Source organism: Lissotriton helveticus, chromosome 8, assembly GCF_964261635.1.
Source record: "Lissotriton helveticus chromosome 8, aLisHel1.1, whole genome shotgun sequence".
Classification (NCBI taxonomy): domain Eukaryota; kingdom Metazoa; phylum Chordata; class Amphibia; order Caudata; family Salamandridae; genus Lissotriton; species Lissotriton helveticus.
In genome coordinates, this window is record NC_136069.1 from 409,060,366 (window position 1) to 409,637,081 (window position 576,716).

The 576,716-nt window shown below is 45.7% G+C and overlaps 1 protein-coding gene across 1 annotated transcript; it reads left to right on the forward strand.

The window, feature by feature from the left end:
• Window positions 1-646: 646 nt before the first annotated feature.
• On the forward strand, window positions 647-465,148 carry COG6 (component of oligomeric golgi complex 6). The gene is made up of 19 exons (XM_078657244.1): window positions 647-916; window positions 22,291-22,434; window positions 32,721-32,792; window positions 53,068-53,126; window positions 111,224-111,335; window positions 121,696-121,778; window positions 131,471-131,541; window positions 132,972-133,065; window positions 181,855-181,983; window positions 194,884-194,975; window positions 214,652-214,716; window positions 255,032-255,123; window positions 302,532-302,649; window positions 359,569-359,700; window positions 394,223-394,390; window positions 404,960-405,067; window positions 416,348-416,401; window positions 435,026-435,105; window positions 464,903-465,148. The coding sequence occupies exons 1-19, from the start codon at window positions 788-790 to the stop codon at window positions 465,048-465,050; spliced, it is 1,950 nt and encodes a 649-aa protein (XP_078513370.1). The 5' UTR covers window positions 647-787; the 3' UTR covers window positions 465,051-465,148.
• The last annotated feature ends 111,568 nt before the right edge of the window (window positions 465,149-576,716 follow it).

The following is a 576,716-nucleotide window of genomic DNA, read 5'->3' on the forward strand; positions in this document are numbered from 1 at the left end:
TTCTGTTTATATCTCTTCCTTGTGTGACTTTATAACTTGTAAATTTGCATTTTTTTCTGTTTGTATCTTTTATGTAACGCATGTAATCCTAAATCCTTATGTATCGCAACTGGTTCTTATGTAGAGCGGTCTGACACATTCGGGTAATGTTCGCGCCTTTATAAAATCGTATTAAATAAAATAAAATACTTGTCTACTTCCAGGTCAGGGGAGACAGAGCAATGCAGGCAATAAAATACTCCAGGCACAGCCGAGGACTTATCGCTTCCTAAAGAGAGAGCCTTCAGTATGATCAAACAGTCCATCCACACTAGTGACTCCCGTCATTTTCAGTAATTTCGAAGACAGTTGGGCACACATGAGCAACCTTGCTATTTGTAGTTTCGTTTACGGCGAATATTTAAATATAAAACATTTTTAAATACCATATAGCTATTAAAGAATACATATTTTTACAATGTTATAGGTATTGCCTGTGTTTAATTTCTGAATATTTCTCGAAAACATTTCTAGAGAACGTCTACTTTCGTGAAGTAAAATACTAAACTTTGCATTCTAACATGGCCGTTTAGTTTACAGGCAAGGGCGTGGCTTTGCAACCAGACAGTGACGTGCCCCCAGTCCAAGACCAACCAGAGGCGGAACAGCTGACGTGGAGGCGAACTACTGTGCTGGTTGGATATGATGCCGGAAGTATGACCAGTGGGCTAGTTTTCTTATTGTAAACTGGAGATGGTTTAATGCACTCTTAATTCCAGCTGTCATTGCTGATTAAACTGCTTTGGAGATGTCCGAGACTGTCCTGTCATCGGCAGAAGCCCCAGGTGGCGTGGGTAGCAGCTCTTCCTCGCAGGGTAGCAACCCCCTTTCAAGAAAACTAAACAAGATCCTGGAAACCCGGCTGGATAATGACAAGGTAAATGCTTGTATTTCAGTTCAGTATTAAAAAAACACTAACACTAAACATGCGCGCACGCTTGGGATGCTATGGTAGATTTGGGCTGAAATGCTGTTTTATGTGCGCAGCAGCAGCCTTTCCCTCACTCGCCTAAATATGTAGGCTGGTCCTCGGACACGTGGATTGTGCTTGTTATGTTTGGGAACTGACACTTCGGTATCCGTAGACAGACCTCCACCTTACCTGCCGTCTTACTCGCATTACATCTCCTTCTCATGGTGACTAATCTTTCCACATTACGAGATAGTATTCAATGTAAGAGTTTAACCCTCAACGATTGGCTTCTTCTCTAAGTATTTTAGTATTGGAGATAAACTTTCGTAAATGAGGTCAACTTCCTTCCTTAATTGCCGCGCAAGCTTCCTCAATTCTTATCATATTACATGTAAACCAGGGTTTTTTTGTGACACCAATTTTTAACTATTAAAAAAATATATAATTCTGTTATTTTGTTTGCAATAGTTTTTTGTTGGAACATCATTGCGTACGACTAGATGAAAATTATCTATATTCAGTAATCTTAATGCAATAATATTTTAATATTCATAATTTCATTGATATTCAAATAAAATTCCACATGACAGCTGCAGAGTGCCTGTGCAGTTTGTCTGATTGGTTAGGTACTCTTGAATTATGAGTTGGGTATCAACTGCTATTCCGACAGCAAGTAAGTAGATTGACAGGGGTGTACTGGTGTCTCCTCTATATTGCTGAAATGAGTGATTTGAGTTTTATTTGAACAGGAAACCTGTCATGCCCTTTTCTCTCATCAGAAAGGGAGTAAGAATGTGTCTCTTTCCGAGGAGAAACACCTTTAGTGGGTTTTTCGGGAAGAAGTCAGACAGTGCTTTATTTGGGTGGTTCGAAAGTTCACCTTGCTCGCCTCGCCTGTGTTGTATTTGAAGATTGAGTTGTTGGTCCAGTTTATGCCTATGTATTTTATAGTTCTCCCATTATGCGAGATATCCTCCACAGCTCAAGCCTAATAAGTTTCATGGTGGCAGAGCTGTACACAAAAAAGTAAGAACACTCTTCTTTACTCCATTATTCTCTTCTCTGAACTGGGGGAAAGGTTGTTCGCAGCTAGGCAAGCATTATATACCCTTTCCCCTATAGTGAAGAGGTTGTAATGTTAATAAATATTTAGGTGTATGAAATACCACATGTAGATTTAGTTTTTCAAATGAACTATGGCGTAGGAAAAGATGGAGAGAGTAAGTTAATTATCACTTATATTCATGTTCAGCACTTCCTATACCATCCCCAAAGAGCACTGGGTGTCTGTACCTCTTGCGGAGTGTGCCTTCTCTTGTCATCAGATAGCTGGCTAAATAACTCTACTAATTAGCAGGGCCGTTTCTAGGTGTTTTGCCGCCCTAGGCGAGAATTGAAAAATGCCACCCCCTCCCTTTACCATCACTCTCTCCCCCTGTTATCCAGGCTAGAAGCAGTGGCGTAACGAACCTTGAGGGGGGCCCCCCAGCAGGGTAAGTGAAGAGGCCCCCTCCGGGCTCAATCTAGAGCTCCCCAGTAGAAGTGCGGTGCTGACGGGGGCCCCCTGGAGGGTGAGGCCCACCCCCCGGACCGCGGGGGCTGCAGGGGCCTGTGTTACGCCCCTGGCTAGAAGAAAAACACATCAAACATTAAATACCAGTGAAATTCACAACAAAATAAACACTGAAAACTGGACAGGCTGATGGAGGGCTCAGCTTGTGCTCTGACTCTCAACCAGACCTGCATTACCTCTCCTCATTAATTCCTGACACCTCTCACCCAAGACTGAATTGCAAATGGCTGGAGTGGCTTAGTGGGTGAAAAAAAGGATGAATTTGGATGATGCACCAATTAGTTACCAGTGTCTGAATTTAATAGAAAGATCCCAGCGTGTCTTTTTTGTTTTTCCATGTGAGATGTTCTAAGTATGATGGGTATTCCCAGACCTAGAACTTGTGCTCAGGTTGCAGTACGACTTAAGCTGCTTCTCATTGAGGAAGGAGGCCCTTTAAGGCCGACACCAGTTTGGGGTTACTTGTGTTCTCATATAGGTGGAATCTGACCTATTAGTTCAGACTGGACTGCTCCTATTAGAACAGGACTATGTATGTTTTGAATATGTTTGGCCTCAATCTGTAAGGGCATTTTGGGCTATTTGATCAATTGGGTTGAAACTCATATTTGTTTCCAGCGGCTGAGAATAATTCCAACATTTCATTCATAAACTTTTTCGTTAATGATGGTTTATAGGCGCTGTCCAGAAATTGTATATCAACCCCCGTGCCTCGGTCATGGTTAATGGCAACCTCACCAAAGAACTGACAATTACAAGAGGCACTAGGCAGGGATGTCCCTGTTCCCCGTTGCTATTCGCAATCTACATAGATCCTTTTATCCGACGATTGGAAGGCAACGGGGACATAGTTCCCATCTCAACCCCAGGATATCTAACAAAAACACTAGCTTATGCCGATGACATCGCCATAGTGACTGCAGATCCAAATTTGGCCATGTCTATTATTGAAACAGAGGCACAAACATATGGGAAACTCGCAGGCTATGCTTTGAACCAAGGAAAGACACAAATTATATTAAATAACAAGTGTGACCTGAGAGACCCCCGGGTAATAGATAAAGCTACTTATCTAGGGGTAACTATTACATCTAAATTGGAAAATCTAGTGGACTTAAATCTAAAGCCTTTAGTAGATACAATGCAAAAAGACCTCCGCCGTATTGATAATTTACATCTATCACTGATCGGTCGGGTAAACGCACTAAAAATGGTCTACTTCCCAAAAATCCTGTACATGTTTAGAGCTATAAATCTGGAAATTTCAGATCATTGGTTTAAAACAATGGAGCGTGTTTTCTCAAGCTTTCTTTGGTCTTACACCCGACCTCGACGTGCTTATAAATCTTTGACGCTCCCAAAAGAAAGAGGAGGACTCGCCCTCCCGAATTTAAAGGTATACTATTGGGCAACAGTCTTGCTATATAGCCAAGAGCTTCTTTATCTTGATGGGATAGAAATACCACTGGGCAACAGCAGCCCGTCTATTTACCAATTAATCCTGGGTCACAAAAGTACGAGCTATCTATGGAGACACCTTTTTGACAGTTACCACAAAAAAGTCAGGCTAAAAACACTCCTAGGATCTTTCAAAGTATGGAAAGCAGTGAGAAAACTACTTGGTATAGGACGTATATCTTTCTACTCCCCTCTTCAAAATAACGCTGTCCTACCTGGAATATTTAGCGGGACATGCATGAACAGATGGAAGACTGCGGGAATTACCCACATAGGATGTATGATCTCCTCAGGAGGGTTATACTCCTTTGAGGATTTACGAGAAAAATTTCACCTGGAATGGAGAGACTTCTTCAAGTATATCCAAATAAGAGACTTTATATCGCAACATAACAGAGAAAATAAACTATCTTGTGAAATTGATATTGCTAATATTTTAAGTAACCCCCGGAAAAAAAATCAGGATTGGGGGGATGTATGCTCTTTTACTATCTCACTTTCCGGACGATTTACAGAAAATTACACAAAAGTGGCAGAACAAACTCAATATCACATCAGAAGAATTTAAACTTGTATATGATTACTCACAATCTGTTCTAATGTCAACAAAATTACAGACTCAGTTTTACAATATATGCTTTTTTATGTACTATACCCCGGATAAAATAGCCAAATGGGGGAGTGGGAGAGGCACATGTTGTTTTAGATGCAATTTACCAAGTGCTGATTGTCTACATATATTCTCTGCGTGTGCATGCTTAACATCTTTGAAATCAAGTATTGAACGCTTTCTATCACTGGTTTTAAATGCAGCAATCACCCTCCCCGATGAAACAGTTATGTTGGGTATAACGAATCTGGCTAATCCAATAATTGGGCACAAATTAATTTTTGTAGCAATGGCTGTTTTAAGAATCTGCATAGCCTCTGCCTGGCTTTACCCCATTGCCCCATCATTCCAACAATGGTTTGCAAGACTGCTAGCCATATATAACCTAGAGATGGCCATATACAAGACAAAAGTCAGGAAGCGACGGATAAAAGGGCTCCAAATTTGGCTTCCTCTAAGGGAATGGTCTCTGCGTCAAAATAGCACTTAGCTACACTACAGCTTATATATCAGACAATCGAAGCATCTTTATATTTAAATCATGTGTAAATAACTTGGTATACTTTATTTGAAGAGAATAATCCCTTATTAGGTCTCGCGTCAGCGAAAGACCTTATGTCGCCCGTTTTCGGGAATGTGGACAGGAAAGGGTGCACGAGCGCAGAGCAGCTCAGTTTTCACCTCGTGAGCGCGCACGGCGCCGTGCCCCTCTCCTGTCCACATTCCCTTGCGCAAACACTCACTCACGCATGCGCACATACACACACTGCATACACACACACACGCGCACACGCAGTTACACTTACACAGACACGCAGGCACCCAGACAGGCAACCCCCTCCTCCTCCCCCACAGTCACACACGCATACACACAGACTCCAAGACACACGCACGCTCATACACATACACAGCCCGCCGCCACGCGCGCGCCCACACATGCCCCCCGCCCTCGCAGGCCAGCCACAAAGCGAAGCCCCACTCACCGGCAGCAGGACTCTTCCTCCATTCTTCGGCACCGGGGCGCAGGGTAGGCTCCTGCCTGCTCCGGTGCTGCAACCAATCGCGGCTCTTCCGTGGGAGGCGGGGTAGGCTCCCGCCCTCCTACTGCCTGTTTCCGGTTGTCGCGCCGGCCTGCCTGACTTCCTGATCGCAGGCCGGCAGAGTGACGGCGGTGATTTGCGGTATTTATTTATTTAGTTATTTATGCATTTTTATATAGCGCGGACTTTACCCGAAGGCGGTATTTATTTATTTATGTATTTATGCATTTTTATATAGCGCGGACTTTACCCGAAGGCGGTATTTATTTATTGTTATTGTGTGTGTGTGGGGAGGGGGTAACCAGATGCAGTGAACTGTTAAAATAAAGGCATCTTTGTGTACATTTTAACACGTACTATTGTACCTGAAAAATGTGTGCTAACTCCCCAAAAAGAGATAGGCTCATTGTTTTTTAAAAATCTATCAGGCTAGCTTGTGATATGTTCGATTGAATGATAAATGCAGGGTCGATAGTTAAAGATTTCTGTTTCTGTATTCTAATGGAAAGTGGGTGCGGTCTCTAAGAGAGACTTTTAGTCCATGTGTTTTTTACAACTTTGCATTGCAGATATGTATATATGAACCAAATAAAGCCATAATTTGAAATGATCTGGTTGTCATTTACGGAATGATATGACATATCTACACATGCTGTTTGTGCTTTTCTTAAAAGGGAAAATAATTTTGCAGTACGTATGAACACATGCAGTGTGTGTGGTAACCTGATAGCTCTGTCTTTTCCCCTGAAATGGGGCACTTTTCTCTCGTTTATGCACAATCTGACGAGGCTTTATAACCAGCGTTCTTTCTGTTTAATACGTTTTATATTTTCTTTCATACTTCTTAGCTCTGTGTTTGTTTAATTCAAGAGGTCTTAATACCAGCAATCCGCATTTTAACAAAAGCTGCAACTCGATGTCAACTACCGTGGTTTTATTGCATACCATCACGTGCAGCCCAATATTTCTGCATGAGTCCGATATCCCTTAATTTGCCTGTTCGCTGTGCACGCACCTGTGCCATTTCTTGCATGTAATTTTATTGTGCCACTATAGCTCTACTGTGTCACCATTGCAAACATTCCAACTTATAGATAGATAAAATGATAGAGACAAAAAGAAAGCTGTGTTTTATGTTTTGACCCTGTACTTATATGTGCACAGGTTTGTGTAGTCCATTTCTTCTTGGACTGTGTTGGTGGTATCGGAGTGAATCTTAAACCACCACACACTGAGTGATGTACCCGTCACTGTTTACTATTTCACTTCAACAACTTGAAAACAGGAGACAGCACCAGTGTGTTGCTGCTAGCTTTGTAGTCATTTGGTCCTGTTTGGGGTTTCCGTGGCATGAGTTGAACCTTGCGGCATTGGCAGCATGGTGTTTGGCGATGCACAAGGATGCAAACGATCAGACAGGTACGATGAGTGCAGTTCGTTAACGTTATTTCGTAGCATGCCGACTATGCATTTTATGACATTTGCTTCATTCTATCACAGACTGCCTTAGTTCGAAGTAAGGCAGTGAATGGGTGAACACACCATTTGGCAGCTTGTGAGCCTCTCTCCGCACTCATGCTGGTTTGCTTGCAACCGTTATCAGACTTCAAAGTAATCCGTTCCCCCGTCCCCCGTTGCTCGCTGAAGGCTGTCATGCCCAAGATCACACCGACTGTCACTCAGACCTGGCTTCTCCCACTTTGGCTAGGTGAAAAACAATGTTTATATTGGGCGTCCTGGTTTGTACATTCCCAAAATAGTCGAGCGTTGTTGCAGTAAACATTCAAAAAAAGGTTCGGTTTGGGCTCTTTAATAACAACGCCCACCCTTTACTACATTTTCCAGCACACCTGTGTGGTTTCTGTGACAGTTTTAAATAAAATGTGTTGGTCATATCACGGGTACAGCTGTGCTCCTTGCATTCCCTCCTCCCTTTTAGCCCATCCCTTTCAGCAGCAGCTGGCAGGCACCGTAAGGGGCAGAGCAGCGCACACATTTAAACTTTGTTTATTCACTCTCTCTTACCTAACACAGCATAGCACATAACACCCAAGTCTGACACCACATCACACACAGCAGAGCACATCACACTCAGCAGAGCACATCACACTCAAGCCTGACACCACATCACACACAGCAGAGCACATCACACTCATGCCTGACACCATATCACACACAGCAGAGCACATCACACTCATGCCTGACATCCCATCACACACAGCAGAGCACATCACACTCAGGTCTGACACCACATCACACAAAGCAGAGCACATCACACTCAGGTCTGATATGACATCACACCACACACAACCAACACCACACACACACACCACTACAAACACAACCCCACACACACAACCACCCACACAACCCCACACATCACCACACACACACCCACACAACCACACAGACCCACCCACACAACCACACACACAAAACCACACACAACCACACACACACAACCACACCCAACCACACACTCAACAACACCCTCACTCTATCTATCTTTCGCCCTCACTCTATCGCCCTCACTCTATCTATCGCCCTCACTCTATCTCCCTCACTCTATTTGTCTATCTAACGCACTCACTCTATCTATCGCCATCACTCTATCTATTGATCGCCCTCACTGTCTATCGCCCTCCCTCTATCTATCGCCCTCCCTCTATCTATCGCCCTCCCACTATCTATCCCACTCACTCTATCCATCGCACTCACTCTATCCATCGCACTCACTCTATCCATCGCACTCACTCTATCCATCTCACTCACTCTATCCATCGCACTCACTCTATCCATCGCATCACCACAGCATCACTTAGCCCCACCACAACATCACTCAGTGCCACCAAAGCATCAATCTGTGCAACAATTCAACAAAAACAGGTTCAAATATGTTCTCTCAATATTTCAAGCTTTATTACAAATGTCATAAAAAGATGTTAATATTTCACTTCTCTTCTTGGATTTTCATCACAATAAAACACACTGAACATAATCTTCACAAAAGTGATTTACAAAAGTTTAAGCTATTGCCATTATAAATTACAATAACTTTTATGTAAGTATTAATTATTAAAACAAATAAAAGCCATTGTTATTTGTAATATCAATACATCTAAGTCATGTAAATACAACACATATTGCATTACAAATGCTATAGGTGTCACATTTGCGAAAGTTAAAACTATTGGCATTGTAAATGACAAAGCTATTAATTTAGCGATTTTCAAAGCCAACACATTAATACAACAATTGTCATTTACCATACCAATAGCTCAAACTTTCCTAATGCGAGACCTATTGCATTGCAAATGCTTGTTGTTTTTTAGGTCTCGCGTCAGCGAAAGACCTTATGTCGCCCGTTTTCGGGAATGTGGACAGGAAAGGGTGCACGAGCGCAGAGCAGCTCCGTTTTCACCTCGTGAGCGCGCACGGTGCCGTGCCCCTCTCCTGTCCACATTCCCTTGCGCAAACACTCACTCACGCATGCGCACATACACACACTGCATACACACACACACGCGCACACGCACTTACACTTACACAGACACGCAGGCACCCAGACAGGCAACCCCCTCCTCCTCCCCCACAGTCACACACGCATACACACAGACTCCAAGACACACGCACGCTCACACACATACACAGCCCGCCGCCACCCGCGCGCCCACACATGCCCCCCCCCCGCCCTCGCAGGCCAGCCACAAAGCGAAGCCCCACTCACCGGCAGCAGGACTCTTCCTCCATTCTTCGGCACCGGGGCGCAGGGTAGGCTCCTGCCTGCTCCGGTGCTGCAACCAATCGCGGCTCTTCCGTGGGAGGCGGGGTAGGCTCCCGCCCTCCTACTTCCTGTTTCCTGTTGTAGCGCCGGCCTGCCTGACTTCCTGGTCGCAGGGCGGCAGAGTGACGGCGGTGATTTGCGGTATTTATTTATTTAGTTTTTTTTGCATTTTTATATAGCGCGGACTTTACCCGAAGGCGGTATTTATTTATTTATGTATTTTTATATAGCGCGGACTTTACCCGAAGGCGTCAGGCGCGGCTCTTAGGTTTCGCTCAAATCTCCATAACTCTCTAGCTGCGTCCTCGCGTCCTCCTTTCCCTGAAGTAAGGGCCGCAGACAGCTAGGAGCAGAACGAAAACATCATCCCAGAGCCTGCGGCAGGCACGGCCTTCCAGCCCCTGTGCTGGATGCCAGCGGATGGCTCCGCGTCATTGCAATCCAGGGGTCGGCGCCCAGTACCGGCCAGCCAGCCTCGGTGTGAGTAGTGCTTTATGTGCATTATTGCGTCTCAGAGCTGCTATGGTTCTCTTTAAAGGGTTTGGACAGGGCGTTGTTGACGGGCGGAGATAGTTGAAAGAGAGATAGACAAGCCAGGACCCGAATTAAAGGCAACAGTTGGACCCTCTCCCCTTGCTTAGGAAGTCCCACAATCTGTTTTTTTTTTCCTCCTCCGCTGAGCCATGAGCCGCTCCTCCCTGCGTTGGCTGTGGGCTGGGGACAGAGAACGGCGGCGGTACTGTCTACTGTTCTCTAGTCTAGAGCATGTGAGATTGCGAGGGGAGCAGAGAGACTGCTAAAATGAAGGGAACTAAAGACCGAGCGGTGAAGAGCTGCCGTAGCCTGCCCAAAGTTCCCTTGCTCGAGCCATTAAATCAGCGTGGGGTCCGCTGCATCCCCACGCAAAGCATCTCTCAAGTTCCCTGAGAGAGCAAGCAGCGCTAGAAGGGCAGGAGGTGTCTGCGGCTTTCCTCGGGCGCGCTGCCAGCTGGCACACAGTTGGGCTGTCCTTGATAAACTGTAGTGATGAGAAGTGTTAATTGCTGCAACTTATTGTATATCTGTGTCAAAAACCAACGATTGAAGGTTAAACCGATTGATCTCATCTCTGCAACACTAGTCTTTGAGGATTGTAATGTATTGGGGAATGCAAGGGCAGGTGAATGCAAACTTCTTGTGGTTAATGAGACTAGGTAAGAGATTTCGTAGTCTGCAGAAGAGTGCAGTAGCTCACTGGAACAAATCATTAAAAAGTTAATGTGGTTGTTTGTCTTTAAATGTTCAATTTTATCAGAATTGATCTGAGCACATTTAATAAAGGCTTGCAAGATTTTTTCAAGTGTTGATTTACATATTATTACGGAAGAAAATAAGAATACATATTTATGAATAGAGATTATTTTATGTGCAAGTCTTTTTTGTTGAGTTCTACCCAATTGCAAACATGTACGTGGCATCCTGAGTAATCACTCTGATTGGTTGGATTTAGGAAGTGGAGAGATTGCTAAATACATTCCTGTCAGCGAGTACGTTGGCGACTGCCAACTGACTCAGGGATGAGGAACATTAGATCACTTTCCTCACCGATTTTCTCTTTTTTATTTTATGTTCAAGTCTCTGTTTTTCTTTTCACGCTTTTTGTTTATTTTCCATTATAAAACTACATAGTTTATTTATTTGAAGTTGTTTAAAAACACTGCCTGGTGCTGCGTAGCTACCTCAGAGCGATGTGGGAAAAGGAAAGTAGAGCAGTTATACAGGTGAGATGAACATTTTGGAATGGGTATCCTTGAACTTCAATTTCGTAGTATAATCATCAAAAAGGATCCTCCACTTGTCGAAAGGAGCTAGCATCAGCAATATATGTCAATTACAGCGAAGCCAATGTGGGTCCACAAGGACCACAGAGAGGATGGTGTCCAAACCATAAGAGGTTTAATGGCAATTTAGTGAAAGTTACAATTCAGTCAATAATCAACAAATTTGTACATTTATTAAATAGGTATTCATAGTCAAATGATCTGGCAATCTGAATTAGTATATTATCAAGAAAAAGAAGCAAAAAATAACAACATAAAGTAGGCAGACTATTAGGTAGACATGTTCCATACCGGGATATCTATTCTAAATAAGTATTGAAAGGGGAATAGAGAATTTATAAGAAGAAGGTGTCATCATCAAATGAGCCAAGTTTAGGGATAGCCACGGGTGCTCAAGCATGAAGCTCAACAACCCAGGCAGAGGAATCAGCAGAGACAAGGTGAGATCTCTCTCAGCGAAGTCAGGACAGGGTCTGCTGAACTATACCATAAAAACATATAATTAATACGTGAAGGAAAACTCTAGAAGCTTCACCTCATCAGTTCCCACCAAATGGCCTAATCATCTACTGTCATTCTCTGGGGACAGGTACACTCCCTAGTTTCCCCGCGCTGGACAAAAAAACACACATCTGTGCGACCTTGGATGTATCGCTGGCCCAGTCAGCACCACCACAGCACCACTCAGCACCACCACAGCACCACTCAGCACCACCACCACATTATCACTCAGCGTCACCACAGCACCACTCAGCATCACCACAGCATCACCACAGCATCACCACAGCATCACCACAGCATCACCTCAGCATCACCTCAGCACCACCTCAGCACCACCTCAGCACCACCTCAGCACCACCTCAGCACCACCTCAGCACCACCTCAGCACCACCTCAGCATCACTCAGCATCACTCAGCATCACTCAGCATCACTCAGCATCACTCAGCATCACCACAGCATCACTCAGCACCACCACAGCATCACTCAGCACCACCACAGCATCACTCAGCACCACCACAGCATCACTCAGCACCACCACAGCATCACTCAGCACCACCACAGCATCACTCAGCACCACCACAGCATCACTCAGCGCCACCACAGCATCACTCAGCGCCACCACAGCATCACTCAGCGCCACCACAGCATCACTCAGCGCCACCACAGCATCACTCAGCGCCACCACAGCATCACTCAGCGCCACCCCAGCACCACTCAGCATCACCACATCATCAATCAGCACCACCACATTATCAATCAGCAGCACCACATTATCAATCAGCACCACCACATTATCAATCAGCACCACCACATTATCACTCAGCAACAGCACAGCACCACCACAGCATCACTTTAAGTATTTAAGTATTTAAAAAAAATATAAGCCATTGTTATTTGTAATATCAATACATCTAAGTCACGTAAATCCGAAACATGTTGCATTACAAATGCTATAGGTGTCACAATTGCGAAAGTTATAACTATTGGCATTGTAAATGACAAAGCTATTAATTTAGCTCTTTTCAAAACCAACACATAAATAAAAAAATTGTCATTTACAAGACCAATAGCTCAAACTTTCATAATGCGAGACCTATTGCATTGCAAATGCTTGTTTTCCCTTGTTTCTCTTATGAATTATCAGCTTTCCTTTCTTTTTTCCTTGCACAGAAATACTGTTTTTCTTATCATTTCCTAAAGTCATATCAATATTGCCTGTCCTGGAGGGGGCGAGGGGGGATACAAAAATGTATGTTTGTATTAAAAAACCCAAATATTTTGACCACGTCTCTCCGAACCTCAAATTGCTTAACTAGCTCCCATACAAAGCCAGAATACAACTCAAATTGGCCTGTGCCACACACAAAGCGTTATACTCTAACTCTCCAGTGTACCTCGCCCAGAAAACCATGGTTTCCGGAGGAGATATGCACTCCCGGTCTGCCAGAGCTGTATTTGGGGCCGCACCAAGAATCTGGACCTCACTGCCACCCAACGTCAGAAGAATACCTTGCTTGTCTAGATTCAAAAAGGAAGCGAAGACTTTCCTAATGGGCAAATTCCTTCCTTAACACTCTCAGCTCAGCTCAGCTGCCTAGCGAAATGCTCTCTTCTTGACCTCTTCCAGTGTATGCCAATCTGGATTTCTTTGATGTAGCCTATGCAATGTCTTGTCTCATGGTTGTTGATGTTTCCTTTTACTTCAGTCGTTCCTCACTGTCCCTTTATGGGGCAGAGTCTGGTGCTGTGCAATCTGTCTCTGTTCCAGCTAATGTTTGTTTTTCTCCCTTAAGTTGTACTCATGTTGCCTATTCCTTCTCATTGCAATATTCTGTTTATTACGGCAAATTGTTCACATGATTTATTTTTGTAAACATCTTGTTTAGCTCTGTAAAGCGCTCTGATACCCTAACAGGTCACGTTTGTGCTCTATAAAAATCTAAATAAATAAATTAAGTGCTTGCTGCTAATATTGGTGTGTGACATGTATGTAATATTCTTTAGGTCCGAGGACTAGTGGCTGAGGACAGTACTATTGATTGGGGAGGTAAGTATAGGGGAGGTCCCTACCCTTCCAGCATGTTTTGGTACTACCCATGGGTGATGTGGGTAGGGCAATAAATGGAGAAGGGGCGTGAGCTACGGGGCCCGGGGCTACTACCAGAAACCTTAACACTGTGTTTGAGTTGTGCATTTATTCTAGGCCCGGGGTCTAACCTCCACCAGGTCTGATGCCAACCTCACACAGGCGACAAGGCGGTGAGAGCCCATGCTGCTATGATGGAATAGCTCACTCCCCCGGCGTGGTGGCCGCTTTGCTTCTTTCACCATATAGCCCGCAGTGCTTGTGCTGCGGAGAAAGGACTGCTGCGATTGCTGCGGTGCTCATGCGCCTGACGTTCTACACCGTCCTCCTGGATGGTGCCCATTCGGGCCTACAGTCGAATGCCTGCAGTGGCTACTCCCTGAACAGCCCTCAGTGCTGGTGCCTTCTATGACTCTTTCCCTCAGCGGGCACAGCGGCCGCTGGACTTTCTCACCATACAGCCTGCGGTTGCCCTAGAGAATTTTCCTACCTCACCTGCTATCAGCAGCACAGGTGCCTCAAGGTCAGCTACAACCCATCACAGTCACATTGCGGCAGACAGTGGTTGTATAGCCCTGAGCCAGACCACACAGCATCTAATCTCACTTTGCCTTGGCAGGAGGGTTGCCATAGAACCTTTCATCATCATTTGGGGCACCATCCACGCAGGCGCCCAAATGAATAGATTGGGTGAAATGCCTGGAACTGTACTTCAAAGCCACTGAAGTGAAGGTGGAGAGGAAAAGAGCACTCCTACTTCACTTGAGAGTAAAAGGAATCCACAGGATATGCAAGATGCTCATTGAGGTAATACCCAAAAAATACAACACCCTAGTTGCAGTCCTCAATGCCCTCTTAGGACCCATGGCCAATCAGGACTATGAACGGTTTATATTCAGGCAAGCACATCAGGAGGCAGATGAATCTTTTGACAGCTTCAACAGCAGGGTGTGGGAGCTGGCCAGCACCTGCGGGTTTGAGGATGAACAAGAGGAAATTCAAGGCCAAATCATCCAAAGGTGCGCCTTGACGAAACTGAGGGAGAACATTGTGCAAGTCTCTGGGTAGCTCCTACAAGACATCCTCACAGTGAGGAGGTCAAAAGAGCTTTCGAACGTGAGGGCATCATGCATGGAGGCAGCGCTACACAGGTCAGTCAAAGCAGAGCTGGTAATGTTATCCAACTGAAGAAGTCCCAGGATAAGCTCACAAGAGCTCCAGAGGCTGCCAGAACATGTAGTTACTGTGGAGGACGTCCCCACAAGTTGACTGAATGACCCGCCTAAGGGAAGAAGTGCTCAGCGTGTGGCAAATACAACCACTTCACCAAGGTGTGCATATCATCAAGAGGAAAAAGGGTCCATATGGATCAGACAACATGGGTATGACACCATGGATCACACCCTGCATACATGGTTGGCACTGGCGCAGAGTACGCAGACTCCTGCACCAATGTTGCATGCGAGTAGGGACTGAATCCAAAGTAGCCCCCATTGACACTGGAGCCTCAACCAATATCATGGCTGAAGGGGTATATTATTAACGGCCTAAACACCCTTCTTTGACTCCCACCAAGATCAGAGTTTTGCATGTGTCAAACCAAACCATTACCCATGCTAGGAAGATTTGACATTAAGATTTCCCGGGGCAGCACATGGGTCACCACCTATGTCTACGTTGCCCGAGGGAGACCGGCATGCTTCTGAGCTGCAGTACAGCAGAAGCTCTGGAGCTAGTGAAATTCAGAGTAACTCTCTTGCATCCTATCAGAACTCTTTCGCATCCTTACGGAGCTCTTAAACATGTTTGACCGAATAGGATGCATGAAAAAAAAAAGTTATCTGGTTACACATAAACAAGTCCGAACAGCCAGTAGCCCTACACCACCGGTGGGTAGCGTTCCATCTATGGCCCGAAGTGGAGGCCAAACTGGGCAAACCTGAAAAAGCGGGAACCCTTGAAAAGGTCATATACTCAGCCCCGGTGTCCACTCCGATTGTGGTAATGAAGAAGCAGAAGCAGCTACTGTTTTAGTATGTTAAATTACACTACTGTCGTGGGTGCTTGAGTCTCAGAGGCTGTACATGGAAGACACCACTTTGTAACAACACGCCAAATTAGTGCGATGCTCTTAAAAAGAGGAGATAGCACCCTGCTTCCCCCAAACTAATCAATCCGAAGATTGAACAAACAATTTTACCAAATTCAAGGCTCACGACAACAATAATCAGATTACAGTTAGCAAAATTAATGAAAGATGCTGGGATTCTTGTTCCTCTTTGTGTTCTTTATTCTCTTTTAGCCAATTGCCAACGCGTTTCGTCGCAGCGGGAAAGTACCCCTTACGACTTCCTCAGGGCTGTTAAACGTCAAATCAGTTCACAAAAGATCCTCCTAAAACCGTGTACGATTTTGGAGGAAACCAATCCTTTGATTCTCATAAGCAAATATTTGAAAGTGTGTGATCAGGGCTTCCATGAAAAGTACCCAGTGGTATAATTATCAAGGATATTCCCTCAAGGTCCACTCTCGCCATGTATGCGAGATCAATGCAGTAAATTACAACTCTCTTCAGGTCCCGACCGTTATGTTAATATAAAGGTCTCCTCATGTAAGCCTTCTCCGGCCCAAATACAGGTCTGATTTTTTTGTTTGAATATCTTTTATTAATTGTTTTGTTTAGTTACGTTCAATTCGTACACATACATGAAATAGTTCCATAATATTGGCATAGTATCATCAGTACACATCTTACCAATCGTATAGGCACAATGTTGGTTACAAGTAAAAGATGTTAGAATAAGAGCAAAGCAATGTACAAATCTTGACTAGGCCATTAGCTCTTATTGCGTACTGAACAAATGATAAATTGCAAATCAACAACAGCAGTTTGCTGAAAATACCAAACGGTTTCCAACCTTACATCAAGGGAATGAGTAGGTAGGGGTATCAGCTATATATTTCCTGTGGTATCGTGTAATAGTAGTTGTGGCATATATGTAGCAGGTATTCAAATCTTTTGCTTGAAACTGGAAACCATGAACAACAACCTGGGATTGTGAGGTTGAAAGACTAGGTGAAGGCGAACTAGGAATGTGTGGTTCAATCAGGACAGTCAGGAACGGGCGTGTGTAGTACCGTGGCTGTAGAGAGGGCGGATGGATGTGAAACGCAGTGGGCTTAATAAGGAAGTGGGGGGGTGGGGGGAAGGCAAGAAGGTCGATCACGAGGTCCAGTCTGGAGCGTACAGGGGTGCGAGACCGATATGTAGCCAGTGGTGGGAGGGAGAGGGGGAGTGGAGGGGGAAGGGGGGAGGGAGGAGGAAAGGGATGGGAGAAAAGGTAGGGATGTCTGGGTTAGCTGACTACTGCACACCCGGATCTAGATAATGCCTTTCTGCAGGCACACTTGGTGATAAGCGGCCAAGGTGTTGTCCCAGTCTTGCGCTATGGGGAACTTGCGCAGTCCAGCTGTCTCTTCCCTATGTAGTAATACGCTTTCCGCCCTCGCCCAGTTATCAAATGAGGTACGCCAATGTGTGGGTTGCGGGGGTGCACTATTTTTCCAGCGCTTGGTGATGAGGCGCTTCGCAGTTATCAGCCTCAGGTCCCAGAATCTAGCCTTTACCTTGGTCTGCTTCGTTCTCTTGAACAGGCCCAGCAAGCAAGCCTCCCAGGTGTGGGGCAAACTACCCCCAGTTGCCGCCGCCAAAGAGGTCGAAATCAGCGTCCAGTAATTTCTCAGGAGAGGGCACTGCCAGAGCATGTGGAGTAGTTGCGCTTCTACAAGTCCGCATCTGGGGCACGCTGAGGAGTCTAGGCCAAAGTATCGATTGATTTTGTCCGGGGACAAGTACGAGCGATGCACTATGTAATACTGTATGATTTTGAATCGTGAGTTGCGCGGAATATTAGTCGACCCGGCCAGTACCACCGCCCATTCTTTATCGGTCCAGGCGCTGCCTCTGTCTGTAGCCCATTTGTCTCGTAGGCGTTGTGGCGAAAATTGTGTGTGTGTGTGTGTAGTGCTTGGGCAAGCCAGTGTATTATGTGAGAGCCGTTTCCCATCACATGCAAGTATTGAATTAGTAAGTGGGGAGGTAGTTCCACTGCGAGGTCGCCCCAAGCCCGTGTCAATAGACGAAGCAGTGCCGCGTGTGTCAGAAATTGTCCAGGTGATATTCCCGTGTTAGCTGCCAGGGACTCAAACGGAAGTAAAGTGCCGTCTGCAAAGAGGTCACCCAATGTTTCCAAGTCAGCATTTGTCCAACTGTCCAGTGCTGCCTCCGTAAGCATGCCGCCCTCCCAAGGTGTTCCCAGCAACGGTAGATTGGGGGCATATGGCGTGACAGAGCACGTAAGTTTTAGGCTCCTCATATAACACCACCTCGCCACCCCAAGGTGCAACTGGTCTGGAAAGCGTTTCCTAGTCAGGGGTGAAATAGCGCATGTATCTGAGCCACCGTCATGACGGTGTCGTCCGAAGTCGTGTCGCCGAGGTTCTTACCGCTCAGCCAGTAGGCAACCCACTGCAGCTGCACTGCCAGATAGTAGAGCTCCTGGTTTGGGACAGTTAACCCCCCTGACTCCGTTGCCGCATATAGCGTTTTAAGCGCAACTCTGGGGCGCCCTGTATTCCAGATCAGCCGCCTAGTCAGTGTTTCTAGTTCTCGGAAAGTTTTAGTCGGGATATACACTGGCAAGTTAGCATAAAACTACAGGAGTTTCGGCAGCATAATCATCTTGGTAAGGGTAATCCGACCCGGGACAGTTAACGGAAGGGTGTTCCAAAAGGCCACCTGCGCTGTGAGTGATGAAATGGCTCTCGTGAGGTTACCCTCTAGCAAGTCAGCGGGGTCTCGATAAATCACATCCCCAGATAACGAAAGACGGTCGGATACCAGACAAAGTTTTCACCCATCACTATAATATCATGTTCCGGCGTGTCTGCGGCGAAAGAATACACTCCTGATTTTGCCCAATTAACCCGAAGGCCCGTGGAAAGCAAGTCAGGTCTCTGACATAGATCAGTAGATCATCCGCGTATAGCGACACCGAGTAAATCTCATCAGCCAAAGGGATGCCCCAATCTGCACCAGAGGCACGGAGTAGTGTCGCCAAGGGCTCCATCATTAGAGCAAAAAGTAAGGGGGAGAGAGGGCACCCTTGCCTAGCGCCTCTGTGTATTTGGACCAAGTCTGATAGGAGCCTGCCTGTGCGCACCCGTACCACGGGGCCTTGGTAGAGGATTTTCACCATCTGTAGGTAAGCCTCACCCAAGTCAAATTTCTTTAGCACGGGCATCAGGTACGTCCACTCCACGGAGTCAAATGCTTTCTCCAGGTCGAGAACCAAACACCCGAGCGAGGCCACTTGGACGTGGCTAGGCTTTGTATTCTAAAGAGGCGTCTGATGTTATAGGACGTACTCCGGGTTGGTACGAAACCGTTTTGGTCAGGGTGTACCAGGCTAGGCACCAAGGGAGCCAACCTCTGAGCGAGGGTAGACGCCAGGATCTTGTAATCCGTGTTAAGGAGTGCAAGTGGCCTGTATGACCCTAGATTGAGTCCATCTCTGCCCGGCTTCAAGAGGGATATTACGTGCGCCTCATTCAGTGTTGGGGGGAGAGCAGAGTCATCCATCGCTGCCTTATACATCCGTAATAGTTCGGGTATGAGGATAGCAGAGTAGGCCCTATAGAACTCCGCAGGCAACCCGTCTGGCCCTGGGGTCTTGCCATTGGAGAGGGGAAAAAATTACCCTCCTGAGCTCTTCTGCCGCAAGTGGCACACCCAGTTCCTCCCGTTGTGTATTAGTGACGATTGGTAGGGGAAGCGTTGACAGGTATTCCGAGATTTCATCCTCAGTGACCTGCAACCGGGAGCGGTAAATGCCCGCGTAGTGGTTCGTGAAGGCCTCGTGTATGGCTCTCTGCGTATAGACTGTGGAGTCGTGAGTGGTACTTATTGCTAGAACTGGCGCCGTTTGAGTGTCCCGTCGTATTAACCAAGATAATAGTTTGCCCGGTTTGTCCCCAGTTTGATGTGTGCGTGCCGAATGGGCAGCGTAATTCAGGTTTTTTAATCTGTCCAAAAGGCGAACGTGCTGTTTTCGGGCCGCCATTAATCTCGTGTCGTCGCCCTCAGCTGCTTCTCGTTCGCCATCCAGTAGGGCAGATTCTACACACGTCAAGTCTCTTTCCACCTGGCGTCGCATTCCCGCTTGCATGCCCAAACAGTCGCCCCTCGTGACTACCTTGAATGCATCCCACTCTATTTGCGGGGTAGTTGCAGTGCCAGTATTGTCCTCGAAATATCGCAGAATGCAATGTGAGAGCGCCTCCCTATATGTGTCATCTAATAAAACATCTGGTTGAAGTCGCCACGTAGGCGCCGGCGGATGGGGGCGCTCCAGAGGCAAAGTCTATGGTGTGCGGGTTGAGGTCAGAGTGAGTGCGCCCCAAATATTCGGTATCAGTAACATGGGGGAGTAAGTCGCTCATGAGCATAAATCTGTCTAGCCTAACGTGTGAGGCATGGGCACCCGAGTAATACGAATAAATTCTCATATTAGGGTTTCGGGTACGCCAAACATCATGCAGGTCCCACTGTGTTGCCCAGCCTGTAAGTGCCCTCTGTGCTCCACTCGTCGGTGCAGTGGCTAAGGGGGGGAACGAGCGATCGAGCGCAACATCTAGCACACAGTTAAAATCGCCTCCGATTAAAAGCGGGACACCCGGCCATGACGCCATCACCGACGACAATCGTGAAAAAAACCGCCCGTGCTCCGAGTTAGGTGCGTAAATGGAAACCATAGTCACCTGCTGTCCATCTAACTTGCCCTGTAAAAGCACATATCTGCCCTCAATATCTATTTTGCTGTGAGCTAGTGCAAAGGGGACCCCAGGGCGAATCCAGATTAAGGCTCCTCGCGAGAATGCCGAGTATCCCGTGGCGTAAAGTTGTCCCCTCCTCCTGCGGCGCAATGTGCCCACCTCTAGGTCTGTCAAATGGGTCTCCTGCAACAATGCAATGTGTATTTGGTGTCACTTAAGATATGAATAAACCTGGTAACGGCGTGAAGGTGTATGCATACCACGCACGTTCCAAGTACAGAATTTAACCATAGTCATCATGTGTCCGTTCCTCTATAGCCCCCCTCGTATTCATATGTAAGCATGTAGTGCATAATAGAAATTCCTGCCTTTATATTTACCTTTTTACTGGCACTAAAAAATGGAGAAAAAAAAAGATCTTGGTGAAAAAGGGCTTTGAAGAAGACCTCATTTGAAAAGCATGATGCTTGCAGCTCAATAAGTCACACAGCTAGCAGTTTCATTCTTTACAGCACAAATCTTATTAGATATTACCTCTATTATGCTTAAGTATATCAGGAGTCTTGTGGCATTCAAAAATTAAAAAGCATGTTCTGCTTAAGAAGTAATGTTTTTTAATTTTTTTGACACAATGGGCCAGATGTACAAACATTAGGAATACTGAATACTGATTTCCAAGTTGCGAATTTCTCTGAATCGCAATTAGGAAATCGGTATTCCTAATGTATGAAACGCATTGAGTTTCATTTACGAATTCCTTGCGGGTCACAAATCGACCTACGTCATGAATTTTAATGAGGTTGGTCGTAGTTAGTAATCACAGCCATCACTGGGAGGGTGGCCTGCCGAATTCAGCAGAACACAATGTCTGTGAATGGGTTTTAGTAAAGCAATCTTTTTTTTTTCTTTTAAATGCAGCCATTTTTCCTTAAACACAAACGGGATGCATTTAAAACGGGAAAAAAATGAAACCTTGAAGTTTAATCTTTTAAGAGTAGGCAGTGGTCCCACGAACGACTGCCTGCTCTTAAAAAATATTATTATTTACATTCTCAAAGGGGATGGGGGTCCCTAAGTGAACCCTTCCCCTTTGCAAATGGGTTACCACCAGTTTTAAACTGTGGTAAAGTATTACTGTTTTGTGACCACAATTCGGTTGAAAAACAGTAATACATACCATATGGATTTGGCATTTGGAATCCAAATCCAAATTCTGTATCCCAAATGCAAAATTCAATTCAGTAGCATGTTACCGAATCGCATTTTGTACATTTGAAAAAGCATTTTTTCAGTTTCAAATGGCCCCATTTTGTGAATTGTGACGTTTGTGATTGGAAAATGCTTAGTACATCTGGCCCAATGTTCCTAAAATGATAGGCGGATTACTCATTTGCAAACATTTTTACAAACTGGAATCCATAGAATTAGATTTTTAGGAACCATGGACTAAACAGCCGGTAAATGATAGTTATGTTCGTCTAAAATGGTCCTAGCTTTTTATGTAATCATTTTGTCAAGTATCCTGGTTCTGAGAAACCTTGAGGTTTGTGGAGATTGTTTCTATTTATATTGTGTGTATAATTTGTCTCTCGTGGAATCTCATGTTTCTGTTCTTTTTGTTTTTTCGATAGGAAATGTTGGAAGCTCTCAAAGCACTGTCATCTTTTTTCACTGAAAACAGTTTACGTTCCAGGAGGAATCTGCGTGGAGACATTGAGCGTCGCAGTTTGTCAATCAATGAAGAATTTGTGGGCATTTTCAAAGACGTGAAAGAGGTAGCTGTATCTCATGTTTTCAGTTCTGGACATTATTTTTCTTCACATTTTGTGGTACTGTAGATTAAGCCCATTGTAAAGGGAAATAATTAATATTCTCTCTTGCCTGTTCTTTTCATTTATGTTTTATGGGACATTTTACCCTTATTTGAATCTTTGTTGGTGTCTTGTTTATTGGAGATTGTTGAATGTGTTTAGCCTGAGTGAATAAACACGTTTTACCACTTTGCCCTTTATTCAATCGTAATGCTATATTCCCTTTTCTGTGAAACCCATTTTAAATGCTATATTAGCTGAGCCATATCTTAACGTTAAGCCCTTGAGGTTTGAGCTGCCAAATATGTTTTTATGTGAATGCTCTTGTTTCTTTAAAATTCTAATTAAACATTTTACAAATTCAATTGTTAAAAGGCACACATTTAGCTATCTGTGTCGTCAAGGCCTTGACTTCTAATTAAATCCTTGGATTTTAAAGGGGAAGAAAAGTAAACCTGTCTCAAAATACTCTCTTAATAATATATTATTCACCTGATATACTGGAACCAGTCACAGCCAGAAATCTTCTTCCTTCTCTCACCAAGGTAAATTTAATTGCTTCTATTGTTAATGTATTATGAGTACAGAGTTTCCGCTCTTGCCCAAGTTAGCACAGGCCCTGTCTTTTGTGAAACCTTTTGTTATTTTATAGGGGGCTTAGAGACTGCCTATTGCTGACCATTGGTTGGTTTTATTGTCACTCTCATTTGCTTGCTTCTTATTCATCAGCTTACATAGGCTTCCTTCCTTTTCATCTGTTTGTCCCTTCGCTGAAACATGAGCACATTATTCGTCTCCTTTCACTGCTCGCTTTTCTAGGTACTACTTTTTTATTTTTGTTTAGGCACCGTATGAGCGAGCGCATGTGGTTTTCAGCTTTCTTGCCCTTCTCCCAACCTCTGTATTCCTCCCCAGTCCCATCCATTATCTGTGTGCTTGCCACATCATCCCCCCACCCACTATTGGGTATCTGCCCCAAGCCCCTTCTGATTAACCCCCATTGTCCATCTGCTTGTTCCTAGACCATCCTGACCATTGACTGTCTGCTTGCCCCTACCTTTTCCTGACCACCCTGTGTTGTCCGTCTGTTCGTATTGAGCCCCCCACCCACTCTCTATTGTCTGTGTACTTGCACCTCTCCATTGTCTGTGGGCTTGCTCTACCCTCCCAGCAACTCTCCCTTGTCCATTTGCCATCCACTTTCTCTTGTCTGTGTGCTTGCCACGCCCCAACCCACTCCCCCTTGTCCTTGTGCCTGCCCAGCACTCCCCCGTCTCTCCCATGTCCGTGTGCCACCCGCTCTCCCTGGTCCATGTACCTGACCCTCCCTCCCATCAGCTCTCCAGAGTGCTTGTGCCGGCCCGCCCTCCCACTTGCTCTCCTTGTCTGTGTGCCTGCCCTTCCCCCCTGCTCTCCCTTGTCCGTGTCCCTGCCCAACCCATCCACTCCCCCTTGCTGGTGTTCTTGCCCCTCCCTCCCACCCTCTCCTGCTTATTGGTGTGCTTGATCCTCCCTCCCACCCGCTCCATCTTGTTGGTCTGCTTGACCCCCCTCCCACCCGCTCCCCTTTGTTGGTGTGCTTGCCCCTCCCTCCCACCCGCTTCCTCTTGTTGGTATGCTTGCCCCTCCCTGCCACCCGCTCCCCCTTGTTGGTGTTCTTGCCCCACCCCCTCAACCGCTACCCCTTGTTGGTGTGCTTGCTCCTCCCTCCCACGCAAAGAAGAATGAGGAGACTGCAATAGGAACTTCAGTGTCAGGGGATAGAACACCATCTCCTCAACTCTGTTGTGTGGAATTTCTTCTTCACTTCCTTGAACAACCTGTATAGTCACTTCATCAGTGTAGTATAGTTTGGGAATATCATTATACTATGTGTTACATATCGAATCATGCCTTTTCCTTTAGTGTTTTGAAGATTTTGCCTCAATCCTTGTAATTTAGGACACTGGCAATCAAGGGTCGAGGTGGGGCCCCTAATGGCAGCATTACTGGTTCTGGAGATTCATACTTCTAACAGATGTAATTATCCAAGGCAAAGTAAGTTTTTATCATGACTGCTTGTACAAAGTGTTGACAAGGCTTTGTCAAGAGAGCTTCCTTGCCGAAATTTGTTCTAAACCGTATGTGTACTTCCCCAAAGTTTGCATCTCAGGAGCTTGCTGTGGCTTGTATTAAGAATGTTACAATCACTTTGGGCTCCTATGCTGTCATATTCCAGGTTTCCTGAAGAGCTATGATAGAGCAAAGAATGAAAAATGTAATAAACTCAAGGTCACCTAGCTTATTTGTCATCCTGTCAATAGTCCAGGTAATCAAGGACCAGGATTTGGTGGATATTTCTTTCATCCATGAATTCTGGGCTGACCGTGCCAGTCTGAAGTTGTTACTTATTGCGTCCATTTGTTGGATCTGTGACTGGTTGCAAGGCCCCAGACAGAGGTACTATATGAACATCAGAAGTGCACGCTTCCTGCACACACAAGAATTAGTACCACAAAGACATCAGCGATGCAAGCGTCCCTTAGACAAACACGCACCCACAAACACAAAGTGGCCGATTCCGATTCGGTAAAATCCCTTACAAATAGCCGTATGGAGCATATTTCCCATACAAATCGTACCCTTAAACGTCCCCGTACATACGATGAAGTACGATTCGGATCCAAAACAGATCTCCGTACAAACCGTACGAAAGACCATACGACTTAAAAATCCATACGACTCGCATTCGGAACATGCAGTACGCGACGTCCGTATGGATCGAAGCAGCATTTTCTGACCCAGCAAGTACGATTTATCTCGTCAACACGCCGTACGACTCTTTTTCTACGGGAGCTCAAAATGTCCGGAAAAGCAGATTTCGACTCGACCCGTGTACAAAACAGACCCCCCCGGGTATGGTGTGTACACCCCATGATTGCAGGGGTATGGTGCGTAGGATTACGGTGCGTAGGATTACGGTGCGTGGGGGTACGGTGCGTGGGGGTACGGTGCGTAGGGGTATGGTGCGTAGGGGTATGGTGCGTAGGGGTATGGTGCGTAGGGGTATGGTGCGTAGGGGTATGGTGCGTAGGGGTACGGTGCGTACACCCCATGATTGCAGGGGTATGGTGCGTACACCCCATGATTGCAGCGGTACGGTGCGTATGTGATTGTGTGGCTCTCCGTACGAATCGCTCATACGCGACGTTTTCCGTACGAATCGCGTTCTCATTCCCCGGTCGGGTCTTGTTGGGTCGTACAGCATGTTTACGATTCGTACGGTTCACTGTGAGGGTCCGTGTCAAACTGATTTTCCCTTGCTTTTCGTACGGTTCGCAGCAATTCGGTCGTATATTTTTCAAACAAATCGTACTACGCGATTCGGATGGAATTGTACGAGTCGTATGGAAAGGGCTATGGATTCGATTCGGTCGTACGATTGGTTTACCGAATTGGAATCGGCCCCAAAGTGTTTTCAAAGTGTGTTGGTGAGTTTTCATCATTCGTGGGTGGTGTATGTGTTGTCTCGGTGTGACCATGGAAGCCAGTACGTCTTACTCTGTCTGAACATATATGTGCCCTTCTACATGCATGTCCTATACAGAAGTCAAACCTATTAAATTTTACATTACTTTTTAAGGCATGGCAGTACTTGTTCTTAAGGACATTAAGTGATTTCTAAACAGCCCTACTGGGCCTTCAGAGGTGCATGCGCGCCGCTGTACCCCTGCCATGCCTATCCGTCTAGGGAAGTCTGACATGTGCCTGAGTTTGTCTGAGCTCTGTCTGCCTACCAGTAGTGTTCCTGAGACGGTACAGACTTTTCCCAAGTTTTACTGGATTATCATATGTACCCACAGCAGGTGTCTGATTCTACCCCAGCCCTCCTGATCTTTCAATAACACACCTTATGTGACCAAATCTGGCAGCACTCTGTCATTTACAAAGTGAAGTTTGCATGCAACTGAGTGTACGCCAGCCCTACATCCGCAACCTATGTCCTACACACCTCTGAGAGATGTAACTAGCTTGTGACTGGCCCTTCTTCAGCCCTATCTGCTTCGAGACTGAACATGTAACATGTAACTGACTCTTCCACATATCTGCCAGCCTTTCAAACACATGCCTGAGATGTAATAGTCTGACTCATTGATTCTGCCCTTTAGGATGTAAGTGTGATGTGCTCTTCGTCAGTCCTACTTTCCGTTCTGTGGTGAATCTGACTGCCAAAGTTTCAGTGGCCATTACAAGTTCTGCCTGCCGTTTCCAGCTCTGCTTCAGCCATACTTGCCTTTCAGAGGGGCACTGGCATCTGATTGAGATTATTACCCATGCTATACCAGCTTGGCAGATCTGCCTCTCACACATGAATGAATACATCTCAGCTGTATTGCCATTCAGACTGTAAATGCAATCAGAATTTCCTCGATGCAGAACATTATGCATGCATAAATTGGCCGAAAATGTGCATTGGCCATTTAGCGTTTTGTTTCTTTACCAGGAAAATAGTTTCCAAATGGAGAAACCACCTCTTTCCGTATGGTATGGTGGTGCTCCCTCTCTGTACAACTCTGGTAACAAATTAACACCTGCACCTGCGCAGGGCTGACATGATGTTTTGCCTGCCCCTTGGTGCCAGACGGAGGACTCTGATATGACATAACCTACTGCTCTGAAACCAGCCTGTGGCTTGGTTCAATCAGAGCAGACAGAGCAGTGAGAGGTCAACAGCTCTGTTCAGCATTAACTTCTCTGCAAAATAGTATCGCATTCCTAAGTATCGGCGAATATTTGGCCCACCATTACCTTGCTCATCGTACATCATTTCAACATTTATAGTCAGAAAAAAAAATTATCACATTTTTCCAGATTTCGCCTGCAGTTTTGTAAAAAATTGCTGCATTTTTACAAAACTGCCGATTTCACTATTTTTTTGTCAATCGCAAAATCTTAGAGGGTCTGACTAGTGCTTTATTAAACTTACAGAGGAGCTAAAAAGATCTGAGATACATAGAACCGAGCCATCCAGTTTGAAGGCAAATATGATCAAAATCTGGGTCATAACACAAAACAGTCATCCCGGAAGTCCCTCAGTAACTGAATTGGGAGGTATAGGCTCCAAGTAAAGCCCTCTATAGTCTGCCCACCTCTTCAATATTCTAGGATGTTTCTGAGGGCACTCCCTCGCCTTGAAAACAGGTACTTCCAGACCCATAGAGAAATCTAGACCCTTCTTCCATATTGCGACATACGGTAGAGACGCATCCTTTCACGCCCTGGCAATATCCCGTTTAGCTAATGTGAGGCCAAGAAACAAGTGACACTTTTATCGGTTGCCACCCAATCCCTCAGTATTGTGGAGCATAGTCAAACGTGGCAAAGTGAGATATCCCATCCTAGGACCTCCGAAAGACAAGTGGTCACCCCCCTCCAAAACCTCAGTAAAGTCATACACTGCCATACCGTATGTATGAAGGTGCCCTCAGCGACCCCACAGTGCAGGCAGTGAGGGGAGGCCACAAGCACTGCTCACCAAAGCCTATGTCTCGTGAAGTAGACCCGATAAAGTTATTTAAATTGAATATGTCTCATGCGCACCATAGTCGCCGCGCGGGGACTCCACTGCCTCCACCCAATCGTCCTCATTTAAGGGGCCTAGAACCAGCTGCCACGCGTCCAGAGTTTTATTTAGTGTAGTAGGGCTATTAGTCAGAAGTGTGCAATAGATTTTAGTTATTTTGTGATCTCCCATAAAGACTTTAGCTTCTACGGGATTGAATTCAGGTATATCTGCCTGTTGTGCTAAATATGGGGGGAGAAAGCTTGACGAAATTGGAGGTATTTGTAGAATTGTGAAAGGGCATGGCATATTCTGTCTGGAGTTCCTGAAATGACTTTACATTCCAACCATGTATAACCGCCCCCACTGGGTCAATCCCAATAGACTCCCAACCCCGAAACCCGGACAGCTGCCCTAACTGTGGCAACAGGCAGTTGTGCCACAGAGTGGTTTCCTTGGTCAATTAACCCCACCATCCCATTGTGAAGCATAATACTTGTTTCCAGGTCATAAAAACCATCCTGTTCACAGGTGGCGGCCCTCTAAGCGTCGGGCCGGAATATAGGATCATATGTAGCGGTATGGCATCAATCAGCCAACGCTCGACTGCATACGCTGGTTCTCCTCTGTCTACGTACCACCAGTTGTTGAGGATGAGAAGATGTGAAGCTGCATGATAGGCCTAAATATCAGGTTTAGCCATGCCGCCACAGTAGGTAGACTGGAAGCAGGACCTTAAGGCCATTTGCACTGTGCCAAGCCCCCACCCCGAGGAACAGAGCCAGGATTGCATTTAGTTGCCAGACCTATGAGGGCCATATTGGGTATTGGTGATTCTGGAGACCGGGCAAAGAGACCATTTTAAATATGGCAGATCTACCAAACTGGGACCGAGGTAGGTACGACCACAAGCTCACCTGATACCCCGTCTGAGACCACAGTGGGGCAGATTCCTGTCCCATGAAATTGACTGAGAAAGCCAAGAGGAGCAACCCCAAATATTTGAAACCATTGGAACCTCCTACGACCATCCTCCCAATTGATCCTCTCCACTCAAGGGCCACAGAAAGGATTTACCCTGATTCATGTAGAGACCAGAAGTTTCGCCAAAAATGTGCATGATTCTGAGCAGGCGCGGGCCAGTTCTATTGGGCTGCGTGAGAAAGAACAGCATGGCATCTGCATAGAGCGCTATGCGGTCCAAGACATCCTTCGACCACTCGAAGCCATACATCTATTCTCACCCACGCCGCCAGCGGCTCCATGGCCAACGCAAAGAGGTAGAGGGAAAGGGGGCATCGCTGACGACTTCCCTGCCCAATAGCGAAGCTTCCTGAAATGGAGTCCGCCACGCGGACTGAAGCTGTGATGTCGGTATACAGAAGATGTATTAAAGTAAGAACGCGAGGGCCAATATTCAGGCGGCTAAGCAAAGCGAAGAGATTAGGCCAACTGAGCAAATCCAATGCCTTGTCGATATCCGCAAGGATGAGTGCAGCCGGTCCATCGAGTCAGTACACGCACCAATAGCATTGTGTGCACGACAAATATTATGCCGTGTGGCATGGCTGGGCATAAAGCCGGCCTGGTCAGGGTGGATCATGTCTGTTATATGTGGGACTAAGCGATTAGCAATTGCCTTAGCCAGGAGTTTGGCTTTGACGTTGAGGGAAGAAATCGGGCGGTATGAAGAGTAAAGTTCAGGCTGCCGGCTCGGCTTTAGGAAAATGACTATCTCTGCGTGTCTCCAGTCCGGAGGAAGGCAGCCATTGTCCACAGCGGCGTTAAGGGCCGCCAGATATGGTACCATCAATTGAGATTGGTATTTTTTGAGGAATTCTCAAGGGAATCTATTTGGGCCGTGTGCCTTGCCCAAGCTCATATACATTAAGGCTTTTTGCATTTCTTCAGCCGACATAGGAGCATCAAGTGCCTCGCTTACAGAGTCAGAGAGGGTCAGCGGGGGCAGGTCGGCGAGGAACCTATGAATAGTATTTTTGGGCAGGGTCTCCCATGGAGTATAGAGATCTGTAAAATAGTTAGCAAAGCTAGCTGCAACGTGTGAAGGGTCTGTGAGTATCTTCCCGTCTGGGCCATGTATACCTGGAGGGTCTGTGGGTGTATTGTCTGTTGACATAGGCGATGGAGTGAGGCGCTGGACTTGTCACCCCACTGGTAAATCCAGCTACGATTAGCAAGCCTGTAGATTCTAGCTTCATCCAGCAACTCACTGGCATGAGTTTGCTGTGTGTTAAGCAGCTGTCTGTGCGCAGTGCCTCCGTCCTCGTCTCTGCTTCTGCGCTCTAAGGCAGTCAGCCGGGCTTCAGTCTGTAATAGCTTCTCACTGCGCTGTCGATGTTGTGCAGCGCAAAATGCAATTTCCACTCCCCTAAGTGTATATTTCATGGCTTCCCATGTTATGGGAAACATAATTGATGATGGACGTATGTATATTTAGCCTATATTGCTTGTCTTGTAGCAACCATGACAAGAGCTGCCAGCGGAACGGGGAGCGTTTAGGGTCGAGGCATAGTTGAAGCGATACTGGTGAATGGTTTGACAGGCCCTGGGGCAGGATTTCAGTTGCCAGTAGTCTATGGGTGTGGAGTGCAGATATAAATATGTAATTTATGTGGGAGAATGACTCATGCACTCCAGAGAAGTATGTGTAGTTGTGTTCTGTGGGGTGTACTGTCCTGCCGGAGTCAACCCACCCCATCCCCTGAATCAAGGGCAGTAGTTTTGACTCTCACACAGGAGTTAATCGCCCACTCTGCACCATCTATCTCCAACTGGGCATAGTACATCATTCCAGTCAGGCCGGGTGGAATCTCAGTCCAGAGTGTTGTTAAATGCTGTACGCTGTTCCAAGCTGGGGGGGGGCGTATGCACTGCAGAGAACGAGGGGCTCACCATATAGTGTTCCGGTAATTACCATGAATCTGCCCTGTGGGTCAGACCACGTCCTGCAGTAGACAATTGGAACGCTATGGTGGATAAGGATCACTACACCACGGGAACCCCTAGTGAAACCAGAATTAAAGGTTTGAACAAATCCAAATCTTGCCAGGCAAGGTGTCTTAGTGCCCAGTAGATGGGTCTCTGGTAGGAGTAGGACTTCCGCTTTATAGCGTTTAGCCTGCCAGAGTACTGCTCCCCGTTTGATCTTGTAAAGGAGGCCACGGACATTCCAGCTAAGGATCCGAATTTGTCTGCTTCCGGATCCCATCAAGTTAGATGTCATGACTGGCAGTGGGGTATGTGAACGGATGCATGTACATGCATCCGTTCACGTATGTGAACTGATTATGCCACCAGAATTAAACCCCCCAACCCTCCCCACCTTCCCAATACCTCATAAACATTGAAGCATGATATGTCTCCCACCCCGAACGGGGAGTAGAAGCAACATTCAGCCAATGGATCCCCACTGGAAATCCCCTGCGCATAATAACGTTTAATAGCAGAGGAACGTATGTACAATTGTAGCCCGAGTGTTCTTGTCATCTGAATAGCAGAAGTTGTATGCTGATCACTGTGTTTCTGGCCCGCCTGAGAATTCTCCGACCAGGCACACACACACACTTCTTCAAGATGCCAGAGGAGGTGTTTCACTGGACAGACGAGGTTGGGATACTCAAGCCTCATACTCCTCCCAGAATTGATTCTGACTCCTCATCCGGAGGGCCCGGGCGTGGATCCCCTGGGGTGGTGGGCAAGCTCCACTTTGAAAACAACACTATTTGCATAAACATTCACTGAGCTTCAGGCCTTTCTGCCTTTAAGGCTTCCGGTGTGACTCCGAAATGGAAAGGGATTCTATGTACATACATATCCCTACAGCACTTTCCAGCTTTCATACAGCACACCCATGCTCATTTAAACTTGGAATAGGCATCACACATGACTTTATGAACGCTGTCTCGCTGTTTGTAATATTTTTATGTTGGCTAGGGGACACTATTTCAGGAGTGGGGGGATCCTATGTGAAAAACAAAACATGTTTTCAGGTTTGTGTGTCTCCTCTCTTCTTCCATTCAGCTATTCTCTGCATGTTTACCCAACCATGCTTAATTGAACGGGAAGAAAATGCATGTCTAAGAGAAAGGAATGTTTCATTTATGGTCAGTTGCTACTCTTAGTTCATAGTCTCTCTGTCATTGACTGACTGACTGACTGGCACACACACCTCACCACACCCACACACTACCACCTGCTCTAAATTCTTTCTCAAATCTGTCCTGACATTCTCAATGGTTGGTGTAATTTATTGAGATTGTTTTGGTGCACAGAAGATTGACAGGATATTGTGGGGATTAGTGCATCAAATGTTTTGTATAAGCGGCAATTACACAGCCATTTGCTTTTATCTAACAGCTCAGGTGAAGCAGTTTCTTCTTCTGCTACAGTGTGAAGCCATTTTCCACAAGCAACAATTGGAGAACGTCTAAGGTCAAAGACGTCCCCACAAAATAACTTTTAAGGACCTGTGAATGAATTATCATGATGCATTCAATGTAAGACCTTATGGTGCATAAACAGAAGTGTATGCAAAAATGTATTATGCAATTAGATGAAGGAAACAGCAGGATCACTGGCTGGTGTAATGGTATTTCCTCATCTAAGAGTTGCAGGTGGTCACCTACCCTAGTTGTGTTCTCAGTGCAAACAAATTCGTATTAATATCTTCCTCTTCTTCATTCACCAGGAACTGGAAAGCATACATGAAGACGTACAAGTGATGAGCACTTGTTGTGAGGACATGACCGGTCGGTTGAAGGTAGGAATTAGTATAATCCAGCCTTTTTCCCAGTTTATTTTTAAATTATAAAAATTGCAGAATCTCATTGCCAGTTGGTGAAGGAGAGTCCTGATTTTTTTTAAAGGAAAAAGGCAAATATTATGTGTCTCTCTTTTCGCTGATACACTCATCAGACAGAACATACATTAGATCACATCTATGTTAGGCATGATCTTATTAATATCTGCTCACGCTGGACCTGGGGAAAGTCATACGTTCAGGCCAACTGTGGTGGAGCGTGGCTTGAATACAGGGACCAGACTAGTCCAGCTGAAGACTTGCCTTCTGAAAGCCTGTATGAAGAGTTCATTTTGCAAACACGGGGGCCGCGAGAAGGTCACTGCCAGTGTGAAAAGTAGGTTGAATGTTGTTTGGTCGTCGCTGTCTCCCAAAGAGCCAGGCATCCCTGGAGCTTTGTGTTGGCTATCATTGCGGACTGTCGGTGCAAAGTGCAGGTCTGCCTTGCCGGTCGTCATGTACGATTGTTGTTGACTTGAAGAGCAAGTCCCGCTGGAGCTTCCCGTTAGCAGTCATTACAGGCTTTCGATACTCTGCTTAAAGTGGTCACGAGGAGCCCAACATTTCTGCATTTTCACCTTTTCTTCAGGAGTAATATGCACAGACGCTAGCCAAGGGTCCAGGACCTCAGGGAATCTCTCACTCTAGCAGAGGACAGCAGCAGGAATCAGGCAGGTCCAGTGACTGCTGGTCAGCCGTGCTGTTGCAGAGAGGCCCCTGAAAGCTTGGTTTGTGTACCTGTAGCACACACAGGAGGTCAGCCAACTGATCCTTGGAGTCACTTTGCATAGCCTAGGTTTGAGGCAAGTAGGTCAGCAGGTCAGTGCCTCTTCCTCAGACAGCAGGACAGTACTTCTTCTGAATCTTCAACAGGTTCAGGAATGTGCTGATGAGGGGTACTGAAGATGTCACATTTATACTAGGCCTGGGTGGTAAAATCTGTTCCGCTTGCGGAATATGCGGAATTTGGGTAATTTTGCGTTCCGCGGAGAATGTGGAATTGCCAAAAATTCCACGATCCGCGGCTTTGCAGAATTTTTTGCTTGTTCGCGCTTTGAAAATGCGTGTTCGCGAGATATATCTCCCCGAGCACGCAAACAGCGTTCGCAAACACGAAAAAAGCATTGCAAACGGATGGAACAAGCAATTCTGCGTGTTCACAGAACTTTTGCGTGCTCGTGGAGATTTTTTACCGTTTCGCGGAGCTTTGCGTAGTGCGACTACGCAAATTCCGCCCACCCCTAATTTATACATGGTGCAAGCCCCTGTGTGTGAAAATTCTTGGCCTACCCTCGAAACTGGTTCTGGTTAGTTCTTCCACTTCCTCTGGGTGTGGCCCCAAACTGTTCAGGGTGACAAAGGCATGGGCAGGGCTGGTGCCTGGTTCCTTTGTCTATTGTGCAAGCAGGGTCCTTTGAGGTTCAACCAGGGTAGAGTACAGCTCCTCCCATCCATCCTGTCAGGAAGACCCTCTCCACTTACACCTAGGCTTCCTTTATCTCACTGTCTGAAAGTAATATACAACCCACAACAGCAAAGCCATTCACAGTTAGGTGACCCAGGACACTGTCAGAAAGGCACAGTTGATTTGGACAGTAAAATGCCAACTTTCTAAAACTGGAATTTTCAAAATTGTTAATTAAAATCCCACTTTAGCATCAAAGATTTAAAATTAGAATTCGAATGTAAACGCCATATCTCTCTCTGCTCCCAATCTAAAGTTAGCACTTACTAAGTGTAAAAGATAACCCAGTGTTATTCTATGGGAGAGATACCCTTAAAGCAGTGAAAAACGATTTAGGAGTTTTCCACAGCCAGGACATGTAAAAGCTTTTTAAATGCCATTCACCCTGCCCCATGAGCCTTTAGAACCTACCGTAGTGGTGACTTCTAAGTATTAAAAAGGAAGACTTAGGCCTGGCAAAAGGTTTATGTTGCCAGATTTAAATGACTGTTAGAAAGTGCACTACAGGTTATAGTGGCAGCCTTGATTAATGTTTTAAAGGTTACTTTAGTGGGTGGCTCAATGCTACAGCCGCCTAGTTGCATTCAATTTACAGGCCCTAGGTACTTCTATTACCATATACTAGGGACTTATGAGTGGTACATTTAATTTAATCAGGCATAGGCTAATGTTACCATGTTTTCAAGGGAGATCACAAGCTCCTTACCACTAGTTAGCTGGTAATAAATGCACCAATCAGTCCTAAAGAACTAAAAATGGGTTCTGCAAAGGAAGTCTAACATCTGAGGTGACCCTGCATAAAAGACCGGGTCCGTCAGTCTTTATCTTGCAGGCCTCGTTTTTTGGAGACTAGTCCTTGCTCACACTCTAATGTTCTCTATCTGGGAGTACTCTTTGATGCAAATTTGTCTTTTGACGCTCACATCCAGAAACGTACTTCCACTTGTTTCTGTATCATAAAAATACTAACGATAATCTTCCACTCATTCCTGTAGCATACAGGGAACACTTGATCCAATTGCTGATTATAAGCAGATTGGATTACTGTAATATCATGTTTGTAGGACTTCCCTTTTACCTGATTCGTAGACCACAACTCATACAGAATGCAGCGGCTAGATTGGTATTGAGCATCCCCGAATATTCTAGCATCTGTGCAAATCTCAACGTACAGCATTGACTCCCTATTCAAAAGAGATGCCTGTTCCAGGCGCTCTGCTTCTGCCATAAGACAGTCCACTAGTCTACGTATAAGAATGATCAATCTTAGCATTTTAACTAGATATCACCCCTCAGACCTTTCTTGTACCTCCTACCTGGTCTCTGTTCTGAGCTGTCTCAGTGGTTACTGCTTAGACCTGGAATGGCCTGCTCCTGCACAGGGGCGCTTGAAAACAAGTAGAGAATTCTCCCCCTGTCACTATTACAAGCAGCTGGGAGACTTGAGGTGATGGAGTAATGCCAGTCTGAGGCTGTGAAGGTTGTGGAGGGGGCTCTCTGCTGCTCCTGAGAGGTCCCTTAGTGTCCTCCTCACACCATGGTGCTTCTGCCCTTCTGGGCTCCATGTGACCAATACTCAAATTAGTGCCCATAGTCATTGTGGTACACAACTTCACCCCGGGGCTATTTTCTTTTATCTAGGCAGCTTAGTGCCTCAACAAATTGCTTTGATCTTTTTTTCTTTAACCCTTTCCTTGCGCCCGTCGGCCAACGGCCGTCGCTAGCACTACCTCCGTAGTGCTGCGCACATCCGTTGGCCGGAGCAGCCCCGCCCACTCAATGGAACACCTCGCACCGTGGCGGAATTCCCGCCGCGGTTAAGGTGTTACATTTTGTCTTGTCCCCTTTCCCTTTCGATGCAGATGCCCGTACTCTCTGGAGCACCTGGGCTGTGGGGCGTTGACCCTCCCTGGGGAGTTCTCAAAGCTCAATGAGAGGAGTGCTGTGCATGCCTGGTCTCCCAGAGGGCCAACTTCTTTTCTGTTTTCTTTCTTTGATCCTCTGGCAGGCCAGCAGAGTAATCAATGTGGCTCAGCACAGGTATGAAAAGCCAGGAATCTAATTAGGAGCTGAGTCAGAGACATCGGACAAATCGCCTAATGCCAGAATGAGTGCAGATATGACAAAAGTGACATTGAATCTGCACTTGGTGCATCATGCAATTCTCCAGGCCTATCTGTGGCAAAGCAAATATAATTAATCCAAGTTCACGCTTTTTTCAGTGAAGCACTACAAACTAACATTATGAATTCCCACCCACATGGTAAAGTCTACAACAGGTCAGTACCAATACCTGAACAGTACCTTCTGCAACAGTCTGTCTGGGCGCAGTTATCAGGCTGAGCTGGACAGTAGTTCCACTCGGTCAGCCTTCTGGCCTGTGTACACAGTTGTGCTCGCGTGTTCACATGCAGTCAACTCAGAGCTCCTTAACGTATCTGCGCAGCAATGGACCTTGTTTCGAAAGCCGGGAACTGGCGGTTAGCACTCCCAATCCATTTAAAGAGAATATACTGTGGGTGAGAATCAGTGAAATTCACACACACTAAAAGTCCAAAAACCTGGTAGTCCAAAAGCAAAAAACTCAGGGAGTCCCTGGGGTCCAGGGAATTGGTCAGAACCCATCTCCCTACATTAACCATTCCCTAAATGCTGTTCTAGTGGGAGGTCCGGTTTATAGAGTAGTGGGGTTACGGGCAACGGGTCTGTGCTCTCCCCTCTTCTTTTTTGTATCAACAGGGAGGAACACAGGGTTAGGACAATTATTTAAAGGGGTCCAATGTATGTGTCCTAGAAAGACTATCAACAAAAAGAAATACAGAGTTCCCCGGTTGCAGTCAGCTAAAGGACTGTCATTGGTCTCTCTCTTGTCGGGTCAAACAGTAAAAAGGTGAGTGTAGTGAACCCTCTCTTGGAATTTTTGGGGTACCTCACACAAGTCGCCGGTTGGACTACACTTGTAATCCCACCCGGTGATCGTTCAGCGTCATCATCGGTACCCTGCCCCTGCGCCAGGCTGGCAGTGCAATGCCTGTCGGGCAACAATACTTGTTGCTCTTTGGCGGGGATCTTCTATTCCTTCGCCAAAGGGTGTGTGGATGTAAGGGGACCATGCAAGGAGGTAATATGTGAGTGTGCAAAAGTGAGCGTGGGTGAAATAAAAGGAGTCAGTGGAGTCCAAAAATTGGGATTTTAATGATATGGCTCACTGCTCTATTAAAAATACAAGGGGTATAGAGGCAGAACTATCAAGGTAGTAAGCCTCATTCAACCCTTGGTGAGTGGATGGTCAACATGTTTCTTGCTTATAGAGCAATTCGTCAGGACCAAGGGGTGCTCATATGATTTGCAAGGGCTCCCCCGTGATCAGGGGGCCCAGTATACGACCTGGTAGGTGTCGTATGGCAGTCCTTTCCTCAGGACCCTTCCCAGGACTAAATGGGAGAGAGAAGAGAGAAGTGTACTGTTAAGGAGAGACCAGAGAGACATCATGGACAAACGTGGAAACATTCGCGTTTTGTGACTGTCATAATATACAGTGGGTGAGCATGCCTTTGGTTTGCTCAAGGAAGATCGCATGCTTAGTGGTATCCAACAAAGTTGGTTGGAAGTTTGTCATGCAGTAAAAAACCTGTGAAAATCAAGGGCTATTACTGTGCTATCAGCATGCGCGATAGCTAGTGGAAATTGAGACAACATTTGTGGGGAGAAAAACAGACTTCAAACATGTCTTTGTGAAGTTTCAGAAAAGAACACTAGATGGAGTCAGTGTATGGGTAACTAACCCTTGGATTAAACCGTAACACCAGCCGCAATAATACAGTGATGGTAAAATTTAGAACAACCTTACCCGTTTGTTACACTACGGAGGCTTCCTCGAGCTGACCGGGTGGGGCCAGGACTTGGTGGAGACCACCTGTTAGGAGGAAGTATCCCCGCCATGTTATCGATTGGCGGTCAATGCGTCTCCCCATTCAACTGCTTAAAGCTTGGTCCCGCCGTGGCGCTCAGAAAGAGGCGCACGCGGGGGCGCAGAATGCACCTCTTTCTGAGCGCCACGGCGGGACCAAGCTTTAAGCAGTTGAATGGGGAGACGCATTGACCGCCAATCGATAACATGGCGGGGATACTTCCTCCTAACAGGTGGTCTCCACCAAGTCCTGGCCCCACCCGGTCAGCTCGAGGAAGCCTCCGTAGTGTAACAAACGGGTAAGGTTGTTCTAAATTTTACCATCACTGTATTATTGCGGCTGGTGTTACGGTTTAATCCAAGGGTTAGTTACCCATACACTGACTCCATCTAGTGTTCTTTTCTGAAACTTCACAAAGACATGTTTGAAGTCTGTTTTTCTCCCCACAAATGTTGTCTCAATTTCCACTAGCTATCGCGCATGCTGATAGCACAGTAATAGCCCTTGATTTTCACAGGTTTTTTACTGCATGACAAACTTCCAACCAACTTTGTTGGATACCACTAAGCATGCGATCTTCCTTGAGCAAACCAAAGGCATGCTCACCCACTGTATATTATGACAGTCACAAAACGCGAATGTTTCCACGTTTGTCCATGATGTCTCTCTGGTCTCTCCTTAACAGTACACTTCTCTCTTCTCTCTCCCATTTAGTCCTGGGAAGGGTCCTGAGGAAAGGACTGCCATACGACACCTACCAGGTCGTATACTGGGCCCCCTGATCACGGGGGAGCCCTTGCAAATCATATGAGCACCCCTTGGTCCTGACGAATTGCTCTATAAGCAAGAAACATGTTGACCATCCACTCACCAAGGGTTGAATGAGGCTTACTACCTTGATAGTTCTGCCTCTATACCCCTTGTATTTTTAATAGAGCAGTGAGCCATATCATTAAAATCCCAATTTTTGGACTCCACTGACTCCTTTTATTTCACCCACGCTCACTTTTGCACACTCACATATTACCTCCTTGCATGGTCCCCTTACATCCACACACCCTTTGGCGAAGGAATAGAAGATCCCCGCCAAAGAGCAACAAGTATTGTTGCCCGACAGGCATTGCACTGCCAGCCTGGCGCAGGGGCAGGGTACCGATGATGACGCTGAACGATCACCGGGTGGGATTACAAGTGTAGTCCAACCGGCGACTTGTGTGAGGTACCCCAAAAATTCCAAGAGAGGGTTCACTACACTCACCTTTTTACTGTTTGACCCGACAAGAGAGAGACCAATGACAGTCCTTTAGCTGACTGCAACCGGGGAACTCTGTATTTCTTTTTGTTGATACTCTCCCCTCTTCTAACAATTGTATTCCCATAGTGCAATGTTGTGTTAGTGGAGTTTAACAGCATACAGTCATTTTGTGGTCTGGACGAGGCTAACCCGTGTATGGGGATCCTTGAACGTGTCCCTCGTACCTGGACACAATGCTTACGGTTATGAGGTGTTGTGAGCTCTATTAATTGTTGCGGTTACATGGATTGAATGTAACGGCCAATGTGTCGGAAACCCAGACCACCATCGAAGATGGACTTAAACATTGTTTTTTGTTTATATTCTTGGTGATTTATTGTGCAGATGAATCCAAGTAACTTATGGTGGAGGCTCCCAGTGCTCTTCACTGCAAAAGGAATTAGGAAAGTCTGTGTCAAATATAAAAGGTGTGTGAGGAAGTTTGTCTTTATTATTACAATTATTCTTCTGGATATCTCCAACTTCACCCTAGCGGTAGAATACGGTCACCCCTTAAATACACATAACAAAAACCGTTCATGTCAAGCACACTACACAGGTAGAAAGAGCCATTGCCACATTTGACACAGGAAGTGAAAAGACCCATTGCCACATTTTACACATTTAGTGAAAAGACCCATTGCCCCATTCTACACAGGTAGTGAAAAGACTCATTGCCCCTTTCTGCACAGGTAGGGAAAAGACCCATTGCCACATTTTACACAGGTAGTGAAAAGACACATTGCCACATTTTAAACAGGTAGTGCAAAGACTCATTGCCCTATTCTACACAGGTAGTGAAAAGTCCCAGTGCCCCATTGTACACAGGCAATGTAAAGACCCATTTCTCTGCTCTACATAGGTTGTGTAAAGACCCATTGCCCCATACTACACAGGTAGTATGCTTGACGTAAACATTTTCTCAAGCGCATTGCTAAAGAAAATCCTTCTGGTGCAAACAGAAGGATTTTTACATTTTTAAAAAAATAACGAAGAGAGATCCCATCATGTCTTGAATTCGTTATTTTCTTTTTGTAACATGCTACGTGGACAGCGCGCTGACATCACAGTACAAAAGTGAAAGCAGACAATGTCATTTGATTTTCCGTTTTTCAAAAAATATTCAATAATACATTTATGGCAGGAATAATTGATGGCTTGTATATATTTAAAACAAACACGTATTTGAAAACACTTTAAAGGATATCAACATTTTACACAGGTAGTGAAAAGACCCATTGCCCCATTCTACACAGGTAGTATATATATATATATATATTCACTGAAAAAAACATAGGTTAGAGACCATATATAGTTAGCTGGACATTTTATTGACATAAAACCAATGAAATTCCATATATAGTTAGTTGCACTAACTATATATCGCGCACCCGCAATCCACTGCTGATGATGTCACATATTACATCATTCATGACATGGTCAGTGACATCACTGATGACATCACTGATGACATCTCAAATGACATCACTGATGACATCACTGATGACATCTCAAATGACATCACTGATGACATCATCTAGTGTCTGTGTGTTTTTGTAAAGTTTAAATATGTTTTACATATTGAAGAATGAGTGGATGTATGGAAGACTGAGTGTGTGTGTGGCTGGCTGGGAGGTGTGTGACTCTGTGCATATCAATGTGTACTTGTATCAGTGATTGTATAAGAGAGTAAGTATGTGTTAGTATATGTGTGAAAAGTATGGTGTTCTGTGTTTAACTGTATAGATGAGGAAATCGAAGTGTGATTGATTCTTCACAGGACTGACTAGGTGTATGAGTGCATATGATAGTGTTGTAATAATGAGTGACTGTATGTATGAGTGATTGTATGGGTGAATGAGTGAATGTGTGTGTAGACGTAGGAATCAGTGAGTGCGTATGTAGTAACTGGTATTGGTGTGTCATGATGTCATCAGTGATGTCATTTGAGATGTCATCAGTGATGTCATTTGAGATGTCATCAGTGATGTCATCAGTGATGTCACTGAAGTATGGTGTTCTGTGTTTAACTGTATAGATGAGGAAATGGAAGTGTGATTGATTCTTTACAGGACTGACTAGGTGTGTGAGTAACTCCATGGATGAGTGGCAGTGTGTGAGTGTCTGCATAGGTGTATGAGTGCATATGATAGTGTTGTAATAATGAGTGACTGTATGTATGAGTGATTGTATGGGTGAATGAGTGAATGTGTGTGTAGACGTAGGAATCAGTGAGTGCGTATGTAGTAACTGGTATTGGTGTGTCATGATGTCATCAGTGATGTCATTTGAGATGTCATTTGAGATGTCATCAGTGATGTCATCAGTGATGTCACTGACCATGTCATGAATGATGTAATATGTGACATCATCAGCAGTGGATTGCGGGTGCGCGATATATAGTTAGTGCAACTAACTATATATGGAATTTCATTGGTTTTATGTCAATAAAATGTCCAGCTAACTATATATGGTCTCTAACCTATGGTTTTTTCAGTGAATTTTCAAGGTTTTGTAAATGCAAATTCCTAACTATATATGGTCTATAACCTATGGTTTTTTCAGTGAATTTCATTGGTTTTTTAAAAGCTAATATCTATAGCTGTAAAATATATTCTTTATTACGTGACGTATCACGTAGCCACGTGAGACGCCTCATGACGCGTCGCGTAACCGTGACGTATCGGCTCTGCAGCGTAAACAAAACCCGTAACGTAAGCGTGCCGGAGCACGCTTACAGATATATATATTTTTTTTAAACCTTAATTAGACAAAATCCACACGTGCACATATCTTGAGGCCTTGCAAAGGCACATCAAACAAACAGTCCCTACAATTTTGCCAAGTTTGCTGGAAATCTATTCCCTTAATTTTTTTTTTACTGTTTCTCTTGGTTTTCCCCTTGTTACGCTTACCGGGACGCTACCCGGTACGTGAACCGGACGCTCCAAAAACACAAGATGGCGGACTCCCGCTACGCTGCCGGTTAGCTGCCCGGTTCGCGTACCGGGAAGCGCCTCTACCGCGAAAAATCGCGGGGGACTTTAATATCCCCCTCATCAATCCTAGGGGGTCAGGAGGGGTTTACCTTGCCCCCTTTCCTTCATTTCCCCCTTCTTTTTTCACCACATCTTGTCTCTCGAACCTACCGAGAGACAAGATGGCGGCCGCTCCGGACTGTTTACAATGTTGACAGCTACGCTGCCGGTGAGCTGCCCGGTGAGCTGCCCGGTTCGCGTACCGGGACGCGCCTCTACGGCGTAAAATCGCAAAAAAAAAATTTTTTTTTATTTTTTGCCCCGCGGGGCACTTCAATATCCCCCTCATCAATCCTAGGGGGTCAGGAGTGGTCTACCTTGCCCCCTTTCCTTCATTTCCCCCTTCGTTTTTCACCACATCTTGTCTCTCGATCGTACCGAGAGACAAGATGGCGGCCGCTCCGGACTGTTTAGAATGTTGACAGACACCGGAGAGCCAATCAGCTTCACTTCGCGAAGTTCCGTTACGCGTCAGGTACGCGAACCGGGGCGCTAACCGGAGCGCTGTCACAGATATATATATATTTTTTAAACGTTAATTTCTCAAAATCCACTGGAGCACATATATTGAGACATAGCAAAGGCACGTCGGGCAAACCATATCTACAATTTTGCCAAGTTTCATGTAAATCTATTCAGCCGTTCGAGCTAAAAGTGAGTCCAACCGCCCTATGGAAAAATGAATGGGAAAAACGCGTTTTGGGACCCCCCTTTTTTCTCGGCGCCCCCTTGACGAAACCCCCCCAAATTTTCAGGGGCTGCTCAGAAACAAAATGTGCCATTTTCCTGAAAATTTCAGCCAATTCCGTCCACAAACGCCAAAGTTATTAGACATAGAATTTTCAGAAATCCCATAGAGAAAAAATCCTAACTATATATACCCAATGGCTATCGCCAGTAGGTAATATACATATATAAACATATATACTCTGCATATCTATATAAATATAAATGCATGCATATATATGCATACATATGCATGTTATTTACATGAAAGTTTTAAAAACACTAATAAAAGCAAAGCTAAAAAGCCACCTCATTACAAACAGAATGGCTTTAACTTAAACGAGGGCGAGATCTATTGCATTTTCAATGCTTGTTTACTTTGGTTCTATCAAGAAGGCATTCAGATGTGTCACACATTTGCCATAAATTCTGAATGTTAGCACTCTAGTTGCTCATTAGATCACTGTAGTAAAGCTAGTGCTCACCAGGGAAGTCTGCTGCTAATCATGGTTTGCAGCCATTTTCCCGCATTTTTTATCCCGCAGACTTTCAGTCCGCATACCATTATCCCGCAAGGTCATTGACCTCGCATACCATTATCCCGCATTTTTTCAAAACGCATGTGCATTTATCGCGCATGCCTTTACAAAGAATTACGTTTTAAAGGCATGTATGGTAAATGCATTTGCGTTGTGAAAACCACGATGACGAGAGAGGTAAGTGGGTTTGTGTTAATTTTTTCGTGGGTTAGTGATTGTGTAGTGTAGTGTAGTGTTGTGTAGTGTAGTGTTGTGTTAGTGTAGTGTAGAGTTGTGGTGGTTGTTTAGTGTAGGGTCATGCTGGGGGTAGTGTTTTAGGGTTTAGGGTTGTGTTGTAGTGTTTGCGTAGTGTAGGGTCATGCCGGGGGTAGTGTTTTAGGGTTTAGGGTAGTGTTGTAGTGTTTGCGTAGTGTCGGGTCATGCTGGGGGTAGTGTTTTAGGGTTTAGGGTTGTGTTGTAGTGTTTGCGTAGTGTAAGGTCATGCTGGGGCTAGTGTTTTAGGGTTTAGGGTAGTGTTGTAGTGTTTGCGTAGTGTAGGGTCATGCTGGGCGTAGTGTTTTAGGGTTTAGGATAGTGTTGTAGTGTTTGCGTAGTGTAGGGTCATGCTGGGGGTAGTGTTTTAGGGTTTAGGGTAGTGTTGTAGTGTTTGCGTAGTGTAGGGTCATGCTGGGCGTAGTGTTTTAGGGTTTAGGATAGTGTTGTAGTGTTTGCGTAGTGTAGGGTCATGCTGGGGGTAGTGTTTTAGGGTTTTGGGTAGTGTTGTAGTGTTTGCGTAGTGTAGGGTCATGCTGGGGTGTAGTATTTTAGGGTTTAGGGTAGTGTTTGCGTAGTGTAGGGTCATGCTGGGGGTAGTGTTTTAGGGTTTTGGGTAGTGTTGTAGTGTTTGTGTAGTGTAGGGTCATGCTGGGGGTAGTGTTTTAGGGTTTTGGGTAGTGTTGTAGTGTTTGCGTAGTGTAGGGTCATGCTGGGGTGTAGTGTTTTAGGGTTTTGGGTAGTGTTGTAGTGTTTGCGTAGTGTAGGGTCATGCTGGGGTGTAGTGTTTTAGGGTTTTGGGTAGTGTTTGCGTAGTGTAGGGTCATGCTGGGGGTAGTGTTTTAGGGTTTTGGGTAGTGTTGTAGTGTTTGCGTAGTGTAGGGTCATGCTGGGGGTAGTGTTTTAGGGTTTTGGGTAGTGTTGTAGTGTTTGCGTAGTGTAGGGTCATGCTGGGGGGTAGTGTTTTAGGGTTTTGGGTAGTGTTGTAGTGTTTGCGTAGTGTAGGGTCATGCTGGGGGTAGTGTTTTAGGTAGTGTTGTAGTGTTTACGTAGTGTAGGGTCATGCTGGGGGTAGTGTTTTAGAGTTTAGGGTAGTGTTGTAGTGTTTGCGTAGTGTAGGGTCATGCTGGGGGTAGTGTTTTAGGGTTTAGGGTAGTGTTGTAGTGTTTGCGTAGTGTAGGGTCATGCTGGGGGTAGTGTGTTAGGGTTTAGGGTAGTGTTGTAGTGTTTGCGTAGTGTAGGGTCATGCTGGGGGTAGTGTTTTAGGGTTTAGGGTAGTGTTGTAGTGTTTGTGTAGTGTAGGGTCATGCTGGGGTGTAGTGTTTTAGGGTTTTGGGTAGTGTTGTAGTGTTTGCGTAGTGTAGGGTCATGCTGGGGGTAGTGTTTTAGGGTTTAGGGTAGTGTTGTAGTGTTTGCGTAGTGTAGGGTCATGCTGGGGTGTAGTGTTTTAGGGTTTTGGGTAGTGTTGTAGTGTTTGCGTAGTGTAGGGTCATGCTGGGGGTAGTGTTTTAGGGTTTAGGGTAGTGTTGTGTTTGCGTAGTGTAGGGTCATGCTGGGGGTAGTGTTTTAGGGTTTAGGGTTGTGTTGTAGTGTTTGCGTAGTGTAGGGTCATGCTGGGGGTAGTGTTTTAGGGTTTAGGGTTGTGTTGTAGTGTTTGCGTAGTGTAGGGTCATGCTGGGGGTAGTGTTTTAGGGTTTAGGGTAGTGTTGTAGTGTTTGCGTAGTGTAGGGTCATGCTGGGGTGTAGTGTTTTAGGGTTTTGGGTAGTGTTGTAGTGTTTGCGTAGTGTAGGGTCATGCTGGGGGTAGTGTTTTAGGGTTTAGGGTAGTGTTGTAGTGTTTGTGTAGTGTAGGGTCATGCTGGGGGTAGTGTTTTAGGGTTTAGGGTAGTGTTGTACTGTTTGTGTAGTGTAGGGTCATGCTGGGGGTAGTGTTTTAGGGTTTAGGGTAGTTTAGTTGTTTAGTGTATGCTAAAGGCATATTCGTTCTAAAAGTTTTCGTTATTTTATTTTGCTACCTAATAGTACATGCGGGATTTTTTTTGCGGACTGATGGTATGCGGGATTTCGTCATATATTCCCTAATCATACTTTCTATGGCAAAATGAACCCCCTCATTTTGTTCATTTTTAAATTAAATGTTTTAAGAGTTACCACTTTATTCCAATCAAGATGGCTTCAGGTGTGCCATACCTTTGTAATAAGTAGGACTGTCAGCACTCTAGTTGTTCTTTAGAACACTCTGGGACATTCTGTCATTGGGCTATAGTTGGGCTACATCTGGCTGATATTTGGGCTACATTTGTTTTTTTTGTCTCTGGTGGCCATCTTTGGGCTACATTGGGCTACATTGGGCTACATTGGGCTACATTTGGGCTCCAACATATATATAGCCCAATGTAGCCCAATATATATTTTTCAAAGTTAATTTTCGTAAAAACCACTGGAGCCTATATCTTGAGACATAGCAAAGGCACATCGGGCTACCAGTCCCTACAATTTTGCCAAGTTTGGTGTAAATCCATTCAGCCGTTCAGGCTAAAAGTGAGGCCAACCGCCCTATGGAAAATTGCATGGGAAAAACACGTTTTGGGACCCCCCTTTTTTCTCGGCCCCCCCTTGACGAAACCCCCCCAAATTTTCAGGGGCTGCTCAGAAACAAAATGTTCCATTTTCCTGAAAATTTCAGCCAATTCTGTCCTCAAACGCCATAGTTATTCGACATAGAATTTTCAAAAATCCCATAGGAAAAAAATCCTAACTATATATACCTACTGGCTATCGCCAGTAGGTAATATATATATATATATATATAATTCCTTTATTCGGTATTTCGTAATAGAAATCCATAAATGCATTTTGTACACATTATGTCGTAAAATAGAAAAAGGAAACAATATTTACAGTAAAAATTTGCGGTTAAAATTTTGGGAAAAAATGCTTGTAAAATAATTCAGTTCTCTTTACATTGAATACATTTCATTGTGTTATAAGCAGTTTTCTCACAGATTATTTCTCTGTTTAAAAATACATTTTAGGAAGTTAACCATGTGATAACAAGTAACTTCAGAATCCAAAAATTGAAGGCGCAGCATGGCAGGGCGACACTGTCTTAAGTTCCACGATTTCAGCAGTGGTACCAACCAAATTTTGTGATGGACATGATAGAACTTACAGAACAATACTGTATGTATAGTAGTCTGTACAGATGTATCATCGCAAGGACAAAGTCCTAACGTTTGTTCCCAGGTGTTTCTCATGGGAAAGGCTACTAACCGGTGGAAAAGGTTTAGTCTGAATCTGGTTAGTAAAAAACGATCAAAAATGCCAATTTCGAGCGTTAGGTAGGGCTGAATTGTAGGGACAAAATGGACCGTGATTGCATGATGGACAGAAGGTTTCCCTATTTCACTTGTGAGTCTTAGTCCATCTAAGTGGCTCAAGGCCATTTCTTTCAGCTCCTTCTTGGATATCTCACAGATCTTTTCTGGTGTAATATAGTATGCCTCCAGGCCTAAGTCTGTGAGAACATTTCTGATGTAGGTGAGCCATTTTAGTTTTCCCGAATGATCTAATGCCATTGAATCTGCCACAATCCCTTTGGTTAGCATGTTTTTATCTGAGGTCCATATGCGCCGCCACAATAGCAAGGGTTGAATTTTTGCCAGGTCCTCAATGTGCGGTATGCCTAGTTCAATATGGGATGCGTATGTGGAGATTCGCCTTGGTGCCACCAGAAGAAATCTTAAAAAGGAGTTTTCTGCCACCTGTAGAGCACTAACGTCCACATGCCCCCAAACCCCAGCCTCATACAGAGCTACTGTCTGGCATTTTGCGTTATAAATTTTCAGTAGTTCCACAGGCGACCGTTTGCCCAATTTTTGTGAAAAGGACATCAGAGCTGCTATTGTCCTCTTAAAGAAATGTTTCCTTGACTCAACTGCCGCTTTCCAATTTAGTTTTTCATCTATTGTGATGCCTAAGTAGGGATACTGGGCCATCAGTTCGAGATTTTGGTTGTTGAGGGATATGTCTCTAAGGCCTTTTTTCCCTTTACCTGCCACCATTATAAAGGTCTTCTTAATATTGATGTGGAGGTCAAGGGTGCCCATGAAGTCCGCATACCTGGTCAATGCCTTTTGTAGCTCGCGTGGAGTACGGGCTAGGATGACGGTGTCATCAGGCGTTGTTTCACTTGGGGGAGGTCTTGAGCCCCCCTCAGAAGCTCCATCTCCAAGCTATTTGTATATAGGGAGAATAAGAAGGGGGCCAAGACCCAACCCTGCCTGACTCCACGCTCTACTCCAAAGGATGCGGTCAACTCACCCCTAACACCGTAACGTACTCTTGCTGATGTCTTGGAGTATAGTTCCTTCAGGAAGTCTAAAAGTGGGGGGAGACACGCAGTCAAAGGCTGCGGACAAGTCCACGTACACCATATAGAGCTTGTCTTTTTTTGCATGGATATATTTTCCCACAATTATTGACAGATTTAAGGCCTGCTCCACTGTACCAAATCCTTCCCGAAGGCAAAATTGTAAGTCGGACAGTACCCCTCTATCCTCTGCCCACTGTTGGAGACGCTCAAGGATGACCCTACCGGCTACCTTACCCAATGAGTCCAACAAAGAGATGGGGCGATAGCAGGTAGGGTCCTGGCGGTCTCCTTTTTAAAAAATCGGGACCATAACAGACTTTGTCCAAGATTCCAGGAGCCCCTTTTTTGCTGATGCCACGCACACCCTGGTCAGTATGGGGGCTCAGAGGTCCGTATTATATTTAAAAATGTCCACCGGGACTCCGTCGGGGCCCGGAGCTTTTCCATTTTTACTTAGATTTAGAGCCTTGAGGACTTCGGATATGTCTAATTCTATTTGAATTGGGTAAACAACAGATGGGTGAGTTATTTCCTCGCTTCCTAAAGGCGTTTGTTTCCTAAACATTTTTGAGAAGTGAGAAATCCAAGCTCCTTCTTCTATGGCCACTTCTATTTTTGGGAGGTTATCGTCAGCTAAAAAGGGGGATTTTACTACTCTCCAGAATGCTTCGCTGTTTTTGTTTAGGGCACTTTTATGTAGTTCCTCCCACAAGGCCTGTTTTAATTCAGCCTTTCTTTGTTTTCGGGCAGACAAGTATTCTTTCCTGAGTCTGACAATTAGCTGTGGATCTCTATGTTCATTATTCAGGGCCACCTTGAGCTTGGAATGTGCCGAGGTGCAACTATGATTAAACCAACCTCTCTTATTTGATGTTTCTACCTTTGATTTTTTTGTTAAGAGACCCTTGATGACGGTTAGAATTTTAGAGAAGTTACTAAGACTTCCTCCTCTGTCGTGTTTAAATCAAGGCATTTTATGATATAAGGGTAGGCTAGTTTAATTACCGCTTCGGTAGTTTTCCCGGGATTTATCTTCCCCCATTTTAAAGTGTAACCATTTACCTGGACCAGATATAAATTGTTCTGGTTCAGAGCTTTAGCTATTGTTAACACAAGGGGTTGTTGATGTAGTAAGTTGAGTTCTATCCTGATAGCGGAATGATCGCTTAGTGTATTTAGTAGAACCTCAACATGCTTAGTCCTATTTAACAGCCCATCTGATATGAGTATGTAATCAACAGTAGACTGGTAGCCCCTCCCTACATATGTTGGTTCGAGCTTTCTTGTTTTTGGGTTCGAATTATTGGCTATTATGAGGCCCAAGTCTGACAAAAGTAATTCATGGCTATGCCCGATTTGGTATGACAAAAATGAGTAAGGGGGATATCCAGCTCATTAACCATTACACCACAATTTTTACTAAGGTAAGGACAGGGATGCAAGTTGAAATCCCCTCCCCATAGAAAAAAGACAACACCTTTCCCTCCTTTCGTCTGTCTAAAATTAGAGAGTTTTTCATTTAAGTTTAGTATTACTCTCAGGAATTCTGCTTCTTCCAGGTTGTTGTAGAAGTTAATAAGTAGGACAGTCTCATTGTTGGGTAGGGAAAGGGAAAGAAGCTGGAAATTTGCATCCAGTTCAAGAGTGGTTATTTTTATTTGTTGAATGGTATTCGCTATGTAGATAGTTAATCCCCCCCTTAGCTCTGCCCATGCTCCCAGCCAGGGCTGGGGAAAAGAACGTCCTAAAACCCAGAAGATGTAGTTCCGTTGGTGACCATGTCTCCTGGAGACATACAATTTGGTGTCTGTCTAGGAAACTTATGGCGGAGCCGTCCTCAATCTTTGGACGGAGACCGGCAATGTTCCAAGACACGAGACTCAAAGTTTGGGGATCCCTAGTTGGAATTTGAGTTATTTGTGGTCCAGTTTTACGCTCTAGTTCCCCTTTTTTGGGGCTAGGATGATTTTCAGCCTGTTATGGTCAATCCACTAACTCGAGGCCACTATATCTATTCGTCATAGGGATACCGCTCCAACCCTCCCAGGATAGTGGTTCTCTATGGGGATCCCTATGATATGGTCCTCCCCAGTCGTCCCTTTCTCTACCCCGATGTCGCGGACCAACTGTGTACCAGGGTCCATCGTGATGGTAACCGTTACGATGTCTCGGGGGGTAGAAGAAGGAAAGGCGCTTTGTTCCTATAGCGCCAGTAGAGGTCGGTGATCCCATGAACAAATGTGGTCAACCAATCTAGGGTCATCAAAGGTGACAAGAACGCAATCACCCTGTATTGTTTTTTTACCATGTCCTACCCAAGGGGCTCTTCTTACCATTAGGATCTTAGTTGAGCAATAGGGGGGAGGTGGGCGATTTGCACTGAACCAATGTTGGACCTTATTTAGCGACCAGGTTGCTTCATTAGTTTGGTCTCCCAATTCTGGTACGCCGGTCATTACAACTATGAAGGGGGTGGCCTCCGGTGGAAGATTGACAGAAAATCTCCATCAGGAGGTCCTCTGTCCCACCCTCTATTCGGCTGTGTAGCTGGTGTTTTTGGGGCCATGTTGTTATGTTCCGAATTAGTGTTGGAGCTATTAATCGGGGTGTTAGTTAGTGTATTTTCTAATGTCTTTTTTTTCGTCACTATAGGTTGGGCTGATTTGGCTACTGGGGGGATAGATTGTTTTTTTTAACAGTTGGGATTGCGGGTGGCTGATTACCTCCTCCTGTCTTTTGTGCCCCCTGATTTTGTTTGATTTTTATAGATGTTGTCAAATCAGCTAGTGCTTTTTCTATTAGTCCCAATCTCATTTCTAGTGGTGTAAATAGTTGCTTAAATAGGTCTCCAATTTTAATTAATAATTGGGCATTGGGATCGTAGTTGTCATCTGCCTCCTTGCCTGATGGAAGGTCAGTTATGATTTCCCCAGTATTAGAAGCCGGGGTGTCATGTGTCACTTGGTGAATAATCACAGTATGGAGTTCTTGGTCTCCTCTCAGTGGGGTAAGGGTTCGGGTATCTCCTGTCTTGTTAGGAACCTTGTGTAGTTTTTTAGATTTTTGGTTGTTTGGGGCTGTAGATTTTTTCTTTCTTATTGCACCCTCCCTCCTCCCTCTTGACTGTCTTATTTCTTCTGGGGTAGTTTGAATCACTAGATCTGGGGTCTTTTCTAAGTCCAAGGATAATTGTGAATCGGAGAGCTGTGAGACCGATAGATCAACCGTGGTTGGTAGGCTGTGCCTTTGGCCACAGGCTTCACTCAGTCTAGGGTCCCTAAGTTGGTCCGGTGTTCTTGCATCCGCCAGGTGTCCCAAAGATGATCTTTTTGCATTTGCTAAATCTTGGGACACTCTACGTTCTATCAGGGAGATACTCTGATCTATGAAAGTGTTCGCTCTAGTGATAAAGTTATCAATAGGACCAGTGATTTGCCCGTCCTTAGCTGCAGTTTTACTTCTGCTTCCTCGTGTAGACATGATGGGCGTTAGAATAGTGCCTAACTTGTAGCTTTAAAGGTGGGCGTATGGATATATAGGCAGAGTCTCGAGGTTGGTAAGAAGCAGTAGGGGGAGAGTATCTAGAATTTTTGAGATAGAACTAAATAGAACTAAATGATCATACTTTTTTAGGGGGGTCGCCCAGCCCAGTCTATAACGGTCTCTAACGGGCACAAACGGGCCCGCCCTTGGCCCGGGCTTCGCCCCGCGCTTCGTCCCGCGGGCGTCCCGCGGTGGCGTGCTGGGTGTGACTTAAATGAAGGTTGGAGGAGGTGTGCGTGGTGTTGAAGCGCACTGACCTGTGGTCCTCACAGTCCTGAGGAGCAGTTGTCGACACGGCAACAGTCCCGCCAATATGGCTGAAAGAGCACCAGTCCCGCTGTGTACAATCCAGTAAGGCAAAGTCAGCTCCGACGGGCAGTTAGGTTAGAATCAGACTACGAGCGGCTCCCGCTGAGCGGGGGCCGCGAGTCGCTTTATCAGGCAGCAGGCTGGGCAGGGAGGAGCTGCGGGAAGAGGCAGCAGGTGTGCGTGGTTTTGTAGCGCACTGACCTGTGGTCCTCGCAGTCCCGCAGTCCCGAGCAGCAGTTGAAGACACGGCAACAGTCCTGCCAATATGGCTGAAAGAACACCAGTCCTGCTGTGTACAATCCAGTAAGGCAAAGTCAGCTCCGACGGGCAGTTAGGTTAGAATCAGACTACGAGCGGCACGCAGGTAGTGAAAAGACCCATTGCCCCACATAGGTAGTGGAAAGACCCATTGCCCCATACTACACAGGTAGTATGCTTGACGTGAAGGTTTTCTCAAGCGCACGGCTAAAGAAAATCCTTCTGGTGCAAACACCAGGAGGATAAAAAATAATAAATAAATAAATAACGAAGAGAGCTTCCATCATGCTGTGTGGACAGCCCGCTGACATCACAGTACAAAAGTGAAAGCAGACAATGTCATTTGATTTTTCCGTTTTGCAAAAAATATTCAATAATACATTTATGGCAGGAATAATTGTTGGCTTGTATATAATTAACACAAACACGTATTTGAAAACACTTTTAACGGATATCAACATTTTTAAAACACTGGATGTTTTATACATGTTAAAACAAATGTAATGCTTTTGTTCTTCTCTTTTAGGCGGCAAAAGAGCAGACTCAAGATTTGATTGTAAAAACAACAAAGCTTCAAGCTGAAAAGTATGTGCATCCATTTCATTTCAGTCTTGTGTTTGCATTTCGCCTGTAATTTATACTAGACGTCATACTGTAAAATAACTCATAATGAAGTTACCTTACTACAGCTAGTAGTTGTTAGTGTGTAAAAGTGAATAAAAAAAATACTACATGGATAGTTTCTGTCAAAACAGCAAATGTATTGTTCTCCCAACAGAAAATAAGCTCTTATGCTATGCACTTGTTTTCCTCCCACCATCAGTTTTTCCTCCGTTATCTTCCGCAGAGTAATAGGTACCAAAATTCGATTTTGATAATATGCTAAACAAGCACCTCTCATCCTGAATTCTCCAGTTACCTCACTCCCTCATTGATTACAATAGATGGCCTCCTTTCCATATGTGTTGAAATATTCACTCCTCCACAATTTTTGTATTGTACTTTTGCAAATCCCCAAACTTGGTATACTGAGCAAACCGAAGCATACCTTCCATTATTTTGTCTGTAGTCAAAGGACAGGAGGAAGCATTGACATTTTTTGTCGGGTGGTGTGTGGAAAAGTTGGTTTGGGTATTTCCAGGACAACCAGAAGCTTCCGGGGCCCAACGTTATCAACCAGAGTATTTCACCAGTGGTGTCCTAAGAACTCCATACCATAGACAATCAAACTGGGGACTAAGGATCCCTTTTAGCATTAGACTCTCATGGTGGTGAGCCGGAGCAGGGCCATCAAAGGGGGGCGAAGGGGGAATTATGCCCAGGCCACGCGCCTTTCAGGCCCCTGAGCTCCTTCAGCAAAATGTATTGATAGATTTCTAATATAAACTTAGACTGTCATCTTCTACAATAATGAGACTCCTTATGTGGCCATACTACTAGATGGCACCTAGTGCCATGTTTTTTCTGAGTACATTTTGTTTTCACTACATAGAAATAGGTGCTTATGGCACCTGGCAAAAATGGATGAAGTTTCAGATAGCCCTGCATTAACGTTTGGCTCTAGGTCTTGCAAAACGTCTGACAAGTCTGAGGCTGTGCAAGGCTGATGGCTCAATACCATTTTATCACAAAGCTTATAGTTGGTAAGATGCCCCTAGGTGATCCCGCGGCACAGCAGAGTGTGCCGTGTTGTGTCTGTATACTTCAAACACGTTTTGCAGCTCCTCTTGTAAGTGTGTTAGGTTATCCTTAATGTTGGGAAATTGTTTCTGAATACTCCTTAGGTCATAGGGGATGCTGGTCTCATGGACCATAATTATACTCCCAACCTTGGGTAGATGAAGTGTATCTGCAAAGGTCTGGGCATACAAGAGAATTAGCATGTTCATAGTAAAGCAATGGTATTGGGGCTTGGAAACAAGTGATTTTGTTTTCTCAGGGCCATGTACTTGTCCAGTCTATGTGTAGCTTGTATGTATGGGTTTGTGAAATTTGCTAAACAAGGTCAAAGGCCATGCAGAGCTGCTTTCGGTAGGAAGTGAACTGGGTGCAGCACCTGGCTTAAGGCCACGCTCTTTGACCAGAGGTTGTGTTGCCAATAGGTCCGTAGAAGTGAAGGATGCTTACTCTGCCCAACACAGGACTATGCTTCTATGTTTGCCACTAGTCGTTTGGCTTTGACAATGCTTGTTTTGTTTTAACATGATTATTGCATACCTTTATTGTTGGGAAACCTACCAGGTTTTCACTAATCTTAAAAAAATAGTCTAAAATCCAAAAATATTTTTGGTCCCTGGAAGTATTATCACAGGAGACACTGACACTTAAGGGAACTTCTTCAAGACTGACTTATTGCCTCAAACATGTGACATTTTCTATTGGCTTGTGCGTTTTGAACAGACAACATTTTCTTGTCTTAAGCGGTCAATCGTTCAATCAATTTCTCTTTGTTCGATCATTTTCAAATAATCTTAAAAGAAAAATAAACTACATCAAATAACAATCAACCCAACAAATTTATGGGGCTCCAAAATACAATGATCCACAGATTCAAATCACTTTAGGGTAATGCTAAAAACAAATTACCTGCGAAGCCAAACGCCCGGACACGATAGCGGGATCTCTAAACGAGCCCTCAAGGGCACGCATTGAACGGGCCTCCTCCCGCTGCCATCTGGGGGTGCTGCCATTAAATACGCGGTACCCTCTTCACATGGGGACGCCCTCCACCTTTAGGGCCTGGAAAACATCGACTGCTGAGGTCGCGGCACCGCCATTCCAGGACTGCTACGTACTGGGCCAGAGGCTGCTGACTCACCCACATGGCTGCGTTGCTGGCGTCACAGGCTGGGTGTTCTCATAGGGTGACCAACCGTCTGTAGATTTCATGGACCGTCCATAATTTGGACCTCACGTCTGTTGTCCGTGAGGACCTCTTTTACAGACTCCTTTTGTCTGTAATTTTAGGTCTTGCAGCGAGCAGAACTGTTCCCCTGCGAGAGGCTTCAGCTCCCTGATGTAGCCGCCTCGCACTCATCCTCGGAGCACAAGAGCAGCCCCACCCTGCCCATTGTCATTCTGTCTGTGGCTGATGATTGTGACATACAGAATGACAATGGGCCAGTTTGGGCTGCGAACATCACCTTCCATTCCTGCTGAGTTCAAAGCTGTCCTCAGGATCTCAGAGTCCACTAAAGCCTTCTTATTATCTTGAAAGTTAAGCGGAGAGTGTGGCTGCATGCCCATTTGAAGCATTTAGAAACAAACAAACAGAGGCATTTCCACTTCAGTGGGCTTGGGGGCTCTCTTTGGTCAGCCTCTCCCCCCTGCCTCTCCTACTCCTGGAACTAGGCCTGCTTATGAAAATGAGAAATCATTGGCGTTCAAAAGCACATTTAAACTGTGAAGTAAATAAAACCCATAAGGGCTCAATTTGTAAAAATAAATAATTGTGCCAGAGCACTCATCAGGAGGCGTCTGCACCTTACACCCCACATTGCCCTGCCATACTGCTGATGATAGTAACAGCGCATCTACTACCCATCACACTCCTACAACTGTGAGAATTTGGATATTTCAGCCCCCCAAAGTTATAGGAATGGCTTGAGTGGCAGGTAATAGCCGGTTTTAGTGTATATTGAATGAATAATTAACTGTTGTTGAGGTAATCTCCAGGTTAACCAGACAGCACCACCTTGTGGCAGACTGTCACAAGCGCCGGTGTTGACAAGTGCGTAACCCAGCACTGAAAACCACTGGATCAAATTAAGCAATGCGTCAAGTACACTGACAGTTTCTTTAATAATTAATAATTGTGTTCCTGTTGCAGGTATATGGTCCAAAGTAGCACTGGGTTACAGGGTTAAGGTAGTTCATCAGTCTCTCCATATGGCTGTGATACCCCAATCCAAACAAGAAGACCCCCACCCCTTTACAACTCTTCATTTTTTAGGGGGCAAATGCATTTAGCACATTGGGCCTGATAACACAAATCACTCAGAGAATTATCGTGGGGGTTTGGAAGGAGGGAATGGCATTGCCCAATCACAAGTTATGTCTTCTATTAAAGCTTCAACAGTTCACCAGAGACCATGAAGGTGCTAGAAGAGGTTTATCGCTACCTGGACACAGGGAAGAAGTCTTCTTCTTCTGAGCCTCTTCTCGTTCTTCGATCCAATCATTTTACATTGATGTGTAGACATGGAGGTTTCATATTAACATTGTTTTATTGATTGTTCTCTAGTCTTTACCAACTGGTGAGAATGGATGCATCCATCCATATAATTTCACTCCCCATGACCTTTTATGTTCCCCAATTTTCGATCCTATCAGTAAATCTTGTTATTTGATGTAGGTGCGAAAAGGGGGCAATGTTGTTTCCAAAATTCAGGACCCTATCCCTGACAAATGCTGTAAGTTTTTTCATTGCATGTATCGATCAGACCCTGGACCACCATTTTGTATAGAAGGTGTGGTTGGGGACAGTGGCCTAGCTAGGCCTTAGGCCACCCATGGCAGCCCCTGCGTTTGCCGCCCGCAGCGGGCTGATAAAAGAGGGGGGGTGCTGGCGATTCAGGTAGCTGCAACGGCCGCCGGTAAGAGCGAGGGGAGCTGGGGCTGCCCCCCGAACCTCATGCTGCCTGGGGCAGTCTGCCCCCCCCCCCAGCTACGCCACTGGTTGGGGATGGTAAATTCTAGGCAGTCTGGAGGCTAGAAGCAAATGGGTAATGAGCTTTCCACCCAGTGAGGTCAAAGGGTATTCAGAATAGGATGACTGAATGTCCTTAAATTTCACGGCCTGTCCGTAATTTGGACCTCATGTCTGTTGTCCGTGAGGATCCCTTTCATGGAGGCCTTTGTCTGTAATTTTGGGATTGCGAGAGGCCTCAGGTCCCTGATGGGGCCGCCTCGCACTCATCCTCGGAGCACAAGAGCAGCCCCACCCTGCCCATTGCTATTCTGTCTGCCGGCTGATTGCCCCATACAGAATGACAATGGGCCAGATTGGGCTGTGACAGCATGTGGTGGACCTCCTCCTGCAGTGGTCTAGAGCAGGGCATTCTATTAGGGTTAGAAGGAAGCAATGTACAAAGCAAATGTACAAAAACACCCATGCTGCTCTGTGCCAGTTCATGAAAAGAAGCTGGAGAAATAAGTTAAAAAGAAGAGTCTATAGTTCTTACACAGTCTCATCATTTCAGAGCTGAAGCATTTGTAATATTATATACAACGAAGCCATAGTTGCTGATTGTTTTTATTTATTCTATGCAACTAACATCCATTGACAAAGCTTGAGTCATGGCTTGTTGTAGGTCTAATGTTACTGGATGCAATGATAGAAACAGCAAAATACGAGTCGGGCGGCACATTATGCTCCGCACGTATTTTTAGTTTGGGTGTTTTAAGCCACGCCCTTAATTACATCAGACACACCCCTTGGAGAGACCCCCAGTTTTGTCAGCTCACCTAAAGCGCTGGAAACAACCCCATGCCACAGTCTCCTCATGTCCTGGCACTGTGCATCATGCATAACTCATGACTTCCAAGTTGTCAGATTGCCTCAAGCAGGGTCATGGTGAACCCTCCCCCATTCCACCGTACCTCTTGTTTTAGGAACTACAGCAAGGGTGAAGTTCTTGATGGGCCTCTTCTGTCTGCAGCTCTGCAGACAGAGGCTCAGCTCATATTTAATGTGAAGGTAGGTGAGTAAGTGAAGGAATTGTTGAATGGGTGGGTGGATTAGTGAAAGAATGAATGAGTGAAAGGGTGAATGGGTGGATGGATGGATAATGAGAAGATGGATGAGTGAGTGGAAGGATGGTAAATAGATGGATGTATCGGTGGAAGGGTAGATGAATGGGTAAAAGGGTGGATGGATGAGTGAAAGGATATTTGGATGAGTGAAAGGATGGATGATGGGTGAGTGAATGGGTGGATGGATGAGAGAAATGATGGATGGATTGATGAATTGATAAGTGAAAGGGTGGGTGGATGGATGGATGAGTGAAAAGGTGAATATAAGGATGGATGAGTGAATGAAAGGGACGGTAGATGGAAAAAAGGATGGATAGATGATTGAAAGGGTGGATGGATGAGAGAAAGGATGGATGAGTGAAAGGATGGATGGATGAGTGAAATGATGTATGAGTGATAGGGTCAATGGATTGATTCATGAGTGGATGAGTAAATGGATGAGTGGGTAGATGGGTGAAGGGTGGATGGAAGGATGGGTGGCTAAGTGAAAGGGGAATGAAGAGAGAACGGGAGGATGGATGGATGGATGAGTAAAAGTATGGATGACTGATTAGCAGAATGGATGGGCGAATGGGTGCATTGATGAGTGAAAAGAAGAATGTAAAGATGGATGAGTGAAAGAATGTACACAAGTGAAAGGGAGGGTGGAGAGCTGGAAGAAAGGATGGCTGAGTGAAAGGCTGAATGGGTGGATGGATGTGTGACTGGGTGGATGGATGGATGAGTAAGTGAAAGGATGGCTGGATGGGTGAAAGGGTAAATGGTTGGATGGATGAGTGAATGGATGGATGGGCAGAAGAGTGGATGAATGATTGAAAGGATGGCTTGGGTGAAAGGGTAAATTGCTGGATGGATGAGTGAGTGAATGGATGGATGGGTGGAAGAGTGGATGGATGAGTGAAAGGATGGATTCGGTGAAAGGGTGGATGGATGATGGATGGATGAGTGAAATCATGGATGGAAGGATAGATGATGAATAGGTTTGCAAATGATTGAAAAGATTTATATGGATGAGTACACAGATGGAAGGACCGAATGAATGGTGAAACACTGAATGATGGACGCAAGAATTGATAGGTGACAGAATGTACATTTGAAATGTGGATATCAGGGGTTTGATGGAAGGATATTGGATAGATCCTTGGACAAGAGAGCTCTTCTGGGGAGGGTTGTGATGACTTACTTTGCCTTCTTGGTACCATAAGAGCTTTAGTTCAAGGTGGGAGGTATTTACATTTTCGGGCTACTCCCTTTCTTATGTGTTACTGTTCTGTATTTGCTGTGTGCTTACGAGTGGGATCTATACATCATGCATATGACATTTTGAGTGACACCCAACTGCTACTTGAATGTTACACTCGTAATTGTAAATGTTTGCATTTTTTGTTTTAGGTGTAACGTTTTAGGGAGAGCCTCAAAGTGCCATGAGCTGTACTTGAGATGTTTATTGTGTTTGTAGCAATAGACAAAGTGTCAAAAATAAACTATGTTAAAATTGTATTGACGGTGCCTTCTTTAAGAAAGCTGCAGGAAAAAGGTCCTTTGTGACTTCCGTCAGCTAGTTCAACTCTCAGCCAAGCCACCATAAGCAAACTCAGTTTCCATATTTTAAGTTCCACTTGCTGAAACACCCATAATGTGTTCCCTATAATGGTTCATCAAAGCAATCCTCCCTTTAGTTCACCTATGCGTACCGCTTCACATCTCACAATGGCAGTCAGATATGAGATGCTACTAATCAAGTCTATCTGAGTAGATCTTCCTGACCGCTTCTCTCAGCAAACTTGCCTGCGTAGGACCAGGAGTTGTAAACAAAATATCAGACTGGACAACACAGTGCAGTAACCTTGCTCAAAGCTACACGCATACCGAAAAACCATGAAGTGCACAATTGCCTCAACCTAATATAATCTTTTTTTGACTTGTACTTAAGTTGTTGTCTATTACATACTTTTATACTATCGTGCAACTTCCTCGGTCTGTAAAACCTGCGTTTTGTCCTAAAGTTTTGTCCTGAATTTTGACCCTTTGTCCTGAATTTTTACACTTATTGTCCTGAATTTGCACCCATGCCAGTCACCCTATGGTCCCACTGCTGCTGCACCCGCATCCCGGGGGCGGCAGTTGATGCTGTTTAGCCGCCTGGATCCTCCTGTAGCTAGTAGAAGACAGCAACGGCCCAGGCCCACGACCATCTGGCAACCTGCGCGGGGCCGATGGACTGGGGGCAGAGAAGGCCTGAAAAGGGCTGGACAGCTTCTTCAGCCCAGATGCAGCCTTCGAGGGCGCAGCACCCAAAGACTTTGCCAGCAGGCATCTGACCCGGCCCATTCAGCCGCAGAGGTGCTGCAGGGCTTCCGGCAGCCTACCAGGCCATCCACAGAGGCGGAGCTGGATGCTTGCTTCCTGCATCCTCCAGTTTTGCTGCTGTCTTCCTGCTGGAGTTGAGAGGGCACAAACTTTCTACCACGGGCCTGAGGGCCACCTCACTTTCCCCCCTCTGCCTCCCTACTCAGCTGACTAGGTATAGCAGAGCAATAGGACCCTTCTCCTCCCTACCTCCGATTGTAGTGCAGTGGATGCAGTGACCTGTCTTATTTTTTTGCACATGGGCTTGTTCGCCCACCCCCAAGACAATTGAGGAACCCTTGTAGCCACAAGGCGCACCTACAGAGCCTGTACATCGGAGTCTACCTGATCTACGCCCGGGGGGGCCACATCACTGCTGCTGACCATGGGGTGCGCCTGCCCCCCTTCTTCGAGACACGCTCAGAGGCCCTCTCCTGACTGCCCTACGTTGGTTTTCAGTACCATCATGCCTGCATCCCTCCCGGTCCAGGTCTTGATTGTCCGCTGGGGCCCTGCCCACCCCTCTCGCACCAGTATGGTGCTGCTTCTAGACCACTTCGGATCACCCTGCTCACCCGTCGAACATGTCAAAGTCTACCAGATAGCTCCTTTTCACAGAGGCGGTGACGGGAAGCAATCCAAGTCTGAGAAGCATGCAGATCCGTTGTCAGACTCCACGTAGGATGTCATCCTCTTTTAATGCCAGGTTGACTATGACTGAATCCCACCTAGCTCAGATCTTTGAGAAGACTGCGACCTCCATTGACTTCGAACAGGATCATTGGCAGCTTCGGCAGAAAATTCTGGAGTTGGAGGACCGTTCCCACAGGGAAAACGTAAGAAAATCTTAGGGGTGACAAAAAATCTGGAGGGCGGTAACATCATGAGCTTTCTGGCCTGCTTCCTGTCTGACCTGACCGGCCTGTCCTTCAGTCCTCCCCTGGATTTTCAAAGAGCCCACATGATCAGCCTACTTTGCCCTCCACCCCCAGGAAGGCCTGAGGCAGATCAATGTCTACTTCTTGTGTCAGAAGACCATACAAATGATTCAGGCAGCAAACAAGCATGGTTCTTTTCTTCATGTCCCAAGACTTTTCCCCACAGGCCAACCGTAGGTGCTGTCTTCAAATACGACCTTGCCTTCTGCAACTTGGCATTCTATATTGCCTTCTGGATCCAGCAGTCATGCTGATTACCCATGTCAACAAAACAATGGAATTCCTTGACCCTGTCAGCTGGAGGGGTACTGGAGGCAGTCATGTCTACCAACATGAACCAGGGTTCCCCTGCAGAGTCTTCTGACACCCCACCACCACTACCATTTAGGCCCTTGAACCCAGCGCCTAGAGAAGATCCCAGACTATTGTCGGGGGGCCCGAAGGCAATTCCTCCCCGTAACGACACAAACTCCCGGGCCCCCCTGAAGCCTGCTGCCCCCCCAGATGACACCTCACGCTCCTGAGTCCCTGTGGGTCAGATCAGTTTACTTTACACCTCGGCACACCACCTCCGCTACAACGTACACCCCGCCGATTGAGGGTCCTCGCATCCACCTCCTGGTTGTCCTCTGCTAATTCTCCTCTGCTTCGTTAGGGGTCCCACTTCTTCGGCCTTGCACATAGAAGCCCCCCCGCTCACAAACTACACCTACTATTCTTGGGGGTGGGGGGGCGGGGTTGCTGCTCCACAGGGTCCTGGCCATCCCTCCAGCCTGTTCAAAGTTAGTTGTCCACCTGTAGTACCTCTTTTCTCTATCTGCCCCCTCCCATTTCACAAATGCCTTTTGCTTAGTGCGCCGCCCTCTTTCGTTCCATCCTCCCTTTTAGATGGTTCAGTGACTAAATATCGAGGGACATAATATAGAATGCCCAAAATATTGACTCCAAAATATCGAAGTACAGAATATAGAATCCCTTTCTATAAGCAGGTAAGTACTAAAATATCGAATTCAAAATATAGATTGATAAAATATAGTTAACTAAAATATCGATTTTTTTAATGTATTAAAAATAATATAAAAGTAATTAAATATTAAAAACAATAAAATAAAACGTACTTAAAATAATGTAAAAAAGCCTAAAATGTAAAAATAATAAATGTAATGTAAAAAAAAGATTGTGTTGAATAGTGAGATGGTAAAAATTACTATTTCCACTCCAGTGAGTGCAACAGTAGGGAAAACGTTGGATAGCCTAGGGGTAAAAATTACTATTCCCACTCCAAAGAGTGCAACAGTAGGGAAAACGTTGGATAGCGGGAGGGTAAAAATGACTATTCCCACTCCAGTGAGTGCAACAGTAGGAAAAACGTTGGATAGCGTAGGGGTAAAAAATTACTATTCCCACTCTAGTGAGTGCGACAGTAGGGAAAGAGTTGAATAGCTGGAGGGTAAAAATACTATTCCCACTACAGTGAGTGCAACAGTAGGGAAAGTGATGGATAGGGGGAGGGGGTAAAATTACTATTCCCACTCCCGAGAGTGCAACAGTAGGGAAAGCGTTGGATAGCTTAGGGGTAGAAATTACTATTCCCACTCCTGAGAGTGCAACAGTAGGGAAAGTAATGATTTAATATTAAAAATAATTACCAATGAATAAAAATTAATTACCAACTACACAAATTAATTACCAATTAATAAAAATGAATTACCAATTAATAATTATCAATTAATTATTAATACATATAAAAATATTTACTTTATTACAATTAAATTACTTCCTACCCTATTCCCCTATAAACCCACAACCCGCTCCAAATAATAAAAAACGCAATTAACATAATTATCAATTAATCAATTAATTCAAATTAATTACCAATTAATAAAAATGTATTACCAATAAATACAAATTAATTACCAATTAATAATTATCAAGCAAGTAATTATCAATACATATAAATAAAAATAAATATTTACTTCATTACAATTAAATTACTACCCACCCTATTTCCCTTATTAACCCTAACCCGCTCCAAATAATAAATAATACAATTAACATAATTATCAATTATTCAATTAATAAAAAATAATTACCAATTAATAAAAATGTATTACCAGTTAATAAAAAATTATTACCAATTAATAATTATCAATCAATTCATTATCAATACATATAAATAAAAATTCATATTTAATTTACTATAATTGAATTACTTCCCACCCTATTCCCATATAAACCCACAACCCGCTATGGAATTAAATTACGCAAAAATTTAATTACATAACATTCATTTCTTTAAAAAAATTAAACATACATTACAAAAATAATACATCATTTTAACACGTATACTACCATACACAACACTAAAAAAAATCGATATTATGGAAATCGATATTTGAAATTCGATATTATGGAAATCGATATTTCCTACCCCAATTTCGATATTCTGACTAACTATATTTTGGTGATTCGATATTCTGTCCTATCTATATTTTGGAGTCGATATTCTGGCCTGTCTATATTTTGGATTCTATATTTTGGGCGTTCACCCTTTTAGACACCGCATATGGGAGTTCATATCCTCGCCCCATCACCTGACTGTGATTTCATTGAACTTTAATGGTCTCAAGCATTACATGAAACACCAGAAAATCTTTAGCTATTCCCGCTCCCTGCAGCTGAGCATTGCTCTTCTGCGCCAGACATACATATCGGATTATGAGAGTCAGAAGCTCCACCGGGACTGGGTGGGTCGAGAGTACCATACATGTAATATTAGTTGGGAGAGGGAAAGGCCCCAATCTGCCAATATCTGTCGCAAAGGTGGAGTTGCCATCTAATACTCTTCCGGCCAAGACCTTCTGGATTTGGAAAGACCTGAAAGACAGACAAATAATCGCCTGCATCAGTCCCATTTACACCTGCCTCCTGATTCAACACCCTATGTTGTCATTTTGGACTGTATTCCCATTTTACATACTGGAAGGAAAGAATCAGAGGAGGACTTGAGACAAAAAGTCTTGCATAGGTTCAGTTCTACTGCTGGGGAGGTGGCAGACCTTTCACAAGAGATCTTAACAGTGAGAAGAGTGTTGGCCATCACTCAGTTTTAACCAGCTAAGATTGGGTGGTTGTTAATTTTAGATCCCCTCGGGTGGTGAGGAACCTCTTAACTGCATTAAGACATCTGGCTGAATCTTCCTGCCGAGTGAGAGTGTCACCACTGTGTTATTTCTATACCCCCCAGGTCGTTGCATGGAGGAACACCTGTCAACTGCAAGGACTCTGTTATCCCGGCGGCCTGTCCGAACATCCCTTGGTTACCACTTAATAACTGCTTTTCTGTTTCAAACAACTTGGAAGAGAATGATTGACTGCCACTGACCCACATGCAATCTGGTCCTTCTTTGAATCCCACAATATCAAACCCTGGCACAGCCACAGTGGAGTTCTGGTCTCCACAGAGAATTTAGATAGCCCAGTGAGTCTAGGGTCATGTGCAAGTGTTGTTCCATTGTTACGTGAATCAGATTCACCTTTCACCGTGTGGTCTTGGAATATTTCTGGGTTACTCACAAAACTTGGTAACGAGGACTGATTACGTTTTGTTACAGATTTTGAGCTGATTTGCCTCCGGGAGTCTTGGAGCTTAAAGGACTTCCATATAAATGAATATTGTTCTTATTGAACTCCTGCAGTCTCTGCATCCTCAGGGAGGGTGATGGGTGGCTTGGCTGTCTTGATTTCTCCTAAATGTAATGAGGTGAACGTCAACTCCTAATCTCTTTCCCTTGGTACAAATTGCTACAGCTTTCTGGCATGCGCAGTGTGGATATCCAGAGTGTGAATTTCTATCACAATATATTTGATCAGCGAAACTCACAAGTTGCAGATATGTTGAATAAGCCGATTGTAAATGCAAGTACCTCTAGTTATCCACTGTGTAGCTTTTGGTAGGGGACTTTTATTTCCAAATGCAAGGAAAACCTGTTGATAGAGCTTCTGCTATCTTGAGATCCTTTTTGAGACACAACTAAAGTGAGGCTCTTTGTGAGTCCTGAGGGCGCAGCAAACAAATAGAGCAAACAAAACACTTTTTTGCTTTGCAGCCAAATTTGGCCAGAAGCCTGTTAGGGAAATGATAGCCCTGTATGAAGCCAAATGTCTTTCAGTCGCCACTTACGGGTCTACACTGTGGGGGTACTGCAACAGTTCCAAAGTCCAAGTTGTAGAAACCAGTTTACTTCAGTGGCGTAACAAAACTTGAGGGGGCCCCCCTGCAAAGCACATGGAGGCCCCCCCCCCGCGGCGCGGCCCACCATGCCTCCCCGGCGGCGCGGCCCACCATGTTCCACTTTGCCCTGCATATGCAGTGACAGAGATCTGCTGTCCCTTTCAGGCATTCATCCGTGCATTGCCGCCAGTCACAAGGGTCACTACTGCAACCTGCTTAATTAATCTTCATGACATGATGCAGGTCATTTTGAGACCCCCTATGACCGTACAACCTGCCTGGATGCGACTTATTAGTACATAGGTCACATTGCAAATTGCACGCTTGTTTGCAAACTAATCGGTGTGAAAATTGCACTTCTTCGTTTGAAAATAGTTGCTTCCACATCAAGTCCTAGAAAAGTGTTTCTCAAGCTGTGGGTTATGACCCACTAGTGGGTTGCAGACCGATTTTTTGTGGGTCATAAAAGTTCAAGCAATAAATTAAGAACCCTTTAAATTCTGAATTCACCTGGTCACATTTGCTGCGCTTCAAAGATAGAGGTCAAATGTCAGGCCTGGTCTTCTAACAAACTGTTGTTTATATTTTTTTAACATTTCAATCTGAATTTATAAAGCGCATAAAACCAATAAGCATCAACGCACTGTCACAGAAAAAGGCACCAGAGGGAAAGGGGATCAGCAGTATAGTTGCAGGAATAACATGGGGATTGGTGTTTACAAACTCCTCTCACTTTGTAGTAAGAGAAAAAAAAGTGATTTATGTGACAGTTTTCAGGAGTACGAGTGTGAAATGAAAGGCTATAGGCAGGATGTAATTTTGTGCAACACGCAGCAAAATGTAAATTGCCTGTAACAGGGCTTTAAGTGGGATGAAAAAACTGGGGGGGGGGGGGGGTGCCTCGAAGGTGCGTGGCTAATGTATTTAATGGCGTGGCTTAAAAACACCCAAGCTAAAAACCTGTGCTTAGCATAGTATGCCGCCCGACTGGTATTTTGCTGTTTCTATCATTGCATCCGGATATATAATACAATACAAGAAGTAACATTTCACATACAACAGACCAGGACTATTGGCTTTGCAAATGGTTGTTAGTTGCATAATATAAAAGTAGCATCAACTATGGGTTTGCCGTATACAGAATCGAAAACGCTTCCATTTTGAAATGATTAGACTGTGAAAGAACTAAAGGAGTCTCTTTGAAGGGTGGTGCCGCTGCCCGCTGCACAGATAATATTTTTTTCACCATGAGAGTGGACAAAAATAAAGAGCCCATTAGGGACAGTCTCAGCATCAGCTTTTTAGAACTACCGCCGGAGCTGAGCACAGGCAGGACTCGGCGACGGCCCACTTAGCCCTGGCTATCTCCGAGTTCGCACTAAAGGCAGCTTAAGCAGACATGATCTTTCCTCGCCTCATCTCCTTGGAGTGTTAGTACGCGCTGCGCTGCGCAGCTCTGCGCTGCGCAGCTCTGCGCTGCGCAGCTCTGCTGCCATGCATGATGTGCTTGCTATGTACTGTGAATGAGCAGCGGCCTCTGCCTTGCATCTAGGACAGGGGCACTGGATTTAAGCGGCCGTGGAGCTCCCAATTATTCGGCATGGATGACTAAATTGTGTTGCGAGAAAAGCCAAATTATGCGGCATGATACCGCAGATATTTTGGTAGTATTGCATCATTGTTTTGTAATTTGTAAACATAGTTATACTGTCTGCACCAAGATTTCACTCAATTTGTAACATTTTAACAACCAAATGCAGAAATAAATGAAAGAAGACCAGTTAAGCTTTGTGAATGGCCTTCCTCTGCGCACGAATACGTCGCAAAAGTGCTGTTAATGTAATTAATACAGATAGATTAGAAGACTGAAGATTCTTTCTTTTAACGTCTATATCATGGAATTCAATTCATCCTCAGTTTCAGACCACGTAGCCCGTGGTATGTACCGTAGCCTGCCCAGTGCCCACAACATTCAGTAAACACCAATTGCATTTTGCCTGGGGTTTCTTTCCTATGGACTCTCCCACACTGCATACACGCACGCACCCTAGTTTCCGGAGCCTCGGGGAAAACGGTTCCGTCCAGTCCCTGCCTACAATACATTTGGCTAAAACATGTTTTCCAGTCAAGTTACAGTACAAACACCTTATATTGCCTGCCCTCATCATATCAAAAGTATTACTCATTTTCTTGACTTGTACAGTAAGTGCAATTCGGAGGTGATGGCAAGAGGACCCCTGGAGCCTGGAGGCTGCGGCAGCAGCAGACCCGGTGACGGACTTACTTCGGAGTTCGCCGGTTTCGGAGACTGGAGGGTAGTCAGTCACATCACACACACACACTCGAGTGAGTCCTGAGGCTGAGCGTGGGCGGGCGGGCGGGCGGGCCTGGCTTTCCGCTTTTTGTCTTCGAAGTTCGACTTCGTTGTTCAGTTCTCTCTGTCTTCACTTTCACTTATTCACATCACACTATGGCTATGCGACGTGCGTGCGCGCCCCCTGCCCCCTGGCCCTGGCCACACCTCAGTCACACCTAACCTTAGTGCTTATTGGGCCGCCCGACAGTGTTGTACCCCTGGGCCCGGGGCCGGATGCCTGGCACCACACACACACCAGCAGCCCGCCCCCCACACGGCACGCGCATAGGAATGGAAAGTGAAACTGAAGGAAAGTCTACTCTGTCCCTGTCCGCCAGCCGCCATTTCATAGATTCGAGACCAGGCAGTGGAGTGGCGGGTCAACGGTCAAGACTGTGGACATGTAGTAAATGCATTGCATTGGTGCATTGCCACACTCACTCACTCAGACACACTCACACCCCGGCCGCCCCCCCCCGGACTTCAGTTGTTGCTCTCTCGGGTCCCCGCACACGGTGCACAATGCACAGCACCATTTCAGACTCGGGACGGCCCGACCGCCGGCCGGGGCCCCGCATTTGAAGACTCTGCTGCTCCAGTCCCCAGTCCCACTGCACTGTCCCACACTGTCCCGGCCGGGGCCCCCGCCCCGGCCGCCGCACCATTTTCAAACACTCGCAGGGGCCCGCCGGGGGCCGCGGCCCCCCCCCCATTTCAAAAGTCGCACTTCTGTGTCGCAGGGGCCCCCGGCCGGCCCGGGGCCCGCGCTGCGCAACATTTTAGCATTTTAGAGCCACACACACTTAGTGTATATTCTATGACGTGAGTGAGGAGGGGGGCCCGGCCGGGGCCCCCAGGAGCGCGGGGCCCCCCCCCGCACTGCGGGGGCTGCGGGGCCTGTGTTACGCCACTGGTTTACTTAGGAGGCTCCTGATGATCCTGCAAGGTTCTTCAACCTTCATTTGCCACTCCGAGGTGGGCTTGAGCTACATAGAAGCATATATAGGCCTGGATCCCCTGAGGGCAAAAATATGAACGACACCTGAATTAGAATTTTCTAAACACATTCTTTAGGACTGCCTTGAGAACGCTGGAAACATTTCCTGGTTGTTAAACACAGTCCTGGTGAATTGGGCCTTATGGGGTTCTTTGACGATCCCGCTCATATCCCACCTTCAGCCAAAGCCCAAATAAAGATAGCATATTCTGAAAGGGTGCTGTCTAACTGCCGACGACCATCTACCCAGCAACATTTCCTGAGTAATTATAACCTTGCTTCGTCAAGCCAAGAGATGCAATTTCATTTGTCTGTTATCTTAAACTCACACTATCGGTTTTTATTTAACTAGGTTTCACTTGGATACTGTACATTTTCTAGTCGCCTTACCAATTCAAGGTGGTAGGCTTGAAAATCTTCCTTCATGTCCCTATGATAATAACTTGAAACGATGCACGTTGCAATTTTTACTCCCTTGTGCACTGAGGTGATATAGCCCTAGCTCACACCAAGAAGGCTTTAGGTTTTTATACTCTCTTGAATCCCCTGAAATTTGTCTAGTTGTTGTGAGCTTTGTAAGAGAGGCACTTTCTATCAGGGAGCGTTATGGATAATTGTTGTTCCCTGGATGTTGATGAAACTGTTGTCTCATTTATGTAATTTTTTTAATTATATACAAAACCCTTGCGATAATACCTTGTAACAATGCACAATGCACTTTTTATTTTTCTGCATATTTTATTAAAACCTAAGATCAACATATTATTCCCCCCTCCTGAGATTGCATAGCTCCCTAGCCCATACCAAGAAAGCACTTGGTCTTTATAACCCCCCAAATTCTCTGAAACTTGTCAAGCTAAGGTGAGTTTGAGAAGAGCTGCATCTTCTATCAGGAAGAATTATGGATAATTGTTGTTCTTGGGATGGTCGCAGTTTTACTGATGTATCTTTTTGTGCGATGTACGAACCCTTGTATTTTTCTGCATGATTTTATGATTTTTATAAATCGAATAAAGTTTTATAACTGACTGGAGTGTGAGGGTATGCTAGAGAGTGTGAGGGAGTGAGCAACGTTGTGAGTGTAACTGTGAATGAGTAATAGTGAGTACAAAGCATATAAACCTTGTTAATGCCAAAAATGCCAGTACTGGCTTATTGCATACACTTTTTGGCATTAGGGGCATTCATGACACATGGGGGAACCCTTGACAAAATGCTGTTCCTGGCACAATGGAGGCAATTTTTTGACATATAGGGTCACCCAGAGCAAATGCTGAGTAATTGGGCTTCGGTTTTCATGTTCCCTGCACACCATAAAAGGACTTGAATATTTAATGAGAGCCCTTTCAGGGCCTGTGTCTTTCTGTAAATGTATTTGAACATTGTGCCTTAAATTCATCGTATGACCCAATTTGTTACTAAATGTTCTCGGAGAAGAACCCCCTGAGCCATTGTAGAGGAGATATGGGTCACTCGCTTCACTTTTTCGCTACAGATCAGTTCAAGTATTTCTCCCGCCACTTTCAAAGACCATGTCAGCTCCCTTACACTGGTGGTATCTGACACTGATGTTGTGTTGATATAATAACCATTCAGTTATTATCAAACTTCCTCAGTGTGCAATATTGTGGTGTCATCAGGTTCAAGGTCTTCTAACATTATTGTCTGAGAAGAGTTGGAGGTCAACGCTCATTTGATGTCACTTACTATTATGTCATTAAGGTCAAAGGGTGTTTGATCCATGCTTTCTGATAGTGTAAAATCCACCAGACAAACGGGCATTCTTCATTCAAAAATGAAATTTGCAAACGAAAAGCTCTGCTACTTCCAATTCAACTAATTAAGAATCACTATTGAGGCCAGAAAACCCCTTCTTTCCACGAGTTCCATTTATGCACACAAACGTCTTTGTGAATAAGGCCATTAGGCTGTGTGCGCCTACATATCAGACTCGCACTGGTAACTTATGAATGAGTTCCTAGGTTTACGGGTGCAAATCAAAGTACATGATGTAAACCTTCATTGCTTCCTTGTTTGAAATAAATGCCTCAAGGGATAAGTCGGAGGTTTCATTGCGAAGGAGAGGGAACAAACCGCAGCCTACTCATTTTATCATATTTATTCGAGTCCTTCTTGTGATTACCAGCCGTGGCGAGGTTCCTTTCCATCAAAAGGAGTAATTTACTAATAATGAAAAAATCTGCTTTCTTCCACTTAATCTCTTGCTGACTTGCCGGGGACGTTTAATGAAAGTATGTTGAGCAGAGTTAGGCCTGTCTGTTTTTCATTGTTCAAGGTGCCTGGGTGATGGACCTGAGAACAGTCGGCTGTTGTGCGCTGTTCACAGGATACAATCACAACATGCATAACTTACCCTGCCCTGAAAGAGTGCGCATTGAAAAGTGCTGTCTCCCTGGTAACCAGTGGTTCTGGGGAACGAGCCCTGATTAGGTGCCCCCCGAGCAGAGGTGGGGCCGAGCTGCAGCATTTCTTCCCCTCTGCATAGGTGGCATGTTCCCATGGTCTATTAGTTTTTGTCTTTTTGTGCATGGTTTGACTTTTGAATGGTACTTTTGTCTCTTTTCTAGGAGCGGGCCTTTTCTCTCCATACCCCTCTCCTCCCTCCCCCAGCTCTCCACTACCTCTCTCGGGCTTTCAAGTGATTCAGCTTGGCCTTGGCCTTGTCACAGAATGTATCACAGGATGGGTACTGCCCAGTGCACAAAACATTCCTCCGCACATCTGTTTTCACTTCTCACAGGCATGTCCCGCCGCAAAGGCTGCTGGGTGAGCAAAGAGGGTGGTGTGGTGCTCACGGTCTCAGCCTTACGTAGGCCTGGACGTAGGCCAGAACTTGTCTTGTCTTATACACGTCCCTACGATTATTGTGATGAGGTTCACCCTATAAACCTGTGTGATAAAGGGACATTTCAGTAAAGCAGTGAGTGGGCTTTCTTTAGCTCTGCCACAAAAGTTGTGAGTATTCTTTAACTTTTAGAACTTTCCTGTTCGCTGCCTTATATCGGATGACAGTGTTAGTGGATGCTAGGCGGAATGTGGAGATTCTGTTATGGGTACAGGAGGGTCACATAAGAACTGTGAGCTCCCAGTTAGAATCGTATTTCTGTTATACAGCCCTGCCTGTTATTCGTTTGAAAGAAACGGTAGCAGTAAAGATATGCCTGCTGACATTACAATTCATTTGTGGTTTCAAGTTTTGGAAAAAAATTCAAAGTTTCTTACACAGAAACAAGAATTTTAAGTCAGTAGTTACTTGGCTCAAAATCAGCCAATTTTAAGATGGAGGCAATGTGTAAAGCATTTATGCAGCACTTCAAAGAATAATATGGTGAAACCACAAGACAAAATCTCACACCAATTTAGAAATATAGAGCAACATGTAATAAATGCTTGAGACCAAAACAACATAAATCCAATCAGTAAAACCAGAGATATGCAGTTTTAAAGATATAAGTGCAAAGAGTGCCTAAAGCACAAAATGCCAACTGGTTATCTGGTTGTGCCAAATTGGGGCAAAGTCACAAGTTTAGACCTACAGCGAGGGCCGAATGCAGGGACCAAGCTAGCCTCATTGAACAAAGTATCTAAAATCCTGGATGTTGAGCATTGCTAGATCCAGTTATGAAGGATGCATCTCACAGCAGCGGTTCTGTTTGACTGCGGCTTTGGTGCACATTCCTGCGCTCAGTGTGCGTTTTGCAACAGCAATTCTAGGGAGCAAGGTTCTGTGTTGAGGATGCATTGCGCAGCTGCAGTTCCGAGGAGCTGTGGAGCTGTGATGCAAGGTACTCCGTCGAGGAGGTATCAAGGAGCTGTGGGGTCCTGAGTCAGGGATGCTTTGCTCAGTGGTGGCTTTGATGCGGAGTTGTGAGGAGACACATTGCACTGCACTGCACTGCACTGCTTGGCTCACAGCTGCACTGGCAGAGCTCCTCCAGGCCTACTTCCAAGGGTCCAGGACTATGGTGGTTAGACCCACAGCAGACTGTGTCCAGGTGCGGGGTTCAAGGTGGTTGGAACTCTTTAAGACCCGAAGGCTCTGATCAGGAGGTCAGCAAGCTAGTCCTTGGAGTTACTCTAGTGGTCCTGGACACACGGCCAGAGGTTTACTGAAGAGTTGGGTCTGAGGGCCCACTATTTATCCTTTGTACCAGATTTGAAGTCAGAGAATTTTCTAAATGATTTCACCCCCAGAGGTGCTTGGAATTCCCTGCCTCCCTACTCTGGCCCCAGCTTGTACTGCCAAACCCTTTGTGAGTGTGCTGAGGCAGAGGCTTTATGATGTACATGTGTGGTAGGTCACAGCTTCTCTCCCATCAAGTCAGACATGGCCCATACTGACAGCACCTATTCCCCCTTTGGCTGGGAGCAATACACAAAGACCAACTGCTAATTACACCTAGTCATGTGATCCAGGACTCAGGCTGCAGGCACCAAATAGTTGGGACAAGAAAATGCCAACTTCCCAAAATACACTACAAAGAGGTTTCAGCACTCAAAAACATCAATAATACTTGGTCGTCTTAAATTCCACAAGTTGAAATCACAGTAAAGAAGAATTGTCCAAATCCGTAGTATATATTTTCAAATGCAGCTTTCACTTTATTTATTCACTCCACAATTCCATAAAGCATAGCCAACGTGTTTCGTCTACTGAGAGACTTCTTCAGGGCTTGGATATATGGCGCAAAAAATATCTCATTCCAAATTGCAGTGTTTCTATCCCAGAGAAGAGTACTTCTTTAAAATTTCAAATTTCCTCAGCAGCATGATAACCGCCCGTCACCAACGTCAGAAAGTAAAGTTAGGAAGTGTAATTTCTTGTGGGACTAGATCCTACATTGTAGGGAGCATAGAGGGAAGTACTCCCTGGTTTCTTGCACCTTTTTGTTATCTTGGGACACTTTTCAATTTGTTGTGTGCTGTCTTCAATAGCCTCTGCCCTCTGCTTGTGTATTTTTCAACTTCCCAAAATAGGCTTTTTGAAAATTGTAACTTAAAGTCTAACTTTACCATAAAAGATGGTGTTGAATTACAGTTCGACACCAACCTCAATATTTCTACCTGCTCCCAATTGAAAGTTATAACTTATCAAATGTAATAAGGTACCCCAATGTGATCCTTCATGAGAGGTAGGCCTTTCAGTAGCAAAAAACAAATGTAAGAGGCCACCTCCCCTCCCTTAGACTCGCGTTTCGTGGACTACAGTGCCGCCTTTGATGGGGTCGATCGAAATATTCTGTGGGCTAAATTGGCTAAGTGGGTATACCAAGGAAACTCCTTGCGGCCATCTTATCACTCTACACTGGCATGTGGGTGTGAGTTAAGCTCACTAGCACATGTGCTACTGCCAAGATCTTCACGAATAGAGGGCTAAAACAGGGTTGCGTGATCGCCCAAACCCTGTTTAATTTATACACCGCAGACCTGGGAGAAGCACTGTTGAAAACTAACATCTTTCCTCCAAAATTGGGCCACCTCAGACTGCCAATTATGCAGTATGTGGACGATCTCGTCTTATTGATCACACAAGAATTGGTATGAAAAGGGCATTAGAGACGCTACATAATTACAACATGGAAAACAATCTCACAGCTAATGCATCTAAGACAAAACTGATGGTTTTTGGCCACAAGTTAAAAAAACTACCAATGGCATGGCAGCTAGATCCTCTTAGGATAACTATGACCAACTATGACAATTTATAGATACCTGCAGACCGGTACTGCAGGTTAAAGCACTAGAGGCAAAAACTGCTAAGCTAACATATGGCTTGTGTAAATGACACCACAATCTTGTTAGTCACTCAACGAAGAGGATCCGACGAGTAATGCAAGCCAAGTTAATGTCTACACTCAGTTATGGCCACCTTGCCTTCCCTGGTTTGCTGACCAAAAAAAGTGGTGGGCCTATATACAATGGCATATAGAAAAGTCTTTAATCTCCCCCACACGACCAGGCGTTCACTGATCTGACTAGAGTTCAACATCACAGCTATGGACATTGAATGCAAAAAAGACATAGTCAAATTCCAACATAATGTGGTCAATGCATGCCCGGGCACACTCAGGGCCGCGCTACAGGTGGTCTTTACAGATAACAATAGTCGCTGGGCGAGTTATTTCTTGATGGCCAAAAAAAAACTGGGTCTATCTACTGAATTTTCAACAGACACATCATTAACAAAGTGCAGTCTAAAGATCCTGTTAAAAAAGTGCGGCAAGAATATGTCGAGGCAACAAGACCTTGAACCGATCAGATCAGTCCTGGGTGCAGAAGGCCTCATCAAGTCACATGAAACTAATGCATGCCAGCCCTATTTAAAAGCAGGTCTTGGAAGGCAAGCTCTACAAAATGCCATGAGGGTTAGGCTCTGAACTTTGCCAATACAAGACTATAGAGCCCACTGGAAAAACTGGCCGTCAAGAGGGTCCGGCTGTTGTCTGTGCCAACATTACCCAGAATCTGGGGAACATGTTATTTGCTGTTGCCCAGCTTTGTTGTCCCCAAAAAGCATGTATCTAAGAACTATGTTCATACAACACGGCGTAAGAACATGCAAGGAGGCCTTAAGGCACATTTACACCACCATTGTCCCGATGGAGCTGGCACTGATTGGGAAGTTTTATGCGGCTGCTGGAATGTTCTTACAATCGGCCAGAGAAGTGACAGTTCAATAAATCATGTTCAAAGGACTACTGGCAGTCGCAACTACTTGGCATAGTGCTTTTTAATACTAACTTGTACTAGGAACAATATGTCCTCCGCAACTTGCACTTCCCCCGCATGTTAAATCCCTACATGAGCGGTTTCTAAACGGTCTATTCATGGTACAAAGTCACCTATGTACACTCACTTTATTGCATCACTGCTTTTTAACTTCTTCTTGTTTTATTCTGATTTTATGCATCTTATTTTTAAACTTTCTCTAATTCGTATTTTCTTCTGTTTTTGTAAAGGATTTTAATTAATCATACAATAAAGTATTTCAGAGTATTTTTACTTCCAGGACATGTAAAAGTTAAAAGTACATGTCCAACTTCTTAAATACTCTGAATCCTGCAATGGGCTGTGAAGGGTCTGCCCCAGCGATGACATATGTATTAAAAATGAAGGTTAAGGCCGGTTTATTTTTCTAAGTCGAATTGGCAGTTTAACACTGCCCAAAGAGGCGGCAATGACAGGCCTTAGACATGTTTAATAGGCTACTTAAGTGGGACACTAAGTGCTGCAGGCCAACTAGTAGCATTTAATTTACCGGCCCTCTGTACATGTAGTACCACTTTACTTGGGACCTACAAGTAAATTAAATGTGCAACTGGGTGTAAGCCAATTCTACCATATCTAAAGTAGCGGGCACAAGCAATTTAGCACTGGTTAGCAGTGGTGAAGTATGCAGAGCTCTAAAAACCAACAAAAAAGAGTTTAAAAAAACGGAGGGTTATTGAAAAAAGTTTGGAGATGGCCCTGCAGTGAAAGCCATTTCCAACATCGCCCGTGTACCAGGAGACAAAAGGTTTTAGATGAAAATACAGCACCTTGCACGCACACTCTGTTGCCAGCCAAAGACTACCACATGTGCCATTGCATATCAGTAAACATCAGAATAGTTGTATTACATGTGTGTAATTGCATAAAGCTTTATTGCTTCTGTCATGGAGCTTCTTAGCTTAGTGTAGAACAGGTGGTCATCTCATGCAGGACAGTGAGTCTCTTAATATTTCAGTTTGTGAATGTCCTAAGCAGTGTATGGTGGGGGCGTAAGTTACAGTTAGTGCTGCTCACTATAACTGGTGAATTTCTATGTTTTTTTTTGTTTTTAGTTCAAAATGTTGATGTTGTCATTGACAAATTCACATCACTATAACGTTACTTTAACCTTTGTATTTTTAGTGAATTTCTAAGGTTTTCTTATAAACAAAAACGGATCTTTTTATTACACCTAACTATAACATTATTTTAACCTTTGTGTTTTTTTCGGTGAATTTCTAGGTGATTTTTACCGTAAATTAATACCATACGTAATGACACCCCCTGCCGTTCACAACGTTCGGCCTTGTGCGGCAGGGATGCAGCCAACCCCATTCTGCGCACGTCCTTCTGGTCTGGGCAGTGGGGCGTTGACCACAGCACCTGGCGTGGAGACTCCATTCCACAGGGTCTATTTCTTTTTTAAAGGGGAATGGGGCCATACTGCCCTCCTCCCAGAGCCTCCTTAGGCCTTGGAGACCCGATCCTTCAGGCATGTGTATTTTTTTAAAGAAGAGGGGACCACTCTGCCTCCCCGAATCATTATCGCCCGGGTCCACATATTTAAATGAAAGGGATGGGGCTGCTTGTCCACCCTCCCTGAGCCTTGTTAAGCCCCGGGACCCAATCCACCAAAGGCACTCTTTTGAATAAAGGGGATGGGGTGCTCATGTGGCCCCCCTCCCCGGGCTGATTTCGGCCTGGGATCCCATCTCCTGAGCAGTGGCGTCCAGCACGGCTCGCAGGTGGCGGGGAGAAGGGGGGGCGCGGAACACAATGTAAAATTTCAAAAGAATTAAACTTACCTTGCTGCCTGGTCCCGCGTCTCTACTCCTGCTCTCCTCCGTTTCGTACTCCAGGAAGCACAACCAGGCTCCCCTGACCAATCACAATGTTGCAATGCAGCATTGTGGTTGGTAAATGCCTAGGCTCCCATGACTAATCACAACACTGCAATGCAGCGTTGTGATCGGTCTGAGCGCCGTGGTTTGGTTTTCAGCCAGGGACTGGGGGCTTGGGCATGTTCTCCATGCAGGCTGTAATGCAACCTGCATGGAGAACAGGGAAAGTGTGCATGACTGTTTTAGGCGTCCTGAGCAGGCCGGCCAAACAGTCATTGCGCACGTCGGAGGGTTCTACCACTCAAGGACAAAATAAAATGATAATAACATTACGTTATTATCATTTTATTTTTCGTTTTCTCACTGCTTCAAGGCAGTGGGGCAATGCTCCTCTGACTTAGTGGAGGTGCCGCCTCTGTTCCTGGGACCTGGAGTTCTTTTGAGGGGAAGCCAATTTCCGCCCCAGGGACCCCATCCCCCCGGGCCCCGGCATTATTTTGGAGGGTTAGTAAGAACTAGACCTGGCCCCCTCCCCAGGCCGATTTTGGTTTCAGGGATCCCATCACCTGAACCTGGCATTATTTTGAGGGGGAGGGAGGCACATATTGCCCACCTCCATGGGCCGATTTCGGTCCTGGGTACCCCATCTGCCGAAGCCTGGTGTCATTTTTAGATGGAGAGGGGCATACGGGGCTCCAAGCAGTACATATGCAGGGGTCTGGAATTTATTAAAATATCTACTTGTCCATGGGGCAGGTTGCTTCATAAATCTACTTGTCCTGTAACAAAATCCACTTGTCCCTTTGGTGCCATGTTGTGCGGCGACAAATTATGGCAGCAATTTCATTATATAAGAGCTCTTATGTAGCATCTCTGATTATGCCAGGGCCTGACAATGGCAGATGTAAACCTTCTTCAAGAGTTGGGGAAAAAAGTGGTTGGAGGTAAAATAAACTTGCAAACACTCAGGTTTTCTCATGAGCAAATCTACACATGCATATTTGCTCATACTAAAATGCTGGTCACAAATATTTTCTAGGAGTACTATTTCTTGCCCTACTGCTGTAAATTCTTGTGAATTCACGAAAGCCATATAGCTGCCCTTAATGCAAGGACATATACCAAGGGTGCACTTTTGAAACTTTCTTTAATAATTGGGCACCTAATTTGGTCTGGCGTTAAATATGACCTTTTGTGTTTATTCAAATTCTCTCTCTGTATCGCTGGCTTCACGGTGAGTGACAGCATTCTGCTCTTTCACAAGGAGCATATCGGCACACAAAGTAGTTTTGTTTAGTGCCAGTAACTAATGTGGCAAGTGTGTGCTTTTTTGAGACCAAAAACAATTTTTGCTTTTGCCAATGTTTGTTATAATGGTGAGGATCCGGCAGCTCTCACATCAATAAGGCTTTACAAAAACCATGCCAAAACAAGTCACACATTGCCAAAACTAAAAAGCTAACCACCATTTCAGACCTACTGGCTTTGCCAATGCTTGTTTATTTTTGTTTCCCCAAATCTTATTGAAACTGGTTACACTGCTTTTCTAATATGAGTATTTTGGTGAAATGCTAGCATGCAGCAACACATTTTACTAAATGATGCTGCAAAGAAATGGTACCTGAAATTTTACAGTAGTTTAGAAAAAAATTGTTTTCCTACTTTCACTTTTTAGGAACATTTTATATTGAAAGCAAAGAATCATTAATCTTGCTTTCAAGCTACTGCAAATATTTGCATCTAATCAGAGAGCATTCTGGGAGCATTATTCATAGCCTCATATTGCTAAACTTTGAAACCGTGTGTCCACATTTTTATACTGGAACCACTGTCAGTAGTGCAGTCAGAACTTACATTTACTGAGAGCGCTCAGCCTAATAATAACAGCTCTCAATTAATGAACCATAAATACAAGTTTGAACAGCATTACCATATGCACACAAATATTAACTTAACTGCAGGCAGTGCCCTTCCCTGATCCTTAATGTGGTACTGCAAACTGGCAACCAAAGAGTTTGAGCTGCAGGGGGTTGGGCCTGCTTGTCCCAAGGACAAAATGCACATTAAAACTTGTTGCCCTTGACCCTAAACAATATGTCCTGGGCGTCGGGCTATAGGAATTTCACATCTCTGCATATGTTAATAGGGGAGGAGGGCCGCTCGGCTCCCCTTCCAGAGCCACCTTAGGCCATGGGGACCTCATCCCCCAGGGCCCTGTGTTTTAAGGAGAGGGGTCCAATGGTAGTTATAGTTAGGTCTACTTTTCCATAGAAAAAGAGTTTTTTTGGTTTACTAATAACTTTGGCCTTGTTTGACAAATTTTCACATAACTTTAAAAAACAAAGTTCATCTACCCCCGGCTCCTTCCTGGAAAGTCTGGGGATGATCCGTCAAGCGGGGACCAAGAGAAAAGGGGGGGGGTCCCAAAATGCAAAAACCCCATGCATTTTTCATAGACTTGTTTAAGATGGGCTACAGTAAAAACTGCTTAACAGAATTACACCAAATTGGATATGGTGTACATCAGTCCAGTACTTTTTGACAAATTTAGGTTATAAAATAATTATATACTTAGACAGTTGGGTCTGCAAGAGTCGCGAGAGACTCTTGTGGGAGCGCCAGTTTAACAACTGAGCTTTATGATTGGCCCAGAGAGCTTTATTTTGCTTGGGCCATCTCGTTCCCATGGGAGCCAGACCACCGCAAGCACTCTGATTGCCTGCCAGTAACCTGAGAGAAATGTTGCTGGCTGCCGTTACAGGACTCTGGGATTTAGTCTTCTGCCCTGAAGGTATAAATAAAGATATATCAGGTTAGGGTAGGGATACCCTGACACTCTAGGCCCCATATGGGGGACACAGAGGCCAAAAACCCGGGCCAGGGAAACCTGTGTTTGCTGTCGCCTGGTGGGAGCATTTTCAAAATTCCTGCTAAGAGGGAGCAAACACAAAGGGCCACATGTACGTATACGTATCTTTTTTCATGTCGCAAACGGCCTGATTTTCAGAATTGGGCCATTTGCGACCTGAAAATAAAATGTTCCTATGTACAAAGATCCATTTTACGATTCGGTAACCTATTATGGAATCACAAAATGGGTTAGTGATTCATTATGAGGAAGGTTCGTCCTTGGGGATCGAAATCGGCCAAGGGTTGGGGGGGGTCAGGCACGCCCCCCTACTCCTCAATATAATGCCAGGCTCCGGCAGATTGAGTTCCAGAGGCCAAAATCTGCCCATAGATAGGGGGCAATGCACACCTCACTCCCCCTAAAAATAAACAGTTTCTCTCTCCTTAAAAATAACACTGTGCCCCAGGGGATGGGGGTCATTGGGGCCGAAATCATCCTGGGGAGGAGGGCCCTCACCCCCCCTCTCCTTTATTTAAAAGAGTGGCCCTGGATGACGGGGTCCCCTGGGTTTACCAAGGCGTGGAGAGGTGGGCCACTTGTCCCCCTCCTCTTTATTTAAATAAGTGACCCAGGGGGCTGGTTTCCCCAGTGTTGATAACAGCTGGGAGAGGCGCGGCCCCTCTCCCTTAATAAAATACATAGTCCTGGGGATTAAGTCCCCAGGACCTAAAGAGGATCAAGAATGGAAGTTGTGTGGAACCCCTCCTCCCCTTTAAAAAAAAAAAAAAAAAAATCAAAAATACCCTGGTGGTGTGGCCACTGCTCCACACGCCCCCCCCCCCCACTGGTTGAAGATGGCGCGCAGCGTGGGGGTTGGCTGTATGTGGGGATTGTCTGTAGGGCCTGGTCGCAGGCACGGGTTGTATTTACATATTGTAATTAAGTATTAATATGTGTTAAAAACCCTAGAAGTTAACAGAAAAAAACGAAGGTCATAGTAACGTTATAATTACGGGAATTGTCATGTCATCAATAATGGTATTTGAGAGGTCATCAATGATGTCATAAATGATGTTATAGAACATGTCATGATTGATGTTATATGTAAGATCATAAGCAGTGCATGGCAGGGACGCAAGATAGATGTAATGCTGCTAACTATAACTGGTGAATTTTGCTTTTTTTGGTGTTCAAAATGTTAATACTGTCATTTACAAATTTACATAACTATAAACTAATTTTATCCTTTGTTTGTTCTGTATATAAATGTATATGTATTCACAAAAAACAAAGGTTAAAGTAACGTTAAGGTTAGTTGATTGTTTCAGTGAAACTCCAAAAAACTGAGAAATTCACCAGTTATAAATATATCTAGTAACAATAACTTGTGCCCTAAGGTAACTATTACTTGCTCCCCTGCTTTGCACAGTCTTGTCACGGCCCCCGTCCGTCATGCATCACGGTGGGCGTGTGCTGATGATGGCTGGGGGACGTCATGATCCCGCCCACTCTTAAAAACGGCCGCACAGGCGCAGAATCGCGGCCGCGCCCAAGGGGTTAAAAGAAAACCTTGTTCATGATTCTTTCTTTTTGTAAAGTTTTTATTATTATATTTTGTTGGTGAAAAATGTCAAAGTAATAAAAATAACAAAGATGTCTCTGACTCTTTCTTTTAACATTTTTTGGCCCAGAAAATGCAATCATTAAAGCAAACACAAGAGGATCTTGAATTTTAACTGAAGAGCATAAAGCTCCAGCTAGGAAAAAAAATATGGTAAGTTCCCTAGGGGTCATTGATTTAATGACCCAGGAGACTTACTTTTTAATGCTGCTGGACTCCTAGCAGCACATCACCCAACAGCATTAAAAAAAACTTGGTGGTGCCCCTTTAGCGGCACCACCAAGCTCCAAAACATACAAAAAAGCTATTGTAAAGCATTATGGGGCACTCCTTCAAAGAAGCAGTGAATTATAAATGAGCAACTCCTGCCACTCATGTATTATTCATTTTTAAAACTAAAAGTATTTACTGTGGGTCTCCTGGGCCCACCTGCGACACCCATATTTTATCTTTACACAGGTGGGGAGGCATATTTCCCCCCACGAGCTTTTCCCGGCCCCGGGACCCCATTTCCAGGGCCCTCTGTTTTTTTAAGGGACGGTGAGCGTGTGCCCCTCCCCCCCCCCCCCCTTGCAGGTACATTAGGGGTATGCCCGCACTCTCCCGGGTAGCGATGTAAAGTATTATACCAACACAGGGAGAGGGTCACACTGCCCCACTCCACTTCTAAAATAATTTTGGCCTCCGGGATGTGGTCCCCGGGGTCCATTCAGAGGCTTGGAGAGGGAGATGTGTGCTCCTTCCTCTTATTTTGAAAAAACTGGCCCTAAGGGATGGGGTTCCTGGGACCCAAAAGGGACTTTGGGAGGGGGATCCGCATGCCTCCTCACCTTTACTAAATATTTGCCCATAGGTATGGGGATCCCGGGGACCATCCGTGGCTCAGGATGGTGTCTGTGTGCCCCCTACCCTTTTTAGGTCTCGCTAGAGCCAGCGCATGCGCTGGTCTAGCAAGACATTTAGTAAGCGGGTTTTTCAAGTGCTACCACAGGCGGCTTTTGACAGCCACCAGCTTGCTATTACGCGCACAAGCTCTGCCTCTTGGCACGCTTGTTTTTTATTTCCTTTATGCTCTTCCTTTTAAGAAAGGTTTCCTTTTAACACTGTGCTTGAGTTAACATGGATTCAAATGCCTTCAAAGATATCTTTCTCTGCCTTTTCACCACAATGAGAAAAATTAGATATTCTATTGTGTTTTTAAATGAGTGGTAGGTGCGAGGGAGATTATTCAAGAAAGGCAAATCTTGTTCATGGTCCGGTTACAGAGAACCATGGGAATCAAGCACATGCTGCATTAGAGGCAACATCCTTTATTAAACAACATAGTAAGTCGTTTTTGTCCATTTCTCTTCAGCCTAATTTGGGGGGTCTGCAAATGGAGACCTGGCATACTTCTCATCAGGGGATTAAAATCCATTCAAGTCATTGGAGAATGTCCATCCTCTGTGCGCAAAAGCACGCCACACAATGCCCAGGTTTAGACTTTTTGCTCATAAATCAGTGAATTTCCCTAGTCAAATATGGTAATGCACTAGTCTAGTGTAAATGTGTTATTGATCACAGGACAGGCATCTCTGTACAGCTGCGAACTAAGCTAAGCAAAAACAAGCTGTCACAGGCAAAGTTAGTAATGGCCAATGAAACAATTTATAGGAGGAGGAGAGGAACTTTCAATTTTATGATCAGTGTGCAAATGGAACTTCCCAAAAAACTGGTTAGAAATTGTTTATCCACCAGCGCAGTAACAATGATGAAAATCCTACTCTTACCGATGAAAAACACCCACAGCATTGCCTGAAAGCAATCATGTCACAAAGTTTGAGATTTTTAAATCAAAAGTTGGCAAGATGCTATTTTCATTTACATCACAACGACTGTTTGACCTCAAGCTGTGAGACTGGAGAAATGTTGTAATTATTTGACAAAGAGTGTGGTCTATTTGGCAGAATGATACCAATCTAGCACAAAATGGAGTGAGGTGGAGGGGAGGTGTAATCAGATTACTAGAGTTTGTGTAAAAACATTATCAATAAACACAACTTCTTTGGACTCCACTCAAAAAAGTACACAAAGGTTTTGAAATGGAGTGTTAGCTGAGAGAAAAGAACAGCAATAGTAACAAGCATTGGCATAGCCAATAGGTCTCGCTTTTGGGACCTTATAAGTATTTAGCCATGCAGCAGTTGATGTTGTTGCACCAAGGAAATTGTGCTGCATAACTAAATACTTATAAGGTCCCACAAGTGAGACCTATTGGCTATGTCAATGCTTGTTGATTTATACACTGGAGGGGGGACCCTCAGGGCTCTTGTGTGGCTTGGGTAGGGAGCGGCATACCCGCCTCCCCGCCTCCCCTTAAATGTATTTTAAAAACCAAATATGGCAGGTATTAAAAAAATTATTATTAAATAGTTGCAATCCTGCAAGAGTCCCGTGGGGCCGCAACATTTAAAAAATAATGTGTTTTGGCCCTGGGGGTGTGGGGATCTTTCTGGACCTCCCACAGGGCCTAGAGAGACAGGGTATCCCTACGTCGCCTTTTTATATTTTTGTTTTTAGTTTTCATTTTTGTGAATGCTTTGGGCTTAACTGATAGTTTCATCCGAATTTCTCTCTTTAGTCAATTACACTTTCCCATTCACTAATTTTAATGGTTTAATTGCTAATGCTATAACTTTGTGCCCCTGGTTTTTGAAGCTTTCTCGTCTGCCCCCTCACCTTGATGCAACTTTGATATCACTATAGGTTATTCTGGGAGCCATCTTAACATCTGTGTGAACTGTCTGCTTACTCATTCATGACCTAGATTGTACCGTATTCGCTTCACCATTCAGGTGTGTGTCCGCTTAACTCCCTTCTCTCACCAATATTGTTCATCCTTCTCATCCTTCTCACTTCATTCAGACTTCCTCTGTCTCTCCAAACCCGTAAGCACTCTTGTTTTAATCACTAGCTTCTCCTGTGGAAGTATAATTTCTTCTGTGCAGCTGCCTGAAATCTTACTTTGGAATCCACCTATTTTTTCGATTATTCCACTACGGCAATATGAGAGACTCTAAATTTTTTCCATGGGCCACTCTAGTGGCTTCTTTGTATTGATGGTATTGTTTTGATACTTTGCGGAACATTTTGTTGGTAAAATGTATAATACATGTGCGAGATGTTTATGGTGATTACATACCCTCTATGAATAAGTGATTGATGTTGATTCCCTTGTCAATGCAGTTTAAAACCATTTGAATAAATATCTGGCTGTCCAATATGGTTTCCTTCCTTCCTATCCTGTCATCATAGGTACAGATTCTTCAGTGGGAGTAAGGTAGGGCTGATCATAGAAATACAATAAAGTGAAAATGTAAGTGACACCCCTACTCCTAAGTTCTATCCTTTGGCCAATACCTGCCCTCCTCATCTGCATGTCTTTCCACCAAATGCTTCTTTATGGGCACTAAAGGTTGCGCTCAGCTTTCTTACCTGGTGTGTGTTGTCTTCTGCCTTGAAGAGTAGGCTTGTGTTCTGTTGGCTGTCTGGTGGCTTTAGATGCACTTTGAGTTTATTCTGCACCATGGAACCTGGTTCCCGCGAGTTGTTAATAGGAGCTAATCTTCGATTTGGAGAGCCAGAGTCATTGTGAAGTTGGTTGATATATATTGTACGTCAGTGCATCTGACCTTATTTCCATACATTTGAGCCAGCCTAGTGGTGTCCAACATTTGGTCTCCTAAGTCTTGATCCATGTCAAACCATGGGTATCCGCATGGGTACATGTACACAATTAACCTAAATGTGATTTATGTACATACTCCGTGATTATCCTAAAAATCTGGCATCCGACTCACAAAGACAATGCTGAACACCTCTACTCAAGACAGTGGAATAAATGTGAGGCGTCTATTACTGTAAAGAGGCCTCTTTATCGTTCGCTATCAGTAGAGAGTCGCAAATTGTTAGTACTAGAAAAACCTAGAATCTCAATTGTCAGCAAGAAAATTTCAAAGGGGATATGATAGGGATTCACAGTCCACTTGCTCCTGCCAGATAGAAGTAACTGTAGATGGAAAACACCCTGGGCCACCTTTTCGTGTTTTGTAGACATGAAATATGCTTATGTGGTGGTAGATCACGTGAGAATACTGATGCCTAAAGTCTGGGCCATGCGAGTTCTGTGATGCTCTGGTGTGGTCTGTGTTGTTATGGGTTCCCAGCACTTATGACATAATCCCCCATCTGCCGCACGGTCTGTGGATTTCAAGAAAAAAATCTTTCTTTCTCATATAGATTCAAAAGTTGCCAGTGCTTTAAATGGGCCGGTTCTCACAGGTACTGAGTACCGCCCCTTCTTATTTTACCTCTCTGAGTACCGGCACTTCTCCACTGCCAAGGAGAGTACCGGTACTCATGAAAGATAAGGTTACTGATGCTAGTGCTGCTGAGCTCGAGGGTATCCGAGCGGAGCAGATCTGTAGGGCATTCTGATGGCCTAAGCGCCTCCCTAGCTCTTACCCGAGTCACTGCTGAGCCATTCAGCAGCGGCTCATTTGCGTTATGCAAGGGTTGCCCGGGTGTTGAAAATGTCCCCGTCCTGCTGTGTTTCATATAGCAGGGCCCATTCAGGCCCTAATTTGTCAATCATATTCACACTGTCCTTGCTGTGAAGTAACTCAGGAATAATCCCAAGTGAGCCTTTTTTGTGAGTATCGGTCTGCGTGTGTGTGCAGCTCAGACAGGAAGAGATTTGGGACACTCTCAGGAGGTTGTTTCATAGAAATACGTGGAATGCTTTTGTGTGTGCATGTCTGCTTGTTCCTGTGTGAATGTGTGTGCGTACTCTAGAATATATAGGTATTGTGCCAAATGCCATAAGAACATTATGATAGTAAAAAGCTGCAAATATTGCAAAACAAGGAAAGATTAACCTATTGTGTTTGGCCTTCATTTTGTGTCATGAGTTAACATTTTGGTTATATTGAAACATTACTCACATGTTTTGATATGTCCTGCAACTGGGGTAGAAATCATTATTAATGCTGCTATTCGAAAGTCTCTCTTGTTCTGAGGCACACTGAACGCTCCTTCTATTATGATTTGGGGCCTGTTCCCAGCGGATCTTCACACCACCCTCTATTAGCATATCCAGATGTTAATCTGCAGATATGGGAAGTTTGAAACTACCATCAAGGGAAATGTAAGAGCAAAATGAATACTCGATAGAAATGTCTATCACCATGTTTCGCCCCGCCCACTAATCACTCCCCTAGCTCAATTTAATAGGTACCTGCACCTATTTCTCCCCATTTAAAGCACTGGAAGTTGTTAAAACACTGATTATTGAGAGGAACACATCTCCCAAAACGTTACCCAGGTTAACTGGGCAGGCCACATTTCAGCTGTTTATTGCTGCGCTCAGACATTAAACAAGTGCGAGTTTTGCTCACACTGGGATATTCTATATTGCATATAATTTTGTTGAGTTGGTTCATGAACTGCTGACATAAGACGGAAACAGTGAGCAGCGATTTTGTCTCTCAGTTTCCTTGCCCTCTCCACTTTACGCATTAACGGAGAAATCCCGAGTTCTATGTATGCACTTTATACACTGTGAATGTAAAAAAAAGTTGCTCGTCTGTGCTGTGAGCCAGCTCACCTGTGCACGAGAAGGCCCTTCTCTTGATCTTAAGAGAGCACCTTTTTTTGTGGTCAATGGTCCAAACCTAATGATCAAAAATCAACTAAATGCATACTTGTAATCAATCTTTGTACAGTTTAGTGAGCCTTCCACCAATTTGGCTCTGCAGATTCAATCTGTTTAGTAGTTAATCTGGAAAAAATGGGAGAGATGCAACAACCTGACAAGAAACTTTTTGATGATACCAAGGAGTTTAATAGTTCACTCCAACATAGAACTCAATTCTGTACAATTATACTCCTATATTTACGGTACAAAGGAGCATGGTGCTTCTAATAGCGTGCAAAGAAGGAAAGTGTGGTGAGTAAGAAAGGGGTGTAGTGCTAGTAAAACTCATGACACAGAAGTGTAATAAAAACAATTTAAACTGATTCTGATGGAGCTGGTTTAAAGATTCCAGCCCTGTAGGCAAAAGGCCACTCCTTGTTAAGTTACTACTTTTGTTTACATTTATACAGTCCAAAGTAGCATGTATAATGAAATTAGGTGGAGGGTGGTCCAATTTGCGATTTGAAAGGCGTCGACGTTTCGACCCAACTAGAGGCTTGGGTGACTGGGGGCCTCAGCCTGCGCGTCTTCTTCAGGACGAAGGGGGTGCAGCCTTAATACCGTGGGTGTGACAAGGCCACATACCTAGGGGTAAATTAATACAGAGTTCAGGGACGTTGCATCGGTGGGAAACTACCATCGGTTAGTGATCCTGACTAATAAAGGGCTTACCCATGAGACTTCGTGGGAGGCCTGGTCCTCTAAGTGGTGCCTTGGGCGGTAACCGCTAACGTTGCAGGGTGGTCCTTATCTGTAAGTGATAAGGTCTGAGTTTTAAAATTATGAAAGCTGTTAAAAGGGGGGGGAGGGGTCCAAAGATGGGAAATAGTTGAGGACGACCGACTTACCTGGGTGAAGGGTAGCATGTGTCTCGGTCGTCTTCTACGTTAATCTACATGGTTCAGGAATGGCGGCTGTGGTGGTGAAAGGACCGTGTCTCGATCTTGTGCCCGCGTATGCTTTGTGCATATGATGCCGCTGCTGAGGGGGGGAAGAAAACCAGTAACAAAGACCACGTTTAAAGCAGAGCTGGGCTGCGCCGAATAAGGTAGGCTTGCCTTTGAAGTTGTTTTACCCCTAAGTAGGGTTTTAAGTGGGCCCGGTCTCACCGGTGCAGAGCACCGGCTGTTTTTTAAAGGGGCCTCTATCGGGCTCTGTTCTGTGCCCTGGCACAGGCGGTCTGTTTCTTCACGGACTGCAGTGACAGCAGGCACATCGATGTGTGCTGCTCACTTTTCACTTGTGGAGAAGTTACGGCATGACATCATGCCAGGTGAGCGTTTATGGGGAAGGGAAATCCTTTAAAGACAGTCATTTTCTCTCTGGATTTATCTTCTCTTTTTGAAACTCAGGAGCAGCAACATTGTCGTGATGTCACCAGGGCTTTAAGTGGAAGCTTTTTCAGTATTATATACAAGCCATAGTTGCTGCTTATTTATTTTATTCAAATAACAACCATTGACAAGGCCAATAGTCCTGACTTGTTGTAGGTATGATGTTACTTGGTATATCCTATATCTGGATGCAATGACAGAAACAGCAAAATGCAAGTCAGGCGGAACACTATGCTAAGCAAAAAAGCACAGATTTCTAGTTTACGTGTTTTTAAGCCACGCCCATACGTACATTGACCATGCCCCTTTGAGATACCCCCAATTTTTTCATCCCACTTAAAGCCCTGCCCCTAAGTACATTTCAGCTATGTGTAATATTGAATATGTTTTACATAATTTGTTTTTCCTAAGAAACTTTTGCATTTTGTACGGTGTTGGTATCCAAATTGTATCGACGTGTGTTAAAATGCCAACATAGTTAGATAAAACCACAGAATGTGCAACATAAAAGCTCTTTAATTGCACACATATTACGACCTTCCCTTGCCGCATAACCTAGCTAACTAGGCCGCATAATTTGTCCCGTGGTTGCTCTACAAGCCCAGTGGGAATATCAATAGTTTATCATTTTGATTTGAGTTTCACAGTTTTTAACTCGATTTGAACCAATTTTTGCTTCAAAAGGTACAGGGTTACGGGGTAGTGTGCTTCAGTGTAAACATCAGCGACACATTCTTCAAATTGATTAGGACATAGTTACAGTTGGGCACATATTATTCAGATCGTATTTTTCGCAATTCTCTGTTTTGGGTTAACTATCTTGTTTGAGAGAACTTTACTGCCACCTATTGACCACATAATGCAATTTCAGATCTTTTGCAGCACGATAATCTTTACCAGAGCGAACAAAATACTATTGAAAGTAGGGATCTGTGAAGGCGTCCAAATGAGCATGTTTTGTAATTTCTTTTATTTAGCTTTTAGTATTTCGTAAATATTTCCGACTAATCAAAAACTAAAAGTAACGATTTATTATTTGTAAATTGACAGCACATTTTGGCCACATATCAAATTACAAACATCCCTACACTTTTGAATTTAACTGCCACATCTGGGCTCCATTTGTTTTTGGAAATTGTTGTCTTTATGTTGCGTATTTAAATAAGTGGGTGAACCCACGAGTGGAGAGCTTGTTTCTTCATCCATTTTGTTTAATCCTTTTTTGAAACATAAGGTGGTGGGTGAATGGGTGTACAAAGAAACAGAGTCGGACTGGGTTAGAAAGTAACCAGGGCACCAAAATAAAAGTAGCTCTCATTAAGGAAAAGAAAGAAAGAAAAGAAACAGATAACTAAAGAAAGTGGTCCTCATTTCCAAATTAGGGAACTTTGGAAGTTGAAAAGACATGCTGTACAGGTGTTTTGCAAGTAATTGGAGACTGCATGTATGTGTGCTTGCTGTAAGCAACGCTTGTTGTAATACTAACTGTAAAACCGGCCCACCAGATCATAAGACGGGCCCACAACCAGAATTTTTTTTTAACTGCCCCACACACTTTACCTGTCAGACCAGTTCTTCTGGAACTGCCGAATTGCCCCATACGTCAGTCCGACCCTGCACAGAAACCACAATAAATGACTATAAAGCACCCGCCCACGACCAGCCGTTACCAAGTGTTGTCAATTAATTTTTTTTCCATGTTCCTCTCGGAACCAATTCGTACTTCTAGGCCACAACAGTGACGCAGATGAATGCTGGCATTTGCGGGGGAAGGCGAACTGACGAGAAGAGCATGCAGTGCTTAATTAGTACGAAACATAAGTGCCAGGGCCCTCGTCAGGAGGCCTCTGCCTCTTGCACTACCCATTGCCCCTGCCAGTGCTAATAAAAAAAACTAACACAATTACTAACCCTCAAACTCCTATAAGTGTCACAGTTCAGATTATTCCAGGCCCCCGAAACTAAATGAATGGCTTGACCGCAGCTATTAATCATTTTCATGTATATTTAATGAATAAACTGTTGTTATGCTCATCATGAGGGAGAACCAGACTGGTAACCTCTTAGCTGCAAAGTGACGTTTTCCGGAGCCCTGCAACCTTCTCCGTGACGCACCAATATCTCTTCCACAGAACACACCGAGTGAACTCCCACAAGTTATCCTACTATCTTAAAATTAACACTTTATATAACATTCAAAACAAATTTTATGTCGTCACCTCCTTGATAATTCCCCGTCTTTAGTTCAGTGACTTGGTTAAAACAATGGTCCTTATTTTAACCACTTCTCTCATGCCATGATTTTTATGTTGGGGACTTTCTTTATGCTGTGCCATTTATTTCGTCGGACCTTGAGCATTATCATGGCAGTGCCTGCTCGTTTGCTTTCCCCTCAGACCTACAGGCTTGCGTAATTTCCACTTATGCAGACAGTCGTGTTAACTCCACCTGCGAGAGGTTTTACCCAAGCCCCGTCTATTAACCGTTCCCCATTAGATCTAGTACATTTCTCAGTCGTGCTCCGAAGCATTTGTACTTTATCTTCATGGTTGTATGTAGTAGTGATTGCACTTCTTGAAACCTATAAAGCTCTGCTCACCAGGCTTCATCACTTTAAAGGCGTGAGCCCTGGTCCCAAAAATATGTTACTACATCTTTATAGTGTAGTATCCTCCCGCTGCTTGTCAGTCATTGGCTCATGTCTTGGTCTCTATTATCTCGGCCTCTTGTTCGTCAGCTTTTTTTATTGAGCCCTTCTAATGATTCCAAGATTTGCGCCTTGTATTTGTATTTGTATTTGGAATTTGAGCTTGTAAAGCGCACTGCTAACCGTCCGTAGGTTTCCTGGCGCTGTATAACTCTGGGGAACCCGTCCTGGCTTTCCCTGTGGGATGGTCCCTGCTGGGAGTCCCCAAGGTGGAGCCAGGCATCCCCGGAATTGATGGGGCCGTTGTGGAGATTAGGCAAGCTGATGCCCAGAGTTGCCGAGTGGAACCCCCTGATTAGAGTAAGCACCGAAGCGAGAATGATCAAGTCCGCTGACCCAAGTCCACGACCCTGCCGCGTCGGGAATTGAACCCTGGTCCTAGGCTGACTTCTGCTCTCAGGCCTGCCGCCTCTAACCAGTGAGCCACACTACTTGCCCTCAGTTCTCTGCATTTTTATTGAACTCTCACTGGAATTTCCTCTGCTTAGTGCTCTTCACCTTGATGCCAACAACTATGAGCTCTCCTTCTCTTCCCTTTCCTTCTACTCTTCCACCGTGGCCACACTGTTAACTTAAGGGCCACTGGCTCAACTCATCTACGTCTGCTCTCTCCCTGTGTGTGAACTCATGGGCCCTCTGTCACCAACAGTCAACAAGTGATAGAAATGACTAGAGATAGCTGGAATTCGTCAAGACGGGCAGATATGTTCACTGTTTTCAAAAGGGTTAAGTGATGGGACAGTGAATTAAGATTCTAGGAGACCCTGTCTAATTATGATAGACTTTGAAAAAAGCTGTCATGTGCAGGGTTCATCTTGATAACCAAAATATTTCAAATAAAGCCTTGATTAAATTATTAATACATTTGGTTAGCAGTGGTCCCTGCATTACAGTGGGTAGGCCACATGTGGTGGTTTGGACGTCATCAATTTGGAGAGAAGCCTATGATAAGATAGACGAAGACATGTTGCCTTAAATAGAAAAGTGGCATAAACGTGAATTAATAAGCAGATAAGTGCTTATTACTTCAAAATGAAATGCTTCAGATTTTTTTCTCAAACCCAGCAATAGGTTTATCAAAGGATGGATTTATTTTAGCCTATGTTTCATTTTTAGTTTTTTGATTGACGAGGGCCTGGCATCTCCTCCAACAATAACTTTTTTGCAAAAACCATAACAAAACAGGCAAACATTGATAAAGCTCAAACTCTGGCAACCAACACTAGACCTATTGGCTTTGCAAATGCTTGTTTTATGTTGAACCATTGTAAGTCACCAAGATTGAATAGAAATGAGCAATAAAGCAAATGCTTTACAGGCGTTTTCTCCATCATTTGCAGTCTGGCGAAAAGTTAAGCTGGCACTCCTTGGCATTAATACTTTCATCGTATTAGTTAGAGAACAACAGTGACTGTTTATTTTTTGTTGATGACTGGGGACAGAGAAGCACCTGTTTTAAAAGTTTAAATTGAGAATAAGCCTTATTTCATACCTGTCCCTCCATGGATTTGTGAATAAGTAAGTGATCAATCCAAAGTAGATTTCAAGTTGTGCACTGGTGGCACTGGACTGGAGTGGGACTATTGCCAACAGAGATGGTACTAAAGAGGAGTTCTGCTGTCTGCCACCAGCACCTCTCTCACCCTTAAGTTTAATTTAAGCCCACTGTCAGAAATTGGGTTATAAAACTGGGAGTGGAATGATACCTGCCAACATAATAAACACAATCTGGTTAGGTCGGATCACAATTCTGAGAGAATCTCTTCTCAACCCCTGGTAGCTACAGCCCAATCAGGAGGCAATCCCCAGAGAAGTCTGTGTTACTTTAAGGCAGTAACCTTTTTGACCCACAGCTCCTTTGACCTACTGGCCATTGCCTGCGGCTTCCCCACTATGTTACTTTTTTTTTGGAGGGTGTTTGCAGGAATGTAAGCCCAGCCTTAGGAGCACTTTCATTCATCTCTCTGGAAATAATTGGGATGAAGTTGATAAAGGTATTATAATCATATACGTAGGGTGTTTTGTATTACTAAGGCGGCGCCTCTAATAAAATATTCCTAGGTACACTTTTTTGCCCGTGTCTTTTTTAGGGAGCCCTCTCAAACTTTTTTCCCCACTTACAGTACTAGAACGCACTCCTATACATGTCGGCCCCATTGCCACAGTGCTTCTGCACTTGAAGAATACTTGCGTGTACTTCCATGTCAATCGTGCCAACACACCTGTCTCAGTAGGGTGACTCACATTATTTTTAACCAAATACAGCTTTACTTTAGCTGTCTCTTCCCTAAAATTGCCTCCAGTTCAATGCAAGCCAAATAAATTCCTCTGAAAAAAAATAATATATATATTGGCATTATGCCGCATATGGCGTTTTACTTCCCTACGCTCATGGAGAGAGCAGGCGTGTCTTGAAATGTGTGTGCACTGGAAGAAATGGGTACTGGAAGTTCCAATGGTTCAAGTACACATGTTAATACTTAATACCACTTAGTGTGATTAAAAGACAGGAAAACATTGCTTTCCTGATAACTTGCATTGGTGTAAAATGCATTTGAAAAAAAATGAAACTATCAACGAGTCTATCAAAATAAATCAGACGTCTTCCACTTATTTTGGGAGTGTTGAAACGTGGGGAAATCCAGTGAAAATGGATGTCATCTCCCTCGACATGCCATCAATTAAGCACCAATTTTCCAGTTTTAGGCATGTCACTTACAAATCATCGACATCATGCAGCGTTTAAGTGTAACTAGTTTAACTGAAGCCACCAAACCCTTCAACATTAAATGCATTAAAGTACTTGGTGCGCGGCTTCCCTGGGTAGTTTTGACGGCGCATCGGGGAGCCGTAGCACACAGATTAGGATCCACTGCTTTAAGGCTGTACCAATAATAAAAAAAAAATAAAAAAACCTCCAAATCAAATTAGAAACCTAAAGAACAATTTAATGAGCAAAAGACGCCAAGTTCATTAAAATTGGTTAATGCGTTGTGAGGCAAAAATCGCCTACAAAAAGGAAAGAGCCATTGAAAAACAACAGTTGATCGGGACCTAGACACAATTTCAGGCCAACCATGATGGAGCAGAGGTAGTTAGACGTCGGTTACCCCAAGTGGTTTTGACAGTCAAAGATTTTACCTTCGTACTTAGTCTAGAGCTGCTGAGACAGTTCCTTATGGTGAGATCTGCAAACCATATCTTCTTAGGTCAGGCCTTTGTAACCATATCTCCTTCCCGCAAGTCTTCTACAGGGGCCCGTCAAATGTGATCAGTTGTACCCTTTTGGAGTCAGGAGTCCTTCTATTTTTTGTGCCTATAAAGCAGGCAAACAGTAGGCCAACCACTTGAAACCTGGAGACCAGTATAAGTGTCTGGGTGTCAGCACAAGCCAGGAGTCCTTGAGTTCTTGATTAAATCCTCTTCTTCAAGTAGGAGTTAGGAGCCTTTTTTTCTTCCAAAGGGCCTTCTTCTTCAGGTGGAGTCGTCCCATTTCCATGAATGGTCTGAGGAGGTGGTTGTTGAGGTGCCAGAGTTATCCTGTGCTCTAGTCAGCGACTGGAGAAATCACCCCCGCTTTCCTAATTATTCTTTCATAGTACCAGCACCTCGTTTTGTAGCATTTTCTCTTTTTCTTACTTTAAAAATTAATCAGGAACTCATATTTCAAAATGGCAGTAACCTTTGGTTACCCGTCGTCCACCCTTCAGGTTTTTGCTACTCCCTTGTTTATATGAGTTCTGCTCCCACCTGACAGGGTCCAAGCTAGTTCCCTCCGCTACTGTAACTAAAGCCTAGCTGTCTAGGGTGGTCCCAGAAATTGATAGGAGAGACATTCCCTGGCATCTCCAAGTCAAAAGAGGTAGTGCTAAGGATTTCCATTGTTCTGCCAGTTCTTCCTGTCCACTTCTTGCTAAGAGGTCAGCAGCTAATACTCATCTGCTATTCTTTGACACAGAGGCAGGTTTTTGTCCTCCGCACCAGAGTTGTTAACTGTTCCATAAAAGGATGTTTATTCCAGCTCTGGAGGTGCGATGCATTGTAGAAATGGTTTTAATCCAGTTCTGGCTCAAGCAGTCTGAAGTTCATTTTTCTAAAGCTACTTTGACGCTTCACCATTAAGTTCAATTAAGTAGTATCTAAATTTCAAGCATTTTTTGTTATCTTATTCCATGGTAGAAAGAGGGGACATATACTTTAATCCCATCTAGGCCTGTTCATGGACAAGTCTATAAAGCCTGCACACTCAAATAGCTTTTGAGCTTTATTTTATTGTGTCATTGTGATAGCACACTAACGCCAGTAGGTAGTGTGCCTTATTTTTATATATGCGCACACTGCCCTGTGGGCTAACAAGACGCACTCTAGGTGTGAATGGTAAATATATAAAACTTGGCTTTTCCTGCATGCCATGTGTGCTTTTCCTCTCTCTCCCTGTGTCACTACAGAGCATTTAAACTGCAGCCCAGTCAGCGCACAGTGCTACTTCTGGTAGACATATATTTTTGTCATATTTGTTGGTGGTGGGAATGCACACTAAAGCCCACACATGACATAGGCGAGTTTGCTGCACCATTTACAATGCCCATACATAATTAAAAAGTTAAATATAGATTTAAATAATATACACAGTGAATTTGGCAAATTGGGCGAAAATAATTTTACCAATACTATTTTATAGCTGAAGCACAATTACAGTGTCACTGAGGAACAGTGCACAGAATCCTAAAACAAGCAAAATAGGGTCAATTAAAAAAAGGCAACAAATCTTGGGTGATTATGCAGAAAAGACAAATTTGCTAAACCCCCAGTGATGTAAAAAGTTACAAGGGTTCACGTAGCAATAACCCAGTTTTGTTTGGAATCCTTCCGCATTAAGGAGGGTCTATTTATGACCTGTGTTTGTCATGAACTTATGTCCAACCAATGAAGCAAAAAGGCCTGCAGACTGATATGAACTTTAAGTCACATTAACTTTGGGTAGCTCCTAATTCAAGAGGTTTAGGGCCTAATTACGACTTTGGTGGTGTGGAATCGGGTCAACAAGGCAGCACCCTGCTCTCAATCCACCAATGCCGCACTGACACTGCCTGCCAGATTATGAGTTTTCCTGTGTCTGGTGGGCGGTGCTTTGGCGGTCTCACTGTGGTGACCTTTAAATAGGCACCGCAGTAGGAGCGCCAAAGGCCGTTCCTGCACAGCATGTATTGTGAAGTCCATGCTGTACAGGAAAGGGGGTGAATGCACACAGGGGGGCACAACATGTTCCCCCATGCAGGCACCCCATGGCCCTGAGGAAAAAGGAGGCCCTGTAGGGCCCCCTTCGTTTCCTCATCTCCACAGTTTTCATGACTGCCTCACCGCCATGAAAACCGTGGTGGTGAGGAAACTCCTAATATACTCGGCGGTGCTGCAGCGGCACCACCAGCATATTAGGGCCTCTCACCGCTGTGCCGCGGGATCCATGATCCCCGGTGGTTGCGGCAGGCCTATGGCAGTCCCAAGGCCGTAATTGTAATATGGCGGGTATATCACCTGTCTGGCGGTCCAGGGACCTTCACTACGGGTTCGGCAGTCTGATGGACCGCCAAACTCGTAATCAACCCCTTAGCGAGGAAGAGAAATAGATTAAAGAAATAACCTGAGAATTATTACTGAGATTATCTTTTCCAGTGCCGTTTGGTTCCGCCTGCAGAAGGTCTTGCAGGGTGGGAATTTGACTCTGTTGAGGGCCATGAACAGACATGGTTCAGTATGCACCACAAGACCATCTTTACCCATTTAAAGTTGCAGGTCATGACTCAGTGCTTCTTAAAGGAAGAAAGGTTACCCAGATTGCATGAAGATGGTTGTCTTCTTTTACATAAATCCCAAACTGACTGTTTTCTTAGTGCACCAAGACTCATTTTAAAAGAAATAGAAGGTGGGGGATCCAATGATGATTTCTTCAAAAGAGGACCTGCATGTCCAGCTTAAACTATGAAGTGATTGTGTCAGATGTGAGGGTGTTAATTCCTAGTTTCTTCAAGCTCCAGTTTCTCTGAGAGGGAATTCTACACTGATTGACTGGGAAGCTGCAGAATTTAGATAAATATTAATGCAGTTAGAGTTCAAGACAATTTCTGTCTATAACACTAATTGTAGGTCAGATGTTAATGTCCCAAAAGGTTTCCATGCCATGATTGTTATCCACACGCCTTGAGGTCAGACAAAAAAATGAGGCTCATGCGTGAAAAAATAGTGCATATGTTGCCTTGTGAGTTTCCCACTTCTGAAGTTACATGACCAGCACTACATACCCATTCAGCCACTGGCCTATTTGCCCGTGCCAGGAGAATTACAAGGATGTCCTTGGCACAGTAATTGTAATTTATATAAGGTCAGTTTTACAGATATGTAAAACTTGTGTGTGCTTTTACACATTTCTAGTGTACATCCACATATTGGTAGAATTTGCTCATATAAGTAAACAAGCATTGAAAATACAATAGGTCTTTCCTTTGATTAAGTTAAAGCCATTTGATTTGCTAATGGTATTGTATAGCAAAGCAAACGGCTTTAACTTAATAAAAGGCGCGGCCTATTGCATTTTCATTGCTTGTTTTTTTACTGCTGTGCACGGGGGCGAGGGACCAGCCCATTTGCCAAGCATGCACAAGGACCTGTGACACCTCTGGTATTCATTTGTGAGGATCCAAGGGAAGCCTGTCCGCTGGAGAGTAGCTGTCATTGGTGTAGTAGCTGCATTGGCACCGGGTCCCAGAGCAGCGACGGCCAACTGAACCCTGATTATTGCCAGAGGGTTCACTTCCTTTCTTATACAAGGCTACGCCCCACTGCCTGTTCCACTGCTGCCTGCTCTTCTGGTTGCTGTGCTGTGTGGGTAGATATTGTCCTATAGCGGTCTCTGCTGTACATAAAGTGCGGGTTTTGTCAATGCTGGTATGTTACAGCCTTCGGCCGTCACAGCTCGCTTAGTGCTGTTGGCGAACATCCTGAGTGCTGGACGGTCACCCTCTCGACAGTGAGTCGGTCTGTTCATTTAGCAGATTGAGCACCCCCTTGATGGTCGTGCTGAAGAACTTTCCCCTCCCTGCTCAGAGGAGAGTTCACCTTGAAGAGGAGTCCACTCCAGTCCAAGGACTGCTGCAGGGTTGGATTGGGATTGAAAATCGGCCCGGGCACGCAAAAAAAAAATCTGCCCACATTTGCATAATTACTCCTCAAATCACTGCTTTGGCGTAATCTTATAAAAAAAAACTCTAGGACGGGTAAAAAAATGCAGGCTTTTTTTTTTTTTTGCAGAGTTTTATATAGCGCGAACTAGACCCGAACCGAATCAGGTATCAGAGCGCTTTACATAGCACCAGTTACGTTACATGAGGACGGACACACATTCATTTTAGGCACGAGGAGATTAAGTGATTTGCCCAGTATCACAGGAGGTTTTGGCGTCGTTACCAAGACTCAAACCCAGATCCCCAGGTCCGAGGTCGAGCGCCCTAGCCGTCAGGCCATCTCCTCTCTTGGTGAAACAAGTTAGGCCACTTCTACTGAGGCCCCCTGCCACCACTCTGTATGTGCAAAACCAACAGTTGATGGACAGAATGCAGAACAATGTCATACATTCACCCCAGTACAGTGATATGGGCCTAAATCCATCGTTTTTTTGCACTCCACACCACCCCAGTTCAGACATGCCATATACACTCAGTATGTGCACACATTAAATGTGCCGGACAGCGAGACAAAGGGTGACACCTCTTGCTAAACGGAGTTAATGCCAATAGAAAAGCCACTCAGACACCTACTGGGCCGCTGGCTGTATTCGAACAATAGAGACAGCGCCCTAATGGCCCCCCAGACTGCTCAAAAAAGAGGCCCACAGCAGCACCCGGACACCGGCCCCTCGGGCATTGCCCGAATGCCCGCGTTACCAATCCGACACTGGACTGCTGCACTCACTCAGCACATATGCAGGGACTCACTGGAAATATGCCGCAGGGGCGGAATGTGACCCGGGCTCGCGCTCTTCCCTGGAATCCTGCAGAGTAAACCCCGTCCAATGTGACCCCCGTGCTGGCAGCGGGACGTCCCCAGGTGCGCTCTCCTGAGCTCAATCAGCGCATGACTACTGAAAAACCAGATCATAGCTAGCCCTGTGACCTCAGAAGGGCACTGTAGAGAAAGCAAATGTGTCCCTTCCACCATGATGTCAGCTGGGGGTTTGAGGTCTTCTGTGGCATAATTTACCGGCAGGTCCTTCAACTTCACAGGGTCACAGAGCCCTGTTCTAGAAGTGTGTATTTTTTTAAGCTAACTCAGTAGGCAATGTTACATAGATTAAACACGTTTCTATGCATTTTACAACGCAAAATCATCTCGTCTGCCTAATTTCCTGTACCCCTTTACAGCGGTACAGGTAAACATTTTGGTTTATCATTGTGTGTGTCTTGGTTTCCCATATCAAGGTTGGCTCACAGCAGAATTATTCCACGCATTCAGGCTGCACCGCTGCCCAGATGCCCTTTATTGACAATTATAAAACAGACATGACTGGTACGACATTGCCAAGTGGTAGTGGCTAGAAGTCCAGGACTGGTTAGAATTGTGAGGCGTGTCAGCTAGGCCGCAGTGACTATCACTACGAGAACACACGTGCCATGCCTGTTGCTGATGGTATATGGTCTCCCATTTTACCGGGCAACAGGAGTTACCAGATAAATTGGCATTACAAGTGCTGCTCAAAAATGGCGCAATGTGCATGGTGGAAGGGGACCTGGATGGAGGAAAATCATGTGAGATTCTGGGAGCAGTCCCCGATTCGGATGTATGACGTTACGACGCGGTCTTTACACCGCACTACCATTACAACGCTGCTTTTACAACGCAAGTTGTTACCACAACTTGCGCTGTAGGGTGCTGGACTTAGGAATAGTAAGATTTACTATTCCAGCACCAGCCTACGTACAGTTGGGAAGGTGTTGGAATAGTAAATCTACTATTCCTTAGCCTAGAGCGCCCCCCCCCCCAGCGCAAGTCGTGGTAACGACTTGCATTGTAAAAGCAGCATTGTAATGGTAGTGCGGTGCAAAGACCGCGTCGTAATTGATGTCGCCCCCCCGATTCATGCAGCGTTATCCCCTCCCTCAGGATTGCTTTGCAATGGCTGCTAATACTAAACCTGGGCCTTCTGCACCGCAGTGTCTGACAGGAGCGCTGGAGATGAGGGTGCAGGAGGTGCTGCAGCAACCCGAGAACCTTTGGGGAGTTATGCTGAATAATCGATCATGAGGAGTCGATTGACTGATATGTTTTTCTTGCAACACTTTCTGTTTGTTCCAAGGCTGTGGGTCAAGTGTCAGCCAGCTTCTTATAAAAAAATGCTTCCAATTCTTCCAATACTTTTGAGCCCCCTGGCTACTAGATGAGCGAATTTTATTCAAGGACATTCTTGTCTGGTACAAGATATTGTGAAATGGAATTATGACAGTGTGGAGAACCGTTTCCACGTGCATGCAAAGTAAACCATTGGCTCAGGTTTGCATACTTCAAAATATATTAGCAGCGTGGGAAGTACAAGTGACACATATGGTATAATCAAATCACAGCAAGCAAAAACGGTGCCATTTAACCACCAGCAGACTCCTAGGGCAAGCTGCACAGATCTCAATGTGCAAACTCAATCCTTAAAAGTGACAGCATGCTTCATGCCCCATTGTACCTCATAAATGCTAAATCTGTCCATTAGTGTCCAGGGGAACAGCTACTTCTTATACTGTGTTTCATCTCCTTATTTAGCCAGGGGTATACATGAGTACCATTGTGTTTCTTTTCAGTTTGCCATCCAGGCCCTTTTATGCAGTTTCTTTGAGTGGGTTTTTTCAACTATGGTTTTCATTCATCTTTCATTCTGTTGACAACATTGATGGGTGCATGTGACAGGCGATTTAACTGATGACACGCCTGAACCATTGTGGAGGAGTGTGGCTCACTGATTAGAGCGGCAGACCCTGATGCAGAGGTCTGGCCCGGGACCAGGGTTCAATTCCCGACGCGGCAGGGTCCTGAGCCCAAAAATGTCCACGGACTCGATAATTCTCGCCTCGGTGCCTATTCTAATCATGGGGTCCTACGCTGCAACTCTGGGCAATAGTTGCTTAATCTCCACTACGGCGGCCCACCCGCTGCGGGATGCCTGGCTTTCACCCTGGGGATACCCAGTAGGGGTTAACTCACAGGGAAAAGCCAGGACGGGTTCCCAAAGCAAGCGCCTTGATGCCTTCGGGTGATACGTGCGCTATATAAATCGCAATACAATACAACCATTTAGGTGGCCCTCAGCTGCGATGTGAGCATCAACTGCTGGTTATAAAAATCCACCTTTGGAGTGCTTGAGTACTATGTTGTAATCATAACTTCAGGGATGAAGCACTTACCAAACTCAGTGCTTACTAATATATACCTAAAAATTGCCAAATTCTTTAGGGTGAATTAACGTAAATACCTTTGAAATCATGTCAACCACTAACAATTATGAGGTGACCAGAAGTACACAATTTTACAATTAATATAGACGCAGTTGAAAGTCAAGTATATTTGATAGCTCACACAGCTATTTTGTGAGATGAATATTCATGTGTCTTCGTTCACTCGGAAAGGGGATGTTTCGTAGGGTTAGTGAGTGGCAGAATGGGTGAAGCTCCGGAGTCTGCATCTGACTTCTAGTCACCTTGATGTGCGGGTATTCACCCTGACTAGGATTCTGTTGGGGCAGGGAGTACAGGTTCTGCTCAGTATTCACTTGATGCTGTAGGGGTCTGCCATGCAGTGACTTTACCTGTGTTTTGCAGTGTTAAGTTTAGGGTTGTCCGATTGCTTCGTGTCTGATGTGTAAACAAAAGCAATGGAATTGAGGTATTCCGTCCACGTGGATTAAGAATCTGGCAAACCTACTTATAGAGCATAGCATGGCATAGGGCACACTGATGCTTATTCCCACCGGCCTCTGGCACTGTGTTTCAGATGCTCGGCCTTTCCCCGCAGTTTTAAGTGGGCCAGCTCTGTGTAGCGCGGCAGCACCGAGGGGTTTTTATATCATTCCAGATCACAACTGTAGAGTATGCTGTTAAAGACTGGAGAGGGCTAGATAGCCCTGCCTGAGAAGCATCCAATAGAATTGTGTCATTTCTTTTTCACATTCCCCAATGGCAACTGTACAAAGGAAGAGAGGTAGAGAGTGGGAGAGATAGGAGAGAAAGCGAGAGAGAGAGAGAGAGAACAAGAATGTGGGAGAGAGGCCGGCCCCGAGAAGCAATCTTCCGTTGCACCGACTTGCGTGCCGCTCTAACTCCAAGAGGCAAGCAATAGCAATTTAGAGAAGAAAAGTTCATATGACCGTGGCAGTTCGTGTTCATAAACCACAGCTCCCCAGGTCTGTCATTAATACGCACTATCAGAAATTGTGGGAAATGATTAGGGCAGGCAACATCGCTGATGGACTTGCTGTGTAACGCACAACACCCTGCCACACCTGGTTTAGCAATATATTGTGAAAATCCACCACAAAATGCACCACAACACTACCGTTCTTCCAGACTCTCTCGCGCTAGGCTTTGATTTATTTGGTACATTTACTCTTTAAGTAACACTAGGATTATTCACTAGTTTCAGTCACCTCGTGCGGATGACCAGCAAACCCCATTCCAAAAATTGTTCCGACACCACTGGGATCTGTATTTTGGGGGTGGTGGTGTTGCCACTACGGAAGTTACAAGGACCGCCACGAAAAGCACCAGAGCTGTAGAACTTTCCTTTTTTTTTCTTCTAGAAATAGGTAACTGTGTGCTCCGTATCTGGCCACATGGCGGTGCTAGAGGAAAACTTTTTCTTTTTAAGTTGGCACTGCGCCGTTCCAACATTAGCACCTTTAGTATGACGCGTTTTTTAGGTCTCGGCAACGAGAACTATTGTCGCTGAGTAAGCTCGCAAAGGAGTACAGAGCGGTGCACGAGCCGACCAGGGTCTGTGGACGCGCACACACAAAGGCAGGCAGGCAGGCACACACCAGACACACACAGACAGACACACGCACGCACACACACACACACACCCACCCTCCCTCTCTGCCCACTCCCTCTCTGCCGCCCCCCCCCCCTCTACCCCCACTCACCGGGCTCTTTCCCTCTGCAGCGGGTCAGTCATGGCAGCAGGCAGACTCGGTGTCTTCTCGGCGATCTTCAGCTGATGTGCACGCTCACGCTGCGTCTCCTGCGCGCCCACCACGCTGTTTCGCGCCCGTTGATCCTCAGGTTGTGATTACTACTCCTTCTAACCCGGATTCTAAATTACTATTTCTTGGTTCTCTAACTCCACTCTGTTGATTCGTAACAAACTGATATTCAGCACATTTCACAGTCTCGCTTTTGCTTCTCATAAATACAATAAGATTATTTTAAGCAATGTCTACCCTTCTTTTGGTTCTGTGCCTATTATGCTTCGGACTATAGAGTTTTAGAAAGTGTGGTGGAAGATTCCATGATATCAGTGGTGTGCACAGTGCAGAGTGAGTGTGCAGAGTGCAGAGTAGTGAGTGCAGAGTGTGAGTGCAGAGTGTGAGTGCAGAGTGTGAGTGCAGAGTGTGAGTGCAGAGTGTGAGTGCAGAGTGTGAGTGCAGAGTAGTGAGTGCAGAGTAGTGAGTGCGCAGAGTGAGTGCGCAGAGGAGTGAGTGCGCAGAGGAGTGAGTGCGCAGAGTAGTGAGTGCGCAGAGTAGTGAGTGCGCAGAGTAGTGAGTGCGCAGAGTAGTGAGTGCGCAGAGTAGTGAGTGCAGAGTAGTGAGTGCAGAGTAGTGAGTGCAGAGTAGTGAGTGCAGAGTAGTGAGTTCAGAGTAGTGAGTGCAGAGTAGTGAGTAGTGAGTGCAGAGTAGTGAGTGTAGAGTAGTGAGTAGTGAGTGCAGAGTAGTGAGTAGTGAGTGCAGAGTAGTGAGTGCAGAGTAGTGAGTAGTGAGTGCAGAGTAGTGAGTAGTGAGTAGTGAGTGCAGAGTAGTGAGTAGTGAGTGCAGAGTAGTGAGTGCAGAGTAGTGAGTAGTGAGTGCAGAGTAGTGAGTAGTGAGTGCAGAGTAGTGAGTGCAGAGTAGTGAGTAGTGAGTGCAGAGTAGTGAGTAGTGAGTGCAGAGTAGTGAGTAGTGAGTGCAGAGTAGTGAGTAGTGAGTGCAGAGTAGTGAGTGCAGAGTAGTGAGTGCAGAATGCAGAGTAGTGAGTGCAGAGTAGTGAGTAGTGAGTGCAGAGTAGTGAGTAGTGAGTGCAGAGTAGTGAGTGCAGAGTGCAGAGTAGTGAGTAGTGAGTGCAGATTAGTGAGTAGTGAGTGCAGATTAGTGAGTAGTGAGTGCAGATTAGTGAGTAGTGAGTGCAGAGTAGTGAGTGCAGAGTAGTGAGTGCAGAGTAGTGAGTAGTGAGTGCAGAGTAGTGAGTGCAGAGTGCAGAGTAGTGAGTGCAGAGTGCAGAGTAGTGAGTGCAGAGTGCAGAGAAGTGAGTGCAGAGTGCAGAGAAGTGAGTGCAGAGAAGTGAGTGCAGAGAAGTGAGTGCAGAGAAGTGAGTGCAGAGAAGTGAGTGCAGAGAAGTGAGTGCAGAGAAGTGAGTGCAGAGTAGTGAGTGCAGAGTAGTGAGTGCAGAGTGCAGAGTAGTGAGTGCAGAGTGCAGAGTAGTGAGTGCAGAGTAGTGAGTGCAGAGTGCAGTGCAGGTATGTGCAGTGCAGGTATGTGCAGTGCAGGTGAGTGCAGTGCAGGTGAGTGCAGTGCAGGTGAGTGCAGTGCAGGTGAGTGCAGTGCAGGTGAGTGCAGTGCAGGTGAGTGCAGTGCAGTGGAAAGCAGTGCAGTGGAAACCAGTGGAGTGCAGGTGAGTGCAGTGCAGGTGAGTGCAGTGCAGGTGAGTGCAGTGCAGGTGAGTGCAGGTGAGTGCAGGTGAGTGCAGGTGAGTGCAGTGGAGTGCAGGTGAGTGCAGTGCAGGTGAATGCAGTGCAGGTGAATGCAGTGCAGGTGAGTGCAGTGCAGGTGAGTGCAGTGCAGGTGAGTGCAGTGCAGGTGAGTGCAGTGCAGTGCAGGTGAGTGCAGTGCAGGTGAGTGCAGTGCAGTGCAGGTGAGTGCAGTGCAGTGCAGGTGAGTGCAGTGCAGTGCAGGTGAGTGCAGTGCAGTGCAGGTGAGTGTAGTGCAGTGCAGGTGTGTGCAGTGCAGGTGTGTGCAGTGCAGGTGTGTGCAGTGCAGGTGTGTGCAGGTGAGTGCAGTGCAGTACAGGTGTGTGCAGTGCAGGTGTGTGCAGGTGAGTGCAGTGCAGGTGAGTGCAGTGCAGTGCAGGTGAGTGCAGTGCAGTGCAGGTGAGTGCAGTGCAGTGCAGGCGAGTGCAGTGCAGTGTAGGTGAGTGCAGTGCAGGTGAGTGCAGTGCAGTGGAGTGCAGGTGAGTGCAGTGCAGGTGAGTGCAGTGCAGTGCATGCGAGTGCAGTGCAGTGCAGGTGAGTGCAGTGCAGTGCAGGTGAGTGCAGTGCAGTGCAGGTGAGTGCAGTGCAGTGGAAAGCAGTGCAGTGGAAACCAGTGGAGTGCAGGTGAGTGCAGTGCAGGTGAGTGCAGTGCAGGTGAGTGCAGTGCAGGTGAGTGCAGTGCAGGTGAGTGCAGTGCAGGTGAGTGCAGTGCAGGTGAGTGCAGTGCAGTGCAGTGGAGTGCAGGTGAGTGCAGTGCAGGTGAGTGGAGTGCAGTGCAGTGGAGTGCAGGTGAGTGCAGTGCAGTGCAGTGGAGTGCAGGTGAGTGGAGTGCAGGTGAGTGGAGTGCAGGTGAGTGCAGTGCAGGTGAGTGCAGTGCATGCGAGTGCAGTGCAGTGCAGGTGAGTTCAGTGCAGTGCAGGTGAGTGCAGTGCAGTGCAGGTGAGTGCAGTGCAGTGCAGGTGAGTGCAGTGGAAAGCAGTGCAGTGGAAAGCAGTGGAGTGCAGGTGAGTGCAGTGCAGGTGAGTGCAGTGCAGGTGAGTGCAGTGGAGTGCAGGTGAGTGCAGGTGAGTGCAGTGCAGTGCAGTGCAGGTGAGTGGAGTGCAGTGCAGTGGAGTGCAGTGCAGTGGAGTGCAGGTGAGTGCAGTGCAGGTGAGTGCAGTGCAGGTGAGTGCAGTGCAGGTGAGTGCAGTGCAGGTGAGTGCAGTGCAGGTGAGTGCAGTGCAGTACAGGTGAGTGCAGTACAGGTGAGTGCAGTGCAGTACAGGTGAGTGCAGTGCAGGTGAGTGCAGTGCAGGTGAGTGCAGTGCAGGTGAGTGCAGTGCAGGTGAGTGCAGTGCAGGTGAGTGCAGTGCAGGTGTGTGCAGTGCAGGTGTGTGCAGGTGAGTGCAGTGCAGTGCAGGTGAGTGCAGTGCAGTGCAGGTGAGTGCAGTGCAGGTGAGTGCAGTGCAGTGCAGGTGAGTGCAGTGCAGGTGAGTGCAGTGCAGGTGAGTGCAGGTGAGTGCAGTGCATGCGAGTGCAGTGCAGTGCAGTGCAGTGCAATGCAGTGCAGTGTGCAGTGCAGGTGAGTGCAGTGCAGTGCAGGTGTGTGCAGTGCAGTGCAGGTGTGTGCAGTGCAGGTGTGTGCAGTGCAGGTGTGTGCAGTGCAGGTGAGTGCAGGTGTGTGCAGGTGAGTGCAGTGCAGTGCAGGTGAGTGCAGTGCAGGTGAGTGCAGTGCAGTGCAGGTGAGTGCAGTGCAGGTGAGTGCAGTGCAGGTGTGTGCAGTGCAGGTGTGTGCAGGTGAGTGCAGTGCAGTGCAGGTGAGTGCAGTGCAGTGCAGGTGAGTGCAGTGCAGGTGAGTGCAGTGCAGTGCAGGTGAGTGCAGTGCAGGTGAGTGCAGTGCAGGTGAGTGCAGTGCAGGTGAGTGCAGGTGAGTGCAGTGCATGCGAGTGCAGTGCAGTGCAGTGCAGTGCAATGCAGTGCAGTGCAGGTGAGTGCAGTGCAGGTGAGTGCAGTGCAGTGCAGGTGAGTGCAGTGCAGTGCAGGTGTGTGCAGTGCAGTGCAGGTGTGTGCAGTGCAGGTGTGTGCAGTGCAGGTGTGTGCAGTGCAGGTGAGTGCAGTGCAGTGCAGGTGAGTGCAGTGCAGGTGAGTGCAGTGCAGGTGTGTGCAGTGCAGGTGTGTGCAGGTGAGTGCAGTGCAGTGCAGGTGAGTGCAGTGCAGGTGAGTGCAGTGCAGGTGAGTGCAGTGCAGGTGAGTGCAGTGCAGGTGAGTGCAGTGCAGGTGAGTGCAGGTGAGTGCAGTGCATGCGAGTGCAGTGCAGTGCAATGCAGTGCAGTGCAGGTGAGTGCAGTGCAGGTGAGTGCAGTGCAGTGCAGGTGAGTGCAGTGCAGTGCAGGTGTGTGCAGTGCAGTGCAGGTGTGTGCAGTGCAGGTGTGTGCAGTGCAGGTGTGTGCAGTGCAGGTGAGTGCAGTGCAGTGCAGGTGAGTGCAGTGCAGGTGAGTGCAGTGCAGGTGAGTGCAGTGCAGGTGAGTGCAGGTGAGTGCAGTGCAGTGGAGTGCAGTGGAGTGCAGGTGAGTGCAGTGCAGGTGAGTGCAGTGCAGTGCAGGTGAGTGCAGTGCAGGTGAGTGCAGTGCAGGTGAGTGCAGTGCAGGTGAGTGCAGTGCAGGTGAGTGCAGTGCAGGTGAGTGCAGTGCAGTGCAGGTGAGTGCAGTGCAGGTGAGTGCAGTGCAGGTGAGTGCAGTGCAGGTGATTGCAGTGCAGTGCAGTGCAGGTGAGTGCAGTGCAGGCGAGTGCGTGCAGTGCAGGTGAGTGCAGTGCAGTGCAGGTGAGTGCAGTGCAGTGCAGTGCAGGTGAGTGCAGGTGAGTGCAGTGCAGGTGAGTGCAGTGCAGTGCAGGTGAGTGCAGTGCAGTGCAGGTGAGTGCAGTGCAGGTGAGTGCAGTGCAGGTGAGTGCAGTGCAGGTGAGTGCAGTGCAGTGCAAGTGAGTGCAGTGCAGGTGAGTGCAGTGCAGTGCAGGTGAGTGCAGTGCAGGTGAGTGCAGTGCAGTGCAGTGCAGGTGAGTGCAGTGCAGGCGAGTGCAGTGCAGTGCAGGCGAGTGCAGTGCAGTGCAGGTGAGTGCAGTGCAGTGCAGGTGAGTGCAGTTGAGTGCAGTGCAGTGCAGGTGAGTGCAGTGCAGTGCTGGTGAGTGCAGTTGAGTGCAGTGCAGGTGAGTGCAGTTGAGTGCAGAGTGGTGTGTATTGACAATGTAAATGACAATGCCATTTATTTATGATTTAAAGAAAAAAAAATGTCATGAGCAATGCCAATAGCTCTACCTTTAATGATGCCGAGACCATTGCATTGTAAATGCTTGTTTTTAGGAAGCACAGTGATGGCAGGTGTCAAAAGAGTTATATAGTTAGGTGACAACAGGAAAACCTTAATAATTAGGCCAGCTCTATGTTTCTGTGTGAAGTTGAACAGAAAAGGAGGTTGTGGAAGGGCAGAACTCAGCAGGAAATAAAACACAAATGAAACAGCAATGAAAGAAGGGAGTGCCTTACCAGGTAACAGTTATCGCTGCTTAATTTGTGCCGGTGTTTGCAAGCGTGGGCTCAGACAATCGCTGTTAGAGATCAGAATTTATATTTCAACATTACACTTTTACTCACATCAAGCGAGGGAAAGAAAGAGATAAGTAAAAACTAAGAGAAAAATTAGAAAGCAGAAATGAAAACGAAGCTGTAAGAGTGGAACACAGACAGGAAGCGTAGGCGGTGGGAGAAAGAGGCATGAGCGGCAATCAAGACCAAACAACCTTGCATTTGGCGGCGCCAGCAGTGGCCTTCCAAGAATAACTTTCGCCTGTTTACAATTATTTATTCTTTTTTATTTTATTTAATTTACAAATTGATCCCTGTGAGTCACATTATTGTCAGGTCTTTTTACTAAAAAAGAGTTCACACTGAAACTTATCAGAGCACTTGGAGGCACAGGCACCGAGAAAAGTACTGCTATAGTACAGAGAAAAGTGCGGATATAGCATCATTGGAGCCGCACGTACAGCCATTGGCTTCATTTTAAAAGAAAAAAGAAAAAAGAATTATCTTATTGCTGCAATGAAACACAAATGTGACAACAGGTCTGAGAACGGCAGGTGACAGGATGTGACAGAGACATGGGAGGAGCATTCATCTGTTGGGATTTGTCACCAGCAGACCAAGCATTAGGTGCATTTCAAGAAGTCGTTTAAAACGTAGTAGTGGGCCATTTCGTTCCAGGAAGAAATGCTGCAGTGTGAAGGGGCACGTTTTGTTTACGCCACAAAGAGATCAGGTGTTTATGGAGCTGGTCGGGGCAGCGTTTCCTGAATTAGCGGCTACGTGTGAATTTGAGGGTTTGGTAGGCCAAATGCCTGAAGGCCAATTAACGCGCTATACACACAGAACAAATGCAACAGACTGTCGATCAGCAAAAACCAAACTATAGGCAGGCAATTGCAATAATACAATGAGCTGAGCAGTCTATGGCCAGTGAAGAAGTATCTTCTGATGAGAGCCAAAATGAAGCACGTGGAATGTAAGGCAAGAGTAAATATACAATCAATCAAAATAACACGAGAAAGAGACATGAAATAGTGCTGTGGTTGTGACAGTATTATCACATAATAATAAAAGATATTCAGCAATAGTAAAGCTCGGCAAAGGGTTTAAAAGGAACGAGTACTAAGTATAAGTATACAAAATAAAAAACAATACAAGCACAGCCCGTCATGGGATTCGAATGGCTCTTTACAGGGCGGACAGAAGATGTGCACGCGGGGACTGTTTTTACTGGTGGCGAAAAAAAATCCCCCTGTGTATCAAGCCGTCAGTAAAGCATCACATCCCCTGGCGCACATCTTCTGTCTCGTTTGTCTCCCCTCGCGCACGCTGGAATCGTATCGATTCCAAAAGGCCTCTGCATGGCAGAGCAGCGCATGTGCTGCTTTCGCCAGCCCGAGACCTAATAAAAATGAGGGCAATTTGAAACTTTTTAAATCTCAATTAAGATGAGTGAAACCAAAGACAAGGTGCTCCCAAGGTAGCATGCTGATATGATAACAGTGGCAGGGTCAGTTGCTCGCCTTATTGTTTAACTTGTGTATATTTAAAATGGCATTGAAGACACACAACTGAAAGGGATCATAAAAAGACATTTGTTGCAAAAACACAAAACATTGAACTTTGATAATAAAACACATAATTGATATTCCCACATGTGTTGTTTTTCAGTCAGAGATTGGATATCCGAGCTCAAGTTGCAAATGCCTTCTTATCGAAGTTCCAGTTGACTTCGGATGAAATGAGCGTTCTTCGTGGCACAAGGGACGGTCCATTGACAGAGGTAAGTTTTTGCATATACATTTTATGTACACAGGCAATTTTTGTTGTAATGGTTTAGTGCCATAATTTGTGGCTGCAAGAAAGATCCAGAAATACTATGACATTTTTTCCACACTTTTTAAGCTCTCGACCTTGCCTTAGGAAGTAAAAATTATGCCCTCTAAGTTAGCACAGCCATTGTATCAGCTGCAATGGAACAGTGTGTAAACTCTGCTCCTTGGAGATTTCCAAACAGAACAAACCTCTAGGCCTGAATCATTGATCTGGCCTTGTCATATTTTGGGGAGCTATACCTGTGATTAGCAATACCTCTTCCAGTGAAGCAGACCGCTTTAGCATTGGAGGCTGGCTGTAGTTCATTAGCAAGTTTCAACTTTTCTAATGCCTGTCCGCAACCATTTTTTGTTTAGGTATTAATTAGAAAGTGTTGACAGACAAAAAAGAAAGGTAAATAGTGAGGTGTCTCCCATGTCAAGGCAAAGCAAAAAAACAGCAACAGCAAAAGTCTTACTTCATTTTAATGTTTTAGATGTAAAGTTTGTAAAAGTTAGTAGTCGCAACAAGTGTTTGAGCTAAATGATGATCACCACTGCCTGCAGTTATGTTGCGTGAGTACCAGCCAAGTTTTTCGAGAAGAGAATTTGTACTGTCTTATCTGTGAAAACCTTAGAAAGTCAATAAAAAACAAAAGTATCAAAATGACCTAAACTCAAAAGCAAAACAGAATAAACCTTATAGCAGTTAAACAGGAAGAGATATTATTTAAATAGCCCCAAACTGGTGTAAGTTCTTGTTCTAGCTTGATTGGTACACCGTAACTGTCAACGCAGAATATCGAAAAAGTCATGGATATCCTAGCTGACAACCTGCCTGACTTGAAGTGCAGTTTCAATTGCAAATTAGACTTGTCCTAAACCAGCCCAGAGCTGCATGTGTCCTCATGCTATCCTCTGTGTCCACACTTTACACTCTGGGAGGACACAAAATTCTCTTAAGGAGAGTTGTTCACACTGAATTTCCCCTGTCTTGGCTGTTACCTCTTTTTAGGTCGAGCCAGGACAGCGCTTGCACTGTCAGAACAATCTGTTATATGTACTTTATGGGGTTTGACTCCTCCCATCGCCTTGACATATTTTTTATTTCTTCATAATTTAGCTTTTCAATGTATATTATACATTTTTAGCATTAGAGGCCGATAACGATGGTCGTAGCCTTCCAGGCTGCATCGTAATCGGCCCCTCGGTTTACTTTCCAACCGCCGCATTACAGTGCAGTTGGAAACTGGCAGTTGGAAACTAAACCAGCCAGTCATTCCGGCTGGCTTCCGACAGGCTTAAGGAGCCCGCCTGCCAATCGGAACCAGCTTGTGATCCCAAAGGGCAGGTCTTTCTGCTCTTGGGTTAAGATGCATGGTTGCCTGTCCGACATGGAAACCATGTCGGAAAGCGTGTTTGGGGGCCTCAAGTAGGGCCGACTTGTGGGTGCGGCCTCCGGTTGGGGGCTGAGGGGGCTCCTCTGGTGCCCCCCTGTTGATCCCTGCACCTTGTGGCAGGCACCTTGAGGGGAAGAAGGCTGATTACTGGGTAAGCACCAGAGTGTCCAAAACTAGATATGGTGGGTTGACCAAAAGACTGAGGTCAAAAAGACCCCCAGAAAAGACAGCAGAGCACTCTGAAAAAGATGAAAAGAAGTAGGGTAGGCCCCCGAGACACCACACAAAGCAAAAATGAGTACCAGGGTAAGCACTTGGACCCAAGAACGCATGGTGCCTTAACTGCAACAAGACAAGGTACCTATCCAAGGGCCCCTGCTGTCCTTGAAAAAGTGGGCTCAAAAGGTGAGTTGGAGATTCCAGAGGGGGTAGACACTTCCACCACCTACTGGTGAGTGGAATCCCAGCCACTGCCCTGAGAGATACCTGTGCCAGTCACACTGTTGTGTATGACATGTTGGTACTCTCAAACCAGTATATCTAAGAGGAGACAAAAAGAGTTAGGGCTATTCCACGGGAGGTCACTATTATGCCCGTGGCTGTAGTGCCCCTAGAAATAGTAGCTGGGTTCCTTAGTTGGAAAAAGGTGGTAGTAAGTAAAGCTCTCCCCATCACTGTCTCCTTGGAAATGAGCACCCAGAGGTTAGTTTGAGACAAAATGAGGCATTGGTCCTGTGCCAGCCCTCACGCAATGATTCGGGGGGGGGGGTCGAACTTGCAGCTACTGCAAGTAAGCCCCAAAAGAAGAAGAAGTGTTGGAAAGGTGGACAGCTGTTAGCCACAGTTCCAGCAGTGGCAGCTCCTCCACTAAGGCAGAGGAGCATCGCCCCACTGCTGCAAAGCAGTGAAAGAAAGAGCAAATACAATGATAATAACTCAGGGTTATTATCATTGTATTTGTTCCTGCTGCACAGCTTTGCGGGGTGGGTGGGGCTGCTCTGCTCGGAGAGCAGGGCAGGAGTGGGCATGACTCTTTGGTGGCCCTTCTGGGCCGGCCAAAGAGCCATGCGCACTTTGCATGTTCTCCATGCAGGCTGCATTACAGCCTCATGGAGAGCATGCCCAGGCCCCCATTCCCTGGCTGAGCACCGCACCACAGCGCCAGACCAACCACAACGATGCATTGCAGCATTGTGATTGGCTATGGGGAGGGAGCCTGGCTGTTTTCTGTTCCGGCCCCATAGAGGAGAGACTGCGGCCACTTGGGAGAGAGCGGGAGAGCGGCGAGGAGGTATGTTTTTTCTTTTCCTTTTTTTTATATTCCAGTAATGTATGTGTACATTCCCAACAACCACTCAACCCCCCACGCCTGACCCGCCACTCTGTTTCAGGTAGTTTCCTTCCTGGGGACCAAGGAGTATGCACTAGACAGGAATTCTCAGGTATATTAGCTGTTGCTTCCTGTTTCATGAATCTCCCCTAAATTATGCAGAACGTGCAATTTGTTTGGACTGACATGTTATTGATTGCTCCAGGTCTGGTTATGAATTAGTATACAGATTTATTTCATGCAAGTATGTGTCCTGTAATTCAGCTGTCACTGAGAGTGCACCTACTGACTCTGCTGATAAATAAGGTGCTTGATTCTAGCCAATAAATCTTATGCCTTCAGGCCTGAAGTCTAAAAGCTTGATCTCTTGGGTGATCCCTCCGGAATGATGTGATGAATGTTATTCTTGCCTAGTGGCGATGTCTCACAACTGCTGCTTATTTTTGGAGGTGAAACCCGTTTCTAGAAGGGTGTTCTGTAAGGCAGATGTGCTTCTCCAGCCCAGTGAAGAAATCTTTGAATTTGCTCTGTCCTCGGCCAGGAACAGAGGCATGTGATTACTATTAAATGGTACTTGGCTGCTATTTCTGCTGTTCTGCATTTATCAGAACATAGTTCAGTATTCACAATACCCTCTGTGACTAGGTTTTTTAAAGAATTTGAAAATTCCTTTCTACCAGGAAACCTTTGTGCAAGCGCAATCGGATTTAAAAGTTAGTTCCTCTGTTTTAGCGGAGCTTTCACTTCAAACTCTTAACTCTAATTCTTTGAAGCTTGTGACATTGAAGATGCTTTTTAATTGTTTACGTCAGTTAGAAAGGTTGTAGAGCAGCGGGTTTTAAAGCTGGAACCACCATCCCTTGCCTTCTTACGAGACAAGATAATGTACATGTCAAATCTACCTTTGTTAAAAGTAGTTTCTGATGGATACATCTGCCAGTGGATTCCTCACCTTGTGAATATCCCCCTGCGTCAGCAACATTCGGAAATTCTTTTGTAGCTCTTCACGCTAATGTGGACGACGTCACAGAAGCGCGGCATCACGCGCGACTCCGCTGACGTCACTGACTCCATAATAGGACTCCGTCGGCGTGATGACATCAGTTCCCTTTTTTCCGTGTCATCGTCGCTAAAGGTTTCTCTAGGGATCCTCAGTAGCTCGTGGGTAACTCTGTTACTGTTGATTGTTTCTAGTGCTTTCTTGTTTCTTTGTTTCCTGTCGAGATGTCTTCGAAGAAAACTGGGTTCAAGCCGTGCGAAGAGTGCGGGAAGATGATGTCCATAACGGATCTGCAAGAAGACTGCGTACGGTGCCTTTCTTCTGACCATGATGTCCAAGGGTGTCCATGCTGTAAGAAGATGAACCCCAAGGCGCTGCGAGAAAGAGAGGCAAAGCTTCTTGTGGCGAAAATGAAAGGCAAGAAAGATGAGTTCGAAGTCCCGCTCGAAGCGGTCAAGGTCGCGTTCGAGGTCCTGCTCGAGGTCGTCTTCGGGGCATGCTTCACGATCCAAGAAGCAGCATAAGAAGAGGAAGCACGGGTCTCAACGTCATTCTGAGAGAGAGTCGGACCTGAAGTCGAAGTCTCCAGGTCGTAGACATCGGAAGGATTATGTGTCTCCTTCACCTGTTGTTCCGAATCCGGAAGGTGAGCCTTCGCCTGTGGAGTCTCCGGAGCATTCTCCGGCTCCGGCATCGATTCATTCTCCGGCGCCGACACACTCGCCACCTCTGGAGGAGGAAGAGGCTCCATTGCCAGAAGGTTCTGCGACTCCGGAGCATCAGCCAGAGGGTCTGGCTGACACAGTTCCTGCGCCTCGACAGGAGCAGCCTGCGGGTCAATACCTTCCATTTCCAGGCCCGGGGCAGGACCCTACGCATTATTTAAATGCAATGTATGGTGTCTTCTCGAGAGCCATGTAACCCTCTGGAGCACCGGCTGGTCCCATGGGTCCGATGGCCTTTAATCTGGGCGTCCCTCAGGCATATGCACTGGCGCCGTTTATGCCTTTTATGCCGACGCCGGCTCCGGCTTGGCATTTTCCGGCTCCGAGGTCATCGATGTCGGTTCCATCTTCACCGGCTCCGGTCCGACCTCGTGCGCTCCAAACTGATCCACCGGCTCAGAGTTCGATGCCGGCACCGGCTCCGTCGGAGTCGGTTGTGGCTCCGTCGACGCCGACCCAGAGGATGAGGTCTAGGTGGGAGGCTCAAAGGCTTTTGGAGGAGCGGAGATATAGAGTGGGGGAGGTGGAAGAAGGAGAGCTGCAAGACTCCGATGACTTCTTTGATGACCTTAAGGAAGCTAAAATGGTTTGAAGTTATCTCCAGAGCGGGAGCTTTCCTCAGCTCCTTACGTCCCTTCGAAGGATGTAACACCATATCACATTGTTATTAGAAAGGCAGCTGAACTTTTGGATTTGAATCTGCCCACTGCGGAGTTTAAGTCGAACATTTGGACCGAGGTACTCCATTCTCCCTCTTCAGTGGTGGAACCGATGCTGCCTTTTAATGAGGCAATTACAGACCCTGTCCTAGAAGTGTGGAAAAAGCCCTATTTATCACCTGCTGTATCAAGGGCTGTTGCTAGGAGATATAGGGTGGCTCCTGGAGATCCTGACTTCCTCTCAACACATCCGTCTCCAGAGAGTTTAGTTATTCAGGCAGCCTGTTCCAAGACATCAACTGTAGCTTTTCCACAGGTACCTGATGACAAGGAGTCTAAGAAGCTGGACCAATCAGCTAAGAAGGTAATCTCTTCGGCTAGCATGGCTCTCAAGTCCACAAAAGCCACGTGCCTTTTAGGACGCTATTTACACGCTTTGATGGACTCTGCAAAACAGTTGGTACCAAAGATACCAAAGGAGGACAGGCGAAACTTCAGTGAGGTTCTTACGGATACTCAGGCTGCTGCTCGCCAGGTGATCCAGAGCGGTTTGGATACAGCTGACTCTGTGGCAAGGGTTATGGGATCATCTGTTGCCACCAGGAGGACTGCTTGGTTGAAGTCTTCTGAATTTTCTCCTGATGTACAGGCTACTTTAATAGACCTTCCATTTGACGGTTCCCTCCTGTTTGGAAAGGTTCAAGGACAGTAAGGCGACAGCTAGGTCTTTGGGCCTTAAGACCAGAGGTACATCAGGTAAGAAATACAGAGGATTTGGGAGATCTTCCTTTAGCTCTTACAAGCAACCACAGCAGCAGCAACAGCAGCAGAATTCTCTATACAAATCGTACAGAGGTAGAAACAGAGGCCGCCCTAGAGGTCGTCAAGCCACCTCCTCCTCCTCCTCCTCCTCCTCTTCCTCTTCCCACCCCCCTCCAACCACAGCAAAGCAGCCCTAGATCCGCCATTTCGGATCATGTTGGTCCTGTAGGGGAGTCGGGTTACTCATTTTCTACGGGATTGGGAATCGGTCACATCGGACCTTTGGGTTCTCAATCTCGTAGAGAATGGGTATGCTCTTCCCTTTCGGGAGTTTCCCCCAAATTATCCTCCTTGCCAAGGACTTTGCATGAAGGACCGCCTGCTTCTCATGCAGGGGGAAGTCCTGGCTTTACTAAGAAAAGGTGCGATAGAGGTGGTTACGGAGCAGGAAAGGGGCCAGGGACGCTACTCCCGGTATTTTCTGATACCCAAGAAGACCATTGCATTGTAAATGCTTGTTGTAATACTGTGATGATGATATCCGATGTTTTTAACTATACATGTTATATTTAGAGTGTAACCCGAAGAGAGGAATTTAATAAACATCACCTTTTTTATTGAATTTTTATTGTATGTCTAGTAATTAGTGACACTTGCCCAAATGTTCTGAGTTGTTTATAGAATGTGTACATGTGACAACTCTGGTGAATAACACTTTAAAGAGTGTAGCATTGGAGCACTCTCCTTTAGACTTATTAGATAACTTTGATTACGTCACTAGAGGGTTTTATTTTTATTTTTGTCATTTGCCCCCTTCCCTGTCAATAAGCATAGGGGTATCTTCCTAATCTTTGCACATATTCTGATTATTTTAAAATTAATAAATATACATGTGCTTTAGGCCATGACACCTTCATATGCCAAAACAAATTGACCACATACATTGCTGAGTTCTGGAAAGAAATATGCAAGTGGTTGCTGGCGTTAGTGAGGATAAAGATCCAATAAACACTCAAGTCATGCCTGCTGGGGCTGAAGGCCTCTGAAATGACAAGCATTGGCATAGCCAATAGGTCTCGCCTTGGGGACCTTATACGTGTTTAGCCATGCAACGGTTGATGTTGTTTCACCAATGATATTGTGCTGCATAACTAAATACTTATAAGGTCCCAAAAGCGAGACCTATGGCTATGCCAATGCTTGTTTAAGCTATGCTATGAGAAATCAAATAATAAGCTTTCAGAAGGCACCATAGCTCGTTCAACATTGGAAAGGCATCATATGCCACTCTTCTGTGTTGCACCAATGAATTAGTCCGGCTGCAGCGTGTGCCCTTGTTCATACCTTAATGAAACACTAGATATGGAGATTAGTGCAGGATTGCAATGAAGACTACACCCAGTTAAAGATTGAGTTGTTAGAGCGCCTAAGCGAATCAAATAGCAATTAAAGTACTTTGGCAGAAACTATCCCTTTGTGCTACTCAAGGTTCTGAAGACCTTGAACTTTTGAGAGACGCTTGGCAGTGACTAACCTGTTGTATGTGGGGGTTTTTATGAGCTGAGAAAGAATTGGTGGTGAAATCATGGCAATGCACTGCTTAGTTGTAATTTATGTACAATGTTATAATCCACAGATTTACTTGGAAAATGTTGTCTATTAACATAATTTATATTGAATTGTTAATAGACTGCCTCCCATTTGTAAGGTTGGTAGGACTAGAGTAACTTGTGAAAGGTCTTCTGAGCTTGGGCGGAATCTGTCACGTTAGGCATAAGAAAAAGGGATAGAGTTAGGGCAGAGACAGCCACATCACAAGGGCCCTCATGCATCCGACTGACTCCCGTTCACCACAATTAAGTATGCAACCTTTTTGGCATATCAAAAGGCCTGTACCTCTATCTATTGTATATCCATATTTTAAGCAAAATGTTAAATGAGTAACTTGTAGGTCTCATAACTATAGGACCTGTAAGTCTAATGGTCGTTTGTTGCTTTCTTCATCCCTCTAGTACTTTGTTCTGTAAACTGGTTCTCCTTCTCTTCTCAAACCTACGTACAGATGTATTGCTTTGGATTTCTAAAGATGAGAAATTTGCAAGAGTAAATATACTTCAAATCACAAGTTAAATACCTTCCCTACATATTTTCTCATGTCTCATCTTCATTCATATCACGCATTGTTCTACCACATTTTCACTGTCTTAGAATTTGTTTGGATTGGTTTTTGAGCCTTCAGTAAACTGTTTTCTTTTGGCACTAGGCAGCAATATACTCCTCATTTTCCCTGGTGACACAAGCGTGACCAATGCTGTTCAGATCCTGCTACACACAGTCAATGGTCGTGGAGATTGTGCAATCTTTTGTCTCCCACTGTCCAGATATATGTATTTGTGAATGTTGCATGAGTGTGTATGAGGTCGAATGTTGGTGATTTAGTATGCATGACTTTTTGGTTTTGTTTTTTCATTCAGGGGACACTAATCCAAGAATGCTTTGTATTTAAATGTTATGTAATAACTTCGCCCATCTGTATGTACATGTTTATAATTATGCTTTTACATTAAAAAAAGAAAAATAAGTAAAAAGATTTTGATACACAACAAAGAAGCTAATTAAATAATGTTTATATTTAATTTTTTTTAATTTTGTTGTTGTTGTGATATAGTTAGTTAGCCCATGCTGAATTTAACTTCAGATTGTTGAAAGAAATATAGGTCACAAGGGAGTTTTTCTAGATTGTACAGTTGCCTTCCCCTCTTCTCCCAGACCTCAAATCATTTTGTGTAGAGGGGGTCCCCAACTTTTGCTTAAACATTTTCTAGGTTATTCAGATGCCTGTAGATATTTTTTTTATAAATCATTAATATGCTGGAAATCAGTTGTGCACGAGAAGTGTTAGTGAAACTAGAGGACTTGGAATTCCTCATTACAGTTTCCGACCATAATAATCCTGTTTTATTCGGTCCCTCTAAATTATCTCAAGCTCCTTTGAAGCTCTGTATTCACAGGCATGTTGATATCTGGTATCCAGAAGTTCAACCATATCAGTCATGTTCCCTGGCAACTCTAATGACTAAAAATAAAAGCAAGGCTATGCTTTAAAGTTGCTCTCCTAAGTTGCTTGAAGAGGAATCAATTCCTCTGCCACCCTCTACTTTGTAGTTAGAATTGTCCTCTATGGTGCACATATAGTTGAAGTTTGGAAATTCCAAATTTACAAATCTACTCCTAATTGCCTGGAATTTGGTACTGTGCTCTCTTCTGAAATATATGCACAAGTATTTCAATCTAGAGGTATTTCTCTTTTTACGAGCACTGTTGTTAGCTGTCAGTTTATTCAATGATTCTGATGCTTATGTTTTTGTGTGATTCATATTGTGCCTCTTTTTTATTGTGTGCTTTTATATTTTACGAAAAACCTCATTACAAGCGGCTGGTTTATTTAGTCCATTTGTCCTAGTAATGGGAGTTACAGGGCCTTTGGTAAAAACAGGTTTTTGTTTATTACACAGAGAATTTGGACACACACAGAGATTTTGGTTCCGTAACGGACACCTCAGTGTGAAAAACCAGTGCAAATCATAAGCAACTTGGCACGGAAAGATCAAGACCAAGTGGCCAATTATGAGTTTGGCTGTCCTGTGGCACCGCCACCGATACGTCCACAGGAGGTCCTCCAAGCCCATGGTACGCCCTCCCACCGGAGTCAGAGTGGAACCCAGGTCAGGCGATCGGTGCTGCAGCAGTCTCATGGCAGCGGCTGGGTTAGGCTCACAGAGAGCCTTCACATCAGACTGTCGCCGTGACAGCACCTGCAGAACATGCATGGTGTTGCTTCCACCATGTCATGCATGCCACACCGTACAGGCACGGGGGTGCTAATCCAGGGGGGCACAACAAGTGTCCCTCCCCCGCATTCAGCCCCAGGAGTGGCAGGGGGCCCTGTTAGGGCCCCATTAGTTGCCTCTCTGCCGCCCTTTTCATGGCGGGCTCACCGGGCTGTGGGCAGGCAACTCGTAATGTACTCGTCGGTGCCGCAGCGGCACCGCCATCATGTTGCTGCCCCTTTCCGCTACGCTACTGCCATCGGATCCTGGATCCCAGCAGCAGTCCTGTGGCGGTCCGACCGCCACACTCAAAATACTGTGGGCAGATCCACATTGGTGGCAGTGGTCGGACCTTCCCTGCGAGTACTCATAATGAGGCCCCAAGTCTCTTACATAGCTCAAATCTTGTAAATGCTATTATTTCCCCACCCCTAGATTGACTAGGACCTTTCCAAAATAACAGGAACACTCCATGTCAAGGCCTAACTTTTTTTCGTAAACAGTTAAGGTTTTAGATACAACTATAAGTAACACTGCAATTGCATAACATAATTGGATTTCGTTAGGGGTGTCACTTTCACAGGCCAATGGCGTTTTTATTGTATTCATGACTTCCTTTACAGAGTTTTTTTAAAGCTTTGGGAAGAGTGAAACAAATCCATAATGATGTCAAGGTGCTACTTCGTACAAACCAACAAACGGCAGGGTGAGTATGGAGATTAATATTTGATAGCAAAAGTGTATTTCCCGTGCAGTGTTATTAGTAGCTATTGGAGTACGATATTCTTTCCTAAATATTTAATTTACATACATTTATTTTTATTCTAATGCAGTACTAGTGTCGCTAAAACTTTTAAAAAGCATTGACAAAATCCATTGTTTTCTTTTGTTGTGTGGTGTGTAAATCGGGACACAGAAAATACATGCACAAATTCACACGTACAGTCAGGCTTGTTGACAAACAGACATCCATACGCACAGACCAACAGACATACAGATAGTCACAAACAAATGGCAATAAACACAGTCACCTAGACCGACCACCTATATAAACAGAAGCGGTAGATGCACATGCATACACGAGGAAACATGCATTTACAGTTGGGTGGCCAATGGATGACGGACGTTTGGCTGCATCATAAAAGATGGATGGATGCTGGATAGATAAGTGGTTGGATGGCTTGGATAGATGGATGCCAGATAAATAGGCATTCATCCATACAGTTTAGCAGACATTGAGGAATCCATACAAACAGACTCCTACACTTGCAGGCACTACTATACAGAGATCCCATAAATGCATACATTTACATGCAACATACATATAGTAATTCTTGAATAAACCACAAACATTCACAAGTAACTCATTTTTATGAAGGGACAAATGTATCTAGGTATCAAGAGATGGAGTACCTGCAAACATCCCTGCACACACAGAGCACTATACCTATAAAAATACCAGCACTAAGAACAAAAGACATTAAAGGCACACAAGCAAACAGACAGACAGACATGAAAGCACCCAAACGCAAGGACATAATATATACAGGCACTTGTGCACATGCATACAGACCAGTAGACAATATAGCATCCAAGCACACCATTGAACAAACCTACACACTCATGTGGTCATACAAGTAGCAGAAAAGACAGCCTCTCACCCATGTAAACCGACAAGTTGATTTATAGTCATAGATACATTCAAGACAAAAGGCATATGGCACACAGACCAACCTAGGAATTCCCATGTACACAGGAAAACATATGTTCGAGGCATGTGGGCTGCTGAATTCATATCTATAGCATAGATCGCCGCCTAGTGTTGGGTCCGGATGATTGCACATTTTTGTCCTGGAAGAGTCTTCGAAGTATCACGAGATAGGTGGCTCCTCCCCTGGACTACAGTGCGCATAGGCATCGACTCCATCCTCAGATTGTTTTTTTCCGCCATTGGGTTTGGATGTCTTTTCGTTATATCCAGTCGGAATCAACGTAAACTTTTCGAGGCCCTAAGGCCTTTTTCTATACGTCGGTATTGTTTGCGTTCGGTGCCCCGGTTCGGTTCCGACTCAGCCGAGTCGGATTTCTGGGAGTCCCGTGACTCTTGAGTGATCGAGGCCCAGTCGACGCAGCAAGACCCTCTACGACGCGACATGGAACGGAGCCCGTTCAAGAAGTGTCCTGTGTGTGGATCGAAGTACCCACACATCGACGTCCACCCGGTGTGCAACAAGTGCCTGTCGCCGGACCACAATGAAGCAAGCTGCATGGCTTGTTCAAAGTTTCGTTCGACGAAGACTCTTCGGCTTCGGCGCGTGGCGCGCATGGCGGCCCAACAGTCGGCCCCGGCACCGGTGGACATCTTCGACAATGAAGAATCAGACGACCGCGAGGTTCGACTGCTGATTTCACCTCCAACGGTAGACGTCGAATGCGGATACGACGCGGATGTCGAAGGCCTCGATGTTGAAGAAGTCGTCCAAAAGGTAGGAGACGATGATGAGGCCTATGGGGCCATGGAAGATAGCTCAGAGGAAGAGCTATGCCTCGTTCGAACATTAACCAAGGCTCCGGTCGAGGGATCGCCACTGGGCCTTACCCAAGACCCTATACCTGCGTCCACGGCCCCGTCTTCGGGCCCGGCTACGGACACTTCGGCGGAGCCGCCATTGTCGAAAACGAAACCGAAACTGAAACCATCGGTGTCGGCGACAACAACAAAAATGGCCGAGGCGCCATCGAAACCGAAGACGTCTGCTCCCCCATCGACGCAGTCTTCTTCCGAGGGGTCGAAGCGGTCGGCGCCGACAAAAGCTGTCGACCCGGTCAAGGTGACGAAAGGGGTCAAGGTCGTCGAGCCAAAGCTGAAGAAGGCCGCCGACTCGGAGCCCAGAAAGACCGTCGATCCGAAGCCAAAAAAGGCCATCGAGCCGACATCAAGCAAGGGCGTCGAACCGAAGACCGGGACCCCGACGCCAGTGGTCAAGGCCGCCGATCCGAAGCCGTCGCCGGCCGCGTCTACAGCCAAGGCCAAGGATCGTGGCGCGCCCAAGCACCATGCTCCGGCGCCTCGCTCCGAGAAGCAAAAGTCAACGGCGCTCGGGTCTTCCCCTGGGGGTGGATAGAGGTCGACTGTCGGGTTGACGAAGCCGTCCGCTTCCTTTACGAAGCAGGTCTCGGACTCCCTCAGGCGAATTAGAGACAAAGCTTCATCGTCGGATCCGAAGACGCCTTCCGCCTCGAAGACCGTCGGCTCGACGCCGCAAACTTCAACGCCGATCCTCTTCATGTTGCCGCCGAAGGCCTTTGCACCCCGTTCGGTGCCCAAAGACTCTGAGGTATCGAAGCCGACTCACCCGGCTGGGAGTATGCTGCCTCAACAACACTTGCTAGAGGAGCAGACAGAACATTTTATCGATGCCGACACCGGAAAGCTTACGCTTTACAAGAGGAAAGTCACGGCAACGCAGCCTTTGGAGTCGTATACCATTCCTCTAAAGCGCAAAAGGCCGGCTCCAGATTCCATGGTCTTGGTCGAACCACTTGTTCCACAGTCTCAAAGAATTGCGACACCCTCACCCACTTATTCTGAGGGAGAGGATGCAGGAGAGCAGGACGAGGAATATAACTTCCCGGCCACCACAGAGCCTGATGAGCAACAGGACTCCGGGATAGGGGCAGGTGACCAAGGGGATCAGCACACCGTCCATGACCCTCAGGTTTACAATGTTAAGACTTCTCCCACAGAGGATTCTGCGGCATTTAATGCCTTGATTGAAAGAGCAGCCAAGAACCACGATGTGGAGCTACATGCTGACCCTGTGAATGTGGACTTCCTATTTGACACTTTTTCAACAGCTGAAAAGACTGTCAAGGCTCTTCCTATGCTGAAGGGGGTCCGTAAACATGCTGCGGACATCTTTAAGGAGCCTACATGGTCCAGGGTGGTCAACCCTAGAATCGAGAAGAAATACAGAGCGGCACCTGGCAATCCTACCTATATCAAGGGCCAGTTGCCATTGGACTCTTTGGTGGTTTCCAATGCCCGCAAGAGGGCAAATTCGCAGACCACCGGTGATGCTCCTCCCCCGGACAAAGAGTCAAAAGTGCTGGAGGCATCTGGAAAGAGGGTGGCAGCTCAAGCGGCCAATATCTGGCATATCTCAAACACGCAGGCGCTCTTGGCACGTTACGACAGGGCACACTACGACACACTAGAGACCCTATTACAACATCTACCAGACCAATATAAAGAGGTAGGGGAGATGCTTATCCAAGAAGGGAAGCTCATCACTAACGCTTCCATTAAGTGCGCCCTAGACGTTGCGGACACTGCCGCCAGAGCAATAAATACCAGTGTAATGCTTAGAAGGCAAGCATGGCTTAGAATATCAGGTTTTAAACCAGAAATCCAAACCACCATCCTTAACCAGCCGGTGAACCCTGACAGGTTATTTGGTCCAGAGGTGGATACAACCCTGGAAAAGATCAAGAAAGATACGGAGACTGCCAAGTCCATGGGAGCTCTCTAATCCCAACAGTTTCGAGGAAACACTTTTCGTCGCTCAGGCAATCGAGGTGTTAACAGAGGACAGATGTCACAGCAGACACAGTTCAATAAAGGTGGGGCGCAATCCTCGTACACTAAGCAAAGTAGAGGAGGATATCGGGGCAACAGCACCAAGGGCAGAGGCAGAGGCAACAACAACTCCCGTTCCTCTGCCAACAACAAACAGTGACTCCCTGTCACTGCCCCCCGACCAGCCAACACCTGTCGGGGGGAGACTCCAGCAGTTCCTGCCAGTCTGGAAATCCATCACCACAGACAGGTGGGTCAGGAAACCTATCCAGTTCGGCTATTGTTTGGAGCTAACATCCACTCCACCCAACATACCACCAAGCACCGTCCTATGTCAGCAGAGCATTTGCACTTATTGCCGCAGGAGGTTCTTGTCATGCTGCAAAAAGGCGCAATAGAGCTCGTGCCAGTGGAGGAAGAAGGCACAGGGGTGTACTCCCTGTACTTCTTAATCCCAAAAAAGGACGGGTCCTTCAGACCTATTCTGGACCTGAGGCCCCTAAACCAGTACATTCTCTCAGAACACTTCCACATGCTAACACTGCAGCAGGTTCTCCCATTACTCAATCAGGGAGACTTCCTCGCAACCTTGGATCTCAAGGATGCATATTTTCACATCCCACTCCATCCATCACACAGGAAATACCTCAGGTTCACCATTCAGAATCGGCATTACCAATTCAAAGTCTTTCCTTTCGGGGTGACCACAGCCCCCAGAGTGTTCACGAAATGTCTGGCAACTGTGGCGGCGCACCTCAGGAGGCAAAACATCCACGTCTATCCTTATCTGGACGACTGGCTGGTTCAGGCAAAGTCAGCCCAGCAGTGCGCCGCCGACATGTCCCACACCATTCATCTCCTTCACGGTCTGGGCTTCTCGCTAAACTATCCGAAGTCGCACCTTCAGCCAGCACATGTGCGGCAGTATCTGGGTGCGACGATAGATACTCTAGCAGCCACGGCTCAGCCGAATTCAGTGAGGATCGACAACATCCAGTCGCTCATCCAAAAGTTCAGACCGCAACACTCACTTCCAGCGAGAGTGTTCATGCAGTTGATAGGCATGATGGCCTCCTGCATCTTCATAGTCCCGCACGCCAGGTTGCATATGCGTCCGCTCCAAGAATGCTTGGCACATCAGTGGACTCAGGCTCAAGGACAGTTGAACGACCTAGTGTCAGTGACCGGTCGGGCATACAATTCTCTGCATTGGTGGAATCCACACAACCTTTGCAAGGGCCGACCATTCCAAGAGCCTGTGCCACAGATTATCCTAACAACGGACGCATCTCTCCAGGGATGGGGAGCTCATGTGCTCCACTGCACGGTGCAGGGACTGTGGACGACACATCAACTACCTAGAACTGATGGCAATCTTCATGGCATTGAAGTCCTTCAAAGTACATCTGTGCAACAAGGTCGTGTTGATCCGGACGGACAACATGACAGCCATGTACTACATTCAGAAGCAGGGAGGTACACACTCTCCACAGTTGTCTCATCTGGCTCAGAGCATGTGGAAGTGGGCCATTCATAGGAACATCTTCCTCATGGCGGAACACCTCCCGGGCAAAGACAATCAGATGGCGGATCTGCTCAGCAGGTACAGCCACCAGATGCACGAGTGGGAGTTACATCCATCAGTACTCCGCCCGTACTTCCAGCAATGGGGTCATCCAGAGATACACCTGTTTGCCACAAGGGAAAACGCAAAATTGCCAAAGCTTTGCCGCCAGGTTCCCTCACCCACAGTCGCAGGGCAATGCGATATGGATGAACTGGTCAGGCAAATTTGCGTACGCTTTTCCCCCAGCACCTCTCATCCCGCTGGTGGCAAGAAAGCTAAAGCAGCACTCGATGACTCTCATCCTAGTTGCTCCATCGTGGGCACGCCAACCATGGTACACCACGTTTCTAGAACTCTCCGTGGTACCGCATCAAAGGCTGCGCCTCACACCCAGGCTCTTGACGCAGAACCATGGCGACATTCAGCATCCAGATCCGCAACAGCTCAATCTGGCGATCTGGCTCCTGAGGTCTTAGAATTTGGCTACCTTAATCTGCCTCCTGAATGCATGGACATCATCCGGGAGGCAAGAAAGCCCACTACCAGAGCTTGCTATGCAGCAAAATGGAAGCGGTTTGTCATTTACTGTACTGAACACAATATCAACCCGCTAGATGCATCCATTCCTAATATCATCTGCTATTTGTTACATCTTTACAAATGCAATCTAGCATATGCTTCCATTCGGATACACTTATCCGCCATAGCGGCTTATCTTCAAAACAGGCAGCATCTCTCTGTTTTCAGGGTGCCTGCCATTAAAGCTTTTCTAGAAGGACTAAAGCGGGTCATCCCTCCCAGGACCCCACCGGCTCCTGTGTGGAACCTCAATGTGGTCCTCACCAGATTGATGGGCCCACCTTTTGAGCCACTACATTCATGTGAGATTCAGTTCTTAACGTGGAAAGTGGCTTTTCTCATTGCCATCACGTCTCTCCGACGTGTTAGTGAGCTACAGGCTCTCACAGTACAAGAGCCATTTATCCAAATTCATTCTAACAGGGTGGTGCTACGCACTAACCCTAAGTTTCTTCCTAAAGTGGTGTCGCAGTTTCATGTTAATCAAACCATCGAACTGCCCGCATTCTTTCAGAACCCTGAAACGGTAGCAGAAAGAATGCTCCACACACTAAATGTCAAACGAGCGTTAATGTACTACATTGACAGAACTAAAGACTTTAGAAAAACACAACAGCTCCTTGTTGCCTTCTCAGCCCAGCACAAAGGCAACCCCATTTCCAAAGCAGGTATAGCCAGGTGGATCGTTAAGTGTATTCAGATTTGCTATCACAAGGCTAAGCGCGCTTTAACGGTCCCCCCTAGAGCCCACTCCACCCGCAAGTTTGGGGCCTCTATGGCTTTTCTTGGTAATATCCCTTTGGAAGATATTTGTAGAGCAGCCACATGGTCTACACCACATACCTTTACTAAACATTACTGTGTAGACGTGCACTCCAAGCAGCAGGCAGCTGTAGAGCAGGCTGTTCTTAAGACACTATTTCAGACTTCTGCAGCTGGCGCCTGCCGTTAATGGAGGGACTGCTATGTATTCTATGCTATAGATATGAATTCAGCAGCCCACAAGCCTCGAACTGAATATGCTACTTACCAGTATGCATCTGTTCTTGGCATGTAGGGCTGCTGACATTCATATCGCCCGCCCTCCTCCCCGGCGCCTGTTGCGGCTGCAGACATTTTACACTTACTATTAGCATGGCCATCGCTTACACGGTTACACTCCATCTTCGCCACAATGGCTAAAAACAATCTGAGGATGGAGTCGATGCCCATGCGCACTGTAGTCCAGGGGAGGAGCCACCTATCTCGTGATACTTCGAAGACTCTTCCAGGACAACAATGTGCAATCATCCGGACCCAACACTAGGCGGCGATCTATGCTATAGATATGAATGTCAGCAGCCCTACATGCCAAGAACAGATGCATACTGGTAAGTAGCATATTCAATACCGGGGTACCCCCGCCCCCAACACACTAGCATATCTGGACCTGCCTGTCTCCATTTGCAAACATGAACGTACTCTTAATTGGTGCTAAAGTACTAAATCTTTAGCTTCTCTACTGTGGAAATCAAGCGTGAGGTGCAGGAGGTGAAGTCGCAATACTCATTCAATATTTAACTTCTCGTTGAAGAATCCCCGTCTCTATTCCCATATAATCTTTGCTCTCTTTGAGTGATCGCCAGATGCTAACAATACAATTCATTCTGTATAACCATTCCACCCTTGGGCTTTTTTGCACATGTCAACAGATGTAGCAATGTACTTCAGAGCCTGCATCTCTAGTTCAAGTACATGACTCACCTTCAGTTATCACATCTCTTTGTGTGCACTGAGCACCTTGTATACCATCTTGCACATCGTCCAGCTGTAGCAACTGAAAACTGTAACTTTACCAGACTTTACATTCTACACATAAATATACTTGGTGTGCATACATGGACAACTTCACATATATTTGTTTTTCTGCTTCCAGAGGAATTCAGTGTTTGCGACTTACATTTTGCAACAGTTTGGGCATAAAAGCAAATGTGATACTCAAATTCTGATCCTTTGTTCAACTCAAACATTGCCATTAGCCTTTGTTTACATTTCCATGCAGATAGGTAATGTCAATCCAACATGTCATAGTAGTGGAGCATGAAAGAGATAACATCCACTTTTAAAATTGTGTTATTGCAATACAGCAATAAGTACTTTATTTATTTATTTGAACAAATCAAAGCATTTCACTAAATTTTTGACTCCAGTATGGTTTATATTAAAGCAGTACTCCTTTTTTTAAAAGCACCACCAGTGAACACAACAGATGCCCATTAGCACGGTGCAACAGCAGTAACTTAACATTCATGCATGACGCTTGTATACCTTTGCTGCTGCTCCAGCCACAGAGCTTACTGTTCCACAGTGCACACTGGAGTGGCTTCCTATATATTTAAGGCTCCCTGTTTTCGGTTTTTACGGATTTTTACAGATAAATACAAACAGAAAAACATTTATTTTCCTGCCTGTATTTATTTTTAAATGTGGATAAAAATGGAAATTGTTTTTTTTTTTTTTTTAGTTGTTGTAAATGCTGTCAATCACGACTGCCAGGTTGTTTTTTGAGGGGTTCTAAATTCTGTCAATCACGATTGCCAGGCCAATAGCTATGTCGATTGAAAGGTCCGGGGTTGAAAAAATAAAGCCATTTTAGTAAAGAGGCTTGATACTAAAATGTTAATGTTTTTTTATAAGTGCATATTTTATCATCTGAGTGTGTTTATATCACTGTAACCTTAAGGGCATGAGTGCATATTTATTGGTTAAATAAATGTAGAAATACACAAATTTTAGATTCATTTTTTCACAAAACCCAAAATAAATATGTATAAATACAAATAAAATAAGCAAAAAATAAAATGGATACATACAGACAGAAATGTATAAAAAATAAATACCATTAAACCGGGAGCCCTATATATATGTAAAAGGAGCTGGCATGAATGCCACAATTAAAAAACCTAAAAGCTCACAAAGTCCTAAAATAAAATGAGTTTAGCAAGAATTGGATAATCCTTCACCTGATACGAATTCCCATGCCTTTTAATATACTTGAGGTTGAAATTGTTCTACTCTCCACATATAGCTTGTTGTAAGTTTGTGCTCAAAAGCTCTATTTGTACTGTACTAGGCAGTATCCCTACATTTTAAAAAGGTCCATGGCTTCTGCTATTCTCACCAATTCCTATTATTGCCAGGTTAGCATCATTTTACTAATTTGACAATATCTCTTATTTGCGCATATTGCTATATGGATTATCAGGCGTTCTCAGTGTATCTCCATTTTAGTGTTAATGCACAACACACTCCTCTGCCCCACTAGCTAGGGTAGTTCGATGTAGCTACCTATATGTTTTAGCCCTAATTATGCGTAACATCTACACGCCTGTCTCTCACACCTCCTTCTCCATCAGTCTGTTGGGCACTGTATCCCAAATCAAAATAAGCACACCTCTCTGGTCACCGTGCACACAACCAAAATGCATGTCACTTGGAATCACAACAAAAAGAGCACAGCACCAACCACCAACCCCCTCTATAGTGCACCTTGCATTACAGCGCTCCACATAGGGGTATGATCACTACATAAATGTTAGACTGCAATACAGTACAATACTATGTTAAAGGTTATACATAGTTGTTGGCTATCCTGACGCTACTTTTGGTCTGTAATTTGTCATTTTCTGTTTAGTCTTGAAATAATGGAACAAATGGCTTTACTCCAGGAGACCTCTTATGAGAGGCTTTACAGATGGACTCAAAGTAAGTGAATGGGTACCTGTTTATTTAATGTATTTATTTGGCAAATGCCTAGACATATTCATTTTGTGAGTTTAAACTGTGTGCTATTCGCTCACAATGATGTTTGTGTTTTTATTTTTACATTAGTGTTCCAGGTAGGGGCATGCAATATGGTCCCAAAACCAGGAAGTTGAGAAGTGTACATGCCTGTTAACTCTACTCCCAGTGCACAATACCTTGTAAACTACCTAGTTTAATTCCAATATATATTAAAAATAGAAAATAGCATTTTGTCATTTGTATACATTTTTACATTTTCATTTGAAGAACTACTTGATGATGTAAATTGGCGATGATTTTTTGGGTGTGCTGAGTACTGAGATAAAGGCTTTCTGTAAAAGCACAGTCTTTGCAACTTTTCGAGCTAGATGTGACTGCTGTCAGGACCATGCCCAGTGTTTTTCCCTGTGAACATGACATTTGTTTTGACATTGAATTTGTTCTTCGATTGTTATAGCTGTAAGTCTGTGCACCGTATCTCCTGATGTTTGGCAGAACATTGCTCTAGCGTTGGCGTATTTCTGTCTTCCATCTTAATATTTTAAATTACTAGTTATAAAACCAAGTATGTGTGTTTTAATGCTTTTTTGAAAGCAGTACCGGTGCTAAAACACTAGTCCAGTAGGGCAGGAGGAGATGTATTTTTCTCTTTTTATTAAACATTATGGCAAGACCCTTTACTTTCTTGACTATCGAGAACACTAAAAGCGCAAAGTGTTAAACTTACTGTGAGCTTGTGTCTTAGTAAGATATTACTGTTTTTGCTTGGCAAAGTTTAGCATATCAGCATATAACATCCTCCTTTCGTGGCAACTGTTGCCTGTTTCTATTGTCCATTTTCTGTAGCACCCACTGCTCATCCAAGTCACACCCTCATAGGTTAGTCTAAACCCTTATTTATCTAGGGACCTTTTCATCCTCTGTCTCTACTAGTTTTGTAGATACATAAGAAATAGATAGTAAAGGATTCAATGCCGGGAGCTTCATTTTATGCATGAAATTACACAGCCTCAGAAGATAATCGGTACACAGATGAGAGAGAAGAACTGCTGTGGGCTTGTGCAGTCATCGTCCCAAGTGAAAGAACAAGGATTGCGGAATCACTCTGTGACTTTGCAATCCTTGTGGTTTCTCTTGGAGTCCTAGTCTGTACTCTGGCAGAGTTTGGTAGAAGTGACAGGATTGAGTAGCAAGCGATGAGAAGAAGACCATAGAAGAAGCTGTGCGACTTATTGTGTTTTGTGTTTCTTTAGTTGAGGAGGATTTTGAGGGAATATAAGTGGATGGCCAACTTTTATTTGTCAGAGCTCTAAATAAATTGCTACTGTTTCTACATGTAAATTCAGTTGTCAGGAATAATTGACTTGAGGTCCTCTGCCGCTTTCTTTCAGATGAATGCAGAACTCTGACTCAAGAATCCTGCGATATTTCTCCTGTTCTCACTCAAGCAATGGAAGCCTTGCAGGACCGCCCCGTTTTGTACAAGTCAGTAACGTTTAGTATGCTTCACATACCTTTGCCATACTACAATATGCCGTATGCAAAGCCAGTGACTGTATTAATCGAGAAATTGCATTTTTTGCTCTCATGAGGGGAACGTTTTTTCTCAGTATTCCATACATTAATGCCGCAATACAAACATAAAAATCAAATTTTATTCTTAAGAGGTGTATGAACAGGCAAAATCCAAGAAATACAAAATTAAGAGAACTTAATAGCAGATTTCTCTATGTCGAATAAAAACTACGTTTCGTTGTCAATAGACAATGTATTTTCTCTTTTTTTCCTTAACCTAAGTTAAAACATGTTGTTCGAGGCATATGAGCTGCAGATTGCACACTGTGCATAGATCGCCACCTAGTGTTGGGCCCGGATGTTTGCAGTTTGTTGTTGTCCTGAAAAGTTCTTTGGAAGTCACGAGATAGGTGACTCCTCCTCAGGTCCACATTGCGCATGGGCATCGGCTCCATCCCCAGATTGTTTTTTTCCGCCATCGGGCTCGGAAGTGTTTCCTACGCTCCAGTTTGGAACCGTTTTCCTTCGGCGTGCAATCTTCACCCAGTTTGACGGTATTGTTTCGATGGCACTACATCGACGCGATTCTCTACCACTTCGAAGTCTTCGATTCCGCTAGTCGACGAAGACCTTCGGGCCTACCTAGACCTTGCTTTCTGGCTCATGGAAATAACGCCATTCAAGAAGTGTCCTCAATGTGGGTCGAAGTTTCCCCACACCGACCTACATGAGGTGTGCAACCTTTGCCTCTCACCGGAGCACGAGGCCAAAGACTGTTCGGCGTGTGCCTCATTCCGCTCCAAGAAAACCATTTGGGACCGACGAGCTCGGAGAACTATGGCTCGCTCGTCAGCTTCGATCACCGATGACATCTTCGAAGAGGGCGTCGATGTGCCAGAACACCAGCACGCCGAAGAGAGTATTGGATCCTCAGATGCCGAAGACTCCAACGTCGAGGACATCACTCCAGCTCAACGGGTCGTAAGTAAGACCGTCGACCCCAACCCTTCCTCGACACCCTCAAAAAAGGCTTCGATCACACCCTCACCTTTGGGCCCAGGTGTACACGAGACACTGCTTCCCACGCCCCGCCTTCGGGCCCGGAGAAGCCCACTAAGCCTTCAGGCGGCTCAAGCTCGAGCCAGCCTATTCCCGGTGCCAGCAACATAACTACACCGAAAAAGAAGCCTTCTTCCTCTACTACGCCGACCGTTGCTCTAACACCTAAGCACACGGCGCCGAAGACTGGCAGCGGCTCATCGATGTCGAAACCTCACTCGGACAGACGTCGAAATCACATCCGAACCCAATGGCGGAAAAAACCAATCTGGGGATGGAGTCGATGCCCATGCGCACTGTAGTCCAGGGGAGGAGCCACCTATCTCGTGATACTTCGAAGACTCTTCCAGGACAACAATGTGCAATCATCCGGACCCAACACTAGGCGGCGATCTATGCTATAGATATGAATGTTAGCAGCCCTACATGCCAAGAACAGATGCATACTGGTAAGTAGCATATTCATTATTTGCCCTACCTACATGCCCTGACGAAGTCAATTGGTCACCAGACCAAGACGAAACACGTGTTGGCAGCGGCTATTGTTTATTCTCTTGGTGATGATTGGATCTATTTATGAAAGAAAAATAAAGGAAGATGAAATGAAGATATTCTGATTCCTTGGATTCAATAATTGGACTTTGACACTGATGAATTTATAGCTCAGGATATATCTTTGGTTTTCTCAGAGGTTTTTAAAGATCCTGTCAGGGCTAGGGTCCTCAATCCTCGCATTGAGAAAAAATATAAAGCTGCCCCTACAGATCCAGTTTATATTAAAAGTCCAGCACAATTAGATTCTCTAGTAGTGTCCAATGCACGTAAACGTGCTAATTCCCTGACATCAGGTGAGGCCTCACCACCAGACAAAGAATCTAAGCTCCTTGACGCCTCCGGCAAGGGAACAGCGGCACAAGTAGCTAACATCTGGCTCATTGCCAACACCCAAGCGTTGCTGGCAAGATACGACCGGGCATATTACGATGAACTAGAGTCCATAATGTAGCACCTCCCAGACAAATACAAAAACAGGGCTAATGAACTTATACAGGAAGGTAAAAATATCACTAATACTTCCATCCGTTGTGCCCTAGACGCTGCAGATACCGCCTCAAGGGCAATCAATACCAGCACCCTACTACGTAGACATGCCTGGCTACGTATTTCAGGTTTTAAACCTGAGGTACAAAACTCCATCCTTAATCAGCCATTTGATGAGACACATATATTTGGCCCAAATGTTGACGTGTCTTTAGAGAAAATGAAAAAAGACACAGATACAGCAAAATCTATGGGAGCCTTGCAGCAGCAAGCTCCCAGACGTTCCTTTCGTCGCTCATCATACAGAGGCAACACAAGAGGCTACTCCTCAGAAAGTCCCTCCACTTCCTACAAAACCCCTGGTCAGTCCACATTCACTAAGGGCTACCAGAGAGCGAGTTACAGGGGTAACAACAACAAAGGCAGAGGCAAAAATAACAACTCCCGCTCTTCCTCTACCCCTCCCCAATGATTTTCCTCCCCTTACCCCCCATCATTCCACTCCTGTGGGGGGAAGACTTCAACAATTCCTGCCTGCCTGGATCAACATCACATCAGACAGGTGGGTGCGACAAATTATTCAGTCAGGTTACTGTCTAGAACTAACATCTACCCCCAAACATGCCACCCAAACAGCGTCCAATGTCACAAGAACATCTATTACTGTTAAAGCAAGAAGTAGTATCCCTGCTAGAAAAAAGTGCAATAGAACCAGTTCCTCTGCACCAACAAAACAAGGGGGTTTACTCTCTATATTTTCTGATTCCAAAGAAGGACGGCTCTCTAAGGCCTTTTTTAGACCTCAGACCGCTAAATATATACATACATTTTCACATGGTCACACTCGAACAAGTCCTTCCGCTCCTGCTGCAAAACGACTTCCTGGCTACTCTAGATCTCAAGGACGCATACTTCCACATTCCCATTCACAAGGCTCACAGGAAATATCTCAGATTTGTAATAGACGGGCAGCACTATCAAATCAAAGTACTCCCATTCGGAGTTACAACAGCACAGCACCAAGAGTATTCACCAAGTGCTTAGCAGTAGTGGCAGCGCATTTACGAAGACAACACATCCATGTCTTCCCGTACCTCGACGACTGGCTCATAAAAGCGTGGAACACACTCATACCACCATCCAACTGCTCCACAACTTGGGGTTCACTATAAACCTCACCAAGTCTCATCTACAGCCATCCAAAGTACAACAGTACCTCGGTGCCACAATCAACACCTCAACAGCGCTAGCTTATCCCACTCCAGCAAGGATAGCCAGCATGCAAACTCTTCTAACAAAGGTTCAGCCACAACACTCCCTCCCAGCAAGAGTGTTCATGCAACTAATAGCGATGACGGCCTCTTGCATCTTCATAGTACCCCATGCACGACTTCAAATGCGTCCTCTCCAAGAATGCTTATCACGTCAATGGATCCAGGCTCAAGGTCACTTAACAGACCTAGTGTTGGTAGACGGTCGGACTCATCGCGCTCTGCAGTGGTGGAACACCAAAAACCTTTCCAACGGACGACCGTTCCTAGAGCCAGTTCCTCAGATAATCTTGACTGCGGACGCATCGCTCTCCGGCTGGGGAGCCCACCTACTGCAACACACCAGGCAAGGCAGGTATACACCACAACAAAAATTACTCCACATCAATAATCTGGAGTTACTAGCCATATTCCTAGCACTAAAAGCTATCCATAAGCAAGTAGCAAACAAAGCTGTGTTAGTCCGCACAGACAACATGACAGCAATGTACTACATACAGAAGCAGGGAGGCACACACTCCCTGTAACTCTCTCAACTAGCACAGGACATATGGAGGTGGGCTATACCTCAAAACATATTCCTCCTAGCCCAGCATGTTCCGAGAGTACAAAATACTGTAGCGGATCTGTTAAGTCGTCAAACGCAACAGACCCACGAGTGGGAACTTCATATGCAAGTTCTTCAACCATTCTTTCAGATGTGGGGACAACCTCAAATAGACTTATTTGCCACCCACGAAAACGCAAAATGCCCAAGCTTCTCCGCCAGATAGCCTCACCCACTGTCAAAAGGCAATGCGATATGGATGAATTGGTCAAACAGATTTGCGTACGCTTTTCCACCTCTACCACTCATGCCACTAGTAGTACACAAACTACAGCAGCATTCTCTGACCCTCATCCTAGTTGCTCCAACGTGGGCCAGACAACCGTGGTACACCACACTGCTACAACTATCTGTGGTACCGCACCAAAAACTGCACCTGTCTCCACACATCTTAACACAGAACCGTGGAGAGATCAGACACCCAGACCCAGCTCAGCTCAACCTTGCAATCTGGCTCCTGAAGTCCTAAAATTTGGATATTTGAACCTTCCTCCAGACTGCATGAATGTCATTAAAGAAGCTAGACGTCCAACCACTATGGCATGTTACGCGGCCAAGTGGAAACGATTCGTGATATATAGTCACAACAACAATATTGATCCCCTAAATGGGTCTATTCAACACATCATAGGATACTTACTGCATCTCCAAAGATGTAACTTAGCCTGTACGTCTATTAGACTGCTTCTTGCTGCAATAGCAGCATATCTGCAAAACAGACAACATTGATCTCTGTTCAGAGTGCCTGCCATTAAAGCCTTTATAGAAGGCCTTAAAAGAAAAATCCCTCCCAGAGTACCACCTTCGCCTGTGTGGAATTTAAACGTTGTTCTCACACCTCCCTTTGAACCTTAACACAGATGTGAATTACAATTTTTAACATGGAAAGTTGCTTTCCTAGTAGCTATTACTTCTCTGCGAAGAGTTAGTGAACTACAAGCACTAACCATCCAAGAACCCTTCTTGCAAATGCATCAAAATAAGGTAGTTCTACATACTAATCCAAAATTCCTGCCCAAAGTCATTTCTTCATTCCATCTCAATCAATCTGTGGAACTGCCCGTTTTCTTCTCGCAACCACAGTCAGTAGCAGAAAGAGCTCTTCACACATTAGATGTCAAAAGAGCATTGCTATACTACATAGAAAGAACTCAACCTTTTCGTAAGACAAAACAACTTTTTCTGTCTTTCTCACCAGCACACAAAGGTAATCCCATTTCAAAATCTGGGACAGCTAGATAGATTGTCAAATGCATACAGATTTGTTACCACAAAGCTGTGCCTCCTAAAGCCCATTCTACAAGAAAAATAGGGGCTTCAATGGCATTTTTAAGGAACATTCCCCTAGATGACATCTGCAGAGCAGCTTCATGGGCTACACCGCACACATTCACAAAACACTATTGTGTAGATGTGCAAACAAAACAACAAGCTAATGTGGGCCAGCTGTTCTCAAAACATTATTCCAAACTACTGCAACAGATAGGGGTGGTCGCCGCTAAGAGTGGGTACTGCTATACAATATATGCACAGTGTGCAATCTGCAGCTCATATGCCTCGAACGGAAAATGCTACTTACCAGTATGCATCTGCTCTTGGCATGTAGAGCTGCAGAGTTGCACACGCCCACCCGCTTCCTCGGCTACCCTTGTCTGATCCAGTATTATCTTAATTAGATACAAATTACATGAGCATCCTTCCTTTTCTTGCAAAGCTCCATCATTTCCCTAATGGCGAAACACAATCTGGGGATGGAGCCGATGCCTATGCGCAATTTGGTCCTGAAGAGGAGTCACCTATTTCGTGACTTCCAAAGAACTTTTCAGGATGACAACAAACTGCAAACATCCGGGCCCAACACTAGGTGGCGATCTATGCACAGTGTGCAACTCTGCAGCTCTACATGCCAAGAACAGATACATACTGGTAAGTAGCATTTTCCTTTAAAAACATGTAATTAAAAAGAACGAACGTGTGGTTCAGGTTTAGGAATGATGCTTGTAACCATTTCTGTGTTTTGTCTTCAGTGCCTGCCTTGAAATAGCAAATGCTGCACTACTTAAACAAATTGCTATTTGTGCTGTTTTTCACATGTAGGTGTTTTGAGTGTTTTCTTGAGACATTAGACGTGTCAGTTCTATGCTTGACTATTTTTCTGGTCTCTTCTGCATGGTCTCTTCTGCATGGAGTTTTACGAAGCAGAACATTCAATTTTAGAAGTGATGGTAAAGGAAATGAAAGCTACATTTTTCACCAACATTTACAACGTTATATTTCACAATATGTATTTCTGTTTAATAATTTTGTAAATACCTGACCTGTGGTGCGTTGCCACTTCCTAGCACTGATGGAAGCATAGGTGGTAGTTCTTTATGATATCTTGTGTCCTTCCTGCAAAATAGTGCAACAGAAGTTAAAGTTGGATGGATCATGTCGGCAGTCATTTTAGATCTGATCTTCATCGGGTAGTGAACCGCGTAGAGGATGGCACTTTCCTCTCATGTTGGGGGGAAAAGGATACTGTCCCCAGTATTTCATAACTGGTAGTGATATCTCTTACCCCTATTCCCTGGTGAAGATTGCAGCTTGGTTTTCGAGTTATGACTGGCATTAGGTTATCTGCAATGATGCTCATTGGGCCTCTGTGTTCTAGAGTTAGACTGGTTAGAATTGCCTTTAGGATCACAGGAATCAGGAGAGGTATTAGCTCATCAGTGTCGGTGGCTGTTAAATCTGTGGCCTTTTTGGAATGGGGTCTTTGGCCAATACATTCCCACCCTATATGGGTAATTAGCGATTATTGCTAGTTTGGTTTCCTTGGTCATGGCATGTTTGTGTGGCTGCCACTGTTATGTCCATTGACCGTGGTGACTTTTTCTAGAGGGAAATGGATGCTGGTTGTTGAGATTAATGACTTAGTCGTTTTTCGTCCCAGTAATTTTGTTTTATTTGTCTGTATTGTCATTTAGAAAAGAGGTTTGTTCTTTGTTTTGGTGAGTGATTGTTGGCTGTGGTTATGACGGTTGTTTTTTTTTTAATTCAAGTCACAATTGGCTCGATTACTTCCTTTTTTTCATGAGCCTTGTCGTCCTGTATGTAGTTCAGTTTCTCTATGTGACTTCGTAATGATACTTGATTCTCTCAGAACTCTTGTTCAATGCTCCACCTGTTCTCTGCCATGTTGTTTTTTATTTTTGTGTATAACTATTAACACCTAAGTATCTGCTGCTTACCCAAATAGTGATTGTGCCGCTTTTGCGCAAGTGTATATTTCTTATGGAAAGGTGTGCATCTCTCCATTTTAAGTCTACATCATCCTCATAAATTGACCTTTATCATCGTTGTGAGGTATTTGTGAAAAAGTGCTTTCCTAGCATCTGTGGTCTTTGTGACACAGGAGGTCTGTCAAAGTTATACCCAACGTTTTGATATGGTATTTTTACAAGTAGGTGTTCGTGGATTACTGGCTGAAACTACTTTCTTTGCTCTTTTTTGAGCACTTTTGAACTAGTTCAGATTTATTAATAAAGTGCATAGTTAATTAAAACCATTACACTTAAAAGCAACACATTAAAACAACAAAGGTGATACGATACAAAATTTGGCCTCTCAATTACAAAAAATAATAATTCATAAATAGCAAGTTTAGTTCCTCATGATACCAGTTATTGAATTGCTTACTCACTATCAAATATGCATCATTTAATTCTGTTATTGAATGTCAATATTCAAGTGAGTCACATGTCAATTTAGATGGAAGAGCGAGAGATTACTTTCTTCTTGAGTTGCTAACACCATTATGGGCTTTTATTTTCGTTTCAAATAGCTGTATATAACCTGCATGTTTAGTCAGGTGTAAGCTGGATCTAGGACTTGATTGAGTGCTTGTCTGTTATGTTGTGTGAATTTGTAGAACGCGGCTAAACACTTGTGAGAGTATCCAGGCGCTGCGTACAAGTTCCATCTATAGGTTCGAATGCTGGCCTGAATGAGAAGGCACCTCAGTAGTTTTCTTCTCTCAAAGAGTAAAATCTGACATAGACAGATAATATACAACATAGTATCTTTTCCTCTTCCACAAAGCCTACATTCCTCTCCATCCATTAATCTGTACCAAGGAGGCGACTGGTCCACAGATGGTTGAGCCCCAAGACGTAATTGCATAAATGCCACCTTTTATCTGAAATGGGTATCCATGATCAACGTAAGGCTGTGGCTTTTATCTGAAATGGGTATCCATGATCAACGTAAGGCTGTGGCTTTGAGAGATCATATGTCACTTGCCAGGCGTGGGCTTTATTTGCCAGGCTAGCCTTATCAACTTGTAACAAGATTGATCTAGTCATTGGATTGATAATTGTTTAAAATTCCTTTCATGTTGCATGGAAGTTCCATACGTTTTCTGCATGAAGGATTGGTTTGCATCATTGAGTAATTCATTCAGTCCAGCCTTCCAGTTTTGGCTATTTCTTTCCTGCCAGACCAGAGCCGATACTGTGTTGGTTTTGGCAAGGCAAAAGTTGAGGCACATCTTCAGAAAGACCTTTTTTTGTTCTCCAGCTATATTTCATATGGCCACACTCTAAACATAGCTGGGTCTCTGAGGTATACTTTGTGAAGTTTGAATATAAGCCGGTAGGCCTTTGCAGTTAATATGTCTAAAAATCTTGTCATTCTGCTTGTAATTTATTGTGGATGAAAATTACGCTGCCCTGATTTTTTTTACATGCCCCAGAATGGGGAAATGCAAAGTTTTTGATAGTCGCCAAAAACCAGTTGTTAAAGAGGCAGTTTTTGACTTCATAGCCTCGATATGCGGAATAGATGTACCTCTGGAATCGAAGAATACTCCCATGGACTTATACTGTGAGGTACATGCAACTCAGAGAACTCCAATAGTACAAGTGCTTCATGTTCTGAGTTTCTTTGTAAATTTGAGCACTTTAGGTTTCATAAGATTTGCTTCGTTTATTCAGTTCTGTGTAAGTTAAGAGACTGTTTAGGAGGTGCTGTAGGTCTACTAGTGTCAAACCGAGCAACAACAGTCATCAGCGTATAACATTTATCATCGCATAGCCACCAAGTTTTGGGGAGTGTGAATTTAATCAATTTAGATCATGTGACAAGCTGGAGATGAAAATATAAAACAGCAATGGGGCGAGGACACACTCTGCTTCAATCCTGTTTTCGTATAAAGTTGATGCAAACATTTTGTGCCTCACCGAACTTTACACAGAGCCAGGTGCCAGTGTGGAAGAGTTGGATTCCTTTCAGTAGGGTTCCTGGGTCCCAGCCTTTGCTAATTTCACTGAAGGATGGTATCGCAGAACCTGAAAGCTGCTTTAAAAACGACAAAACAGGAGTCAAGCGTATTTTTGGAGGCAAGGGCAGAGCGCATACAAATTGTAAGAGTGGCTAGATATGATAACTTGCCCTGTCCAGAACAAAAACCAGATTGATTCCAACGAATGAGGTCCAAAGAGTTTACCCATGCTGTTAGGTCTTGCAAGACCAAGCTTGCAAAGTATTTGGAGTCTAAATCTAATAGTGCTATCAATCAATAGTTTCCAGGATTGCTCCTGTCACCGCCTTTGAAGATAAGGTGTATTATGGATCCAAGCCATGAATCAGGAACTACCTAGTTCTGAAGGACTCCATTATATAGAATTGAGAAATTTCTTGCCCAGAATTCTGTTAGAACTGAAAAGTGCAGCGGACAGGCTACTGGGGCCATGGATGCTTCCTGCCTTACTCTTTCTTATGATGGTTTCCAAAGAGCTTGAATGTATAATGTTTGTCCCTAATAAACAATGATTGGATACGGATCCAGAATTGACCTTGCCTAAGAATGTAACCTGACTACATATGTGGCTCAGAATATCATGTTTGCCCCACTTCCCGCAGCAGCACCATTGGCTGTGATGGGTTTCCAGGAAATGGAAGCTGTGCTTTTGAGTACCACCATTATCCTTAATTGGATTTGTGATAGATCAATGCCTTCCCAGGAATTGCACCCAGGATTCCTCAGAAATATTTGTGTTATGGGAAGGGGCTTGAGTTGAAGTCTCCAGATATTATCATGTAGTGTGCTTTCTTCTCAGTCATTAGTTTGATTATCGTGTCTCCAGGAGCCTTTTAACCAGCACTTTTGTTTTAAGGTTCAGATGAATGTAGACAATTAGTAGCTGGAGGGGACTTTTTCCCCTCTGCTTCCAGTTCTCTAATTTAACATCCTTTAGCCAATTCTCTTTGAGATTGATTAGGCCAGCCTTAATATTGAGGAGTGCAGAAGAGTATATTGCGAGGCCTTCTTTTGGGCGTCCTTTAGGGCTTGTTCTATGAGGGGTGTTGCTGTATTCTAGCTACCCAATTAACTGGACTGACTGCTCCACTCATGTTTCTTGCAGCAGAATGATTTGAAATGTCCTCAGATACTGAATGACTTACTGGTCAAAGGCCTTTTGGGGAAACCCTATATATTCCAAGAGCATATGAGGGCTGCCGGAAGTTGTAGACTAACATTCAGGGTTCCAGGTGACCAGTCAGCTTTTTGAGCTGATGCTTTGTCTGCCCCTATTCATGAATATCAATTGCCTATCAGGATTTGGGGGAGCCAGGACCAATCGCTCTTTGCGATAGCAGGGGAGGGAGGCAAACTTGACATTGTCAGTTTTGCTGGAATTACGCCTAATCCTGCATAGCCCTTAAGCCTTGGTTCTTCTGATCGTACAATTTTGAACGTGTTAGCATTCGGTTATTTCATTGTGGAGCTTATATATGCTACATGTTGGGAATATTTTTAATTTAGTTATGGTATTTTATAGTGACACTGTACCTAAGAAGGTGCAAAGTGCACTTTCTGAGTAGCTAGAGAAATACAATGCAAGAGTTATTAAAAAAGTAAGATCATACAGAGGAAGATATCGAGGAAGACGGGGGTTAGTCAGGCAGCCTAGCAAGCGGTAATTTGAGGGGAAGGTGGCACAGATGGGTTATTAGTAGCTTTCTTAAGATGAGCAAATCAGGTTGAGTTCTGATGTTAGGAGTAAGGGAGTTCCAAAGGTTATGCTGAGGTCTAGAGACTGACTGTTTTAGGAAGTGTTCAAGGCTGGTGTTTGCAGGAGTAGTGAGTTCTTGCGCGTAAGTCCTTTCTGTCTCTGCCAGAAATGGTGAAAAGTGCTGCAAGGTAGGGATGGGTCTTGAGATGAATGGCTTTGTGAGTGAGACATCCAATTTTGAATTATATTCTAGGGTGGATGGGAAACCAATGGAATCCCTTCAGCACTGGGCTCATTTGATACCATTTTCTTGTTGTAGAGATCAGCTAAGCTGTAGCAGAGAAGACTGCATTGGTGGGGTTGAGAGAAGGCAGTGGAACACCTGCAAAAACTGTGTTGCTGTAGTCCAGGCAGGAGGCGATTAAGGTGATGGCCACAGCTCTCAGTTGGTCGGGGGTCAGAAGATGCTTTATTTTTTTCAGGGCATGACGGAAGTGCAAACTAAGGATCTTACGGTGGAGGATTGCTTTATCTATTCCTTGGCCCTGTAGGCTTTATAAAATTCTGAGGACTGTGATACTGGCTATTTTGGATACAACATTGTCTAACACTGGAAGGGTGGCACTGGTTAGAACCGTCTTAATCATTTGCTGCCACGTGGTGTCATTTCTCTTTCTGCTGTTTCTCCTGATTAACATGCTTTTTCTCGAACTATTTCTCCATTAACAAAACTGTGATTAATACCTATTTTGGTTGAAGCAGTGCAACAGTACAATCATCGTGATGAACGCTTGCAAAAGTCATTGTCAATCTGGATACCGTGCATAGGGAACACAATTCATGAGCTGTAAAAGAGGGGAAACAGTCGAAACAATGGGGGCAGAGCCACAGGTATTCCGACTACGCAAGCACGACCCCTCTCGCCTTAACCACGCGTATGCATGGTTAAGGCAGTGCGCGGTCTAGCTGCTGGCTGCAGCTCGGTGGAAGCAGGATGGCACCAGTAAGAGAGGACACGGTGAGGTAAGTGGGGCTGGGTTTGGTGGTGGTAGTTTGTATGGGTTAGGGGTAGTTTTCAGGGTTGGGAGGGTTGGGCCGTTTTCAGTGTGGGGGGATGGGTCGTTAACAGGGCAGGGGGGAGTCGAGGGTCGTTTTCAGGGCTGGGGAGGGGGGTCAGGGTAGTTTCCAGGGCTGGGAGAGGGTCAGTCGTTTTTTTAAATAGCGGGTTAGGGTATTAGGCCTAAGGGCAGTGGAAGGTGATGGGGTAGTTTTAGGGACAGTGAAGGGGTGGGGTCAGAGAGACGGTTGGGGTAGGGTATGTTAAGGGACAAGGTTTTAGGCCTCAGGACAGTGGGAGGAGGGTCGGGTATTTTTTAAACTAGGGGTTAGGGTTTTAGTCCTAAGGGCAGTGGAAGGGAGTGGGGTGGTTTTAAGGACAGTGCTGGGGGTGAGAGGGGGTCGGGTAGTGTATATTAAGGGTTAGAGACAGTGTGCGGGTGGGATGGGGTCTGGTATTTAGACCTCAGGGCGGGGGGACAGGTAGGGAGTTTGTAGCTTGGGGAGGTGGGTCGCGACCTTAACCGACGCATACCCGATTACCATTCATGCATTAACACGAAAATGCGTGGTAAAGGCATGCGTGATATAGGAATGTGTGGTTAAGACGCATTTGTGGTTCAGGCTGCGTGGTTTGGCCTTGGGTGCCTCTATCATTCAACTATAAAAGAGCATGAAGGCATTCAAGGGTCAGTTAACAAGGTTGGGACAGCAGGACTAGCCATATCTTGAGCAGAGATATCACAGTATTCCCATCAGCGGTTCCAAATATGTGCATGTCTACAGGGGGAACCTCTCATTTGATAAACAGGTGGCACCCAGCTATTCACACCCTTGTCGCCCCTGCACCCCTAGAGCTTGCCAATGTTGCGTTTGGCTATGAGGAAGTCCAGCTTTGCTAGTATTTCGGTTCCCTAGAAGGGTCCAGATCCTTTAACAAGCTAAGAATGAAAGACTTAGAGTTGAGATCAATGTAGAAAGTGTGTATTGTCAATAGTGTTCGGGTAATCTCCTCCCCGCTGTACCTGGTGTTCACCTCACTTCGGTAGTGCTTGGCAGAGGTTAACAATGACTGCCTCTGAGATGGGGCCTCATTGTCCCCGTTACACATTAGTTTCCTGGCCTCACTCCGTAAGCTCCATCCTTCTTTTGCTCTCTGGAGAGGTAAAGCGTGTTCTGCTTTCCTTCCATTTCCTTCTCTTACGACTTCCGCTCCCGCCAGGGCTCGTGCACCTTCTTGTGCTCACTCTCAGGCGGTTCTCTTCCTCGCCTTGCGGTTAATGTGCACTGTGCGTCTGGCGCTGTCTCTCCCCTGTTGTCTGTGTCTTTCGTGGCTGGCCTTGTAGGTGCTTCATTTGCTGTTGCCGCGGCGGACAGCCTTTGTATGGGGCTCTTCCTAGAATCCATCCAACCTTCTTCGTCACCAATCTTAACGTGAGTGTCTGTGTTATTGCTGTAAAGATCTATGAAGTAAGACACCTGATAGGTAGGGTGACCAACTGGCATTGGTGCAAATTCAGGACGGTGAGTGTAAAAATTCAGGACAAAGGGTCAAAATTCAGGACACAAATTCAGGACAGGAGGTCAAAATTCAGGACAAAACTTCAGGACAATAGGTACGTTTTACAGACACATCAGAGGTCGCGCAATAGTATATAAGTAAGCCCAGCCATTTCCAAACATATTCAACCATTTGCAAACCTATCCATCATGTATCCTTCCATCTATCATTTCACTCATCCATCCTTTCATCCATCCTTTCACTCATCCATCCATTATCCATCCATCCACCCTTTCACCCTATCCATCTGTACACTTATCCATCCACTCTTCATCACATCCATCCATTCACTCATCCATCCAGCCATTTACCCTTTCACCAATCCAGCCATCGTTTCACTTACTAATCCTTCCACCCATCCACTCTTTTAGACATCCATCCTCCCTTTCTCTCTCCATCGACCTTTTCACTTAGCCAACCTTCCTTCCATCATCCATCCATCCACCCATCCATCCATCTACTCATCCACTCCATTGACCCTATCACTCATCCATCTATCATTTCACTCCTTCACACATCTATTCATCCTTTTGTCCATCTACCCCCCTTTCACTGACTCATCCATCCATCCTTTTTTTTTTTTTAAGAGTTTTTTTATTATTGAGTAAACAAGTGACATATCAGCAATTTACCATCTTATATAAAAAGAAAATAAAACACCTTGGATACACTTCAATCGTCGTCGTCAAGCAACCAGGATTAAACAATACTCAATATTCTTATTCCCCCCCCCTAACTCCCCTACCTCCTCCCCCACTACCCCCCGTCAGTGTGCCCTCAAATCACCTTGTACAATGGAGCATCTACAAATCTGGGTCCACATAGGTCAACCTGTATCAATATAAAATAACATCACCATGAATCCCAAGAAAAGGTAATTCCCATCCGTTCGCTCACATGTGCCCCGACTCTCCTTTCTGAACTATCAATCTGACAGGGTGTAACGTGTAGTGCGTGGCTCCTCCCTATACATGCTTAAGTGTCCCCATCTGGGACATTCCCCTCAACGTTCCCGGTGGCCTCCACACCAGTGCTCTCTCCCTGATCTGCCCCAACCTGTACCACATCCTCGCCTTCCGGCTCCTCCGGTAACTGGAGCTCCGTCACCAATGCTCCCCAAGCCCTCGCAACTTCCAGCGCCTTATCATTAGAGGAGCGCCTAGCCAGCTGGAGTCGAAGTGTCGCCTCACTCCCAACCCACCGCTGGAAACTCGCCTTCCATCTCCCAAAACTAGGACCTGCCCTCGCCTTCCAATGCATGGTGAGCTCCCTCTTTGCCATAATTAAGCCCAAGTCATAAAATTTGCTTGTCACTTTAGTGGAAGGGGTGTGTGGAAACCACAACAGGAGGCAGGTTCCCATCTCAGCCTCCAACTCTCGCTCCGTCACACGATTCAAGCATGCCATCACATCCGCCCAATAAGAACCTAGCCCCACACAGGACCAAAACATGTGAACAAAATCAGCGTCTTCTGCCTGGCACCGAGGGCACAGCGACTGGGCCCCTCCGAAATACTGCTGAATCTTGACCGGGGTTAAGTAGGCCCTGTGGAGAGTGTAAAATTGGACCAATTGGAACCTAGCGTTGCGCGTGCCCTTCCAGGCCTGTCTCAGCCACTGTGGCCACGTCGTCTCCGGGATGGGCCTGCCAAGGTCCCCCTCCCATTTGCCTCTCAGGCGATCCAGAGGGGGAAGGTGTTCCGTGGACAGTCGCCGATATAAGCAGGTGATGGCCTTAACCGTACCCGCCGCCATAGTGAGGTATTGGCACCCCAACGATGCCGGGGGTTCCGACAATCCCATCTTCCAGTATTTCTGAATTCCCGCCACGAGGGCAGCATGCAGTAAATAGTCCCCTCTTGGTAGGTCAAAGGCTTCCCGCAAGGCCGGGAAAGGCAGCAAGACACCGTCCCTATATAAATCGCCCATCATGTGGAGCCCGCGCTCCTCCCACCCAGCCAATGCCGACCAATCTCCACGACTCATCCATCCTTACATCCACCCTTTCACTCATATGTCCATTCATTCACCCTTGCACTTATCAATCCATCCATCATTTCACTCATCCACCCACTCACCCATCATCCACCCAACCATCCACCATCCACCCACCCACTCATCCATCCTTTCACCCACCCACCCACCCACCATCCACCCACCCATCCACTCATCCATCCTTTCACCCACCCATCCACTCATCCATCCTTCACCCACCCACCATCCACCCACCCACCCACTCTCCATCAATCCATCCATCCATCCTTTCACCCACCCACTCATCATCCATCCATCCTGCCCCTCATCATCCATCCATCCTTTCCCTCATCATCTATCCATCCATCCTTCCACCCACCCACTCATCATCCATCCATCCATCCTTCTGTGGAAAAGTAAATTCTGCCATGTTCTGTGTCCCTACGCGTCCTCCATCATATGTTATCTGTGCATGATTAATATGCATATGTATTCCCCATGTTTGATTAAAGACACAATTACAGTTGTGTCCATCTCTAGTATGCCAGTTTCCAGTTCTCGTGAATACTACGAATATCAGGCCTATGTAAAGTTACGTTGCCACGTTTCTCAGTGTGCACGTTATTCCATTGTAAAGTCCCCGTTTCTAGGCCTCAAAAGGGCCTGGACACCAGATTCAGCTCCTGTCTCCTGAGCCTCGCTGAGGAGCGATACAGCCCCCACCTGTATCCCTGACCCTTCACTTACTTCCTGCCTTGCAGTGCCCGGTTCAGCCTGGCTCTGCCTCTGAGTCTGCCAAGAGTATGTTATGATTCCAGTTATCAGTTCAGTCCTCCTTCTCTGCATTCCTAAGCTACTGAACCGCATCAATAGTTTCCGTCATTGTCTAGCCTTTACGTCTCCATGTAAGAGAAATACTGTATTTAATGGTCATTCAATATTCTTCATCACGCAACATGTAGAATAATGCATGCTCCAGTCTTAGAGTCTGTTAGCCTTTACCCCGATAACTTTTGGATTCTATCAACATGTTCTCTAAACATCAGATACTAGATACTGTTTAGGTACATGTCGCCCTGACTCTCCAGACTTCAGTCTCTGCTCCTAGCACAGAGTTCGTAGCCCCCAGCTTCTCCTAGTAATACGTCATTGCCAGTTTGCGCGCACCATCAGGTTAGAGGTCCCGGCTCCTTAGGTAGCCCCCTCCATGTTTCCGCCCCATTCATGACATATTCTGTTACGTTTGCATCACATGTCTATGTATACGCCCTGTTACACCTACTTTCACCCTTATCTTTCGCGACTGCTACGCGTCACACCCTTTGCTCCACCCACTGCTCCGCCTATCGTATGTATTGTAATGCAACTGTTTTAGTATATATGATCGTGCACTGTTATTAAATGTTACGCCGATTCCGATCCTGCCCCCGGCAGCGCTGCCATCCTATTCCTGTGCAGGTTGTCCTGTTCCTGTCCTTTATGCTGTAATAAACCTGCAAAACTCCTACTACCTCGAATCTTGACTCTTATTTATTGAGCTATCTGTTATTCATTTATCCATTCAAAAATAGAGGTATTATTTATTTATTTACCACATAATGGCGCCCGAATAGGGACTTGCCATTTCCCCACGCGTCGGTGAAGCCACGCCGGCCCCCTGACCCTCTGCAGTCGTGACGGAACTCTTCTGCGCACCGGCAGATATTTCTGCTTTAAGTATCCCTCAGGCCCACGGAGGAGACGGAGGAGGCGGTCCAGCATCCAGACGAGACGGTGGAGGAACGCGGCGAGTCCCGACCAGAGCCCAAGCCGAGAGTCCAAGGTCCGAGGTATCCGGAGGCCCACCCGTAACTGAAGTCCGAAGTTCGTCCGTCCGGCGTCGAAGCAGTCCAGTACAGTCTGAGGCCTTCCGTTCTTACTGCCCGGTGAGTACCATTACTGGGGTAGTATCTAGACAGGGTCAATCTAATTGACTCTGGTCTGTGGGTTGGTGGTACACAGACCCACAAACGAAGTGTCCACTTCGGTGGATGCGGGTCCTGACGTGTCTCTTTATGAGACCGGTGAGTTTCGTACTGTTTCAGCAGTGCATCTAGTTTCTGTTCCAGTCAGTTCTGTTCTCGAGAAAATTCATGTATTCTGTGTTTCGTATTCCAGGTAGTATTCTGTTCGAACTGTTATTTTAAATGTTCTTCATGTACTTTAATGTCGTGGTATGAGTGTGAAGTAATTATCGTGTTTATTGTGTATTGTATTGTGTCCAGATTATAGTTCAGTCATGCCGCTCTTTTCAAAACTGCGTCAGTTAAAAACTAGAAAAGGTCTGCTAGAAGCAGCAGTTCCTGTCCCGCCTAGGGACAGTCCAGGTCATTTCATGTATCAGAAGCATGGCATAAGCGCCATATTATATCTAGATTTATGGGTAGAGTATACCAAACAGTTAGAGGAAAAGTATAGATGGCCCGTATCAGGCACATGGGATGCCGAGTGCATCATGCGAGTAGAAGAAGCATTATGGAAAAAGAAAGCCAGACAGTCACAGAAAGATGCCATCGAGTTATGGCGCAAAGAATCTCATAAAAGAACCGAAAAAGAAATCAGAAAGTCAGAACTAAGTAGAGAATCCTTGGAACGAGCCCAAGAAAAAGAATTAATCGAGATAGGTGAACGAGTTAAAGCCGAACAGTCAGACAGACAGAGGAATGCTCTTATTAAGGGTATGTATCCTCTTCTTGCCGAGGGCTTGCCAAAAGCGACCCCGGAGGCATCCAGTAACTTTCCGCCACCACTAGTTCCGACCAAGCTACGTCACAAACCGACCGCAGCTGATATTTTCATTTCGTCCTATTTGGACGACACAGTCCCAGAATATGCGAATCCCGCTCCGCCAGTCCCTGTAAATCAGGCACTTCCCGCTCCTCCAGACACCGGAGTACCTGTTACGGTACCCCCGGTCCAGCCCGCCATACAAGTCCAGCCTGCATTTCCATTTCCCACTCTGCCAGGACGAAGAGCATCAGTAGACGACTCTAGTTTAGGGGCCGCAGGAGGAGGTCCTCCTCAGACCCCGCCGCCACACAAGCGTTTAACGTTAGCCGAATTACATGTACAAGCGTCGCAGCGTACGCCCAGATATCAGTCTGTTGCAGAAATAAGAAAAGCCCTTAACGAATGTGGCTATGATCCAGTCCCAGGCGAGGATAATATGGTATTATATTCATTACGCGTAAGAAAGGTGACCGAGTATCTAGTCACCCTACCAGATATGAAAGAAGATCTAGACAGAATATATCGTTTCATCCGTACAGGGAATGATCCAGAAAGTATTAGTGACGTCATGTGCCAAAGAAAAGTTGAAGTCCAGCTCATGCTATTAAAGTTTCTGATTAATTGTTTAATACGAGAACAAGATTATCCGACCAAAGATCGAGCCGAAATGAAAGTCCTGACAAAGTGGAGTGATAATATAGCCGAGGGTAAGCATAAGACTATCAGTAGTATAGAGAGTATGTACAAGAAGATTCGTAAAGAAATAATAAGGTTACACGATCAACGTAAAGCAGCACAAGTAAGCGAGAAAGAAAATGACTCTTCTACAGAAGAGGTAGAGGACGAGAATCCCGACAGAATAGCGTATGTAGGAAAATCTAGATTCCCAGATCGCCATTTACGTCTAGAACACAAGCCAGTTTTTCACCATCCAGCACCAGAACAAGGTTCTCTAGAACAAGTATTTCAAGCTACCGACCACATTCTGAAATCACGAATCGGTTATAGCGAGTTAAGTACCATGCATGAACAAGAACTAGTCCGATCAGCAGTCCGATGGATTACTGATTCTACCACTTTTCCAGACGAAATAGTGGCACAAATGTTTCTGAAAATGCCCCCAGCCGAGCAGCGACTGGCGGGTATGTATATGATCCAGCACCTCATTACATTGTATGAGGGTCAACATTCTGATCCAGGTCCGTTACACGATGTCCTGAACGAGTTACTCCAGTATAAATGGAAAGGTTTAGGTACCGATTTAATTAGTGTCATTCTAGAACAGCGCCACAAATATAGTATGTTTTTGAACCCGCATTTTGTTCATGTCTCACCCCCAAAAAGTAAACCCTTTTACATAGACAGACAGAATCCGTTACGAGAAGTGCATCCAGTTAAGACAGAGGGTGGTGAGATGCAACGAGTGTTTGTTTACACCCCGATCACAAAGATGGAACTCTTAGAGATGAAAAAGTTAATTCCCTGTCATGATAAAGATCCAGCAGGGTTCCACCGAGAATTAAAAGACATGCTCCGTATGGGAGAATACACATATCCAGATATTATTAAAATGCTAAAAGTCCTGTTGCCCGCAGGGGTATATGAGAAACTCAAGGAAAAAGAATGGGAGGTGGGAGAGAAAAAGATCGATTGGGCAGTTCTAGAAGCTGAGGATAAGATACGAGTACCAGGTACCGGTCTTGGAGATAAATGTAAAGAATTACCTGAACTGTTAATACAAGTTTTGCCCAGACTATTAGCAACTAAAAAGGAAGACTGGGATGCAATCTCAGCCTGTAAACAGAAACAAGACGAAGACACTAGCGATTTTTACTCTAGATTTGAAAAATGTTTTATTATAAACAGTGGCCTCAAGACAAGTAGCGAGTCATACCCTCATCTTTTTGTTACTAAATTAGTCGAGAATTCAAGTCCACAAGTTAAGAATCGAGTTTTGAAAGTCGAAAGTACCTGGCAAGCTAATACCCCGTCCCAGATGTTACAGATGCTTCAATATCACCAGAATAGAATCAGAGAAGAGCAAGAACACGAGAGAAAACGTATGAAAGACACGAAAATGAAAGTACTAGTTGCACAATCTGTTCCACAAGACAGTCAGAAGAGGGGTCCGAATCAAGCCAGTCATCCTGCAGCTCCCGTTAAAGGGAACTGCAATTATTGTAAACAGCCAGGTCATTTTATAAACGAGTGTGTAGTTCTGAAACACAACATAGCTACCGGTAAGACAAAAGAAAGACCACGTCCGCCCAGACAAGAACAAGTTACACAGACTCCGCAGTCACAGAATGCACCACAGACAGTTACTGTACCGCAGCCCATCGCTGCAACACAGCATGTTACACAGCAGATGTATCAGTATGCACAGTCCGAGTATCCAGAGTATCAGCCATATTCATGAAACAGCCTAGAGAGGGAGGTAGGCTTGCCTCTCATCGAGATACCTGTAGATCAAGAAGGTCCCTATGTTCATAGTCAAGTACTAGGGAAAGACAGAAAGTTTCTGATTGATACAGGGGCAAGTAGGACCACTATAAGTCACGCCGAAGTTCCAGGGGCTCCGCTCTCAGGCTCTAGAAATGTTTCCCTTGGATTTTCAGGAAAACCTATTGTAAATGAAATTTCGAAGCCAGTTACTCTAGAAGTAGGTCCATTGTCCCGCACTACTGATCTGTTACTTACTAAGTCATGTCCAGAAAATCTATTAGGCATTAAAACACTGAAAGAATTAGGTGCAGTTATATGCTGTTCCCCAGAGGGAATACGATTGTTCCTACGTGACTTCAAGGGTCACTATGTATTACGAGATTTTGATCCGAGATTGTCCAATGTCCCGCAGCATCTATGGGCGCAAGGTCCAACTGATGTTGGTTATATGCAAATCACACCCCATCGTGTGACTCTTAAGCCAGGTGTAGTCCTGCCACGAATCAGACAGTACAGATTGCCACCTGAGGCTGTAGCAGCCTTATCCAAAATTATTGACGAGCTCATGGCTCAAGGAGTAGTTGTAGAAACTGACTCCAATGTATGTAATTCTCTGATCATTCCAGTCATGAAACGTACTGATCCAAATGCACCTCCAGTATATCGTTTAGTGATTGACCTTCGGGAACTTAATAAATGTATTATTCCCCAGTACCCAGTTGTCCCAGATATTTCTTCCCTATTGACAGCCATTGATTCCGAAGCCACATTTTTCACTGTCATAGACCTCAAGAACGCATTCTTCAGTGTCCCCATTCATCCAGACAGCCAGTTTCTTTTCGGATTTTGTTTAAATGGAAGGAGCTATATGTTCACACGCGCTCCTCAAGGTTTCACAGAAAGTCCTAGTATTTACAGTCAAGCACTCAAGAGACAACTAGACAACATTCACATGCCAACTGACACTGCCCTGCTCCAGTATGTCGATGATCTACTGATCACAGCCCGTTCGGAACGTGACTGCGAGCGAGCGTCACTTACAGTCTTGTATTTCCTTGCCGAGATGGGGCACAAGGTGTCCCCTTCGAAGCTTCAATTCTGTGTCCAGCAAGTGATCTACTTAGGACACTTACTGTCCAAGAGGGGTAGGCAGTTGACACCTGACCGTATCCAGTTAATAGCGAGTCTTCCTCAGCCCAAGACCCAGAAGGAGGTACGTGCTTTTATCGGCCTTACTTCTTATTGCAGACAATGGATTCCCCAGTATGCATTTCTAGCTAAACCACTGATACAGTTAACGACACAGGAGGCAGCCGTATCGACTGTCCTCCCTTGGACATCTGAACATACACTTAGTTTCAATGAGTTAAAGAAAGCCCCATGCCAAGCTCCAGTTCTAGCTACACCGAACTACAGTAAGTCTTTTACACTTTTCGTCACTGAACGTGAAGGTACAGCATTATCTGTTCTCACACAAGATCAAGCAGGACAATACAAGCCCTGTGCTTATTTTTCGAGCACATTAGATCCTGTAGCCCAGGCTCTGCCTGCGTGCCTCAAGTCAGTTGCAGCCACAGCACTAGCTATCAGACAAAGTGATTCCATAGTCTTAGGACACTCCCTGACAGTACAAGTTCCACACTCCGTGGAAGTTCTTTTAAACCGAACACAAACTCAGCACTTGACAATTGCACGTTTAACAGGTTATGAATTGACACTGTTTCAGCCACACATAGAAATCAGACGTTGCAACGTTTTAAATCCTGCTACACTGTTACCGTCAGTTAATCCAAATCCTGCCACACACGATTGTGTGGAAGTAGTTAACATCATGACCAAGCCAAGACAAGATCTGACAGATATTCTATTACCAGATCCCGACCTGACACTTTATGTGGATGGTTCATGCATGAGAACTAGTACAGGAGAACTAGTAGCTACGTATGCAGTGACTACTGACACTGAAGTTATTGAAACACACCGTATTGACACCCTGTCTGCTCAAGCAGCAGAGCTAGTTGCTCTGACTCAAGCCTGCATACACGCTAAGAACCGGAAAGTTAATGTTTACACAGATTCACGTTATGCATTTGGAGTCGTACACGACTTTGGAGTGCTCTGGCAGGAGAGAGGTTTCATGACTTCTCATGGAACCAAGATTCAGCATGGTCTCCTTATTCAAGCTCTGTTAGATGCTATACATTTACCGACATCCATTGCTATCATGAAATGCAAAGCACATACGAAAGTTACTGACATTATTTCCCAGGGTAATGATCTGGCAGATCGCACAGCCAAGCTTACAGCACAGACACCAGACATTCCAGTTAATAAGACACCGACATACACTCCAGATCTGACTACATGTATGACAGTTAAGGACCCTACTCAAGATGTCATAGATATCCAGTTACATGCTACTCCCGATGAAATCAAGAAATGGTCCAAACAAGGAGGGGTCCAGACAGATCAGGGATGGGTAACGAAGGGTAGAGCCACATGGTTTCTCCCCGACTCTATGGTTCAAGTCATTATCAATACCGCACATAGTCCAGCACATCTAGGAGAGAAAGCTATGTTAGACAGTATCCAGAACATTTGGTTCAACAAGCATTTACGAGCTGCAGCCAAGCAGAAAGTCCGTACCTGTATGATATGTTGTCAGTTTAATCCAGGTAAAAGTGTCCCGGTGGAACAAGGTGGATTCCAGCCCCCTGACCACCCTTTTGAAGTCCTCCAGATGGATTACATTCAGATGGAGCGATGTCGAGGTTTCAAGTATGTCCTTGTAGTTGTATGCGCTTTGTCCAGGTGGACAGAAGCATATCCAGTCCCAGATTACACAGCCGCGACCACTGCTAAGCAGTTGGTTCGTGAGTTCTTCCCCCGTTATGGACTCCCTAGAGTCGTGTATTCTGATAACGGCCAGCCATTCTCATCTGAGTTGATGAAGCACGTTTCCCTTCTGTTAGGGTACCAGTGGAAGTTCCATTGTGTACGCCATCCTGAAGCAGCTGGTCTCGTAGAGAGACATAATCAGACCCTGAAAATCCGCATTTCAAAAGTATGTCAAGAGAAAGGTGTAGACTGGCTAATAGCTCTGCCAGTTGCTTTGTTCTATATGCGCATGGTCGCACATTCCAGATCAGGTCTGTCCCCGTATGAGGTCGTTTTCGGCCGCCCCCCTAACATGTGGGGTACTCCTAGACCCCGAAGTATTACCGATGTTTCAAGTAATATGCTGACAGATTACCTAGCTTCCTTGATGTCTGCCCTCAACTCTTGTCGTTCACAGGTTGCCGCCGCATTTCCAGACAATACCGAGGTGGCACCGCATGAAATCGTTCCCGGATCCATGGTCCTAGTGCGAAATTTCGATCGCTCAAGTCCGCTGGAGCCTCGCTGGAAGGAGCCCCGACAGGTCCTCCTGGCCACCCGTACAGCCGTGAAGACACAAAGGCTGGGTGCATCTTTCGCACATCAAGAAGTTTTATGGATTGAAGCCAGTCTCAAAGAACATTTCCCAGGATTTAAAGGACTGCCAAAGTACCATTCTTAAGGACTGTCCCGCAAAAGACAATGTTACTGCACCCTCCCTGTTAGAGACCACTCCGCAACAGGAGTATAAGCTCAAATTAAGGTCTAGTAAAATAAGTCAGCCAGTTTGATTGTCTAAGTCCTCCCCTAGGTGAAACGGTTAGACCGGTTTCTGACATGTATAAAATAGACCCCCATAGTGAGAGAGTTAGTCGAAACTCAATCCGATGTATCGTTTTTCTAAGTTTCATATTATTTCTCAGCATTATGATTTCCTGCACCAGTTATGCATTTTACCTGTATTTTCCAGTTTCTCATGTAAATAAGTCCTCTAATGCTACAGTAGAGCACACGTTTAGTGATCTGCCTCCTCATGAACTCTCTTACCGCCTCGCTATGCGTAATAACTCTTTTATCCGCATGTTACATTATTCACACCAGACCAGCAATGCCACTAATTGTTGGGTGTGTGGTCGACTCCCCCCTTTCCAGACACCGAAGGGAGTTCTGCCACTTTTTCCTTATCCATTTTCACATAATGGTTCGTGTGGAGCATGGTCCACGTTAACGTCATCCTCAACAGATATGTCTTTTCTTAACAGTACATGTTTCCCAGACAAGCAAGGTCTTCCCCACAGAACAGGGTTAGATCTAGAGAATGAAGTTTACAACTTAGGTAATTATTCTTCGAATTTCATGGTCCTGAATGTTCAGTCTGATACTACTCCAGACTTACCTGCTATTTCAGTACTACCAGTCAAAGGCGAATTATGTGTTAGAAATAATGGTTCCGTACATGTAGGACACTGTGATTGTACTACTATTGTCAAGTATAGTGACAGTGGGAAATCTATTTTCAAAGCTTCACGTCATTCTTATTTTATTTGTGGTCAAACCGCATATGTTCGTCTGCCCCTCGATTGGGAGGGAACCTGTTACATTGCCTTCCTACTGCCACCAGTTTTCCTAGCCCCATCTGATTATCACAGAAACACACATCTAGTACACATTAGACATAGAAGGGAGATCGAGTCCCCGATTGTCGATTATACTGAAACTGCTCTAGAACAGTATACAGATTTCAATAGAGGTTTCTTCTTTTTTATAGGACCTATCCAGAATAGTAAGCTAATCCGTAGGTTAACCAGAACCCTTGAAGCTGTAGTTAATGAGACTGCCTCTGCTCTAGGTAACTTAACTGAAGAGCAATCTGCTATGAGATTTGTCGTTTTGCAAAATCGTCTCGTCCTTGACGTCATACTGGCCGATAGGGGCGGGGTCTGTAGAGTCATCGGATCTAGTTGCTGCATTTTCATTCCAAATAACGCGCCGTCTGTTTATTCAGCTATAACCAGACTCCATAAAATTGCCCATCTGTTACACCAAGATCCAGGCACCTGGACATGGTCCGGTTGGTTCTGGAATATAATTTCCGTCTGGGGATGGAAAGTATTGTCATTTCTGGGTATTGCAGTAGCGATCATATTCAGCTGCTGCCTCTGTATACAATGTGGCCCTGCGATTTGCGGCATTTGTGCTACCTCTTGTATTCCTAGTCCCAAGCCCCGTTCTAAAACCCGTTCCAAGAAAATTCGAGACGAGCAAATGATACTGTATGAAATGATAGATGGTATCATGAATATTGATGTTTCCTGATGGAAACGTAGTGACAAGGAGGGAATGTGGAAAAGTAAATTCTGCCATGTTCTGTGTCCCTACGCGTCCTCCATCATATGTTATCTGTGCATGATTAATATGCATATGTATTCCCCATGTTTGATTAAAGACACAATTACAGTTGTGTCCATCTCTAGTATGCCAGTTTCCAGTTCTCGTGAATACTACGAATATCAGGCCTATGTAAAGTTACGTTGCCACGTTTCTCAGTGTGCACGTTATTCCATTGTAAAGTCCCCGTTTCTAGGCCTCAAAAGGGCCTGGACACCAGATTCAGCTCCTGTCTCCTGAGCCTCGCTGAGGAGCGATACAGCCCCCACCTGTATCCCTGACCCTTCACTTACTTCCTGCCTTGCAGTGCCCGGTTCAGCCTGGCTCTGCCTCTGAGTCTGCCAAGAGTATGTTATGATTCCAGTTATCAGTTCAGTCCTCCTTCTCTGCATTCCTAAGCTACTGAACCGCATCAATAGTTTCCGTCATTGTCTAGCCTTTACGTCTCCATGTAAGAGAAATACTGTATTTAATGGTCATTCAATATTCTTCATCACGCAACATGTAGAATAATGCATGCTCCAGTCTTAGAGTCTGTTAGCCTTTACCCCGATAACTTTTGGATTCTATCAACATGTTCTCTAAACATCAGATACTAGATACTGTTTAGGTACATGTCGCCCTGACTCTCCAGACTTCAGTCTCTGCTCCTAGCACAGAGTTCGTAGCCCCCAGCTTCTCCTAGTAATACGTCATTGCCAGTTTGCGCGCACCATCAGGTTAGAGGTCCCGGCTCCTTAGGTAGCCCCCTCCATGTTTCCGCCCCATTCATGACATATTCTGTTACGTTTGCATCACATGTCTATGTATACGCCCTGTTACACCTACTTTCACCCTTATCTTTCGCGACTGCTACGCGTCACACCCTTTGCTCCACCCACTGCTCCGCCTATCGTATGTATTGTAATGCAACTGTTTTAGTATATATGATCGTGCACTGTTATTAAATGTTACGCCGATTCCGATCCTGCCCCCGGCAGCGCTGCCATCCTATTCCTGTGCAGGTTGTCCTGTTCCTGTCCTTTATGCTGTAATAAACCTGCAAAGCTCCTACTACCTCGAATCTTGACTCTTATTTATTGAGCTATCTGTTATTCATTTATCCATTCAAAAATAGAGGTATTATTTATTTATTTACCACACTTCTCCTCATCATCCATCCATCCTTCCCCTCATCATCCATCCATCCTTTCACCCACCCATCCATCCACCCTTCCCCTCCATCCACCCTTCCCCTCCATCCATCCCCTCCATCCATCCCCTCATCCATCCATCCTTCCCCTCATCCATCCATCCCCTCATCCATCCTTCCTTTCATCCATCATCCATCCTTCCCCTCATCCACCCATCCTTCCCCTCCATCCATCCATCCTTCCCCTCATCCATCCATCCTTCCCCTCATCCATCCTTCCTTTCATCCATCATCCATCCTTCCCCTCATCATCCATCCATCCATCCTTCCCCTCATCATCCATTCATCCATCCTTCCCCTCATCATCCATCCATCCTTTCACCAACCCCTCCATCCATCCATCCATCTTCCCCCTCATCATCCATCCTCCCCCTCATCATCCATTCATCCATCCTTCCCCTCATCATCCATCCATCCATCCTTCCCCTCAACATCCATCCATCCATCCTTCCCCTCATCATCCATCCAATCTTCCCCTCATCATCCATCCAATCTTCCCCTCATCATCCATCCATCCATTCATCCTTCCCCTCATCATCAATCAATCAATCAATCAAAGCATTTGTATAGCGCGCTACTCACCCGGAGGGTCTCAAGGCGCTTGGGGAGGGGGGGTCCGCTACTGCTCGAACAGCCAGGTCTTGAGCTGCTTCCTGAAGGCGAGGTGGTCCTGGGTCAGGCGGGGGTGGGTCGGGAGGGAGTTCCAGGTCTTGGCGGCGAGGTAGGAGAAGGACCTTCCCCCTGTGGTGACTCTTCGGATGCGGGGGACGGCGGCGAGAGCGTGGCCGGTCGATCGGAGCTGGCGTTTGGGAGCGTAGAAATTGAGGCAGCTGTTGAGGTATCCTGGTCCTTGGTTGTGCAGGGCTTTGTGTGCGTGGGTGAGGAGACGGAAGGTGATTCTCTTGTTGACCGGGAGCCAGTGCAGGTCTCGCAGGTGTCCGGAGATGTGGTTGCGACGGGGGATGTCCAGGATGAGCCTTGCTGAGGCGTTCTGGATCCGCTGGAGTCTCTTCTGGAGTTTGGCGGTGGTTCCGGCGTAGAGGGCGTTGCCGTAGTCCAGTCGGCTGGTGACGAGGGCCTGGGTGACCGTCTTCCTGGTCTCGGTGGGGATCCACCGGAAGATCTTGCGTAGCATGCGTAGGATGTTGAAGCATGACGAGGAGACGGCGTTGACTTGTCTGGTCATGGAGAGGGATGAGTCCAGGATGAAGCCCAGGTTGCGTGCGTGGTCTGTTGGTTTGGGTGCGCTGCCCAGGGCGGGGGCCACCAGGAGTCGTCCCAGGCGGAGGGTGAGGATCCCAGGATGAGGACTTCCGTCTTGTCCGAGTTCAGTTTCAGGCGGCTGTTCTTCATCCATTCGGCTACCTCCTTCATCCCTTCGTGTAGGTTGGCTCTGGCGGTGGCGGGGTCGTTGGTGAGGGAGAGGATCAGCTGGGTGTCGGCGTAGGAGATGATGTTGAGGTTGTGCTGTCGTGCGATGGCTGAGAGGGGACTCATGTAGACGTTGAAGAGGGTTGGGCTGAGCGAGGAGCCTTGAGGAACGCCGCAGATGACTTCGGTGGCTTCTGATCTGAACGGTGGGAGGCGGACTCTCTGTGTCCTTCCGGCGAGGAAGGAGATGGTCCACTGCAGCGCCTTCTCCCGGATTCCGACGTTGCTGAGGCGCTGTACTAGGGTACGGTGGCAGACGGTGTCGAAGGCCGCGGAGAGGTCGAGGAGGATGAGGGCCGCTGTTTCTCCGTTGTCGAGCAGGGCTCGGATGTCATCGGTGGCTGCGATCAGGGCGGTCTCGGTCCTGTGGTTGGTCCTGAAGCCAGACTGCGAGAGGTCGAGGGATCCGTTCGTCTCGAGGAAGGCGGCCAGCTGCTTGTTGACGGTCTTCTCGATGACTTTTGCGGGGAACGGGAGCAGCGAGATGGGTCGGTAGTTCTTGAGGTCGGAGGGGTCGGCTGATGGCTTCTTTAGTAGGGCGCTGAGTTCGGCGTGCTTCCAGCTCTCCGGGAAGGTAGCGGTGTCGAAGGAGGTGTTGATGATGTCCCGCAGGTGGGGTGCGATGACAGCGTCGGCCTTGTTGAAGACGTGGTGAGGGCAGGGGTCTGTCGGAGATCCGGAGTGGATGGTGTTCATCGTGCGCATGGTGTCTTCGGTGCTGATCGGGGTCCAGGCGCGGAGGGTGGTGGTGGGGGGCGGTGGTTCGGTCGTGGCGAGCGTCGGTTGAGTGCTGAAGCTGTTGTGTATGTCCGTGATCTTGTCGTGGAAGTATGAGGCGAGGGAGTTGCAGAGGTCTTGTGAAGGGGTGATGTCGTTGTTTCCGGCGTTGGGGTTGGAGAGCTCTTTGACGATGTTGAAGAGTTCCTTGCTGTTGTGTGCGTTGTTGTCCAGTCGTTCCTTGAATGCAGTTTTCTTGGTGGTGTGGATCAGTTGGTGGTGTTTTCGGGTGGCGAGCTTGAGGGTAGTCATGTTGTCCGATGTTGGTTCTCTGCGCCAGGCTTTCTCAAGGGCTCTGCAGTTCTTCTTCGAGTTCTTGAGTTCGTCTGTGAACCATGGGGCTTTTTTTCTGCCGGGTCTGTTAGGCGGGGTCCTTAGAGGGGCGAGGTCGTCTGCGCAGTCGCTGATCCACATCGTGAGGTTGGTGGCCGCTTGGCTGGGGTTCGCTGCGCTGGTGGGTGGGTTCCTGCTCAGGGAAGTTGCGAGTTGATCGGCTGTGATCTTGTTCCAGCTTCTGCGTGCAACCTGTTGCTGGTGGTGGTGGATCGTGGTCCTTTTGAAGCTGAAGTGGACGCAGCTGTGGTCCGTCCAGTGGAGTCCGGTGGCGTGGCTGAAGGCGATGTCCTTGCTGGAGGAGAAGACGGGGTCGAGAGTGTGTCCGGCGTAGTGGGTGGGGGTGGTCACCAGTTGCTTGAGTCCGAGGTTGGCGAGGTTGTCCAGCAGGGTGGTGGTGTTGCGGTCGTTGTTGTTCTCCAGGTGGAAGTTGAGGTCCCCGAGGAGGATGTAGTCAGCGGAGAGGAGGGCGTGCGGGCTGACGAAGTCGGCGATGTCCTCGCTGAATTGTGTGCGTGGTCCCGGGGGTCTGTAGATGAGGGTGCCTCTGAGGGTGGTCCTGGGGTTGATGTGGATCTGGAAGTGCAGGTGCTCGGCAGGTGCGAGGGTGTCGTCGGTGTTGGTCGTGATGCGGATGGAGTTCCTGTGGATGATGGCAATGCCTCCTCCGGTCTGGTTGACGCGGTCCCTCCGGATGATCTTGTAGCCGTCCGGGATGGCGATGGCGATATCGGGCGCTGAGGAGGCGTTCATCCAGGTTTCCGTGAGGAAGGCGACGTCTGGGGCTGTGGTGTCGAGCAGGTTCCAGAGCTCGACGGCGTGTCTGTGGACAGAGCGGGTATTGAGCAGGATGCAATTCAGGTGGCTGTTGCTGATGTTCGTCGAGGTCTTGGGCACTGCTGGAGTGGTGCAGGTCCGGATGCAGGCGAACTTGCAGGCGTTGCAGCAGAAGGGTCCGCGGGTGCGTCTCGGGGTGGCTCGGTAGCAGCCCGGGAGTCTGCCGGCGTTGAGTGCGTAGAGGTCGGTGGCGGCGTAGGTCCGGCGGGAGGGCTGGTGGCTGCGGGGGCCAGGGGTCCTGGCACTGGGCGCGGTCCAGGCGCGGACGGGCGCAGACGGGCTTACCTTTGGCGCACCTTCGGCGCTCAGTCGGTGCTCCCGCTGCGCGCGTCCGCTGCGCGGTCGCTCTGGGGGCGTCATAAGAAGGGTGCCGGTAGGGAGGGTCTGCGGGGAGGCGGGAGCGGGTTAGCCAATCGGCTGGCGGGGGGGCGGGGCCGCGGGCTGGCAGCGGCGGGAAAAACGGGTGCGGGCGGCCCTGCGGCGGCTGGGGCGCTGGAGGAGGGAGGAGGGAGCAGGCGGCGGCGGCGGCAGGTAGGCACAGGAGCAGGTAGGTGCTGGAGCGGGAGGCAGGAAGAGCGTGGGGGCGACCAGGCCGGTAGATCCATCCATCCTTTCACCCACCCCTCCATCCATCCATCCTCCCCGTCATCATCCATCCATCCATCCCCTCATCATCCATCCATCCATCCTTTCACCCACCCATCCATCCATCCTTCCCCTCATCCATCCTTCCTTTCATCCATCATCCATCCTTCCCCTCATCCACCCATCCTTCCCTCCATCCATTCATCTATCCATCCTTCCCCTCATCCATCCATCTTTCCCCTCATCCATCATCCAGCTACCCTTCCACCCATACATCCAACTATTTACATTTTCTCTCATCCATCCTTCCCCTCACTCATCAATCCATCCATTCTCTCATTATCCATTTATTCACTCTTTCATTCATCCATTTACCCTTTCACTAATTCATCCAGTCATCCACCCATCCCTTCACTTACTCACTCGCCCACCTTTCCATATTAATTTTGAGCTGAGCCCTTTTGAGAAGAGGCCCATCAAGAACTCCACCCTCGCTGCAGGAGCCATTCTAGGACTGGGACAGAAGCCACCCAGGGCGGAGACAGGATCGACCACAGGGGGTACAGGAGCCATCACAGGCGGGTGGGGGGGGGAGGGGGAGACAGGAGCCATCACAGGCGGGTGGGGGGGGGGGAGACAGGAGCCATCACAGGGGGGGACAGGAGCCATCACAGGCGGGGGCAGGGGGGACAGGTGCCATCACAGGAGGGGGAACAGGGTCCACCAGGGTGGGCACAGGGGTGGGAATGCAGTATTCTAGTATCATATTGGGCTCCTCGCCCCCTCCTGCACAAGACAACGAGAAGACAGGCTCTCTGTCCAAAATGCCATCCCCCACTGTGATGTATAGTACTTACAGGAGATACTCTAAGAGAACTGGTTTAACTGATTGTCCTCCATACTTTGTTAATCAGTGTGGGTGCGATTGTGCCTTTTCTTTATTTTATTACATTATAAACTGCATGTTTGAAGAACTGAGGTTTGCTTACAATTTAGTGACAGTAATTAAGCTCTGTGAAGAGAACCACGTGCTGCTTCGGTGTAATGGCAGAGTCTAGGATGTTTGGGGCCCTGGGCTGAGGGGAATGTGTGAGGCCCCCTCTAAATTGCAGAGACGTGACCATTCAGGGCTGTTTGCATCTGAATGGATGTCCCTGCTCCTGAACCTGCAGCCCCCCCCTCTCGCCTCTCAGTCACCATTGAGCACCTCTTAACAGCTCATCGAGGGCTGGAGGTGTGAGGGTTGCCACCCCGCTGTGCCTCTCCAATGCTGCCGGTTATCTGAGCTTTGGTGCAGCATCGGAGTCAAGAAGAGAGGTGGGGGCAAGCTGTGCTGGCTTTGGGGTGGGGCGACCGGTGCCCGGCTAAAATGACGGACAAATGGCGTCCGTTAAAGAATCCTTCACGGACAACGGACAGACGGCCAAAATTACGGACTGTCCGTGAAATTTACGGACGGTTGGTCACCCTACTGATAGGCACCTTATTTGAATATCTCGCCCTGTTGTGTATTCGGTATAGTGCCTTTCCCTTTTTTATGACGGAATACTTATATAATCGGCCCATGAACACGGGCGCAAATAGAGGAAACTGGGTCACGAGTGAGGGCATTAGCTCAGATATTTGTGGAACTGCCAAGCACTGAGCGAGCATTAATTAGATACAACTTTTTATTATGGAATGTGGTACTGGGCCACATCCTAAATAGTTAATTTTGTTGTTTAAAAACGTATACACAGTGCTTTAAATGGGCCGGTGCTCACAGGTACTGAGTACCAGCACTTCCAATTTTTTTAGCCCTCAGTGCCGGCACTTTTTTGTTGTCAGAGAGAGTACCGGTACCCTGATTGGTGGCATGGCAGGCTCAGGTTCTAGGTGATTAGATGATGAGCATAGAAGGAAGGGGAGGGAGGGATGTAAAAAGGTGAGGTGACATCTGAAGTTTGGTTTGGCCCTTTTTTTTCAGTTAAAAGTGCAAGATATTTGTTCAGTTGTTCAGTTCTGAAATCGGGGCTTAAAAATGGCATTGTAACACAAATTAGTGCGGAGTTCAAAATCTGCTGTATTTCTTGTTAACTTTCACTATCGTTTATAAATATATATGTATGTATACGGAAATACTTTTGCACTTTTTAAGTGATTGAATGATTTATGCTTTTCTTTACTGTTATATATTTCATATTATGTATCATCATGCCTTGCTCTTAGCCCCGCCCCTAGCCCCGCCCACTTGACACACCTCTAGCTCCTTTTAATGAGTACCTGCACTTATTTTTTTCCATCTAGAGCACTGCGTATACAGCTCTATAGTTTTGCTTGCCATCATGTCCTATTTCGAGCACAATAAAGTGCCAGCTCTTTCTTTGACATATTTACCATTGAACATTGCGCTTGTTAATTAAGCGGTTTTTTATTCTATTTTACCCATTACCACCGCCCCCCACGAAATATCTAATCCCATTTTTTACTTGTTGTTCTTTGCACATGATTAAACGTACCTTAAGCAGCAGTTCTTTATAATTTCGTCGCTTTTGCCACAGGGTGGCACTGTTTACCAGCTGGATTTATTTTACCAGATTGTGTACCTTGAACGTTAGAGATCACATTGCCGCGATTGTAATAGTGTAAAATTGAAGTAGAGCTGCATACCTCTGACAGGGCCGGGCTCATTTGCGTCTTTTTGCAGTTCATGGTTCAAAGGATACGAGTTTACAGCTTGGCCTATGTGGGGAGATGCAGGGCGAATTGTGTGATGACTGGTGATGTGTGTCATGGTGTGACGTCGGCGGCAGCTGCCGCGTAAGCGTGAGGTGCTCCAGCGCGTGAGTGAATGAAATCTCACCCTTGAGAACACGTTATAGGAGTGGTCGCTTCTTTCAACAAGCTAACTAAACGGGATGCTAACCATGAAGGACAGATGCACACCCAGGGGCCAAATTACAAACCACCAGAGTGACTAATCTGTGAACTCTGGTACCACTACGGGTTAAGTTGGAGTTCAAATCATTAGTCATCATCGCCCACCGTGCCCTTCATGGCCGGGGTCCCTAATAGTTACAGAAGCAGTTCTCCTTTTATGTCCCACTGAGACAATTTCGCCCCATCACTAACCTACCCTCTCTTGCGAAGATCACAGAAAGATGTGTAGCGAAACAACTCTCTTGTCATATCAAGGACAATGATCTTCTTGATAATTTTCAGTCTGGCTTCATCCAAAACTGCAGCACTGAAACAGCCCTGCTGCAAGTGATTGATGACGCACTGCGGATACTCGACTGGGGGGGGGTCTTGTCTTCTAATTCTTCTTGACCTTTCTGCAGCCTTTGACACTGTCAATCACAACACCCTCCTCAACACTCTCCAACAGAGAATGGGCATGGAGGGCACTGTGCTTAAATGGTTTGCTTCCTTCCTCTCTGATATATCCCAAATGATCAAAATAGCGAACAGTCTTTCATCTCCTTTGGCAGTAGGTCAAGTTGTTCCTCAAGGCTCTATACTGGCACCCACATTGTTCAATCTCTATTTAGAACCACTGGGAAATCTCCTTACTAAATCCGGGATCCACTATCATCTCTATGCAGATGACACTCAAATCTACCTCAAGGTTGCCTCCACGCACGATCTCTCCATCCTAAGCTCTACTCTGGACTCCATTCAAAACTGGATGTCAACTCATCAACTGATTCTGAATCCCTCCAAAACTGAATTCCTCCCCCTCTCCTCCTCGCTTTCCCCTCCCCCGGCTCAATCATGGATGGATCAGATGAATCTACTTAACAGTAAACCCATCATTGTCGACAGCGCAAAATCCCTTGGTGTCATATTCGACGAAAAACTCAATCTAATCTCCCACATCAATTCTATTGCAAAGTCTGCTCGATACCAACTGCGCCTTCTTTGGGGAATTTGTCGCTTCTTCCTGGAGCAAGACCTTAAAACACTGGTCCAATCGCTGGTCCTCTCCAGACTTGACTACTGCAACATTCTTCTTACTGGCCTCCCTAAATCCCATATGTCCCCCCTTAAATCTGTTCTCCATTCAGCGGCTCGTTTCATTTTTGGAGCCAAAAGAAGCGACCACATCACACCCATGTTATCCACCCTCCGCTGGCTTCCCATCGAGGCAAGATCTATCTACAAGACTGCCTGTATCACCCACAAAGCCTTGCATTCCTCCTCTCCTCACTACCTGGCGAATAAACTGAAACTCTCTGGAGGCTCTAGACCATCACGTAATGCAGAAAATGTACTGCTCGAACCTCCCACTTTCAAGAAGGAAAGATCGATGGCCCAATCCTTTTCAGGCAATGCAGTGAGAATCTGGAACTCACTTCCGCCTCAGCTCCGGACCACCACCTTCTCCCAGGCCTTAAACAACCTTTACAACGCAACTTTTACATCGTAGAGCCTTTACAACGCAACCATTACAACGCAAACTATTACAACGCATTGCTCTAGGGGGCGCTCTAGGATAGGGAATAGGTTCATTTACTATCCAATAACCTTCCCTAGTGTCCACGGGGACTGGAGTTGGAATAGTAAATTAAACTATTCACTATCCAGCACCCCAAAGCACTATGCGTTGTAATGGACTGCGTTGTAATACTTACGTTGTAAAGGCATAAAGGCCTGCGGTGTAAAAGCATGCGTTGTAGTGTCATACATCCCTTCAAAACTGACCTCAAGGTTTTCCTCCTTCAAAGACACTTCCAAATTTAATTTACGCCCTCTCTATTACCTGAAGGAAGACCTTCCATTACAGAAAATTCTATTCTCCATGACTATGGGAGTGCCTTCCCAGTTTGTTCTTGTGGTCTGAGTGTCTGCCAAGTATTGCAGCATGATCCTCCTACCTGTGTTACTCTTTTGAAGCTTGCACACGTCACTTTTCTCTTGTAACACACTGTTTGCTACCTCTTACATCTTGTTTGCTTTAGATACTTGCACAAGTGCCACCATTGCCTACGTAACGTTTGTTCTTGTGTTTGAGTGTCTGCCATTTATTGTAGTATTATCCTTCTACCTGTGTTTGGTACTCTTTTGTAAAATGCACACATCACTTTTCTCTTGTAACACACTGTTTGCTACCTCTCACATTTTGTTTGCTTTAGATACCTGCACAAGTGCCACCATTGCCTATGTAACGATTGTTCTTGTGTTTGAGTGTCCTCCATTTATTGCAGTATTATACCGCTACTTGTACTTTGTATACCTTTGTAACCTGCACACATGTCACTTTTTCCTCCTATAATGTACCGTTTGCTACCTCTTGTATATTGTTTGCTCACATTTGTCACTTTTGCCTCATGTAACTTAATGTTTGCTGTAGTAATTTGTTCACTTGTAAGTTTCTCCTCGTGTACCATTACTGTTCCTTTTGAGAAGCGCTCTGACACCTTCGGGTAAAGTCAGCGCTATATAAAAACGCATAAATAAATAAACAGGCTGGGCGGTTGCTCGCTCGCCGTGAAAGCGGCTCAGGCATGGAATGCCCTTCCTTTTGAGCTTCGCAGTACCCAAGATCCCCTGGCCTTTAAGAAAAAATTAAAAACCTATCTTTTTGTCTAGTGGTAATCAGTTGAGCCCTCTTGGATCACACCTGGACACTCCTTGGAGTAGCTGCGCGCTGTAAAATTAATTAACATAACATAACTACTTCACCCAAACTATGTGAGAAACAGCTGCTTACAAGTAGGGTATGCACTCCATGGATTCCACCCTCGGGTGAAAAAGCAGTAACCCACCAGAACGACCAGCTTCGACCTCTGTGGGGTGGAAGACCTGTGGAGCCCTCCCCTGGGAATCACCTGCAGCCCACACAGCGAGTGTGCGGAGCGTCTGGGACTGAGTAGAGATGCTGATATGGCGGCAATGCCGTGCAGTGAGTGATCAAAGGAAATATTTTCTGATGAGATGAGAGGGGAGCTTGAAGGGTGAGAGGATTTGGAGGAGAATAAGCGAACAGGGATCCTGGTCCGAAGCTTTCCAGGCACCGCAGGAAGTCCTCGACTGCTCTCCCTCCATCTAGTTGCCCCAGGAGTAGAAGTTTAGAGGGATCAGGGCATAGAAGGCAGAAACACATTTTATAAAATTGGTACAAGGGAGGAAAAGCGAAAAACAGTGGGTGTGAGGGGAGAGCAGGGGAAGGCCTGGGTCACATGAGTACAGAGCTGGGCTGTGTCTTGATCAAACCCGGAAGACCTTGTCAGACTCCTATCTGAGGGAAAACAGACAATACAAATCATCACAAAAGCATTCCCCGAGTGCTGCACACTAATCTCAGGACAGGTCAGGGCAGGATGTTGGCTGAGAGCAGGGGTCGCACCGAAGGTTCACCCCACCGGTAACCTGCCCACAGAGGGGGCAGGGAGAGAGAGAGAGATACTAGTTCAGTCTGAAGAAGTTTATAAGCTAAGATCTAACAGTAAAGTTTCGGTCTTACTCTATTAAGGATGATGTTTCGTACTATTATGAATTGAGTGGCAGTATGTCCTTTGGCTCCTAAACACACTTTTCCTGCCAACATAAAGTCTGTTCCTCTAACAGTATTTCTGTTGAGTATGAACGTGGGATTGAAGTCAGTTGTCTAAATCATGGCTTTGAAGGAACTATTTTCGGAGAGTGTTGACTGAACTTTGCTAATTCTTTATCTCCAGGTGTTCTACTGATCATCACTGTGTGGAAGACTAAATAAGAATCTCGCTAGTAGAGAGTACATAATGGCATCGTCACTTCCTCTGAGATAAAACTTTTATATTCCTTTGTTTAATATCTTGGGCAGTGGCAAGCTTAGGGGTTTAGGCCAGATTCCAGCTTTGCTTCTCCTACTCCTTGTTACTTTCCAGGCACTATGAGACTATGCGCTTTATCCAGACATGATTGTATGAGCAACTAACTTTTTTTATGTCTCCTCTCCAGACACAAGCTGGCTGATTGGAAATGACCTATCTTGAGTTTACTAAGAACGTAAAAACGCTTATAGCCCGCCTATTGCTTACCACTGGTTGCCTTTCTTGCCACTCATTTGCTGGCTTCTAATTCAATGGCTTTCCTTGTCCATCTTGTTCGGTATGCTGTTTGCCCCTCCCCTGGAGCAATGCTTCTTTACCATCCTTTGCATGGCTTACTTGTATCCTTCCACGGCTCCCTTTTAGGGAACACTTTTTGCTTAAACACATCATGAGACTGCAAGTGTTCTTCAGCTGTCTTCCCTTTGTGCTCCTTCCTCCACCCTCAAATATCCACTCTCTGTTTTGCTTCTCTCCCTTGTGCTGTAAGCTTTCTCTTGGGTGCTTCTCCACCCACCAACACCTCCCTCCCCAAGTTCTGTGTTGTTTTTAGGTCGGGCCTAGAGGCAGCGCGAATGTGCTGCTCGCTCTGCGAGGCATGTTGTTTTAGAGTATGCTCTTGAAGCCCTGCCCACTCTCCGCCCATATTTGTCATTGGCTTATGTCATTGCTCTTCGTAAATGCTGGCTTCTGATTTGTACATAGGCTTGTTAGTCCCTCCTTAGTACCACCTTGTCTTCATTTGTAACCTCCCATTAGGACTGGCCCTTTTACTTTGGTTGTTACACGGTCTGCTTTATAAGTTGGTGAACACTATTTTCTTTAATGCTGTTCCCCTATTCCACCCATGACATCGGAGCACCCACCTACTTTTTTTTTGTATTAGTAATATATTTTTATTCAAATGACAGCTTGGTCCGCTTTATAGCGCCTGGTCTTATTTAATTATTTAATATACAGCGCGGTCCTCATTCACCTTAGCGGGCGTGCCTATTTAATTACTAGCTCGGACCGCTTTCACTTTAGCGGCCGCGCTACAGAGCTTTTGGAATTTATTTTTGTAAAACTTTGGGTGAAAGCGCCATACGCACTTTCACTTTAATGATGGCCACGCCCTTTGTTTAGATGTTGCTCACAGTAACCTGAATATGCAAGCAGCGTCTAAAAAAAGGGTTGTGGCCACCATTATAGTGGTCTCCTATTTGTGAGAGTTTGAGCTCGTGGCATTAAAAAAACAATGCCTTTTATATATATATATGTTCCTTTTAAAAACACATAAATAAATGGCATTGTCATTTACAATGCCAATAGCTTAAACGTTCGCAAATGCGAGACCTATTGCATTGAAAATGATTGTTTCACTTGTGTAGTTCTCCTCTGCTCCCCCCCGCTCTCCCTTGTGTGATGCATTTTCTCCCCCCAACCCTGCATGTTGCCTCCCCCCACTCAAGCCTTAGTTGCCACCTACCCCCTTCAGTCTTTTCTAGAAATATTTTTTGGGGTGGTACAGAGAATCAGACAGCAAGTTGCTGCTGCCCCTCCGCCTTATTACGAAAGCGCTCTTATGTTATTTCTGTTTCTTTTTTTAAAAATTATTATGTCGTGGCAGATACATTAAAAAAAATGACACCAGCTGCATCATCGCACCTTATTTTATTGGCTTTTTTTAGCATGTTGTACAGCATCTAGCTCCTGTATGACGTGGTACATTGCCTTCTGGGAAGGGTGGCTGTTTTGGGGAAAACCGTGTAAAAATCATGAATATGGCTTCATGAAATCCTTTCCTTCAAAAATTAACATGCAGAGTCTTATCCATTTATAGTGTTGAGTGCTCAAGATAATTGGAAGTGTTTTTCAGTTGTTTACATATGAGCCTTTAACAATGTCGGGCAACCTTACAGGAAAAAGCGTCTTTAAAAAAAAAAAAAAGGTTTTTCTTGGTTCAGGCTGAAAAGGTTGTACAATTTCTTCAGATCATAGGTACACATTGTTTAACTATTTCCTGCTGACCTAGGTCAGTAAATGTGTGCTATACTTTGGAACTCAAGATTGAGTGGGTTTAAGTGCATTTTCTTGTATGTGCTTACAAGATTCTTAGTGCTCTTTCCCCTCTAATGTAGGTGTAGTAGTGCAGGCAGGAAGGCACATCACATTTTAGTTTCAATTTTTACAAGTACCTAGAATGTAGAGCACCCTATAAAATATTTTTGTAAAGAGCACTCAAATGCATTGCATTAAAAGGATATGTAGCATTCGAGGAACTGTACAAACTGATGATAAGGGGCTTTGCTAAATGAGACATGGGGGGAGAGTGCGGTGGGATGACGTGAGAGACCAGCCATGGCTACTGGGTTTATTTTCAAGAATGAGCACATTTTTAAGACCATTTGTATGACTGTTCTAATGGAAAAGGCAGAGTGTCCAAGAGGGCTCATGAAATACCTTTGGTAAACAGAAAGTGTACAAAACTCAGAATACTTGTTGTTTTCTTTGTTTTCGGATCATTTACCATTACTCTTCTAGCTCCAAAGCGTACTTGTAAAACAACATTGTTATAATTTAAGATTATATTATTGTGGTGCCCATGCTCTTCTCCACACTTAGAATCTCTCCTGTTACTACCAGACCTGATTCGCACTGAGTGAGCCTACCACAGTGTGATGAGCATCATAAGCACCATTACCAAGGTTCAGACTTTTGACCTCCAGGTTAGAAGTTGAACTATGGAGCAGGTTAACTAAACATGTCTGTTTTACATACTTGTTTTCTTGCAACATGGCCCAAGAAGAGTAGATGTAAATTACCTCATATAATTCCCTTTGTAGTGTGAAAACAACCTATTTTATTTTGCAGGGCAAATAATGCCAGACTGTCTTTACTTTTATTTCATTCTTCCTAATGTGTTGGTGGAGAATATGCATTACCAGTATTCTTTCATCTAAATCTGCAAGAGTGTAATCTTGGTGTGAAGTTGTGTTCTGTTAAGTTAAGTGTGCAAACCAAGTGTATTTAGTTACAGTAACAAGAGTGGTGGCCAATCAAGCAATTCCCATAAACTCAAATTGCTTATTACATTAAGATCTTAAACGCCCTGTTGAATGAATAATCGCTTTCTCCGTTCTTGAGTCCAGAGCCATGTCTTTTCAGAGATTTCCACCCAAAACTCTGTCCCGCCTTCCTTCTTGAGTGGTGATCCTGAATATATGCTGTGCGGTTACTGACCTTTTATGACTTCAGTGTTTAGTTGAGCCCTTTTCTCACTGATAATTGTGTAGTAGAATAAGTGCCTCAAATCCACATATGTTTCTGTTGTGAGTTAGTGAAGCTTATGCAGAGTATTTTTTAGTGCAGAGGAATTTGAAGGCCCTTGGAGCAGTTTGTGCTGAATGAAGCGTTTTGAAAATATTGTGATGGGTTTCATGTTTTATATAAATATGACCACATAATGCTTCTACAACCAATCTTTCAGGTTCAAGTGTGAGAAAACTGGAAGTAGCATGTAGTTGTTTTGCTAATAAGGCACTACCTACTCTTGCAACCACAAAAAAAGTTGAATTAGCCGAGTTGTTGATTGTTTGAATGCCGCTGTCTACAACTCTAGATGTCGAGACAATCAACATTTTGTAGAGCTGAGAAAAAGTGACATAATTTCGGTGTTTAGACTTTGACAGGTGTTCACCATCCATCTACTGATGATAAAAAAATATAAGGAGAAGCAAGATATTACAATCCTTTGGATAACCACTTACCCCAAAGTTAGTTAGAGTAATGGATTATCATCATGGTAGTTGTGGAATCCCATAAGCAGCAGGGATGGGATAGCATTAGGAAGGTGCATGAACATGTAGCTCATACCCTTGAGAGCACTCAGCAGTGGTGAACCCCACAAAATGTTTGCTTTCGGTGGGAGGGGTGACTGCTATGTTAACACTTGTTCTATTAGGAATGTTTGGAGCTGTCTCTGTGCAGGCAGGGGTCCACCAACGACTTTTTGTAGTGTGTTTAACTGCATATCATCCAAAGTGTGCATGACATTTGAAGGTTTGCAGATTCCCACCAGGACAGATTGCCCTCCATTTATTTTAGATATGTTTTCCTCCCTTACAAAGGGATAAGTAGGTGTGTTTGTTTATTAAATCTGCAAGCCACACTGCGTATGCTTTTTGATTTCTTGTAAAAAAAAATGCATTAATTTAATAAAATGTGCAGGTTTCTGAAAATGTAAGAAGAGTTGGAATTGAAATTTCTCTGTTCAGTGACACAAACATTTACTATTTGAAAGGGTCTCTTTGAAGATATTGAGTTTGGCATTTAATATAGGGACAGGCTGAGCAAGCAACGCCAGTGCTTACTTTTGTGGCCAGAGATGTTGCTGACTATTAGTTAATGAAAGATATTTTTCAGATGGGACTAATTTTACTTTCCATGAAGATCTTCATTGAGACATCAGGTGCTTTTTCCTTTCAGAAGAGGCTGATTAGGTTAATTGAAAGATGAACAAGCCCTGATCATCATGATGTGATAGTAAAACACAGTAGTGGCTATGTTTTCAAGTTTCTTTGATTCTAGTCAGTTAAGATTTAACGTACAGTGGATTTGCCATATTCAGGCAAATGAGCATGTAATAATGCTCTGCGTAGTCAATTGGTTCAATGCCAATGATATTGAGCATTTTGTGAGTTCCTCCACCAGCGTATGATCTCCTAAGAGGGTTCTTAGCTGGGTCGTTTGACACCGGGTCAATGTGTTTAGTGGATTGTGAAAGCTTGGGATAAAAAAAAAAATAACTGTATACCTGCTCGTTTATTTTAATCATCTTTATTGAGAAAGTGAATTGTGCTGTGTTTGATTTCTTGAATCTGATACAGTTCATGTTATCATAAGCGTTGTTCTGAAGAAGAATAGGTGGGTTGATCCAGTGGTAGGCACCACATTATGTTTTTAGGTCGAGCTGGCGTTGGAGCGCGAAGCGCTCCCGCCAGCGAGACTATAGTCACCTTCCTCCCTGTCAAGGGAGTAACAGCTGTGAACGAGCCCGATACAGACCTGGGCACGAGCCGACCCAGGTCTGTGAACGAGCTTCAAGTTTGAGCAGCTTGTGCACGTTTGTTGGACGTCAGGCGCTGCAAGCCCGCCAGACCAATTATCCCAGCATGAAACTCTACTTCCTGAGGCGCCACAAGACCAATTATCCCAGCAGGAGTCTCCACTTCCTCAGGCGCTGCAACAATTATCACAGCATGAGACCCACTTATCACAGCATGTCAACAGGCGCCCCAGGCTTTTGGAGCACTCAACTATAATTAATGTGCAGTTGAGTGCTCCAGCAGCGTGGGGCGGCTCTCTGCATGCTGTGATAATTATCACTTTGGGGCCTCATGCTGTGATAATTACGGCGGTATGCTCTATTTGCAGCACTGAACATTTTCAAAGAAGGCGAAGCAGTGACATTCATTGGAGACACTCACCCTCACGCCCTCACCCCTCACACACCTCCTCACCCTCACACACCTCCTCACCCTCACACACCTCCTCACTCTCACACCCTCACCTTCACACCCCCTCACACACACCCTCACATACCCTTACATACCCTTACCAGCACAGCAAAACACAACACAACACAGCACAGCACAGCACAGCAAAACACAACACAGCACAGCAAAACACAGCACAGCACAGCACAACAAAACACAACACAGCACAACAGAGCAAAACACAACACAGCACAGCACAGCACAGCAAAACACAGCACAGCAAAACACAACACAGCACAGCACAGCACAGCAAAACACAACACAGCACAGCACAACGCAGCACAGCACAGCAAAACACAGCACAACACAACACAGCACAGCAAAACACAACACAGCACAGCAAAACACAGCACAGCACAACACAACACAGCACAGCAAAACACAGCACAGCACAGCACAGCAAAACATAGCACAGGACAGCACAGCAAAACACAGCACAGCAAAACACAGCACAGCAAAACACAGCACAGCAAAACACAGCACAACACAGCACAGCACAGCACAGCAAAACACAGCACAGCACAGCAAAACACAGCACAACACAGCACAGCAAAGCAAAGCACAGCAAAACACAACACAGCACAGCACAGCAAAACACAACACAGCACAGCAAAGCACAGCACAGCAAAACACAGCACAGCAAAGCACAGCACAACACAGCACAGCAAAACACAACACAACACAACCCTCACGCCCTCACCCCCTCACCCCTCACACACCTCATCACCCTCACACACCTCCTCACCCTCACACCCTCACCTTCACACCCCCTCACACACACCCTCACATACCCTTACCAGCACAGCAAAACACAACACAGCACAGCAAAACACAACACAACACAGCACAGTACAGCAAAACACAGCACAGCACAGCACAACACAGCACAGCAAAACACAACACAGCACAGCACAGCAAAACACAACACAGCAGAGCAAAGCACAGCACAGCAAAACACAGCACAGCAAAACACAACACAGCACAACACAGCACAGCACAGCAAAACACAGCACAGCAAAACACAACACAGCACAGCAAAGCACAGCACAACACAACACAACACAGCACAGCAAAACACAACACAGCACAGCAAAACACAACACAACACAGCACAGCAAAACACAGCACAGCACAGCACAGGACAGCACAGCAAAGCACAGCACAGCAAAACACAGCACAGCACAGCACAGCAAAACACAGCACAGCACAACACAGCAAAACACAGCAAACCACAGCACAGCACAGCAAAACACAGCACAGCACAGCAAAGCACAGCACAGCAAAACACAGCACAGCAAAACAAAACACAGCACAGCAAAACAAAGCACAGCACAGCAAAACACAGCAAAACACAGCACAGCAAAGCACAGCACAGCAAAACACAACACAGCACAGCACAGCAAAACACAGCACAGCACAGCAAAACACAGCACAGCACAGCAAAACACAGCACAGCACAGCAAAACACAACACAGCACAGCACAGCAAAGCACAGCAAAACACAGCACAACCACAGCACAACCAAGCACAGCACAACCAAGCACAGCACAACCAAGCACAGCACAACCAAGCACAGCACAACCAACCAAGCACAGCACAACCAACCAAGCACAGCACAACCAACCAAGCACAGCACAACCAAGCACAGCACAACCAAGCACAGCACAACCAAGCACAGCACAACCAAGCACAGCACAACCAAGCACAGCACAACCAAGCACAGCATAACCAAGCACAGCATAACCAAGCACAGCATAACCAAGCACAGCATAACCAAGCATAGCATAACCAAGCACAACAAAAAATAGCATAACAAAAAATAGCATAACACAACACAACAAAACATAGCATAGCAAAACAAAGCATAGCACAACACAACACAACATAGCATAGCATAACAAAACATAGCATAACAAAACACAGCATAGCATAGCATAACAAAACACAACATAGCATAGCATAACAAAACACAACATAGCATAGCATAACAAAACACAACATAGCATAGGATAACAAAACAAAGCATAGGATAGCAAAACAAAACATGGCATAACAAAACATGGCATAACAAAACATGGCATAACAAAACATGGCATAACAAAACATGGCATAACAAAACATGGCATAGCAAAACATATAATAGCATAGCAAAACATAGCATATCAAACACAACAAAACATAGCATAGCAAAACAAAGCATAGCATAGCAAAAGATAGCATAGCATAACAAAGCATAACAAAGCATAGCATAACAAAACATAGCATAGCATAACATAACAAAACATAGCATAACATAGCATAGCATAACAAAACACAACATAGCATAGCATAACAAAACACAACATAGCATAGCATAACAAAACAAAGCATAGGATAGCAAAACAAAACATAGCCTAACAAAACATGGCATAACACAACATGGCATAACAAAACATAGCATAGCAAAACATATAATAGCATAGCAAAACATAGCATATCAAACACAACAAAACATAGCATAGCAAAACAAAGCATAGCAAAACAGAGCATAGCATAACAAAGCATAGCATAACAAAACATAGCAGAACAAAACATAGCATAACAAAACATAGCATAACAAAACATAGCATAGCAAAACAAAGCATAGCATAGCAAAACACAACACAACACAACATAGCATAGCATAACAAAGCATAGCATAACAAACACAACAAAGCATTGCATAGCATAACAAAACAAAGCATAGGATAGCAAAAAAACATAGCATAGCATAACAAAGTATAGAATAGCAAAACAAAACATTGCATAGCATAACAAAACATAACATAACAAAACATAGCATAGCATAACAAAACAAAACATATCATAGCCTAGCAAAACATAGCATACCAAACACAACAAAACATAGCATAACAAAACATAGAAAAACAAAGCATAACACACACAACCACGCACACACAACCACGCACACATAACCACAACCACACACACACCCACAACCACACACAACCACACACACAACTATCTATCTATCTATCGCCCTCACTCTATCTGTCTATCTATCGCCCTCACTCTATCTATCGGCCTCAGTCTATCTATCTAATCGCCCTCACTCTATCTGTCTATCTATCGGCCTCACTCTATCTAATCGCCCTCACTCTATCTATCTATCGCCTTCACTCTATCTTATCGCCCTCACTCTATCACCCTCACGCTATCTATCGCCCTCACTCTATCTATCGCCCTCACTATATCTATCTATCGCCCTAACTCTATCTATCTATCGCCCTCACTCTATCTATCTAATCGCCCTCACTCTATCTATCTATCAATCTATCTATCGCCCTCACTCTATCTATCGCCCTCACGCTATCTATCTATCGCCCTCACGCTATCTATCTATCGCCCTCACGCTATCTATCTATCGCCCTCACTCTATCTATCTTTCTATTGATCTATCGCCCTCATTCTATCTACTTATTTAGATACTGATCGCCATCACTCTATCTATCTGTCTAGCTATCTATTGCCCTCACTCCTATCTATCTATCTACCTATCTATCTCGCTCACTCAATCTCTCTATCGCCCTCCCTCCCTCTATCTATCTATCCCACTCACTCTATCTATCTATTCCACTCCTATCTATCGCATCACCACAGCATCACTAAGGGGCACAACAACATCACTATGCGCTACCACAACAACATCACTATGCGCTACCACAGGATCATTGAATGCCACAGCATCACTAGTCGCCACTACAACATCTCTCAGCCCCACCACAGCATCAATCTGTGCAACCATTTACCAACAACTGGGTCAAATATGATCTCTCAATGTTTCAAGCTTTATTACAAATGTCACAAAAAGAGGTTAGTATTTCACTTCTGTTCTTGGATTTTCGTCACAATAAAATACACTGAACATATTCTTCAGAAAAGTTATTTACAAAAGTTTAAGCTATTGCCATTATAAATTACAATAACTTTTATTTAAGTATTAATTATTAAAAAAATTCAAAGCCATTGTTATTTGTAATATCAATACATCTAAGTCACGTGAATACAACACATATTGCATTACAAATGCTATAGGTGTCACAAGTTATAACTATTGGCATTGTAAATGACAAAGCTATTTTTGCTATTTTCAAAACCAACACATGTATAACAAATGTGTCATTTACAATACCAATAGCTCAAACTTTCCTAATGCGAGACCTTATGCATTGCAAATGCTTGTTTTGATTGCTAACCTGCCTAGATCTCTCTCGTGAAGACCCTTGACGCTCCATGCAATGAATTGGACCAGAGTGGGCATTAATAAAGCCGTTAATGTTTTTGTTGTTATTTTCATTTAACAGAGTAAGTTGAACGAAACAAATTGTTTGGTGTATTAAATTGTGCAGTAACCTTTTGTTAAAAAGAGGAATAAGGGGAACATTTTCCGACCAAGTCAAAATGTCCCCCAGTGCATCTGCCCAGATTGAAAAGGTATACTCAACACCTGGGTTAATTGCATTAAGTCTGTGTCTTGTTATATGTAATTGAAAGCAGCATTCATAGTGGACACATTAGAGTAGTGCATTCTCTTTCTGTGCTTGCATGCAATGCAAAATATGTATTTGTTCTCTTATCTTAGCATTGTATCTTTTTTTTAGTAGTATGCGGTGTACTTGCTTCTCCCTGATCCAGTGACTCAACATTTGTAATTTTCTTACACACACATCACCTAATATGATAAAGTTAAAAAGATCTAGCTGCACTGTTGGTACAGGAAAATAATTGCACCACGTGAGGTCACCCCTGCAATCACTATGAAGGTTACATCAGCACAAAAGTACCAACTGTCCTTCAATGAAAATCTAACAGTCTATTTGAGCCTATGATTAAGTCTCCCATTATTTTGAGGCCATCTTCGAGCAATCATTGGAATGTAACAGGTGTAAGTACTGCTAGCCCCTTTACAGAATGACACTTGTATGACAGCTTTGCCAAATGCCTTCTAGCGTATACGTCTGGCTTTTTAGTGTACAAGCTAATGAGACGTCCACACAATTCAAGTAGGCATCGTTGTGATCTGTAAAACATCATCATTCTGTGATTAAAAATTCTTTCTAATATATTGCAAGCCTTTGACTTAAAAAAAAATATTCTATGCATCACCCATACTTTGTTTTAATAAAGAGCCTTATAAGGCGTATTGAATGTCAATTAACTAGTTTCTGTGTGCACCTTCTTATTTTTTCAGATATACCTTGGATGAGTTTGGAACAGCTAGAAGAAATGCAGTAGTTCGTGGCTTTATAGATGCCCTTACCCGGGGTGGCCCAGGAGGTACTCCTCGACCAATTGAAATGCACTCACATGATCCATTGAGGTAATGTTGGAATTTAGATGCATCCCTTCATTGTTTTTATTGTTCTTTGTTCTCTTTTTATGCATCAAGATTGCAAAAATAGCAACGTTAGGGAGGGCTGTCTATTGAGAAAGTATATAAAAATGTAATATTATATTACAGCTCAATCATATATAATTGCACATAATATCGAGATCAAACATAATAAATAGTCAATTCATCTGAATAATTATAGGCAGTCAGATTTCATCAGGTAGGAGTGAAGCCGAGATAATTCATTAAGAGGGCCTATTATGGGAAATTAATTCTTGCCACCCCTTAACATCCTTCACCCTATGTGTTTCAACATTGATCTTAAAAGTATTCCGAAGTGTTGTCCACCGCTGTTTACCCATGGGCGGAATGCAGCTAATCCAATGTCTTGCTATGCACAATTGAGCAAATGTAATGACAATCAAACAAACTCCACCTCTGAATCCTGAATGTTCTCATGCATACAGATCATTATTGTCAGTTCATTATCAGATTATGTAATAATAATTTGCGTTTCCATTGCCGAATGACAAAACGCTCACAAACCATTACAAATATATTTTGTTCCCAGCATCCTTTAAATCACACCTAGGACATTGAGAACAATTTCTCTGTTTCCATTCAAAGAGTTTTGCTGTTTATAACACAGCTTATTTATTCATTCAAAATGTCGAAATTGCAGATTCATTGCCATAAAGATATCATGTCCCAAATTAATGGAGTGAGACAGTACCTCCCCTGAGACCACTGTACTGAAATTATTCATCCATCTGATGGCCAGAGATCAGAAGCCATAACCCAGAATTGTCAAAAATAATTGATACAGAGTCTGGGATTTCTATCAACAAGTTATTTTCCGTCTTGTAGAACTAATCTTTCTAAAAGAAATCTCTAATTTGTACATACTTAACTGCTAGTTCTGGAGGGATTATGCTCTGCCTGATATGTCAATAAATAGGTCTTGGCATGGCACATGTGAGGAAACAATTCTTCATACAATTTTGCTGAGTTGTATAGCCAGAATCTTAGAATACATCTTTCACTCAGCATTGATCAAGGAAGTGGGTTGACACTGAACCTCTGTCCTCTTGTCTTCTCTTTCTTAAAAAACAGCACAATATTAATACAGTCCCATAAAGCAGGTAGTCATGCATCCACAGATATAGCATTAATTACTACCATATTATTAGTGCCAAAAGTCTTCTAAAAGTATTGAATTCTCCCCATTGACGTATCCACTGGGAAAGCACATTCATGGCCTTCAAAACCTAATTTAAAGTAACAGGAACATCTAATTCAGCACAAATCTCTGGACAAGCTTATGTTATGACTCAAGCTGTGCAGATAAACCGCTTGTGTCATCAGTATACCACTTTGATAAAATGATTGGAATTGTGCAAGTATCACCATTGGGTCAGACCCCAGCTGTCCATTGTAATCTTTAATTGATGTATTCTTTCCTAAAGTCTTACCCACTCTGATTTTACATGTGCTATATTTTATTCCTACCATTAGACTCTGTGTTTTTCATAAACATTCCGTTGCTGAGTATAATATGCAGCTGTAACCCTTTGACTGAATATTCTTTTATTCCGGAGTAAAGTATACCATATAGTTGCTTTCCTCATAGGGCTTTTCAGTATGTTCTGGCAAGTTTTGGGCTGTTGTTTGGTGCTAATACTCAGCATTGTTTAGCGGTATTATCGGCATCTGTGTTGGCAAGAACCACACTCTGCTAGTACTTTTTAAAATCTTGTAGCACTCTGCAATTTTAATATTTTTGCTATCTGGCAGATTGTTTCTCGTTTACTCACCCCACCTTACTTTGCTGTTTTGTACGGGCTAGCTTGCTCGACCCTGGCGGTACCCGAATGTTAATCGGGATTGCACTGCACCTGGGTTGGCGTACTTGTTGCTGTCAGGAAGTATAAATTGCACTATGGGGCGACCGCACAGCCAGTAAGTGTTGGGCTGTTGTTTGGTGCTAATACTCAGCATTGTTTAGCGGTATTATCGGCATCTGTGTTGGCAAGAACCACACTCTGCTAGTACTTTTTTAAATCTTGTAGCACTCTGCAATTTTAATATTTTTGCTATCTGGCACATTGTTTCTTGTTTACTCACCCCACTTTCCTTTGCTACTTTGTACGGGCTAGCTTGCTCGACGCTGGCGGTACCCGGATGTTAATCGGGACTGCACTGCACCTGTGTTGGCGTGCTAGTTGCTGTCAGGAAGTATAAATTGCACTATGGGGCAACCGCGCAGCGGGTGCGCTGAAGTCGCGCCAAAGGCAAGCCCGTCTGCGCCCAGGTCCAGGCCCCCTGGCTGTTTCCAGGTAACTACATACAGCCGACAGCAACTATTAGATTTTGACAATTGTGAGTGCAAGCCATTTGGTATTTGGCCCTTACAAAAGCCAGGCTGTACCAGCTGCGCATACATGTTTAATCCCAGGGTTGTCGATAGAGTCAATAGACCGGATCAAGCCCAAAACCAGGGGAACCCTTAGGACGGAATCACTGTCTGCTGTTCATAGAAGGGGTGACATAAAAGACACATCACATAACATCCTGACCTCCGATATATATGGGAAACTTATGCTGACGCAAGCTACATGGCAGCAATTTCAGTGCGTGTTAATAAACATACGGTCATTGGGGAAGCACAAATATGAAATTGAAGACCTGATCCAAAATATCTTGCCAGACATTCTCTTTTTAACAGAAACCTGGACGGACCTTGCTTCAGGACTGGATTGGAACAGTGCATTACCTCAGGGCTATGCGGTGAAGTTCCAGGATAGAGAGGTGAATAAAGGGAGGGGTGCGGGGGGGTGTAGCAATTGTATATTGGGACTTTTTTAAAGTGTACATTGAGGCTGTAACGGACCTACCAGCAGAAGCACTCCGTTTCTCTATTAAGGCGCACAACTTCTGAAAGCTCCAGGGAATTCTTATTTACTGTCCACCGGGGCCTAGAGCTGCTTTCTCCCAAGCCCTGATGACACATATGCAATCTTGTATGGATTCTGACTCTATGCTAATTCTTTGGGATTTTAATTATCACCTTGAGCTAGGTAACAACACCGATACCTGTAGATTATTAGACAACATGGCAGCCTTTGGTTTTAAAAAACAGGTTATGGATTCTACCCATCAGGTGGGCCACCCATTGGACGGCATTTTCTATAGTAATGATAACTTGAATATGACTAAGGTAACTGCTCTCCCCTGGTCAGGTCACAGAGCAGTGCATTTTAAGTTTAAAACTTATTTGGACGGGCGCTATGTGCAGAATGGCGTAGTGGGAAAAAAAATCAGAGGTTGGAATAAGGTCCTATTAAATGATTTAGAATCTGCATTAGGACCACCTCCGAGCTGGGTGGGCCAGACCAATGATACTGCGGTAGCAGACTTTAATCAATGGCTTCAGGCAGCCGCAGATACTGTGACCCCAGAGAAAGTGGTGACAAGTAAGAGACTTAAGCCCTCGGCGCCATGGTAAAAGTCCTGAAAGCCAGCTGCAGAAGAGCTGAACGACTCTGGAGGCAAAACTACAAGAAGGATAGTAAACGGATATACAATCAGGCCCTTATGCAGTATAAAGAGGCTATCGCTAGGGCAAAACAGCAGTTTTACGCGCAGAAGATCGAGAATGCCAGCAACTCTGCTAAAGAGTTGTTTAAGGTGATTACTTCTCTATCGAAACCCCAGCAAGAGGAGAAATTTCAGTCAGATCAAGAGATGTGTAACAACATGGCCAGACATTTTTAAAGTAAAGTCTACCGTATCTATGACGACCTCCAGAAGTCTCGCATAGTCTTGGATGAGGAAATACATATTGAGGTAGAACCCGTCCAGGCCAGTCTAGTTAGCTTCCTTGTTGTCACGAATGAGGAGGTTTTGAACACACTCGGTTCGATAAAATCAGGCGCATCTAGTGATCCAGTTCCCCCTAGAATTATGCATTTAGGGGCAAATAAAATTGCCGGCCAATTGACCCCTCTTATTAATAAGGTGCTTGAGTCAGGGAAGTACCCTACGGCCTGGAAGAAAGCGATAATTAGACCCTACTGACTAAACAAAGATTGCAGCGCTAGCGCTATACTTTCACCAGCGCTATACTCTCACTAGAATTACTACAAACACTTTATAGCGTTTTATTGATCTTTTTAGGATTTTTAAATATTTTCGAGCGTGATATTATTGATAATGTGCTTTACATGTGATATTGTGTGATATTGTGTTTTAAAAAACAATAGCTCTGCTCCTACTTGCATTTTGCTCGCTACTCCCCGGTCCACCACAGCTTCTGTGCTGATTGTCGTGGAGGGAGCTTTGGAGCGACACCACTTCCTGGTTCCTGGCTGTTCCATCCTGGCCAGCCATCTTGGAGAGGTCGGCGGACTAGTCTCCCCCTCGCCCTGACTATTTGAGGGCGGGAGTCTCACGCGCGCAATCATTGACTAAACGAAGATTGCAGCGCTAGCGCTATACTTTCACCAGCGCTATACTCTCACTAGAATTACTACAAACACTTTATATCGTTTTATTGATCTTTTTAGGATTTTTAAATATTTTCGAGCGTGATATTATTGATAATGTGCTTTACATGTGATATTGTGTGATATTGTGTTTTAAAAAACAATAGCTCTGCTCCTACTTGCATTTTGCTCGCTACTCCCCGGTCCACCACAGCTTCTGTGCTGATTGTCGTGGAGGGAGCTTTGGAGCGACACCACTTCCTGGTTCCTGGCTGTTCCATCCTGGCCAGCAATCTTGGAGAGGTCGGCGGACTAGTCTCCACCCTCACCTAATCTATAAGACCCCTCACTGACTAGCGCAGCGGTGACGCGCAGCGGTAGCGCCTAATACGCGCCGAAGAGGCGCCAAAGAGTAGCCAGTCTGCGCCAGTCCGCGGCACGGAGGCGGACGGGGCCGGACGGCTTTCGTATATACTCTCTACCTGTGCTAGTGGCATTATGTGTCGCAGTATACTCACGTATTCCAGCCCCGAGCTACGCTCCTTCCGCCCCCCGTGTGGTCACTGCCATCATGTATTCCCGGGAGGGCGGGCTCTGAAGAAAGGGTGTAGTACATGTGGCTGGCGCCTTCCTGTTCGGAAATATTTTACGCAGGTTAGCCCACCCATCCAGCATAAATGTTTACTACTGAATACCAGATCCCTACCCGGCCACGCTCTAGACATTTGGAATATGTTACAGGATTCTAAGATATCCTGTCTGTTCCTTACGGAAACTTGGCTGTCTGAATCTTCCTCTCCCGATTTGGCAAATGCCGTACCCTCCGCCTATAACATTCATAGGAAAGATAGGTCATCTGGCAGAGGTGGTAGAGTGGCTATTATAGTTAATAAGAATATTGTATGCCGTACTTTCTCAGTAGATAATATACAGGGCTGCGAAGCATTAGGCTTTACTCTCCAGCTCTCATCTTCCCAGACCTGTACTGGTATCCTGGTCTACAGACCACCAGGCTCGGTGGGGCTGTTTTTGGAAGAACTACAGGCAGCCCTATCAATACCATGCCTTAGGTCCAATCATTGCTTTCTATTAGGTGACTTAAATATCCACATGGACAATAGCTCGGATCCGGACACTCTAAAACTGTTAGATATTACTTCCGTGCTTGGCCTATCTCCTTATGTGGCAGGACCGTCTCATAATAAAGGCCACACGCTCGACCAGATTTTTTCTACTTTTCCTATCTGTGTTGACCCTCCCATGCCATGGTCAGATCATTTTCTCATCACTTTTTCCATCTCTGTCATGGTTTCATCACGGTCCAAACCAGTAGGGTCGTTAAAGCATCTCTCTAAATCTTTCCATCTTCTTACTAGAGAGATGCTATTAAATGTTTTAACTAACTTCCCGTGTCCCACCTCTGACAATGTAGAGGATTACATCGATCTCTTTCATAATTGGTTCACAGATCGTCTAGAGAGCTTGGTTCCGGCCAAGAAACAAAATTCTGCAGACAAGAGAACATCTGCCCCTTGGTTTACCCCTCATCTAAAAAAAGCACGACAAGATCTTAAGAAAGCAGAAAGAGCATGGAGGCGATCCTATGATCATACTGAGAGGCTAAATTTCAAGACGCTGACTCGAGCCTACCATAAATTAATTTGGGATGGTAAAAAATCCTATCTGGAATCTAGAATAAATGAAGCGGAGCATTCTTGCAAGGAAATTTTCAGGGTGGTTAAAGATTTCACCTCTCCCTCTGCCTATACTCCGACCCATGCTCACTCCGAAACTTGGTTGAAGGAATTAGCTGTCTACTTTGTACAGAAAATTACCTCTATTCAATCATCTCTCCAGGCCACTTTCCAGCAGCATACGACAAGTCTGGGGTGTCCCTTGCCAGATCATGGCCCCTTTCTGTCCAATTTTCCCCCATTAGATCATGAGAGTTCTCTTGCTATTCTGACAAGTCTTAAATCCGGATCTCCACAGGATCCTTGCCCTGCCAAGTGTCTAGCAAATATGGCACCTGTTCTTAATGACCTGATAAATCCTATCTTGAATCTGTCGCTCTCTTCCGGGGTAGTTCCCAAAGCTTGGAAGAGCGCCATGATCCTGCCACTCATTAAAAAACCAGCGCTCGACCCTTCAGTCCATGCAAATTACAGACCCATCTCCTTACTCCCTGCTCTGGCGAAAGTGACTGAGAGGTTTGCTCACAGATCTATTTCCAATTTTATCGAGGAAAGGGGTCTGTTGCATAGCACTCAATCTGGCTTCCGTGCAAATTTCAGCACGGAGACCGCGCTCCTTGAAGTCACAGATGCCATCAGGGAGGAGTTGGATGTTGGTAAAAAAGTGGTACTGATTATGCTGGATCTGTCGGCGGCGTTCGACACCGTTCCCCACGCACTTCTTCTTTCCAGACTCTGGGACTTTGGTCTGCGGGGAACGGTGTGGAATTGGCTCAAATCCTTCTTAGCCGACCGCCGGCAGACAATCTGGGCGCCACCCTTCTCCGCCGAAATGTCACCACTTGAAGTGGGGGTCCCTCAAGGTTCCATCCTGAGTCCCCTCCTTTTTAACATCTTTATGGCCCTCCTGGCGGTGACAGCGGAGTCTTTCGGCGCCCGGATTGTCAGCTATGCTGACGACACCCAGCTCCTCTTTGTAAGCAACAAGGAGGGCCAGTTTGATGGTGTTCAGGTCAACGGCTGTTTGAGTGCTGTTTTTGAGTGGTTTTGGCGCCATGGGCTGAAGTGCAACGCCGACAAGTCGGAGTTGCTCTTCTTTGGCTGTACATCTGAGCCTGATTGGAAAACCTGGTGGCCGCAAGATATGTCTCCTCCCACTAGCTCGTCTGTGAAAGCCAAAAATTTGGGAGTGGTGATTGACAACAAGCTATCTTTCGGACCACATATTTCATCTCTCACTGGGAAATGTTTCGGCATCCTGCGGATGCTTCGTAAATTTCTCCCCCTAGTTTCTATCCAGCACAGAAAAATTATTGTCCAGGCACTGATTTGCTCCAGGCTGGATTATGCAAATATTTTGTTTCTGGGACTTCCCAAATACCTGGTCAGGCGTCTGCAAATCGCCCAGAATTCTGCAGCCCGAGCCATCTTTGGTCTTCCAAGGAAAGCCAGAGCCACTGATCTTCTCGCCACATTGCATTGGCTCCCAGTTGCAAAAAGGATTCTATTTAAAACTTTGACCACGACTTTCAAGGCCCTGCATGGCATAGGCCCCAAATATATCTCCAGACGATTGTCTTGGTATACCCCTCCCAGATCTCTCAGATCCTCGTCCTTATCAAAAATGAGTGTTCCCATTATCAAGCGGGCAAGAGCAGGAGGACGGTCTTTTCGCTACTTAGCTCCTCATGCCTGGAATGATCTTCCAATCTCTTTAAGACAGACCTCTAGTCTTCTGTCTTTCCGAAAGGCCCTTAAGACTTGGCTCTTCCCTTAATCTTGATGCTGTTTTTGTGTTTGTACGCCCTTTTGGTGTTATGTTCTCCCCATCTTCGGTTGGGTGTCTTCGTTAAAGCGCCGGGATACTCCAATGGAGTGGCCGTGCGCTATAGAAGTATACAAATAACATAACATAACAACATAACAAGAAACCCACTTTGGATCTTTCGGAATTTAAGAACTATCGCCCTATAGCCGGTCTTCCGATGGCAGCTAAAGTGCTTGAAAAAACATTGAATAATACTCTTACAGAATACCTAGAAGCTAACAATCTGTTGGACTCGACCCAACATGGTTTTAGAACCCACCATTCCACAGAAACTGCCCTTACGGTAGCAACTGAAGAGATTCGGAAGACTGTCGACAGAGGAGGCAAGGCGATTCTTGTCTTGCTAGATCTGTCGGCAGCTTTCGACACAGTAAATCACTCGGTGCTAGTCCAACGGCTACAGAACATTGGTATCGGAGGCTTAGCCTTGTCCCTCCTGGCATCATTTTTAGAAAGGAAGAGAACAGAAACTGGTTTGGGAGGCAATGCAATCAGAGGGTTTCACTCTCCCCTGTGGCGTCCCGCAATGTTCAGCACTCTCGCCAACACTTTTTAACTTATACATCACTCCCCTGGCAAGACTTGTTAGGAAACATGGCTTTGTGATGGTATCCTACGCGGATGATTCGCAGCTAATCATCTCGTTGGCCAAACAACCCAAGGACACAGCAGCGAGATTTCATGGATGCCTTTTAGAGATCTTGACCTGGATGAACCAAGCCTATCTAAAGATTAATACAGATAAGACGGAAGTCATGGAATTTGGGGCAGGACAATCTCTGTGGAACTCTGCGTGGTGGCCGAAAAGTGCAGGGGAGTGCCCTAAGCCGGTGCCTAAAGTTAGAAATTTGGGGATAATTTTTGATACCCAGCTCAATTTTTCAGCGCAGGTAAACAGTATTACTTCTTCCTGTTTCTATCTTATAAAAAAATTCAGAAATGTTTTCCCTTTCATTGGCCAAGCTCTGCAAAAGACAGCGGTGGTGAGCCTTCTGCTGTCCAAAATGGACTATTGTAACGCCTTGCTTCTGGGAATTGACAAAGCCCAGAGTAACAAATTACAGTCTTTGCAGAATGCAGCTGCTAGGCTGCTGCTAAATATTCCCAAAGGTAGCTCTACGGCAAAGGGAGTTAGAGCCCTCCATTGGCTCCCTATACAGCAAAGAGCAGAGTTCAAGGCCTTATGCACTGTGCATAAAGCACTCTACGGGGGAGGAGCTAAGGATATGCAGGGACTTTTCAGGCCTTATATTCCAGCTAGTATGCTAAGATCTAGCAATGCCTGTCTTATGCAAGTAGATAAAATTCGGAGAGCAAGATGGGGTGGAAAAGCATTCTCCCACCGGGCAGCTAAATTATGGAATAAGCTGCCATCTACTCTTCGACTGCAGCCAAATCATCAAATTTTCAGGAAGATCTTAAAGCCTCTGCTGTTTCCACAGGCATAGTTTGACATCTGGACAACATCCCCTCACTTACATTAGCGCCAAGACGCTGTTTGCATTCGTGCGCTTTACAAATATGAATCCTATCCTATCCTTCATTATATATGTGGAACAGATATTTGAATTTAGGTATTCCCTTATATGTCACAAAATATCATCCTTATTTTCCACATCATTCAACACTTTCCTCCCATATGTCCATCCATCCGGCTTCTTTTTTAAATAAGGTAGTATTTAAGGGAATTTGATCAAGGGTAATTCTAGGAAAAATGTCTACCTTAGAATTTAGTATAATTTCATACGGAATTAGAAACATGTTGATACGTGAATACTGTTCACGTATATAACATAAAAATGTATAGCCGGGATCCTTACCCTTCTGTGCCCTCCAAACAACCACAAAACCAGTAACTACCATCCCTCAGAAGTGATAGCAGAACGTAGGCTGCAAGTAGCATCTGACGAAATGCTACGACAACCATCTACCTTGGTATCTTTTTTTCTTTAACGTCTGGTTATAGACTCTATCGTTAGAGAAGGTTACAACAATGCAGGACATCATACTGTTGCTTAGTAAATACTCTAAAATGAATTGTCAAACTAATAATGAACGTTCGGTGTAGTTCTTCTCAATCACATTATCTTGTCCACATTCAAGATAAATTAATATACTTGAAAAAAAGAGTACCAAAATTATAATCTTAAATTATATTATAATAACTATTTTCACATGAGCACACATTACCTCCGAGTGGATAAATCAATCAGAAGGGAAGAAGGATACAAAATAGATCATGTAAGTAAACAATGCTCATTTATTCAACACACAACATAATAATATTAATTTTAAGAACTTGCTTTTATATCACATTAAATATTAGATTTTTTCAGTTTCTAAGCAAGTATGTACACATTTCTATTCTCAGGTACAATTATTAATTGAGCTCATGTTTTTACACTGTTTATTTTCCCTTTCTCATTTCTGGCCGCCATTTCATCAATAGTAGGCATTTAGTACAAATGCGCAAAATATGTTTAGAGCTCATTTTGCTCTGAGTAAGTATTCTCTCCAAATATTGAGCTAATCTTTTCAGTTATGATGATTTTTAAACTTTTAAACCTGCAAAATGTTTCTGTCAAATGGATATGTTCCCTAATTCACTTGAACATTCACAGTACTAGAGCTTGTAAATCAGAGGACCGCGCCTTTTTTAAAACATATTTTCAGCATATTTTAACCATGTGAAGATAAAAACACAATTTCCTCAAGAGGATCTGACATTTCCGATCTTTTGTTTAAGCAGCAAAAGGCTAAGTACTGTAGAGTTCTATATTGAGCTGAAACTCTGTATTCCATTTTCATTGCAATCTGGTCCTACTTGTAATGCTGCATGATCCGAATTATTTTTACATGAAGATCTGGGGAGCTTAACTCCTAAATTTGAGAAATCTGTGTGTGAAATTATATGGGGTCTTTCATCCAATATTTTAATAGGTTTTTCAGCATTTGATGTCTTATTTTTTTCTATGCGCAGAGATTAAATGTGTTCCATAGATGTTTAAAATATTTCTTTCAATTCTTTCGCATTTCTATAATAACAAGAATGTTGTTATGTATCCAAGGGTTGCAATTCATCCTCTACCAATCATTTGAAAGAGAGGGTTATTCCATTTAGTTCACTCTGAGTATGTTATTTCCCATTTTTCTCGATTCTCTCCAAGCATACATTGTGTACAATTTTCAGGGTATTTTCTTTGTCTTATTTTCTAATCTAATTCATGTTCTGAGCCATGTACTAGGTATTCTGTTTGAAATGGAATACTGTTTTTCAGATACATCCGATTATGTTCCCTCTTTAGCTATGCTGTAGCTAAAATATACATAACATATATGTTCCTTAGAGATATTAATAATCAAATCCCCCACCCATTGACTTCAGACACTTTAGACTATAGAAATTTCAGGTTCTAATCTATCATCGATAGTAAGACATTTAATACTTTGTTCACTTTGCACTCTTTTCTTTTAAAACACAGGAACAGAACTTGAAATTAATTCTACACATTTTGAATCAGGTTCCTATTCATTGTAGTTATGTTAAGCAAGGTTGAATGAATAAATGAACAAATGTATGAAGCTAATTTGTAAAGCCAGTGCTACTCCAATGCAGTGTCCTGACTCTGCTCCACCTTAGTCTGCATACTGCTCACAATGAGCCCAAAAAGTGTGTTTTTAATTCTTTCCTGAGATGGGCCTTATCCTGGATGAAACAAATGAATTAAATTAGACCATCTTTCACAATCCATCTTTGCATTTCTATTATTTTTTTTATGAGGGAATTGCTCAGTGCAACACTGGAGCCGATGCAGCCTTTATTTATGATTTTAAGAATACCTTTAGAAAATTCTAGATTGAATTATGTCCCATACTTTTATGGTGTGTTCATTTACCAAAGCCTTTGTCCATTGCATAGGTCTGTCTGTAAATATAAATCCAAATGTGTAGGTGCCTGGTCCGAAGTGATTCTCGCCTATTTCTGAAGTTATGTATGTATTGCACAAGAACAATTTTCAAGTGGGTTTTAGGCGACTTTCAGCAAATAAATGACTGTGCCGCCTACCTTGGGAGGATGTGCTCTTCTCCAAAGGTCCTCTAACCTTATTCTAATCATATTTAAGCATTTGTCATGAATTCTATCTGTAGCTGTTGATCCCAAGTTGGCAAGTTAAATCTCCGGCCTGTCTATAATTTCTTTTTCTCCAGACGGATTTGTGGGTATAAGTAGTCCACTTTCATAAATTCCTGTTATCTTTCTTTTGTTTCGTTAAGTGCTTTATTTCTACATTGTTTATGAAGTGCAGTTTGTCAGCCATCGATATTATTTTAGAATAAGAGATAAAATATTCCCACTATATTGCTATTTAGTCAATATCTGAAGATCCTATTTCTTTATTGGAGTATCCTGGAATAAAATAGTTTGAATGTGTCTGTTTCAGGTAAGCACGCTTAACTTGTGCATATTGTCCATGCTATTATTTCTATCATTCCTGACAGGTGTTTATATGAAGCCTCTGTGCTTCACACACAGGCTATGGAATGTAAATGGTCACAGATTTCACATGAGGAAGGAAATGATGTTCTCTCTTGTCTTGTGTGCTAGAAAACATTTTGTTCTACATGGTACTCGGAAGATGAATGCTATAAAACTGCTCCATTTCGCAAAACAGCAATTATCATGAAAGAGAAAAAGCATGGAGTTTTATGACCACTCTAAACAGTAATTAACTGGTAAATGTATAAATAGTTAATACGCTTTGGAATGAGATTCATGCACAAAGAAAAGTTAACATCTCATGTTTTTTATTATTTGTAAGCATATGATGTTGTTTATTTAAGATGCAGTTCTTCTGAATGTCCTTTTGTTTTCTTAAACCAGATATGTGGGAGATATGCTAGCCTGGCTGCATCAAGCCACTGCTTCCGAGAAAGAACACCTGGAAGCCTTACTTAAACTTGTAACTATACAAGGTAACCCATGCTATAGTGATACATATTGCTTAAATAAATAAAATATAGTTACTTACTAACATAGTTAAACTTAAAATATTACTGTTCTTGTGCCAGATTTCTTAAATAAAAATGTTATTGTAGTTTTCCAGACTTAAGAAAAAAGATAAAACAATGACCAAAACAAATGATGCACCTTTAGCATAATCAAACTAATTTTAGATGCAACTGTATCTGCTACCTCTCCCCGGTTCTCCACTCTGTGGTTTAGATGGTTCCTTCTGGGATTTGAGCAATAAAACAATTATGGCTATGATGCAAATCGCCCATACCCCCTTAAGGTGTTTTCACTCAGTCTCTCACAGTTCAGTAGTTTTAGTTCCTATGCAGTTCATTTACCAAGTTCCTACCACCTGTTGAGGAACAGTCCTTTCAGGCAACCACCCGACATCGTATCACCACACCTGCCCCTTACTGTTTTTGGAAGGAGGTGCCCTCCATCTAGGGCCACCTGGCTGGCTCTGGGTATCCACCTAGCAGACACGGTTCAGCAGTCCTGATTCAGCATATCTCCTTTGGCCGTCTACTGTGATCCCCATAGGAGGCTTGATCTCGATCTCTGGGATGGCCAGTCTTCTTCCTGCGGTGTGGCTGGCTGATCACTTTCTGGCAGTCTCCTTCTGGGCAACACAGCGATGAGCAGGTTGGTCTTCCTCTGTGCAAAATTGCCAAGCAAAGGCCAACCCTCTGGGTAATATGGCCTTGCAGAGGCCGGTCTTCTGGGAACTACTACCATGGACAGCCTAGTCTTCTGGACAGTGCGCCACAGGTAGGCCGATTCAAACTCAAATAACAGTATTGACTGGTCTTCGGCTCTCTCTCAGGGCGAGTTGGCACAAATCCATGAAGAACAGCTTTCAGAGAGAGACTGTAGGCCCACAGGTAATTGGGTATACACAGGACTGGCTTTAGGGCAGTGCAACTGGTGCAACTACACCTGGTACTGACTATGGTGGGGGGAGGTGGGGTGCTGTGTTTAAAAACAAATTATGGGTTTAAAAGTATATGAGCTTCCTTGTGCATCCAGCAGTTTTCAGGCAATAATAAAAATGTGACGAATGTGAATAATTTTACTACTGGTGAGAGAGCGTAATTTTGTCTACTAGCCGTTTTTATTCATCGCAGAGTTGCACAGAATGATAATATGCTTGCTGCAAATACTGCGTTCCATGCAGATCACAAAACTGATTGTGAGTGAACTATGAGTAGCGCTTTAAAAAAAAAATGTACTTCAATGGGAGGCAATGGAGAGGTGAGGGACAATGTTGTAGAGTGGTAGTGAGGGAATTAGTGGAGAAGGAGATCATGGGGGAGTGCCAAAAACAGACTGTTGCACCAGGCGTATCCAGCGCTAAAGCCAGCCCTGGGTGTACAGCCGCTCTCTACAGACGTCCTCTTCTGGAAGTCCCTCCAGAACCAGGGACCTGCTACACCTAGCTCCTCCTGGACAGTCACTCCTCCTACATGCTTGGAAGGCTCCTTCTCTCTATCAGCAGGCAGGCTGGTTTCTAGACACTTCAGGATAGGTATACAGCTCTTCCAGCAATGGGTCAAACTTAGATTATGACCTTTCTCCTCTTGGCAGCTTGCAGTCTGGCAGACTTCAGCGCTGTTGGCACAGTATCCTTGTGGGTACTTTGCAGAACACTCCACTTCTTGGCTGTAAAATACTTGGGCCAGGAACAAGTGGGGTCCCAATTTTATGGAGGAAAAGCAGATGGAACATGTGTATCCACTATCTGCACTTTCACAAACGGTTTAGGTTGGTTCTCCTTTCAAGTGTCCTTTTCAGGTTACTCACTAGACACAGTCTATGTGTAGACCGATGCATTTCACAGCAGGGTTGTATCTAGTCTTGAGCACCCACAACATTGGCACACATCGGGTGAGGTTTCTGCACCATGCCATCATCAGCCAATTGTAAGTGTAATCGGGGAAATGCAAAATGCATGGCCTCACCTAAAGTGTCTCCTTCACCTTGCTCAATGAAGTCTGCAGTCCCACCCTTCACCCCTACCATCTACCAGAGGGCAGTTCAAGAAGTCTGAGCAGCAGCTCCTTGGTCAGCAGTAGGTGAGCCTAGTCTCCTCTTCCCTCCCTAAGTGTCTAGGTCTCCATGCTCCCTCCCATCCCTTACCCCAAGCTGCAGGAATTTCAGTAATACTCTTCACTGTGTGGGAAAACAACCACACCTCATTCTTACGCAAAAGGCCAGGCCAAGGGTATTCCAAAGGCCTCCGTTACTCTGGTGCGCTCATACACTTGGAATGTTAGCACTAGTGCAAAGAAGTTGAGCTTTACATGAGTGGGCTAGCAGGCCTTTATTCTAGTAACACAGATAAAAAGTCTGGCCACAACTGTGGATTCACAAAACACAATATGCTGCCACCACACTGTATGTGCTAAACCCATGACAAGGCCAGGCGTCCAATGTCATTCAATGGGGAAACATTTAGTGTGCTTCACCTGCTAACAGGGCATCTCCATGACTGTAGTCTTGTCAAAGAACATGTTAAGCCTCTGCCCTCAAACTAAATTAACTTGAGGACAGGGCTAAAATCAATAAACAGGACACTGGATATTCCCTTTTAGACAGTCGGGCAAGGAGAACAAGACTGTATGCAAAGCACGGGGCATTCCTGTCCTAACAATTACCTATCCTAGATACAAGCAAAAGAAATGCAGAGGCAAATCCATTGACTAAGAACCAAAACTCTGTAATGTCGTTGCTAAAAGCTGAACCCAACCTCTACTTTTCTGAAAATTCCTCAAAACAAGCTTATTGAAATAATAATGTGCTTAGAGTGCATGTACCCTGAGGAAATATCTCCCTCTCTAGTTTACAGACTTCAATCGATAGCCTGGTCCAAATCCAACAAGTAGCAGCTTTGTTAAGCTGGTCTATAATTGGAAATGAGGGAACTTTGTAATTTTATAAAACAACCTTCTTAACAATCACTTGTTTTAAATGTTTCTCTTGCAACATGATTTGCAGGGACGAAAGAAAGATAAAGGATGCCCTTGATTTCTGGTCTGTCTGGCGTTTTCCTAGTTTATAGTGCTTAGAAGTGGCCGTTTGGTGACAGACTAGTGCTACTGAAAACAGCTGTAAATAATTTTAAAAAGTCTGAATCTAAAGAAATACCCTTGATTGATAACTGGTACTACAGCTAAGGAACATGTTGTTCTTCCAACATACACAGCTCTGGAAACCCTCCCTTATATCAAAGCAAAGACGCTTCTGAGGTGTAGTTAGCTCTGGGATCAACAAGAAGATTTGATTATGCAACTCTTTCCAGACTGGCATCCCGTAACATCAAGTGGACTCACTGCAGAATGTGGAGAAGCAGGCAGCATGACATGCCCTGCAACACATAGAAACATGCAAAGACTTCAAGCCTGTCCTACATTCCATCCACCAGCTCCCTCTTCTGAGGATGTACCCGTTCACGATACTTTGTCTTCAAGATGGCTTGGGTGGGATTTCCCACACTACCTCTGAACAAAATTCACCTACCACCACATGCCATATAGCAGCCTACTCCTAAACAGGGCACTCTGCCTTCCAACTACAATAAACAGGTGCTTCTCTGCACCAACACTGAATCCCTGGAACAATCCAAATGTCATATATACCTGCATACCCCTTTGTCTTTGAGGAAACTGTGTAAAATCTTCAGCCTGGTCTGCTGGTAAAGATTACCCTGGGGCGTTAGGAGTGCCCTCTGTACTATGGACCCGTCTGCACCTGTTCGAGAGTTCAGTTCTGTCTGGTGTGCAATTCAAATCTGCTGATCTTCGTACCATTCCAAACCAAGTTTGAGCATTCGTTGACAATATTGTAGGTTCAAAGCAGAGCAAACATGTCTTTCTACTATATGGTAATGTTTTCTTAATACAAAGCATTTCTTTATAGTCCTTATATCTATGCCATTTGAATAAACTGTGTGTAACTATTTGCTTCAGTCCTTTTTGGTGGTTGTATACCAGGAGGCAGAGTCTAAACAAAGCAATTCCTGGTGGGAGCAAACGTTTTTAATATTGAGTTAATTTGTGATATAAGAAGGAGTGCTATTTCTTCATGTTAGTTGAGTCTGAAAGCTAAGAAGCTGTTAGATTCTTTCAGACACTTTTTTAAATCATCGAACCAATTGAATTGTTTTGATGGTGATCTCTACCAGTGAGAATACAATGGGGTGCACTGGAAAGGGTGAGTCTGAAAGACTCATCCCGCAAACATATAGGCCTTAAATGAGTCATAACTTCATATTAATACTGGTGAGGCTGGTGTAGTACGTTGCTGTTGTTTTGCTGAATCATCTCTTAAGTGAAATAAATGTTAGCTCAACAAACATTGGAGGAGTCTGTTTTTTGTTTACTAGGAAAGACGGTGACCTCATGACATATTAACTTTAAAATAGAATTTGAGACATATGGTGCATTTCTAAACCATATTGCAATTCACTAAGGTAGTCTGTATCTGATAGAGACATCTAGCAGCAGATTCCTTAACTTGGAATATCCCCAGGCGTCAGACTGGATCCGGAGAATCTTTTACAGCAGCATCTCTGCGCGCCGGTGAACGGTGCCACACAACCCCGCCCTGACGTCGTCCACATGCGTGACATTGTGACGTCAGCGAGGTCATATAAGTCCCTCCCAGCATTTTGGCGTCAGTTTCCTTCTTTTCCGCGTGCAACATGAATCCAGAGTGAGCGGTTCCTCTGGCCTGTTTTCAGGCCCTTTTTGGAAGCTTCGTGTTTGGAACAGTGTGCGATGTCTTTGGGATTTAAAACTTGTACTTCCCGTTCACGGCAAATGTCCGCGACAAACCCACATCTTATCTGTATGTGGTGTCTGGGCGAGCACCACGACTCCACGGACTGCGACGCCTGCCAACACCTCAAGCCGAAGTTCCGGCGGGAGCGCCGGATGAAGCTTCTTTCGGCACGGCTGTCCCGGTCGGAGTTGTCTCATCCCCCAGCCTCTTCAACGCCGGCAGGCCCCTCTACTTTCCAGTTCTGCCACCGATCGCCCTCTGGAGCCTGGAGCCGTCGTTCGCTTCCTATTGGTAAGTCACGGCGCATGTCGCCGAGGTCCTCGACCTCACTTTCATCTGTTGTCCGGGGCACTGGTTGCCGGGACATTCCGGACGTGCGCCCCCGACAGTCACCCCTCCTCTATCCGCTCTATCCGGGTACGGGGGAAACTCATACCCAAATGGAGGCCTATGCCGCTGCTCTGCAGGCCACCCTTGGGTCCTCTGTCATCCCTGGGGCGTCCTCGGGGACTCAGCTACTTGTGGGGTCCCCAACAGACTCGCCGGTGGGTTTGCCCCTGCGCCAAATGAGGCCTTGCCCTCCAGGGACGTCGGAGATGTGGTATCATCCGGGCACGTCCCGACTGGATCCCCCTCTACGATCCATATGGCGTTGTCAGGGTGCGGCCCGACTGGGTCCCTGCTATGACCCATTGCACCCCTGTGGCATCGCAGTTGGTTGCTGGTGCTCAAAGCCTTGCTTTGAGTACACCTCAGCCTTCTGGGCAGGCGGCTGCTTGTTTGGAGCCCGGGTCGTCACCATACCGGCGCCATAAACTCGCCTCCCCGGCTCTGCCTCCGCTTCTTTCTTCGGAGTTGTAGCCTGTTGTGGTTGAGGCTAAGTCGGCGCCGGTGCGGTGCCGGAGGCTTGCCTCCCTGTGCTCCGGCGCCATTTCCTTCTTTTGAAGGGGAGCTTGTTGTGGAATTGGCGCCGGAAGGGGCTCGATCGGCGCCAATCAACTTTAGTCAACTAGATCAACTTTAGTTGTTTCGACACTGCATCGACGCCGGGTTGTTGACTCTTCTCCGGAATTGTCTGGAGAGAGTTTGCTGTTGCCCTCACGCCCGGCGACGCCGGATGTATTCTTGCCTGCGCCCCCTTAGAATATGTGGACCCGGCAGGATCCCCGCCTCCTCAGAAGCCCCCCGGACCCAGCAGTCTCATCGCCTCCTCAAGAGCCCCATCAGGACCCCCATTCGTCGATGGTTCTCCCCTCCGTTGGGCATTGGTTGCAACCTCAGTGTCTTGTGAGGGTTAGCTTACAGCCTTCACCTACAGATGAGCCGCTTTCCCCTCCACGGAGGGGCTACTGAGGCTTGTGCGGCTTTTCTGAGAGTAGTCTCCTTGCCCACTCGTATTTTGAACATGCACCCCCTTCAGCACCCTTGTCGTGGACCCTCTACTTGATGTCCTTCACCGTGGGTCAGGGAATGTAGAGTCGCTTCTGCCCTTTGAAGCTTCTCTTTATGATGCCCTTTTGGGTGCCTGGGTTCGGCCAGCTTCCGGTGATCCGGTGGCTGACGTGCAGGGGTTTGTTTTGCAAAATGCCTTCCCTTCCTTGTCCCGGCTAATGCTTCCTCCCTCCCGGGAATCCAGATGGCTTGAGTCATGGGGTAGGAACATCTTTGCCTCCACTAGTGCTGCCCTACGGTCACTTAATAGAGTGTGTGTACTGGCTCGGGCTACCTCTGCCCTGTGGGATTCTACAGAGTCTCTGCTCTCTGCCACCACTGAAGGCACTCGTGTTGACCTCCTTCATCTTCTCTGGGATGGCCGTGACCTTGCTGAATTTACAATCCGCTCGGCCTTGGATACTGCTGATCCCTTAGGCCGGGCTATGGCTGGTTCAGTTGCCTTGTGGGGACATGCTTTTTTTTTGGGGGGGATTTTCAAAAACCTTTATTGTTCTCATCAATGTGTACACAGCTATTTAGCCAAAAACCCAGAGGCAGGTAGCTTGTTTACTGAGCGTTTTCCCGCCGAGGCGGATATATGTCGTACACTTGTGCAAGTTCTCAACATTTATATAGAACTAAATAACCAATAGAAACAACTGTTAGCGAGTAACACAGAATATCGAGCAATGCCCAGGATTAATGTATATTAACTCGTCTACCACCGTCCGTTATTCCTTATGTCTGGTCACACATTACAATCCACACACACACGCATATCAGCCCAACCTACTCTCCACCCCTCAGTCACTATCATTCCCTGTCGCCCCTGCCAGCCAGCCCACCAATGGTTGCCATATGTCTACCGGCCTAGATCGCTGCGGCATCATGTCCCAGCAGGCCGACAATTGGTCCTTGCAGTATATTGCTGATTTTACCCAGCTAGATATTTTCGGTGGATCCTTATGCTTCCAGTGTATTGCTATTTGCCGCTTAGCCAGCAACAAGAGAAGGGCTACCAAATGGAGGTCACAGTCTACAACTATGCTGATGACCTCCAACTAATTTTTAATTTTTCTTCCCCCACATCAGATGTCGCCAGCTTCCAGTCCGTCATGCTGTTTATCCGGGATTGGATGAATGCGAACCACCTTAAACTTAACCCGAATAAAACAGAGCTGGTTCTGACTGGGGGCAGCGGCAACCCTTGGTCTCCCTCCTTTTGGCCCCCTTCCCTTGGTCTCCCCCCCATCCCCTCGGACTCTGTCAAAACTCTTGGAATTACACTTAATCACCATCTCACACTTCACTCCCACATCAGTTCTGTTGTCTCCTCTTGTTTTTTTACCTTGCGTATTATTAGGAAAATATCCAGTTTTTTTCCCTCCCTGCACTCAAACTGATTCTAATGGCCATGGTCCTATCCAAGATCGATTATGGTAACATCATCTACAATGGTGCTCCTGCCTATGCACTTCAACGTCTTCAGCTGGTGCAGAACCAGGCAGCCCGATTGGTATATGGCCTACCTAAATTCCATCACTCCTCTCCTCTCCTTCTTTCCCTTCACTGGCTCCCCATCAAACAACGGGCCCTCTTCAAACTTGGATGTCTCACTTTCCAAGCTAGGGTGGGCACGGCTCCTGCCTTCATCAACTCGGGCATTACCAACTATTGCCCCCCTAGAGATCTTCGCTCATCCACAAAATCCCTATTAGTTATCCCCCGTTTTAATAAATCAAGGTCGGGAGGCCAGAAATTCTCGGTCTTGGCACCCACCTTTTGGAACACCCTCCCGTCCTCAGTCAGACACTCATCCTCCTACATGGAATTTCGTAAGGCCCTCAAAACCTTTCTGTTTCAGCAAGCTTTTAGTCCCTAGTCCTGTGTCTTTCCTACCCTGTATTCCCCCCAGCGCCAAGAAACTGCATAGTGAACGTGCGCTTTACAAATCCTTAAAAATTCAAATTCAAATTCAAAAATACCAGCCGCCTGGAAGCACTCAGCACCGTCATCACAAACCCCAGTAGTGCCACCAGCGGATCTGCGTCTATATGTGTATCCACTATCTGCCCTATGTTACGGAAGACTGTCTCCCAGAAGCCATGTATTGGTTCGCAAACCCAAGCGAGATGGAAGAACGTAGCCTCACGTTCGCCACACCTCCAACAGGACGCATCCGTCTGCAACCCCATTTTAAAAAGCTGTTTGGGTGTGCGGTATGTCCTATGTAAATAGTTAAAGTGTATGAGTCACAGTCTATAGTTGGGCGATAGGTGTTCAAGCTGTGTGCAGCAAAATGTCCATTGTTTTTCTGAGATACTAATGCCCGCCACTATCTCCCATTGTGACCGTGAGTCTATGTGTGGGACAGGTGTTGCGTTCTGCGTAGCCCTATAGATGCGTGTTATCAGTTTGTGTGAGGAGTTATTTGAGAGTATGTCCTCTAGAGCTGCCAACGAAGGTGGGGCCTCAGGGAACGTAGGGTATCTGCGTTTACAGGCCGCCCTCAGTTGATAGTATAATAGAAGCTCTGAGGCAGTCGGTTCAGACGATGGCACCTTGTCCTGAAGTGTAAGGAAAATGTCGTCTGGATACAAGTCACTTGCCACCTTTAGGCCACAGTCATGCGCCCTCTTCACTACCGCCGCGTCCGTCAATGGGCCTAGCAGTGGATTTCCCTCCAGCTGCATGCTCGGGGCATAGAATTCAGTTATACCCGCTCTATGAGCAATTTTCTCCCATGCCCAGCGCACCACCTCTACTATGTCAATGTCCTCCTGCGGTCGTTTGTATTTCTGGTATGCCGCTGTCTTTAGGGGGCAGGGTGACGCCACGTCAGTCTCTATTGCCACGTGAGGCTGGTAGGGCTTTGGGTGCTGCCAGTAATGTAAGTATTGGGCATGCGCACTGTACGCATAGAGCTCAAAATCCGGGGCTGCCAGGCCTCCCTGACTGAAGGGAAGTGTGAGAAGGCTCCAGGCAACTCTGGGTTGTCTGCCCGCCCAAACTAGTGTGATGACAGCAGATCTAAGGCGGTGAAGAAACGCCATTGTTAAGGGCAAGGGAATGTTTATAAATAAGTAAAGAAATTTGGGGACCACTACCATCTTTGTGATTGCTATGCGTCCCGTCAGAGACAGCGGCAGTTTTTTCCACTTTGTTTTCAAGCCATTCCATGGCCACTCCAAAATTTGATAGCCATATGTCCTGGATAGAGCGACTTATTTTAATTCCCAGGTATTTAAGCTCATCGGCAACCCAATCTATTGGGAATTCGGTGTGGCATTTAAGTGTACCATCTGTCAAGTGCAGCATCGTTGATTTCGACCAGTTTATATTTATGCCAGTGAGCCCACTGTATCGCACTACCTCCCTCATCAGGGGGTCAAAATTCTCTACCGGGTTCATCATGTATATGGTAACATCGTCTGCGTACATTGATATGAGCAGGCCTTGTGACGTGAAGCCAATGCTTCGCTTGGTATGGTGTTGCCTCATGCGCGCTGCGAGTGGTTCAGTCGCAATAGCAAACAGTAACGGCGACAGTGGGCACCCCTGTCTAGTCCCCCTAGTGATAGAGATAGGAGCGGATATCTGTCCATTCACCCGAACTCTGGCGGTCGGGTCATTATATAGTATGCCAATTCTCCTAGCAAACAGCAGGCTGAAGCCAATACGAGTAAAAAGTGTGAGCAGAAACTTCCACTCGAGAGAATCAAATGCCTTTGTCGCATCAAGCAGTGCGGCCGCGGCCTGCACCTTGGGGTCCAGATAGTGTAGGAGCCCAAACAGTACCCTCAGGTTATGCGAAGTAGATCTCTCCAACACGAAACCTGATTGATCAGAGAGTGCAATTTGCGGCAGCATATACTTAAGGCGATCCGCTAGCAACTTTGCATAGATTTTGGCATCTAAATTTATTAACGAGAGTGTGCGATATGAGTCCGGATCGGTGGGGTCCTTATCCGGCTTAAGTAGCGTGATTATCATTGCTTCGCGCATTGATTGCGGGAGTGTGCCTACTTCTAACGCTTCCTCAAAGACTCTATGAAGCTTAGGGACCAGGATATCAGCGTATTCTTTATAGAAATCCGCCGTCAGCCCATCAGGGCCTGGTTCTTTACCTGGCGGCAGGGACGATATTATCGCTCTTATGTCATCTTGTGTGAAGGGTAAATCGATATACTGTCTGGCCCCATCATTAAACCATGCTAAGGCTATGGTGTCTAGATAATCTGTTAGAACCGTGTCATCTGGCGTCACCCTGGAGGTGTACAGTGTCTGATAGTAAGTAGTCATGGAATCCAGTATGGCCTGGGGTTCTCTGACCATGTCTCCCTCTGCGTTCCTAAGTTCCAAGACATAATCCGTCCCTCTTGGCGGTCTCATCATGTTCGCCAGTGTGCGTCCAGCTCGATCACCTTCCCCATACTTCCAGCTTGACAGTCCTTAGCTAGGTATGCTACTTCCCTGTCCGCCTCTTCTTGGTATTGATTAAGTTTCATTCTGAAATCGGCACGCACTCTATCAGTTGGTGCTTCATGCAATGCAGATTCAATCTCAGCTAGTTCCACCTCTAATTTGCACAAGGTACCTCTTATTGATCGTAGTACCCCCGTTTTCAGTGACATGCAGTAGCCCCTCGTCACCACCTTGCAGGCCTCCCATAGGGCACCCGGGGAGTCCACTGTACCTTCATTGAGTTCGAAGTACTCTTCCAATTTGTCTCTCAATTCCTGCTTGAAGACCTGGTCCCGCAGTGCCCGGGAGGGGAATCTCCAGCTAAACGGTTGGACATATTGCGATGGCGTAGTCAATGTCAAACAAACCGGGGCATGGTCAGACAGCGACCGTGGCAAGTGTTTAACCTCAGTTGTTAAAATATGGATATCTCTAGATAGTAACCAATAATCTAGTCTAGACCAGGCAGCCCTGTGCGACGTTAAGCATGTACCCTCCCGAACTCCTGAATGTAACACCCTCCATGAATCTACTAACTGTGCCTCTGTTATGATATTGCCTAGCGCTCCAGCAGCCCTCGGGTGGTGTTCTCTGACCGTTCCTTGCCTGTCCAATGTGTCTGAGAGCAGAGCATTATAATCCCCTCCCCACATAATCGCGGCCGGGCCACGAGCCTGAATCTTATGCCATAAATCACAGAAAAAATCTGGGTTGTCGTCATTTGGGCCATAGACATTCACCAACATCATTTTCATGACCCCAACAGCAGTATGTACCTGCCGCCATCATCTCTAATCACCTCATATGTTTTCCACTGTAAGCCCCTTTTTATCAATATCGCCACCCCACGTGAGTAATTAGAGTATGTTGCATGGATAATCTCTCCCCATCTATTGTGTCTGAGTAGGTGCGTGGCAGTAGCAGTCAGGTGGGTTTCTTGCAGGAAGCATATATCTATCTCCTTCTGCAGAAGGAGAGCTTGCACCAGTCTGGCCTTCCGTCTATCATTCATACCTCTCACATTCCAGGTGAGACATTTTATGTGCTTCACGGCTTTAGGTGTAAGTGATACATTCCCCCCAGTAGATCATATTCATAAATCTTTGCACATGACCAGCCCAATGCATGTGGTGTGGCAGAACATAACTGTCCTCCAGTGCTCAGCGTTATCGACCAGTCATAATACAGGGCGTGATGTCGTCGCCGACCGTACAGTTTAATGTCCCAAGCAACTGGAGCGGCACATCTGCGTGCTTCTGTGTACATATCGCTTTGGAACAAACATATAGCATCAGAACACCCCGAACTTGTGGCATCCCAGTCCCCTCCTGCTCCAACCCCCTAATTAGGTTGTGCAAATCCCGCCCCGTTCACCCCTCCAATCACCAAGTCATTATCGCAAAACTCCCGTAGTGAACGAGTAATGGGAATCATCCCCTAGGGTACGTAGGTTGATCTACTACTGACCCTGTACTTTTGCCAGGGTGATCGAGCGCTGGCCTGAGTGTAAGCACTCCAGGACCCCCCACCCCTCTACACGCATACCTTTGCATAGCCTCTCCTGAGCACCTGGCGAACCTCCAGCATAATAGTCTGGCATTCTGTTCCTGGTCCAGCCATAGCAGTGCAGCTACAGAGCAATGTCCACGCCGCCTCCCGGCTGTCACTCTATGTCACTTAGCCGCTCCTGCGAGTCCGGTTCACCAGAGTGCGCCTGATTTTTTTGGTCTCTTGCCAGTTGTTTCGCATATTGCAAGGCTGCTTATGCAGCGACGAAGAAGGAGGGTCTACCTGGGCCCTGTACTCTGAGCTTCGCAGGATAGATTAGTGAGTACTTGGTTCCAATTTGTTGGAAGATCTTTTTTGCTGGTATGAACTCCTTGCAGCTTGGACCAGTATGGTAAAGTCCGGGTATATCCCGATGTGGTTGCCTTTTTACTGCAAATCCTTCTTATCTCGTGCCATGCACAGAATTGAATCTCGGTCTCTGTAGTTCAAGACACGTGCTATGATGGGTCTAGAGGAGCGCCTGGCTTGGGTTTGGGTCCCAATGTCCTGTGTGCCCGTTCCACCAGGAACATCTGCGACAGCCCCGATCCAAATAGTTCCTTCATCATTTCCTCGACAAATAGTTCCATGCTGGTAATATCTGTCGATTCCGCCACGCCCGTGACGCGGATGTTGTTGCGCCTCGAGCGCGCTTCCAAATCCTCGTTCTTTTGTTGGATCAGCGCCAGCACTTTGTCCATACCACGTACTTTCTTTTCCAGAGTAGTTTGACTCTCCTCCGTTTCAGTCACTCGTGTTTCCAGCACCCCGACTCTTCCCTCCTGTTTGTCCATTCTCCTGGTGATGCTGTCCATGCGAGCGGCCAGGTCGTCCATCTTGTTGTCTATGCCCTGTAAGCTCGTTTTCAGTTCCTGAAACATAGCTTTTATGTCCGCAGTCTCTGAGCCACCCTGATCTTCCTTGGACGCATCATCCTCTTGGTGCTCTTGGCCAGTCGTTTTCTGTTTGGATTTATCAAAGGTGAGTCTCGGCTGTCTCGTGTCCGGCTTGCCCATTATCATACACCAATGCAGCTTTCAGGCAAATGAGACAGTGCCTCCGCCTCGTATCACAAGGACCTTATCTGGACGCTAGTTTCTTCAAATTCAGCGCCTCTATTATTCGGCGATGGCGTCTAGAGCATCCAGCAGTCTACCGGGCTAGCAATCTATTTACCCGCACCGCACGGCACCTCCGCCGTGTCACACTTGCTCACTGAGTGGCCCTGGGGCAGCCTCTTCGTGTCAGGCAGATCCCAGCGCAGCAATTCGTGTTATTCCACACAGCCCCCTTTGATGCAAATCTCTAGCGCGCCTAAATGTACACACTGCGTCTCAGGTTTTCTCCTCACTCGCCAAGATGCAAGACAAAATGGATGTTCGCGCCTTTTTCCCAAGCGCCGCGCGTGTGTGGTCCCCGCCGCTGCGGGCCTTGTCTCAGCCTGCCCGGGTGCCACGTTATGCCAGTTTATCTCTGATATTGTAGCCCCAGCGTGTCAGCTGCAGATTGCTCGCGGTGTTCTGCTTTGGAAAGCTTGCTGTGTGTACGTCTACTCGGCCAAGATGGCCGCCTGATCTCCTTTCTCCCAGGAACCAGCCGTGTCCCGACCCACCAGCGCAGTTGCAGTTGTCCCAGCAGTGTAGGGCTATATAACCTACTTCGCCCACTGGCGTGGCCACAATTCGGGTCCCCAGCCAGCAACCGCTACGTTTCGCGGCTTGGTCTCTTACCGCGTAGCGACCTTGGCGCGTCCGGTTCCTAGGACCGCAGGGCAATGCAGGGCTGTCACTGCTGCTGTCCGGTGTGTGGAGCGCCGCATGCGCCTCTGATCGCCGATACCTGCGGCGGTGGGAGCAGTCCCGCTGGTCCAGGGCCGCGGGGAGCACCCGCGCGGGAGTTGCCCGATTCGCAGTGAAGCTCCGGGCAGCAGTCCCACATCAGTCCCCTGCTTCCGCAAATGCGTCAGGCCTCTTCACCGGTCGGGACACACCGACAATATTCACTCGTCCGGTCACGCTGCAGACCACAAATTTCCGCCAGGCAGACCCTATGACCCGTGCTCACTCGTGGAGTCAAGAGGTCCGAGTCCACACTCCAGAAACGCTGATAAATTACGGATTTATGGGCTCGATCAGCGGAGCTGCGGTTTCAGGCAGCCATTCCGCTCCGTAGCCAAGCCACGCCCCTTGTGGCGCCATGCTTGGTTGCGGGAAAGCGTCTTCCCGGAGAATATTCTGGAGCGACTAGTTGATTTACCCTTTGATGGGGTTTTGTTGTTTGATGCTCATGCCAAATCGGCTGTTCAGTGCCTCCTTGTGGGCTTTCGCCCTCCCCCTTAGGCCTGTATTCCTCAGGCGTTTGTTCTAGGGTGGAACCTTTTCATTTAGCATCCTTTAGATGTGTTATGTGTTTTAGGCTGGTAGTAAGCCTCAGGTCTTCTTTTCACATTGTATGGGGTAATTACCCTTTCATTTAGCATCCTTTGGATGCATTATGCTTTTTGAGCTGGTAGTTAGCCTACTGTGGCAGTGTTCTACAGATTGTAGTGTATGCTCCTCTGACTGTGGTTTGCCCTAAGAGGTGTTCCCGCTGTTGGGGTGTGCATACTCCATGTGGGGTACTTGTATGCTATTATATAGCGCTGCTTTATGTCTACTGGGCCTAAGAGATCACTTGGGCACTATGCGTCACCTGGTGCTCTTATCTGCTGTTGTACGGTGCTCAATGTTGTGCCTTGGCGTCATCTTCTATACGTCATGAGTCATCTTGCTTATTTGCCTCATTCTCCTCCTTGGGAGCTTTTCAGGGTGTTTATCACACTTTAATTGCGGCTACCGTCTGCATTAATGCACTAGGTGTGTTCCTGTACAACCATGTTTCATAGTCGTGGCTAGTTTACCTGTCTTTGATGTATTTATATATATATCCAATTACCGCTCCGGTGCTGTAACCCACCAAACAGAGAGACTGACTCTTACGGTGATTTCAATCACTGCAGGCTGCAGTAATGATTTGTTCTTCCATCAAAGTGCAAATAATATGGACAAATGACGCGTTTCGGCAAACACTGTAGCCTTGCTCACATACCGGCGTCGCTCAAAGGTCTGACTTAAATACTTAAAGTGTCAAAATCACGTGATTTTACAATTATTATTATTATACAATTTCTAAAGCGCGCTACCACCTAACAGGCATCTTGGCACTAGTAACTCCTAGACCATATCAACACAGGAGGGGGTTAATGCACAGACCTAGTTCTTAGGGAATAGCCAGGTTTTAAGGTTCTTTCTGAACGCAAGAAGATCCTTGTTTTGCCGCAGTTCAAGAGGTAAAGTGTTCCACAGCCTGGCTGCAGCCACCCCAAATGTTCTGCCCCCTGCTCTAACTTTGTTAAAGCGTGGTACTTTTATTGACATTCCTCTCGAAGAACGGAGCTCTCTGCCCGGAACATACCACTCAAACATTTGCTGAAAAGAGGTTGGTCCTTTTCCATGCAAGGCTTTGAATACTAGACACAGAGATTTAAATGTAACTCTCTGTGTCACGGGCAGCCAATGCCGCTCCGTCAGTGCTCCAGAGGCAGAGGTCCGCCTTGACCAGCCTAATACCAATTTAGCAGCGGCAAAATGTACCCGCTGTAGCCAGTCTAGCAGAAATTTAGGGGACCCGAGGAGTAGAGCATTACAATAGTCTACCCGACTAAGTATCGTACTACGTGCTATCAGGGCACGAGCTTGATGGGGTAAAAGAGGAAAAATCTTCCTCAGAGAGCGAATAATCCCCAGACAGCAGCTCACCACTTTCCCCACATGCACCTCCAAGGAGAGGTTGCAGTCAAATGTGACCCCTAGGTTACGGACTATTTTTACCGGCTGGCCGGGGTTGGGGAACTCTGGGGGCCACAGATTCATGGGCGGCCCTTCCCTGTTCTTATGCGTTTCGAAGTGCATCAGTTCAGTTTTAGCAATGTTAAACTGTAGGGAATTCTCCTTCAGCCATTGTGTCATATCTCCTAAACATCTATGAAACCCTTCTGCTGAGATGGACTGCTCTCCCTCCAGGGAGAGAATGAGTTGAGTATCATCAGCGTAATTGATGACTTTGATGTTATAGCGCTTGATGATCGTCAGCAGGGGTCTCAAATAGACATTGAAAAGAATGGGGCTGATGGCCGTGCCCTGAGGGACCCCATGTGAGACAGGAGTAAAGGCAGATTGGTAAGGAGGAAGGGATACTGCTTGCTGTCTCCCTGAGAGAAAGGAGTGAAACCATCTAAGGGCCACCCCCGTAACTCCCACCTCACTCAACCGTCTCAACAAGATCTTATGGTTGACCGTATCGAAGGCGGCAGACAGGTCCAGCAGAGTCAGCACTGCTGCCTGGCCCCTGTCTGCCCGCCTCCGAAGCTCATCCATTACGGTCACCAGTGCTGTCTCCGTACCATGGGCCGGTCTAAAACCGAACTGCTCCTCCTCCAGATGTTTGGCCTGTTCCAGGTGCGCGGACAGTGTGCCACTCACTACCCGTTCCACTACCTTGGCTGGGAAGGGGAGAAGAGATATAGGTCTAAAATTCTTCAGACATTCAGGATCAAGGGAGGCTTTTTTAAGAAGTGGCGTTACAAGCTCCTGCTTCCACTGACTGGGAACCGCCCCTTCTGCAAGAGACTGGTTACAGATCTTACACAGCAGTGGGAAAAGTTCTACCCCGAATTCCTTCCAGTTTTTGCAAGGCAATGGATCCAGGGGGGAGCCTGACACAATACTATCCGTTAACCTGCGGAAGTCCTCAATCTGGAGAGGGGGGAACTCAGAGAGAGCCTCCAAGGCAGCCTCCTTCGAGCTGTCATTCCCTGTCAGTTCACCCCTATCCTCAATAAGGGCCAGCTGTTCAATTGATACCATCGGAGGCTCTGATGTCTTTCCCAGCTCCTCAACAATAGAGGCAACTTTATCGTGGAAAAAGGTGGCAAGATTATCACAGAGCCTGGCAGAATGTCATTTGTACAGCACTCAGGGTTTGTCCCAAAGTACTATATTTCCTCCCTTGTCGGAATTGTTGATCACAATGGAATCACTATTCTTGAGTTTCTCCATCAGTTGGAAGTACCGCTGGGTAGTGGTGTTCTTGAATTTGTGTTTGTTTCTCGAGGTGTTTCGATGAAGCATTTTTAGTTCCTCAGTGATGCGCTCATGAAAAATATCCAGTGCATTACGGGGCATCAGTAAAAGTGGAAGGCTCTTTGAAAGGACTATTACCCAGGGCAGAGATAGAGATGCAAGGTCATCGACGAGTAAGGAATCCCCATCATCACTACGAGTGCTAACGACTTCGAGGGTTAAAGTTTTCACAATGCTTCTACCTTCGGCACCCAAATTGTACATAAGCAGTGCTTTCTTCTTTTTAGTGGTAAACGTGTTGCCATCAATGGCTTCTTAATAGCTTTCAAAAGTGTCCTTCCACTGCTGCCATATCATGGGAGGGGAACCTGGAGACTGTAGAAATGGTGGAGGGGCCGCTATATGATCCATAATCGAACACCAGGTGGGTGAGTTGCTGCCCACACACAGTAAGAGAGAGAGAGTTCTTAAAAGAGACAAATGAAGCAGACTTGTAAAATGCACGCTGTTGGTAAATAAAGATTAATGGAGTGTTTGGAATGTACCAGATAAACAAGAGTTGGCACTCTATTGAAGACTCACAGCACGCTATTTCTGAAGGTGCGCATCGAAAAAAGCTGAGTGGAAAGAGTAATTGAATTGAGTGCATCAACGTGCATAAAATGCCACAACTGTGCGTGTCTAAAAGGTACCTTGAGGAGCCGGAACTGGCTCCAAACATCAGAGCAGGATGAAGGAGGGCAACACAGGAACGCTGAAACGGCACCGCAGGCTCTACAGGGGTGCCAGGAAGGATCGCCGAAAGGAAACAGCATCCGATGGAAAAACAAAGTCGGGACACGGCAGGAAGGGCGTCGTAATCCTCAGGAGTCCACATGGAAACAGGAGAGCAGGACTGGTCAACTCGTCGTCAATGAAAAGAGGGACAAATCTGGTGTAAGTAAGTACCTCATTTATTCATGACCAGTCCTGACAGCTCCCAGGCAGCAACTGCCAGACTCCCCACGTTCTGTGTTCCACGCAGGGAACATGGTCGTGGAGAGATTCCAAATAAGAATACAAAAGAAGATCCCAACACAGGGCCACTCAAACCTCGGACTAGTCTCCTCGTCTTTCAGTCTTAGCTGTCGATCACGTCATACTGCTGACTCCCTGTAAAATAGCCCAGACAGGCAGCCGCCATGTTGGGTTCAGATGTTCCTTACAAAACCTACGGTACCTGTCGGTAAAGCCGTTTGACTGTATAACCTACATCATTACCACAGGGAAAAATTTGAACACTTTTTACCCATATTGACATCTTAGTTGCACCCCGGAGCGGACAAAAATAACACAGCAATCACGTCACTCAAATTTAACACTACCTAATCTAGCCATCGGAATGTCTGGCTGCATCAAGTTTATAAAATCAGTCAAACTTGATTAAGTGCACTGATTTGGCGCAATGCATAGGAGTAGGAAATTTATCATGACAGCTATAGAGTGGTGAAAGTAACAGGTTTCGAGGACCATTCTGCGGTCCATTAATAACCAGCATGGCGTGGGGCACCTGGACCGCAAGGTAAGAATCTGCCCGGACGTAGATGCAGTTTCAACTGCAAAGTGTTTTTAAGGAGAGAAATAATATTTTAGAAATCACAAACATGTTGCCAAATCATTTTCTATGGTGCTGAAAAAAAGAACGTTTTATATGAAATGATATTGAGGCTTCAATATATTTGCTCGCCATAGCGTTACTTAAAGCAGCATATATTGTAAGAGGTAGTGTTGACGGATTGCTCAATTCTTTACACCATTTCTGAGTGCTCTGTGTAGCACTGAAGCTACTGTGTATGGTGTTATGGAGATACTCCGGCCAGAGAGTTAGCATTGTGCTTTAGACTTCGCTGAGAACTACGTATCTTGAATGGTGGATATCTCTGCTGTATAACTTAAGGGTTGTGTATGTCATCTAAGGTGTAAGAGAGAGGTGTAGAATCTCTGCAACCTGTGGAAACACTCTCTCGGTCCCTACTACTTCCTAGCTTAGCTGTACTAAAGTTATGAGCAGCCGAAAGGTGAAATCTTAGGCGGACCTAGCATGATTCTAATCTGTTGTGTTTACACATAGAAGTCCAATTCTTTTTTTAACTTTTTTTTTACTTTTCGGCCAAGTGTGTGAAATATATCTTGTACAGTGGCAGACTAGTGTTTTTCTGTCTCACATACTTCTGGTCACATCAGTCTCAGCAAGGTACTTTATAAGTACTAAGTATAATGCAGTGCAATGATATACTTTATTTTCTTTACAGGCGTGGAAGAAAATATTCAGGAAGTAGTCGGGCATATCACTGAAGGTGTCTGTCGGCCGCTGAAGGTAGGACGTTATTTTTAAAATATCTTAAAATGTTTCTAATTTTGTTTACATTAATTTGCCAATTTTATCCTATGTAAGTAAGTAAGTAAGTAATATTTATTTGTATATGAATAATTAAAATCTTTACAAAAATATAAAACGCCATATGACAGTACAAATGATTTAACATACAGCAGTTACTATTGTCAATTCAAGGTTGTTATTAAGTCCCGATGAGTCTTTCAGGTGTGCTTGAATCTTTCCTTCATTAAATCAAAGAACTTCACAACCTGGCAATTCAGTTTAATATCACTGGAGGAAAAACACAGTTTGACTGCCTGCCTACAGGTCCGAACGGCATGTGATCTAAAAAAAGGTAGCAACAGCTTATGCCTCGGGTCCATTAGTCTCGGGCAAATGCATATCACATGGATGATGTCCTCCTTGCCAGATTTACACAGGCGACATAGAGCCGAGGCATGAGTTCTCTCCCATGGCGGCAGGTGCGGTAATATCGGGATAGCTCCAAGGCGCAGTTTCAGGAACTTTTCTTTGATTTTTATTTTCATCCCGATATTAAGATATGCCTGTGGCCGTATTTTACCGTAATCTCCCACCGTTATCCATCCATGCGCCCTGTTGGCTAGGTCTTTCTTATCTTCTATTGCCAAAATTATTTGGGCAGATTTTTTTGCCAACTTTATGAAGGACTGGTGATCTATGGCGGTTTCCCAAATATCGGATAAGCCTAGCACATCAAGAGATCCAAATAGGTAGTCCCTCGGCAGTGAAGTGCGACATCTAAGTAGGACTTCCCAGACGCTGGCATTTAAGGAGTCAGGATCTGCATCGCGAATCTTGCCCCAGTTAGTTACATATGCACTCCGTCTTTCTAGTGTTTGTTTGACCACCCCAAATTCTAAACGAATTTGTGCCGGAGACGCCTATTTGGGAAGATTGAAGATGGCCCTGTAACAATTGGCTATAACTGTGTCTAGCAATGCAGCGTCCTTCCCATGAAACGATTCACTCCCATACGTGAGCGTTGGTTAAAGTTTCGCTCGGAGGATTTCAAGGAAGGGTTTAAGGGTGAGGTCAGGGAGTTTAGTCTTTAGTGATTTCTTTGCAAGGTGGGTCATTGTTGCCTTCCCTCGGATAGACTGGAGCTGAGGCCTAGATGTGTTCTTAGAATCCAAAATGACGCCAAGGTACTTGTATGTGGTTACCCGTTCAAGCTTTACTCCGTTCAGGTACCAACAAGGGATCCTTTTCTTCCTGTAATTTACTGTCATGACCTTAGATTTGTTGAGGTTTATTTCTAGGGCATTCTTTACCGAGAAGGCATGGGTACAATTCAAAAGATGCTGAAGGCCTATTGGCGACCGGCTTATCAGCACTAAATCGTCCGCATATAACAGACTAGGGAGGGTGACTTTTCCTAGCTTGGGCGCATGATTGCGGCATTTGTCAAGTTCTTCCGGTAAGTCCGAAATAAACAGATTGAAAAGAATTGGCGCTAATAAGCACCCCTGCTTTAGTCCTTTAGTTGTCCTAATCTGCTTCGAGAGGTGCTGGCCAGTTCCAAGTTTAACTTTAACCCAGGTGTTAGAGTGGAGCAGTATTAGGACATCTAGGAGATGTTTCGGATTGCCCCAATTGAATAGTTTTTCCCAAAGTTTATTTCGGTCCACATGGTGGAAGGCCGCAGTGTAATCAATAAATGAGAGTAATAGCGGTAGCTTGGTGGTTTTTGCTTCGCCCATCAGTAAGGACAGGGCCATGATGTTGGTTGTTGTCCCTTGGCCTTTACGGAAACCTGTTTGATTGGGAGGGATAATGGCTTTTTCGGACGCCCACGCCGATGGTTCTTCCAGAATGAGACCGCTGAAATATTTTGCTTCTATATCAAGCAAAGCAATGAGACGGTAGCTGTTCGGATTACTCTTGCTCCCATGTTTGTATATTGGACTAATGATGGACCCATGCCAGGAGTCCGGAAGGGATAAAGTAAGTCTGGCCTCGTTAAAGACCTGACCCAAGGATGCACTCCAAAAGGCTACGTCAGATTTGTACAACATGGGGGGGATTCCATTCGGTCCCGGGGCCCCATTCGGTCGTCCCTTGGTGATTCGCCGCCCGATGTCTGCTGGGGTGTATTCCGTGAGCCCTGTCTCCATGTTCTTTATAGGTCTGCCTTCCCCTTCTAAATGTTCTGGTTGTGGTAAGGTCATACCCTTAAACTCCCCCAATCCACACATGCTTGTCCCGCTTTGATTGCTGGGGTTACCATCACGACCAAGCTTTGTGATTTCCATGCAGGGAGACTTTGTTATCGTATCTCCTATGTTGTCATTATTAAAGTGTGACAGTAAGTATTTGGTCCATACTTCCTCTGCTATGTGCGAATTTTGCCCCAGATGGTCAGGGTTCTGGATTCTTTTCACCATTTGGCAGAACCTAGAACTGTTTTTCTGCTTTCCTTCGTGGACAAGTTTCCCCCAACGTTCTTCATTCCTTTGTTTTTGACTTACCCATTTCAGCCGTTTGAGTTGCTTTTTTGCTTCCCTCAGCACTACTTGCAAACTAGGGTTTCCCTGATCCTTTCGTATCCACCTCAGAGTTTGATTAAGCAGGCGTTTTTGTGTTTTCATATCCAACCACATCTGTCTCGTGCTTGCGGGTCCCCTCACAAGGCAAGAATTGGTGGGCCTGGTACTACCTAGTTGTTCCCCGATGGTGATGATGAAGTCATGCCAGACATTCGCCAACTTAGATGAGCAATGAATTTGGTGGAAGAGAGTTTTCGCAATTGAACCAATAAGGTCGATGTTATCAAGACTACACCGTATCCGTTTTAAGTTTGCACTGACTTCTGTTTCTGGGCCAATGTAGCGTTCTTTTTTCTCTGCCGAATTGGATTTTATCTCAGCCACTAAGGGCAGGTGGTCGCTGAAATCACTCACGTCTATTTTAAATGAAGTTATCCAGCTGAACATTTCTAAGGACATGAACATGTAATCCAAATGCGAAGATTGTGTGCTAGAGTGGAAAGTGGCTGCCGGTGGATTGTCTTCAGCATAACGTCCGTTTAGGGCCCTTAAGTTATGGGTATTCAATTGCCAAAGAAGGTTTTTTGAGTGTTTCGTTAGGTTATTTTTTGTTCGACCTTGCGGCGGCACGCCCCATGCTGTGTCTAACTCATAAGAGAGGTCAGAGCCTTGCTCATTGCTGATGAGAAGCATGTTTAAGTCACCAGCCAGGATGAAGGTGTCTGAATCCCCGGAGTCCCTTATTTTTTGTAAAACGTGCTCCAGCTCTTCCACCGATTTTTGTTTCCATTTGGGGTGAATGTATGTGTTTATAATAATAACTTCCTGGTGCTGCTTTGTTAGAAGGAGTGAGAGCTTTACCACCTGTATGACACTTGGGGGGGTTATATGAAAGTCCAGAGCCCTAATTTCGCCTATTGTCGTTATAGAGGCGAATACCATCAATCCTCCTGAACCGCGGCCGAAGGTTGAAGTTTTGGTTGCTGGCGTACAGAGTGATGTAAATCCCTGTAGATCAAATACTTTATCTTCCCAAGTTTCTTGTATTAACAGGAGATCGAATGAGGTTAAATATTGTATGAGCTCCGGATCGTACTTTTTATTAACTAAGCCATTGATGTTTCTTGTGGCCCTCCGTACCACCATGAAGTTAACGGGCACTTGCCCATTCTGTCAAACATCAGCAGTCGTTGTCGCGATAGTACGCTGAATACATCTCCAATTAGGGTATGTCGATAACGACAAGTTCGTATCTTGATTGCGATATTGACCCCGTTGGGAACTTATAGTGTGTCGGTAACGTTGCCCCGATGAGCAGCTCCTAGCTCCCTTTAATATTGAAGTGGAGTTTTTTTTAAGCTGAGGTTGGATGGAGGGTAAACGCGGAGTTGGATAGCGGGGTTGCCTTTCCAGCTTCAAGGCAATTCCCCATTGCTGGAACATTGCCTCCTCTTCCAAGATTTTATTAGCTATCTCCGGCGAAATCCAGGTCGTTTTGGTAATATCAGGCTGATGGGTCGAGGTGTTGGATTCAAACCCTACTTGTAAAAGGTCTTTCGTGCTGATGTTTGCTAGATTTGTTGAAGAGTGCAGGAGTCTTAGTATGTTCCCCCTATTCAATGTGTCTTCATTCCATCTGGATATATATTCTGGGATAAACAGAATTGAGGTTGGAATGCTCTGACATAGCAGTTTTGTTGGAACCATCGATGGGCTCTTGATGGCCTGAGAAGTTTGATCAAGGGCATGGCTAGAGGATGATACACCTAAGGCAAATGAGCCCCCGCCTTGGTCATTGTCTAGCTTCGTATCCCAGAGGGCACTGTTTGTTTTCGGCTTGGGCTCAGGACAAATTTCCGAGGTCATAATCGTGGTACTGGTTGTTTTCGGCTTGGACTCCGAACATGTCTCCGAGGTCGTGACCGGAGGGGTGGCATTCCGCCTGTTTTTTGCGGCTTCTTCACCCGATTTAATTTTACTGTTGTCCGGAGTCTGGTCTGGCTGGATTATTTTAAATTGTAGAAGTTTCTGTTTGGTGCATTTTTTTGATGTCATCTTCTTTGCAAGATTATGTGTTGATTTTAAGCACTGTAATGGGGACTCTGTTGGCGCGCTGTCTCGGGCTTCGGGCGAGGGAGACCGATGGACACTGGGTGACGGGCTCCGGGCATCAGTGTCTGAAACCGCGGTGGAAGGTGATAATTCTTCTGTATTAAGCCTTGCCCCTATTAGGGTACGGTTCCTACCTTTCCTTTTGTTCTTTCTGCGGGACTTTGCGTTGGTTTGAGTCGGAGGTTCAGCTGTACTCGCGATAGTGATCGCTTTCTTTATTTCCGGTAGCTCAGTAGATGGAGCTTGGGGCGGCAAGGTAATGGCTAGGCTCGGGTCACTTGGCAACTTGATCTCTTGCCTTGAAGCAGTTACCGAAGGAACTGCAGGAGAGTCGGCGGTATGTTGCTTTAATGGTTGGAGGGCTGATGCTTTTAAGTCGCTTATCAGGTCCCCTGGCATAGATGGTAAAGATGATAATTTATGTAAGAGGGGATCATAAGGGGGGGTTGGATGGTAACCGAGTGATCTGCGAGGACTGCGTCTTGGCCCCTCCTTATGAGTCCATTTAGTTCCGAGATTTTCCAGTCAATCCCTGAAATTGACTCGGCCATTGACTGCAAGACGGTAAGCTGTAAGTCCATTTTTTGTGACTGAAAGTCCAGGGCAGTGGCCGACTGTTGCAAGGTGCTTAGGATTGTGGACCATAGGGTATCCGGGACTGAATTGCCTAAGTTAGTATCCCCTTCCGGTCTTGGGGAGGCATTGATCATCGGCTTCTCTTCGGGGGGTTTGGCATTGTAAGCCGCAACTAATTCCTCCCACTCTTGTACAGAAATAGAGGACATATCTTTGTTTATGGAATTATTTGTAGATTGGGAGTCATTAAACTGCATCAATGTGCGTTGTTGAGATGCTGTTGACACCGTTGGTCCAATGGTTGGAGTTAGTTGTTCGATGATTCTGCTCAGGTTGCCTTGGGATTTTTTTATGGGGGTCAAAGGAAGTCCTAGTGATTTGGGCAAGGGATGCCCACTTTCTTCTCTTATTAAAGCCATTGGTGGCTCCATTGGTGGCTCCGTACATGCAACTCGAATTTCCATACCAGTGATTGCGCAAGTTGGAGAACTGCTAACTCGATGGAGGCCAGGCGAGTCTTCTCTTCCCACTTCCCTATGAACCATGGCCTTAGTTTCCTGAGACCTCTCTTGGCTACTCAAGGAAGATAAACCGTGCTTCCTCGGTTGAGTCAAATTAGAGGTGGATAAGGTCTGCACACATATTGACTCAATTATTTCCGCTTCGTTTGCGGTACTCTGCTCAACCATATGGTTTTTCCTGACGGACCCGTTTCCCGGAAAGTTAGAGGTGGTAGTGTAAGTATGACTAGTTGTAGAATTAAGTATGCCATGTCCCCTGGGTTCGTTGGTGTTAATTGTGGTGGTATTGATGCGAGTATGGCTACCCATACTCGTGGAGTAGTGTGGCTCACTGGTTAGAGGCGGCAGACTCGGGAGCAGAAGTCATCCCGGGACCAGGGTTCAATTCCCGACGCGGCAGGGTCGTGGACTTGGGTCAGCGGACTCGATAATTCTCGCTTCGGTGCTTACTCTAATCAGGGATTTCACTCGGCAACTCTGGGCATTAGCTTGCCTAATCTCCACAACGGCCCCATCAATTCCGGGGATGCCTGGCTCCACCTTGGGGACTCCCAGCAGGGACCATCCCACAGGGAAAGCCAGGACGGGTTCCCCAGAGTTATACAGAGCCAGGAAACCTACAGACGGGTAGCAGTGCACTTTACAAGCTCAAATACATTTACATTTACAATTACCCCGCTGCTAGGTGAAGAAAAGTCATTTGAGCAGTTAAATGAGCTTGCTAGGCTCTGTGTTGTGTGGGTATCGACTGCTGCACCTTTTAGTAGTGGAGTTTGGAGGCCACTGATGTCCCCTGTCTTTGAAAATATGGCTGTCCCTGGGTCTTTAAGAAAGGAAAACTTTGTGTAGATCTTCGGCTGATACGAACATATCTTTTTCTTCTGTGGCATTCCGTCAATAGTTACCAGGTTTTCCGGGGCTACTTGTGATGGCTTTTGTGTGGGCCTTTGTAAGTTGTGGAGGACATTAGTTGGACAAGGCGGCAAGGGGGCCAAGGATGCCTGGTGGTTTCTTTTTTTGAAGTCAATTTGGGTTAGAGGCTGGTTGGGTGACAACATGTCCAGTGATTCAATTGGGGTTAGACGTTGGTTGGGTGACGGTATGTCCATGACTGCTAGCGTAGGGTCCTCTCCAGTGTTGTTGCACTCTTTGAGGTGGATAGCCTGGACGTGTCCTAAATTCGGTGAGGCGCTCAACTCTAGATTGCCCTGTTTCCTTTTCCTCGTTTTGGATTCGGCAGGTGGTTTAGGCTTTGGTTCAAGTCTGACTGTTCCTGATCTCATTGCTCTGCCTATTTGTTGTCCTTTGTTATACCCTCACAGGGATGCTGAAAAAGGGAACAATTTGTCCGTGGGCCCCCGCGCCCAGCACCACGCTACACCTGGCTGCAATAACCGCTAATATGGAATTGGTAGTTTGTCGGTCTTAGTGGCAGGTAGTTTATGTTGTTTGCGGGCTGGGTGGGCTGGCTGGGCTAGCTGGGATTATGTAGTCTAACCGCTCGCTATGTGTGCGGCGTACAGTTCAGATCCGTGGCTGTTCCTCTCCTTCAGCCCACTTATCTGCTTTGCTGCCCAGTCACTCCTCTTCCCAACCCAGATGATATCAGTGCTAGAAGTGAGAAGGACTTAATGGCTCCTCCCGTCTACCGATGATTCCTAGTCCGGGTTCAGGTATAGGGTTCAGGTGTTGTTTTCCAGCGTTCTCCCAGCGCTTGACTCAGCTGGGCTAGGTGCTCACACCTGGACGTGGCCTAGCTCTTTCTTGCTCCTTCCCCCCGAATGGAACTGCCTGATGATGAATTGTGAGATGTGGGTTTTGCCAGGTGCTGTTCCTCCAGCGCTGGTGTTGTTCTCCCAGCGCTCGGCTCACCAGAGCTCAGCGCTCACACCTTGCACCTTGCGCCGCTGAACTTCACCCCAACCCCTGATCTCAAAGTCTGTGGGCGGTCTTCGAGTGGCTGAGGCCGCGTTGAGACAGCGTTGAGGCAGTGTTGGGCGGCGTTGTTATCACAGCGCTCACGATACAGCGCTCACACCTGTCAACTACACCTCAGCGGGGGAGGCAGTGGGAGACCAGAAAAACCAAGATGACGGCACCCCCCCCTCTTCTTTGGCGGTGACTGTTTTGTCACAGCGCTTGTGGAAACTGGCAGCGCTCACACCGCCATCATGCCTTACTCCTCACTCGTTGCTTCTGCTCCTTGATTTTTTCCTTATGCACGCAGGGGCAAGGGCAGGGGCGGTGGGGGTAGTGAAAGCAAGCTGCTGACTCGGCGCTTGAGAGGCGCTTGAAGAGCACACCCACTCTTGCGCACTATGCTCACACCACACCATACGCCACACGCCTGTCTACCCAACTACCCGCACCTTCCCCGCCCGTGAGTTCCTACCTTGGAACCAACACGTTGATCCTATCGGGATCGTGCAGGCTGCGGCAGATCTCGTGATCTAATGCCTCGCTGATGCCTCACGCTGCGACGATTCCGACTGCTCCGAGATGCCGATTGTTCAATCCGCGGAGTTCTTAATGAGCGGCGGTAGGTAGGCAGATAGGCAACAGGTAGGCAGCAAGTAGGAGCGGGTGGAGCGGCGGTCTCCGCATCCGTCCCGCTTCGGCAAGATTGGCGTTCTGGCGTCTCTCTGACTCCAGACTCCGACACGTGTGCTCCCTCTAGCGGAAAACGTGTATTACAGTGGTTGCATTTACTTAATGCCAGAAACAGGTGACACCAGAAGACATGCTTTGTGTCAAAGTTGCAACAGCCACCGTGCAGGCATACTTCAATTTACCGCAGTTTATTATTAACTTCGATAATTAGTTAAATTATTTATGTCGCACGCCACCTTCTGTCAGAATGGTGGGAAATCCTGCAAGCATAAAGGGGGGACGAGGCTATGCTGCATAGCATACATTTGATTTAGAACGTGCTTACTAGCTTCCACTAACTCCAAACGTTTCTCACAAATCAAATGAATTAGAAATGATTTTGAGTAGGACGAATGCATCCCATCTTGGGTTCTTTTTTTGCTGTACTCTTTTTCTCTGCCAGATGTTTCATCTTTTTGCCCCTTTACTCGGTTGCATTCTGCGTGAATATTATGGTAAAGGCGGCTAGCTTTATGCAGCCCCTATGTACCCATGCATATCTTCGTCCAAAGCCCTATAATTAGCCCACATTATACCCTCAGTTGAGGTGAAGACAACATGAATGACTTTGGTTTAAGAGTCATACAACAAAGGGGATTTTTTTCTCCTAGTATGTTCGTTTTGTAGTTGGAAATATTACATTTGACGGTACTTTAGAAAGAAGTTTACGTTGTTAATCAGTAGCTCGTTGGGGACATCTTCTCGTAGACTCTTCACCTTAAAACTATCCTCCCAGGCGTCCGACTCGTCTAGAAATCCTTTTTTTCAAGAGTTGGCCATGTGGCGGCCGGCACAGGTAAACGCGGTGGGCGGGGCAGGGTGCGGGGGGGGGGAACCAAAAGACAATGAAAGAAGTGTTATTTATTTATTTAATTATATCTATTCCATCTGTTGACTTCCCGGCTCCCACACCGCCCACCCCGCCCCGCTTCACCGCGTTTACCTGTGCCGGCCGCCGCTATAGCTCTCTATTGCTGCCAGCTGCCGCCATGCAGCTTAAGACACGACTTCCCCTTTCTGGACATGGCAACACCAGTATATATAATAGGCTAAAACATTCTTGCTGATGTCATTTCCTATTTTTCAGATCTCTCCCTCTCTCACAGTGCTTTACTGACAAAAAATACTTTGCTATGAAAGCGGAAAGTGGAAATGGCTTCCACAAAGATTTCAGCACTCAAGCCAGGCCCGATTCTCGAGGGTGGGCCAGACCCTACCAAGATAGCTCTGTTGCCCCCCCCCCCCGCCCTCCCCCAGACTCGTTCACAAGAAAAAAAGCATCTTCTGTACTTTTTCCTAATGCAAAAATCACACCGCCCTGCAGACTCACAATAAAAGCCTAATTGTCTGACTTTCATCTATTATAGCAATTCCTTGGACATCTTAAGTGACTGGGGTGAGGTCACTGAGTGGGGCAGTGCTAGACCTGTCTGCCTTTGGGTAGTCCCTCCTAATTAATTATTTATTTTGTCCCCTTTTTGGCCCCTCAAACCTTGTTATCTTTTTATGTCCACTGGATTTTTGTGGTGTTGACCCAGGGGATTAGATGCTCTTTTTGCCCTCATAGTTTTTTTTCCCCTGAGGCCTAGGTGCCTTTTCTGACTAGAAAGTGCGAGATACACAAAATGGTGGCTATTAACTGTCATAACTGCCACCTTAGGAGAAAGACCCATAGGGTAGAATAGGGACCTACCAGAACCTTCTGGACCCTGCTGGACCCCTTGAAGTCAGCCTATATACGGCGGAATGCAGGGCAGCCATTTTGGGGTGATGACCAGTAAGTTGAGGAGTGTGGCAGAGGCTTGGGGAGGTGGGCGCGCAGGAGGTGGTTAGTTCCTGCTATAAGTGGACAATCACCGCGTGAGGACGTTCCCCCCTTAGCCTTGGACCGACCCTGTTATCTGGTTTATGGACTTTGTTCGCAAAAGCTCTTAATGCAAGTCGTGGAAGAGGCGACATCAGGTTACCTGCCCCCTCTCCTCTCCAAGGCAATACCTGCCGTCGGTGACTGGCCCACTACAATTTCCCCCTTACCGGCACTTGGGAGTGTATCTGGAGGTGTCCCTCTTAGCGAAAGTGTGCCTGGTAGTGGAGGAGGTGGCGCGATACGGCGCGGGACTGCTGTGGTGTTCCTTCAGCTAGAGGAAGAGGAGCGAAGTGCCTTTCCCAGGCCGGAAGACCCTGACAGGGCGAGAAGTGTCTGAGGTAGTGGCGCGAGTCCGCGCAGGCCCGCTGTGGAGTTTCGGGTAAGGAGAGAAGCGTCGGGGAAGGTGGCGCGATTCCGCGCAGGCCCGCTCTGAAGACCCGCCTGCTTGACGGAAGTAGAGCGGAGCGTCGACGGTGGGAGCGCAGACCTGAGGAAGAGTTCTGTTCGTCGGAAGGAAGAGGAGGGGCGGCAACAAGCGGAGCCACTGCTCTCTCGCGCCTGCCCAGTGGCGCGGAAGCCGGGAGATCAGAGGAGCCATCCGGAGGAACCTGCCTCGCCGTGATCTGAGTGAGGCTCCCCCTCGTTGACGGCTGGGGTTCTGCCTGGCCTGGCCTGGCCCACGAGGGAAGCGCTGCTAGGCGAAGACGGCTGTCGGCGAGTGCCGGTCAGCGGCAACAGAGTAGTGCTCGATTGCCCTCAAGTAAGGTGGGGGCTGGGGGGCTGTTGTGGGGCCGGGGAGTGTGAAAAACAACAGGCTCCAGGGGAGAGATCTTGATTTACCCCAACAAGTAAAAGAGGTTGTACCGGTCTGGAGAGACAGGGGAGTCCGAGACTGTGAGGTCATCAGGACTAGTGAGGAGGAGAATTAAGTAAAAGTAAAAGCGAGTGATTGAACTCGCTTCCTGCTAGAAAAGACGGGGTTGTTGTATAACCTTTTCCTTACAGGGGTGGGCGGAGGAAGAAAACTACAGCATGTCTTCTGGCCAACCTCTGAAATAATCTGATTAAGCTGAATGTGATCAGTAATTCTGTTTCAATTGAAAATCTTGTAAATACTCGCCTGTGCCTTGAAGAGCATTGATCTCTGTTTACCATTGTACTAGACCAGTTTAGGACAACAGGGTGTTCCCAGGGAGTAGTAATGTTATATTGTGAATTGATTGCTGAAGAATTATCCTATGTAAAAATGCAAATGGAAAATATCTGATTTGAGCAATAACTAAGTTGACACACAGGAAAAACAAGAGTAAATTATACTATTTTTATAAACAGCTCATATTTTCCTAAGCAAAGTGGTGTAGCGTCATTTTTGAGTGGATGGGTGCTGGATTACTAAAGGGTGTGATGCAAACTTAACACAGATACCTTTGAGTTAGGCCTTTCCACTTAGTGCCAAGCTACCCTATGTGACTTGGAAACCCCCAGGTCCAACATAATTGGTGTCTAGCGGTGGGATGAAAACTGTGTTTGCGTCTACTCTGAAGTAACAAAGCGTACTCCACAGGCCTACACCTCGAGTTTTCTCCTGGCGGACTTCCCAATTACTACTTTTGCTTTTCTAAATTTACTCCTGGTGGTGGGTGGAGGTAGCTTCAATTTGCCCCTTTTAAACCAATTCTTCCTGAGTGGTTGTTCTTACATATCTCATAAGCAAAATGGAATTTGCTCTGGAGGAACTGGAGACCTATACTACAGCCCAGCTTAGAGACTTTTGTCAGAAGATGGGAGTTTTTTTTAAGCGTGGTGCCAAGAAGGGGGAACTCCAGACCAGTTTGAGAGCGTGGGTGGCAGCACATGGAGAGGGAAAGGAGGAGGAAGAGGGGACGGACCGGGACACAGTCATAGGGGTAGATGGATTGTTCCAACCTGAGATGGGGAACCTACTACCAGGACCTAGGACCTGTTCAAGGGCAGGCAGCAGTGTCTCCGGAAGAAGCTTAACCGAAGCTGAACTAATGGACAGGAGGGAAAAGAGACAGCTGAAGTGGGAGTTAGCCAAGATGGAAAAGGAGAAAGAGGAACAGAGGATGGCTCACGAGTTTAAACTAAGGGAGCTAGAACTCAAGGCCCTACAGATAGGACCCTCTAATTGTCCAAATGGTGGCAGCAAAACAAAAGAACTGACCAGGGAATCCAGACCCTACCTACCTAAAGATATAGTTGCCAGTTACAGCTCAGGGGATGACATCGCCAAGTGGCTGGCTGCCTATGAGGTCTCCTTAAGAGCCCATGGGATCCAGGAAAAACACTGGGGGGGGGGGGGTTTATACAAATACATGCCTCCTACTGGACGGGATACACTATTGGCCCTAGAGCAGGATGAGCAGACATACTACCCCACCATGAAAGTGATGCTGATTAAAAAGTTTGGGCTGACCCCAGAGAAGTACAGGCAAAAGTTCAGGGGGAGTCACAAATTAAGTACCCAAAACTGGGTGGATTTCCTGGACTATGCAAGGAAGCCATTGGAGGGCTGGATACAAGGCAGCGAGGTGAGGGACTATGAGGGGTTATACGACCTTTTTCTCAAAGAGCATCTACTCGATAAATGTTTTCCCGAGCTGCGTCAACTCCTGGTGGACAGCAAGCTGACCAACCCCAGAAAGCTTGCAGAGGAGGCGGACATCTGGGCAAGTACCCGGGTGTCCTCAAAGGGGACTGGAGGGGATTCCAAAGGGCTGGACAGGGCGCCCCTCAGAAGAAGGAGGGGGGAGATAAAAAGCGGGAGATCTCAAAAGGTCCCCAAAACAGTTTCCAGGGAAAGGGAACAGGTTTCACCCCTAAGGCTAACCCGCCCAGAAACCCTCATCCTGGCCAAAGCCAGCAGCCAAGGGTTGTCCACTGCTTTGAGTGTGGTGGTGTTGGACATTATAAGGGAGATGTCAAGTGCCCAAAGAGACCACCCCCTCCCACCGGAGGAAAAGCCCCGGGAGTAGCTAGTGTAGCGCTCGGGGAGGAGTTGCCCTTAGATAAGGGGGTGAGGGGGCGGGTGTCACCTTAGTGTCCCTGGGAGATCGGGAGATAGTTCCTAAGATCCAGGTGCCCTCAAATACTGTAAAGTATGGGCAATGGATCACCATCAATGGCCAAAGAGGGGAGGCTCTGAGAGACACAGGAGCCAGTATGACTATGGTAAGGAGTCAACTGGTGTCTCCAGAGCAGGTGATTCCACATGAACTCCACCCCGCCGCGATGGCTGACGGCAGATTGGGCTACTATCCTGTGGCCGAGGTTCCATTTGAGTGGGAAGGGGTTGCAGGTTCACTTCGAGTTGCCGTAAGCCCTGCCGTGCCAGTCGATTGTCTGCTGGGGAATGACATAAAGCATAATGTCTGGAAGGAGGTGGAATACCTGACTCATTCGGAGATGCTGGGTACACCTGACTGGGCCTGTGCAAGCACAAGGTCTGCGACTACCCGGAGAGGGAGTTCGCCTGGGCTGGAGCCTGGAACAATGGCCCAGCCCGCTGCCAAGAAGGGACAGACCCGAAGACAGGAGAAGCCTGCTTCGGCTTCCACGCCCCATGAGACAGATCGGCCACCTGTGGTGGTGGACCAGGAGTCCGTGGAGGGGGAAGTAGTCTCCCTAGAGGACCTACCCATCCCTGCTGAGTGGCATGTGGAGGGAGGGCCTACCAGGGAGGAGTTCTGTAAGGGCCAGAAGGAGTGCCCTACCCTTGAGGGACTGAGGCGACAGGCCGAAGCACAGGCAGCAGGGAACGTTGCAGGGCACTATCACATTTACTGGGAGGACGGACTCCTCTACAGTGAACCCAAGGTACCTTTGCCCGGTTCATCACGGGCCTTGGTAGTCCCTCAACGTTACCGAGCCTTTCTTCTAGAATTGGCTCATGAGATTCCCTTGGCAGGACACTTAGGTCAGGACAAGACCTTTGCCCGGCTTGTCCCCCACTTTTACTGGCCTCAGATGAAAGTGGCATCTGACACATACTGTCGGACGTGTGTATCCTGTCAAGCCAGTGGGAAGAGAGGGGTGAAGCTGAAAGCTCCCCTGGAACCACTTCCTGTCGTTAGCACCCCCTTTGAAAGCGTGGGCATCGACATTGTGGGGCCATTGGATCCACCAACTACAGCTGGTCACAGGTTTATCCTGGTTCTGGTGGATCACGCCACGCGGTAACCAGAGGCAATTCCTCTGAGGACTGTCACTGCACCTGTGGTGGCTAGGGCCCTGATGGGGATCTTTACCCGAGTGGGTTTCCCCAAGGAGGTTGTGTCCGACAGGGGGACCAACTTCATGTCAGCGTACATGCGGGCTATGTGGAAGGAGTGTGGAGTTACCTACCGGTTTACTACTCCTTATCACCCCCAGGCCAATGGCCTGGTAGAAAGGTTCAACAAGACCTTGAAAGGCATGATAAGAAGTCTGCCTGAGAGCCTGCGGAGGAAATGGGATGTCCTCCTTCCCTGTCTGTTATTTTCTTACAGGGAAGTGCCACAGAAAGGAGTGGGCTTCAGCCCCTTCGCGCTTCTGTATGGGCACCCTGTACGGGGACCTCTCAGCCTGGTGAAGGACGGATGGGAAAAGTCTCCCAGGAAGCCTCCCCGGGATGTGGTGAGTTATATGCTGGCCTTCCGGAACCAAATGACAAAAGTGTGGAAGCAAGCTTCTGACAACTTGGAAGCCAGCCAAGCAGTGATGAAAGAGTGGTATGACCACAACACTCACCCTTTGGAGTTGGAGCCTGGCCAGAAAGTGTGGGTGATGGAACCTGGAGAGCTAGGTGCCCTCCAAGATCGCTGGACAGGCCCCTTTGAGGTGTTGGAGAAGAAGGGTAAGGCCACCTACCTGGTGGACCTTAAGACCCCTCGACAGCCCCTACGGGTGCTGCATGCCAATCGCCTCAAACCCCACTTTGAGAGGCCCGAGGTCATCTTGATGATGGTGACTGATGGTGCAGAGGAAGCAGAAAGCGAGCCTCTCCCTGATCTCTTTTCGTCTCAAGAAAAGGATGGGTCGGTGGAGGGAGTGATTCTCTCCCCATCCCTAACTCCTGAGCAGCGAGAGGACTGCCGCCAGGTATTGGAGCAGTACTCCTCGTTGTTCTCCCTTGTCCCAGGAAGAACCCACCTGTGTACCCATGATGTGGACACAGGAGACAGCCCACCAGTGAAGTCAAAGACCTACCGGCTGTCAGACAAGGTGAAGGCCAGCATCCACGGTGAGGTTACCAAGATGCTGGAGCTAGGAGTTATCGAACCTTCCAGTAGCCCCTGGTCCAGTCCGGTGGTTCTAGTACCAAAAGCTGCTCCACCGGGCACCACTCCAGAACTGAGGTTCTGTGTGGATTACCGGGGCCTGAACTCAGTGACCAAGACTGATGCTCATCCGATCCCTAGGGCGGATGAATTGATTGACCGGCTGGGAGATGCCCAATATCTGAGTACCTTTGACCTTACTTCAGGGTACTGGCAGATCTCCCTTACAGATGGAGCAAAAGAAAGGTCAGCTTTCTCCACGCCTGAGGGACACTTCCAGTTCTGCGTGATGCCCTTTGGGCTCAAGAACGCCCCTGCCACTTTTCAGCGGCTGGTGAACCAGGTCCTCTCTGGAATGGAGGCTTTCTCCGCTGCTTACCTGGATGACATTGCCGTCTTCAGCAGCAGTTGGGAGGAAATGAAATGAAATGAAAAATTATATTTATATAGCGCCGAACTACCCGGAGGCCTCGCAGCGCTTACATTGATTGCTAAAGCGGGCTACCAGGGAAGTTAACACATTTTTGTGTACAAGTTTGTTTTCAGCGCTTTCCTGAAAGCCATCCTGTTTGGGTTCCCTCTCAAGGCGGGGGGAAGGGAGTTCCAGAGCCTAGCAGCCGTGTGGGAAAAAGAGCGACCACCCCACCTTGCTTTGTTGATTTTTGTTGTGGTCGCAAGATGCAGTGAACCGGAGCGAAGGGCTCTGGGGGGGACAGAGGGCACAACTAAGGGGAACAGAATGGCAGGGCCCGTTCGATGGAAGGATTTGTGCACAATGCACATGGCCTTGAACTGAGCTCTGGCAGCAACTGGAAGCCAATGAAGATCTTTTAGGGCATGCTTGGCTGACTGCCAACGAGGGATGTTGTACAGTAGGCGAGCGGCACAGTTTTGTGTAACCTGGAGCCTATGGGTCACTGCTACCGGAGCTCCTAGGTATAACGCGTTTCCATAATCCAGGCGAGAGAGGATCAGGGCCTGGACCATGATTCTCCTCGCCTGGAGAGGGAGCAGAGGGAGCACTTTCCGGAGCATCTTCATAAGCCCCACACAAGTAGCAGCTGTTTTGGTAGCTTGAACCGAGAAGTCGAGCGCCTTGTCGAGCCAGATGCCCAGGCTCTTTATCTGGGGTTTGGGGGGGGGAGGGACGCCGAGGCAGGTGGGCCAAATAGAGGCTAAAGAAGTCGGCAGGAGAGTTGCATCCACCTAGCAACAGCCTCCAGACAGGGGCCTAAGGTGTTGGACGACCCTTCCGTGTGGTCAAGAGAGACCACCAGTTGGGTATCGTCCGCGTAGGTGACAATACGCACACCAAAGGGTTGGACTATCCCCGCTAGAGGTTGCATATAAACGTTAAAGAGCGTGGGGCTCAGGGAGGAGCCCTGAGGCACCCCGCAGCTAAGAGGATGTTTGGGTGAGGCTACCTCATCCTCAAACACCTGGAAGAAGCGCTCATCCAGGAAGGAGGACAGCCATTCCAGTGCCGCGCCCGACACACCCAGACCCATTAAACGATGTAATAAAGTGGTATGGTTAACTGTGTCGAGCGCGGCGCTGAGATCGAGTAAGATGATGGCTGCCTTTCCTCCCCGGTCCAGCACGGCTCGGGTTTCCTCCGTCACCGCAATAAGGGCAGTTTCGGTCCCGTGCTGGGGGCGGAACCCTGTCTGAGAGGCACAAAGCAGACCCGCTGATTCCAGGTAGTCTACTAAGATGGTGTTAACGTGCCTCTCAAGGAGTTTACTCATCCAGGGGAGTAAGGAGATTGGGCGGAAGTTGGCCAAATTGTTCTGGTCCAAGGAGGGCTTTTTTAATAGAGCCTTGACCATCGCACACTTCCAGGGGACAGGGACAGAGTTAGTGGTGATGGAGGCATTAAGAGCATTCAGGATGGGGGCGTGGCCACGGAGCCGCCGAGCATGGATGCCTGAGCCCTGAGCTCCAGGCCGATCTCGGGGATTATCCTGATTAAAGACCCCCCCGGCGGCGCCAACACCCGGGCTCGACAGCTGATAGCCACGGGTTGCCCTAGCGCCGAGCGGGACTGCGCTGGGTACCGCAGCAGTGGAGAATCGCGCCTTTCGGTGGGCTCCGCGAGAGCGCCAGCCGGCCATCTTGCCTGGGCCTGTGCGTGACGGCCGATCCCCGGCCTGGATTTCTGAGGGCCGCCGGAGCTTCTCTGTCGTGGGAGGCTGGCGGGCGGCGCTGACGGGCGCCTGAGTCCTGGGAGCGGACGGCGACGCCCTGGGGTCCTGCAGACCGGACCTGAAACGCCGGGCATCGGCGGTGTGGACGCCTGGACACCGGCGCAGCAGAAGGTTTGGAGCGGCTGCTGGGGGCGGAGGTGCCCGACGACGGAGGACGGCGCGGCGGCCGCCTGGCGCCTTGATCCTGTGGCTGCGTTAGTGGAGCGCCGCCGGCCTAGTGCCCGGGGGCACTGATTTGAAGGCGGGACTGTTGGACTCTGGCAGTGCTTTGACGGGACTAGTGGCCACAAACGTTGGGGGGGCCCTAGGATCACCTGGAGGAGCCCCCTTGTGTCCTGCGGCGGCCGGCGGCGCCGGCGACACTGTCCCTGCGGACTCCCTGGGACGACCAACTGGTGCCGAGGAGGGCCTGGGCCCGTTCTGCTCCCTTCACGGACCTTGCACAGCAGACTGCCAGCGGGGACGATTTTGGCGCAGTGAAGGATCCCTGGCGGCCTTCGTTGTTGGCAGCAGGGGCCTGGGGCGAAGGGCGCCGCATTGGAGATAGTGAGGCCGGGACCTGGCTGTGCTGGCTGGTTGCCCTCCCTTCTTTCCTTTCTCGTCACTGTGCTGGATCCTGTTGACCCGATAGGCTTATTGGTGGGCTACCGGATTTGGCCTTGCTGCGGACCAAGTTAGGGTGGTCTTGCGGGGTTGGTGGCGCCGTGATCACCGGCTGGCCGCCATGGGGAAGCCACGGAAGGGAGTGGGCGCCACGCAGCCGGACCAGGTGGAGGATTCGTCGGACCCCCTGGATCAGCAGCAAACAGCGGGTGATCGGACGGCGGGGTTACAGCAGCAACAGCTGGACCAGATTCTTCAGGCTATTGGGGACACGAGGGAGGCGCTGCGCCAGGACATCGCCCAGGTATCTACGAGCCTTGGCCTTCTGAAGGCGGACCATGGAAAGCTTGCGGACCGGGTCAAGGCCACAGAACTGGCGATAGAGACGCTGGAACCAGCCCAGAAGGCGTCAGACGTTGCCCTGGAGGACCTAACCCGTAGGGTGCAGCAGTTGGAACGGAGGGCGGCCGACGCAGAAGGGCGCAACAGACGCAACAACATCCGCGTGGTGGGCTTGCCCGAAAATATCGAGGGGGACGATATGGTTGCGTACCTGGAGAAATGGCTGCGGGACGTGGTGGTCACTGAGGGCTTGACGCCCTTCTACACTTTGGAGAGGGCTCACAGGGTCCCGGCGCGTCCCCTTGCCCCGGACCGACCCCCGAGGCCGGTGATAGCCCGGCTGCTCCACTTCAGGGACCGGGACCTTATATTGCGGCAGGCCAGACTGGCTGGCCCCTACAAGGTGGACAACGCCTCTGTGTCGATCTTCCCAGACTACTCCCAGGAGGTCCAACGCAGCCGTTATTCCTTTATCGCTGTCAAGAGAGCTCTCCGCGATGAAGGGGTTCAATACTCTCTGTTGTTTCCCGCCCGCCTGAAGGTGCTGGTGGACGGAGTGGCGACGTTCTGTGATTCCCCGGACGACGCCTGGCAGTGGTTGGAGCGATACAGAGCGGGCAAGGATGGCTCGGGTACCTGGACGGAGCGCGCTGAGACCCGGCCGAGACCGCGCAGGAGCAGGCGCAATCGGAGGAGAGAGCAGGGCAGGAGGTCACCTTCGGCTTCTCAAACTGCACAAGAAAGGAGAGATGCCCTGCAAGCGGTGTCGGACATTTCTGGAGTGGTGCCTCAGACTCAGGTGGCAGACTCGGGCTCGAGACAGGGCTCGGATGAGGCGGAACCAGGGGGATCAGATGAAGCTTCGGACAAGGACATAGGGGAGCGGCTTCGGATCACGCAGCAAACGGCGGATGGCCTACTGGATGAGTGACTGCGAGCCGCTGAGTAACTGACAGTAAGGGGATCTGCGGGCCCGGTGGGGTGAACACACTGAGGGCTCCAGGGGCCCTGTGCTTTGGGCGCTCAGAGGGGCAACTGTGCTCCACATCCTATGGAGGGTGATGGGCCCCGGGCCTGGTTGCTGTGGGGTGGTGCTGCCGGGGGTGGGGTGGGGAAGGATTGTTCATAGCCGGGATCGACACCTCTGGTGGGATGGGTTTTGGCTGTCCGGCGGGCTGGTGAGTGGACACCTCCTCGACCTCACGTACTTCGTGAGTCTCTGGTAATTACCAGAGTTTCCCTCGTATTCGGGGGTGGGGTTTGGATGGGTGACAACTGTTTGATGCCTGTTCTGGGGGTGGGCGGGAGGGGCGTTGGTTGGGGATGTTATGGGGCTGTTGAGTTTTTGGGTATTGTCAGTGTGCTGGTGAGACTGTGGGGGCTTGGACTACGCTATGTGCCATTGATGGCGGCTATATTGGAACTGAAGTGCATTACCTGGAATGTGCGGGGGCTTAACTCCATGAGGAAGAGGTATAAAGTACATGCATATTTAGTCCGGAGGGGGGTCCAGGTGGCTTTCTTGCAGGAGACGCATTTAACTTTGGCGGAGGGTCAAGCGCTGCTGCGGCGTTGGAGAGGGCAACTCTTCTATACTACTTATTCTGCGCATGCTAGGGGGGTACTCATTTGGGTGAGGGCGGGTGTCCCCTTTCAACCGTTGATCACTAGAGTGGATCAGGACGGGAGGTTTGTGGCAGTGTTGGGGAGGCTGGATGGCCGAGATGTGGCATTCTGTAGCGTATATGCCCCCAACTTTGATCAGGCAGCGTTCTTCTCCGTCTTGTCGAGCCGACTATCGGATGTGCTCGTGAGTACGGTGTACATGGGTGGGGATTTTAACTCGGTGACAGATGTTGAGTTGGACCGTTCTCATCCGCCGCTGGCTAGGTCGGTGGTGCGTAGAGTGGCCGCGGTCCGGAGAGACTGGCAGGACCGCTGGGGACTGCAGGATGCGTGGCGGACGTGCCATCCCACGGATAGGGATTATTCGTTCTATTCGGTACCGCATGATTTACATGTGCGTCTCGATACGTTCCTCTGCTCAAGTGGGGCCCAGGAGCATACGCATGATTGCGAGTACCTGGCGCGGACCATATCGGACCATAACCCTTGCCTGCTTACGGTCATCTGGACCAGGCAGCGACAACCGGTTCCTTCCTGGCGGCTGAATCCGTTGACGCTGGAGGACCCAATTTTTCACGCTGACTTGCAGAACTGCATTGAGCGTTACTTCCTTGAGAACTCGGGGACAGCGTCCACTCGAGCAATTGAGTGGGACGCCTTCAAGGTGGTGGTGCGAGGCGTGTGCCTCTCGTCCACGTCGGGGGTTCGCCGGACGCTGTTAGCCGATATCACGCGGGAGGAGAATGCACTGCGTCTGGCGGAGAGGAACAGTCACGAAGCGGGTAGTAATAAGGACGATGTGCTGGAGGCTCGGGAACGGGTGGCTGCCCAAGTGGAGAGGCTCCGCTGTCATGACTACCGGGAATACATGGTCCGGGCGCATGCGGAGCGGGATCGGGTCGGCACACTGCTGGCATGGCTGGCGACCCCTGCTGCCAGGGGCACGCCGATTCTGTCGTTAGCTACATCGACCGGGGGCGTGGTCCATTCGCAGCTGGAGATTAACACTCCGTTCCGGGAGTATTACGCGGAACTCTATCGGAGTCGGATGGCGGCTTGCCCTGCGGAGCTGGGCGCCTTCCTTGAGGAGGCCCAGCTGCCACGGCTAGAACCAGAGAAGGGAACTTCGCTTGGGGCGGCTATTACACAGGGGGAGATTAGGGCGGCGATTAAGCATATGGCCAGGAAGAAGACGCCGGGGGGGGATGGTCTCCCTGTGGAGTTTTACGCGGCGTATGTGGATTTGCTGGCACCTCGCCTCCACCAGGTGTATGAGGAGGCCTGGGAGCAGGGTAAACTACCGACGTCGGCGCGAGAGGCGATTGTCATCCCGCTATTGAAAAAGGGCGGCGTCCCTACGGCTAGAACGGCGTATCGGCCGTTGTCGATGCTCACGGTAGACTACAAGGTGTTGAGCAGGATATTAGCGACGAGGCTATCGGCTCATATGTGCTCGTTGGTTCACCCGGACCAGTCGGGCTTTATCCCCACTAGGAACACTTCGACGTGCATATGACGTCTGATAAGAATTATGGATGTAGAAGAGGAGGGCCCTGCGGGGGCGGCGGCGCTGTTGGTGGACATTGAAAAGGCCTTCGACAGCGTGGAATGGCCTTATTTGTACTGCGTGCTCCTCCGGTTCGGGTTAGGTGAGGGCTTTGTCCGCTGGACGAGGCTACTCTATGAGTCGGCCACTGCTAGGGTCCGAACGGGCCGCTCGATATCGGCGGCATGCGTGGTCGGGCGGGGCACCAGACAGGGTTGCTCCTTGTCCCCGCTCCTTTTCGCTTTGGCAATTGAGCCGCTGGCGGCTCGGGCCCGACAGGGTCGGTCCTTTGCCGGAGTACTATCCCGAGGCGACATGCATTATATCTCCCTGTATGCCGACGACATCTTGTTGTTCCTGGCGGATGTAGATGCGTCCGTGACGGGAGCACGTGCCTTGCTTCGAGAATTCGGGGACCTATCGGGCCTTCGGGTTAATTGGTCCAAGACCTGCCTCTTCCCCTTAACTGCCCGTTGTGCTCAACCAGCGGTGCTGGACGGTCTGCGCTGGGAACCGGATTGGCTGCAGTATATCGGAGTTCATATATATCACACCCATTCGCTACTGTACGAGGGGAATGTGGGAAGGGCCATGAGGGGCATTAGAGGTAGCATGAGGTTTTGGCATGTCCTCCCGTTATCTGTCGCGGGGCGGATAGCTTTGTTAAAAATGGTGGTCCTACCGAGATTACTCTATTTTTTCCGCACGTTGCCGGTGTGGATCCCATCCTCTTTCTTTCGCACTCTGAGGTCCGTGGTGATCGGCTTTATTTGGGGTACTGGCAGGCGGCGGGTAGCCCTGAATACTTTGCTCAGGTCCCGGGACGAGGGTGGTATGGCCGTGCCAGATTTTGAATGGTATTATTTGGCTGCTCAACTTCAATGGCTCACGCAGGCGGTGGCGCGAGAATTCAGAGGACCGGACGGCCCGCAGGGTCGGCTTGTGCAGCGCCATGTTCTGTCCTTTATTGTGCTCCAACAGGAACTTCGGCTGGAGCAGCTGACCCTTGAGGAGCGTACTCTTCGCAAGTGCTGGTTGCGCTGCCACAGACGGGGGGGGTGCCGAACACCTTATGCACCGGAGATACCACTGGGGATGTGTACTGCCATCCCGCACGGCGGAGATTGGTCGGCGCTTGCAGGCTGGGAGGACCTTGGGGTCCACATGCTGGGTGACCTATATCGGGACGGTGCCTTGATGCCGTTCGGTGCTCTACGAGAGACCTTCGGGCTCCCGAGGGGTGACTTCCTGTTACACGCGGCCTTGGTTGCCGGGATTCAGAGGCATTGGAGGATGGGGCTGGTGGAGCCGCCCACGTCACTGGGCTGCCAGTACGTAGTGATGGCGGCTGGCACGTATAAGGCCATCACATGCCTATACAGGAGACTATTCATAAAGGGGGTGGTGATGGACAGAGTATCTGAATTAAGCAGAACACTCCTACCCAGTCAAAAGATCAGGGCTTGATCCATCACCGTTTTTTAGCTCACTGCACCATCCCAGCTCAGAACCTGGCTACATGCAAATTAGTCTGACCCTGGCCCAGTGCATCATGGGAACAGGTCAGACCAAACTACCAAGCCAATTCTTTACTGGAAAGGAAACAAGCTTCCGGGGACCGGTTTCTGGCATTACAGCCGTCTTCGGCCCGGCTTGCTTGAATCCTGATGGTGCAGTGAGCAAGGGACTCATGTCTGAGCATACCCTTCCACTCCTATAGTGGCCAAAACGATTCATAAAGGGGGTGGTGATGGACAGAGTATCTGAATTAAGCAGAACACTCCTACCCAGTCAAAAGATCAGGGCTTGATCCATCACCGTTTTTTAGCTCACTGCACCATCCCAGCTCAGAACCTGGCTACATGCAAATTAGTCTGACCCTGGCCCAGTGCATCATGGGAACAGGTCAGACCAAACTACCAAGCCAATTCTTTACTGGAAAGGAAACAAGCTTCCGGGGACCGGTTTCTGGCATTACAGCCGTCTTCGGCCCGGCTTGCTTGAATCCTGATGGTGCAGTGAGCAAGGGACTCATGTCTGAGCATACCCTTCCACTCCTATAGTGGCCAAAACGATTCATAAAGGGGGTGGTGATGGACAGAGTATCTGAATTAAGCAGAACACTCCTACCCAGTCAAAAGATCAGGGCTTGATCCATCACCGTTTTTTAGCTCACTGCACCATCCCAGCTCAGAACCTGGCTACATGCAAATTAGTCTGACCCTGGCCCAGTGCATCATGGGAACAGGTCAGACCAAACTACCAAGCCAATTCTTTACTGGAAAGGAAACAAGCTTCCGGGGACCGGTTTCTGGCATTACAGCCGTCTTCGGCCCGGCTTGCTTGAATCCTGATGGTGCAGTGAGCAAGGGACTCATGTCTGAGCATACCTTTCCACTCCTATAGTGGCCAAAGCGATTTATAAAGGGGGTGGTGATGGACAGAGTATCTGAATTAAGCAGAACACTCCTACCCAGTCAAAAGATCAGGGCTTGATCCATCACCGTTTTTTAGCTCACTGCACCATCCCAGCTCAGAACCTGGCTACATGCAAATTAGTCTGACCCTGGCCCAGTGCATCATGGGAACAGGTCAGACCAAACTACCAAGCCAATTCTTTACTGGAAAGGAAACAAGCTTCCGGGGACCGGTTTCTGGCATTACAGCCAACTTCGGCCCGGCTTGCTTGAATCCTGATGGTGCAGTGAGCAAGGGACTCATGTCTGAGCATACCCTTCCACACGTATAGTGGCCAAAACGATTCATAAAGGGGGTGGTGATGGACAGAGTATCTGAATTAAGCAGAACACTCCTACCCAGTCAAAAGATCAGGGCTTGATCCATCACCGTTTTTTAGCTCACTGCACCATCCCAGCTCAGAACCTGGCTACATGCAAATTAGTCTGACCCTGGCCCAGTGCATCATGGGAACAGGTCAGACCAAACTACCAAGCCAATTCTTTACTGGAAAGGAAACAAGCTTCCGGGGACCGGTTTCTGGCATTACAGCCGTCTTCGGCCCGGCTTGCTTGAATCCTGATGGTGCAGTGAGCAAGGGACTCATGTCTGAGCATACCCTTCCACTCCTATAGTGGCCAAAACGATTCATAAAGGGGGTGGTGATGGACAGAGTATCTGAATTAAGCAGAACACTCCTACCCAGTCAAAAGATCAGGGCTTGATCCATCACCGTTTTTTAGCTCACTGCACCATCCCAGCTCAGAACCTGGCTACATGCAAATTAGTCTGACCCTGGCCCAGTGCATCATGGGAACAGGTCAGACCAAACTACCAAGCCAATTCTTTACTGGAAAGGAAACAAGCTTCCGGGGACCGGTTTCTGGCATTACAGCCGTCTTCGGCCCGGCTTGCTTGAATCCTGATGGTGCAGTGAGCAAGGGACTCATGTCTGAGCATACCCTTCCACTCCTATAGTGGCCAAAACGATTCATAAAGGGGGTGGTGATGGACAGAGTATCTGAATTAAGCAGAACACTCCTACCCAGTCAAAAGATCAGGGCTTGATCCATCACCGTTTTTTAGCTCACTGCACCATCCCAGCTCAGAACCTGGCTACATGCAAATTAGTCTGACCCTGGCCCAGTGCATCATGGGAACAGGTCAGACCAAACTACCAAGCCAATTCTTTACTGGAAAGGAAACAAGCTTCCGGGGACCGGTTTCTGGCATTACAGCCGTCTTCGGCCCGGCTTGCTTGAATCCTGATGGTGCAGTGAGCAAGGGACTCATGTCTGAGCATACCCTTCCACTCCTATAGTGGCCAAAACGATTCATAAAGGGGGTGGTGATGGACAGAGTATCTGAATTAAGCAGAACACTCCTACCCAGTCAAAAGATCAGGGCTTGATCCATCACCGTTTTTTAGCTCACTGCACCATCCCAGCTCAGAACCTGGCTACATGCAAATTAGTCTGACCCTGGCCCAGTGCATCATGGGAACAGGTCAGACCAAACTACCAAGCCAATTCTTTACTGGACTTAACTGGGTGAGAGTACTCTGCTTAATTCAGAGACTCTGTCCATCACCACCCCTTGTTGTAAATAATTTTGTCCACCCTAAGCGTGGAAGGGTATGCTCAGATGTGAGTCCCTTGCTCATTGCACCATCAGGATTCAAGCAAGCCGGGCCGAAGACGGCTGTAATGCCAGAAACCGGTCCCCGGAAGCTTGTTTCCTTCCCAGTGTAAGAATTGGCTTTTGTAGTCTGGTCTGCCCTGTTCCCATGATGCACTGGGCCAGGGACAGACTAATTTGCATACAGCCAGGTTCTGAAACTGGGATGGTGCAATGAGCTAAAAAATGGTGTTGGATCTAGCCCTGATCTCTTGACTGGGTGAGAGTACTCTGCTTAATTCAGAGACTCTGTCCATCACCACCCCTTGTTGTAAATAATTTTGTCCACCCTAAGCGTGGAAGGGTATGCTCAGATGTGAGTCCCTTGCTCATTGCACCATCAGGATTCAAGCAAGCCGGGCCGAAGACGGCTGTAATGCCAGAAACCGGTCCCCGGAAGCTTGTTTCCTTCCCAGTGTAAGAATTGGCTTTTGTAGTCTGGTCTGCCCTGTTCCCATGATGCACTGGGCCAGGGACAGACTAATTTGCATACAGCCAGGTTCTGAAACTGGGATGGTGCAATGAGCTAAAAAATGGTGTTGGATCTAGCCCTGATCTCTTGACTGGGTGAGAGTACTCTGCTTAATTCAGAGACTCTGTCCATCACCACCCCTTGTTGTAAATAATTTTGTCCACCCTAAGCGTGGAAGGGTATGCTCAGATGTGAGTCCCTTGCTCATTGCACCATCAGGATTCAAGCAAGCCGGGCCGAAGACGGCTGTAATGCCAGAAACCGGTCCCCGGAAGCTTGTTTCCTTCCCAGTGTAAGAATTGGCTTTTGTAGTCTGGTCTGCCCTGTTCCCATGATGCACTGGGCCAGGGACAGACTAATTTGCATACAGCCAGGTTCTGAAACTGGGATGGTGCAATGAGCTAAAAAATGGTGTTGGATCTAGCCCTGATCTCTTGACTGGGTGAGAGTACTCTGCTTAATTCAGAGACTCTGTCCATCACCACCCCTTGTTGTAAATAATTTTGTCCACCCTAAGCGTGGAAGGGTATGCTCAGATGTGAGTCCCTTGCTCATTGCACCATCAGGATTCAAGCAAGCCGGGCCGAAGACGGCTGTAATGCCAGAAACCGGTCCCCGGAAGCTTGTTTCCTTCCCAGTGTAAGAATTGGCTTTTGTAGTCTGGTCTGCCCTGTTCCCATGATGCACTGGGCCAGGGACAGACTAATTTGCATACAGCCAGGTTCTGAAACTGGGATGGTGCAATGAGCTAAAAAATGGTGTTGGATCTAGCCCTGATCTCTTGACTGGGTGAGAGTACTCTGCTTAATTCAGAGACTCTGTCCATCACCACCCCTTGTTGTAAATAATGTATACAGGAGACTGGCGCTGGCTGAACCCCCTCCCCTTGATGGGCTGCGGGAGCGCTGGGAGGCTGACCTTGGTCGGCAGATACCGGAGACGACTTGGCCCCAGCTAGTACGCAGGGCCTGGAAGGGCACCCGAAATGTCCGGTTCCAACTGGTTCAATATTATACACGCCATAGGGCATATTGGACACCTGCCAGGATCCATCGAATCTTTGGAGGTGCGCAGTCGCCCTGTCCGCGCTGCGCTGCGGGGGACGCTGACTTAGAACATATGTTCTGGTCATGCACAGGGCTTGGCACGTACTGGATGGATGTTTTCGCTTGCCTGAACGCGGTCACGGGTCGGCAGATTGATGCAGACGCGGGTGCATGCCTGCTGCTTTGGTTTCCCCATACTCCTGCCACTAAGGTCACTAGTAAATTTTATGATTTGGGGTTCATAATGGCCAAAAGGGAACTTACCCTACACTGGAAATCTAGAGGGGGACCTAACTTCCTGAGGTGGCGGAGATGTTTTCTGCAATGGGCCTCATCTGAGAGCACTCTCCGATTGCAATTAGCTAGGCGCGCAGCTAATGATACAGCGTTGGAGACAGCCAGGGCATGGAGCGCACTAGTGATAGATTTGCAGTCGCTAATGGAGGCTGATGATGGTGGGGAGACTGGCGAGCCGGCGAATAGAGAAGGGGACGCGGGACGGGGAGAGGCGGAAGCCGCAGGGGTGGAGGAAAGGAGTTAAACTAAGAGCCCGGAGGTGGGGAGAGGGCGGATTGAGGGGGATACCGAGCCCTGGGGTTGTAATGCTGAATTATACCTGGAACTCTGTGTGGGCGGTGAATGAAGGGGAGTGATACCTGCTGCTGCAATGTTGGACCAATCGAACCGTACTTAGGGATAAGAGGCACACTGACAAGGGGGGGGTGGGGGTAGAGAGGGAGGTGGGATGTTATATGTAGGATTTGTTGAAAGGGTATGTGCGTACAAGGCGGGGAGAAACGGAATAAGAGCGAGATGATGTGAGAATTGAAATTGTCTGTTTTGTGCACAAAATTAATAAAAACTGTTTAAAAAGAGCATTCAGGATAGCCGGGCGGATAACGTCCCAGGCCTTAGTGAGAATCCGCGGAGGTGCTGGATCGTTGGGAGATCCCGAGGTGACTTTAGGGATGATTTTATCGAGTGTAGTAGAGTCTAACAAAGGGAATTTGTCCAGCGTGCAAAGGGCAGTAGGAACAGTCTCATAGGAGATGGTAGATGCCCCAACATCATTACCCCCGGAAAATGAAGAGTAGATAGTCTGAATCTTCTGAAAGAAGTAAGAGGCCAGATTATCACAGCGGGATTGGGCGCCCGCTGATGACAGACGCTCTGGGGTGGGAGAAATTAAAGACTTAGCTATTTTAAAATTTTCTTTGGGAGAGTTAGCGGCTAAATTAATTTTAGAGTCGTAGAATAGAGCTTGTGCAGATTTTATTTCAAGTTTATAGAGCTTTATTGCGGCTCTGTAGTCGGCTTTGTTTGAGAGTGAGCGATCACTTCTCCAAGCTCTCTCCAATTTGCGACAGGATTGCTTCATGAGCCTAAGAGCAGGGGAGTACCAGGGAGCAACTTTAGATCTTTTTATCAGGTCGAGGGATTTCTTCGGGAGGACTTGGTCATGGGTACAGGTAATCCAATTGTCAAAATTGGCAGTAGCCGTAGTGGGATTGGTCCCCATCACAGGAGGATGTTTGTTAAGGGCGTGAATCCACTCATGAGATGGGAGCGAGGCCCATTTCCTTCCCCATTGTTTATTATGGCTCTGTAGGATATGGCGAGTGTTTAGGGACCACACAAAGGGTATTAAAAAATGATCAGTCCAGGGTAGGGGTATAGGTACCTCGACCGTGAGGTTATCTAGATTACTGAAAATATGATCAAGAAGATGTCCCCTAATGTGCGTCGAGTGGAACCCTTTCTGCCGTAGGTCAATAGCCAGGAGGTTCGAACGAAGACTATTGGCTACTGAGTCAGACGGGTCGTCTAAATGTAAATTCAGATCACCCAACACGGTGAAATTTGCCGAGGTCAGCACTAAATTGGCGGCTGTGTCTGTGATATTAGTGACAAAATTACTAAGAGTCCCAGGTGGTCAGTAAGCTAAAACCCCAGAGAAGGTGGTGGTGGGGGAGAATTTGAGAGTGAAATGTAGACTCTCGCAACCTAATGTTGTGGAGGGGGAGATGCGACACCCGTAGTTATCTCTATAGATGATAGCCAACCATCCACCTCTTCCAGTCTGGCGGTCCAGTCGTTTGATGGTGTAACCTGGGGGGGAGGCCCAGACTGATGCGGGGTCGGACTCAAGCTGAAGCCATGTCTCCGTTAAGAAGAGGGCCTCAGGTTTGTACTCCTCTACGAGCATAGCCAACTCAGTGCAGTGCTTCGGCAAGGACCGGCAGTTAAGAAGGAACATCCTCCATTTTAGCACGGAGGAGGATTTCCCTGGCACCGGGGGGCGCATACCCCAATTGCAAGATTCGCACCGAGCCACTTTATCCGTGGGTGCCATCGAGTGCGAACATCGCAAATTGGAGGTAGGGCGCAGGGCGTGCAAGAGAGCGGCACTATAGGACAGGCGGTTTCCTACCATGGCGCAGCACAGTCTGGGAGCTGGGAGCGTCTGGACGCAGACTGGCTTCTCTTTGGCGCCTCTTCGGTGCGTCTATGGCGCTCCCGCTGTGCGTCACCGCTGCGCGAAGTGGCAGGGATTAAGTAGATTAGGAGGGGGTGGGAGACTAGACCGTCACCCTAACAAGATGGCCGCCCGTCGTGGAACGACCAGGAAGTGCCAGCGCTATTCCTCCCTCCACAACAAACAGCAATGAAAGCTGCGGTGGACCGGGGAGTCAGCGCGCCAAATGGTAAAGTGCAAACAATTTTAAAATTACACGTTTTAAAAAAACAGGTTAAAAACCCCCTTTCAGTGATGCCGTAACACACAACACGCTCACGCCACAATATTTCCAATCAATATGAGGGTGCGCGTGAGGGCGAAGCTCTTTAGCAGTCAGGGAGGGGAGGGAGACTAGACCGTCACCCTAACAAGATGGCCGCCCGTCGTGGAACGACCAGGAAGTGCCAGCGCTATTCCTCCCTCCACAACAAACAGCAATGAAAGCTGCGGTGGACCGGGGAGTCAGCGCGCCAAATGGTAAAGTGCAAACAGTTTTAAAATTACACGTTTTAAAAGAACAGGTTAAAACCCCCCTTTCAGTGATGCCGTAACACACAACACGCTCACGCCACAATATTTCCAATCAATATGAGGGTGCGCGTGAGGGCGAAGCTCTTTAGTAGTCAGGGAGGAGAGGGAGACTAGACCGTCACCCTAACAAGATGGCCGCCCGTCGTGAAACGACCAGGAAGTGCCAGCGCTATTCCTCCCTCCACAACAAACAGCAATGAAAGCTGCGGTGGACCGGGGAGTCAGTGTGCCAAATGGTAAAGTGCAAACAGTTTTAAAATTACACGTTTTAAAAAAACAGGTTAAAAACCCCCTTCAGTGATGCCGTAACACACAACACGCTCACGCCACAATATTTCCAATCAATATGAGGGTGCGCGTGAGGGCGAAGCACTTTAGTAGTCAGGGAGGGGAGGGAGACTAGACCGTCACCCTAACAAGATGGCCGCCCGTCGTGGAATGACCAGGAAGTGCCAGCGCTATTCCTCCCTCCACAACAAACAGCAATGAAAGCTGCGGTGGACCGGGGAGTCAGCGTGCCAAATGGTAAAGTGCAAACAGTTTTAAAATTACACGTTTTAAAAAAACAGGTTAAAAACCCCCTTTCAGTGATGCCGTAACACACAACACGCTCACGCCACAATATTTCCAATCAATATGGACCATTTGCGTCACTTGCAAGCTGTTCTCCAGGCCCTGAAACAGGCTGGTTTGAGAATCAAAGCCAGCAAATGTCAGATTGGGCAGGGGTCGGTTGTGTACCTAGGCCACTTGGTTGGTAGGGGAACAGTGCAGCCCCTCCAGGCAAAGATTGAGGCCATCATGGCCTGGGAACCCCCCAAGACCCAGACTGAGGTCCGATCTTTCCTGGGCCTCACAGGTTACTACCGTCGCTTTGTGAAGGGGTATGGCACTATTGTAGCGCCCCTCACAGAGCTCACATCCTAGAAACAACCTCGACGGGTAGTCTTGGCAGAGGCTTGTCAGCAAGCCTTTATGAAATTGAAACAGGCAATGTGTGCAGCACCGGTCCTGAGGGCCCCAGACTTCTCCAAGGAGTTCATCGTCCAGACAGACGCATCCGAGCATGGCATTGGGGCAGTGTTATCTCAACTCAATGAAGAGGGTCTGGATCAGCCGGTAGTCTTCCTATCCAGGAGACTGCTTCCCCGGGAACAGAAGTGGAGTGCAATTGAGCGGGAAGCCTATGCGGTGGTGTGGGCTCTGAAGAGGTTGTGGCCATACCTGTTTGGCTCGCATTTCCTGGTTCAGACCGATCACCGACCCCTCCGTTGGCTGATGCAAATGAAGGGGGAAAATCCTAAGTTGTTGAGATGGTCTATCTCCCTACAGGGAATGGACTTCCGGGTGGAACATCGACCTGGAGTGGACCACGCCAATGCAGACGGTCTCTCTAGGTATTTCCGCCTTAGTGATGAGGACTCCCAAGGGGTTGGGTAGCTCTCCCCACTTTCAGCTGGGGGGGACGCGTGTTGACCTGTCTGCCTTTGGGTAGTCCGTCCTATTTAATTATTTATTTTGTCCCCTTTTTGGCCCCTCAAACCTTGTTATCTTTTTATGTCCTCTGGATTTTTGTGGTGTTGACCCAGGGGATTAGATGCTCTTTTTGCCCTCATAGTTTTTTTTCCCCTGAGGCCTAGGTGCCTTTTCTGACTAGAAAGTGCGAGATACACAAAATGGTGGCTATTAACTGTCATAACTGCCCCCTTAGGAGAAAGACCCATAGGGTAGAATAGGGACCTACCAGAACCTTCTGGACCCTGCTGGACCCCTTGAAGTCAGCCTATATAAGGCGGAATGCAGGGCAGCCATTTTGGGGTGATGACCAGTAAGTTGAGGAGTGAGGCAGAGGCTTGGGGAGGCGGGCGCGCTGGATCACCGCGTGAGGACGTTCCCCCCTTAGCCTTGGACCGACCCCTGTTATCTGGTTTATGGACTTTGTTCGCAAAAGCTCTTAGTGCAAGTCGTGGAAGAAGCGACATCAGGTTACCTGCCCCCTCTCCTCTCCAAGGCAATACCTGCCGTTGGTGACTGGCCCACTACAATTTCCCCCTTACCGGCACTTGGGAGTGTATCTGGAGGTGTCCCTCTTAGCGAAAGTGTGCCTGGTAGTGGAGGAGGTGGCGCGATACGGCGCGGGACTGCTGTGGTGTTCCTTCAGCTAGAGGAAGAGGAGCGAAGTGCCTTTCCCAGGCCGGAAGACCCTGACAGGGCGAGAAGTGTCTGAGGTAGTGGCGCGAGTCCGCGCAGGCCCGCTGTGGAGATCCGGGTAAGGAGAGAAGCGTCGGGGAAGGTGGCGCGATTCCGCGCAGGCCCTCTCTGAAGAGCCGCCTGCTTGACGGAAGTAGGACGGAGCGTCGACGGTGGAGCGCAGACCTGAGGAAGATTCTGTTCGTCGGAAGGAAGAGGAGGGGCGGCAACAAGCGGAGCCACTGCTCTCTCGCGCCTGCCCAGTGGCGCGGAAGCCGGGAGATCAGAGGAGCCGTCCGGAGGAACCTGCCTCGCCGTGATCTGAGTGAGGCTCCCCCCTCGTTGACGGCTGGGGTTCTGCCTGGCCTGGCCCACGAGGGAAGCGCTGCTAGGCGAAGACGACTGTCGGCGAGTGCCGGTTAGTGGCAACAGATTGGTGCTCGATTGCCCTCAAGTAAGGTGGGAGCTGGGGGGCTGTTGTGGGGCCGGGGAGTGTGAAAAACAACAGGCTCCAGGGGAGAGATCTTGATTTACCCCAACAAGTAAAAGAGGTTGTACCGGTCTGGAGAGACTGGGGAGTCCGAGACTGTGAGGTCATCAGGACTAATGAGGAGGAGAATTAAGTAAAAGTAAAATCGAGTGATTGAACTCGCTTCCTGCTAGAAAAGACGGGGTTGTTTTATAACCTTTTCCTTACAGGGGTGGGCGGAGGAAGAAAACTACAGCATGTCTTCTGGCCAACCTCTGAAATAATCTGATTAAGCTGAATGTGATCAGTAATTCTGTTTCAATTGAAAATCTTGTAAATACTCGCCTGTACCTTGAAGAGCATTGATCTTTGTTTACCATTGTACTAGACCAGTTTAGGAGAACAGGGTGTTCCCAGGGAGTAGTAATGTTATATTGTGAATTGATTGCTGAAGAATTATCCTATGTAAAAATGCAAATGGAAAATATCTGATTTGAGCAATAACTAAGTTGACACACAGGAAAAACAAGAGTAAATTATACTATTTTTATAAACGGCTCATATTTTCCTAAACAAAGTGGTGTAGCGTCATTTTTGAGTGGATGGGTGCTGGATTACTAAAGGGTGTGATGCAAACTTAACACAGATACCTTTGAGTTAGGCCTTTCCACTTAGTGCCAAGCTACCCTATGTGACTGGGAAACCCCCAGGTCCAACAGGCAGCTATTACTGTGCATGTGTAAATAGAAGAGGTACCTAACATCCCAACCCTACTATTTTGGGACGCAAGTTCCCGTTACACAGTAATTAACCGCATGCGTGCTAGCGGTTTTCCCGCTGCACGCTGCGATTTTGAAAATCGTGCGTTACGTGACAAGGTCAGCTCGTCATGCGCGCAGCGCAGGTAACGCCCATGACGAACTGACCTTGTCATGCGCGTCGAAGGGTTTAAGACATGAAAACAGTTTTATTGCAGAAACTGTGTGAAGGATTTTGCCATTGCAAATAAACTAAGTGAAAATAAACATACACTCAAGATGTACATCTCTTTTCTCCAGGGCCAGTGGAATTAGCTGAGTTGGGATATACCAAATTATGTGGCATGGTTCACTAAATTATGTGGCAAATTAAGCCAAATTACTCGGTGTAGTGTGACACATTTTGTAATAGTACAACTTTATTATTTTTACTCACTAACACTGTCTTGGAAAAGGCTACATCTTGTTAGTCTGAATCACACCAAGAAAGAGCTAGAGGTCTACGTGCCACACATACTATATAACATAACATATACCACACAACTGAAATGGCAGGAATTATCTCCCTGTATTTTATCAGGGATAAATGGACACTTATGTGCTACAGGTTAGTTACCATGAGAAAGCATGAAGATATTTGTCAGAAAGGCCTCACCCACTCTTTTGCATCATGCTTAATCATTGGCCAATCCTACCCCACCCGCCAATCCAACCACACCATGTTAAGATTATACCAACACAACCGTCTCAACCTCTTTGGGGAGGGAGCTCAGAAGATCACTGTTCTGGTCATCAAGGGGTTCCAGTTAATCCTTAAACAACCTAAATGTGAACCCAAATATGTACTTTATTACAGGGTACACTTGATTGGAATAAAATGTGAGGATGCTAGAGAGAGCTTATGTCTTGATTATCACATAAAAAGCATATTTGCCTACACGTTTCAGCCTCATTTTGATCCCTCATATAGGGTATCGGGCCATCGTCATGGCAGTTCAGGTACCCCTAAAGTCAGTCACTCATGGTACTAGTCTTACTCTAGGTAAAAGTAGGTCTTACCTGTCAGTCTACCATCTTCACCTGGGGATAAATAAAATATGAAAAACATGGTGTGCAGTTGATACTCTGTATTTTTACAGTTTTAAATAATTACTGAACAGTATCCATTTTATAAACATGCTCTGTTGTCGCAGACATTTAGAATGTTCTTCTGTATTGTACATGCAAGCACCTACTATGATACATCCGTGATATCACAATTTGCTCCAATTTATATGTAAAAAAAAAAACAGTGACACATGCACGGTTCGTACAGACACTTACCCTATATTATTCGGAGTTATGCCATGAGACACACATGGGAGGAACCTCTCCTTAAGTCACCCACTTGTGTGAGGTAAGAGGTACAAGTCACAGCTCATCACAGTCAAAGGTACAATGAATCTTGGGACATAACTCAACTGTTGGTCTATATAAATGATGCCATGTCCTACTTAACAATTCAAAACAGCTCAAATATGCTGTAGGTGTAATTCATTTTTTTTCCAGATACACAAGTCATAATGTATTGTCACTGTCTTTTGTCATGTTACGTCCTACTGAGAGGAGCCTTATATGTTAGAAGTTTATTGTGGGCATTTTTACATCAATCTGCCTATGGTTCATAAGCCAATGTATTCTCCTAGGCGGATATGCGTGTTTCATCATTAATTGCCAACTTTGGGTGTATTGGCGTGCCGATGTTTCGAGGGCACCAAGCCCCACTTCCCATCTTTCCCTACATTATACTACCTCAATGAAGGTCTTATCTATACCAGCGATTGTTTATGCCAGGTTATTTCATTGCGGCTATCTGGCCAATGCCTGTTCTTCTAAATCATTGTACAGGTTCTTGATCGTACAGCAGCTGAATCACTATCCCACAGAGGGGAATGCTTCCATACACCTAGTGTCAATCACTAATGATCTAGGCCAAAGTTTTAGGTGTTTAGCGCTTGTCAATCTTACTGGCCATTAGTTCCAACCCGAACTGCAGTCAAACCTTTAGCTCTCAAAGGGGAATGCGTCCATACACTCAGCGTCCCTCAACAATCATACTGGCCAAAATTTGAAGTATTACACAATGAGCAATCTCACTAAACATCGCATCTCTGGACACACCAGTATTCCGTATTATGTCATCAGAGAGGATCGTCATTTTTAGACCCCAAACGCCCGCTTCCCGCCTTTGTCAATATTCAGGTTCCGGCTGACAACCTATGGCAGCCACAGCTGCTCTTCCTTGCTGGTCCGTTCACCCAGTGGCAGCCTCTGTGTATGTCTTGATGGCAGCGGCCACTTCGGTGTCCTCAAGGCGGACAGCGTCATTGGACTTCAAGCCCTGTCGTAAGTGCTGCAAGCAGATGTCCCCACTGGAGTCACATGACAGCTGCATGTGATACTGGTTATGACTCCGACTCTTCATCATGCGGCTCATGCTTCCTGATGCACCAAGGGCAAAGCAACTTTCAGCCAAGGCCTTCAGGGACATGCCAAAGCATATTACTTCCCCTACAGGTGGGTCTCCAGATTAGGAACGTTCTCCCAAGGAGTCTTCCCACAGAAAACACACCAAAGGAACTTTAAATCCTTTTCTTCCTCGAGGAAATTATTTTGTTCCATAGAGTGTTCGGAGTCACGTCGCAGTTCCACAAATTCCAGCTCTTTCTTGTTATCCGAGCTGATTCTGAACCTTCAAAAAATCCATCCAGAATTCACTGGTCTGTCGGCCGAACCAGCGCAGATTGAAACATTCCTCCTGGTCATTTGGATATGTTTGTGACTAGTTTCAGTACCTTCTAAGCCACTACCCTATGGAAGACCTGATCTTTTAGGCTTCGATGCTCTGGTGGCGTCAACTCTCAGATAAGCAATTTAGCAGGGAGCACATTAGTGTGTAGAGTGTGGCGTGATTACGTTCCGCTACAAGTTGCGCTGGAAGGTCTCTTCTAGCTTTGGCCTACTACTGGCGAGGAATCCTTGTTGTTGCTGCTTTAAAAGAGGTCAAAGGGCTCCTCATGAAGGAATTTTTGCCTCTGTCCGGCCTCCCCATCTGATTCGGGGCCAGAGACGTAGATTGGTGGCACAGCTGCTGGGGTCACGAGAATGTTCGGCCAATATTTAAACTGTTAACTGTTGTTTTTGTTGAGGCTGTTTTGATTGCTTGTATTCTGCCTGATGTATAAACTGTAAAGCACTCTGATACCCTCAGTGGTCATGTTTGCGCTTTATAAAACTTTCAAAATAAATAAAAATAAATACATTAGCTTCTTTCTGGAATGAAAAAAACAAGTCTGATATGTTGCAGCGTGCCATTTCATAGCCTTACTGCTTAATTAGAAGATTCTTATTTCCTGCTCTCTTTATTTACTGTAGGTTACTGCTCCCATGGAAGAGCATGTATGTTTGCGTTCAGTTTTTTTCCTGTTATCGATTAGACACAGGATCTAGGGCATGCCTCTTTGAGTTAATGTGCAGGCTGTACTGGCTGCATCTTCATGCCTCATTTCTGAGGCACAATGGACAGTATTATTACTTTGGTGTGAAGGTTCTATTCTTGCCCCACATAGGTGATCCTCTCTCAATGAAAACGAAGATCAGCCAGTGGTATAAAATGGCTTGCATCTGCCTTGTTTCTTTTTCTAGGATCCAATTTTTACTCTTCACTCTGATCTTTTTCAATTCTAGACTTCATAGTCTACTGCCCTCACAGTGCAACTCTGTACTTTGCCCTGTACTGTGCTTAATTTGAGCAGGTGGTTTCTGTTGTGCGACACCAGCACTTAATTGTCAACACTGCCATTTATGACCATCTGCCACATGGTGGCACTGTTTGTCTAATTTTGACATAAGCACAACAACAGTTTAATAATTCAGTAAACATTCCAAACAAATAAATCCTGTCGTCCATACAATTTGAGTGGCCTAGAGTAGTCTGAATTGTCACATTTGTAGGAGTGTATTGGTTAGTACTTGTGTCGATACTGTAATTGGCCACGCTGGCAGGGGCAGTCGGTGGTGCAAGCATCGGCCTCTTGAGAAGGGCCCTGCACTTATGTTTTTTACAAATGAAGCTCCGCCTGTTTCAACAAGAGTTGCAGTCTCACTGCCCCCTATCCCCTGCTGATGTGCAGTTATTTAGCAGTTTTGATTCATGTACTGCAGGCTCCTGTGGCATGTCTACTCCACTGCCTCTCTCTTGGCCGCTGCACCTACTCTCTTGTCTTCTCAGTAACTCCACATCCAGCGTCCTACTCTGCGCTCCATGAACTTCAGCGATTAATGGATCATTCGGCATAACATAGTTTTCTGCATTTGATTATGTAGATGTCTTGATTATTTTACAGTCTTATTCGAGTTTTTTTTAAAATAAACTAATTACTCTCTGTTCTGCCTCTAGTGTATGATATGTATGTGAGTAAATGTCCCAGACCTATCTGACATGCTCTCCAGCAAAATACAAGCACAGTGTCTTGTATAAATAAGCTGGGTTTTTTATTTTGTCTCCTATCTGGGCAATGTATTGTATCTAGGTTGAAGTGTTGTAGGTCTCAGCTGGTGAATCTTGGCTTCTAAATAAATTCATAAATAGAATGTTTCTCTCTCCAGAACTCTGCAATTATTTATCATTTGAATTGATTTGTCCAATTGTAGTTGACAAGAGAAAAATGTAAATGTAAATTGATACTTGTATAGCGCACTACTCACCCGCAAGGGTCTCAAGGCGCTTGTACGAATACCGCTGTGGAACCCATCCTGGCTTTCCCTGTGAGGTGTCCACTCCTGGGCACCCCCAAGGTGGAGGCCAGGCATCCTTAGCGTTGTGGGGGCCATTGTGGAGATTAAGCAAGCTATTGCCCAGAGTTGCAGAGTGGGACTCCATGATTGGAATAGGCACCGAGGCGAGAATTATCAGGTCCGTGGAATTTTGAGCCCAAGACCCCCCCCTTGCCCTGGGGCTAGTGTCTAGAGGACCCTATGATGAAGCGTGCCACTAACTAGTGTTAGTGGGTGAGGGTTCTTTTAAAAACCAAGAAGCATTCCATACTCACCTGAGCGAGGGGTATAACAGGACGTAGGTAGCAGGCTCTCTCTTATTGTATGTCTAATTTGATTGAGAAGTGGGGCGAGCCTTCTCCCTTCTCACTTGCCCTATCTGTAGCTTCAGCATTAGCACTGCTCAAAGTCAATCAAAACAAATACTACAGTGAAGAATCGTAAACCGACACACAACTCTGACAATGACACTAAAAGTATGAGTAATTAAACTATTATTTGTCAGCAACTACAGCATCCATCAAACATTTGTATAATAATGACAGGACTAAATATACATAAACGGGGACAGGTGATTTGAATGAATAAAACAATTAAAACAAAGCCAAAAGCTTAGGTGAGATAACATATGAGGCTTGAAGGTGAAAACCAGGGTTCTGACACACAGCCCTCATGTGAGCGATTTGCGACCCGGTATGATCTGCAGTTCACGGATGCTTCGTGCTGCAAGTTCGCGCAGTGCTCTCGAGAGTTGGTAGCAGAATGGAAGATGGTGTCGATTGAGTAGCGGAGTAATTCCAAAGGAGTTAGAGGATCTTTTTTCTTCCGCGGTAAAAAGAGAAATGGGTGGCTAGAGACTATCAGAGTTGCCTCTGGGTTTTTAGTATGTTATCGTGACCAGGTGTCTGGGAGAACCTACGTTAAATGACATCACGCCACCTTGTGAAGCGTAAATGTCGGAATTTGTAAAGCGCACAGCTACCTCCACCGGAGGTGTCCCGGCGCTGTCCGTATACCGCTTAGGAACCCTTCCTGGCTTTCCTGGGAAGTGTCCACTCCTGGGCACCCCCCAGGTGCAGCCAGGCATCCCAGCGCTTTTGGGGCCGTTGTGGAGACTAAGCAAGCTATTGCCCAGAGTTGCAGCGTGGGACCCATGATCAGAACAGGCACTGAGGCGAGAATATCCAGTCAGGGGAATTAATGAGCCGGAGACCCGCCGTGGCGGGAATCGAACCCTGGTCCCTGGCCAGAGCTCTGCATCAAGGTCTGCCTGCTCTAACCTTTCAGCCACACTTCGTAGTGATAAGATAAACTCTTGTGAGCGTTTTATTAGATCTAATCTTTATTCTTGCAGATTACCAAAGTAGTTTGCTTAAACGAATCATTTTACACTGCATTTTCAGGGAAATAAGTTTGCCTCCTTTTTCACATGAATAAATAAACGATAAGGAGTTTAGAACCTGTGATATAGAAAATGTATTGTATTATTGGCTTTCTTTTTACGTTGTTCATTTTCTTTTTTCCAGGTTAGAATTGAGCAAGTAATCGTAGCTGAACCAGGTGCAGTTTTGCTGTATAAGGTTTCTAATCTCCTTAAATTCTATCACCACACAATCAGGTAAATTAAATGTTTTAACCATGCCCAATGTGCACCTCTCTGTAAAGTTTCGATTTTCATGATCCAATCGGTTTTTACGTCAAAAGGAAGTAATGTATTTTAAGAGGCTGTTTTTAACATGTTAAACTACAGCTATATCCCTTCAAAGCGAGACAATTTTAGGTTACCTTAAGTAGTTCAACAATTTAGCAAACCTTTTGGATTCTGCATCTATAACTATTCAGTGTCTGGAGATAAAACATTTTTTTTACTTCTAGTCTTATTGGAATGGAGCACTATTTAGATTTAACACTTTGAGGGATTTTTTTTAGACCAAGATAAAAGCAAGCATTGGGATTCCCTATAGGTCTCAGCTGTTTTGAACTATTGGCTTTGCCATTGCTTATATAAACAAAATTCAGCCTCCAGGTCCTAAAAACAGAGATTTAAAAAAACATAGTGTGGAGAGCATAATTGGTACTTGGGTCAGTACAACACAGAGAGCACCGGGAAGGTATATCAGTTGGAAGCAGCTCACATGGGAGCGATCAAGTGAAAGCAAAAGTAACAAGCATTTACAATGCAATGGTTTCGCCTTTGGAAAAGTTAGAGCTATTGGCATTGTAAATGACAAAATTTGTATTTATGTGTTGGTTTTGAAAACAGATAAATAAATGGCATTGTCATTTACATTGCCATTAGCTTAATCTCGGCAGTCACTCTGCACTCCCTAGTCACTCTGCACTCCCTACTCTGCACTCCCTACTCTGCACTCCCTACTCTGCACTCCCTACTCTGCACTCCCTACTCTGCACCCACACACCCAGAGCAACACACACACACCTAGGAGAGCAATCACAGCGAGGGGGCAGGGAAGCAAGCACAGTGAGGGGGCAGGGAAGCAAGCACAGTGAGGGGGCAGGGAAGAAAGCACAGCGAGGGGGCAGGTAACACCCATCAATCCTGAAACCCAACTTCAGAACAACAGTGCAAGCCTTGGGCCTTACCTTGTTAGGTAGAGGCAATGCTCTGCTTAACAGCATCCTGAACATCACACTGGCACTCCTGAAATACATCCTACACGCTGCTGCATCAACGTCCTGAAAAGCCTGGCCACATAATCCCAATATTGAAGGTACTATGCTGGCTCCCCTGCAGGTGTCCATCAACCTCAAGACCTGCTGCTAGTTTATAAGTCCATCAGAAATTACTTCTTTGCATACCTAACTGTAAAATTAGCCATCTTAGGTGGAAAGTGTTACACCAAGTGCCATGACATCACCAGATTGGAAGAGAAGAACTAGCTATGGAGAAGACGGAGAAGGTCTTGTCCATCTACCCACCTAGAACATGAAACATTCCCATCGACAACCTGTAGTTCAGAAAAATGCAGACAAAGCTTTCAATGAACACTACACAATACAACTTACATTCTACCTGCCTCACTTTAAACACAAGTACCACACACTACTGGATTGTAAATAAGGGCTCATGCCTACTGTTCAGCGCTCAAATGCTCCACAGCTAGTTTCTCATAAGTACTACTACATGCATACATACACGCATGATGCAATAGCAGGTCTGTAATCCGTCACGCTTGCAGAAATTGTCAACTTTTGCCACACTGAACATGGAAGACCTGTCTTTCACATGCAAAGGTGAGGCTGTAATAAATGGCCATGAATTAAACCATGCATTCGTCTATGGTAGGAAGGTGGGTATTTTTGTGTGCTGGAGGGTAGGATATGCGGATGCTGAGGGAGGCAGGCAGGATAGCATGAGAGGGTGCCAGCTACCTTGATGCAATTTACCAGGGGGGGTATCAGAGTGAGATGGGGAGAGGGAAAGACCAGGAATTTAAAATAGTTTCATGAAGAATAGTGGTGATAGGAGGCAGGTATGTTTTTTATTGAGGGAAATGGGCATCAGCGTGGTGGGTGTGCCGCTGATTATCGTATCTTAACACCTTTTGAAGTACAGTGCTTTGCTTAGCCAAGCTATATTTCTACATTGCTGTCCTAAGTCATTAAACAAAATCATCATTGATTTTTCTGTCCAGGTTTCCTTAAAGCATACAATTCTATATAGTTGATGTTTTCTGCAAATCCCGACAACCATATAAATATTACAAAAAGAAAGACATCCGCTTTTTTTTTGTTCGCAACAATTAATATTTAAAATGTTGCCATAGCGTACCTGTATCCGGTGCAGCCATCTTTCTGCTCTCTTGAACCATGCCCTCGAGGAAGTGTAGGTCGTGTAAAGTCCCGCTTCCATGCTTGGCTCTTGAATCTAGGATTTTCTAATTTATATTTTTGAACCCGCTTGAAGGTCGTCTGCCTACGTATTAATGATTGCAAGATTCTGCCCGGTGGAACTCGTGTTTCAGACTCATCACTTGGTCTCCACTGGAGCCCTGTATACGAAAACCTATGCGTTTAGGCCTTGACTCTCCTTGAGCATCAGTGGCACATTTCTGGCACTGGCTGATCTCTGTTGCCTGTTTCTGTGATTCACAGCTCGATTTTTTTCTTTTCTCAATAAATATTTTCAGCCTTTGAATTAGCATGCGGACATATCATCTTTAACAAGAGCATTATAAAGCAGCTCACAAAGGAAACTGCAATTATACCTGGATTGCAAACACTTCTGTTTCCATAGTGGAAACTGCAGAACACAAATACCTGCAGGTGTGTTACGTAAGAGCCCCACAATGTGAGATGTGAGATGTGCTTTGTCACAAAGCCTAGGAGCCCGTGACAAACTCTCTCCGTTCATTCCTACACCTGTCTTTGTCTGCCACAACAAAGGAGAGGCCATTCAAGCACCAGCACAGTCACAAGGTGTGCTGAAGCAGGCTACGATTGGAAGACACGTGAGCACTGCAGAATCCACACCTGCAGCCCGCGCTTTGTTTCTTTATGTCGCCCAAGCCAGGCCCCTCGTCACTAGAAATCAGTAATATGTTTCATGAAATGAGTGCAAGTGAGAGCGTTGTTGTCTAAAAAAAGCAGGTGCCACTTGGAGTTTCGGTTGCCCTGTTGCTTGTCGCGGGTCGCCATTAAAGCAGTGAGCCTGTGGCCTGCCCACAGTGAGACCGGCGTGTCCTTGCAGTCAGCGACCTTCAGTGCTGCTGACTGTGCTGTCCGAGCAGCCGGGCGGGGAGAGAATGAAAGCAGAGCTGTGAACATAAAGATGGGGTAAAGCGCCTTCTGTAGCAGCCAGTGAAGGCGCTGCCTCCTCACACACGGAGGGAGTGGGCTTAGCCTCACCCCCCTGGGCACAGAGGGTTCTGAGGCTATGCGAATCACCCACCAGCTGGGTGAAAGGCCATTGTCCCAGTTCACAGCTCCTCAACACATCACACATAACAATGTGACCTGAGGCCTGCCCCGGAGGAGGCGCTGCCCAGCACGGTGGGTGGAAACAGCTGACACAATGGAAATCAAGAGCACGTCCATTTCTACCCGGGGATGGCAACGGGGGGTGGGGGGGGGGGGCACCAATGTGGATATGAAGGGGGGGGTAATGGTGGTTGCCCAGTGCGGGGCGTGGGGGAGGCTTGGAGCTCGAGTGGGAGGCGGGGGCCTCTCGGGATGCGGGACAAAAAATATTCATGGCAAAATATAAAATGAAAGATGCAGGCAAAAACGCGGGGTACCGATGCCGCTTGACCAACCTGGCAAGCGTGCTCGACATGTGGTCAAGGGGTGGCCGGCCCTTTTTCACAGAGTAAACACAGCATATTTCCTTATTTCCCAACTCCATGCAGTGAAGTATTGCAGCCACTGCTCACACATGTGAGTAAGGAGAGCGGGCTGTGCAACCCTGAAGTCACCACCGCAGCCTGCTCTCCTGTGCGCTGGGAGAATGGGGGCCTGGAATCAGTGGGGGAGTCTGGGGGCGGTGCCATCAGCTCGGATTATCTGGCATTTCTCAGACCCTTTGAGGTGCCAGGGTGTGAGAAGAGGCGGCTTGCGCGTCCTGCGGGGGAGGGGGCTATTAACATAAATTCCACAGCATGCCCCACCGGAGAAAGACATGGAGGGGATTGGGGTTAATCAGATAAGACTCTTCCGGGGTCGTAAATGTTCTATAGATTCAATTACAAACACCAATATATACAGGGATCACGCAGCCAGCGCGAATTGTCATGGGCGCCACCTGCAGTCAGTCTAACTTTTTAGACAAGAACATCAACGCCTGGCTTTTAGTGTCCTTCGCATCTGGTGTTTCAGTCGCTGCCTCGGGCTGCAATGTACCATGACTGAAAAACCAGTGTTTGTGACACAGTGCTTTTTCACGGAGTTACAGCTGCAACGACTGCTGTTAGAGCCACCCTACTCCCCGAGCGAAAATATACTGCTTACCAACAACTCCGCACAAACTGTCTTGCGATGTGAACTCACGGACTCCGAGGGGCTTCGGGTCCCGGCTTCGCCTTCCACGAACGAGCTGCCGCCCATGCTCTTCAGTGCGGAGTGCGGTCCTCATGTGCACCGACCCCCTCACCCGGCTCTGTTTCTCTTTGGGGGTGGGGGGGTCTCATGGTTTCCTTCGCGCGAGCTTTCCAGCTTGAATGAACAAGCACCTACGGGCACACGGGGAGGGGAGGGCGGGTACGGACAGCGGGAGGGGGGGCGGGTACGGACAGAGGGAGGGAGGAACGGGCACTCACCTGGACTTCTTCCGGCGGCCGTGGTCGGCATGAAATGAGGAAAACAAACACCCAAAAAAAAAAAAAACTCCGCCCAATGACGATGCAAAAAGGGTGGAGAGGGAAAAAAATGTAGGAACGCCCACGAATCTGGTCCTGCGATGACGGACAGATCTCTGTTCCAATGGCTAGCCTCCATTTATGGAGCTAGCCAATGGAACAGAGGGCGGATTCAAGTCCCCCATACTGAAAACTAAAGATTTCTCCTGGGGGTGGAGCTAGGAGCTCCGTGCCCCAGGCGAAACCTAAAAAGTAGTTGCCGGATGTAGAGCTGTGGAAGAGTGCAAGTTATCCAATGAAAAGGATTGTAAAGATTCTATAGACCACAGGTGAGACAAACGGAAGAAGCTGAAGGAAAGCCATCAAATAAGCTGCAAGCAAATGAGACTGATAAGAAGCTAACCAATAGCAAGCAATGGGCGGACCCAGATCCCGCTGTAAACATTTGAAATTGTCCAAAATCAGTCTTCAACATCAGACCTCTAAAATATGTGGCTAGGCAAGACCTAAAAATGGGCCCCCTGGCCGACCTGTAAAAATTGGCATAATTTAGGTTTAGTGAGCCCGTAGGCCCCTTGTGCGCCAGTGCCACTGCACTTACCACACTATTTATTTATTTATTTATTTAAAATATTTTTATGGTTGTAAAACACAAACAACACACAAAGGGGGACTTATACAAATACAAAGCATTCCACATTCCGTGTCAAAAAAATCGGCAACAAAATTGCACCCAATCTATACTAATATAATAAAGAGAGAGCCCAAACCTTTGAGGCGGGTAATCTCAGGAACCACAGCACCAATCACAACACCCAACACAGCGTTGGAAAGGGCGGTTGCAGCAGAAGGACATAGGCTATGCATACACCCACCATATACATTTAAAAGTTAAAAGAACCATGCCAGCAAAGTAATCCCTTGTGGGTGTGCTTGCGTTGTGCTGTGGACGTGTGCTGGGGGCGTGACAAACGCTGGGGGCGTGTGGTACGTTCCGCCCTTCATGCAATGTCTCATATCGTGTGCTAATCCCACCCTGCTCCCTTTAAATACCCCTGCACCCCATAATCATAACCCACCCTTACTCCTTAAAATACCCCAATACCCTTCAACACTAACCCTTTCTTAACCCTATAAATATACCCTGTACCCCAAAACCCAAACCTATCCCTAAACCCTAAAAATACCCCTGTACTCCAAAACCCAAACCTAGCCCTGAACCCTTTAAATACCCCTGTACCTCAAAACCTAAACCTAGCCCTGAACCCTAAAAATACCACTGTCCCCCAAAACCCAAACCTACCCCTGAACCTTAAAATAACCCTGTGCCAAAAAACCCAAACCTAGCCTTGCACCCTTAAAATACCCCTGTACCCCAAAACCCAAACCTACCCCTGAACCCTAAAAATACCCCTGTACCACAAAACCCAAACCTAGCCCTGAACCCTAAAAATAACCCTGTAACCCAAAGCCCAAACCTACCCCTGAACCCTAAAATACCCCTGTACCCCAAAACCCAAACCTACCACTGAACTCTAAAAATACCCTATACCCCAAAACCCAAACCTAGCCCTAAACCCTAAAAATACCCCTGTACCCCAAAGCCCATACCTATCCCTAAACCCACCCCTGTACCCCATAACCCAAAACTATATCTGAACCCTTAAAATACCCAGACACCCCAAAACATATACCTCAGTACCCCAAAACATATACCCCTCTACCCATACTTACCTTATCCAAACATTTAAAGAAAAAACATGCTTTTACCATTCATGAATTTACAACGAATTTCGTTGTAAATGTATGCGTGGTAAAAGCATATAAAATGTAATGCCATGCGTTATAATGGCATTGCGGAGTCATGGTACTTTCGTAATGAAAGTATGCGGAGTGTTGGTATGCGGAAAGAAAGTTGCGGAATAATGGGTGTTTACCCTCCCCCGGTAAGTACATTGGTGGCACGGCGGCCCACATCTCCAGCAACATACTCATATTTTTTCACTACCCATTTGAAAAATGCACAGGTCTCTCTCACTGATGGCCAGCACCGAGATACACTTTTAGACACACCTCCCGCCACAAGTTCTAGAATTGCGAACTTTAGAGCTGGGGAGCTACGTTCGAATCTCGGCATCAGCTCAACATCCTGTGATTCCAGGCAAATCGCTTTGTGTCTTACCGTGCCTACCACAAATGAATGTGTTCTTCTGTAATGTAAATTGTGCTCATGCCATGTTGTCGAGTTCACGCTATATAATATTGCAAGGAAAAATAAAGTAGGGAAACTCGAGTTCACACACTACTAAACGCGCACTCTTAAGTGCATCAGCAGTGCACTGTGAATCGGAGCGTTTCACAGGCCTGTCACAGATAAGAAATGCTATCAAAACGAAATCCTACTAAACAATATACTACTGACCGGCAGCAATTCATACCCGGACAACGTCGGGACGGGCTGCTAGTGCTACAATATAGAAACCCTCTACATCCCGATGCCATGTCGTCTAAACCCCTAATCATCAGCATTCTGGTTATAAATCTGGCTCTGAATTTCTAACCAAGCCCCTTCCGTGTCCCCCTACCAAACCCCCAACTCCCATACCCCCACCCCTGCTGTTGGCGCCACTACCTCAGGAAAACAGTGTTGTGAACGTACTACTCACTTGTGTAATAGTTATATGGGTCACCACATCATCTATGTTAATAACCACCATAACCTTCCATGCTGCGGGGGTCCCCCTCTGCGCTATTTCCTCCCAGTCCCAGAAGTGCCATTTACGCCTTCTCCTCCCCCGCTGATGTTCCTGAATCTGAATCTGCATCTACGTCCAACATCCGGAGTTCCGCCACCAGGGCCTCCCATTCCCTTGCCGCCTCTAACGCTCTATCACTATGTGATCTATGCGCCTGTTGCATCCTGAGTGAGCTCTTGCTGCCCGCCCACAGTAGTAGCGCAGCTTTCCACCTAACTTAGCTAGGGCCGTCCTCTGCCTTCCAATGTGATGTTATTTCCCTCTTCGCCAAGATGAGCCCTAAGTCCAAGAAGTTACTAGTTATCTTGTTTTTACTAGTATGTGGGAACCAGTGTAAGAGGCACACCCCCTTGTCCAGTTCGAGCTGCCGCTTTGTTATCCTGCAGAGTGCCCCCGTCACCTCCACCCAGTATGTACTCCGCTGCGGTCAAGTTCACCGCATGTGGACCAAATCCGCTTCTTCAGTTCGGCATCGGGGGAAAATTGCCGTAGTGATGCGGAAATATTGATTAATTTTAGCTGGGGTAAGATATGCCCTATGTAACACGAAGAATTGGATCAACTGAAACCTGGCATTCCTAGTGCTTTTCCATGCCCTGCGAAGAATTTGCGACCAGGCTGCATCCGGGACATCCTTCCCTAAATCCGCCACCCTCTGCTCCCGCAATCTCTGCAACGGGGCAAGTCCTTCTCCCGACATTTGTTTGTACAAGCATGTAACCGCCTTATGCGTGCCCGCTGCCATCACTACGTATTGGCATGTTCCGTTCACTGGGGGTTCAGAGAGGCCAACACCCCAATATTTTTGCAGAGCAGCACTCAAAGCAGCATGCAATAGGAAGTGCCCACGCGGAAGCCCAAAAGACTCCTGTAGCGCACTATACAGCAACAGCGCTCCATCGGCATACAAGTCGCCCACCATCTGCAGGCCCAGCTCCTCCCAGTCCGCCAGGCCAGACCAGTCGCCGCCATGCGGTAGCGCTGTACACATGCCCAGCGGTATCTCGGGCGCATACGGTCGCAGCACCCCAATCCTCCTATGATAACGCTTCCAGCAATATCGCAGGGTACTCTCCGCCATGGACAAGTCAGCCATTCTCAGTTTCTGCTGCAATATGACAAAGGAGCCTCGGCACGTCAGGCATGACCTCTCTCACCGGTCCCCGAAACTCCAGCGCCACCGCCTGGGTGAGAACCTGGATAGTATAATTCAAAATCTCGAGTGGCAAGGCCCCCCTCCTCTCGCGACCTCATTAGGGTGTCTCCGGCCACTCTACGCCGACCCGTCCCCCAGACAAAGCCACTCACTGCCGATCGGAGTTGTCGGAAAAATGCTGCTGGTATCGGTATTGGTAAAGTCCTGAAGAAATATAGTAGACGAGGAAGCGCCACCATTTTCAGAAGCGCGACCCGTCCCATTACCGACAAAGGCAGAGACCCCCAGAACCGCATGCTGCCTCTCAAGCCCCTCATTGCTCTCCCAATATTACCTTCAAAGAGATCCGCCTGTGTATGATACACCCGTGTTCCTAAGTAAGGAAGGCACCGTAGTTCCCATGCCAGACCGGGTGGCAACGTCGGCGTGCTGCATATATTAGATACTGGGAAAACGCAAGTCTTGGCCCAGTTAACCCGGAGGCCCGAAATGTCCCCGAAATGTCCCCGAAACGATCAAGAAGAGTCCGTGCCCCGCTCAGGGCATCCCCGGCAACCTCCAAAAACATAAGGAGGTCATCCGGATAAAGCGAAATATGGTGTTCACGGCCTCTGAGCCGAAGGCCCCGGTATGCATCTCCCAGCCTCGCGCGTGCAGCTAACGGCTCTATCGCGAGGGCAAACAACAATGGGGAGAGCAGGCAGCCCTGTCTAGTGCCCCGCCCCACCGGATAGGAGGAAGAGACAGCTCTCCCCACCCGAACTCTAGCCGTAGCCGATGAATACAATATTTTAGCTCCTTGCTCCACCCCCCACTGATGGCCGGCTGCTGGTGATGCTGCTGCCGGCGTTCTGGACGGTGTGCAGGCTGGCTGGCGATCGAGTGCCGATTTGAGGCACTTTGGTGACTTTTGGAGGCGTCATTTTCGGCCGTTTTCGGACGTGTTTTAGCCACGATATGCAGCGTGATTACAGCGATGGCAGCCGCAGCAGGGAGGCAGTTTCCTGGTGGAGTCTCGATTTTCTGAGGCGGCAGTTCTACACACCTGTGCTCGACCTCAAGTTTTTCCCCCTGCATGCCTGGTTCTCCTGGTAGCTGGAAGAGTTGAGCAGGTGAGAGTGGAGGGAGACAAGAGAGCGAAGAGGGTGCAGCTGTTGATTTAATCGTCGGTTTGAAGCTGGTTGGGGACTCTAAACTGCAGTAAACTCTTTTTTGAGCCTTTAAAAAACCCCTGGACAGATACATTTCTGCACAGTTTACTTTATCCTTTGATATATTTACGGGCGACCATCCTGATACAGAACTCACCGGGAACTCTGGGATTTCGCTGGTCATAGCGCAGTCGGCGCTTGCTTCTCCACCGGATGTTGGTCCCCCCCGCCGCCGCGACCGGAACACCACGCGGCTGCCGAGCGGGGGGACTACAGCCCCCATAATCCGTTGCCTGTTTGCTCTGCCCCTCCCTCTCCACTGACGCTCCCGGAAGGCGCTGAAAAGGTCAGAGTCCCTTCCGCGTCGCGGGACGTGCGCGGGAGATGCCGGGCTAGAGGACCGAGGTGGACGGGACGGGCCAGAACCCTTGGCTTCATAACAAGAGGAGAAAGTAAAGAACCCTGGTTACTATATTCATTCCCACTCACGGTCCTCCCTATTGGATATTATCTTGTGAACCTTGACATTACTAGATCTTGCTGCTGTTCCGGCGTCCACTACTTTGAACCCAGTCTCACTATGATTCATAAGGGGGTTACCAATAATGCCCTCCCCAGAGGGGTTTGTTTAACGGGACACTCGACCACTACTTAGATAGGACAACACCGCCCATTCCTCGTGAAACTGAGAGACCTGAGCGATACCCGTCCTTAGATAGTCCATCTAACAAGCAATCTCCCCCACAGGCAGCCGACATAGTACAAAATCTATCACTACTGGAGGAATTAAATAGTCTATGTAAAACCAAGTATGCTCCACTGGAACCAAGAATTAAGCAAACTAGCGCACTGAACTGTCCTATAGCAAGCACAAGTCCCCAGATTAGCACATCATTTCACATAAATGATAGTCTGTTAGGTACCCCCCACTTACTACCTACAAAAGTTATCACCCAAAACATAGTGCTCCCTCAGGTCCCCTCTGTTAAAAGAAAGAAAAATGGGGTTAAACACCAGGGAAGTCAACCAAAACAACTAAAATTGTGCTCAAGCCCCACATTGGCCGTCACCACCACCTCCCCAGCCCCAGAGGTTGCTGGGAAATCAAACTCTTCTGCACCTTCTACCCAGGCAACCTTATTGGCCCAGATTGACCATCTGGTCAAATCCATATTATACCCGGTGATAGAAAAAATGAACAGTCTAGGGGATAGGCTTACGGGAATAGAGGAAATGATCAAGGCCAACATGACACTCTCAAAAAACATTGCAAGATCTAACCAACCCCAGTCTCTCGCTGCCATAGAAGTGCCTAAATCAACAATACAAAGCAATAATGTCCAAATTCAACCAGTAGCCTCACCCATGTCAGCTCCGAACATTCCTAGAGTAACCACTAACTCTACATTAGTACAGCGCACTGCCGCCAGGGTAGGGTTGAGCAAAGAACCTATATTCCATAAAGGGACAGCTGCTAACCATGGCAACATGCCAAGAATATTTAATCACATAAACCTACCACCGGAGGCTGCTCCGTTTGTGTGCGTTCTCTCTGGAGTGCCAGCACTCACAATCGGAAAAGTCGAACGACTTCGGGACCTAAAAAACAAGGTTACATACTGGTTAACAAAAAATAGACCCCTGTCCCCTAACTTGGACGGAAGAATAATGAGTGTTAGAAGGGTGGACTGGCTAGGATCCCTCCCAATAGACATTGTCGGCGACCTGGTGCTAGTAAAATTCAGGAATAAACACGTTGTCCCATATCTCCAAACTTGGCAGCCCCAAAAAGGAGATGGCCCTATATCCACCTGGGATCTACATGACTTTTACCCCAGCATGTTATACCTCAGCCTATTAAGATCAAATGCAAAGCGTAACCATCCTATGGGCAGAAGTGTCTGCGCTTTGAGCGGACGTAATATCTCCACTTTTAATCGATCTGAAACACTGTATAACAGTTATCTTTGACTTACACATGGAAAGTTCTTCAATAGATTCATTCTGTCTGTTATTAAATGCCTTAATTAAGGGACAATTAGTTGTAATGGTATTGTTTCTAAAGCTGACCCTGTAAAATGAACGTAATCATAAAGGAAATTGCACCCAAAGGTTGGGTTCATATTTTAACTTGTAGATATTCTGTGTTATTGTAATGTATGATTTTTATGACTGTTATGCTTTTATGATTTGAAACCTAAATTGAATAAAGCTTAAAGAATCGTAGTCCAGCCAATATACCCAGCCCCAAGCCCGAACGCCGCCATCACCGAGAACAGATAGGGCCATTCCAGGCTATCAAACACCTTAGCTATGTCGACCGAGAGAACCAATGCTCCATCGTTCCCCCCGCACCCCTCGTCCAGGATCCCAAGCAGCCTACGAACACTACTGGTGGTATTGCGCGTCGGGATAAAGCCCGCCTGGTCTGTATGCACCAGCCGCGTCATCAATGGAAGGAGCCTAGTAGCGGGCACTCGGCTCAGTATTTTGTAATTCGTAGTGAGCATGGAAAGAGGCCTATACGCAGCAGGGTCGGTTGGCGGTTTCCCAGGCTTAAGAAGCGGTACAAAAATGGCCTCCCTAGTCGACCCCGGTAACCTCCCCGTCTTCCGAGCCTCCCGGTACATCAACAATAATCTTGGAGCCAGCAGGTCAACGTACGTTGAATAAAATTCGATAGGCAAGCCGTCGCTCCCAGGCGTTTTGTTGCGCGTCAATTGCTTAATTGCGCAGCGGATCTCCGCCAGTGTAACCTCCTGCCCCAGACCCTCCGCCTCTTCCTCCTCTATTGTAGGGAACTCCAAATCCTCCAAGAAGGCCTGGGACCATGTCTCATCAGTTGGTAGGCGGTTGGTGTAGAGTTCCGCATAAAAAGAGCGGAACAACTCATTTATCCGCTGCTGATCATGCTCCACCCGACCAGCGGGGGAGGTCAGCGCCAGGATAGGTACCCACTGAGGGGTAGGGTTCGCAAGCCAAGCCAACAAGGTGCCCACCTTGTCCCGCTCCACATGCGCATGGGCTACGAATGCCTTATAATCAAAGCAGCGGAGCCGCTTAACTCCCACCGCCACCACCTCCTTTCGAGCCAGTACGTCCTCGCGTGTCCCAGTGCCATCGGAATGAGCTCTCTCAGCCTCACGTAGGGCCAGCTCAGCCTTCTCGATCTCTTGTATGAGCAGCTTCCTAACCCCCACCCATTTGGCGATACAAACTCCGCGGACCACCACCTTGAAGGCATCCCACTCCATGGCCGCCGTCGATGCTGTGCCCGCATTTTCGGCAAAGTAGTGTTCTACCCCCTCGCCAAGCTCCGCCCGGAATACCGGGTCTTCCAACATCTCGGGGCGCAACCTCCAGTGAGCGATTCTGGGCCGTTCCGCCGTCCAGCAGAAATTCACCAAAAGGGGATTATGGTCCGATATGGTGCGTGTCAAGTACTCTCTACTAAGCACCAGCGAGGCCAGGCCACCACTACAGAAGATAGTATCCAGCCGGACATGGAGGTAGTGCAAGGCCGAATAATAGGAGTAATCCCTGTCCGTCAGGTGCTGCACCCGCCAGATGTCGATAAGTCCCCAATTGTCTTGCCAATGGGCGCGCACCTCGGCCAGTTTATTAATTGGGGCTGAGGGCAGCAGAGGATGTGATCTATCTATGGTCACATCAGCAACAGAGTTGAAGTCTCCCCCATCAGGATCGGCACCGTGAGATAGTCGGCAAGGGCGGAGGATCAAGTCTCCAAGAAGGAAGCCTGCTCCACGTTAGGAGCATAAATGCTACAAAGGGTCACCTTGCGTCCATACAAACGGCCTCGTACCGCGACATAACGGCCTCCAGGGTCTACTAAGAGGTCCATCATTTGGAATGGAACTCCGGCTCTAACCCAAATCAACCTACGCTGCAGAGCCTGCCCCTCGGGTCTAGTAAGGTGTGTCTCTTGTAAGAAAGCGATCTGTATCCCCCTACGAACCAAATAGGAGTGGATCTTATACCTACGCTGCATAGAGTGCAATCCCCGAACATTCCAGGTTATACATTTTACGTCAGGAGCCGGACCCATAACAACATTGCAAAATCCCGCTCAAAGCAGCCACCTCCCCCAGCTGCCAAGCAGGGTCATCCACATTCAAAAAGGCAACAGGTGGCAATACCGACATAAAAAGTAGGCGCATCAGCAGACAACTACCCCAAACCAAACAAACCCCAACCCCAAATCGTCCCCCTTCACCCATCGCACTGCCCACCCCCCAAGAACAGGCACTAACGTAGTGAAACCCATCCAAACCACCCCAACTGCACACATCATGCAAAGTCAAGGCATACTAAACAATACCATCTGGTGGGGGCGTAGCTAGGGTCGAAGGCGCTACCTGCAACAAGTCCAAATACACCCTCCTTGCCCGCCCCCGAGTCCCCTAGGTCACCCTTCCTCCCAGATCCCCCCGAATCCCCGTGCAACCCCCCGCTGCCGCTACAATCCCAGGCACCCACAAGTAAAGCATCTAACCCTCCCGGGTGTCGACAATCTCATCTTTAGCTTAAACACGGAAAGTGGAGCCCTAACCTTTTTTCTTCTCTACCGCCCTCCTCAACCGATGCCAACCTTCGCGGCCACTCTGTCTGATCAGTTGATCAATCTTCTCACTTCTCATCCCAGATTCGCCCTCTTTGGCGACCTCAATTACTGGTTCAACGACATCAATGCCGGGCCCCACGCCTTGGAGCTTTTTGAGGCCCTCACCAGTCTGAACCTGTCCCAACAAATTTCTTCGCCCACACATATCAAGGGCTGCATTTTAGATCAACTTTGGACCCAAAACCTCATTTTTTCCCCTCCCTCCGTCTCACCTTGTACTTGGTCCGACCACTATTTAATAGACACCACCCTCACCATTAGTGGTTACTCCCCCATCCCACTGAAGGCCGGAGGTCTGTCTCGCAAATGGAATGCCCATGATGCTGAAGGACTCCTTGCGAACTTGTCAGACACTCGCCCTACCCTCGGGTCATGCACCAATGTGGATAAATTAGAAAATGACATCTCCCTCTGGCTGCAGTCAGCCAGCGATAAATTTGCCCCCCTCACTAAATTTACCCGACCAGACACCAAAACTCCCACAGATGGTTTTCTGATGACCTTAAAAAACTGAAATTAAAGGTACGTCAATCAGAAAGGGTATGGAGGCGTAATTACTCCGAACAAGCTAGATTACACTATATCTCAGTTCGCAGAGAGTATAAAACCGCCATACTCTCTGCCAAATCCTCCCATTTCTCGGATCGAATCTTCTCCTCAGACAATAACTCCAAAGAAATTTTCAAAATTATGAATGAATTGACATCTGACGACAGAACCCTCCCAGGCCAGACTCCCACCCAAGCAACTTGTGACGCCCTCAACCTTTTTTTCGTTGAAAAAATCAACAAAATCAAGGCATCGATTTCCATCACCCCCAGACCATCACTCCGGAAACTCTTTTTAACAACACTTCTACTTTCACTGAATTTCCCCCTATTAACCATACCTCCCTAGGACTGCTCGCTTCCCGGGTAAAATCAGGTTCCCCGAACGATGGCTGTTCACCCTCAGTCTTGCGAAGAGTATGCCACCGATTGCATTCTACCTCTCCTTAACAGCTCACTCAGCCCAGGTACCGTTCCGAGACCCTTCAAAGAAGCCATCCTTGTCCCGCTATTAAAAAAACCTGGCGCGGACCCAGCGGAACCTTCCAATTACCGCCCTATCTCGCTTCTGCCGTACTTTTCAAAACTCCTCGAAGCACATGTCACCAGATGCCTTTCCAATTTTATTGAGTCCTCTTGTTATCTAGAGCCCAATCAGGCTGGCTTCAGGCCCTCATTTTCCACCGAAACCGTCATCTTAGCTGTCCTCGACACGCTGAGAAGAAACGCCGACTCAGGAATCCCCCAGGCTCTTGTTCTTCTGGATCTCTCGGCCGCGTTCGACACGGTTGATCATAACATTCTGCTCAACCGTGTCGAACAGGCTGGCATCCTCGACTCTGCTCTCGGCTGGATCCGGTCCTTCTTGTCGAACAGATCCCAAGCCGTCCGTTTAGGCCCTTACACAGCCCCCAAGACCCCCACAACCTGTGGAGTCCCTCAGGGCTCCTCCCTATCACCTCTCCTGTTCAATCTGTACCTCTGCCCCCTACTCCATTCACTCCGCAATTGGGACATCACAGTCTTCAATTATGCGGACGATCTGCAGATCATTTTCCCACTCAACTCCCCCAATGCAATAGACAATTTTCACTCTGCTATGCTTCACATCCAAGATTGGATGAATTCCAACCAATTGAAGCTAAACCCCGGGAAAACTGAGCTCCTTCTCCCAGGCTCTAGCCTCTCCTCTTGGGGCACCCAGTTCTGGCCTCCCGAACTGGGACCCCCGCCGGCCCCTTCCACCTCTGTAAAAAGCCTTGGCGTAATAATTGACGCCGATCTCTCTCTCCGACCCCATATTAGCTCCGTGATCTCATCCTGCTCCTTTCAGCTCAGAAAGATCCGGAAGGTCAGCCATCTGCTTCCTACACCTGCCTTGACTCAGGTCATCATCTCCCTTGTGCTTTCCCGTCTGGATTTCTCCAACAGCATTTACCATGGACTCCCCAAAACCCTTCTCCACCGCCTCCAGGTGATCCAAAACCAGGCAGCCCGGATCATTTTTAAATCTCCAAAATGGCAATCTGCCAGACCTATGATACGCAAACTTCATTGGCTCCCAATTGAACAAACGGTGGCCTTCAAGCTAGGCTGTCTTACATACACAGCCCTCAATTGCCCCTGTCCTGCCTTCCTGACCTCCCTGATCACTCCCTACTGCCCAAACCACAACCTCCGTTCTACCCATCTCAAATCACTCACCACACCCAAAACCAGAACTAATAAATTCGGTGGACAAAGATTTGCCTTCTTGGCCCCGAAATTCTGGAACTCCCTTCCCTTAAATATCAAATCAAGCAGCTCCCTCCTTCATTTTAGGAAGTTGCTAAAAACCTTTCTCTTTCCCCCAATCTGCTAACCCTGCACCTAACCTCAGCTCTGGAATTAGATGTCTCACAGCGCCAGGAAACCCATGGTGTCAGCGCGCTCTACAAGTTTCATTTAATAATTAATAATAACACCCCCCACACGCAACCTTGCTATCTCGCTGCAACCCGCTATCAAATAATATAGACATCAACATTACAGTCCGAGGACGATATCCCTTCCCCTCATACAATCCCGCAGCTACTCATCCAGCAGACCATCAGCCGTCCCAGTGGTGGCTGGAGGCAGTCTCTGATCATCTGATATCGAGGATTCTCCCTCCGATTGGCCCTTTCCACTGCCCTGTTCGGACGCCTCCGATGTGGCCTGCTGCAGTTCACCAAAAATCGCCACCACTGCGTCCAGGGCACCCCTGCGTTCCATGGCCGTCTGCAAAGTCGATGGTTTCCGCAAGCTGTGCTTGCGGCACCGCTGACGTTGCGATCTGCGAGGTTGCGAATCCCCGGCCAGTTCACGCGCCTCCGCCTCCTGTCCATCTTTCCCCGCTCTGTAGGACTCCAGCCACTCCCAGGCCTCCTCCGGCGTATCGCAAAAGTGGGACTTGCCATCCAGTATTATACGTAATTTAGCCAGGAAGAATAGGGAATACTGGATCCCCTCCGCGCGCAGTTCCTTCTTCACGGCTTGGAACGACATGCGGCGCCGCTGCGTATCGAACGAGTAGTCTCGGAAACAAAGTGACATTGCTATTGTCCACGTGGAAGGGGCCATCGCTGCGGGCCCTTCGTAAAAGTAAGTCTCGATCTCTAAAGTGGAGCAACCATGCCACCACCAGGCGTGGGGGGCGGCCGTGCAGCGGCGGCCTAGCCGGAACCCGGTGCGCCTGCTCCAGGGTGTAGAAGCTCAAAAGGCCCTCAGGGGCCACGACTGTTCGAAGCCAATCCTCCAAGTACGCCACCATGTCCGATCCCTCAATTTTCTCCAGCAGCCCCACCACGCGGATGTTATTACGTCTATTCCTGCCTTCCGCCTCCTCAGCTCGCCGCTCCAACACCGTGACACGCTCCAATACCCCTGCCATGGAGGCAGTCAGCGCAGACTGCACAGGGCCGACCTCCTGAAGCGTGGTTTCAGTCTGCTTTATGCGGTCCACGAGTTTCGAGTGGTCTGCTCTCAGTAGGCCAAGTCCTGTGGTAACCTGCGCAATGTCCTTCTGAAGGGCAGCGGGAGTGTCCGTGATGGCCTCCAGTATTTTATCTAACCGCAGCTGAAGTCCTGAGTTCAGTGGTAGCTCCTGCTCCATCTTGGTCTCCTGGGGTGGGGATTCAGCGTCCGACGGAGCTGGGTTGCCCTCCCCCCGACCCCGAGGCTTTCCCATGGCCACAGCCAGCGATACGCTCTAGGTCCACACCACCGTTCTCCTGCCCCCTCTATTCAGCCCCGGTGGGCCTCACCTCTCACACGCCGTATGCAGGCGGCCCAGCCTCAAGACTGCAGGGCTCCCTCCCCACGGGCCAGCCACCGGTGCCCACATCAGAATCGCCCTCTCCGCTGCTCCCCTTTCACAGGCCTCTCACACAGCGGTCAGTCCGGGAGTGCCCCCAGCGTCTCCAGGGTATGGTGTATGCCAGCCCACCACCATCAGGGGATTCCACTTCCTCCAGGAAGGCCCACACCTCTCCTCAGGGCCGTCACTGCCTCCTCCGCCCGCAGACCCCGGTGCAGCAGCCACTCAGCGCACACACCCCGCCCGAGGCCGGCACAGAGACACCTCCAGCTCTCTCTGCACCTCACCTCCTGGATGTATCCACTCAGCATTAATGCCGTGCGGGGTGGGGACAGGGCAGCAGCACCTCCAACACCCTCCACTCACTGCTCCGCTCTATGTGGCCACTGCTCCGATGGAGCCTGGGGGGTTTCCCTCTGCCAGCACGCTCCCCCGGTACACAGCCCGTGCTGTCTGGCAAGGTCCGTGGGCTAACCCAGCTCAGCCGCCCGCTCAAGTGTTGCGGAGTAGGGCAGAGGCCGCCGGCAGTTCATCACCGGTCCAGTGCGCCAGGCCCTCCAGGGCGCTTCGCAGGGCAATCGCGGGGCGCTCCCCCCGAGCAGGAAAGGCGCAACGAGGGGGCCCCCAGGCATCCCGGCGCTCCGCAAGCCCGATATTCCCTGGCTCACCTCCACTGTCCGGGCCTCAACGCAGTAGCAGCTGGCCCCCGCGGCGTCGTCCCAGGGTCGTTGTCCCGAGAGCGCTCAGAGCAGGGGGGCCTCTCCCAGTGCCCCCGGCCACTCCCGGCCACTTCAGGCACGCACTGCTGGCGCTCCACCTCCGTCGATGGGTCGGCCGCCGATCTACGGCCCGCCCCAGGGCTTCTCCTCCTGTCTCCAGCTGGACGGCAGCCCGCGCCCCACCAGTCAGGGCTCACCCGGTCCTCTAATTGGGCACTGCGGCCCTCGCTCCGATCACAGTGGGCCCAGCGCTCCACCGCCGGCTGCCTTCTCCATCAGCGGGGCCCCAGCTACGATGCGTTGCGGTGCCGGCGCCATTTTAGGTCGCTGGTGCCCGGCGCCTCCGCTTCTTTCTGCGGCCAGTTCGGGCAGCGCTCGCCCCTCCGCAGTCAGGCCACGGCACCCCCTCTGCTCCAAGACGCCTCCCGTTGCAGCTAATCGAGCTCGGGTGGATCAGGAGGCGTCTGCAATAGGATAAATACCGGGGATCGGGCGCAGAGCTCCAAGCTCACACTGCCTGCCCCATCGGCTCCGAAGCCACACTATTGATAGTTACTCCTCCCTAATTAGTCAAACTTGCATGATACTTTTGCATCTGCGTTTCAGTATGAGGAGACATTTAACTTGAAACGGGAACATTGGGACCAACCTGCCAAGCCCATAGATTTTGAACTTACACCGCAACCTGCATTTATTCATGTTTGTAGGACAGTGGACACTCTAACACTCTGGAAAATCCTCTAAAACATAACATAAGAAAGAAAATGTCAGTAAAACATGCAAAACTGATCACGGCAATAATCATATTTTAGTAAACTGAAAGCGGTCATAGCTGTAAACAGCTCTAGAAAGGTATTCTGAAATTGTGTTAGATGAGTATGTAAAATATTTTTATAAAAATTGGGAGTGTATGCTTTAATCAACGACCCTTCTTTGCTGCTTCACAGTACAGATGTTTAGTTGAGATAGTATGTTTTTAGGCAGATAGTTCTTCATTCTAATCACTTTTTAAATTGGGTTTGTTTACTAAGAAATTAGCAAAAGGCACCAAAGTCAATTTGTGTCTCCAAACTTTGTCCTGAGTATCGGTGAAACATGCCCACTGCCTCGGGGCTCATATTTCAACCAAATATTCTGGACGTAGGCTTGTATGGCGGTCCGCGAATATGGATTCAACCTTGCTCAGAATCATTGCTGGAAATAGGGATATGATTAGCTTTTGTCTGTCAAATGACAGCGACCAGCCTCGTAACATCAATGTTTCTGCAAGCTGAACTTTAATGTTAGGGCTCTGCTTACTAGGCCAATTGGTAATAGAGCTGTGCACAATCCATCATGGTACAATGGGGTATGTAGAGCAGCAAACTCTAGGATTCGAAGGGAATTTAAACACTTACCCAGGAATAGAGAAACCATTAGAAACTGCAGAAATAAATATTATAAGACTCTTAAAAAGAGAGAGGCCGATTTAAAGACTGAATGGTGTGAAAAGTTGATGTATGCCTGTAAACTAAAAGACACACAGGCTTTTTGGAAGCTTGTCAATGCTAATCTTTCTCCAAATAGTTCACGGAACAGGGTTTGTTGGAATACTGGCCCTAATGAGTGGATAGATTACCTCAGTAAACCTAATTGCCCTAAGAATTGTATATGTGTCCCTTTGAGTGGAGATTCTTCTATCCTTCCTTTAGAAATGTCATTTCCCACAGAAGAGGGGCTTGAGGCCATAAACAACAATCCCTGCAAAAAGGACCAGGGCCGGACTGGCTACCGGGCGTTTTGGCATGCTGCCGAGCTTGGGGCTGATTCCGTTGATGGGGACCTGCGTGTGCTCAACGGATTTCATTTAGCTTTGTTTATTTCGAAGCACACGCAGGTCTCCGTCAATGAAATCCGCCCCCACCGCAGTGAAATCAGCCCCCAGCTCGGCAGCATGCCAAAACGCCTGGTAGCCAGTACGGCCCTGAAAAGGACCCTGGGCCTGATGGGGGTCACCATGAATTCATACAAGGAAAATCCTGTTCTCTGGGCCCCTTTACTAGGAAATATTATTAATTCTGCATGTAATGTTGGTATTCCACGTTCCAGACTTTCGTCAATAATTATACCCGTTATTAAAAAGTAGACCGTCCAGAAGCCTAAATGCTACCTTCCCATCGCTCTACTTGATGCCACAGCTAAGATCATTGGTAGAATTATTCTGGATAGGCAATTGCTTTGACCACAGAGAACAATACTATGTCCATGGCCCAATATGTGATCCAGAAAGGACTTGGAACAACTGAACAAAGCTTGAATTTGCACCTATTAGTGAATAAATATAAGTATGCAAAATGCAGTTTGCTGCATTTAGAATTCATGGATTTATCCAGCGCTTTCAACTCTGTTAATAGATCCAAACAGGGGGATATCTTATCAGCTATGGGACTGGGGAGGGGTGGTCCTTTCTAAGTTTGTTACATACTGACCTTGTTGTTTCCTTGAGATCTGAGGATGGTGGGGAATGTACTGTCCCCTTCCCCCTAAGAGGGGGAGGGGTGGCATGGAGGTCCATCAGGGATGTGTTTTGGTACCTATATCGATTTTGCTTTAGATAAATGAGCTATAATCTGTACTTGTGAAGAAGGGGTTGGCTGTTTTGGTCGCTAATAGGAAACCCATTCCTTCACTTCTATACACAGACAATGTGGTTTTGCTTGCTAGAACAGCGAATGCTCTAAGCTCATTGATTACCTATTTTGTTGTTTTACCAAATGAAACCTCAATCTGGAGACAAATAATTCCAAAGCTTTCATCATGGTCTGTGGTCCCAAAAAGTTTACAACCTGTTGTAGGACTATCTAGGATAGGATCATTGAAAAAGTAAAGCAGTTCCCCTATTTAGGGTTAATGTTTGATAATTTTTCTACTTGAGCCTCCTGGATTGCAAACAAGAAAAGTCGGCGCGTGCAAGCAGTTGGCTTGATCTTTTTCCTTGCTTCCTCCATAGGAAAGAAGCCAATAAGCCCCTTGTTATAGATGTACAAGAGAAAATGCATACCTATTCGAACCTATGGTCCAGGTGCATTGGGTTATTAGGATGAAGGTAGTTTTCAAGTCAAAGAGAACAGAGTGCTGTTGCATCCTGGGGGTCCCTCTAACATATTTGCACTTTGCTGTCCACCAAGAGCTGGGATTCGAGTACGTTGAAGACCTGATAATTTAGCACCCATCTGTTGGAAATGGCCCTTTTTGCAGGACTATCCCCAAACTTTTTGTTTCTTCCTCCTATTTTTTCCTGACCTGTAGGTTAGAGGACTCTGGGCACTTTACCACTGCTAATCATTGCTAAAGTGCATATGCTCTCTGTGTAAATTGTGTTATGGATTGGTGTCTTCATGATTGGATATTGGATTTACTTGTTAGTCCCTAGTAAAGTGCACTGAGTGTGCCAGCGCCTGTAAATTAAATGATACTAGTGGGCCTGCAGCACTGATTGTGCAACCAATGTGAGTATCCCTGAAAAGTTAACTCAGACCTGCCATTGTAGAGTCTGTGCGCAGTTGGTAACTGCCATGTCGACTTGGCCAGTACACACTTGCCAGTACCTAACCTTCCCTTTCCTTAAGTGTCAGGCACCCCTAAGGTAGGCCCAAGGTACCCATGTAGGCAGGGTGCAGTGAATGTGAAAGGTAGGACATGCCCTGGTGTGTGTAGAATGTCCTGATAGTGAATTACGGCCAATTTCGTTTTTCAATATTGCAAGGCTGTCTGTTCCCCATAGGACAAAATGGGGAGTTTGTTTATAACATTTTATAAACATAACTGGCCCAGGGAATTAGGTAGGGAAATAAAGTTTAGAATGCTTGAACTCAGAATCTAAAGATGCATCTTTTAGTGAAGGTGATTTTTACATTTTGTGTTTGAAAACACCACTTTTAGAAAGTAGGTATTTTCTTGCTCAGTCATCCCGTGTGCCTCTGTTGGAATGTGGATTGCCTGTCTGGGTTTTGGATGGCAGAAGGCTGGGGAGCAGGAGTGGCTGCAGATAGTCTAGGTGGGTGATGAAAGGGCTTAATAAATCTGGGCTGCAATTGGGAAAGAGGGAGGAGATTTCCTTGCACCTCAAAGGGCCTGGTCTGCCTCCTACAATGCAGTCTTCACCTCCTGCCAGGAAGTCACACCAAAGAAGGCAGAACTGGTTCTGGCTGGGCACAGACACTCTCTGCCTACGAGGTCTAAGGATATTGGGATATAAATATTGGGGCCCAGACCCCTGAACTCTAGATCTCTTTTGGACCAAGAAGATTGCCAAGCAGAAGAGCTGGAGAAGCTGTGAGGAGGAACTACCACTTTGCTGTGTGCTTTGCTGTGTTGGCCTGCAGTGGCTGCTTCTGTCTTGGGCAGTGAAAGGACTGGACTAGACTTTCTACAATCTACTTTTGTGACTTTCTCCAAGGACTTGAGGTAGAGTTTGCCCCCTGTTCAAGAAGTCTCAGGAACAGCAACGACTTCAAGCTCTTCTCCCCTCAGCAGTGTGTACTGTTTGTTTTGTTCTGCAACAGAAGAAAAAGCAACCCGACGAAGTCTACGATGCTGCTGCTGACTCCATGTCCTAAAGGCACCGCAGAGGGCACCGGCGCAATGCCGCACCTCGACCCTAGTCTCACCGATGTCGCCTGCCGACGCTGCCACAGTGCCGCTTCTAGCACCGCGACCTGTGGGCACCGCACCGCTTCGCTTCATGCCGCCATCGACGCCGCTGCTTGCACTGTGGTTCGAGGGCACTGCTCATAAAGTAACACGACCCACGCCCTCATCCCGCATGGCAGCCTTAACCTACCGACGCCGGTGCCATTGACTCCAGTTCGTCAGCCAACGACAGCGCTTCAGCAACGACAATGCCGCTACTTGCACCGTGACCTGCCAGCACAGCGACGAGCACCGCATTCGCTTCGAACCATGACCTGGGTGTCACCGACACCGCCATCTGACACCACCACTGAGCCGCTACTCGCACCGCAACCTGATGGCACAGCACGCCGCTCTGCTGCACTTTGCACCGCAGCACCCGACGCCTTCCTACGCCAGCGCGCCTGACTTCAACAGAGAGGAGTTCGACCTGCAATGCGTGTGACTTCAAGGGCCCCGACAACTCCTGCACTGACCTCTGAAACCGACGCCTGAGGACGCCATGCTTTCGGAAGCACAAAGAGAGGCCGCTGATGCCCTGCAATTCTAAAAGGTACTGTTTTGCGGGTCTTCCCGACACCGTAGCTGGCCCGCGATGCTGCAGTCCACCAGAACTGTTTGGATTTGTTTGTTCACGACGTCGAGATAGCCCCGGACGGAGCTATCGACATCAAGGAACTTTTTTTCAAGCACCTTTTGTTAACTGAAGATTTTTTATTACTGTATTGTGGATTTTTTATCGTTTTCGGTCTTGTCTTAAGTACATTAAAATATTACATATTTTTCTTAACTGGTGTGGTTTACACACTGCCTTTAAGATAAGCCTGGCTGCTCGTGCCAAGCTACCAAAGGTGTGAGAAGGGGGTTATTTTAGGAGTGTAACACCCTTATCCTGACTAGAGTGGTGGTTTCTGCCTGGCTTTGATGCAAGCCCTAGCCTACCAAAAATCCCATTTCTAACACCCTCCAATTGTGGTGTTTGGTCAAGTGCAAAGAGCAGGCTTCTTTAAACAAAGAGATAACATTAGATTGGCTCTCTTGCGTCAATGGGAACAGATTACCCTGGCTTGCTTATATCAAAGATTCTACACAGGCCTTGGCTGCCCCTCCTTATTTTAGAACCCCACAACATTTAGCAAGAAGAACAAAGAGGGTCAGTGAGTGTTTTTTTTGTCTGATAGGAGAGCACAGAGGTTGGGCAAAGAAATTATGAAGCCTTCTGTGAGAGGTACTGTATGGTGCAAACAACCCTTGGGGTGGAGCCCTACTTGGATATGGTCCTGGGCACATGGGAGCAAAGGTTATTTATCCGGTTTAGGCCGGGATCTATCAGGTGGATACTTCTTTTTTTCTCAGGGACCATATGGGAGATCTAGCTCTTGCCCATGTGATGAGGTTTTTCCCTCGACTTTGTTGCATTTTATGAAGTGCAATCTTACAAAGTGTAGAGCGGCCTTGTTATATCTGCATCAACTTAATTGTCCAGAAGTCTGCTCGTATGTGGGTATTGTTTTTTTTTTTAAATCTGCTTTAACTTTTCATAATGTTATGATCTTTTCACCTGGTTTTATTTATGAGCAGCTCATACGGACCCATTCATATTACTTTTTCCTCCGTCTTTTGATTTGGCTATAGATAATGTGTGCATGCACAGATGTTATTTGTTTTTTATGGGTTTTAGTAGACTTGAACCAACTAAACGTTTTGGTTTTATGTTTGTTGTTTTTATATATGTAATCTCTTATGATCTGCTTTTTTGGTGATTGAATAAAGATACATTGAAATGTAAATTAATTTAATACCCTTTGTCAAAATATGGTTGAATCTTAAACCTTTTGTGGCTATTGATGACTTGTCAGGAGTGAGCCTGCTTCACCAGGGTCGCTGGTTTCTGGCCATGCTGTTTAGGTGATTTTTAATTCCTTGGTTAACACCGGGATGTTTCATAAATTGATGGCCTGCAATGACTGCAGTGCGTCCTCTAAAGAGCGTCTGTGAGGTAATTTTCTATTTTGCTTGTTTATTTCAAGCCAAGCACAGGCAGACGGTGTATTTTGTTTGCTAATCTAAGTCTGTGGCACATTTTAAGGAAAGTGCTGTTTGTGGCCAGTGATAGTGCTTGCGATGTGTAGCTTGGGAGGTTGAACATAGTCTTATAAGACTTTGCTGTCGGTATACAGCTGTCGAACTGCCTAGCCACTTTACCGGCTGTGATTTCACAGCCATATATGATGGTCGGCAGAAACTTCGCCTTCAATTCATTCTGGAAAGGTCGTGAAGAAGGGTCTTTGCAGGGATCTGGAAACGGTATGAAATTCTGAAGTTCGAGGTGGCTGCAGCCTGCTTTTGATTTCATTACTTCCATATGTGGCACAAAAGTGGCCCAGGTGTCAAATGTCATCCCAATGTATATATATTGTGATCCTATTGATAGGCAAAGGCTGCTGATGTTAGTAATCTTCAATACTTTCGTTTTCTCCCGATTTATTTCAAGTTTATTCCGCGTTGTGAAGAAGTAAAGAGCATCTAAGTGGCTGTGGGCCCACATATGTCTTACTCATTTGAAGTAAGTTGACATATAAGATGTATGATAGGGGCGGCCCTCTAGTAGGGTGTATATATATGATATTCAGCTCTCTCAACAGGCTAGAGATATCCCAGTCTATAATTGGCTCAACACTTTCCCCAGAGTTTGGTATGGAAAAAACACAGTTTTAAAATTTAATTAATAAAATATAGTCTTCATACTAGATAGAATTTCAAATTTATGCAGAGGCTACGGAGATAACTACTGAAGAACATAACTACTTTTCTGTGCTATAATCCAAAACACTTTAAAGCATAAACCCCCAAGGGGCCTCAACTCACGTGCACTACAGTTTCACCCAGTCTAGGCTGGCTGTCCAGTGAGAAGCACTGTCTCCTGGGATGTTTAGGTCTGTTCTTGTTGTAACAAAACTAAAGCACAGCTCTTGACCAAATAGCCGTCAAATGCTGAACGTGACATTTGTGATGTGCTTCATTGGCATATATGCACAGTTTCAGTATACTTTCAAGTAAAGAGCCTTCCTTGAGGCTTTACATTATAGGGTTTGCATAGGAGAGCACTCTTTAATGGAATCTGACCAGACCCACTGTGTGCTGCAGTTAAGCAAGGCCGCCTTGTTAGAAGTCAAAGAAGGGGCACTGCTTCATTGTCGTTCAAAGAGATCCCTGCACTTCCACTCCTTAGGTCAGGCCTCATCTGAAAGACTGAGAGAGGGGCTGAGGAAACTGTCAGTATATGCAGCATTTCACCTGTAGTGCACATGCTTACTTGACTATGTCTCAAACTGGGCACTTGCATCTCACACTCTGAAAAGTGTTGAGACATCAGAACAAATGTCTATAAACCCTGACTGTCTTTGCAAATCCGAGAGGCTAGGTAACACCGCCTATGCCAGCTGCACAAAATGTAGGCAGCAGACGCGAACATAAACTAGCCTTCTCCTATCCACTGCTCCAGAAGCCAATCCGCACAGCCAAGCATCTGCATCAAGATAATATCTGGAACATGTATCATCAAAACTGAAGCAAGAACAAAGCAGGTGCATCAGGTCTCACTGCTTGGCAGAAACTTGATCAGACACTGCATGACACCTCCAAAGATCTCTCCAAAAATTATACTTCCCTCCAACCATATGCAGATGGTGCTGAGGCTACCAGATCCTCTGCCTCCCGCCCCCCCCTCCCTTTGTCTTCTGATAAATGTCAGCCTCTGTTCACTCAGGATCTCCATGGCCAAAGGACCTCCCTCCCCTTCAGTTGTATGTCCATAGTCCATACAAATGTGTATATATGCATTTATATTCATATATGTTTACCCCTGTCATGCAAACGTCACTGATTGATGGTGCATGCAGTGAATTATTATGTTTGACAGTTATAGTTACTCTGACATTTAGGCCTATTCCAGAACCAAATCAGTTAATTGACATTGCACTGAAAAAAGAAGAGATTCTGCATATGGTGCCAAAAATGAAAGTGTATCCGTTTTCCTGTGATCATGTCACAGCTGCACACATCTGAAAGAGACAATTAGTTATGGATTCCTCATTTTAGAAATACCCACAGGCATCAGACTGGATACGGAGAATCTTTTCTTCAGCAGTACCACTGCGCATCGATAGGTGGCGTCGGTCGACTTTGTGTCCGTCATTGGCGTCGTGGTCACCGTAATGACGTTGCGGTATCTACTTAGACGCTGCCTTCACGCGCTGATGTCAGTTCTTTCTTTTTCCACACCAGCCAGCGCAGATCCAGAGAGAGTGGTACCTCGAGACACTTTTTGACTCTGTTTTTAGGTCGAGCGACCTATCTCAATGCGCATGCGCATTGAGCGGGAGCTCGATATATTGTGGCTTAAACAGAGCTTACCGAGATCAGGCGATTCCCAGGCGATTTCTTCCAGTGCACGTGAAAGCGCGTGCACAATGCCACCAGCCGCTTGCCTCGCATTACCACATCAAAGGCAAGGCGGCCTCGTCTCAGGCCCCTGCTGCTTCACACCCTCATGCCGCTCTCCCCGCTCCGCCCCCTCCCCTGCCCGCCGTGTCGCATTTCTCCTCGTACTTTCACTTTGACGGCCGCAGGCCGTCTCTCGTGTTTCTCCTTGTTTTTTCTTGCTTTCCCGGTTTTAGCTTGTCATTTTTTCTTTCGTTTCTAGTTTTCGATTCCCATTGTTTTCTTGTTTTCCCCCTCCCTTTCTCATCACGTTGCTCGTCATTCTATACCTTCCCGCCCCCCCCCCACCAGGCTCTCCCGCCCCATCCGGCTTCCCTCCGCGCAGCCATCTGCCTGCCACACTTCTCCCCTCGTTCGCATTCCCGACCTCCCCCCCTCCCCCCCCCCCCCCTACGGCTTTCCTTGTCCCCTCTGCTTTTTTTTTCTTGCTTTCCCGGTTTTAGCTTGTTTTTAAATCAAGCTTGCACACGTATCGATCGGCTCCATATCTTGTGCACCACAACAGCCCATTCAAGGGGTGACATGTGTCTGACACCGAGTGAAACCGAAGGCGCTCCCGGCTAATGAGTGCCTTCACTGGAGCCGGCTACTCAATGCTTGGTTAAGTAGAAACCGGCACACCCACTGAACAACAGCACACACGTTATTTTTATTCTTTATTTGGTTCTGTGGTTTACCTGATATTAAGACGGTTTAAAAGTATTGTTACCAAGTGGAATATTGCTATAATAAATGTGTGCAGTAAACACGCGTTTAACTCCCGGACTACAAAGGCTGCAGAAAGCCGCAAAAACGGCAATAGATGTAGTAAAAATTACTTATAGGATTTGAAGGGCTGAACGCTGCCAAATTCATAATCTCCTTTAAAAACACAGTTTGCTTCTGAGCGAACAGCCGCGACGCCTCTGCCTTGATCGTGCGCTGTTCAGATATTTGTTTTCAGTTCTCTTCCCAGTGTGTTGCAGTGGGGTCTGCTCGCTGGTCCTTGCAGTGCCAGCAAATCAATGGCCTGTAATACTCGATTGAGCCTTTTGAAGCGGGGATCCCCTGGTGTAAACTTTAACACAGGCTCATTTAAATATTAATGTTACACAAGTGACTTGTTAGGCTAAGTTAATGCCAGCGTAATAAATCCCATAGCTGGCGCTATATTTCCCTCCTGCCAAACGAAACAGTCCCTTGGATTCAGTTTTCAGAGGCTGTTTAAGCCCAAATGCTAGGCCCCAGAGCTGCATAGTGTCAATAATGTCTAGATGGAATGCATGCTCGTTTTTTTGTGTGACTAAATAGCCAATGATAGAGTTCGGAGTGTTCACTGGGACAAAAAAAAGCATAAAACGTGCTGAATAAACAGTGCATGTCTTTTATATTTGAGGCACATGGCATTTTGAAAGAATTAGATGGACATAGGTTGTATCACATTGTAATTGCAGACACAAATTTAAATGTTATTGAAATAAGATCATCTCATTTACAATACAATACAATAGGTGTCACATTTGCGAAAAGTTAAAACTATTGACATTGTAACTGACAAAGCTAATAATTTTGCTATTTTCAAAACCAACACATAAATTAAAAAAGTGTCATTTACAATACAATACAATACAATACGAATCGCTCAAACTTTCCGAATGGGAAAAGTTAAAAGTATGGGCATTGTAAATCACAAAACAAAAAAATAAATGTCATTTAGAAAACCAATAGCTCAAACTTTCATACCGCGAGACCTATTGGCAACGCCAGTGCTTGTTCTCATTGCACTTAGCACTAAAGACACGTTTCCGGTAAAAACGAATCAAAAAGCACTATTTTCTCGCACTTTTGTGAACTACTTCCAGAGAGGCCTACATTTATTTGAAGCTCAGAAAATGTCAGCGGGTACGATAGTTCTCTGCTGCTTATAGTGATTTGTGAACGGAAATTAAACAGCTAGCTCCAGTTCATACACCTTCATTCAAGCAGTTTTCCTGACAGATACTCCCTTCGCTGAAATATGTAAAGGCGCAGAGTTTGTTTGTCGAAGGACAGGCCTGGAGTGGGTCAAGTGAGATTGTATTATCTGGTCGAATTCCTTGGTGTCATTTGTCATTGTGGGTTTAGGAATGCTGTACATTGAGACAGAATATGGATAAAAAACAAACCTCTGGGTCAAGAAGAAATTAAAATTTGCTGATTTGAATTTTGTTGTTACTTATCCTGGCCCCAATAATAAGGTAACCGGATACTTTCGTGTGAAATGGTTTAACTATTTCCCTGAGTAGCTTTCTGTGGGTGACAAGGAACCTCATCTCGACTGAGTCGGTATAATGGCTACATGCAGGGAGAGCCTTATGGCATGAGTCAAAACCTGGCAGGACTCCCCCACAGTCCTTCCAAGGACGGGGGTGGCGGTGTCGTACATGGACAAGAGGTGGTTGTTAAGAATATACCTTGCCTGACCGTATCAGGTTTTTTGTGCTAAAGTGTAGCCAATATTATTCAGCAAAACTTTTCACATACCCTGATAACTTATTTTGGTGTGTTCAGTGGCGTTTCATTTCTTAAGGCAAATAGAAGATTCCCAGAGTTGTACACGAGAGTATGCCCGGTCTTTATTTATTTACTTCAATAGGTTGAAGGCTAAAAGAATACGTGCTCTTTCCTTTTCCTGACTCTGTGTCAAGACTTCTCAAGTTCTGATTGAAGAATAAAACAGGGCTACATTTCCACCTGCTGAATCTTGATCCAGACTGCCGGGGAACATAGAGAAGTTCCACTTTAAAAATCTGAAGTGGCATGATGACTAAATATAGACCGGAATATGTATAAACATGAATAAACTATTGGCAAAGCCTACAGGCCTAGCCTTGCAAGCTTGTATTTTTAAAAAATGACTTTGCAGCCATATGCAATTGACATTAAAAGTAATAAAAAGTAAAAGTTTTGTCTAATTGAAGGTGACGTGCATTAAAATTAACAAGCATTGGCAACACGAACAGTTCTTGCCTATCGGCGATCAACTGCTGACTTTGGCAATTTGATAGGAACGGCTAACGGAGGGGCGGGTGGGGAACGGGACAGTTAAAGCAAGTGTTTCGAAGCAACCAGCGGTGGCCGCTTCATAGCATATTATGTTTTTTTACTTCTGGGAGTGGGAGGGAGAGAAGAAACACGGACGGGAGAGACGAGAAACGTAGACTAGAAGGTGGTTGGGAGGCAGAGAATAAACTGAATGGAGCAGGCACAGGAGAAGAACCCAAAACGCTAGGGCGTGGCCAGCATTGGGCGCATCCTAGCCCTTCAGTAAAAGAAAAATAGTACCTGAATCGCAGCACGAGCACGGCGGGACATTAATTAAACTTAAATAAACTATGCTGGGTCTAGGACCCAAAGTTATACATCTGAAAGTTATAAATCTGGAAATATGCGCGTGCATAGACTTCAGTAGCACAAGTACCATATTCGTTACGTATTAGACTCTCTGCGCTTGATTCTGGGGAAAAAAATACAAATCGGCACTCACAAGATTCCAGGCTTGCGTGGGTGCAGATTTCCAGCTGTTGCTAATTCACAAAACCTTTCCAGGTTAGAACTGGAAACTTCCGGCAGTCACAGCTTTCCAAAAATAATACTGATTATGTTTTTGCGAATTCCTCTCTCATGTGCAAAAAAACACAAATGTACATATTAAGGAAGAAAAAAATTAGCACTTTCAGAGACACCTGGCTGTTGTGGGGAATTTCTACCCACCCACAGAGATTTACACCCAGGGATAATTCAATGTGCATAAACCAACTTTCGAGTGTGAAACTGACTTCTGTCAATTGTAATACCGGTTTACACTTACAAACAAGGATACACCCGCATGTAAATGAGATTTAAGCATGCCAATTTCTTTGTGAATGAGGCCGCCTGATTTGTCACCCCTAAAACGTGCTTAGAGGGAGATAATTTGGAAACTTCCTTACAGGGGAGTTCTCTACACTGGATCGCTTCCTACCTTCACAACAGAACTAATGTAATCCCCACCTTTCTCGTCCAAACCGTACTCCACAAAAGCAGGCGTCCCCCAAGGCTCTATCATCTCGCCCATGCTTTTCAACATCTACATGACGTCATTACCGGCACTGATCAATCAATTTCACCTCATTTGCTATAACTATGCAGATGACACGCAAATACTCCTTCAACTGGAATGCCCTAAATACATTGAAAAGTTGTCCAAACTTGATTACGCCAATAGCCTATACCACGGATCACCGTTAACAATTGTGAAAATACTACAACGGATTCAGAACTCGGCTGCCAGACTACTCTTACATATAAAACCGCAAGACCACATCTCCCCTGCCTTGAAAACCCTGCATTGGTTACCGGTTGCCGGAAGATCCATGTTCAAGTTGCTTTGTATGGCCTACAAAGCAACACATGGTACGAGACCGCTCTTCATCGGGAACAAAATGACCAAAAACATTCATCACAGGAACCTCCGCTTTAGAGTGGCACCTTGCCTCAAAATCCCAAGATTCAAGAAAAAAATCATGGGTGGCACATCCTTCTCTGTTAAAGCAGCCAAAATATGGAACTCTTTACCCCCAACATAAGATCCACCGACAACCAGCTTTCCTTCAGAAAACAATTAAAAAATGGACTCTTCACCATATAAGCATCATACGCAAACAGAAATATACAGCCTATCCCTCTGTATATAAGCATTTATTTTTACTATAGATGTGTACCTATGTATGTGTATTGCCTTGTATATACACGTAGACTAATTATTAAAAAAAATACATTTTTAAATACAACGCTTGAAAACTAGAGTTTTTTTAATGCATATTTAACCTGCTTATACTTACTTACTTTATGCATCTATATACCTTCTATGTACTTGGATCTATATATTTATTACTTTCTTCTAATTCAGCATATCCAATTTACTACCCTATTTCTCACCCTATACCTCTATCAATATATCTTCTACATCCACTCTCTCCATCTCAAACCCCATACCACTACTGTGACCCCCAAAATAGCCCTTTCTAGATTCTCCTCTACTCTACCCCTCCTTGCACCATCTGACGCCTCTTTTACTGTACTGATCCCCCAAAACAATCCTTTCTAACCTCATCCCTATGACTCTTCCCCTCCACATCCATTTTTACTCATCCCAAGCCTCCCACTACTGCTATGGCCTCCAAAAAAAGTCCAATCCCTTCACTTTTCTATCGCTCCACTATCCTTTTCAATCAAAATAACAGACTAAAACGTCCACTTCTCAAATTTCATATTTCAATATACGAATTCACCACTAATCCTTTATGGGTTCCAGAGTAGCGTGCTACTTGCCGAAAAAAGAGCTTCAACACAGGGCCGGACTGGGAACCACAACCGGCCCTGGCAAAGGCCTCAGCTGCCCCCCCCCTCCCCACAGAGGGGGGGGGGGTTTGGATGTGCCCCCGAGCTCTTTGCCGGGGCCGGTTTTCAGCCGATTTTGGTACAGAGCCGATTTTGCATCTATGCTGCAAAAACGGCCCTGTAACAAAAACGGCCCCCTGGGGCCTAAAATCGTCCCCAACCCATGCGGCGCACCGGGGGATTGCCCGGTGCCCGCTATGGCCAGTCCGGGCCTGCTTCAACACCTCATTCGGGGTAGCAAGCACTACATAAATGCAAAACATTTTTTCCTCTTCTATCCCTCGGCTATCCTCCTCAATCCAAATAACTGACTAATATCCACCACTTACATTACTTTCACATTTCACTATACTAATTCACCACTAATCCTTTATGGGTTCCAGAGTAGCGTGCTACTCGCCGAAAAAGCGCTTCAACAGGGGTAACAAGCGCTATGTATATATATTCAAACCTTTGTCCCGATTCTTTCCCTCTGCTACCCTTCTCAATCCAAATAACTGACTAACATATCCAGCACTCAAATTACTTTCATATTTCACTATACTAATTTAACACTAATCCTATAATGGGTTCCGGAGTAGCGTGCTACTCACCAAAAAAGTGCTTCAACACCCTATCGGGGTAACCAGCGCTATATGAATTCAAACCTTTTTTCCTCTTCTATCCCTCCGCTATCCTTCTCAATCCAAATAACTGACTAATATCCACCACTCAAATCCCTTTCATATTTCACTATACTAATTCACTAATAATCAGAGGTCCATAGGACAAGGAATATTCAAATAAGGCTGGTTTATTTGAATATCCCTAGTCCTATAGATCTGTGATCCATTGCTGCTATACAAGACTCTGAATTCTGATAAGATTCAAGTACCACATAGATCTTTACATGGAGCAATAAATATGAATTTTTCCAGAAATAAGAGAGACGATTCTTTATTGTTCTGGCACACTATCAACCTTGTAGTTCTTTGTCTTATTTAATATTTCCTATACCCTGATTTACACACTTAAGATCAGGGCCACTGGAATTATGCAGCAGGAAAGGGGCAAATTATGCGGCAAGGTTGAGTAAATTATGCTGCAAGAAATGGCAACTTATGTGGCATAATGTGGCACATTTTGTGACAGTATTACTTTATTTGTATTTATAAACTTGTTCGCCCTGTCTGGCAATTGGTTGCACCTCATTAGTACCAGTTTAACACCCAAATATAGCATTTTGGATGACTTTAGGGGCATTATTAAAGGGTGATAGGGAATCTGTGCAGAATAAGGTAATTGGGGCATCAAGAAACATTGCCACACTGGGCTCCACCAGCCTCTAAAACCAGGCCTGCCTGGGGAGTTGTCGCAGCAGAGAGGATAGAAATAGAAGAGGCACTGTCAGGTGGTGTCTTGCTCCTCCTTTCAGATAATACAGCATCTCCCACACGGTGGCTCAAACACGGCGAAGCAGGAGACATAAAACAGAACAACATCTAGAAAAGGGGTTTTACAAAATGCAAAGACTCTCTTTTTAGAATAAGGCTTTGGGTTTATTTATGCAATGCTCTCCAACAGAAAGGCTTTCCCAGATGCCAAAATGAATCACATTCATATGCACATTATAGATATATATTTATATGCAAGCAATAATAAGACACTTGGTAAATGCAACAGTTAAATGCATGGATAATACTAATGAATAAACAAGCAGCAAATAATATGAGATATGGGACGTCGTGCAAGAGATCAAAAAGATATCTATATACACTAGATGCATCAAATTATTACTTTGGATGTACACTCTGACTCATTTACACATATCAAAGAGAACACCTCAAATGAACAAAGCCACTGGCCACACATCACAATGGCAATAATTAAAACTCAAACACCTCAAATGACCACAGCCACTGGAACCACGCATCACAATGGCAATAATCAAAAGTCAACACTTCACCTGGTGCAAACACTGCATCTTAGCCCACTCCTGACCGGGGGATTTAACAGCCGGGGATAAGAGCCTCAGCAACCAGGGTTCCGCTGTACCGAAGTAGATGCGTCCGTCCCCATTCAGATTCCAAAATCCCGGTTTCTAAGTCAACAACCCTCAGCTTTATTATCTCAAAACACAAACTAGAAGGTTATAGAGTCTTCCCCCCCGCACAAGGAAACTTACTGGAACTGGCCAGCTTCCAAGCAAGCATTTCATGGCAGAGAGGAGTTCCCACGGCCCCTCTACATTCTTGCATGTTTCAGCCTTTATCTTAACGAAGCTCATGAAAGCCTTCCAGGGTACAACAAACAATCTCTCACAAAACAATCATTGAATGTGATTAACCCAAAGAACTTGTAAGCGTGGCTGTGCATGCTGATAAAGCTCAAACAAGGCAGAGTCAGAATTCAGGATGACATGAGGCCATGTCAAAGCCAATAGCAAGAAATTATGATAATACTTCCCAGTGTACAACACAGTGCACATTTGTGCACCACTGCTTATAGCATCACATACTTCATCTCTAAATGTACAACATAGTGCTTGTTTGTGCCCCACCGCTCATAACACTGCACTTCGAGACCAAAAAGTACATTCCACACCTCTCTCTCTCTCTCTCTCTCGCTCTCGCTCTCTCGCTCTCTCGCTCGCTCTCTCTCTCGCTCTCTCTCTCTCTTTTTTCCCACACGTTCTATTCTTATCAAGGCTGTCCTACTCCCTGACAGCTCCCACTGAAAGACTGCAAGATTACATGAAGGGAACCTTTAAGAGAAACAAGGCATATGCAGGACGTCATACATTCTGACTAGGGTAAAATAGCACCCCAAAGTCAATTAAAACAATGGTAGTCAAAGGTCATCACTGGGTGGCAGACCACAAGAATGCCTCTAGCACTACAAGTGGTTGAACAAGCAGCACCCATCCACCCTGGAAAGCACTTTTGGTACAACAATAGTTCGCTGGTTGTGCTTGTGAACGGGAAGCATGGCCCAGACCCCTTGGAAGGTTGGACCCAGGGCAATTACCCTTTCTGTCCATGTCTTAAAATTATTCTGTAGTCAAGCCAAGTCCGAACCAGTGATCTGGCTCATTCCTCAGTTCCAAAGTACATGCAGAATATTCAAAATATTTGGGATGTGCATTACACAAGCAAAATATAGGACCTTGATAAAGATTTTATAATGTAGAAATTTTTCTTGGACACACAGGAGTATTTTCCCCTTTATACATACAATTAGATCCTCATATTCAACTTAGAATCAGTTACCTTTCGATACCAAGGAATTAATATCTACCATTCCACTATGGATTGGCAGGATGGAAATCTAGACAGAGCGACACGGACCCTCAGATCCCAGTTTGCTTTTCGATCTTCTCTTCCAGTATCAGTTATGGGCCACGTGGCACTACTGAAGTTATTGTATTATTTTGCAAACCTTCCCCTGCTCATCCCTTGTTTCTTCTTCAGACATTTCCCTCCTCTGGTTTGAGGGCCGGAGCGCTGCCAGTTAGCTCTTTCCATTCTAAAGTTTCCAGTGTCTGCGGGTGGATTAGACCTTCTGGATTTAGAATGCTATTATTTAGCTGCACAGCTCCAATGCATGGCTCACATGCTGCCTGGCCGCTCCCTACATGAGATGGAGTTAACCTGTAAAGACTTTACAGAGGGCTTACTGCACTACTCATTGTTTCCTACTGACCATTCTACCCAACGCCATCCGGGAATTATGGCGCCTAGCTTTCTCTTCCCTTACTAGAACCTGTAAACTCACTAACATGAAGAAACCCTATGCTCCTGCAATATCTTTGCTAAGTCTCACCACTCGCCCAGGATGGCTTTGCTCAGGCCAACTTCGTCAGTGGCGTGCTGCAGGCTTCTCAAAATTGGGGATTTGTTTGTTGATGTTGAGCTGCTAGATTTCCAAACGCTTGTGGCAGACTAGAGTCTTCGCCCTGGTCAATTCCTTTCTTACGAACACCTTCAACAATCATTAAATGCCCTATTTCATGTTGCACACCTAACACCAATCCCACAGGAGGTGTACCAGACGTTCTACGCCATAGGGACTGGCTGCAAACTGATAGATTGGGTGTACAGTGGGTTCCTGCAACAAGGGGACCACTACATGGCTTCTCTCTGTACTAACTGGAAGACCAACATGGCCATACCTCTGCACGATGTGGACTGGGCTAAAATACTGAAATATCCCCACAAAGCATCCCACGGCTCCTATTTTAATTATATTCAATTTAATATTCTGAACGGAGCCTACCATACACCTGCCAGAATTAACTAAATATACCTCGGAGTTGCAGCTGCATGTCCTTGCTGTTTGCATTTATATGCGATTTGTTTCATATGCTTTGATCTTGCCCCACGTTCCTTTCAGGCTGGCAGAGAGCTCTCAAGGTGCTGTTGATCTCAATGAGCTGTTTAGTAACAAGTTCCCCAGAAGTGATCATTCTGGGCACATTCCCCTGCACTAAGGTCGAGAAACCCTCCACCAAGTTCCTCGACCTGGACCTTCTAGCAAAACACAATAATACGCAGCCCTGGAAGGATTCAATTCCTTTGGCTTTCATAAGTTAAACCAAGGTCTTGCTCTCTTGATTTCGATCTGAGCGCCCCCTGTTACTCATGGAAGAATGAGCCTGTCTGAGAAAATCTTTTATTGCACAGGCATGAGATATTTTGGTGAAAGGGATTTAAAGACTGCACCAAGGATCATACTCTCCCCTAATAATACACCCCGACACATGCACTCTTGGTTTCTATATAGTAGTTGCTCATGCCACATCTAGGCAACAACTGAAGGCAGTGGTCTAAGGAAGCCTATCTCTGACACACTGTCATGATTTCCCCACTAGAACCCTTTCTTCTAAGCACCAAAGGGTTCATTGTTCTTCTTCCCTATGCTGACCGTTAAAGGAGCTGCAACTGGACAGGGAGTGGGGGGGACCGTTGGTTACACAGAAAAATGTAAACTATGTATGCTAACTCTTCATAAATAGCCCAGCACTGTTCTTAGTACGATGGAATCTTTTGCTAGATACCTGGCTGCTAATATGCTATGTAACATATTTTGGCATGCACCAATAAAATCTTTTTGAAAAACATGTTAGTGCATTAGATCACAACATTGCATTGACATTTATTTTAAGTGAAAGTTTCTAAGAATGAACTTTAAAACATTTCATTGACTTGCCTCTTGACAACACCAGGAGTGAACCAATTATCTGGTATCCCTTACATCATGGCCAATATTATTGTTATGATGGGGGAACAATCCAGGCTAATTAATTAATTTCTTTTTCTCAATCTCCTTTAAAACCAGAAGGCAGTGTTTCTGTACAATTCTGGTAGATGAATAGTATACTGTGTAAATGCAGATTACGCAATATCTAAAAACGAATTTAACATGATCTAAAAAAGGTCATAAATGAAGGTAAGAGAAGGCAGGCACCATATGCTAATATCACTGACTGTTTAGACATAGTATAGCCATTCTAGAAGTGGGCGAGCTACTGAAAACCTGAAGCCTGGCTCAGCACCAGAACAAGTTGATCTATGATATTTCTTCTGCCTGCCTCCATCCAGGAAGTGGCATAGGCCAGGGCTGGCCACTTTAGAACTTGGGAACCAGGTTTGAGTCTTGGCATTGGCTTAATATCCTGTTATTCTGGGAAAACCACTTAATTTCCTAATGCCTATAAACAATAAATGTGACCTTGTGTAATGTAAGTGGTGCTCATGTTAAGTGCTCCAATACCTTTGGGTCTAGTTCTCGTTATACATAACTGCAGGAAAGCGAAGAGCAAAGAAATAAAAACAAAGTTTTAACAAAAGGAAAGACAAATACCCATTTCCTGGCTGATTTGTACAAAGTTAAAATACAACACCTAGATAAATAGTGGCTTCCATGCTCAAATTGTGTGAACTTAGGCAAAGACTTCACTGAATATTTATTTTCTTCATTAATACATATGAAGGCACTTTTAAATATGTGAGTTCCGAATACCAGTTGTACAAAAACCTATTGTATTTGACTAGATTATTGTGTGATGTGGTAACGTCAGTGCTTCACATGTTAAATAAATACACTTCTTTTGATTTTTGAAGCCTCTTCAGCATGTTTTACATATTGTTCGGTATATGATTTACATTGCAAACATTCAGGGCTTAGCTCGTACACGGGCTGTAAGATCCGAGCCAGTGCTTTGGTTAATTTGTTGGCCAGCTCACCTCAAAGCTATTCAGTGCAGTGGTTGAATAGCATACAGCAGGTACTGGTCACACGTATGGTACAAATAACTTTAAGTAATTCAGTCGTTTTGAGACAAAATAATAGGCACCGGTTGTATGGTGAAGACAATATATTAGACTTTATATACGTCTTTTTCTTTTGGTATATTTACAGAACGCCAGCCGACATGTGTTTCATCAACATGGCAGTGCCTGTGACTCATCAGGGCTGATATGGCGCTTGTTTACTGATTGATGGTTCCGGTGAAATCGGGCAAAATCTCAGAGGGAAATGACGGGCAAGGGTGATCAATCTGACGGATGGCTTGCACGCACCATCGGGTATGACTGGGGCGTTGTCTCCTGGGAAAGCGTGGTAGCTTTACTTCTCGTAGGGTTCAAATGGAGTGGAGAGCTCCATCCCTCTGAGATTTTGCCCTGATTTCACCGGAACCATCGATCAGTAAACAAGCGCCATATCAGCCCTGATGTTTATCTGTCTGGTCATCCCTCGAGAACACAGCACAAGAGATTCCCTCCCTTACACTTAGGCTAAGGAATCTCAATTGTGGGTATTAACTTTTGTCCTTTGGCTAAAATTATGGACAAATGCCGACCAATAAAACCTCAATCTGATGGAGACTTCTATAAACAGATTCCTTACCTTTGAATTTCCCTAGGCGTCAGACTGTATCAGGAAGGTTTTTTGTTAGTAGTAGGCATGCGCAATGGTAAGTGGCGTCAGTAGGCTTGTTGCAGCTTGTTGCAGTATCATCTGCGTCACCATCCGTGCCGGAAGTGACATCTGGGTCGCCTATATAGGAGCCACCTTGGCATGCTGAGTCATTTCTTTCCTTTCTGCTCCAGCCAGTGCTGATCCAAGAGGAGATCTACCCCTTTGTCAGTTTTTCAAAGGATTCATGCAGCATGTTGTTAATGTTGTTTGTCCTCCTGGTGTGTTGAGGTTGTCATCGAGGAAAACAGGTTTAAAACCCTGTGGCGTCTGTCACCATGCCATGTCGGTGACGGAACCACACCTCCTTTGTTTGTGATGTCTGGAGTGCAACCACGACTCCAAGTCGTTCTCCAATTGACGCTCCATGGGAACCAAGGCTTTGAGGGAGTGGTCCCTGAAGCTGCTAGCGTCCTGGCATGCGACTCCACAGAAGTCATAGTCTCAGTTGAGAGGAAGGGCCCGGGACTGTTCCAGGAGTCTGAAGTTCTTTTCGTCCCACTCAAAATTGATGGGGCATTCAGGTAAGAGGTACAAAAAACACAAGAAGTCAAAGTGCGCTTCAACTTCTCCTTGTCCGTCAGCCAACGCAACGATGGAACATCGGTGTTCGTGGCCTGGTTCTTCTGACCTTGCCTCGGGCCAACTCTGCGCCTCCCTAATTTTCCAGGAGCTGAAGCGGTCCCCGCTCACATTAAAGAGATTTATGAGGCCATGCCTCTCATATTTGTACAACCCGACCCCTCCCCCGTGCCTTCATACCCCCCAGGGTCGGTGGGGGCCCCATCTGTTTCCACGCTGGCAGCTCCAGCTCCAATGGGCCCCCAAGGATCTGGTCATGGATCTGTGCCAGTGCTGGTCGTTCCTCCCTGACTTTCGCTGATGCCGGCACCGATGCCGATGCGCCCAGCCCTGCCAACCGCGTTGTTCACTTAATAAAGATTAATTCAGGGTCGATTGCTGCAGTCTCCATTTCGACTGGTGTAATGCCTTTCAAGAGATTAACGCTGCATTTGGGGCCGGTTTCTTGGTAATTTAGAGCGTAATGCAAACATTCAATTACTGTTTTCAATTCTTTGTTACCAGTGTTTTAAGGCTTGTGGAAAACTGTGGGCAGTGTGAGGGGCTCTTTTCAGCTATCACTTGCTCTTTTTTAATTTTGGACATTATTCCAGAGATAAGGGTGAATATTTTACACATTTACTGGAACCTGAACTTCATTTGGAACAATGGAGGAGGAAGCCGCTGTGCTACTTTACATTGAATGTTAACACCCATATGGAGTTTTGGGTCATGACCTCGGGTGAGAGATCGCTCACCGGAGTAAGAGACTTTCTATGTGTTTATATCATTGCTGAAATACGGTTGCGTTGGAGTGTTCAGTTTTATTTTTAGGCAGGTTGTGGGTGGTGAGTGCCCCGAGTCTGTTCCACTGGGTGGTGTGTACCCTGTTATGTGTAAGTTGTAGGGCAGTGAGTGCCCCAGTTCTGGGTCATAGAGAGGTGTGTTGAGTGTCCCAGTTCTATTCCTAGGGCGGTGAGTACCCTTTTGCGGGGATGTTGTGGGAGCTGAGTGCCCCAGTTCTGTTCCTAGGGTGGTGAGTACCCTTTTGAGGTGAGGTTGTAGGAGCTGAGTGCCCCAGTTCTGTTCCTAGGGTTGTTAGTACCCTTTTGAGGTGAGGTTGTGGGAGCTGAGTGCCCCAGTTCTGTTCCTAGGGTGGTGAGTACCCTTTTGAAGTGAGGCTGTGGGAGCTAAGTGCCCCAGTTATGGATCATAGGGAGGTGTTTTCCCTATTACGTGGAGTTTGTGGGGCGGTGAGTGTCCCAGTGCTGTTCTACAGGGTGTTGTGTACCCTGTTACATGTTGGTTGTGGGGTGGTGTGTGTGCCCCCGTTCTATTCCACCGCTCTGGGTGGTCTTGTGTGTTGTGGGTTTTCCACAAGGGAGGGGGATGGGGTTAATATCAATGTCTTTACTTTTTAAGACTGTAATGTAAATGCTTTCTTTTGCATTGTAAATGCTTTTCTTTCAGAATGCATTGCATTTATTGATGTTTGTGTTTGCCTTCTTCACTTTGGTATTTTGTTTCACTAAGGAAGGGGGATATGTTATAATTGACTTGTGTCTTTTCTTGCTCTGACTGCGTCTTCCCTGTTGCTCAGCTAGTATGAGTGTTAGAATGCCTGATGACCTCATGGAATACTTGAGTGCCTGGCTTCAGTATAGAGTGTCAGTTCATGGCAGGCAGGCTGAGCAGCAGGGAGGCTGCTCCTGGTGGGGTTATTTCCATCTACCTATCTTCTTCTAATGCACTTATCTTGTAACTAAGCTTCAATAAATCCAACCTATTTTATATACCTGGATCCATGGACTGTTATATTACCACAGGCATGCTTTCTGCCCCTACCGTGGGTTCTGGTGCCAGAGGTAGGCTGTGGTTGCTATTCCTGCTACTTTGTGATTTCCAAAAAAGGACAAGGGTCTTCATCCTATTCTAGATCTCAGAGTTCAAGATACTCACATTGGTTTAGATCCTGTCTGCCCTGGACCCAGGAGACTGAATGGTAGCGTTAGATTTGCAGGGTGCCTATTTTCACATTCCCATCCTGCCTGCCCATCTGCGCTACCTGCAGTTTACGGTAGGCCTAGAGTCTTTTCAGTTCACCACGCTCCTTTTTGGCCTCACCAGCACCCCTTTGGGTGTTCATCAAGGTGATCCGGTAGTCTCACTCACTTGCACAGGTCAAGGGTGCCGATCTTCCCCTATCTCTCCAACTGGCTGCAGAAGGTGGGCTCGCCACAGGCTGTTGTGTGCCACCTCCAAACTACAGCGAACCTCCTGCATTTGCTGAGGTTCACTATCAACAAGCCAAAGTCACACCTGACTCCCTCTCAGACACTACCTTTCATCAGAGCTGTTCTAGACACCGTGCAGTTTCGGGCTTATCCTATCGAGCAGTGAGTCTAGGATATTTAGGCTATGATACAGATGTTTCAGCCTCGATCCCTGGTTTCGGTGAGACTGACTGTGGGGCTGCTGGGATTCATGGCCTTCTGAATCCTGCTGGTGACACATTTCAGACGGCATATGTGGCTCTGCAGTGGGATATTAAGTTCCAGTGCAGGCAGCATCAAGAAAATCTCTCTGACATGGTCCAGATTTCAGAGCGAACTGCAAAGGACCTACAGTGGTGGCTAACAAACTGTGATTGGGTCAGCGGCACACCCCTTGCCATTCCCCAACCACATCTCACAGTAGTGATTGATGTGTCACTCCTGGGATGGGCGGCCACCTGGGAGAGATGGAGATCAGAGGACTCTGGTCTCCGGCGGAATCCGGACTCCATATCAACATGCTGGAGCTCCGAGCAATTCAACTGCCATTGAAAGCCTTTCTACCCTCCATCAAGGGAAGGCTAGTGCAGGTGTTCACAGACAACACCACCGACAAGTGGTACTGCAACAAACAGGGCAGGGTGGGGTTGTGAATCCTTTGTCAAGAACAACCCCTTTGTCTCTGGGCATGGCTGGGACAGCAGGGCATATCCCTGGTGGTTCAACACGTGGCACGTTCCCTGAACGTCATGGCAGATGAACTCAGCAGTTGATGCCTAACGGATCATGCATAGCATCTCCACCCGTAGTAGACACAAGGTCTCTTTCAGAAGTTGGAGAGCCTTGGTTGGATCTGTTTACCTCTGCCAAGAACACGCAATGTCGGCAATTTTGCATGCCGGAGTTTCCAAGGCTGCTGTTGCTCGGAGACACTTTTCATCTCGAATGAAGCCTAGGCCTCCTGTACGCTTTTCCGATCATACCTCTCCTGCCCAGAGTTCTCAAGAAGATCAGGAAGAACAGGGCCCAAGTTGTGGCTCCAGACTGGGCACAGAGAGACTGGTATCCCGAGCTTCTGAACATGAATTTTGATTCTCGATCAGGCTGCCCCTTCGGGAGGATATTCTGTCCTAGCAGCAAGGGAGGGTCCTCCATCTTCTTCTGAGCCTTCTTGCGTGGAATTTGAGCGGCAGCAGTTGACAGCTTTCGACCTTCCTCTTAAAGTCTGTAACATTATTCTTGCATTCAGGTGTCCCCCCACCAAGATGATATACACCTGCCATTTGAAAAAACTTGTGGCATGGTGTTCATCCAAATATATTGACCCCTTTCTGCCCCTTTTCCTGTGGTACTGTTATTCATTATTTCCCTTGCCCAGCAGGGCTTTGCCCTAGGCACTATCAAGGGCTGTCTTTCTGTCCATTCTGCCTTCTTGTGGCTGCCAGACCAACTCTCCCTTTTAAAGTCCCCTATCGTAAATAGGTTTTTGAAAGCATCTTGTACATTTCTTTTCCCTTTCCCATTCATCATGCCTCAGTGGGACCTCAACTTGGTTCTCACATTCTTGATTCAAGCCTTTGCACAATTCTCCCCTCAGGCTGCTCACCATCAAAACAGGCTTTCTTGTGGTGATTACGTCCACATGGGGTGTTGAGTTAGCAGCAGGCTTTATCTTCTAAGCCTTCATTCTTCTCAGTTCATTCAGACAAACTGATGATTCAAACCTAGGGCCTCTTTCCTGCCGAAAGTGGTAACAGCATTTCATGTGGGCCAATCTGTCACCTTGCCCACTTTATAAACTCCTCCACATCTCTCTAAGGAAGAGGAGCGACTCCACCATCTGGACCCGGAAAGAGCTTTGTCGTTCTACCTTGACTGCACACCTGAGTCCTGGGTGGACAACCAACTCTTCGTGGGATATGTTGGTGCAAGGAATGGTTGGGCAATGCAGAAATGGACCATCTCTCGATGGGTCATTCTTTGCATCAAGATCTGCTATGTTATGGCCAAGAAGCAGCCTCCTGCTCATTCTACCAGAGCTAAAGCTGTGGCCACTGCCTTAACACATGGAGTCCCAGTCCAAGACATCTGCCAGGTAGCAATGCAAGCTTCTCTACACACATTAACCGAGCATTACTACCTGGACAGTCAGGCCCGTAGGGATGGTCATTTTGTCCATTCCTTCCTGCGGGACCTCCTAGTTTAAATTTGTCCGCAGACCCTCCACCTGTAATGGTATTGCTTGGGTATCTATTCAAAGTTAAGGAATGTGCGGCTAGAAGTCTCTAGATGACCAGGTTATTTACCTTTGGGAACACCTTATCTGGTAGGGACTATATGTCGCTGCAGATTCCTTACTGACCCACCCATCCTCCCCACTCTGCCGACAGATCTCTAGGATCAGGGCTGATCCCTTTTAGGGAACTAGCTTGAATACACCAGTGTCAGTGCTCTTATTGGCTCCGCGCTTCTAGCGTGGAAAGTCATGAAAATTAACTGACATCAGCATGTCGAGGTGGTGCCTATATAGGTGACGCATACGTCACTTATGGCAAACGCCGCTGACGATCAGAGCCGACTGACCCCAACTACCGGCACATGTAGGGTTACTACTCATGAAAAGTCTTTTTGATCCAGTTTTATGCCTGAAGAATTTCAAAAGTAAGGAATATGTGGCTAGATATAGTCTCTACCAGATGAGGCATTACTGAAAGTAAGTAATTTGTTCATCCTAGACAAGGGACATTAAGGCTAATGCGATGTGGCGCATAGCAAACGCTACCTAATAAAAAGGCAGCAAAGAAGAGTGACAATCATGCTAACGAATGTTAAGCTATAGGCATGTTCGAAGCCCATTATTGACTACAGGAGTCTTGCAAGGGAGAGTGCATGCTCTTACAGGCTAGACCTAAAAATGATTCTTTGCAAAAATATATGCTGTAATGAAAACAGAGATTGGCCCATCAGCCTTTACAGTGAAGTGCACTTCGTTTTAGGTGAATGTGCACAAGCAAAATGGCGCCACACTGAGAAGTTCCAAAGGCTAAGGTTGGCTAATCCAGTGCCCCATGCTGTGTGTTGTGGTGGGGAAGCAAATGACGATTGAACATAATGGTTGAAGAGAGCTGACTGAAACCTTCTCTACTTATATATTTATGTATGTATTTGTATGATGAATTATTTTGCTCACATGAGGCTGGCGAAACAGCTAAAGCTGTCTCTAGGCCAGACCTAAAAAGAAAAAGAATGGATGAGCTTACAGTGTACGAATGGTAAAGCAACGACTGTCGGTTTTTACATTGCTGACCTGTTTATGTAGGTGTTTACCCTCTAAAATATCTACACTTGGTAAGCTATTATTGTATAACGTATTTTTTCCAGAATATGTGTAGTTTAGGAAAGCAAATAAAACAATGCACATGTTTTCTTTTGCTGTTAAAGTAGCTCATCAGTTATGGCAGAGCTGTAGCCTGCAGGCCTATTGATATAGGTAACAATACTGCGCCTTTTATTTTAAGCGACAGTAAAGTATCTGGTGTGTGCTATAAATGGTCTTAATAATAATAATTATTATTATTATTATAGTTGTTTTGTTATTATGTTTATTATTGTTATTTTAGTCATGGATGCTATTCAGGGTTCTTGTGGGTTGCACTAATCTTCTGGAAGAGGAAACAAAGGCAAGAACAAAATGGACAACTTAAATAAATGCAATTTTCTAGTAGAAAATAGAATTGAGTACAACCATTCTCATTATGAAGCTAGCGAGTGAGCAATTCAATACTACTCTGATTTTAAGTTTTAATCCCTAGATAATGATGGGCAAGTGGATTAAAATGTTACTCTGCATGTGTTGTTGCAATGTGGAGTGTTAATAATGTATTCTAGAGCAATTTAGAGCTGATAGGTAGGGTAAATCAAAAGTTAGGTATAGGCATCCCCTTTTGCTCACCAACTAATGATTTGATGATGAAAAGGCATAATGAAGTTCCTTCTGTTCTCCTAGTAATGTTTGCCTCATTTGTGTCTGTTTTCCAGTACTATTGTAGGAACCAGTGCATCAACATTATTAACCACAATTGAAGAAATGCATCTGCTAAGTAAAAAGATATTTTTCAATAGCCTCAGTCTCCACGCGAATAAACTCATTGACAAGGTAAGCTTTCAAATCAAATCACTATTCTTTTCTATTAAGTTTACTTTGTTTTCTAAAACATGCTCGCCATCAGTTGCATACCAGCTGTATGCCAGAATATTGATAACAAAAGTATTGTTCGACATACATTTTGTTTCTTAAATATAATTTTAAAAACATTGCTCCATGGTGTCTAGGTTTTCTACTATTGCTTAGAAAGGGTCAATATGTTTGGAATGATGTATTGGCCACTGCACTTTTATCAGATGATAGTTAGACCATGATATTCTTGTAACAGACCCTCGCCATAAAGTGCTTTGGAAACAGTTAAGTTGATGTTCATCCCTCGGGAAACTGGTGTGATGTTTTCAAATAGGCATAGATACCTTGTTGTCATTTTCCTTTCAATACAAAGCTACAGCATGATATTTACTTATCGCTCATAGCTGGATTTAGACTTATGCTAGGCCTAGACTGTTAAACTTAGGATCTAGCAAACATTGCTGAGTAGCTGATACTAAACATTACTTATCTGTGACCATATATGGTACATTAAGTGACAAATAATGGATGTTAATTGTTAAATTAACTGATTCATTTAGTTGTAAGGCTATAAAGGTTATTGTTGCAAATTGAATAATTCAGCTAGCGGAATACAACTTTGCTGGCTTGAGTCACTTGATAGCATAGTGAAGCTGCCTACCTTCATCCCTGACTCAATAGTGAGTCATAGGCTCAGGCATCCTCTTCTGCCATCCACTCCTGCGCGCCATTTCATGCCCCCCAAGCCTTTAATAGCTCCTGGTGAAGATACAGATGATAGTGTACTCCGCAGTTGGCATTGTATTCCAGGTGGTTGGGCTAGACTAGAAGAATGGGGTCAGTGTATCATTTTTTCGCAGCATGTACTTAAAAGCACTATTTCTGTGATGTGCTCTATCAGATTTTAAAGAGCGAGACTGAATATCTCAAGGATGTCTCATTCGACATGTCATTATTGCCCATGTAGTGAGCATTACTAACATTTCTTGGTGGATTCCATTCCCAAAAAATAGTGCTCCCCTTCTTGCTGAGCAAGACTCCCTCGTCTATATCCATGGTCCAAAGAGGTGGCTGCAGTGCTGGTCTTTATTACCATTGCATACCCAGCTACCCATACTTTCACTTCCAGTCCCTTACCCTTTGCGGTTCCTTAGACTCCCTGCACTTGGATCTGCTCTTCCAATTAATGTAGATATGACACTTTTGCCCCTTACCAACTTTCACAGTGGGCATTTAACATGCCCTCTTCCTCTCTTCCACAACCACAGATATATGGATTTCCCCCAGCATTTCCATTTATGCATCTGGATTTTGTCTTTCCTCACAAAAATTGCACTCACCGGTCCAAACTGATGCCCCAAGCAACCTAAAAATATAAAACTTCCTTTTGTAATCCGGCATTCAGTTTACCATTAGCCATCCCATTCTCATAGGAGATCTGATTTAAACCTTCAGTTGTGGCCCTCCAAACCAATATGCTGTGGTTGCCACTTTTTCCTAACTTTTGGCAATTTTCTCCTTTCACTTTTACTCTTCAAAGCACAGCTAGGGAGTAGTTGTGAGCCTTTTGAAGGTGCCTTATCTTTGGTTCCTCTAATATACCTGCCTTCGCTCACAATTTATTGATCAGCTGGTTCTTCCTGTCACCTGTGAGCAAGAAAAGTTATGGTCCATCCAAGTTTCGTTTCATACACAAGGAAGGGTGAATTTTATATCCATCATCTCTAGCTTCTGACTGATGACTTTTGGACATTTGGCAAGGAACGTTGGCTGGCTGCGATACACCTGAAAGTGCCTTCAACATGCATACAGATATTCGTAGCAGGCTGTCCCATGCTTGCGCCCCAAAACGGGATTTCAGCAACTTTTGAGTGTCCCTGATCTGCCACTGTGGGACAAGGACGGGTGAAATGAAAAGTTGGCAATTGTTCAATATTCTCGAGTTGCAGTCCTCTCTAGTGTCTCTTGGTGCAGCCCTCTCTAGTGCCTCCGGATGCAGCTCTCTCTTGTCCCTCAGAGTGTTGGAGTGCAGCTATCTTTAGTGCCTGCAAGGTCACCCGTCTCTATGATGTTTGTGCTTTCTGATCTTTGCTTGTTTTGTTGTGCAAATGCTGCCATATCTGGTGTTTGTTAGCACTGCAAATTCTATTGCTTGGATGTGAAGTTACCTCTAGTGCTTGTTAGCTTTGCCATCTGTAGATCTTAAAAGTACAGCCATCTTCATGCCTTGAAGCACTGTCATTTTAGTTCATGGGTGGGCAAACATCTCTAGAATTCAGCAATGTGTGCTGAATGTAGGAGTGCATGTTAGCTGATGGCGTAGCATGAGTGGATGCTGACCACATAGTAAAAGTAGTTGCTAAACATGTACACACATTCATGACTACTGAATGATTATCATATATAGTATTATTCTATCACAAATTTAGTCAGCCTCGCGGTACCACTTGTAATTGCTTCATGGTGCACTGATCTCAAAGCAATATGGGAGATAGTATAATTCAGGATTAGTTACTGGTTCATTACAATGAAATTATAGACTGAATTTACTCGAACAGTGCCTTGAAGAATAATGTTTATAGTTTGTATGGCTGTAGATAGGCATGCGCAGTGTACTTCTCTTATCTAGTAGCGCAGAAGTTTGCAAGTTGTTTTTCTTTGACGAAGTTTTAGTCATAAGATCGGTTTTGAATCCTCTTCAAGTCCATGATTCACGAGGACAGAGACATGGCCTCAGATTGTTTTTTCCTGCGATCGGTTCAGGATTTCTACTTACAGCTCTGTACCATTGATAACTTCACTGCGCCCTTTGGTGCCAGTCGTCAAGAATTCAGCCCCAGATACAGAGGAACTTTCTTCTGTATCTGTGACTGCATAGGATTCAACTTCGAACTGCTTTGAGGAGGATTGTGTTGGAACGAGAATCAATGTTGGGGTTGGGTATTATGAACAAAACACCCTTTCAATTTTGCCCTAAATGCAACAGCAAATTTCCATGGTCCAACCAGCATCAAGTCTGTAACATCTGCCTGTCTCCAGAGCTTGAGAAGTCAACCTGCTCGGCTTGTAAGGTGGTAAAGTATTAAAAGACTGTCCATTGCAGACTTAGACACCATTGGGCCTACCACAAGATGCAGTGTTGAGACCCTAGACCTTTTCAGACCCAAGGATATTGAGGGCACCACACAAGAAGAGAATGGCCCTTCGGGTATCCAGCAGATGTATGGAGACCGAAGCCGAGGTTTTGCCCTCCACTGAATTGGAGTTCGAAGAGGAGGAACTTCCATTACACCAGATCACAGATCCTAGACAAACACAACTCATAGAGCCTCCATTCCTCCACACTCACTCAAGGATCAACCTGGATAGTGTTCTTGTGTCGAGACTGAGTACTGCTCGTGAGAGAGTCAGGCTTTGAGCCCTGAGTCGAGCCAAAAGAGGCATCAACCTTCAGGTCCGGCTTCAGTCCCAGATACCTTTTGACCCTGAGGTAGCCACTCTTCTTCAGGAAGACATCTAATTAAGGGCCCTAAAACTCAGGACCGAAGACACTGGCTTGTCCGAGTCTCTCAGAAACCAGGAAGTACAAGGGATCCTCAGCAAAGGTGTCATTGAGCTGATGCCCCCTCACTATGGGGGCCAAAGAGTCTACTTCTTGTGCTCATTCAATTTCAAAATGGATTGATCTCTGTGGCTTATACTAGACCTCATGCCCTGGAACTGCTACAACCTGTCAAAGCACTTCAAAATGACCACTGTGCAGGATGTGATTCCACTGCTCTGCACAGGGATCACATGGTGACCCGCAACCTGAATGGCACATATTTCCACACACCCATAAAACTAGGCAGCACCACTAAATCTACCAATTGTCTAGTGGTAGTAGTTGCACAGAAATACCATTCACATCTTTCCTTAACCTGGACAATTGGCTGATAAAGAGTGATGGCCGAGAGCAATGTCTAGCACACACTAAGGTAGCAATGTTACTATACGGAATAGGGTTCATACTCATTGCCAAAAGGTCGCACCTCTTATGTCAGCAGATTCAAACTTTTTATGGGGTATGTTAAATTTTGTTATTTGGAAATCCTACCCAAACCAAGAGAGGGTGGTGACATTTAAGAGGCTTGCCTCTTTTTCAGAAACCTCATCATCTCATCTTCTGACGGTGAGGATGGTAATGAAACCGTTTGGACATAAGAGCTTCATGTATATAATAATAATAATAATAATAATCCACATTTGTAAAGCACACAATCACCCGTAAGGGTCTCTAGGCGCTGGGGGCCGTCGGGAAGATTAAGCAAGCTATTGCCCAGAGTCACTTGGTGCTGGGCTAATCTGCCGCCGGTGCTGGGGATCGAACCGTGATCCCCAGATTCCGGAGTCAGTCGCCCTAGCCGCGGCGCCACACCTCTTCTAGTAATGTCGCAACATAGACTTCACATACGTCCCATACAAGGGTCTAGCGAGGCAATGGTCACAAGCAGAGAGTCAATGTGAAGATCTAGTATTGGTAGAGCTCAGATCCCAGTGCACTCTCATTTGATGGAATGCCAAAAATGTGTTGCTAGTCGGGCAATTTTTGGACCCTCCGCTTCAAAGGTCCATTACCTCTAACCCCTTACTCATGTGGTGGAGAGCTCATCTCAGCCACATAACGGTCACAGTAACTGGACATAAGACCAACAGGGTTGTCACATCAATTATCTGGAGTGCACTGCAATGCAGTTAGCACTCAGAGCATTTTACACACTTATTCGTGGCAAACCAATCATAATATAAACAAACATCATAACAGCCATGTATTACATAGAAAAGCGGGAAGGAGTGAGGGCTCACTCATCGATGTATGCATTGGGCCATTCTGATTCACATTCCGCTTCCAGGAGAGCACCTGTGGGAGTGGGCAATAGTGCAGACCTTTTAAGCAGGATACATCAATAAGTCCATGAATGGGAGATGAATACATAAGTACTTAATTTCTACTTTCACAAATTTGGCTCTCACACAGTCGATCTGTTTGCCACTATACAAAATGCCAAACTTTGCCCCATGCACCCACCACCATAGTCGAAAGACAATGCTCTATGAGTGAATTGGTCAGGGATATGTGCCTAGGCTGTTCCTCCACCACTGTTGATTCCATACATTGTGAAAATAGTGTGGTAAGTACCGATGACCAACATTCAGCTGGCAACAATTTGCTAGAGAAAGCTGTGGCATTCAGATCTGCTTTTACCACTTTAACAGTGCTGCGGGGGAAAAGATGCAAAAAGACAACAACGGAATGGTTGCTGACATCGATTGAAGGTCGGATGGAATTTCCTCTTAATGCAGCATCGAGTAAAGATGTTGGTTACCGGACTGGTGACCAACAAGCCTTCGTAGTTGTAAATACAGCAAAAAGGTCCTGGCCCCTTACTGGGGCCTAGGGTATGCGGTAGCAGTCTGAATGAAAATTCGTGGCAGGCGAGACTACAACTCCCACAATGCACTGGACAACATAGATTTGGGTGATCCCACAGATGGCCTGATGGCCAGTGATTCTTTGGATCTGGTGAGTGTTTTTACCTGCAGTGTGCTGAGGACTAGTGCCACTAGTCCAGGGGATTCTGAGCTTGCTTCTGGCTTCCACAAGGGTCCCTCAGGGAGTGCCAAGTTGTAAAGAAGGAAGAGGTTCGTCACGCAGTTTCAAGTGTTTTGCCACAGGGTCAAAGGTATCCCTCCTTGCTTTGGTGCTGTGTGCAAATTCCTGTTGTCAGCGACACGGGTCTCCGCTTGGTCTCTTTCCTTGACTCAAGTTGTTCATATCAGAGGTTCTGGTGTCAGGGGTCTCTTAAATCCTACATTTAGGGGAGTTCGGGGTGTGGCAGCTAGTAGCCAATGGACAGCTCGTCTGCCCCTCAGGAGACCACATCCAGGAGTCTAGGTCACTTTTTCTACCCATAACTCTCTATATTCTGCCACTTAAGATGACAGAGAGCTAATTTTAGTGTACAGACTGGGCTGCTCACCTGAGAGGTGTGGCTAGCCTTGTGGGGGTGTACACCTTCTTGACTTACTAATTTCCCGCCTGTCCAGGTGCAAATGTGCCTGGGGCATGGGGAAGGCTGTTCCCTCTACTGGGAGTTAGCCATGTGCATATCAAAGGTGATGTAGCCTTTGAAGCTAGCCATTTCGATGTGCCACTTCACTAGCTTGCTTGGGAGGAGTGAGGTGGGACCGCCTTCCTTCTCAAGCCTTTGTTCCTGCCTCTTGGGAGTGATCACACTGCCTGGCAGAAAGTCAGAATCCTGTCTTGGCATTGGCAGCAGGTGCAGGAAATGCAGGCTTACCAGCCAAAGCAGAGAGAAGGAGGGGCAACCTCTAAGATAGCCACCTGGGTACCTGCCACATCACCCATGGCACAACATTCATGTCAGGGGTGAGAAGGCACATTGTTTGATGCCACACATGACATATTTCAGGGGTACCTTAATAAAGCTTCCAACCTAGAGAATGCCAGGGTGGTATCCCATGGACCACTGATACTTATAGTAGTTTCCACTGGGGAACACCACTACAGGAACAAATAGGCTTGCACTTATATGTACTGACCTGGGCTGAGGAGGCCTACCTTAGGATTTTCCTGACATATATTAAAGATAGTGCATTTGACTGTGAAGCACATGGTGATGGCACAGTCAAGTTCAAGTAGTTTGCACTGCTCCTGCAGTCTGCAATGGCAGGCCTGCTGTCAGTGGTTTGCTAGGGTCAACCAGAGTGGCACAAAACAGTGCTGCAGCCCTGGGGACCCCTTTACCACCTATGCCCTGAGTACCCCCGGTACCATATACTATGAACTTATAGGGGGTAAAGTATTTGCCAATTTAGGATTATCAAGTCGAACATAACAGTTTTGGGTAAGAGTTGGCGGTAAATTCTGCTACGCTCGGGGAATTTACAAAATTTCGGCAATTCCGCGCGGAACACAGAATTGCCGAAAATTCCGTGGCGTAGCAGAATTTGTGAGCATGGTGAGTAGAAGTATTGCACAAAACGGTGGCATCTTCTTGGATAAATATGCTGGGCAGGATTCATTCTGGCACGATGCTCCTGTCACAAAAATTAAACATCAACAGGAAGCACTTACAGATATAAATAAAGCAGGTGCCCGAGTTAAAGGCAAGCTCAAATTCGGTATCACATTAATCAGCCCAAAGAAATCGTGCCCTCGCTCGGTCGAGGCTGGGCAGGTGTGCTTTCTCTCCATATCTACAGTCAAAAATGAGCTGTGATGCTTGATGGAGGTCTTTCCATCCATGACTTTCTCGAGCGCAATCCCCGTGTAGTTCCTGTGACCAGGAGGTTCTTTCTCCTCATCTGCTGCTCAAATCGTGCTCTAACCCTTTATAAACAAGAGGCGTGTGAAATCGCATAGAAGACCCGCCACACACACACTAGCGGTATGCAACGTCTTCCCGCCCTTTACCCACTATGATGGACAGCTCACTCAAGGGACCCCTGCGCCTTTCGGTGCGGTGGCAAAGTTACAGGCACACATGTTCAATGGAGACAACTCTTCTGGCCCATTGCGCAGCTGTAGTGTAGGAAAGGCACTATACATTTACCCAACGAGGTAGCACTTACTGATTAGCCAGTAGTACTCCAGTTGAGTAGAGGTATTGCAAAAAACGGTGGCATCTTCTTTGATGAATAACATGCTGGGCAGAATTCATTCTGGCACGATGCTCCTGTCACAAAAATTAAACCTCAACAGGAAACACTTACAGATATAAATAAATCAGATGCCTGAGTTAAAGTTCAAATTCAGTAACGCATTAATCAGCCCCAAAAAATTGTGCGCTCGCTTGGTCGAGGCTGGGCAGGTGTGCTTTCTCTCCAAATCTACCGTCAACAATTAGCTGTGATGCTTAATGGAGGCCTTTGCATCCATGACTTTCTCGAGCCCAATCCCCATGTAGTTCCTGTGACCAGGAGGTTCTTTCTCCTCATCTGCTGCTCAGATCGTGCTCTGACCCTTTATAAACAAGAGGCATGTGAACTCGCATAGAAGACCTGCCCCACACATACTAATGGTATGCAACGTCTTCCTGCCCTTTTCCCCAGTATGATGGACAGCTTGCTCAAGTACCCTTGCGCCTTTCCGGGGCGGTGGCAAAGTTACAGCTGTAGTGTAACAGGCGAAACAAGAAACTCCGCGAGTACGCAGAATTCCGCGTGCTCGCAGAGATTTCTTGCCATTTCGCTGAACTTTGCATAGCGCGACTATGCAAATTCCGCCCACCCCTAGTTTTGGGAGAGAGCACAGGCACTAGGGTCTGGGCAACAGACTCCAGTGCACTATCAACGTCATAACTATCAGTATTAGGAGCAAAAAGTTGGGGGTGGTGTGACCTTATAAACAAGCATTGGCATAGCCAATAGGTCTCTCTTTTGAGACCTTATAAGTATTTAGTTATGCAGCACAATATCCTTTGTGCAACAACATCAACTGTTACATGGCTAAATACTTATAAGGTCCCAAAAGCGAGCCCTATTGGCAATGCCAATGCTTGGTTACTACAGCCAACCATGAGTAGCAACCGTTACATCATCACTCTGCAGGACACTTTGCACCTGTGCACCCGCCTTTGCACATTTATTTGGAGGTATAGAAGTCACAAGGCACTTTTTTTGGTTGTATGCAGTACTGCCTTCTTCAAAATCAGGAACCCAGTCTCTTTAAAACAAAGCTGTGACCAGACACTGATTTACAGATATGGAGTGTCAACTCCTTAACCAACTCCTGGAGTAAGATTTGCCTACTCACTATCCCTACCCTTGGAGAGTCAAGCATATAAAGGGTGTTACCTGGTGACCCATCTGAGTTAAACTAGTATCTTAGGCCCAGCGACCCCAGTGGAAAACAACTGTATCCACCTTCAGTCCCAGGACTCAGATAAAAGGCCTCACAATCTTATTCTACCTTTATCCCCTGGTCTACAAATGTTGGGAAGAAGGAGCAATTCAATTCAATTCTGGTAGTGAATGAGATTCAAAGACAGGAAGCACCTCTACTGGACCACCAACATGTCGGGCAATTCACTTGGACAAGGCAGCTATGACGGGATTTGGTCACTCGCCCCCTCCATGACTGTGTATGGTCCAGTGGCAGTACAAAGGTTTAACCATGGAACAAAGCAACCTTTCACCCAGTTCTCACTTTACTTGTAAACATGGTAATAAAATTATAGGCTGGCCCTCTACACAAGAGTATAGCAGTCCATCAGCTATGATGTGCACTCCCACCAAGTTGTGGTTTAGTCTGCTTTTGGAACAACGAGACATTGTTTTAATCCAGGTTTTTCCATGTCACCCAATTGGTCACTATTGGGCAATTGTTTTTGACCATATTCCTCTGCTTCAGTTTTTCCCAGAAATGGAAATACTTGTAATCTAGCTGAACACTGGGGGTAACCTGAAAAGGACAGGGCCTGCTAAGAACACATAAGTGAGTGATAGAGCCAGTTGGGGAAATGGGAAGTCTATTGTGCATAGTGGCCCGATACGCTAACAATGGAGTGAAAAATAAGAGGGTGAGGCTTGATGCTGGATTGAAACAAATAATACTAAGCTCCTTATTTATAGACAATGCCTCCAGGGATGCCCAAATAGTGTTTACAAACAGTTCTAAAGCAAATTATGATTTAGCCCATACATTACAAATATTCACTTTTAACATGTATAGACAACTTATAATAAATATACTGTGTTTACTCATTTTCTTTCTAACGCACCCCAAATACATGCTTCTTTCCATTAGAGTTCAGCTTACACAACTTTTGGATTAGTTTTTTAAGTCATTTTCAGAAATGCTATCATGATGTACTTTGCCAACTGCATTCAATTTGTAATGCTGTTTCTGTTGCAACTCTTTGCAAGTGATTTAGTTATTTCCTATTTTTCTCGAATCTTAATTCAAGATTCGGAGGACCAGGCATGCTTTTCGAATTTGCAATACCTCATTGAAGCTTCCAAGTGCCCTCATCGCTTTTTCCCCGGAAATGTCAAAATGTGCCTCCCTTATCAGGAATGTCCTTATTTAACCCCCTAAACCTGAGGTGTGCTTACCTGGCATCTACATGGTTCAAATGTTTCTGGTTGGATTAAGATTTAAGAACATATGATTCACATACCTGGAAAACGCCTCTGGATTATAACATTTCATGACTGAAAGTAGAACCTCTCAAAGGGTCTCCCTAGTTGTGTGTGCAAGCGTGGGTGCCGCAATTATAGCAAAAGTAAAGAAATAGATGTTTTTTTCTATTTCTTTGCTTTTGCTATAATCACGGCACCCGCGCAATAGATGTTTTTTTTCTATTTCTTTTCTTTTGCTACAATCGCGGCACCTGCGCTTTACTTAAAGGTAAAGCGCTGGTGCCGCGATTGTTGCAAAAGTAAAGAACAAGCAAATGGTTCGACAGATGGCGGCTGCGCGCATGCAGGCATGCGTGCGCGCAAGCTTGAGGCCACCAAAAGCCTGGTGGTGGCACTTTCAAAAGCCGCTTACAAAATTTCTCTCCAAACAGCGCATGCGCTGACTCAGGCAAGACCTAAAAAGGGCACTTTCTTACATCTGGCACCTGAGGTCTTAGAGCTTGGTTATCTAAAACTCCCAAATGGGTGTATGCAAATATTTTATGAGGCACACAACCCACCACCTCTGCCTGCTATATTGCTAAGTAGAAAAGATGCGTTCATTATTGTTTTTTAAAATATATATACACCCCCTTAAAACATCTGTTCAATACATGATCTGCTGTTTATTGCATTTGTAGAAAGCTGGATTGGCGTACACCTCTATTTGTTTACATTTAACTGCAGTGCCAGCCTACATGCAGAACAGAGAAAAGTTGTCTATTTTTAAACTACCTTTGGTAAAGGCTTTCAAAGCAGGCCTTAAAAGGTCATTCGTCCAAGAACTCATCAAGTGCCAACCTGGAATCTGAAAATAGTTTTAACAAGACTGATTGGTCCTTCTTTTGAGCCTCTACTCGGCATGGAATTATTCTACTTCCTTACTGCTATCACCTCTCCAGTGGCGGCTCCTCCGTTATGGCAGAGGAGCGTCGACCCACTGCCTCAGCTGCAGAAACTCATGTAAAATAAAATGATAATAAAGTACTTTTCATTACAGTAGCCTGATCCAAGTCTTACGGGAGGAGCAAAGACAAGCATGGAGGGCACTTGCAGTGGTGGGCACTGCAAGTGCATATGATGGTTTGGCCGGCTGTCTTAGGACAGCCAAACCATCATGCCCTCTTGAATGTCTCCAGGGTGATGCATGGAGAGAAGCTCGCACAGGCTCCCAGTCCCTTTTGGAGTGTAAAACCAGCCCACTCTACCCAATCCTGATGCTGCTCTCATGCTGTGTAACAGCATTACCAGCATGCGAGCATCCTCATCTGGATTGGCACAGGAGAGTCTGGAAGCCTGTGATCTGGAGGAGATGCGAGCACCAAGGTGACAGATACGTTTTAAATCTGAAAGAAACAGTTATAGATCCCTTACTTTAGAATTACCCCCAGGCATCAAACTGGAATCCGGAAAGTTTTTCATCAGCAGTACTCCTGCACGTCGGACGGTGTCGTTGGTCAACTCCACGTTCATCGTCGGCGTCGTGGTCGCCGTGATTATGTCGCAGTAGCTACTTAGACGCCGCCCTCGCTCACTGACATCAGTTCTTTCTTTTTCCGCGCCAGCAAGCGCAGATCCAGAGAGAGCGGTACCCCCAGTAATTTTTGGACTGAACTTTTTCTCGGCTTTTGTCAACTTTGTTGTTGTTTGAGTCCATCGACTCCTGGTGCACAAGTGATGCCCGGCTTTAGGCAGGTTTGCGGTTCCTGTAACCGACTCAAGTTGGTGACGGATCCACACCGCGTGTGCCTCCACTGCCTGGAGCGTGACCACGAGCCCAAGTCATGCTCCGACTGCTGGACCATGGCCCCAAAGTCTTTGCGGGAGCGGTCCCGTAAAGCTGCTCGAGGCCCGGCAGGCGGCTCCGCATCGCTCGAGGTCCCGGCCGCGTAGGAGGTCGAGGGACCAGTCGCGGAGCCAACACCATTCTTCCTCTAAGTCTTCGCACTTGGGGTCAGGTAAGTCGAAGCACAAAAAGAAGTTGAAGAAGCATAGTCGGTCTTCGACTTCTCACCATCTGTCGGCTGACACGACGAGGGATGCGGGCGTTGCCCCTCCAGCGGCTCCACATACAGAGCCTGCTGGGTCAACTTCGGGGTTTCCCTCCCTTTCCAGGACCCGGTGCGACCCCTACCCAGCTTCGGAGTTTCTACGAAGCGATGCATAGCGTCTTTGGGCAGTCCGACTCTGGTGGTGCGCCTTTGGGCCCTGCAGACTCGGCTGGGGGCCCTGGGCCTTCGGCGTCGGCAGCTTTGGCGCCGCAGGGTCCCCTTGGATCCAGGCCTTGATCCGGATCGGCGCCGATCAACCTTGTTACTCCTCCCCCGTCGCCTATTCCACTGGCACCACGTCCGCCACGGGCATCAGCTGTGTCTCCAGCCGACGTCGACCCTGGCCTCCACATCGAGGTAGACATGGAGTCGGACCGATGCCGGATCCGACACCGACGGGTACTTTTGTGCCCCTGTTCTACTCTGGCTCTTTGAGACCAGATTGGCAGTCAGAGGAGGGTGAGGAGGACTGGGAGGGGTCTGAGGACCCTTTAACAGACCAGTCGGTGTCTGAGGAGGACTGGAGAGAGGAACTGGGGGAAGCCAGTAGTTTGCATACCTCACCAGACCTTGGCATGTTGTCTCCTCCTACAGTAGCTACGGAAACAGGAGTGGTGTTGCTTAGGGCGGCCGAGGCTCTCCACCTCGAGCTACATACGGTGGCAGTCAGGACTAACCTCCTGACAGAGGTGCTTCATCCTACAGCAAGCTCTTCGGAGCCCCTGCTGCCGTTTAATGAAGCCCCCATGGACATCCTTTTGGGCACTTGGTCCATGCCCAATACTGGGGCTCCTGTGGACAGGATGATTGCCCGACCCTCCCGCCCGGCCCTGGGCGACTCCACTTTCCTCTCCCCACACCCTACCCCTGAGAGCTTGGAAGTCCAAGCCTCCACGTCCAAGGGTGCATTCCCTACTGCTCCCCCGGACAGGGAATCCAAAAAACTGGATCATCTTCATAAGAAGATGTTTTCTTCCTCCAGCTTGGGACTGCCGTCGGTAAACACTGCATGTCTTGTGGGGAGTTGCACCCTCTCCATGTGGAACACAGTTGCGCAAGTGCTGCCTCAGTGCCCGGAGGAGGCACGACGTGGTTCTGGGGGCCAGCGGGCTGGCCAGTCCACCAGAGCACCCTCTGCAGCAGCCTCCGCACCCTCCTAGTCCGACCTTTCAGGGCCACCAAACGCCAGTGGGCGTAGGATCCGCCATCGGCTCCCTCACTGGCACACCATCACGTCGGGCAGGTGGGTTTTGCAAATAGGCCGAAGGGGCTACTCCCTCCCCTTCGAGACTACCCCTCCATCCATGCCACCTCAGTACCATTGCATGTCGGAGGATCACTTGGCCCGTCTCCAACAGGGAGTTTCGGCACTCTTGGGGAAAGGGAGCTATCGAACGCGTTCCTACCCCAGAAGTAGTTTGTGGTTGCTATACCCACTACTTTCTAGTGCCCAAGAAGCACAAAGGCCTGCGTCCTATTTTGGATCTCAGGAACATCAACCGCTTCCTCCGGAAGGAGAGGTCAAAACGTTGACGCTCGCTCAGGTCTTGTCTGCCCTCGACCCTGGAGACTGGATGGTAGCGTTTGACTTGCAGGACGCCTATTTCCACATCCCTGTCCTGCCGTCCCACAGGCGTTACCTACGGTTCACGGTAGGCCACGAGCATTTTCAGTTTACCGTGCTCCATTTTGGCCTTACCAGCGCCCCTCGGGTGTTCACAAAAGTGATGGCGGTGGTCGCAGCTCATTAACGCAGTTCAGGGGTTCCAGTCTTCCACTTTCGCCACGACTGGCTGTTGAAGGCGTGCTCGCCCCAGGCTGTCGCCTCCAGACTACGGCCAACCTCCGGCATCTGCTGGGGTTCTCCATCAATGTGCCGAAGTCACACCTGACCCCCTCTCAGAAGCTCCTCTTTATCGGAGCGGCTCTGGACACCGAGCAGTTTTGGGTTTATCCTCCTGAACAGCGAGTCCGGGATATTCTGGGTATGTTTCCGATCTTTCAGCCTCTATCCCAGGTTTCGGTCAGGATGACTCTAAGGCTGCTGGGTCTGATGGCCTCCTGCATCCTGCTGGTGGATCATGCCAGAGGGCATATGTGGGCCCTGCAGTGGGACCTGAAGTTCCAGAGGGCCCAACCTCAAGGGAATCTGTCTGATTGTGTCCAGATATCGGCAGGCACTGCACACCAATTGCAGTGGTGGCTTACGAACCAGAATTGGGTCAAAGGCAGATCCCTCTCCCTTCCTTAACTAGAGTTCACAGTGGTAACTGATGCATCACTTCTGTGATGGGGCGGCCAAATGGGGGAGGCGGAGATCGGAGGCTTCTGATCTCCGGTGAAGTCCGGGCTCCACATCAACCTTCTGGAGCTTCGGACGATTCTTCTTGCACTCAAGCCATTCCTTCCCTCTGTCCGGGGAAGAGTAGTGCAGGTGTTCATGGACAACACCACCGCCATGTGGTACTGCAACAAACAAGGCAGGGTGGGGTTGTGGACCCTATGTCAGGAGGCCCTCCGCCTCTGGGCATGGCTGGACCATCAGGGCATATCTCTGGTGGTTCAACACCTGGCAGGTTCTCTGAATGCCAGGGCGGACAAACTCAGCCACAGGTGCATGATGGATCACAAATGGCGTCTTCACTCGGAGGTGGTGCAAGATCTCTTTCAGCAGTAAGGAGAGCCTTGGTTAGATCTATTCGCCACTGAAGAGAACGCGGACTGACAGCAGTGTTGCACTTTGGAATTTCCAAGGCGGCACTCGCTATGCTACGCTTTTCATTGAGAGTGGAGTTGTGGACTTCTATACGCCTTTCTGCCTATACCCCTTCTGCCTAGAGTTCTGAAGAAGATCAAGCGTGACTGGGCCCAAGTCATTCTTGTGGCTCCAGATTGGGCACGAAGACTCTGGTAACCCAAGCAGCTCAACATGGCCATTGATCCTCCGATCAGACTGCCTCTCCTGGAGGATCTTATGTTGCAGCAACAGGGGTACAGTCCTCCACCCAAACCTGTCCATCCTCCACCTCCTTGAGTGGAGATTGAGCCGCAGCAGTTGACTTCGTTTGACCTGCTTCCGAAGTCTGCGATGTTATCATGGCAGTCGGGCGTCCCTTCATTAAGACAGTATACGCCTGCTGATGGAACAAATTTATTGCGTGGTGCGCAGCAAAGGCTGTGGATCCCCTTTCCATCCCTCTTTCTGAGGTTCTCTTGTTCCTCCTTTCTTTGGCCCAGTAGGGCTCTGCTCTGGGCTCCCTGTACTACCTCTCGGCCATTTCAGCCTTCCTTAGGCTTCCTGATCAGCCTTCTTTTTTCAAGTCCTCTGTTGTAAATCGATTCCTTAAGGGCATTACTCATCTTTTTCCTCCTGTTGCCTTCGTAATGCCTCGGTGGGACTTGAACTTGGTTCTTACGTACCTCATGTGCGCTCCCTTTGAGCCGCTACATAACTGTCCTCTCAGACTTCTCACTATTAAAACTGGCTTTCTGGTAGCCATCACCTCTGCACGCAGAATGAGTGAGCTACAAGCTCTTTCTTCCAAGCCTCCCTTTCTGGCTGTCCATACGGACAAGGTCGTCCTAAGAACTAGACCTTCCTTTCTTCCCAAGGTGGTTACTTCTTTCCACATTGGCCAAACCATCACTTTGCCCACCTTCTTTCCGCCTCCTTCAAAAGAGGAAGAGCAGCTCCACCGTCTGGATCCAAAACATGCGCTTTCCTTCTTCTTGGATCACACCAAACAATTCCGGATGGACGACCAGCTCTTTGTTGGTTACGAGGGCGCTAAGACCGGTCGGGCCGTGCACAAACGGACCATCTCCAGGTGGGTTGTTCTGTGCATCAAAGCCTACTACTCTTTGGCAAAGAAGGAGCCTACCGCGGGGCTGGACGCCCATTCCACCAGGATGACGACAGCTACTACTGCTTTGGGACAAGGAGTCCCCCTGAATGACTTCTGTCAGGCATCTAAGTGGGCATCGCTGCACACTTTCACCAAACACTACTGCCTAGACAGCCAAATCCGGAGAGACAGCTTTTTGGCCGTTAAGTTCACCAGGACTTTCTGGTGTGAACTTGGTTCGCAGACGCACCGCTGGGGTTGGTATTGCTGGGGGATATATTCTAAGGTAAGGAATCTATAACTAACTGTTTCTTTCAGATGAACAAGTTACTTACCTTCGGTAACAATATATCTGTAAGAAACATAGGTTAGATATAGATTCCTTACCGCCCCACCCATCCTCCCCGTTCTGCGAACTGACTTCTAGGGTTAAGGTCATTGTTTCATGGCCCTAGTTTTGTGCACCAGTAGTCAGTGTCTTGCATGGCTCTGTGCTTCTGGCGTGGAAAGTCGTGTACAGAACTGAGGGCGGCATCTAAGTAGCTGCCGCAACGTCATCCCGGCGATCACAACATTGACTATGAACGCAAAGTCGACTGATGTCACCTTCCGACGCGCAGGGGTACTGCTGACGAAAAACTTTCCGGATCCAGTCTGACGCCTGGGGGTAATTCTAAGGTAAGGAATCTATAACAAATCTATTTTTCTTACAGATATATCGTTCCCGAAGGTAAGTAACTTGTTATTTAAATGTATTTATTAATGCCCCACCACTTTCACTACTCTCTGTAGAATCCGTGATCTGCAAGCACTGACTAAGGAGTAACCATTTCTTCAAGTATACAGAGATAGAGTGCTTTTGAGGACAAACTCAAAGTTTCCCCTAAAGGAGGTTTCCCATTTTCATGTAAACCAGACAATCAAGTTGGTCATCTTCTTCCTTCACCCAGTCACTCTTGCCGGAACGCTATTACACATGCTTGAATATCAAGAGAGTACTAATGTTCTACGACAGGACTAACTCCACTCAGACAACAGAAACTGGCTTTGCCAAGGTTTGTTTATGACTTAAAGACGAAAAAGAAAATATATATATATATATTTATTTTTCTTTGGAATTACCGTTTACTCTAACCCTTGGACCACATATTGTCCGTTCTGTAAACAAACGGCAGTCCTAGGTTTTACGTTAAAAGGTGTACACTGTGAAAGTTAAAGTTGTCCCTTCTGTAGTCCTGTCATTTATGAAAATCTCAAAAATGAGTAACATTACGCAAATCATAGACTTATTCCTATGAAAGCTTCGTTCTGTTCATTATTTGTGAAACATCCAAATTAAATTTAATGGGGATGCAGCATTGTAGCTAAGTAAAGATAATAAAACCCATCTTTCTCGGTGTGCTCGTGATTTCCTCCCACGCAGTTATGCAGCCCCTCTAATGCCGGAGATGTGAGGTAGAAAGCGCGCACAAAGAGGTGGAGAAAGATGGCGCACTTGCGCGCGAGCCCTTTCCAACCCTCCTTGACATCCACTCTGTCCTGATTAGTGCTCAGCCGAGGCTGCTGAGAGCGTGACGAGCTCTCCTCCGGCCCCTTACATGTATTGATCTTTTAAGGAACACGCTGTTCCCGCTCTCGCTGGGGCCGTGTACCGTGGCATTTGCCATTCATTTGAGCCTGGCTGATGATGCCGCTTCCGCTTCCAGAGGGCATGTAGCTTGTGTTAAATCGAGGAGCTGGTTTCTGGTAAAAAAGCACACTCTTAAGTGTTTGTGCACGTGGCTCCGAGAACTGCTAAATGGAGCGCGCTTGACCTTTAATGTATTTTATTGCAAACCTCTTGTTTCATTTTTTCTGCCCATTTTAACTTTAAAGAACACAAGCATTCTATATCATCGAAGTTGTTAAGCCAGAGCTACTGGCTTTGCTAATATGTTTAAGCTATGTTGTAGAGCAGCTTGGCTTGGGTGCAGCAATTTGCGAAGTTATAATAAAAAAGTGTTATAAACATTTTTGGTACCTTGTCTATAATTAAGATGAGATTATCTATAATTGGACAACTATGTGATCAATTTTTTTTATATAAAAATGTTTAGTGGTTTTTATTTTTGTAATGTTGGCAACTTTTACCTGTCCGTTCCAATGGTTGTTATAGGTTTTCTATGTTTTGGGTGGGGAGGAAATATAAACAAGGAGAGGGAAGAGGTCGAGAAATCGTTTATTTATTATAAGTTGAGTAGCGGATGGATATTAAGGGAGAATTAACAGATGACAGATTTTGAGGGTACTACGGAGCTATAGCAAGGGCTAAAATATAGAACAGATAATTCAATAATATTACACTTAATGCCTCTTGTCTTCCACCTGGTGCTTTGAGGAAGGTTATGAGTTATTTAAGCACTATCCTACCAATATGAGATAACAACATCAATATAAAACAAGAGGCAGCAGTTGCTAGAATTACCAGGCCATAAAAGTCACAGATGTGCGTTATGCAAAAACTTTACTATAGCAAGCAGTGCACTTTTATCCTTTTTTTACTCTCTTAGTACTATTATAATTTTTAGAGCTACACAAACACCATGACAATGACATAAGAGGATAAAATGTGAACTACACCAGTGGTAGAAGTCTGCTATGCAAGACACAAATAACAATGCAAAACGGATGAACTTCACCAAAGGGAAATACAATTTTGCCATTTATTTTCTCAACAAAAAGTGACTATTCCTTTGCTAACAAGAGGCAGCTTGGCAGTAGTGAGAACATAAAATAAAAAATAAAGTGTGTCTCGCTTACCTGTTTTCATGTGGTGCCGGAAGACTTCCTGTAGTGTGGTCCTGGCTGCCGGTAAAGAGCTGTTGTCTGCGCCTCCCTCAGTGACCACCCCTTTGCCCCAGGTTGCTGCAGTACATGGGCATGTCACCAGTGGAGGGAGTAAGGCACCGGGGACCTGTTGCTGTAACTGTTGCAGTAAAATTGTGCCACCTGCCAGCCTCTGCTTGAACTGGCCCCCTGAGCAGCCATTAAAAACCTCAGCCACATTAATAAACTTTCCTCATTTTATAAGGAAATTACAAGGACAAATTTGCGACGGCCGGTGGTCAGGCTACTACTACTGAGGTTGATTTGCTTTACATAACGTTTTAACATTTGCCGTCCTGGCCCTCGCTATGTACCAGGTGCGTGTGCTAAAGTGAATAAATGGGCCGGGCCACTCTCTAACAAGTAGCTCTTGGGTTCATAATTTTGAAGAAGGTGTCTGTACTAATGGTGGCTTCTTAAAGGCAATGTTAGGATAGAGGCTAAACATTACTCAAAGTTTTTTCCCTAGGATTAGTTCAGTGAAATTGGTATTCATTTAAGCATAAAATAACATCTGTCTACAGTAAACAACATTTGCTGTCAAAGAAAAAAAACATTGTGAATGAGGCCCACGAGCGTGGTATTTGTTTGAGGCAAGATCCTGAAAGGGGCAATGGTCTCTGTTTGAGAGCTAGTCAGAGGTTATCGCTCTCTTAGGAGACAGGAATCTCCCAACAGTCATCCTTGCCTCTGTGACTGTCTTCTGTTAAGATCTGTCCTTCCATGTTGATGCATTGCTTGTTGGTTCATGGGTTTCCAACTTGTTTACATGTTTAGCACAGGTGTCTACACTTACGGCTGCCTTCCACGCAACCCACAACAGCACAATGTCAGCTGCCTACTTACAAACATGCTGTACGCAACTTTGAGTCAAAAACAAGCGAGGTGAGGCCAGGTGTGTTTAGTGTTCAACTGTATAATGGAACTAAAGTAAACACATGTAAATACAGAAAACCGTGACTCCAAGAAACAGTTCTCACCCTCTCTTTCCTCCTTTCGTTAATTTGTTCACCTGTGAAATGGATCCAAAAACAGGAAAAAACAATTTTGTCGTCTCTTTTTTACATTTTTGTTTTCACAGTGCGCTTTGGGAATAGAAGGTTCAAACTATGAAAAATAAAAAAGAAACGAAATAAAGCAAGTCCGAGTTGCGCAACTTGAATGTATTTACCGAAAAATATTTTGGTAGTTAAAGGTCACAAAGCTTTACCATACCGGGTTTGGTATTTTTTAGTGAAACCACCCAGAGACCTATGCGGACGTCACTTAGCTACAACCTAGAATACCGAGTCCGCATGCACCGCTGTTCTATTTCTATGCCTGTTCCAGAAGAGATTACAGGTCCCGCTCTTAAGCTTTTGACAAAAGTTAAAATGCTTGCAATGCCACATGTGAACATACATGGTCAGCGACTAGCTGCCGCCTCCCCCCCAATCCGGCACCCAACACCCAGGAACTTGGACACGAGACGTGTTTTACTTTTTGGAAGGCGGGCGCTAGTCGCCCGGCCGTATTTATTAAAGTATGAAATTAAAAAAGGTTTTAATTGCATAATCAACAATGAATACAAAAATCAGCAGGACATTCAGTTATACAATTGTTATCAACAAGTTTGAGAGCCTGACCTTAACAAAACTCTAATACAAGTTGTTCCTAGCTTAAACTAAACATCCTACCTTGATTTTTGTACATTTCTGGCCATATGGCAGGGTCACTACCGGTGTCAGGTCCTACAAGCTGCGCCTCCCCCCTAGAAGTGCGCATGCGCAGTGTTACCCCGGGAATTGCCCGGTCTACGCCCCAAACTCCATTTACCCACTAAAGGAGGGCCCTTACTCTGCGCCGGTGGCGTCATGAGTCCACGCGCGCGGGGTGGCTACCAGCCTAAGGAAAGCGTGAACTACTCCTACCCGCGCTCCTTTGCATATTACCTTGCCCCTGGAGTACTGGGAGTGGCCCGCAGGCCCCTCCCCCCGGGCGGGAACCTCCATAGGATGATGCCCGCCCCCTCAGACCTCAAATATGTGCTCACCGATAATGACCTTACCGCATGTCCCATACCTAATAAATACGACGACCTATGAAAAAATTCTAAAGGACAACTACACTGGCTAATAAATAACAGTATCCACGCATAGCTAAAAGGGGAAAAAAGGCCTAACGACACATGGCATAACATTACAATTCGGTTCACTCATGTTACTCAAAATTACAATATCAACGTATAGCTACAAAGGGAAAAAAGGCCTAAAGACACATATCCTCAAATACAGTTCACTTCACACAACACTTTTCTACAAAGGGGAAAAAGTCCTAACAACAGATCACAAAATACACAACAGCCTACTCTCTCCCGCGATCCATACCTTTGAAACTTACCATTAAACCGGACATAACGCTGCTTAAACTTTGTACCAAGGGATGGTGGGTGGGAAACAAAGAAGCCCCGAACGCGGGGCACAACGTTCAGCGAGGGAGCGTCCAGGGACAAGGGGGTCTCCTGGGCGCTCCCTACCTCTTAATCCCGAGGGGCCGGGTGGCCCCTCCTATCGCCCGCCCCCCCCGACCCGGAACCAGTCCATTGAATCCGGGTCAGGAGGGGCGCCGGCCAATCGGCGGTGGGCCGCGCCCCCAGGGCACGCCCCCACCGTCGAAGGACCCGAGGGGAGAGGAGGTGAGACGGTCGCCGCGCCGCCATGCGTGCGGGGGGGCCGAGGGCCCCCCCTTTTCACATGGTCAGCGACTAGCTGCCGCCTCCCCCCCAATCCGGCACCCAACACCCAGGAACTTGGACACGAGACGTGTTTTACTTTTTGGAAGGCGGGCGCTAGTCGCCCGGCCGTATTTATTAAAGTATGAAATTAAAAAAGGTTTTAATTGCATAATCAACAATGAATACAAAAATCAGCAGGACATTCAGTTATACAATTGTTATCAACAAGTTTGAGAGCCTGACCTTAACAAAACTCTAATACAAGTTGTTCCTAGCTTAAACTAAACATCCTACCTTGATTTTTGTACATTTCTGGCCATATGGCAGGGTCACTACCGGTGTCAGGTCCTACAAGCTGCGCCTCCCCCCTAGAAGTGCGCATGCGCAGTGTTACCCCGGGAATTGCCCGGTCTACGCCCCAAACTCCATTTACCCACTAAAGGAGGGCCCTTACTCTGCGCCGGTGGCGTCATGAGTCCACGCGCGCGGGGTGGCTACCAGCCTAAGGAAAGCGTGAACTACTCCTACCCGCGCTCCTTTGCATATTACCTTGCCCCTGGAGTACTGGGAGTGGCCCGCAGGCCCCTCCCCCCGGGCGGGAACCTCCATAGGATGATGCCCGCCCCCTCAGACCTCAAATATGTGCTCACCGATAATGACCTTACCGCCACAGGCCAGTATTGTTAACCGACGATCTGGCCTCCCCCTCTAGCCCCTGCCTAACGACACACTCCTCCTATCCCAGCCCTCTAGCCAAGCCCAGATATTGTCAGACCATAGGACATTACCCTCTTCTGTCAAATGAACCCCGTCCTTCAAGTAATACTTGTGACCCCAGATGCACCCATGAGGTATTGACTGTAACACGGGGGTTCGAAACAACCTATCCAACCGTGTGTTGATCCTCTTTACCGAGTGATTCAACGCCCTGACCGAATGACCCCCCGCCACTGAAGTCGAGGTATGAGTTGTGACCATACTAGCGTGCACCCGGGGCAGGTCCTAGCTATCCAACCCGCTGTTGAGATAATCTCTTCAATCAAGATGCGCCTGCCCAGTGTTGCCAAGTCGTTCTCCCCAAGGTGAAGTATCACCACTGACGGTGGAGACCGCTGGCGTGCTAACAGCCCATGGAAGAATCCCCTAAACTCGTGAAGACACAACCCTCCTCTGCCAAAGAACGTGATATTCAACCCTAGTTGTGCCGCCCTTTCTTTCTTGTCACCTGACAGGAAGACACATTCCGCTCGCTTCACATATGAATGACCGACAATCCAGACATTGTACTTTGTTGTTTCCTGTTCGCCGCTCCGTGCCGATGAATATTGGCGGTGCCCGACGACAAATTCCTCCCCTGCGTAACAGGTCTGAGAAACTGTAAGAGAGCGGAAAGAGACCAAGCGTGAGTGACAAGTAATCATAGCATGTCAATCCGAACATAACGTTTATAGCAGTCTGATGACCACCTCCCAATTGTCTTCACTCTTTCCACCGAGAGGCCCCCCGCCACCGCCTCAGTTGCTGCCCCAATCCTGAAAGAATGAGATCCAAAATCTCTAGGATCAAGACCTGCTTTTGTAACCCCTATTTCGAACACTCTCCTGAATTGATACCTGGTCAAGGGGCTCCCGTCGGCGTGACAGAGCAACGCCCTGCCTGCTGAACCGACCATCAGTCCCATGAGTGATTCTACGTGCCTCACCGGGCAGCACGGGTTGGCGGGGGCCCGTTGCAGAACTATGGTGTGACCCCTAGCTTCTTGATCGGTCTTTGATTTCTGGATAATCACCCACATGGTGTCACCCCTTATCGTCACCCCAGCCTTCTGCAAGCCACCTAATATGTCAGACTTGGATCCTGCCACAAGTTCACTAATTCTCAGCGCCCCATAAAATGCCAGGGAGAATGCCGCCTTAAAAAGAAGCACTTCCCACTCCGAGTTACAAACCATCTCCAGCGTGCCTAGTAAGGCTTTTAGCCGGGCCAACCCCATGGGCTTCCTCTTATCCTTCCGGTGTCCCTGAATACGGCGCCATCCCCTTAAAGCCTTGCGTATCATAAAGGTATTAGTGGGATCCCGGAAGCCCCTAGCTTGAGCGAAGAATGACACTGCTGCCCTATGTCTGGTCGCCGCTGCCACTGAGCGCCCCTCTTTGTGCATCCATTCTAAATAGGCTGCAAACCCATCCTCCTTCGCCCAAAGCACTTCCCACTGTGGCCCCAAGAAAGAACAATAAGACAGAAACGCCCCTTCGTAAGCCGTCTTGGTCCTGGGGGCTAGGCTAGCGACCACGAGGTCCTGTAATCTGGGGCACCAATCTGCCAAAGTACTGCTGGGAAGTGTGCTGGCGAGGGGTCTGCTGTGGGGAGATGTTCCCTGAAAACCTGCATTTTGAAGCGAGAAAGGGAGTCAGCAGCATTGTTTAAAACACCAGGGACATGTTTGGCTCTAAAATTAGCATTCAGTTTAAGGCACCGCAGAACAATTTCTTTGATGAGACGAAGTATGAAAGGACACCGCGCCCCCTGCTGATTGATACATTCCACCACTGTCATGTTATCTGACCAAAACACCACTGATTGGTTACATAGGTGTTCGGGCCAAACCATCAATGCCACCCATATTGGAAAAAGTTCCAGGAAGCCAATGTTGCTGAGCAAACCCCATGTGTTCCATTCTTCTGGCCATTGTTGAGCGACCCACCTATTCCCTAGGATGGCACCAAAGCCCACACTACCGGCCGCATCAGTCCATAGTCCCAACTCCGCCGATGTCGTGAGCGGGCCGGGCCAGACCACCCTACCGTTAAAATCCTCCAGGAATGCCATCCAAATGAGCATATCCTGGCGAATTTCAGACGATAGGCGCGTGCGGTGGTGCTTTTCCTTCAGCCCCTTCATCGCGTGCGCGATGGAGCGAGAGAAGGGGCGAGCCATTGGGATGATTCTTAGTGCGAAATTCAATTGCCCTACCACCTCCTGTAATTGCTGCAAAGTGACCTTCTCCTTCCGGAGGCATAACTGTAGCGATGTCTTGAATTTGCACACCTTGTCCCTAGGTAGTCTAAAACATCTCTCCATTGAGTCAATCTCGATGCCCAGAAATTCCAAGCAGGTGGTCGGGCCCACCGTCTTCCCAGGCGCAAGCGGGACCCCAAAAGCCCGCATGAGCACGCAAAATTCCTGCAATGCCAGTGCGCACTCCTGAGAACCCGCTGTACCGAGGAAGAGGAAATCATCTAAGTAATGCATGACCCTTTGATGGCCCGTCACTTGTCTCATGGCCCATTCGAGAAACGAACTAAACATCTCAAAGTAGGCGCAAGAAATAGAACAACCCATAGGCATGCATTTGTCCATGTAGAACCTATCCCTAAAGGTGAAACCTAAAAGATGCTGGTCCGCCGGGTGGACTGGGAGGAGGCGGAAGGCGGATTCTATGTCTGATTTCGCCATCAGCGCCCCGGGTCCAGTGGCCTGCAATAAGGCAACAGCCTGATCAAAAGAGGCGTACTTAACACTACAGATACCTTCGTCAATGGCATCATTCAGTGACGCCCCCTTTGGCGCTGACAGGTTATGAATCAATCTGAATTGTCCCTTCTCTTTCTTGGGGACAACTCCCAGTGGGGAACACACAAAATTGGGTACTGGCACTGCGGGAAAAGGGCCAATTATCCTGCCTAAGGAAAGCTCCTTGTCAATTTTTGCGGCCACAACAGCCGGATTGTGTTTGACTGATAATTGATTTCTACAGTGCGCACTGCCTGTGTATCCCCCGGCCGGGATCCTAAAACCTTTAGAAAAACCTTCCTGGAGTAGGGTGGCCGCTTTGTGGTCAGGGTATCTGTTCAACAATGGAATCATTGCCACCACATCCACTGGAGTGGGGGGGCGTAACCTGTCTGACTTATAGTGGCTTTCCCCTACCCCTCTGTCCTGTGTTACCTTGCTTGGACCTACAGGTAGTTTCTGGATGAGAGGGGTGCCCACAGGAGGAGCATGCATGCCTAAACTTACACGCGGCCCTTGTGCAGGTACGCCTATTAAAATCCCAGCACACCCCTTTCTTCTCTGGCCCACCTGCCCTAAATTTCCCAGGTATTTCACTCGTTTGGGGGGGCCGAAAGGGCTGCTGCGGTCTAGTGAACACCTTGACCGCACCGAACTGAGGGGGCGGTGCAGTGTCAGAGAACTGCTTGTGCCAAGCCATGGAATCTACCGAGTCCCATGGCAACGCTCTATTGAATTCCAATGCCTTCCTAAAATTGACATCATAACCCTTCCATGCTTCCCCAGAATACTGTTGACTCCACCCCACAATCCTGCTCGAGTAGCAAGCCAATGCAGCCTGCAGATCTGGAGGACGCTCAGCCTTAATTGCAGTGAAAACAGCCCATGCTTGCATCCAATTATTGAGATTTTCCTCAACCCTGAATCTAGTACACTGCGCCCTCCATTCACTTGGGAGCATCCACTCTTTCAGTGCTTTTGCCTGCTCCATTTCCCTATTATCCAACAATAAAGAATAAATGTACACGTATTTATCAGCCCAAATCATTTCTTTCACAGCTAATGACACATGCTGAGCTAGATTTTCACTCCTGGAAGGTATCACACCGTCCCCCAAGAGCGGCAATGCCACTTCCTTACCAAGTGCGGGCACCGGGGGCGGCTGCCCCTTTACTCCGTCCAGCTGGGGAACACTTGGACCTGCAAGGGGAGAAGAAATTGGCAATGCAACACTGTCGGCGACCGGTGCCGATCTGATTTTTTCTACAAACCTTGCCGCCTCTGCCGCATGGTCCGCAGAATTCGGGAAGGCTCCCCCTTTTTGGAGCCATGGCATCATGGCCGTTAACTGAGATACCAATTCGGGTGGCATCGAATCTACATTACCCCCCGGGACAACAGGTACCACTGGGGTTATGCCCGATGGTCCTGGCACAGGTGGCAGGGCGGGCGCCGGGTGAGGCCAGCCTGTACCCGGGATTGTGGGTACCGGTGCGGGAGCAGACCCAGCGTCTACTGGTTGACCTGCCGGCACCGGCACTACGGGGGCAATGGGTGTAGGCACATGCGGGGGTGGGACCACCGCGGGCGGTGCGGCGGGTAACGGATCCCCTGGGCCTGGGGTGGGGACCGCCTCCTTGGGTCTTTTGGACCTAGGTTTCCCATGTGGGGTGACAAATTCCCCTCTTGGCACTGGTGCCACCCTCTTGCGGATCGGTCGCCCGGACGGGCCCGGTGCCTCACTCTCTCTGTCATCCAACCGAGCTTCCCGCTCCTTAATTTGACCTAGCTGTTGCTTAATGTCACTCATCTCCCGCATCATAGCCCGCATCATAGCCTCCATGTTGGACCCCCTTTTTCCACCCCTTGGGCCTGGCATGACGTTTACCCCAAAAAACACCCGCTGCCTACTCTCTTAGTTCCCAACAGGTCAACTGTGTGTACCTTGCAGATGGAGGGTCACCAGGGGGCTTTCAGCACCATGCAACGGCGACCGCAACACTAGCGGCTTGTCCGCTTATGTAAGGGGTGAGTAAACCTAATGTAGACCCACCCGGCGGCCACCAGGAGCGATGAATGCCAGCCCCCCGTACCCCTCTTACCGACCAGTCCCGTGCGCTCGCCGGCGATAATGGTCTGTGATCACGTTCCCCACCAGGCTGCGCGTTCACTCTCCTTACGTCCTCTCTGAAGGATGGATTGGACCAATAATGTCGCTAAAAGCCTGGAATAGAAAAACGCATTAACACCGTGAGGCAAAGCAGGGGCAAATTTCAGGAACACTCAGTTCAAATAAGATGGAGGCCTGAACCCCCTTTGTCAACCCTTTTTAGACTGTCCCTACTGAGGTTCGTTTTGCTCAGTAACCAGAGACCCACACCCAGTTATAAAATCTCCATTGACCATCACTCCCAATTCAAAACAGAATAAAGAAGTCACAATTACTTTCCTTTCAGTTACACAATCTTACACTAGTTCCCACAATCCAGGTGCACTTGGTTTTATATAGTCATGCAAAGAAAACAATCGTTCAATATCATTTGTTAACTTCACACTCAGGTAAATTGGTCATTTGCATGATATTGCACTTTGAATCAGCCCCACTGACTTCGGGTCCCCCCTCCAGGTCCTGCCCTGGTCGACCCTGCTTATCGTAACGTGATGCGAAACCTCCCCGCATGAAAGACCAAAATTGGCGGGAAAATTCCTCTCTTTGTACCGGTTACGTATGCTGCTCGAAAATACACCGGTATCGCCACAACAAAACGAGCGCTTACCCACAGCTCCGACACGTATTGTTACACTTATCAGGTAGATCTGTGTCTACTGCCCCGCTATCCTCGTTAATCAATTGCCGGTCAAAACGAGCGCTTACCCACAGCTCCGACACGTACTGTTACACTTATCCGGTAGACCTGTGTCTACTGCCCCGCTATCCTCGTTAATCAATTGCCGGTCTATCTGCCCGGCTCCTCTCCCATACCGCTGGCTGCCAGACCCACAAATTCCACCGGTCGACCGGTGTGCCGACCCTGGGGAACCCGCCCTAGAATACCTCACGGGACCTCGAGACGGCCCGTACCGCACTTCAAACCCGCTCCGGCCTCTGACTCCGTGTGTATCCCCGGCGAGTCAGCTGGCTCCCCGACAACAGACCAAACGCCGACTCCGCTTGCTAAACGCAGGCCGACCTCCGCTCCCTCCGGTTCGTTTGACGACCCGACGGCCTGGCTCCTCTCCTAGTTCTCCCGAAGCTGTTTCGGCGCCAACGTCGACCGAGGAGACACCTAGAAAAGAAAGCGAGACAATTATAAAAAACAAAGAAGCCCCGAACGCGGGGCACAACGTTCAGCGAGGGAGCGTCCAGGGACAAGGGGGTCTCCTGGGCGCTCCCTACCTCTTAATCCCGAGGGGCCGGGTGGCCCCTCCTATCGCCCGCCCCCCCCGACCCGGAACCAGTCCATTGAATCCGGGTCAGGAGGGGCGCCGGCCAATCGGCGGTGGGCCGCGCCCCCAGGGCACGCCCCCACCGTCGAAGGACCCGAGGGGAGAGGAGGTGAGACGGTCGCCGCGCCGCCATGCGTGCGGGGGGGCCGAGGGCCCCCCCTTTTCATATTGCCTGTATTTCGACTAGAAAGGCACGCTTGGATAAGAGTACTGTGTTTTAGTAAAATTGGCTGCTGTTAAACTAAATACGGTGGCCATTATGTAGAATGAAATGAAAGGAAAAATAAATGTATAAAGCCCGAAACATTCACCCGAAGGTGTGAAGGCGCTAGCTCGGCACAGGCCATAAAAGACCAATTTGTGACCACCTCAAAGATTAAAAAGCCACATCTTTAACGCCTTCCTCAAAGGCAACAGGTGAGTTTCTTCCTTAATCCGCACTGGAAGTGTGTTCCAAAGTCTGGTCGTAGTGACCAGAAAACTCCTGCTACCCCAAGAACACTTTTTAAACTTGGGGACCACCAAATTATGAGAGCGAGCTGAGTTTACATGGCGGGCAGGAACATATGGTTGCAAATTCTGTTTGAAAAAGGCAGGCCCTGTGTCATGAATAGCTTTGAATGCATTGCAGAGAGCCTTAAATTCTATCCGCCTCTTCATTGGTAACCAGTGTAGTCCTTTGAGCGCCACGGAGGCAGATTTACGTTTTGGAATGTTCAGCAATAGACGCACTGCAGCGTTTTGCACAATCTGCAACTTGGTCAGGCATTTCTTGCGAAGGTTCATGAATAGACCATTACAATAATCGGCTCTAGATAAAACAAGAGCAGAGAGCACTAACTTCCTCAATTCTGCTGGAATAAATGGAAGAATCCTTCTCAATAACTTTAGTGTATAGAAGGAAATAGATGTGACCTGCTTTACATGGCCCTCAAAGGAAAGCATGGCGTCAAACGTGACATACAAGTTCTTTGCCTTGTCCTAAGGATAAGGTAATGAGCCCAACTCCTAGGGCCACAAAACAGGGGACCAGAAATCTGTGTGGCTACCAAAGAGTAAGACCTCAGTCTTCCCAGCGTTCAGTTTCAGACAATTAGTGGCCATCGAGTCCCCCATGTGGCGAAGACAGGTATGAAGCTGTGCCACTGTGTCAGCTGGAGAACCAGTCACTGAGACCAGAATCTGGGTGTCATCTGCTTAGGAAATAGCAGAAAAACAAAGGGATCTAATTAGCCTTGCCAGCAGGGCGACATAGATATTAAAAGCGAGATGTTTTCTTTGCAGGGGAAACAACTAGAACCCTGCTTGAGTAATAATAAGAAAAATGCAAAAGTCCCAAGTATTTTTCCAGAAAGAATCTTTTTTTTAATTTGAAAAAATATATTAATTTGAAAATAATGATCGATTATCTAATTTTAAAAGCATTTCACTATAAAAAAATACCTTCTGGAACCTACAGCATGTGATAGAAAAAGCAACTGCAAAATATAGGAATGTAAGAAATCAACACATACAAGCCATTTGAAGATGGTTACTAGGCAGGTGAAGGCTGAATGGTGAGATTCTTGCCATTCTGACAAGTTTAAATGCACTAGAACCGTTTTTACCCAACTACATGCAATGCTGTCTGTTGTAGCTGATGTATTCCTGTGTGGGGGCTGAATATGGCAGTGCGAGAACTGTGCGAGCTGGAGAAATATTTGGGGCTGATTCACGGTCCCAAGCTCCTCTCGCAAGGCAACTATGCCACAGTGAGGTAGGTAATACGCTTCCGTTTCAGTGGTTTGGTATAGATGGAAGGGCTCCCAAATCAGAATTACTTACAATCATTCATTCAGGTGAGTTCTCCGCTGGCTGGATGAGAACACACCCCTCTCAAGTGGGGATTGTGTTACTTTTCTATGTGTTTGCCAGATTTACCATGTCACACCCCCCCCTCCCAAAACGAGACTTCATGACCATCAAAGCAAAAGCGAGACAGGATAGTTATTATAATAATAAGGACTTCAAACCGATGCATACATGTACTGAAGCCAAAGCGGCAAATCCTTTTCTGTGTGTAGGGGCTGCTATTTCTTCCGACTAGCTCGCAGTCCGAGGGTCTTTGGCAGTCCGGAGTATGTGGTAGGACTCCATTCGGTGTAAAGCGACAGGCCAATATAAATATGAGGAGAGCCAGCACATCGCTCTGAGTAGCGGGAGAGGGAAGGGATGGTCATTGCCATCATAATAACGTTATTCACCATCAGCAAAGAAGAACCAATGCACTGAGCACTGCCGCAAAAAAAAGTGACCCATAGAAAGGAAAGTGAGCTCCCGCTTCTTCTTCTCAGTCCTCAGATCTGACTCTCCCAGGTCCAGTAAAGTTAAAGTGAAAGCGCTCGATAATGTGAAAGCACCTGTTTTGGTGCTGCCAGCAGGCGGAAGCCACTTTAGGAAGACTGCTTTGTTTGCGCCCTGCCTTTTGCAGCAGCGACTCTAAAGCCTGGGCTGCGGGGAGAGAGACCTTCACTGTAAAAGGCTGCAGGCACCCTGCTGCACATTTACAAGCACTTGTGAAAGTGCTTGTTCAGTTGTGGCCATTTTAGACAGCCTGCTTTGTTTGCTCCCTGCCTGCTGGGGGATTCAAAAGCCTGGGCTGTGGGAAGGGACCTACAGTATGATAGGTGCAGGAGGCTGAAGGGGCTGTGCCGAAACAACGGGCCGCCTAAGTCTCAATAAACAAAAAGTACAGGTACTTTGTAACAACCAAGTAAAGGGGCCAGTAGCCATGGAAGGATACAAATGACGGCATGGCCATACTAAGGAGGGACTAACAAGCCTATTAAGAAATAAGAAGACAGCACTTATGAAGGACAAAGTCACAAGCCAATGAAAAATATGGGCGGAGCTTCTCCTCTGTACGCTACCTACGACAGATCGCCAGAGCAGCGATTGCGTGCTGGCTCAGGTTCGACCTAAAAAGGTGTGTAAGTTAATAACGGCCTTTGTCTGTTTTTGTATTATTTATTATAACAGTTCGCCTTTACACGGCTGCTAGAGGGGAGTTTGCTACCTAGACAGGCCTGTCAGGAGGCAGATGAAGAAAATACTGTACTAAGCCATATTTCTAATTGAACCATCGCCAGCCTTAATTTAAGGGGCTATCAAGAGTAGAGAACAAGCATTTGCAATGCAACAGGCCTAGCATTTAAGAGAGTTTTATCTGTTGGTATTGTAAATGACAATAGCTTAAACTCTCGCAAATGCGAGACCTATTGCATGGCAAATACTTTTTTTGTGTAAGCGCCCGTGCTGTGTTTTCACATTAATAAAGGCTATGCCCCTTTCTTTAAACGAGCCGCATCTAAAGTAAGGTCTGCGGCCGCCATTAAACGTGGATCATTAGGAGAGAGCTTGTCTTGCCTGCAACAGCAGACATGTGAAAACCATTGAAATAAATAGTGCTCGGAGGCTGTAAATGAAGCCTACTGAGTAACGAGCCTACAGCACACGTAACAGGGTGTGTTGACATGAGACGTTACAAAATGAGACGAGGTGGTACTAAGGAGGGACCACTAAGCCTTTTAACCAATAAACAGCCACAGTTTACAGTGGAAATTTGACACAAGCTGATCAAAAATATTGGTGGGGAGTGGGTGGAGCTTCAAGTACATACCTCATTATGGCTGCCTCGCAAGCGCATGTGCTGCCCAGGCTCGACCTAAAAAAAATAGTTATCTTTAGTGAGCTCTGCATCTCTAACAATCACTAACAATAAGCTTTCCAGAATGCTGCTTTGTTTGATGCTGTCCCCTCTGGTCTGGTTTTGAGGTGTATTGTGACATCATTCACTCTATGGCCTCATGTAACCATTTTTGGGTGATGTTAAGTCCTCAAAAAGCCAAAAAAAGTCTTGATTATGAGCAGGACCCTTGGACTTCCATAGACTCCATTGAGTCTGAAGAATAGCGTCCAGCATTTGCCAACTGGCTGACGTCCAAATTTTTTTTCCACTTTTGTTGTCTCTCATTTACCCTTCCTCCACTGCTTGTGCCCAAAGTTGGACTTTTAAGTATTTTTTAGTTTCAAAAAGAATTTATTGAAAAAGAGGATTGCAATAGAAAACATACTGTATATCTGTATTACAAAGTACAAAGCAATCAGGCAAAAGAATTGGACAATGCGGTGCAAAAAAGGAAAAAAGAAAGAAGAGAGAGAAAGATAAAAAGAGAGAGAGAGAAGGAAAAAGAAAGAAAAAAGGGGGGAAGGGAAGACATAGAAAGCAATCCTCATATAAAGTGCCTGATAAGCATAAAACAAGCAAGGCTTCTATCTAAAATACCATACAATAAAGAGAAGAGAAAACAATTATTTACTACAAATTAGTAACCTTGTATAAACTATATCATGGGGGTTTGGGAACTTCCTCAGTGGTAGGAGCATGCTTTGGACGAGATTGAGCAGATACATCTAAGAAATTGGTGATTGGCAACCATAATAAATCACGTTTAATAGCAAGTGTAATTGGGTAAACATATGCTCTGTCTAGCCTATGATTGAAGCAAACTCCATACCACCAAGCTTGAAAAGAGACGTTAGACGCATCCTTCCAAGATTTAGTGATCTGTTGAAAAGCCACCGCTAAGAGCAGATCAATAATGGAAACATTAGAAGCCAGGGAAGACCATATGTCAGATAAACTACCTAGAAAAAGGTGGGTGAGTGAAAATGGGAATTGAGTGCGGAAAATAGAGTTAATTTGTTGCCATATTTTGGACCAAAAAGTATGAATTAGGGGACAGGTAAAAAGCATATGTTTGAGATATGCATATGTATTGGAGCAAGACCAACATGTGGAAGGGCTAGAGGGATCTATAGCATGTAGTTTGGCAGGAGTGATCAAAAGTCTGTTATAAATAAAAAATAAAGTTTGAGTAGTATTGGCTGCCCTAAAAGACCTCCTTAGTTTCTGCCATATATTATGCCATAATGGGATAGGGAAAGAAATTTCCAAATCCGATTCCCAATCCTGTTCTGTTTTGGATTTGTCTCTAGTAAGAGGCATGACTTGCATTCTTTTATACATTTGTGAAGCTGAGAAAGAAGATAAGAGAAAGGGAATAGTAAGTGAAGAAGATGGAAGAGAAGACGACGGAATAGAAAGAGAAACATAGGACGTTTGAACAGCAGCGCGCAGTAGATTATATTTATTAAGAAAAGTCTGAGGAAGAGAAAAACGAGATTGGAGAGACGAAAAAGGGACGCAGAGATCATCCTGGAGAAGTTGAGAAACCCAAATGAGGCCAAGAGAGTGCCAGTCTTTCCAGGACTTTTAAGTATTGACTTGGCTACTCGGCCTTCCTCTGCGCTCTCAAAAATGTAAATCAAAAGAATTTGTCTACCACTTCACCCGGCCATTGAATTGCTTTTTTAGGTTTGGCAAGAGGTAGGTTGAGCTGTTTGGTAAAAGCTTGTGCGATCTCCACAATGGGACAAAACTGGTCAGCCATCTCCTATCAGCCATTGGCTTTTGTGTAATTTACAAACTGCTTAGTCTGCGTGCACGAGCCATCGCTCTTTTGCACGATGGTAAGTGCCGCTCTTGATCTTTGTAATTTTTCCTCATCATCCTTTTCGTTGGGAGAGTGGTTTTATGAATCCGGCATCTAGGGGCGTTCACCACAGCAACAGAAGAACCTTTTCCAGAGACGCCACACACACCCTCGCATTATTTAGGCAGGGCACAGCACCGTCCACGAGCATACGGGCCCTCCATGCAATGTGATGGAGGAACTGACTCTGCAGCGCTCCCAGAGACCACGCAATTGGCTTCAAAAAGGGAGGCTGAGGGGTGCGAGGCTTTTGAAGAACATTTTTAAAGCTTCCTCGTCTGGTTTAGAACTGTCTCTGTGACGCCAATAGCGTTTTGAAAATATACATGGCAATATCTGCCTTTAAAAATGTAAACTGAACATGGTTCAAATATTTTAAATACTTTGTAAGTGAGAGAAAATAATAGATAACAATAAACATTAATCTTTTGTTTAAAAAAAAGAAATTACATCCGTGGCACGTTTAGGCTCCCCCTACTTGGAATATTTTTTTTCAGTTTCTTCCCCTAAATTTACTGACAGAAAAAAACACAACTGTGAACATAGTTCTTTCATTTTTCTTTCAAAATGCCCTTCTTGCAGTGTCATTGCAATGTTTGGCTTGTTTGTTCTGTGGCAATGACTAAATTATTTTGCTGAAAAAAATTAAGCATTCTTTCAGAGGGATAAACATGATTATGCATCAGTCATGCTCTCTACTACATATGTACCATCCATTTGTATTTAATTTTATTTATTGAGGACTATTTGTACTGCAATACCTTAGCCCAAAGAGCAAGCAGAGCATTTTTACATATAACTAGGTCTATACAAGGTAATCAGCTGACATGACACATGCCACCTTCCTTTTAAAGAGAGTATATACAATAGTTTTCAAATAAAGAAAAGGCACATCAATTAAATGTAATTGCATTAGGGGATCTCCAACAAGTAGCTCATTAGGTAATGGTAGCTCTCTAGGTGCCAGTAAGTACACCACAGCAAGGATCCCAGACCAGTAGGTCATTAAGGTCTATAGCTGAGCTGAAGGGCAGCCAGCCGAACCAGAAGTTGGACTGCGCACTTACACTTCTATACACACGCACACATACACACATAGATAGATAGATATAGAAATATACACATACAGAGAGAGAGAGAAATATATATATATATATATATATATATATATATATATATGTAAAGACTCAAACAGATTGATATATTTATATATACACAGCACAGCATGCAGTGCTTGGCAGGCAAAAAAATTATAATTCCTCAAGGTGTTTGTGTATGGGTGTGTGTGTTTGTGTGTTTTGCTTGCGTCTGTCTGTCTGTATATCCGTGTGCACTGGACCCAGAAAGAGGAATGCAAAGGTTATTAACAGTTGCTTCCCTCAGAATTGAGGGTGTAGGAGCGGATGCATCCGAGCTTGAATACTGGAGTAGATTAGCAGTAGGGGGTGCAGCACTGGCCAGAGTGGGAGAAGAGACAAGTAATTGCCTCCCTTGCTGTGGCATAGTAGGCCTGGAGGGTGCAGATGCCTGCATATGTGAGCATGTTCATATACCCGGGTCTGAGTTGGTGGGCTTCCTCCCTGTGCCTGCCAGATATTGTTCCTTCCTGCTGGCAATCCCTGGCATCTAGGATTTCCATTGGCATCTGGTGCCCCACTTACATGCAGAGATTATCTATGACAAATGTTATCTCCGGCCATTCCTGGCATAAAGTTGGACACTTTTTACTTAAATGGTGATTCAATCAAATTGATGATGCTACCTGACATATGCTGGCCATCCGTGTTCGAATTGTTCCCCCAGCATAGTAGTGACCATGCCCAAGATATCTTGAACATCTGTTGTCTAATTGATGACTCATCTAGCATAGTAGTGAATGTGCCTGACATAGTGATTGCCAATGAACAACAGAATCTTGTGCACACATACATAGTTATACATGAAATATGTTCAATTATTCAGAATCCACAGATGAAAGAAAGAATAATTGAAGCCTCATTGGTCTTGTTGCTTTAATACTCGAAACTAGACAGCGCCAGCCGACACGTGTTTCGTCTGAGTATATATAAACTCGGACTCTTCAGGGCTGGAGAAGAGAAATTAATAAACAACTGACTATCTTAGCCAGTAATCTTTACATACATCATCCCTAGGGATGTAAAGCCATACAATGCATCTGTTAACACCATTTATTGCTGTATAGTATGTGATGTGAACGAAAATTTCCTCAAAGGCTTAAGGATGTGGAGTGATCATGCATGACTTCTATGAGCATGCATTTATTATATAGTATTTACTACATCTATACATCACATTCAGTACCGGATTGTGTCCATTGTTGTACCCACTATAAACATAACATATCCAACAATTTAACTTAAGACATATCATCAATTGTCGAAAGGTTCTAACAGTCCGGTAGTCCCATTGTATGGACGCATAAAAATATCAACATTGTCATACGTAATAGTGAATGAACGTGATAAAGTGCCACCAATGTGCTCATGAAGACACGAAAAGGATGAAAGAAAGACTTAGACCTTTTGATCAAGAACACCACGACGTGGACAATTCCTGTGTAAATGTGGCTCCTAACTATAGTACAGAGATACTGCATGCTGTCACATACCTTACTCTTTTATGAGGAAGAGGATCAATCCCTATTCAAAACAAGAACGGGGAGATTATATAATTTGGCGTTACAACCTATGGAATGCAATTGGTGAACCAAAAAATTGGTTAAGATATATCTGTTCACTTACCCCTTAACCGGTGATATTTCCAACACGGTCAGGGTGTCGTTAGATTGTGCTGCAGAGCTAAACAAACTAAACCAGGACTCAGGCTGCAGGCTCTTAGTCTCTGACTCCTGAAGGATGATCAGACAGAGCAGCCCTGCAGATCGATGCTTTTTATTATGTTAATTTGTTTTGTTTCACATCATGATTCAGGTTAGTAGGTCACGGTGCTACGGCCGGGCATGTAGGTGTGAATATGGTGACGCAGTGCTTTGTAGAAGGACTAAGGGGAATGGGCTATAATAATGCATATGGGTTACTGAGAGTTCTTACCTCTCTGTGCAGGTGCTGTGTGACAGTGTCTCACCTTCTGGCTGGCCTACGGGTACCCAATTTCTTTGAGAACTACTCACTGTTCCTACATTCACAACAGACTAGGCTTTCTGCCTTTTTTTATCAAAGCATGTCAAGGGAGGCAAGCGCCAACAAAGAAGTAACAGCTCTCTGAGCTCTTGCGGAGTGTAATGACTGCTGACAACTGGCCAATGTGATGTCAGCACAGTGACAGACATCCTTTATAGCTAGTCCGAGTTTCAGGCAACGTCAACTGCAATGTTTTTTTATGGAAGTTTACTCACGAGCGATGGAAATAAAATTATACAAGAACTAAGGACGAGAAGGAACATGTTTACTTTTTGTACCAAATCATCTGTGACTGACAGCCAGCCTTGCGGCGAATTGCTTTATTATGGATTCCAGAATCCTACCTAACAACCACTGATATAAACACATGGGGTTTCCTTTCCAATTTGCCTTTACCTGTTGTACAATTATAAGTTGCAAGCACCATAGCAGTAGCACGACGTGCTGCTGACATTTACATAATTAAAATTAAGTGCCACAGGTGTCGCGTGTGCAGCGCTGCAGCGTGGTGGGGCTCAGCTGTCCACTTACTGTGATCATGTGATATATGTGACCTGCTGCTGCCCAGCCACGATGTGCAGCACAGACTGCCTGCTGCCACTCTACTGCCATATCCCCATTATTTAAGAAATGCTCCCATCACCCGAAGATGCCCTAACGCCCCCACCCAAAGACGATGACTCAATGAACTCACAGACTGCAGCCTCAAAGAACCCCCAAGAGTGCGCCAATAAACCCCCAAGAGAGTGCCTCAATGAACCAGAGACTCACCAGTCTGTCGGAGTGCTGTCTTCATCCTGGCAGGCCAGAGCAGCTGAGCTCCTGCTGTCCACTCGAGTGTCGGACACTGTTACTCACTCCTCGTCGCCGCAGCTGCCTCGCCCTTCCCGAGTGTCGGACACCCCCTCCCCCAAGCCGGCCGCCGCTGCCGCGCCGATCGTCCTCCTGGTTGGGCTCTGCTCAGCTGGACAGTTTGCCGCGGCGGGCGCAGGCAGCCGCAATCGATCATGCGGCCGGACCCCCATGAGGCTGTGAGTGAGCAAGGCAGCCTGCACTTGAATCTCCCGCCCGCACCGCTTACTTCTTCCTGTTCCTGGCCCGGCCGGCCGTGACGGCAGTCCGCCGCACATCCGGATTAAATCCCGGCCCCCTGGTTACACGGTGATGATTCATTGGCTCTGGCGCTGCAGTTACCGGGACTGACAGGCAGACAGCCCGGCCCCCTGCTGTGTCATGAACCTTGCTGGCGCCGCGCCGCCCGCAGCCGCACCATTTGCCGCATTCTGTTTCTAGGGCAACAGGCCCCTGGCAAACAGAGTCAGCTGCTGCTGTCGATACATTTGTAGCGCCGGCTCTCTCAGAGAGCTGCAGCAGTCTGGTTTAACTGTTACGGGACACAGAAGCAGGCGCACCTCGCAGCAGAGAGAGAAACGGGCGCAGTTACAGGCGCCGTTGGTGGCTCGCCTGGCAGCAGGTGCAAAATGCGTGACATTTTATTTCAGTGCGGTGATGCGGATCACCGCACTGAAATGCGTGAGCGTCACGCGTGTTGCGTGACACTTGACAGGACTGAAGCTGTCGTACATATGAGTACACGACGACAAGCAAAGACTGATGCTTTGTGTTTTCACTTAAAATTTAAATTATTTCTTTTCTGGAAAAAAAGGATTTTCGTTTGGGCGAATTGGGTTTGTTTACTGCAGATTAAAAGCTTGTATTTGCTGGTAAAATGTGTGTGTTTCCAGAAACAAAACTAGTGAATTTCCAAAATACGCTTTACGCTGAAAAAAAAGAGGCTATTCAGATGATCTACTTAAGACAGCAACTTCTAGGGTCATGAAAATCAAAAGAACAGACACACTGAAAGACAAGCCCACCAACAAGACAAGTGATCTTGGGACTATCCGCATGATCACTGATTTCAGCAATCATCACCAAGCATTACGTAAAACCTTCAGTAAACACTGGAACATCCTCAAGAAAGATAAGAACATCTCAGAGTTTATAGGAGAATATCCACAGATCACCTACAGGAGAGGTAGGACCTTGAGGAATAGATTGAGCCCGACGATCCCTCGCAGCAACACAAAGGACAACTGGCTAACCAAACGAAACACAGGTTTCTATAAGTGTGGGTTCTGCTCCATGTGCCGGTGGGCCAAAAACAAAACTACTGAATTTCATGACACCTATGGAGAGACCTATATCATCAGGACCAATATCAATTGTACTACACGCTATGTAGTATATATCATCGAATGCAAATGCAGGAAAATGTATGTGGGCAGCACTATCCGTCCCCTTAAAGAAAGGATAGCTGAGCACATTAGAGCTATCCATAAACAGGATCTAAGGTACCCGGTTGCTCTGCACGCGGCTGCGTGCGGTGAACAATCTTTGGACAAACAAGTCTCATTTTATGGGATTGACACTGTTCCGATCGGAGTACGAGGCGGAAACAGAGAATTGAAATTGAGACGCTTGGAGGCAATGTGGATTCTCCGCCTTCGGACCGTGTCTCAGGGGTTAAATTTTGACCAAGAGATGCAATTCTTTCTAGGAGATTAAACCACTCTATTCACAATTCCTGCATACACGTGCACCAATTTGCAGCTAAGACACATACAATAATCTTGTTATTTACTGTAGTGGATGAACTATTACATTTTATTACTATGTCTTTAATACCAGTCTTACGTTCAGTCACCCCCAATGAGGTTTACATGGGGTATCCATTGGTACTAATAGGATGGTCCCTTAGTGTACTATCACAACATATGAGGCATGAATTTATGTCACAATGGTACTGCATTCACTGTATTCCTGTTATTTGGACATTCATGTAATTTCTGGTATTTAACAGCGATTTGCTGCAATTGTTACGCTAACTACTTGTTTCCAATTCGACGAATGTATTTTCAAATAAGAATACAAAAATAATTTGACTCAAATTTTAAATTTGTATAGATCGTACCACCAACACCACTGCATGGTGTGGATCGGACGCATGACCAAACACTTTTGCATGTTTATTTTATATTTATTTATTTTTATACCCGTTTTTTCCAAAGACCATCGGGACTATACATTTAAAAGAATCCGATTTTCTCATGATCGTCCACTTTGTTTTAATATCTCCTAGAGGCGCACCCGCTTCCGGGTAACTTGACGCTCTAGTCTTTCTCATACGGTTCCTTCCTCATTTGAGTATATAACCACTTCCGGGTCGGCATCACGTGTCCGCACCCAGAACCTTCACGTGGGATTACTCGTCCTGCCGGCTCTCGCTACTCAAACGGGTACGTTTATGCTCTTGCCTATCGTCCTGACCTGCAGCCATCACGGTCCGATCCTTTCACTAATATCTAAATGATTATACATACATGGGTTTTAGGAGCGAGCTTACTGACGCTCTCACTCCAATTCTTGTTACCCACAGATCATATTCCTGAAAGTAACTACAGGACTTTCAGTTACATATGCGGAGTTAACTTTTTACAATCAAGAACCTTCTGAGTGGATGCTCTCACCATTGTGTGACACCGATGAACTACAGGCGGTCAGAGCACTATTTACCTAACGTAAAGGTGAGACACCCAAAACAATGTTGTGCATATTGTTTACTTCGTGCGCCCCCTTTCTCACATATATCCTTTGCGATTCAAATAGCACCTGGTGTTTTACAAATGCGCTATTTTATTTGCTCCTTTCCAGCACCATTACTGTATGAACCCATAACGAATTTGGAGCTACACAAAAGTTCTACGAAAAGATTTAACCTGGTCTCGAGCGGGGCCGGGTCGGAAGTATCACCGGCAAAGCGGTGAGCTCCATTATGTTTTTCAACATTTTCATTTTGTCAGTGTTATTATTCCCTAACACTGCTTACGACTTGTTTATAGTGCTCTATGTCGTCTCACCATGTAAGCATTGGTTCTGATACGTTCCTTTGCCCCTTTGTTTCCCTCTCCTTGGTAATGCTACAGACCTGTGGTTCAATACCTTCGCGCTACAGGTAGGAAGCGCACCCCTTTCTTTCGCCTTGTAATTTTATATTTTATTTTTGTTCGGTATAAACTGACCGAAGGATGACGTTAATGATAAATGATTTTTGTCCCTGCACTACCGTTTCATCCACCGCTCACATTTTAGTCACGGGAACTAGACTTTCACTAATCTCTCCCCAGTCATATAGACCGCGTCACAGACGTGCCCAATGGAAATCACGTTCCTTCATGCACCGACATCTGGACACCTTTTGGGGCCGTTATTTTTGGCTTTGTGTGCTTCCACAATACAGTCACTCGCCACTATCATGATTTTCACCTGCACCTGCACTTGCACTAGAATCAATTAGATACACAAATAATCATGAAATAAGTTTTCGTAAAATGTCATGTGGACACTATATTCCATTATGTATTTTGTATCCTCCCCAGCCCTGAGGAGTCGTGCAAGCATTGTTACCGCTTGACGACGAAACACGTGTCGGCTGGCCATCTATGCAATAAAAGAGGAATCGCATCACCTTCGTTTTCCTTTTCTGCGAATGTTGTTACTTGTATACACTAATGTCCATTGAGACATCTTTCACTATACTTTCTAGTACTGGTGTGCATAAGGTTTTCGCTGTTGTCATTGTATGTTGTGTGCTCTGCACACAATTGGAGGGGTTTAGGGCATTTATCCCCTCACCTATTTGCACCCTGACCTATCAGTATCATTATACTGCCGTGTGCAGTGCGCCTAGTATTTCCCTAACTCTAAAAAACCCCAGTTCTCTTTAGGCTTTGCTTTTTGAATAGGGAGGCAGCCGCCACGCATCTTAACAGGTACATAAAGAATAGCACTTTCTATTCTTTACCATGAATAGAGACAAAGCTGCTGAAGAACTCTTTGACAATCTCGCCAAAGGCATGTCCACACACAGAGCAACAACCAGTAATGCCCCTAGCGACACCAAGGAAGAAGGTCTCAGGGACAAATTTGTGAGACTTGAGAAATTGAAGAAATTAGAGAATTCAAAGTGGTGGGACGGCACCACTTTGAAACAATATGTTAGACTGAAGCGCATACCAAGAGGTTTAAGAGCGCAGATCTTCCCCACTTACGATAATTTGGATTCCGATCTTTTGGGTAAATGGGAAGAGGCCTTGACTAATAACTCCAATATCCTCATGGACATTCTCATTGAGAGTTCTGACCGTAAGGTCGCCAAATTTCAAGCCGAAATTGCCATTTTAGAGCAGGAGATTAAAGACCTTAATCGTCCAGAATCTACTGTTAAAAATTACACAACACTAGATGAGATTCTGCTTAAACACCAGAATGAGATAAAAAGTCGCAAAGCCAGACAATTGAAAAGAGATGAGGCTGACTACACTGATGGCAGAATTTTTACTTATGACAGGAAATATGACTACATGATTAACAAACCATCACAAAAGGGTAGAGATAAAGCGAATCTAACTGATGCAAGCTCTATCTCGTCAAGCAGCACATCACTTAGCACTATCAGTGTCAGTGAGGACGAGTCCAATAGAACGGATAGCGAAACAACACCTTTTTTATGCGAAATTCAGCGAATCAGGAGAGGCATTCGCACACTAGATCCAAAACCCGCAGGGGCAGGAAGGGGAGATGTAGAAGATTACCGGAAGAAACTCAGATCCGGGAACAACCAGCAGTAACTGACACACAGGAGGGGGAGGTACAGGTTATCAATCTATCATCAAAAACCCTGACTCCCAATATGATCTCCCTTCTCAGCAAAGGTCTCAACTTTAACCCTTTCGCTAACACTGATATCTGTAGATTAAAGATTGATCTGTTCAAATTTACACGTAAATTGAAATTGAAAAAGCATTTTTCTAACAAAATCATGTCTAATAAAACTCTACGAACATCCCTACTCATTTTGAACCTGGTGTTTTAACTATCAATGACATTCAAGCTACACACCTCTTACTCTCTCTAACTGATTTAGAACAAACTCCTCAGGACATGGATACTTTACTAGAGGAACTTAACATTGAATCAGATTTTAGTATTGTCAGTGGGCTCAAATCCAAATCCAAATGGATTCCAACTTTACCAGGAGGCAATTCTATAGATAACTTTTACAAAAGAGTACTGGAGGACATTGACAAACTAGAACGAAAAAATGTTAAACGCACCTTCAGATACAAGGATAATTTGACAACAGGAGAACGGGCAGCCATGAACAGCCTCACAAAAGATCATGAAATCATTATAAGAGAAGCAGATAAGGGAGGGAACGTTGTTATTATGAACAAAACAGACTATGATGAGGAAATTCTCAGTCAGCTACAAGACAACACATGTTACCAACATCTTGACTACAACCCCACAGCATCTCTCACTACCAACATTAACCGATCTCTCATTACCTGGAAAGACATTGGCCTAATCAACGAAGATGAATATCTTTACATGAAAGTACTCAAACCGTCCTACCCTTGGTTGTACACCCTTCCCAAGGTACACAAAAATCTCCCTTTTCCTCCCGGTCGACCTATCATTTCTGTCATAGGGGGTCCAACTGAAAGAATAGCAGAATACGTTGACTTATTTTTAGGGCCCTTGGTACGCAATCTACCATCCTTTATCCAGGACACTAAACATATATTAAGCATTCTTTCTGATCTTCAATGGCAGCCAGGCAACTTTCTAGTTACTATGGATGTGGTAGCTCTGTACACTAGCATCAAACCGGAACTTGGACTGGAAGTCATAACCAAAACTTTACAGAAACGACCAGCCACCATGTGGCAACACACCAACATGCTTGTCTCCATGATGGAACTCATCTTAAATAACAATGTTTTCATGTTTAACAACTCATGGTACAGACAAATAAAAGGGGTCGCCATGGGCTCGAAATTTTCCCCCTCGTTCGCTAATCTTTTCATGGGCGCACTTGAAAATGACCTAATCTGGGGTACCAAAGGAGCGAAATTTATAGACTCAATAGTATTTTGGGGAAGATACATAGACGACTGTTTTTTGATCTGGTCTGGCACACATGAACACTTGATGGAATTTTACAGACATCTTAACCACAACACGTGGGATATGAGTTTCACTATGGAGGCCAGCCTTGACAAAATTGAGTTCCTTGACTTGGAAATATACATTCTGGACAACAAACTGAACAGCAAACTCGTCAGAAAAAACACTGCCTGCAATGCGATTCTGCACGCTAGCAGCGCTCACCCATCCCACCAGATTAGCACTATACCATTTGGTGAATTCCTAAGAGCTCGCAGAAACTGCAGTAATGATCAAGATTTCAAAGATTCATTGAGGGAAATGCAGGAACGCTTCAAAAAAAGAGGCTATTCAGATGACCTACTTAAGACAGCAACTTCTAGGGTCATGAAAATCAAAAGAACAGACACACTGAAAGACAAGCCCACCAACAAGACAAGTGATCTTGGGACTATCCGCATGATCACTGATTTCAGCAATCATCACCAAGCATTACGTAAAACCTTCAGTAAACACTGGAACATCCTCAAGAAAGATAAGAACATCTCAGAGTTTATAGGAGAATATCCACAGATCACCTACAGGAGAGGTAGGACCTTGAGGAATAGATTGAGCCCGACGATCCCTCGCAGCAACACAAAGGACAACTGGCTAACCAAATGAAACACAGGTTTCTATAAGTGCGGGTTCTGCTCCATGTGCCGGTGGGCCAAAAACAAAACTACTGAATTTCATGACACCTATGGAGAGACCTATATCATCAGGACCAATATCAATTGTACTACACGCTATGTAGTATATATCATCGAATGCAAATGCAGGAAAATTTATGTGGGCAGCACTATCCGTCCCCATAAAGAAAGGATAGCTGAGCACATGAGAGCTATCCATAAACAGGATCCAAGGTACCCGGTTGCTCTGCACGCGGCTGCGTGCGGTGAACAATCTTTGGACAAACAAGTCTCATTTTATGGGATTGACACTGTTCCGATCGGAGTACGAGGCGGAAACAGAGAATTGAAATTGAGACGCTTGGAGGCAATGTGGATTCTCCGCCTTCGGACCGTGTCTCAGGGGTTACATTTTGACCAAGAGATGCAATTCTTTCTAGGAGATTAAACCACTCTATTCACAATTCCTGCATACACGTGCACCAATTTGCAGCTAAGACACATACAATAATCTTGTTATTTACTGTAGTGGATGAACTATTACATTTTATTACTATGTCTTTAATACCAGTCTTACGTTCAGTCACCCCCAATGAGGTTTACATGGGGTATCCATTGGTACTAATAGGATGGTCCCTTAGTGTACTATCACAACATATGAGGCATGAATTTATGTCACAATGGTACTGTATTCCTGTTATTTGGACATTCATGTAATTTCTGGTATTTAACAGCGATTTGCTGCAATTGTTACGCTAACTACTTGTTTCCAATTCGACGAATGTATTTTCAAATAAGAATACAAAAATAATTTGACTCAAATTTTAAATTTGTATAGATCGTACCACCAACACCACTGCATGGTGTGGATCGGACGCATGATCAAACACTTTTGCATGTTTATTTTATATTTATTTATTTTTATACCCGTTTTTTCCAAAGACCATCGGGACTATACATTTAAAAGAATCCGATTTTCTCATGATCGTCCAATTTGTTTTAATATCTCCTAGAGGCGCACCCGCTTCCGGGTAACTTGACGCTCTAGTCTTTCTCATACGGTTCCTTCCTCATTTGAGTATATAACCACTTCCGGGTCGGCATCACGTGTCCGCACCCGGAACCTTCACGTGGGATTACTCGTCCTGCCGGCTCTCGCTACTCAAACGGGTACGTTTATGCTCTTGCCTATCGTCCTGACCTGCAGCCATCACGGTCCGATCTTTTCACTAATATCTACATGATTATACATACATGGGTTTTAGGAGCGAGCTTACTGACGCTCTCACTCCAATTCTTGTTACCCACAGATCATATTCCTGAAAGTAACTACAGGACTTTCAGTTACATATGCGGAGTTAACTTTTTACAATCAAGAACCTTCTGAGTGGATGCTCTCACCATTGTGTGACACCGATGAACTACAGGCGGTCAGAGCACTATTTACCTAACGTAAAGGTGAGACACCCAAAACAATGTTGTGCATATTGTTTACTTCGTGCGCCCCCTTTCTCACATATATCCTTTGCGATTCAAATAGCACCTGGTGTTTTACAAATGCGCTATTTTATTTGCTCCTTTCCAGCACCATTACTGTATGAACCCATAACGAATTTGGAGCTACACAAAAGTTCTACGAAAAGATTTAACCTGGTCTCGAGCGGGGCCGGGTCGGAAGTATCACCGGCAAAGCGGTGAGCTCCATTATGTTTTTCAACATTTTCATTTTGTCAGTGTTATTATTCCCTAACACTGCTTACGACTTGTTTATAGTGCTCTATGTCGTCTCACCATGTAAGCATTGGTTCTGATACGTTCCTTTGCCCCTTTGTTTCCCTCTCCTTGGTAATGCTACAGACCTGTGGTTCAATACCTTCGCGCTACAGGTAGGAAGCGCACCCCTTTCTTTCGCCTTGTAATTTTATATTTTATTTTTGTTCGGTATAAACTGACCGAAGGATGACGTTAATGATAAATGATTTTTGTCCCTGCACTACCGTTTCATCCACCGCTCACATTTTAGTCACGGGAACTAGACTTTCACTAATCTCTCCCCAGTCATATAGACCGCGTCACAGACGTGCCCAATGGAAATCACGTTCCTTCATGCACCGACATCTGGACACCTTTTGGGGCCGTTATTTTTGGCTTTGTGTGCTTCCACAATACAGTCACTCGCCACTATCATGATTTTCACCTGCACCTGCACTTGCACTAGAATCAATTAGATACACAAATAATCATGAAATAAGTTTTCGTAAAATGTCATGTGGACATTATATTCCATTATGTATTTTGTATCCTCCCCAGCCCTGAGGAGTCGTGCAAGCATTGTTACCGCTTGACGACGAAACACGTGTCGGCTGGCCATCTATGCAATAAAAGAGGAATCGCATCACCTTCGTTTTCCTTTTCTGCGAATGTTGTTACTTGTATACACTAATGTCCATTGAGACATCTTTCACTATACTTTCTAGTACTGGTGTGCATTAGGTTTTCGCTGTCGCTTTACGCTGATTGTTGGGTGATAATTCAAAGGCCTTATCTGGAGATCATAAGACCTGTTGCAAACTGCCAAGCTCAGAAATGGGTTTGTTGAGAAAAGGGGAGGGAGTGTGCATTATTTCTCTCTTTTAGAGAATAATCGAGGCTATCATACTGAACTAGTTTATTTTCAAGAAACAGTCTTCATCTACGACTCTTCGGATCTAAGAGGCTGCCACAGTGAATTGTGAAGCACCGACTCACGATCACTGTTTGGCGAATGACTCATGAAGGCACTTTACTAGTGTATTCTTCATATGGCTGACATTTCTCAGTACACTAAGGGGGAATCAAGGTATAATTGGAGGCAGTTTCAACTTAAAAAAAAAAATCAGAGCTGGATGCCTTCCAGCAAGATGAAAGTATAGGTTTCTTCAATCTGGTAATTATATATTCAATTATGGTGCCTCGGATTAATAAAGATACATCACAAAAATTTCGAAAGTGGAATATTTAATGTGAAACATATGCGAGCAGTTTGAAGTATCTGAAATATTCTCTGCATGAAAAGGAAGTCTTTATTTTATTTTATTTTTTTATTTTAAATAACCTAGGAAACCAGTAACAAAATTCACCCATTTAAATAAGTGATGACAGTTCGCTTTCTCTGGCGCCCAAACTGCACAGATAGCTAGAGCGCCTGTATGCTGTTTAAAAGGGTAAATGTTTAAGCATAAATCTGTCTCGGAAATCTAAAATACAGTTTACTCAAAGGAGACCTTTCAAATTGTCTAATTGGCATTTTGCCGCTGCCAAATTCTTGGATAATGTCTAGCATTTAAGAAATTCTTCGCAGTGGGATGCTAACTCTGCACCACCTAATGTTGGATAAAAAGGTTTTAGGAAAATTGTTATTGGCATGTTTGCTGTTTGATTTTCTCAAATGTGCTTGCACTTTTGTCAAACGCATTTTGATTTGTTTCCTAAATATTATTTGTAGGTGGACCATTTTAGATGGCGATATCCAGATCCAAATCTCTTTTGCGCACATAGATGACAGGTCAGCGTGAAGTTTCATCAGTGGCAATAAATGACAGATCATGGTTTACAAAATTAGCATCTGTAGATATTTACAATCGGAGATGTATTTATTAATACAGATAATCCGCTAGGCAAACCGGAGTGATGCGTGTAGTAACGGTGCTTGAAAGTGGGTGTTCCCCAGGGTTGTCATAGTGGACAGTGAGGCTGGTGTGGACAACCATGAATTTGTAACTAATTGGTTGTTAAGAAACATTCCGAAGGTCATTTAACCCCTCATATGCTCACTTATACTCACTTTATAAAAAGCTACATGTTGAGTGGCAAAGTATCCCATACACTTCCATATTTTGAAAGGGTGTAGGGAAGGGGCGTCTCGACATGGAAACTATTTCCCATGAGGGGGTTAATGTGCACCTTAATCAAAGTCTTAAACCTGGAATGTGCCCTCACTTCAGACAATCCTCAGGAGGCCGACTACAGGCAACAGGAGTGAGTACACCTGTAAGTATACAGGTTTCTGAAGATTTAAAAAATGAGGCAATCTTTGAGGTCATAGGTGTTAGTCTGCAATGCCAAGATTTACTCATTCGTATATGAATGGGCCGAAGTCCACCAGTGGTCTTTCGTCTGTTATGTGCCACCTATAGCATACATCTCCTTAATGGGTAAACTAAGTTTCTGATGGATAGTTGTAACCATAGATTCCACACCTTGTGAATATTCTCCCAGTGTCAAACTGGAACAGGAAACTTCAATGCAGTACTCCTACATGCCGGTAGGTGGCATCACGTGGCTCTGCACCAACTTCATTCTGCTCTTGAATTGACGAGCAAAGCCGCACATGAGAACCTTACATGTGCGCTGATGTCAGTTCTTTTCTTATCACACCATGAGACACAAATCCGGAGCTACTCCGTCTTTTGAGAAGGCTTTTCCAAATTTTTCATGCTGAGAAAGAGATGTCATCTCCCAAAACAGCAGGGATTAAACCATGTATTGCATGGTTGTAGACAGATGACAGTGACACATTCCCTTGAGACATGCCTCTGGTACCTGAGTCTGGAACACAACTCCAGGACTTGTGACAACTGCACCCAGATGAACCCGAAGGCCAGCAGCGGCCATGAGGTGAAACACATCGCTGAACACTGAACGACTCCCTGTCATGATCAGTCAAAGTCGAAAGGAAGGTCCTGTTCCCATGATATATCTTCACCGCAGTCAAAGTCATCAGGTAAGTTTAAGAAGAAACATTAACAAAAACTGAAAGCTTTCTTGTTTCATGTCTAATTGGCTTGGCTTTAGATCTAATTATACATGAATCTCTGTTCAGGATTTACTGCCCCATCTTTATGCCACTGTCGACTCTAGTGCGCCGAGATACCCCTTCTGGAGTTTATTCAAGCGCGTTATAAACCCGCAAATAAATAAATAAAAGTCCAAGCGGGACTCAGGCCATTCCAGAGAAGGCGCAAATGCATCAATGTGCCTGTCAATCAATTAATCAATCAACTCGAATTTGCTAGAGTTCGGCTAATCACCCGAAAGGGTATCCAGAAGCTGGGTTTTTGCTGGGATCAGTTAATGAATAGAAGGAAGAAACAAGAAGAAAGCAATGAAAACGAGGAAAAAGCAAGGAGAGAGCACTCAAAAAGGGGGGAAAAGCAATGAGACTGCAGTGAAAATGAGGGAAAAGTATGGCAAAGGCACTCAAAAATCGGAGGGAAGAAGCAAGGAGAAAGCAGTGAATACGAGGGAAAAGCAAGGAGAAGCCAATAAAAATCAGGGAAGCAAGGAGGAAGCACTAAAAAAAAGTGAAAAAGTAAAGAGAATACAGGAGCAAGAGCGATGCAGCTCCACGGGGAGAGCTGGACCTGGGACCTGCTGAATGGAGGTCACGCTGCGGCCTCCTTTAAGTAGTTCCTAGGAGGTGAGATTGGCTGTGTGCGCGGCTAGACAGGAAAACAGGCAGCTGGCGGGAACGGCATTGAGGGAGAACAGGGAGAAAAGCAATGAAACGAGGGAAAAGCAAGGAAGGCACTCAAAAAACAGGGGCAAAGGAAGGCGAAAGCAGTGAAAATGAGGGAAAAGCAAGGAGAAGGCCCCCCTAAAACGAGGGAAAGAACAAGGAGAAAGCAGTGAAAACAAAAGAAAAGCAAGGAGAAGACACTCAAAAACGAGGGAAAAAGCAAGGAGAAAGCAGTGAAAACGGGGGAAAAAGCAAGGAGAGAGCAGGAGTAACAGTGATGCAACAGCACTGGGAGAGCTGGCCCTGGGACCTACATGTTTTGCTACCAATCCCCATTAGAGCCAATTCCGAACTTAGGGTCAGATCAAACATTTGGAATACAGATTTCCTAATTGTGATACTTTCTGAATCGCAATTAGGAAATCAGTATTCCTATTGTGTGAAATTCTTTTGAGTTTCATTAGAGAGTTCTAGTGGGTCGCCAATAGACCTACCTCATGCATATTAATGAGGTAGGTTGTGATTTGCAACCCATTAGGAATCACAGCCATCACAGGGATGATTGCCTACTGAGGTGAGCAGACCACCGTGTCTGTGATTGCTTTTTAATAAAGCAATCTTTAAAAAAATTTTTTTGAATGCTGGCCGTATTCCTTAAAGGAAAACAAGATGTGTATAAAAAGAAAAAGTTAAATGTTTGCATTTCTTAAAGTAGGCAGTGTTCCGTGGGACCACTGCCTGCTCTTAAAAATATATTTTTAACATTCTCAAATGGGAAGGGGTGCCCAAGGGACCACTTCCCCTTTGCGGATGGGTTACCACATTCTGATTTGGTATTTGGAAGGGACGAATGAGTCACCACATTCTGATTTGGTAGCACATTCCAGTTGCGATTCGGTAACAAGTTACCAGATTGCAATTTGCCTTTTGTATATTGTAAAAAGCTTTTTTGCAAGTGCAAAAAAACTTTTGTACATCTGGCCCTTAATCCTGATGCACTTTTATCATCGGTCCATTGGCGACGTTGCACCATTTTGAGATTTTCATGAGGCCATGTTGCGGTTTTGCTTCATTTTACTGTTTTCTGTTGACATGCCTTCATTCCCCATGTATCCACCAGGGCCTCCATTCGTACTTCAGACGACAGGATGGTTCCATCTGTACACTGTGAACTCGCTTTATGTACTGTACCCGCCCTGCTGGCGACTTCGGTTGCAGCTCCATCCCCTGCACCAGTTCTTTTTGCATCAACTTCGGTTTTGCCACCGGAGGAGGAGGTTCACCCCATCCTGCTCTCTGACTCTGAACCAATCTCAACCCAACTTTGACCAAAGCTGGGTGCCAATCTGTCCGTCAACCCCTCTGATTCAGATATCCTGGCTTTATTTCATGCCACAATATCTTTGGCACACATTCAGATCATGACAATTTTGATGAAGGGACTGACTTTATCCCCCAATATATTGAGGACAGTATTCTGAGGAGAATTGGTATGAGGGAGTTACAGGATGCCAGTGGCCTAGACACTGGTCTGTTTGTCCCACCCCTTAACCCTTCCACGATTGAAGCGGTGATCTGGATCCCCAGTAAACAGACAAATCGCTCATCCCCACCACCAGGCAACCCAGATGTTCTTACATAGCACCCTAGACCTAAGATTTTGATGGTACGGGCATCCATAATTAAGGTGAATTCAGACTCCTTCATCACCACCCCGTTAGATCGTGTGTCAAATCGCATGGAACATTTTGGAAGCATATGTTTCCGTCAGCAAACCTTGCTGTTGGAACTATCATTGGCAGCTGCCTTTATTTTTATGTATTTATTTAAAGAGTTTTATATAGCACTGGCTAGACTCAGAGGTATCAGAGCGCTTTACATGAGAATCAACAATGCAACAGAAAAAGTTCAATAATTACGCAATAAATCCCCCCAAAAATAAAAAAATAAGCAGTACAATTAGGAGAGGAGAGAAAGGATAGAGAAAAGTAGTGGAGGGGCAGGGGAGGAGAGAAAGGGAGGATAAGGGAAGAGACAGTACAGAGAGACGAAAAGAAGTCTGTCGAAGGACCGACTGGGTAGGTGATGACCAAGCAGGGATTCCACGGCCCATCTCCCCTATAGCTAAACCAGGTAGCTCCATCGGGCGTCAGACAGGAAAGTTTGGTCTCAATACATTGAGAGAGGGGGGAAGGAGAGATATAAATAGAGGGAGGATGTGGGAGAAGACGACAGGCGGGAGGGAAGGAAGTGTAACAATGTGGTTCAACAATTTAACAGAAAAAGATCAACAAATTACACATTACATCAAACTATCAGAAACACATTAGGAGAGGAGGGAAAGGAGAGAGAAAGAAGTGGGGGGTAGGGGAGGTGAGAAAGAGAGGATAAGGGAAGAGACAACCATAAAGACGAAAGGAAGTCTGACTAAAGACCGACTGGGTAGGTGACGACCAGGAGGGAATCCACGGCCCATCTACCCTATAGCTAAACCAGGTAGCTCCATCGGGCATCAGACAAAGTAGTTCGGTCTCTAGTGTCGAGGGAAGAGGTTCACAGAAAAAAACAGGGAGGGAAGGAGATAAGGCAGAGATACAAAGGAAGGTCTGCCCAAAATCCAGCTGGGTAGGTGACGGTCGAGGGGGAAGTCCCAAAACCCATCTCCTCTATAGCTATCAGGTAGCTCCACCCATCCCTTACGTAGCTGCTCACATGCCCTATGGAACACGGTTGCTCAAATTTTGCCAGCTGTCCCAGACGACCTGCGGGCATCCCCCACGCAGGCTATTGAGGATGGACATGTCGCAGCAAAGTTTGTCATTCGGTGTGGCTTGGACACAAACAACAGTTTAGTTTGGGAAATGGGAATAAGCGTTGCAGCTTAATGTTAAGCCTGAATAAGGTCTACAGGCTTCTCCGGGACGTCCAGACCTCTTTAATGGAAATGCCTTTCAATGACTCTTGCCTTTTTGGCAAAAAAGTGGATTCAACCTAGGAACAGTTTAAAGAAAGTAGAGCCACAGCACATTCCTTGGGTCTGTTTGCCCCAAACAGTCTAGTCAACCAGCAACTTAGCCCCCTCTGTGGCTATGGCAGGTTTAAGTTTTGCCAACACCAGACTCCTTTGCCCATCCAGCCGGTCTTCAAGGCTTTTCATGGCTGGGTTGTGGCTCACAAAGACAACACCCAGGGCATGAGTGATAATGTGCATCTCAGTGCCCTGCCCCTCCCGCAGCTGCAGCCGCAAAACCGCTTTAGTGTGTTCCCATTCTGACACTCAGCCACTCTATAGAAGGCAGGATCCTGTATTTCTTCCAGAGGCGTCAAGCCCTCAGACAAGTGGGGCCTTCAAATTGTCCACCTGCGCTGCACCTTCCCATTTCTTTCCACCCTGCTTCTCCTTCGACCACCATCAGGGTGGCTGATGGAGGACCACCTGTCTGTCTTGCAGCAAGAAGTGACATCTTTTACTATTCATATCCCCCGAAACCCTTCCGTCTGACACTTCCCCCTCCACCTCCCCTTTATTCATACCAAACCTCCTCCTACTGCTATGAACTCCCCCCCCCCCAAAAAAAAGAAATCAAAACCCTTCCTTCTTCTATCCCTCCACTATCCTTTTCAATCCAAATAACAGACTAACTTCTCCATGACTCAAATTAATTTCATATTTCCCTATACTAATTCACCACTAATCCTGTTTGGTTTCAAGTAGAGTGCTACCCGCCGAAAAGCGCTTCAAGACCTCATTAGGGGTAGCAAGTGCTATATAAATGCAAACCCTTCCCACTTCTATCCCTCCACTATCCTTTTCAATCCAAATAACAGACTAACATATCCACCAGTCAAATTAATTTCATATTTCCCTGTACTAATTCACCACTAATCCTTTTTGGGTTCCAGAGTAGCATACAACTCACCCAAAAAGCCGTTTGATGCCTCGTCAGGGGGGTAGGTACTAAGCGCTATATAATTACAATGACATCAAACCAACATTCAGAGCGCTTCACTGGCTCCTGATGGAATCAACGCTTTTTGTTCAAGGTCCTTTGTACTGTTCACAAAGTTTCCTGGGGAAAGTGACAAAAGAACTATAATCCTAACCCTCGGACTCTTCACCAACCAAGAATCTAAGCTTATCAATTGACAGTCTCATCACCCAATAGTCCTTCAAATGGCTTCAGCGTCGAGGCAGATTCTTGGGAGTCCAGGATCTTAGGCTCTGGAACAGCCTGAATCTGAATCAGAGTTGAACCGAACTACAGGGAGTATAAAAATAGAAGTTTTCAAACTTGCCTCTAACTAAGGTGCTTGCAACTGGAGAATATTGCCTGGGTTTCTACCAAGTTTCAACCTTCAGCTCTTCATGACACTGCAGTGCTCAGAAGTACTGCATACATACATACATCCCCAAAAGTAGAGTTGACATACATACATGCCCGAAAGTGTAATTGGTAAATTAAAAAATAAATAAACAGTCTTGCTTTACCTTACGCTATTTTATCAAAACGGCCCATATACCCAGTACAAATCTGCTCTGCCATTTCAGTGTTCTTCCATGTTGCCTCATGTCAACAGTAGTGATTATTCACCATCAGGTTTGATCATGTAATGCCAGTTTCTTGACCACATGTTATTGAATATTCTTATCAATAATATTTTCAGATCGTTATTTTAAGACTCACTTATGCAACCTTGCTATTCCCCAACTACAAAACTATGGTTTAAAAGGCATTCTCCATTCGAAAATGTATATTGCTAAAAATAACCAAAAAGTCGACTAAGACACACAAATTTGAGGGTTGATAGAAGAGTTGAGAATGTTAGTGAAGCAGAAACTCCATAATGGTAGGGAAAGGAACGATAAGCACCAGAGAATATGGGAAAACTACTTAGAAATGTAAGCTGTCTTAGACTGGCTATTGATCATTAATAGGGAAAATAGCCCACTCTAAATTGTGTATATTATTTCCAGACCCTGTGGATGTAACATGATAATATTACTTGCTGTAAAAAATCACAGCTTATTAAAAGAGAGAAAAAACTATTTTGTGGGATAGTAGTGATTACGAAATCATCAATCTAAACTCAGAATATTTCATTTCATGTAAATTTGTACTTTTCGAATCCGCAGATAAGCCCTCCAACACGTATTGTATACATTTTTAAAAGGCAAGATTGGTAAGCATCATTCCTAATTTTCCGAAACTCACTATTTATCCATGAACCTGCCCCATTACTAATGACCGGGAGAGTATATGTTATGTCTGACAGGCATGTTGGACCTGCGGCCATTGTAACAGTGAATTATATGCCTCTCTTGAACAATGATGCCAGGTGCTCTGCGGAGCAACTCCTAACACGTATGAGCCCTAGGAGAAATGAAGGTGCAATTTAGAATTTTGAAAAATGCCCTCCATCACTGAAAAAGTTGAGCATTTGTTCCACCAGTGTATATGGATTTTATATCCTGTATCTGCAGCTTCCTGAAGGCTAGTGGTGCCAGAGATCATATATTATCCGCTGACGTCATGTGAGGCATACAGATTAGTACCAAAGACTTGTCACGATGTTAGTGGCTCATTTGCACCACGGGGGTCATAGGGATGCAGCCATCAAACCGTATGATTGAAAATCCCAGAACAAGCTGTGTTAAAACTCCTGATAGGGACTTTATAATTCAGATACGTATGCGCTCTAAAAACCAGTGAAATGGACCAGTGAGATTATCGGCACCAGTGGAACCCTAATGCACCCACATCAAGTTTGGGGTAGAAAGGAGGTAGTTTCTATAATCATGGCTTGCCAACTTCAGACTTTTTTAAACTTGAAGTTGATTTTGCCCAGCTTTCTAACGTAAGCTATTCGCTAGCGAGGTAGGCATGCAAGTACAAAGGGTAATATCGTCTTATCACTTCTAATCAAAGCGTACGCCGTGCTCCATCTGCCTTTCTCACGAACGATTTCATGCAAGGGAGGTGGTGCTTGTGTACCCATCAAATGTTTGTGGTTTTCATTAGCAAATGTAGTTATTTGCACGTCTGAGCCCTAAACATATTGTTACTATTTCCTGTGAAGACAAAAAGGAAGGGCCAATAACTGAGTTTGTCCACATGTTTACATGAAATTTTTCATTGAAACGATTCCAAAGAAGGAGCTCAATTAAATAAGTTAGCGATTACCAACCACTACCACCCCTAACTTTACCCTTCATTTATTGGAACTGTAAGTTAGTATGGTTTATATAGGTAGCATTTTTTACCAGATGCACATAGCTCATGCATCCAGAGTGTTTCATGATGTGATCAGACTTTACAAGTTAAGACCAATCTTTGTTGTCTGTAGGTTGAACTTCCACCCCCTGATCTTGGACCAAGCTCTGCATTAACTCAAACGCTCACCTTGCTCCGTGAAGTTCTTGTGTCCCACGATTCCTCTGTAGTCCCCTTGGATGCAAGACAAGCAGATTTTGTACAGGTAAGCTCTGAACAGTGAACTATTACTGTGTAGAAAAGTATGAGTCAATAAAGACTGCTACATGTACAAATAACTCTATGGGAAGGATTACGGTTGGAGGCGTAATTTTTTGCCCGATAATTAAGGATACCAGGGTTTCGTTAATTATCGGGTGCAACAAATAACACCTATTATGTATATATGGGGAATAACATGCACATTTTGGTATTTAATGCACAAAGATTTGCATAGTACGGTAAACACCGTACACATTTTTCCTGTTAAATCTAAGCAGGCTTGACCTGCCAAAATTTAACCAAAGTTTGAGGTATTTAACGCATCCAATAATTATCTAATGCGTCCAATAATCTTATTATGCAAAAGTCCAACCAGTGCATATTATCCAGCGGCCTATAGGAAATATGTCATAAGCAACGCTACCCAACTTCACAATATACACCATTAATCCTAAATCAATCACAAGGCCCATAAACTAACATGACATATTTTGACCAACTGAATCATGTGACCTAATTAACCTATTCACAAATTATATACATTTATATACAACCGCGGTAAATGAATTCATCACACTTTACAAAACCCCACAAATTAATTAAGCCACTATGGCGATAAGATCTTGCTAATGGTAACCTAAACTCATGAAATAACAAGACCAGCTTGTTTTCCAAAGTAAGATTTTTATTAGCTATTTATTTAGAAAATGTATTAGAAATCTTTATTAAAGCATTTTATTAGATTCATTGCAAATGGTATTGACAGTTTTATGAAAATCAGAAATATTATTCAAAATAGGAAATAACAGTTTAGCATAATCAAATCCTAAGTCCCTAACTACACTTACTATATTAAGACTAAAGAAATAAAGCCTTTTGAGGACTCTTACGTGCTCCAAAGAAAGTCTGTCTGCACGACACCCTCATCAAAGGTCAGCAAGAAGCAGCCAATTTTCTCTTCCACGGGGAAGAGTTTTTATACCTTTCTACGCTAACTAATCTAAGTAAAATATATATTTTCTTTCTGCTGAATCGGAGTCCCATTGGCCCATCAAGTGACAGGCTACCGTCACCACATTTTTTAGAACATCAGTTCCGTCACTTTCTTAGAGTCCATTTTCTCTGGTTTTTGAACAACGAGGCTTCCTCCAGTTTGCAACATTAACCGAAAGAGGATCATAGCTTCCTCGAATATGAAACTTGTCACACGCTCTTCTGCCGGTTCCTGGCCTTGGCCTTGCTCGACTAAAGGATAGTCAGCTCATCACGACAAAATGTTTCAGCAGAAGGAATTCTTTCATCATGGACTCTTTCTTGCTCCGAGCAGAATTTTAGCAAACACGAATGCACTAGGCCCAGAACCACTTTTTACGAAAACTATTATATAAACAAACACAAAAGAATAATTAATGCGAGAAATACAGTTCGTTCTGTTGCCACCCTCCATTGCTAATGATTAACCCATTAGTCTAAATTACCTAGCTGAAGCACACAAATAAAGCAGCATTTATATCTACCATTCTTCGTTTAATCCAGCGGGATTCTTTATGCACCTGTAAAGAGTAAAGTGACACCACATAGACAGGAAATCAAAATAAGCACATGCCATTTATTTAAAACAGCTGCAATTAATTATGACACAACAATAGACCTATTAATTCATTATTTTCCACATACAGAAAGATGCAACATAATGCACGTTTATGAGCACACATGTTAGTAACCCTCGTGTTTTCTCGTTTATGCAACTTTTAAAACTAAGTTGAATTAATACACACATAGCACAAATCGTTAACATAATTAATTTAGTTATGGAAGTGTGACTTCACGAGCTGAAATGAATACATTTCTGAATCTCGCTCCATCAACTCCCTCATCTGGTGATTTCCAAATCACCACACCACACCCAAAATTTAGTAAATTTTTCTCAAACGAATATGTTTCGATTTCACTGTGTTAGTGTTTCTAAAGACTTGTTTCAGCAAAATCTTTGCAACTATCATATTGAGCTCTGCGTAACTCCTCTATCTCTACTTCCCTCTCATGCTCCTTCCTGATTTTGTAAATTCTTCTCTTTTCCCTCATGTGCTTCTTCCTTTTGTGTAACATGCAACTGATCTTCGTCAAAACTATCACAAAAATTATTACAAACAAAGGTGTTAGAATCTTGCCAAGAACTGAGCCACCAATCTCTTGAAACCAGGTTTTGATAGCTTGAAATCTTTTTGAAAGACGTTCTAAAAAATCATCCTCTTCTAAGGGAACTATTTCTGAATGCATTTCTGTGATGTTTCTAATGTACATTTCAATATTCTTGCTGTCATCTGGGATAAAAGTACAGCAATGCTGTACATGTAAAATGCCACAGACTCCTCCTTCTTTTGCTAGGAGTATGTCCAGTGCAAGGCGATTCTGCATCACCATCAACCTAATCGCAATGACCTCGGTATCCACTAATTGGAAACCACCTGCTGTGTTAGTGGACAATCTGTCAACGATTGTGGACAATTTTCTGATCCTTCCCGCATTCAGGGTTATACCTACTAAAGGTATCACTGCCTCAAAAATGGCTCCCAAAATTTCTGAAAAACTTTCTCGTTTAAACCTGTTTAGATGATTACTGATTTCAAATGAACCTTCTGCATTTCTGTCAACATGAAATATTTTTGGAAAAACAAGACCAACAAAACATGTCCCGTACCAATGGTCCGGGAGATTATAATAAGCTTTGTCTCCACAGATAAAATAGATCCCAGGAAAAATTGGATCTCTGCCACCTTTGAATCCCCAACCCCCTATGATTTGGTAAGTGTCCTCACAATTGCTAGCTCCTACAAAATAGTTATCAAATAGTGTATTATCTCTCCTAATGCAAAGCTTGCCACTAATTGGTTTGTCTATGTCAATTGCAACATTGTCAAAAGACTTGCCATTAATCTTTTCATCCTCCTTCTGCCAGAATTTGGATTTGGTCTGTTTGACCATTTCATTTCTTTTATAGATTGCCCTTCTCTCCTCAACTAAATTCAGGAAAGTCTTTTCCTCAGCTCTTAATTTGCAGGTAAAATTATTTTTGTAAGCATACTCATAGGTGAGTTCATTAGTAACTAAAAAGAATTCCCTCATCTGTTTGGCTTGCTTTTTTTTTTTTTGAAAACCTTTATTGGTCATAAACACATGAAATACAGCTCAGTGCCTACAACCCACATACGTAGGCCGGCATTTACAGTGTTCCGTAAGAAGATGGTCAAGTAGTCACAATAAGGGTATGAGATGAACACAGCAAGCCGCCTACAACCCACACGGGCCGGCCGCGATGTATTTAGACATGGGTCATAGAGGAGATTGCATGAGATCTACTTGATTACTATGTGATTTTTGAGCAACAAAGCAATGAGGTTACTTTTAACATTTAAAACAACTTAACAACGTATTATGTTCATTTCCTTCCCCCAGCGAAGCCCCCATGCTGGAGCAGTGGTGTGGCGGAGCTTTGTAGCGCGGGGGCGCGAAGTTGACGTCCCTATCCAGCATTGGATGCCAGGCCATGCCGGCCGTGTCATTACCACTGCATTAATGGTGACTCAACCTCGGGGAAGGTATTTTTCACGCTTGCCATGCGGAGAGTACGATATTGTGTCGTGCTATGGGTGTGTTGCAGTGGATATTTGCCTGAGTGAGATTAACCGTTCCGAACCAAGTCCGAATAAAACAAAGGGGGGGGGGACGCCCGTCTCCTCGCAATCCAGTCCCTCCATGTTCTTTACGTTATGTGTTAGGGGGCGTAACATTCGGTGCTACGTGTGTTTGCAAACGCAGGTCCTAAAGCAAGCATTCTCCAGCAGGGGGTAGCATATGTAGGAGGCGCGCGCTGGGGTAATGTCGTTGACAGTGTGAGAGTGGGTATTGCCCATGTGTGGGGGCGGTGCGGCTATCACTGCAATCTATCCCTCAGTTATCCCCCTCAGCGGATGCCTCATCAGTGTGTGACTGAAGTAGGTATGAAGTGAGGGGACCCCATAGATCCTTGGGTCGTGATTTAGGTGGTAAGAGGTCAGCATAATTGTGTAATTGTTCTTGCCAGGTAGCCATGCAACTCAGCCAGTCCTTAAATTTAGGTGCCCGCCCCCTGCCCCATCTGCATGCCACCAGCCGTTTAGCCAAAAGGAGGCTTAGTGCAAAAAATTTGCGGTTCGTCTTAACAGCAGGGTGAGCTAGTCCGAGCAGTGCTATTTTAGGACAAGGGTCTATGGATATTCCGATCATGGCCGATAGAGCGTCAAACACCTCCAGCCAGTACGTGGCGACTGCTCGGCATCCCCACGCTAGATGTATAAAATCTGCTCCCGGGGTGCCACATCGGAGACATCTATCGTCGTCCTTGAGGCCCAGACGGTGCAACTTTGCCGGCGTGAAATAGAGCCGGTGCAAGAATTTATAGTGTATCAATCGGAGGCGTGTGTTTCCGGTTACGGCGTGTGTGTGAGAGCAGCTCGTCTCCCACTGCTCGTCTGTTATGGGATCGGGTAGGTCAGCATCCCAGTCGTGCCTGGCTCTAAAGGAGGGAGGCGATGGAGCCACCTGGACGTGTTTATACAACATGGAGACTACATGCTTCGGGGCCGTTGCCTGGAGCAGGGAGTGTAGAGGCGTCATGATTTCTGGTTCGTCCGGAAAATTGGGCGTGACGGATTTAATGTTTTGCCGGAGGCGAACATAGAGGAAAGTATCCATCATCGTGGGGGAGTTGTCCCCAAAAATCTGCACTGCCGTGCGGAAAGTGCCCTGTAGGTAAAGATCTCCCCAGGTGTTTATAGCGTATTTGGCAAGGAATCTACGTCCTAATTCTTCTCGGGCGACACTCACTCTGGGGTCATTAGCCACCGCCATTAGAGGCGAGTAGGCGAATAGTACTCCCATATGCCCTGTAATGCGCTTCCAGGCTCTAACAGTACAGTCCACCGTAGACGGGTCTCTGTCGGTCATACTGACCGTAGTGTAGAGATACCCAGAGGGTTTTTCTGGTCTCATATATCCATCCTCAACTGCCAGGTGGGCCATGAATGGAGGGGGATGGAACCAGTACGAAGCAAAATGTCCTTGGGCACAATCGTAGTATTTTCGGAAGTCCGGGACTTCAAACCCTCCCTGGTGGTAAGGCAGCATCAGGGTTTTCAAACTGAGTCTAGCTTGTTTGCCTCCCCAGATCAGTCGCGATAGCTGGGAGTCGAGGGCCCGAAAAAAGCAAGAACCCGGGCTATATGGTATATTCGTAAATAGATATAATAATTTGGGGAGGACCACCATCTTTATAAGTGATATGCGGCCTGCCATGGATAAAGGAAGGTGTAGCCACCTGGTAACGCTGTCTGTCAATTTGTCCAGGACCGTCCCATAATTTGCCCTGATAAGGTCCTCTCGATTCCTGGTGATTCTGATTCCTAAATATTTTATTTCATCGGATTCCCATACTAGGGGGTAGTCCAGAGGAAACTCCGAGGTCTTGTCTGTCAAGGGGAACATAGCAGATTTTGCCCAATTGATCTGTATCCCCGCTATAGCCCCGAATTTAGTAATCTCGCGCAGTAAGGGATTTAGATTGTCTCGTGGTTTGTCTACATAGAGGGTCATGTCATCAGCGTATAATGCGATCAGGAGTTGCCGTTCCGGGTAAACTAGTGCACGATGTCTGTGGTGTTGTCTAAGCTTCGCGGCTAAGGGTTCGATGGCGATCGCGAAGAGTATCGGGGACAGAGGGCAACCCTGCCGGGTACCCCGATGGATCTCAAACGGAGCGGAGCGAGCACCGTTGAGCAGCACCGTAGCTTGGGGTTTATAATATAACAGCCGAATCCAGTCTAAAAAATTAAAGGGGACCCCCATCCTTTCGAGCAGTGCAAGGAGGTAATCCCACTCCAGGGAGTCGAACGCCTTTGTGGCGTCAAGGAACACAGCAGCAGCTTCGCACCTGGGGTTAATATCTTGCAGCACTGCCTGTAAAGTACGCAAATTATGGGATGTGGCACGGTTCGGAACGAACCCCGCCTGATCTGGAAGGACGAGTCGTTCCATAAGGAGGTTGAGACGTGTAGCGAGAACTTTAGCTAAGATCTTGCTGTCTGTATTCAATAACGAGAGGGGTCTGAAGGAATCGCATTGTTCGGGTGGCTTACCCGGTTTCAGCAGTGACGTTATTAATGCTTCCCGCATCGTGAGGGGGAGTGAGCCTTCTTCCAATGCCGCATAGAAGACCTGTTTCAGTATGGGTGCTAGCACATGTATAAAGGATTTATAAAAATCGATCGGTAGGCCGTCCGATCCCGGCGCCTTCCCTGACTTCATGGACATGATGGCATCCTTGATCTCATCAAGTTTGAGCTCGTGATGAAGGAATTTTTGCTGGGACGGTCCCAGCCAGGCAATAGCAGTGTCCTCTAAGTATTCCTGCAAATTGAGCGTGTCGTTCCTATGTGAGGTGTAAAGCGAGGTGTAGTGTTCAGTTAACACTTGGAGTTGTGTCGCGGTATCGTGTTGTGGTGTGCCATGTTTGTCCAGTAAAGTGGGGACATAGTTTTGATATCGAGGGGTTCTGACTGCGTTGGCCAGCGCCTTACCAGGTCTGTCTCCCTCACCATATACCCGAGCATTGAAGGGTTTACCCAGAAATTTGCCTTCCCTATCCGCCGCTTCTGAGTATTCGTTCAGTTTTTCCCTAATCTGAGCATGCGCTGCGCCGTCCCTGTCTCCATTCGCCATCTCTCGCTCTAGCTGACGGAGCTCTAATTCTAGCTTGCGTATGTCTGTTCGCAGCGCCTTGAGAACTCCTCCCCCTTTGGCGATACAGCTCCCCCTCATCGTCACTTTAAAGGCCTCCCAAACTGTAGTGAGACTCGAAACTGAATTAATATTCCGTTCAAAGAACTCTGTGATTTCCTGCTCCAATTCAGCAGTGAAGGCAGTGTCAGTTAGGTGTGCGGGATTCAGGCGCCAGTTCAGGAAAGGGGGTGTGGTAAGGGGAATGGTTAGGGAGAGAAGAACCGGGGAGTGATCTGAGTATGTGCGCGCCAGATGACTTGCTTTGGTTAACCATGGGGATAGACCTGCTGAAACAAATACATAGTCTAGGCGGGGCCATGTGGAGTGGAACGCAGAGCAATGAGTACCTTGTTTGGCAGTGGGATGCAAATGTCGCCACGCATCTACCAGGCGGTGTTCCTTCAGTATTCCTAGTAGTGATCGTTGAGTATTAGTGTAATGAGAGGCATGTGGGTGCGACCTGTCCTGTGCGGGTATTAGGGCCGTGTTGAAGTCTCCTCCCAGCACCACGTGATCTATCCCCAAAGCCTGTATTTTCCCCCACATGGTGAGAAGAGCATCGGGGTCATCTGTGTTAGGACCATAGTAACATGCAAACAATATTGTGTGTGAGTGTAATTACCCCCATAGCATACAATAGCGCCCTTCAGCATCTATCTCAGTCCCAGCTGGAGTGAAATGCGTTCCCCGTTTCACCAGTACTGCTACCCCTCTAGCGTAATTAGAATAGGAGGAGAACACCCTGCTCATAGCCCATTTAGAAGCGAATGGAGGGGAACCGCTAGGCATCTGATGAGTTTCTTGCAACATAGCTACAGATATCCCGTGTCTGTCCAGATACCCCAGTATTTGTCTTTTTTTCTTCGGGTTATTTAACCCGCGTATATTCCAGGAGGTTACTCGGAACTGCGAGGCGGACTGTGGTTCAGTTACGTCTCCCATATTTCTAACAGAAAAAATTAGTGCCAAACATCTACAACATCCATGCACAAATAACAAATGGCATCAGATATGTGAATCGAATCCCAACTACCCTCTCGGTATGCCCAACTGCTAGTGTGAACGGTAAACAATTCTGTCCAGCAGGTAACATGTTGGAACATTCCCCCTCCCACTCCGGCAACCCCAACTCGCCGGGCATCCTGAACCCTCCCAATCCCCACTATCCCTCCCAATCCCCACTATCCCTCCCACTCCCCAACTTAAAAACACTAGCAATGTCACATATCCCTCCATTCTACCACAAGAAGGGAGATTTTGGGGCTCGCCCATTGGGGTACCGTACTAGGGGCACCAAACTTGCCATCCACCTCCCTACTCGCACCCACTTGGAACCAGGTACAGACCCGGTCTCTTGGCGTGGGACGGAGGTGGGCGATCGAGCCTGCCAAATATGTATACCAAGTCAAGCAACATTGTTAATTTGTACCTCACCATGATGTTGGCGCCTAGTTCGTCACCTCTCCTCGTCAACGGAGCGGTCACAGTGAGTATGGACTATTCTTGCTGGTTCATAGGCGAAGTGGATCTGGAGCGGTGATTTTCAGCGCCTCCCCTGGTTTTGTCCGTCCTGTGTCGTTTAAGGAAGTCCTCCACCTGCTGAGGATTTTGGAAGAAGTGTTGCTTGCCCCGTGGGAAACCTTCAATTTCGCCGGGTACAGCATGGCGTACGTCATCTCTTGATCTTGGAGCTTCTTCTTTACACCTGAGAATTTCCTCCTGGCTTCCTGCACCGCCGGGGTGAAGTCCGGGAAAAATGAGAGTGTAGTGTTACAGTAACCTACTGTGCCAATCTCTCTCGCTCGACGGAGCACCGCGTCCCGGTCTCTATAATTGAGGAATCTCGCAATGATGGGGCGAGGTTGGGCACCTGGCGGTGGGCGTGCGGCCAAGGATCTGTGGGCTCGCTCCACTATTAAGTGCGAGGAGAACGATTCTTTACCAAAGAGTTCGACGACCAAATTTTCAATGAACACCTCCATCTTCCCGGTGTTGGTGGACTCCGCAAGGCCCAGGACGCGGATGTTGTTGCGCCTGGACCTGGCTTCTAAATCCTCGTTTTTCTCCGCGATGATTTTTAAGAGCCTGTCCATTTGGGTCACCTGTCTGTTATTCGTAGTGGCACCATCTTCCAGATCTGATATCCTATCTTCCGCTTCTTTAAGTCTGGTGTCGTGCTGTTCCAATTTGGTAACCACACTATCCATGCGAGTATTGATCGTGTCAATTTTGGCGTCTATACTTGTCAGACTCTGTTGCATGGTCAGCAGCAAGGCTTTCCAGTCGTCATCAGGAGGTCCACGGGCGGGAGGGCTACCTTCGGGTTCCTGCGTGTTTCTGGAGGCCCGCTTAGTTTCAAACGGTATTTTTGTCTGTTTGGCGTCATTGCGGCCCATGTCGCGTCTAGGCGCACGCGAAGCCGGCGTGGTAGGAGCAGCCAGTGTGTGGTGACGCGAGGTAGCGTCTAGTTGACAAGGCGGAATTGCAGGGCGGAAAATGCCCCTCCTGGAAGTGGCACTATGGGCGCAGTGTAGGTCAGATGTGACGTCTATTTTAATTCTTTGGCCCACGAGCCCAAAGTAGTACAGCAGGGCTGGTGAACAGTGTCTCCCCAGCCACAGGTGAAGCAGGAGACGTTATTGACGTTAACTTAATCCTCCCACCGATGCTCCAGTGAGGGTCCCCCTGTGCGGACCACAACAGGAGAATAACCAGGAGAGCAACCAGGAGAGCAACGCCGCAGTTGTAAAGGGGGCCAGATCACCTTGTAGGTTATGTCCTGTAGCAGATCAGGTGGCTGTGGTCAGGTATTGCCGGCTCTGCGCCAACGTTCAGTGTGGCCGGTGGGCAAAGTCACATATGCAGGCGAGTGAACGGTGAGGTGGCCTCCACGCCTCGCCGATGCGAGCTGGAAACGATGAAGTATCTGGGCCGGTGCGGTGCTAACCCCTCAGCAGTGCGCGTCGTGCAGTAAAAGGCGGGAAGGTCGTCCCAGGAGAGCCGGCGGGTACTGTGAGCGCCGTAGGAATTGCCTGCCAGGTCACACAAGCAGCATGGACGAGCCTACCGCCCTTGGGGTGACAGTGGGTAGGTCACAGCAATGCGCGGGCGGCGGGAAGGTCGTGAATAGCAAGCGGGATTTATGCAGTCTCAATGCGCTGCAGCGCAGGATGTATTTTTGCTCCCTGCCAGAGTTTTTTTTTTTTTTTGTCCCGGCTGTATTAGCACCGATGCAGTCTGTAATGCCGTGTGGAAGTCGGCGCCAGATAGCGCGTCTTGCCGCTGCTTGTTTAAATCCGCTCCGCCGATAATGGCCTTGTTCGCGCTCTTTTCGCCGTTAACGGCTGTCCGCATTCACTCTTAGGATGTGGCAGAAAGAGGAAGGGCTCACCGTCAATGTAGGGAGGTCCTCCCCCAGCGAGACACCGGCGCAGAGTCAGCGACGGCACAAAATCTGTTCCGCAGTTGATGCGTCCGCAGCTCCGGTGAGGCCGCAAATCCCCGGAGTTTCCCAGCCAGCCGGCCCCGGAGCGGCGGGTCACTGGCAGACAGCCCGGGCCGCCTCCGAGTGAATCAGCGGATATCTTCGCTCTCAGACGGGCGATTCCGACGTTACTGGCCCGCTGAATGCGGAATGGCGCCGCGGTCACCTCGGTGGGGAGATAGAACAGCTGTCCCCGGTCAGGATGGTCAGAAGGATTGATCAAAGGCTCGATCTGGCGAGAGCCTCACTACAGTGCGGCCATCTTGGTTTGGCGCCACCTAGCGCCCCCATCTGTTTGGCTTGCTTGTGTTTATTTAAAGCACTCTCAATTTTCAGATTAGCAAAAATATCATCATAGTTTGAGTAATAGTACTCTAAGCGGCCAGTCTGATAAAATAAGCTAGCTATCACACTACAGGTTATGCCATAAGTAAGAGGAAGCATATTGTATGTCACTCCCTCAGAAACAGAAGCAGGCAACTTTACACAGATATAGCAATCTTTGACACTCATAACCTTAACATACTCTCCCAAAAGCCTCGAAAATGTATTGCTTGAAAAATCACCAACAGACCTATCTTGATGTGCCTCCAGTCTGTGATCAATAACTTTGTTAGCTTTGTTTGATGCACTATGTTTGTCCTGACTAACTGAAGCTTTGCTTGTCATATTGACCTTGTACATCTCCTTATCGATCCTGAAAGGAAAGATGACAGCTAAAACTAACCATAGCAGAATTAATATGAGCATAAATATCAGACTCATCTTACAGCATTTTTTAAGGATGGAACATTTCGAAGTACCACACGTCATAACAAAAGGCATTTTTTTTTATTTTTTTTTATTTTTAGTAGCCTTATTTACAAAAAAAAGAAAACAAAAATAAAACCGAAATTTTTAAACACCCCCCCTTTTAAATTTTTTTTTTAAACCCTCTAACAACTTTTCTTCGACCTTGCGTCACAAGTTATTCTCCAACTAAATACAATTTCTTCGACCTTGCGTCACCTAACACAATTTCTTCAGCCTTATGCCAAAATCAGAAACCTACATTTTAACAGATTAGTACTTCAATCATTGTCACTATTGTCCTCAACTTCTTCCTGACTGCTACTGTTTATCTCAATTACAGGTGGAATTATAATATAAGCCCACTCAGGAGATTTATACTTTTGATTTGGCCTCAAAACTCTCTTTGTTTTTCTAGAGCTAACTTCTATCTTCTTTCCTTTTTCTGCTTTCTTTTCAGGATCCTCCTGACTTGTAATCTCATTTACCTGCTCCTTTGATCTTTTTATTAACTTGACTCTCAACCCTCCGTTTTCATCCGGCCAGGTATCACCTCTTCTCAGTAATTTTCTTTTTGGCTCAGTCACATTAGATTCTGTTTTCCAGGATCTTTTCCTCACTCTTTCCCTCTGACATTCTTCATCACTTTCTCCAGAATCACTGTCAGAAATTTCAATTCTTGACCCAGGATCTTTTCTAATCGGCAACTTCACTCCGTTAGGAACAGTACTTCTTTTCCCATCACTGGTACTCGGCAATTCGTCTTCCTCCACTTCTTCAATCACCTTTAACTTCTCAGTTCCGGATTCTTTGTTCCTGCTTTCAGAGCTTGTTTTCTGCTTTTCGATACTTTCCTGGTCTTGCTTCTGAACTTGATCAGAATTTTCTGTTGTTTCTGCTTCCTTTTCTTTATCTTGATCAGGTTCTTTTACCTCTCCTGATTCTTTGTCAGTTTCTTCTGCTGATACCTTTTCTAGCAGATCTTCATCATCTTCAGAATCTACTACAATTATTTTCAAATCTTTTCCAATCAAATCTCCATTTACAGATTGTTTTTCCAGATGTCGACCCCTCTGTCGATCTTCAGTATCTGGATTTTCTTCAGCTTCTTCTTCAGATTCTGAATCAGCTGTTTTATCACTCTCCTCATCAGAGTTCTCAGGTGTAGGTATAGGAATAGTGTGACTCGGATGAATCCACCTTTTTATGCCTCTACACGTCACAGCATTCGTTGTCACGAGTATCACCTGCCTCGGTTTCTGCCACCTTGGTACTAGACAGTTTCTTCTTCGGTGAACTTTTGTTCTGACCCAGTCTCCAGGTCTCAGATCATGTGTTTGCACTTTATCTTTTGACTGTACTTCAGTTCCCACCTGATTAGACACAGAAGTCACGACGTCAGAAATCCTCTTACAGTATTCCAAAATTGCACTGTCATTAATGCTCAACAGTTTTCCTACTGGTACAATGCTTGACTTTGCCCATAAGAATTTCATGAGGACTCAGACCTGTCTTTTTATCTGGTGTACTTCTTAAAGTCATCAGAACAAGTGGAAGAGCATCTGTCCACTTTATGCCTGTATCAAGACACATTTTCCCAATTCTGTTTTTTATTGTTCCATTTATTTGCTCTACAACTCCAGATGCCTCTGGTCTGTATGCACAATGCAACTCCTGCTCAATGTGTAATGCTTCACAGATCAATTTCAACAACCTGTTATCAAAATGTCCTCCTCTATCAGTCTCAATAGTCGCAGGGAAACCGTACCTTGGTATAATTTCTCGTAAAAGCAACTTTGCTACAGTAATTGAATCACTGTGACGTGTGGGAAATGCTTCTACCCATCTTGAAAACAAACAAACAATCACAAAAACATATTGCAGTCTGTTGTGTTTGGGCATCTCAATGAAATCCATCTGTAATCTGGTGAAAGGACCACCCTCCCGACCTATGGTTCCCGTTCCCACAACTGATTTCCTGTTTGGGTTCATTTGTTGACAAGTCAAACACCTTTGGCAGAGAGATTCTGCAATCGTTCTAAACTTGGTATTAAACCAAGTCTCCTTGAAAAGCCTAATCATTGAATCTCTTCTAATATGACCAGGACCATGGTACATTCTGGCCATGTCAGCAATCATGCAATTTGGTAAAACCACCCTGCCATCTTTGTAAGTCCAAATTCCATCCTCATCTCGCTGTCTACATTCTGCCTTCAACCATGTATTTTTCTCATCATCATCAGCTTCATTTTGCAAATCCCTGATTTCCTGCCATGTCTCATCAATTGATGTTAGCATCAGTGAACTCGAAACAAACTCTTTGTTTTTCTCCCGATTAAGCGCATAATTGTTTCTTGCGCAATACTTTGCAATTTCATCTGCGTAAGCATTTCCTTTGCTGATAAAATCCTCACCTTTCCTGTGAGCTGCACACTTTACTATGGCAATTTCTTTTGGCAACTGTATGCCATCAATCAATCTTTTGATAAACAGTGCATTCCTAATTGGTGAACCTGCTGATGTCATGTAGCCTCTCTGAGACCAGAGCTGTCCATAATCATGCACAACTCCATACCCATATTGGCTATCTGTAATTATGGTGATCCTCAAATCCTTTGCCAATTCACAAGCACGAATTAAAGCAATTAATTCAGCCACCTGTGCTGAACGAATTCCTTCAAGACATGATGCTTCTTCTACATCTGCCACTGTGCAGACTGAGTATGCTGCTCTCAAAATACCTCCCTCTGATCTCAGACAGGAGCCATCTACAAATTAGACATAATCTGACTCAGGCAATGGTACATCTTTAATGTCCTGCCTTGGCTTGGTACAGTATTCCATGACATCCAAGCACTCATGCTCCACATCATTTTCATCAACATTTTCAGTATCAGGTAACAGTGTGGAAGGATTTAAATTCACACACCTTGCTATTGACACATTGTCTGATCCCAGAATAATTTTTTCATATTTTGTCAATCTATTGCTTGTCAGGTGTTGCGTTTTGCTCCTTGTAAGCAGAATTTCAACTGAATGAGGAACATAGACTTTTACAGGAAATCCCATTATGATTCCTTCACTCTGCTCAAGGCTAACACTTGTTGCTGCAACTGCTTTTAAGCAACCTGGTAAGGCTTTTGCAACTGGATCAAGAACTGCTGAGAAGTAAGCAATAGGCTTTCTCAGGTTACCATGTCTCTGAATTAACACAGACAATGCACATCCTTCCCTTTCACTGCAATACGGCTCAAAACCTTTTTTCGTAATCTGGCATGCCCAGAGCTGGAGCTTCACACAAGCTTCTTTTTAGCTTTTCAAAGGCTTCCAACTCAGTTTCAGTAAGGACAATCGGGTCTTTTATGTCTGATTTTGTCAGTCTCTGTAGTGGTTTCGCAATTACTGAAAATCCACTAATCCATTGACTACAGTAACCAACCATTCCCAAAAACATTCTGACCTGTCTTTGTGTTTTTGGAGGATGCATTCCCTGTATCATTTTGATTCTCTCAATTGTCACTTGTCTCATTCCCTTTGCAATTCTATGGCCAAGGTATTTTACTTCTTGTTTACAAAACTGCAATTTTGCAGAGACACTTTATGTCCCTCATCTGCCAGATGATTCAAAAGAGTTATCGTATCTGTCACACAGTTGTCTCTTGTTTTAGCTGCTATCAACAGATCGTCAATGTACTGGACTAATGTCGATCTGCCAGGTAGATTTAGATCTTCCAAAGATTTCTTTAACAACTCATTAAAGATAGAAGGACTCTCTGTATACCCTTGAGGAATTCTGCACCATGCGAGGGTCCTACTCTGGAATCTGAAAGCAAAGGTTTCCTGGCTTTCTGGATGCAATGGAACAGTAAAGAACGCATTGCAAAGATCAATGACAGTATACCATTCAGCATCATGCGAAATCTGGTAAAGAATGACTGCCGGGTTTGGAACAACTGGACAACAAGGAACAACAATCTGGTTAACCTTTCTCAAATCCTGAACAATTCTATATGTTCCGTTTGGCTTTTTGATCCCCATAATCGGTGAGTTACAAGGACTGCTCACAATTTCTTTCAAAACACCTTGCTTAATGAATTTCTCAATTACAGGAATGACACCTTCAATTGTTTCAGCTTTCATTTTGTACTGAGGTATGTTTGGAAAATCTCTTCCCTGCTTCACTGTAATTTTGATTGGATCGACATGTTTCATCAGACCCATTTCATTTCCTGTCAAATCCCAAATTTCACTTTTGACTGTTTCTTTTAATTCTTCTGGTAAATTTTCTTTATCAAATACAGGAAACAATCTTGTTTCTTCTGCCTCAACCATCATTATTGTCAATCTGTACAACCCATCTTCTTCCATCGTTTGCAACTCAATTCCATCAGGTGAGCAATATATTCTGCAATTCATTTTGCACAATATATCTCTCCCCAGTAAATTCACTGGACTGCTGTTGCAAACTACAAACCTGTGTTTGTCTTTAAAATTGCCAATCTCCACATTCACAGGATCAGTTAGATCTGTTTTAATTTGCTGATTACTTACTCCGACTACTTGGATGGTATCCCCAGAGAGAGGCAGGTTTTCAATTTCCACTGATCTAACAGTAGAACGGGTAGCACCAGTGTCCACAAGAAAAGTCATTTCTACATCATTTACTTTTCCATTTACAAATGGACCAGACTGGTCAACCTCAAGAGTGGCCCCAATTACACACTCTTCCCCCTCTCTCGGGCACCGTCAGAAGCAGTCATCAGAATCGCTTCCTTGATTTCCTGTTTACTGTCTAACAGTAGAACGGGTAGCACCAGTGTCCACAAGAAAAGTAATTTCTACATCATTTACTTTTCCATTTACAAATGGACCAGACTGGTCAACCTCAAGAGTGGCCCCAATTACACACTCTCCCCCCTCTCTCAGGCACCGTCAGAAGCAGTCATCAGAATCGCTTCCTTGATTTCCTGTTAACAAAAATTGTCCTGATGTATTTTGCACATTTTGTCTTTGAGCTCTTATTACCTGTTCACCTCCGCTGAATCCAGTACCTGGATTATATTTTTGACCTCCCCCACAACTAGGAAAAGGAGGCTGTGGAATCTGATTCTGTTGTTGTACTAACTGTTGTTGTAGCTGTCGCTGAAGACAGGTCATTCAGTTGACGCTGTAGCTGTTGCTGCAGATCAACATCGTTCTGCATCTGTGGGTTTAATGATGTATTTTAAAATTTTCTGGGTGGATTCTTACACTCGTTTTTCCAATGACCGATTTCACCGCAATTAAAACAAGGTAATTTCTGTTTTAGCTCTTCAATATTTGCGTTAAACTTTGGCTTGTTGAAATTATTTTTGAATTTTCCCTGACCCTGAATCTGGTTCTGATTCTGAACAAAATTTACATTTTTATTCTCAAGGCTTGCAATCTGATGCTCAGCCGCCTTCGCCTGTGCCCACATTGCTTTCTCTTTTAATTTTTTCTGCTTTGCTTGCAGATCATCACTGCAGTATTTTGCCTTTCTCAAAATATCGTCAACTGAATTTGATTGCCATCCGACAATATTATTCCTGATCATTTCTCCAATCTCTGGTCTAAGACCGTAAACAAATCTGTAGATAAAATGGCTCATATCTTTTTCATCTCATTTTTCATAGCCACTGTACTGTTTAAAAACCAGTAATAACCTTTCATAAAATGAATGAACTGATTCTTTTGGTTCCTGATTTGTTCTGTCTATTTTTACCCAATCAACTTCTTTTGGGGCAATTTTCTTTTTCAACCAGTAAATCACTTTGTCATACAGATCCATGACCTCCGGTGCGGTTTCTTTAATTCGATCTGGCTCTGCTTTGGGCCAACCTACAGCAATTTTGCATTCTGTCCAAAGATCGGATGGGACAACTATGTCAAAAAATCCATCCAGATCAATCCACAGAACTTTTGAAACTTTAATAAACCTGTCCACCTGACGATACCATTCCACAGGCTTCTCTCTCAGCCGAGGAAAGTCATTTGTGAAAAGCAAAATATCCTCTCTCGACCATGGGACATGAACATATCCTCCATCTGTAATTTCTCTCATTGGAAACTGTTTAGACAGTTTTTCCAACCTTTCATCATCCTTCTTTTTGGTCCATTTCACTCTCCATTTACTCAAGTCACCCAATTTTTTGATGTAGACAATCAATTCCTTTATGTGCATAATTCTTCCCATTGTGTTAAAATTTCCAATGTCCTTCTCAGTAAAGTCTAATCTGTAATGCTTTCCCAGATTTTTCTGTCTACTCAAATCGATTTCTAACTCTGCTGCCAGTTCTTCCAATTGATCATATTTATTTTTTGTTTTCCATTGAATACTTTTACTAATGAACAGGAGTTCATCATCTCGATAATACTTCAAACTGTCAGGACCAATTGTGCCAATTATTAACTCTTCCAAGTCTGCCTTTAATTTTGCGACATCAAGTTTTGAACTTGACTCTGTTTTCTCAGGAGTCTCAGCATCTGACTCTGCACCCATTGGTGACTGGTTAAAAGAACCTTGATTAAAAGTCAGGTCAGGCATTTTTGTTTTCTCACGATGTATTTCAGTTTAATCTGAATAAGATTTTTCAGCTACTTTTTGAATTTCTGCATTTAATGGAATTGTCAAACCTGGCTGTTTCATTTCCTTTTGATCAAAAACAGGCTGAACAGGACCAATAGTTACTGGAAAATGTAAATGTAAATATAGTATACTTGTAAAGCGCACAGCTGCCCCAGCAACGGGGCGTCCCGGCGCTGTATAACTCTGGGGAACCCGTCCTGGCTTTCCCTGTGGGATGGTCCCTTGCTGGGAGTCCCCAAGGTGGAGCCAGGCATCCCCGGAATTGGTGGGGCCGTTGTGGAGATTAGGCAAGATAATGCCCAGAGTTGCCGAGTGGAACCCCTGATTAGAGTAAGCACCGAAGCGAGAATTATCGAGTCCGCTGACCAAGGTCCACAACCCTGCCGCGTCGGGAATTGAACCCTGGTCCCGGGCTGACTTCTGCTCTCAGGCCTGCCGCCTCTAACCAGTGAGCCACACTACTCCACCAAACTGTCACAGCTTCCATCCCTTTTGTTAACTGCCGAATTAATTCCTCTTTTGATTGTAAATATTCTGAAGTATTTGCAACTTCCTCATTTCTGGCAGCTCTCGTTAAATTTCTAGGGGCTTCCCATTCCGTTGGAAATTCAGAAAAATTTCTGTTTTCATTAAAAGCACTAGAATTTGTTCTTGCCTCGTATCTTTCTGGAGTTTCAAAAGATTCAGAATTATCTGGGTACAATTTGGGTGATTGATTTAATAAAGGTGCACTTGGTGTGGTTCCTATAGAAACCATCGGAGTGGACCATGAACAAGGCGGTCTCAATGGGGCATTCTTATTATTTGTCGTATAAATTTCTTCTAAGACTGCGTCTTCAGATTCACTTTCTACAACTGTATTATTTTTCTTTTCAGTTCTTTTTTCACCTGGAGACCCTAAAACCATTTCTCTTATTAAATAGAGACCATCACACATATCTGCCTGTCTCCACATACGCATTCTATCTTGATGCGTTTCTCGTCTGTAACTCGGTATTTTTGGAGGTCTTTTTATCCCACTCGCTTCTTTCTGAAGTTGAAATATCTCATCCTCCCATTCAACTAAAGCTTCAAATTGTGTTGGTCTAGGCTTTGGTACAAGAGCTGACATCTTTTCTCTCAAATTTCTTAAAACTTTTACATAAAATGAACCATCATCCGGCCAAACCAATACGCCGTCATCCTTTGTATAATTTTTCCAAACATCAAACCACAGAACAGTATGATAACCATATTCGCCTTCCATATACGCTGCAGGTGTCTTGTACTTATGAAGTAATTTACCACCTCGCGTTTGTATTTTCTTGTCGGGTGAAATAAAAATTTAAAATTATTGAAGCATTGTAGTCTTTTTCCCAACATGTTTATAATAATAACTAATTTTTAAATCAAATCCGCTTAGTCAGAAATGATCGTAAATATTTCCTGGTTGTTCCGCAACACCAGCCAATCCATGCGCGAAACACACCAACAAGCCAATCAGGTTCGAGCTACATCACCACCCTGCTCGACCAGTAAAAACAGAGCTTCCCACAAGAGCCAATCAGTGTCTAGCTCTACAAAGTCACGAGAGCCAATCAGAGTACTAGCTGTGACGTATAGTACCCAATCACTGCGCGGACCGTGTGACGTACACAGCCGCTGCGGTTTCTCGCGTCTCACTCTCAGCGCTTACCCCTCCTTCACAAAAACTTTTCACAGCGCCATTTTAAGAACGCTTTTTTAATAAAATTCGATTTAATAACAACAAAAAGAACAAACCATTTGTCTGTTTCTCTAAAACAAAGTGACAGTTTTTACAGACATGCAAGAAATTCTTTGCGTGGAATAGACGACGCTATTCTCACAGAATATACATTCACCGATAAAGTACATTTCTACTCTACCCTTCATACAAGTAATAGCGAACACGTTTCCCTCTGAATGCACATAAAGTAACAATTCAAAGTTTAACTCGAACGAAATTACAGAATCATTTACGCACTATCTAACAGAAAGTATCCCTAACCATACATACATGAAATCCTGACAGGACTCTAACCAGCATAGATAACCTGAATCGCTAGTAAAATAAACGACGTTACTTTACCCTTCACTCAAGCTCGAATATATTCTATTACTCTTTTCACAGTGAGTTTTAGAACGGGCTCATTGTCCCTATACTCAAAGCTACGATTTCATAGACAATCCTCACTATGCATACATTCTATCTAACACACCTATATCCCTAGCACGTGTTGTACGACCACAACACTTGTGATATATCCAAATACCACTATTCTGAAACAGATCAAATGCATTGTGTGACTTCACTCTTGTCACACCACTCTGTACCGGTACGACCAGGATTTTTCACACTACAGGAAAAAACCTTTCGACTACACGTGACAAAAGTGAACGAACTCAACATATGTTAAACATCGATCCTATGCAACTACCATGTAGCATGTTGGTTACCATAGCAACCATCAAGTCTGCTACCAGGAAATTGATCCAGCGGCCTATAGGAAATATGTCATAAGCAATGCTACCCAACTTCACGATATACACCATTAATCATAAATCAATCACAAGGCCCATAAACTAACATGACCTATTTTGACCAACTGAATCATGTGACCTAATTAACCTATTCACAAATTATATACATTTATATACAACCGCGGTAAATGAATTCATCACACTTTACAAAACCACACAAATTAATTAAGCCACTATGGCGATAAGATCTTGCTAATGGTAACCTAAACTCATGAAATAACAAGACCAGCTTGTTTTCCAAAGTAAGATTTTTATTAGCTATTTATTTAGAAAATGCGTTAGAAATCTTTATTAAAGCATTTTATTAGATTCATTGCAAATGGTATTGACAGTTTTATGAAAATCAGAAATATTATTCAAAATAGGAAATAACAGTTTAGCATAATCAAATCCTAAGTCCCTAACTACATTTTATATTTTTTTTCTGCTGAATCGGAGTCCCATTGGCCTATCAAGTGACAGGCTACCGTCACCACATTTTTTAGAACATCAGTTCCGTCACTTTCTTAGAGTCCATTGTCTCTGGTTTTCGAACAATGAGGCTTCCTCCAGTTTGCAACATTAACCGAAAGAGGATCATAGCTTCCTCGGATATGAAACTTGTCACACGCTCTTCTGCCGGTTCCTGGCCTTGGCCTTGCTCGACTAAAGGATAGTCAGCTCATCACGACAAAATGTTTCAGCAGAAGGAATTCTTTCATCATGGACTCTTTCTTGCTCCGAGCAGAATTTTAGCAAACACGAATGCACTGGGCCCAGAACCACTTTTTACGAAAACTATTATATAAACAAACACAAAAGAATAATTAATGCGAGAAATACAGTTTGTTCTGTTGCCACCCTCCATTGCTAATGATTAACCCATTAGTCTAAATTACCTAGCTGAAGCACACAAATAAAGCTGCATTTATATCTACCATTCTTCGTTTAATCCAGCGGGATTCTTTATGCACCTGTAAAGAGTAAAGTGACACCACATAGACAGGAAAGCAAAATAAGCACATGCCATTTATTTAAAACAGCTGCAAGTAATTATGACACAACAATAGACAAATTAATTCATTATTTTCCACATACAGAAAGATGCAACATAATGCACGTTTATGAGCACACATGTTAGTAACCCTCGTGTTTTCTCGTTTATGCAACTTTTAAAACTAAGTTGAATTAATACACACATAGCACAAATCGTTAACATAATTAATTTAGTTATGGAAGTGTGACTTCACTAGCTGAAATGAATACATTTCTGAATCTCACTCCATCACATACACAGGGGTATACACACAGGTCAGACTATAAAAAGTTACTCATATTCAGGCCCTATGTCTATCTTTTAACTTTTGTTAAACATTGACTGTAGAAAGTGCTTGTATTAGTCATTAACATTTAGCGAGCTTTAATTACTTCAGTTAAGTATAACTGGTGAATTTCAAATATATATATTTTGCTTTAAAATGTTACATTTTAACTGACACTTGCTACTAACTATAATGTCACTTTAACCTCTTTCTTTTTTCAGTGAATTCCTCTGTTTTTTTGTTTTGTTAATGTAAAGCAATTGTTTTGTTTTTTCCATAAAAAAACACACATATATACTCACACACACACCCACACACTTACCATACCTATACTTACCGTGCATGAAAAAGACTGCCTGCTATAGGATGTTTCCCATGAATATCACCTGCCTTCAGTTGCACAGCGAATATAATTAAAAAATGTTCAGATTCTCAAAAACAAGTGAGAGTCCGTCCAAATTGTTCACTGAATTGACAGGAGAAAATTATGGAGGAATAATATCACACCCTGTTTCAAAAGTGTGTTGAGTTATCTGTATAATGGAAGGAAATATAGTTAACTATGTTTTAGACTGAGGAAAGGAGAAGAAAGCAAAAGTGGATTGAGCTCTATGCTAGTCATCTGAAAATACTAATCTTACTCGATTTAGCTGTGGCCTCTGGTGCAGTGGACATTCTTTTAGAAAGGCTGCTAAGGGCAGTTGCAGGCACTGATAAATCTCTTCAATAGTGCCAATCTATCTTTTTAAATCATAGTCAGCAGGTCAGAATGGGCTGACCCTTTTCATCTGTCAAACTCAACACTTTTGGTGTCCCAAAGGGATCATTGCTATCTCCGCTATTCTTCAACATTTACATGAGGTCACTGTTCGAGGATATTTCTCTACATCACCTTCAATTTCCAGTGAATACTAATGCCATTCAACTCCACATCTGCCTGGGTAGCCACACAGATGAGTGGAAAAAAACTTTACTGTTTGTTCGAAACACAGGTTCTTCCAAATCAAAGCACACTCCTATAGTTTGACTGGCTATGCAGTTAAAGGCAAATGAGTAGGCATCTTACAACTAAAAGGGCCGGGAGGGTGGAGCATCAGAGAAGCACTTTTTTCTCATGTCCTGAACCCATTCATCTTTCTTGTGGTTCTTAGGGATCATAGAGGTCTGACCCTTAACAGTTTATACTGGTTAGTAAATGCATCAATGTACCTGATGCTAGATCAGTGGTCTTCATAGTGTGGGTTGCACCTCCTGGGAGTCTGTGGACGTATCCCTAGTGGGAGCGAAGTTCCTCATCTACTGGGCTGTAAGGTCTGGGGAGGGGCTACTGGACGGGTTGTGCACCATTGTGATAGTGAATACAAACAGCTGGAGCAATGAACACTTCCACACTGTGTTTGTTTGCAAACCGAGGTTTTAAATCGGGATGGATGAATGGAGGAAGGGAGAGGCGATGGACTGATGGAGTGATGGGCTGCTGATAAGTCAGACAGGGTTTGGGATTTTTTTTTAAGTGTTGAGCACAAGAAAGCTGGTTCTTGAGTAAAATACTTTAAAACCCTCTGAATGCTTTTTAATATTGCAATTCTGCCTCACCTCACTTTCATAGTAACTTAAGGGTGGATTATACAGCTCAAATAACATTCAAGTGGTTTCTTCCACTATTTTTAATGTTAACATTGACGAAGTGGAAAGCACATGTTTTATACCTGTTTTGACAGATCGGCTCTGTGTCCAGGAGTCTGCTGAACAGTGGTGCTAACTGATAGTGTTGCTTTCTTTCAGAAAGGTAGAAGGAAAGCTTGCTGTGGCCTCAGACCGATGGCCCAGGGGAGGTGTAGTGTGTTTTTTTTAGCATCTATTATTTGCATCGCTGGCCGGTGATATGTAGGCTTTAAGAGAAAGAGTATCCCAGATGTCAAGTGAACAACATTCAAATTTATATAGCGACATATATATATATGTGCAAGCAATAATAACACACTTATAAGTAGGCAAATGCAACTGTTAAATGCATTGAATAAAATACATGGAATAAAATACAAGCAGATAATAATACTGGACGTCCATTGCAAGACAGCAGAAAGATATATACACTAAATACATCAGATATTTATAACTACTGGAGACTTGAATGTGCACAGAGACACATTCACTCGTCACAATGCTAATAATCAAGTATAACACATCAGGTGATTATAATCACTGGAAAACTGAATGTACACACAGACACACTCACACATCACAATGTCAATAATCAAAAGAAAACACCTCACTGATTTTTCTTTCTCTGCATACTTGCCAACTCGTCTGGAGGAACCCTTGACAGCCAGGCAGAAGCTTCGATCGGACCCTGAAAAGTTCCCTACGGCAACATGTCTGTTCCACAGTAAGCTCCTGTCTGGGCGCCAAGATTTCCAGCCTTTAATACCTTTTTCTCAACCTTCTCGACGCCTCGCCCCTTTTCTTCTGTTACGAAAAACCGAGCTGACTGTACTGGTCTGTTTCAAGATCAAGACAGAAGCTGGCCATGCCCCTGTATTTTGACTCTGAGATAGAGCAGTATATTCCACACATTTCACTGGCAACAACAATCTCTCCTCTGAATGGTACTAAGCACGCATCCCACACATTATCTCAGTGAAGCTTATGAAAGTCTCTAAAAGTACAGAAAACAACCTGGAACGTTGAATAGCCTAAACAACTTGAGTGATCTAGGGGCCTGCCTGTGTGTGCAAAGCTCGAGCTAGACAGAGTCAGAACTCAAGATGGCATGAGGGCATGTCAAGGCCAATAATTTGCTGTGATTTTAAGACAGTTTTATGTATTAGAGTGTATCTTTGTGACTTGAGACAAATCTACCTCTCCCCCCCTGGGCTCTCCCGCGCAGCTGCAGGAACGCTGCTGCTGGACACTTTCTGGTGGTAACGCCCCCACCTGGGACACGCAGGCCACGCCCACCACCTGTCAGGCCACGCCCCCTCTTCTCCATTTCCTATTTAGTATGTGCTTCCACCAGAAGCGCAGCGGACGAGCGCAGCGGGAGCGCCGGTTGCGCGCCAAAGGCGCGCCAAAGGCAAGCCCGTCTGCGCCCGTCCGCAACCAGACCGCGGCCGGGGCCAGACATGCTGCCTGGAATGGAGTACAAGATAAAAGGATAGTGTGGTCAGGTGAGGACTTAAGGGCACTCAATCCTCCATCTGAGCGTTGCCCTCACAAAATTGACCTTCAGACCACCGCGCCCCCCCTGACTTGTGGGACATGCGGACTATCTCTTGGTCCAAGAGACATGGTGAGGCTCCCCAAACACAAACTTTTAAATCAGAAGGGACTCAGAGCAGGCCTACTGAATTGCAGATCCCTAGTCAAACATTCTGATGATGTCTGGCTATTACTAGAAGAGCAGGAGTGGGACGTTCTGTTTTTAACAGAAACTTGGATTAAGGAGGATAACATGACTGCTATTGCGCTAGCAGTCCCTCCGGGTTTTAAAATATGTCTCGCCAACCGCCCAGGCGCAAAAAGAGGTGGAGGTGTCGCTCTTATTTTTAAAGAGCAACTAACACTTACATCCTCCGCCCCTACCTTAACTCAGGGAATTGAGGGTCTTCACTTCTGTTTTCAGGTAAGCCCTCAGCTATCGTTAGCAGGATTAGTGATTTACCGCCCCCCTGGCGGCCAAGACCCCAATCTCCTTGCTCTGTTAGACACGATTGTTCAGAGCTCCCTCCTCCACCCTCAATTTATTGTGGTAGGAGATTTTAATATCCATATGGACAAAACAGATTGTGCAGTAGCAGAGCTGCTTAGATCTACATTAAATACAGCCAATCTTAGGCTGATTAACGGGGGCCCTACGCATACAGCAGGCCACACGCTTGATCTTATTTTTTCGAATATTAAGGAGGTGCAACCAGAGGCGCCTCTACCATTGACTTGGTCAGTCCACGCACTGGTCCCATTTAAACTGAACTTGGCATGTAACATTCCGGCTTCAAGTAAATGTTATTTCTTGAAGAGACAAAGGAAAAAATTGATTCCTGACACTATGGGCAATGTCCTGGCACAGAACACCCCGTCTCTCACTGCCAATGCGAATATAGACGCACAGCTTCTTAATGAGTGGGTCGGGAAGATGGTTTCTTCAATTGCAGCGGCCTCACGAGCGCTATCAAAGAGAGACTCCCCCTCAGCCCCCTAGTTCTCGCAAGACCTGAGGAAAGAGAAAGCAGCATGTAAAAAGCTGGAAAGACTTTGGAGAGCAAACTACGGGATGGAAGAAAAAATCCTATATAAGGAAGCATCCAAAAAACTTCGGAAAGCTATCAGACTATCAAAAAAACAATTTTACGCTCAATCTATTCAGCAAGCAGAGCAGTCAAGCAAACAGGTCTTTAGGGTGGTACAGTCTTTTTTTAAACCCAAGTGCATCGAAAGGGAGGTCCCTCCGTCATCTACTCTATGCGAAAACATCTCTGAGTTCTTCGACCAAAAAATCAAAAAAGTGTACGAATCCTTTAGGCCAGAAACCAAAACGGTGAAATCGGATCTGGTAATTAGAAACGAGCTGGACGAAACTCTCACCCAATTCACAAATATATCCCTTAGTGAGGTGAGACAAGAACTTACCCGATGCAAATCCGGCTCTCCGGATGACCCTTGTCCAGCCGAACTATGGGGCCCCATAGCTGAGTTTGTTGCCCCCATAATACAACAAATTTGGAACTCATCTACCGACTCGGGTGTATTCCCGAGCGTCTCGAAACACGCTACGCTCCTCCCGCTGAAAAAAAAACCTAGTAGGGATCCAGATGACCTTAGTAATCTTCGCCCGATCTCGTTGCTAGCTGCCCCTGGAAAAATGTTGGAGAAAGTAATACAGCGCCAGCTGAGCAAATTTATAGAAGTAAACAAGATACTTCATGAGACACAATCAGGCTTCCGTCCCGGCTTTAGTACGGAGACAGCGCTTATTGAGGTAGCCGAGTCAGTAAGGTGGTCGATGGATGCAGGTAACTCAGCTATGCTGGTACTCCTGGATCTGTCGGCCGCCTTTGACACGGTGGACCACGCCAGACTACTGAGACGGCTGGCCGAGATAGGTATCCGTGACAAAGCACTGGGATGGATACATTCCTATCTGTCCCAGAGAACACAGAAGGTGGCACTAGAGACGGCCTCCTCAGCGCCTAAAGTCATCAGCTGTGGAGTCCCGCAAGGGTCGGCACTCAGCCCCCTTTTGTTCAACGTCTACCTTGCCCCTCTCTTCACGTTGATTGCCAACTGGGGTGTCAAGGCAATTTCATATGCCGATGACACCCAGTTGGTATTCCCGTATGCGGAGGTGTCGCAGGAGTCCTTCTCTAATTTCAAAAGCTGTCTCCAAGATATAGCCTGTTGGATGAACACGAACAAATTAAAATTAAATGCCAACAAGACTGAAGTAATCTTCTTTGGCAAAGGCCCCACTCCTCCCTCAGAACTGTGGTGGCCTACTGAGATGGGCCAACCCCCTTCACCCACCAGTACGGCAAAAAATCTGGGAGTGAGGTGGGACGATAACTTGTCCTTTACCTCGCACATCCAACAGGTTGCCGGCTGTTGCTTGAATAAACTGAGGAACCTCCGCAAGATCCTGAGACTCCTCCCGGAGAGTTGTCGAAAAACTGTAATCCAGACTGGATTACGCCAATGGACTCTACCTAGGCCAACCAAAATACCTGACACAAAAACTTCAGGGAGTCCAAAATGCGGCTTCGAGACTGCTGCTGCGAATCCCTTTTAAGCAGTCAGTCTCTCCGCATTTACGATCACTGCACTAGCTCCCAGTTGCCAGCAGAATCAAATTTAAGGCACTCACGCTGGCCTTCATATCTCTTCATGGCTCCTGCCCAGAGTACTTGAAAAGCCGGCTCCCAAGATACTCCCAAGCCTGCGCGCTGCGCTCCAACTGCCGTATTCAACTGGCTGTCCCACGAACTAAAAGGGCTCGACTAGGAGGTCAAACTTTTTCGGCTAATGTGACCTCACTATGGAACGCTCTACCACCAGCAATCCAACAAGCCCCCTCCGAACCTTGCTTCAAGAAGCTATTAACGACTTGGCTCTTCACCCAACCTCGCTAACTCTCTCACTTCCCTTTCTCTAGGTCAATGTGTTTCTTCTAGCGCCGGGACACCTCCTAGTGAGGTAGCTGTTCGCGCTCTACAAAATGCTGTATTATTATTATTATTATTATTATTATTATTAATAATAATAAGAAGAACTTCATAAAACTTCCCAATGTGTAACACAATGCACCTTTGAGCACCACTGTATATAAGACTACACTCTGAAACCAAGAAGTACATTTCACACATCTCTCTCTCTCTCATGCTTTCAAATGCACATCCCACATGTTCTGTTCCTGGCAATGGTGTAAGAAGCGAACACTCCCCCTCTGAAACTACAAGGAGACATGAAAAAAACTTTCAAGGAAAAAAGGCACATGCAGGAAAAATTATGTCGTACTTTCAAGAAAATACCTAAAGTTAATTAAAACAATGGTAGTCAAAGGTTATCACGTAGTCCCAATATATGTGAGTTCCTTTGGCACTACAGAGAGACAGCCTGATAGAGTGACGGGAGGGGTAAGGTGTAGGGTCTTGTTTGTTTTTTAACACCTGTGCAGGGGTTTAGCTCTTAATAGTTCATCAGGTGCAGTAGGTATACCTGCATGGGCTACACGTGTGATTTTTTTTAAAAACTTTCAAACCAGGTAATGGGAATGCAATTTTTCTAGCTTCCATTAAGGCCCATGGACTCCTTGCCACACCACTGCATTTTTTTGCAGTGCTTCTACGTATAGCTCCCGCGTAGTTCGTAGGTCGTAGCACGCCCCGCCCCGTAGAGGGACGGGAAGACCCCCATGATGAAGCATGACACTAAAGGATTTTTTAGTGTGTGAGGGGTATTTTAACAAGCACACTGTGCTCTCATCTTAATCACTCTAAGAGAGAGCTTAGTATCTACACCACCTGTATATATAAAAACCAAAAAATAAAATTATCACCATCACACATTGATAGAATCTTTATGCATATCTTTTTGGAGGGTGATTCTGTCAATACCTCTACACTTCCTCTATTGTTTTGGAGATACATTCATGGTCGCCAACTTGACGTTGAGAACCGCGAGCAAGCAAAAAATGACCGCTGCACTACGCTATGCTACGCGTATTTGCACTGTGCTACGTGCAGTTCGCATAGTGCGAAGTAGCGGAAACTTCGCAAATTACGCGAGCGTAGCGTAGTGCTTTGCCCAGGGTTAATTCAGAGGCACAATAATTTATTTCACTTAGACAAGTAGAATAGCGACCCCAGGATGTTATGACATAACCTCTTCCAAACCATGTCCACTCCTGAATCACAAGGATATGACATCAAATTAAGTCAGGATATTGGAAAAAAATCCAGGCCTGTGGTGTTCAAACATTATCTAGTTACATTTTCAACAAGCATTTGCAATGCAATAGGTCTCACATTTACGCGAGTTTCAGCTATTGACATTGCAAATGCAGCAGGTTCCAGATACCAGGGGCATGTTTGGTGAGGGAGCAGGTGTTGAGGAGGAGATATGAAATGGGAAAGGTGGGTGCGGGGAAGTGGTGGTGGTGGGGGAGAGGGGGGTTGAGGATCAGGTGAGCATGAAACCTGAACTAATTCAGTATCTTGAATATGATTCCCCGATATAGACAGGTGTCTTTCCTACATTTGCAAACTGGGATAGGGCAATGTGATAACCACTCAGTTCCAAGCTTCTCAATGGCCAACAAAATCACTCTGGACATAATCACTATGTATGTATGGTCCTTCTACTGTACATAGAGTAAAAGGGTTGCAAAGCCAAATATTTTCACAAAAGGCCATGGGCCATAGGTGCCATAGCTTGTCTTCCTTGTACGATGTTTGATATTTGCTGGGAGGTAAAGAATGAAATTATATGGAATTGTGGTTTTTCTATTGAGTTCAAGTCACCGAACATTGCACACAGGACTGAATGGTCTGACGTCCTTATCAGTCCCATATCCAACATGGTGGACGCTTTCCTTGCCCACCAGAGGATGGTTTAAAAATAGATAAAGACGTGGAGACTCTGAAAAGGGAACAAATTCACCGCCCTCTCGCCTCTGAGGCAGTGATATGACACGTACAGAATATGTATTTCAGCATGCCACTGACATTTCCTGGGCTAAACTGCCAGAAAAGTGGGGCTGAGCTACAGATGAAAAATATATAATGGCTGATTTTGCTGCTCTTAACTACATAGCGAACGTGTTTATGTTATGTTATGTTATAACCTATTTGTAAAGCGCACTTCGACCAAGGTTTCATGGCGCTGTTCTGAGCTGTTCTGAGTTGACTGCAGTAGGGGCTGGTTTACTCATGTGCCTGTATGAACAGCCATGTCTTGAGCTGCTTTCTGAATTGAAGCAGATCGGGACAGGAACGGATCTCCCATGGGAGTGAGTTCCAGAGTTGGGGCGCCAGATGCCCGAAGCGACACCCGCCATGCCGCTTCCGCTTGAACTTTGCGCTCACCAACAGATTTTGGTGTTTGGAACGGAGATCATGGGTCGGAATATATCTCAAGATCAAGTTATTGATGAAAATTGGACTATAACAATTTAGGGACTTAAATGTGAGACAAGCAGTTTTGAAGGTGGCCCGTTGGAGCAGTGGGAGCCAGTGTAGCTTTTTTATCAGGGGTCTGACCGATTGCCACTTGGGCTGCTGGTAAATCAGTTGTGCCGCCTGGTTCTGTACAAGCTGGAGCCTCTTGATCTGATAAGAGGGAAGGCCTAGATAGATTGAATTTGCATAATCTAGGTGGGACAGAACTAGGCCAATCACAACTTGTATCAGTGCTGCCTGGGTGAGCAAATGATGTATCTTCTGTATCTTTCGCAATTGAAAGAAACATTTAGAAACTACTGTGCCCACTTGGGTGTTTAGAGACAGATCTCTATCCATAGTCACCCCCAGACTTTTTACGGAGGAGGAGGGTTTGGGGAAGGGCCCTAATTCTGCCGGCCAGTAGTGAGGGCCCCAGGAGATACGACTATTGCCTATCAGCAGTACCTCCGTCTTTCCGGGGTTCAGCTTCAGATGGTTATAATCCATCCAATGGCGGATGAACACCATAGTATCCTGAAAGTTGGTAACAGATTCGATTGAATTATCTATGGTGACGGAAAGCTACAGATCATCTGCATAGTTAAATGTTGTTACTTTCCTCTGTTTTAAAGCTTTGATCAGGAGGAGCAGATAGAGATTGAACAGATGTTGGGACAAAGAGGAACGTTTGAACTGCAGAAGGTGCGTAGAGGGTTGGTGTGGCAGTGGTGGCACCATGTCCCAAATTGGCCATGAAGTAGAATGCTATACGGGCAAAGCATGCGCTTAGGCAACTCGAATGAGTGCTCCCCATTGTGACCAGACGAAACCACCAGAATGTCCAGTTATGCTTCTGCCTCTTGGTTGTCATGTAAACGCAATGGTAAATCGTCCAGAAGAGTAAACACACTGGTACTTGTGTACTGCTGCAAGCCAAGGCTCGATAACCAGTGCTGTGCAGCCAAGTGGAACCAGTGTAAACATGTATTTGGGCGAGAAATAGTAAAACGGCCGTTTCGCAAGTGGTTACTCGTCGGTGATGTCTCTGCGCTCTTAAAATGTAATCGCACCTCAACCTTGAGCAAACTTGACTACCACCTTCCCAAACTCTGTCTGATCCCCCAAGCCAAATGAGAAGTTAAGCATCTTCGTGGAAATGCCAGAGCCCGACGATTCATAGAAATGTCTTAATTTCGAAGCGCTACGTCTACAGGTGCCGATGTACTGCTGCTCTTTGTCGATTGAGGCCCCACGTGTGTGCACACCACACACGGAAACGCACCAGCACTTTAAGTACTGAATTAATACTCTTTGTACTTTTAGTAACCTTTAGCCCTACAATCCATCTTACAACTGAGAGCAGGCAAGCCAGACACGTTTAATGCAAGGTTTACTTTAGGACTGCAGCTGTCAAAGTTAAGTCGGTAACAAAAAAATATGTTTAAAAAAATACTTTCTCTAGAGCGACAATACTGGTGTGATTCCAAACGTAATTACCAGAGAGCATTTAGGGGACAAATTGTGCCAATGGTCAGGTCCGTACGCCTCCTTCTGCCCAATTTATTTTCCAAGTCCTGAAACCCAGAAAAACAAGCATTTACAATGCTAAAGGTGTCGCAATTGCAAGTTTGTGCAAGTATGGCAGTGTAAATAAGAGTTCACAAATCGAAAAAAATGTCGGCCCACTCTTTTTTTCTATTTGTTTACTTTTGCTACAATCGCAGCACCCGCACTTTTCCTTTAACCATGTAAAAGTAAAGCGTGGGTGCTGCGATTGCTGCAAAAGTAAAAAAAAATTAAAAAATCTATTTCTTTACTTTTTCAACAATCATGGCACCCGTGATTTACCTTTAACCATGTAAAAGTATTTGAGGGTGCTGCGATTGTTGCAAAAGTGAAGAAATAGAAAAAAATCTATTTCTATGCTTTTTCAACAATCGCGGCACCCGCGCTTTAGCTTAACATGGCTAAAGGTAAAGCACGTGTGCCGCCAACGTTTAAAAAAAGTAAACAAATAGGAAAAAAAGCAGTAGACAATAAAACAAAGCAAGCACTGTGCTAGTAGACAATTAAAAAAGCGAGCAGGCATTCGCAAAATGTTTGCAAGGGGGATGCAGAGTGATCAGTGATCTGTACGAAGGGGGGATGCTTAAGACGTTTGCTCAATGCAGAGAGGAATTTCACCTTCCAGTGGGAGCGGGAATCCAGTACGCGCAGCTGTGACGTTGGGTGTCCTTGCCGGTGATGCAACAGGCAGCCACTCATCCATTCACTCCCTTTGAGTGATTGGTTAATTCCTTTGACAAATCAAAGGGCCTTATCTCTCGGACATACCAGATCCTGCAGCATCCCGTTAATAATTACACATCCGTATCGGTGCCAATGGCAACTGACGTCCCCCACTGAAATTACACCCGCACAGTGGAGTCGCATATGGCGCGACATTCCAACGGTCTACTGTAGTATTTCCCAGCGAGAAACTGCGTTCAAGATCATGGCGCAATGCTATTATACGCCCACTCTGCTGCACAAAATGTTCCCTGCCACGTCCTCATTGTGCTGGAGGTGTTCGAATGCATCTGGAGATTTCATTCATATTTGGTGGGCTTGTCCACTCCTTACCCTACTCTGGAAGGGAGTCCTTAGTCACATTAAGGAGGTATTAGGCTTCCCTCTGACTGAGTCCACAGCCACGGTCCTTTTAGGCCTCAAGCCTGACTTAAAAGCACTTACCCGCAGCGATTGGGTTATAGCTCTTCACATGCTTGGAGCTGCTAAACAACTTATAGCGTTATATTGGAAGAAAGTAGAGACCCTCCAATTGCCGCCTTAGTTTGTGCGTTTATGTCACGTAGTAACTATGGAACTCTTAACAGCACAACTGCAATCACGCGACATCAGCTTCACTGCCATCTGGCAACCCTTAGTTAAATATCTTTGTAAAATAGAGCATGCACGCTACCTACCTTCAAAACTCAGGGCCTTACGACTCTTTGAGGACGCTATACTCCCCACTGACCCCAAAAGATTACTCCCACACCCAAACCAACCCTGTGCATAATCTCCCCTGACAGGTATTCAGACTCTTGGTCTAAGCAATATGTAACAATGGTCCCACTGAACCCCTACCCCCATCCGCCCGCATGACCCCTTTCGTGCTGTCCCTCTTATTTCTACTGTTTCTTCTTTCTTTTTTGACACTTTTCTGTCTGCTCACCACTACTCACTTTCTATGGGCCTTACGCCCACATTCTCAGTTTTGCTCTCTGCCACGTCACTAGTTTGTTTATACAGGGTCTTGAGAACTCCCACAATAGTAAATACTGGTATGTGTAGTACATCACGCGGCCGGCCCAACACGGGTTGTAGGCGACATGCTGTGTTTAAAATACTTAACTTTTAATATTCAAAACTTTTGGAGACCCTTTTAAACCACGCAGCTGGCCCTGTATTGGGTTGTGGACCTGACGCTGTGTATACCTGGACCCTCATTCTGTTCTTTTTATAGAAAATAAAAACAGATTTGAACCCAAAAAAAAAGCGAGCACTTAGCTATAGCGCGGCGCACATACATACTTAAGTTATGTACATGGCGGCCGGTGAAGCCAAAGCCGAATAATAAAAAAAATGAGTGCTTACCGACTAATGAAGGTGTAAAGTCGCAAATGAAATGATCCAGTCCTGATGGGCGGTCACAAAGGGAGATAGGCTGTAACAAGGAGGGAATAAGAAGCCTCATTAGCAATCGGAAGCCAGCATTTACCATGGATGATGACGTCAGCCAATGAAAAAATATGGGTGGGGCTTCCACTCCACTTATAAAACATACCCTACTACAATATGCCTCGTAGAGTGGGCAGCACATGCACTGCAACGCCAGGTGAGACCTAAAAATGAAATAGAATAAAATCTATGAAAAATGTACATTAGACGCGAAAATGTGGAAGCGAAGATTTGTCTCAGAACCCACAAGGTTAGAAACCAAAAGAAACTATTTGTGAGGATTTTTTCATGCATTTGATTGCCCCCTTAAATATCTATGTTTAACTGAACCCAATTACTCTATTTTGCCAGTAATGACTGAAGTGGATATCATTCCCTTGTGATTATTATTGCCATTAGAATAATGTAATTTTTGTAAGTATCAGAATCAGGAGTTTGTTACATTTTATTTAAATAATTTAAACTTTGGATGTCTGGAAACTATTTTCATTCCTATATAGAAAAAAATCGGTGGAGTTGACCATCTTAAATCTGTCATAGACAGTCAATCTGTCCTTGACAGTTAATCTTTTGATGTAAACTGATAATGAGATACTTGTTTCTCCTTGTAGGTTCTTTCCTGTGTCCTGGATCCTCTCCTTCAAATGTGCACTGTATCTGCAAGTAATTTAGGTACTGCTGATATGGCCACATTTATGGTAAATTGCCTTTATATGATGAAGACGACATTGGCTTTGTTTGAGTTCACTGACAAGCGTTTGGAAATGCTGCAATTTCAGGTAATGTTCCTTGGAGTGCATCCCAATATGAGTCGTGCTACAGATTTAAAAGCAACTTCAGATTTCTGTACATGTTCCTTTTCCACGTAATGCAACTTTGTGATCTGGGAAGTTTTCAACTCAAACTACCTGTTCTTTATTTGTAAATAATTTGTCTGGAAGGCTGAGGGGTTGAACTCGAAGACGTTGATACATTATAATGCTTAGCTCCCACTACAACTTGTCACATTTGCCTCAAAGTGGGTATCTCTTGGCTAACCCTAGTGTAACAGGGCCAATTCAAGACTTCCAAAAGTTATGTGGTCTTTAGGGGACAAAACCTCAAAACAGAAGTTCAGTTAAGAAATACATATATAAAGCACCAAGCTAAGATTCTCTGAAACGAGTAATCTGCTAATAACTGTAAACATCAGGAATTACCAAGGTGGAAAGTCAGGGTGAAATGATAAGAAAATATATATTGTTTTCCCAATGACAGACAAATGAGTCAACAATTTGATATGGACTTTAACAGGACCTATGTCATCCATTTGCAAAATATAGAATTGTCTTGCATCACTTTCAGATTGACCTAGCTAGGGCTCTTGTAAAGCTGACTGACTATTTAAAGTGATTGATTAAAGCAAATGAATGGGGTTTCTCAAGACGTTTGCCTTCATCTATAGAGACTTACATTGAGTAGGCAAAACCAGGGAAGGAAGTATTGTTGTTACCAGACAGTTTTAACACCCTGTTTTAGTGTTGCTGTAAACAAAATGAGACGCCATGTCGGGAACATATTGTAGCACATTTCTTCTGTGCATTTAACAGCATCATTTTTCCATTAGTAATGGCAGCCAGTATTTCTGTATTTGTGTGTTATAATATAGTTTTTCTGTGTCAGTAATGGAGTAAACCCGCATCATATACAGGGTTTTTTACAGTCATAAGCCTGAAATGTGCACACGAAGTTAAGGTGTGTGGTAGTCAGGTTGTCACACTTATTTAGCATTTGCGCAGGACTCAGAGGGAAACCCCGAGGTTTCTGGAAGAGACAAGCAGGCTAGCTTCTGAAAAAAACATTGAGACGGAAGCCTTGAAGCTAAAAACTCCTGGTGATAGAAGGCTCAGAACAACGGTCAAGGAACTTTGATACTGGACACAGCAGGGCCTCTTCTCACTGCTGCTTCTTTTGTTTTCTAATTTTGTCGTATTTCTGGAGCTCTTGCTTGCTTGTTGATTGATGTTGGTATGTGAACTATGTAGCTGTCTGAGGAGCTCACACTGGGCAAGATTTGTGAATGTGAAATTCCTCTGAGTATGGCTGGGCTGAATATGGTCGGGCACTTGTTTGATTTGTGATCATTGCAACTCTTTCGAATAGGTTGTGCTAGGTTCACTGGCTCCTGCTGTGGTTACTCTTAAGAAATTAGTACATTTTCCAGTCTATAAAATTACATTTGAGAATTATTGATTGGTAATAGAAGTATTACATAGATACTTTTCTGTATGTCTTTAGGGCTGGGTTTGGGTTGATATATTACATGCATTGCTGATTTTGTTAAAGATTCTTTCCCAAATTTTCAAAATTTACATGGTGTTGGGCAGTTTCTAGTACGTGTATCACAGTGACTTAGTCTCCCCATACTTTGGATATAGAGTTTTCTCTAAGGTTATGTTGGACATGGCTCATTCTGAAGGGTCATCTCCAAACTGTTTGCCTTTGCGCCTCTATTTTTGCTGATTTCGTTTTTGTTTTGTTTACATTAGGACTCTACACGCTTTGCTACTGCTAACCAGCTGAAGTGCTTGCTCCTTTAAACATGGTAAAATTGACTTACACCCAATTGGCATATTCATTTTACTTGTAGGTCCCTTATAAAATGGTACTACATGTATCCAGGGCCAGTAAATTAAATGCTGCTAATGGGCCTGCAGCACTAATTGAGACACTCACTTAAGTAGCTTTGTAAAACATGTCTCAGGCCTGCCATTGCAGCCTTTGTGTTCACTTTTAAACTGACATTTCAACCGGAAATGTTTGCCAGACCTAAATATTCCTTTTTAAAATATATGTCACCTCAAGGGCAGGCCCTAAGCAGCCCGTGTGGCAAGGTGCATTGTAGTTAAAAAGCTGGACATGGTCCTGGTAGTGAAAAACTCTGCAAATTATTTTTCACTATTGTAAGGCCTACCTCTCCCATACGATAACATTAGGTTGCCGTGTTACAGTTTATAAATGCTAACTTTTGATTGGGAGCAGATTGAAAATTCATGTTTGGTATCTGGGTAATTGCATTTAAAAAAACATCTTTAATGGTAAAGTCGGATTTTAAGTCACAATTCTGGCAATGCCACTCTTAGGAGGTTCAAGGAACAGAACAAGGGCCTTGACTCTACTCAGCAGGCTGAGCCAATTGAAGAACAAACCAAACCAAATGCCAATATTGAGATCTATTTCACAATGGTTTTTAACTCACAAACCTTTTTGACAAGACTCTCTCGCAGGACTTGATGCCGCGGACGGTGCCGACTGATTACAGATGCCATTTTGCGATTCAGACGGGTGACCTTTGCGATTCAGAATGAGTTTGAAAGCCTGCTACACGGTTTGATTCATCGTGTTAAACCACCCGCCTCAGATTGGATCCACACAAATGAGCCCACAAGCCTGGTACATGGACTGAGTTGCCTCGTACAACTGAGCGCCTCTGAATAATACCTGATTCATGAATTGGATGAAACATTGCACGCACTGCGTTTGAAGCATTGAACTTCAACATCTAAAAGTGGGGACAACACCACCATATGCACGGAGAAAGTTGCCTCATCTGAAGAGTCAGATCTTGATGGTCCTGAGGAGATCCCTGATAATTACAGGGTTCGAAACGCGTCGACCTTGCGCCTCCTTGAGTCAAGCAAACAGACTCCAATTTATTGGTTGTTTGGAATGCACGTTAATAATTTCTTGTTAAATTGTATTCACATGCATTATTGTGATTCTAAGTTATGAAAACGTTTTGTTGCTTGGCCTAGTGCGCTTTGTTTTCCCTCCGGGGGCTGCCCTTTCAAATAATTATAAAATTCAAGTGGGCACTTCCCCGTTGGGTACTCTGTTTAGTGTGTGGAGTGGGTTAGGCAGTGTGATTGGAGTTGGAATGGTTGGTAGATAGTTTTAAGTGAATATGGTGTCTTTTGTAAAATAGCTTACTTGGGAAAGAAAGAAATGTTGTAGTTTTGTACATTTTTGTATCTGTGGTCTTACCTTTTTGTTTATATTTATTGAATAATGAGACTAAGGTTTAAAAATAATAAATCTTGAGAAATTAACTTTTTGTGGGACCAATGATATTTTTACATTGGCACCAGAGTTAAAAACCATTGTGAAATAGATCTCAGTATTGGCATTTGTTTTGGTTTACTCGTAGGAGGTTGGCATTTTCTTGTTCTAACCATTTGGTGCCTGCAACCTGTACCTGGGTCACATGACTTGGTGTATTTGGCAGTTGCCCTTTGTGAATTTCTCCCAGATAGCTTCACAATGGAGGGTGTAGTTGTTGGCAAAATGTGCCACCTCAGGCTGGATTGGGGGGAACGGAGAGGAAGGAGGCAGGAAACTCCAGACAGCTTTGTAGAGGTAAAACTCCAGAAACTTCTCCCACTTCAATGTGGGCACCGGATATAAAACAAAAACGACCCTCAGACCACTCTTCAATTCAGCTTTGGACTGGTGGAAACTACAGAAGGAGGACACCCTGCTCCCCTGCTGCTTGAGGTTTGCCCTGCTTGCTGTACAGTACATAAAGCACAATCCTCAGCGGGCCACTCTTGGTCCTATAACCGGCCTGCACTCCCTCGCAGTCAAATTGAATTTGTGCCTTTGTCCTAATCGAGCATGACCAGATAGCTTAAGTTGGGGTTTTGTGCCTTTTGGCGCTGGTTTTATGTTAATCTTTACAATTACATACCTCCAGTTCTACTAATTGGATTTTTGTCATTTTGGTATTAAATAATTTAATACATTTTACTAAATTTTTCTAAATTGTTGTGAGATATTTCTTGTATTGTGTTTTCACTTTATTACTGTGCACATGCTGCTCATGTACTTTACACGTTGCTTCTAAGTTTTAAGCCTGACTGCTTTTGTGCTAAGCTACTAGAGTGCTAAGCATAGGGTAATTTGGTAACTTTTTGTGGTGCACTCTGACAAGGAGTGTGGCTGGTGCTTAAGTAGGGCTTCACCCCCTCAACCAAAAGCCCAGTTTCTCACAGGTTAGGTGCGTTTCAAAGTACTAGAATGGTGGAGACGCTGATTAGAGGGGACCAAGACCAGTGTCACAAGCTTAAGTGAATTTGTTTTTTTCAAACTTAGTTTGAGACCCAAGTTGTGGACTATTCGCTAGCCTGTTCTTCTGAGTGATCTCAAGTCAGTTTGAGAAAGCCATAATACTTTAACTTAGTTGGTTTTACTGCACAAAGGTAGTGAAGCGTTTAATCTTCTGTTGAGGTTGGATTTTATTTGTAACTGCTACTCGTTTAGAACTAAACTGAAAATACCTTAAAAAAACATAAAAAGTAATAGAATAATAATTAAAAACAAAAGTCCCTCTTTGGAATCTAAAGAAATCATGTTTAAAGGTGAAGCTGGCAAAGCCCAATACTCAAATGCATAAGTCATTTCAGTGATCATTGATGACATCAGGGAGGACTGGATTTTATATATCTAGAGAAGTCTTGCAATTTGACTTCTTGTGCCTTACCAATCTACAATTGCATCTTTTGAAAGAACTTGTGTTTTTAAAGTTTAAAAAGCTTGCTTTCCCAATGTGATATTCTGGTAAAATCAGCTGTAAATATAGAGATATGAAATAAACATTTCCTTTAACACTTCAAGCAGGCCATTAATCCTTCATACCTTGTCTTTAAGTAGCACATCTTTAATAGCTAGTATTTAGGCCAATGTGACCAGGATGTATAGACTGTTTTTCGAAGATAAGAAACATTATTTTGATCTCCTTCGAATACCTACTTGTTGTTTAACTAACTTTAGAAATACATATTTCCATATAAAATACTCATAGTAGTCCCTTAAATATTTTTGTGGTATTTGTATACCACAAACCTAGCTAAAAAGGCTGTGTAGTGCTGTACGTGTTCAAAGGCAAGCAAACAGAATGGTGTGTGATAGCAGATATTAGTAGGTTAGTGCATTGACGAGGTTGAGAGCCTGGTCTCATGTTTATTTTTTGAACTTGTGTTCTCAGGGAGGTTGAAGTCACTAAACAGGGTGATGTGAACGAGGGTGTATGAGGGGACAAGGAGATCCAAGAATTCATCAATGAAGTCCTTGTTCTACCCTGGAGGCCTATATATGAGATGTAGGATGGTGTTCTGAGTTGCAGAGAGTGGGTAGTGCCATGTCAGTAGCTTCACTGAGTTGAGTGTCGCTTGTCTAAGGTACAGAACCAGGAGGACTTATGGATGACAGTGTGGCCTCCTTGCTTCATGTGTGTGCGGTCAACACAATTGATGCTGAAGCCTGTGGGAAGAAGGATGTGAAAGTGTGTGGGGTGTGAACCATGTTTCTATGGTAAAGAGGGTGGAAAGTTTGTAAGATTAGATGCAATGTCTGGTGCCTGGATTACTGCAGAGCGAACATTAATGAGCATGAGTTGGAATGTATGTTCTATAGTTTGAGGGTTTCTGGTAGTTAATGAGATGTGTAAGAGGTTGGGTCTGCCTTGTGAGATTGGAATGTGAGGTTTTGTGTTGTCTTGGTGGGGTTGTGATTGTTAGTCTTGGCAGTGTGGGGTGCAGGGTGCGGTACATGATAATACTTTACCTTTTCAGTTCAGTGGAACAGGAGTTCCTACCAATACCCTTTCAGACCCAACCAGGTCCAAAAAGGCAATACCCTTGTCTTTCTCTGCTCTTTTCTGGGGATGCCTGGGTGTTGGGATGCCTGAAGGAGGTGACTGAATTAAGGAGAAGGCAGAAAGTGGTGTCACTTCCTGTTTAGAGGATGATGGGAAATGCAGTGATGCCACTTTCTGTGCAGATGAGTCAGGGGGAATATAGGCCTCTTGCCTGGCTTGTTCTGTTAAAGATTTTTGTTGGGAAACTAGTGATGTCACTTCCTGTGCAGATGGATTATGGGCAGTGGCGGCTCGCAGAGGGAATGCTGTGAGGCGGCGGTGGCGGGGCAGGGTGGGGGTCAGTGGAGTCGGACATACAATGGCAAGGAGTAAAGTAAGTAAATAATAAAACTATTTACCTTGCGCTCGCTGCATCGCCAACTCCGCGATGCAGCGAGCGCACGGTAAGTAGTTTTATTGATTTATTTACTTACTTTACTCCTTGCCGTCCTTTTGTCCGACTCCACTACCCGCCCGACCCCGCCCTACAGCCCTACAGCCCTACAGAATTCCTTCTGCGAGCCGCCACTGATTATGGGTAATGCCCCACTTCCTCTATTATTAATGGTTGTGGTAGGAAATCAGTGATATCAAGTCCTGTGCAGATGAATGATAAGAAAGGCAGTGAAGTTACATCCTGTACAGATCAGTGAGTGGGAACGAAGTTCTTTGCCTGGTTTCTTCTTTTAAACATGGTTTTGGTGGTGATAAGGTCCACTAATTAAAATGCAAAATTATTCAGATTAACAGCTAAATGTGCAATCATGAATGTAAAATTGTAATCTAAAATGACCCGCATTTAAAATGTGCAGGCAAAATGCACAAAATGTTAGGAAGCAAGTTTCCTTTAACTAGAAGGTAATCTAATATTGCTGAAATGTGCACAGCGTATTTTAAAAGCTTGAGCTTACCGAGACGTGCTTAGAAATATTAATTGTGATTGCAGAATGTTCCGGTTTGACAAATGTTTGACAAATGTATTACTTTTCATAAGTACCATTTTATTCCGAGTGACACAAACTTCCTATTTTCTCATGTCTCACATAATGCTTGAATACAATAGTTGTACATTTAAACAATAATTCATTTTCATGTTAAATGAAATGCATTACCTAACAGTGACTTTGCAAGTTGATATTTCTCGTCTTTATTATAGTTTATTGTTCACACAATGAAACATTTAGTGATCGATTATGATGTCGGTTAGAAAGCGTCCGACCGCGGGTCAGAGGCTTTGCGATTGACATCTCAGGGTTCAATTCCAACTGCCTAATAACAATGTTGGTGGTCCGAATTGATACCGGCTTGTTATTCCTGCTGGATTCCAACGGGCTCAAGGAACCTGTCAGCCAATCGGCGGCCCCAACGTAATCCCTGAAAACAGCGTTTCCGCCATCAGGATTACGATGTCGGTTTCCGACAGACTTTCCATGTCTGGTTTTCCTAGCAGGGCCCCCATGCCTCCACGGCCTCCAGTTTTGGGGGGCGGGGGGGGGGGTGGGGGGGGGGGGTGTAACAGAATCTCCCATTTCTCCATGGGAGCTTGTGCTACGGCCGGTTTATGCCACAGCACAGGTTCCTGTAGAGAAATGGGAGTATGCAACCGCACCATGTGTGGTCGCATTGTAATGGCGGTGTCAGTACCGCCGAACATTGATATCAGGCCCCATTATATTTAGAAGGCCAACCTACGTTTGATGCCCATGGGTACCGAGGATTATGTTTACAGATCTTAACTATGCAAGATTGTCTGTAGCTAACTTGAGATAAAACTCTGCAAGCCACATGTTATTTCTTGGGAAAGGAAGAGCTAAACCTGTTCCCCGAAGATTGCTGCCAGTCGATTGGTCCGGAGACGAAGAAGCCTGCTACAATATCTGCAACATGTTTTCATGTCTTTTACATTAGTGCGTGGTTCTAGTTAGAGTCTGGTAAAGCTCCTTTGAGTGCTTTTTTCCTAGACCCATTCCTTTGTCTATTGCTGACAGTTGTGGCTACTGCTGCTCCTCCTTACTTTATTGTGATGCTTTATTTTTACAGACTGCTACAGCAACTGTAGGATCACTTGTTTGTATTACAGATACTTAGCTGAGTTTTCATGAACTACTCTTCATGGGAAGTTCTGCTGCTTTAATTTCCCTTTGAGCTTTATGCTCTTTGATTTCACTCTTTTCCTTTGAATTTCAACTCTTCATGAGTTCTACTAACTTTGAATCTTCAGTCCCGTTCTTTAAAATAACGTTACATTTCTTTAAGGAACGTTCTTTAATGCATTATTTTAACTTCTGTCCTAACCAAACCTTTTCATTAGATTTCTGTAAACCTGCTGACGATTCAATGATTAATTGGAATAAAAGAATAAAAAGAAATGTACTAATCTGTTAGTGAGGTTAAAGCGTTTAATACTCAACCAAACTCTCATCATTGACTAAACTTGGAATTGTGTTTGAAATGTTCATGTTATGCTCAAATACCTCTTTGAATTAAAAAATACGGTGACAAAAATATGTCCCCTGAGGTGAAAAGAAACTAGCACAGGAAAGGGACATGACCATGTTAGTGGTGGTAATAGAAAAGTTGAACCGTGTATTTAAAATGTGGTCTCAATCTGCGCTATCAGTGGTACGCCGGTTATGTCTGTTCCTGTGCAGAGGGATGATGGAGAGTGAGATTCTCTTACCTGGCTTCTTCTTCTAAACGTGTCTTTGGCAGGAAACCGGTGGTTTCACTTCCTGTGCAGATGGATGATGAAGTGTACCGTCCTCTTGCTTGGCTTCTTCTTTTAAGTATGGTTTTGGCAGTAAACCATTGATGTCACTTTCTATGGGAATAGGTTATGCGGAAAGTATTTCAAGTTTCCAGTCTTCGCCTTCCACAAGCAGATAATTGAAATATTGTTTACCTGTTTGAATTTATTTTTGCTCCCTTATTCTCCTGTTCATAAGTCCAACATTTGGCCCATCTAGGGCTTCTTCCCTGCATATTGTGAATAATTTCAGTCTCTGTCTATGTACCTTAATACCCATGCTATGAGCCACTGGGTCTTCGCTGAATAGCCCTTAAATCTTGTACTTGTGATTGCGACTTGAGTTATAATGCATGTTTGCACACAGCTTTTCGAGCCTGATTTTGATGTATCCACCCCACATACAACACCTTTCTTAGAATACCTAATAATCGTAGTTTAAGAATGTCAATGGCTAGCATCAGTGTAATTCTGTATTACGTTTGTGCCTCTTTGAAGTAACATGTTATAAAAGTTATGTATATAACTTTTCATTCTTGATCTTGAAGTAGTCACTGGTCGAATGTCCATTGTTGTGTCTTTGGTCTCCCTATGGCACTTAGCTTGATAGGAAGATGGTCTGGTATGGAGATGGCAAACTGTTAGATGTGTTGTTAGCATTGTTGTGGAAACAAATACAGAGCTAATGCTTGAGCTCGAATATGGCCCTGTATAAGAGGTGTAGCCCTTATTGTAGCCCTTATTGTAGCCTTTTGGCTGGTTGATATGGTGTGCTCTCCTGCCTTTCCTGTTAGGGGAAGCAATGAAACTAAGATCAGATTTTACAGTTTCTGAAAAAATATTCTCGTATTTATGGGTAACGGGGCAAGGGATCAATGGAACACTTATCAGAGATGTCATTATATTCTACATATTGGGGAAATAAAATGATACCTTGGGAAAGCAGGGATAGATATTGAGTATTAAGGTGTTGCCAATGGTAAAACATTACAATATTTGCTATCTATACCCAAAATGCAGCCTCTCATGCATTCTTGATTAAAGACACCTTTGTGGAAGAATTTATTTTAAATTGGAATGCCATTAAATATTCTCACCAATTATTTACTATTCAATCAAGTGGACTTGAGTACCAATAATACTCTGAAAAGGTACAGCAAACATAGCAGCCTTGCCATAATGCAGTTGAGATTTTTACCTACGAACAATAGATTATATTTTCTTCTTTAAGGGTTAAATTAAACACTGGCACAGACGGCATTCTGGTAAATCAGCTGAATATAAAAACCTAGCATAAAGTTTGTTCTGGTACTAAATGTCGGTAGAATGCTATTTTACATGGAGTGCCCAAATTGTTGTACCATTCCTTAGCACTTAAATACAAAAGACATAGATAGATGATGTAGCAGTTGAACACAAGACCATTTAAGGTCCTGAAATGGCAAGAGGACGTTGGGGAAGCAATTTAATTGAATGTCTATTTAAATGATACAGGCAACTATTCAATGGGAGCCTTTTGAACAGCATGCAAGGTGGTAACTATGGAGAACTGGGCTAGCTTTGTGCCCACCTACTCGAAAATATCAAGAAAGATCATATAGAGACCTCAGCAAATGAAAAATAATAGGAACATTGAATACAGTTTATTCTACTGAAGATCCATCTACCAAGAATATTATTTTGACTTCTATGTCTCACAACCATAAGTTAGCTGTATGTTTTGTTTTCGCTTTTGCATGTCTCTTGAAAAAAAGCACAATTATTTGGTCGCTCTTTAAAATCTGCAACTACAAGGATGAATTTGACATGCATTTTGAGTCAAAGTTGATGCATTGCACCTCAATGGTAGATACTAATATAAGACAGGAAAGGGCACAATGAGAAACCTAGTTGCTAAATTTACTCATAATGTTACCTTTTGTTATGTAGATTGAGGCACATTTGGATACCCTCATCAACGAACAGGCCTCCTACGTGTTAACAAGAGCAGGACTGAGTTACATGTACAGCGCTGTGCAGCAATACAGACCCGAACAGGTGAGCTTTCTTTGGAGGTTAAAGTCTATGAAAACAACACAGTGCACTGGACCTCTGTTGTCTGATTGTACAACACACCTCTGAAGTATTTCTCTCTGCCTCTACCTTTACTTGATGGCATTGCAGTGTTGGAGTAACGAAAGGGAAAGTGTATCAGACAAAAATATTAAACTTCTCGCTTATTAATTATAAATGTTGGACAAATCATTAGTGCAAGCACATATTCTAAACACACCAACTTTTGAAGGAGCCTAGGAAAGCACTTAATTACTTCCCTGTTAAGGGAGACCTGTGTGCATTTCTTTTGTCAATACAGTGTAGTGACACTGTTTTAGTTGCCACTTTTAACTGTTGGTCGCATGTCAGGCCCTATACTTTCAGCCAATCCCGATCTTTAAGCAAACATCAATTTGGGTCTTGGGAGTTCTATTTTCTCCGTATAGGTATTAATTTTCAGCCTCAGCATACACAGTGCTATAGACTAAAAATGAAAAACTAGCTGAAGATTTCATGCACATGACGGGGTTAATTGAATGCTTCTTCGGAAATATATGGACAATACTGGTAAACCATTTGTGTACAGTGTGGGAGGGAATGAGCGATGAATTGTGAACAGGGACTTTTAGATCATTATGCCTTTATCAAGACTTGAAAGATAGACAGCAAGTTAAACCTTGAGTGTTTCTAAATGTCCTGAGCGTTGAGAAGTCACTCTCCAATGTTTGAAGATGGACAGAAGTGCAAAATGGAATTTAAACGTGGACTTGAATCAGCGATTGTGGAAAAGGGAGAACAAGCCCAAGATTTTAGATTGATATGGACATAATGCCGTGTATATTACTTTTTGCAGCTATGGCTAATTTCTCAAGACCCCTAACGCCTTGCCTGTTCTCCAAGAATTGAGCAGCATTATAAAAAATATTGTATACAAGGGTAATCTAAAGCATACCCGTTAAAAATATTTTTCCCTTTTAAGTAAATGTCAATTACTAGAATAGCACTTATTCATTGATTCAAATGAAGTCTCTTGTGGGGTAACCCTTGCATTGTTGTCATTCCTTTAAAACAGAGGACCTCTTTGAGGGAGACCATCCCACCATGCAACAGTCCTACTGTGTACACAAAATCCACCAAATCTGTGTATGTGTGTGTGTGTGTGTGTCAGCAAAAGATCTTAAAAAATGTTGTTTTGAAGCAACAACCTAAATTCGATTATGGTTTTGCAGTGTGGTGAGTGCCTGGGTATTGTGAAAGATGTAAACTGATGGGTGTTAAGGGTTTATTTGTTTATTTTGATTTATTGAGAGTTTTATAAAGTGCGTACAAGAACCGGCAGTATCAGAGCGCTGTACAGAATACAAGTTTATACCAGGTTACAGTGAGAACGGATTTAAGGACATATACAACGAGGGAGAATATTTACAGGAGGTATATGCCGAAGAGAGAGAGTGAGAAAAATCAGTTACTCCCCATGGAGGATTCAAGGGACTATCGTCAGTACATAATGACATATCAGTTCATTAGATATCTTTCAAGCAAAAGGGATTTAATGCTCTTCTTGAAAAAAGCAAGGGAGGAGCTTGTGCAAATCTCTGGGGGTAGTTAGTTCCAGATTCTTGAAGCATTTCCAGTGAAGGAGCATGAGTGGGATCTCTCTTTCTTGAATCTAGGCCGCTCAAGAATAGTGTGTCTGAGCTTCGCAGGGTGCGGCAGCCTTTGAAAAGGGTGAGTTTACAGGCCAGATATTTAGGAGTCCTTTGCGAGTAATGCAAGCTATTTTGCAAATGCACCTGTCTGCTATCTGTAGCCACTTGAGAGTTATAAATAAGTGAGTAATGTGGTCAAAGCACCTGGCCCCCAAGACTAGCCTCGCAGCGGCATTGAGCATGGTCTTCATGGGTTTGTGATGAGATTTCTACGTGTTGGCTAGAATCATGTTACCGTAGTCAAGCCTAGAGGTTACAAAAACCTGTGCGACATTTTGGGAGTCTAATTTCAGGATGAAATGTTAGATTTTTTGTAGAAGTCTGACTTGATATAAAGTGCTTTTGGCCGAGGATTTGAAATGGGTAAGCTTGTTTACATTTTTATGCAGTGTTATTCAAAGGGTTGTGGGGAGCGTTGTGCGGGGAATATAGCAGAAGAATTCCATCTTAGATGGGTTTAGCTTAAAGTGATTGACAGATAGCCATGATTGCCCATTTATTAGAGTACTATGTAAGTGAAGTACAAAATCTAGAAGTGACATTTTCTAGGTAAGCTACCTGTCCTCTGCCTACAGACGATATGCAATATTGGCCTGTTGCAGGATCAGTGTTAGGGGATCCATATATAAGGGTCGTTTTAGGAGGTTTCAAAATGCCACTTCACCGCTGTGTGACTGTAATAGAATCCTGAAGCTGCACCAAGAGTATACAACTTACATTTTTAATAAAGTTTGCCTCCTACACTATGTGATTTAACCCTTTTATTTTCCCCTCTAATCACATAAATGAGGAATTAGTAAATTTGCCTGTACTTTCAGAGCAATGCAGGAATTCAATGTCCATTGTGTCCAAAGATGTTTCTCCAATGCATTGTGTGCATTGCCTCTTCCAACATGTCGTAGATCTTTGAGATCTCTTGTAGTTTTATATATAATGAGAACTCACAAGTAAAATGAGAGAGGTAGAGAAATCTGACAAAGAAATAGGAATGACTGGCAGAATACAAATCGCAAGCACTCCCGTCGGCCATGTTGGAGACCTCTGTCACTCAGCCACCTTGAACTGTGCATGTGTAAGTGCATAGTATCCTGGTGCGGCTGCCATGGTAAGGTCGGCTCCAGTGTCGATTTGTGTGGGAGAAAAGGGCCAAAACTGCACTACCGATTACATGGAGTATTGGACTCGACGAGCCTTAACATGGCTGCTGTGTCCAGATGATGAAATGCCCACCAGCCCACTCATGTGTGTTGTAGGTATGGGTAGGGCAGCCATTTTTGATGGGAGCAACAAGCAGGCTAGATAAGATGCTTCAGAGAAATGCAGATTGCATATACCACAAGTGTTTTAATTGTAAAATTATCTCTTCGCTAGAAGTCAAGTATTCATAGAAATGCAATTTTCCATAGATTCATCTTGATGTTTCCAGTTGAGTGTCTCTCACATGTACTGCTAGAGAGCGCTGCACAGGCAAAGCTACCCATACAATTCCACGCCACCCAATCCACCTCCGCACCACATAATTAAACACCAAACCACATAATTCAACTCAACAACATATTTACACAACCCACCATATGCATCCAATCTTCAGCACAAAATTCCATATCATGCCACAAAACGCAACAGCACACCACATAATTAAAGTCCAATACAAACCACTTCACAGCACCAGGGCCGGACTGGGAACCAAAACCGGCCTTGGCAAAGTGCTTGCCCCCCCGCGGGGGGTTGTGGGTGCCACCAAGATCTTTGCCAGGGCCTGTTTTCGGCCGATTTTGTTGCTGCAAAAATGGCCCTGTAACAAAACCGGCCCCCACTCGTGCGGCGCACCGGGGGATTGTCCGGTGCCCACTACAATTCCACAATTAACAATTCCAATGCAACCCACACAATTCCACTCCACACCACATACATCCAGTTCACTCCCCAAAAAAAAAACACGGTTAAAAGACTTGTCATTTGCTACGCCTGTAGCTCTAACTTTCACAAATGCGAGACCATTTGCATTGCAAATGCCTCTCGACTTTTAGTGAGCTCTGTAGGTTGCTGCATACTGAAATGAGTGGGTGTGATTGTATGGGAACTTGAATGCAATACTTTCTTCCCATGGAGCCAGTTGAGGGTTTTTATTGAGCCGCCCCAGATGGCTGGGTTTTATCCCGGAGATGTGGTGGTCCTATCCAGAGATGAAAAATTAGGTGGGGTTATTGGCGTGGTGAGCATCTATCTCTCTTCCGGGTGCCTAAAAATGTCATTACAAAACTACCTTATTTTTTTTTTGAATTCTTTTTATTAACAAGTGACAAAACAGGTGGCAATCATCACAGTATAGCTTTACATCGGTTACCTTGGTAGCGCAAGGAATCTCTAGACATCTACAGTAAGCACAGTGCATAGGGCTGAAAATGAAAAACAGTGTATTAAATAGAGTTCACAGTATAAGCGGTTTGTCAATCAGGGCGGTTCGGGGGGGGCTCACATATATTTCCTCTATAGTCGTTCCAGGCTGACCAAATCCGTGTCCATTTTCACGGGCAGCCCCTTGCCTCGTATACAGTCTTCTCCTGGAGCATGCACCAGTCCATATCAGATTTCCATTGTCCAATCTTAGGAGGTTGAGTCGCCCCCCACAGCCTTGCTATGTTCCTTTTAGCGACCACAAAACCTAGGGTGGCCCAGACTTTTCCACTAAGCGATAGGTCTGTAGGTTCCCAGATATTCAGCAGGCATTTCTTGGCTTCAAGTCTAACCTCTACCTCCCAGACCTCCTGCATACATCGGGTCACTCGGGCCCAGAATTGTCGCAACCGTGGGCAGTCCCAGAGTATATGAAAGAAGGTTCCCGCCTCCCCACACCCCCGTCTACAAAGACCATCCGCGCTTCGGCCCATTCTCTGCAGTCTAGTCCCTGAGAGGTAGACACGGTGCAGGATTTTTAGTTGGATGAGCCGAAATCTGGCCGGGATGGCCACTTCCTTAGGGGAGGCTAGTGCACTGCGCCATTCCTCCTCGTCTATCTCTAATCCATCAGCTTCCCATTTACACTTGAGGGGGGAGAGTAGGTCAGAGGACTGATTGATGATTTTCTTGTATGTGAGTGATATTGCATGGTCGGGAAGGTGACCGTCAAGAAGTCTGTCCTCCAGCGGCGAGGAGGCAGGAGGCTGCGTGCCCGCAGGAATGTTGGTTTGTAGGGAGTGTCGGACCTGGGTGTACCTAAAGTGTTCTGTTTGGGCAAGTTTGTATGTCTGCTGGAGTGATGCAAATGGTGTCATCCCCTTCGGGCCCCACAGATCTCTCACATGAGAGATGCCTATGAGGTCCCAGTTACGGAACCCTTTGGTTCGGCCTAGCCTGCCGAGCCTCTCCGAGACCCACAGGGGGGTCGCCATCGTGAGGGTATCCGCCCAGCCTAGTGTGTGCTGCGCGATATGCCAAATCTGTACCGAGTGTTGCGTAGGCCCCGTAAGCGGGAATCGTCCCAGTTTGGAGTAGTGTGCCGCCTCGAAGTTTCCACCCTCCAATTGCCATCGGTCCATACCAAAAGCCGGGTCATTCCCATCGCTGTATTTGCAAGGGTAATGGCCGAGAGATGCGCGGCCCAGTAGTATTTGCGGATGTCAGGGAGCGCTATACCCCCGTCAAACCATCCCAAGGTCAGTTTCTGTATGGATATGCGGGGCATTCCAGCCCACAGCAGTCCTCTCGGAGTGGCCTCGATAGAGGCGAAGTACGACTTCGGGACAAGGTCCGGGTGATTTTGGAGGGCGTACAAAAACCTAGGTAGTGTCATCATTTTGAAGAGTGCCGCCCTCCCGAGGAGGGACAGCGGGAGTCGCCGCCAGGAAGCAGTGTCTTTCTTGAATCGCTGGAGAGGCGGAAGGAGGTTTCTCTCATATCTCACCTCCGGGTCTTTGGAAATGAACACTCCCAGGTAACGGAATCCCATGGAGGCCACCGTGATAGGGCAGTCCCGCGGAAGCACGGGAACCTCTCCCTGCAGCACGTAGAGAACGGATTTGCCCCAATTGATTCTATAGCCTGAGTTTTTCCCGAAGTTGGTTATAATATCCATAACGACTATTAGGGACTTTCGGGGTCTGGTGAGGTATAGGAGGGCGTCATCCGCATAAAGCGAAATTCTGTCCTCCCAGCCATCGGCCCAACGTATCCCCTTCAGGGAGAGATCGTGCCTGATCCACGCGGCCAGGGGCTCTAGTGAGAGGGTGAAGAGGAGGGGCGAGAGATGGCAGCCCTGTCTCGTCCCCCGCTCCAGTTCAAAGAGTTTGGAGATTTTGTTGTTAACTGAGACTTGAGCTAAGGGCTTAGTATATAGGAGGCGCGCCCACCCTATAAAGCTGGGGCCAAATCCCAGTTTGCGGAGGCCGCCATCATGTAGGACCACTCCATCGTTGCGTCAAGGGAGAGCAACACCGCGTCTTCTTGGAGAGTGTGGCAGCGGCCCAGGACTCCATGTAACCTTCGGAGATTGAGCGCAGTGTTGCGGAGTGGCATAAAGCCAGATTGGTCCGGATGGACCAAGGTAGGGAGGACAGGCTTCAGTCTATTAGCAAGGACTTTGGCTAATATTTTGGGCTCTGCGTTTAGAAGGGATATGGGCCTGTAAGAGGCGCAGGAGTCCCTCGGTTTCCCTTCTTTGTGAATGGCCACTATCGTGGCTATACGCTGGTCCCGAGGCAAGATACCCCGTTCCTTGCATTCCTCGAACATAATTTTTAGGTATGGGCCGAGGCCAGAGGGGTTAAGCTTGTATAGTTCTATCGGTAATCCGTTGGGTCCTAAGGTCTTCCCAGACCGGAGGTCTAAGATTGCTCGGGTCAATTCCTCAACCGTGATCGGCGCCTCTAAGTCCTCCCTCTCCAAGTCTGAGAGAGAGGGCATACGGATATCGGTCAGTAAGGAGACCGAGTCCTCCTCCGGCCGGTCCGAGCCTCTGCTGTATACTTTTTGATAATGAGACGCGAACTCTTGAACGATGACTCGGGGCTCGGTAAGTACTTCACCGGACTCCAGCCGGAGCTCAGCGACTACTCTATGTGCCTGTTGTTTTTTGTCGAGCCAAGCTATGAGCTTGCCCGCCTTATCCCCTTGGTCATACAATCTACCCTCTCTGTCCCTCGCAATGGTCTTAGCAGCGTCGGTAGCTAGTGCCCTGTATTCCGCTGCCTTGAGTTCCATAAGGTGGACTGCCGCGGGATCACTCCCCGCGGCGGCCTTCGTTTCTAGCTGCAGTAAGTCACTCTCCATGCTTGCTATTTGCTCCGCACGCTCCTTTCGGCGCCCTGAGATCGCCGATAGGGCCTCACCTCTAAGTCCGGTTTTGAAGGCCTCCCAGAGCATCATGGACGAGGCCACGGTGCCATCATTTTCGGCAAAGTATCGGTCTATGGAGAGGAGAGACTGCGTCTGATGGGTTCGTATCTCAGGTACCACGCATTAATCGGCGCCGTGCACCCCTCTCGTTTGTCGCCCATAGTGAGATGGGCTAACAGCGGCGAGTGGTCTGATACCCCTCTTGCCAGATGAGTGACCTCCCGGAGTGTTGTGTCGTGGTATTGTGGTGCTAGTAAGTAATCCAGGCGTGAGAACGATCGGTGCGGACCCGAGAAGAAGGTGTACTGTGAGTCTCGTGGATGACGGGTTCGCCACAGATCTAAAAGGCCAAAAGCCTCTAAGAAGTCAGTAAGCCATCGGTGACCCTGTGGGATGTCTCTAGGTGGAAATCTATCTAGTGTACCCGACACTACGGCGTTAAAATCGCCCCCTATCAGAAGGCGTCCCTCGGGGAGTGAGAGGATTAGTTTACCTAGCTCTTGGTATGATTGTGTCTGAAGCCCAGGTGGTATATAGACTGTGACTAGGTTGATCTTGTAGCCCTCCCATGAACCTGATATAGCAGCAAAGCGCCAAAAGGGGTCTGAGTCGGAGTGTTCAATGATCATGGGGAAGCTGCGTCGAAGTAGTATGCCCACTCCCCGAGATCCCGAGGTGAAGCCTGAGTGGTTTGCCATGTAGTAGCCCCATCGGTTCAGTGCTTGGCATGAGTTGCCCAATAGGTGTGTTTCCTGAAGGAGGACTACGTCTGGGAGGTGTTGTTTAATGGCCTGTAAAACGATAGTGCGTTTGTGCTTATCTCCCAGTCCGTTGATGTTCCAACTCAACACCTGTAGACTTTTATCCCACTTCATCGAGATGTGTGTGAGCTGTTAGATTGTCCCGCCGAACCACCTGCCTATGCACAGAGGAATATGTCTGGCCGGATACCTTGCCCAGAGGTGCGCTTCTTATAAAATAACAATGAAAGGAGTGATGTGACATTGCCAAAGTTACCAAACTGTTCCCAACCACCTCCCAACCGCGACCCTCCCCCCCCAACCTCCGTGTGAACAAGGTTCATAGGTCCTGCAACACGGAATTCCCAGTGTCTACGAGTGGTTATGATGCCAGATGTATAGCTAACCCCTTTCAGTTCAGAGTCTAAGAGTCATGGGCAACAGAGCAATATATAAAGCGACACTTATCGGCTCGGTGAGTCTCTCGGAGTGCGCCTTCGGGCCTCTCTCTGTTGTGTCTCTATCTCGGACTTGCGGAGCGGGACCTCTAGGAGCCTTGACTCCGTCCTTCTTGTTCAGGTCTCCCGGTCGCTGATCCCGGGGATGAGGTCTGAGTGTCTCTCCAGTTCTGAGTCTCCGCACCCTCGCCTGTCACGGGCACCTCCTTGTCGATCCAGTCTTGCACCTCCGAAGGCCACGTGAAGAAGAAGGATTTTCCTCCCATAAGAACCTTGAGTTTGGCCGGGAAGAACATCATATATTTGATGCCCTTTTCTCGGAGTACCCCTTTTACACCCGCAAAAGACCTCCTCTCGCGCTGGACATGGAGGTTGAAGTCAGGAAAGAATCGAATTGCGGCGTTCTCGTAGAGTAGATCTCCGGACAGTCTGACCGCCTGCAGGACAGCATCCCTGTCCCTATGGTTGAGGCTTTTACCAATTATTGTCCTCGGCGGCGCTCCCAGTTTAGGTTTGGGGATGGGCGCCCGGTGTGCACGCTCAACGGTAAAGATGGTAGACAGGCGTTTTGGCTTGAGGTGATTGAGGATTAAGTCCTCAACGAATAGCTCCACGCTGGGCCCCTCGAGGTCCTCCAGAACTCCAACCAGGCGTATGTTACTTCTTCTGGCCCTCACATCCTGGTCGTCCAGCCTTACTGTCATCTGACGGTGTTGGTGGACCAGCTCATTGACTCTCTTCCCAGTTGCTTCGTAGATGCCTGCAGGTCAGCAATATCGGTCTCATTAGCCTTCGTCCTTTCCGACGTTTTATTAAGATCAGTACGGAGAAGGTTCACTTCTATGGCCATCTTGTCTATTTTAGTTTCAAGGGTAGTGCCCAGTGACTGAATGGCCGTCATAATACTGGCCAGCGATGGTTCTTTGGGACTCTGCTGGCCGCTTGCAGGCGCCTCCGTCCGCGGCATTCCCCTCTGCACTGTGTATTTATCTATATTGTTCGATTGGGTGGACGTACCCTGCTTAGGCCTCATGGTGAAGTCAACGTCGAAGATCAGACCAGTGGGCAGGAGCGATGGTGCTTCGCGATGAAAGTTCGCCGGCAAGCAGTACGATGGCTGGAGGAGTGTGGCCTCTCCGTGAACGTCCCCCCAGCACCTCAGCGCATGAACCGGGCCAGCGGCGGAACTCCCTGCGTCCAGGAGAGGACTACCGGGGCGGGCAGGATAAATCAGAGTGTCAAAGTTAAGTATTGCGATGAGAGCGACACGGGCACCAGGGGCTGCACAGCTCGGCAACGCGGCACTTCTCTGAATAACTGGCAGGGCCGGTGCCGCTTCAAAGGTAATGGAGCCACGCACCCGTCGGGTCAAGGCACAACAGGGTCCCAGCCGCACCCTCAGGCCAGCGCGCCACTTTCTGGTTGTTCCTCGGCGCAGCACCAGGTCGTCGCTATCTCCTCAGGCCCGTGCGTCGCAGTCACCGGTCCGCCGGCACAGCAACGAGGGCCCACGGTCCAAGAAAGTCCCACCTCCAAGTAGACCAGGCCGCCATTCGGGGCTGAAGATGAGCGATGCGCGCCGGCTGCGACTCACCATGCGTCGCCTCCTCGCAGGGCAAGATTATTTATCACAGGGTCTCTCTGGCTCCTGTCCGATGGTCCTCGCCTCAGGGCAGTCTCACCCCCGCAGGCGCCGCCCAGTGGAGGTCAGGCACTCGCTCCATGACCAAGTCCGTCACCACCCGGACCAGGCCGCAAGCCGGGGCCTCACGTTGCGCGGCACGCCGGCCGCGATGCACGCACAGGCTGGGGCCTCCCACGGCCGCCCCTTGGAAGGCCGTATCTCCGCTCCGGTGAGGCGCAGAGGCTCCGGAGGCAGACCGCTGTGTGCGGTGGGGTTAGGGGGCCACGGTGACACCGGGAATGTGCGGGAAGCAGCGGATGTTGTGCGGCTGGAATGAGGTTAAGGGCTCGGGCCGGCGGAGCTCCGGGATCAGGCGGCCATTGCAGTCGGCGCCAAGCCACGCCCCCAAAACTACCTTATTAATATATTTTTTTAACAAGCATTTTCCTTACTACAGCAGTTTTGCCATTTCTATGCGCTCTTAGTAGCAGATGTTACTTTCGTCCAATTTAATGATCCTTATCTCTGGTGGAGGCAGTGCCTTAGTCATCAGCTCACTCACCTAAAACTTACTGAGGTAGAAACTTATACTTTCTCCCCAATTGGCACCAGGAAGTATTCTGCTGCACTTCAGGGGCAGCGCTTTGAGCAGTTTGTGAGGCAGTGAGGCAAGTCATATAAGCCCGTCTCTGTCTCTTTGATATTGAAGGTTGGCCCAGGCCCCGACAGGCCGAGACCACTGCCCTCAAGCACATTTTTCTTAATTTACTCTTTGTGCTGCACAGCCGGTGACCGCTTCTGCCAGAGCGGGTACACATTTTAAACCCATTTCGTCTTCTGGAGGTAAATTAAGTCTACAAACTGTAAGCAGTAACACCCACATGGAGGAAGTCTGCTGCCTACCGTGGCTGCTCTTACTCCCTCCGACGTGTTGCTGTGAGCTGACTCCAGCCAAGCTCGGTTTGCCTTATGTTTTGTGTATGCAAGGGCTCCTTTGTGAAAATCGAGCACTAATTATATGCAGTCTGGACACAACTTGGAAGCTGTTAAATACGGTGCAAAGTAAATGCACACTATTGGAGCACGTGTAATTTTTTTAAATTTGACGTTTCATTTCTGTATGAGCAACAAATAGACTTTACTTGTGAAGGAGGTAATTATGTGTGAAACAATCTCACTTTCTTTTCTTGTATAAGTGTGCATGTATACTGGGTGGTATTGTTTTGCTTTGTAACACATACTTTCATATGCTTAATAGTCTGCCTGAAAATTGTTCCCACTACGTTGCTGCACTATCTTGTAGGCCTTCGTGAATAAAAGCCTTGTTAGTGCTGCCAAGTGGCACCTTGATAGTTTTTATTCAGAGCCCACTTCCGTAACATGCTTTTTTTTTTTTTTTTTTTTTTTACAATTTTCAGGGTCCACTTGCCAACATACCCAGCATGGATTCGGCTTCCCTGAAAGCTGCTATGGTAGGTTTTTACATTTGTACCATCAATTATTGGACACTTCTTCCATTCTGCAGTTATTCATAGTATATTTTGATTCATTTTTCTGTTCCATATGAGGTTTTTATGGGATGAAATCACAGAATATCAATTTTATAACGTAAGCGAAGCTTCTGAAAGGAATGCTCAGAAAGTTTAAACTATCGTTCTAGCCTTTTTGGTGCATATCTGAAGTACATAAATTCCTCCCTTAACATCTTCCAGACACAGTCGACCATCCAGTTGCTTCCAGACACAGTCCAGCATCCAGTTACTTCCAGACACAGTCCAGCATCCAGTTACTTTCCAGACACAGTCCACCATCCAGTTACTTCCAGACACAGTCCACCATCCAGTTACTTCCAGACACAGTCCACCATCCAGTTACTTCCAGACACAGTCCACCATCCATTTACTTCCAGACACAGTCCACCATCCAGTTACTTCCAGACACTGTCCACCATCCAGTTATTCCAGACACTGTCCACCATCCAGTTATTCCAGACACAGTACACCATCCGTTTACTTCCAGACACAGTCAACTAGCCATTTACTTCCAGACACAGCCCACCATCCATTTGCTTCCAGACACTGTCCACCATCCAGTTACTTCCAGACACTGTCCACCATCCAGTTACTTCCAGACACTGTCCACCATCCAGTTATTCCAGACACAGTCCACCATCCGTTTACTTCCAGACACAGTCAACTATCCATTTACTTCCATACACAGCCCACCATCCATTTACTTCCAGACACTGTCCACCATCCAGTTATTCCAGACACAGTCCACCATCCGTTTACTTCCAGACACCGTCAACTATCCATTTACTTCCAGACACAGCCCACCATCCATTTACTTCCAGACACTGTCCACCATCCAGTTACTTCCAGACACAGTCCACCATCCAGTTATTCCAGACACAGTCCACCATCCGTTTACTTCCAGACACAGTCAACTATCCGTGTACTTCCAGACACAGCCCGCCATCCATTTACTTCCAGACACTGTCCACCATCCAGTTACTTCAAGACACTGTCCACCTTCCATTTACTTCCAGACACAGTCCACCATTCAGTTGCTTCCAGACACTGTCCACCATCCAGTTAAGCACTGGATTGTTCATTTTCTCTTCCATATGGCAGATGTGGTCTAGGGTAAAAAGGTATGTTTAGTTTATTCACACATTTCCCGCGTCTGGCCATATTTTAAGATCTTGGACACATCACTTCTTCTTTGTGTGGCTAGGTTTACCTAAATGCTAAACGCTACCTTTTAAGAACAGTGCAATGCCGTTATTAATCACTGAATCAAAACACGATCTGACAAGCTGCTATTTTTTTTATTGCAAGAATATGCTGCAAAAAATAAAAATCAACAAACACTACAAACTAGATTACCCGTGGGAACTCAAGAAAAATTCTAATTCAAAACAACAAATCACAATCTTTGGCACGCCAGTTAACTCTGTGTCAGCAGGCCCTCTTTCTGTGATCATCAGCTTTTTCTCATCCTCCATGCTCTAGTCCTGTATCTGCACCGGTACTGAGTTAACAGAATATTGGCCAATTAAGATACATTTTTAAAATATACAGTGCTAGTAGTATCATTCGCAATAATATCTTTATCCATGAAGCAGCTTAAAATACAAAGTCAATGTAACTTAACATTCCGCATCTCAAACTATTTACTTACTTTTAATTCTGTTGGGGGCTTATCTGGTCAGAATAGGTTTACCAGCATGATTCTTTCGGGTGAGGCAATCTTTGCTTCCGTGCCCTCAACAGAGTTGATACTATCCTGTTCAGTAATTATTGTCAGGACCAGACACGAGCATTATGGCAGGTCAGAGCTAGCTCACCACAAACAAGCAAAGCCACATCTCCCATTGGCTTAAAGTAAACATTTTTGAAGATGCGTTTGTTCGACCAGTCCACAGCCTTCATAATGTCCTCCAGACAAGCACACAAAGCTGAATGTGCCTAAAACCTGGAGATGGCAATATCGACTTCCTACATCACTCATCTCATCCATGCAGCTATTGTAGGTAAAATAAATCTTTAAAGCAGTCAGCAGTTGGAAGCCCGGGGACCCGTGGGGGTCTGAGGTCTTCAGTCATGGCGTGGAGGCTTGTATGCATTGTAGCAGACAAATATTTGACAAATATCTAAACTCTTGCTAAGGAATCACCCTGGTGTTATCTTTAGTATGTCTGGAAACTGTAAAGGTGACCCCATGTGGTGTAAACACCCTACCTGAGATGTCTAGAACTCAGACATCTTATTTATTTATTTATTTTATTTTTAAAGTTTTATATAGCACTAGCTTAACCCGTAGGTATCAGAGCGCTTTACAAACACACAGTAAACAGCAGAAGGACAATTACATTACATCGTAGTCCGGCAGTAAGGAAGCAAACAAAAGAAAAAAATACATCATGGGAAATATATATGCAGTGCAGCGGAGGGGGAGAGAGCAATAAAAAGAAACAGGTGAGAATGACATAATCCGGTCACCCACTATCCTTGAACGTCCAGGGGGAGCGGAGACAACTCGGATATAGTAGTCTAGGTAAGTTGACGTTGGTCCTGATAGTATTTGTTTAGGAAATGGAGTTTCAGGTCCCTTTTGAAACAGGAGAAGGAGGGTTTGCATCTGAGTCAAGAACAACATGGAAAGGGGAGTTCCCAATATTAAAAGGGACCCAAGGGGTTCCAGCAAAGAATAAGGGACGCCCACAGAACTGCTCAAAATTCTCAAAAATTAGATCATTTATTGATATTCATAGAAAAATAACACATTATAATTAATTCAATAGGACATACAATGTTTAATAAATAAGATTCAGAAAGAGAGGTATAACATCAGCCCAAGGGACACAGAGAACACTAAAAATTGGCACACAGGTCATACACTCATTCTAACAAAAACTGACTCATTCCCAAACCATAAACATTCATACTCTACTCAATCAACAACCACATATCATCACAAAAAGTGCCGACGCGCGTTTCGAAACAGTGCCAATATGGGGAATTCCTTCATCAGGGCACATGACAAAAGAGACACAGTTTATTAAGGTCTCAATGGGGATCCTATAGCAGCATGATGTAGGACAGGTCCCAGAAAGTACAAGAGGGCAAAGAGAGCGTATCTGTGGGCGAAAAAGACAATTTTAGTAAACACATTTAATGTAAAGCCAACAGTGCCAAATAATTGGTCACAAAAAGAGGGAGGAGAAAGACAAGGTAAACACATGTACAATCATGCCAGCCGTCCAGTTGATTAATCTAAAAGGCAATAAAGAGGACCTATTTAGAGAGTCAAAACACCCAAAGTCCACAACACTGAATACAGCCGAAACCAAAAGTGAAGATCGAAAATTAGAATCACCAGAAAGTCTGTGAGAGCAAAATAGAAAGATTCCATCCCAAAACAAATCAAGACTGCAGTCCGGCATACCCAATATTTTTCGAAATGGTCTGCTCAAAGTCGCTAAACAACTCGTAGGTAATATGTGGACCAGGAGATCCACGGTCTCCAAGACCAGGCGGCAATACAGATATAAAAATGGCTGCACCAAAGAATTACTCTGAGAAAAATAAAAGAATTTTGTTGGAAGAGAGGATCCAGGGACATGAATCTCTGAAGCAGAGCAACAGGAAAGGGTTTGCATCTGAGGACTCCAGATACAGCGTTCCATATCCTGGGATCGTTGCCAGAAAACGATCGGTATTGGGTGGGTTTTTTTTCTTCATTTTCGGAGGAATAAGAAGGAGAGAGTTGGAGCTTCTCAGCGTTCTGGATTGACCTGCTCTTATCAGTTTTTTATTTAGGTAGTGGGGGCAGGAGAGTGAAGGGTTTTGTGTGTGATGTAGGCCAGTTTATAGATACATCTCCCTTCCATGGGAAGCCAATTGAGGCAGTTGAGAGCTGGAGTGATGTGTTCAAATCTTTTAACTCCAGATACGAGTCGAGCGGACATGTTCAGCACTGCCCATAGAGGGGCTAGGTGAGCTTTTGGAGTCCCTGTAAGGATGGCGTTCCCGTAGTCGATTTTAGTTTGACCTAGGGATTGGACTACTGTCTTGAGGTCATCGTGGGGTTGAAAAGGTTTCAATTTCTTGAGGTGTTTTAGAGAGAATAGAGCACTTTTTGCAGAGTTTTTGATGTGGGCCTCCACTGATAAGTTCTTGTCAAGGTTGATGCCTAGAGACTTAACTGAGTTGGCTAGGGTAAGGGGGCAGTTTAGGACAGTCAGATTCCTGAGCCATTCTTGGATTGGGCGATGGTTATTTTTTGGAGAGAATAGGATTAGTTCCGTTTTGTCTGGGTTGAGCTTTAAGTGGTTAACGTAGAACCAAGATTGGATCTCGGTTAGGGTGGTATTGAGGCGTTGAATGTCGCTGGGGGACTTGATCCTGAAATAGATTTGGGTGTCGTCCGTGTAAAGGTGGTAGTTCACTCCACCTTTTTTCAATATGATTGTGAGGGGCTCCATGAAGAGATTGAAGAGGGACGGGGAGAGGATCAAGCCTTGTGGGACCCCAAGTGTGACTTTAGTAGGCTTTGAGAGACAGGAATTAATTTTAATTTGTTGCGAGCGGTGTTGAAGGAAGGAGGTGAACCATTTTAGTACTGTGCCATTTATGCCGGAACATTTCGACAGGGTCTCCAGAAGGTCTGGATGGTTTACTGTGTCGAATGCCGCAGACAGGTCAATAAGGATGAGTAGGCAGGCATCACCTTCGTCTAGGGCCTTGTGAATGTCCACGGAGACGTTGAGCATAGCTGTTTCCTTACTATAGCCTTTTCTGAAACCAGATTGAAAGGCATCGAGGAGGTTGAACTTGTCAATGTGTTTATTGAGTTGGAGGAGAACACATTTCTCCAATGTTTTAGCAAGGAGTGGGAGGTTAGAGATGGGTCTGATCATTATGGTCAGCCCCAGGTTTCTTGAGAATGGGTGTGATTTGTCCTAGTTGAAGGGAGTCTGGGACACAGCCTGAGGTGAGAGAGGCGTTGATGATTTTTTCCCAGAAAGGGGAGATGGTGTGGTTGAGTTATTTTATAATTGTGGAAGGGAGGGGGTCCATAGTGTGGGAGGAAGGTTTTAGATTAGAAATTATATTGAAGACCTCGCTAACCGACATTAGCTCAAAGTCGGACCAAAGCGCATTGTTTTTTGGCTGGAGGTAGGTTTGATTGTCCATGTTAAGAGCTCTTTCCGAGTGGTGAAGGGAGGTTGAAGGGGGCCGGTTAAGGGGGAAGGAGGGTTAGCAGTTTGTAAGAAGGATTGATCAATTTTAGAGACTTTATTAGTGAAGAAGGTGGCGATTTCTTCATATCGCTCATTGGTGGCTTCGATTTCTTTAGAGGGAGTGCAGTTAGTTTGGCTTTTTACAATGTCGAAGAGATCTCTTGGTCTGTTTTTCGCCAGATCAAGTTGGCTGCGGAAAAAAGATGCCTTTTCATTGAAGATGTGTTTTTTGTATGACCGCCGAGCAGATCTAAGATGTGTTAGGTGCAATGACATGGGGTTTTGTCTCCAAGACCTTTCCGCTTGTCTGAGTTGACGCCGTTCATCATTCAGCTCCACGTTAAACCAGGGTTTTGATTTGGTTCTCCTCAGTTGTTTGAGTTTGAGAGGAGCTATTTGATCTAAAACATCTGTCATTCTTCAGTTAAAGTGTGAAGTGAGGTCATCAGCCATCCATGAAGAGGGATGGAGTTGAAGATGGGGATGATTCTTGGCTTCAAGTTCGGATAAAGGTATTTCTTTGATGTTTCTGTTCAAGAGTTTAGGTTTAACAACACAAATAGGTTGGAGGCTGGCAAGTGTGTCAATCCTGAACAGAATGAGGTTGTGGTTAGACCAGTCAATGGGAGAAATCTCTCTCAAGGAGATCAGATCATTGTTGGTTATGATCGCATCTAGTGTGTCACCTTTGATGTGAGTTGGCTTATTGCAGAGTTGCTTGAGGTTATATATTTCCAGAAGGTTGGAAAGGTTCAGGACAGTGGAGTCTTCTGGGTCATTCCAGTGGATATTGAGGTCACCCAAGAACACATTTTTAGTGTCTGTCCCGGAGAAACGTGTTATTAGGTCTGTTAGTTCTTCGGGTAAAAGGGTACGCTCTCCAGGAGGATGGTAGATGGTGTGGGGTTCCCTTGTAAGTGAGTTTGACACCTAGGTAATCAAACGATAGGTATTCAGCAGGTTTGAGTTTGGTAATCTGTATTCCATCTCTATGAATGATGGCTAGTCCCCTCCAATTTTGATCGGTCTGTCTTGTCTGATGATGTTGTACCCTAGAGGGGTGAGAATGTCAAGAATGGAGGTGGAGTGGGCATTGAGCCAGGATTCCTATAATAGAAATGACGACAGAACAGCTCAACCTTTATAATGATGTGATTTTCTCCATTCAAACATGGAAGAACGCTAAAAGAATTGTACCCAAGACTAGAGTCTCTCATTTGTAGTGCAGCTCGGCCCATGTTAGTCCCCAAAGGTACCCCCTTTTGAATTCAGTGCTCAGAATAGGCACATAATTTCTCGAATGGAGATCAAGCAGTGCTAGAATTTATAACCCCCTTATTGCATATACATTGTTGTTTGTTTGTCTCCTTTCTTTTTTCTATTATAGGAATTGAGAGTTAGCTAAAGATTAAGTGTTTTAGAGAAAATACACTTATGAATACTGCACAAGTTGTGTAAGTGATTCTATGTTTGTTTGTCCTGACGAATGCTCTAGCGACCCGGCTGGGCGTTACGGAGCAGAAACATGTTGACAGAAGTTAAGTGGTATAGTTGGACCCAGAACTTTATCCATATACTATGCCCACCATCATTTTTAACAACAGAGCCCTACCTTTTTATATTAAAGTTGAACCTGGAAAGACTCTGTTTTTTAAGTTTTTCAAATTTATTTTTCCTTCACCTCATTCTCTGGGGGTGCCCCTCATTCTCTGGACACTGCTACCAAACCAGAGGTTGCCTCTGGATGACGCTGGCATATAGCACAAATGGACATCCAATGATAATAAACAAAACACACAAGGTAGGGGAGGGCCTGAGGGGAATCGTGTTTATAGACTATTTTGGTACCTTGTCCCCCAACTTAGCAATGAACAACACGAAAGATACCAGAAGTCTGTATACAGGAGCCTAAATAGTGCTCACTCTGTAAAACAAAACCAAAAGGTTAATGTTCAGGTCATAACAATCTTAATTGATGTGTGACCGCAGGAGAAGAAGAAAGATCAGAAAGGTAGCCCCAAAGGTGCTTGAAAAAAATAAAATCCCCATCAGCCCGCTCAATAGCGGAGTATCGTCATCTGGGTAGTATGGTTGACAAATGTGGTATCCAGAGTGCCCTTCCTTAAGTACAACCCAAGGCTAGCAAGACTTGGACCATCACGTTGACCCTCAACCAACAGAGATGCAGACTGAAAGGGTTAAGTTGCAGTGCTCAGAAAATGTGAAAAAGGAAAAGAACCAAAACTCTTAATCCAAGTGTTCTAAAAATACCTACCTTGATGTCATGGGAAAAACTTTATTGGGTCTGACCATCAATGTGGTATGGTTAAAAACAGAGTGAAAAATAGCATGCAAGGAATTGCTATTCACCATGAATCTTATTTGGTCGACATGTTTCAGCCTACATAGGCTTTCTTCAGGACCTATGATGCACTACTGCAACATCAACTTACTGTGTCAAAGAAACTAATAAATGGTTCAAACTCCTCTATAGTAGGGAGTTAGGTGTCTTCTCCTGCATGTGAAACAATTGAAAAAGATACAAATGGCAATCATTATTGCTATTACCAAAGGAGCTACTAAGTGTCCAGTACACTATAAATTCCTATGTTAATCCACTCACCCAAATTGTAGAGAGGAATAACCTCACCTCACCTGGCACTTGCTCACAGTGAAGGAGGCCACGCACTAAAAAGGAAAGAAAAGAAGAAAATAGAGAACATACGTTTCATTTCAAGATCAAAGAAAGTTTAGACTCTGATGGCCAACTACAGGTGGCAACAGAAAGGGGGTAAAGGATAGCGATAACACACCTTAACATGAGGGCATAATATTTAAGTCCTCAGGGTAGGAAAAGTACTACAGGGTGACAAACACTTCGTCTGCCCACGTATGAACAAGGACCCATGTAGTCAATGCCTCCCATCAGGCCACCCTTTCAACAGATCAAGGTCAGAGCCTGTACCCAGATCAAAGTTTCCACAAAATTGAATTGCAAGTATGTGAAACAACAAACACCATTCTAAGAGAAATTCCCTGGTGTCCCGATTGTCAGCGAAGAAAGGGCAGGGTCCTGAACTGTACAGTGGCTACGCCTCCTCCCAACCATTAGCAATCCGTAAGAAACTACAAAAAAGAAGAACGCGAGAGACCAGTGTCCTCACCTCTCCGTCGTTGCCTCGCTCTGGGAAGTGAGCCGAGGGGGAGGTGAGGACATCGTGTGTCAAGCAGGAAGAAATATCGTGGCTGCGGACGTGAAAGAAAACCGTTCGTTTCCATCGCGTCCAATCAGAAGGTCAGCCAACTTCTGTGACTATCAATAGCGAGAACTGAGCCCTGATTGGATGCCCTGCTAAAAGAAGCCCCGCTATTGGCTTGTTTGGGGCCAATCGGATTGCCGCGCTCGTTTTGTTTATGTTGTCTCAAACAACCACATCGGGTCATATCAACATGCGGATCCCTACACACATAGACTGGACGGTTGTCCGTTACCTACTCATGTGGTGTGTTTGATCTTATACGGAGTGAACAACCTCCTGCTTTTCTAGGACCGAGCGCCTTCCGTGGCCCATACGAACATAGCTACACCCTGATTGGATGACTCGGTCCGTCCACTCCAGCCAATCGAAAGCAGTGGGCCAGTAAAAATGGCCGGATACATTGTTTACAAGTTATATAAACAACAACTTCAGTATGTATAGCTATATCAAATGTATAAGCGATCAAATGCCGCTGTATTAAATACATGACGACTACCCATGTATGATCCCTATGAAGGTCAGACCGTTAGATGTAGATATACAATCGGTCGATCTATACGTTTAGAAACGGTAATCTTGTGCACCTTCCGGGTCAGTCAGACGTGAGATCGCCTGATCAATCAAAAACATATACATACTGGGCAGAGCTCAATGGGGCTCATACCTGTTCGGTCATACAACCTACCGTAGGTCCGTCCAGTATTAACGGTAAACGGTTGGTTATATGAAAGCTCACTGGGTGTTGTTTAAAAAGTGGTATGCTCAACAACCCGAGCAAAATATGAATGTTCAAGTGTCACACAGACCCCGTCACTTATCAATCTGTGTAGACCATATTATATACCAAACTTGTAAAGGCCAACTGAGTACAAAGAGCCAGAGAGCAGAGTAGATACACTCTCTATTGTCTTATTTGGGACACAAGACCAATTTGGTCGCATAGAAATATCCAGGACTCAAAAATTGAAAAAATACCATGTGTAGTGTTGCAGAGGTGGAAAACTGAAGACAGGTACTCAGAGTTGTAACCACGGGATATCATCATTAAGCCCCTCCGTGTCACTCTTCAGTTTGAACACCCATCTCTGCTCCCTTCTGAGTAGAAACTGGGAGATGTCTGTTATATGATTAGGTATGTATGGTTGTTCCAGGATCACCCACTCCAGGTCGTTTGCCTGATGTTTGGCCTGGAGAAAATGGGATGTGAGCCGAGTGGCTTGTTTACTGCGTCTAATCGTGCTCTTATGTTCCTGGACGCGTAATTTTATCTTCCTCGTTGTCATCCCTATGTATCTCAACCCACACGGGCACGTGATTTGGTATATAACTCTGTCGCTGTTGCAATTTGTATGGCGTTTGAGTATCCATGGTCGAGAGGTACCTATATCCACTGATGAGGTCTTCTTAGTCTGTGGACAAACTGAGCAGTTTCCACACGGGTGATGACCCTGTACAGGTGGAAGATTCCACAGAGTGGATGTAGATTCATCTGCAAATCGTTGTGGTCTGGTGTGGACCAGCTCGTCCTTCAAATTCGTTCCTCTTTTGAACGCAAAGAGTGGTAAGGGAATCTTATCGCCAGAACTGTTCAGAATCTTCCACTTCTGCCTGACAATCTTCTGTAGTTTCGACGAAGAAGTGTTGAAAGTCGTAACACAAACCAATTGATTCAAAGGTGGCTTCTCTACCGGTGCCTCTAACAGGGACTCGCGATGGTTATTTGAGGCCCGTTTGCATGATGTCCTGATCAGGCGACTGGGGTATTGTCGCAGCTTTAATCTAGTAGAAAGGTCCTTAGCCTGAACCCGGAAATCTAACAAATCTGAACAGTTTCTCCTCACTCTCAAAAACTGTCCAAAAGGGAGGTTTTCCCTTAGTGAGCGGGGATGATGACTATCAAACCTTAAAAGAGAGTTCCGCGCCATGGGCTTCCTGTAAAGGGAGCTGGCCAAGTGACCATCATGTGGAAAGATCACTAAATCCAAGAATGGTAGTTGGTCTTTACTATGTTCCAGGGTGAACCTTAGGAAAGGATTAAGCACATTGAGCCAAACATGGAAGGCTGACAAGGAATGTTCATCGCCACGCCAAACCACCAAAATGTCGTCTATATACCTTTTCCACACCACCAAATGTTGGTGGTACTCAATATATGCTGGGTTTCAAAACTGTGCATGTAGAGATTCGCCAGACTCGGCGCAAACTTGCTGCCCATTGAGGTCCCAGATGTCTGTAGATATAGGGAATCCTCAAAAGCAAAAAAGTTCTCCGTCATCACGATCCTGGCCAGTTCTGTTATAAAATGGACAGGCGTCACACTGTCCGGGGGAGATTCTTCCAGGAGTTCTTGAATAGTTTGTAGCGTCTCTCTCTGGGGTATACAAGTGTACAGTGATTCTACATCAAAGCTAGCTAAGATGTCAGAATCCGTATTGAAATCTACCCCTGGCAGCAAGCGAAGGACATCCTTGGTGTCCTGAAGGTATGACGGCATTTTCTTAACCAGAGGATGTAAGAAAACATCTACAAATGATGACAAGGGTTCTAAGAGAGAACCGATCCCAGAAATGATAGGCCGACCCGGAGGAGGTCTGGTCGGCTTATGAACCTTTGGTAGTGTGTAGAAGTAAGGGATGGTAGGAAACTTCGCCACCAAATAGGCCGCCTCTTGGGATGTGATCCATCCTTCCGCGCCAGCTTCCTCTACCAGATGTTTGATCTCATTCGTGATCCTTGCCGTGGGATCCTGGTCAAGCAGTGTGTAAAACTGGGTGTTACCTAGTTATCTTAGGCATTCTGTGCGGTACGCTGTGGTGTCCTGAATCACAGTGGCCCCACCCTTGTCTGCTGGTTTGATTGTAATCGCAGTGTCTCTAGACAAGGTCTCAAGGGCAGTTCTCTCTTTCTTAGACAGGTTTTGATAACCTACATGACCCGAGAAGTCCAACGCTCTCATGTCATGTAGTACTGCTGCTTCAAAAGCTCCAACTTTTGAGGGTACCTGCTGGAGTAAGGGCATAAAAGTCGATTTGACCTTGAGCCCAGTGCTAGTGTCCAGGATTGTATCCTGTTCCTTGTTTTTGAAGAAAAAATGTAATCTGACCGTCCTGAAAAAACGCTCCATTTCCTCTCGGATTTGGAACGGTTCGCCAGCGTTGGTAGGAACAAATCCTAGACCTTTATTAAGCACTGCTTTCTCTAAGGGGGACAGTGTACGTGCACTTAGGTTCACAACAAGGTCATCGATGGTGTTAGATGTATCACTTGTTGATTCCGTATCTCCTAGTTCATTTGGAATCAAAGATTGTCTGCCCATTGTACCTGACCCGGTTTCTGCCCTCTCCGTCTGCAATTGGTTTGTGTTACGACTTTCAACACTTCTTCGTCGAAACTACAGAAGATTGTCAGGCAGAAGTGGAAGATTCTGAACAGTTCTGGCGATAAGATTCCCTTACCACTCTTTGCGTTCAAAAGAGGAACGAATTTGAAGGACGAGCTGGTCCACACCAGACCACAACGATTTGCAGATGAATCTACATCCACTCTGTGGAATCTTCCACCTGTACAGGGTCATCACCCGTGTGGAAACTGCTCAGTTTGTCCACAGACTAAGAAGACCTCATCAGTGGATATAGGTACCTCTCGACCATGGATACTCAAACGCCATACAAATTGCAACAGCGAGAGAGTTATATACCAAATCACGTGCCCGTGTGGGTTGAGATACATAGGGATGACAACGAGGAAGATAAAATTACGCGTCCAGGAACATAAGAGCACGATTAGACGCAGTAAACAAGCCACTCGGCTCACATCCCATTTTCTCCAGGCCAAACATCAGGCAAACGACCTGGAGTGGGTGATCCTGGAACAACCATACATACCTAATCATATAACAGACATCTCCCAGTTTCTACTCAGAAGGGAGCAGAGATGGGTGTTCAAACTGAAGAGTGACACGGAGGGGCTTAATGATGATATCCCGTGGTTACAACTCTGAGTACCTGTCTTCAGTTTTCCACCTCTGCAACACTACACATGGTATTTTTTCAATTTTTGAGTCCTGGATATTTCTATGCGACCAAATTGGTCTTGTGTCCCAAATAAGACAATAGAGAGTGTATCTACTCTGCTCTCTGGCTCTTTGTACTCAGTTGGCCTTTACACGTTTGGTATATAATATGGTCTACACAGATTGATAAGTGACGGGGTCTGTGTGACACTTGAACATTCATATTTTGCTCGGGTTGTTGAGCATACCACTTTTTAAACAACACCCAGTGAGCTTTCATATAACCAACCGTTTACCGTTAATACTGGACGGACCTACGGTAGGTTGTATGACCGAACAGGTATGAGCCCCATTGAGCTCTGCCCAGTATGTATATGTTTTTGATTGATCAGGCGATCTCACGTCTGACTGACCCGGAAGGTGCACAAGATTACCGTTTCTAAACGTATAGATCGACCGATTGTATATCTACATCTAACGGTCTGACCTTCATAGGGATCATACATGGGTAGTCTTCATGTATTTAATACAGCGGCATTTGATCGCTTATACATTTGATATAGCTATACATACTGAAGTTGTTGTTTATATAACTTGTAAACAATGTATCCGGCCATTTTTACTGGCCCACTGCTTTCGATTGGCTGGAGTGGACGGACCGAGTCATCCAATCAGGGTGTAGCTATGTTCGTATGGGCCACGGAAGGCGCTCGGTCCTAGAAAAGCAGGAGGTTGTTCACTCCGTATAAGATCAAACACACCACATGAGTAGGTAACGGACAACCGTCCAGTCTATGTGTGTAGGGATCCGCATGTTGATATGACCCGATGTGGTTGTTTGAGACAACATAAACAAAACGAGCGCGGCAATCCGATTGGCCCCAAACAAGCCAATAGCGGGGCTTCTTTTAGCAGGGCATCCAATCAGGGCTCAGTTCTCGCTATTGATAGTCACAGAAGTTGGCTGACCTTCTGATTGGAGGCGATGGAAACGAACGGTTTTCTTTCACGTCCGCAGCCACGATATTTCTTCCTGCTTGACACACGATGTCCTCACCTCCCCCTCGGCTCACTTCCCAGAGCGAGGCAACGACGGAGAGGTGAGGACACTGGTCTCTCGCGTTCTTCTTTTTTGCAGTTTCTTACGGATTGCTAATGGTTGGGAGGAGGCGTAGCCACTGTACAGTTCAGGACCCTGCCCTTTCTTCGCTGACAATCGGGACACCAGGGAATTTCTCTTAGAATGGTGTTTGTTGTTTCACATACTTGCAATTCAATTTTGTGGAAACTTTGATCTGGGTACAGGCTCTGACCTTGATCTGTTGAAAGGGTGGCCTGATGGGAGGCATTGACTACATGGGTCCTTGTTCATACGTGGGCAGACGAAGTGTTTGTCACCCTGTAGTACTTTTCCTACCCTGAGGACTTAAATATTATGCCCTCATGTTAAGGTGTGTTATCGCTATCCTTTACCCCCTTTCAGTTGCCACCTGTAGTTGGCCATCAGAGTCTAAACTTTCTTTGATCTTGAAATGAAACGTATGTTCTCTATTTTCTTCTTTTCTTTCCTTTTTAGTGCGTGGCCTCCTTCACTGTGAGCAAGTGCCAGGTGAGGTGAGGTTATTCCTCCCTACAATTTGGGGGAGTGGATTAACATAGGAATTTATAGTGTACTGGACACTTAGTAGCTCCTTTGGTAATAGCAATAATGATTGCCATTTGTATCTTTTTCAATTGTTTCACATGCAGGAGAAGACACCTAACTCCCTACTATAGAGGAGTTTGAACCATTTATTAGTTTCTTTGACACAGTAAGTTGATGTTGCAGTAGTGCATCATAGGTCCTGAAGAAAGCCTATGTAGGCTGAAACATGTCGACCAAATAAAATTCATGGTGAATAGCAATTCCTTGCATGCTATTTTTCACTCTGTTTTTAACCATACCACCTTGATGGTCAGACCCAATAAAGTTTTTCCCATGACATCAAGGTAGGTATTTTTAGAACACTTGGATTAAGAGTTTTGGTTCTTTTCCTTTTTCACATTTTCTGAGCACTGCAACTTAACCCTTTCAGTCTGCATCTCTGTTGGTTGAGGGTCAACGTGATGGTCCAAGTCTTGCTAGCCTTGGGTTGTACCTAAGGAAGGGCACTCTGGATACCACATTTGTCAACCATACTACCCAGATGACGATACTCCGCTATTGAGCGGGCTGATGGGGATTTTTTTTTTTTTTTTTTTTTTTTCAAGCACCTTTGGGGCTACCTTTCTGATCTTTCTTCTTCTCCTGCGGTCACACATCAATTAAGATTGTTATGACCTGAACATTAACCTTTTGGTTTTGTTTTACAGAGTGAGCACTATTTAGGCTCCTGTATACAGACTTCTGGTATCCTTCGTGTTGTTCATCCAATGATAATGCCAATAACGCTAATGTGGGGCGGAAAATAGATGTACACCGCATTCGTAAAACATAGCGTTTATGAGGGTGTTCCATTCTAACCAATGGTTATGCAGTTACAAGTGTCCATTCAACTATATGATTATAAGAGTTTCACTTAGTCTGAATTTGTCAAACCCCTCCTTACATGGGATGCTTTCAAGCGCTTGGGGGCACGATGATGGAGTGGACCATGGGAGTTGGCCTTAATTGAAAATGCAAGCTAAGCCTCCTTGAGTTCTTCCCCCCTAGTGAATTGCCAGATTGCAAGATGTCCCTGACCTCCCCCGGAGACCTTGCCTTTTTGTCTCAGGATGCCTCTCCTGAGAGCTTAGTGATGCAGCTACTGCTCTGACAATTCCAAATACTTTTCTGACTACTCCACCCAATAGTGAGTCCAAAAGAGAGGAGACCTTTGGAAATAGGGTATTTTCTTATCCCAGTTTGGCCCTCTGGTCTGTCAATGGCAGTTCCGTGCTGGCCTGCTGTTCCCACGCTTCTCGGTATTCGTTGGCGCAAGTCCTCCCATGGGTCCCGACAGACCTTTTACCTGTCTTGACCTAAGCTTTGCAGACATTCTTCGCCATGCCTGCTGCAGTCAACATATTTCTGAGGTAATGTTTAGTATTCACTTATGGACATGTCCTTTGACGGGGCTCTCCTTTTTGGTGGCAAGGCAGATTCCACTCTGGAGCGGTTCAAGGAGAGCTGGGCCAAAACATGATTCTTGGGCTTATCTGTCCCACCTCACCAGCCACATCCGCTTTACAGTTCCTTTGAGGGTTTCACCAAAGGCACCCCATGCTGGCAGCCCCTTCAGTCTCAGCAGAGTGCCCAGCAATTTTGTGGCTGAGGCGGTGACATTCATCGACCCCCTAGTCAGGGTTAACGAGTTAGTCAGCTTACTATGCAGCCCCACCTGCCAACCTCTTTAGCATGCCCAGACAGGTTGGGGCTGCAGATTCTCGAGAAGGGATACACCGTACCCTTCATGGCCAATCCTGGGCATCTTCCACCAACCAGTCACCTTACTATGCGGCCCCATCTTCCAACCCCTTTGGCATGCCCCTAGAGGAGCACAGCCTACCTGTTGGTAGGCCATAACATCGGACAGGTAGGGGCTGTTGATTCTCAAGATGGGATACATCCTACTCTTCAAAGCCCCTCCTGCTCATGTTCTATCGACCCAGGACCAACTGACAGATGACCAACTGTCCACCTTACAGAAAGAATTGCAAGCCCTTTTGGCTGAAGGGGCTATCAAGAGGGTGGATGTGCCAGAAATAAGTTGTGATTGTTATTCCTGCTACTTTTTGTTGCCAAAGAAGGACGGAGGCTTTCATCCTTTTCTAGACATGCACCCTCTCAATGCCGTCCTCCTGAAGGTCACTGTAGAAATCAATGAAGCCTTGTAGACAGTTCTTGTAGATGGTAGTTTATTCAAGAAGGTACATCTTAATAAGTTCCAATATACACCCCACCAGGAGCCGCCTCCTGGCTGCTCAGCCCATCTTCTCCAACTGCTCTCTCACCAGTACAAACATTCCTAACATTCCAAATGACATCATATTGTCTGAGCATCAGGCAGAGAGCAAGGGCAGGGGATATGTAATGCTTAACAAGCAGATTACTACACATCTTCCCGCTTATAACGATTAAACAAAATCAAACAGTATACACAAATATAAACATAGGAAAAGAAGATAAACATTCCAGAAATAAACGTAATAGAACGCAGTACTAATATGGGAAGAAACTCTCCTCATATAATAATAATAATAATAATGTAATAATAGTATTATAGGTAATAAATTGCCTTCCCTATGTAATAATAGTAATATAAGTAATAAATGGCCTTCCTTATGAATAATAATAATAATAATAATAATAATAATGTAATAATAAAAATAGTAATGCAGTCATAAAAATGTAAGTAGTGAACATTAAAATAGAAATCGTAAATGTAAACAAATAGTAGGACCAGGGAATATCACATGCCCTCTACTCCATATACTGTAATATACTGTACCCTACTGCATACTTTTGCAAAATCAGGGACTCACACTCACGCAATAATACTCTGTTCACATACTGCATTCCCATGCAGTACCAGTAACTTTATAAAACCCCTATGAGTATACCGCATGGCAAGTGTGACAAATGACTGTAGGACTGTAAAACTTTACTAGAGCATTTGGAGGCAAGCCACACTCTAACATCCCAAATCTGATATGCTTTGGGCTCTAGGGCATCACTCTGTAGGCTTGACTGTATAGTCACCATGAGTACACTTAGATTTGTTGTCTCTGTAGACTAAAAGCTTTCTCCAGCGGAGTACGGGGCGTAGGAGGAAGGTCTTTCCACAACCTGTGCTCTTTAGGCAGTGAGGTACAGAAGAAGAAAACTAATAATGACCCCCACATCGAGGAAAAAAACCTCCATGGATGTGGGGGCCATTATTGTTTTATTTTTCAATTACAAATCCCACTCCGGAGTTAGTTTTTGGAAAAAATTGTTTTATTAAAATGTTTGAGACACCAAGTTTGGCTGACGGTAGTCTGTCAGGGTGGCTGACTTAATGCCCTCTGCTACCCTGATGGATGGAGCATACATGCCAATAAACCCAATTCAGCCCAGAGCCTCCCAATTTTGAAAGCCAAAAATGGCTTTATTATGCCTGTCTCCCGTCTTAAATTGCCTCTGCTTCAATAGAAATCTATGGGGAAAATCCATTCCCCCGATTTGTTTTTTTTTTTCAAAAATCTTCCACTTTCTTGTTCTAAAATGTTGGTATGTATGATTGAGTACCGTCTGTCAAACTTTGGATGAGACCCTAAATCATGGCAGTGTACAGGAATGGGCAGAGACAGGATTGTGTTTGGGAAGGAAAACATTCATTGACAGTGTTGCACTTAATTATTTTTGATTTTATACATCTTACAATGAAACACTGTATATTTTTTATCAACGTCTTTTCCTAAATGTCTTTTCTTTTACTGATTGTTTTTTCTTCATTGTTTTCATATTAATAATGTTATCTAAACCAGGGATCTCAAGAATACTGATAACATCAAGGACAAATTAATCGGGCATATCACTTCGTGATATATGTAATTGTGTGGGCTCCATGAAATCTCTACACAACCTGTTATTTTTGGATGAGATGTCCTCTGGCCTTTGATTTCGGTTGATTAATTTGAGGTTTATGTAAACATTTGCTGTTATGTTACTGGAGTAGAATTATTTTTTGACACTGTGATTCTCCAGCATTCTTGCCTTAATAGTGTATAGCACATGTTATGTGGTGATTCGATAATTAATCTAATTGTTTACCCTTGTTTATCACTCTCTTCAGTGCCCGTCGCTTATTCTTCTGTCTTACTATATTAAAGACTTGGGACTCTGACTTCTTTTTTGGCAACATGATATCCTGATATATTTTCCTCTCTCGGGGAAGAGGCACTATCAAATATGAAGCTGTGCAGAGACATTTATGTGTGAATCATGATGGAAATCAGTATTAACGACGTATATAACCGCAGCTCAAAAAGTTAACAAGAATAATGATTAATAGAGATAGTAACCAATCTTATAAAAAATATGGCAAGCCTCATAAAGTAAGTTTTCTTCTTGTAGGTACAATTTGATCGGTACCTGGCTGCTCCTGACAACCTGCTAATGGCACAACTGAATTTCCTGTTAAGCCCCACTGTCAAGTAAGCATTGGAGATTTCAAGTTAAATGTGACACAATACTTTGCAATACTTTTGCTGTTACACATCCTTCTTCAATCAGCACAATGCTATTTTATTATCTGTAAAAGGGAGTACAAGAAACAAATGTACATAATTTATTAGCCAGTCAGCATTACAACAGTAGATTCTTGACTTTCTCTTTTAAAAGTTCAGTGTTCGAACTGTAATTGAGTATAAAGTCTTGACTCGTTCAGTGTTATAGGTAGCAATGTGCTTGTGAGTACACAAATAATATATTCATACCCCCTTGCTTTCGTCTGATAGCAAAGTGCCATTGGACCATGGAACATATATGGGGTGAATACTATGTGGAGTTCTAAAAACCAGTTGAAAAGGAGTTCTGTTGTTAATTGTTTGACAGATCTTGGGGCTTTAGCTAAGAAAGTCCCATGGGGGCATGAGTATACTAAATCGAGTCAACAAATCCAAAGTGCAAGAGGAATAATTTTGCATTACAAATGCTTGTGATGGCAAGGCAGCTCAGTGGAACTTTTAACTCCTTCGCTGCTGGCCCGATTCCCCTGCTGTGCTGGAGGTAGGGGGGCACGCACAGCACCCCGGTGCTCATGACGAGCTCAGCTCATCATGAGCCACGGTTCTTGTGTGCTCATGACGAGCTGAGCTCGTCACAGCCACGCCTGTTTCCATAGAACGCTCAGCACAGCAGGGGAATTATCCCCGCGTGTGAGCGTACTTGAGTACACGAGAACCGTGGCTCATGATGAGCTGAGCTCGTCATGAGCGTGGGAGGGGTTAAGTGACAAACAGATTTCTACATTCCGAAACCGGAGGACTTTGACCTTCCCGCAGGGTGACAACACAGATGCTTATTTTTATGGGGAAACATCATGTACTACGAAGTCATTACCACGCGTTACGTTTACTACGAGTAACTTACCACACAAACGTCTTTTCAACGCGGGTGCATTCCACAAACGTCTTTACCACGCAACGATCAATCCTTCCAGTCTTCCTTCGTCCTGCGTGTTCATCATTTAGTAAAAATAAAAACAAAAAAAGGAGGCTTGGGGGGGCTGGGGGGGTCTCTCCCCCCCAAAATGAACAAGCGGAATGTAAAAAAAAAAAAGAAGAAAACTTAGAAAAAAAACGATAATAAGTGTCTCTGACGATCAAGGAAAGAGCCGACCCAGCGACGTGGCGTGTACGTCATTATAGAAGTCCTATCTCTATTTTTAAAGACGTGTTACTGTTGACTCTCGTTTCCGTGAAGGGCTGCTGGTGAAAGGCGTGGAGAGGTGAGATAAGGATCAAAAGCTAAAACTTAAAAAATAATGTAAGCGCATTGTAAATTAAAACAAATTTAAAAGGTAAGGTAATATGTAGTATTGGTTTGATATAAACAACAATATTTTACTTTGTTCAGCAGTTTTGAAAATGTTTTTGTAGCCTATCAGCATCATTATGTAAATTTAGAAGGGATGTAAGAGGTTAGTTAACGTAAAATTTGCGGAGTAGAATCCTGCGTTATCAATTGCTGCGTGGTAAAGACACATGCGAAGTAAAATTCGCGTGGTAAAGCCATGCGTGGTACAGGTAAGCGTTGTATAATCATATATTCATTTTTATGTGAACAAAAATCGGAAAACGCAGCGCATCGGAACTTGGGTTAGTGCGAATGAAATAATTTATTTTCGTGAAAAAGCTGTGAGAAAAAGAAAGCTATCTATATTTTGTGGCTTAACATGTGTTAAAGGGCTGCAGGGAAATGTAATGTTTATTTTTGCCAGAGTGAACACGCTTTATCTTTCTCTTCTTTGACCAGCACTGTGGAGTGTAATGATTGTGGAGAACGGGGGGTGTTGCCACTGTTATATGTTTACATTTTTAATGCCGAATGCTATCCCCACCTATGGCGGTTTCCCTACAGACAGGCCGAGGTAGAAGCGACACGAAAGCTAGAGATTTCTAAAGACGGATAATGTTAATGTCCATCTCTCGCAGTACTCCTGGTCTTCCCCCGCCCCTCCTGCTTCAGGGTGAGGTCAGAAGTCTGGTTCACATGGGACAGCAGTGGCGGAGGTAGTGTTGCCTAAAGTGTGTGTGGAATGGGTTGGGAGGAGTGGAGCAGAACACTCGCTGAAAGCATTGCAGCCATTTAGTATACTTATAAGCGCTGCAAAACACAGCACTGCCTGGCAGAAATGAGATTCTCCCCGAGCATCTCAGTATCCAAAGCAGCCTCGTGAAAGATGAAGCTCGTCGCGCACCGGAAAAAGGAGCTGGACCAGCTCGCTGCAACAAAGAGATCTCACGACCTCAGAGTAAAATGAGATAATTAGAAAACAAGAGAAACGTGTGTCCCCCATTTTACAATATACAGCTCTGCATGCTGGGATGCAACAAGTGGAAGGGGCTATCGCTACCTAAACGTTGACCAAACAAGTCCACAGCAACCCGTGAACGTTGATGGTTCTGGACAGCAGAAATCACCTTTCAAGGGCCCAGGACTGGATTGGCACTACTTGGCAGGGCAAGACTCACAGATGGGAGAGTGCAGGTGCTGTTGCAGAGTTGAAGGAAGTCTTCGAAGGGCCTGAGACTTCAAAAGAGGGGGCAAGCCAGCATGTCCTTGGAGACCCACTGAGTTCAAGGGCCAGTCCTTGTGTGGGAGAGCCAGGTTTCCACCATACACTTCAAAGGATGCTCTTTGATTCAGTGACAGGTCATCAGGAAAGAGCCAGGGCACATGTCAGGAAGGAGATGGGTCTGATAAGAGAATCATAAAGAGGAGGGCTTGGGGCCCTGGGTTACCATTTTGATGCACATATCACTCTGGCTGTTATCCAGGTGTGAACTTTAGTCACTCCCATGTTATGTCCACTTGTAGAGTTCACTAATTACCTATGAGGGTATCTAGGCATTTGAGCTTCTGTCTGCGTGTGCTCCCTGTAGGATTATTTACAGATCCAGGTCTTCACCTTCTTGCGGAACTCAAGAAGTGAGGAGGAGGCTGTGATATGTTGTGGGATTGTGTTCCATGTTTTGGGTGTGATGTAGGAGAATGAGCACCCTCCTGCTTTGCTTTTGTGAATGCAGGGGGTGAGTGAGAGTGAGGTTGAGCATAGGTGTCTGACCGGTTGGTGGACATGGATACTGTTGTTCAGGTATGCTGGTCCAATGTTGTGTTTGAGGAGGTTGAATTGGCTGCGTTTGTGAAGAGTAAGCCAGTGGAGTTCTCTGAGATGAGGTGAGACTTGAGTGCAGTGTTGAAGGTTGAATATGAGTCTTGCAGTGGTATTTCGAATCGTCTGAAGTCTCTGCAGGAGCTGCTTGAATATTCCGGTGAAACGTGCTTTGCCATAGTCAAGTCTGCTTGTGATGAGTGCTTGCATGATGGTTCATCTGGTGTTCTGTGGCAGCCACTTTAAGATTTTTTGCAGCATCCGTAGGATGTGGAAGCAGGCGGAGCTCCTTGTGTCCCATGGGGAGATCTTGTTTCCAAAGACCAGTACTTCTGTCTTGTCCAAGCTGAGCTACTAGCAATTGGTTGTCAACCATTCTGCTACCATGGTCATGCAGTTGGTAAAGTTGGTTCTGGTGTTAGTAGTTTTGATGTCAGGGAGAGGATGAGTTCGGTGTCATTGGTGTAGCAGATGATGTTGATGTCTTGTGATCCGATGATGTTGACAAGCTTTGTTATCTTGACTTTGAACAGGGTCATGCTAATGGACAATCTCTAAGGGACTGCTCATATCAGGTTCTTGGTTTCCTATGTGAATGGTGGCAGACTGACTCTTTGTGTTCTTCCTGTGGGGAAGGGGCAGATGCAGTTGCGTGCCAGTCCTTGGATGGAGATCTCTTGGAGTCTTCTGATGAGTGTGTGGTGGGAGACTGTGTTGAATGCTTTGGAGAGATCAAGCAAAATGAAGGCCACTGTTTCTCCTCGGTCCAGAATGATCCTGAGGTCGTTGGTGGTTGTGATGAGTGCTGTGGTTCTTTCTGAATCCTGTTTAGGTATTGTCCGGCAGGTGGTGTTGTTCGAGGTGGCTAATGAATTGCTTGGTGGTGACCTTCAATATCACTTTGGCTGGGTAGGGAGCAGGGAGATGGGACAGAAGTTGCTCAGTTAGCTTGGGCAGACCAATGGTTTCTTAAGGAAGGCGCTAACTGCTGCATGCTTACAGTCTTTTGGGAAGGTGGCAGAGGTGATGGAAGTGTTGATGAAGTGGATGAAGGCTGATAGGTAATGCACAGAGGTTGTACATTTTGGGGGCATGGGTCTGATGGGGGCCCCTGAGTGGATGGTCCACATGATAGTTATTGTTTCTTTACTGGTGAGCGTTGTCCATCTGGTCATTTTCTTGCTAGCTGTTTACAGTGTTTTTTGGAGTCCCAAAGCTCTTCTGTGTACTTTCTGGCTTGCTTGTAGGCACTTCTATGCCTGTTTGCTTTGATGGCTGTGAGGGAGTCTGCGCAGTTCTTAATCCAGATGTTGATGTTGACGACGTCCTCATTGAGGTTGTTCATAGGGTTGGGTTGATCTGGGCTGAGGACGTTGAGTCAATTAGCTTCTGAGATTTTTCCCCAGCTGTGGCTGGGTTGGCTGGTGTTGGTGGGTGCATTGTTTTGTGGTGTGTTGATGGGGAAGTGTATTGTAGCGTTGTCATTCCATGTGATGGGTGAGGTTGAGCAGTCCCTGATGCTGGTGGTGAAGATCCCGCTGAGCCAAAACACAGTAATATGTGTTGGTTCAGTAATGATATGGTTAGTGCAACGTTGTTCAAGCTTTCGAGGAGGGCTGTGGAGCAGGGGTTGGTTCTGTCTTCTGAGTGGAAGTTGAGGTCACCGAAGAGTATGAAGGCTTTGGAGTCCTATGGTCTGTTTTTTGGGGCTCTCCGCTTTGGAGTCACTCCGGCTGTGACAGGCTGTTTTCAAGAAGGCATAGGAGTGGGTAGTTCAAAAGAAGTGGGCTCCCAACATAAACGGCTCCCAACATAAACTTCAAAGACTCAGACTCCAAATCACATTTGGTGTCTATAAATGCATTATTGGAATTTTGAGACCCCAGCAATTGTCATGTACTGTGTGAAGAGGGGAAACTCTGCAGGACTTTTCAATGTGTCCAGGACTGGGACTAAGACCTGCTAGTCTCCCTACTGGGTGAGGGGACATCAGCCAGGGAATCCAAGATCACCTACCCTGGAACACAATACCAGTGTGCCCTGTGAGGAAGAGGAGAACATTGTAGGGAGCAATGTCCAGAGGGGAATCCTGTTGTGAGGAAATGGCTGCTGCACTAATTAGGTCTTGGCCGTGTGCAGGATGAAGTCTGCAATCCCTGTATGCCATGGGAGGGCCACTGTGAAGTCAGCCATGATGAACACTGTGCAGTCGCCCAGAAGCCCATGTGCATCTGAGGCTTGGCAACCCCGTAAGCAAAGAGGGGCTGCCGTGGCATAAACTTTTCTGAGCCTGTGGATAACTAATGAGCTGCAACCCTATATGCCTGTAAAAGCTGTCATGCAGACACCTGCTGTGCTGAGTGGATCCGTGTCCTTATACAGTAGAGACATGGTGACAACATATGCCAGAGGGGGGTCAATGGAACTAGACAGAAGTGTGTACTGACCCAGAGCATCATGGGAGGAGCGAGGCCCCCTTGGGAGCTCCCACTAATCTACCCCGAATGAGAGATCAGCACCAGCAAGTTCCCACCATTTTCCCTCCCATCGTGGGAGAGACCAAAAGACTTACTAGCAACAAGGAGCCACAAGAAACCTCCAACCGCCACAGGATTGCGACCACATGTGAGGAGATTGGGGATCAGTGAGTGCAGCATATCTGAAAGAGACACGTTAGTGATAGATTCCTTACCTTAGAATATCCCCAGGCGTCAGACTGGATCCGGAATGTTTTTGCTTAGCAGTACCCCTGCGCGTCACTAGGCAGCGTCCTGCGGCTCCGCGTCCATCACTGGCGTCGTCAGCGCCGAGATGATGTCACGGAGGATACTTAGGCGCCACCCATGCACTCTGACGTCAGTTCTTTATTTTTCCGCGCCAGCAAGCGCAGATTCGGATTGAGCACGTACCTTCGTCACTTTTTGACTACTCTTTCGAGACTTTTGTCTCCCCCCTTTTCTCCTGGTGCACGTAGTCTTGCGGGTTATGCCACCGTAACATGTCGGTGGCTGACCCCCAGGATGTGTGCCTCTACTGCCTGGAGACCGACCACGACTCCCGGGACTCCGGAGTCTGTCGAACCATTGCCCCGAAGGCTTTGCGGGAGCAGCGCCGGAAAGTGTTGGAGGTCTGGCATTCCTTTCACCACCGCTTTGGGTCTAGGGGCCGTTCCCGAGACTGCTCGCAGGACGCGAGTCTTCGCTCCTCGGGCTCCAAGTCTTCACCTTTGGATTCCCGTAAGTGACGCCATAAAAAGAGTTCGAAGAAGCGTGTTCGCTCTCTGACGTCCCCCCGTCGCTCCTCTGGAGCCGGGGAGTCCCGCGGCCTACCTGCTATACCCGGGTCCGTCGGCGACTCCCGAATAGATGCAAGAGTTTCTTGCTTCCATGGACCACCTTTTTAGGCCCAGGGCTCCCGCCTGCGCTCCTTTGGGCCCCACGGTTCCGTGTCCAGATCCTGCTGGCCCGGTGGCTCTGCTACCGGCCCCGGTGCCACAGGATCCTGTGCCGCTGGCTCCGGCCCCGGCACCACGAGGTGCAGCGCCGTACTGGGTTCCTTTTATCCCACCCCTGCCCCGGTTCCCAGACCATTTTGTTCCGGCCGGGGACCCAAATTGGGATGTGGCTCCGGACCTGACGCTGTTCGTCCCTTCTCCGGCTCTGCCGCTGCAACTGGCCCCCTCCAGGCCGGAGGCGGATGAGGACTGGGACAGGTCCGAGGACCCCCTTACCCGGCAATGTGACTCCGAGCAGGATTGGGTGGACGACCTGGAAGACGCGGGCAAATGTGACGTTTCTTCTGACCCAGGATTTGCCTCTCCTCCACCTACTATGGAGGAGGGTGCTTCCTACACTGTGGTCCTGCGTCGGGCTGTGGAGGCTCTTAATCTCGACCTCCCTACGGTAGCCCTCAAGTCCAACCTCCTTATGGAGGTGCTCCAGATGGCGTCTGCATCATCAGAGCCACTGCTCCCTTTCAATGAGGCCCTTACCAAAGTCATCTTGGGCACTTGGTTGCCGCCGGCCACGGGGGCGCCGGTGGATAAAAACATCGCCTGGGGTCATCGCCCGGCGCCTGTTGATCCCGCCTTCCTGACCACTCACCCTACGCCTGAGAGCCTGGTCATTCAGGCCTCGACGTCGCAGAGTGCCTTTCCGATGGCTCCGTTGGATAAGGACTCTAAACGGTTAGAACAATTTGGCAAGAGGTTGTTCTCCTCGGCCAGCTTAGAGCTGCGGTCAGTTAACACCACCTGCTTGTTGGGCCGTTACTCCGACGCAGTGTGGGATTCTGTGGCTCAAGCCTTGCCTCAGTGTTCTGAAGAGGTCCAGGCTGTCCTCGCCCGATGTCTAGGGCTCGCTCATGGACATGCACTTTGATGGCTCCCGCCGCTTTGGCGATAAGGCTGACAGTGCATTGGAGCTCCTTAAAGACTCACGGGCAACGGCCAACTCCTTGGGTCTTTCTACAAAGAACCCTGCCACTCCTGGGTTTTGTTCCTTTCGTGGCCAGGGCAGAGACACCCAGGCACGCTCCTCCAGCAAGCCTGTGCAGAACCAGCCTCAGTGCGGCCATGGCTTCCACAGGGGCGGGGCTGGAAACCAGCGTGCGGGTCAGTCCACCTCTACACCCGCTGCTTCCACCTCTAAGCCTTCCTAATCCGAGCTTCAGGGAGCACCCCACGCCGGTGGGTGGCATGGTCCGCCACCACCTCCACCACTGGTGCGAAATTACATCAGACGAATGAGTGCTACAGATAATCTGCCAGGGTTACTCCCTTCCCTTTCAGTCCTCCTCTCCTGCCATGCCACCTCGGTGCCACCGCTTGTCGGGGGAACATTTGGCTCTTCTCTGACAGGAAGTGATGGCCCTCCTGGCCAAGGAGGCCATCGAGTGCGTTCCCAGTCAGGAAGTAGGGAGTGGTTGTTATTCCCACTACTTTCTGGTCCCCAAGAAGGACTAGGGGGGCCTGCGCCCCATCATGGACCTCCGGGACGTTAATCGCTTCCTCCGGAAGGAGAAATTCAAAATGCTAACCCTGGCTCAGGTCCTGGCTGTCCTCGACCCTGGAGACTGGATGATAGCGTTGGACTTGCAGGACGCTTATCTTCACATTCCCGTCCTGACGGCCTACTGGCGTTACCTGCGGTTTACGGTAGGCCAAGAGCATTTTAAGTTTGCCGTGCTCCCCTTTGGCCTTACCAGTGCCCCTCGGGTGTTCACGAAGGTGATGGCCGTGGTCGCAGCTCATCTGCGCAGGACCGGGGTGTCAGTCTTTCCCTACCTCGACAATTGGCTGTTGAAGGCGGGCTCACCCCAGGCAGTCGTCAACCACCTCCAGACTACGGCCAACCTCCTGCATTTGATGGGGTTCCCAATCAACGCGCCGAAGTCCTCCTGAGTCCCTCTCAGAAGCTCGCCTTCATCGGAGCGGTTCTGGATTCAACGCTGTTTCAGGTTTATCCTCCTGAGCAGCATGGCCGGGATATTCACGCTATGATTCCGATCTTTTAGCCTCTATGCCGGGTTTCGGTCAGGATGACCCTCCGGCTTCTGGGCCTGATGGCCTCCTGCATCCTACTGGTGACACATGCCAGATGGCATATGCGGGCTCTGCAGTGGGACCTGAAGATCCAGTGGGCACAGCATCAGGGCAACCTGTCTGATCATGTTCAGTTCTCGGAGGGCACTGCTCAACAATTTCAGTGGTGGCTCACGAACCGAGACTGGGTCAATGGTAGACCCCTCTCCCTTCCCCAATCGGAGCACACAGTGGTGACGGATGCGTCCCTCCTGGGATTGGGGGGGGCACATGGGAGAGGCGGAGATCAGAGGCCTCTGGTCTCCGGCGGAGTACCGGCTCCAAATCAACCTTCTGGAACTGCGGGCGATCCGACTTGCACTGAAGGCATTCCATCCATCTGTCCGTGAAAGTGTAGTGCAGGTGTTCACGGACAACACCACCGCCATGTGGTTTTGCAACAAACAGGGCGGGGTAGGGTCCTGGACCCTATGTCAAGAGGCTCTGCGCCTCTGGACATGGCTGGAACATTGGTCGTTCAACACCTGGCAGGTTCTCTGTACGCCAGGGCGGACAAACTCAGCCGCCGGTGCTTGATGGATCACGAATGGTGTCTGAACTCTGACGTGGCACAAGGTCTCATTCTGCAGTGGGGAGAGCCTTGGTTAGATTTATTCGCCACTGAAGAGAATGCACAATGCCCTCAGTTCTGCGCTGGAATTTCCAAGGTGGCACTCGCTCGGAGAATTTTTTCGCCGCGAGTGGAGTTCCGGTCTGTTGTATGCCTTTCCGCCTATACCACTTCTGCCCAGAGGGCTGAAGAAGATCAGGCGCGACTGGGCCCAAGTCATTCTTGTGGCTCCGGACTGGGCTCGAAGAGTATGGTATCCAGAGCTAGTCAGTATGAGCATCGATCCCCCGATCCATCTGCCTCTTCGGGAGGATCTTCTGTTGCAGCAGCAGGGGACGGTCCTGCACCCGAACCTGTTCAGCCTCCGCCTCCATGCGTGGAGATTGAGCGGCGACAGTTGACACCTTTCGATCTTCCTCCCGAAGTCTGTGATGTCATTCTGGCAGCCGGGCGTCCTTCCACCAAACGGTATACGCCTGCAGGTGGAACAGGTTTGTGGCATGGTGCACAGCAAAGGCTGTGGATCCCCTTTCTGACCCTTTTTCTGAGGTTCTTCTGTTCCTTCTTTCTTTGGCCCAGCAGGGCTCTGCTCTGGGCACTATCAAAGGTTATCTTTCGGCTATCTCCGCCTTTCTACGGCTTCCAGATCAGCCTTCTCTTTTTAAGTCCCTGGTTGTTAACCATTTCCTTAAAGGAATTACGCATACGTTTCCACTCGTGCCCTTCATAATGCCTCGGTGGGACTTAAATCTTGTCTTGACTTTTCTGATGTGCGCTCCCTTCGAGCCCTTTCATAACTGTCCATCGGGGTTGGTATTGCTGGGGTTTCTATTCTAAGGTAAGGAATCTATCACTAACGTGACTCTTTCAGATGCACAAGTTACTACTTGTGTAACGATATATCTATAAGAGACATTTGTTAGTGATAGATTCCTTACCGCCCCTCCCATCCTCCCCGTTCTGCGAACTGATTTCTAGGGTTAAGGTCATCCCCTTTTAGGGCCCTAGTTTTATGCACCAATGGTCAGTATCTTGCATGGCTCTGCATTTCTGGCACGGAAAGTTGTGTACAGAACTGAAGTCAGCGCGCATGGGTGGCACCTAAGTACCCTCCGTGACGTCATCTCGGCGCTGACGACGCCAGTGACGGACTCAGAGCCGCAGGACACCACCTACTGACCCGCAGGGGTACTGCTAAGCAAAACTTTCCGGATCTGGTCTGACGCCTGGGGATATTCCACGGTAAGGAATCTATCACTAACTAATGTCTCTTACAGATATATCATTACACAAGTAGTAACTTGTGCATCTGGGCCGCATGCCGCCACCTCCCTTAGCTCAGTCACTGCCACCCCAATGTCCGCAGAGGGGACTTGTTCAGGAACTCCGGACTCTCCGAGCCTTCAGGTGCAAGTAAGACTGAATTTGGGCTAGTCTGCTTCGGGGGAACTTGGTGGCTAGACAGCACTTCAGAGCTGGAACACTTTTGACTCTTGAGTCTTGGAGTACTAGTAGGGCATACCCTGGATATTGCCAATAGTGAATGAGTAATAACCTCGATCGCTAAAGCGAGGAGGAAGTGGGCGAGGGAACTTGCAAGGAAACACTAGAGCCCTGACCTCAGGGGGTCGTGTAGTTGTTTGTGAATGTCATATTTTTCCGTTCTGTTAGTAAGTACTTCTCTTTTTTCATAAAAGTGACTATTTGTCTGGACAGTGATTTATTGCTGCTGCCTGCCTATTGAGTTGTGAGCCAGTATTCACTACCCTGTATCCACCCGCCCCCCCCCCCCCTCCTCCTAACCTGAGGGGACCTTGGGCTGCTCAACAACGTTACTTCTGAGAGTCAGGTGCAGAAGGTGTACTTGACCCAGTTGTTCAGGATCTGTAATAGGTATGGCCCCAGGACATCAGCAGTAGAAAGCCTCACCCACTACAGTTGGGCCTAGTAGCCCGTGTGTATCCTGTAACCCTCTGAAAGGGGCCCCTACACATGACAATCTAACTGGCTCATGAGAAGTGTTTGGAATTGGTGAGTTGGAGCATGAGTAGGAGATTCCTCACTAGAAGTTACAGGAAATCTTTTAAGCAGCACAATATGCATTTTAGTAAACACCTTCCTGGTGCTGCATAAGAGAATATGGGTGGACCAGCTTCCCTAGGAGTCCAGGCACCCTCCCTCTCAAGAAGCAGTGCAAGCCAGGGAAAGAAAGCAAGGGACAGGTCGAAGACAACATCTTGATACAAGGAAAACAAAAACAAATGCAAAACATAGTATCAAATAAATACGGGCAAATAAAAGACACAAATCTCTCCAGTACACAAATTCCATGTTAATGAGAAAAAAAGCACCACGTCCAGCCCCTGACATGCACAGTGACGTAACTAGAGATTTTGACGCCCGGGGCGATCCCTTAGTTTGCTGCTTAGTGCCGGTAAGGAAGAGGGGGCCTGGGGGGGGGGGGGGGGGGGTGCGGATGACAGACAACAAGCGGTTTGGGGGTCGTTTAGCAACGCCGATGAGGGGGAAAAAAGAAAAAAACGTACCAAAAGCCCCCCGCCCCCCCCCCTCCCCCCACAGCTACGCCACTGGACGTGCATCTTTCCAACAATTCAGTGCTAAATTTGTGCTAGTGATTGCCGGTGCTCAGCACATATTTATGGGATCCAACCATATGATGGCGCTGTGTGTGTGTCTTGGGATCTGGCAATTCATCTTTTTACAAATTAACCTCTGGCCAGCACGAGTCTTTTGGAAGATGACGTGAGTGGAAGCTCGAAGTTCTATGGGAAGCAGGGAAAGAGACCACCCTGCCTCCCTGAGGATACGAGGCATCCTCCCTTGCCCTCTAAAGTCTCCTTTGGAAGTACGTCTCCTCTAAAGCCATTCTTCCAGGATGGACGTTGGCACCTTCCAGAGCAGAGCCGCTCTGGCAGTGTTCCACTAGTCAGCAGGAGGAAGGGTGTGCTCACAAGCTGTTCCTTCCTGTCGTCCTGCAATGCTTGGCCTTTCCCTCTGCTCATTTTACATTATTTATTTTGTTTGCGCCACCAGTATATTCATAACCTTTGCTTTCCAGGAAATGTGGAATTGAGTTGGGGCGACCAAAGCCCCCTAACTTTATTTAGTAAATGCCTGTATGTATGCAAGTTAACCCCATTTCAACTATTTTACTGACATTTCAGTTATTTTACCGATGAATGTCTACTCAGGGTTATGTAGTTAGTGGCATACTGCTGTCTTCAGTACTGCACTTACTGTAGTTTTGTGACAGCATTAAAAACAGGTTTTCCAAGAACTGTTTTCCACTTCTACGTTGTGAAAGGTAAAATGTGCCCTTTTGGTTAAGCGTTCTTAGAAATAGAAAGCCAAGGTGTTCTCGGAAACGCAAGCGCTGCTAAGTAGATGTCATCGTGAATTGCTTGCGTTTTCTCTGTGAAACATGTATAGTTATGAGCTTCATATTTTTCGGTATATCCTGTCGTACGTTCGGCTGTACAGTGCGTTGCTTTTTTTCGGCACAGACCTCGAGAATCACAGAATGGGAAAGTTTGGCAGAGGAGTAATAGAACTTTCAGACGATTTAATTATTTTTCTACAGGCTTAAGTCAAATCAAGTCTGTGCCTCGGTCAACATACAATCTTCCACTGAAATCACTAGCGAGAATCAAAGGAAGAACATTAATTTGACTCCTCAATCTCTTTGTAAATACACAACTTCTTCCGATGTATTGAAAATCGAGCACATAAATACGTTTATCTATGAAAGTGTTCATCACGAAAGTGGTCCCTGCGGCTATTTAAGGTGCTGCGCCTGCGTGCCACAGGAGCCGTGATAATAACGCACACTTCTTTAATAGGATTGCTGTTGTCTCTGTCCCAATCAGGTGTGATCACTATATATCCGATCGAGATGTACGCCAAGAGCATCCATAGCTCGGCAAACAGAGCTTAGAACCCCTATGCATTGTATAAAACTTTGGAGTAACTGAAAAGTCTGGATATGCAAACATGCCCTTCCCTATGCAACTTGATGCATGTGTCGGCCCACAGAATTTAGCATCACTTCCATGTGCACACTGTTTGTTAGAGGTGTGCAGCGAATCACAAGCTCGAATGTCCTCTGCAGAATGGATCATAGCTAGTGACTGTCTGAGGTTTACATTTGTCTGGGAAAAACCGGTAATTGAAATATCCTGAGATTCGTGGACATTTCGAAAGTTTTACATTTTGATGATTTAAGACACCATTTAGTTTGGTGGAAGTGTTTCTACTCGATCACAAACAATGCGGACATCCTGTCGACCTTATTAACAGTGCATTATATCCCATGGTACTTGTAATAAGGTGGATGGGCTATCCGCCAAACTCTAAATTAGGTTGAAATTCTTGGTAGAGAAGAGCATTCAGATGCAAAAGAAGGAAGGGTAATTGACCAGAGCAAAGGAGGCAGAGCTATGGATACAGGAACTATCAGTATACGTTGGCAACACTGCCTGCACTGACAGCACTATCAATTTCATTTGGACTTTCATCCTGGCATGAAGGTAATCATTCAGCTAACAAAACATTAGCTAACATTAACCAAATGAAAAATGTGGTGAGGGGAGGATAGGATGACATGAATTGAAGGGAGCTGAATTTAAGAAGGGATAGTAAAAATATTGAACTTTCTAGCTGTTGCCAAGAGAGAGTGACTGTAGAGATCTTTATTTATAGATATTCCAGCTTGGGCTTGCGGAGAGCAGGGGGCAGTACACAAGGAATGTTGAAGGGTTTATGGGGAGGAATAGGACCAGATGAGCATAGGTGGACAAGGGGAGTGTCTTGATGTCTCGGTTAGTCATTAGCCTGGCCTGTTCCCCTTTTCGAGACCGCAGGAACAGGAGAGTGGAGTTGACATGGGGTCGCTTGTTGAGCCATCAGTGAGTACTTTGAAGTTTAAATACCATGATTTCTTTAGTTCTGACATCCTTAGACATTTCCCGGACACTCGTAATGTGACTAACCTGGTAAAGTTCAATAACTAACTTCAGGTTTCAGGCAGGATTAATGCGTCTAGCATTTTGTTAGGATATTTGGTAAGTAACTCTAACCACACTTTGTTTTGATGCAGACCGTCTCCTTTGATCATACACTGTCCTGACTTGTGAGTTAGCCCTATAATGGTATATTACACAATGGACCTTTGGGTTCCATTCCCATAGCTATGAATACCTGTTTGAGAACCTGCTTCCTTGCGCAGTTTGTTTATTCTGTCTCTAACATTCCTCAACCTGTGTACATCTCTGTACCACAGGACATATTTAGTGTGCATATCCCTGCATGTGAGCTTTAATCATGGATATTTCCATCTTTTCAATCTGTAGAGGTCCCCGTGGACCCAGTAATGCATTTCTTTAAAGTTGCTGACTCCATTGCACCATTTAAGTTCTGTTTTGATTAAAATAATTAAAATACTTTCCTTTGTTATAAAAATAAAAACACTGGGCCGGACATTAATAAATTAATCTGAATCTGTTGTGTGAATTGCTAAATCTATTGTGTTAATGCTTGAGTTTTGACTGAGTCTCTATCCCCGCATGATACCTCAATGATTTTCTTGGACTGCCATCCTTGGTACTCTGAGAGTCAAGTGAGGAATGAGTGTTCTTGGCCATTGTAGGGCAGGTGAGCCCCCCACAGCACCTCCGTCAGATTGCCTAAATCATCATGGTTGTGGCCCAGAACGTCCATTGAAGGCCAGTTATAGTTTGGGAAAATGGGTGGTAGGGAAGACACTGTGCTGGACTTCGTTGAGGATCCCTCATAGAAACCCAGGGAGTGCTGTCATTTCAGGCACTCCCAGCCCCTTAGCATAGTTTTTTTCCCCCAGATGTACCTTGTGTCCCCAAATCTTTTTCTGTGGTTTCCCTGAGACAGTGTCCAACACCAAAATCTAGGGTACCATTGACACTGACTCTGGAAGTAATTCTCTTGGGTGAGTTAAGCCTAGCATAGACTCTAAAGTTGCAATTGCCTGTATTGAAAGTGAAGGCTGAAGAAGATCAGAAGGCTACAGAGTTGCAGAGGGAGAAATTAAAGTTAGCTTGCCAGGAACAACAGGAGGCGAGGAGTGGTTCTGTAGAATTTGTTCTATTTTCCAACTGAACTCTAAGTCAGAAGGTAAGACCAAGGCATCGCTGGTGCCTCTGCCTGTAGTAGATGTGCAGTTTGAGTGGGTGAGAATTAAACATTGTTGGTTGTAGTTACCAAAGCCTTTGTTCAGGATAGACTTGGCTTTAGTAACTGTTTCTCCCTTAGTTAACTAAAATCATGCTGAACAAATTGAAGAGTAATCTGAATACAGTAGCTCACTAGAGCTTCGGACTGAGCGAATTTGAGAATGTGATCCATAAACTTCCCTAGTTGCCAATTTACAAAATAATTCATTTTGAGTTAACATGCAAACAAATAATGCATGAATAGATTTTTCTATAAAAGCTAAACACCCCTAGAGAAAGGGAGGAAAGTAGAAACAATTCATTTCGAAAGAGATGAAGAAATAAGGGAAAGGAAAAAAGTAAGAAAAAAGAAACAAAGACAAAAATGCAAAGAAAGAGAAAAACAAGGAGAAAATAAAAAAGAGTTTACTATTGAAGCTGGTTCATGTGTGTTTTGCACCAAATATTTTGTAGATAATGTTCTCAAATAAGGATTTGGTACCCTCTAAAGCTCTTCTGAATATTCCAAGGTTTATGTACAATTGATGGACTAACTTTTCTTTGGGGAGCATCACTGTTGAACCCATCTCTTGCCCTGAATCATAATCATTTGAAGTTTAGGAAACGGTTAAAGACCTGCCATTATTTTGTGAGTAGACCTCCAGTACCCTTATTCTGATAGATACTTCAAACCACATATTTGAAGGTCAAGGCAGCACAGAAGACCAATCTCTTGGTGGATTGTGTTCTGTATTAAAATCTGGCATGCATTGGCCAAGAAGCAGCCCCTGGAAGGTTTGCAAACCGATTCCTCTAGAGCCAAGTCTGCTACCACTGCGTTTGCACACAAAGTGCTTTTTCTGGATATTTGCCAGGCTGCTATAATGGCATCGCACCACACGTTCACTAAGTACTGCAATCTGGACAGTCCGGTCAGATGAGAAGGGTATTTTGCCCTCTATGTCCTGCAGGGCTTTTGGGTTTAAGACAGTTCACAGGCCCACCACCTGCGATACACTGCTTTGGTATCTATTCAAAAGGGGAGGAATCTGTGGTTAGAAGAATCCATCAGAAGAACAAGTTACTTACCTTGGGTAACACTCTTTCTTGTACAAATTCTGTCTAACTGCAGATTACTCAGTGACATTAGCATCCTCCCAATTATGTGAACTGCACCCTGTTCCACCTAAAAAGGTTCCAGGCTTAGAGATCTGCGCACCGGTTCACAACATTCTTTTGTTGGGCTCTGCTTCTGGGGGGTGTGGACAGCCTAGAAAAGCAATTGATGTCAGCATATATGGGTGGCATTTATATGCATACTACAGCAGATTTTCCAGATCCTGTCTGATTCAGGGAAATATTCAAAAGATGAGGAGTCTGCAGTTATCTAGAGTATCTAGCAAAAAGAGCATTATCCAAGGTAAGTAACTTGTTTGTTACAGCAGCACCATTGTTGGTTGCAGTGCAACAGGTTTCTGCCTTTTCTAGTTTACAGCTAGTGACACGTGACCTCTCTATGGTGAACATCAACTGTTTATTAGTGGCTGTATAGGATAGAGACTGAGGAAGGCTAAATTACCACCAAATAGGCCTCGAAAGTCCTGAATCTGTTTCTGGTTGCTCATGCTCCCATATAGGTCTAATTCAGTGCCATTGTCTTTACCCCATGTGAATCAGAGAACTGACCCTTCAAGGACTCTGTTTGATTTGGATCTTTGTCCCTGCAGACCTCTGGTGGATGAAAGGTGTGCTGTCCGATGGGCTGTCTTGTGTGAGTGCGCCATCAGTCTAGATCTTAGTCTGAATCGAGCTCCTGTGGCAATTTTGGAAACATTTTCTCTTTGACGAGATCGCCCACCTTGATCCCCCTAATGGGAAAGTGGAGCTCTTCCAATCCGACGTTGCTCTTGACCTCAGGGCAGCTCATCTTTTTAGGGTTTCCCCTAGGCTCCAGCTTTAATGTCGTCTTTGAAACTGTCTCCTCTCAAAGGGCAGGGGTTTGATACCTGTGCCCGATCCTTTTTGATGATGTGCCCGGTGCTGCCGGACCTTTTCCCATCCTTTATGGATTCTAGCACTGGCTACGCTCAGATGGCAGTGTTCATCCAGGCCTGGCCCAGCTCCTGCCCCTAATGATTCGCTCTGGTGCTCCTTTGACCCCTAGGAATGTCTGGGTCCATGGATGCTCCTCCGTTGGTTGTCTCTACCCCCTCGTCTGTCGGCTTCAGACAGCTGTTCAGATCTATCCTGATCATGACATGTTTCACTCTGCCAACGAAGGACTTGACCCATTGGCTGGAGGCAGTTCAGGGCACTCACACAGTTCTCCAGATGTGAGCTGTTCCATCGGTCAAAATCGACCAAAACGTTAGGATTGACCATGGTAAGGTGCTTCGAGATTTCTTCTCCAGAGCCCCAGACACTTCTGAGTCCTCCGCTGACTCCATAATGAGGTTGGGGAATGTGTTTGTGAGGAGGTAGATGACATTAAACAAATGTTTTGCACCTTCTCTTTCTCAACATTGCAGGGGAGGTTTCTATAGTGCCCTTTTACTGCTACTTTGTGGCACTCTCAGGCTGATTTTGAAAGGGAGCCAAGTGCTCTTCAGGGGCATTTCCTCTTTTAACGAGACTATGTGAATCTATGGACGTCTTGGATATTCCATTACCCAAGACCGAGTTTAAAACTAATTTATTAATGGAAATTCTCTAGTCTGTCCCTTCCTCCTCAGATCTTTTGCTGCCCTTTAGTGAGGTGCTGATAGAATTAATTACGTTTATTTGGAATGGACAAACTGCTGACACACAGTCAATGGTCAAATCGCAAATTGTCACCTGCTCTAGGTGATACTGATCTTCTAGTCTAGGAATGCAATATGCCTACTGAGTCGCAACTTGCATGCTCTTTAGGAAGTAACGAAGATGGTGGTCCTGCCTCTTCAAAATAGGTGATACAAAAGGGGATGATGGACGGAGCGTTTGAACAAATCAAACACTCATTCCCAGTCAACTGATCTGGGTTTAATCCATCACCATTCTTTAGTTCACTCAGCCACCCCAGTTCAGACATGGCTATATGCAAATCAGTCTGACCCTGTGCCTTATGGGAACAGTCCAGCCCGAACTGCCAAGCCATGTCTTCCCTGGACCGGAAACAAGCATCCTGGGACCGGTTTCGGATTCATAATCCTCATCAGCCAGGCTATCTTGAATCCAGTGGCCAAGTGAACAAGGGACTCACGTCTGAGTATACCCTGCCACACTTAGGGCGAACAAAGCGATACAAAAGGGGATGATGGGCGGAGCGTTTGAACAAATCAAACACTCACCCCCAGTCAACTGATCTGGGTTTAATCCATCACCATTCTTTAGTTCACTCAGCCACCCCAGTTCAGACATGGCTATATGCAAATCAGTCTGACCCTGTGCCTTATGGGAACAGTCCAGCCCGAACTGCCAAGCCATGTCTTCCCTGGACCGGAAACAAGCATCCTGGGACCGGTTTCGGATTCATAATCCTCATCAGCCAGGCTATCTTGAATCCAGTGGCCAAGTGAACAAGGAACTCACGTCTGAGTATACCCTGCCACACTTAGGGCGAACAAAGCGATACAAAAGGGGATGAGGAACGGAGCGTTTGAACAAATCAAACACTCACCCCCAGTCAACTGATCTGGGTTTAATCCATCACCATTCTTTAGTTCACTCAGCCACCCCAGTTCAGACATGGCTATATGCAAATCAGTCTGACCCTGTGCCTTATGGGAACAGTCCAGCCCGAACTGCCAAGCCGTGTCTTCCCTGGACCGGAAACAAGCATCCTGGGACCGGTTTCGGATTCATAATCCTCATCAGCCAGGCTATCTTGAATCCAGTGGCCAAGTGAACAAGGGACTCACGTCTGAGTATACCCTGCCACACTTAGGGCGAACAAAGCGATACAAAAGGGGATGATGGACGGAGCGTTTGAACAAATCAAACACTCACCCCCAGTCAACTGATCTGGGTTTAATCCATCACCATTCTTTAGTTCACTCAGCCACCCCAGTTCAGACATGGCTATATGCAAATCAGTCTGACCCTGTGCCTTATGGGAACAGTCCAGCCCGAACTGCCAAGCCATGTCTTCCCTGGACCGGAAACAAGCATCCTGGGACCGGTTTCGGATTCATAATCCTCATCAGCCAGGCTATCTTGAATCCAGTGGCCAAGTGAACAAGGGACTCACGTCTGAGTATACCCTGCCACACTTAGGGCGAACAAAGCGATACAAAAGGGGATGATGGACGGAGCGTTTGAACAAATCAAACACTCACCCCTAGTCAACTGATCTGGGTTTAATCCATCACCATTCTTTAGTTCACTCAGCCACCCCAGTTCAGACATGGCTATATGCAAATCAGTCTGACCCTGTGCCTTATGGGAACAGTCCAGCCCGAACTGCCAAGCCGTGTCTTCCCTGGACCGGAAACAAGCATCCTGGGACCGGTTTCGGATTCATAATCCTCATCAGCCAGGCTATCTTGAATCCAGTGGCCAAGTGAACAAGGGACTCACGTCTGAGTATACCCTGCCACACTTAGGGCGAACAAAGCGATACAAAAGGGGATGATGGACGGAGCGTTTGAACAAATCAAACACTCACCCCCAGTCAACTGATCTGGGTTTAATCCATCACCATTCTTTAGTTCACTCAGCCACCCCAGTTCAGACATGGCTATATGCAAATCAGTCTGACCCTGTGCCTTATGGGAACAGTCCAGCCCGAACTGCCAAGCCATGTCTTCCCTGGACCGGAAACAAGCATCCTGGGACCGGTTGCGGATTCATAATCCTCATCAGCCAGGCTATCTTGAATCCAGTGGCCAAGTGAACAAGGGACTCACGTCTGAGTATACCCTGTCACACTTAGGGCGAACAAAGCGATACAAAAGGGGATGATGGACGGAGCGTTTGAACAAATCAAACACTCGCCCCCAGTCAACTGATCTGGGTTTAATCCATCACCATTCTTTCGTTCACTCAGCCACCCCAGTTCAGACATGGCTATATGCAAATCAGTCTGACCCTGTGCCTTATGGGAACAGTCCAGCCCGAACTGCCAAGCCATGTCTTCCCTGGACCGGAAACAAGCATCCTGGGACCGGTTTCGGATTCATAATCCTCATCAGCCAGGCTATCTTGAATCCAGTGGCCAAGTGAACAAGGGACTCACGTCTGAGTATACCCTGCCACACTTAGGGCGAACAAAGCGATACATAAGGGGATGATGGACGGAGCGTTTGAACAAATCAAACACTCACCTTCCAGTCAACTGATCTGGGTTTAATCCATCACCATTCTTTCGTTCACTCAGCCACCCCAGTTCAGACATGGCTATATGCAAATCAGTCTGACCCTGTGCCTTATGGGAACAGTCCAGCCCGAACTGCCAAGCCATGTCTTCCCTGGACCGGAAACAAGCATCCTGGGACCGGTTTCGGATTCATAATCCTCATCAGCCAGGCTATCTTGAATCCAGTGGCCAAGTGAACAAGGGACTCACGTCTGAGTATACCCTGCCACACTTAGGGCGAACAAAGCGATACATAAGGGGATGATGGACGGAGCGTTTGAACAAATCAAACACTCACCCCCAGTCAACTGATCTGGGTTTAATCCATCCCCAATCTTTAGTTCACTCAGCCACCCCAGTTCAGACATGGCTATATGCAAATCAGTCTGACCCTGTGCCTTATGGGAACAGTCCAACCCGAATTGCTCACTTTGCCACTGGTTTCAAGCAAGCCGGGCTGAAGACGGCTGGAATGCCAGAAACCGGTCCTCGAAGCTTGTTTCCGGTCCAGGGAAAACATGGCATGGCAGTTCGGGCTGGACTGTTCCCATGAGGCACAGAGTCAGACTGATTTGCATATAGCCATGTCTGAACTGGGGTGGCAGAGTGGGCTAAAGAACGGTGATGGATTAAACCCAGATCTTTTGACTGGGTGTGAGTGTTTGATTGATTCAGATGCTCCGTCCATCACCACCCCCTTTTGTACCGCTTTTGGCCGCCATAAGTGTGGCAGGGTATGCTCAGACGTGAGTCCCTTGCTCACTTTGCCACTGGATTCAAGCAAGCCGGGCTGAAGACGGCTGGAATGCCAGAAACCGGTCCTCGGAAGCTTGTTTCCGGTCCAGGGAAGACATGGCTTGGCAGTTCGGGCTGGACTGTTCCCATGAGGCACAGGGTCAGACTGATTTGCATATAGCCATGTCTGAACTGGGGTGGCAGAGTGGGCTAAAGAACGGTGATGGATTAAACCCAGATCTTTTGACTGGGTGTGAGTGTTTGATTGATTCAGATGCTCCGTCCATCACCAACCCCTTTTGTACCGCTTTTGTCCGCCATTAGTGTGGCAGGGTATGCTCAGACGTGAGTCCCTTGCTCACTTTGCCACTGGTCTCAAGCAAGCCGGGCTGAAGACGGCTGGAATGCCAGAAACCGTTCCTCGGAAGCTTGTTTCCTGTCCAGGGAAGACATGGCTTGGCAGTTCCGGCTGGACTGTTCCCATGAGGCACAGCGTCAGACTGATTTGCATATAGCCATGTCTGAACTGGGGTGGCAGAGTGGGCTAAAGAACGGTGATGGATTAAACCCAGATCTTTTGACTGGGTGTGAGTGTTTGATTGATTCAGATGCTCCGTCCATCACCACCCCCTTTTGTACCGCTCTTCAAAATAGGTGGGCACTACTTTGAGGCGGTTGCTAGTGATGGATTTGAAGCTTCTAAAAAATCTCCTTAGGTTAACACGATCTATGAGCTCCTCTTTCTTTACAACATAGTGCTATAGTGCTAGGTTTGGCTCCTCTGGTGTCCTGAGGGCTGCCAAGGCATACTTGTTAGACTTTTCCTTTGAGGGCTTCCATCTTTTTGAAGCAGGTGCTGAGCGAGTGCTGGGGAAGTTCAGATGGAGGACATTCCTTCTCAGTTTAGGCTGCTGGCTTTTCCTATGCATACGTTATGGAGAATGCCAATCAGGCTGCCAGTTGTTCAAGCATGAGGCATATAAAAAACACTCTTCTGCTGGTCATGCACAGAGTCGCACACATTCTCTAGGTCTGAAGGTGGCTGTTGTATCTTGACAGTCACTGAAACAGCTTCATGGGCCCTTATGCTAGAATTCGCCTTCTTATTTGTGGTGTGGGTGTGAAGGGTATCCCTTCGGTCCTTCGCAATAATGTTTGACCTTATTCCTTATATTTTTGGTGACTGTCATAGTTCTGGTGGGAGTTTCTGCAGTAGGTCAAGCCTCCTTAGTTTAAAATAAAGTGCCATGGTTCTGCTTGTTCTTTTCTGTGTTTCCCTTCCAAGCTTTGAGGTTCTGAGCTCTTGATGTTACCCTGGTAATAGTGGTCACTATAATGGAAATATAATTTCATTTATTTAGATATTCTTTTATAGTGTGAATTTGACCCTTGTGGATATCAGAGCACTTTAGAGATTTACAGAAAGCCGCTCAGTGAACGTAATACAATCAATATCAATGTGTATGTGTCAACTAGGGAAGGGAGGGAATGTCCATCGGATCCCTGTTTAGGGTATAGCTGACTGCTGTTCTGGTGCGCTTAGATAGTTATTCGTTGTTGCCTATGACTGATTGGACAACTCCTCCTCTGAGTTTAGTGCTGTTCTTCAATCGCACCCATGGTATTCACTCATTTATCTTTCCACATAGTGTGTCTGGGTATAGCGGGGAGGAACTACACATCATGCAAGTATCCTGGTGCAGTCCATGGCGTCCTGCTGGCCCATTCTAGTCACTATCGTGGCTTCTTAACCTCTGCCTGCAATGTAGTCACTGGAGACTTTTAGAGTCCTGTTTGGTTTTTCACTTTTGGGAACCTGGGCAGGTTTAGTTGATGACCGCTTCAGTTTATTGTGGTGAATTTATGCAGGGCGGAGTGAAGTCTTGCTCCCGGTCCTGCGGGTGCTTCAGAGACAGCCTCAGTTTGGTTCTGTTTCCTCTCATTCTCAGTTGATGCCTTCCGACTTGAGAACAGGCAACTTCAAAAGGATTTGATCCCGTGTGTCACACTCTTCACATTATGGAGGTATGTTGTATTAGTCCTTCAGAGTTTGATTCTTTCTTATTCTGAGTTTGTCAGGTGCTGCTTCTGACTCCCATTTTGACTGATTCTTCTTGTTTCTTTCTTTTTGTCCGCTATTAGCCCTCCATCAGCAAAGGGGGCTGAGTTTGGGCTCCAATTGGACGTTTGGGCAAGTGGATTGTTTCAGACTGGATGCCCTTCTGTTCTGTTCTCACCTTTGCAGATGGCAGCCCGTCACTGTCCTTGGAGGCCCATCTCCTATTGCTTCTATATTCTTGGATTCACGTAGTTTATGTTGATGTTTTCTGTATTTAGCTTTTCTTTTGGTCCTTCCCAGACTCTGCCGAATGGTTTAGGATCAAGCATTTTGCATTATTTTTCGTTGTTGTTGCATGGGCTTCTTTTTTGTGACTCCTGCTTTCCTTTCTACTGGAATATTGTATATTCTGCCCTTCGTTCGGCTGGTGCTTCTGCTTATTTTTGTCCTTGGATGGCTGAGACATTGATATGTTATGGATGATTGCTACCTTAAATTAGCAAGTTACACTCCATGTGTCATTGCATGTCTGGAACTGGTAATTGAATTTAGATTAATGATTTTTACTCCCCTCCTCCTTTTGATACAGGAGGGTTGGGGTTTACTTGAAAAATTAGAAGGCCCCCTATCTGGGTTTATCTGGGACCAGGGGGAATAGGAGAGAAAACAAGTGGTGTCCCACACTACAAGTCCCAATATTAAACTCACAGGAGGGTTGGGGTTTACAACTTTCTGCTTTCTTTCCCTTTTGATGGCTATTGCTTAATCGTTGGTTTGCTGGCATTGACTTCTCACCTCCCAGACTGTTCGTTCTCAATTATTGGTCGTTACTGGATAGGCATCTCTTATTGCTCTGTATTTCTCTGTTGCGGATATTAACTAGTGCTCTGTGGTGTACAGGGGTTTCTCGGGGTAGACATCTACGTTATTTTGGTGTTACTGCTCCTTTGGGACCTACCCATCTAGGCCTATTTTCAGCCTTCCACAAATATTTATTCTTTTTCGGTACATCTTCAAGTATTACTTTCCATTCGTTGTTGGCTAAAGATAATCTGCGGAGTCTGTCAGGCTGTATGTTGCTATTCCCTGACAGATGATGGCCTGATTACTGAAACCTCTTGTCCAGGATCCACATCCATGTTTGTGTACTCTCTGAACAGAAGTCCTAGGTCCTCGTGCACATGCTTGTGTCACATAGTACGTTTTGGTGATATGATCCTCTAAGGTGTGTCAAATATGTTATATGTCTGACGACAGTATAATCTCCAGTTACACAAATTATTTCCTCAGGGAGTTTTTCAAAACATTAAATAATTTCCATCAATTCATTTGTTTATATTTTAATTTTTGCAATTTACTATGAAGTTGAAACATTCTTGCTCATCAAGGCATACTCCCAGGGCTATACATCCCAAATCTTAATTAATGTCGATATCAACGCCTTCCCAAAATAAATCTAAATTTTTTATTCAAAAATGCCTAATGCATTCCAGACTTTTTTCAGGGTCAAACTAATTATTCTTAAAACCAAATATTTTACATCTAAATCCATCTCAGCACAATTCCTCAGCAAGGTGACTTGTCTCCAATTCAGCTGCTTTCCATTGTCACTCTTAAAGTCCCCATACACCTGCACCACAAAACTGACTCACCGTGTGCCAAATTAATTGTAATAGTAGATACTAAATTAATTTCAATGCACCCGTGCATTAACCATATCGATATGCAGTGTCTTCTAGCAATGTAAAATATGTGCTAATTAATGCAATATGCCTACTATTAACAACACTGTGCTGCTAACAAACACGTTGCAACAACTCTTACGGGTGAACTCACCATGCCTCCTACAGTGAGAGTTCTTCCTATCACAACCGCAATGTGACCATTCTTCTTATTCAACTCACCAAAACTCAGAGTGCAAGTTCTTCCTGTCTCTGTTGCGTGTAACAGACACTACTAACAATGTGCTCAATATCAGGTAAAATATGTATGCTTGCAGGTGAAGTCATCAGAAGTGCCATGTTCGTGCTATGCGGCAGCCATGCTACAATGGTATGAATTACTCAGCCAGTTCATCATTCATTAAAATTACATGTTGCGAGAACCACTACAATTACATGAACTTATCCTCCCTGTGTGGTAAATGTAACCGCAACTCCAAGTCGGAGACAGTGTTCTTTTTACTGTTAGTTCCTGTAGAAAATGAATTGAAGCTGACCTGATGATCCCTAGGGTTATCCCAACCCCATGGAAGAGCCAAAGGATAACTGGTATGAGGAAGTGGTGGATGCCAGTCATCTAGTTGCCTCTCCGGACAGTGGCCTAGTCTCTTTTCCTAGTGTGGCTATGGAGGAAGGGGCTTAATTTCCCATGGTGGTGAGGAGGGTGGCTGAGGTCCTGGAACATACGCTGCCCTCTGCAGTGAAGATTAAAGTCATGATAGAAATGCTTTAACCTGGAGTTACCCCCACAGAACCTCTTCTCCCCTTTAATGAAGCCCTCACTGATGTCCTGCCCGTAAAATTAGACAAGCCCTGCAAAGGGTCTCCTGTGCACAAGATGATAGCCTGCCACCATTACCCCACTCCTAGGGACCCAAATGTCCTCACCAAACACCCACCCAGAGATTCTGGTTGTTCAGGCCTCAAAAAAATAAACCCTGGCACGGTCCCCTACCACACCACCGGATAGGGAATCCAAGAGGCTGGACACCTTTAAGAGGATTTTCTCTTCCATCAGCCTTGCATTGCGGTCAGTGAACAACGTATGCCTCTTGGGCCTATATTCCCACACAGTTTGTGATTCGGTTGCACAAGTGCTCCTCATGGTCTTGAAGGATGCCTGAGCCATCCTGTCCCAGGTTTTTGCCAATCGTAAGGATGCAGCAAAGTTGACACTACATTTCTGAATGGACATGACTGATTCGCTAGACAGAACGATTGCTTTGTCTGAGGCACTCCATCACCACAACTAATTGTGGTCTCCTGGCGTTTTGGAGGATGTCCAGGCATCCCTTATGGGCATGCCGTTCAGTGGCACTCACCTGTTTGGCGATCAGGTAGATTCAGACAGCAGGGCCACTGCCCAGGCGCTGGGACTCTCGATGACCCCACAGCAGTCCCGCTCTGTCTTTCGCCCCTTCCGCCGCTATGGAAGGGGCTACCAACAGCTTCTATTCCTGCCCAGCTACCACCGCCAACAGGCTCCCCAGTAATTTTATGGCCAAGGATGCAGTTCTCACAAGCCCCTTGGGACCCAAGGCCGGGGATCTGCTTACTCCACCACCCATCAGCAGCTCCAGCTTCCTAACCCTTTTAATATGCCCTTTCACCATCATAGGCAACCATCCCCTCTGACTAATCAGTGCTTCAAATTGTTCAGTTGGGTTACACCCTTCCATTCACAGAAACCCTGCCACCCATTCTTAGACCAGCTAGCTGAGGACCACCTTTCTCTGTTGCGTCAGGCTAGTTAAGGTGTTCACTGACAACACCACTGCAATGTGGTAATGCAATAAATGGGCCAGGGTGGGGTCTTAGACCTTGCGCTAGGGGGTTGTATGCCTCTGGACATGGCTGGAATATCAGAGCGATCTCCTGGTCGTACAACACCTAGTGGGCTCTCTGAATGCCAGGATGGACAAACTCAGCCATCAATGCCTCACGGATAGCAAATGGTTTCTCCATCCAGAGGTGGTGCAAGGTCTCTTCCGTGACTGAGGAGATCCTTGGTTAGACCAATTCGCCAGCAATGACAGCGTGCAATGTCAGCACTTCTGCACGCTAGAGTTTCCAAGGGGCTCTTGCTCGGAGACTAATTTAGTCTGAAGTGGAATTCAGGATCTCCAGTACCCCTTCCAAGGAAAAACCTGACCCAAATCATTCTTCAGTTTCAGTTTCAGTTTCAAAAACTTTTATTTCGGTCGCTAGGACCATAAAAAGTAGACATAGAAATAAAATAACATACATTATTAATCATGCATACATGATTAAAAGACACTCCATAGGTAATACAAATTTCAATTTTAAATCAAATTCAGAGATTTTGCCAGACAGCTAGGGAGGGAGAAAGGGAGGCAATGAGTTAGAGCATCGGGAAGGGATAATATCAATTAATGTGATACAGTCGGCATTTAACTAGAAAGATAGCAGCCATTTTTCAATAAATAATTTAAAAAAGTGAATTACACTATTTACAATAAAATCCAATTCGTCAAGAATACGTCTATGTACAAAATAGTATAAAACTAAAACCAGTATCTTGACCGAAGCTATGGGGGTCAGATATACAAATATACTGCCAATACACATTTTATGATTTTTTACCCCTTTGGATAAAAGCCCATCTCCTTCGCCACTTGTGTTTAACTATCGTGAAACAGCAAACACAATGGGTTTAGATGTATCACATTTTAAAACCCGAAGAGCCTCCCTACAATGCTCAAAACCCAGATTCCGACAAAGCTGTACAAGCCACTAGCGCCTCGCTTTTTGGTAACCAGGGAAAAAGAATAAAACATGCATTTCTGTTTCCTCTTGTGTAATGCATACAGGGCAACCCTCCTCTTTCTGCCCAGCCCATTTATTAGTAACCGCACGTACGGGTAGGGTGCTGTATCTAAACTGTAGATACAATTCTTTTGCGACCTGGGGAAGGATGTCATCCAGGAAAATTCTCGTAAATATCTCGTAATTGTCCTTCACTACAAGAAACGGTGTTGTAAGGGAACCCAAATCATTCTGGTGGCTTCAGATTGGGCACTGAGAATATGATATCTCAATTTCTTAAGTTTTGGAATCGATCATTTAGTCAGGCTGCCCCTTTGGAAGGATCTCCTGTCGCAGCAAAAGGACTCCTGCACCTAAACCTATGCATGCTCCGCCTTCATGCATGAAGATTGAGCAGCGCCAGCTGACAATCTTTGATCTCCCTTTGGAAGTCTTCAAATTATTTCTGGCAGCAGGGCATACCTCAAACAAATAAGACTGTACACACCTGCATTTGGGACAAGTTTGTGGCTTGGTGCATTGCAAAACATGTTGATTTTCTCACTGCACCCTTATCCAAGGTGTTGTTGTGTTTTATCACTAGGCTTTTCTTTGGGTGCAATTAAATGGTATTTTTCTGCCATATCGCCTTACTTATGGTTGCTGGATCAGCCCTCTCTGTTGAAGTCCCAAGTTCTTTCCTGAAAAGACTTCAGCTTATTTCCTTCAAAGCCCTTCATTAATCCCCAAAGGGACCTTAATTTGGTTTTAACATTTTGAAAGTGTTTGCACTTCGAGCCCGTGAATAGTTACCCTCTATACTTCTTGACAATCAAAACAGTCTTCTCAGCGGTCATTACATCGGCCAGGAGGGTTAGCAAGCTGTGCACCCTCCAAACACCAACTTCTTTCCTGACAAACTGGTTCTTTGCACCTGTGCCTCTTTCTTACCAAAGGTGGTGGCGCCTTTCTACGTCAACCTGAACATCACACACTACTCACCTTTCTAGAGCAAGACTACTTTCTAGAGCATCACACACTACTGACCCATCTTAAGAGGAGGAGAGACTCCATCACCTGGACCCAAAAGGAGCTTTGTTGCTCTACATTGATTGTGCCAAAGAACACCGGGTGGACACTTTGTTGGGTTTCCTGGTGCAAACAAAAGGAAGGCTGTGGAGACACAAACCATTTCCAGATGGATTGTTCTCTGCATTAAGCTCTGCTATGCACTGCCCAACAAACAGTCCCCTGAAGGTTTGAAGGCGCCTGAAAAGTCCAATCTTGGAAACACTTGAGCACTTGCTCAGAGCGGTATCTTCCCACCCCACCCATCCCTCTTTTCCCCCAATTGTACCACTCTGGTCATCTCTTACTTAGAGCAGTGTTCATCTGCATTCTATTTAATGTATAGGAATACACTGACCGGTTGTTTATATATTTCGTTGACGTAGAGGTTACATGCATTTTACCCCACTAGACTAGTTAATAAAATTTGCATCAAGAAATATCCCTCAATTCTGTTTCCCTGAATGCCATGTTTACTTGATTGTAATGCACATTCATATGTGATGTACCTTTTATAGGATTGTTTATGCTGGTGACAAATGTACTACTAAATCTTGATTGTTGTTTTATTTTCAGAGAGCAAATTATAAAGCAATCTACTCAGTTGGTATGCAGAGCTTACACAGAATTATATGCAGCGGTTATGAATCCAGCCAATGAGTATAAGGAGCCAGAAACCATTCTGCACAGGTCCCCTCATCAAGTGCAGACACTTCTATCATGAATGACAATTATTACGTTATATGAATAATTTTACCCAAAACTGAAACCGTATACTTTTATTTTGAAAACAAATAAAGAACTTCTTTGTTATAGAACCCATCAGTTTTGTGTGTGTATAAATTAAGCTATGTGTATTTATTAGGTTTATATGATATGTTTCGTTATAATGCCACACGTTGCCCATGCACTTTTTCGATAGTCAGTTGTACATACGTGTTCACACGTTTTGTTTGATCTACAGTCTTTTGGATAAGCGTGGTTAGGTTGCACATTTTATGTAGTCAGTTCCACTTATTATAAAGATTTTTACAGATATTGATTCCTCCAAATTTTCAAGGCAATATGAGAAACGGTAAGGGTTAGGATAACAATGGTACCTACATTATATTGAACATTATATACTGTGAGCAGTTATGGTATACCATATGTGGTATAAGACATGTGCGTGTTGATATGGTTTTCAGGATTTTCCTAAAAAATTAGGCAATTTGTTGAGCTGTAATGAATGGATTGATAAAATTGTAGAGTCTGAGGCCCTGTGTTCCCGTGTTTCTCCCATATTTCTTGCCTTTTGGAAGGTGACCTGTTTGACCCATCTTAGTTTTTTCAATGGAAACCATCTTTTCCATGTAGTTTACACCATATTTTCAAAACGCGTTGTACTCATCTGAACCTGACTACCTCAAGTTCAGAAAACTGCTGAAAACTTTTCTTTTTCATTAACCTCCTCGTAGCTTACTTGGCGTCTTAGCGCTGGGATGCCCCTGGGTAACCACGCGCTCTACAAATGTTCCTTTGTTCATTCATTCATCTGTGAACCAGTCGAGTTCCTTTAAAGTACATTTGATACGCTCTCTTAAATTTAATATTACATCTGAAAATTACCTTTAGCAATGCTCGTCCACAGTTCTGCGAGCGATCATGCCAGATAGACAGCAGAAAGGCACCTTCTGCACTCCTGACACCCCTTCTCATTTTACACACTTAACATACTTAGGATCTGGAGCTGCCATGCTTCCTGGGTTCACTTTCCTGTGTTTTGTACAGGTATTACATGTTGTAATACCTGTAAAAAACATTTTGAGGGTATTTCCTTTCAGGGTTTTTCAGGGTATAGGCTCTGTTTCAACTATAGCTGACAGATGTGTTTTACAAGGCACAATGTAAGGCGCCTTTGGGGGCAAAGCCATGACTTTGAAGCAAGCACATGCAAATTGTGCACCCCAAGCCAGCCTAAGAGAAGGGTTGCTCTTCATCAGAACACATTTATGTTCTGCAGGTCACATGTCCACAAGTGGGTGTCCTTTCCGTAAGGAATGTTACGTGAACACATTCAAGCCTTCCAGCTGAAAGACCAAGGTTCCTTTTCACACCCAAATTGAACACCTTGTCTTTGATCAATGGCCTGTCTACCTCTTGTCATTTCCTTCCTTTGTTGCCTTTAAAGTCATCTCTAAGACCTATGTAACAGGAATCTTCAAAGCATACCTTCTGCATACATAGGGCCCTGTACGTGCTCTGTCAAAACTGGCACAATTGATGTCTGCCAATCCAGCAACAGATTCTGTTACACCAGCTTTGGCCCTCACACCTACTGCTTTTGAACATTTTCCTTATCAAAACTGCAAACCAGAGTACTGGCAATCACTTACTGCAAGACCTGGTGCCTAATATAAAACAGTAACTCTTAATGAGCCATTTCTCAGATTGAGTGGCTTTTTGCATCCGGTTGGTACACAGTAGGCTTTCCTGAGACCTATTTCTTCAAAGATGAGGAGGATCGGAGACTGAGAAGATTTTCAACCTGAGAACACGGGGATTGGTCTCTTAATTAACATATTTATCTGGTTTCACTTATTTGTCCAGAGCGTGGAAAATACCTTGCTGTAAGGGCCTTGAGTCTCTGTCTTAATTGGACCTTCCATGAAATATGGCCAGCTGTGACACCTGTGTGTTTTTTAAGGTGTGGCTCTAAGCCAGTTTAATGCGAGGGGTTTATTGGAACTAATATATACAAAGAAACAAAAATCTTTTGCGTGGCTAACAATAACAGACCACCATTATACCTCATCTCCTTTGATCAATCTTTGCTAATGATGTAAATATTCTTATCATTTTTATGTACAAAAATTTGAAAATAATTTCAGAGAAAAGATTGTACAGTGCACTGAAAACCTATAAGGCAACAAAAAGCATCCTTTAACGAAACCTTCACAACCAAACTCTTGTACGTGTGGATCCCCGTTATCCATATTATGTATAATTAAATGTTTTGCAACTCAGTACCAGTCAGTGTAATTTGCATTTGTCAGTGACCATTTTCAGTGTAATCTTAAAGTAATGATAATCCGGATAGATCGTAAGTGTAGGTGTTAAGGTATGATTTTATTATATTTTTAATATAGATCACAGGACAAACCTTTTAGGAAGCATATGGAGTACTATCATTTTGAATACTTAGGCGTTAAACTGGATCCAGAAACTTTTCAGCAGTGCCTCTGCATGCCAGCAGGTTGTGCCATATGGCTCCGCACTGACACTGTTCCACTCTGGAAGTGGCATGCTGAGCCAATACAGGCATCACTGTCACATGCTGACATCAGTTACTTTCTTCCCGCACCACCAGACGCAGACCTGGACTACCTCTCATCTCTTGGAGGCCTGTTTAACTCTGATTTCACTATAGTGTGCAAGGGAGCGGTCACCTCCCAAAACAACAGGATTTAAATCTTCTAAGTACTGACATAAGCAAATGTCTGTGACAAATCCACATTAGGTTTGCATGTTGGTCCTGTGGTTGGGACACAACTCTAATGTCTGCTTTGACTGCCTGTTGATGAATCCTCAGGTTTTTACAAAAGTGATGGCTGTGGTGGCAGCACTTCTTCGAAGGCCAGGAATGCCAGTCTCCCCCCTACCTTGACAACTAGCTGTTGAAGTCAGGCTTGCCCCACGCAGTCGTCAGCCACCTCCAAACTACTACAAGGCTCTTGGCATCCTTGGGGATAACTAGCAACGTGCCAAACTCACACTAAATTCCTTCTCAATTGCTCCCTTGCCTGAAGACATCCTTCACGTGGTTCGGTTTTGTGCCCATCCCTCTGAAAAGAGAGTCCAGAAAATGTAGGCTATGATCCTGATCTTTCAGTATCGGTCCTGGATTTCAGTGATGTCGACTCTGGGACTGATGGCCTCTGCGTCCCGCTGGTTGAACATGCCAGATAGCATGTATGGGCGCCGCTGTGGATACTGAAGTCTCAATGGACCCACCATCAGGAGGACTCCTCCGACAATGTTCAGATTTTGGAGGACACTACAAAAGATCTGGAGTGGTGGTTGCTGGACTTTGATTGGGTTAGCCATAGACCCCTCTCCCTTCCCCACACAGAGCTGAGAGTGGTGACGATACATTACTTGTGTGTTGTGGTGGTTATCTGGGAGAGGTGGCGATCAGAGGTCTCTTTTTTCTCTGGCAGAGTCCCGGGTCCATATCAATCTTCTGGAGCTGAGGGCTATCTGCTTGGCCTTGAAAGCCTTCCTCCTGTCCATCAAGGGGATGTTAGTACAAATGCTCACGAACAAAACCACTGACATGGTACTGCAATAAAAAGGGCCGATTGGGGTCACAGACCATGTGCCAGGAGGCCTTGTGCTACTGAAAATGGCTGGACCGCTAAGGAGTTTACCTAGTGATGAACCACCTGGCAGGATCATAGAATGCCAGGCTGGATGAGCTCAGCCGTACAAAAGGGGGTGGTGATGGACGGAGCATCTGAATCAATCAAACAGTCACACCCAGTCAAAAGATCTGGGTTTAATCCATCACCGTTCTTTAGCCCACTCTGCCACCCCAGTTCAGACATGGCTATATGCAAATCAGTCTGACCCTGTGCCTCATGGGAACAGCCAGCCCGAACTGCCAAGCCCTGGACCGGAAACAAGCTTCCGAGGACCGGTTTCTGGCATTCCAGCCGTCTTCAGCCCGGCTTGCTTGAATCCAGTGGCAAAGTGAGCAAGGGACTCACGTCTGAGCATACCCTGCCACACTTATGGCGGCCAAAAGCGGTACAAAAGGGGGGGCTGAACTGGGGTGGCAGAGTGGGCTAAAGAACGGTGATGGATTAAACCCAAATCTTTTGACTGGGTGTGAGTGTTTGATTGATTCAGATGCTCCGTCCATCACCACCCCCTTTTGTACCGCTGGATGAGCTCAGCCGTCAACACCTAGCAGATAACAAATGACAGTTATACCTGAAAGTAGTGCAATGTCTCTTCCGCGAATGGGGAGATCCGTGGATCAATCTTTTTGCCACTGCTGAGAAAGCATAATGTCAGCAGTTTTGCATGTTGGAGTTTCCAAGGCTTCTTCCGCTGAGGGACGTGTTCCTTCAGGAGTCCTGTATGCCTTTCTGCCGTTAGCACTCCTGCCTGAGTGCTGAAGAAGATTAGGACAGACCAGGCCCAAGTAATCCTAGTGGCTCCGTATTAGGCACAGCGAGTATGGCATTCTGAACTCCTGGGCTTGAGCATATGTCCTCCAATCAGGCTAGCCATCCGGGATGACTTGCTGTTGCATCAACAAGACTGGGTTCTGCATCCTGGCCTTCATACTCTCCACCTTCATGCTTGGAGATTTATCAGCGACAGCTGAACACCTTCAACCTTCCTCTGGAGGTGGTTGATGTCATCTTGACAGTCAGGCATCCCTCAACATAAACTGTATATGCCTTTTGCTGGAACAAATTTATGGATTGGTGCAGCACATGCCTGATTTGCCCCCTCCAGGCCAAGGTATCTGACATTCTGTTGTTTTTTCTGTCTCCTGCCTGCAAAGGCTTTGCTTTGGACACAGTTAAGGGTGATCCATCAGGCCCTTTCAGCCTTCCGACGGTTGCCATATCAGCCCTCAATTAAGTCACGGGGTTGTGATGGGATTTTTAAAAGGCCTCCAACACAAGTTTCCCCCTTCTTCCTTTGTCATGCCCCTTTGGGACATTAATCTGGTCCTAACTTATCTGATATGCACTCTGAGCGACTTCACAGCTAACCTTCAGGGTTCCTTCCTAGAAAGACTGTTTCCTCTTCACCACCACATCGGCTTGTGAGTGAGCTTTAGGCTCTTTGTATCAATCCACCATACACTTCCTTCTTCCCATATAAACTGGACAGCCTTCACCCTGTCAACGTTCTATGCTCCGCCGCACTCCTCTGAGTAGGCTAGACTCGAGCTCTTGGGCCACAAAAGAGCTCTGAGCTTCTAAATAGATCATACTAAAGGCCACTGCGTGGATGATCTGCTCTTTGTGGGTTTCTCTGGGTGAAAAAAGGCAAGGAAGTGCAGAAGAGAACCATTCCTCACTGGATTGTGCTCTGCATTTAGATCTGCTAAGCACTGGCAAAAAAGGCAGCTTCCAGGAGGACTTTGTGTTAATTCCACAAGGGCCAATGCTGCTACCACTGCATAAGCACACATAGTCCATGTCCTAGACATTTGCCTGGTGCTATGTGGGCTTCCCTCTATAAATTCACAAACCACTATTGCCTGGACAGGCATGAACCCAATAGGGGCATTTTGCTAGCTCGGTTCTGCAGAACTTTCTGATTTGAGTCCATTTGCAGACCCACGTCCGACTCAATATTGGTTTTGTTTCTATTCAAAAGTTGAAGACTCTGCAGCTAGAAGTCTATCAGAAGAACAGGTTCCCTTTGGTAACAGTCTTTCTGGTAGAGATTCTATCTAGCCGCAGATTGCTCACCAACCCTCCCCACCTTCTGGCATGCAGAGGTACTGCTGACATTTTTCGGATCCAATCTGGCTCTTGGGGAATATTAAAAAGGTCAGTAATCCGCAACTAAGTTCAAGTCATAAAGAGAGGAGGATATGCAGGCAAATTAATAGGGCCGGCTGAGCCATGGGCTCCAAGAGTCCATGCACAAGCCGAGCCATGAAAATGTTTGGCGTGTATTGTGCAACAAACACTATGTAAAAATATGATACAATCTCTTCAAATCTCAAAACAGTATATTTATTTAACATGCAGAAATATTTCACCTTAGGGCATCATATATTACTTCATACACAGACTGTTATTACAAATAATAGTTTCAGAAATGTTAATGGGTTCCCCTCCCCCTTCTCAAAGAAAATGCCATTAGTGAACTAAGATGCAAGTCACTAGTCAGGTAAACGCTAAATATGACCTACATCCTTATTATAGATTTAGCAACATTACAGTCTGTTACGTAAATGTAAGAGGTGCTTTTACACAGCACGTCCTGATCACAATATTTCAAAGTGCACTCCTAACAGTTAATAAGAAACAAGCATTTACAATGCAATGGTCTCGGCATTATTAAAGGTAGAGCTATTGGCATTGTTCATGACATTTTTTTTTTAAAATCATAAATAAATGGCATTGTCATTTACATTGCCAATAGCTTAATCGTTAAATAAATGGCATTGTCATTTACAATGCCAATACCTTAATCGCTCGCAAATGCAAACAGTATGTGGATGGGTGCAAGGTAGGTGAGCAGAGATGAATAAACATGAATTCAGCATCACAAAATGTTGGAGGGGTGCAGTGTGGTGAAGCAAACAGCAAGTATTCAGCAGACAACGCACGTAGAGAGTGAAGCAAAAACACAGCAAACAATCACTAGCACCCACTGTAGACAGATTGAAAGGGCTTACAGGAGGGGCAGGTCAAGGAACAGAAATGGATACACATCTAATCACCAGCATGTAATGTGCATAGAGTTGAGAAACTCAGGAGGAAAAAGCAAACAGAAGGCAACAGAGCAGGATTAACGCAGTTGGCAGCTCAGTGTATGCAGTACACTGCAGCAGTGAGAGGTAAATATGCAGCAGCAGCACACGGTCTGTGATGGGATACACTTCAACTGGGGGTGAACAATAAACAGCACACAGTGGGTGAAGCAAGTACTTAGCAGCAAAGGAATAAAATAAGAAAAGGCACACATTACATACATGGAGACGTGAGGCATCAAGAAATAGAGAAGTAGGAAGAGAAATTAATCTGAAGTGTACAATGAGTGGAAAGAGGCGATAGGAATAGAAAAATACCTTAGATTCTCAAAGTATGCAGTGTTACAGGTCAGAAAAACAAAAGGAGCAGCGTCATTGTCATTACTCCAGTAGCAGTGTCAAAGGATAACAGAGGAGGGGCCAAGCAGTAATCCTTAAACAGAGCGCAATTGGACACAGGACAGAAAAAAAACTCGGTAGCAAAAGGGGGTCACGAGACATTAGCTGTAAAGGGAGCATGCAGTGGTGCAGTGGCAAGGGTAAGGCCCCGCAGCAGAGGTGGATAAACATCCAATCAGCACTCAGAAGTGTAAACAGGGTGAAGGGAGACATGACAGGAAAGCACAGCCATCAAAAAAGGTGGGTCGACACACCAAGGGAGAGTGCAGATGGAAGCACAACATGCAGTATAAGACAGGCACAATCCATTATATTGTTCGCCTCCTACTTTGTTTTATCATTCAAGTTCGCTGGACTACACAAACAGAATAACAAGCAAGCACATTGAGCAGAGAAGGGAGGTATGAACTATACCCTGGAGCAAGAGAAGACCCACCAGCAGAAGACTGTACAAAAGTATAGCATTTTACGTATTATGACGATAATGTACTGTCGAAAATGCATATATAAACATGCGAATCAAGCACAGACAACAGAAGAGGTGGATACACACATCAGCCGTGAACATGGTACATAGGTAGCGTAAGAAAGCAACATACAAGCAAGGGAGGGGGGTCGTCAGAGCGTCGAAGACACACAGACTGCAGGCATACAGGTGTGCTAAGCGACCTAGCTGCAGACAGAAATAAACAAGGACCCAGGTACAGGAAGAGTGGGTTTATGATAAATAAGTCTTGTAAGGGAGCAGACCTAGCCAAGGGGCGACTGGCCCAAAAGAGGCAGAAACACTATGCTGAGGGAGAGAAAAGGTTGTAAGACTCTAGAAATAGGGGAGAGGGGCTCTTTCCCTGCACCCGAATGTGTTCTTGATAATCCACTACTCCAAAATCGCCGTAGAGGGCTGGCTCCTTCTTTGGACACTTAAAGTAGTTAAAATGCATGCTACATAGGTATGGCTGAACCAGTGCCATCTTCATCTATCTGCCTCATTAAAACAAACAACGAATCCAACGCATTACAAAAGTGGTACAGCCGGACCCGTCCCCCAAATTAAAACGTCCTCTAGTGATCCCCAAATCATATATAGTGTCACATATTCCTATCACGTCAACCACAAGATTCATTAATCCAAAGCAGCCACTGCAGAACCCTGAGGCATTATCTTGCTCTCAAACAAGCAGAGCGGAAGCTAAACCATCCCAGTTCCTGCCTGTGTCGCCCCAAAAGTCCTTTACATGTACCCTAAACGGCACAGTAATCGTCCCCCCCAAAGTGCCCTTCCTATGGATATTAAACTACACCCGCACGTGCCCTTCAGCCCCCCTTTCACTGCCACCACGTGGCCCCCATCATCTGACACCCCACCCCTGCAGAGCCAGTGCCCCCTCTCCCTGCTGGGCTGTGTTTGCAGGTCCCCTGCAGTTGCACTCACCGGAGCCGGGCGCTTCATGCTGCAGGAGCTGCGGCTTCTCCTCCTCCAGGCCCCGGGCGGGTGCAGTGCTCCCCGCCTCCTCTGCGGCTCCGTGCTCTGCCCGCCCGCGCTCAGAGCCCCTGCCCGCTGCCAACCTGGTGCTCCCGGCCAACGCCGCCGCCATCCCCAGTGCCCAGGAACCGCGGAACAAGTAGATGCGGCCAGGCAGCCAGAGCGGAGCCTGCCAACTGGCGCGAGGGTCAGGCGGGCGGACGAGCACCCCCTGGCCGCGCCTGGCCGGCAGGGACTGCGGCAGAGCAGAGGACACGCTGCTGCCGCTGCTGCTGCTGTGGCTGCTGCGACTACTGCTGGGTAATCCTGGGGGAACTCGGCGCACATGGGTTATTAATAGCACTCGGGGTTGGCAGACCTGGCAAACACCCCTCTTGGGGCCGCACGTCCCCACTACCTGGTGAAAACGCCTATTTTCTGACAAAAATGTACACGTGCTCGCCTTTGTTCTGCTTTTCTCTGCAAATCTGGGAGTGTATTTTAGTGGCATTTTAATACCGGTGTACACAAAAGTGAGGGCCTGAACGGCAGTGCGGGAAAGGACCCAACCGAAGACAACAACAACACCAAACAAATGGCGGCCGCAAAGCTCCGAACATTTTCGGATTCGGGGGCGTGTTTTGGCGTTCTGAATGACGGATGATGTCACAGGTGGAAAGAACGCCAAAAACACGCCCCCGAATCCGAAAGAGACGGGGCTTTATTGGAGTGACTCCCTTCTCCTCCAATGGCTGGCCTCCGTTTAGGAAGCCAGCCAATGGAGGAGAGATGGAGGAGAGAGGCGGGTTCAAGCCCCGTACTCAAAAACATTAAATCTCCGACCGGAGACTGCGCAAGCGCAGCCTTTAGGTCCTCGACCTAAAAAGGAGGCTCTGTGAAATAAAATATATGCGTGGGATCATGCAATTTGTACTTGAAGGAAAGCCTGCTTTGATTGCAAGTTATCTAGTTTCACAGTTTGAAATTCAGCCACTAGAAAGGTATCTCTGGTCAAACCTCGACACATAGATAAGAGATCTGACTCAGGTTACTCAGACCCAACTACCAAGCCAAGAATGCATTTACTTGGGATGGTGTCACAACCCAAACACCCCCTGTGATGCAATGCCTTTGGCAATGACTGTTAGTGCACAGTTTCCCATTGTATATAGAAAACGTATCTTTAGAGCCATGTAAAAAAGTAAAAGAATCTGCTAGGGCAGGGAAAACATTTTTGTTTAGCACAATGACGATTCCAGTATTCTCAAAAGATCCTCAAATCCTGACATTCTGACTTGCTGGCAAGGTTAATTTATTTATTTTCTTGTGCCTGGCATAAGATATGTTTTGAGGCAATGTAGTCTTTATCCTGGAACCAAAGGTGAGGGAGTATAAACAGGTAAGGGGTTCATCCCATGACTAGAGTGGGGTTGAGTGCACCCCCAGAAAGGCAGTTACTGTCCTCAATTTTGGACATATGTTGTCAAAACATGGGACAAGTAAAACACTGAATGTTCTAAGCATCATCTGAATGTTTCAGTAATAGAACAGCACCTAGTGCTATTTTGGAGGCATGAGTTTGGAAATAATTCTTTTTTGTGGGGTTTGGGTTACTGAGAACTGGAGCTCGAGTGAAGGCATCCTTAATTGTTAAACGGCTGTTTGAGCTTCATGTGTCAGACAAAAACCATTTGACAGACTCTCCTTAAACGTTTGCAAAGTTACTGATTAATTGGCCACAGAAATTCGCTAGACCATGGATCGTTGAACCTCTTTGGCAAAAGGAAGAGAAGACCTGTCTAGGATGGAAAATATTGTCTTTGGGTCCAAAGTCAGCCCATGGGCAGATAAACAATAACCTAAGTATTCAATGATATCCTTCTCATATTTTCATTTCCCAGAGTCAAAGTTGGACAAATTGGACATATTTTGTATAGGACTTTAACTCCCTTGAATGATTTAGGATATCATCCAAGTAAACTTCAAGAAATTATTTCAGAATGTCAGCGAAGACATGGTCCATAAATATTTAGAAAGTGGCTAGTGCATTACATAGACTGAAAGGCATGGCCTGATACTCACGGTTACAAGAAGTAGTACAAAAAGCTACCTTCCATGCATCACCTTCTTTATTTCAGAGAATGTGATAGGCTCATGAAGGTCCAGCTTTGTGAAGATTGAAGCATGTCACATTGACTCTAGAATGTCTTTAATAAGTAGCAACGGATTATGGTAATCCTATTTAAGATTGTATTAAAAAAAGAGGGAGAGGAGATCTTTATCGATCAAGAGGGCAGAATTACCACTTGAGAAAAAAGTGGAAGGTCCAGACCGCAGTATTTGCCCCTGCGTTATTTTATTTTCACTTTCCGTCTACTACCACCCCTGGCCCCTCACCCACACTTCACCCACGGGCAGTTGGAAAAAGATCTCCGCCAAAGAGCCCCTCTTTTAAGGTGTAGCCCATTGGGTATTGCACCGCCCACCCAACGAGGAGCATCCGCCCATGATGAAGCATGACACCTGCAAGGGTGTGTGAGGCCACTATATCCAACAAAATGGATACCCACTGGATGGTTACCATTTAACCACCCTTCAATATCCACTTACTTTAACCTACACCTATACCCTAGGAACAGCCCAGTCCTCTCTTTATTGAACGCAATCCTATTTAAGACTCAGTAATCAATGCAAGGACGGACTTATTGAGACTTCTCTCAATAAAAGTCATAGAAGCACCGGCTGGAACGGTAGAAAGACAATTAGACCATTTTGAAAGTTCTCCTCAATATATTGTTTGCAAGTCTCCTTTTTTGACACCTACATGAGTACATTTCCCCAAACTGGATGGAAACCTCAGAAACCGTTGATATGGCACCAACAATATGGAGAAAGCTAATGATTTTGTTTCTTTAAATGCGTCCACGAATTGACTACATTCATCAGGAAAATATTTCAGAGTAGCAATAACTGGGGTTAGACAGACTAATTCCAAAACATTCATCAACTGGAGGCCAGTAACCATCAGTGGCATAGCAACTGTCCTGAGAAAATTTAGACAACAGCAAAATAGATTGGGAACTCTAGTTTATGGAAGAACTAGGTTATTCAAGCCATGGCAGACCAAAAATCAATGCATAATTATGAGAGGAAGTAATATTGAAAGATACTGTTTCACTATGGAGCACAATCGAAATATTTAGAGGAACTGATATATGCTTGCCTGACACAGAGAAGAGCTGTGCCTCTTCTTCATGAACTTTCTTTGAAGTAAATGGAATTTTTTGCTTTGGTGCCTATGTTTCATCAAAGTACATTCCACGTGCTCCAGAATCCAAGAAGACAGCAACAAAAATAGTAAAGGATATCCCTGAAGAGGTACCCCATCAAATTGGGAAGGTTTCTGAAAGGCTACCACTAACGTGGACCTGCGCCCAAGGATGAGAGTACAGGACCCGGCTATACATGTGAAATTTCAGGCTCCTACCCAGTTTCATAGGTATTTCCTCCATGAAGGCCCAGTCAACTGAGTTGAAGGCCTTTTTGAAGTCGATCAGCATGAGAGGGGTGAGATCAAGTAAGTCCGAGAGGTGAGCCAGCACCAACTACGCCCTGAACATGCAGTGTCTAATGCTGCAGGGAGGATGAACCCACACTGAGCCAGGTGAACTAGATGTGACAAAAAGAGGAGAAGTATATAGGTCACGCCTTTGGCATAAATCTTGAGTTCTATGCTGATGAGGGATATGGGTTTGTAAGACTGTCACCAGTTGGGGATGACCTGATTTATATAATACCACAATGGTGACCAGGATCTGCTCGAGGGGAAATGTCTCTTGGAGGTTGCTTTCTTGTACGTGGTGTGAAGCGGGGTATCAGGAGCTTCCTGAACAATTTGTAGTACTCCACCGGGTAACCACCGGGGGCCTTGCGTTTTCCCTGCATTCAAATCCTGGAGAGTAAAAAAGCCATATTTCATCTGGCCCATGGGGCTGCTCAAGAGCTCATCAGTTCTTTAAGTGCGGGTAAAACTGAGGTAGATCTTCAATAAGTGGCATGGAGGTTTCGGTGAGGGATGTGCGTGTGCCGGGTACAGTGTGTGTGGTAGTACACCACAAGTGTCACAGCTATGCCTGTGGTTTAAACTATTTTTTCCCCTTGGGTGCCTGGAAGGAATGCAACCATACATTTGGCTGTATCATTCTTTGCCAGCCAATACAGTAGTTTACTTCCATCCAGCAGTGAGGGGCCTCATAAAGAGCTAACTGTGTGAGGGACACCCGGGCAATAGCCAAGTGACGTTGCCTTTGCTCAGTGGGACAGCTGCAGCTATTGTGCTCCAAATTCAGAAGGTCAGACTCTAAGTCAGTGATCTCCCTGGAGTTGCGTTTGTGGCCGGACTGTGTACTTGGTCAGGTGAGTCTTCTTCAGAATCCGGGTATATAGGTCTTTGACCACATGCGTTGCCGTCTGCATGAATTCCTATGCTCTCTTTGGTTGTCTGTCCATCTGAGGACTACATATTAATTCCTGGAACCCCACGGGAGGGACTGATTGCCCCTGAGGTTCCACTGCTTGGGTGCCCAGTCCCAGGTGGCCTCGGAGTTATCAAAGAAGAATGATTTGGAAGCATGAATTACTTTTGAGTTTCGCCAGGTGCAGGAGCATACATTGAAGTTTGGGCGCTTGGAGCTTCTGTTTAAACATCATAGGATGTTCATTGTTGATGCACCTGGCTGGTGTTTTCGGGGATGATAATTTTGCAATGGGAGCCCGAGACTAATTCTCCCACCCAGCATGCCTTTCACATGATAGTGACCTTGTCCTGAAGATTTTTGCTATGAGTGGCCGTGACATGGCCCCAGTGGGAGGCCTCTGCTCAGGGTCCTGTAGGCCCAATCAATGATGAAGCAATTGGGCAAGCAGTCCGTGGGCACCCAAGATCTGATCCAGCATTTACGGAAGGTCTCCATGGGCGTACCCTTCCGTCCTTCGGGGAACCCCACAAAGCAGAGGTTACTGCGCCTTGCCCTGTTTTTTTACATGCTTCACCCTATCTTCCACAGACAGGATAGAAAGTTGAGATACCATAGATGTAAACTCCCCATGACCGTGTCCTCCAGTTCCGAGATGCGGCACTCCACCTTGGTGACTTGATCCATCACTCCCCGGAGATCTTGACTAGGCAGGAAGACTTCAATCCCTCCTTCTCTGATTTTGATTTTAGTGTACAGCAAGAGACTTGGATGGCTTGTAGGATGGTGCTAGTGTCGATATCTCCAGCTGGCTGGGTGTATCTTTCTTCCCGTTCAGTCTCACAACCGGAGCCTGATGTCGGACCATGAATTTGTCAATTTTACTTTGCCTGTGCTGAGTCGCTGGGTTATCCCGGCCCATTCTGACCAGCTCAGTGGGGTGCCACTGGCCGATGAGCAACTCAACAGGTAAGTAGGTAAGTAAAGACAAGGAAGCTACTGCATTCCTCTCTTCCAGGCCCATCCATGGTTGTTCCTAAATTAAAACTGGAGAGGGGCAGAGGCTCCCAGTCCACTTGTGTTGCCATCTCCACCCGGCACGCAAGACAAATAGCTGTTGAGGGGTCCATCCTTAGGCAAACACGGTGCATGTCTAATGGTAGCCTTGTGTCCTCACAGTTCGGGCACCCACATCAGGTTCCACGCTGATTAGTCTGTGCAGTTGGCCCCCCTTCAACGTACCCCCTGGCGACCGGTGTATGCTCTGCCTCCTGAGAGAGGTTTGGGGACCAAGAAAGGGAAGGGGCCAGTGTGCCGTTGACTCAGAAACTCCAGGTCTGGGTGTGCTGGCACAAGGCAAGCAGGATTAGCCCGATCAGGGTGCTCCTTTCCCCAGGCCCCAGGGACTGCTCCTCACCTCCATTCAGGGGGGCCAGGCGGTGTCGCCATTTGGTGTTGCAGCTCGTGCAATGTAATTTGTTTTATTTATTTCTTTCTTTACTTAACTCCCTTCGGCCATATGCCGGAGTTTACTAGCCCCCACCCTGCCCCTCCTTTGCCCCACCCTGCTCCTCCTCTGCCCCACCACGTAGCACTCCCTCGAGGAGCCTCCACTGTCCTAGGTCCTCTGTGTACCAGCATTCTTGAGTGCAGCTTCTTGTGTGTATGGTCTTTGTGGGGGCCAGGTTGTAGGCGCAGTCTGAGATCCAATTGTTGAAAGTGGATAGGTCATTCTGGAGGTAACCTGTGAGGCTTGGTTAGGTGTCTCTGAGGGCATGGGTCAAGGATGCTGCTGTTATGTTCCATCTCCCACTGGATCATGCTCTGTATTAAGATCTGCTATTCATTGTCTAAAAACAGCCTCCGAAATGACTTCATGCTCATTCTACCAGGGCCAAAGCTGCTGCTACTGCTGCATTAGCATGAGGAGTCCCTGTCCTATTAATTTTTCAGGCAGCTGTGTGGACATCCCTTCATGAGTTCACAAACACTATTGTCTTCATAGTCAGGGTTGCGGAGAGGGCCTTTTTGCCCACTTAGTCCTGCAGAACGTTTTGGTTTGAATCCATCCACAGTCCCGCTCCAAAAAGGTACTGCTTTGGTATCTTTTCAAAAGGTGAGGAATCTGCAGCCAGAAGTCTCTAACCCTGGGCGTAGTTTGCATAGTAGCGGTACGCGTAGCTATTCAAAGTGCACTTTGCACTACGCACGCTTCACGTACCTACTCGAACTGCGTAGTGCGATAGGGAAATGCTGTTTGCACTGATTGCACAGTGCCGGATGCCTGTTCGCACTGTGCAATCATTGCAAACGGTATCTTGCACGGTGCAAGCGGTCGTTTTCTGCCACTCAAGTAGATATGTGCAGTTTTCTCAACGCGGACTGGTAGTTTCTTATCGCGAGCGGACGCAAGCATACGCGACCACTCGCAATGAGAAACCTGACCTCCCCGCGTTGAGAATCTCGATGGGAGATTTATTTTCCAAATTCGCAATCGACAACTTGATGTTGCTGATCGCGGATGAGGAAAAAGTCTCGCCGGGATGTTCATTTTGCTCGCTTGCAGTCACCAACTTGACGTTGAGGACGGCGAGCAAGCAAAAAGTGCCCGCTCCGCGTTTTTGCACTGTGCTACGTGCAATTTGCGTAGTAGCGCAAACTATGCACGCTCCGCGAGCGTAGCGTAGTACTACGCCCAGGGTTAGTCTCTATCAGAAGAAGAATTTACTTACTTTTAAAAACACTCTTTTTTTAAGGTAGAGACTCTATCTTGCACATATTCCTCATTGACTCACCCATCCTCCCCGTTCTGTTGCTGGCCTCTTCCGTTAATATGAACCCAAATCAAGGAACCCTCATACTGGGCTTCCTCATTTCCTTTTGGGGCTCTGCATCTGGGAGGGCAGACAGTTTTTAAAGCACCTGAAAGCAGCGCGCAGGAGTGGCGTCTATATAGACTCCTCACGTCATTTCTGGAGTGTAACTGTGTCAATGCGGAGCTGTACACCGCCACCTACTGACGCGTAGAGGTACTGTTGAAAAGTTTTCAGACCCAGTCTGACTCCTGTGGAATATTCAAAAGGTGAGGAATCTGCGGCTACAAAGACGCTTTACCAGACAGCATGTCACAGAAGGTAAGTAACTTGTTCTTTGTTTACTTCCATGGAGCTGAATATTACAATGACTTTACATAGGCAGACAACTCTGCTGATAGTTATGGGAACTCTTCAACATGCACAGATGTAACCCCTTGCCTCCCAGTTATATTTAAATACTTTTCTTAAAACTCACAGACATGCAAACAGCTCAGTATAAAACATACATCCACATCTGCGTCCTGTAATCAACTGGTTATTACAATTGTCAATGGTGGGGGACATCAAGGACCCACTCCAGGCTTCACCCCTTAAATGCCATGGCCTGCCCTTCTCCACAATAGAGACAAGCACTCTAAGCATCTACATGTATATGGTATATCTCTGTCATCGAGTGGGAGCTGTAAAAGATAAAAAGTCGCGCGAGGCTTGCGGTAGGCTCCCATACAGAGTGCGAGGGTGAAGAGGCCATTAGTGTCTGTTGTGTGCACTCCACGAGCACACAATGGCGCTCTCATGTGAATCCGCACTCACAGACGTGGCACTATGCGCTGTAATTGAAGAGCGCGCCCGCCGGTCTGAATCAGGCGCTATATTTAGTCGTAAGAAAAAAACTCAACAGGCAGAGTGCGCTTTTTATAGAACCCACACAGAAATGAGCACGAAGGCCTTATTCCAAAGATAACCTTGTTGTGATTTATCACAGTACTCTCTCGCAGGCCTTTTCCCGAAAACGAGCACAATTTACTCTCTTCTGAAGGCGGTGCTCGTTTGAAAGGTCCCTTGTTGCAAAACAAAGTGATTTGCAGTAATTGGTTTTGTTCAATTAGTGGTGTTTCTGACATTTAAGTTAAAAAGGTATCATTATATTTAGTGGATTTGAAGAACGTTAAGCATCGCCTTAATATATCGGCCAGATAGAAAAACCTGCAATAAATGTCAAGGTATATGTGTGGAGTGTTAAATGATTTCACCCATCTACACTAGAAGATAATTTCATTGGGTCTGAGGATTCACAAACCATTTCGTGCGCATACATTTGCGAACACCGAAATTCTGTCAGTATGAATGATTTATGGGTTTTAGAGTTTGGCGGACTGGATACTCCGTTAAAATGTGACGGATATCTCAGGTGCGGCATTATAAGTGCCATAGGATAATGCACTTATAACATGGCATACAGGACACCTGCCACGTTTGTAATATGTACCCTAAGGCCTTGATTACAGGTGAGCCGCTAAATTCTGACCATTGCGTAAACCCACTTTTGTGCACGTGTCGGAATTATGAGTTTGGCTGTATTTAACAAATTCGAAATCAGATTCGTTAAATACCTCAGCAGTGTGAGACTTTGGCAGGTTAAAACTGCCGAAATTTAACAACGTAAATTGTACAGTATTTGCTATATCATGCAGGATTTGGTCAACACCAAAAACGCATGTTATTCACCACAAACTCATGATAAGTTTTATTTATCGCACATGATAAATTTCATACCCATGGTATTGTTATTTATCATGTGCAATAAATAACACCTCAACTTGTAATTAAGGCTCAAGTGTTTTAAGGATGTATATGTTGGCTTTTCTAAGTGACCCTGTTTAAAATGAAGGTGGATGGAGTAAAATATAATATTAAGTATTTGCTTACCTCCTGCAGATCGGTTTCCACTGTCGCCATGAATACAACTGTATTCAGGTCAAGGACAGTTGAAATCATATTTCTAGGATGGCAACAAGAACGAACTCCCCCATATGTAAAAGTGGTGCAGGTAAGAAGACTCTCCATATCAGTGCTTAATTTGAGCTGTGGTTACCAGTGCTCGTCACCGGCACTTAGGGGCCGATTAGGATTGCGTTTTTTTCTGCATCCTCCGGGCCTGCGGAAGTGTCCGCCGGCCCGGAAGATGCAGAAAAACCGCTGCGGAGCCTTCAAAGACCCCCTGCCAGATTAGGATGACTGGGGGGTCAGGAAGACCGTCCGCCGCGGTCGCCTTCCGACCGCGGCGGAAAAGCTCTAACATGTCTGGCGGTGTCTATCAGACACCGCCAGGCATATTATGATGTCTGCAGTTCTATGCCTTTCCACTGCGGCATTTTCACCGTGGAAAGGCATACAGACTTTTGTTTGGGGGCCCGTTGCGGGCCCCCAGGGGTGAAGGGGGTGGTGGTTGCACATGGGGGGTACCTATGGTACCCCCCTGCCTTTGCGTGCACGAAGCGGCAGTCACCACGCGGTGCCTGCCGCTTCGTGCATGCAAAGGTAAACATGCATTTTTTTAACCTTGCGGCGGGTGCTGCTTCAAGCAGCACCCGCCGCAATGTTAAAAATACAGGATGTGACCGCCAGGGTGGCGGTCACATCCTAATTTGCACGGAGTGACCGCCGCTGTCCCTGCGGACGGTCCCTCCACCTCTGGGGTGGCGGACGGAAGCAGGTCCGTCCGCCATCCTAATAGGGCCCTTAATTGGCAACACCGGCAATTATACAAGTCTGCCACATGGTCGCGCTGTTTGTCAAATGTAGAGATGACCACAACAGTTGAATATTAATCCCATATACATTACAAATAATGAATACCTGCCGTCTAAGCCATTCCTATAGTTTCGAGGGCCTGGTATTGTCTGAAATGTCAGGCTTATTGGAGCGTGATGGCAAGTAGTTGTGCTGGTACTGTCATTGTCAGCACTGTCAAGGGCAATGGGTGGTTTAAGTTGCAATGCTTCCTGAAGAGGGCCCGGTCACTTATTTTTTTTACAAATTAAGCACTGAATAGTTGCATGTCAGAATATTGATCAAAACAAAAGCATCTGACAGAAATATTGTGGCCTAAATATCATTTTCAAAAATATTGTGCCAGAGGATGCAAATACAGTAGAATATCGTCGGCATACAGTGAAATACGATCTTCCCAACCCTCAGTTCATCTGAGCCCTCTGACAATGGGATCCCTTCGCATCCACATCGCCTATGGTTCGCGAACCAGGGCGAAGAGCAATGGAGAAAGGGGACAGCCGTGCCTGGTACCCCTACCAAGTTTGAACACAGGAGACTTTCTATTATTGACCACTATTTGAGCAAGCGGTTCTGAATAGAGGCGGTGGGCCCACCCCAGGTAGCCCGGGCCAAATCCCAACTTCTTTAATACTGCAAACATATAGGACCATTCAATTGCGTCAAATACCATGGCCGCGTCCAAGGACACCACCACCGCGTCTTCGGTGATCGTGTTGGCTGGGTCCAGTTCTCCCTGAAGTCTTCACAAATTAAGAGGAGTGCTTCTGGCTGGCATATAGCCCGATTTGTCCGGGTGCACCAGTTTTATTATAATGCTTATTAAACGAGTGGTTAAGACTTTCGCCAATATCTTGGCTTTTGCATTGAGCAGCGATATTGGTCTATACAATGAGCATAAGTTCTTGGGTTTCCTGCTCTTATGAAAAACAAAAATCATCGCCAAACTCTGGTCGATAGGAGCAATCCCACCTCTCCACTCTCCTGAAACATTCCAGTGAGATAAGAGGCAATTTTACTCGGGCCAGCTTATACAATTCAGTGGGCAAACTGTTTGGGCCCATCGCCTTTCCTGCATGTAAATCTTGTATAGCTTTCTCTACCTCTGTGGTGCTCAACTCTAGTTCAAGTTCTAACCGCTCTTCTTCAGAGAGTACGGGCAATGTAATATCCCTCAAAAAGGAGGGTATATGTTCTTCTACGTGCGGCGTCTGAGAAGCATATATGCCATGATAATAAACGCCAAAGGCATCCACAATCTCCTGTGGCTCAGTGAATCTCTCCCAGATTCCATTTCGAGCTCCACCACCACTCTACTTGCCTGTTCCCTATGATCTAACCAGGCTAGTAGTTTCCCTGCTATATCCCATACTTCGTAGGTCCTGCTGAGCGTTGATCTATGCTGTGTCTTGGACACATCAGTGGCGACTGCAGAATATTCTTTTGTTTTTTATTTTAAGGCATGTTTTGTCTCATCTAGGTTTGTATCTCGGAGCTTCTCCTCTAGTTCCAGTAAATCTGTTTCTAAACGTATTAATTCTTCCTGTTTATTTTTTAACACCAGCAATGTGGGCGATAGCGGCCCCACGAACTACAACCTTGTATGCGCCCCACAGTGTCTGGGTTGAGTCCACCGAATGTTCGCTTTCTTGAAAATAAAGTTCTGTATCTTGTACAATTTTCTCTTTTATCCGGGAGATATTAAGATACCACAGATTATTTGTGGCTGTTCTACCAATTCTGGGTTTGCCCACCTCGATCAGAGCCCAGACAGGTGAGCAATCTGAAATACCTCTGGCGAGGTGACTCTCCTCTTTGATATATTCTAACTGGCCCACGAGTGTTATGATATAGTCTATCCTAGACATACTGTGGTGAGCTCCCGAATAGAATGTGTATTGCTGTTCGCCGGGATGGGCTGTCCTCCAAGTTTCTACTAGGCCCACTGCGTCCAGAAAATTATGAATTTGTGTACGAGCGGGTGGTAGGCTCTTGGGGGCCACCTTTCTAAAGAATCAGAAACATTTGAATTAAAGTTGCCCCCAATTAGGAGTCTACCCTCTGGTAGGGTGAGCAGGAGGTCACCAAGGTCTCTTACCGCCGGGGTCTGAAGACCTGGTGGTAAGTATACAGAGACTAAATTCAACGTATGTCCCTCCCATGTCCCCAAGATTGCCACAAATTGACCCAATGTATCTGTCCGTGTGCACTCAGTCGTCATCTGGAAGGTTTTACAAGTCATTATTTCCACCCCCTAGACCCGGAACCAAACGCAGAGTGAGCTATGCCTTTAAATCCCCATCTCGTCAGCGAGTTTTATGCGTTGCCTAATAAGTGGGTCTCCTGGAGTAAAATCACTTCAGGGGAGTGTCGTTTTATGTATTGAAGCACTACTCCTCTTTTTCTCTATCTCCAGGCCCATTTACATTCCATGAAAACAGCTTAAACCCTTGTTTCAATGATATAACCATCTGCACTGATCTGTGTCATCAAGAGGAAACTGCTACTCGCCTCATTTCTCTGTGTATGGCCTTTCACCCATCTGAACCTGCCAGTTATCAATCTCGACTTTTCCAGTGCACGGAGTGCACTATCGCCAGTATTCCAGCCACTATCAACCTTGTCGAACTATCTACAATCTTAACTAAATGCTCCCAAACACGCTTCCTGTTACCGGTAAATTCTAACTGACCCTCCGAGTGTGCAATATCGTATTTGCTGGATGTTCTCGGTGATTGTAAACCCACTCCTCTCATTGTAAAGAACTTTACCCCCCTCCCTGCATGGCGGTTTTGGAACCTCCCGCCCCCCCCAAACTTGCAGAGTGCCTATCGCCCACCCCTTTAACTTGTGGTGCTTGTGCCAACCCCACACCCATCCAACAATCACGTTATAGAAATACTGAATCAACGTTTCAATACCCCAGTTTGCTCCATCTTACTTTAAATTACGCAGTCTGTCGCCCCTCATGACCCATAGTCAGTTTCATCATGCCTCCCCTCAGGTGCTTGTGAGCTTGGAAGTCAAGTTCGTATGAAGTTCAAAGAAAGAGTTCCTGCGATTTTACAAAAAAGAGAGGAGTCTAGACAATTCCTCTTTGTCGCAGTCGACGATGCGTCCTCGTCTGTTGAGGGTCTTGATTTTTGTTCCACTCGAGGTTTCCATGGTCTGTCCCTTTGGCTTTGGTGCCCCTTCTTTCGTGCTGATCGCCATCCATTGAGCCAATCCCATGCCTCCTCATGAGTAACGAAAAACCAAACCTTTCCCTCCGATCGTACACGTAACTTGGCCGGGAAAAGAATTGCATGTTTAATGTCCTTATCACCAGAGCTTTTTTAATTTCAAGAAAGCTTCGTATCTGATGCTGCACCTTAAACATAAAATCTGGGAAGAAAGACACCCTACTATTTTCGAGTTCAAGTGGAAGTGCTGTGCGAGCTGTTTGCAAAATTATGTCTCTGTTCCTGTAGTTGAAGACTCTCGCTACTATTGGCCTTGGGGGAGCACCAGGTTTCGGCCTACTCCCAGGCACTCTGTGTGCCCTCTCAATCGCAAAAAACTTTGACCGTCTTAAAGGCTTTAGATAGGAAGTGACCAATTCCTCCACAAACAAGTCCGTTGCCTGCCCTTACACTTTTTCCGGAACCCCAAAAATTCGCTCATTGTTGCACCTTAAATGCCGCTCGTATTCATCTAGCTGAGCTTCAATCCTTTAACTGCGAGACTGCAAGTCGTTCACTCTTTATTAAAGGGTGGATGTGTCTTTGACTAGTGAGCTTGTTGTCGATTCAACCTTTTTGAGTCTTGTACTCATAGATCTCACATCGGCTCTTATTAATGAGATCTCTGTAGAGACAGTGTCAATTCTGGACTCCAGCGACGCCCTAACTGTCGTGATGGCTGCCACTATATTGTGAAGGGTTAATTCCGGTGCATTAACTACTTCTTGCCTCTTCTCAGGCCCATCTTTTGCATCTCTGTCTTGAGTGCCCGTACCCTTGTCCCAGGAGTATTTGTCTAATTTGGCCTGCATGGTGGACTTGGTATTTCGGCCTCCAGCCATGTTGGGGCCGTAATTAGCACTCAGGATAGGCGAGTACCTCCGGCCCGGGAATCCGACCACGCCACTTGCTGAAGATTATGAGGTTCTTTTCACCCTCTGAGACAGCCCAATATGCCGCAGCTGCATTTGTTAGGCAATGGCGTGAGTTACTGCGCACTATTGCTTGTGCTTGCTTCCTGAATACGGTACAAAAGGGGGTGGTGATGGACGGAGCATCTGAATCAATCAAACACTCACACCCAGTCAAAAGATCTGGGTTTAATCCATCACCGTTATTTAGCCCACTCTGCCACCCCAGTTCTGACATGGCTATATGCAAATCAGTCTGACCCTGTGCCTCATGGGAACAGTCCAGCCCGAACTGCCAAGCCATGTCTTCCCTGGACCGGAAACAAGCTTCCGGTTTCTGGCATTCCAGCCGCCTTCAGCCCGTCTTGCTTGAATCCAGTGGCAAAGTGAGCAAGGGACTTACGTCTGAGCATACCCTGCCACACTTATGGCGGCCAAAAGCGGTACAAAAGGGGGTGGTGATGGACGGAGCATCTGAATCAATCAAACACTCACACCCAGTCAAAAGATCTGGGTTTAATCAATCACCGTTCTTTAGCCCACTCTTCCACCCCAGTTCTGACATGGCTATATGCAAATCAGTCTGACCCTGTGCCTCATGGGAACAGTCCAGCCCGAACTGCCAAGCCATGTCTTCCCTGGACCGGAAACAAGCTTCTGAGGACCGGTTTCTGGCATTCCAGCCGTCTTCAGCCCGGCTTGCTTGAATCCAGTGGCAAAGTGAGCAAGGGACTCACGTCTGAGCATACCCTGCCACACTTATGGCGGCCAAAAGCGGTACAAAAGGGGGTGGTAATGGACGGAGCATCTGAATCAATCAAACACTCACACCCAGTCAAAAGATCTTGGTTTAATCCATCACCGTTCTTTAGCCCACTCTGCCACCCCAGTTCTGACATGGCTATATGCAAATCAGTCTGACCCTGTGCCTCATGGGCCTGCGTGGCCAAAACTCAGGCCAAGGGGCTCAAGGGACTGCACACTGTCAGAGGTTACCAGTACATGACAGGCGCTCTTTTGCACTGAAATTCTGGTTCTGTGGCAAAACCAGCTCCCCTTTTTTTTTCTGATGTTGAACGCCTTCTGATGAAGCAAGTGCGATGCTTTAAACAGTTCATTGTATAACAAGGGGACTGAAAACTGGTGGCCTGCGATCTTCAAAGGAGTGGCCGCACGCCATGGGACAATTTTGGTCTAGAATGCACTTTCATTTTCAAAAAGCAATACAAATATAAAGGCAGTAGGCAAAACAGTGCCTCTAGGCTTTTCAATTGGCTTTCCGTGTGAGAGCATATCCTCCATCATCTAAGAGTAGATAGCGACATGAGAATTCTATCTAAATGGATGTCTTCACACATAGTGGCATCGTCTAATGGGGTAAACGCATTTTTTTCTCAATGATTACATATAGGTGTTCCTAAATTCCTTATCTAGAACACCTCAAAAGAGAGATCACATAATAATTATTATCAGTGACATGTAGATACCTCCCTTTAATAATTGTGCATCAGGTGGACTATGCAATATAAAAGCTAATGATCAAGATGTGGAAGCAAAAAGACAAGAACTAGAGAGTCCTGGTAGTTCCATTATTTAAAATACATCTGGTCTATCAAAAATTAAAGCAGCAGAAAAAAAGGAACTAAAAACCAAATTAGAATAGGCATTGAATTTGTCATATTAAAAAAACGTAAGGTGTCTCCTATTGAGGTGGAAAACTTATCTTACTATAGTATTGAGTCAGTTAATCAGTCCATCACTACCCTAACAGTCAAACTGGAAAACATCAGAGTAGGACTAAAGAAATTTTTTGAAAACCAGACTGGTCATACAAAAGGGAATTATACCTAATATGGGGTCTCTGGTACATTACTGCAGTCTGGAAGCGTGAACCTGAGCAATACACCAACTGGTGAAAGGAATTTGGAAAAGGGAAATGGGACTAGGTAAAAATTAAGCCTGGTTTCCTTTATGGTACAAAGCCATACACTACTTAGGAAGCAGAACAAAACTGACTAATACAAAAATTAGGTCACCATGCACAAAAGTCACAGATCTATAATTTATCCTTGCGTCCAATTCAGGATACATAATTTTAGGGCTGCCTGTTCCTTACAGGAAAGGGGGCAGTAATGTGACTGTAGGTGAAACCTTGTTTCCTGTATATCTTTTATTTTCCTTCAAATACCAATAAAGCCAAATTTGACATACACTGATGAAGTGTTGTCTGTCTTTCTGTGAAATTTAGTGTCAAAGCAAATCTACCAAACTGTTTGCAGGATAGACATCGTCATGTATATCCCTTCACAACACAGGTAAACTTGTGATAGTATCATAAGCAGCAACATAAAACATAAAACATGCAAAAAAAACGCACAAAACGGACATGTCAAGCCATCAGATATACTCTCTGTATATCGAGCACAAAAAAAAGCATCGACAAAACAATAGCATATATAAATGAGCGGTGACGCATAATACCGTGTCAGGTTTAAAATCCTTACCCTCATTTTTGACAGTAGATCGCCAATTAATGGATATCTGCTGTCAAATACAACTTTCAGACACACAGAACCAGCAAGAACAATTCATGATAGAACCAAATACACAAACATGAAAAACGCATGGACATTTCTTTCCAAAGGAGTTACGCAAAAACACATCTCACGTGTCTTGTCAGCCTTAAAATCACCCAGAACAATCCATGAATGATCTGCGGGCAGAAGCAGGAAAGAAAAAAAACACAACATACAAAAGAGAGACATTTTTCATAGCAAACAAATATCAATTATAACTTTTAATCAGAAGACAAAACATAATACACATTAACAGACACAAAACTAAATTTCCATTACTTAACTGTTACCATCTAGTCAGTCACCTTGCAACATGAAGCCCTTTTAACTTTCCAAAAGTACAATTCTTTCACTGACACTCCGTGTTAGCCTTGCCCCACAATTTGTTCTCACTTGGGCATGTATATAGAGCTTCCTCTTATTTTCTGTCTAAAACTTAATGCAATGCCTCATTTTCTGTCAAAAATAAAAGCAACTAGCGGACATCATTTTTTAGAGCAGAAATACAAATGTATCATTTCTGCAGAGCATTTAGCATGTGTTGGGACTTTCAAAGAAACCTTTTTCATATTTTTCCCTTTGGAATTAAGTTCTTTAATTTTGTGGAGAAACCAGAAACCCTTCCTTTTAGAGGCCTGTTTAGCAAGGTCATTCTGCATTTCACAGAGACAAGTCCTAATTCAAAAGGTCACAAATGTCAACATGACTGCCTCCTTCCATTGTTTACAGGAAAACTAAAGATAGCATCTTAGCGCAACTTGAGCAGCCTGTTTCTGATTCCTCCTAACCTGCAATAATTCACTCTATTTAAAACGCATGTTATATATATATTACTCCTGTTAGGGGCTATAATTTATTTCTATACTTATATTATTAAAACATTTACTGTGAATAATTCGCAGAACATAAACACACATACCAGTTTTTAGAACAAATGCTTGTTTGCAATGGTACTCATTTAATTAACCTTAAATAGATGAAGGTCTCAGTTAGGTCCAGCCAAAGTTAAAAACCTTCAATCCTGATATTAAACTCAAACCTCTGCACCAGGCACATTGGCTCACTGAGCCATTAAACGCAACCCCAAATGGGAACAACCTGCAAATTTGTGTTTTATACCTAAATGTATGCATTTACTGAAGCCTAAAGCACTTTAAAGCTATTTTAAATGGCAAAAATACCCAAATTCGACTTTGATGTTTGGGGCACTAAAAAATAAATATCCTATACTTGTGATACATATTAATCATCCTCAGAATGTTCTTTACAAATTACAGAGATTTTTAATCATACATATCCCATGTAAATCTTTAGAAAAATGAGTTTTTTCGCCTGCGCTAAGTGAAATTCTATATGCTAATGTTCTCATCATGCGGTATAGCACAACTTAAATTAAATTTTAATGCTAGGATGTCATAGTATGAGCATTAAGCTTCATGAATAGTAAAAAACGAATTTTGTAGCATTTATTTTTAATAATGAATTTTCATAATTAATAAAAAATAAATAATAAACACAATTATTTTTGATAATTCCACATATAAGAGCAAGCTGCATCCCTTGCCTATCATTTTTAGACGCATTCATTTATAAGCCCAAGCACAGACGCCTAACTTGAAACATGACAAAATGTTTGCGCCATTTTTTTCTTTGTAAAAAGGACAATTTTATTTAGCAACAGACCCAAGAATATGCTTACAAAATGTTGCTTAATAGACTGAAAACATCAAGAAAAACCACGAACAGACATTGAGCTCATTTCAGACATAAACAGAAAGGGGTGAAACACTCAGGACACACAATACGGCACGCTTTTAGCCATGCATTTCATGAATAGCGCCAACGCTATTCACTTACAGAAATTGCACTTATGGGAAACCCACATAGACATTTAAACACACATTTAACCCACAAACCAATACTCAGAACAAAAATAAAGGACAGCCCACAGACTGTACTTAAACCAAACCATTTGTAAATATTAGTTGTAAGTCATATTTACAAGAAACACTTCTCAATTGTGTTTTAAAAAGACTGCAAAAACAGCCCAACAGACTGATGTATGTCCAAGAAGCGAAAATACACTCAATTCACTAGCTTTGGTTAGCAGAACACCAAACAAAATCGTTCTGCATATCTTCATTCATAAAACTGCGCAGAACAAAGGATCCTTGTTTTGTATTATGTCATATTTTAATTCCCTGGGGATACAAAATCACCAAGGAAGAAATATGTTTTTAAATCTAAACCTATTTAGATATTCCCTTTAGGGGAAGCCGGCTAATCCAAACCTATACAAAGTTGGCCAACACAAAGCTCCAAATTTGCTAAGATCAGGCATCTAATAGCTCACTAATCTAGCTTCAAACTTCAAGGGGCTATCTCTATCGATACACTCGTAAATATACAAGACCCTCGGTTTTTGAAAATTGCAATCTTCAAATAAAAACTAAGGACCAAACAAACTAAGAACCAAACTAAGGACCAAGAACCAATCAAACTAAGGACCAAAGAACCAAAAACTAAGGACTCAAAGAACCAAAGAACAAAGGACTGGGAGCGACCCACTTATACTTAACTCTTACTTTTACTAATCAAAAGGTTATCCAAATTCTAACTGTCAAGTTCTACATGACCTAACGGTGTTTTTTAGAATACTCACGCCAAAAAGGTTCTCAGTCAGGAGTCACATCATGTGGAGGATCAAAATCAGGAAGATCAGAAATATACTAGGCTGCAGAATCAAAGAATCTCCAGAATCCCTGTGGACAGAGTACCTCCTTAGTAGAATCCTGTTCTGTCCTCCTCAGTAGATTTCAGTCTTCTGACAAGATCACTCCCACAGAAAGTCACTTCTCTGATGAAGCACCATGTTGGGCGCCATTTGAAGAACTGTAATCTTCATTCTCAGGGAATACTTACTAATATAACAAAGAACTTGGCACAGAAGCTGAAATATGAAAAGACATCTTTATTAAACTTAATTAAGTGAGGCCACGTCACACAGAAGCCGTAGCAACTGAATGAGGTAGTCTGAGGAATGCAGAGAACAGAGGCCTTTTATATGCTCTCAGGGTTACAAACTTCAGCATACAAGTAAGGGGCAGTCCTAGCTTTTGCAAGCATGCAAAATACCTAACATTCCTTCTTACACAAGCCGGACAAACCCATAATAAAAGGACCACAACCCATATCATAAACAGACCATAAAAGAAGGAACAGAAAACAGATAAGGGGTGTGTGTGGTCATACCAAACTCTACAATGTCCTGTGCCTAGATCCTCAATCTTGATCAGCTAAAGGGCAGGAACTGGCCTAACAAGGTCAGCTTCAGGCAACAGGGTCACTTCACTCAGGTCATCTAAAAGTCAGCTAAAGTCATCGGCCTATGTGAGGGCAACCACAAAATGGCTGCCATGCACAAAATGGAACCCAAGGGTTCAGAATGAAATCTTCAAATACACAGTGAATCCATCGGTGTAATATGACGAAAACACTCATACTTGCTGAGCTCACTGTTTACGGTTCGCTGTTACCAAAATCGTAACAGAACCATGACCTTTATGACCCAGGTTCAGAATTCACGGAACCTCACCGCTGTTCCCTCCAAGATCAGGGGTGAGTTCAATCTTCTCCTTTATCACTCCAGAGTTCCTCAATCCCTGTTCGGGCGCTGCGGAGACGGTCCAACGCTGCTCCAAGCCTCGTCTCAATCGCTCAGCCCAGACCTCACCAAGGCCGCTCACAGACTCTAGTGCGCCGCTCACAAGTATCTTCATCGCCGGTGGGGCCGCCGAAGTTCAGGCTCTAGCCGGAGCGGATCCCGACCAAAGTCTATTGAAGCTTCTCGGGTTACTGGGTGCTGTACTCCCCTCATTTCCTCATCGCCGATTACCACAGTGGCGACCAGGTAGATCGCCCATCCTTCTTCACTCTTGCTTCGCTACCGGGTCAAAACATGCAGGCGAGCAGTTCTCTGTCTCTACACGCTGGATCAGCCCGGTTCTTGGCGTGGAATGTTCACGCTTGGTCACAGTACTTAATGGAGCTATTCTGCTATCAATATCTCCGGATCTTGAGGTGGAATTTTGTTTGAGCGGGTGTGCTCGGATGGAGCCGCCTCAAGGTGCAGCCATCTTTCTCGGCGGTTGGCCACGTCTCCCAAGAATGCCTGTGTTGCATGCAGGATTGTTTTTGTGGATAAAGGGACACCTTCCTGCATAAAACCAATCCTGGGAGGCTTTTTCCTCTTTCTGTGCGTGCAGCAAAATGCAGTACTCACAGAAGGGGGAAGAAACGAGGAGAAATAGAGGTACTTCTCCTTGTTATGCCTCCCCTGAGAAGGTGTACGATTTTGGTACATCCCCAGGTTTACATGGTCTTGTAAATCTGGGGATGCGTAAAAATCCATGATAGTTGCATGGGAACACCCACTCAAAGCCTATGGATTGCTTACCCAGGGCAGAGTAATGCAACTCAGCGATTTGCGCTGCGCTGTGCTGTGTTACTTCAGATTTTTAATGCCACTCAGAGCCTCACAGAGTGGCTTTTTGTGACTTCAAAAATCTGACTTAGAGGTTTGAGTCATGCATGTACCACGTTGCATGGTGCAAACCTGATGCAAGCTTCTCATAAATAACCTTTACTTTGCGATTGGTGCTAAAACAACTATTGCTGGTGAAATTAGGCAAGCACAGTATAATTATATTATTCTTGGCACCTACAGCACTTAGAAACATAATTACAAAAATTCTAATTCGCTCTAGAAATCATTAGCAGTACCACAATATATTTTCACACTCTTTAATAAACAATGCTTCTGATCTTTGTTTTTTTTTACAATAATAAAACAATAGGGATTTACTTTCCAGCACAAATCCTGATTTGTGTTGGAAAGTAGCAAGAAAGTAACACAAAGTAGTGCTTTGTGCTACTTTGCGTGAAGGGACGTTCCCTGGATTATGACACAAATCCCTATCTACTGACAAAGGTTGGGAGGACTTTGCTTCACAAAATTATTGCCTCCTACAGGCAGGTGTGAAGTTTGAGACAATGATTCTTTTCTCAAACCTTTTGCAACTTTGCATGTATGCTGCGCTGTAAAGCACACCTACAAATTTGGGAAAGTTTTAAAATAAACTATGCCTAAGCATAGTATTTTTGTCTTGAAGGATCCCTTCAAGTACAAAACCTATGTTTGACATCACGTGCACACCCTTGTTCTCTGGTCCCAGGGAGTGTGCGTTGGCCAAAACAACAGAAAAACAGCAGCATACCTGAGTGATATCACACACAACACAATGCAGCAATAAAAGCTGGGAATGATGCCACAATTATAATTAAACCCACTTTAAATAAAATGGGCCAAATTCACAAAGTAATATCTATGTGCAGAGATTCCTGCCAACGCCTGAGTGTATATCTCCGCCCAGACAGGATTCACCAATTCTGATTGAAAATATCTGTCAATTTGTGTGCCTCCACCCCTTTAGACCAGGTATGGTGTTGTACCCTGGCAAGACTGCTGGAGTCCTCCCAATACATGCTGGTACATGTAGTCAAACTCACTCACTGTAAAGTGGTTGCTTCCATGTTTAAGTGCAGCCCAGTGCTTGATAAACCTTGACATCTGTTTCATACTTTTAGTATTCTTCAGAAGGGTAATTCTTAGTGGGTATTGCACCACATGTCTTGCTGCTGTATTATTCTATTCTTGGATTAGTGCCAGCAGAGCTCCAGTACATGGGGCTGTTGAACCCAACTGCTTGATAATTGATTCCATCATGATCCTGCTCAAAAGGGGAAAACTTTGTTTGATTTCTGTCGCCAAGGGTTATCTGGGAGCTGTGCTGACACCGATCCAATAATAGTACAGCATCCGGATATTTATTTATTTTATTTGTAGTGGTTCATACAGTGCTAGCTAGTCCCGGTGGTATCAGAACGCTTTACATAGATGCAGTAGATAAATAGTTGCATTAGTTACATCAGTGCCCCACCCTCACTAAAATGTACCCATCTAAAGACTTCTGAAAGTATGAAACATGTGCCAAGAGTTCTATATACTTTTATAGTTCATTAGAAGGAGAGAGATGGGGTTTGCAGGACGAATGGTCCTATTAGTAAAGTGGCTGCTATCTTGTAAAGGTGTGATTTGTACATAGAACGACAAAAGCAAAAAGAATAAATGATGGACGGAATGCTGAACATTGCAAATATTCACCCCGTCGCAAAGATATGGGTTTAATCCATCGTTTTTTGCTCACCACGTCACCCCAGTTTGAACCCAGACATATGCAAATCAGTCTTGACCCTGCTCCAGCCTAAACTGCCAAGCCAGGTCCTCCCTGGACCAAATACTAGCATCATGGGACCGGTTTCGAGGTATCACCCTCATCAGCCAGGCTAACTTGACTTCAGTGGCATGGAGAGCATGGGACCCATGTCTGGGCATATCCGTTCCACTCGGGTGACAAAAACAAAAAGAACAAATGATGGCCGGAATGCTGAACAATGCAAACATTCTCCCTCAGTCAAAAAGATCTGGGTGTAATACATAGTTTGCATAGAGCCAAAACTTTAGAGCAAAAAACTAAATCCAAATAAACTCCAATACACAGGATTTAGGAAATAATGATAACACCTTAACTGTGCATCTACAAATGTTTGCACTTATTCAAGTTCATATTTAGGTGACAACAAATCTATACCTTCTGCAGTGATGCTACTGCGCACTGCAGATGTATTTTATTTTATGTTGAGTGGATTTGTAAGAGGCTTGTACACCATAGGTTTCTTGGCAGTGCAAGAAGGATGAAGCAAAAAATCGACATATTAGTATATGCAAAATAAGAAGAAAAGGTTGCCCATCAGATTAGAGCAATTGTGAAATCACCAACATTTGTAATTTGTGTCTTAATTTTGTTGTTGTCACTTAATGAATTGTAAACCTACTACCATTGAATTCCATAATCTAGTAGATTTGAAGGTGAAAATCTGCCTGCTGATTCTGCTTTTGTAGAATTTGGGGTTCGTCAAAAGATTGGCTGAGGAAGAGCACAAACTCTTGGTGGAATGGCTTCATAAAAAGGAGGAGAACTCGAGAAGAGCGCTTACAAATATAAGAGGGGTGGTGGAGGGGGGTTAAAACAATGACACGACAAGGGAGACCAGTTACATGCACTTGAACATGGGCCACAAGAGGAGTTCAGAAGTGGAGATCGAGGAGGACTGAAGATACCCCATCTCCACCAGGAGAAGGGCAACTGCTATCTTCCACAGCCTAAAGATGGTTCCTGGGCAGGCAACTAATTTGGGAGTGGGCACGCCACCAGAGGGGAGGGGAGGAATACGCACATTCTCAAGCCAGGGGCGGCAGGACTAGGTGGTTTACTTCAGTGAATGAGAAAAGTGTTTGGGTGGAAGAAATAAATAATAAGATAGGATTAAAACAGCCTGCAAAATAGCACGTTTCTGAGAGCAAGCAACTGCTCAACTGAGAGAAAGGAAAACGGAAATGGGTAGATGAATAGGAACAATTAAAACCTTATCTTAGATTCTATTGATACCTTAGAATTTAAATTCATCCCTGTGGAGAGAAAGTGACTAATTGAAAGATGCAATAAATACTTTTAATTAGAAAGACCAATGGGGAAAGTAAGATTAGAGAACAAAGAGGTATACTAAAGGAGTGAAAAGAAACGTTTTTTTTATTTGCTACTACTTACTTGGGGGGTTTTGAGAGACCAAATACCTTCTGATTGAGAGAAGAAAATCCCGGTCTCAACAGCAACTTAAGGAAGAACTGTAAAAACTTGAGATTTGGAAAACCACATCCTATAGCCTTAAGATATGTAAGATGTACCATAAGTAATACTGTTTATTTATGTAAGATAAACACTTAGATCGTGGATAACATTCCTACTCGCATATTACCCTCACAAATACATTTTCTATAAGTAGGAAAGGAAATAACTTGGTGCCATGTGGTCAAGCACAGTGGTCAGCTGTTTGTGGTTCTAGCCGCTGACCCAGTGTCCAGCAGTGTGAGCTGTGCAGCAAACCCTTGAAATGGCAGAGCCGAAATATGTGAGTTATCATAATGGATGAAGGCTGACATATATTTCCTTCTCCTTCCTCCTGTTTTCTCTTTTTGTTGCCCTTTCTCGCCTTATGTAGGTTCTCTCTATCACGTTCTTCCCCAATTTATTCATCCACTAATTCATTTATGTCTCTCGTTGAATCTTAGTTTCTTTTCTCATCTTTTGTTTCTCTCTTCCTTTCTTTACCTCCCGCTCTCCATAGGTCCTTCTTTTGAAACAGTCTCTCTCACATCCTCTTATTTTATCAGTTTCTGTTATCTCCCCTCTCTCATTTCTTGCATTCACTTTCTTGCCTGGTTTTCTTTTCCTCACACCCCATCATGGGTCTGTTGCTTTCTCTGGCCCCCAAGAGACTATGGAAGGCTTTGGTGATGGGTTGAATGATGGCAGTGCGAGGTGACAGCCCGTGGGGTAAACCGTTTCAGAATCACTCACTACCTAAGTTCAACTCCATGTCATGATCGCAGGGGCGCAACGTAGTCAGTGAGATTCGGGGGTGAATCTCAGATTTCCCAACTAAAACAAAAGTGGGTTGCAGGTGGAGGGGTAAGAAGACCAATGTTCGGGATGGGCTGTCCTCATGAGGAGCAGTGTCACTACTAATTTGCATTAGGTGGGCCTCTGTCTAGAATGGCACAATTGGGTGAAAAACGATGGGTTGGAATGCTTTCCTCAGCAACTGACACTGGTTAGACTATTTGCATACATGCATTCCTTCACGTCTTGGGAGCTTGACTGCCAGTAGTATGCCTGGAAATTTGAGACTGCCACAGTTTTCCAAGCCTTCTACTGCCAATGTTTCTGAATTCCAAAAGTAGTACATTTGCACTCATTCTAGAAGTACTTCTGCAGGTGCAGGTTTTCTACTTTTTTGGTAAACCGGTCACTATATATATTGACGATCCTGATCGTAAAACTGAAAAATGTTAAACCTCTGAGTGAAACGAGTATAACGAGAAAACCCTACACAGTTTAGCTGACTCAGCTCAGGGACCCCAGACACAACAACCAAACCAAGAATCCAATTGAAGGGTATCACACCCCAAACACCCTTTGAAGGTTAGCGCCTGCACATCCCACTTGCACCTGGTAGTTCTCCATGGAAACTCTGGACTACTGTCGCATATAACTAGGCTTTCCTGTTTTCAGTTTCTATTTTTGGTAAATTCTGGTGGTATTTTGTCAGTGTTTTCCAGTGATTTCAATACCTGAAAAAACAGTGCTTTTCAGTGGTTACTCATTTTCGCGCCATAAAAAACAACTTACACAGTGTTTTACTGGTGTTTATGGAACGCTTTGCTTTTATTATTGCTTGCTTGCTTCATTGATGCATGATATATAGACAGTGTACTTATAGTGTATATGAGGTCCAAGTACAATCTTATTGTAGTACACCATAGAGTATTTCTTCAGTGAGTCTTTGGTAATTGGTGCTCTCTCTTCATTGGCACTTGAGACTGGCAATGCCAAAACAGCCAGTACACAACTTGCTAACTCTGGCCACTGACGTAGCTTTCCATGCCAATACTGGTGCACTGAAATGTTGACATTCTCTGGAACATGTTCTGCAAAATATGCGTTGAACTGGGTGCATAGGCCCTCAGAGGTATTGAAGCAGTCAATAATGAAGCTGTACTTTGCAAACTCTGAAGGAAATTCCCCTTTACTGTAGGGATCTAACACTTGTGCAGAGTACCACAGTGAGGCTTCATTGACTTCAAAAGCCATGGATGGTAAAGGGACATTTCTATTCTAAAGGTGGAGCAAGAACCAAAGTCTGCAGAGGCAGAGGTAGTGAACACTCTCAAATTGTCTCTACACCCACACAGCAGGAGCCACAGAAAAGGCCCTAGTTGCTGTGGTGGCTCTCAGCCTAGGCCTGCAATTACCTAAACTGAAGTAGGTGTCTCTACAGGTTAAAATAACTTTGCCTGCTCAGTTATGAGCTCTGAAGGCGGAGACCTGCCTAAAGTTACCCCACAAAAAACAGAAAATATATTCTGATCCCAGGCTGAACAAAAGGACAGACAAATGTAGGCTCTGAAACATATGACTGCCTGACAGAGAGCAGAAATGTTTGCCTACACCCACATGGTTTCTCGAGCTAAACCCGGATGTTGTTGCTCAATAACCCGTTGGAAGTTCCTCTTCTCTCACAAGATGGGGTCAGAAATAAGCAAAATGGCACCAATGACAGGGCCTTGCATGCCCCGACCAAATTGTAACTTGGAGTGCCCCTCCCCATGACACATAACCCTAAGCTCATATTACAATAATCCCACCGAATAAATAGTCAAATGACAATAAAACTCATTGTTTAGCCAACTAAGTAGACAAGGCCTGTGTTTGGGGCTTGCATGCAGTTAACATGCCATTCTGGAATGCTTTATTTTGTCATCTACTGACATCTGTTCTAAACTACACAATTTCAAAGAAGCGAATGCAAATAACACCAGTTGCACCAAAAAGGGCACATGATACAACAGGAGAGACAGCAAAACTGATGTATAGGGGAATTAAGAAATTCTCCAAGGGGTGCCTCTAATGCCCTGATCAGATACCATAATTAATCCTAAAGATACACCTTGAAATAAAAGTTTGTGGTTCTCAAAGTCGGGGGGAGTACCAGGCATGACGTAGAATATGTGCTTGTTATGTCACTATCCCCAATGGTTTGGCAAGACACATCTGTCACGAAAATATGTCTACTGATGTGCTGGACATATGTTCTACCTACATAGTCCTGCCCGTCTGCGCCCGTCCGCGACAGGACGGGACCAGGGGCTATGGGCCCGTTATTCATGCCCATCACTTCTGCAAAGGCCCCCCACATCAGGTACTCGGCGCAAACTCTATTACACCTTAGACCAACTCCTCTTACAGAATGCTCCAGAGATTCTTGGCCGTGTCCCGAGGGCCCTTTCTCTTGCATTTATTGCAAGTTTCAAGCCTCTTACACAAAATCCAACACCGAGATGCTCAATAAAAGGAAACTAACTCCATCTGAAGGGACAAAGGCGATAAAGTGCCTTCTCTTAAATGTTCGCTCCCTACCTAGACATCAGTTAGAAGTATGGGACCTAATACATACCACACAACCCGACCTATGTTTCCTTACGGAAACTTGGTTGAAACCTCATACGGTCACTGCTATTGCCGTGGGGGTTCCTCTTGGCTATAAGTTTGTCCATTTTGACCGCCCAGAGAAAACAGGTGGTGGCCTAGCCATCATGCATAAAGAGCATCTGAAGATCACAATATTAGAACACAAGCACAGCCCTCTCCTTGAGATAATAATTTTTAAAATGCATTATGCTACAAATAGATTCTGGAAAGGAGCCTTAGTCTATCGCCCCACAGGGCCCTCTACAGGCTTCTCCCTTGCACTACTGGAACTCTTGGCCCCACATTTTAAAGCAAAGGAAGATTTTCTCCTTCTTGGCGATTTTAATGTTCACGTCGATAATCCCGCACTCCCGGAAACAATCTCCCTGGTTTCTGAATTATCCTCCCTCGGTCTGTCTCTGCAAAACCATGAACCCACTCATATAGGAGGTCATCTTCTTGACCTGTTATTCACCAATTTCCCCGAAGTACAATGTTTTTCTCCGGTGCAAATAATCTGGTCCAACCACTTCATCATGGAATTTTCAATATCTATAGTGGATAAGCCCTCTCATAAGAATTCCCTTCCACCTGTCTGGCGTCGACAGTGGCATTAAGTCACCGTAGAGGAATTGCAAAAGGAATGGAAGCAGCCCATTCCCACAGAGACAGATAGTATAGAGACCGCTTTGACCAAACTTAACAACTCTCTGAAAGAAGCAATTGACAAAATAGCACCTCTAAAGCTTCACAAACAATATCCTGCCACCAAACAGGAAATATGGTATACTGAGGAGCTTAGAACAGAAAAACAAAAATGTAGGAGGATAGAAAAGAACTGGAGAAAAACGCAAACCGAAGAGAACAAGAAAGCACATCATGAGGCCCAGACTAAATATTATAAAAATATCAAACATGCCCGGAAGAATAGCCTCTCTCATCAACTTTCTGAAACGGGTAATCGATCTAAGGAATTATTTAAAATTCTTCAGGAGTTTGTAAAACCTACCGCATGCAAAAGCCCTGCTGACTTTTCCCAACAATTATGCGACGAAATCTCCTTGTTCTTCGAAAATAAAATCAACTTGATTTACGACAAAATTTTACAGGTTTCCAACCAAAACAGTAATAACTCTCCCCCTCCTCCCATCTTGTCTACCTGGAGTAAAACTACACTTGCGATATTCCCAGCAGTAAATGACTCAGACCTCACTTCCCTCATGAGCCATATAAAATCTGGTTCCCCAGATGATTTTCTATCAGCTAAAATGACTGCCTCCCTACAAAATCTGCTTAGGCCCCATATTCAAACACTGATCAACCATTCACTTAGCGAAGGATCTGTGCCTACAGAATGGAAAAAAGCAGTAGTGAACCCAATCCGGAAGAACGCAGCAATTCCATGGACCGACCTTTCCAACCTCCGACCTATTTCCCTCTTACCCTTCCTCAGCAAGTTGACCGAGAGACACGTTAACACTCACTTGTCCAAATATATCGAGGCAGCGGGGGGCCTAGATTTTTCTCAATCTGGATTTAGGCCCAATCACAGCACAGAATCTGCCCTCCTCTCAGTGACAGATAACATCAAGATGTCACTGGATGAAGGAGATTCACGGATTCTAGTGCTGTTAGATCTATCCGCTGCCTTCGACACTGTGTCTCATGAGATACTTCTCGGTCGTCTGAGGGAGAGGGGAATAGAGGGTGTGGCTCTCTCCTGGTTGGAAAGCTTTCTTTCGGATCGTCAGCAAGAGGTCAGATTGGGCTGCCATCATTCTATCTCAAGGGAGCTCACCAAGGGAGTGCCACAGGGCTCATGCCTAAGCCCCACACTTTTCAACGTGTATGTGGCCCCCTTGGCGGATATAGTAAGATCTCATGGGTTCACCCCTGTGTCGTACGCTGACGACACTCAGCTTTTGTTCCCTTTTAAAGCCCTAACGCCCGCAATACAAAAATCTTTTGCGGACGGAATGAGAGACATATCTAACTGGATGGCCACTAATCGCCTCCAGTGTAATGTAGGTACAAAAGGGGGTGGTGATGGACGGAGCATCTGAACCAATCAAACACTCACACCCAGTCAAAAGATCTGGGTTTGGTCCATCACCGTTCTTTAGCCCACTCTGCCACCCCAGTTTAGACATGGTTATATGCAAATCAGTCTGACCCTGTGCCTCATGGGAACAGTCCAGCCCGAACTGCCAAGCCATGCCTTCCCTGGACCGGAAACAAGCTTCCGAGGACCGGTTTCTGGCATTCCAGCCGTCTTCAGCCCGGCTTGCTTGAATCCAGTGGCAAAGTGAGCAAGGGACTCATGTCTGAGCATACCCTGCCACACTTATGGCGGCCAAAGTGGTACAAAAGGGGGTGGTGATGGACGGAGCATCTGAACCAATCAAACACTCACACCCAGTCAAAAGATCTGGGTTTGATCCATCACCGTTCTTTAGCCCACTCTGCCACCCCAGTTTAGACATGGCTATATGCAAATCCGTCTGACCCTGTGCCTCATGGGAACAGTCCAGCCCGAACTGCCAAGCCATGCCTTCGCTGGACCGGAAACAAGCTTCCGTGGACCGGTTTCTGGCATTCCAGCCGTCTTCAGCCCGGCTTGCTTGAATCCAGTGGCAAAGTGAGCAAGGGACTCACGTCTGAGCATACCCTGCCACACTTATGGCGGCCAAAGCGGTACAAAAGGGGGTGGTGATGGACGGAGCATCTGAACCAATCAAACACTCACACCCAGTCAAAAGATCTGGGTTTGATCCATCACCGTTCTTTAGCCCACTCTGCCACCCCAGTTCAGACATGGCTATATGCAAATCAGTCTGACCCTGTGCCTCATGGGAACAGTCCAGCCCGAACTGCCAAGCCATGCCTTCCCTGGACCGGAAACAAGCTTCCGAGGACCGGTTTCTGGCATTCCAGCCGTCTTCAGCCCGGCTTGCTTGAAGCCAGTGGCAAAGTGAGCAAGGGACTCATGTCTGAGCATACCCTGCCACACTTATGGCGGCCAAAGCGGTACAAAAGGGGGTGGTGATGGACGGAGCATCTGAACCAATCAAACACTCACACCCAGTCAAAAGATCTGGGTTTGATCCATCACCGTTCTTTAGCCCACTCTGCCACCCCAGTTCAGACATGGCTATATGCAAATCAGTCTGACCCTGTGCCTCATGGGAACAGTCCAGCCCGAACTGCCAAGCCATGCCTTCCCTGGACCGGAAACAAGCTTCTGAGGACCTGTTTCTGGCATTCCAGCCGTCTTCAGCTTGAATCCAGTGGCAAAGTGAGCAAAGGACTCACGTCTGAGCATACCCTGCCACACTTATGGCGGCCAAAGCGGTACAAAAGGGGGTGGTGATGGACGGAGCATCTGAACCAATCAAACACTCACACCCAGTCAAAAGATCTGGGTTTGATCCATCACCGTTCTTTAGCCCACTCTGCCACCCCAGTTCAGACATGGCTGTATGCAAATCAGTCTGACCCTGTGCCTCATGGGAACAGTCCAGCCCGAACTGCCAAGCCATGTCTTCCCTGGACCGGAAACAAGCTTCCGAGGACCAGTTTCTGGCATTCCAGCCGTCTTCAGCCCGGCTTGCTTGAATCCAGTGGCAAAGTGAGCAAGGGACTCACGTCTGAGCATACCCTGCCACACTCATGGCGGCCAAAGCGGTACAAAAGGGGGTGGTGATGGACTGAGCATCTGAAACAATCAAACACTCACACCCAGTCAAAAGATCTGGGTTTGATACATCACCGTTCTTTAGCCCACTCTGCCACCCCAGTTCAGACATGGCTATATGCAAATCAGTCTGACCCTGTGTCTCATGGGAACAGTCCAGCCCGAACTGCCAAGCCATGCCTTCCCTGGACCGGAAACAAGCTTCCGAGGACCGGTTTCTGGCATTCCAGCCGTCTTCAGCCCGGCTTGCTTGAATCCAGTGGCAAAGTGAGCAAGGGACTCACGTCTGAGCATACCCTGCCACACTTATGGCGGCCAAAGCGGTACAAAAGGGGGTGGTGATGGACGGAGCATCTGAACCAATCAAACACTCACACCCAGTCAAAAGATCTGGGTTTGATCCATCACCGTTCTTTAGCCCACTCTGCCACCCCAGTTCAGACATGGCTATATGCAAATCAGTCTGACCCTGTGCCTCATGGGAACAGTCAAGCCCGAACTGCCAAGCCATGCCTTCCCTGGACCGGAAACAAGCTTCTGAGGACCGGTTTCTGGCATTCCAGCCGTCTTCAGCCCAGATCAGTTGACTGGGGGTGAGTGTTTGATTTGTTCTAACGCTCCGTCCATCATCCCCTTTTGTATCGCTTTGTTCGCCCTAAGTGTGGCAGGGTATGCTCAGACGTGAGTCCCTTGTTCACTTGGCCACTGGATTCAAGATAGCCTGGCTGTTGAGGATTATGAATCCGAAACCGGTCCCAGGATGCTTGTTTCCGGTCCAGGGAAGACATGGCTTGGCAGTTCGGGCTGGACTATTCCCATGAGGCAACAGGGTCAGACTGATTTGCATATATCCATGTCTGAACTGGGGTGGCTGAGTGAACTAAAGAATGGTGATGGATTATACCCAGATCAGTTGACTGGGGGTGAGTGTTTGATTTGTTCAAACGCTCTGTCCATCATCCCCTTTTGTATCGCTTTGTTCGCCCTAAGCATGGCAGGGTATGCTCAGACGTGAGTCCCTTGTTCACTTGGCCACTGGATTCAAGATAGCCTGGCTGATGAGGATTATGAATCCGAAACCGGTCCCAGAATGCTTGTTTCCGGTCCAGGGAAGACATGGCTTGGCAGTTCGGGCTGGACTGTTCCCATGAGGCAACAGGGTCAGACTGATTTGCATATAGCCATGTCTGAACTGGGGTGGCTGAGTAAACTAAAGAATGGTGATGGATTAAACCCAGATCAGTTGACTGGGGGTGAGTGTTTGATTTGTTCAAACGCTCCGTCCATCATCCCCTTTTGTATCGCTTTGTTCGCCCTCCAGTGTAATGTATGCAAGACAGAAGTAATGCTGTTTGGGGAAGCCACACTTTTATGGTCCCCGGATTGGTGGCACCCGGATTTAGGACCAACACCAAGCCCCAAACAGACTGTTAAAAATCTTGGTGTGCGTCTAGACAAAACACTTCCGTTCAAAGAGCACACAAATCAAGTAGCAGGTTCCTGCTTCCGGACCATTGGACTGCTGCGATGTGTCTACCCATTCCTATCAGATGCCTATAGGAAGACTCTCGTCCAGGCCTTGGTCATAAGCAGACTGGATTACTGTAATGGCCTGCTGATCCCTGCCAATGAGGAACAACTGCAGAGACTACAGGTGGTCCAGAACACTGCTGCAAGACTAGTTCTCAATGCCCAGCCAAGGTCTGCCTCACTCCCCCTTTTGACAAAACTCCACTGGCTGCCAATTAGACAGCGTGTAAAATTTAAAATCTGCTGCACTATTCACAGATGTCTGTTTGGCAATGCACCTAGATATTTAAAAGAAATATTTAAGCCCTACAAACCCAGTCGTACCTTGCGCTCCAGCAGTCTGCAACAACTTCAGGTTCCAAGGATAAAAAAAGCTAGGCAGGGAGGGCGAGCCCTGTCCTACAAAGGCCCCATCCTATGGAACTCACTGCCCCCGGCTCTCAAAAATACTGCCAATTTTCAATCCTTCAAGAAGTCTTTGAAAACTTTCTTATTCGTCTCCAGTTAGGACTCTCCCCCCTCCACTCTACCGTCTAGTACCAGGTCTTTAGCTTCTTGGTAAAGCGTAAGCGCGGAGATACCCTTTAGAGGGTTGACGTCCAGCGCTATACAAGAATACAAATAAATAAATAAATAAATAGTGACCTAACCAGATGGTAATATTCTATCTGCACAGACACCCACATTTTATTTACTACATGCATGCATGCATATCTGTACACAAAATCACGTGCATTTCCTCGTTTACATTGAAATCAATTTTAGAATGCAAAAAATGTATACCAACACCATTAACCGTTACATATGGTAAGAAGTTATTTTACAGAACTTCGTGCAACACAAGTGAGTGACCATGCATTCCTTGATCATATCCTGACGAACATTTTTAGGCCGGATATCGCTGCAATCAAAATGTACAGCTAAGAAAAATCTGAATATTTAAAGTTCTGCAAAAAAATAGAAGCGATGCGGTCACGTGACTGGGGGAAAAACACAGAAGGGGTGGCCTACGCAAACAGTAAACAACTGCCAAGAGAAAACAAAGAAGGCTTGCCGTTCAGGGAATCAAATGAGCTAACCAATGCATATTGCACAGGGAATGCAATTGATTATTCTAAATACCTTCGAAGCAAACCAACCATGTAATCAATGGCAAATATGCACAAACCAACGGGTGGAAAAGAGACTCCCAATAAAAAAACTCAAAGAATACTTCACAAAACACACCATAGTCAGACAAATCTATAGAACTGTTGTGAAATATACAGGTGGAAAGTAAAGGCTGCCTATGGCTGGTTTAATCATTACACTTTTCCTTCCACAAACAATGTATATAACTTGCCAGACTTGAGAAGCTTGTTGCACGTTAAATACAACACCATTTAAACTGCAGGGCACATAGCACTTTAAACAAGGATTTCATTAATTAGAACGGATCTGTGCCACTGTATTCCCAACAAAATATCACGCACATGTGAATTAGAAAAAATAAATGAATTACCTTTGCTTTTTAGGGGCTGAGTGCTCGAGCTCTAGCTGTTTTCCATGTAAGAGTGTAGCTGCAGGAGCTCTAAGAAGGGGCGAAGAACAACAAAGCCTCGTTAAGTAAATGGTCTTTTTAAAGACCTGTGAATTACTCAGGTGCGCCCGCAGTAAAACAGACAGCAGACCACAACAGCCAGGCAGGCAGGGGGCCTGGTTGGTCAGATCTCAAAGCTTCCAGGTGCTAGCCTTAACGTCAACATGTGTACACCCTAATGAAACGAGACCTGTAAGGGCAGGGCCAGGGGTAACACAGAGCAAGTTAGGGTGGACACAGACGCTGCGTGGGGTAGACCTTGACCCTCACCTCACCTACACCCGTAGCTTGCCTGCCGCACCTGGGGCCCGACGTTGTAGGTCTCCCTTGCCGCCGCTGCCAGCACCACCGTGCGGCTGCAGAGGGTGGAGACTACAGCTCCCAGGTTGCCTAGCGGTCCCGCCCACAGCCCACAGCCCACAGCTGAGCAATCTCGCGCCCGGAGGCGCTTAAAGAAAAGAGGCTCCCTCGGTGGAGCGGGGGACACCGATGCTGCGTGGGGAAGACCTTGACCCTCACCTCACCTACACCCTTACCGGAGCTAGCCTGCCGCACCTGGGGCCCCAACGCTGTTGGGTCTCCCCTGCTGCCGCTGCCAGCATCACAGCGCGGCCGCAGAGGGGGAAGACTACAGCTCCCAGGTTGCCTAGCGGCCCCACTCACAGCCCACAGCTGAGCAATCTCACGCCCGGAGGCACTTAAAGAACAGAGGCTCCCTCGGTGGAGCGGGGGACACAGACGCTGCGTGGGGAAGACCTTGACCCTCACCTCACCTACACCCTTACCGGAGCTAGCCTGCCGCACCTGGGGCCCCGACGCTGTTGGGTCTCCCCTGCCGCCGCTGCCAGAACCACCGCGCGGCCGCAGAGGGGGGAGACTACAGCTCCCAGGTTGCCTAGTGGTCCCGCCCAAAGCCCTCAGTTGAACAATCTCGCGCCCGGAGGCGCTTAAAGAACAGAGGCTCCCTCCGCGTCGCGGGACGAGCGCGGGTGGCGCCGGGCTAAGCTCGGGCAAAGGGCGGGCCGTCTGTGGCCATCCGGGGCTGGCCAATGCTGGGCTGGGCCACCCCCCAACATCCCCCAAGACTTGTTCAGGTACTGTTGACCCAGACTGTGTACTACAAACAATGGGAAAAAGAAAAAGTACTGAAGGGGGCCTTAATGCACCGATTAAAGTTAAAAAGCCAAGGAAGTCCAAGAAAGCCCTAAAGCATGCAGGGGAAAATTGTGTAATGACCCGCATTGAAGGGCTGGTGGAGGAATGTGGGACTCTACTCATGGCAGATGACCCGTTAAATTGGAATATTATTGAAAATGCGGGGGGAGTGGCTGAAGAGCAAAGGGGGGCTGGTAAACAGGGCTCTATAGTGGTCCCTGATATGTTTTTAGGGAGAAAGCTCTGTAACAGTGTTCCTGGTAAAGTGAATGATACCCCTAGTAGAAATGAGACTGGTAATACAGACTCAGAACCTGGAGCAATACGTACACCAGTAATCGAGCCCACTATAGTCTGCAAAAATAGGTTTTCTGCGTTCGCAAATATTGATAACCCTGATACTGAGATTGTGGCCCACCCTAATCAACCATGCTCCCCATATTCTGTTTTAGGGATTGATGATATGGCACAAGGGGGGCGCACTGATCCCTCTATTCTTTCTGTTGCTTCAGGGGGCAATACTGCTGCCCTAATTAGCGTAGTAAACCAACTGTGTAAGATAATAGAGGAAATGCATCTTAAGATTGAAGTTCTTACTAGCACAGTAAATAAAGTAATATCTGGGATTGGTACACGCACAAATTGTCGCCTGCAAATGAATTTAGGGCCTGATAAACCGCTAGCCCAATGTAAGGAGCCAGTTACTAGCATCATGACTAAGGGGGGAAATAGTAACAATTTGAGAAAGGCTGATGTATCGAACAGTGGGGTAGTTAAAGGTAGTAAGGGGCCTCTGCTGGCTCCGCCCAAGGAAGTTGCTTGGCACCCAAATATGCAATTTAGAGGAACGACAAGTGCCCCCAAACCTGGACAAAGCACCAACACCAACACATTCCCCCCTATTGTAGGTCGACTTTTCTTGCCACCAGAGACAAATAACCTAGTGGTAGTTCTCACGGGTGTACCACTGCTGAAAGCCAATACCCACGAACCAACTGAGGAACTAATGAGAAAAACAAAATATTGGCTAGACTGTAATAAGTGGGAAAATAGCCTCAAAGTATCACCTCATATTATCATGGCAAGACGTATAGCATGGGTAGGACCAAACCCAAAGGAAATTGAGGGCGATTGCGTAGTTGTACATTTTAATAGAACTGATCTAGCAGGAAAGATATGCAGGACTGCCCACCTTGGTGTTCAGGGGGGTATTAAGGTTCTCCCCTTGGCTTATTTCTATCCACCAACTAAAGGGAAAAATCAAAATCAAAATACTGGGCCCCCCAGGGAAAAGTCTGGTCTAGGGGACGCCTTACCAAGATTCAGTCAATTTGTAAACAACACAAATAATGGGGGGAGTAGTATCTGGCCCTCAACTTGTAAGGAGTATAGTAAATGTACAGGGGGGAGTATCCACCCAGGTAATGCCAAGTGCAGCGGGTCAAGAAAACCAGAACGCAACTAGATTATTACCACCAACTACCCTCGACGAGAACGATTGACTGGAATCAGGGATTTCTAGCCAGATTAGTCACCCAGAGAACATTAATCCCCGAGTGCCAAGTGATCTAAGTATGCCCAAGTTTGGCATCCTGAGCTGGAATATCGCTGGCCTAAGAGCTAAAAAAGATGACCCCAAGTGGCTAGAACTGATTAATTCATATGATCTTGTGGGGCTTCAGGAAACCTGGAGCACGGAGGGAGACTGGTGGCTGGACGGTTACACATCTTTTTCCGAGCCAGCGGAATTGGCTTCCTCTGGTAGAGCCAAAGGAGGTCTCCTCTTGTTATTCTCTGTTAAACTGCCATGGTTGTATGGAAAAGGTTGAAGTAGGTACACCCCATTGTTTAGCAGTTGAACTGAGGGAGCGGAATACCATAAAACTCTTGGTAGTACATTTTTATAATTCACTTGATTGCCCGAAGGGAAACGAACATCTGTTGATCTTAAAATCATTTTTAGAGGTATATAGAGAAAATCAAACCACTTATCACCCTATTATTCTTTTGGGGGATTTTAATATTCACCCTTGTGAGCAGGATTGTCAGGGGGATTTGGACACTGGGGAGTTCACAGTATGTCCTACACCCCATTTTGAGCATAATAGACAAGGGGAATGTTTGGAAGAGGTCCTAGCGGTTGTGGACCTCTACAAACCTAGTATATCCGAACCAACTAACAGGATCCCAACGTTTACTGCCAGAGGTTGTAGTACTGTCTTTGATTATATTTTTTTGTCACCCCTGTTGTTGTTTAGTGTTATTTTCTATGGAGCAAAATGCTCATATTTTAGTGATCACAATCCGGTTGTGCTGGAACTTAATAATGAGTGTGGTCTGGTGCAACCTATGAGTCATACGAGGGTAGAGGTTAGTATTAAACCTATTGATCAGGGGAGAAGGCTAAGATGGACAAAGATAATTCCCGAGATTTTCTTAGATATACTTCTCCTGTCGGTAAAGGCCATGATGAATGTATGTTAAGATACTACTTCTGGGGGCACAGCTGGTATTGAGGCCTTTATGGCCATTTGTAAACAAATTCCTCTGAATTTAAAAGCCCCGGTAAAAAGGGGGCAACAAATGGCCAAGAAATGGTTTGACAGCACCTGTTCGCGGGCACATAGCCTTCTAATGAGTGCTATTAAACAGATCCCACAAAATAGGTCTAAATTGGCTGTACTTAGTAAGGATTACAAGCTAGCGGTAAGGGCCCGGAAAAAAGACATTAGAAAGGAAGCCTGGGAGGCCTTGATGTCGGTTGATGTTCTAAAAAACAACCACAGTTTTTGGGAAATTGTAAATAAACCTTTTTTTTCCGAAAATGGTAATACTTTGGTAGAATGTAACATCACTGAGGCACAGTGGCTAGCACATTTTGAGGCTATATATGAGACTCCCCCATATTCTGACTCTATCCCCTGGGTTGTTCCAACAGATCCAACCCTGCCGCTGATTTTTAAAGAGGAGGAAGTAGTTCTGGCCATTAAGGCCATGTCCAGTAATAAGGCTCCAGGTCCAGACGGTGTTCCAGCCGATTTATATAAAGCAGATCCCGTTTTTTGGGCACAAGTTCTAACTAAAAATTTTAATACTGCAGTATAGGGGAACCACTCACCCTCGAGGGACACGTCTATCATAGTCCCCATTTTTAAAAAGGGCAACAGAAGAGATGCTCGATGTTGCAGACCAATCTCCTTAATTGATTCGGCTGTAAAAGTCTTGGGGAGGGTGGTCTTAGGCAAATTGACGGGATGGTTAGATGAGAATAATATAATATCAAATTCTCAATACGGTTTTAGAAGTGGCAGAGGGACTCAAGACCAGTGCCTCAATTTATCGTTGTTAATTGGCAAATACACCTCAGCCAAAGGGGGAGTACTCCAGCTGGCATTTATGGATTTATCGTCAGCCTTTGACCTGGTAAACAGGTCAAAGCTCTGGATGGTCCTTCTAGAGTTGGGGATGGAAAAGAGTCTCGTTCACTTCTTAGCCAACCTGCATCAGAACCTTTCTGCATGGGTACGGATAGGTCAGGATGGAAATTACACTAGGCACTTTAGTTCTGGGCGTGGAGTCCGACAGGGTTGTATTTTAGCTCCTTTACTCTTTACTCTTTATATTAATAATTTGTGTAAGTTTTTAGATGTGGTCAACTTAGATGTCCCCAAAATTGGTCAGGAATGTTGCCCGGTACTTCTGTACGCCGACGATGCTGTCTTTTTATCGCGTACAGCAGTCGGCCTACAGAAGCTGCTGGTGGGATTTGGAAACTTTATGAAATCCCTGGACTTAAGGGTAAATATAGCCAAATCACATGTGATGAGTGTAGGCCGCCAGAGTTAACGAAATTGCAGGGTTTTCTATTGTGAAGTCTCCGAAGTTACCAGGGTAACTTCTTTTATGTACCTGGGGGTGCTTTTTGATGATAATGGGACATGGGCTTCTCAACACAAGACTAAGGTTAATGGCATGGCTAGGGCAATTGCGGCCGTAAATGGGTTTGCAAAACGGTTGGGGACCAAACCTGTTGAGGCAATATTGAATATTTATAAATCCAAATTTATTGCAATTGCCACATATGGCTCTTCTATCTGGGGGCATAGACCCATGGAGGGGATACAGCTAGAGGAGAACAAATTTTTACGGGGTATATTATCGGTCCCACAATCAACCCCAACCTATGTTGTCCATCAGGAATTGGGGATGGGTTACATAACGGATACACTTAGGCTGGCTCCAGTTAGTTTCTGGCTTAAACTATGGCTTAACCCCAAATTAGATCTTAATCATAGACTGATTATGGATTGCCTCATCTTGGATTATGTGTACAAGATTAGGTGGCTTGTTTATGTTAGGGAAACACTGGCAACAGTTTGATGACCCGGAAACAATCACAAGAACGGATCTCAGCTGGGTGAAAAGGCAGCTTTTAAATTTATGGGCAGTACAACGGGAAGAATTGGAGTTGACAAAAGTAACGGTAAAAGCGTATTACCTTTTAAAAACTTCACCTTCAATGGAACCCTATCTGAAAACTGTTACCAGGCCTTTTCATCGTGTACTTCTCACACGTTTTCGTTTTAATCTAATTCACCTTTCGGTAGGGAATTCCAAGGGGTGGTGCAGGCTGAATGAGTTAGGGCCATGTAGCTGTGACAACTTTTCAGTCCAGGATACAATGCGAAAAAAATCTTGCTTTACTTGACAGTATATTGGTGCTCTATTTCCCTTTGGGTTAGATTGAGCCCCTCTCTTTGGTTTAAGACAGGATACAATGCACCTAATAATGTTTTACGATTTGTATAGTGACATCAGAAAGAGATTTCTTTTCCCATTATTAAAAAGAAAGGGTTTTATCCAAGTAAACCCAGCCTTATTATATTTACAGCTATTAAATGCCCCCAATGAGATCTTTTATATAGCCAGTTTTCTCATGGCAGCTGTTAGGTTCAGAAATAGCCGCAAGGATAGCCCATAATTAACAAGGTTTTTGACCATTCGTTTTTATCTTCTTATAAATTTTAATGATTGATATTTTTAATGAGATACTTTTAACGAGGTTGATATCAAATTTCTTGGATGCACTGTCGCTTTTGCCCTGGAATGCGCTTTACCTGATTAGTACTGTATTGTGTTTTTTGCACATAGACTGCTACTGCCGGATTGTATTATATTGTTGACACTGTATTTTGTATTTTTGCACATATATGTCTGTATTTTTGTGTTTGTACTTTTATGGTTTTAACTTAACCAAATAAAGTGGTTTGATGATGATGATGAAGTTAGGTATGAGTTGCAGCTAACTTCTGTGGCAAAATGAATGCTGCATCAATGAGCGTTCGTGCATAAAAAAAGCACAGAGCATAGGAAATAAATTGCTGCCATTCGTCATGAATTTGTGGCATGAAGAATGCGTTGGTCTAACTTTTAATGTTCTTCCCTCCTCAATCATTTTTGAGCAGGCTCGCCTGTGAGTCAGGTTAGGGGGGAAGGGCTAGAAGCCCAACTCTCCCCCGGACTTGGAAACATTTCTGTATCAGTGTAATTGTAGCAGTCCCATCCCTCGGCTGCCCTCAGTGACTCTCATTGAATACACGTGTATTCCATAAATCCTGATATCCTGCTGTCAGACTTTGGGGGTGCATGGAAGCCAGGCTTCCAATTTCAATCAGTTCACATATCTCCAGGCATCCAGCATCCTTCCCACTCCACTAAGCCCTGCACCATTCCCACCTGGCAGCAGAGGCGCAATGAGAGCCACATTCTGGGTGGGGGAATCCTTAATTCTTCCAGCAATAGGCGATGAGGGGGTGAAAAAACAGCAAAGCCTCCTTAATACGTAAATAGTCTTTTTAAAGACCTGTGAAGTGTTCGGGTGCGGCTGTGTGTGCCCGAGAAGCTGTTTCAGCCCGGGCTGACACACACGACAGAAGATGGGAGAGGGTGGGTGGGTGAGGGGGGTTTACTCTGGAATCCTTTGAGCTCCATGGGCGTTGCTCGTCTGCCTGGCAGCATCTTAGCGTCCCACAAGGCATCCTTACTGCGCCATCCCATCCGGTGGGTATATCTCATTGATTAATTATGTTAATTTTATTATTGATAAAAATCGCAGCCCCCAATTTCCTTACTTGTAAATAATGCTAGTCGTACTTAGAGGAAGCTCACCTAAATAATACAAATTATATCGACCACCGAATGATGAGAGGCATAGTAGACCCTGTCCGTCACAATGGAAAATGTGTTATATTTTGAGTCTAATTGCTAGGAATTTTTCATGTACCTAGAAAAGCTGCATGATTTGTCAGCCAGTAACTGACGTTACTGACTTGGCCCCAATTCTGTTATGCTTTTTGAGGCAGTGACTTGCCTCAAAAACTCAAGATTTCTATTGGCCAGTCCTCCTCTGCTTTTGGATTTGCTGTGTCCGCACCAAGACCTATGCTGGAGGCACATCCACTCAACCAGCTTTCTTATCGGCCAATCACGCTAATTTATTTCCATAGTGATCGTGCCGCAAAGGCTGGTCAATTAATGCACCACGGAACGAGGCCCCCCCACCTTGCCTGTAAAACAGCTCCCTCGCAGAACTTATTTAATGGCGGTGACGCATTAATTCCCGGTGTTAGCTTCCGCATTGCAAGTGCCAGTATAGTTCTTTTTTGTAGGCCTTTAACTCCCTCAAGTGGCCAAGCGGTGTAACAAATATGTAAAAAATCAGTGACACTCGATTTAAACCGGGTCAGCTGATTTTCACACCGGTAGGGTATTCTCGGGCAGACTCGGTTTTAACTGAATTCCGAACAGCCTACATATAACACAACGGCCCGAAGACCCTGCCCTGGGATCACTTATTTTAAATGTATTTTCAGTGCACACACTCTTCTTCATCTCTGTTACAAGAAGCCTTTGTGGCAGAGTTGTCAAAAAGGGGCATGTGGACAGAACTCCATGTTTCTGGGCCTTCCCTTTTCAATCAATCAATCAATCATGCCATTTGTATAGCGCACTACTCACCCGGGAGGGTCTCAAGGCGCTTGGGGGGAGGGGTATGCTACTGCTCGAACAGCCAGGTCTTGAGTTGTTTCCTGAAGGCGAGATGGTCCTGGGTCAGCCGAAGGTGGATGGGGAGGGAGTTCCAAGTCTTGGCAGCCAGGTAAGAGAAGGATCTTCCTCTGGCGGTGGCTCTTCGGATGCGTGGTACGGCTGCGAGGGCGAAGCTGGTGGACCGTAGCTGGTGGGTGGGTGTGTAGAAGGTCAGGCGATCGTTGAGGTACTTGGTGCCCAGGTCGTGGAGAGACTTCTGTGCGTGGGTGAGGAGCCGGAACGTGATCCTCTTGTCGACGGGGAGCCAGTGCAGGTTCCTCAGGTGGCTGGAGATGTGGCTGCGTCGGGGGACATCCAGGATGAGTCGGGCGGAGGCGTTCTGGATGCGCTGGAGTCTTTTCTGTAGCTTGGCTGTGGTTCCGGCGTAGAGGGCGTTTCCGTAGTCCAGTCGGCTGGTGACGAGTGCCTGGGTGACAGTCTTCCTGGTCTCGGTCGGGATCCCGCGGAAGATCTTGTGAAGCATACGCAGGGTGTTGAAGCACGATGAGGAGACGGCGTTGACTTGTCTGGTCATCGAGAGGGATGGGTCCAGGATGAAGCCCAGGTTGCGTGCGTGGTCGGTTGGCTTGGGTGCGGTGCCCAGGGCTGGGGGCCACCAGGAGTCGTCCCAGGCGGAGGGCGAAGATCCCAGGATGAGGACTTCCGTCTTGTCCGAGTTCAGTTTCAGGCGGCTGTCCTTCATCCACTCGGCGATGTCTTTCATCCCTTCGTGTCGGCAGGTTCTGGCGGTGTCGGGGTCTCTGGTGAGGGAGAGGATCAGCTGGGTGTCGTCGGCGTAAGAGATGATGTTGAGGTTGTGCTGGCGTGCGATGGCTGCGAGAGGTTACATGTAGATGTTGAAGAGGGTGGGGCTGAGTGAAGATCCTTGCGGGACGCCGCAGATGACTTTGGTGGCCTCGGAGCGAAACGGGGGGATGCGGACTCTTTGTGTTCTTCCGGCGAGGAACGAGATGATCCACTCCAGTGCCTTCTCTTGGATACCGATGTTGCTGAGGCGCTGGACTAGGGTGCGGTGGCAGACCGTGTCGAACGCAGCGGAGAGGTCCAGGAGGATGAGGGACACTGTTTCCCCCTTGTTGAGCAGGGTCCGGATGTCGTCGGTGGCTGCGATGAGGGCGGTCTCGGTGCTGTGGTTGGCTCTGAAGCCGGACTGCGAGGGGTCGAGGGATCCGTTCATCTCGAGGAAGGCAGTCAGCTGTCTGTTGACGATCTTCGCGATGACTTTAGCAGGAAAAGGGACGAGCGAGATGGGGCGGAAGTTTTTGAGATCGGTGGGGTCCGCTGTAGGTTTCTTCAGGAGGGCGCTGATCTCGGCGTGCTTCCAGCTCTCCGGGAAGGTGGCGGTGTTGAAGGAGGCGTTGATGATGTTCCGGAGTTGGGGTGCGATGGTGGAGTCGGCCTTGTTGAAGACGTGGTGTGGGCAAGGGTCGGTCGGTGATCCGGAGTGGATGGTGTTCATCGTGCGGGCTGTGTCTTCGGTGGTCACCGTGGTCCAGGTGCGAAGGGTGGCGGTGGGGGGCGTTGGTTCGACGGTTGGGTGCGTGGGTGGGGTGCCGAAGCTGTTGTGGATGTCGGCGATCTTGCGGTGGAAGAACGAGGCGAGGGAGTCGCAGAGGTCTTGTGACGAGTGATGTTGTTGGTGCCGGTGCTGGGGTTGGAGAACTCCTTGACGATAGTGAAGAGCTCTTTGCTGTCATGGGCGTTGTTGTCCAGTCGTTCCTTCAGGGATTTCTTCTTGGTGGTGCGGATGAGCTGGTGGTGCTTGCGGGTAGCGTGTTTGAGGGCGGTCATGTTGTCGGTGGTCCGGTCGAGGAGCCAGGCTTTCTCGAGGGTGCGGCAGGTCTTCTTGGAGTCCTTGAGGTCGTCGGTGAACCAGGATGCCTTCTTGCTTCTGGGTCTGCTGGGAGGGTTCTTTAGTGGCGCGAGGTCGTCGGCGCAGGCGGTCAGCCACTGTGTGAAGTTGCGGGCTGCTTCGTTGGGGTCCGTAGTGTTGGCGGGTGGGCTCTGGCTGAGGGAGGTGGTGAGCTGGTCTGCGGTGATCTTGCTCCAATTCCTGTGAGGGACCTGTTGCGGGTGGTGGTGGGTCATGAAGCTGAAGTGGACGCAGCTGTGGTCGGTCCAGTGGAGTCCGGTGGTGTGGCTGAAGGTGATGTACTTGCTGGAAGAGAAGACGGGATCAAGCGTGTGGCCGGCGTAGTGGGTGGGGGTGTTGACCAGTTGCTTGAGTCCGAGGTTGGCGGGGTTTTCCAGCAGGGCGGTGGTGTTGCGGTCCTTGTTGTTCTCCAGGTGGAAGTTGAGGTCCCCGAGGAGGATGTAGTCATTGGAGGGGAGGGCGTGCGGGCTGATGAAGTCTGTGATGTCTTCGCTGAATTGTGTGCGTGGTCCCGGGGGTCTGTAGACGAGGGTGCCTCTGAGGGTCGTCTTAGGGTCGGTGTGAATCTGGAAGTGGAGATGTTCGGCTGCGGCGAAGGAGTCGTTGGCGTCGGTCGTGATGCGGATGGTGTTCCTGTGGACGATGGCGATGCCACCTCCGGTCTGGTTGATGCGGTCCCTCCTGATGATCTTGTACCCGTCCGGGATGGCGATGGCGATGTCGGGTGCAGAGGAGGCGTTCATCCAGGTTTCCGTGAGGAAGGCGACGTCCGGTGATGTAGCGTCGAGGAGGTTCCAGATTTCCACAGCGTGTCTGTGGACGGAGCGAGTGTTGATCAGGATGCACTTGAGGTGGTTGCTGCTGGTGTTTGTCTTGGCGGGTGCGGGGCAGGTTCGGAGGCAGGTGAACTTGCAGGTGCAGCAGGTGAAGGGTCCGTGGGTGCGTCTCGGGGTGGCTCGGCAGCAGGCGTGGGTCCGGCCGGCATTGAGTGCGTTGAGAGTGGCGGCGGCGTAGGTCAGTCGGGTTGTCTTGCCTCGGCGGGGAGGGCCAGGGGTCCTGGCGCTGGGCGCGGGCCAGGCGCGGACGGGCTTACCTTTGGCGCACCTTCGGCGCTCCCGCTGCGCGCGTCCGCTGCGTGGTCGCTCTGGGGGCGTCATAAGTAAGGAGCCGGGAGGGAGGAGCAGCTGGGTGGCGGGAGCGGGGCGGCGAATGGAATCACAGGGGGGCGGGGCCGCAGGGAGGCAGCGGTGGGAAATTCCAAGAAGCAGCGGGCAGCGGGAAATTCCCAGGAGCAGCGGGAAATTCCCAGGAGCAGCGGGCAGCGAGCGAAGGAATCTGCAGGCAGGAGGCGGCAAAGGCAGGCAGGAGCGGCAGCAGTGAGTGGGGCGACCAAGCCCTGTGGAGGGCTGAGCGGTCACACTCTGTGGTCCCATACGGTCCCCTTAAGTAAGGAGCCGGGAGGGAGGAGCAGCTGGGTGGCGGGGCGGCGAATGGAATCACAGGGGGGCGGGGCCGCAGGGAGGCAGCGGCGGGAAATTCCAAGAAGCAGCGGGAAATTCCCAGGAGCAGCGGGAAATTCCCAGGAGCAGCGGGCAGCGAGCGAAGGAATCTGCAGGCAGGAGGCGGCAAAGGCAGGCAGGAGCGGCAGCAGTGAGTGGGGCGACCAAGCCCTGTGGAGGGCTGAGCGGTCACACTCTGTGGTCCCCTACGGTCCCCTTAAGTAAGGAGCCAGGAGGGAGGAGCAGCTGGGTGGCGGGAGCGGGGCGGCGAATGGAATCACAGGGGGGCGGGGCCGCAGGGAGGCAGCGGCGGGAAATTCCAAGAAGCAGCGGCAATATCCTTTTACCAAGTGACGGCAGCCTCGCCTACTAAGCCCAAGGAAATTTAAGAGGGTAAGCCGGACCATGAGTCTGGCTTGGCTCTAAGGATCTGTGTATGAACCAAGCCATGAAAATATCTGGCATGTATAGCGTGCAACAAACTTGATGTAATATATGATACAATCTCTTCAAAAGTCAAAAAAGTGTATTGCTTTAACATGCGGAAGTGTCTCACCTTAGTACATCAGACTATATCACTTCATGGACAGACATTTATTAAAAGTTATACTTTTTAGAAACATTCATGGCTGGAGCAATATCATAGTCTATTATGTCAATTTAAGAGGTGCCTGTACAGTGCGCATCCTAAACTCACGTATTTAAAAGGGCATTCATATGTAATAAAGAAAAAGGAGGCTCTATGAAATAAAATATGTGCTCAGGATCACACAATCAGCCCTGCTGGACAAGCCTCCGGTATTGATTCCAGGTTATATGGTTTTACATTTTGAAATTCGGCCACCAGATTTTTATCTCTGTCTTTCTCTTTTATCCTGTTTACCTCAAAGGTCATTGTTTTGTCTTTCTTTCTTGGCTCATGATGAGAAAAACCTGCACTGAGATAGCAGACCCAACTCAGAGCCCTCAGATGCAACTACCAATGCATTTATTTGGTGGGTGTCACACCTCAAACACTCCGTGAAGAGCCCCTCCATGGGTGGTCGAAATAAGTCAACCACAGGCGGCTCTCTGTGGAAAAGCCATCACTATACAGGAGACTGGAGGTACCACTGCCACATCTGGAACCTGAGTCACCCCACTGCACTGGCAAACCTGCGGCCAATGGAGATGAACATGCTGATGCACTTCAGGAAGGAGACAAGCTGAGGTGCTGGACTCACTAAAGCTCTAAAATGTGTGACAGCCACTATCTGCTCCTACAGTACAGAGATAGAGTATCCGCGGCCTCAGGAATTGAGCCTCTGCCCCACCTGGCCGCCCTGTGCAGTGGTATCATTTTACCGCTGGTGTCAGTTCGAGGCATCACTTCAACCTGTGCACATAGCATCAGCGGCAGGCTGGTGTTTGGGAATGGCAGAACAGGCACTGCAGACACGGTGATGACTGTCTGTCTACGGGTATGGTCCACAGCCTTCCCCCCTGCTCACCACTCACTAATCATTGGCCCACCCACACTTATGGAACAACCAGCTCTCACAAAGACACACACACACACACGTACACACACACTCTTTTGATACGATTTCTCAAAAGCACCTAAACATACTACAGGGAGGAGTCCTCACGAAGATAGTATTTGTCTGGTTCTGACAAGGTTATCCCATGCTATGATTACCGAGCCGGTCCCCACAGCATGACTGACACACACACGCATGCACAGACGCACGCACGCACGCGCATGCATGCGCACACACTCACACCAGCAATCCACTCAACCAGGTCGTGTACACATCTGTCGCTGGTGCCTGTGCCCAACCTACATATGACCCCGTCTGGATGATATTTATTTCTGTTAGCATTTGTCAAATCCCAGTCTCTTGTTATCCCCATATTACATCTAAGTTTAACCTGCAAACACACACTACCCCTTGAAGGTAGAGCAGTGACAAGTGCAAAATACCAGACATTTCTAGATTGGAGAAATTCACATCTGTGGAAACTGCACAAGTCCCTGGTTTAGTTGGGCCTGATTCATGGTGATTGAGAAATGTACAGAGCAGAAGAGATGATTTTAACTTAAAAAATAACCCCATACTTATTGCACATAAATTACTAATCTTTATAGAGATGCATTGTTATAAATTATGCAGCAGGTCCTACTCCCCCCCTCTGTGAAAGTGTCTCCACTTAGAGCAGGGGTCTTCTGGGGGCCCTCAAGTGATCGCCAGGCTCTGGCCAAAAGAAGCATTATGCTGATAACAGTGCTTTGCTTTCAGCAGAAAAAAATGAGCGGAGTATGGGCCATCACTATCATCTTTTGTCATTTATATCCTGGTTGGGAGAAGGTGTCAAAAGGGCACTCCAAATATTCTTCAAAACCCCCACCTCATTTCTAATAATCACACTGTAGATACTTTTACACACTAGTAGGCCTGCCAGACCAGAATAGGATGTCTGGCAATCATGTTTTTATTGCATTTTTATATTAACAGAAATTACCTACATTGTTTAAATGAGTCTAGACATATTTAAACATAGGCAGTTTAAAAGTATAATTGTGAAGAATGTTGAGGGGGGCCTGGTGAATTTTTTTCTTTAGGGTGGGGCATTAAAAAGTGTGAAGACCACTGTCTTAGATTCATGGCAGGAATACCTGATTGTTTTGCTTCAGAAAGTCTCTAAAGCTCAGAATGATGTAATAACCTAAAACTTGCACCTCCTCGCGCTGCTCTGGATATTTCACACCGAAATTAAGAATTATTGATTCAAGTTGACATATAGATTTTAAATTTTTAAAATGATGGGGCCAAGGGCATGAAAGGAATTGTCCTATCGAGGCCACGTAAACTCATTGTTAACCTGTACATCTTGAAATATCTATTTTTTAAATGCTAGAGTACTTTGTGTGAACTATGGTGTGTCGGGGAGCTAACCTAGCCGGTAAGCTGGACATAGTTCAGTTAGTGAAATACAGGGCGTGTCTTTAAAGCTTGTGAAAGGACTTTTCGTCCTTACCTTTAAACCCTGGCACCTATGTTAATCTGACTTTTAAATATGCTTAAAAGGTTTTGCCAAAATTGGACTATCTTCTTACGGTTTCATTGTTTTACACAGGGCCTGCAGTAGTTGCATTGCTCTTTTGACAACACAGGAACAACCCGTAATGCCACTGCCCTTCTAGATTTTCCTTATTCCATTGAAATTCGAATGTAGGCATCTTTAGTCAATGTTGCGGTGAGGCTATATGCTGATCCTCAGCAGCAATTCAGTCGACTGAGTTTCTTCTTTGGTCCAAGCTCCACATGCAGCCACAAAAAGGCTCTTCGCATGACTCTTTCAGAAGGGAATTCTGAGGGTACTGTACATCCAGTGCAGAGGTCCTGATGCTGAGACTGTCGCTGCTCAGCTAATGCCATGTACACCAAGGGGCGTATATCCATTGGAGCGGTCTAACACAGGCCCCCACAGCCCCAATGGTGTGGGGGCAACCAAGTTCCAGGGGGCCCCCTCAGTACAGTACTCTGCCCAGGGAGCTCCTTAATGAGTCCGGAGGGGGTCTCCCCACATACCTTAAGGCGGGGGGCCCTCAAGTTTCGTTACACCAGTGATCCATGAAGAGCTGTATATCGGTCCACCCCACGCAACCCTTCTCCCACTGTCATATTCTCTTCTTGGCACATTCGTGTCTGCTGCACACACATATATAAAAACGGCCACACTAGTCGGGTCTGGGATGCCCCTGTCGGAAGTTGCAACAAAAGGACATTTGCAGGCGACGTCACCCATTCTCAAGCTTGCCTGGAACTTTGCCCACCTTCATGCATATCCTCCACAAGAGTGGTGATACATACACTTCCTGCAAACTGGACAAATCGAATGCTTAATTTGAGCCTGTGGTTTCTGTGCTCAGCACCGGCACTCAATTGGTTTTCGGTGCTCGGCACCGGCACTTAATTGTCAACACTGTGCTTAGGACAGTCTGCCACATGGTGGCACTGCTAATTTAATTTAAAGATGAGCAGAAGAACGATTGTTAATCAATCAATCATGTGTTTGTTAAGCGCAACTACTCACCCATAAGGGTCTCAAGGCGCTGGGAAGGAGGGGAGGTGCAGGTTCCAGTTCATCATGGAGGGGGTCTGTCGAAGAGCCAAGTTTTGAGGTTTCTCGTGAAGATGGAGAGTGATGTTGAAGAGGTCTTGTGAGGGAGGAATGTCAGTAGACTCGCTGGTGGGTTGGGCAAACTCCATGATGATGCTGAAGAGTTCTTTGCTGTTGTGGGCGTGTGTGGAGATTCTGTCCTCGATCGCTGTATTTTTCATATTTCTGATGAGATGGTGGTGGGTGTTGATGTCAGTTCTGAAGTTGTTGTGCGCTTCAGTGGATTTGAAGTTCTACCAAGCCTTTTCGAGGCAGTGGCATGCGCATCTGGACTCTCGGAGTTTGGTGGTAAACATCTGGCTTTCTTGGTGTGTGTGTTGTTCTTCTTCTTGAGGGGAGCTATGGTGTGGGCTCTCTCGGAGATCTATCTGTGCAGGGTTCGGGCTGCGGTGTTGGGGTCGTCGTCTTCCATGGTGGTTGGGGTCGAGTTGCCGAGTGAGTAGGTGAGCTGGTGGTCGGTGACTTTGGTCCAGTTTCTTTGTGGGAGCAGATGCTGGGGTCTGTGGGTGTTGGGTGTTCTAAAGGTGAAGTGGATGCACCGGGATTTCGGTGGTGTGGCTGAAAGTGATAGAGTTTCCTGTTGTGGAGGGGGGAGTCGAGGGTGTGTCCTGCTGAGTGTTGTGGAGGTTGTCCAGGAGGGATGTGGTGTTGGAGTCTAGTTGGTTGTCTAGATGGAAGTTGAGGTCTCCCAGCAGGGTGTATTTGGTGGATGCAATGGCTTGCTGGGAGATGATGTCCGTGATGGAGTTGGTGAAAGGTCCGCAGGGTCCGGGGGTCTGTAGATGAGAGTTCCTTGGAGGGTGGTGGTAGGGCTGACCTGCATCTTGAAGTGTAGGTGTTCCATCAGGTCTGTGGGCTCGTCGGGGAGTGTGCTCAGTTGGAGGGTGGATTTGTGGACGATGGGGATTACTCCTCCCGGGCGAGTGGGGCGGTCCTTCCGGGAGATCTTGTATGCTTGGGGGATGGCGATTGCGATGGCTGGTCCCAAGGTGGTGTTGGTCCAGGTTTCGGTAAAGAATGCTATGTCTGTGGTGGTGCTGTCGAGGAGGTCCCAGATTTCGGTGGCGTGTTTGTGGAGTGATCGGACATTGTGGAGGATGCATTGCAGGGTCTTCTGTTCGGTTGTGTTCTTGTGGACGGGTTGTGCTTGGTTCGTGATCCTGGCGTTGCTGCAGGTGTGCCGGCATCGCTGATAGCTGAAGGGTCCGTGGGTGTCAGCTGGTGATGCTAGCTTGCAGTTGTTGTTGTGGCCTGGGTTGATTGTGTGGAGTGCCGCTGGGTTGTAGCGTTGGCGTTGCGGAGGTTTAGGGTTCCTGGCGCTGGTCACAGTTGGGTCGTGGACAGGTGCAGATGAGCTTGCCTTTGGTGCTCCTTTGGCGTGCTAGCGGGGGAAAGCAAGCAATGGCGGAATAAAGTGTGAAAAAGAAACAAAAAAGATCTGAAGAGTAGAAGGGTGGGAAGAAGAGAGGGTAAAAACAGAGCAGAACGCAGAAGAAGAGTGAAAGGGTGAATAGAGCTAAAGGGTGAAAACCGGAGCAGAAAGCAGAAGAGTGCTAAGAAGAGTGAAAGGTTGAAAAGAGTAAAGGGTGAAAAACGTAGCAGAAGGGGCAGAAAGCAGAGCAAGAGAAAGGAGTCAGGGTCCACTGGACCACCAGGGATGAGGCACAGGTATAACCTGTGGGTGGAGGAGGGCCTTGAACACCAAACACTACGGGAGTGCAGGTGCTCAGGAGAAGCCTCACTTAATGGTGGAGCTGCGAGGGTGGGAGAGCAATTTCATTGACAAAGAGTCAGTGATCTTGCTCACAAATATACATTATACACACAATATACATTAAAAAATGCTAATACCTGCCTCCCCAGCCATTTCTTTAGCTTTGGAGACCTGTAATAATCTGAAATGTTGCACTTGCAGATGAGAGAGATGGTTAGTAGTTGATTTGGTATCGTCATTGGTAGCAATGACAGGGGCGATGGGTGGTGCAAGCTGCAGTGACCTCCTGGTCAGGGCCCTGGCACTTATTATTTTACAAATTAAGCACTGGACAAATCCTTCTGTACACTGGCAAAGGTACCTTCTGACACAAAACGGTCTGGGATTTGAACACGACTTTGTTATCTTTCAGGCATGAATGTATCAACGGTCCACTAAACACCATGAAGAGTGGGGCATGGGTTTGTGGCTCTTGAGGTAACAGAAGACGTTCAGTTGTGCATTTGTATCCTCAGTTGAACTTCAGCACACCTCCTAATGCAAATGCTGAGCATAAAGATGCTTTCATTGGTGAATACATTTTGAAAATTATATAAAATTACTACTTTGACGTGCTTGTAGCTCAACTAACTTAAAAAAAATAGAGGGGTTATTGGTAGACTAATGCATTTTTCAATGATTGCTGCGGAGCTTTTAATCTCAGGAGCATGGCAAGCACACTCCATTAAGAATATAAACTCTTCTCACTTCCAGACCTCCCTACGATTTTGAAATGATTGGGTCACATGCAACTCACACTCACCACAGCTGCTGCGCATGCTTTGCAGACTCACGTCTGCTGCGGAAGCTAGCAGATGCTGCTGCTGTCTGCCAACAAAACTGCTGTCTGCCTGAAGCTCTCTGAGTACAGGTTCTCCCATTCTAGATGAATAAAGCACTATTCATTTGTACAACAGATGAGTGCAATAGGACAGAAGAGAAGTAAGCATTGACAATGTTGACAGGTCTGATTTTAGTGTGAAAAGGCTTGCAACCAGTTCTTTGTTCAATTCCCCAGTCATTCAGGTTGGGACTGGAATTTCCCCTGGCTGCATGGAGTACTGCCATGTTACCCTCCCTAAGTGTCTGACAGTTCAGGACTAGTACATGATCTTACTCATATCAGGGACAGTCAAAGCCTTTCAAGTATACACTTTATTGGCATGAGGCTGGGGCCAAAATAAAAAGCCAGGAAACCGTATTTGGTATCTTAGTTTTGGATTTTGGCTCCAGCCCCATAATTTGTGGATATGAGTAAGGCCATGAACTTGTCTTGGACTAGGGGGCACTCTAACTGAGCCATCATTTGTCTGACAGTGAACTACTGCCCCTGTTCTTGGGGTTAGCATGTAGGGAAGTGATGGCAGGGTACCATGTTTTATGAATTAATAGTTGTGATCAGACCTTTTTATCTCTGCCACTGAAGGAGAGGCCCACTTTTTCACTCATGTAAGGTTCAGCTTCTACATGCTAACCCAGATCCTAGTGCTAACATCACGAGTACATGTTATGCGTGTAAATATATTTGGCGTATACAGTACAAGCAGTGTGTACTTAAGTGTACCAGAGTAATGAAGGCCTGTGGATTCAATTTTGGAAGCCTCTGGCCTGTTCTTGTAGCGCAAGGTAAGTGTTTTTCTTTTTTTAAATTTAATTTTCCCTCATAGTCGTCTGTCGCCTCCCTCCCCACCGCATCCCACCACTCTAACCTGCATGGGCCGCTCCTGTTATTTTGCCAAACATTGGAAGTGTATTGCAGCCATTGCTAAAGCTGGAGGCATGGGACCTAGATACTGAAGTGGGAGGGAAAAGGAGACAGAGCTCCTTTAGAAATCTGATTAGGTTCTTTTGCAGAGAGGGGCTGTTCATTGCCATTATGCATATTGCCATTTGGTAGATGGTGGGGGTGAAAGTTTGGACTGCAGTCTGTGTTCAGAGTAAGAAGAGACATTTAGGTGAGACCAACCTTCTCTCTCTTTCCTGATCACCATTCAGTGTGGCTGTTGATTGCCAGGTGCACAAAGTCCACACCTCTTTGTGCCTCTTTTGTGGTTAGTTCAGGCTAGAAACATCCCTGCTGTTAGGAGCATCCCTCTACACAAAGACTACTTCTGGAGAGGGCACATGAAAGGCAAACTATCCCAAAACCAGTTTTGAAAGTGCAGAGGGAGAATTCACTTCCCGGTCTGTTTTGTCTGTATAAAAGTGACATTTGCTCAGCCACTAGCTTCTCTAATTCCAAGTCCTCTTTGACCTAGGAAGGGATGGCTCTGAAGAGTTATCAGAGAACTGCTGTGCATCAGAGATGGTGTCTACCAACCAACCAGCGCCACGGAGGAGAGGGGACCTCACATTGAAGGAAGAAGCTGTTCCTCTGTGCTGATGTGCCCTGAGGCCAACCTGTCAGCTGAGTGAGGGAGGGAGGGAGCCTGCCAACCATACCGGAGTTGTGATTGTCCAGGGAGAGTCAGAAGCAGCTTGACTTTGGAAGCGTGAGAGTCTGTCCCCACAGCAAGACTGAGGAGAGTGATATGTGTTTTCTGGGTACCGTGAGCACAGTCTCTCCTGACAAGTGGTACAGTCAAGCAAACTATACCACTTCATCTACAGAGTAAGCCCAAGCAGGCTGTGCTGTTGTATTAACAAACTGTACTGAGGCTGACTGTGTCGCTGCACCTATGAACTGTAGCCTAGTGGACTGTTCCACTGCCTCTACACACTGTGCTCAAGCAGACTGCATTGCTGCAGCTACAAACTGTTCCCAAGCGGGTGTTGCTGCTACATTAAGAAGGTGTGGCGGGTCATGTTGCCTTAAGCAGACTCCATCCAGGCAGCCCCATGACCATTCACCCTCTGGCACAGATTGCCACCACACCTGAAGCTCAGAGGCAGGTCTGTGTCTAGCTGGACACCTATGATGATGCCGGAGCCCAACACACCTGCGCAGACTCGAAGTAGTGGCCTCTATTGCTATTAACTACAGTCACAGTCTGAGCGCAGGAGCAACTTCAGCCTGCACTCCCTTCCTTTTTTTTTCTTCTTTACAGATACAAGAAATTTCATACAGCATCAAACTATAAAATAACATAATTCATCCATTTAGTCAATATTTTCCAAAAACAATAAACGCTATACAGTTAATACTTTGCAAAGCACCTAGTGTCACATAGAGTTAATTCTTGTATTTCATATATCGTTACTTTGGGCTTGGCACCACTCTAGTAGCGGGGCCCACATTTTCAACCCTTGTTTACGTTTTCTTCTCCCCTTCCCCTTACATATAGCAATTTCAAGTCTATAGGTGGCCAATAGCCTCGCAAGCCATTGTTGAAATGAAGGCGCCAGCGCATCTAACCATGCTGATGTAATACAGATCCTTAGGACGGCCATGGCAATAAACAAAAATTCAGCTTCAGCCCCGTGGAGACTAGGATCCGTGGCCCCTAAAAGGATAATTTCTTCTGTTAGACTGATAGGTTTTTTCAACACACTAGATACAAATCTCTCAATCTCTTGTTTCAAAAGAATCAGGCCATCGCAGGTGGCAAATATATGTACACAATCTGCTTTGAAAATTTGACATCTAGGGCAACAAGTCCCTTTACCAGATCCCCACTTAGAAATTGTATCTGGAGTGTAATATAACATAAAACATGATTTGTAAAATTGTGCCGGTAATTTGGTGGACATAAGGCATGATTGTGCCATTTCATAGGTTTTGTTAAACTCTTCAGGGGATATACCGATTTTACCATGCCACTTTTGGGCAGTTTTTTCTAGATCATCGGGGAATATCATGTTTAGAATAGCATATATCTCACCAATAGAGTTTCTCTTACTGGAGGCTAATTTTTCAAATAGTTCAAATTGTTTGCCGATAATCCCTCCCACGGTTCTTCTGTTGATGTAATCTCGAATTTGCAGGTATTTAAAGAAGTCCCGCCTGTCTATTTGAAATTTCCCTCTAAGTTCTTCAAACGAAATAAGCCCCGTGGAGGAGCCCAGACTGCCAAAATGTGTTATTCCCGCCGCTTCCCATTTCTTCATACAGTTATCTCTAAATATTTCAGGCAGATCAAGGTTATCTTTAAACAGTGTGTAATAGGAAACACGCCCAATGCCCATCAGTTTCCTAATTATTTTTAAGATCTTGTATCCGTTTAGTAAGGTCTTAAATTTGAGGAAGAGGAAGGAGTAAGCCAGAGCCAGAGGCTTACTCTTCTCGAATGAGTGAGATGTCTGCATCAAAGGAACTGACAAAGCTCTGCTGTGGTGAGAGCATAACCTGTGGAGGGCTATTAAGTGAACTGAGCACACAAACCAGTATGGGGGTACTGCAACCTTGCTTGATATCTGCCCAGATAGAACTCGAATCTTTGAGAAATGGACGGGTATGGATTACCGACCACCAAATGCAGTATCCGCACCAGTGAAATATTTGTATCTATAGCCTCGTGTGTGGAGTGTTGAGTTTCTGTGAGTTTTAAAGTATTGTACTTTTACAAAGTCAAGCACCGGGTTGGGCAATCTTGTATTACGTTGCTTGATGTTTGTTGAGTTCTGAGCTTGAAGTGCCCCCACCCTACGTCCTGGAGAAGCCTCTGACTGCTTGCTGTCACTGCTACTGGTAGTCAAGTGCTGAAGTGCTTGTACTTGTCACAGTTTGCAGAGCCATAGTAGGGCAGACCCAGGGACATCAGAGACAAACAGTCCCAGCCCCCACGGCTAAGGCACAGTAGGTCCTGCTTGCCTCCTGGCTTGCCAAACAGGGTCTGACAAATCCAGTTCCACTTTATTTATATTTTATTTTTGAGGGACCACAGGTACCAAGCACTAACAGGCAACTTCCTTCTGTTTTATATGCTGTTATACTTTTTATTATTACTATACTAATCTTAAATGAACATGTTGGAATTGTAAAGTGTAAAAGAAGTCAAAATGGCTGCCAATGCAATACACTTCATGTGTTATAATGCGTGAGCACTTATGCGTGCCCCCAGCACCCATCTTGGAATAATTTTTGTTACAGTACTAAGATGGCCACTGTATGATGCAGGTGTGTCGCACGTGGGAGTATTAATAAGCACTGGTAAATCCCATTGGTCCGAATTTGCCTTTTTATGGCAAAACATTTCCCAATGCTTGCTCTCAGCTCAGTGGGCACGAACAGTCATCCAACCACTTTGGAGACGTAGAGTGGGTCTGAGTAAGAGACTGACCTGAAAAGTACAGTCATGTCCTGCTCTCCCCAATACACATCCTAGGGACCTTGCAAGATTTCAATGGGGAAAATATACTGAGTTTCTGGTTTGCAATAAGGAGTTATTTTCGTTCAGACTGGCTCACTAAGTAGACACAGCTTCATTTTGGTTTTGGGAGAACTGGTGTTAACCTCTTTGTCTAAGACGTACACCAAGCCCCATAGTCATCTAAGACAGTCAACTATTTATACCCATAAGCTTACGACTAGGAGCAATTGTTAAATTCCTTGCTTTGCATATGTACTCACATTTATGTATGCATACAGGTATTTAGTGTAGATTTAGGTATCTGCATTAAAGATTTTTTAAATCTTTTTGTCCACCCAGAATATAATTTACTCTTGTCCCTGTTTTACGAGGGCAAACTCATGATGTTTGAATTCCAAGATTGAATGAATAAATCTGTCCATTTGCTAAGTGAACTGGGCTCCATTGTTTCTACCAGGTACTGTCTTCATGTGAGTTCCGCCTCGAGAGGGAGCTCGTTGAGACCTGAAGAAGGTCCAATTAATTCAAGCAGTCCATGTGGTGCTTCATTTGTAAAAGAAAATGTAACTGCCAGGGCTCTCATCAGGAGCTCACCGCAGCTCGCACCACACATTTTCCCTCCCATGCTGCCAATGATAGTAACAACACAACTACTGCCCATCACACTCCTACAAGTGTGACAATTTGGACTATTCCAGGCCTCCAAAGCTGTAAGAATGGCTTGGGTGGTAGGTAATGGTAATTTCTAATGTACATTTAATTAATAATTTACTGTTATTGGGTCACCTCTGAATTGGCCAAACAGCGACACCTTGTGGCAGACTGTCACAAGCAGCAGTGTTGACAATTAAGTGCCGGTGCCGAGCACCGGAAACCACTGCCTCAAATTAAACACTGAGTTTAAGCATATTGCACTAGCCTGGAGATGAGAGGTGCCATCTGAAAGGTGGGGCCCCTGTACCAGAAGATAGGCTCCACTCTCCTAAGATAGGCTCCAACCCTCATGAAAAGGGTGTTTAGAAAAAGAAACAGCCACACTTAAACTATGATATATCTGTGAAATATTTGACTTAGTGCCAATAATACTGACTGAATTTTACATGCGGTTAATCCCATATGACTCATGTTGTTCTTATGATTCCCCCTTGAGTTAAAAAATAATTAGGTCCACTGCAGTCTGACTACTACCTGCATAAACTGTGAAATCTTAAAATGCTTTGCAACGATCTGCTATTGAAGTGACAATCAGATATTAAGATACAAACTGTGAGAAAGTCCGCAAAATGTTTTCTCATTTGACATTTTGTTTCCAGAAGAAAAACCTGTCTGTGGAAAGAAACACAACACCATGATGGCTGTGAAAACAATGTCTAGAGCCAACAGGGAGCGGGAAAGACATTGGTTAAGACAGTTCCGGCACATCACTATTTGCTTGACCTTGAGACACTGAGGTCAGTGTCATGTGCAAACATTGTGACGAACATCCACGTTTAAATTTCAAGGTAAAAAGTCGGAAATGTGAGTCCATTGGTCAACGTTTGCAATATTTCAGACTTTTGCGTTTTTGAAATCATTTCATGAATACTCCTGCAAATCTCTGCATGTCATAAATAACCAAAAGTATTTTCCCGTGCAGTATTATAACAGGTGTGCAATTATGCATGTGTTGAATGTTGGTGTAAAAGTGCATTTTCACCTAAAAATGTGTTTTCTCTATTTCTTTCTTCGCTGGAACAGTTTTCCATGTGAAGAAAGCCAAGCTCCTCCCCTGCCCCACCCCCCGTAGTGCAAGCATCTCATGAACCCTCCCGCCGTTCCTTTCTTTCCTATTAATTATGGACACCGTGGGGCATATTAGCCAGAACCTCATTTAAATTATCGCCGTTCCATCGGCAGGAAACTGCCGCTAAAATGGCAATAATGGGCTTGCTAATATGTCTTATAGAATTCCAATAGAAGCCCAGGTTAGATGTGCAGGACATCTAACCTGGGCTTCTATTGGAATATTAGCAAGCCCATTATCGCCGTTTTAGCTGAAGTTTCCTGTCGCTAAAGCAGTGATAATTTTAACGAGCTTCTTGCTAATATGCCCCTTAGACCATTTCATGCTGTTAGAATGGCCGCGGTTTTATTCACTTCATATATATTCATCATGATGGCATCGGTCATTAACATGCTCAGTTCTTGCTTATCTTGCTCTACAATGTAACACATTCTGTTCATGGCAGGTTATACAGTGTTTATCTTGTCATTATTGCATATTAATAACACAACTTGCCTAATCCTGCAATGCATCATCCTTACAGTCATATCCTCTCTTTAATGATTGCCATAATTCACTTTTCTAACTGCTGTGAGGACTCTACTTCTGTAGACATCTTGGTAGAGCAGGTTGCGGCTTTGAAGCTTCCCTTGCTTCTGAATGTCTGGTGTTTGTTGCCCCGTGGCCCGCTGCAACTGCCGTGTCCGACCACTGCTGACAATTTCTTACCCCTTTGTATGCCCTCAAGTGTCCCTGCTGTGAGGCATGCCAAGGACCTTGTCCGGGCAATTGCCCTTTTTACGATCTTGTGTGAAGATATTTATTGTTAAATCATATGACTCTCTGCCACGCTGGAGGTGGCTTACTGACCTCTGGTAGCTCCACCCAAGACTAAGGGAAGCCCAGCAGCTCAAGTGTCCCCACAATGTTCCTGTGGAACAAGCAGATATCTACGTTGGATTGATGAACCCTGCCATTTGTGTAATCCCTGGGCAAACTACCAGAGGGAGTTCCCTGAATTCAGTGATCTCCAGCATCGCTGTGCCCCTCAGAGATAGTGAGTTTCGCGTCTTGCCTTTTGAAAAGACTCATATCCAAAGCCATGAGTTTCTTACGGAGTGGCATGTGGTCAAAGCTGATTCTATGCTACAGCTTGTGCTACTGGAATTGTGCAGCAAGAAATGGCGATTCTGCTACTTTGTGGCTGTATTACTAAGTTATTTCGCCATCTTGCCTTTGTTAACCCTGCCTGGCCACCGACTTCCTCCCAATACTCTCTGCACCGTGTTTCAATACCGCCATCGTCGACTATAATACGGAGGTTAAACGTTAGCAGAAATGGCGTAACACTGCTGCTGGATTTGTCGACTTTCATTAGAATTCTTGCGAATTATTTACATGCTTTAATGATGTCAGAGAAAGGAATCCAACTGGTTTCAGTTCCATTACATTCTAAGAGGCAGTCATTATTATGCTGAAAGGTATGTGCCAGTTACTGCTATAGCTGAAATATAAACTCAGAAAGCATGACAGTAAAATATGGCCTCTTTTAAAATTGTGAAATAAGAATAGTTGGTCAGCGCACTTCTATTATGTCAAAAGGAAAAACCTCATCTATGTTAAATCAAAATTGCGTGCCACCCAGTGAGAGGAAGCCAATCTCTAAAACATTGAGATTCTGCTGATGAATGTTCATCATTGTACTTGGTGCAGAGACCTGGATAAAGAATCAAGCTAAACCAATTTAAATACAAGAAGCAAACTCATACACAATTGTTTTGAACCTATATTCATGCTATTATTACTGATCACAGTATGATCATTTCAATAACAGTCTCACTTTCAGATACAATGTGAATGATCAAATATTAAACAAATGAAAATCAATACATGAAAAAACATATGGTTAAGATCGTGCTACACTGTGCGAAAATCTAATTACGGCGAATATAACCAGCCCAGTCCAATGCTTTTCGGGATCTGTTGCATCCCTTCTTCAGGGGCCACAGTAAAAATGATAAACAAGTACTCATGTTACAATGCTGTTGTTGCATAGACAAAAATATTTACAACAAGAAAAACGTTCAGGAAAGGCCCACTGAGCCCTGAATAGCCTTTATAAACTTGCACATGGCAAGAAACTAGGATTAAAAACCAAGATTGTGAAGACACAATCATGCTTCTCGTGATAAAATCCAAAGAAAATACCTTTGAGTACTCGTGAATAGAGAAATGAACAGACAGAATGGTGATAGTGTGTTCAAATAATACCTTGAACCAACCTTGTGTGTAAAAGTCAGATGTGACTAAATGCCGCACAACATGAAAAACATGAAAAAAACATGATGGTGCACAAACCCGATATCCACAAATAACACTCACTGGTTACTGAAAGCCGATAACCAAAATGTACTGCTGTGCTACTGCAGCTCGAGCTCTAGATTGGCGAGAAAATTGGCATGCTCAGTACCCTATCTATATACAATCAATACAGACTCTGCACTATGTAGTAGACAAATGAACAAAATCATCATTGCCTTACAACTGAAGTAAACTCAACCCATTGGGAAAGAATGTCACAGGAAACACCAGAGTGTCTACCTACAATAAATGATGGTGATGTTACAAGGCAATATCCTCAATTTTGACCAAAATCCATTCAACCCTACATCTGCTCTTTCAGATAAACTAGAAACTCTTATTTTACCACAACTTCCTGGGATTGTGGTGAACATGCAGAAACTACTATCTGATATGTGCGTGTATTCTTCCTTCTTACAGCTTGGAGTTTCTCAAGAATTTAATAAGAACACCGCGTTACAAGGTAATTCCAAAACCAATGGCAACCCCCTTAAAAAAACTCAATCTGTACCACCGCCAATACTACACTGCATGCTTAATGCAATGTAAACAATTTAAACAACACACTGTAAAACAGTGCTACTGGCCACCTACCAAAACCCAAACTTTTATACTCCGAACTGCTTGATCCTCCGTTGCAAGTTCCAACCTCGAATCAGGCCATTCCAAACTAAACCCTATAGCGGAAAAAATTAAAGCTCACGCGATCTTCACCAACGCGTCTGACGTTTACAGAAATAAATGAAGGACTCGATGTTTCAGCGCCATCTTAAATTAGTCAAAATGCTGCTGTCAAGCAAGCTACTGATACAGACTAAATGTGTGGCTAGATATCACATGATGCCTCATATAAAAAACTCAATACTGCAACTACAGTGATCCTATGATCACTGGTACGCACTGAAGGACAAAGAATAAGATAATGATGCCCCAAATTTGACGATGTGGTTAATCAAAGAGAACTAGCTATGTCTGTGTGCTATGTGTCTACATGGGAAACCATTTGGTTTAGTATGAAGGCCCTCACCCACCAACCTAGTTGGTGGCATGCTTCATCATCGGGTCCCACCCAAGGCACCGAGTGCGCCTCAGGTGTGCTGCAACGCCAGATTACTGCGTAGCGGGTTTTTTGGAAGGTGAGTATGCGGTGCAGGTGCGTTGCGTGAGATTTTAAAATTCTGGCCTTGGGGTCCCTAATGGTTACTTTATTGGTGGGCCCCAGGCAGAGGTTAAAAACAAAGGCTTGGGCCGTGAAGTGGTTGACTTATGGTCTCCCACGTCCACTGTTGTGGACTAGTTTCAGCCAGGCCTTTTTATTAAACTGGCTTTCTTCAGGATCTATGTGTGGGAGTGTTCCAGGGATCTATGTGATTATCAGTGCCCAGTATCCTGAGAATGCGTCAAAATCTTGTGCCTCCCCAGGGGAGGCAAAACTAGGAGAAATATCTTTATTTCTCCTTTTCTTTCCTCTTTCAAAGTGTGCTTTATTCTGTAGCACATATAGAAAGAGGAAAAAGCCTCTCAAGATTGTTTTTGTACAGAAAGGTGCCCCTTCCTGCATAAAAAAAATCATGCATGCAACAGAGGCACCCTTGCACCATGGGGCAAGTGGGCCTGCGTTGACTCTAGGCTGTTGAAATGGCGCCAGCGCAGGGGGAAAAGACAGGAATGCATCATATCTCAGTTGTCACAGAATCTCGGAAGTAGGGGGTGCTTCCTAAATCTCTTCTGCCTGCCACAAAAATTGCTGCTAACCCAGAAGCTCCGCACTATTCAACTTTCTTCAATTCAACGTCAAGTTTTAAAGAGGTAAAGAGCCTTCGCAAGGTTCTGAGACTATTCAATGTATTTCCTCACATTTGTTGGGACCTGCTCATTGATACAAACAATGTAGCATTTGATCCCCCCATTATTCCATTGCATAAATGCATGTAAAAATATTTCTCAAGTAAATGCCTTAAGTTTGGGCTAGTACCACTAACAATGGCCAACCCAATCTACCCATGACGGCTTGGGCAATCTAACATTGGCAGGTCAGTGTGCCTACAAGGGATTTGTTTAGTTTGAAATATTCACTATTGTCTATAACTTGGGCAAGCCTTCTAATATTACTTGCAAATTGATTTCTTCTAAAAAATTATTAAATATTGATAAATATACAGTGTTAATCAAAAATAATTTCATGATGAAACAATCAGATATAACAAATATATCCAGGACATGGGTGTATATATTTATAAAATAGAATTAATCTTGTTTTGAAAATGTTAGAAAAGGGTACAAAATCATTACATACAAAATGGAACAGTAATGGTCTCAGACAGATATTATACACTTCTCAGTCACAATTGTGAACACCTCTTTCTCAAATAGATAAAAGGCAATCAAATTGATTTACACACATTCCAATTGACTACGGTAACATTCTTTCAGAAATTGGTGTAGTTGTCAACGTTTCGGTCTATCGGGTTTTCGTCTATTAGACCATCTTCAGGACTATGTAAAATTAAAATTGGTTGACCCCTGTGCGTTTAATTACTTGTTTACCTAGAAAACACCCGTGTGAGTAGGAAAAGAAATGTGACTTTTTCTAAGAACCTTAAACAGTCAAAAAGCAATAGTCAGTATAGACACACTTCATACGTCAATTTCAACAGTGAAAACACTAGAAAAAAGTGTTCACACAGAGAGAGTAGTGACACTCTGTCCTTGCTAGTAAAGTGGATAGATCTGTATTATCCAAAGATGCATTTAATCAGAGATGTATTATTCCAGAGATCTCATCTATATACTCTAATGAAAAACATCATGTTATTAGTTTAAAGTTAAAATGATTTATCTTATTTCTATTGTTGTTTTAAATAAAATGAACAGGAAACATAAATAAATTAACCTGCAGCAAACGAGATTTAAATAACTGATATTCATCTAGAAAGAATCAGATAAAATATGTGTCTTCACTAAGAATACAACCTATATTTTAATGAAATGGTTATTATACCATTAATCATATTTGTATAATGTAACTCTCAAATTAATATAACATTCGCTATGCCACTATTCTCATACATTATATTAATGATCGCTGTATTTAAAAAAGGAATCATGGAAAGGGATCATGAACAAACTAAATGCATTTTTTACTATAATCATGATTATAATTCGATCATGTCAAAACGAATCCAAATAGTGATTGCTCTATTATTCACTTAATACGGAAAGAGTTCCAAACTCGAGAAAAGGCTCTGTTTTTGGATGTTTAAGATACAGGTAACTTGTACTCTGAGAAAGAGAGTATCTACATTTTATTGATTGTCATATAGATATTATAACATCTTTAATTAGACTTACTTATGAACCCGATAAATCAGTGATGAATTCCAGTTGGATAGATCATGAATATGTCTGTGCCTGTAAAAGACCGTGAAACAAATAAATAAATTTGCAAAGTAACGGTCACATATATAATATACCATGGAAAGAGACGACTTAATTAGATGAATGACAGAGTATACGGTCGTCAAACATAGTAATTGACTTACTTTAAATTTGACCAGTGGATAGATACTATGTTGAAAGTTGGGAGATTTATCTAAAAAAAAATCCGAGAAAGACAGTGTAAGCATCTATTCTTCTCTTAATTTAATACACTTTCGAAAAAGTGGTGACTTAAGCAAAAACGGGATCTTAGCAAAAATACCTTTTATTCGTCTGTGTCACTCGCGACAAGAAAACAGGCTTGCCTCTGAAGTTCTATTTTGTAAATATATACACCTGTGTCCTGGCTATGTTTGTTATATCTGATTGTTTCATCATGAAATGATTTTTGATTAACACTGTATATTTATCAATATATAATAATTTTTGAGAAGAAATCAATTTACAAGTAATATTAGAATGCTTGCCCAAGTAACAGACAATAGTGAATATTTCCAACTAAACAAATCCCTTGTAGGCACACTGACCTGCCAATGTTAAGTGTGGGCTGACACATTTTCATTTACACCTTAGTTTTCAATGTCAAACGGCTAATATACAATATAGTGTTTACTGTGGAATTCAAAAATGACATGGAGTCTTTCTTAAATTGTCTTGTGGAAATCACAATTCATACCGACAGCCAACACTTAAAATAAATCATGAGTTTTGGTACAATACTTATTTTAAAATATATGTATTTACACAATTATTTATGTAGATGCTTCAGTGGCTGCAGAAGAAAAAGGCCCAGCCACATCTGGCGAAACACACTAGTCCCCAGGCTCCAGATCAGAAAGACCAATGGCAAATGCAAATCAGGGTTTTGAAAGGCAAACAAGTTAAAGTGGCAGGATGCCTGAGAAGAGGAGAAGAGTTGATTCTGAAGACGAAGTGTTGTTAGATGGCTGTGACACTAACGACAGTCACATACTCCTTCAAGGAAATGTGGTGGAGAGTGTGGATCAAATTGATCACCCAGCCTGCTGGTCTTGGGAACAACTTGAAATGAAACGTGCACAGTATCCATGGCTCTTATTTTTCAAAGGCAAGCTTGGATATAAAGTGTGCAGGAAGGTAAATCTTAAAACAGAAACAAGTCAAGGTGTGCATTTTTCCATGGAATTGGTAGATTGCTTGATCATCCCATATGGCCCTTCTAAAGACAAGCAGCAAATTTCTCTGCGGAAAAAAATATTTTGTCATAAGAATAGCTCCTGTCATCTTAAGGCACTAGCTAGTTTAGAACAGAGGGCCAGTGAAATTATTCCACAGTTCAATTTGAAAATACAAATGAAAGTACAGGAAGAGACATGCCGTGTATTCAGAACTGCACACAAAATTGGCAAACATGAGAGCCCTTTTTCTGATATGCCGTTGGATATTGATGTTCAAAAGATGAATGGTGCAGACTTGGGCAGAGTAATGCATTCATATCACAGCTGCACTGACATAATAGACCATATTGCTGCTACAATGAGGTCAAGGCTGATTGAATGTATCTTGCTGAATGAATCAAAAATAAGCCTCATGATAGATGAATCTATCACAGTTAGTAAATTGACCACACTAATTATCTGTGTAAGAGCGTGTATTGATAAACACGATGAGCCAGTGACCTTTTTCTTAGACCTTGTTGAGCTGCCAAGCACAGCAGCAGATATAATCTTAGATACCTTACTTGCATGCTTACAGAGACACAGTTTTACTGATGAGTATTTAAAAAGGCATTTGGTTCAGCTTGTAACAGGTGGTGCTTCCAATATGATAGGTAGGAAATCTGGTGTGGCAACTCTTCTTAAACTGAAATATCCACAGTTGAGTGTATGGCAATGTGCCAACCACAAGCTGGAGCTTGCCATGGCTGATGTTTGTAAAGAAGTCACAGGTATTAATCAGCTCAAAGTTTTTTTGGGATAAACTATATACCACCTACCATGCCTCTCCAAAAAATCAGAGAGAGCTTGGAGTGACATTGAGCAAAAGAGATATGCTGGTTTAAACCGTTTGCTAACCTCCCGGGTGTTTGTTGAAAATATTGGCATATTATATGAAGCTCTCATAGAATTGGGTGACCTATCCAGAAGGCTGCAGCGGCGTGATATGACCATGTATGAGGCCGATCGTTCAATACAGATGCAGATTTTAGTGTTTGAATCAATGGCTGAATAAATGCTGCTGAACGGATGCAGTTTGCTGGTGTAGGACTGCAACAGAACAAAGGCTGTGTTAGCATCATTAGGGCACAGTTCTTTAGGAGCTTAGCAAATAACATGTGAAAAAGGATGACAATGAGTAATGCATCAAATGTTTCTAGATGTACAACCACAAACAATGATGAAATAGAATAAAAAGAGTTAGTACATAGAATGAAGCTCCTACAACCAGTTTATTGGCCAGATCCAGTAGACATCTTATACGGTAAGGGAGAATTACAAAACCTTTGTAGCCGGTTGCATGTATTTGATACTAGGCAGTACATTCTTGGTTTCAGAGAGTACAAACAAAATAAAAATTGCATCCCTGAAAGCCTGAAACCATTAGTGCACATTCTAAACACCTTTTGTACCTACATTGCTGAATGTGAACGGGGCTTTAGTGTAATGAATGATGTGCCCACATCACTGCGGAACAGAATATCAATCAATCATCTGTCTTCATTAATGTTCATAAAAATCGTGGGCCTCCTGTCATAGAATTTAAACCTGAATTTTATGTTCAGAAATTATTAGAAAAAGGGAGGAGAAGTGCTGATGAAAGAAACTGCATGGCACAGAGACAAATGGCTCATGATTCCACTTATAAGCATATTTGGAAAATTCTGTGATTGGAAACATGTCCCACATTATAAATGAATTAAATGTAAACAACCTATATATTCGACCTCAAATAAACATGTTTATCGATTGTTTGAATTAAATAACGTTATAAGCTGTAACTGGTCAGTGAAATGCCAAACTTACAAAAAATTGGTATGCTTTGCTATTTCTAGCCACACCTCTGACTCTGCCCACTGATCCAATCCTCTTTTTATTCCCGCCCCTGATTTTTCTCCCACAGTTACCCTACTTTTTTTCCCCACTTCGACCACAAACACCGGGCGACTTCCCTGTTTTTATACTAATTATATATATTACGCTGCCTATTGCGCAAATAACAGTTTGGTACATATAGGGATGGAACCTGCGATGTTGGCATTACGAACACGCACTATAGTGAACTAAGCTCACCATCACCAGTGGCGAGAATGACCATGCTTCAAACCAGTGCTTAAATTGAGCCGTATGGTTTGGAGTGCTCGGCACTGACACTTAATTGTCAGTACCGGCTCTAGTGACAGTCCACCACATGGTGGCGCTGTCTCCCTAATTTTGAGATGAGCACCACAACAGGGTTTAGTAAATCAATATAATTCAGAAGAACATTACCTGCCACTCACACTATTAATTTAGATTTGGATGGCTTAGAATAGGCACATTTTTCACATTTGTAGGAGTGTAATAGTCAGTAATTCTATTGGAACTGCTATTGACAGAACTGACAGGTCAATGGGTGGTACCGGCTACTGTGGCCTCCCGAGAAGGAGCCTGGTATTTACTTTTCACAAATTAGTCACTGCTTCAAACAGGCAAACTGCTACGCAGTGGAAAACCTTGTAGATTCAGGCATTACGGTGACTTTCACTGTATTATGTCAGGTATACTCAACTTTAACCACTATTGTACTGCAAATCTAAAACCTTTTTTACCTTACAATTATGGACTCGGCTTCATGTTGCCAGTCCTGAACTAATAATTTATGGGTAGTGGAAATTTCAGGAGCGGTCGGTGCTAACATGAGTAGCTTCCTGGCACTTGCGCGACAACAGTGCTTAATTTGAGCCAGTGGTTTCTGGTGCTTAGCACCGGCACTTAATTGTTAAACTGGCGCTTGTGACAGTCTGCCACAGATGGCCTTGTCTGGCTAATTTAGAGATGCCTCACTCACAAACCTAGTTGGTGAAATGCTTCATCATAGGGGTCCCACCTGAATAGCCTAATGTTCTCCGGGTGTGCTTCAACACCTGATTACAGTGGAGCAGGTTTTTTGTGGTGCTAGAGGGTGAAAAAAGTGAATGTAAAATTGGCCAGATTTAACTTCCTCAGAAAATTTAAATCTGGAGCAACTGGACAATGTTAAAAATTCGTAGAGATGCCATACTCGATTAAATTGACCTACGGTATCTTGATAGTGTTTCAACCTAATGGCGATAATACCAGGTTTTCGTCAGGACAAGGTGAAGTTACCCGGGCGGTCTAAACACGCTAAGGTGTACCCTACTCTTGGTCACTGCAGAGCCGAACCATGTACTCACAGTCAGGCGCCCTCTTTTCAATTGTTGAAAGGGAAAATTTTAGAGACACAAATTGGCGTGCCTCATGGAAGACGGGGTCAAGGTGCTGGCTCTATTCACAATTGTGTGAAGTCCAGTTACCCACTGCAACGCCTAATCCAAGACTCGACTCAGCAACCACGGTATCACCAGGGTGGTGTTTCCTCGCTGTTTAAACAGGTGTTGAAGCACACCCGGATAGCATTCGGCTATTCGGGTGGGACCCCTATGATGAAGCATGTCACCAACTAGGTTGGGGAGTGAGGGGTCTTCTTAAAAAGGAGAAATTCTCCTTTTTGTGTACCTCCCCTATACCTCAGACACATCGTGGTGTCTCCAGGGTGTACTCCTTCAACTGTTTGATTACTATATTACAAGGGAACCAGGAGTATTGCCTTCAAGAAAACCCTTTCTCTCTCCTTTGTTGTTTGATAATTTAGAGATGACCACAACAACAGTTAATTATTAATTCAATATACATTGAAATGCCTATTACCTGCACCCAAACCATTCTTATACTTTGGGGGCCTGAAATAGACTGAATTGTCACACTTGTAGGAGTGTGAGGGTTAGTAATTGTGTTATTATTATCATTGGCAGCATGACAGGGCAATGTGCAGTCCAGAGCCATTCAATGTATGTTAAAACATCTATAGAAATTCAAAAACTTTGAACTATACATAAGTAGGGTAGTACAATTTTAGCCTACGTTGCAAAAGAAAAGAGCTTTGGAATTCACTGACAAAAGAAAGGTTGAAGTGGAGTTATATGTAGGTCTTCTGTAATAATAAAAACCCTACAGTTTTAAGACCAAAAAAGCACTACATTTCACCAGGTATGGTAACATTGAAATTGTATTCATGTGAGAAGCAAATGCCTGCCCGAATGAATATTGTTATAATCTCTAAAAAAAACGTAAAACAGACTGGCATAAGATTTAAAGTAATTTATTTACAGAAGAGGCACGCAGAAGGGAAGCAGATGTACATTTAAAATAAAGACTGGAAAAAGTAAATAAAACTTTCTCTGAAGGTCAGTTTTTCATGCAGGATTTTAATGAATATATCAGGTGAAGATTTTTTAGATGCAATCTGTGGATGTAACCCTGTTGAAAGAAATTGTTTTGAATTCTGCTCTAAAAGCATGTGGCTTTTAAAGTCTTTCTAAATGCACTTAATGTGGAACCTGCAGCAAATTGAAGGAGGGGACTTGATACAACACAAGAACATTGTTATCTCTGCAGAACATCTTTTAGAAAGTCACCATGGCACTCTTGTAAGACCAATATGGCCCTCAGTACTGGGAGAAAAGCTCCGTGGAACAGCGACATGCTTTCCCTTGGCCAGTTTAGAAGCCTCTTTCAGATCCTGAATAGGGCTGAGAATGATGTCACAGCATTAGCCGTGCACTCATTCCCGTACCAAGGAGCATAATGGCGGCTGGCAGGAGTTTCAACTCACCCAGCAGGGCTAATTAGGCCAATAGATATACCAGACCTCCTTGCAATGCATCAGAAAAAGGGCAAATGTCTCACGAAATACAGGAGAAATCAAGGCAAATATTTTAATGAACGTCTGGAGCTTTCAGCGCGATGTCAGACGAGGAACCCTTTGCAAATAATAAAGCAAACGTGGTAACCCTGGCGCCTCAGATTTTGCCCGAGACTCTAACGTAAGTCGCTGCAAAATGAACGCCACAGAAAATGGTGGCAGTGCACCCAATGACAAATAGAGGGCCTCATTTACAAGAAGTAGAGCATCGCTGGGTGAAAGCAGCGATGCGTCACTTCTCTGTGTGCCCTCCTTGCGACACCAATGATGTGTCATATTTACTATATGACGCATCATGTCGTAAGGAAGGACAGATAAGATTACTGACGTATCTGTCAGCGCACAAAATGGTGCATTGCTGGAGTTATGTCCGAAGCCTGACGCAACTTCAGCAATGTTCCTTTCACATGGGGCAAGTCCCATGTGAAAGGGCCTGCGTCACCCTTTCTCCTGCCATGAGGCAGGCATAAGGTTTTGACGCATTGGCGTCCTCGAAGTGGCACAGCGAAATCTCATAGATTTTGCTGTGCCACTCCTACGACCCTTTCTTGCGGGTGTAACTCCCACCCTGCTCACATTATACCTGGTGCAGGTATAATGTAGCGCAGGGGTTTACAAAATGACGCATCTACCTAGATGCGTCACTTCGTAAATATGTTGCAACATGGTGTCTTTTTTTCGCCACTGGCGCGTCACAAAAAGAGACGCATCGGTGGCGCAAAAGTGACACAGGAGCTCATAAATAAGCCCCTGAGTGACCAATCGTATGTAAATTTCAGGAACTGTCCGTAATTTGGATCTCACATCCGTTGTCCGTGATGATCCCTTTTAGGAATGCCTTTTGTCTGTAATTTTGGGCATCGTGGGGAGCAGTGCTGGTCCCCTTCATGATACCTCAGCTCCCTGATGGGGCCGTCTTGCACTCATCCTCAGAGCACAAGAGCAGCCCCACCCGCCCATGGTCATTCTGTATGCTGGCTGATTGCCACACACAGAATGACAATGGGACAGTCAGGGCTGTTACTGCATGTAGTGGGCCTCCTCCTGACACGGACTAGGGCAGGCGTTCAGTCAGATGGAAGAAATGTCCTAAACAAATGTACAAAAACGTCTATGCTGGTACATGAGATTCCAGTTAATTAAAAGAGGGTGGTGAAACAAGTTAAAAAGAAGGGGTTATAGTTCTTTCACAGTCTCATCATTTTAGAACTGACACCTTTTCAATATTATATTCAATGAAGCCGTAGTTGCTGATTTTTTTTTATATTATGCAACGAACAACCATTGATAAAGCAAATAGTTCTGGCTTGTTTTTAGTTGTAACGTTACTTGTTGTATTATATATCTATATGCAATGATAGAAGCAGCAAAATACCAGTCAGGTGGCCACACTATGCTAAGCACAGATTTTTAGCTTAGATGTTTTAAGCCAAGCATTTAAATACACAAAACACCCCTTTGGAGAGATCCCCCCAGTTTTTTCATACCACTTAAAGCCCTGGAAACAACACCATGTCACAGTCACCTCACGTCCTGGCACTGTGCATCATGCATGACTGTTGACTTCCACTTTTTTAGATTGCCTATTTCAGGGGCATAGTGAACCTTCCCCCCACCCTAACACTTGTTTTAGGAACTACAGCGAGGGTGGAGTTTTTGGTGGGTGTCTTTAGTCTGCAACTCTGCATAGAAAGTGAAGGGATGAGTGGATGGCTGGATGGATTAGTGAAAGGGTGAATGGATGAATGAAAGGGTGAATGCCTGGATAATGAGAGAAAGGATGGATGGATGAGTGAGTGGAAGGATGGATGAGAGAAAAGGTAAATAGGTGGATGTATGGGTGGAATGGGTAAATGGATGGTTAAAATCATAGAGGGAGAGTGAAAGGGTGGATGATGGGCGAGTGAATGGGTGGGTGGATGTGTGAAACGATGGATGGATTGATGAATTGATAAGTGAAAGGGTGCATGGATGGACGGATGAGTGAAAGGGTGGATGTAAGGATGAATGACTGAGTAAAAGGTAGGGTAAATGGACAGAAGGGTGGATAGATGACTGAAGGAGTGAAAGGGTGGATAGATGAAAGAAAGGATGGATGAATGAGTGAAAGGATGGATGAGTGATAGGGTCAATGGATGGATTCATGAGTGGATGAGTAGATGGATGGGTGGGTGGATGGAAGGATGTATGGATAAGTAAAAGGGGGATGGAGAGAGAAAGGGAGTATGGCCGGATGGATGACTGAAAGGGTGAATGGATAGAAGGATGAGTGACTGGGAGGATGGATGAGTAAATGAAAGGATGGCTGGATGGGTGAAAGGGTACATGGCTGGATGGATGACAGATTGCATGGATGGGTGGAAGAGTGGATTGATGAGTGTACGGATGGATAGGGTGAAAGGGTGGATGGATGGATAAAGGCTGGATGAGTGAAAGGGTAGAAGGAGGGATGAGTGAAATTATGGATGGAAGGATACATGATGGATAGGTTTGCAAATGGTTAAATATGTTTGGATATGGATGGGCCCACAGAAGAAAGGACAGAATGAACGGTGAAAGACTGAATGAAGGATATAAGAATGATTACACCTTGTGGCCCCCATCATCTTAAGTAACTTTTCATATACATTGGCTTTCACTTTTATATGATTCATTGTCTCTGTATAATATGTGTGTGATGTAACTCACTCCGTCACCCTGACCTACATACTTGGAATGAGTAGCACTATAAAAGAACTTAAATACGCATGAGAGAGGGTATATGTGAAGATGAGGGGCGCCATTGGAGGGCGGTTGCAATTCAGGAATGGCTGGACTGGGCATCAGGCATTACCCTGGGAGGCTGGAAAGGTGGGGGGGGTTGTTATGGGTGGCTGGCACTGCAAAGTTCCTTGTATATCCAGCAGTTTTCAGACAACAATAAAAGTGGCCTCACTTATTTTCAGATGTAGTTCACCAGTGCCTGGTGATTAAAGAACCTGCTGGAGTGAGATGAAAGTTTTGAATCATCTAAGGTAGCACACAGGGGGTGCGAAAACAAAGGCTGTAAGCTGTCAGTTTGTTTGTAACACACAACAACTTTCAAATATCTGTAAATAAACTGTGCAAATGTTTCAAAACATGTCAGCAGTTAGGAAACCACAAATGGACCACTCGTTTGTAATTCAGAAGTGTGCTGGGAACTAAGTTTTAATAGGCTCAAAGCAATCAGGACTCTTTACTTGGTGATGTTCACATGATACATATTTGCTGAAACCACATTTCCACACATTATTATTCATGAGCTATATAGATTTATCAGTAATACTGCATAATGGAATTTTGCTTCCATTTCAATAGAAAATGTTCTGTATGTAAAAAGACAGTGCCTTCTTCTGACCTACAATAATGCCTCTACAGCATATACAGTTTCTAGTCTGTCTATCCAAGCAGATCTTTCCAACCATTTCTCTCACCAAACATGCCTGCTCAGACCCACGAATTGTAAACAAAATATCAGATTGGACAACCAAGTTCAGTAACCATATAAATAGATTATTATCATACGAAATACCACAAAAGACCTGTACAGTGGCTCAAAGCTCTGTGTAAACTGAAAGACTGTGACATGCATGATTGTCTCAACCTAATATAAACTTATTTTGAATTGCACTTATGTGGTTGTCTATTTACTTACTTATATACTATTGTGCGACCTCCTCTGATGTGTCTGTAAAACGTACCTTTTGTCCCGAAGTTTTGAAATGAATTTTAACCTCCTGTCCTGAATTTCTGTCCTGTATATTGACCCTTTGTCCTTTACGTCCGAGTCCTGCCACAGTGACAGCGGCCTAGATTACTACCCCTTGAGTTCCGGCAGCTAGCTGGCCAATGTGAAGCTGGCCCATATAGATGACCCTTGCTTTATTTATTTATGCATTTTTATATAGTGTGTGCTTTACCCATAGGTTTCAGAGGGCTTTACAATAGAGCAAAGTAAATTACATAAGGAAAAAGAGTAACATGGTAGTGGGTATCACTACTTATATGTACAGTATTTAATCGTGGTGTGAGTTTCAGATTAACAAATTACATATTCACTCAATATTACATATTAAGAAAAGGTGGAGTGATTAGGGTTACACAAATACATAATACATAATTACAAAATTGAGACAGATGGTCGTAGTAGCTCTCGTGAGTGTCATGTAACAATCAGGGTCATGACCTAGGATGAGGGGCAGTGTGGCTGGAGGGGAGCTTGGCAAGGAGAATTATTAATCAAAGTGTCTTTGGAAGAGAAGAGTTTTAAGATCTGTTTTGAAAATATGGAAAGAGGCGGTGGTGCAAAGGTCTGGAGGTAACGAGTTCCAAACTGTAGTTGCATTACTTGAGAAGGATTGCACCATACGTCTTTCCCTTTTGAAAGTTGGATGTTCGAGTAGTAGATTTTCAGCATTGCGTGAAGATCTGGAGCCGCCTCATAATTTGAGTTTATCGCCCAGGTAGCGAGAGTTGGAAGTGAATATGGCTTTCTGGGTGATGCAAGCAGTCTTATGGATTGCCCTAGCTTCAATAGGAAGCCAGCAAAGAGAAATCAGTATGGGTATAATATGGTAGTTTCTTTTAGCCCCATTGACGAAATTTGTAGCTGAACGAAGGATGAGTTTTAGAGGAGATAGGTAGGGTTTGGAGACGCCTGCAAGGAGAGAATTTCAGTAGTCCAGTCTGGAGAGTACCAAAGATTGAACCAGAGTTTTCCGGTCTTGTTCAGGAAAGAAACGCCAAAGCAAGAAGGTGCAGTTGGAAGCGTGCGTTCTTGGCCATGGTGTTGATGTGGTAACGGAGGTTCATTCTTTTGTCCAGGATCACCCCTTGGGATTTGGCCCTGTCAACGATGGTAGGTTTGATGTTAAGAATATTAAGACTATTCATCCATGATTGAGAAGGTGGTAGAGAGTTAGAGGTTGAGAAAAGAAGGAATTTGGTTTCGGAAAAATTCAGAATTAGATGATGAGATGTCATCCATTCTTGGATGGAGCTGAGGGTGGTGGTGAGGATTGAAATGTCGAGTGCGGAGGACAACGTTAGGTATAGTTGGGTGTCGTCAGCATTGAGGTGATAATGGATCCCAGACTTTTTGAGTAATGTTCCCAGCCATTTCATGTAAAGACTGAAAAGCGTGGTCACGAGGATCTAGCCTTGAGGGACACCTTAATACACAGCCTTTGATGAAGAGACACAGCTTACAGTTTTAATCATCTGGGATCTGACCCTGAGGTATGATTCAACCCATTTGGGGACTGTGCCTTCAAATCCCATTTTATGTTTTAGTGTGTTCAGAAGAGTGTTATGGTTAACAGAGCCAAAGGCTGCAGAAAGGTCCAGACGGATCAAGAGACAGGAGTTGCCTGAGTCGAGCTTTTGTAGGGCATCATCAATAACTTGTAGCAGTGCTGTTTCAGTGCTGCAGCCTTGATTGAAGCTGGATTGATATTCATCAAGAAAATTGTTTTCCTCTATATATTGAAGAGTTGCTCAGCTATGCATCTTTCAGTGCTTTTAGCTATGAAAGGGAGGTTGATGGTAGGGCAAAAATTGTTACGGTCACTCACATCAGAAGAGGTTTTCTTTAGAAGTTAGGTCACCTAACCTGTTTTGAGGGCATCAGGAAGAGAGAGAGGTTCACCAGCTAAGTCCAGTAGGGAAGCTTGTAGGTATGTCCTCCTAAGCTAGAATGTTCAGCCTAATAACGGCTATGCATGCAGTCATTCCGGCATCTTGCCACCCATAGACAAACTGTGATGTGCTGCTGAGCAGTGTAACTTGCTCTGCAACCGGAATCAAAACAGGGAAGCATTTCATTGCAGCTGTAATCACTGTTGTGTCTCTGCCTCCGGATCATCACCTTAGCCCGACCAGAGGATTTTCACACTTTCGCGCTCTGGACACAGGACACCACATGGGAACTTCATGCCATAAACATCCTTGTCAGCTGTCTGCGCAGCCTTTGTCTGCTTCTGGCTAGCAGTCCTCTCGGAAGCAGCAGTCGTTCTTTGCCTGCCTTACCTGTGGTGGATGCAGGTTGCAACCATTTGTATGCTCTCCAGCCAGCATTGTGTGATGAATGGAGCAGGTATGCTCTTTGAGGTCACTTCCTTCTCTGACACTTGCTTGATTGCTGAACACCACAAACCAGAATTTTCAAATCTCACTGGCCTGGATTATCCCTGCTTTGCTACCATCACCACTGGCCTATAACCCTTGCTTTCTCACTTAAGATATCATTTACAGGTCCCCTGTATGTCCTTCCTTGTTTCTTGCTAAGTTGATACTGCCTATGATAGCAGCGTCGCTGATTCTCTGTGCTTTTATCACCCAGAGGAAAGCATTCTTTTGCCTGTGCTGTCTTCCTGGGATCTGAAAGTCAGACATACCCTTGGTTAACCTGCTGGATTATTATTATTATTTTTTTGTTCAGCGCAGATATTATACCCTATGACAATTCTCACCCGCCTGCATCTTGATGTGTTTTTGAGATGTGCTGCGCACATGTTCCCCGCGAGTTATCGACATAACCCAGGGCATAATGCCCCCCCCACCTGATCCATTTTGTGGTAACAGGGACGTTGCTGATTTAGACTAGCCCTTACCTCAAAAGATCGAATGTTACTGGCCAAAGCCTCTAGTACAGCTCACTGTGACGACTTCCCCGGCTTCGGGGCACCGTTGCCCATACTGAACCTCTCTGTGGTGCAAAACCTGATCGGCCATCCACCTTCCCAAGAGCTAACTGTCCCCTATCAGAAATCCTAATCCCCTGGCCGGGATGCTCCGTCTGAGTACCGCCATTCTAGTCTGCACGTCCGACCATGTTGTACTCATTGCTGTTGGAGATGCCCCGCTCACTGCCAGTCTCTGACCATGGCTCGCTGACTGCACTTGACTCTTCTGTCCGGAAGTTATCGCTCTTTGGGGGGGCGTCGTTCTCCTAGTACGGCAGGTGTCTCAGGAGGTGTTGACATCAATTCCTTACGGTGACAATGCTGGGGACTGTTTGCCCCAGTCACCTTTTGGCCGTGCTCGTGGTCTTGCTCTTCTCTTCTGATTGGGCACTTTGAACTCAAACTAATTTGGTCACTCGCTGACGCATGGGTTTGGCGCACTCTCGCACCCTGCTGCCGCCATGCCCTTTGTCTGCTGCCCATGGGGAGGGGGAGTTATCCGCCGTCTATCTAGGGTGGGCTGTGCCTTCCGTTCCACTCTAGTTTTTCCACGCAGAAACTGTTGGAGGCAGTCCCACCCAACTCCCACATGAGAAACACACTTATTCTCGCCTTTTGTTTGCTAGGGGTAATCCACTGTTCACTTCTAGAGTATAGTAAATAACAACAGGAGTATAACCCATAGACCAGGTTGAGATATTGGTGAGTAAGTGCTTCTAGAGTATGATACTAACTGCAAGTCATTGGTGACTACCCAAATATAAACAACTTTGGGGTGTTCACCAAATTGTGTAGTGGATCGCTCCATACACACCCACAATCCCACCCATAGAGCTAGATTTTTCAACATGAAATTCCACCATCGTGGCAGATTGTCTGTCTTGCACAGATCCTACTTCCAAGAACAAACAATTCCACCTTACCTGCTTCCGTGACTCAGGACTGAAGTGCTGCAACTGTACAGATGTTTGGTGTTAGGAAGGCCCAGTATAACCAGAAGCTGAAGTGAGCAGGAGCTCACTGAGCTTCATTTTAGAAACACTAAGAACAGTGTTACTGCTTTTTGCAGCTTCTTTGACCGGTTTACAGTATTTCTCCAGCTGCAGTTCGATACATGTTTCTGTTTTACAGTTGTACTTTGCTGTCTCTTTAAAACGAATTAGTTTACTTTTCTTTGTCTTTGACGGCAAGCATTTCAACTGTAATCTGTTTTGATCAAAGATAACACAATGTTTTGATCAAAGATAACACAATGACATCCAGGAGGACCCACTCTTCTGCCTTTTCCCTTTTGGCAAACGATCCCTGCCCTCAACTTGTTTACTCCAAAACCACCAATTCCAGGTGTTACCAAACTAGGGAGCCCCTATCGCCGCGGGAACATCACTTTTTCCGAAGTTGTGGTGGCAATAGGGGCTTAGCCTTATTTTCAAGGCAGCGTTAAGCCACTAATGTGGTTTAACGCTGCCTTGTACATAAGACTTCCTTTCACGCTGTATTTGGCGTGAAAGGGGAGTGCATTGGGTGTTGCAGAGGGTGTTCTGCCACAACAACCATTGATTCTGACTCTGCCCCTTTTTTACAAGGGCAGGGTAAATAGGAGGCAGCTCCATAATTAAGACCAGGGAAAACCTGGTCTTAACTTGGCAAAACGAGGAGAAAAGCTTTATTTCTCCTCGTTTTTGCTGTTTTCATGTGTGCTACCTTGTTGGGCACACACAGAAAAAGCAAAACACCTTGGATTGTTTATGTCCAGGAAGGTGTTCAATTCCAACACATAAATAATCATTAAAATAAATGTACGTTTTGTAACTTGCATGTGTGCTGCATTAAGCAGCACATATAAAAGTGACAAAAAGGCATTTAAAGATTGTTTATGTGCAAGAAGGAACACCTTCCTACACATAAACTATCTTCCCCTTTTATTATCATCTTTCACTATCAACCTCACTTTGACTAAGCAGAAGGAAAATACTCACCCCTCTAATAAATTAGATCAAGAGGCCTTCTCCTGTTACTGATTTTTAACCATACTACACGGACCCCAGAATAAAGTTTTTTCGGGTACCAGTGCAGTACTTTTAATTCACTCACGCTATTTTATCCTGCACACACACCCACACTCACCACTTCAGCGTTTCTCCAAAAAGAACTCCAACTAAGAGCCCTCTCGCGAAGCCCGTGGGGGACTGCAGCGCTACCCCCATGAGGAGCAAACGCCCGATGACGAAGCATGGCACCCGCATGGGTGTGTGAGGGCACTTCTTCTAAAATGAGAAATTCCCCTGTCTTAAGAATCTGTCTGAGCCAACCTTATTGAAGAGACAGTCTCTTCCTCTAGTCCTTTCAGCGAGCAAATCGGCCTGCCTCTATCTCTCTGCAGGGACAGTCACCCTCCAGTGATTATAACGTTAGTCTTGGGAGTGCAGGGTCTAGACCTTTCCTTCCTTTTGCTCCCAGTCCCTCCTTCTTTGTGATTTTCCAGTGCAGCAGGGTGCCTTGCTGCGCTGCCCTACTCCAAAATGCCATAAATGAGGCCCCACATCTCCACACCCCTTCTGTTATACTTTATCCTCTGAGCAGTGCACCCATGGGTAAAAGGTAAGGCTACTAGGGCACTACCTAGTGGAAATGGCAGATTAAATTAAAAGTACTAAACATGTCCCATTTTTGTTCATCAACATATGGGTTGCGCTCAACCTGAAGCAGTGAAAACCCTTGTGCCACTCCTGCCATAGCCAGTTTCTAAAAACTGTACACTTTTTCATGCATCTTGGGGTGAAACTGTGTATTTTCAGTCTTCTGGCTTCAGCCACTTTTTTTTAGTAAAAGTGTAAATGAGACACTAGGCCTGTTGCTTGTTTGAGCCCTTGCAAAAGGTGCACTATTCACTGCTTGGCAATCAGTAACTGCTCAGTAGATGTTCCAAGCCCCCGCTGCGACTGTGAAACCTTCTTAACTAGAGTGCAGATGCGTGCAAGTCCTGCAGGGGATGCTGCGTCAGACGAAATTGCAGGGGTCATGATTTTGAAAGAGGGGGACGGGTGGAAATCTCTAGGGGCTCATTTCCAAGCCCCGTGCACTGCAGGAGCATCACTTTTAATGACGCTCTGGCAGTGCACACTGTAGGGGCATATCTACGAAGCCGCGTAAAGCCACCCTGCATGGCTTTTCATGGCCTCGTAGATATGGTGCGAGGTAACGCAGAGCAAGTTGCTGCATTGCCTCACACTGCGATAGGGAGGCATGCCATAGGCATTACAGTGGGTGTTCCCACGTAACACCCGTGGCATTTGACACATTCCCAAATTTACAAAAGGTTATAAACCAGGGAATGCATCAAAAGCCTACGCCTCCCCAGAGGTGGAGTAATAGTTGTTTTTGTGAAGGAAGGTATTTTTTCCTGCACAAAAACAACCTGATTTCAGTGCAGGCACCCTTGCACCATGGTGAAAGGGTGCCTGCGTTGGCACTAGGCAGTATGTGCCAGTGCAGTAAAAGTTATTTGACAATTGAAAATCAAAAATGAAACGATAGCGATGTGTATAGTGTTATTCCTAATAATTGTTTTAGAACTGTACAGTTGACCCTATATCTTCCCAATTCACTCTTCTTTATTTTTTGTGTATTGTACATATGTCTGAATGAGAGTGGTGTGAATGTGACATGCTTGGAAAGTGACGATATGGTTGAAACTTTTTACTATGTTTTGTCCTAATTTGTATTGTTTGTTAAGAATACAACCTGTAAAGGCGCACAAAACTTGAAACTGTGTTCGCTGTTTTTGAATTATTGTGAATAAATAGCTATTTTATAGCCATCCAAAGTATTGAACCGGCGTCTGTACTTTTGGTATAAATAACTGCTCTAACAAAACATATCAGTATTGGTATCCCCTCCTTGTTGTTGTAAAGTGCAGTAAAAGAGCATAGGAAGGCGCCATATCGCAGATATTGCACATTCCTCCCCTTCTCTTTTGATGTAGGGCATTGCTGCAGGAAGGCTTGCGGTGCTGCCCTACACCAAAATCAGTAAATGAGGCCCCTAAACTTTAGACAAAATTCACCTGCATTGTTTTAGAAAAAAGAGAACAATAGCAGATCAGCTCTGGTAGAAATGTCAGCTTCTAGAATATGTTTGTGTAAAGAATACGTTTTTATACATCTTTTGCACTGCCTGTGGGAGAAAGTTCAGTTCTTTAAATTTCATATTTACTCTTGCCTCTGCAATATTTCCCTTGGTATTTGTATGCCCCAGAATAATTTCTCTTTTATTTTATTAGGATACATTCAGCCTCATATTTAAAAATCCCATATGACAGAACTGAAGCAAGTGCACATGAAAAAGAAAGGGAGATTGGAATAAATGTATTCAGATCTTATGTTGGCAAGAATGGATTCCAATAGGTCTGCACGGTGACTTGACTTTAACAAAGCAATGCTTTCTAATGTTTTATCTACAGTTTCTATTTTTTAAAACGCTAATGTGTATGAAAATGCAACAGGAAAAGGTAAACTATACGCTCTGTAATTATGGAGCCCTGTGAAATGTATGCATTAGCACACAAACCGAGCAGCTACTGCATTTCTGAAACTCTTTGTAGTTATTACAAATGGTCAGCAGGGGGCAGGATTGGACAACGTTTCCTCATGAGGAAAAATGATGCGATAGATGATCAGAACATTAGCATTTGACACAGGTGGATTTCTCTTCTGGTAGCAAAGAAAGCTGACAGATTCAAAAGGCAAATTTTGCAGGTACTCATTTTGAAAACATGCTTCAGCAAGCCCTCTGTGCAAAGTATGATAAGACATGCAATTGTTTTAAATATTGCCATACATTTCGTGACGATAGCGCACTACTTTGAAGTTGATATGAATTCTATGTTTCTCTATAGACACCGGTTAGAGTTCAGTGCAGTGCAGTAGAGCTTACAAAATGTTAACAGAAAGTACATATGCTTTGCAATCTACTGTTATAAGGCAACCTGGTACACTTGCCACTATGCCCCCCTGATGCTTTCCATGGAAACAATCCAAGCCCCCTATGAAAATATTTCCCATGCAAATCATACTGCAAACCACTAACATAAGATAAAGGATCTTCAAAATTGAAAAAAAATACTCAACAACGAAGACAATGAGTTTTGGAGAAAGAATATATTTGCCTAAGATCAAACAGCTTACGCTGCGGAAGCTGCTGTTTATCCATTTTTCCCTGTTGCACAAAACAGCTCTGCAGTCAGGTTCTTTTGTATGGGATATGACGTCGTCTCATACCACATCATCGGTATTGAGAGCATTAGAATTTTAATAAAATATCAATGTATAAGGTGTATTTGTCTCACCTCATTCTGTGGGTCCTTGTGCACTCTGCGGCACACATAGAAAGAGCAAATCGGTATTTTTTTTTAGTAGTTGAAAACTTTTATTGAAATAAAAGACAATCTGCATACCCAGTGTTACAGTCATGAGGATAGTTACACGCAGCTAATTGGTACATAGTTTCCACAGAGACACCTACTCCATGTTGATAACAATAATGTTATATCTCATCGCCCAAGTCTGCAAGTTGCTATCATTCATTGTTTATGTACAGGAAGGTGTCCCTTCCTGCACATAAACAATCGCCCTTGCAGCGCAGGTACCCTTGCAACATGGCACAAGGTTGCCTGCGCTGGCACTAGGCAGCTATTTTCGCGCCTGCGCTAGGGGCAATGCAGGGTTGTGCCGTATTTTTGTAAATACACTGCATCGCTGCGTTTTGAAAATGTCAGAGCGCGGCGTTGCCAAATTTGGCATGACACAGCTCTCCAGCATTTTCTTGTAAATACCCCCCTCTGTGTGTGCTCTAGAGGTACGTCACCGGTTTCCAAGTAGCAGTTGTCAGAATAGATGCAGTCATCAGCAGGCCATAAAGAGAACCTTCTTTTCCGCCCCTGGCTTTCCTTAATTAACAGGTGATGAAGTAAATCTTTCTTTCTGACCCCCACACAGGAGAGCTAACAGGACCTGAAGTTAAATGTCTTCTCTGTCCCACACGTAGTACAAGCAGCAGGCCATGGAGTGATCTAACTCCCGCTCCCCTCTCCCTTCTTCCCTCCCCCCCCCTCTCTCTCTCTCTCTCTCTCTCTCTCTCTCTCTCTCTCTCTCTCTCTCTTCATTCTTTCTCTCTCTCTCTCTCCCTCTCTTTCTTTCCTTCTCTCTCATCAAGTAACAGGCCATGAAAGACCCATCCTTTCTGGCATTGCAGCGACAACAAGTCATAAAGTGAGCTAGCCTCCCCCTTCCTCGCATTGCACAAGCAACAGGCCACGAAGGTAGCCTTCCTTTCATTCACTCACAAGCTGAGCTCTGTCCTTGATTGACAGGTTGCAGGAAGTGGTCATTCTCTCCCAAGAATTACAAAGATTTCAAAACCTTATAAATGCTATGTTTTGCCACTTTTTTGTACATTTGAGCACTACTTTTTACGATTAATTAGTAATATAGGGTTGCAATTGTACTATTACTTGTTAATGCTTACATGCATGTTCGTGTTGCTGTCTGATTAACTAGCATTGTGGTTCTCCTTGCAATTTCCCTTTCTTAATAAAGGATTTGCAGACTAAAAAAAATAATTGCAAATATTAAAATTTCCTTGAAACAAATGTTACCTTTATTTTTTTAGGTTTGTTTGGGCTAGCCCCCTTCAGGTACTGGCTCACTGGATTGTCTGTCATACTTTGGAACAGCCCACCTATTTGGTGGATGTATACAGTTAGCAGTGGTGAGTGTAAAAGGAGTGCCTCTCCAGCATTGTAATTTGCAGGTTGGCCATCACATGCGAGTAAGCGCTAGGTGCAGTGTTCAAACAAGCTACTCTAAATACTGCATTAGATCACTGGTGTTCTACTGCCTGACTGCCATTGTTTTGATTGGACGGATAAACTGTGCTTTAAATGGGCCTGTACTCACAGGTACTGAGTACCTACTCTTCTTTAATTTGAGCGGCAGAGCACCTGCACTTCTCAGCGAGGTTTAATACTTTTAGTGGGAGAGTAACGGCACTGCTCAGTAGCACACAGGTACTCTTGGCCAGTGAGTACCTACACTCCTATATTTCCATTTCAACCACTGCATGTAAAAAACCCTAAACTCTATTGCTGCTCGATGCCCATTTAATATTCAGAGCACGCATCAGGTGCCCCTTCTATTGCTGCCAGGTGCTCATTTACTAATGGGCTGCCTTTTGCCCTCCTTGCCAGCCTGCTTCTGTACTATGCAGAGCACCCAGCAGCCCTATGCCACTGATATCAGGCTGAGCACTGACACTATTCGACTTTCTATGGTTTCCAGTAATGGCTAAAAGACACAACCCCAACACATTATTTGAGAATTGTCAACCATTTTGGTAGGATTGTATAAACATTGTCAGAAAGTGATTTTAAAATAACTCTTGTTGTATTGTAGAAAACATGGGCAACCATCATTCTTAAATGTCCACTTCATTTTGCTCTATATTTGTAATGATTTTATTGGCCAGTCCTTCTTTGGTTTTCATGCAACTGTCTGGAAGGTGGCTTGCAGGAATTTGAGGCACAGGAAGAGAGGAGTAAATGATTGTCTGTCCCTGCTGCTTTCACTGACCTTGGTGCTCTCACATACACTCTGCTACTCTCACTGCCTACTCCTTGGTGCTCCTGCTGTCTGTTGCCACTACCTTCTGACTTTCCTACTGCCTGCCCCATGTTGTCTGCAAATGACTCGTATGCGGCACCTGCCTGATAATCGTCCCATCTACCAGAATCTGCAGGTGCTTTATACTCTGTCCTTTTGTCTCCCCTGGAGCATGCAGTGCCCTTGCCTCCTTGTCCACCCCTGAATCATCTCCTTTATCCACCTCTAAACACTCAAGCACTGTCTCATAGTCAGTACCACCCTGTGCTCTCCTACTACAGTAAGCACTCAGTGACTCACTCATCCAACCATTCTTTATGCCATTGGCTCACTCTTGCATTGACCAGATCATCCATCCACACGCCCACACCAAAACACCCCAATCAATTAACAAGAACTTCCACTTTTAAAATAGCCAGACCTATTGTCTTTGGTAATGTTTGTTTATAACGGGGAGGGGGAGAGTTGGGACAATTAGGTTTGCCCTAGATCTGAGTTGTCTTTTGACTTTTGATAGTGTGGATCCCCTGTCTAATTCTTTTAGACCAGTTAATGATTAGTCTGGCCATATTGTGTGATATATGTTGTTATTGTATTGATTGCTCTTGCTTTAAACATAGCCACCTTGGTGGTGAGCAGTTCAAGAAATGATGATGCTGTCACACCAATACTGCTGATTAGGAAAAATAATGGTGGCAAAACACTTAAGCACATTGTGCAATCTTATTGTACCTCTATTACTCTTGAGTCTAAAGCCTATCCCTGAAGTTCATGGAGGGAAGGTGGAAGGCTTGGTTGAATTGCCCTTTATCTCATTTGTGGTATAGCTGGCTGAACTTAATGGGTTAAACTCTGTCACAGGTTCTGTCGGAGGCAGAAATCAAGAAACACATGAATAAATTGAAGAAAAACTCAGGCAAAGGATTCAATGAAGAAACATTGCTGGTTACAAAAATTCACCAACAAATTGTAAACAAAAGTGAAAATTGAGATCAATACTCTTAATGAGTTTCAACAAAAGTCAATATAGTGTGAAAGAATGATAAATCTCCATTACGGGCCATTTCAGGGAAAACTACAATACTTCAAGAGAGCCGACCCACAAGTTTTAATTAAGTGGTGTGGACCTAGTAGAAAAGTAATATTTTCAATGTGTTCTTTTTCTAGAGCTTTGCCTGTTCTAGTGATGCTTCTCTCAAAGTTTGAAGGGAGCTTGTGGCTAAAGTGTATTAAGGTAGGTGGATGGCTCATGAGCAGATTTTTCAATCCTCAATGTGTAGACTTAGAAACATCTCTATCTCTGGTTGAGAAATGATCAGGAAACATACACTGCACTGTTACATCACCAGTCAGTAGTGCAATACCCAGAACCCCTCATTTTTTAGCGAAGTGACCCACATTTTGTGTTTCCTTGTGGGACAACTACTTTACATTTAAGCATCCTCCCCTTCTTCTTGTAGGGGCTGGGCACTAATCTTCCTTTAAGGTATTAGGGCTTGGTGTGCAGACTCCCGGCACAGTAGGTTCCTCACATCTTCCAATGGGCCTACCACATTTTTTCTATAGGTACGATACATCGCCTTCAACAGGGATAATGTGTTCTGAGCTAGCAGGGCAGGTCCCACATAATAACATTTTGCAGTAGCAAAGCTTGGTTAACCTGACTAATTGATTGGTGTGTTCAGCCTAAAATGACCAATGATGTTACTTATTGCAATCCTGTTTTTCTCCAATATGACAATGTCCAAATCTTGAGAAAAGTTGCTGAGAGCGCTGCAAATCTCACCAGTGACTTCCTATCCATTTTAACCTAGCTCTGGCCATCCATTTTAGGGAGAAAACCCCTCTAAGCTGTTTCTTCTTTGTCATCAGGATCATACTGCGCCTGATGAGTCACTCATGCCTGGCAGGCAGTAGCTTAGAAATAAGTGTCACTTTCTTGGTTCAGTAGACTGGTATCTACCCACTCCCAACGCAAATGAACTCTTCACCAAGAATGACAAAGACTCTACCCAACTCCTACTGTGCGTGTTAAAGCCAAAGAGTAATCCATACAGGGCAGTATAAAATTGGCATACAGCTAATATCCACATTTAATTTTTGTGTAAATCCGTACTAAATGGAACTACATGTACTCAGAACATGCAAATTAAATGCTACTAGTGGGCATGCAGCACTCACTGTGCCACACACTGAAGTAGCACTGTAAAACATGTCTTGGGTCTGCCAATGCAGCCTGTAGTCAGTTTTAAACTGGCAAAAAAAATCATTTGCCAGACCGTAACATTCTTTTTTAATTCCTATAAGTCACCCTTAAGGTAGGCCCTAATGGCTCAAAGGATATAGTGGATTGCATTAAAAAAGGAGGTAATTTGTACTTAAGCCGATGTCCTGGCAGTGAAAAACCCCGAATGCCTCCAGATGCCTCCCTGCAACTGCTCAGCTTACCTGTTGTAACTGGACCTGCAACTCGATCTACCTGGACCCTGCTGCTGGCCTCTGCTGGAGTGAAACACACAAAAGGTGAGGAGAGGATGCTTGTAATAAGTCAAACCACTGGCAATCGCATAGGGTAGCATTTTAACCAATCGTTCTTTTGCACACCATGTCACCTCAGATTAGACTCAACCATATACAAAGCAGTTTTGACCCTGTTCCAACAGGAACAGTTCAGCCAGAACTGCCAAGCCAGGCCATCTCTGATCTGGAACACAAGCAACCCAAACCTGGTTTCACCCTGATTGAGGCTATTTAGTTAGGTATAGCCTGGTTCTAGTTGCGCAGTGAGAGGGGACGCATGTCTGAACATAACCTTGACCACTGAGAGTGAGTCTGGTTCCACAAGAGGTGCCTCCAGGTCCTGGACCCTTGGCTGTCATCAGAGTGTACTACTATCTGCTTAACCGTGGGTTCCATCAGAGCCAACGCAGGGCAATGCAACTTGATGCAGGTCCTTGCATCGCAACCTCATTGGAATTGATGCAGCGCGATGCAACTCTGCGCAGGACTTCGCATTACAGCTCCTGATTGGCAGCCTGATCAAAAACGACGCAGCGACATACAACTGAACGCAGGTCTTCGCTTCGCAGACTCGCAGTCCGTTATCGGAACCAACGCAGCATGACTCAGTACCTCGTATCAAGTACATAGGGTACAATTCTCAGTAGGACTAACCTAGCCCCTTATCCGACCCACGCTCCATCATGGTCGGCCTAAACTCGTGACTGTGTTCCGGACTAGTGCGACCGAATAACCGCAGTTGGCGCCTTGTGCTTCTGAGAGCTATTTTGACCTGAAACTTTGAAATTACATTTATCCGGTTCTACTGATTGGATTTGTATCATTTTGGTATACGTTTATTCATCAAAATGTACTCTATTTTTCTAAATTATTTTGGGATTTTTCTTGAGCTGTGTTTTCACTTCATTACTGTTTGTGTGCAGCGTAAATACTCTATACATTCCTTCTAAGTTAAGCATAACTGCTTTTGTGCCAAGCTACCAGAAGGTAAAGCACAGGTTAATTTAGTGACTTTTGTGGTTCACTCTGACAAGGAGTGTGGTTGTTGTCTGAGTGGGGCTTCCACCCCACTCACCCAATAACCTAATTTCTTACACATTTATTAGACATTTTTTTTCTTTTGAACTTAATTTGTTATCTCACTTTGCCACTTTTTTAGAATAGTGACATTGTTACACAAATCTCAGTTCAATAAGATTAACATAAACGTAAAAGCACATTTTCTGTGCAGGTGGAAATAACCAAAATAAGGCGTTCTGAGCGAATTAAAAAAAAATGTTCGGCCGACGAATACATGAAACACAACAATATAACGGGCGTCTTTAAACATGTTTACGGATTAACTTGTTTGGTCTGCTCACGGTCACGACCTGAGAAGTGAAGAAAAACAAACCAGGCCTCACGTCACTTTCGGTTCTGCAATGACCTTGGCCGCAGCCGACAGGCTTGGCAACTGTTTACAGGGCAGTGGTGTTATGTCGCCTGTTTTGGCGCCTCACTGATGTTTTCATGGGTCAATGACTGCAGTCACACCTGAGGACATTGGAGACAACTGATATTGTGTGCGATGGCAATCAGCTGATGTCAAAAAGGATGAAAACATAAGCGATTTAGCACTGGATAAATGTGTAATCTGTTAGCCCAGATGTGAATCCACACTGTTTCAAAATAAAGATATGAGTTTGAAGATGAATGAGGAAGAATAAAATGATAATCGCAGCCTGCACAGACCGAGCTGAAAAGAAATAATAAATAAAGCTAGTTAGTAAGATAAGCAGACGGTGTTTGAGGCGCAGGCGCAGCCAGTAGAGAGAATTAATAAATTGTTTTCACGGATTTTACTATAACATCTCCTTGTTTGCTCTTAGTGAATGTATTTTGATTGGTGGATTTAGATACAAACATACGAGATAGCAAATTATGCAATATAAAGTGTCACATTTTGAGACAGTACTCCTTCATAATTTTGTCATTTTTTTCCACATGGTAATTCTGTCTGGGCAATGGTTTCACCTCAGTACTACCAGTTGAACATTTAAATACAGAAGAAATCAACTGAAAGATGATATAGCCTTCCACTGTATGGCAACGTATGTTGCCACTATTTTAACTAATTTTGATCCGTTTGATCTAAAAACGATTTTTTAAAATGAATATCTGCAGATTGTGTGGCAGATGATGGATTATGTCGCTACTGCGACAAAACGCCGCAGTTGTGGAATCGCATAAATCCAGTGACCCTGTGTTAGACACATATTTTAAAATAGAAACCGCTGTTTTTGACTGTAAATATGTCTTAACAAACTAAATGCGCTGAAAACTGAGTTCCTTCTCATCTCACCCCCGGCGAAAATTTCCACCACCCAAACCTGGCTCAATAACCTAACAGCACTCAATGTCCAACCTACCATCGTGGATTCGGCGAAATCCCTAGGCATCACAGTCGACGCCAAGCTCAACATGCAACAGCACGTTAGCAAAGCCACAAAAGGAGCTAATTTCCAAATCAACACACTGAGGAAACTTAAACCCTTCCTCCCTGCCAAAGACTTCCAAACTGCTGTACAAGCTTTAGTCATCCCTCGCATAGACTACGGAATTGTGGCCCTCAGCGGACTCCCGCTATCCACAACAGCACCCCTAAGAGCCTCCCTGAACGCTGCCGCGAGACTCATTACTGGCTCAAGAAAATATTCGCATATATCCCCAGACTTAAAGTCTCTAAAAAGGCTGCCTTTTGAAGCCAGAATACAGCTAAAAATTGCAGTTATGACACACTCGGCCGTGCACCACAATGCACCCAACTACCTCGCTCAAAAGTTGTCTACATCAGGAGGGTCGAGATCCAATAGAAGTACAAAAAATCTACTCCTGAAACCTCGTAGATTCCGGAAAGAAGAAACATACAAGCGCTCCTTCTCAGGAATGGCACCCAGGATCTGGAATGCGCTCCCTCCAGAAACCAGGCTTATCTCCTCCACTGCACTCTTCAAGAAAGAGGTGAAAACAATCCTTCTGGCCAAGATCTCCTGAACTTTATAGGTGCTGGATCTGAGACTCTGCATCGCTTTGTATCACTGATCACCTTGTCCTTTGGCACTATACTCCTACTTGATGGTGACACTACTACGCTACTCTCTTACTACCGACCAATATATGATACACTTTGGTTTATTGAATCACCCTCCCGATGCCCCCACCCAGTGCTCTCTCTATCCTAAGAAATTGGTATAAGCCATCCACACATCCAAGGTTTACCTGAACCCTTCTGTAGTGGGATCAATGACTTGTGCCGTCTTATATTACTTGTTTACCTGGTTGTATATTGATATGTTTCTGTACATTACTGTTATCCTACTATGTTATTGATTATTATACTGCTCCCATTATCTTGTTCATTCCTGCTGCCCCTACCCCTGTCTCTGTGAAGCGCTCTGATATCTGTAAGGATCTTGTTCGCGCTATATAAAACTTTGAATAAATAAATAAACTACAAAAAACTGGACTCAAACCACTTGTGCCAGCACACATGGTATGTGTACTGGTGCAAAGATGGATGTCCTTAAAATCCACAAATTACAAAATCACACTGCCTCCTCTGTAGATGCACACTACCCTATGCACTGTCCCTGTTTCAATCGTGTAGCACATCAAAAAATCTCGAATTGTGAGGACAATATAACCAAACCGCAGCATATCCATTATTGATAATGGGGAGCGCTGCAACCCCTGCAGGTAATTTCACACCAGCTACGTACTACTTGCTCCAAGCATATATGAACCCCAATGTGTACGTGTGCGTAGTATCATTGTACACCAATGCCTGTGATTTACATTATGACAGTGCACCTAAGAATAGTATTATGAATCATGTCTGAATTGTAACAGAAGAATTGTTCCTCGCACAACTCAACACTCATCATTTGTCTGAATCACCTGAACACTTGGTATGCTTATTCACCTTGCTATTAATATATTCTATTGGCAGCTCTGGAGAGATACTTGTGGTGTCTTGCTCTACCTCCACAATTGCAATTTAATTGTGTCCGTTTTGGATGATAAAGGCTATGAGTGCAATGTAAATATTTGGTGCAAAGGAGCATTAACTTCAACCGCTACGTAGGAGTTTCTTGAAAGTGTGGGGTCAAACATTTGCGTTCGACATTCTACCACTGCCAAGCTGATAGCAAGGTGGAGAGATTCAATGCAGTACTAGTTGAGTGTTTTCAGAGTGCACATTGGTCGAAAGTAGTCTCTACTGAGGCTGATGTGGATTTTTTCTGCTAGTACAGGGCCGCACAGCATTCTGTCACAGGTGGTGTTGTATTTTTGAAGTCATGCGAGGAAGGAAGCTGGTTTCTTTGCTGTGTCCATTTTGGATGTTAAAGGCCTTAATGTAAGCATTTTGTGCAAAGGAGCCAAGCAAATAATTGACACCTGAAGCTTATTGTGCAGTGAGCATGATGGCAGAAACAGAGGAGTGCATGCAGCATCTAAACTCAATGTTGGAGATTGGGTAGACATTAAAGATCCACTGTTACGGAAAGATTTGGGAAAATTTAGAGATCCTGTACAGGTGGATGAAGTGAAAGGTAATGTGGGAAGAGTGACGATTAGTCAGCGGTGGAAGATTGGACATGCAAGGAGGTGGTGTAGGTGCATGTGTGTGCCGGAGAGTCAAAAGGAAAAATACAAAGGGTGTTCCAGCAAAGATGATGACCAGCTAATCACCTGCATAGATGGTGTCATCAAAACCACAGCTACAAGCAGGCTGCTGTTTCAAGGTCTTGAAGAAATTGCACATCTACACAGTACTTATTCAAGAAAGTTCCTCCTAAGCTCAAGGACTGAGGAGTAATTTTGCAACTGCAAAATTACAATTTCTTTTATCTGTATTCTGTGTATTAAAGTAACTCATAGTTTATAAGTGGAAGATGTGGGGTGTCTTGCTCTTTGTCCATGATGTAATTTAGTTATGTTGTGTGTGCAATGTTTCCTCATTCCATTTTCTCCTATTGGTGGACAATGCGTTCTACTGGAGAATGTTCAGATGTTATTCTGAGCACAGGGACAGGTACTGCCTGGTTTTTAGGTTTTGCTTGGCAATGCGTACGAAGTACGCATGCGCTAGCAAAATCTAATGATATCTCTATGTGGGGTCGGGTATCCGCCCCCTCCTCCCATTGGCTAGCTCCATAAATGGAGGCTAGCCATTGGGAGAAGGCTCTGTCCATCAATCTCGGACCAGATTCGGGGGCGTTCCCGAGAATTTTTCCACTTTGGCTACGTCACGCTACGTCAGCCAAAAGCCGGGAACGCCCCCGAATCTGGTCCGCCATTGAAGGCACCCGGAAGAAGTCCAGGTGAGTGCTTGCTTTTTTTTGTTGCTTTTTACCGCTGCCTCGGCTCCCGTTCCCGCCCCCTACCACTGCCTCGCTCTCTGTGTCTCCCCGGCCCCGTTCCCGCCCCCCTACCGCTGCCTCGGCTCCCGTTCCCGCCCCCCTACAGCTGCCTCGCTCTCTGTGTCTCCCCGGCCCCGTTCCCACCCCCCTACCGCTGCCTCGGCTCCCGTTCCCGCCCCCCTACCGCTGCCTCGCTCTCTGTGTCTCCCCGGCCCCGTTCCCGCCCCCCTACCGCTGCCTCGGCTCCCGTTCCCGCCCCCGTACCGCTGCCTCGCTCTAAGGGGTGATGAACAGATATTTTACCAGGGCAAAGGGGGGCTGTACACAAACACGAACAGAACCATAGATCTATCTGTGCAGAAGTGAAAGGGTTACTCACACAGGCTCGAGTTGGCGGATTCAGCGTTCCGTGTGGTGGGAAACAGATTATGGGGTGTGAAGGCGCAGTGTTCTGGGGTGTTTCTGAGACTAACCAGGTGAGATAACGCAGGCGTGAGGGAGGGGCTGGCACTGGAGTGGGTAGATGATGGAGTAGCATAGCAATGACTATTCCTTCCAGAAAGGGGAACGTGGTTTTAATTGGGTTCTTTTGCTGCTTCGTCCAACCTGCGCTGCGTGAGCTCAAACTGAAAGCAGTACAAAGGCCCAGCAGCTATTTCTGGCTCTCGTTCTCCCACGAGCGCACCCCCACCTCCCGGCGGATGCTGCCTCCCTCCATCGGAGCGTGGGGCCCAGCGGCATGGCCCGACAGGTGGGTGACGATGCGCGTGGACTGCGGGCCGTGGCACTAGGCCCTGCAGGTGGGTGAAGATGCGCGTGGACTGCAGGCCGTTGCACCGGGTCGACTGCAGGCCGTGGTGCTGGGCCCTGCAGGTGGTGCGTGTGAACTTCAGGCCGTGTTGCTGGGCCCTGCAGGTGGTGCGTGTGGACTGCAGGCCGTGGTGCTTTACCCTGCAGGTGATGCGCGTGGGCCCTGCAGGAGGGTGACGACGCGCGTGGACTACAGGCCGTGGTGCTTTGCCATGCAGGTGGGTGATGAAGCACATGGACTGCAGGCTGCAGCACTGCTCCCTGCAGGAGGGTGTCGATGCGCTCGGACTGCAGGCCGTGGTGCTTTACCCTGCAGGAGGGTGACTATGCGCATGGACTGCAGGCTGTTGTGCTGGGCCCTGCAGGTGATGCGCGTGGACTGCAGGCCATTGGGCTGGGCCCTGCAGGTGGGTGATGATGCGCGTTGACTACAGGCCGTGGTGCTGGGCCTTTTTTTATTAAAAGCTTTAATATGTACTGCCTAGCAGTGGCATCGGGAGCGGGGGGGTGCGGGGGGGGGGAAGGCCCTCCGGCGGACGGGTGGCAGCACAGCCTGCGAAACTCAGGCACTGACAGTGGAGGCTGGGAAACCGGGTTCGAGTCTCGGCAGGATGCTTAATCTCCCCGTGCCTAACAACATGAGGAGCGGGAGCTCTCCTTCTTTTTGCTGAACAGAGGGAAAAACAGGTATGAAGAGGACGAGAGAGCAAACCCAAGAGGAAGAGGACGAGAGAGTAAAAAACCACAGGCAGAGGACGAGAGAGCAAGCCCAGCAGAACAGAATCAGAGAATAAACAGGTATGAAGAGGGTGAAAGGCAACACAGGCATGGAGAGACAGAGGGCAGAGCAATCAGGAAGATTCGGGGGTGGGGGCGGACATGAAAAGGATGAGACAACAAAACAATCAGGAAAAGAGTGAGAGGGCAAAATAAGCACGTGAAAGATGACAGGGCAAAACAAGCACAAAGAAAAATGACGAGACTAAAGACAAGCATTAAGAGAATGAGAGCGCAAAACAAACAGAAAGAGTGAGGGCAAAACAAACATGAAAAAGATGAGAGCAAAACAGTCAGTAAAAGAGTGAGGGCAAAACAAGAAGAGGATGAGAGGGCACTGTGCAAAAGCAGCATGAAAAGAGCGAAGGGAAAGAACATCGGCAGGGTGAGAGGGCAAAAGAAGCACTCAGTGGGTAAGAGGGCAAAACAAGCCCTCAGCGGCTGAAAAGACAAAACCATCTGGAAAAGGGCACAGCATGAAATAGTGTGCGTGTGTGAATGAATGCCCGCGCACGCGCTGTCTCGCGCACTGTGAGGCTAGCGGCAGGGCTTAAGCAGCAGCAAGTTGAACCCACTATTTCAAAAGAAGGAGTTTGTGCAGGTTTTTTTTTTTTTAAACGGGTGGTGGACACTGTCCCTAATTTTTAAGGACCAAGGCTTGTTTTTCATCCTCGGACTTCATCTAGAGTAGGAGAGACCGGAAGGAGAGGAAGAAAGGAGGAAGAGAAAAAATAGGGAAATTGTGATAAATGAGAAAGCATGGATGGAAAAGAAACTGCGAAGTGAGATGAAGAGACAGGCAGTGTGGCTTGCTGGAAGAAAGGTGTGAGGTGGAATCCAGTTTAGACAGCCTTGGTATTTTTCTAACATGGCATTTGTAAGTGCCAGTGGCGGGCTCTTAAAAAATCTTTAGGCCCCTGCACTTATTTATAAATTCAGCCCGAAATAGAGTACATTACTGTGTGCCACTTTTACTGTGTGTACATGTGTTGTGTTTGCATAGCGCAAACATTCCCAAAAGACAGCTGCGCAGTGTACAGGCTCAAAGGAAGAGATCAGCAGTGAAAGGTGGGTGTGAATGCCCTCATTCTGTTTCGAACAGTAGTCACACAACTACCAAGAGGCCCTGTGTGTTGTGGCCCCACACGCTTTCTGTTGGCTAGGTGAGTGTCTTTGTCAGGCGTACCTATTGTGTTTTTTTGGTTGAAGCCTACATCTTTTGGACCTTCGGAAAGCGTCCATGAGAATGCATTTCACCCATTGCTTGCCAGTGGCTTTGTACCTCACATTTTCTTGCTTTTATTTGGACTGTTCAGCTTGAGTTTGTCCCTTCCATTGCCCAGTTAAGTCAAGTATTACACCGTCTCCTCCCTCGGGACTCGCTCCTCTCTCCGAACTTTGCCTCGCAATGCAGGAACATCGCTGCCAGCAGCAGCAGTGCCGACCGGTGGGGCCGCATCCCAGGCTGAGCTTTGCGGGGAACCCGAGGAGTGGCAAGGGGTCAGTGGTGCCACCGGCAGGTCCTGGCTCTGCAGTCATGCAGCTCCCAGGATGCAGGACTTCTGCTCATACTCTCATCCCGTCACTCACTCTTCCCTTTCACCACTCTCCTTCTCTCACCAACTCTCTCTCCTCTGCTCATACTCTCATCCCGCCACTCACTCTTCCCTTTCACCACACTCTCCTTCTCTCACTGCCTCTCTCTCTTCTGCTCATACTCTCATCCCGTCACTCACTCTTCCCTTTCACCACACTCTCCTTCTCTCACTGCCTCTCTCTCTTCTGCTCATACTCTCATCCCGTCACTCACTCTTCCCTTTCACCACACTCTCCTTCTCTCACTGCTTCTCTCTCTTCTGCTCATACTCTCACCCCATCACTCACTCTTCCCTTTCACCACACTCTCCTTCTCTCACTGCCTCTCTCTCTTCTGCTCATACTCTCATCCCGTCACTCACTCTTCCCTTTCACCACACTTTCCTTCTCTCACTGCCTCTCTTTCTTCTGCTCATTCTCTCATCCCGTCACTCACTCTCCCTTCAACACACTGCTAACTCTCTCCAATGCACCACTCTCTCTCACCCTAATTTGTTTTTCCTTCTTGGCTCTATCTCTATTCATTATCCCTCCCCAACTCCTCCTGATTCTATAGAGCACTTTTCAAAATTTTTTGGAAACCATCGTCCATTTGCGTGAGATTATGCTATTGGCATTGTAAATGACAATGGCATTAATTTATCTGTTTTCAAAACCAACACATAAATAAAAAAATTGTCATTGACAATGCCAATCGCTCTAACTTTGTCAAAGGCAAAACCATTGCATTGTAAATGCTTGTTATGCTGTTGCAGTCACTTGATTCTCTGTCACTTCTCTTCGAAAATTTACCACAAAATCCTGTGGAGATTGTGATACAGTTCTTTATCACCACAATATATTTCTCTTTTTATCATTGTATTGTATTTGGCATTTAGTCTATATATTTTTTTTGTACTCATTGTTTGTCCTTATGATTTAGTCATGACTATCCAATCATTTACCATTGTTCTGCTATAATTAATTACCCCATGTTCTTGGGTGAAACATTGGTGCACTAGGGGTGGGTGGAATTAGCAGAGTTTCACTCTGTGGAATTCCACTGAGTTACATTAAAACTCTGCTGGATTCAAGAGGCGGAAATATGCATGTTGCGCTGCAATTTAACACCAGCAGCACTTACAAAATCAGTGTGAATAGCACTGTGTGGTGTGCAATTGCGCGCAGCCATTCCAGTAAAAAATGTATGAGAATAGCAGCATTCTACTCGAGAAGCAGCTCTCTGACCGCGACTGCTCATGACCACCCGCATTAGAAAATTTTGCTAGGGGATGCCAATTCTAAGTTGCATTTCTGTAGCCTCCAGGAAAAAATTCTGCCACACGACGTGGTGCAATATGGCTGAAATTCTTCATTACAAGAGAAATGCAGAGGTGACAAATTCTGCCAGTTCCATAGGCAAAATGAAATATTCCACCCACCCCTAGTGTTAACTTGCACTCTCTGCAATGTATGGGGCTGAGCCACATTGATTTTTACTGTTTGAAAAGTAGATGCAATAATGGAGGCACACAACATTCCTGTGGGATGGTCCTTTTAGAATTGTTCTGAAAATGTCTGCCTATAACATTCTCCTCTTGCTTGTTAGACTTATTTGGTGACAAGAGTCAATACCTCTGTAGGACTAAGCCATTCCACTGTCCTCTCCATATTCTTTGGGGGCCTGATTCTCACGCTCGTTAGTGAACGAGGGACCTGCACTTTTTCCACATACTATGCAACTCCTTGCACCACACTTAAATGGAGGTGAGTGACGGCTCTATTGATTTTGGCCCTCATGATACACTTTCCCATAGACATAGAATAGGTAGAACTCTTTGATACATCAGGCCCTTGGTTGTTACCTACATTGCTAAATATTGAAACGAAAGTTTATTTAACATGAAAATCAGAGGCACCGTGATGTTTGTGAATGTATCTGTTTGCACAGACAATTAAACGCCTACATTTCAGGTACCAAAATGAACTATGGTAGTTTGGTTTGCCCTGTTCCCATCATGCACTGGGACAGGAACAGACTAATTTGCATATAGCCAAGTTCTGAGCTGGGATGGTGCAGTGAGCTAAAAAACGGTGATGGATCAAGCCCTGATCTTTGGACTGGGTAAGAGTGGTCTGCTTAATTCAGGCACTCTGTTCATCACCACCCCCTTTTCTGAATCACCAAAATGAACTATAGGCACGCCAAAGATCAACGTTTGACACATGGGCAGCAATAGAAATATAGTAATGGTGTTCCCAGACAACACCAACATAGACATTGTGGTCAATGTAAACAGTGGAACCCATAGGATGTAAATGTGTTTGTGTGATGTGAACTCTTGGGTAGTATGGGCAGGGCAACAGTTACTGGAAACCTTGCCAAATGGATGTTTAATCCTGGTCAGAGATCGCTTCAACCTGGTTGTATGTGCATGGAATGGGTTTTCCAAAAATTAGTTTTCAGCAGCTTTTATAAATTTGTCAACATTTCTTGATTGCTTGTTTGAAAATGTATTAATAATGCATCTGAGGCTGCATTGATCTCAATTTTGTCTGTGTTCTATAATTCCTAGATATCAACTTAGGAGTCAGCTAAAGAATTTCAGATACCAGACCTCAAGGGGCTGTTTTTCATTCCTCTCTGTGTGACAAGGAAACGTGTAAGCCTTCTTATGACCATGGGGATCCAGCAACAAGGGTTTTGCCATGGAACAATGTGTGGGGCTGTTTTCATATAAATGCATATGTAAATAACTTTCATGACTCAAATGAAGCAAAGGTCATTCACAAAATGAGATGGGATGGGCAATTAATAGTAAAAGATGTTTTTAATAACCCCAAAAGGAGAATAAGAGAATATAAAGCACTAAAAGCCACAGGATGGCCATTCTGAACTCCTGGTGCTTCAGGAGAAATATAACTGAAGTGCGTCTGATGATGGGTAGGTATTCTGGCAAGCGGGGGGCAAATGAGGAGTGACTAGGAACAGAGAAAGCAGCCAAAAATACAAATCTATGAAAAGAAATTGCAATTGAGAATTGGTAAGCCTATTAGTGAAGAGGATAAACCGAAAAAGCAGAGTAACGAGTGATCAAAAAGGAGAAATGTGCAAGGAAAAGAAGAACCGGTGTAAGCTTGATGATGTGTAGGGCTACTTTTGATGGAAAGTAGCAAACAGAGAGATAGAACAGAATATGGGGAGTGATCAAAAATACAAATCTGCAAGAAGAGAAAACCGAAGTGAGATTGAGAATGGGTAAGACTATTGGTGAGGGAGTTAAAAATAGAAACAGAGCAGAATATAGGGAGTGATAAAAAAAGACACATCTGCAAAGAGAACAATAACTGGAGTGAGCTTGAGGACAGATAGGACTACTGGCAATGGGGGGGGGGGCTGAACAAATAGACAGCAAGAATATAGGGAATACCCCCAGAAAAATACATCTACAAAGATCAAGCCATAAATCTAGTAAATTATAAAAAGGAAACACATGTATGTCAAAATAGTATGAAGTCATATATAGATATGAATGTATGATAGTAGTTCTAATGTGAAGTGCAGATAGATAGCAGTATTAAGGATGGAGTGAAGGCGAACCAGAATTTAGTGAAAGCCCTATTCTAGACCGCGGATTCCCAGGCTAAACCTTTAGGTTTCCCTTTGGAATATGCTCCACTGCTAAATTGAAGATGCTTCTCATTTTTATGCAGCCCCACTAACCTTTGTCTATGCACAAGTAACGTAACCCTGTGGTGTATATTAAGCGATCTTTTGAAGAAACACAATCTGATTCCTGAGGAAGTGGCCTGCTACGAATGTTCCCTAAGAAATAATGGTATGTGTGACAGTTGTGGATAAACAATTGCATTGGATTTTAAAAACTGGTCACATACTAGATTAAACCTATGAAGAATTTCATCGGTTCTTAGATATTGAGTCTGTGATTGCAGCAATACTGAACTCAGTAATTCTGATAGCAGCATGTGTAAATGAACATACACATATGTATCTTATTTTATATCCATTGCACTACAATGAGGTCACAACATTGAGGACCGCGAAATTATCCAGGTACATTTTTACCACTACATGGACCATAAACCAACCTTGACTTTTTGGTTAATTGTTAATTTTTTTCATAAGTGTGATTTTAAAATGTTCAATGTATGCTATATATTTTTTTAAATTTAATTTGGATCTTTAATTTAACCTTATGACTTATACTTACCTTAAGATTTGTACTGACATTTCATTTTTTACTCTTACTTATCCTTATGCTAGCCCTAGACAATACTTTTAGAGTAATTACTAAATATTGTAATTTGACTTGAATTTTGTGTAACCCTAATATGAGCCCTAAGCTTTTAGCATTTTTGAAATGTTTACTTGTTTTGTTTTATCCTTAACCTACCTTTAATAATAGAGCAACCTCTTACATTTTTTATGTAACATATTTTTTTATGAATTCGTCGTTCTATAACTAACTCTTATATTAGCATTGCCCTTTGGTACATTTTAATATTATTTAATTGAATTATATAGTACCAATATCTTTCCTCCTCTAGTCTTGCTTATATTTTTGTATTTTGTTTTAATTGCAAGACTAATCTATTCAGTAAAAACCTCTAATATCGTTCATAATAGTACAATTGAAGTGCTACTTCTACTAATATTACTACCACTACTGTACCCCTGATATTATTGCTGCTTCTACTACTGCTACTCCATCTCCTACTGCTACTTCTCCTCCAACTACTACTACTAATAATAGTAGTAATATCCTGAACCAAATCTAGAGCCAGACTCTAATGCTATGGTTATTAGAGTAAACTCTTGGGTTAAAGCAGCTGTAGATACAGCAGTCCCCAAAAAGAGCTCCCTAGACTAAAGGAAAAAAAGCGTCTGAAACTTGGTTCTCAGAAGAACTTAGAGAACAGAAAAAAGTATGTAGAAGGTCCGAAAGAAAGTGGAAAGCTAACTATGATGAAGTGAGGAAAGTAGAATATGCACACACCTTGTCAGACTATAAGAAAATGATTATTGAGGAAAAAAGCAAATATTTTACACAGAAAAGTTTGGAAGCCAAGAACTCTAGTAGAGAGTTGTTTGACACAGTGAAAAAACATGCTAACCTTTCAGGGAATTCTCAGAAGATGAATAACCCGGAGTTCTGCAATACTCTAGGACAGTTTTTTTACCAACAAAGTGAAGACAGTATACAAAACATTTAGAGATAGTAATAATTCGTCCTCCGATAGAACCAAGCCAGCATCCAACATTTGTTTTTCCTTCCTCCCGCCCATGGAGGAACAGATTACCAAAGTGGTAATGACTACTAAGTCTGGAGCCCCATCCGACCCTTGCCCTCCTAAAGTCTTTCATAGGTTTCCAGAAATTATTAGTGAGCAACTTAGAACAGTATTTTTGAAAATAATACTGTCAGGTCTGTTTCCAGAGTCTTGGAAAACAGCCTCAGTTCGCCTGTACTAAAAAAAAACAACCTCGACCCTACTGAACCGGGTAGATATCGGCCGATTTCCAGGATCCCCTTCTACTCCAAGGTGTTGGAGAAACTACTAAATAGGCAGATTACAACCTTTATTTCCGATGGAGATTTTTTAGACCACTCACAGTATGGGTTTAGAGAAGGCCATGGAACAGAGACAGCTCTGGTTATGTTAGTAGAGGACCTTAGAAGGACATTGGATGAAGGAAGGAAGGCCACCTTGATTTTGTTAGATCTATCGACGGCCTTCGACACGGTTAACCATAGAATCTTAATTGGTAGACTAGAGGAGCTGCGATTCCAAGATACCGCCCTTACTCTACTGTCATCATAACTAACAGAACTTTTGTTGTAGAAATGGATGGACTAGCTTCTAAATCTTTCAAACCGCCATGTGGGGTGCTCCAGGGTTCATCTCTGAGGCCCACACTTTTTAATATTTATATGGCACCTCTGGCAACAATTATCAGGCAGTGCGGCTTTTCGGTTGTCTCCGAAAGCTGATAACACACAGGTGGTGGTATCAGTGTCATACAGTATTGAAGAGAGAGCGGATCGCTTCAACACGTGTGTCACAGATTAATATTTGGATGCAGAAAAATTGCCTTCAATTAAATGGCGAAAAAACAGAGGTTTTGATACTAGGGTCAAAGACCTCCTTCTGGTCCCCAAGATGGTGGGCGGCTGATCTGGGCGATTGCCCAACTCCTGTCACAGAGGTTAGGAATCTAGGGGTAATATTGGATGCCTACTTCAGCGAATGCAGAAAGCAGCGGCAAGACTGATTCTGGATATTCCTAAATATGAATCAGTATCCCAGTACTGCCTGGCATATAAGGCACTACAGGGAAAAGGGCCACTGTACCTGAGAACACATCTTAGGAAATATATGCCAGCCAGAAATTTAAAGTCAGCTCAGGCACAACTACTGTCAATCCTTTTAGGAACAGCGAAGGT

Excerpts from the sequence above, each read along its gene's own strand:
- COG6 (XM_078657244.1), top strand. The coding sequence starts at position 788 with ATGTCCGAGACTGTCCTGTCATCGGCAGAAGCCCCAGGTGGCGTGGGT. Across the intron at positions 917-22,290 it reads CCCGGCTGGATAATGACAAG|GAAATGTTGGAAGCTCTCAA; the intron begins GTAAATGCTTGT and ends TTTTTTCGATAG. Across the intron at positions 255,124-302,531 it reads TTCTATCACCACACAATCAG|TACTATTGTAGGAACCAGTG; the intron begins GTAAATTAAATG and ends TCTGTTTTCCAG.